The following is a 520,785-nucleotide window of genomic DNA, read 5'->3' on the forward strand; positions in this document are numbered from 1 at the left end:
AGTTCAAGTTAGCCGGATCAACCATCGCCACGCCCCCGCAAAGAAGTGACAGCCCGTTTCCTGAAATTATTCCCACAGTCTACGATCTGCATTATACCATTCTGAATTACGTTTTTGTGCTCCATTCTTCCAGAGGGGGCTTTGGAAATGTAAAATAGACCCAAAATGCTGATACTAAATTCACTTTGTCCTAAATAATGCACGTTATATATACCGTGGCGCTCGCTCGGTGCGATGTACACATTATGTGGTTATTTTAATTGTAACTGGGATTAAGATGTCTGATGAGATGCGCTGTTTGACGGATTTGAGAAATTGAATGAGCCGTTGACGTCACATTAATGAATGAGGATAAAGAAATAAAACTTCATTCAAAATAAAGAATATTCTAAACACGGGTCTCTCGTTCATTAATGTATAAACAATGAATTTATCCCATCTGGCACAGTGGCGCAGCGGTAGTGCTCAATCCTGCCAACCCAGCGACCGGTGTTCGAAACCCCGTGTTTCCAATATACATTTTTGGAATATAATATTAATGATTATACGCCAAAGTAGCCTGGTTTTAAGTTAAAATATTATAAATCTACATGCATTGAGGATGTCATTCTTTATATAGCTCTCAACGTGCACCAAATTGAATTATTCCTATATTGCAAAAAGAAGGAAAAGACTAGGGTTTCGAACCCCGGTCGTCTGCGTGAAAGTCAAAAGAACAACCCGTTAGACCACAGTGGAGATAAGTAAAAGATCGACCACACATCAATCAATGGGTAAGAGAGCCGTATCGTAATTCTGTATAACAGTTTAACTAATTATTTTCGCTAGCAAGATCTCATTTGATTATTCAATCCAGCAGGCAAGTTTAAAGAAATATAATCTGATTGATTGAGGTAATGAGGGACTTAAAATTAGCCTATAGATAACGCATTTAACTTGTCGGCGAGGCGATTGAGCCGTACTGCAATATGTTACTAAAGTTTTAAATCAATTAATCAATCAATGCCGCTAGAGAATCAGGATCTCTGCTCTCGACACTTGCTGCCTTCTCGGCTGAGGCGGGCACGCGCACTTATCCTGGGTCTCAAGTCTGGCTTGAGTTAACGAGACTGAATCCACCTTCGAGGAACAGGAAAATCCCGGCTTCAAACATCGGGTTAACTGAATCTGGATAATGACATCTTGATCGACTTAGTTGAACCAGGTACGGGGAACGGGGCGCAGGTCTTTACTGCCCTCCTCAAAGGGATTCCCATTGCTCAGCAACACCTCCATCAGGTCTTTGGCATGGCGTTGACATTGGTGCCGAGATGCAGATCCTTTCTTGTGATGAGGACGTTCTTCACAATCATCGTTTGTTCTTCACAATCAACTGTTGTTTACAGTTCTCATATCTAACTCGTTCTCCACATATTTATTGTCTCATTGTGTGAAATATCATATAAGATATGCTCCAATCATGTTTATTTTATTTGTATTCAATTACTCATTCATGAAAACCTAGGTACAGGCACCAACATCACCATTCTAGGTTCAATAGAATAAAAGGTATGAAGCGTAAATCGAAATAAATACAGAAATTGCAGCCATCTTTGATTTTTGCCATACCAGAATATTCAAAACATCAATATTTGAACTCCAGTTGATTCCTCACGCAGTATTAACTTAAAATAGCAATAAAAAATTATATTACACAGAAATGGTGTGAACATTAAGACGTTTTTAAAGAATTCATGATTTCGATTGTGGCCATTTTGGATACATTTTTATTAAATTCAACTGGTTCCTTGACACTCAAGCCAAAATTGTTCTATAGATCCTTATCTTCAAATTAGAAGTGAAAACGAAACATTCGCATATACATTTTAAATGACTGAGTGTCCAGGCACCCCACTATCAGAAAAGTGTGTGGTTTTCTGGTCAGCAGGAGATGTGCATCTCTGGCAGCTTATGGTCAGTGGCATTGTTCGTCAAATAGTGTTGAACTTGAGTGTTACACCCTGAGTGCATAGTATAATAGACATATTAGCATGGTAGGTAGTAGTATACGGATTGTAACATAGTACATAGTAGTAAGGTACTAGTAAAAGACAGTTATTTATATATATATATTATATTGTAGAAATCATCGGAATAGAGAAACGCACAATTTCTATCAGTTGACAACACAAAGCCGTGTGTCATTTATTTTGCAGTAGCACAAGTGACAGCTGTCAGAACTATGCCGGGCTAGCATATGGATAAAAGTTCCCATATTATGTGCATTACACAAACTAAAAACAGATATTACATTACATTACACAAATTAAAAACAGATATTACATTACATTACACAAACTAAAAACAGATATTACATTACATTACACAAACTAAAAACCGATATTGTCTGAATTACTAGAAGAAAGAAATGCACCACCTTTGGCTGATAGTAATTTATTAATTTCCTAGGATTTCTTTTGGTCTAATAAATGTTTAAGGTTCTTAGATGGATCCCCTGCTGCCTCCTCCCTCCTCCTCTTCCTCCTCCTCTTCCTCCTTTTCCTCCTCCTCCTCCTCTTCCTCATCTTCCTCCTCTTCCTCCTCTCCTCCTCCTCCTCCTCCTCCATGGGGAGCAGCGTACTGGCTCATGTAAAATGGCAGGCCATGCATTATGCAGCAGCTTAGGCCACAGCGCCGGATCTTCATGTCCTCGGCTACAGTCCACCTGTCGCTGCTCTGGTCGTAGCGCTCTACGTTGGAGATGGGGTTGAAGAAGCCCTTGTTGCCTCCGACCACGAAGAGGAGGTCGTCCAGCACCGCAATGCCAAAGTGGCTGCGGGGGTGAGCATGGCAGGCAGGGCGCTCCAGGTGTCAGTCAAGGGGTTGTAGGCCTCCGCGCTACGCAGGTAGTTTTCATGGTCCCACCCTCCCACCTGAGGACAGGACACATGAGAGGAATGTTTTAGTATGTGGTTATGGCAGGCAGACACTGTATTAATCCATTTAGGGAAATTAGGGCATCACAGAGGCATTGAAAGTCAAATGATACATATCTACAAATATCTAGTATAAAGCATTTGTCTCCGTGTGCACCTACCGCATAGACTCTTCCTCCGTACGCAGCGACTCCCACTCCGTAACGCCTGCTACTCATGGGGGCGATCAGAGTCCACTGGTTGGTGTCTGGGCTGTAGCACTCAGCTGTGAGCTGTAGCCAGCCACCACAGATGTAAACCTGTAATAAGAAAGAATATTCTAATTTAGTTTATATATTCCATTTGATTTCATTCTACTTTAATTGTCTGTTAATGTTGATGCACCAAAGGACCCAGACACATATTTTGTATGTGCAAGCTTACTTGGCAATAAAGACATTTATGATTTCTGATCTAACGTTCCTTGTGTTCATCTAGCACCCTGTGTCCCTCAGTTCCACCCACCTTGCCCTGGAGGGCTGCTGCCCCTGCCATGTTCCTGAGCTCCAGCATGGGTGAGATCACTGTCCACTGGTCGGTTTCAGGCTCGTAGCGCTCTGCGGTGTTCAGTAGCACGTGTCCGTCTCTCCCTCCCATGGCATAGATACAGCCGTCCAACGCGACTACGCTGAGGCTACTGCGGCGTGAGTGCATGGGAGCCGCCTGCAGCCAGCTGCGAGTGACAGGGTTGAACCTGCGCACACTGCTGAGATACTCTACGCCGTCCCAGCCACCGACGCAGTAGACCAGACCGTGGAGATAAGCGGTGCCGTGGCAGGCCCGGGGATTCTCCCCCTCAACGCTCACGTCCATCCATGCACCGGCTTGGATATCGTAAGCCTTCATGGTCAGGATGCTGCCACCCAGGCCTCCAATGGCCAATAGGACCTCCTGGGGCAGGCGTGGACGCATCAGGGGGTTTGGGAGCCTGTCGGAGCCAGGGGGGTTCAGGACGCTGAGGATGAGGGCCCTGCAGTCGTGGCTGTCCCTCACCACAGGGTTGTTCTGGACGTTGTTCCTGAAGTAGTCAGGCCTCATCAAGCCCATGCGAACCTGGGAAGAGACATCGGGTACAACTTAGACATCGGTTGTAGACGGTTTCTGTTGCTAGGGAACAGTTTGGACCCAAATGTTTGAGAACCACCGTACTAGGGAACCTAGTGTTGTTTTAATGTAATGCACAGTAATACAATTAGTTACCTTGGGCAACAGCAAAGGGATGTGTGTTTTACGCTCCTCACGGGAGTGGTCGATCCAACGGAGGACGGCCTCAAACACCGTCTCCTCGCTCTTCACGTTCAGATCATCCCTCTCGATGATGTCCACCAGTTGCTGCAGGGACAGCTCCACAAACTCCTGTGAGACGTGCAACATCTCCTCAAAGTGGCACACGATGAAGAGATGGGCCTTGCGCCTCAGGTCAGGGCAGCAGTAGATGTCCACCAACCTCCAGATGCTGACACAGTTTTCCAGAGACAGCTGGCCTTCTAGGAAGTCAGAGCACGCTCCTACTATGCCAGTGACGAGAAGCTGGTCTGCAGCCACCAGAAGCTCTACCACGTTCTCTGCTGTCACCAGCACAAAGCGTGTGTAGGAGTACTCTATGATGAGCTGCATCATACCCGGGGACACCCCAGGGATTGTGTAGACTGCTTTCTCTGAGTCGCTCCAGCGAGTGAAGAGGGCTCTGTGGGACGCAGAGTATAGAGATATCTGATGAGTAAACAGTAACCAACATTCTGTCCTGTGTAGTAATATATGTTCACTGTAGAAGTATAGGGTCTTAGCACAGTAGAAGTATAGTATCTTTTTACAGTAGAAGTGCAGTATAGTATATGTTTACAGTAGAAGTACAGTATAGTATCTGTTTACAGTAGAAGTACAGTATAGTATATTTTTACAGTAGAAGTACAGTATGGTATCTGTTTACAGTAGAAGTACAGTATAGTATCTTTTTACAGTATATTATCTGTTTACAGTAGAAGTACAGTATAGTATATGTTTACAGTATAGTATCTTTTTACAGTAGATGTACAGTATAGTATCTGTTTAAAGTATAAGTACAATATAGTATCTGTTTACAGTAAAAGTACAGTATGGTATCTGTTTACTAACCAAGCTAACCTGAACCAAGCTAACCTGAACCAAGCTAAGCTGAACCAAACTAACCTGAACCAAGCTAACCTGAACTAAGCTAAACTTACCTGAAATAGTCACTGCAGTCACACAGGAGGGCCTTGTGGGCATTCAACTCAGTGCTGTTGACTTTAATAACCACATCACAGAACCTTCCCTCCAGACACAGCTCATTAAGGATTGTACAGGACATTGTTTCCTTTTCCATGTGGTGATTTTAAAATGGTATCTACAGAATATATTCAACCTTACAGACAAGTAGCCGAGAACAAGACTTCTGAGATCTGAGATATAATATACTGTACACAAATGTTGTAGAATGTACTATGACATCATATTGTGACATCACAAATGTTCTAGAATCTACTATTATGACATCATACTGTGACATCACAAATGTTCTAGAATGTCTATTATGACATCATACTGTGACATCACAAATGTTCTAGAATGTCCTATTATGACATCATACTGTGCCATCACAAATGTTCTAGAATGTACTATTATGACATCATACTGACATCACAAATGTTCAAAAATGTGCTATTATGACATCATACTGTGACATCACAAATGTTCTAGAATGTTTGATTATGACATCATACTGTGACATCACAAATGTTCTAGAATGGTCTATTATGACATCATACTGTGACATCACAAATGTTCCAATGTTTGATTATGACATCATACTGTGACATCCAGTGATGGGTAAAACGGCGTTATAAATAACGGCGTAACTAACGGCGTTAGTTTTTTCAGTAACGAGTAATCTAGCGGATTACTCTTCCATTCTTAATAACGCCATTACTGTTACTGCCAAAAAATGCGGCGCGTGACTATAATTGAAGCTGTTTTTTTCATCAGACAGATCTCTGCGTAGCCCCTTTCGTGACTTTCGGTTTGCAAGCCTGGGGCTTTTGTGACCGCAGTCACTGGCTTTCGCCTCGGGATCATCCAGGAAAACAACAACCAAGCGTGATCGCAGGGCTCGGGGTGTGTAAAAAATATATCAGATCTGAATTTCAAAGATACCCAGCGTACAATATGGGTTTAACACAGCTTCACGATGGGGTCTGGAAGCTCGGAGTTGCTAATAAACAGTTTAAAACATTGTTACTCGACGAGTGGTATTTACAGACCGAACGTCCATCTCCGCCGTTGGTGTCACAGCGCATGCGCACCAGGCAGCTAATGCCGCGTTCACGTTACATGGGAAGAAGCGGAAGAACCAGCTTCCGACTGGGAAAAACCATTCACGTCAGCCTCCTAGTGGTAATTCCTACTAGGACATATGGGATTTTTTTATAGACCCCGATATCTCCCACTTCGCGTCACGAATTGCGGAAGTATGGATGTGGGCGTTTCATCCATAGATATATATAGAGTCAAAGCGTGAAGGCTTTCTAGTTGTAGCAACGAGATGTCCTCTGGTTCTTCCGCTTCTTCCCACGTAACGTGAACGCGGCATTAGCTGCCTGGTGCGCATGCGCTGTGACACCAACGGCGGAGATGGACGTTCGGTCTGTAAATACCACTTGTCGAGTAACAATGTTTTAGACTGTTTATTTGCAACTCCGAGCTTCCAGACCCCATCGTGAAGCTGTGTTAAACCCATATTGTACGCTGGGTATCTTTGAAATTCAGATCTGATATATTTTTGACACACCCCGAGCCCTGCGATCACGCTTGGTTGTTGTTTTCCTGGATGATCCCGATGCGAAAGCCAGTGACTGCGGTCACAAAAGCCCCAGGCTTGCAAACCGAAAGTCACGAAAGGGGCTAATCTCTGCGCTGAGAAGCAATACTTTTTTCCCTTGGTTAGTGGGCAGTGCGCGATTGGCTGAGGTTGAGTAAAATGTATAATACAAAGTATAATAAAATATTTAAGTAAAATTGATCAAAATAAAGAAAAACAAGACAATGAAATAAAGATAATAATTCATTTAAAAGCTATTTTAAAAAGGTATGTTTTGAGCAGTGCCAACCGAGTCTGCTGTCCTAACAGACTTGGGGTCTGTAGGGTAAGCACTTATTCCCTCCGCCCTGAACATTTATGGAGATGTATGGGCCTTTTAAGTCAGTGATAAAAGTGTCTTTCAAGGATAAGTGAGCTCCTGCACTGATTATTATAGTTCAATATTCAATATTTGATCACCAAAACCCCCCAAAAAGCATAAAAAGGCCCCTCCCCGCCCAAAAAGGGCCCCCAAAAATAGCACAGGCCCAGTGCCCTTATCAGCCTTTGAGCACCTGCCCCTCTAAAGTCCTGTGCACGTCCCTGGAGCAGGTGACTCTACTATCCTCTATAAATGGTAATTAGACTCATAGGTGTCTGTGACCAACCTTAATCCTATTGTTCATTTGTGAGGAGGACGTAAAACCTACCAATGTGTTGTTTATCTCGAGAGTGATCGAGTGACCTACAGACCATAATATTATTTCCTCAACTGTCGTAGAAGCCCAACTTGAGGAAAGTTGAGGAAATAGTGTCTGCAGTTCACTAGAGATCTGCTCTACGCCGGGAGACCCTTCAAAATATTGAATTTTTTCATTCATTCATTTTATTTTGTTTCGTACATGGGGGTACAGTTCATCTTTGCACAATATCACCAACATCTTCTTTTTTTTTTGATACACCCATGGCCGAAAAGGAGCAGGATGAAGAAAACTTTCCTGCCCCCTTCCAAACTTCATATTTATTTTAACATAATGGTCAGCTCAAGTGCACCTTACAGCTTCATACCATATAATAATTAATAATAATAATAATAATAATAATAATAATAATAATAATAATAATAATAATAATAATAATAATAATAATAATAATAATAATAATAATAATAATAATAATAATAATAATAATAATAATAATAATAATAATAATAATAATAATAATAATAATAATAATAATAATAATAATAATAATAAGCATTACCATAATTATGATAACAATAATAATAATAATAATAATAATAATAATAATAATAATAATAATAATAACTAGACAATTCCGCGCGGGGGAAATTGTGAAAGTGTGGGTGACGTCTGTGCACCGCCGGCCAACGGGGGAGAGGGTCTCTCGCGAGTCTCTATGACAAACGGTTCAAAGGATACAAAAAGGGGGCGCGGCCTAAGGATCGGGGGAGTGGTCAACATAGACCAATCAAAGAGGATATCCCTACTGAGTGCAATGACACAACCCGCAACACTATTACACAATATTACACTATTACACACTATTACACACTATTACACACTATTACACTATTACACACTATTACACTATTACACTATTACACTATTACACACTATAACACTATTACACTATTACACTATTACACACTATTACACTATTACACTATTACACACTATTACACTATTACACACTATTACACTATTACACACTATTACACGATTACACACTATTACACTATTACACTATTACACACTATTACACTATTACACTATTACACACTATTACACTATTACACTATTACACACTATTACACTATTACACTATTACACACTATTACACAATTACACTATTACACACTATTACACTATTACACGATTACACTATTACACACTATTACACTATTACACTATTACACACTATTACACTATTACACTATTACACACTATTACACTATTACACACTATTACACTATTACACTATTACACACTATTACACTATTACACACTATTACACACTATTACACTATTACACTATTACACACTATTACACTATTACACACTATTACACACTATTACACTATTACACTATTACACACTATTACACTATTACACACTATTACACTATTACACTATTACACACTATTACACTATTACACTATTACACACTATTACACTATTACACACTATTACACTATTACACTATTACACACTATTACACTATTACACTATTACACACTATTACACTATTACACTATTACACACTATTACACTATTACACACTATTACACTATTACACACTATTACACTATTACACTATTACACACTATTACACTATTACACACTATTACACTATTACACTATTACACACTATTACACTATTACACACTATTACACACTATTACACTATTACACTATTACACACTATTACACTATTACACTATTACACACTATTACACTATTACACTATTACACACTATTACACTATTACACACTATTACACTATTACACTATTACACTATTACACACTATTACACTATTACACTATTACACACTATTACACTATTACACTATTACACACTATTACACTATTACACACTATTACACTATTACACACTATTACACTATTACACTATTACACTATTACACTATTACACACTATTACACTATTACACTATTACACACTATTACACACTATTACACTATTACACTATTACACACTATTACACTATTACACTATTACACACTATTACACTATTACACACTATTACACACTATTACACTATTACACTATTACACACTATTACACTATTACACACTATTACACTATTACACACTATTACACTATTACACTATTACACACTATTACACTATTACACTATTACACACTATTACACTATTACACACTATTACACTATTACACTATTACACACTATTACACTATTACACTATTACACTATTACACACTATTACACTATTACACTATTACACACTATTACACACTATTACACTATTACACTATTACACACTATTACACTATTACACACTATTACACTATTACACTATTACACACTATTACACTATTACACACTATTACACTATTACACTATTACACACTATTACACTATTACACTATTACACACTATTACACACTATTACACTATTACACTATTACACACTATTACACTATTACACACTATTACACTATTACACTATTACACACTATTACACACTATTACACTATTACACTATTACACACTATTACACTATTACACACTATTACACTATTACACTATTACACACTATTACACTATTACACACTATTACACTATTACACACTATTACACTATTATGCTATTACACACTATTACACTATTACACTATTACACACTATTACACTATTACACTATTACACACTATTACACTATTACACACTATTACACTATTACACACTATTACACTATTACACACTATTACACTATTACACTATTACACTATTACACACTATTACACTATTACACACTATTACACTATTACACACTATTACACTATTACACTATTACACACTATTACACTATTCGACACTATTACACTATTACACACTATTACACTATTACACTATTACACACTATTACACAATATTACACTATTACACACTATTACACTATTACACTATTACACACTATTACACTATTACACACTATTACACTATTACACTATTACACAATATTACACTATTACACACTATTACACTATTACACTATTACACACTATTACACACTATTACACTATTACACTATTACACACTATTACACTATTACACTATTACACACTATTACACTATTACACACTATTACACTATTACACCGAGTACAATGGCACAATCCGCAAGTCTCTACGACAAACGGTTCAAGAGATACACTGAGGGGGTGTGGCCTAAGGGGGCGTGGTCTAAGGATCGGGGGAGTGGTCAACATCGACCAATGAAAGGTGGTCAACATCGACCAATGGCACAATCCCCAAGTCTCTACGACAAACGGTTCAAGAGTTACACTGAGGGGGTGTGGCCTAAGGGGGCGTGGTCTAAGGATCGGGGGAGTGGTCAACATCGACCAATGAAAGGTGGTCAACAGGGGGAGTGGTCAACATCGACCAATGAAAGGTGGTCAACATCGACCAATGGCACAATCCGCAAGTCTCTACGACAAACGGTTCAAGAGATACACTGAGGGGGTGTGGCCTAAGGGGGCGTGGTCTAAGGATCGGGGGAGTGGTCAACATCGACCAATGAAAGGTGGTCAACATGGACCAATGAAAAATGAAAGAGGATATCCCTACTGAGTACAATGACACAACCCACAAGACAGAGGGCGCTGTCCAGCAATTCAGTAGTGCAACACAGTGATGGCCAATGATGGGTTAAGTGGATGATGTCATTGGCAGGTCAGCTCAGCCATGAGCCCTGAGCCTCACAGCTGTTAAGCCTGAACCAATCAGCCATGAGCACAATGACTTGCATATTCTGAAATTTCTTTACATGACTGCATTGTCACGTTGATTAAAAGAAAACTATAAGAGATGAAGCGTTGTGACTCGCACAAGAGCACTACAACGAGTAGGCGAAGGGTTGTGCGCGAGATTGTGGCATTCGTGCGATATTGTGGCACTCCTTCGGCGATCGGAACAGAAGGCTAAAAAAAAATTGATTTCTAGAGGGCGATTGCATGGCGGTCAATGGGGAGGAGAACCTTCAAACAAATGGTCGTCAGTTGAGATAGAAATGTCCAATTCCATTTATTTTTCTTTTGTGAGCGGGATGACAGCCGTGTCATCGTTTTGATGTGTTTGTTTTATTTCTACGTCCAAAATTGAGATCACACTCGCAATTCACCCAAGGTAGGGGGAAAAAGATTATTTCAGCTGCTACACTCTAAAATGCAATGCATTCCCAATGGGACCGGAATTTTACCGTTTAAAGTCGATTCGTAGCCAGACGGTGCGGTGAAACTTTTACGGGTTCGAAGACCGCAGTTGCCATAGGCAAGCCGCTCGTTTTGATACCTTTCACGTGTATGGTGCGCGAACGCTTACGTGTTGCAAAGTGTTTGAAAATCTGAGAATATAGATAATAAGTATATACTAGACAATTCCGCGCGGGGGAAATTGTGAAAGTGTGGGTGACGCCTGTGCACCGCCGGCCAACGGGGGAGAGGGTCTCTCGCGAGTCTCTATGACAAACGGTTCAAAGGATACAAAAAGGGGGCGCGGCCTAAGGATCGGGGGAGTGGTCAACATAGACCAATCAAAGAGGATATCCCTACTGAGTGTAATGACACAACCCGCAACACTATTACACTATTACACAATATTACACTATTACACACTATTACACACTATTACACACTATTACACACTATTACACTATTACACACTATTACACTATTACACACTATTACACTATTACACACTATTACACTATTACACTATTACACACTATAACACTATTACACTATTACACTATTACACACTATTGCACTATTACACTATTACACTATTACACTATTACACACTATTACACTATTACACACTATTACACTATTACACTATTACACACTATTACACTATTACACTATTACACACTATTACACTATTACACTATTACACACTATTACACTATTACACTATTACACACTATTACACTATTACACTATTACACACTATTACACTATTACACTATTACACACTATTACACTATTACACACTATTACACTATTACACTATTACACACTATTACACTATTACACTATTACACACTATTACACTATTACACACTATTACACTATTACACACTATTACACACTATTACACTATTACACACTATTACACACTATTACACTATTACACACTATTACACTATTACACTATTACACACTATTACACTATTACACTATTACACACTATTACACTATTACACTATTACACACTATTACACTATTACACTATTACACACTATTACACTATTACACTATTACACACTATTACACTATTACACACTATTACACTATTACACTATTACACACTATTACACTATTACACACTATTACACTATTACACTATTACACACTATTACACTATTACACACTATTACACTATTACACACTATTACACTATTACACACTATTACACTATTACACTATTACACACTATTACACTATTACACTATTACACACTATTACACTATTACACACTATTACACTATTACACACTATTACACTATTACACACTATTACACACTATTACACTATTACACTATTACACACTATTACACTATTACACACTATTACACTATTACACACTATTACACTATTACACTATTACACACTATTACACTATTACACTATTACACACTATTACACTATTACACTATTACACACTATTACACTATTACACACTATTACACTATTACACACTATTACACTATTACACTATTACACGCTATTACACTATTACACTATTACACACTATTACACTATTACACACTATTACACTATTACACTATTACACACTATTACACTATTACACTATTACACACTATTACACTATTACACACTATTACACTATTACACACTATTACACTATTACACACTATTACACTATTACACTATTACACACTATTACACACTATTACACTATTACACACTATTACACTATTACACTATTACACACTATTACACTATTACACACTATTACACTATTACACACTATTACACTATTACACTATTACACACTATTACACTATTACACTATTACACACTATTACACTATTACACACTATTACACTATTACACTATTACACACTATTACACTATTACACTATTACACTATTACACACTATTACACTATTACACACTATTACACTATTACACACTGTTACACTATTACACACTATTACACTATTACACACTATTACACTATTACACACTATTACACTATTACACTATTACACACTATTACACTATTACACTATTACACACTATTACACTATTACACACTATTACACTATTACACACTATTACACACTATTACACTATTACACTATTACACACTATTACACTATTACACACTATTACACTATTACACACTATTACACTATTACACTATTACACACTATTACACTATTACACACTATTACACTATTACACACTATTACACTATTACACTATTACACGCTATTACACTATTACACTATTATACACTATTACACTATTACACACTATTACACTATTACACTATTACACACTATTACACTATTACACTATTACACACTATTACACTATTACACACTATTACACTATTACACACTATTACACTATTACACACTATTACACTATTACACTATTACACACTATTACACTATTACACTATTACACACTATTACACTATTACACACTATTACACTATTACACTATTACACACTATTACACTATTACACACTATTACACTATTACACACTATTACACTATTACACTATTACACACTATTACACTATTACACTATTACACACTATTACACTATTACACACTATTACACTATTACACACTATTACACTATTACACTATTACACTATTACACACTATTACACTATTACACACTATTACACTATTACACACTATTACACTATTACACTATTACACACTATTACACTATTACACACTATTACACTATTACACTATTACACACTATTACACTATTACACTATTACACACTATTACACTATTACACTATTAGACACTGTTACACACTATTACACTATTACACTATTACACACTATTACACACTATTACACTATTACACACTATTACACTATTACACTATTACACACTATTACACTATTACACACTATTACACTATTACACACTATTACACTATTACACACTATTACACTATTACACTATTACACACTATTACACTATTACACTATTACACACTATTACACTATTACACTATTACACACTATTACACTATTACACTATTACACACTATTACACTATTACACTATTACACACTATTACACTATTACACACTATTACACTATTACACTATTACACACTATTACACTATTACACACTATTACACTATTACACTATTACACACTATTACACTATTACACACTATTACACTATTACACACTATTACACTATTACACACTATTACACTATTACACTATTACACACTATTACACTATTACACTATTACACACTATTACACTATTACACACTATTACACTATTACACACTATTACACTATTACACACTATTACACACTATTACACTATTACACTATTACACACTATTACACTATTACACACTATTACACTATTACACACTATTACACTATTACACTATTACACACTATTACACTATTACACTATTACACACTATTACACTATTACACTATTACACACTATTACACTATTACACACTATTACACTATTACACACTATTACACTATTACACTATTACACGCTATTACACTATTACACTATTACACACTATTACACTATTACACACTATTACACTATTACACTATTACACACTATTACACTATTACACTATTACACACTATTACACTATTACACACTATTACACTATTACACACTATTACACTATTACACACTATTACACTATTACACTATTACACACTATTACACTATTACACACTATTACACTATTACACTATTACACACTATTACACTATTACACACTATTACACTATTACACACTATTACACTATTACACTATTACACACTATTACACTATTACACTATTACACACTATTACACTATTACACACTATTACACTATTACACTATTACACACTATTACACTATTACACTATTACACTATTACACACTATTACACACTATTACACTATTACACACTGTTACACTATTACACACTATTACACTATTACACACTATTACACTATTACACACTATTACACTATTACACTATTACACACTATTACACTATTACACTATTACACACTATTACACTATTACACACTATTACACTATTACACACTATTACACACTATTACACTATTACACTATTACACACTATTACACTATTACACACTATTACACTATTACACACTATTACACTATTACACTATTACACACTATTACACTATTACACACTATTACACTATTACACACTATTACACTATTACACTATTACACGCTATTACACTATTACACTATTATACACTATTACACTATTACACACTATTACACTATTACACTATTACACACTATTACACTATTACACTATTACACACTATTACACTATTACACACTATTACACTATTACACACTATTACACTATTACACACTATTACACTATTACACTATTACACACTATTACACTATTACACTATTACACACTATTACACTATTACACACTATTACACTATTACACTATTACACACTATTACACTATTACACACTATTACACTATTACACACTATTACACTATTACACTATTACACACTATTACACTATTACACTATTACACACTATTACACTATTACACACTATTACACTATTACACACTATTACACTATTACACTATTACACTATTACACACTATTACACTATTACACACTATTACACTATTACACACTATTACACTATTACACTATTACACACTATTACACTATTACACACTATTACACTATTACACTATTACACACTATTACACTATTACACTATTACACACTATTACACTATTACACTATTAGACACTGTTACACACTATTACACTATTACACTATTACACACTATTACACACTATTACACTATTACACACTATTACACTATTACACTATTACACACTATTACACTATTACACACTATTACACTATTACACAATATTACACTATTACACACTATTACACTATTACACTATTACACACTATTACACACTATTACACTATTACACTATTACACACTATTACACTATTACACACTATTACACTATTACACTATTACACACTATTACACTATTACACCGAGTACAATGGCACAATCCGCAAGTCTCTACGACAAACGGTTCAAGAGATACACTGAGGGGGTGTGGCCTAAGGGGGCGTGGTCTAAGGATCGGGGGAGTGGTCAACATCGACCAATGAAAGGTGGTCAACATGGACCAATGAAAAATGAAAGAGGATATCCCTACTGAGTACAATGACACAACCCACAAGACAGAGGGCGCTGTCAGCAATTCAGTACTGCAACACAGTGATGGCCAATGATGGGTTAAGTGGATGATGTCATTGGCAGCTCAGCCACGAGCCACACAGCTGAACCAATCATGAGTGAGCCATGAGCCACACAGGTGAAGCAATCACTATGACTTGCATATTTTCTATCCAATGCATTTTATGGAGGCAGATGCATGACTGCATTGTCACATTGATTAAAAGAAAACTATAAGAGATGAAGCGTTGTGACGCGCACATGAGCACTACAACGAGTAGGCGAAGGGTTGTGCGCGATATTGTGACATTCGTGCGATATTGTGGCACTCCTTCGGCGATCGGAACAGAAGGCTAAAAAATAGTGTGAAAAATGTGATTTCTAGAGTGCGATTGCATGGCGGTCAATGGGGAGGAGAACCTTCAAACAAATGGTCGTCAGTTGAGATAGAAATGTCCAATTCCATTTATTTTTCTTTTGTGAGCGGGTTGACAGCCGTGTCATCGTTTTGATGTGTTTGTTTTATTTCTACGTCCAAAATTGAGATCACACTCGCAATTCACCCAAGGTAGGGGGAAAAAGATTATTTCAGCTGCTACACTCTAAAATGCAATGCATTCCCAATGGGACCGATATTTTACCGTTTAAAGTCGATTCGTAGCCAGACGGTGCGGTGAAACTTTACGAGTTCGGAGACCGGTGTTGCCATAGGCAAGCCGCTCGTTTTGATACCTTTCACGTGTATGGGGCGCGAACGCTTACGTGTTGCAAAGTGTTTGCAAAATCGGTGGAATAAATAAATAAATAATAAAAAGAGTATGGATATGTATAGTGTGGGTGGCAACCTGGCTTCGCCAGGTCACCCACAATTACACTATTACACACTATTACACTATTACACTATTACACACTATTACACTATTACACCGAGTACAATGGCACAATCCGCAAGTCTCTACGACAAACGGTTCAAGAGATACACTGAGGGGGTGTGGCCTAAGGGGGCGTGGTCTAAGGATCGGGGGAGTGGTCAACATCGACCAATGAAAGGTGGTCAACATGGACCAATGAAAAATGAAAGAGGATATCCCTACTGAGTACAATGACACAACCCACAAGACAGAGGGCGCTGTCAGCAATTCAGTACTGCAACACAGTGATGGCCAATGATGGGTTAAGTGGATGATGTCATTGGCAGCTCAGCCACGAGCCACACAGCTGAACCAATCATGAGTGAGCCATGAGCCACACAGGTGAAGCAATCACTATGACTTGCATATTTTCTATCCAATGCATTTTATGGAGGCAGATGCATGACTGCATTGTCACATTGATTAAAAGAAAACTATAAGAGATGAAGCGTTGTGACGCGCACATGAGCACTACAACGAGTAGGCGAAGGGTTGTGCGCGATATTGTGACATTCGTGCGATATTGTGGCACTCCTTCGGCGATCGGAACAGAAGGCTAAAAAATAGTGTGAAAAATGTGATTTCTAGAGTGCGATTGCATGGCGGTCAATGGGGAGGAGAACCTTCAAACAAATGGTCGTCAGTTGAGATAGAAATGTCCAATTCCATTTATTTTTCTTTTGTGAGCGGGTTGACAGCCGTGTCATCGTTTTGATGTGTTTGTTTTATTTCTACGTCCAAAATTGAGATCACACTCGCAATTCACCCAAGGTAGGGGGAAAAAGATTATTTCAGCTGCTACACTCTAAAATGCAATGCATTCCCAATGGGACCGATATTTTACCGTTTAAAGTCGATTCGTAGCCAGACGGTGCGGTGAAACTTTACGAGTTCGGAGACCGGTGTTGCCATAGGCAAGCCGCTCGTTTTGATACCTTTCACGTGTATGGGGCGCGAACGCTTACGTGTTGCAAAGTGTTTGCAAAATCGGTGGAATAAATAAATAAATAATAAAAAGAGTATGGATATGTATAGTGTGGGTGGCTATTACACTATTACACACTATTACACTATTACACTATTACACACTATTACACTATTACACTATTACACACTATTACACTATTACACACTATTACACTATTACACACTATTACACTATTACACACTATTACACACTATTACACTATTACACTATTACACACTATTACACTATTACACACTATTACACTATTACACACTATTACACTATTACACTATTACACACTATTACACTATTACACTATTACACACTATTACACTATTACACTATTACACACTATTACACTATTACACACTATTACACTATTACACACTATTACACTATTACACTATTACACGCTATTACACTATTACACTATTACACACTATTACACTATTACACACTATTACACTATTACACTATTACACACTATTACACTATTACACTATTACACACTATTACACTATTACACACTATTACACTATTACACACTATTACACTATTACACACTATTACACTATTACACTATTACACACTATTACACTATTACACACTATTACACTATTACACTATTACACACTATTACACTATTACACACTATTACACTATTACACACTATTACACTATTACACTATTACACACTATTACACTATTACACTATTACACACTATTACACTATTACACACTATTACACTATTACACTATTACACACTATTACACTATTACACTATTACACTATTACACACTATTACACACTATTACACTATTACACACTGTTACACTATTACACACTATTACACTATTACACACTATTACACTATTACACACTATTACACTATTACACTATTACACACTATTACACTATTACACTATTACACACTATTACACTATTACACACTATTACACTATTACACACTATTACACACTATTACACTATTACACTATTACACACTATTACACTATTACACACTATTACACTATTACACACTATTACACTATTACACTATTACACACTATTACACTATTACACACTATTACACTATTACACACTATTACACTATTACACTATTACACGCTATTACACTATTACACTATTATACACTATTACACTATTACACACTATTACACTATTACACTATTACACACTATTACACTATTACACTATTACACACTATTACACTATTACACACTATTACACTATTACACACTATTACACTATTACACACTATTACACTATTACACTATTACACACTATTACACTATTACACTATTACACACTATTACACTATTACACACTATTACACTATTACACTATTACACACTATTACACTATTACACACTATTACACTATTACACACTATTACACTATTACACTATTACACACTATTACACTATTACACTATTACACACTATTACACTATTACACACTATTACACTATTACACACTATTACACTATTACACTATTACACTATTACACACTATTACACTATTACACACTATTACACTATTACACACTATTACACTATTACACTATTACACACTATTACACTATTACACACTATTACACTATTACACTATTACACACTATTACACTATTACACTATTACACACTATTACACTATTACACTATTAGACACTGTTACACACTATTACACTATTACACTATTACACACTATTACACACTATTACACTATTACACACTATTACACTATTACACTATTACACACTATTACACTATTACACACTATTACACTATTACACAATATTACACTATTACACACTATTACACTATTACACTATTACACACTATTACACACTATTACACTATTACACTATTACACACTATTACACTATTACACACTATTACACTATTACACTATTACACACTATTACACTATTACACCGAGTACAATGGCACAATCCGCAAGTCTCTACGACAAACGGTTCAAGAGATACACTGAGGGGGTGTGGCCTAAGGGGGCGTGGTCTAAGGATCGGGGGAGTGGTCAACATCGACCAATGAAAGGTGGTCAACATGGACCAATGAAAAATGAAAGAGGATATCCCTACTGAGTACAATGACACAACCCACAAGACAGAGGGCGCTGTCAGCAATTCAGTACTGCAACACAGTGATGGCCAATGATGGGTTAAGTGGATGATGTCATTGGCAGCTCAGCCACGAGCCACACAGCTGAACCAATCATGAGTGAGCCATGAGCCACACAGGTGAAGCAATCACTATGACTTGCATATTTTCTATCCAATGCATTTTATGGAGGCAGATGCATGACTGCATTGTCACATTGATTAAAAGAAAACTATAAGAGATGAAGCGTTGTGACGCGCACATGAGCACTACAACGAGTAGGCGAAGGGTTGTGCGCGATATTGTGACATTCGTGCGATATTGTGGCACTCCTTCGGCGATCGGAACAGAAGGCTAAAAAATAGTGTGAAAAATGTGATTTCTAGAGTGCGATTGCATGGCGGTCAATGGGGAGGAGAACCTTCAAACAAATGGTCGTCAGTTGAGATAGAAATGTCCAATTCCATTTATTTTTCTTTTGTGAGCGGGTTGACAGCCGTGTCATCGTTTTGATGTGTTTGTTTTATTTCTACGTCCAAAATTGAGATCACACTCGCAATTCACCCAAGGTAGGGGGAAAAAGATTATTTCAGCTGCTACACTCTAAAATGCAATGCATTCCCAATGGGACCGATATTTTACCGTTTAAAGTCGATTCGTAGCCAGACGGTGCGGTGAAACTTTACGAGTTCGGAGACCGGTGTTGCCATAGGCAAGCCGCTCGTTTTGATACCTTTCACGTGTATGGGGCGCGAACGCTTACGTGTTGCAAAGTGTTTGCAAAATCGGTGGAATAAATAAATAAATAATAAAAAGAGTATGGATATGTATAGTGTGGGTGGCAACCTGGCTTCGCCAGGTCACCCACACTAATAATAATAATAATAATAATAATAATAATAATAATAATAATAATAATAATAATAATAATAATAATAATAATAATAATAATAATAATAATAATAATAATAATAATAATAATAATAATAATAATAATAATAATGATAATATGACCATGAATAATAATAACAATAATAACGTTAATAATAATAACAATAATAATAATAATAATAATAATAATAATAATAATAATAATAATAATAATAATAATAATAATAATAATAATAATAATAATAATAATAATAATAATAATAATAATAATAATAATAATAATAATAATAATAATAATAATAATAATAATAATAATATTGCTAGATACCAATAAACAAACAAACAAAACAAAAAAAAACCTGCGTCACGAGCCTCAGATGCATGGGAAAGAGAAAAAAACTAAAAATAAATAAAATCAGATACATAGAAATGTATACCTGCTGTTCATATGTTCTCATTGTTCTGTCTTTAAAAGTATTTTTAGTTGGAAAATATTTTTACAGTATACTTCAACTCATTATAAAGATAATTCCAGAGTTTGACTCCCACCACTGATATACACATCTGTTTCAGGGTTGTCCGTGCAGCACACTGATGTTTAAAATGACCTTCCCTTCTATGCTCTCCATTTTGTGATATGAGGACAAACCTGTTTTGAAGATTGGCTGGTAATGCTTTACTTTTGGCCTTGTTATACATAACTACTAATGTCTGTAATTTAACTAGCCCTTGCAATTTCAATAATCCAGAATTAATAAATAATATGTTGGTGTGTTCTCGATAGTCTGCTTTACAAATAATCCTAATAGCTCTCTTCTGTAGGAGATACAGTGGTTTGTGCAATATGAGGTTTCCAGGTCAAACCTTCGTCCAGCATTACTCCCTAAACGTTGTGTTGATAGGATGCAGTATGTCCAAATCTAAAGAAATCCACGCTCAAACAACAAGGGTGGAGGTTCTCCTTAAATACAGAATTCATGAGGAAAGAAGCGTGACACTCTATATCCATTAAAAAGTTATTCTTGTAAAAACAGTGACGTTTTGGTCTATAGGACCTTCATCAGGCAAACATGTTTTTGAGAAAACGTTATCGTAAAAGTGATACTCTTTTACTGTAGCCCATGGTAGTTTGCTGAATGCACACATCTGATCTTTACTGGATGGTAGGATCAGCATGTTTTCCCAGAGGCTTTACTTTTGATTCAGAGAGTATAATAACTAAATATGAATTATCACTGTGAATGTTATTATAACGTTGCACATATAAAAAGCCTTGGACTTGCCCTTTCAATGTCATAGAAGCAATATTCCTTTATGCGTTGTCATTAATAATTTTGCTTTGTAATGGATTTTGTATTATTATTGTTTTTTGTTTGGTCTGCAGCTCAAAATTACCAATAGGCTAGATGTGCCAACAAAAAACAGAGCTGTATGTACTTTGATACAAATCCATTTAAAACATAAATGACTAGTTCTGTCAGTGGGGACTTACCAGAAGAATGCCTTCAAGCCCAGATTAGTCCATGATTCATACAAGCCAGACCCTAGTTATTATTACAGACATTTTGCTTTCTGGCAAACAGTTGTCTCTCTATCTTGCAGATTATGCATGTAGTCAGATAGTGATGGAATAGTATTACCGCCTTCAAGGCACTTAAATCAGAACTAATGCTTGGAAATAGCCCGGTTCTCTAGCAGGTAAGTGACCACTTGTGTAGCATCCCATGGCCTGGAGTTTGACTAACTTAATTCCAGACTATCTTGCCATAGCTGTTGGAGAGTCCTTTATTTTTTATTTTTTTGCAATGATCAAAGGTAAACTGCAGTTAGAATGTTCACATTAAATGCATTACTTAATTACTTTCATGGGTTTTAAAAGGTGAAATCCACTGAAGCAGAAATGGTCAGAATCATATCCTACTACTTTTGAGCTGCTTTGTCGTTTCTGTTTATATCCTCTGTCTGATGTTGCTCATTGACAGTGTTGTGAATTACACATATCAGATGTTTTTAATGCAAACAAAAATAAAACAATAAGGAGACCTGTAGTTCCTACTAAATTGATCCATAAGTGCCTGCTGTTTTTACCATTTTCATTCAAATCTACATTTTAGCTTTGACAAATCTCTCTCATATAGGCCTCTACTGTAATTATTTAGTTGATGACGTAGTGTAATTGTTAGTAACGATTTAGCTACTTGGTGTGAGTATAAACAAAATACAAACCTGATAGTCATTTGAGTAACTACCTGTACCTTCGGGTCCAGTGCTCAAATACCTTAAACCACTAGAGAAATATTATCCTACAAACAAGAATGGCTGATAGAGATAGCCTGATGTTGCCCATCAACATGCGTCTTCTAAAGTCAACTCTGTCCGTGATAATCAAATCACAGTGTATTCCTGCTATTTGCAAGCCATACAGCCAAAATATATTTAATGTAAGGAGAAATAATTAGTGTAAATTGAGGCAAAGGGTGGTTGGTTGAAATGGCTTTGAGCTTCCCATATTGAACGGTGGACTTTGATGGAGAGCTACAGTATTTTGCTTCACATGGTGCTGATTGTTTTTGTCAAAGCCTCTTATTCTGTTTTCCTTCTTCCATTTCAGAGGTGATTGTGGAAAGTGGAAGCTGTCAAACTACAGACTTTTCAACATCTCTTGGTTTTGGACACTGATGACTTTTCCTGACTTGCACGAGTAGGTCAGGAAGGGACTTTTTGCCCCTCTGCTATACTCTAGTAAGGCAACTGTATAGAAACATAATATTCGATTACAATAATGGTTGGATACCACTCCACAAACAAATTTGCTTAGTTAGTCGAAGAGAACTGCGGGAACCCCATGACCAACGCAAGGAAGCTGAGTAGCCTACTGCAAACTAGATTGTGCCCCACTTGGGGCATAGAGCAGAGCACGGCGGTTGCTATTCATGGGGTCCAAAATGACATGTCACCTCACGATCTTGGATTTGCAGGCAAAGATCAAAGAACTCTCCATGCTCTGTGTACCACGGGTTAACTCTGTCTACCTATGAGAATGAAACACTCACAGTACTGGACAGCTGTGACCACTATCTGTGTTTAATGTACAGCAATAGCAAGTGATTGCTATTCATTAGCTTGTACGTTTTGAATTTAGGTCTTGGAAGTGACCTGCCACTAACTTGTTAACTCGCAGTTATGTTATTGTTGTCCTTGGTCCATGAGGACTTGCATGCAACCTGCCTCAGGCTCATTAAAACATTTGACATTGACCATATCCACACAGCGGCCATTTTGCTCTTATGTCATGCTCAGGGTGCGATTCCTTCCCACAAGGGAACAGGGTGGAAAGGAATCTTAACCTGAGCATGATATAATTAGCAAAATGGCTGCTGTGTGAATATGGTCAATTGAAGATGCAGACTGATAGCCATTATAGTATAGTACCTTGTTGTAACACATTCTACAGTTAGCCTTTGACATCAAGACGAATCAATGAGTATGTTGTTTGTAACCTCAGTTCTATGTAATCTAAGCACATTCTGGACACTGCTATGCTAGCTCAGGGAAAATACAACTTGTCACTGGTAAATTGACAGATGCTGTGATATACAATCATTTGAATAAGATACATTTTAGACGTTGTTTGAAAACAACCTTGTTATCTAAACAAATTTTCTCTCTCCCTCTCTCTCTCTCTCTCTCTCTCTCTCTCTCTCTCTCTCTCTCTCTCTCTCTCTCTCTCTCTCTCTCTCTCTCTCTCTCTCTCTCTCTCTCTCTCTCTCTCTCTTCCTTCTCTCTTTCTACCGTCACTTTATCTGTATAAATGACTGTAAGATTGTTGTGACCAAAAGAAATTATCCACCTCTGTCAATATGGAGGAGTCACGCATTTGCCTTGAGAGACTCGTGTTGCTTCATGACCAGTGACGTTGGCCACCGCGGGCTATCCCAAACAGAGTTATGCATACAACGTTGTATTCAAACAGTGGGTCTCATTCCCGAAAAATTTTCAAAGATATATTCTGGAAGACTTATCTTGGAACCACTGAGACATAATCTATGACAAGTACACTCTGAGTCCTGAACGTGCTGGAGATATGTCTTAAGTGGCTGAAACGGTCGCAGAAATTATATGATCTGATATCTGCTTGGAGAATGGCATTCTGTCGTAAACTCCAAAGCGCGTTCCCGTTCAGCTCATTTGCATACAAAACACCGCCTCCATAGCTCCTTATAAGGCAACTGGTGACGCAGCTGTGTGAAATGGAATGGCGGAAGTGCTTTGCGAGCCGCGTGATTACGAAACCTAGCGTCAGTCAGTGCCAATCAGAGAGCGTCTCTGAGAAATGCGGCTAGGTTTCGTAATCACGCTTGCGCCCATCAAAACTAGATTAGATTAATGTATTGGCATCATATACAGCTCGCGAATGAATGAATGAATGAATGAATGAATGAATGAATGAATGAATGAATGAATGACATATAATATATATAGCCTACGGCGGGCGTAATGAATGAACGCAGTATGGCTTATTATTCCATAATTAAGCCTATAGGCTACTGTTCATTCGTAGGCGCACACAAGACTTGTTATGGAATATTAATGCAGTCTATTTCCACCGATTAGCTTTAGTTCTTATTTATTTATCCACTGTCATTTCAGTGTTGGTGTATAGGCTATATAGTGTATTTCAATATAAGTTTAATTGATTAATGATATATTCGAAGGAATGCAGGTTTATAGCTATATCAACCCCCTCCAATGTACAGTAAATGACCAAGTATGGTTTTGTCAATATTCCAATGTACAGTTTTGCTTGTACAGTGTAAGTCTATCCCCCACCCACCCCTACCCAACCTCCTCCAACAGTTTCTACGTCAAATGTACTCTCTTTTCTGGACTCTTTTTGTATCACAAACAGTACTGTATTTGCAAATCTGGTATGTCATAAATGTATAGATGTAGCAGTACTGTCTATCTGTGTCATGTGTGTCATATATGTTATGATGAATTGAAAATGGGGGACCCTGATGTAAACAAGACGAAATTCTTTCTCTGGTCTGCATCCCCTTATGTAATTAAGCTGTACTGTACTGTACCCATTCTGCAATCTGTTAATGAAGTTTTCAATCAATCAATCAAACAAAGGTCTGTCCCATTGTATACCAATCAATGGGATACATTGCATGTTGACCTGCATTCTTTCAAATGTATATAATTAATCATTAAAACAGATGTGTAACAAATAAGAAATACAAATTCCACAGAAGGCATTAAATTATTATTATTTTCAATCATTTCACAATAATTGCATAATTGTGTTTGAATATCTGAGTAATTATTTGTCCAAAATAGCTGGTTCAGATATGGTTAATCCAGCTGCCCTGTGATCAGATGAATCCATATTATTTATTTTTCCGACATCAAATTCGTAATTTCTTATCGTACAAATATTGTCATATTTATTTTAATTATGATTAAGTAATTAATTCCAAGGAGGCCTGTAGCGTTGACGTGAAGGAATCACTATGAGAACACAGTCTGTCAAGTTATAATAACATTTTAAATTAGTCAATCAATCATGAGATTTGATCGTGGGCTGAGAGCATATTTAAGTGTGCTCCTCAGCACTCTTAGATCTGCTCTCAAATAAGATCTCAGGAAAATTTGAGGACTCCCACTCCCAGCCCTAATATGTCTTAAATAGGCCGAAATCTGGCTAAGACGAAATATTTTGTCGTAACTTCGTTCGAGAATGAGACCCAGTTTGATTCTGAATACATGGCTAGGTTTGCTATATCTGTTCAAGTCTAAATCAGGTTCTAGATTACTTTCCATTTCTGTATTATGACTTTGAACGATACTCACACTTATTTTGTCATTGCTAGTTTTCTACCAGCAGGTCAGATTTGCTACTGTTCAGATCTCCGTCACTGAGGTCATTGGTTAGGTTTCTCAGACACTCTAAGCCCGTGGAATCGCCATTCAAGGCTTGCGCACTGATTCTCCATGTTCCCCTGTCGGCAGGGTTGTCCCTTTCTCTACAGTGGTTCCAATTCTCAACCAATGTCAGATTTTGGATCTCACTGACCCTGTTGGCATAGAATGGTTTCCATTCCTTAGATTTACTCTTAATCTAGTGGAGTGTTATCATTGAATCAGTCCCATAATACAATGTTTTCCATTTCCAAATTTGTCATGATGAATTTACCTAAAAACATTTCTTTTTAACAAGGCTTTTGCCTGAATTTTCTTTTACTTTTATTTTTACTTCTATTCATTTTACTATTATTTTTATTTTATTTTACTCTTAGGTTCTTCCATTTCACTGGTTGTTAGTCTTTTTAATTGTTTTTATTCATTTTAAATTGTTTTATTCATTTAACTTTTGTCTTTATCTCCTGTAGCACTCTGAGATTCTCACGAATGTAGAGCGCAGTACAAATTGAATCCATTATTATTATTATTATTATTATTATTTACCTACCCTAGCTTCAATCAAAGCTCCCATTAATTCCAATCTGGGGAACATAATATGTGTTAGGGGAGCAACTTTTGTTTTAGAAGAAATAAGGCTAGTAGTAGATTCTCCATGCAACGCATGTAAACAGCAGCACATTATGCATTAAATTAACTGGCATCTGTAAATACGTGAACCTCACAAGTGACATCTGAGTTTTCACTGGTTTTCAATCCAACATCATAGTACCTGTCCATAGAAATGGTTTTCAACTATTTTGATTTCTTGATCCTCAAATCACAACTGATGCTTCACTCAGACAAGCTAATTTGAGGGAAGTGGCAGTTGTGATTGGAGGATCAAGAAAAGAGGGCAGGGTTTGAGATAGGTCAATTGTGTAATTTCTGCACACCACAAATGTCACTTTCTTCATCCAATTCCTCGTTCACACATCTCTTGGAATAGACACTTAACACTTATTGTGAACGGGGGATGAATCCAACTGGATCGAAAATGTGTGAAGCTGACTAGAGAACCCCTCTTTTCTTATCAGTTTGTGTCTTTCAAATTATCAATCAAATCTTCCATCTCAAGGATGAAGTCATCAGTTCTCATGTTAAACCTAGAACCTTCAGAGGGGCTTGACTCTTGCTTTTCTTCTGCTCTGTGACCTGTTCCTTTGCCCATTCATTCTGTAGAACAGGGGCATTTGTGCACAATTCCATACTTGCAGTGGATGTGATATCCTTCACTCTTCTGGATAACTCTATCATCCACGTACAAACATTGATCAAGGATTTTAACTTCTTCTGGATCCTCTATCTGAATATGATTTGAGACAGTGTCTTATTATGTCTGCTAACAAGAATGGACAAAGCAGATGTGCCAAATAAGATACTCAGTAGATCAGGGTTTAGATTTGGGCCTCTCGTTAAGCATTCATTTAGAGAGCAATCTCTCTCATCAAATACCACTCTCAAGTTGGTGGTGGTTCTGTTCTCTCTGATTACTGTGTGGTGAGGTAGGTAATACACTAGGCCGGGGTCAGCAACCTTTACTATCAAAAGAGCCATTTCCCCCACTCCCACAAAATAAAATTACTCTGGAGCCGCAAAACCAATTTACCCTTAAAATGAAGATAACACAGTGTATACCATTTTATATATAGTTATCCCCAAGCATACCCCACATTTAGCATAAAACGCCTGACAATTGCATACCCAAAGTAATTTGCGATTTATTATACTTTATACTTATAGCACAGTTTGTTGCATTAATGGAATTATAAAGCAACAAAAAGAAAAATGTTGACTTTTTATTGCTGTTTTTACCTGTTATAACAAAGGAAAACCTCAAACTCTTATGAAGAGGAGACAAAACACTGCTGTCTGTAGACCTAATTTGAAATAAAACCCTGAACTATGCAAGTATATTTGAGTATTTTCCTTATTTGTGGAACATTTATCAAATTAAAAGTAGTCCACTTTGAAAAGATACTACCATGTGTAGACCTACTTTGAAATAAAACCCTGAACTATGCAGCTCTATTTGAGTCCTTCCCTTATTTGTGGAAAATCTATAAAATAAAAAGTAAATTTTTCGTTGTTCGCAAATTTCGCACCACATATCAGGCATAGGCTACAGGTAAGCCTGCATTGTTAGTCGTGAAAGCAAATTAATCTGTCCACGCTGAATTAAACCCTCTATTTTCCTCAGACTTTCCTTTTTTGGATTTATCCAGGTTAGCTTACTGGGGGGTCGGAAACTCAAGATTAGCCACTTGCAGACGGCAGGGAGAGGCGCGGGGTGTGACGTACTGTATATTTTAGTTGATGAAATATTTTAGTTGACTAAATATTTTAGTTGATGGCATTTTTTCATTTCAGTGTCACAGTATGACATCGATCTCCAAAATAAGAGATTAAAAAAAAAGTAAGCCGCAGGTTGCTGACCCCTGCACTATAGGGTCTATCTTTGTTCTTCAACTACCTCTTCCACTATAGACTATACTATACCCTCTGTCAGATATATATTTTTTTTATCTACCTTTTTCCCCCATTTAAAAAAAAAATCTCCCGTCCCCAATTTCGTATTGTCCAATTCTACCCTCCCCTGTCTCAACGCTGTTAGGCCATGCCTCCCACAAGCCGGCTGCAATGTGGACGAAGCCTTGCATCACGTGTCCCCTCCGGTACTCGAGGAGGCAGCCGTTGCATCTTTTCACCTGCACAGCGCGATCTCTCAGCGGCGAGGGTCTGCGTGGGAGGGACACGCCGCCCTCGTCGCTTCCTGATTCTACTGCGCAGGCGCACCAACCGACCTGTAGGAGTCGCTGTCCACAACGTCCAATCCCCACCCACCAGCTTCCCACCCCCTAATACTGCCAATTGTATTAGTATGAACGACCAGCCAAGCTGGTAGCAATGCCGAGAACCCAGCATCTCCTGCGTTGGTGGCGAGCGCCTTGCCCACTGCGCCACCTAGCCGCCAGTCTGTCTTAACTTTCTCAACGTAGAGTAAAATCTGGAGAACAACACTGTGCACCATTACCCAGAGAGAACGCATCATATTTGAGGTAACTGGCATAGATTTAGCTGGACCTTTGTATGTGAAACCACATGGCAAGAAAGCATTATGCACATGTGCTGTAACCAGAGCGGTCCATTTGGAATTAGTGTCAGATCCACTGATGCATTCTTATTGGCTTTTAGATGATTTGTTGCCAGACGAGGCATTTGCAGTGTAATATATTCAATGCAAAGACTTTCAAACGGATAGAGCGAGATCTGAAATCTTGGAGGAAATTGATGAAGACTTGCCTCAGGAACGTCCTTGGAAAGTCCTGTTCAGACTCTGCCTCGCCCTGCATCTTTTCCGTCTAGATAATTTCTTTGTCGGGCTTAGTTTTTTCCTCGTTTCTTCTCGTACTTTGTGATCTGGGTCCAGTCTGCATTCTTCCGATTTTGAATTGATACTTTTAGGGTATTTTACTTCCTTTTTCAGCCTATTGACCGGGAGCTCCTCTTTTTAGCTGCCTACCTGTTCATTTGCAAACCGGAAGCCCCCCTTGGAAAGTGAAATCTGTGGTGAATTCTCACCCTCTCACTTACCTCTATACGGACAGTAGAGAGCCCTCACCACTAACACCTGCCCACTGTCTTATAGGACAGATAATTACGAGTCTTCCTCCACAACCTGTCAGTGACTCTCGTGGGCCTAAAACGAAGACCGGTCAACTCACCAACAGATGGTGATACCGACAGAGACTGATCAATAACTTCTGAAATTGCAGAACAAATTATTATCTTATAGAGCTGCATTCTGCACATTGCGTAAGTCCAGTGGGAAACGTTCCATTTATAGTTGGCAATCTAGTATTACTGCATGAAGATAAACAACCTAAACATATGCAGAAAATGGGACGAGTTAAAGAAACCTTCATGGGAAGAGATGGAAAGATTAGGTCATGTGCCATTCGACTTCCCTCTCAGCTTGTTTTAAAAAGACCAATTACCAGTCCAATTACTCTATAGTTCTTTGGGGGCGCATTTGTCTCGAGAGACTACCTTTGCTTCATGACCAGTGACATCGGCTACCGCGGGCTGTCCCAAACAGAGAAGGTTGAGCACACGGAGTGCGAGAGAGCATGCACACTAAGGATTACGGCCCACAGAAACCATTCACACATTGTTCCCATTGCCCCTTTCCTCAGTCTTAGGTTGTACATTAAATAGGCAATAAAACAAAGGAATAACGCAAGGACTCTCTCTGGACATTGTTTATTCCAACACCTTACAAAGATCACCAGTTCCTCTCTATATTATGTACCCTGTGTTCTTTATAACATTGTTGGTGTTGATGAATGCATCCTCACATGTTTGACCGTTTTAGCTGCTATGAAATATGTTCCTTCTATCTACGTCGAAGTCGTTTGTTTCCTTGCCTCTGACAAGTTCATACTTTTAAGAAATGCTTCCGTGCGGTGTTGAAATATATTGCCAAACTCTTGCTTTTGAGCAGCACAGTGTATACAGCAAATAAATGCCACATCAGAGTTTACGTGATAATTACAGTATAGCCATATTCCCTTTGAAATGCTAGTAATATAGATTAATATTCAACTGATGTACAAAAAACACTGAAATGTTATACAATATTATTCATGATAATCTATATTCTCATTCATTTTTATACCTCTAGTTTGATTTTTGATCACCTGCTATAATATTTCATTTATCTGTACAAAGTAATGTTTGTAGGTGTGCACTGGTGTTTACAATAGCAACACACATGTCTAATATATGATCTATGTAGCATAATACAAGGGTGAAACATGCTAGGATGTTGATGATTCAGGTCTACTGCATTGGTACAAATGGAGCATGGAGTATTTGTTTTTCATACAGTTCATATTATGAAAAGTGTCAATTAAAAAAAGAGTATTGTATTTTTCTAGCATTTACTCTTATGTATTAATACCCAGTATTTGTACTCTGCACAGATAATAGTGTAATTTTGTCATTCTAACATATAATGTTACTCACCATGAATTTCCTCCTTGAATTATGCCCCCCCCCCCCAACCCCCTTCCGAAATATCATACCAGTGATGTTCCTGTGTGACAATATCTTCCTTAGCAGTATGAATTGAGAATGTATATTACTAATATTCTTTATGTAAAAGATTAAAGGAAAAAAATAAACTATTTCAGTACTTTTGGCTCGTCTGTAAAACTATTAGGGGTCCGCAGTGTGTCTCCAGTTTTACTTTCCAACTGTCATTTTTTAGGTGAATGTGAGGAAAGTCTAGGAGCCATATGCTACTCAGTGCTGCAAGCAGTAGCTTTTTTCCCCTCTCAGTGCAGGACAGACCATCTGGCTGCCTGTTACACAGTAAGAACATTGTTTGACTGTAATATATTTGTGGTGGGTGGGTGACAACCTTACTGTGCTGGCCATAAGGGACATAGGCCTATATGAATTAGGGGTGATACGATTTTTATTTAAAAAAAATCTTTCTACTGTTGGCACACTGTTACATGCACATTGCATTATATTGGGTCTGATGAAGTTGGCAATGCTGTTTGGGGCCATTATGGGTCAGGTAATACATTTGTAGTGTGTAATTCCATCGTATATGTAATTATAGACATGTTAGACTTTCATTTGGGACTGGGAGTGGGTTTCTTAAGCTTATCCTTATAATTAGGGCACAGATATCTTGTGTTTTATTATAATAAGTAAGTTGTGATAATGCCCTCAACAAAAAAGAGCTTTTATCTTAGCATGGGTTGCTGTACAGAGTTAACTGAACTGTTGGCATCTCTAGCAGGGGGTACATATATGTATTATTATACAAGTATGGATAAAGCTAATGAACACAGTATACGTCGCAAGAAACTCCTTGAAACTTTCTGATCTTAGGTCTTGGCCAAGCATTTAAGACTGGGTATGGATTGTAAACAAGATATGAAAAAAAAAAAACAGACCAGACAAACCTGTTCCCCCCCACAGGGTCGGTACCGACCCCTTTTGACATTATGATCATATAGGCATATTTTTATGAGTGATGAAAATAATTTGCGATTTTAAAATCAACCGTTTTCAAGTATTAACATCACTAACATGTCACAAAAGCATGTAGAATGTAAAACGTTAGGTTGGCCATAGGTTAGCAATAGGTTAAAAGTGTCCTTATATCGTTTTAAGTTTTCGATATGCGATCGTCTATCCAAGCCGGAACCAGGAATGGAGATTTTGAACCATGGGAATTGTAGTTTTTTTTGTAGAGGACATTCATAGCTGTCTGCCAGCGTTGAAATTTCTCCGATCTACACTTCCTGTCACATACTATGGTGGTTCAAAGTTCAGCGTTCTGAATGAATCATATCAATAATTGTTATGATTCGCGATAATAAGCCACAAAAGGTAACGTTTTTGACAAATATTGAAATGCAGTCAGTTTCTCCTCACTATTGTTAGCATGTAGGAACAATTAGATCTGAAATTAGTTTCAAAACGGTTACACTGTGGGGGAAATAAAAAAGTACAGTCGATTACAGTAAATATCAGTATCTGTTATTATGCACGCCTGGTGATACTAAATCCAAATTGAACTCGGGCATTTGAAAGATACTATATGTATATAAATGTGCGAATTGGCTATAATAAGGTAATGTATAAGCATTCTATATTCTATAATAATATTTCAAATTGCATTGGTCCGGATGGGAGAATTCAGTACTGTATATACAGAACCTTCGGTTTTATCATCTTCCCTTTATTAATTTCCTTAGATTTTTTTGTACACATGATCTCAAGAGGGTACTGAACGAGGTCAGTGGTAGTTTTTTAAGTTTGGTCATTATTATCATGGTGTTATTCACTGTCAAAGATGCAAAGAAAAATCATAATTCATATTTTCTTTTGTTTCATCACAATTTAAGCAAGCCTAGTAATAGACACAATATTTCTGACACTGTGAATACATTCACTGAGGTCCATAGATTTACCTAGATACCAAGAATATGCAAATAGCCCTTGTAAAAGTGGAGCAATATTCCATTTACCTAGGTATACATTTTATGCGGATTTTCACCTGGGGTGGAACAAACTAGAAACAAAGTGTTTAATTCCAATATAAGATATAAGCTTTTTGAAAAATGTGACACCTACTTGGATGAAGGTATTACTAGAATGAAAGTGGAATATTATTAGTGTTTTGGAATGTATTTCTTTGCATATCCCTCGGAGAGAGGTATAAATACATAGGTATTCCACTAGAGGGGTCAGAGCGCAGGGTCAGCTGTGTGCAGCACGTACAGCAGGTGTTCAGGACATTTTGACGAGGATGGGCTCATTAGCTGTTGCAGGGATCAAACCTGTGACCGTCAAAGTCCCTTGTGAATAGAACACATTTCATAAGATGTGATCATATGTAGTTTGGAGCAAAGAACACAAGGCAGTTTTATCCCAGCGTTTCCCCAGAGTTTGAACTTGGCCAATATCCCTTCAAAGATGGTCTCTTTATGCATGGCATTCAGAGGTGGATAATACCTACGTATGTTTCATTATTACGACAATACATCACATTGTATGCAACATTACATCTGAACCCTTTAGTTCCTTTGTAGATAAAGCTCCTTCACATAAAACAGACGCCTGCGAACCCCAGCTACTAGGACGGAGAGGCTTAGCCTCAGCTTCTTCCCCTAGGCCATCAGAGCCTTGAACAATGAACATTGAGTGCCACAGAACACTGAACTATCCACACACAAGCACACACGAGCACACACACGACATGCACGCTGTGCACGCTCAAACACTAGCAGCCACTTTAACACGAGCGGGCACACACTCACGCCGCACACACGCACACTTATGGCCAAGAGGAAAGGCCACTTTAAATTAGTATAACAACAGGAACAGTGTATTGCACTACTAAAGCTACCTAGCATGTCCTATATGCTCTGTAAATACTATGTACAGATACCGAGATGTCACACCATGTTACCTGTTACCTGTTTATTGCACAATGTTTTTTTTTTATTGGATTCTATTATATGTTGTACCACTGTATTGCACATCGTCGCGGGCAAGACCACCCGCATTTCATTGTATACTTGTATGCCGTGACAATTAAAACTCTTGACTTGACTCTTGACTTGACTTGAGGTAAGTTGATGAACGTATGCAATTTCCACTGCACTACTAACCACGTCGTTGACATACAATTTTAGGTCAATGCACCAAGGCCTGAATGCTTCAAAGCATTGAAATGGCTGAACTTCGTAGTACAGGGGAGGAGGAGGACTACATCTATGTTTCCACCTGTGTATAGAGGCTTGGGACATTATATTTATGCCTAATGATAGCCATCGCCATGCTCAATTATGTCTAATGAGTTGTTGCAGCAATATTTGGGTTGAAATCATTTGTTGAACAGATAAAAAAAAAAGATTTTGAGCACTCGAGAATTGATAAACATGGTCAAAGATCCCTCCAAAATACAACACTAAAACATGAAGAACACCACAGAAAAATTCATGCTGTGATTTGAAAACATATGACATTTAGAGATTTCTGTAAGAATTGCATTTTCCAGCAATTGTATGGCGAGCACTGCTGTTCTGTACATTTCTAACCCTTATTGTCAACATACCTGGGAAAGCCATACAGTATGTCCTCTGAATGCGGCAGGTCTCTAGTTTGTCGTTGCAGTTTCATGAGGCTGTGATTATCCTAGAGGTGTCACAATGTCATATTGTGTTAAGGTCTGGGGGAATGTTTATAAAACAAATATAGATCCTATTATTAAACTACAGAAAAGAGCTATTAGAATAATAAATAAAGCTAGTTACCTTGAATCGACAAATTTATTATTCATAAAGTCCTGCACATTAAAATTTGTAGATATGGTTTACATAAAAACCTTGGAGAGCATTTTTCGTGCCAAGAGTATGAACCTACCAGCTTGTATTCAATGTCTCTTTCAACCAAGAGAAGGAAAGTATAATTTAAGAGGGTTGTGTATTCTTAAAACATATAAAAAGGTAAGAACTAATGTAAAAGCTAGATGTGTTTACATTTTGGGAGTTACATTGTGGAATAGTCTTAGTGACGGGTTGAAGTTGTGTACTTCTCAGGGGAGATTTAAAAAGGCCCTGAAGGATAAAATAATTCAGGAGTACAGTTTTGAGTAAAACATCAAACATTTATTTTTCTCTTTTTTTCTCTTAAAGAAAAAGAAAAAAATAATTCATCTTGCAGCATATTTTAAGTTGTTCTTTCTTATATTAAAGTATATTTAGTTTTTAATAATTGTAAAGGATAGGCAAAAATAAGCATGTGCTTCAGCGAGCCTATTCCTTTTTTCGTCATTGAGTTTGGATTTTGTGTGTGAGCTTACTTTGAATATGTACATTTGTGATTTTTTCTTTTTTTCTTTTCCTTTTGAAAGTCCGCACATGTGTGTTTTTGATTTATCTGTAAACAAAGACCGAAAATAAACTATTCATCGTTGTCGTCGTCATCATCATCATCATCATCATCATCATCATCATCATCATCATCATCATCATCATCATCATCATCATCAGGTCATAATAAGTAATTTTATACAGTACGTTTTATATGTTTTGAAAAGGGAAATATGATCTTATAAAAATCTCTGCCCATTGCATTGGAAACCAGATGATTTAGACGTAAGGAAATGACACCGTCATGAAAGAGGAGACCCGGGGCGCCCAAGTGGCGAACCACGTAACGCACTGCGTCGTGGCACGGCCGACCCGGGTTTGATTCCCGGACCCGGCTATCTTTGCCGAATGTCTTCCCCTGCTCTGTCTCCCATTCTTCCTCTCTCTCTCTCTCTCTACCGTACCGGACTGCCCGGTAGTAAAAACCAATAAAAAAGCTACCAAAAACATTTAAAAAAAAAAGATTTAAAAGAAAGAGGAGACCCAGGGCTTTCTCAAAATTTCCTAAAACTACACTACCCAGCTCACACCAGCCACTGTCAAAGCTGCAGCCGGCTGACGTCTATTGACGTTATTTTCGTGATTATATCGCACAGGTCGAAGAAACCTGAATGTGATTGCCATAAAATACAACGTATATTGTTTCTTTACCTTTCTGTGAACGTCTAGAAAAAAACGGTGTCGCACTCTGGTAAAGAATGGCGGAGCTATGGACATTATACAAAAGTAACTGTATAGATTTCATTCAGTCTTTGCTGCCCTGTAACGGGCGCCTGGTGGTACTAAATCCAGATTTGGCCCAATCCATAGATGTAAGACTTGGCCATAATAAGGTCATTCCTCTTTGTGCTCTATACTGCGGACTGCAGACCCAGCGAGGCCATGTGCCTTATGCAAAAAATGTCTGATGATACTGCTCTTATCGGTCTCATCAACAAAGGTGATGACCGGGCCTATAAAAAGGAGATTGACTCATTTGTCCACTGGTGCGATGCCAATTTTTTGGAACTAAACATAGAAAAAACCAAGGAGTTGGTCATCAACTTCAGTAGGAAGAAGGTGAATGTCTCTCCTGTCATCATTAGGGGGCAGGAGGTTGAAATAGTCCAGTCCTATAAATATCTTGGCGTTCACCTGGACAGTAAGCTGGACTGGAAGCAGAACACAGATTCTGTGTTCAAAAAAGCCCAGTCTTTGCTTTTTCATTTGAGGAAGCTTAGATCCTTCGACATCAGCAGGTCCCTTCTTCATGTCTTCTATCAAGGTATCCTGGCTAGTGTCCTTTTTAATGCTGTTCTCTGCTGGGGGGCAGCATCATGGTTTCTGACAAAAAACGTAAATAAAATCATTAAAAAGGCTGGCTCAGTGATTGGCCTCCCTCCTGATTCCTTGGAGATCATCATAGCCAAGCGAACTAGAACTAAACTGAACACCATTTTATCCTTTGAAGGCCACCCTCTGTTCAGTATTTTTGATGCTCTGCGAAGCTCATTCAGTGATAGGTTGTTGATGCCTCAATGCTCTACTGAGCGATTGAGAAGGTCCTTTGTTCCTGGTGTGGTTAAATTTTTTAACGAACACCGTTAGCACTGTGTTGAGAGGCTCTCCTCTTCTTACTGTGTTGTGTATCTGTATTGTATCATTTAATTGTTTCTTTCATGTTTGTATTATTCACTCTGGTGGCAAACCATGTTTCCCCTCTGGGATTAAGAAATAAACCATACCATACCATTTATAGGCCTGATATTCTATATTCATATTTCAAATTGCATGTGTCCGGATGGCAAAATTCAGTATAAAACCCCATGTAAATCATCTGCCCTTTATTAATTTGCTTAGATTTTTAGTACACTTGATCTCAAGAAGGTGCTGAATGAGCTCAGTGGCAATTGTTCACGTCTGGTCAATGTTAGCATTGGTGTTATTATCTCAAAGATTAAAAAAAAATAAAAATAAATGATATTCTCCTTTGGTTCATTACAATTTACTCAAGCATAGTAACATAATACACAATATTTCTGACACTGGGAATACATTCCCTGAGGTCCATAGATGTCCCTAGATACAGTACCAAGAACATGCAAATGGACATTGTAGAAGAGGAGCAATCTTCCATTTACTTGGGTGAGTATTAGGCGGATTCCGAAAATATGGCTAGAGCCTCCCTAGAGGATAAAGAAGGTGGGGCCCGAAGTGCAGTACCTGAGCTGTCTAGTCTAGTGGGCAGGGCCATAGATATCTATATGTTATATAGATATCTATGGGCAGGGCGGCCACTTTGTTCTGGCTTTTCGGCTCCCCATCACATGACGTAGTACAACATAATGCAACAACCTCAAGCGAGCATCCTCCTCAGGATGTGCAAGGAAAGGTGCGTCACGTGCGTGTTTGTTGAGTCTGGACCATAATGCTCGCTCACCAGCTGCGTCTCTGGATCCTGCGCCTCGCAACTTCGCCAAGTCTGATGTTTTACTAGGCAGAGGATGCGGCTATTTACGGTCACTACTTTGTTCTTGTTTTTCCTCAAGTCAGGTAAGTAACGCTATGTTCGCATAACGTTATTTTCCCATAAGCAATTTTCGGAACTGCAGTGCGTTCCCGTGTGTAACTTTTGAAACGATCTCGCTAACCATTCTAATGAATTCGAGCAGCCCTGTACTGCATGGACTATCGTATCGACTATGTGAGTTCAAAACTAATTACACCGTCTATTCAGAATCATTTAAACTCTCCTGGTATTTCGTTTCCCCTTTGCACGTCGAACAACGTGGACCTGTTCGCTGATGGGTTGCTTATTGTTTGACAATTATTGTTATTTGTTTGACAAGTGCATTTTATCCACAGATGTTAGTGTAGTGTAGCTGTTAAGTTGGACTGGTGGAACGGACACATGGAGCCCAATGCGTAAAGCTTAATGACTTTCAACATTCCAACAATAATAGCTGATCACATTCAATGTTATAATACCTAATAATCTATGGACACTTAACGATGTTGATGAACCGGCTATACTGTAGCTTGATTTCGTCATTTCTGATGGCACTGTCGCCAGGTTGCCAAGTGTTTGCGTTTATTGATTCAGCAATGATTTAGAATTAGAAGTTGTTGCCAAAACTGTCTAAGTTCATATTACATTTGGCTACATTTTAACATCATTGCATTTAAACAATAAAGTGTCGGGATTCGGGAATGACACACATTTTGTATGTGAACAAACACGCACTCTCTCCTAAAGCTATAGATCAGAGAATCCTCAAATGTGTGATCTCTCGTATGGCTGTAAAATGTAGGGCTGTATAGACAATTAATGGGGACCTACATTACCAACAATTTACAAAGTGGTCATAATTTGACTGCAGGTGATACGCACTATAGCCTACACTGTGTTAAAGTAGGAACTCTTGAGATGCAAACCACATCTAAAATGTCAGTCAATGATTCAGTATGCATGCATCTCATATTAACATAAGAGGAGCAAATTGAAACGAAATCAGTTAATTAATGAAGCCATTACATTGTGAGAGTAATTTTTATTGAATAAATTGTGGAAATTAATTTCAACAGACAAGTTGGTGTTATTGTAGTGGTGGCTGCTGTGTTGTTGTTGTTGTTGATGATCCCGTAGGCGTAGATGGACTTGGCTGATGCGCCGTTCTATTAGTCTGATCTGATACCAAACAGTCCTTTGTCCCAATGACACAATGCAGGCAGCTTTACTTGGAAAATGATATTTATTTGTTTCACCGTGCAAACAGAATATCTTAGCTTTTGTTCCTTAAACTGATTAAATAATAATGAATATAATAACTAATTACATACAAACATTTCGCCCTGCGGCGTGTTCTAACAGCCTGTGACCTGTGACCTGCGTCGTGCGTGGTGCGTGCGTGCGGTCAAAAACCATTGCCCTTTCCGGGTCAAACTCCTACCTGCTACAGTGTACCTGGCGCTTAAATAACAGAAGCGCCACCCCCTGGTCACATAAATCCATTGCACCTTAAATCCATTCATTTTGACCCTTACAATGATGATGATAATAATTATGATGATGATGATGATGATGATGATGATGATGATGATGATGATGATGATGATTGTTACAAAGGATCAGATTAAACCGAATATATATATTTATTGATTGATATATATTGCATAGTATTTGTATATCGTTTGATATCCCTTGTATATTCCTTGTACATATACACGGAATATCCCTTTAGCCCAGACCATAATATTTCATTCTCCTATTGGACAGCGGTCCACCGGCGCCAGGGACCAGCCTCCGGAGTCAGGTTCAAAGTCACCGTCAAGACATGTCTGAACATGCCCGGCCTTGCCCAGGGATACGCGACAGAAATGAGATTGGCACTAGTTTGTTCACCGTGCATATAAATACGGCGCAGGTGAATACAGAAGCACTTAGTCTTACTTAGTCAGAAGTCAAGAGTTACCCAATAAGTTGAAGCCTCACCCACGATACAACGTGCGGTGAAGTATGGCCTGTTTGGCCCCAGAATAGAGCATTGAGACCGCGTGCGAATTAATAACTGAATTGTCAGAGTTTGGCGCTATACCGTCGAGTGCGACATATTTATATTAAGTCAGTAATAGTCTATTGGTGTATGGTGTATCGTGCGGCTAAAGTTCTACAGTGACCAGCATCCCCAACGCTTCCTCGTACCAGCTAGAGTTCTTATCCAGGCTGGGCTGCTTGCATGGCGCTTTCACCCGAGGAGACCTAGACGAGAACCGTGTGGATATGTACACTGGATTAATCTACCCGACGACTACATAGCCCTTTGCGGCTGGAATATATTTGCTTTGGTCCTGTGATTTATGGAACGGAGAATCGCCGACGCCTGCACATGTTGGATTTACCCCGCGAGGAGCCAAGTCGAGTCGGCGCCTCAGAGAGCCTGAGGCCGGCTAGCTTTCTTCACCGTGGAGCTACAGTCTACGGAGAACAGCTGTATTCGTCTGTGGATCAAGAGGCTATTGCACCGTCTCCTGTACCTGGAGTCTCCTTAGTCATCGTTGACCAGACTCTCTACTACCGACAGATCTTCTACCCCCTGCTGGCTTACAACCAGGGGGACCCTTCCAGTATCTCCCGCTATATATTACTAGTGTACCATAGATATAATTCCCTAAGATTCAGGTTGTATAATTACCTCCTGCGTAACCAGAGAATGGACATTCATTGTTGATTTGCCTACGCACATTCCTTTGTCTTACAAGTGCATTCAAAGTATAATCGAGAAGTATTATGTACCTTTTGCTGCAATAAATACTTAAAGACAACTTTGTGTAGAACCGGTTCATTGTGGGAAGTGTTCATTATATTTATATATCATGTACTGTATGGCCAGTAATTAAAGTACATAAAGCGGTAGTGGTTTAATGATACCATACTTATCAATACAGTCAGGGAATTGTACCCCTCAGTTACAATGATCAAATGTTCCTGAATACAGAGAAGCACTGTTATCCCCTTTCCCCTTCTAATACTGACTCGGAGAGAACATATTCTTAAATAATAGCGCTGCCCGAGGCTGGGCTAATGATACAGTCAACGTATTCTTAAATAATAGCACTGCCCGAGGCTTAGTGTCAATGCACCTGTACAGTCGTGCACTTTATGATTAATTGAAAATGGGGGACCCTGATGTAAACAAGACGAAAGTCTTTCTCTTGTCTGCATCCCCTTAACAATTGTATGTATTGAGCTGTACTGTACTGTACTGTACCCATTCTGCAATCTGTTAATAAACGTATCAATCAATCAATCAATCAATCAATCAATCAAGTACACCTGGCAGTAACAGTGAAAATGCATAAAACACCCCTGGAACCTGATAAACAAGCTTAAAGCCAGGTTAATTTTTCAAGCACGACATGCAGATTTGCAGTTTTGCCTTATTTTAATCGAACTCTATAAGCTTAGTACACACGTCACAAACTGCACGATGCAACACACAGAGTGAGAGAGAGACAGAGAGAGAGAGAGAGAGAGAGAGAGATCCACGGCGGGAACAGAGTAGATAGCATTAAAAACTCACCCTAACGCAGTCAGGTCCAAGAGGAAGGAGACGACCGTGGAGAAAGTTCACCAGTCCCATGATGATATTGTACCCCCCGTTGGGATGAACTTGGGAGTCTGTTCCTAGTTTATCTGCCACACGTTAGCACTCGATAACGTAGCTAACGCTAGCTAGCGTTAGCTAACGCTAGTTAGCTGTCCCTGCCTTTAGCTAAGCTACTAGCCGACATAGCTATAGCCTGACTGAAGGTTCTAACACGCAACAACTTTCATCTTCAGTCCATCTGCCGAACGTCCTCTTCGTCTTGGCCAGCGTTTCCGTTAGCCGGTAATTACCGGTATTTGACCGGCAAAATCTGTTGAAGTCCGACATATTTAATCTCTCCGGTCTTAATGTCCGGTGAAAATAATTCCCTGAGTCTAAGCACAATTTGATTATTTGAATTGTATTAAAATAGGCTAAAATTAAATAGCCTATGCGATGAACGAAACAATCATTACATTTGTTTCATCGTTGCTTCTAATAATGACAACGACGTTGTCAGCGAGAGCTTAGTGCTGGGTGTGCAAACTTTTGTGAAGCTGCAGAGCCGGAGCAGCAGCAGCACAGTGCAGTACTCCAGCAGTACTCCAATTCAGCCATTTGCAATTCAATGTTGGGTGGGGGGCGCTGCTGTGCGGTCCCCAGAAAAGAGCCAATAACAGCTGAATCTGCTGCTCTGCATCGACATACTCTCGCAAATAAGTCATTGGGAGGTGGAGAGAGAGAGAGTCGTCACGCAAACCCACGATAATGTTGCCGTCTCTCTCTGCCAAATTTCTCAGTTCTTCGCTTGATATAATTAATACAAATGTCCAATATAATGGAATTCGTTAGCTCATAAAAATGTGATTATAACGGACTGTTGTTTATTAATGTCGGGCGACTGCCCACAGACACCTATTTGATTTAAAGTCGGCAGCAGCACGAGTCTCTGGACTTATTTTATTTGGAATATAATGACTTTATACGCAAAAGTAGCCTAGTTTTAAGTAAAAATATTATAAATCTACATGCCTTGATGTTGTCATTCTTTTGCCTATCAATTGTTTTTAAGCTCAATAAACTCTGACCGGAATTTCTCTCATTTGACCGGTAGATTGAAATCTACCGGACACTGAGGCCGGCAACAATTTTTTCTAACGGAAACCCTGGTCTTGGCATAACCTAATCACTATACTTGGTATTGATAAGCTTACGGCACGCAGCGTTATTTCTTCTGCTCCGATGCTGCACAGCGCTCCCGTGGAAATAGTCAGACCCCGGCCGTACCTGTAACCCCTCACCTCGTTGAAACCAATAGTATATCTGCAGAGCCGCTGAGCTATCTGCATAGCCACAGAGCTCCAATAGTATATCTGCAGAGCCGCAGAGCCCGGAACAAGTCAGACACATTCTACAAACGTGTCTAATGTGAAATATATAAGCATGTAAGCAAAACTAGATTTTAGGTCTGTGATGGAAAGTGATTGTTAACATTCTATTTTATTTATTTTTTCGTGAGGCCCCCCTCCCCGCGAGGCCCTGTGCGACCGCACTGCTTGCAAACCCCCTGAGGCGGCCCTGCTCTTACTGACCAATAATCAACTCAGACCTCCACTGTTTGTGTTTAGGGTCACTGTATGTGATGAAGGCAGAAAATCGATTTGCTCTGCTTTGATTTCTGATGTTAGACATGGCTCTTGACATTGAGGTTTAGTATTGTAATTCGCTCACTGATACCCATTTGACCCTGGTATACAGGCTAGACTAGTATCCTAGTATCCTACTGTACCATGTAATTCCTCACTCACTTCTGAATAAATTTTAAATGCTGACCGGAAATATAATAGCAATGGTATTTCTCCATGGAGGGCAAACTGAGCCATACAGTAGTTCATTGTGCATGCTGCTCATTCCAGGACTGGCTCTGCAGATCCAGTGCTACCAGTGTGAGGAGGTCACCCACAATGACTGCTCTACTCCGGACTTCATCGTCAACTGCACAGTCAATGTGCAAAACATGTGCCAGAAGGAGGTTCTGGTGAAGGAGGACGGTAAGACACATATCTTGTTTGTGAGAACTTCTCAACATGTTACTGCACTGCAAATAAAATAATTGTTGAATGAATGAAGTTTTTTTATTTCACGGTCTTATTTACAGACAAATCAAAAACACCTGTGTGGACTTGAAAACAAAAAACAAAAAAAATCACAAATGTACATAATAAGGCAAGCTCACACACAAAATCCAAAATCAATGACCGAAAAAAAGGAATAGGCTGAAGCACATGCTTATTTTTGCCTATCCTTTACAAATTCTTAAAAACGAAATATATTTTAATATTCAATATTCAATCACTTAATATTCAATTTGGCTGCAAAAATTTTAAATAGAATCAGAGGGACCGGATAGAGGGGAATAATAAGGCCCACATAAAGAGTCTCCCTTGTCACACCCACATAAAGAGTCCCATGTCACACCCACATAAAGAGTCTCCCATGTCACACCCACATAAAGAGTCTCCCTTGTCACACCCACATAAAGAGTCTCATGTCACACCCACATAAAGAGTCCCATGTCACACCCACATAAAGAGTCTCCCATGTCACACTCGCATAAAGAGTCTCCCATGTCACACCAACATAAAGAGTCTGCCATGTCACGCCCACATATAGAGTCCCATGTCACACCCACATAAAGAGTCTCATGTCACACCCACATAAAGAGTCTCCCATGTCACACCCACATAAAGAGTCTCCAATGTCACACCCACATAAAGAATCTTCCATGTCACACACATAAAGAGTCCCATGTCACACCCACATAAAGAGTTCCATGTCACACCCACATAAAGAGTCTCCCATGTCACACCCACATAAAGAGTCTTCCATGTCACACCCACATAAAGAGTCTTCCATGTAGGGCTGGGCGATATGACGATATTATATAAATATCGGGTACAGTTCATTAACGATACACGTTTTTAACGTATCGTGGATATCGTGATGTTTTGCCCAAGAGGATTGTGTCGCGTCAATCTGGTCCACACCCGTTCAAACTTTTGAACAACGCCGCCCCCACACACACTACTGCATCAAAGTTACTACTTATTATTAACAAAGGCATTCGTTTTGTGGCATTAACGTTATACAGTTACACGTTCAATAACATCAGCGTATTTACCCAAACATAGCAACGTCCGATGACGACATAGATAGCAAGTATTACTGTTCATATCTCAGCCCGTGCTGAGTTGTGCGTGCCCATTCTGCGGTCTGTTAATAAAGTTTTCAATCAGACAGATGTATGGAAAGGCTTTTATTATAACATTCGTTGCAATAAAATCATTATGGCTCGTTTAGTCATGCTGCGGTGCGCTGGTAATCACTCGTCGGCCGCGGGGAGCTGTTGTTGTTGTCGTTGAGCTGAGCTCTCGTCAAAATCAATGGCGGACAAAAGCGGAAGTAAAAAATGCATAGCGCTTGCCGATTGGTGCTAAGAACAGCAGGGCGGGTGCAAGCGGTGTGACGTAATTGGCAGACTCGACTGTCAATCAAAATTATTCTGTTGCCGGCTGAATGATTGAATGAATGAAAACGTTATTAACGATTGCAGAATGGGTACAATACAGTACAGCTCAATACAACAACAGTGGACTGGAGGATGAAGACCAGAAAAAGACTTTCGGCTTTTTTACATAAGGGTCCTCCATTTTCAATTCATCAAAACATTTAGAGACATACAAATATACAGTAGTTTCATAAAAATGCTAAAATGCTATTGATTGATTGATTGATTGATTGATTGATTGATTTAAAACTTTATTAACATATTGCAGAATGGGTACAGTACAGCTCAATACATACAATTGTTAAGGGGATGCAGACCAGAGAAAGACTTTCGTCTTGTTTACATCAGGGTCCCCCATTTTCAATTAATCATATTTCATATCTAAATCATATAATATCTCATTGCTAAATATATGCAATATATAATCTAATAATCCAATAATCTAAATCTAATATATAATATAAAAATGCTAAATGCATGGGTATTTTATTTTGTCTTTAATGTTAGCTTGCAAACTCAAATACTGTCTTGGTAAGCCTCATAATGAATTGTTTGGGGAAAAAAAGAAAAACATTGTGATGTGTATCGTGTATCGCCGAAAGGTCAGAAAATATCGTGATAACATATTTAGGCCATATCGCCCAGCCCTACTTCCATGTCACACCCACATAAAGAGTCCCATGGCACACCCACATAAAGAGTCTCCCATGTCACACCCACATAAAGAGTCTTCCATGTCACACCCACATAAAGAGTGCCATGTCACACCCACATAAAGAGTGCCATGTCACGCCCACATAAAGAGTCTCATGTCACACCCACATAAAGAGTCCCATGGCACACCCACATAAAGAGTCCCATGTCACACCCACATAAAGAGTCCCATGTCACGCCCACATAAAGAGTCCCATGTCACGCCCACATAAAGAGTCCCATGTCACACAACATAAAGAGTCCCATGTCACACTCACATAAAGAGTCTCCCATGTCACACCCACATAAAGAGTCTCCCATGTCACACCAACATAAAGAGTCCCATGTCACACCCACATAAAGAGTCTCCCATGTCACACCCACATAAAGAGTCTGCCATGTCACACCAACATAAAGAGTCCCATGTCACACCCACATAAAGAGTCTCCCATGTCACACCCACATAAAGAGTCTGCCATGTCACACCCACATAACGAGTCTCCCATGTCACACCCACATAAAGAGTCCCATGTCACACCCACATAAAGAGTCTCCCATGTCACACCCACATAAAGAGTCCCATGTCACACCCACATAAAGAGTCCCATGTCACACCCACATAAAGAGTCTGCCATGTCACACCCACATAAAGAGTGCCATGTCACACCCACATAACGAGTCTCCCATGTCACACCCACATAAAGAGTCTGCCATGTCACCCACATAAAGAGTCCCATGTCACACCCACATAAAGAGTCTGCCATGTCACACCCACATAAAGAGTCCCATGTCACACCCACATAAAGAGTCCCATGTCACACCCACATAAAGAGTCTCCCATGTCACACCCACATAAAGAGTCTGCCATGTCACACCCACATAAAGAGTCTTCCATGTCACACCCACATAAAGAGTCTCCCATGCCACACCCACATAAAGAGTCCCATGTCACACACATAAATAGTCCCATGTCACACCCACATAAAGAGTCTCCCATGTCACACCCACATAAAGAGTCTTCCATGTCACACCCACATAAAGCGTCTCCCATGTCACACCCACATAAAGAGTCTCCCATGTCACACCCACATAAAGAGTTCCATGTCACACCTACATAAAGAGTCTCCCATGGCACACCCACATAAAGAGTCCCATGGCACACCCACATATAGAGTCCCATGTCACACCCACATAAATAGTCCCATGTCACACCCACATAAAGAGTCTCCCATGTCACACCCACATAAAGAGTCTCCCATGTCACACCCACATAAAGAGTCCCATTTCACACCCACATATAGAGTCCCATGTCACACCCACATATAGAGTCCCATGTCACACCCACATAAAGAGTCTGCCATGTCACACCCACATAAAGAGTCTGCCATGTCACACCCACATAAAGAGTCTCCCATGTCACACCCACATAAAGAGTCTGCCATGTCACACCCACATAAAGAGTGCCATGTCACACCCACATAAAGAGTCTCCCATGTCACACCCACATAAAGAGTCTGCCATGTCACACCCACATAAAGAGTGCCATGTCACACCCACATAACGAGTCTCCCATGTCACACCCACATAAAGAGTCCCATGTCACACCCACATAAAGAGTCCCATGTCACACCCACATAAAGAGTCTGCCATGTCACACCCACATAAAGAGTGCCATGTCACACCCACATAACGAGTCTCCCATGTCACACCCACATAAAGAGTCCCATGTCACACCCACATAAAGAGTCTGCCATGTCACACCCACATAAAGAGTCCCATGTCACACCCACATAAAGAGTCTGCCATGTCACACCCACATAAAGAGTCCCATGTCACACCCACATAAAGAGTCTGCCATGTCACACCCACATAAAGAGTCTCCCATGTCACACCCACATAAAGAGTCTGCCATGTCACACCCACATAAAGAGTCTCCCATGTCACCCACATAAAGAGTCTCCCATGTCACACCAACATAAAGAGTCTTCCATGTCACCCACATAAAGAGTCTCCCATGTCACACCCACATAAAGAGTCCCATGTCACACCCACATAAAGAGTCTCCCATGTCACACCCACATAAAGAGTCTCCCATGTCACACCCACATAAAGAGTCTTCCATGTCACAGTCACACCCACATAAAGAGTCCCATGTCACACCCACATAAAGAGTCTTCCATGTCACACCCACATAAAGAGTTTCCCATGTCACACCCACATAAAGAGTCTTCCATGTCACACCCACATAAAGCGTCTCCCATGTCACACCCACATAAAGAGTCTCTCGTCACACCCACATAAAGAGTCTTCCATGTCACACCCACATAAAGAGTCTCCCATGGCACACCCACATAAAGAGTCCCATTTCACACCCACATATAGAGTCCCATGTCACACCCACATAAATAGTCCCATGTCACACCCACATAAAGAGTCTCCCATGTCACACCCACATAAAGAGTCCCATTTCACACCCACATATAGAGTCCCATGTCACACCCACATATAGAGTCCCATGTCACACCCACATAAAGAGTCCCATGTCACAACCACAAAAGAGTCTCGCATGTCACGCCCACATAAATAGTCTGCCATGTCACACCTACATAAAGAGTCTCCCATGTCATGCCCACATAAAGTGTCTCCCATGTCACGCCCACATAAAGAGTCTCCCATGTCACGCCCACATAAAGAGTATCCCATGTCACGCCAATATAAAGAGTCTCCCATGTCACGCCCACATAAAGAGTATCCCATGTCACGCCAATATAAAGAGTATCCTATGTCACGCCCACATAGTCTGCCATGTCACGCCCATGTAAAGAGTCTCTTATGTCACGCCCATAATAGTCTCCCATGTCACGCCCATATAAACAGTCTCCCAAGTCATGTCCACATAGTCTCTCATGTTATGCCCACATAGTCTCCCATGTCACGCCCATATAAAGAGTCTCCCATGTCACGCCCACAAAAAGAGTCCCATGTCACGCCCATATAAACAGTCTCCCATGTCACACGCACATAGTCTGCCATGTCACGCCCACATAAAGAGTATCCCATGTCACACCCACATAAAGAGTCTCCCATGTCACACACACACATAAAGAGTATCTCACCCCATGCACTGTAAAGGACAGAATTACTGGTAAACAGGAATGGAAATCACAGTTAATTGTCTCCATAGGTGGGAAAAAAGGCAGGGTGATGAAATGTCACTTGTTCCAATACAAATGAACGATGAATGAATGAATGACCATTACATGTATATACTAGGGATGCCCCGATCAATCGGCCACCGATCGTTATCGGCCGATATTCAGTATAAATATGCAATCGGTGATCGGTGATAATGTTTTATTTTCACCGATCGTCAAACCCGATCTCACTTGCTGTCGCTGAGTTCTGTCTCAGACACCGGTGGTGCGGCGTCTGCTCTCGAGTCCAGCACCTCCCGCACGCATGTAAACACGGGTCTAGTCTAGTGAGACACGGGAGGACGGCGTGTCGGCGTCTCCCATAGCTAACGTTAGCTTAGCTACCGTTACAAAATGACCCAGTCAACTATTCACTTTTAGTTTAATACATGATGAGGCATTGTCTAACCGAACGGTATCTAGCCGGCCAGCTACCGATAGCTCCTGACATCAACAAACGCTCTAGCAAGTATAGTAGGTAGGTATGATACCTGTTAGCTGTTAGCTGTTAGCTCACGTTAGCGCAAGTTAGTTCACTGTTAAAAACGAAATGTCCCATTGAACTAAATAATTCACTGAGGCGTTGTATTAACGTTATATATCCGGCTAGCAGTAGCTACAGATAGCTCCTGATATCAATGTCTTATAACACTGATTCGATGCGTATTCGAGCTGAGGGCTTGCTGAGCACAGTTAAGTAACGTTATACCAATAGGGTCCAGGTGCAGCGCCGGAGAATCCTGGCCGTAGCTCGAGGCTACTCGAGTATAGGTCCAGCTGCAGCTCCAGAGAATCCTGGCTGTAGCTGGAGGCTACTAGAGTACACACATACAGTGGAGCTTGTTGCGTGGTGGCGATGTCTCGCAGATAATACAAGTACAAGTCTAATTATATAATATATATATTTTATAAAAAAAATAAAAATTATATAAAATAAAATTTAATTTCTTTTAATCAAAAACGATCGGTATCGGCCGATATGGCTCACGATGATCGGTGATCGGTATCGGTGGCAAAAAACGTGATCGGGGCATCCCTAGTATATACTGTAGCACTTTTCACTCAAAGAGCTCCCCACAATGTAGGGTGGAATGGCCTCCTTCACCACCACTGGTAGCACCCAACCTTGGGCTACGCAGGCTCAATGTCTGCCATACACTGGCACCAGGCACACATCACACTACACAATGGCTGAACTGCTCACGAGACAGGGATTGATATCAGCCAATTAAGGGGGAGGGATGATTAGGTGGCCTTGATGTCAGAGACCTGATTGGGAATTTGCCCTGGAACGTTGGGGAACCCCCTACTCTTTGCGATAGACACAGGTCGAAAAGTACCTGGCGGAAAAAAATCTAATCTACGAATTCCAATCTGGCTTCAGAACGTCCCACTCCACTGACACATGCCTCCTCTATTTGAACGACCACATCAAACAAGAGGTGGACGCGGGCAAATACTGCGGCATGGTCATGCTGGACCTACAAAAGGCCTTCGACACTGTCAATCACTCCATTCTAATGGACAAGCTAAAAGCAATTGGTTTTGATAGCTTATCAGTGAGCTGGATGCAATCCTACCTGGAGGGGAGAGAACAGATGGTAGAGGTAAACGGTACTCTATCCCCCCCCCCTCACAGTGAGCTGTGGTGTTCCACAAGGAAGCATACTAGGACCGCTACTCTTCCTAATTTATGCAAATGACATGTCGTCAGCCTGTGACTGCAACTTGTTCCTGTTTGCGGACGACTCAGCCCTGCTGGTCTCTGACAAGAACAAGTTGCAGGTTGAAAAAACCCTCAGCACGGAACTAGGCAAAATCTGCATATGGCTCGCTGATAACAAACTATCATTACACATGGGCAAAACAGAGTCCATTCTCTTCGGTTCAAATAACAAACTCAGCAAGACCGACGGCTTCTCAGTCACAGTGGGTGACAATATTGTCACAAGGAAAGACGAAATTACCTACCTGGGTTCCATCCTAGAGGCAAATCTTTCCTGTGACAAAATGGCATCCAATGTAATAAAAAAAGTCAACCAACGAACTAGATTCTTGTACCGGATCTCCTCTCTGGTAAACAAGAATACCCTGAAGACTCTGGCAGGAGCACTCATTCAAGGGTACTATGACTATGCGTGCACCTCATGGTACCAAAGCACCTCAAAAGCGCTTAAAACAAAATTACAAACATCACAAAACAAACTGGTCAGACTACTACTCGACCTGAACCCCAGAACCCACCTCACCCCTGCCCACTTTGACAACCTAGGATGGCTTAGAGTAGACGACAGAGTACAGCAACTTGCAATGGGCCTGGTCTACAAGATACACTATACGACCGGGGTGCCCATGTACATGTCAAAATACTTCCCAAAGGTCAGTGAATACCACAACCACTACACCAGAGGAAGCTCAACAAATCATGTTAAACCCAGATTCGGCTCAAACAAGGGACTAAACACGTTTCGCAATTATGCCACAACAATGTGGAACGCCCTACCCAAAGCTGTAAAGGAATGTGAATCCCTGCCCACATTCAAAACCGCTCTTAAAGAGCACCTACGGGAGGCTGCAATTCGAAACTGGCCACCGTAAATGCCCAAAACCCCCACCACCTCCTAATAGACAGTCTCCTCCCCACCGCATGTATATATTCCCTCCCCGCCGTATGTATATTTCCCTCCCACCCACCCACCCCCTCCTAATGTACAGTCCCCTCCCCATCATATGTATATACTCTGTCAGGATCTAGGGGTAACAGTACTGTATATTTGAATACCGCTTATGTCACAAATGTATCAGTACTAAATACCTATATGTCCCTATGCCATAAATGTCATGTATGTTGTGTATGTCATAAATGTCTATATGAATTGAAAATGGGGGACCCTGATGGAAACAAGACAAACGTCTTTCTCAGGTCTGCATCCCCTTAACAATTGTATGTATTGAGCCGTACTGTATTGTACCCATTCTGCAATCTGTTAAATAAAGTTTTCATTCATTCATTCATTCACCCTGGGTTATTTAATGACCGAATTCAGTCAGGACCTCGGTTTAGCGTCTCATCCGAAGGACGGCACTCGCAGCTGTACTGATTTTAAGACTCAATATTAGCTTAAAATACTTGTTAAAGTGGAAATGAAGCAGTGAGCATAAATACATATTCATAGCATCACATTAGTATTTAGATAAGCCACAGAAGAAGTCACGTTATAAAAATAAGCAGTTTCTAAGAAAAAACGATTTGTTGTGTACATTTCTGAAGCATTTAGCATTATGGGCGCGGCCATTTTGTTGCTGACGTCATACCGTGGCTTGGGTGTATACACTCTGGTTAGCTGCCTATATTGAATGGGTCGGTCAGCAAATAAAATGTTGCCTACAGAACAACGGGACCGCGGTGGTTCTGTTTGTATTGCTCCTGGCTGTTCAAACTAATTTTACCATGTGAGAGAGGAAAGTTGGTTAATTTCCACAAACTACCAGTGAAAAAAACAGTGTTGTTGACATGTTGGCTCGGGCTGCCTGCACCCAGACGGCGCGACCAGCCTGTTGGACAGGGAAGGAGGATCTGCAGCGAACACTTCATTGCCTCGGATTATGTTGTTGGGGTGGGATGTTTGTCCAGAAGACCACTAATCAGCTGAAGCCGGACGCGGTTCCCTCTGTCTTCGACAGACAGACCGGCGTTAGCTCTCGGGAGCTAGTTGGCACCAGCCGGGGCCAGGCGTTAGCTCTCGCTAGCTAGCGTTAGCAACCGGAGCGTCGCGGAGCATTCAGCCTGCTGGCTACCTAGACCCACTTCAACCAGCGTCGCGGAGCATTCAGCCTGCTGGCTACCTAGACCCACTTCAACCAGCGTCGCGGAGCATTCAGCCTGTGTAGCCAGCAGGCTGAATGCTCCGCGACGCTCCGGTTGCTAACGCTAGCTAGCGAGAGCTAACGCCGGGCCCCGAGAGCTAACGCCGGTCTGTCTGTCGAAGACCGAGGGAACCGCGTCCGGCTTCAGCTGATTAGTGGTCTTCTGGACAAACATCCCACCCCAACAACATAATCCGAGGCAATGAAGTGTTCGCTGCAGATCCTCCTTCCCTGTACAACAGGCTGGTCGCGCCGTCTGGGTGCAGGCAGCCCGAGCCAACATGTCAACAACACTGTTTTTTTCACTGGTAGTTTGTGGAAATTAACCAACTTTCCTCTCTCTCACATGGTAAAATTAGTTTGAACAGCCAGGAGCAATACAAACAGAACCACCGCGGTCCCGTTGTTTTGTAGGCAACATTTTATTTGCTGACCGACCCATTCAATATAGGCAGCTAACCAGAGTGTATACACCCAAGCCACGGTATGACGTCAGCCATGACGTCAGCAACAAAATGGCGGCGCCCATGTTGAAAACAGGGATATTATATTATATTTTTCAGACAAATAAGATAGATTTCACATTTGATTATAGAACCCTGTCTTACACAAGGTACACAACAAACAAACTAGGATCACATTGCTCACTGCTTCATCTCCACTTTAAGATCAAGCTTTTTGCTGTCTATTTTACTTTTTTTATAAAGAACTTGCCGTTGTACCAACACATTTTTACCAGTATCGGTTGTCTGGTCATTATTGTATCTGAACTGGCATCATACATGAGTATAGTCAGAGAAGCAGACTTTAGACCGGTAAAAAGTGAACAGGCATCACTCTCCCCTCCTTCAACCACTACCATCGAGGTACTCTTGAGCAAGGCATTAAACCCCTAACTGCGGTAATCCCAGAGCTGCTACTCAGGCCACAAGCTGTGGGGGAGAACATGTGTGTGAACCCCCCCTATATCAATCACAACTGTTGCTTCCGATCACAATTGTTGCTTGGTGGTGACAGTGGGTCAAGAGGTAAAGCGGTTGTCTGGTAATCTGAAGGTTCCCAGTTTGATTCTGGCTCCTCCCAGCAGCGTGTCGAAGTGTCCTTGAGCAAGACACTTCACCTCTAACTGCTCCCGATGAGCAAGTTGGCACCTTGCATGGTTGCTGACACACGTCAGTGTGTGAATGCGTGAGTGAATGGGTGAATGTGAGGCATAAGTTGGAAAGCGCTTTGGATAAAAGCGATATGCAGTCCATTTACTATTTACTGTGTTGTTTCCCTCAGTTGTGTTTCGAAGATCCAGAAAATAAAGCAGGGGTTTTTGAGATAGGTCAAATACTTCCATAGGCTGTTGCCATAAATCAGTTGTTCTTAATCAATTTGCTGAAATGCTTTGCTGGTCAAGAAGGCTCACCAGTGCCTCTTCTTCCTGAGGAGAGGAAAGCCCACATGTCCCCTCAGATTCTGGTGAACTGGTGAACGGTGTGCCAATGAAAGCATACTCACCAACTGCATCACAGTTTGGTACGGCAGAGGGTGGGGAAAACCGCCCAACGCATCACCGGTACACCACTCCCTACTATTGAGACCTTCCACAACAAACGGTGTCTGAGGAAGGCATGCAGCATTGCCAAGGACACCTCTCACCCCAAACATGGACTGTTTGCCCTCCTACCCGCTGGGAGACGCTACAGGAACCTCCGCTCCAGGTCAAGCAGACTCAGGAACAGCTTCTTTCCCTCAGCCCCCCCCCCCCCCCCCCCCCCCCATAAGGCTCTGTACCCATACTGTACGACTCTGAACTCTGTTGCCTATACTCTATAGTACTATACTCTATCTCTCCTGCCTATACTATACCTACCACCTGCTTTCACTGTCTACCCATATACTCTGTATGATAGCATGTACAACAGTGCTGGATACAGCATATTTACACTTATATATTTATATCACCGCATATATATACCCATATTTGTCTGAATATACCTGCATATAACCCTTCATATATATATATATAATGTACATATCCTACTCTTACTAATTACACTGCTGGCCAGTAGAAGCATAATGTCTCTATTTATATAATACACTCTGTACATATATCTGATTAGCACTACACTCAGTAGTAGGCTACTAACTTGTATATGTTGTACCCAGTTTAACCACCTGTACATTGCATATTTCTGTTGCACTTTACTACTACATTTGCACTCTTTGCAAAACGTATTTTTGTTATACTGTACTTGTGTTGTATAATGACAATACATTTGAATCTAATCTCATAAAAAAAAACAAAAAAAACAATGCTACTAATAGTAGTCAAATAAAAAGGTCATGTCTGAAATAACCAAATCCACTGACTGCCTTTTGAAGCATCTTCCGACATCTCATTTGCCACTTTTCGCAAACTCTGCCCGCGAATCCCCAACTCTCCCAATAATGATAAAGTCAATCATGTTAGAAATCCTCTGCATCCTGCTTCCACTTTTCAAAACCTGGTTATGTCTCCATGTATACTAGCCTTAGAAAGACCAGTCTTCCAGCCTGACAAGCTGGTTATGTCTCCATGTATACCAGCCTTAGAAAGACTAGTCTTCCAGCCTGACAACCTGGTTATGTCTCCATGTATACCGGCCTTAGAAAGACTAGTCTTCCAGCCTGACATGTATACTGGCCTTAGAAAGACTAGTCTACCAGCCTGATATGCCTCAAAGTTGACGTCTCTGAACACAGTAGACATGGTGGTCCCCATCTACCCACTGTTTTGGGTTCAGGTCCCCATCTACCCACTGTTTTAGCTTCTGTGGTGATGGCAGCCCATCATAAGTAGCCCCTATGGGAAATTTTATACAATTTCCTCCATACTCCACAGGTCCTTCCAGCTAATCTTCCTCTTCTTCTACACTTTCCCAGTTCATCCACTGTCCCTGCTTAGCCTGGGCTACACCCCACTACTTCCTCTTGTCGCTGTACCTGCTCCACTACCAGCTTCCTCCTTTCTGTGGGACCTGCTTTACTCCATACTGGATTCCCTTAGCTGAGCCCTAGGCCCCCCGGCCTTGTTGCACCTTATCTACAAAATTACTAACCGCTGTATCTTTGCTCCCTGATAGCAACAACTCTGTTCTCACCTTCACACACACTTAGACTCCTCTGTTCAAGTTTCAAGTTCAAGTTTCTTTAATAGTTGTCATACAGAAGTACAGAATACTTTTATACAAAATGCTTCTTACTGTTGCGCTCCAGAGACTGTGCAAGACAAGATAAGTATGAAATAAAATAACATAGTAAAATTAGAAGTAAAAAAAATGAGGTCACAGTGTTCAGTTTAGACATATGTACAATGTTCGATGCAGAATAGACGTAGTTACCATACAATATACAATACTGTGCAGTGTACTAATATACAATACTATATAGTGCAAGGCAGAAATGGAGAAATGGGACGAGGTGCAATTTAGGTACAATTCACAGTAGGTGTACGAGTTGTAGTGCAAATCCTTTATCAATAAATATAAAGTGTTTGTGTGATCTAAAGTGTGGAGAGTGGGTGCTGCAGTGTGTTGTTTGTTTGAGTGAGTGTGTGCGTGTGGGTGTGTGTGCTGTGTGCATTTGATGGTTGTTGCATAGTGATTATTGTTCGTTTAGCAGCCTGATGGCCTGGGGATAGAAGCTTCTTCTTGTTAGACGTGTTACTGCTGACGAATACCTTTCCCATACAATGCCACACTACTAATACAGAGGGACTCCTAGCCATTTCCTAATAGACAAATTAACCAATCTCTCAAGTCTTTCTACCTTTGATATTGGCACTTCATATATATTGACAATGACCTCATCAACTTAGGAAATAAACCAAACTGCAAACACCATAACTTAAACTTCCCTGGAAGCCCTGACTTCTCTATCTTTCCTATCCCCTCAATAAAACCATTATTGTTGTTAACATATTTATAACATATATAGCAATAAATTAAACAGACGTGTGCTGGTTTCCCCCCTGCACAGGGGTGTATTTTAGCTGTAGTCGGGACACTTAAATATACAAGCACACTCAGTATGCGAGCAGAATCTTTGTTTGCACTCATTTGAGGGTAAATACTGTTAAGCTACAAAGAGCATGAAATTATCCTGAGGACTGTTTCTTTAATTAATCTCCTGAACTGATGCATTTGGCCTACATGTACACATACAAACTGATGTACAAACTGCAAATTGGGTCCAACAAGCCTTACCAAAAGAAAAAGGATTTCAGAGATTATAGCCTACAGGTGTGACTACATGTATGACTGTTCTACTGTATATGGTCACATATGGACACATTAGGATGTGAGATTTACAACACATTTGGTGCTTATGAGATGGTCAGGCAAGGAGAAAAACAGATAAAAGAAGCAGGATGACTTCATGGTCAAATAATGGTTGTTGATTGGATATTGCATATAATAGGATTGTTGATAGGTTCTTAATGCAGCTGTAAGCCTACACTTTCGCAAACAGATTAAAGGGCTCTGTTTTGCAAGACCGCAATGTTGTTCTGTATCACACTAGCTCCCGCTCAGCGTCTCATTGCATATATCTCGCTTCAGCATATATATACTGAATACATTTCAAAATGTACCTTTAAATGCCAGCATTCATCTGGCCACACCCACATCCCCATCTCCTTCTCAAATTTCATCACAAACAACGTGTTGCTCATATGCCCACTTGACGTGGAGAAAAATATTGGTTGACAATGTTTACGAGGAAAGGAAGAACAAGAGATACGTTGACATCATATCTTTATTTTCTCTCTCACTATTTTCGAGAAAATACGGCGATATTGTCTGCATCACTGGAGTGTCTGGAAGATGGTGATCATTCTAAAACCTCCACCGGAATTCATATGGGGAGCACGCCGCTACATGCCTCTCAACTACAGTTCTTTGCTGTGTCTGGTTGCGGTAAAACCTTCAGCACAGCTGAACTGTAGGACGCGCCGCTGTTGTGAGAAGCGGTGTTTTCCAGGTTGGTGAGTATTGTTTTGCTTGCAAGCTTCACTTGTCTGTTAGTGCTACGGGGGCTAGCTGACAATGTTTACGAACACCGGCCCCAGACTACGGTCTTTTGTTCAGCCTCTTAGGCAACAGCAGAAGACCTTGGTCTGAAGCCCATTAGTTAACTAGTGGGCCACGACCATTAACACTGGTGATCCCTGTGTTTTCTGGATGAGTGGATTTTTCTCTGTCACCGTGTAGGCCCCGTCTTTCATATCCAAATGAGAGTATTCCTCACGAGGAAATATGGGCATAGATGTTCGTTAGCGGAAGATCTGTGTTCAAGCCAGCTACAGACCAGAATGATGGGTATTGTGCTGGCTCCGTCGGGTGTTGGTAAAATCACCGTTGTAAAACTGTTAACATCTTGTTTCTCTTTTCTCTTAAAAAGTGAGGAGGGTTTCAGAACGGCGGCCTGTCTGAGTGAGTGTTATATCATTGTGTACAAGTTCAGGTGATAGCTGCTTAGCTTACGTGCTAGTGGTGGCCTACTGTTAGCCAGTCAGCTGTTGGCTGCGGCGCTAGCCTGCTGTGATCACTAGGTGGCCTACCTGGCTAGGCTAGGAAACGTTAGCTTGCTGCTATCGGCCGAGGCCCAGCGCGGGGTGGCCCCGGCCCCTCGCGCGCCGCCGCGGTTCCCAACTCCCCTCTCCCTCACGGGGAGAGGCGGGGGGGATTCGAAGTCTCCCCTCTGGTCGCGTGCGCCGTTCGCTCGGCGTCTCGCGGGCAGGGGCGGTAGCGCCCGGCGGTTAGAGCGGCCGTTAGCTTAATGCTACTCTGTTGAGCGTGCTTTGATTATAACATGTTTTAAACACTCTTGACTACGACGTCATCTTTGACAGAGGATGTTCGTCGAACCTGCCCTGGGCCAGGACGGCAAGGACTGCGTCAACAAGGGGGACCGTAGCGACGGGATGGAGCAGCGACGCTGCCCAGATCGACAACACAGAACGGCTGTGTTTACTACGGTGCCTTGAGACTGCACTTTGCTTGATCTACGCTCCGGGTAGGCAAGGCCTGACCAGACCTTGTACACTTCTTCTGGCTTTCCCTTCTAAATGTTTTCCAAAACGAGTGTTGCTGCACTACATTTAGGATACGACGCGAGTTATGTGTGAATTGTCTTGTCACTGGTATTTAGCTTCTCCATGCAAATCGGGTTGTTGTTACAGATGTGAAAATGATCTGGTTTGTTGTGTTGAGAAACATCATGTGTGTTTATATGTACCGTGTACTCACAACTAAGGGGGTTAAACTAACCTATAAAGCTATGCTTAGTGACAAATGAGTAAAGAATGATTATTTTCTCAGCCTGTAATGACAATGAACAGTGTGTTCACATATTAACAGGTTTTCCTGTTTTAACTGGCCGTATTAAGGGTAAAGTAGGAGGATTGTGTTTCCCCCCGGTTCCCTGGGGACTTCTTCATCCTCCTCTCAGACATGTTGTTGCACTACATTGTGTCACTGTGTGGAGTAGGGATACGATGTAACCCTTAGCTTGATTGCTGAGGTTGTGCTAAAACTGCTGGAGAAACTTTATTTTCCTAAAAGAAAAGATTGTTTGGTCGCTTTCGTGTGTGCTTAGCAAGGCCTGTGGCCGATACTAATCGAGAATTTTGTATTCTCTCATTATGAAAAACGGCGTTCCTCTGTAGAGTGTTTTTGCCATTTTTTATGGGTGATGATGGGTTGTGTGTGTCATGTGACCTACAACTGGGTTGGACTGGCCACAGAAGCACATATGTAAGTTTGGTACCGGGGCTCTTGGAGAGATAGCAGGTTAGCTCATGCGCTGTGTGAAGCTGTCAGACGCTTCATGGAGCTGACTATGACTGTGTCATACTCTCTTTTTGTCATTACATCGTATCATGGGTGTGGGGTCGTAAAGGGGTGAACTGGTAACCTTCCCTCCCCCTTTTTTCTGTTGGTCAGGGGTAAACCCACCTGTCCTTCAAGGTTCCTGTCACGTTGCGGTTCGGCACGTTACAGGGTGAGGGGGGGGGGGGGAGTTTCCTGGTCCCACGGCCTGGAATATTGGGCGTGTGCACCGCAGAAATTCCCCCGCCATAGAGTACGTCACTGTGCGCGTCTCTGTTGGTAGGACTTCCGTGTGCTGTTCAGGTCCATGTGATGGATCTGTTTCGGGGGGTGGTCAGGGCTCCTCCTCACCAAGCTCCTATTCGGGCCTTCTGTGAGTTGGGACTCTCCTTCCATGTGAGGGAGCCTCCTTCAGAGTACAGAGCCTCCTCCTCAGATTGTCAAGGTGAGTGGACCCTCAAGAAGGAGTCCTACTCTATTGTGTATGTATTCGATTCAATTCGATTATTGAGTGTGTATGGGTTCAGTGCCTCTTCCCCGGAGAGCCCTAAAACCAATTTTTTACATGGCTCAAGGTGCAATATATTCTTTTCAATCTGTACAGCTCGCGTGGGAAGTCTCTCTGGGGATTCCCGTCTCCTTCCTATGGGAGGGTGGTGGGATGTAAAAATGTGAATTTTTTTTACCCCCGGCTGTGTAGACTGGGATACATACTGTTGGTGCTTCCTTCTTTTCTATTACAAATAGTTGGAGTTAGGAAGTATCACACCCCTCTTGTCGTTCCCCTGAGCGCCTTGGGGATTCAATGACGGGTCTAAATAGCCTGTTCATTGATGTGGGTGTGTCCCAACGCACGTATAGTGCTAGCTCTGGGTGTTCTGTAAACAGGCGACTGACTGGCACGCCTTGGTTGCTTGAGGTTAAAACGGCGTTTTTATAAAGCAACTGGGATGGAGGTTTTTCCTCTTCCGACGACCAAATCCGACGACCTGGTTTGGTTATCGACGGATTCTCGTTCATATCTGGGGGATGATGACGGAATGGATCTGAACATATGTAGAGGGGTCTCACGCCCTGGGGGTGGGCCACCGGGCGCGGTTCGCCCGAACGTCTGGGTGGCGCCTTCTTTTCATGTTTAAGATCAACACGCATATCTGCCCCTTCTCCTGGAGTAGGCATGTCGGCGTGGTTAGGGCACGGGACTGGTTCTGGTCACGCTGGTCCGGATCAGTTGAACCCGTTGTCCGCCGGGGATGCAGATCTGCTGTTCTGGTACCCTGAGGGACTTGGGCTTTTTTCAGGGGGAAAAATGCCAGGTCGGTCCGGGTGTCACAGGGTTAAGCGCTATGGAGACCCTGGTTGGGTACATTTTTTACTCAGCACTGTCGTAATGGCTTACGGCCATGCCAACCTGTACACGCTCGATCTCGTCAGATCTCGGCCGCTACACAGGTTGGTCCTGGTTAGTACTTGGTTGGGAGACCGCCTGGGAATACCAAGTACGGTGTGCTTGGGGCTGGTTCTCCATTATTTTTCGCTCCTCTCTCACACATGGCGAAGAGGGGCCTGTTGGGGTGGTCTTTGACCTCCTCTGGTGACCCTGTGCTTCCCGTATCGCCGGGCCCGGTCCGAAGTCATGTTTCGTCGACCCGTAGGCCTGGGTTAACCCTTTTTTGAAAAACTGAAACACTTGTACTGCGGTATAGCCGGTGTATACCCGCAGGTGTGTTTTGGAGTTTTTTTCTTGAGGGGTTATAGGAACAACCACCGCATTGGGTAACACCAAGGTGGTTGATTCCCTGGTGTGTTGGAGCAGTGTCAACTCCCGGGTTCACCGGTTTAGGGTGCCCCTGCACGTTCATGACGTCTGCCAATCGTGTCAGCCTTCTCTGCCTCAACCCCTCTGGGTGGGTTTTTTTTAAATGGAGGCTTGGTCATGCAACAACGCCAGCTTACGCCCCTTCCGCCGGGGCGGCTGTGTTCAGCTGTCCCCTCTGGCGCCTGTCTCGTCCTCAGTCTCCAGGCTAGGGTTAACGGCCTGTTGCCTGGTTTTTCCCCGGTGCGCTGCCTGCTTCCGTTGGTTAACCTTTTTTGTGTGCTTACGGCCATGCTGACTGCCTGTTCTGCAGGGTCAGTGTGCCAGGCGGTGTACTATTGGGGGGACAGGGCCCGCTCGCTGAGGGGCCTTTGTCCGAATACGCTGGCGATGTGGGGGGCGGGGTCACTAAGTGCCCACCTGGTGGGGTCTTGATGCTGGCATCATGGACTTCTCCGGGTCCCCGTTCCAGGGGGTCCAGTCCCTTTGGTGGGTCTGGGTCTTCCTTCGCGCTCCGCTGCTACGGCCTTGCCACGGGGTTGGGTTTGCCCTTGACCCCGTGATTCTGGGGCCAGTAACGAGGTTGTTCCCTCCGTTCGTTCCCGGGTGGCATGCGGGTTGTGCGTGTGTGTAGTCGTGGGGTCAAGCCACGGTCTGCTCACCCTGTGCGTTGAGTTGCTTGAGTGCCTCTTCGCACGGTCGGGTCCGTCGCCCTTCCGTGAAGCCCCCAATAGGGGGGGTGCCCTCCATTAGGGGGGGTCGGGGGGGCTCGGTCCTCCCTGATCTGATGGCTGTGGGGGGCCTCAGCGGGGTACATTTGTCGAGCTTCTAGCTCCCGCTCAGCTCCTATTATGCAATGAGATGCTGAGCGGGAGCTAGTGTGATACAGAACGTTAGGTTATGACTATAACCAAGTTCTGTTAACACTAGTGGACGCTCAGCGTCTAGACGCCGCTGCAGCCCTTGATTTTTCATTGTGATGAAATTTGTTGAGAAGGAGATGAGTGTGTGGCACCACCCCTGCTTATGTAGGTAAGCGGATGGGGGTGTGGCCAGATGAATGCTGGCATTTAAAGGTACATTTTGAAATGTATTCAGTATATATATGCTGAAGCGAGATAGATGCAATGAGACGCTGAACGTCCACTAGTGTTAACAGAACTTGGTTATAGTCATAACCTAACGTTAATTAGAATGCTACAGTTTTCACTCTGCAATTCTTTTGGTAGGGACACAGTGTTTCTGTGGCTTTGGTAGGGACATGTCATTGGGGCCATATGTAAAACTACACCTATGTCCTTGGATATTCCTCTTTCCATGCAGTATGAATAGAAAGTGGTTGAAAACAATAGAAGACAAACGACCCTCTGTACTGCCAGCTAGTTGCTGTAGAATGTCCTCTGTATACTTAGTGCAGTATGAGCAGCTGGTTGCAACAGCCTCAAGCCTTGAGAACTTTCAGTGCACTCTCGCTGTAGTAGTTGCGCTCTTCAGATAATAATTGGCTTCCACCTTGTGTTTTCTGTGACCCCTCTGTTCATGGTTGCAACCCTGCAATAGTGTAGAAACCATAGTCCTGCCTCACGGAATCCTCACTCTCTATATAGATTATATCTCGCCTGGCTTTTTAAAGGGGACATGTCTTGCTATTCCTTTCACTATTTGGGCAACTTTACACTTTTCCTGTGAGTCTATGGAACACATCTGTAAAGTTTTTCTCAAAAAAATGCATTGTTTTGTATTTCGGTAACACTTTATAATAACACTCAGTTATCGCTCGACCATGGGAGCACCTTAACACTCAGTTATAAGACCTTTATGAGGTATTTGTAGATAATGAACTAATCATGAACAAATCATTTATATACATTCGTAAATTATTATTAAATCATTTATAACTATCATTGTATAACATTTACAAATTAGTTCAACATTATTTATAACTAATTATCAACATTGTTTGTACTTGATTTGTTCATCATTAAATAATGTTGTTTAATGTGTAGTAACACATTTGTAGATGCTTTGAAAAATGGATATGAAAAAACTACTATATACTGTACCTCCATTTATTTGTTCATGTTCAACAAATGATTTGTTAAGACATTCATAAAACATCTATAAATCATTTGCAGATGCTATTGTGTGCCCTAATCTAAAGTGAAGCATATTCATCATTAACAAATGTCTAATAGTTTGTTTATTTGTGGACTTTTATGAATACACACGAAGCAATTACCAGACTTGTCTTTTCATGTTTAACAAATGATTTGTTAAGACATTCATAAAACATCTATAAATCATTTGCAGATGCTATTGTGTGCCCTAATCTAAAGTGAAGCCTATTCATCATTAACAAATGTCTAATAGTTTGTTTATTTGTGGACTTTTACGAATACACACGAAGCAATTACCAGACTTGTCTTTTCATGTTTAACAAATGATTTGTTAAGACATTCATAAAACATCTATAAATCATTTGCAGATGCTATTGTGTGCCCTAATCTGAAGTGAAGCCTATTCATCATTAACAAATGTCTAATACAGTTAATTATTTGTTTACTTTTCCATCACCTGTTGTAGACAGCTTTCGGATACACCCTTTGTGACATCAAACAGTGACAGAATTAGGACTATAGATAAATGCAATTGTATGAACATATAAAATACATGTGCATAACATAGTGTAACATTGGGGGGCACTAGGACCCAGGAGTACCCTGGCCAGGTATTGACAGAGTATATAGAGGAAGTAGCACGCGAGTGAGACTTGACTTCGACGTGTGTTGCCGTCTGTTGAATGGAAGCGCGATACATTAGCAGAGCCAAGTTATTCGTGCTGCCCCACGCTTTTAAGGTATGAGCAGGCTAAACACCTTTTTTGTTGGTAAATCTATTCCATCATTTCCGACCTACAACTCTTATATGTTGTGTAGACGTACTTGATGTGGTGGGTGCTAACGTTACATTTGAATTATGTGTTTGTTCCTAATGTGTGCTCAGTATATGAGTGATGATCAGTATGTGATGATGACATGACGGTAATAATTATTTGTATTTTCAGGCTGTATCAGCGCCTATACAGCCTGAAAATACAAATAATTATTACCCCAGGGCTTTACAACTTAATAAAGAGATTGAATATATATTAAATGGGATAGAAACGTAATTAAATGTATACCATATACAATGAAAGAATATAGTGCCCTAATTATATTGTGCTATATTTAATTCCGTTTATATCCCATTTAATTCTTATTAATAATTTTTTTATTTAATAATAATAATAATAATAATAATAATAATAATAATAATAATAATAATAATAATAATAACTTCAGAATAATAATAACCATGACATTGCATTACTGCTGATCAGCACCTATATCAGAAATAAATGTTTACTGTATTGATAATCTCAGAGAACCAAGCATTTGAAATGTCAGTGCTTAGCCTTATTTATAAATCACACGTTGTGAAGGCTATTGGCACGCATGCTTTATATTTCTCGAACAAGTTAGATTCTGTTTATATACGAGCATAACACCAAGGCCCACAACGTTATATAACGATATTTAAATAATGAGTACGATTGCATGGGATTGCTGCATGCGCTTGATTTGATATTGTCCTTCGAGATATTCGATAATATCTTTCACGGTCATGCCTGTCTGCACAATTACTGCTGCCATGATCACCTGTTTAGAAGCTCATTTACATGTTCTGCCCATATTACCTAATTTAAATATATGGCAATTGCACGGACGCAATGCCGACGTTATGCATGAGCAACCTCGATTCACTCATTTGAGAGCGAGATGCACCGGCTCTGCTTCGGAAAAAGCAGCGCAAAGCCTTTGTGGATTCCGCCCCTAGTGTTCAGTTTATCATTTATGAAATGCAGTAAAGCTATTATATAGGGATATCTTGTATTGATTACATTATAGGCCTATATATCTATTGTATTCGATCAGGTACAGTAATATTTATAGGTCCTAGGTGTCATGAGCACAAATATATAGTAACATTTGTCAAAAACAACATTGGAGGGGAGGGGGGAGGGGGGGGGGGGGGGGGGGCGCTAAATGATCGAACATGTTTATAACTAATTTAGACTGGTAAATGTCTAGAATCAGACAAAAGCATTGAATTACATATTATTCTGTATTCCACTATGACAGATAACAAACTTGAAATGCAGTGAAATTATTATATCGATCAGGTAGGGGTATCTTGTATTGATTACGTTATATGCCTATATATCTATTGTATTCGATCAGGTACAGTAATATTTACAGGTCCTAGGTGGCATGAGCACAAATATATAGTAACATTTGTCAAAAACAACATTGATGGGGGGGGGGGGGAATAAACGAATAAGCTATAACACATTGGCTGTCTGTTATTCCTGTACTGTTAGCTGTTTGAATTAGATTCTGCAAGTTCTTCAAGTTTCAAGTTTCTTTAATAGTTGTCATACAGAAGTACAGAATACTTTTATACAAAATGCTTCTTACTGTTACGCTCCAGAGACTGTGCAAGACAAGATAAGTATGAAATAAAATAACATAGTATAGCATGTAAATGAGAAGTAAAAAATTAGGTCACAGTGTTCAGTATAGACATATGTACAATGTTCGATGCATAATAGACGTAACTGAGTTACCATATAACAATATACTATGCAGTGTACTAATATACAATACTATATAGTGCAAAGCAGAAATGGGATGAGGTACAATTTAGGTACAATTTACAGTAGGTGTACGAGTTGTAGTGCAAATCCTTTATCAATAAATATAAAGTGTGTTTGTGTGATCTAAAGTGTGGAGAGTGGGTGCTGCAGTGTGTTGTTTGTTTAAGTGAGTGTGTGCGTGTGGGTGTGTGTGCTATGTGCAATTGATGGTTGTTGCATAGTGTTTATTGTTCGTTGAGCAGCCTGATGGCCTGGGGATAGAAGCTTCTTCTGAGTCTTTCTGTGCTCGCCTTAAGACTCCGGTATCGCTTGCCTGACCGCAGCAGTTCAAAGAGGCAGTTGTTCGGGTGGCTGGAGTCCTTGATAATTCTCTTCGCCTTCCCCCTGCACCGCTTGTTGTAAATGTTCTGGAGGGTGGGAAGCCCCCCTCCAATTGTGCGTTCGGCTGAACGTGTCACTCTTTGTAGTCTGCTACGGTCTTGTGCAGTGCTATTCCCAAACCAGGAGGTGATGTTGCCAGTCAGGATGCTCTCTATTGTACATGAGTAGAAGTTCCTAAGGATCTTCTGACTGACTTGGAACTTCCTTAGGCGCCTGAGGAAGTAGAGGCGTTGTCGTGCCTTCTTCACAACACTGTCAATGTGTGTGGTCCATGTCAAGTCCTCGGATATGTGGGCTCCGAGGTACTTGAAACTGTTCACTCTCTCAACCGGTGCCCCATCGATGCTCAGGGGGCTGTAGTCCTTGACCCCCGACCTCCTGAAGTCCACAATCATCTCTTTTGTTTTGCTGACGTTCAGGGAGAGGCAGTTCTCCTGACACCACTGTGACAGATTCTATACCTCTTCCAGGTAGGCCCTCTCGTCGTTGGCAGAGATCAGGCCATGGGTGCAACCCATGTGTTTTGCACATTTACCTGTGTTCCAGTGTAGAGTCGTACATACATGGCAGGTACAGTCTGACAAGTATTCTGCCTTTTTTGCATTATAATGTATTCTGTATATTCTAAGACACATACGTTATAAGAACCATTGCATTATAAAGTATTCTGTATATAATAAACAAACTTGAAACTTGAAGATGAAGTGAAAAAAATTATTTTTACTTCACAGATGCACAGTATATGCAATTCAGCCATCAGAAACAATTCAGTTTGTGCATTTAGAACATATTTACAGTACATTTATACATGTAAAGTACGTTAGTTTTGACCTTACAAAATGGCCATGATAAACCACCATTCAGTTTGTGCATTAGAACATATTTACAGTACATTTACTGTACTGTACAGGGCCACAGAATTATAGAGATTATTGATATATCCCAGCCAGGCGTCCTAGAGCCCCACGACTGTCCTTGATGTTGTGCATTAGAACATATTTACAGTACATTGATACATTTACATGTAAAGTGCGTTAGTTTTGACCTTACAAAATGGCCATGATAAACCACCATTCAGTTTGTGCATTAGAACATATTTACAGTACATTTACTGTACTGTACAGGGCCACAGAATTATAGAGATTATTGATATATCCCAGCCAGGCGTCCTAGAGCCCCACGACTGTCCTTGATGTTGTGCATTAGAACATATTTACAGTACATTGATACATTTACATGTAAAGTGTGTTAGTTTTGACCTGGCAACATGGCCATGATAAACCACCATTCAGTTTGTGCATTAGAACATATTTACAGTACATTTACTGTACTGTACAGGGCCACAGAATTATAGAGATTATTCATATATCCCAGCCAGGCGTCCTAGAGCCCCACCACTGTGTCCTTGATGTTGTGCATTAGAACATATTTACAGTACATTGATACATTTACATGTAAAGTGAGTTAGTTTTGACCTGGCAAAATGGCCATGATAAACCACCATTCAGTTTGTGCATTAGAACATATATTTACATGTAAAGTGCGTTAGTTAGTAAAGTGAGGCGTATGTATGCTGTTACTCATCTGCTAGACGATACAACTATATATACACAAGATTAGGCCTGGGCGATATGGCCGCTAAAGGATATAGAGAATTTTTTTGGCTATATCACGATACACGATATATATCGCGATATTTGGACATTTCCTCTAAAGCACTTAAAAATCCTTGATTTAACCCTTTGATGCATACAGTCTAGGGATGCCCCGATCACGTTTTTTGCCACCGATACCGATCACCGATCGTCTATGAGCCATATCGGCGGATACTGATACCGATCGTTTTTGGTCTTATAGAAAAAGATTATATATAACTTTTTTTTTTATATATATATATTATATAATTATACTTGTAGTTGTATTATCTGCGAGACATCGCCACCACGCAACAAGACAAAATGCTCGCTATCTGCAAACAGCTAGCTTTGCTTTGGTCAAATCACATTCAGCCCTCAGCGTCCCCAGTCAGAGCGATAGTTCAACTTGACTAACAGGGTCTGAAACGTATAAGATGTTCAGTTATGAAGCATGATGGCTAATTAGCCAACAGCTGCAACAACGAATAATGTCTATGTTATAAGACATTGATATCAGGAGCTATCTGTAGCTACTGCTAGCCGGCTAGATGACGTTAGACAATGCATCATGTATTAAAATAAAGTGAACTATTTAGTTTACTGGGTCATTTCGTTAAAACAGTGAGCTAACGTGAGCTACCTAGCTAACGGAGGTCTCATGCTGGCGCATCCCTATCATTCTTAAACTGAAATGCGCATTTGTTGATATCAGGAGCTATCAGTAGATAGCCAGTTAGACAATGCATCATGTATTAAACTAAAGTGAATAGTTGACTGTGTAGTTTTGTTTAAACAGTAACGTTAGCTAGGTAGCTAACGTTAGCTCACAAGCGATAGCTAGTTAGCCAACGCTAGCCAGCACTTGCAAAAACGAATGCCAAACTGATATCAGATGTTGATATCAGGAGCTATCAGTAGCTAGATAACATTAGACAACGGCGCATGTATTAAACAAAAGTGAATAGATGACTGGGCCATTTTGTTTAATGCTTGTTATGTTGAAAGAGGAGCTCTGAGGTGCTCATCCACTCGACTCTTGCCGTGGTAAGGGTTTGTTGACATGACGGGTCTGGGAGGGGGAGGTGGAGGAGGGGCAAGACGTGCAGCAGCAGCAGAGCTCTGTGTGGCTGTGAGAGAAGAGCGAGTGAGAACTCTGCAGAGAATTGGATCATGTTTTCCGTGTCATCGATCAGTTTTCACGACTGATTTTATAATATTTATATTATTATTATAGTATATTATACTCGATGTTCACGATATAGTAATTTACTACATCTCATGTAGAACAAGCCACGATACATCGAGTATACTCGATATATTGCCCAGCCCTACACAAGATGATCACCAGCTTCCCACAGGACAATGATGAACGGTATTGACAAGCGAGACCACCATTGCTACTCTGAAAGTGGACCAAGAATAGTGTTCCAAATATCTCCATGTTCCAACACCTTTGTTCTGTACAAACAGTACTACCCACTATGCAACCATTCACAGTACTTTTTTATAACCTAGATTGTGAAATACTTACACTATTTACATATTTACAAAACACTATACACTATACTACTATACACTCTACTCTACTATAACAACACATAGTACAGGGAAGTACGCATCCATCCACGTATTTCAATATCTACCATACAAGAGAGATAATACTCAGCTAGCATAATCTCTCTTTGTATGGTAGAGAGTGAAACACGTTCCAAGATGCAGGGGAACCTCGCACTTTATGCAATATGTTGGCGTTTCCCGTCTGAAGCCTTTCTTCTTACAGACCTGCTCTGCGGATCTCCCCTTGGGGCCCTAGGATCACGCTGCCTGCCGGGTTGCCTGCCACCCCCCACCTCCTTGCCCCCACCTCCTCACCACCCGCCACCGCCTCACCTGCCACCTCACCTGCCACCTAACCTGCCACTGCTACTGGCACTGCTGAGTCTCTTACCACACTGCTCACAAACTGTAGTGTCCTGTGCTGTCCTGCTGGGTGTCTGGCTCTGTACAGAGCAAAGGCATTGGACATGCAGATTTGAATCAAATAGACTACAAACTTCTTGGTCCATTTTGCAGTCTTGCGAATAGTTTCAAGTTTCTTTAATAGTTGTCATACAGAAGTACAGAATACTTTCATACAAAATGCTTCTTACTGTTACACTCCAGAGACTGTGCTAGACAAGATAGTATCAAATAACATAGTATAGCATGTAATTTAGAAGTAGAAAATGAGGTCACAGTGTTCAGTATAGACATATGTACAATGTTCGATGCAGAATAGACGTAACTGAGTTACCATATAATATACAATACTATGCAGTGTAATAATGTACAGTACTATATAGTGCAAAGCAGAAATGGGATGAGGTACAATTTACAGTAAGGTGTACGAGTTGTAGTGCAATCCTTCATCAATAAATATAAAGTGTGGGGAGTGGGTGCTACAGTGTGTTTGTTTAAAGTGGGTGTGTGCTATAAAGTGTGTGGAGTGGGTGCTACAGTGTGTTTGTTTAAAGTGAGTGTGTGCGTGTGGATGTGTGTGCTATGTGCGTTTGGTGGTTGTTGTTGTGTAGTGTTCATTGTTCGTTTAGCAGCCTGATGGCCTGGGGATAGAAGCTTCTTCTGAGTCTTTCTGTGCTCGCCTTGAGACTCCGGTATCGCTTGCCTGACCGCAGCAGTTCAAAGAGGCAGTTGTTCGGGTGACTGGAGTCTTTAATGATTCTCTTAGCCTTGCCCTTGCAACGCTTGTTGTAAATGTTCTGGAGGGTGGGGAGCCCCCCTCCAATTGTGCGTTCGGCTGAACGTGTCACTCTTTGTAGTCTGCTTCGGTCTTGTGCAGTGCTATTCCCAAACCAGGAGGTGATGTTGCCAGTCAAGATGCTCTCTATTGTACATGAGTAGAAGTTCTTAAGGATCTTCTGACTGACTTGGAACTTCCTTAGGCGCCTGAGGAAGTAGAGGCGTTGTCGTGCCTTCTTCACAACACTGTCAATGTGTGTGGTCCATGTCAAGTCCTCGGATATGTAGGCTCCGAGGTACTTAAAGCTGTTGACTCTCTCAACCGGTGCCCCGTCGATGCTGAGGGGGCTGTAGTCCTTGACCCCCGACCTCCTGAAGTCCACAATCATCTCCTTTGTTTTGCTGACGTTCAGGGAGAGGCTGTTTTCCTGGCACCATCCCGCCAGGACCTTGACCTCTTCCAGGTAGGCCCTCTCGTTGTTGGCAGAGATCAGGCCCACCACCACTGTGTCGTCAGCAAATTTGATGATTGTATTGCTACTCCGCTGAGCCACACAGTCGTGTGTGTACAGGGAGTAGAGGAGGGGACTCGGAACACAGCCCTGGGGGGCCCCTATGTTGAGGGTGATGGATGAGGAGGTGCAGTTGCTTGCTCTCACCACCTGGGGTCTGCCAGTCAGGAAGTCCAAGACCCACTGGCAGAGGTCATAGTTCAAGCCCAGGTCCCTGAGCTTGGCTATGAGTATGGAGGGGACTATGGTATTGAATGCCGAGCTGTAGTCGATGAATAGCATTCTCACATAGTTCCCCTGCCTCTTGTCCAGGTGTGATGCTGCTGTGTGCAGCACATGGGCTATGGCGTCCTCCGTGGACCTGTTGGGGCGGTATGCAAATTGCAGGGGGTCCATGTTGATGGGGAGGGAGGAGCAGATGTAGCCCTTTACTAGCTTCTCAAAGCACTTCATGGCTATGGAGGTGAGAGCTACAGGGCGGTAGTCGTTGAGGCAAGCAGGCTTGGATTTTTTGGGTACAGGGATAATAGTGGACTTCTTCAGGCAGGTGGGGATGACAGCCTGTTCTAAGGACAGGTTAAATATGTCAGTGAATACTGGGGCCAGTTGGTCGGCACAGACTTTTAGGACGCGGCCGGGGATGCCGTCCGGACCTGCTGCCTTCCTGATATTCACTTTTTTAAAGGTCCGCCTCACCTCATGCTCTGTTACCCTGAACACTGAGTCTCCATCAGCAGCAGACCCCCCCCCCCCCCCCCCCCCCATTGTCGTGGCTTGTGGGCTGGTGTTGTTATTACCAGCATCAAACCTCGCATAGAAGGTATTGAGGTCATTTGCTAAGGAGATGTCACTGTTCAGTTTGAGGGAGGCGCCTTTGTAGTCTGTCATCGTTTTGAGCCCCTGCCACATAGCTCTAGAGTCAGCCTGTTCAAACTGGAGTTCGATTTTATCCTTGTAGCGTCGTTTGGCCTCTGTCACTGTCCTCCTTACGTTGTATCGCGCCACCTTGTGGTCATTCATGTTGCCTGCCACTAGGCCGTCGTTGTATGCTTTGGTGCGCGCTCTCAGAGCTTCACGGACGGATTTGTCTACCCAGGGTTTTTGATTTGGGTAAACTCTCATTTTGGTAGTGGGGATTGTTTCTTCCACCATAGTACGAACATAGTCCAGCACTGTCTCCGTGTAGACATGAATGTTATCTGTGTCGCGGAACACGCTCCAGTCTGTGCAGTCAAACGCAGCCTGTAGCGTCTCCTCTGACGTCAAATCCCATTTCTGCACCTCTCGCGAGACTACGGGAGTGCTTTTGATTCTTTGTTTGTACTTTGGTGAAAGGAAAATGGACGCGTGATCTGACTTACCAAAGCCACTAGCAGAATGAGCCTTGTATCCACCCTTGAATTGCGTGTAACAGTGATCTAGGATGTTACCGCCTCTGGTGTTACAAGTCACATGCTGATAGAAGTCAGGTAATACCTTTCTCAGATTGGCGCTATTGAAATCACCCACCACTATGATGGCGGCGTTAACGTTCGCTGCCTGGAGTTTGTTTACCTCGTCGTGGAGCCTGGAGAGCGCGGCACTATTGCTGGCTTGCGGTGGAATATACACTCCTACAAGGATGATCGCTGTTAACTCCCTCGGGAGGAAGAAAGGACGACACTTGATGGTTATATATTCCAGGTCTGGGCAGCAGTGGTTCGATAATTCCTTCACGTTAGCTGGATCGCTCCAATTGTTGTTAAACATGAAGGCAATACCTCCTCCACGTTGTTTGCCGGACAATGCTGATCTGTCCTTGCGGTGGATGAAGAAGTGGTCGGCCGGTTGTATGGCGTGGTCTGGGACGTCCGGCGTCAACCACGTCTCGGTGAAGCAGAGAACGTTACAGTCTCTAACGTCTCTTTGGTATTGAATCCTTGCTCGGATGTCATCCAGTTTATTGTCAATCGATTGTACATTGGCTAGCAATATACAGGGGTATTATGCTATATGCTGATCCAACTTGTCAACACCGTTCATACACATATTATAGGCCACCACACATGCCGGTTTCAGCAAGGCTTCCCTCTCTCTCTGTCCTCTCCGCCACACGTGTGTCTTGGTGAAAGCTGCTGATCATCTTGACAATCTTTTTGTCTCTCCAGGCCAGGACCATGACCCGATTGTTGTGCAGGTGGTCTGACCCATCTCAAGGTCAGCAATGGTTACGTGCTTTACAAGCGCCGGTTCTCCGTGGTTCTGCCTCAAGGTACCGCAGACGTGGGTCCTCAATCGTAGGAGCCTGTCGGAGAGGGCCACAGAATTATAGAGATTATCCATATATAATTTGTAGCTCTCTCCAGCCAGCCATCCTAGGAGCCCTACGACTGTGTCCTTGAGATTCCCCGCTTCCCCACAATATGGCTGCATTGCAAAGCAGTAACCAGTGCGCAAGTCACAGAGGATATATGACTTGATGCCATATTTGGTCTGCTTCTTTGGGTTGTAAACCCTGAAGGGTAGGCGCCCATGCCACACCAGCATTCCCTCGTCTATACTGATGTCCCGGTTCGGTTGAAACAGCTCCTGGAAGCGCGACAAGATGTGGTCTAGGACGGGGCGTACTTTGTACAGTTTGTCACTGGCATCAATCTCCTGGTTGTCGTTGAAGTGCATGAACCTCCAAATGATCTCAAACCTGTTGCGGGGCATTGTGTTAGAGAAATGGGGCGCATCAGTCGACCAATACTTGCGCATCACTGGCTTCCGAACGATCACCGTCAGGAATAATAGTCCAAAGAACCTCCATAGCTCCTCAACAGTGACAGGCCTCCACGCACATAGCCTGCTACTCACCCGGCCGGTATCGATGAGGGCAATGGTCTGTTCGGCGTACAGGTTGGTTTGATGTACGATCTGACCAAGGAACTTTTCTGTGAGAAACAGACCCATGAAGTCAACGGGGCGGTCTGATCCGATTTTGGCCGCATCCTGCAGTGGTCCTGGTGTGGCTCGGAAAGGGATGTCGGTTGGTACCCAATTGTCGCGCTGCCAGCTCTCCTGGCTCCCACTAGGAGCTGACCTGCTTCTGGCATGAGGCCTCCGGCCTCTTCCCCGTCCCCGCTGCATCCCTCGACCTGTAAATTATGCAAATATTACAATAACTAACTAGTCTACCATGTACACCCTATACTGTAGACACACATTCCTATAATACATAGTTAGAAATGTTGTGTGTGAGTGAATGAGTCAGTGTGAGAGAGTGAGGCCTAACTTACCCCTCTGCCTAGAAGGCGATACTTCCACCGTCGCATCTGACTCCGTGTCGGAATCTGGCTCTGCGATAACAAAAGGCACGGTCAGCTTTGTCACCTAATGCATTTACAGTTATATCCTACATACAATGTGCAACCATTTTTACACACCATATCTACAAACAGTAAACACAATTTGGTTGTGTTCTCACCTAAAATGGGCGGAGTGATGGGCCTTGCAGCGGCTCTGGCAGCCACATCCTCATCAGACTCCGCGGCCACATGCTCGTCAGACTCGGTGTCGGTCTCTGCGATAACAAAGCATTTACAGTTATATCCTACATAAAATGTGCAACCATATCTACAAACAGTAACACAGTATTTACAGAACATAGTTGTGTAGTCACCTAAAATGGACCAGGTTATCCTCCCAGCATCCCTCACGTCCGTGTCAGACTCCGTCTCTGAGGCTGCAATAAAACAGTCACGGTCAGCTTTATTGTCACTAATACATATGCAATATATATATATTTACTGTAAATATGTTCTAATGCACACACTGAATAAGAGAGAGAGAGAGAGATATGTGGAGAGAGGGATGGAGAAATATGTGGAGAGAGGGATGGAGAAATATGTGGAGAGAGGGATGGAGAAAGAGATAGAGAGAGGGATGGAGAAATATGTGGAGAGAGGGATGGAGAAAGAGATAGAGAGAGAGACAAAGGGGAAGGGAGAGAGATGAAGAGAGAGAGATATATAGGATTACAGTGATTAGCTCCATGTTCCAGCTTTGACCGGTCAGATCAAACCATAACCTATTTTTGTCAAAGAAAATAACTCTACGACAAGATGCATTGCAATGAGAATATACAATGAAAGGCATAATGCTAAACTGTCAAGACACTCATCTCCCCTATACACGCGCACACACACACACACACACACACACACACACACACACACACACACACACACACACACACACACACACACACACACACACACACACACAGAGAGCAGATGGTAAGACAGGGTGAGTGTTTTAGGTCAGTGCTAGGTCTTTTATTGTGATCAAAGGACCACACCCCCCCTAACAAGTTACATTGGGCGACAGCGATCAAAGGATCAATCCCTCCCTGAACACACTGCCAGACAATGAAAACGAATGAAAATGTATCTAGATAAATAAAAAATGCATGAATTTAGGTATGCATGCTCATCTGCTCTGAAAACATATCGCTGCAACGACTGTGTCCTTGATGTTGTGCATTAGATTCTAGAACATATTTACATATCGGCTTTAGTTTACACAATTACTGGCAAGTTGCATTACATTGAACACGACTGTGATTCCCAGGCCAGACACCGCCACCTTCCGATGCATGATGAACTATAATAAACGGAAGAATAACGTTAGTTAGTTGGCGAACTAACATATGTTGGACAGTGTACAATACTAATATCCAATATAGACAGTAGCTAAAACGCTCAGCATACATCGCTGTACCGCGGCGCGCACACAGGCTAGCTGAACGCATGCACACTCTACAAACATTTACAACACACACACACACACACACACACACACACACATGTGCTAATTTATGATTGAATTGATAGGTATCTTTACCTGGACTTGGAACCCAGTCCTCCTCCATGTCCATGTCGGACAAACCGTCAGACTCGTCGGATGTGCCGGGGAAATAATCTGCCTGAACAGCACGCTTCCTCGTGCTTCGCCGGCGGGGCGAACCGCTCCTAGCAGACGCGCTAGGCCCTGCCACTGCTGGCTCGGCACCGGCTCCAGTGTTGGAAGTCGTAGCAGCAACGAAGGGAAGCTTTGTTCGTCCACTACCCTCGACTTAGTCTTGCATTTCCTCTTCATGATCGAATTGATCAAATGAAGACCTACTCTCAACTATAAACGACTATAAAACGACTATAAATAACTAGTACTACTAATTAGCACGACTAAGTACTTCTAAAGTACTGTACTTTCTAAAGTACTGCGACTACTACTACCTACTACTACAAATAAATACTACAAATACTACAAATTAGGGTAAGAACAAATGATGTTAGGGTAATCAAAAGTATGCATAATGTTGTGTTAATTCCACGACAAGAGATATGTAATGTTAATTACCTGAAATTATTCTGTTTTTTGGGGGGGGGAAACCCTGTATATATTGATATCGGTTGATATCGGTATCGGAAATTAAAAGAGTTGGACAATATCGGTATACCGGTATCGGTAAAAAAGCCAATATCGAACATCCCTACTACAAATACTACTACTACTAAAATACTATCTTTCAATGCTATATATCTTAATGCTCAATACGGTAATCTCTCTCAATAATCTCTCTCGATAAACTCAAACTTGCAACACCAACACTCTCAGAGTTCACTGTCTGCGCATCATTTAAATACCGGGGTGGCCAAGGTTTGACCTTTAGTATTGACCAATCCTAGCAGAGATCTATTCATTCTGTCCAATGCATCAGGTAGACATCAGCTGTGTTGGTAGACCTCAGCTGTATTACACATGTGTTACAAATATAGGCAGAGACTGCCACCTAGTGGATTCGATCGGAATTGCATCTCTAATTACCCAAAAATTTGCCAGCACAGGTCTCTAGTAAGGGAAAACTGGAAAAAAAAGGAAAAACGACCAAAACTCGACTATACTCGTGATTGGCGCTCAAGCGATGGCGAGTTAACCCAACATACTCGTGATTGGCGCTGAATGAGTTAAAGGGGACTGTCCGACATTATTGTGTATCTTTTAATTTATTTATAAAAAAAAAAAATTAAACATACAAATACAAATAAAATAAATAAAAATAACAAAAAGGGGCATTTTATTTACATACATACTTTTCAACAATTCTACACGACTTACTTATATCTATGGAACACGTGTGTTAAGCTTTTTTACAAAGAAACAAATCTAAATCGAATTTCAATTATTTATTGAAATCTTTCCCCACAACACATTTTTTATTAATTATTTCCTTTCCTGCCTGGCTAAACCACACCCCAGAGTCAAAACAACTCTTACAAACTGGGCAGCACATTAGGTAGGCAGTGCTCCTTGCTGCAAAAAGCAATGAATTGCTTGCCCTTGCAACACAAACAATTCTAAACAGCTTGTTTATGCTTGTTACTTTGAAGAGTACCTTTGTAATCTTCTCCCAGTGCCTAAATAACAAATCCATACCAAGACTTGGCTAAACCCATTCCCCACAATATGGCCCCTTTAAAAGTTCAACTTCTTCAGAGCCAATAAAAGTGACGTCGCAACTCAAACGAATGTCATGTACAGTTGGACCATTAGTAGGTGACGGTAGGGGTCATTATAATCCATCCAGACTACACGTGGGTGTTGGGAGTCAAGATAATTGTCCTTTGTTTGTCTTCCGTGTCCTCGCTCCAGCCACAACGGGTCACTCCTCCTGCCCCCAGGTCTGGTTTGTTATCTCTTTCCATTAAATTGGATATCCATATTTTCTCTCCCTGCAAATGAACAAAAGCAATATAGCAGACGGGTTCCCCTACCAAGAGGCAGGGACACTGTATGGAGTCGACACTTCTTTAATAAGAAAATTGCTCATGTACATCCATGCCTTCATCACACGTTATCCTTATTCCTACACCGCTGTGATAATAGGCTTGGAAATGCAACTGACCGCATCTTATCATTATATAGATACATTCACAACCCGACCCAACCGTCTTGGTGGTACGGGTTTAAGTAATTTGGATTATAAACAGAAAATCCGTCCGATTCACAAGTGCCTGCTGGAAGTTCATGATTGTGCATCGAACTTCATGCAGTAGATGCAGAAGATATAAGAGCCGTGTAGTGCATCCTCAGTGACCCGTTCCCCACCAGCCCAGGGATTAGGACCTGGAGATATCGAGCAGGGGGTCACTTCATCCATCCGCCTCCATTTCACAAACGTCTGGGTGCTCTCTCCCTCTCGCTTTAGCAAAGTGCCCTGAACATTGGAGTCTCTGCATCACTCAAGACAGAACCGTCAAAGAAAGAAGGCTTTCTCCCCCGTCCGCATCCTAGCTAACCCTCCCATCACTATCATCATCATTCCTTTCTGATTATGTCTTGGGGAATGGCAGGGGACTTTGCACTGTTACTCTGCTGAAATGGGCCTCTTCCACCACAGTCCTCAATCATTCTCATGGAGAATGATTATAATAGTTGGCAGGCTGCCGTTCATTTGAATCGCCGCTGCATGGATGACTCATTCAATGGCCTCTCTCTCCCAGTGTCTTTGCTGAGACATCAAGCAACCACCATTATCTTTGAAGCCATTTCCCAGAGGCAGTGATTAATTTAATGTACACTATTCACACAAAAATAAACGGGGTTCAAGGCAAAGTTAGCTGTGACCATGGTTGGTATCAATTAATCTAGGCTCGTAATGGGCAGATATGCACAGATTGCTAAAATGATGGGGTGTACTACTACTTTTTAAACGCCTAACAAAAGCCTTTTCAGCATGCTTTTTGATAAAAGCTCTATATAAATGCAGTCCATTTAGGGTCTGTGCAAAAGAAATATGGTAACACCAACAGTCAGAACAATGAAAGTGACGATATAAGAATAATAGCATCAAATAACTGAAGCGCACCCACGCGAAACACAGCCAATGATACACCGAGAATAATGTGGGGGAATCCCAAACAATATCAGAGTAACGAGTGCACCAATACAACTCCAGGGCCCTCATTCATCAACGTGACGTGGAAAATGTTCTATTTCCACACGTAAGCACAGAATTTAGAATGAGTGCACGCACAAAATAAACGGGATTTACCACACGTGCGTACGCAGGTTCTAGGCACACCTGTCATGATAAATATCACCATGGCCCTGCGCCGAGGCTCGTGCACACTTTCACGTATTTGCATACCAGAACCGCCCCGATTAACCATATACGGTAATGGACCACCCCCATGAAATGTGGAAAAGTGGACTAAGCCGAGGGTGTTGTACACTGTCGGATATTATATCTATTAACTTCCTAAAAGACCATTGCTGCCTGGACACCGCAAACACTAATAAAGACCATTAACCACTGTTTTGCCGTTGCCCGTTAGTGTCATTAATGCATAAGAATAAGAATGCCTTTCTTAATTTATTTTTAATATTAATAATTATTATAATACAATAAAAGACAGCTCCGTCTTTTAATACACATATATTGTACAGTAACGTCAAATAAATACTACAGTCCCCGCTGAAATAAAGGTTCTGCACGCACATACCAGCAGTGATCTACAGCATAAAAGATAGCCACTTTATAATACTATTCTGAGTAGATAATTCATCTGTATCGCAACAGAGTCACGGATCTGGTCGGGGCAGGTAGCATTATGTCAGGAAAATCCTTATGAAATAAACAAAAGTGAATTAAAGAATTTAAAAACAAAGTTTAGCATATTAAATCGTTTTATAAGCTTATAGCTTTTTTCGTGCTGATTGGAGAAGGGTCCAGCTGCAGAGCCGGAGAGCAACTCGCAGGGCCAAGATAGCACTTATACTATTTTGAGAGAGACAGCAGAGAGACAGACAGCAGAGAGACGAACAGACAGACAGAGACACTGTTCCACTGTGTGTGTGTGTGTGTGTGTGTGTGTGTGTGTGTGTGTGTGTGTGTGTGTGTGTGTGTGTGTGTGTGTGTGTGTGTGTGTGTGTGTGTGTGTGTGTGTGTGTGTGTGTGTGTGTGTGTGTGTGTGTGTGTGTGTGTGTGTGTGTGACTACTAGTCTAATAGTAGAGACTCAGCCCCCCCCCCCCCCCCCCCTCTGGACCACCTCCTAGTAGAGACTTCTCTAGGAAGAAGACGAAGATGAGGATTAAGGCGAGACACTGCAGGTGAATAGGCAAATATACTTTTTTTGTTGATTTTGAGATTTTGTTATATTTTGCTTCCTAAACATGTCTTCTATGAAACTAGTGACAATAAAACGTCAATAACACACATTTAGTTGTTCATTTTACTTCATTTTGCCTTATTGCATCCATAAATGTCCACATATTTAATGGGGAAGTGCCTCATTTGCATATATAAACATACATTTCAGAAAACTTGTCTCTACTAGGAGGTGGTCCAGAGGGGGGGGGGGGGTCTCTACTGGGAGGTGGTCCAGAGGGGGGGGGGGGGGTCTCTACTAGGAGACTAGTGGGCACACACACACACTGTGGAACAGTGTCTATCTGTCTGTCTGTCTGTCTCTCCGGCTCTGCAGCTGGACCTTCTCAAATAAGCACGGAAAAGCTTTTAAGCTCATAGCTCCAATTTGGGTCCCAAATTGCGGTACAAATGAAGGAGGTGTCTCGGGTAGTGGACTCTAGTTAATATTATGTTCTCTCTGCAATTAGACTGCCCCTCATTCATTCATTCATCCCTATCTGATGCTATCTCTGAAAACAGTTCCTGCGAGCGCAGTCAGTGCACCCGATAACGCTATATATATAAACCTGCATTCATTCGGAGAGAAAGACCTATTCCACATGCTATTTAGGGTTTGACAATAATTACACTAATATCGCTATTTCACAATGAACTATAATGAATTACGGGGGTCATACAGAACACGCGCCAGTGTCTTTATTTCCGCGTTGAAACAAATGCATGTACTGAGGAGCGCTTGTGCCGTAGTAACGATATTCTACCACTGGGCGTCAGCTAAGCATGCTCAGAGCTGTGCGTACACATAAGCACGAAGTCAAGTTCAAGTTGAAATTGATGAATCCCACTCTTTGCTTAGAAATGGTCGTACGCACAGCTTAAGCACATATCTGTGCGTAAGTCACGTTGGTGAATGAGGGCCCAGGTATAGACAGTTTCAACTTGATAACATAAACAATCTTAAATGGACTGAATTTGATTTCCTGTCAGCTATAGATATTAGCAAATAGGAAATCAACTTGGGTCCAAGCTGTTCCCCAGCAATGCAATTCCAATGAAACCGTCAGTTTCAGGTTCAGAAAGAACTGCCATAACGTCACTTTGAATATCATACTATTATATGGAGTGCGAACAAAATACAGGTGTGAGGTACGTTGTCCAAATATTCCCTACATTCCCTAAACATTCATAACTGTGTGACCTCTCACATAACTAAGGATCAACTGCTGAGAGCCTCATAATCATAAGCAGCAAGACTACAAATGAAAACCAACCACCCGCTCCCAGTAACTCCCTCAGAGTAAAATGTCTCCAAACCGCTTGGTCCCAAACACAATGTAGCCTTCAGGTGATCGCCATGGATAGAATCAGACATGCTTTATTTACGCTTCTAGGCTACTGGCGCATGCCTGTGATGTAAGCAGTACACGAGACGAGAGCCTTGACAACCCTTTCGTCATCGTTTTATGCGGTTTGACAGTTTAGATGAGAGCGCAAAGGTTTAGCGTTTCTAGGAATTCCACCCTGGAAGGTGGTCTCACTTTTTTACGGTTTCACCCCGTAAAAACGCTGTTTCCGTATAAACGAAAGGCACATCCGAAAAAATATTTTTGCGGATTCACCTGCTAGCGTTTCCGTCTAAACGGGGCCTGAGAGAGCATCAGGCAGAGGGTGGCTGAGAGAGCATCACTGAGAGAGCATCAGGCAGAGGGTGGCTGAGAGAGCATCACTGAGAGAGCATCAGGCAGTGGCATTTCTCTCATAATAATTCCTAGTCAGAGAGCAGTGCACCATGCCGTCCGCCACTTGGCAAAGTGGGTTACATATGCCTTGTTCAAGGGCACAGTGTTTGAATATGTAGATAACCATTTTAGTAGAGTGGAGCAAGTACGTCTTTAATATCCCCCTAGTTTTCTATATAGCCAGGGGTCAAGGGGTCAAACCAAAGAACATACCAACATACAGTATGTCAACACAACATTATAATATATGGGCGGCAGGTTGGCCTGGAATTAAAGAGGATGATCAGTAACCGAAAGGTTGTTGGTTTGATGCCCAGTATTGAAGGAGGGTGTTTTCCAGCTGTGTACATACTGTACATCTAATTTAGCAGAGCCTTCGGCGAACATGTGTCAGCTTTACAGATTAGCATATAGCAATGCTGCACAGTTGTTTCTGTTTCTTGAAGCCTGGATTTCAGGATTCCCTGCGTCAGAATGACATTGTCAAACCTAGGGAGATATCTTTGAAAACAGATAGGCAATGAGTCCAGTAGCTAACAGAGATCCATTTCCCAATTGACCTATCTCAAACCCGCCCTCTTTTTTATGATCCTCCAATCACAACTTGAACATGTTTGTCCGGGGGAAGCGACAGTTGTGAGTGGAGGATCAAGAAAAGAGGGCGGGTTTGAGATAGGTAAATTGTTAACAGTTTGAAATGTCACCCTAGAATTGATATTTTAGAATTAAGTCATTTTCACGTGGTGAATCCTGCAATCCAGATTTCAGAAACATCTACTAGAAGCTCTATTAAATCATAGATGTGCCTTTTTTGGCTATGTTGCGAGCAGACAGGAATGGTGACCATTATCTTTGCATAGATAACACTATCCCTGTTCCAAGTGTGCCATCCCAGCATAATGCAGTAGACCGGCATGGTGTCATCAGCGCTGCACTGTGATGTGGCTCCGCCTCCTTTTCGCCCACGCGTGAGGAGGAGACGCGGGGTGGGCAGCGTTTGCTCACATTCAACAACCTCAGGACAAAACAAACAGAAGTAAAAATCATGACAAATACTATATAAATCCCCAGAAGTAGTCATTACCTCTTGGTGTTAGGTCACACAGAGATTCACAAGCGTAATATTAAGTACCCAGGTAGGGAAATCTCCTGCTGCTGAATGGGGGAAGGCCGTAGGGGGGGGGATTGAACGGGCATGCCTGAAGATGGATCCAACAAAACGTTTCACGAATGCTTGACGGCTGGGCAGTGTTTGAAGGCAATTGCTTCACATAACGCGATGCACTACCGAAACAAAGGTTTTAGTGTCCTGTCGGCAGTTTTCATGCGGGCAAAATACAATATGGATCTACAGGAATAGGCGTACAGACACGCCGGACAGTCTGATGTATCCAGTATCCCTGTTCAAGCGCGGCGGAACCTGGGAGCTTTTTCCGGCTGGAACAAAACCAATCAGGTTGCACTGCTGATCCTATTGAACTCAGAACACCACGGGACGGAAAGACGGACAGACAGCCGAACCCAGGACATCGGCAGTAGAAGCTGATTTCACTGCTTATCTAAATGAGCTATTACTATTCATGAAAGTTAATTTACTGTATCAGGGAAAAAGGAAATTAGACCATAGTTAGTCACAGCGGTTTACATTCGCAGTTCACTTAAATCGCGTGACTCTCAGTGATTTTTCAAGTCATCCTCACAGTGAAAAGAAACGTGTCCGCCTTATGATTGAGATTCTTGGTGTCTTTGTGAAGGACGTCAAGGAAGTTGTTCTGCAGACTTATGATTACTTTATTTTCAGATTTGCTTTAACCCTTGTGTGGTGTTCGGGTCTGTGTGACCCATTTTCAATGTTTACTAAAAGAGAAATTAATAGTTTTTTTAACCAGAGTCATTGGCCTTGACAATTTTCTGTGAAGAACATATAAAAGAAGAAACAAATATTGAGCTTTATAGCTAAGAGCTATAAATGCCTATAAAGAGATATAGACCTATAGCTAAGTTAAAGTTTAAGTTTATTTGGATCCCCATTAGCCACAGCAGTGCTGGGGCTATTCTTCCTGGGGTCCATAACACATAAAATACAGTTACAGACGTATACACTCACAACATTTACATGTCATACAGACAATTAAAACAACAATAAAAACCATTATACACTCATACCATTTACATGACATACAGACCATTAAAACAACAATAAAAACCCTTATACACTCACAACATTTACATGTCATACAGACAATTAAAACAACAATAAAAACCCTAATCAAATTCATAATACAAGATAAAAATATCAGACACATACATTTTCATTTACGTACACACTATCTATTAGGGAATGTCAATTTCTTTGGTTGAAAATGTTGTTTTACCACGATTTTGAAACGGCATTTACTATTCTCCTGCTTAACATGTCTGGGAAGAGAGTTCCATTCCTGCATACCACGGAACATGACAGTTCGCTTCATTGCATTCGACCTCACTTTTGGAAGTGTAAAACCTCGTGCAGAAGCATGTCTGGTGGAATGGTTGTGTCTGTCAAGACTTATTGATAAATTGTTATATAAAATTGAGGGGATCTTTGTAACAAGAATATTCCTAGTGAATACAAGGAGTGAGCAGAGTAATTTATGTTTGACAAGTAACCAAGTTAAAACAACTGTGCATCGCTGCAACATTAGTTCTGTACTCACAGCGAAGCGCTATACGTGCTGCTTTGTTTTGTACCATTTGTAATTTTTTCAGTTTATTCGTTGTTACATTCGACCATACTGCAGGACAATAGTCAAGATTTGACAAAACCAGAGCTTGAATTACCTGTTTGATAGAATTTAGTGGTAACAAATGAGCACATCTTTTAACAACAGAAATCCCTCTTCCCATTTTCACTACTATATTGTTTATATGGTGTGACCATGACAATTTACTGTCTAATGTTACCCCTAGGAGTTTAGTCTCCTGGACTTGATTAATTACCACATCACTTATCAAAAGTTTCAAGACTGGGTTCGTTCTTAGAGTATGGTTTGAACCGAAAATGATGCTACTTGTCTTTGATATGTTTAGAACTAGTTTGTTATTCTTTATCCATTCCATCACTGATTGCAACTCTGCCTTTAGAACCGTATTTAATTCATTGGCTGTTGAGGCTGATGTGTAAATCGTTGAATCATCCGCATACATAGAAATATAGGACTTATTTAGGACAAGAGGCATGTCATTTGTAAATATGGTGTAGAGCAAAGGCCCAAGGCAACTTCCTTGGGGTACTCCACACCTTACCGTTTTAACTTCTGAGTAACTCCCATTAAAAAAAACTATTTGTTTCCGGTTTGCTAAATAAGTTTGCATCCAAGATAGTGCAGATGAGGAGAAACCGTAACATTCAAGTTTTTTAAGTAAGAATTTGTGATCTATGATGTCGAATGCTGCAGTAAAATCAAGCAAGACAGCTCCAACCATTTTCTTTTTATCTATCTCTTTCAGCCAATCATCCGTCATTTGGGTTAAAGCAGTCGCTGTTGAATGTCCTTCACGATATGCATGTTGAAAATCAGTGGTCAATGTGTTAAAAGAAAAGTAGCTTTTAATCTGTTCACTTACTATTCTTTCCATCAGTTTACTCAAAACTGGCAGTAAACTTATGGGACGACTATTAGATCCTGAGAATGGCAATTTCAAATTTTTATATTTTTCTATATAGATCTATAGCTAAGAGGTATATAAAGACTATAGCTAAGAGGTATACTCTAACTAAGAGGTACAGTATAGACCTATAGCAATGGTTCTCAAACCCTCGTACTGTAGTAATTATTTTCTGCCAGACCAACCATGATCAACCTTGGTCAACAAACAAAGGCCCTCTGCACCAAGCTACAGTACATTGCTTAAAACACAAAAGATATTATAAATGCCTTGTTGGTAACGTCGGAAATAGCATCGTATTCAATGATGCAAAGAAAAATGTTCACTATGAATTGAAAATGGGGGACCCTGATGTAAACAAGACAAAGGTCTTTCTCTGGTCTGCATCCCCTTAACAATTGTGTATTGAGCCGTACTGTATTGTACCCATTCTGCAATCTGTTAAATAAAGTTTTCATTCATTCATCCATTCATTCAAGGTGGTGTTCATTTAGCAAAAACCAACGTATGAATTTTTATAGAAATCATTGAATTGGTGTGTTGCGCTTCTGTGATCTCTTTTGGAAGAAATCTTCTTGCATACCCTTTGCAGTACTCCCACGCACCCATAGATATAAAACAGTGATGTGACATTATGTCATGAATCGTGGGACCGTCAGCCATCTTACCTGGATCTCTAATCTCTTTGCCTGCGTATTGTTTACAAAAGCCACCTATGGCCAGCAACTATGGTTGCCGGCTGTGCAGCACCTAGTTGCTGTATTAAAAGGACCAAAGACACCAGGGAGGCTGGCATCACTTTACACATGTCAGTATAGAGTAGATGAGAGATTAATTTCTTACATATGGGTCAACTAAAGGGTTTTTCAGTAAAGGTCTCTGGTCAAGGCGATTTTCCAATAGACTAAGCATATTAAATTACCTGACTCCTCAACAATGGGACAGCACTCCAACAGCACAGAAGCTGTTGGATGCAACTTCAACGTTTTTATTTTTTTTATTTTACCTTTATTTTACCAGGTAGTCACTTGAGATCAAAGATCTCTTTTTCGAGCAAGACCTGGCCAAAATGGCAGCAAAAACAAAAACAAACATACAAAAATACACAAAACAGAGACATAAAAGGCAAAGTGGGGCAAGGGGATACATTTGAGCTGCAGCAAATCAGATTGAATGGGATTGGGGGAGATTGGAGGGTAGGGTAAAAAGGTAGAAAGAGGATGGAAGGTGAGGCCCTGCAGGAGGTTGCTGGGGAGAGAAGGTCAGGTTAAAAACATAAAATATAACACCACATTATGCAGTGAAGCAGCGACATTCTCCCATCTCATTCTTTAAAATGCCCTTAATTTGAACTTTAAAATCAGATATGGTAGTGAGGGCCTGCAGTTTCAAAGTTTTTTGAAGTCCATTCCAGGCAGAGGGAGCAGAGAACATGAAGGCCCTTTTCCCAAACTCTGTGCGGGTTCTGGGTACTGAGGCATATAGTCCTGGGATCGTAAGCTGTAAAATGGGTTTGATGTGATGGTGAGGTATGAACCGAGGTAAAAAGGGAGCTGACCAATAATTGCTGTACCAATGAAGCAGTCTACGGGCAGTCAAGGACGGCCAGTTAACTTTAGCATACAGAGTGCAATGATGGGTAAGTGATCTATATCCAGAAATAAATCTTAATACACTGGAAACTGGACTTATAGTCATCATCCAGTCCAATCAGTGAGCTGTCTAATATAAATAAAAATGTCATGTCAGGTTGATGTCTGCGTAATAAATGTGATAATTTCAGTGTGTTGGCAAGTTTGATGCAGGGGCGTATCTAGACCAAGCACTCAGGGATGCCAATATTTTTTTTTGTGCCGGTTTTGGACGTTTTTTGGGGTGAAAATGGGCGGATTTTGTAACTATTTTATTTTTAGCCAGTTCTTTATTAGTTTTAATTTGATGTGTACATGCTGATACATGTCATACAAGTAATATTCATACTTGTGTGGTGTACGCGTTTTGGTTACTCACCCAATATGTGTATGTCTGGTGAACCCACAACATTATTGGGATTTTAAAACAATAAAGCCATAACCATTTATGTAAAAATACTTAATACTTAAAGTGGAGATGAAGCATAGCGATAAACACATAGTCATAGCATCAAATTAGTATTTAGATAAACCACAGAAAAAATCACGTTATAAAAATAAGGCGTTTCTAAGAAAAAACGATTTGTAATGTCCATTTATGTAGCATTTATGAACATGGGCGGCGCCATTTTGTTGCTGACGTCACGGTGTTGGTTTGGTGTATACACTGTTGGTTAGCTGCCTATAGTGAATGGGTCAGTCAGTAAATAAAATGTTGCCTACAAAACAACGGGACCGCGTGGTTCTTTTTGTATTGCTCCTGGCTGTTCAAACTAATTTTACCGTGTGAAAGAGAGGAAAGTTGGTTAATTTCCACAAACTACCAGTGAAAAAAACAGTGTTGTTGGCACGTTGGCTCAGGCTGGCTGCACTCAGGCGGCGCGACCAGCCTGTTGGACAGGGAAGGAGGATCTGCAGCGAACACTTCATTGCCTCGGATTATGTTGTTGGGGGTGGGAGGTTTGTCCAGAAGACCACTAATCAGCTGAAGCCTGACGCGGTTCCCTCGGTCTTCGACAGACAGACCGGCCCAGGCAGTTCAGCGTCGCGGAGCATTTAGCCTGCTGGCTACCTAGCTCCACTTCAACCAGCGTCGCGGAGCATTTAGCCTGCTGGCTACCTAGCTCCACTTCAACCAGCGTCGCGGAGCATTCAGCCTGCTGGCTACCTAGCTCCACTTCAACCAGCATCGCGGAGCATTCAGCCTGCTGGCTACCTAGCTCCACTTCAACCAGCGTCGCGGAGCATTCAGCCTGCTGGCTACCTAGCTCCACTTCAACCAACGTCGCGGAGCATTCAGCCTGCTGGCTACCTAGCTCCACTTCAACCAGCGTCACGGAGCATTCAGCCTGCTGGCTACCTAGCTCCACTTCAACCAGCGTCGCGGAGCATTCAGCCTGCTGGCTACCTAGCTCCACTTCAACCAGCCGAGCGTCGGGAGCTCCAGCAGCTTGTCGATGTGCTAATAGCCTGGAGCCAGCTACCGTTAGCTTGCCGAGGCTCCAGCACACCGACAAGCTGCTGGAGCCAGCTACCGTTAGCTTGCCGAGGCTATTAGCACACGACAAGCTGCTGGAGCCAGCTACCGTTAGCTTGCCGAGGCTATTAGCACACCGACAAGCTGCTGGAGCCCGCTACCGTCAGCTTGCAGAGGCTATTAGCACACCGACAAGCTGCTGGAGCTCCCGACGCTCGGCTGGTGGAGCTAGGTAGCCAGCAGGCTGAATGCTCCGCGACGCTGGTTGAAGTGGAGCTAGGTAGCCAGCAGGCTGAATGCTCCGCGACGCTGGTTGAAGTGGAGCTAGGTAGCCAGCAGGCTGAATGCTCCGCAACGCTGGTTGAAGTGGAGCTAGGTAGCCAGCAGGCTGAATGCTCCGCGACGCTGGTTGAAGTGGAGCTAGGTAGCCAGCAGGCTAAATGCTCCGCGACGCTGAACTGCCTGGGCCGGTCTGTCTGTCGAAGACCGAGGGAACCGCGTCAGGCTTCAGCTGATTAGTGGTCTTCTGGACAAACCTCCCACCCCCAACAACATAATCCGAGGCAATGAAGTGTTCGCTGCAGATCCTCCTTCCCTGTCCAACAGGCTGGTCGCGCCGCCTGAGTGCAGCCAGCCTGAGCCAACGTGCCAACAACACTGTTTTTTTCACTGGTAGTTTGTGGAAATTAACCAACTTTCCTCTCTTTCACACGGTAAAATTAGTTTGAACAGCCAGGAGCAATACAAAAAGAACCACGCGGTCCCGTTGTTTTGTAGGTAACATTTTATTTACTGACTGACCCATTCACTATAGGCAGCTAACCAGCAGTGTATACACCAAACCAACACCGTGACGTCGGCAACAAAATGTCGCCGCTCATGGCGAAAACAGGGAAATTATATTTGATTTTTCAGACAAATAAGCAGGATTTCACATTTTATTATAGGACCCTGTCTTACACAAGGTACACAACAAACAAACTAGGATCACATTGTTCACTGCTTCATCTCCCCTTTAACATAATATGTTAACTGTTATCTCAATTACAACCAATATAGACAGCATAAACAGTATGGTTAATATTAGCCATTTATCTCAGCTAGATCACATTTATAAATACAAGTGCTATTTGTTTTGTGTGATAAAAAATGTAAAACAGTATGAATGAAACAAGGTGGGGCAGACAGTGAAGGTACACAGTGAACCTTTTTGCTTCATATTTATCATGTTTATTTGAAACTAACTGTAGTATTATACTATTGAGCTTTTATGCATGCTGTTTACAGTTGTGGTTCTCTTAGCTACCTTACTCAGCTTAACCCTATGCATATTTGTATCGAGTTTTTTTCAACTTTTTTTGAGCTACCAAGTCTGACTCCATTGAACTGGTGGTTATATACTCGTACTGGCATTGCGTCCCGCTCTTATGCCATACCGAGATATACCTCATCTCCTAGTACCTACTGAGAGAAAATGGTGGTTTTTTCAATGTATATTTGGTTTATTTAAGAGGGTAATATCATTATCATCACGGGATGATATTGACGGTGGAGAAGAAGCGGTGTCACAGCACACTGCCAGCGAGGGGGTTTGTTTTTAATTCCTCGGAGACATAACACTGATAGCGAGTGTACTGTAGGCCCAGAGCAGGAGGGAGAGAGGTTAATCTTAATGAAAGTTTAATGGTGTTAAAGGTTAACGCAGTTGTCATGACAACGCGGCACATGACAACCAGAAAGGGGTGGGCTATCGTTGCTACGGCGAGGATCTATAAGTCGAACGGTGTTTCCGGGTGTAAGGCAGACTAGAATCTGACCAAGAGCGAGTAGGACTGAGATCACACAGAGGACACTCTCTCCTCATTGAGAGGGGGGGGGGGGGAGGAAGAATGCCACATCAGCATTAGCTTCGGCTACCACGAGGATGGTCTCAGCTAACGACCAGGCCTGAACACTATTGGACTGAATAACAAAAGGACGATAGACGAACACACCGAAAGATCATTAGAATAGACTCTTCAAGGACAATAATATCTGTTAACATCTGAGCTGAGGTTTCTGTTTATAGCCGCGCAGCCAGAGGTGAGAGCACGGCCTCGCCAGTGGCTGTAGCGAAGCCCTCGACAGGTGGCCATGTTTCCCCCGCCAGAGGTACCCTGGGTGTTGAGTCAACAGGTGTCCACAAGGCCGACAGCCTTGGCGGCCGAGGGATCGGCCATATTGGATGAGCACGGCCTGAGAAACCGTCGCCGTCCTGCCGCGAGCAGCCCGCTCTCCGATCACTCCCTCCCCCAACACCAGCGGAAAAGGGGCTCTGATTTGTTTCCTTTGGCTGCGGGCCGCCAGCCTTCGTTGAAGCGCATGCGGCCCCACGTTTTGCTTCTCATGGGGACAGGGGCTGACACCCAGTTGATGGCTGAGCCTGGGTCTGTCCATGAGAATGTTGTGCTGTCAAGCGGCTCCCACACCATAAGTTGTGTTTGGTTGAGCCTGGTGTTACGTCTGTCAACTACAAGTGTTGTCAGCAGGGGGGCTCGAGACCTTTTTGAGGCAAACAGTGCAGGCTTCCCCGACCTCGCCTTCGCCAGGCCGGGTATCACGTTGGTGCCTCCCACTCCTGAAAGATTGGCAGTGGTCTCGCAGGCGCGCGTGATTTGGGTGGTAGTAATATCACTGCAGGGCTACGGTGTGTAGGAACCCATGGGGGCCTCACACCTTGCTTGTCCAGCTGCAGAACAACTCCTCAGCATGTTCTGGAGGGGTGTTCAGTGGGGGAGCTTTTGTCACCTAGTTTGATGTCAGCTTCCCCCGTATCAAACCGGCCCTTTCTGTCGGGGTCCCCCCTTGGGTGCGATTGCCTCGTGGGTTGTATCAGGGACCGTTGTCCCGATTCCACGGAACGCCCTGCCCACACGGTAACGGGTTCAGAGTTGGCTACGCACAGCGGGAGGGACCGGGCCGCCTATCTACAGTTCCTTGCGGACCAGCGCCGAATGGCGGCGGGTGCGCTCTGGGAGTATCATCACATATGGCTTCAGCAGTGCCATATGTCGAAGTGGATGGAGAGAACGCTGAGGCGGGGACTTGTATTTACACAACCCCACCCGTTTTCAGGTTTGGTACAGACCCTATTGTCAGGGTCACCAGCAGTGACAGCTCTGGTCAACGAGATCCAATCTCTGTGGACGAAGCAAGCCGTAGTCGTGGCGTTTTCCTCCTGGTATTCTCTGGTGCCCGAGAAATCGGGAGGGGGGGGTGTCAGACCCATGCTGGACCTGTCCCATGGGAAGGTTCAGCATTTTTTGGATCATCTCCTACCTGTTGAACACTGTCAGGTGGGGGCCTGGTTCTCCTCCATAGACCTGTAGGATGCGTATTTGCATCCCCGATCTTCCATCCTAGGGCTTACCTACGCTTCCTTTGCAGGGTTTAGCGTATGAGTACCAGAAGCTGCCGTTCGGCTTTTCTCTGGCTCCCTGCATCTTCACCAAGTGCGTGGAGGCCGCATTGGGGCCTCTGCATCGTCAGGGGTTACGAAGTGTATTCTGCCCCGACGACGTTCTGGTCCTTGGCGGTCAAGGTGTATCGTCAAGTCTCATACCAGGCAGGTGGTGGAATTCCTACCAGCCTGGGGTTTGCTGTAGACTGGAAGTAGAGTACTCCTCTTCCCAGTCAACGGGTGGAGTGCTATAGGCATCCCTCTCAGAGCATGTTATCGACACGCTCGGGAGGTTCCATCCTAGCCTAGGACGGTTACAGCGCTGTCCATGATACGCCTGCTCGGTATGATGGCATCTGCTCATTCCGTGGTCCCTCTTGGCCTCTTCTTCACCCCAGGAGGAGGTTACGGAGGTGGTTTTTTTCCAGTATGGAAATAGACCCGGTGAGAGGCAAGTGGAAGCAGCTAAGGTTCCCGTGTCAGTACTGGGGGACCTCGCCCCCTGGGGAGGGTCTGGGGTCCTCACCAGGGGGGTCCCTATGGGCAGTAGGCTGTCACACGTCACGTTTTTCACCGACGCCTCCCTCGCTGGAGACGCGTCGGGCCAAAGCAGTAGGGGGCAGCTGGCAGCTGGCAATGTGTTGGTATTGAAGGCGGTCCTTCTGGTCCTCAAACGGTGTTTGATCAGGACGGACAATACGACGTCAGCGTCGTATATCGACAGACAGGGAGGAGTACGCTCCCCCCGTCTGCACCGGGCGGCGGGCGGCTGGCTATGGGCGTTCTCCATCTGCGCAGCCTGAGGGCTCTCCACATCCCCGGCAGGGTGAATGTGGGTACAGGTGTGATGTCGCGGGGCGGTCCTCACCCTGACGAGTGGGGATTACGTCCGGACATAGTCAGGCAGGTCAGGGACTGATGCCGTGGCCGCCTGGGATTCTTTCCCCCATACATCTGTTAGGTCAGTTGTTGGGGCGGGTACGTTGAGGAGCGCAGGACCTTGATCCTAATTGCGCCAGACCGGGGCGCAGCTGTGTGGTTCCCGGTCCTGATCCAGCTCTTGGTAGCCCCGTCGTGGCTTGTTCCTTGGTCATCGCGGGCCCTCTCTCAAGCGCACGGGTCTCTGTGTTAGTTCCCTGTGCTGGGCCAGCCGCTGATGGTTTGGCTGGTGAGAGGGTGAGTCTGGAGAGGATGGATCCTTCTGTGGTTGACACCATCCGGAACGCGCATGCTCCCTCCACTATCGCGGTTTCGTAGGTGGCGTATTTTCCAAGAGTGGTGTAAGGCCACCCTCTTGTGAAGCGTTTCCTGCTTGGCGCTCTGCGCCTTAAGCCGGTGAAATGTTTTCTGTCTCCGAGTTGGGACCTTCAATTGGTCCTCGGCCGGTTGTCCGAGGCCCCCTTTGAGCCTCTTGAGCAGGCACCTTGGAACAGCTGTCTTCAAGACTGCATTCCTGCTGGCCATCACCTCCGCTAAGTGCGTGGGTGAGCTCTGTGCTCTCTCGGTGCGGCCTGAGTGCCTGTCTATTCGTGTCAATAGCGGTGCAACTCTGAGGCCTAATCCAGTCTTTGTGCCAAAAAAATATCCGGAGCTCTTTTCGCTCCAGGGATATTGTGGTTCAGGCGTTTCATCCGCCTCCTTATGCTGGTGAGTTAGAGGCGAGCCTTCACCTGTCGTGTCCGGTCCGGGCTTATGGGGTTTACCTCAGCCGGACTCAGGACCTCAGGGCTACCGATCAGCTTTTTGTCTGTTACGGTGGCTCTCGCGCTGGTAAGGCACTGTCGAAACAGCGATTGTCCCATTGGTTGTGTGAGGGCATTGCCCTTTGCTACACGTTGGCTGGGCTGGCCCCCCCTGGGGGTGTCAGGGCGCACTCCACTCGTGGAGTGGTGGCCTCTGCCGCCCTGTTAGGAGGGGCCTCTGTGGAGGACATCTGTGCTGCGGCCTCATGGTCCTCCCCGGGTCCCTTCGTAAGGTTTTACCTCATGGACATGACTGGGGGTTCTGTCTCCCAGGCGGTTCTTTCGGTGGGTTAGCAGGGGTGTGTGGGTGTGGACCACAAGGTGTTGTGTCACACGTGGTCCCGCCTGTGCTGTGCGTTTGGAGGTTTCTAGTTCCCTCTTTTTCACACTTGGGTGGAGTTGACTGCCACCCCCTCTTAACTAGGAAGGAGGGGTGACGGGACTCCCATCTCCCCTGATGTGGGCTTACGGGTCCTCAGGGGGTACATTTGTCAGGCCTCGCGTCCGCTCTACCCCATATCTCTGTTTGGCATAAGAGCGGGACGCGATGCCAGTACAAGTATATAACGATAGGTTATGTATATAACCTAGTTATATGAGTACTGGCTAAGCGTCCCGCTCTTAGCGTGCCCTGAGGTCCCTTGGGGGGGGGTTTCTGATGGAAAACTCTTCCCGAGGAAGGGTGAGTGGTGACCACACCTAGTGTCTTATAGTAAGTCACTGGGGCGGGGCCTGGTCAAGTGCAAGGGTGTTTCGTTTTTCGTTATGTAGTACAGTAGGTACTAGGAGATGAGGTATATCTCGGTATGGCATAAGAGCGGGACGCTTAGCCAGTACTCATATAACTAGGTTATATACATAACCTATCGTTGTCTGTACCTACCTGCTTCCATCTCCTCCAACACCGGCACATCTGCTCAAGCTCCCGCCGTCAGCGAGACATCACCCGGATACTCCCGTCCATCCAGCACCACGGCTGTGTTGACATGCTACAATATCTCGCCCCGCAACTGCATAAACTGAACAACTGCACAATTCCAACATGCATCTCTGTCATCAAACAACTAGGACTTCTACACCGACCCCGCTATATTCACAGAAGCTCCCGAAGAAAGTTTGTTCGCTCCCAGCCCAGTTCACAACATCACATCCATCTGGTCTGCACACACTTCCACTTCCGCATTCCCGCAACAACGTCATCTGAACACTGGATCTACACTGGATCTAGTAGCCCTGGTAACACCGCAAGATCTGCGCGCTACCACCAGCACGACAGCGCTCACTTTTTTTTTCTTTTATGGGGACATAATATTGATATTGCAGTTGTCAATAGTGATCAATAGTCCCCATAGTGATAGTGGTCTAAATACGCCGATGGTTTGATGTAGATGGATTATAAACCCCATACTGGTGATTTATTGAGGATATAACATAGCAGGTGGCCTGAATTTCCCCTAGGGCAGTGGTTCTCAAACTGTGGTACGCGTACCACTAGTGGTACTTGGTGGTACTGCTGGTGGTACTTGAAAACATTTCCAAAAAAGCAATTTTATTTTTTTTGGCCACTGAACGTAGAAGCAGGCCAGGCCAGTGTTTCTGGTTGCGGCGGCGCGATAGTTAGATAACCTAAGTGGGGAACAACCAGGAGATCACTGTGACAGAGAGTAATGCAGTCTAAACAGTCATAAATCTTTAATTCAACTTCAGCCCTGATCATAACCATTTATTTTTTGAGTTTTTTGTAATGTCAGATACAAAAAGTACTCCCACTTTTCTGAAAAGAGTTGGTGTTAAATCTGACATTACAAAAAATCCATCAAAATCTGTGTTGCTGCTAATCATTGACACATGCCTAGCCTGTAATAATCCCCCCCAGAAAAATTTACTTTGCATTTGATATATTGAAGATATTTTACCTTTTTGTGTTTTTTTAACAATAATTTGTGATGCCATCATACAAACTGGCATTTAAAGGGTAAACATTCAAAAATGTATTGAATATGTGTTTTCTTTTCTTTTTTACAATAATTTGTGATGCCCATCACAAACACTGGCATTTAAAGGGTACAATTTCAAAAATTCCTGCACCAGAATGCAGGAAATTAAGTTTTTGTAACAAAATAATTGTGTGTGTGTGTGTGTGTGTGTGTGTGTGTGTGTGTGTGTGTGTGTGTGTGTGTGTGTGTGTGTGTGTGTGTGTGTGTGTGTGTGTGTGTGTGTGTGTGTGTGTGTGTGTGTGTGTGTGTGTGTGTGTGTGTGTGTGTGTGTGTGTGTGTGTGTGTGTGTGTGTGTGTGTGTGTGTGTGTGTGTGTGTGTGTGTGTGTGTGTGTGTGTGTGTGTGTGTGTGTGTGTGTGTGTGTGTGTGTGTGTGTGTGTGTGTGAGAGAGAATGACGGACAATTGCTTGCTGTGTGAGAGAGAGAGAGAGAGATAGAGATAGAGAGAGAATTAAGTACATTTGCTTAAATACAGTTCTTAATTTTCTCACTTGCTATGTGAGAATGTTAGTTATTATGTACTCAATGCCCCTTGCATTGTATGAGTTGTGTGGAAGCGTTTGCTAGTTCTAGTGCTATCCCTTTGTACATTGTGGCTGTGTCTGACAAAAGTTAACAATAAATAATGGTATTAGGAATACATTTGCCTCCTGCGTGAACTGTGCATAGCTGAATAGACTGTATTTTAACGCCGGTCATATGGTGGTACTTGGAGAGCCAGCTATGTTCTCAGGTGGTACTTGGTGTAAAAGGTTTGAGAACCACTGCCCTAGGGGATGAATAAAGCATCTATCTATTTACTGTGACATGGCTGTGATCCTCTTGGAGATTGTTCAATAGCTCAATAAATTCCTCTGAGTTTTTTTGCCCCAGAATATTATAATAATTTGAATATTCACAGCAGCTGGCTGAAGCTATAGCTTGTTCAATTTGTCTTATTTACCTCACCACCATCTTTATGTAACATCCCACCTGGCCATGTCTCCCCAATCATGCATGGACTTCTCCCCCCACCTGTTCATGGACAATTCCCCTCACCTGCTCTTGGACTACCCTCACCTGATCTGACTCTCCTCGTGCATTTATGTTTGTTTAGTATATCTATGTTCCTTTGTGTTCCTTCGTGTTCTCCCCCCCCCCCCTTGCTTTGTCTCCCGGTCTACCTCTTGCCCTTCATGTTCCCCTGTCTGGCTTAGTACTCTTGTCTTGTCTTGTGTATTCTGTTTAGTCTTAAGGGCTAAATCCACAAAGAATGGATTGCACGGAGCAAGTTGCACCCTTACTTACAATTCATTATGAATTGAAAATGGGGGACCCTAATGTAAACAAGACAAAAGTCTTTCTCTGGTCTGCATCCCCTTAAAGGGGAACTATTTTACAATTTATTTCACTATTTGGGCACTTTTACACAATTCCTGTGAGTCTATGGAACACCTCTGTAATTCTCTTTCATTGTTTTGTATTTCTAATCAAGTCCTCAAAAACAGCATTTTTCTACCTCAAGATCTCGAGCCGTTTTGAGCCTGGGCTCCAACCACTGTGTGCAGCTCATCATGTACCTGATGCCACACAGCCACATTATCATGCAGCGGTGTCTCTCTGACATCACAAATCATCACATTTTCAAATGACTCAGTTCAGTGAGGGTGAATATTGTGAGAGGAGAATTGGAAGAATGCGCCAATATGAGAATTAGAGACATAGATCATATTAATATAAGTTCACATAGCTAGGAAACAATGCTAAACACTCAAAAAGGCCATTTATAAGATAGTTCCCCTATAACAATTGTGTGTATTGAGCCGTACTGTATTGTACCCATTCTGCAATCTGTTAATAACATTTTCATTCAATCAATCACCGTGCAGATTGATTGATTGAATGACATTTTTATTAACAGATTGAGAGGTTCGTTGGATAAATGTATCACAAAAAACAGCGACCCGACCGAAGCAGCCACAGCCACAGCAGGGCCTCGTGGGGGGAAGAAGCTAGCAGCACCAGGGCTGCCCCCAGCCCCATGGAATACTTAGTTATTGCGAAGCTGAATTCAGTATGCAGTAAAGGAATATAGCATCAGCCAATGGACATATCGATCTACCAGATGGTGATCAATAACTGAGACATCCTTTTTGGAATCAACGTTATACCGGACGGGCACCGCCAGGACGGACGTTTCCATATAGAACCATAGAGAAGTGCCCGCGTGGCGTGCTTGATTCAACGTCAAGGTGAGACCGAGGCGGAGGGACATACACACATCAGGAGGAGGCGGACAAGAATGGTAAGTCATAATGTTTCATTTAAGCCAGCCTGGGCCCTTATTATTATTAACCCTTTACCGGCCACTTCTTGAAATACCTGGAAATTCACAATTTCAACTCTAATTTAAGATTTTCCCCTGTAAATTAAGGTTAACCCGAAGTGTCTGTGAACAAGCCCTCGACCGGTACCCTAAGAATGTGGGGGCTATGGGGCATATTTTTTCCTTAGGGGGAATATCTATGAAACTTGGCAGGCTGATTCATAACATAAAATAAATAATAAAATGTATTGGGAGTTTTCTTGAATTTGCCTTGCCATCGCAACAGTAGCCGATAAAGGCCCAAAGAAGAATAGCGGACAAAACTATATAACTACATGGTACTACATGGTACTACATGATACTACATGGTACTACAGGGTAATACATGGTTGGCCGGTAAAGGGTTAAGAATACTTTGACTTGTTAAGCCCAGCCTCTGGCTATTATTATTAAAGGGGCTATGCACTGCTATTCCTAGCACTATTTGGGCAACTTTACACAATTCCTGTCAGTCAGACAGTCAGACCACAGTCTGCACTGGTAGAGGGAGGGAGGGAGGGGGGGGAAGAGAGAGAGAGTTCAGTTCAGAGTTTTTATTTGCCACATGGAATAATACAATCATATTTTCTTCATTAAAAAATCATAAATAGTCATTCCATGGACAAAAGGAGCAGGAAGAAGAATAAATCTTATAGTTATATAGTTACCTGCCCCTTATTCCTAAACTAACATGTATTTTCTTAATGGTCGGCGTATAACCTTATTTACACAAATAATCATTTATACCATGAGAGAGAGAGAGAGAGAGAGAGAAGCCCCTCCCTCTCTCTTCCTTTTTTTCTTTCTATCACTCTCCCGTTCGGAGGTGTGTGTCGCGCGGACCTCCGTGCTTCTTTCTATCACTCTCCCGTTCGGAGGTGTGTGTCGCGCGGACCTCCGTGCGGCAGGTCCCCCCCCCCCCCCCCAAGTGCCCCCTCTCTCTCCCTCCCTCCCTCTCTCTTCCTTTTTTTCTTTCTATCACTCTCCCGTTCGGAGGTGTGTGTCGCGCGGACCTCCCTGCGGCAGGTCCCCCCCCCCCCCAAGTGCCCCCTCTCTCTCCCTCCCTCCTTCTCTCTTCCTTTCTCTCCTTTCTCTCCCACTCGGCTCTCGCTGATGAGACGAGGCAACTTTTTTCTTTTCTTTCTTTCAATCTCCCGTGTGGCGCGCGGCCGGCAGGTACCCCCCCCCCAAGTGCCCCCTCTCTCTCCCTCCCTCCCTCTCTCTTCCTTTCTCTCGGCTCCCTCTCGGCTCTCTCTTCCTCTCGGCCCCGCAGCCCCACTCGCTGTCTAGTCTAGGTAGAATGGGGGCGGGCATTAGCTCCAACCACAGAGCCAATCGCATCACTGTGTCTATCCACAGCGCCCAGTGACGTGACGAGGGACTTCAAATCAAAATGACCCGATTTACTAGAGGCACAGAGGGGCTGGGCTGAAACGGAGAAATTCGCCAATATGGTATTTAGACCCTAAAACACATTGATACGAACTCCTATTACTATAATACAATGCTAGAGACTGAAAAATGACATTTATAATGCATGGGACCTTTAAGAATACTTTGACTTGTTAAGCCCAGCCTCAGGCTATAATTTATTATTAAGAATACTTTGACTTGTTAAGCCCAGCCTCTGGCTATAATTTATTAAGAATACTTTTGACTTGTTAAGCCCATGTTCGCCGATGCTCTAACACAGTGTTATTCAGTGTGTGTGTGTGTGTGCGCGAGTGTGTTTGTGTGAGAGAGAGAGAGACTGTCTTATCTCTTATGCACACTCATATTTTGAAATGTGTGTGTTGGTTTACAGGAAATTCGTTTTCTGAAGCCTATATTTTATGTCACTGTTTGAGTTCTTGAATGGGAATGTATGCCCCCCGCTGTTACCATATGCCCCCCGTTAGATTGGTTCTGGCGCCGACTCTGGTCTGACAGCAGTGGAGGCAATACAATATTATGTATGAACCAATGTGTACCTTGCATTCATGCTAATACTTGAATCCCTTTCATGTCATGGGGCAACTTGATAATTGAGTGAGAAAACACTTGTTTAAAATAATTTTTGTTTGATTTGTAACCAGTTGGTGGCAGTACAATATTTGAAACTATGCAAATACTTGAATTAATATGAATGAATAATTTCATGCCATGGCCCATGGGGCAACTTGTGATACAATTAATTGAGTTTAGTATTAATTAAAAACACTTTAAAATACTTGTACAGCACTACAATGGCTAACATGTTTTAGGTTGGTTAGACAGCCCTTGGGTGAACAATTATTGTTGTAATTAGGAATCTCTTTTGTAATGTCTATCAATATAATTACATTTTTATTTCTGTTTTAATTTAATTTATTCTATTTTATCTCTATTGTCTTGTCATTATTGCAATACGTTTCTGTCCTGTGATGACTTATGTATTATTATTATTATTATCATTATTATTATTATTATTATTATTATTATTATTATTATTATTATTATTATTATTATTATTATTATTATTATTATTATTATTATTATTATTATTATTATTGTGTTGTTGTGTCTTTCATGTGAAAAAAGAGACTTGTACAGCAGTGGTGCCAATAAAATATTTTCTATGAACCCCAATGGCTGAAGAGTTATCTGATCTGCTATTGGTAAAATAATGTAACCTAATATACTTACCTTTATACCTTACTTGCTACACTTAGGCTACCTGTCTAGATAAACCCAACTTCCTTTATACTTAATGGTCATATGTAGCTATAAAAAAAAAAAAAAAATGCATGTAAAAAAGAAAATTCGTACTTCCGTTTTTTTATTTTTTTTCATACTAGCTCATGCCCCCCTGCTAAAAAAAATCCTAGAATCGCCACTGATTTCTATTAATTAACTATAAAGTCTCAAATTAATTTGATAAAAAAATGTAATCGAGTCCCACCACTACTTTCTTTGTTTGACTGTGTTTGTTTGGCTGAAATCTCCTTTAAAAAAATAAAGGTAAAATTAAAATTAAAAAGAGAAATCCTGAAGGGTCACCAGAGACGTTTGAGATGTCAGACCACTCATTGTTCTTTGAGCGGTCAACCATGGCATGTGTTTTCTTGCAGTGCTGGCATAGCTGATAAGAAAAGTCCACCCTTTTGCCCCATAAAGTACCTCAACGGGATCATTTAGATTGGAGTGCTGTTTGAATTCCCACACACACAACAGACGAAATGGCCCAGATGAAATTGCACCTGGAATCCTTTCAGTGCGTCATGCTATATAAACAGGGCTCCCCTGGTGTGTGATCTGAAATATATTGTAATATATTGGTGAGAAGACAAACCTGTCACTACCTAATACTAATGTCTGAACTACTGTACAGCTGCAATATTGGATGGTATGGAATTACAACTGTCAGGTATTTTACATTGAGATAGTTCTGTACTGTTTCTTGGATTTCACTGACAGATACACAGATACAATGTATCTGTGGTTGTTTTTCTTGATTTGACTCCAGCACATTCTATTTGAAATGGAACAATGACTGATGTTAAAGTGACTTTCAGCTTTAATTTGAGGGTGTTTACATCCATACAGGGTGAGCTGTGTCGGAATTGTAGCCCTTTTTATGTACATAGTCATCCCATTTAGCATTTTCAGTCATCTTATCCGTTTTTCAATTTTGGAAGTCAATGGAGAAACAACTTGATTTAAGTTAAATAACTTGTGGTCGCTTAAAATGGGGGGGGATTATTTTATGTCTTTCAAAAAACAATCCTTCATTGTTCACCCGATATGGATGTAAGCACAAATTTGCCTCATATAAAGCTGAAAGTCTGCACTTTAACATCATAGCCATTATTATATTTCAAATCCAATGATGCTGAAGTCCCGAGTCAAAACAACAACAAGAAATGGGACCGTCCTAAGACTTACAGACTGTACTGTACTGTATACAGTTGGAAAAGAAAGCCAGCATTATCTATAACTGCCTGTGTCTGAATCAGTTCCACTCTGAGGCTTAGTTTAAATAGTTTAGTTTTTTCACTCCACCTTGTCACTGCAATAGCTAAGATAGGGAGAGACAGCTGTGACTGTGCTTGAGGCACATGTCAACATGTCGGTGTTCAGTGTCAATTCCAGTGAAATGTTTACCCGAGCAGAGTTGCTCTGCGTGTTTCCAGGACAAGGTGTTGGCTGAGCTACTTATCAACCTCAGCATGTTTGTTCCACCTTGATTTACTGGGACAGTTCCAATCTAGTTGTGGTTTTGCTGTTAAAGCAATACTCTACTTCAGGAGAACATTTACATTTAAAAACATAAACATTTAATAAATTAGGGCTGGGACTTTATCGCATTCAAGACTATACGTATATAGTCATAAGTATAAAGTATAATAAATCGCAAATTACTTTTTTTCTTAGTCTCGTTTGTTCATACTGAATTTTTCGTAGAAATTGAGATCAATCAAGATATATTTCTTTTAATGGTCAACTGTTCTGGAATGTACTTGAAAGTACTGCGTTTTACTTTTACCTCGAATGTGCTTGTTTACAAAGTTTACAAAAGGTCCTTTGCGCTATATATATATAATTCCTAAAATTGGTGCACTTTGTTAAAAATTGCATTGATCTGTTGGTCTGTGTAGTAGCTAATACAGGACTTTGCTGCTTAAACGTATGTATAATGTATATTCATTGATTCACTCATATACCAACATCCATTTGAATTGAAAAATGTTGCTTTTCGCATCAAATATTGATATGCGATTAAAATGTGATTAATTTCTATTAATTAACTATAAAGTCTCGAATTAATTCGATAACAAATTTTAATCGAGTCCCACCACAAATTGTATTATTATTTTCTGTTATACTGTACCTCTATAGAACGTCTTGAGTGGTCAAGTACCAGTACTGATGGGCTCTGCTTGTCAATTCCGTCAAAGCTCATTGGCACGCGGGCCGTCACAGACACCCTCCACCTACTAGGAACAGATGAGTAGAGTGATGCCTTTGTCTCTTCGTGAAAGTGACCTTTGTCTCTTCTAGCTGCTCTCCAAGCTGAACACAGCTCCGACAGCTGTGGAGGATGGCATCCTGATGGCAATAAATGGGAGATGGATTTTGTAGACCAACAAATTGTTTGAGATTTTATTAGCAAACTAGAATTGCACTCACAGGGATGCTAATGCACGCGTCCTCCTGTAAAGCTGCCCTCCCGTTGTTTAGGAGCAGTGGCGGCTCGCCACTAGGGGCGCTCGGGCGCCGCCCCCCCTCAGGCCCTACCCTGGTTATATGAGAGAACAAGAAAAATAAGTTTTTAGTTTTTAGTTTTATAGCCCTATAAATAATATAAACATGTTTAACACTTTGGTTGCCTAAGGTTAAATTCATGATATACCATAGATTGCCAGCGCTATTTGTCTATGGAGAAAGTCCCCTTCTTTGCAGGGCTATAACTTTTTAAATTCTATTGCTACATTGCCATTATTAGGGCCCATTCAAAGTCCTATATGTATTGTTCATTGTGTAGCAACGTTAAACTTTTTCATTCACATATTCATAGTAAAGTATGGTCTAATGTATAAGTATGTTTTCATCTCTTTCTGCAGCTTTCTCCAGAACGTGATATATAGCCCCAAATACATTATATTGATGATGCAATACAGTTTTATGGCAATCAGCGCGATATAAAAAATTACAACTAGACGTGCTTCTAGAAGTTACTACACGTCATCTGATGTTGACCGGATGGGCTAGGGGCCGTTTATAATTCTGTGGGCAGCGTTATACCAATCATCTAATGTGGGTCAAATGTTGATAATAGCAGTTAGTATCGAAGACGGTAACGTTACACGCTGAAACTCACCCCAGTCTCCGCGCGCCGTTGGGCGATCATCGTAGAGTTGAAATCTTATCATTATGGGATGTAAATTTACCCGGTCCATCTCCAGCTTGTATAATGGTATATACGTCCAAATCATGTTGTTTATCGAGTTATTGGCAATCGATCACTGTGTAGCGTGACGAGCCAGAGTCGCGGGACCTATAGCGAGCACCCGGAAGTACTACGGACGTAGCACAACCTCTATGCCACTTCCTGTTAAAGCGATTGCGCCGATCGGCCACCAGATGGCGCTCCTGAACCGCCAGAGAGCTCAGTGGGTCCTGCTGGTGGATCTCAGGCCAGCGGAGGGGACATATGAATCCGATCGCAGATTTTTGAAATATTGATATAAGGACGCTGTACAGCGTCCCCCGGCAACTTGAGCATGGCCAGCAATGACGTCAAAACACGTTTCATGGCAGTCAAAGTGTTAAAATGAATAATATTTACTCATTTTAAGTATGTTTGTATTTCCAATGCACAATATAACGTTATTATCGCAATTAAAAAAACACTCGTTTTCCAGAGCAGGAAGTGACATCACGTTTTTTTTATTTTTTTTATTTTTTCGTATTTCTCGGCCCGGGCTATACGCGATAGCGCTCTGAGTGCGCGTCACAGTTTGATCGCTGTATCCGTCACAGCCAATCAGTGCATAACGCGTTGTGCGTTGAAATATGACTATTATGTTGGAATCCGGGCGCGATTTGAAGCGGTCTAGCCAGTAGCGTCAATAATATCTGTAGCCGCATTTCGCGGAGACGCTCTCTGATTGGCCGACGCCAGTATTTTTTTCCGTAGCAGAATTTCACAGAGACGATCTCTGATTGGCCGAATCCAATTTCTAATGTTCCAATTCTAGGTTATTCCTAGGTTGGTCGGTGGAGATAGTTGTGTTGTTGTGAGAATGATGCAGGCAGCTGTTTGTCTTAGACGAGCGTGCCGTGACTGCAAGTTCTTTAGACTGTTAAGCTTAGGCACTCTTTCAAAGTTGGTTAAGGTTAGAGTTTGTCTTAGAGCATGGCGATAGAACGCCAGGTAGTTTGCAGTCTGTTCGAGCGGAAATGGACAAAGGAATGTACTTGTGTTGTGCTAACGAGCTAACACTTGGCTAACAAGCTATATGGCGGATGCAGTCTGGAGACAGACTACAGTGGACAGTGGTCTGGAATACATCATCAGTGGATTATACACGTTTATCAAGCTCTCCTGCCCTGGACGTTTCAACTAAACAGTGAGTCTCTCTCTCTCTCTCTCTCTCTCTCTCTCTCTCTCTCTCTCTCTCTCTCTCTCTCTCTCTCTCTCTCTCTCTCTCTCTGTGGTTAACGTTAACGTTTGTAAATAGTTTTTTTAGGAGCAGTACTGTTAGGCTACTGCTGGCCATTCATGAAGCGAGACATTGCTGATTGTTTATTTATTTTATAACACAAGACTATGACTACCAACTGCCTAGCCAGCCGTGTATCAATCTTGGATGCAATAATAACGTTACCACACTGACTATGTCGATGGCTCATTGATTTAACTACTGCAGCTCTCTCGGATTGAAAATACGTGGATTATGGCTTGTTCAATATCGTCTATGTTTGAATGAATGAATGAATGAGAACTTTATTAACAGATTGCAGAATGGGTACAATACAGTACGGCTCAATACACACAATTGTTAAGGGGATGCAGACCAGAGAAAGACGTTTGTCTTGTTTACATCAGGGTCCCAGATTTTCGATTCATATCGATAGTTTAATAGCTAGCCTTGGCTCGTTTAACAATATGCAAAATATGTGTACAGCCCTGTACTCGTACTGAAGTTATTCTTGGTATATAATAGGTCTGATTGTGTAACGAATCGATTCCACGTCGCGCTGTGTGTGAGAGAGAGAAGGAGAGAGGGAGAGATCTGCCTGTGTTTGGAGACGAGGCGAGTTTTGTTTCTAACTTTTCTATTTATATATTGTGTTTCAAGTTGTGAATTAGAGTCTAGACTATACTTTATTTGACTGGTTGTGTGTTGTTGTAGTAACAGCTGAGCGACTCGTTCATAAGAGCCGATTCATTGCCGTGAGCGTGAGTCGAATCGCTCACGTCTTGCCATGAGTCTGTTGCGTGGTACTGTACTGTACATGTTTGCAAAATGTTTGGTATAGCGCCCCTAGTGGCGAAGTACCCACCGGCCGCCACTGTTTAGGAGCATATCAAGTAGACTGAGACTCACTACACTAGTAATGTTGTGTAGTCTGAGTAGACCTCACGTCAACCTGGAAAGCCCACATTTCCCAGTGGGATGGTAAATCTGGGGAGAAAACATGTAAGTACGACAGTGGCTCAGGAGGTAGAGCGGTGGTCTGGTAATCTGAAGGTTCCCGGGTCGATTCCGGCTCCTCCCGGCAGCATGTCGAAGTGTCCTTGTGCAAGACACTTAACCCCTAACTGCTCCCGTGGTCGCCACAGCCGTCGGTGTGTGGGTGATTGTGAGGCATAAGTTGTAAAACGCTTTGGATAAAAGCTGCTATATAAATGCAATCTATTTACTATTTATGTGCTGCAATGGTGGAGGCTGCCCACGCGTCACAGAGTTTCATCGTCATCTGGAGATGTTATAGATGAGGTGTATCCTCACCTTTTCCCCAAATGTACTGTATTGTATAACACAGTGGTTCTCAAACTCTTTCATCTCAAGGACCCACACATTGATACAGAATTGAGCCAAGGACCCACATGTGATAAGATGTCGTCCCAGGGACCAGAGGCCCCCATCTGAGAAGTTACATTTCGTTCTTGTATCTCGTTCTGCTCTGTGGGAATTAACCTTATGACCTATTTATCACTGAAAACGTTCGCTACATGCACCCATCATTTGCCCGGCCACGCCCATGTCCGCTTATGGTAATAAGCGAGGGGCGTGACCGTGCCTCATACTTCCCTCATATTTTCATTCAGAAGGTTTTGCTACAAGCGCACCTTAGACAGTGGAAATTTTGCTTATAGCTTTCTTGTTGCTGTTTCTTTGAGATGGCATCACCACCAAGACTCGAGAAGTCCCTGGGGCTCCACCAGCACTCCCTCATTCCAACCTCCGCCGTTCGCCCCGGTGGCAAACGGCGCTGAGTGTAGTGCCGCCCGAAGACCGTCGAGCGCCCCTCACTTGTGAGAAAGGTAGCTCCGGCGTCTCCATCAAACGGAACCCTGCCAGAATGGGTGCGGTCTCTCTGATGGCAGACAATTGCGGCACAAGCTCTCCGCCTGCTTGCTCCCGCCGTTAAGAGCGGTGGTGAAGCGAGCAGGGCAGGTGGTTGGTAGTAGGAGGAAGAGTATGCGGGCCGCAGGGTTCAAGTCCCTCCGGTTCTACGGAAATGCTGGTGCCGGCGAGGGCTTTGTGCCCCCTACATCACATCCCAGAGTGTTGCATGGAGGGGGCGGGGGTTTCATCTTTGATGCCTCGCTGGCAAAGTCGGGGTTTAATTTGAGCCCCGACCCCAAGTGGCGAGAGACGCAAGATGTAAACATGGAGAGAGAAGCGGCAGTTGGAGCACACCTCGAGGAGAATGCGCCACGCCCGGCAGCAGGTAAGGGGAGCGGGGCTAGGCCTGGCAGGCTGTATCCCCCCCCTTTTTCCTTCACCTCTCTCTTCCTCTGTTTTTTCTAAACCTAAACCCCCATATTCCCCCCCCTAAAACAACTACGTTTCCTTCAATAAAGAGACCCTCTTAGGAGGGGCGGGTTTTTATTGAAGCAGCATGTAAACATTTCACTGAACGTGTTGTGTATGCCTCAAACGTAGAGTATGAGTGTTACGGGGCAATTCTTGCTTGTGAATGGAGCCGCTGGTGCTCGTGTGGCCAAGTTTTTAGATAAACGTGGACTTAGGGCTCGCGGTTGGTGGCTAGCTTCGTGCTGTGGTTTTTCTGTGCGATGACGCGTGCATATGGCCATATGCTCGTGTATGGGTTCGCTTGGGAACACACGGCTGGAGGCACTCTCCTTTTCACCTCGTGTGTCTCTTCACTTTACGTGAGGTTGGGTGGGGGGGGATATAAACCGCTCATTGGATGTGTTATATCAATTTGGTGAAGTTCTGACTGTGCGTGTTATGAGGAGGTGGCGGAAAACAAGCGCTCCCGTCAGCGTCGAGCGGGCATTGGAGGTGACTGGCGAGGGATTGGACCTTGACTGTGTCTCCCCTCCCTCTACCCCTCTTCCCCACTCTCCTGTTTTTCACCTAAACCCCTATTCTTCCCCCCTCCGAAATGCTACGTTTGAAATAAAAATCCCTCTGAGTGCGAGTTTTTGTTAGAACAAACTTTTCACTGTATTTTGTGTGTGCCTGAACAAACGTAAACCCTGAATTCACGATTGGTGACTTGCTATGGTGTGTTGGCTTTTCAAAGCAATGTACATCAGCACATGGCTAGGGGCACTGCTCCCCTTTCGCCTCGTATATGTCTTCACTCTACGTGGTAAGGTCAAATATGGCGGGCGGCAAGTCGGGGGGATATAAACCATTCCGTTGGGTGTGTTATATCCATTGGTGAAATTCTGACGGTGCGTGTGGTGAGCAGGTAGCGTAAAACGAGCGCTCCCATCACTAGAGTTCCCCTGTATGCTCAACGTGGTGACGTACGTGTGATTCCGCTCTGTCAGGTTGGGGCTGGCGTCCTCGACATCCGTAGCGTCGAGCAGGCATTGGCATTTCCTGCTCGTACGCGATGTGAATTTAAGAGCTCTGTTCCCCCTCTGGCGTTGGGCTGCGTTACTATTCCTGTGGGGAAGCGTAGGCAGCCCGACATGTCACTTCTCGTGACAGAGGCTGATACCCAGGTTGTTTTTTGGTTGAAGCAAACATGCAGCGATGTCACTCAAATATGTTTGAAAGTGCACCTGAAACGGGATATTACGAGGGTTATTCTGTAACCCTAGTTATATGAGTTCATGTCAAGTAGGCAATTGTCTATCTTGTGAAATGAAGCCGTGGGGCGTATGTTTTTTCCTTTGATGGGGAGTGCCCCGCGGCAGGAGGTGTTGGGCGTGGGACCGAGCCTACACCGTCTGTGGGCCCCCTTCCCTCCATCCCCTGCCATAACGATGTCACTGGGCTCGAGTTCTCTTGTTGGCCCCAGTGTTAATTTTGGCAGCTATTTTCATTTTAGTTTTAGTCTTAGTCATGTGTCAAGTGCTCCTTTTTTGTTTTCATCATATTTAGTCATCTTCATTTATTTTTCGTTTAGTCAGTTTTAGTCAACTAAATGTCTGAGCATTTTAGTCTTAGTCAGTTTTTGTCTAAATTTTGTCTTTTTTGTTTTAGTCTAGATTTAGTTGACAAACGGATGACATTTTTGTCTATTTTTAGTTAATGTACTAAAAAAAATTATATTATATAAATGATAAAACTTTTTTTTTCTTTTCTTTTTTTACAGCTACTGTTTATACTGTTTTTTAGTAATAACTAGAAAGTAATGGTATTTATTAGGGATGCTCGATATTGGCTTTTTTACCGATACCGATATTCCGATATTGTCCAACTCTTAATTTCCGATACCGATATCAACCGATATCAACCGATACCGATATATGCAGGGTTTCCCCGTCCAAAAAACTGAATAATTTCAGGTAACTAATCATTTCACTGGATATATATATAACAAATATTGTTATTGTTTTTATTTTTTTTTAAACCGATACCGATATTTTCCGATATCACATTTTACTGCCGATAATATCGGTCGGCCGATAATATCGGACATCCCTAGTATTTATTCAACAACAGGTGGTTGTATTAGTATTAGTATCATTAAATGACAACTATGCTCAACTATGCTTCACCCACGGAAAGGTTGTTGGCACATTGGTTCCACACGGACGTTACACGTTGTTGCGCACTTCCTATCCAGTCGGCTCCGGTGGTTCAGTTAGCTCCTAGCAGAGGCACTGTTGTGATTTTTAATGCAAAATAAATATTCAACATTCTCCTTTGAGACTCCGCCTCAGACTCTTATCATTTGGCACTAAAAGCTAAACATTGTCACCGGTATGGCTGTCTGCATTATGTCATTAATTATGTGCAGTTAGCCACATTAGCGTGAGCTAGCTTAGCCACTAGCTAACGCGATCTAGATGGAAATACAAACAATGTAACGTTACTGGTGACAAAGTTATTTACCTTGGAATACTCCTTTGCCAACTTGCTGTACTTTGCTTGCAGGTCTGCAGCTGGATTATGAATAATCCCAACTTTAGCCAAGGTAACGTTAAGCTAAAACTAGCTTTTCAAATAGTTCCAGCTAATGCTAATAACACAGAGCTCCCGTCAGCCGTCACACTGTTCTGTCGGGATGATGGCATTAAGAAAAGTTATAATTCGTTTGTCTCGTCTTGTTTTAGTCAACAATATCAACATACATGAAGAGAAATTTCGTCCTGGTTTTTATAAATTACATTTTTGTGTCGTCAGTTGTGGTCAACGATATTTAATAAACTATTTAGTCTCGTTAGCGTCACATGGTATTCAATAACGTGACGTCACGTCTCGTTGTCGTCATGAAAAAAACCTTCGTTGACGAACATCTTTCGTCATCAATTTAGTCAACAAAATTAACACTGGTTGGCCCGAGGGGTATGCCCGTGAGTTGGGGTCTGCATGGCAACTCCCAACTCACATTGGCGAATGAGAGGTCTCTACGGGATAAACCTGGCGTCTTCCCCTCTCGAGAGAGCGGAATTTGTGACGGATGGCTTTTTTCCCAGGTGTCATGTATCTTGCCACTCTGCAAAGAATGGGTGGTACAACATCCCACATATCCCTGCTGATGGATGGTTGTGATAGTCCAGAGGCACCTGTGGTAGGTGTCTGGAAGGAGCCAGATGCAAGAACCTGAGTGTGAACCTGAGACGCAAGTGTTGACAGCAGTTTGACAATGCCAGGCATTATTGCATGGGATCTCTGGGTGACAGGCTCAATATCATCCTTGATTTCATCGAGTAGATCCAATAATTGCTTGAGCTGGCAACCTGTCTCTCCGGATGATTTTGGTCTCACTTAAATCAAAAAGTGATATTATCCTTTGAAATATTACCTCACGGGCACAGCCTGGCTACAATCACTGATGCCATTATCACCAGAGACGCTGGCCATGACACCCCTTATAAATGCGCTTAGTTACTACCAACTCTCTGACGGCATAAATAACTTCACTTTAACTGCATGTGGCAATTAGTACCGATCTTTGTGAATTGGAGAGTTTTTGCAATGAGGCTCATTTGCATAGAAAGGGGCACATTTTCCGCCCATATTACCTAATTTAAATACCCGCAAATAGTGCGGACAAACAGAGAAGCAATGATGATGGCAATGCAGTTAGCATTGGTATATCACCCTTTGCGAGTACTTTGTGAATAGCAAGGTTTGTTTTGGGGCTATTTGCACAGGCATAGCATCAGAAAAAGCCACGCAATCCCTTTGTGAATTTGCCCCGTAGTGGGCTAAGGGGGCGTGGTCTTTTGTAGACACTATATAGTATAGATGCTTGATCCCAAGACAAGGTTACACTACTCAGCTAGATGTGACTGATGGGGGACTGACAGAGTATATTCTGTAATATCTTCAAGGAAGCAGATTGGATATCTGAAATGGCTTGGTTTATTTGATATCCAGGTGGATCAAAGGGCTCTAGTCATAATTTTCACAACTGACTTGTAAAGGTGTTTTTTTTATATTGGTGATGTCCTAATTGATATAACATTTACATTTTACATTTAGTCATTTAGCTGACGCTTTTATCCAAAGCGACTTACAAGTTCTGTACGACAAGCCATCAGGAAGGGCACAACTCTATCAGCTGAGTAACAATGTTCGTCAAAGTGCTGAGTGCTACAGTGTAGGTTAGTTTATTAGGACAAGTGCATGACAGTATGGTTAGTTAGGGTTAGATTTTTTTTTTTTTTTTTTTTTTTTAATTCAGATAATGGTTGAAGAAGTGCGTCTTTAGTCGACGGCGAAAGATTGGACGTGTTTCGGCTGTCCTAACTGAGGTGGGTAGTTCATTCCACCATTGTGGGGCAAGGACTGAGAATAGGCGACTTCTCTTTGATGACCCTCCCGGAGCTTGGATAGGAGTAGGTCTGAGGCGGCCAGAAGAAGCAGAGCGTAGGGGTCTTGAGGGTGTGTAGTTAGAGACCATTGACCGGAGGTAGGCGGGAGCAGTTCCCTTTGCCGCACGGTATGCTAGGTCGAGGGCCTTGAAGCGGATTCGTGCAGCAATGGGGAGCCAGTGCAGGTCCCTAAGAAGTGGGGTGACATGGGCCGACTTCGGTAGGTTTGAGATCAGGCGGGCCGCTGCGTTCTGAATGAGTTGAAGAGGCTTAGTGGCAGTGGCCGGGAGGCCAGCGAGCAGTGCGTTGCAGTAGTCGAGGCGGGAGATGACTGTTGATTGGACGAGGAGTTGGGTGGATTCTTTTGTCAGGAAGGGGCGGATCCTTCTGACGTTGCTCAGGAGGAATCGGCAGGTTCTGGTTGTCGCTGCGATGTGAGCAGAGAAGTTCAACTGGTCGTCGAGGACAACACCAAGGTTCTTGGCGGTCGGGGACGCGGTCACAGCTGCATTCTCGACTGTGATGGAAAGGTCGGTCAGGGGGGAGGATTTGGCCGGCAGGTGGAGCAATTCTGTTTTGCTTAGGTTCAGTTTGAGGTGGTTGGTCGTCATCCAGGCGGAGATGTCGGACAGACAGGCCGAGATCCGTTCAGAGACGTGGATATCTGAGGGAGGGAAGGAGAGGAAGAGTTGAGAAAATAATATTTAAATGCTGTCCGATATTATAATAATTAGGAGACTATTACATTTAATGATGCATAAGACAACAAGATGTGTGACTTTCCTTGACATTTGAGATCAGATAGCAGGGTACCAGAAGTTCTGTTTCGTAATGGATCTCGCTCGGCGTCACTACTGCACTATACCTCGCTCGTGCACACGCACTGAATAAAAAATTCCACAATGTACCTTTACATCCCAACATTCGTCTGGCCACACCCCTATCAGCTTACCTACATAAGCAGGGGTGGGGCCACATACTCGCCTCCTTCTTCGCTTTCACCACAAGGAAGTGCCTTCGGTAGATCCCCACTTGACGAGGTTGTTAGTAGAAGAAAGTTGGAAAACAAGAGATACGTTGACATCATATCTTTATTTTCTCTCACTATTTTCGAGAAAATACGGCGATATTGTCTTCGTTACTGGAGTGTCTGGAAGATGATGATCATTCTACACCTCCACCGGTTTTTTCGTATTAGGAGTTCACGCCGCTGACATGCTTCCCAACTACAATCCTCCTTGCTGCGGCTGGAAGGGGTAAGACCCTCCAGCAACACAGCTGGACTGTAGGACGCACCAACTGTTGTGAGAAGCGGTGGGTTCCAGGTTGGGTGAGTAATGTTTGCTTGCGAGCACCACTTGTCTGTTAGTGCTATGGGGGCTAGCTGACAATGTTTATGAAAACCGGCCCCAGATTAGGGTCCTTCTGTTCAGCCTTTTAGGCGACGGTGGAGGATCTTGGTTTGAAGCCCATTATAGTCAACTAGTGGGCCACGACCAGTAACTGGTGATCCCAGGATTCTCTGGACGAGTGGATGCTTCTCTGTCACCGTGTAGGCCCCATCTTTCATATACAAATGAGAGTATACCCTAACGAGGAAATGTGGGCATTGATGTTCGTTATCGGAAGATCCATGTTCAAGTCGGCTACAGCCCAGATGGGACTTGTGCTGGCTCCGCCGGATGTCTGGTAAAATCACCATTGTAAACGGTGTTGACATCTCTTTTTCTCTTCTCTCTTAAAAGGTGAGGAGGGTTTCAGAACGGCGGCCTGTCTGAAGTGTGGCTTGTTATATCGTTGTGTACAAGTTCAGGTGATGGCTGCTTAGCTTGCGTGCTAGTTGTGGCCTACCTGTTAGCCAGTCAGCTGTTAGCTGCGGCGCTAGCCCGTTGTGTCACTAGGCTAGGAAACGTTAGCTTGCTGCTATCGGTCGAGAGCGGCTGTTAGCTTGATGCTACACTGTTGAACATTGCTATGACTATAACATGCCTTGAAACACTCTGACTACGACGTCATCTTTGACAGAGGATGTTAGTCGAACCTACCCGGAGCCCGGCCGGCGAGGACTGCGTCAACAAGGAGAACCGTAGCGGCGGGGTGGAGCAGCGCTGCCCGTGTCGTCAACACAGGATGCTGTGTTTACTATCGGTGCCCTGTTAGAGACTGCAGTTCGCGTGGTCTGCGCTCACGGTGAGGAAGATCCTGACCAGACCTTAAAACGCGTCTTCTTCCTTCCCTTCTAATGTTTTGTAACAACGATGTTTTCCAAAACGAGTGTTGCTGCAATACATTAGGATACGACGCGAGTTGTGTGTGAATTGTCTTGTCACTGGTATTAGCTTCTCCATGCAAATCGGGTTGTTTGTTACAGATGTAAAAATTATCTGGTTTGTTGTGTTGAGAAACATCATGTGTGTTCATGTACCGTGTACTCACAACTAAGGGGGTTAATTTAACCTATAAAGCTATGCTCAGTGACATATGAGTGAAGAATGAATTCTTTTCTCAGCCTGTAATGACAATGAACAGTGTGTTCACATATTAACGGGTTTACCTGTTCAACTGGCCGTATTAAGGGTAAGGTAGGAGGAGTGTTCCCCCCGGTTCCCTGGGGACTTCCACACCCTCCTCTCAGACATGTTGTTACAATATATTGTGTCACTGTGTGGTGGGATACGATGTAACCCTTAGCTTGGTTGCTGGGGTTGTGCTAAAACCGCTTGAGAAACTATATTTTCCTAAAGAAAATATTGTTTGGTCACTTTTCGTGTGTGCTTAGCAAGGCCTGTGGCCGATACTAATCAAGAATTGTGTATTCTCTCATTATGAAAAACGGCGTTCCTCTGTAGAGTGTATTGCCATTTTTTGTGGTGATAAAGGGTTGTATGTGTCGTGTGATCTACAACTGGGTTAGGTTGGCCACAGAAGCACATGTGTAAGTCTGGTACCGGGGCTCTTAAGGGGGCCCTCTCTATTCTGTGTTTTTTCCTTAGTAAAAATCAGATAGCAGATTAGCACATGAGCTGTGTGAAGCTGTTAGACACTTCATGTAGCTGACTGTGACTGTGTCATGCTCTTTTTTGTCATTACATCGTATCATGGGTGTGGGGTCGTAAAGGGGTGAACTGGTAATCCTTTCCTCCCCTTTTGATGGGCAGGGGTTCCAACCTCCTGTCCTTCAAGGTTCCTGTCACCAGTGGCGAATCCTTGTGGAAGCCAACGGAAGCCATGCCTCCCTATAAATTTCATATCAAATTATGAAATATGAAAAAAAAAAAAATTAAAATATAATTTTTTTTTAATATAGTTTACATTCCTTTTCATCTGTGCATCTGTGTTTTTTTTTTTTTTTTTTTTTTTTTTAATGTCTCCCTCTTCTCCTTCTCACTCCCTCTAACACACTGTCAGACTGTGCTCACTACTGCAGCTAGTATAGGAGAGAGGCAGTGGGTAGGTCTCTTTCTCCAGGCTTCCAGCATTATAGAGTGAGTCCAAACTCCAAATCCGATCCTAGCCAATCAGATTCGAGCTGACTGCCACTGTGCCACACCCTAAAAGTTTAAAACGGAGCTGGGAGGAAAACGTTCAGCATATTTTCCACCTGGAGGCGGGGCAGGTCAGAAGTTCACGTTTCCACCTGACTACCTAACGTGACATCCCATTAGTAGAATAAAACTGTCTGGCGTCACTCAGTCTAGTAGTCTACTACAGTGCCATTGTAAGAAAAAACACCATAATGGCAGATCTAGATAATAATATAGTAGATTATTTAGTCACTCATGACTTCACAAAGTTGCCTTTCGAAAAACAGCTAGACATAAAGCGTAAAGGAAGGCCTACACCACAGATGTGTATTGTTCAGCCAAGGGTTGGGAAGGGACAACGCAAATTTAATGCACAGAACTACACCAGAACCGAGTGGCTAACAGGTTCTGCTACCACGGGACATCTATTCTGCTGGAGCTGCCTGCTATTTGAAATTGACAGAGGACTGAACAATCCCTGGTCCACCACAGGATATGCAGACCTCGCCAATCTGACCAGGTCCATTGACCGGCACGGAAAATCGAAATCACACATCACTGCGAGCCTGAAGCTACAACTTTTTGGTAAAGTCAGGATCGACGAGGCTCTCTCCCAGGCGGCAGTGGTTAGTGTTGCAAAATTCAACACCCAAGTGACAAAAAACAGAGACATTTTGAGGAAGCTCATAACGGCTGTTACATATTTGGGGAGGCAGGAACAGGCGTTCAGAGGACACGACGAGTCGGTAACAAGCCTCAACAGAGGCAATTTTGTCGAACTAATAAATGCATTTGCGGAGTTTGACACTGCCATGGCAGAACATCTCGGGTCCTCAACGGTGTTCACGGGGATGTCATCCACCATCCAAAATTAAATAATTAAAAGCATCGCAGACGTCATACAAAGAGAGATAGATGGCGAAATCAATTCGGCACCATTTATATCTGTTCAAGTGGATGACACCACAGACATTTCATGTAAATGCCAGCTGTCGGTCATAGTACGGTATGTAAATGACAAGGGTGTTATCTGTGAGAGGTTCTTGGGGTTTATCGACGTGAGCGCCGAGAGAAATGCAGCGGCACTCACTGCTGTTGTCATGGAAACCATAGGCAGATACAACCCAGCAGCCAAACTGATCTGTCAGACATATGATGGGGCAAGCTGTATGAGTGGGCAGCGAGGTGGTGTCCAGGCTCTTGTGAAAATCCAGTGTCCATATGCCCTCTTCATTCATTGTTATGCCCATAAATTAAATTTGGTTTTAGCTCAGGGGGTGAGCAATATCCAAGAAGTGAAAGTGTTTTTTGCAGCTGTTGACAGCTTTCATAACTTTTTTACCCGGTCATGCAAAAAAACAGCTATGCTGACCGAGGTTGACAACAGCATTCGGGTACCAGGTGGTTGTGCCACACGGTGGAATTTCAAAAGCAGAGCAGTGCATGCTATACATGAAGGCCAAAGATCACTGGATATTGTTTTTGATAGGATCATTGCTGAGCCTGGTTGGGACAACGAGTCAATCTCCCAGAGCGGTGCTCTTAAACAAAAACTGAACGAGTTCATGTTTATTCTTTTACTTGGGGTTTTCCAGGCCATTTTTGGCATAACAGAACCACTGTTTCAGGCTCTACAGAGCAAGTCTCTGGATGTGAGGAATGCCTGTGTACGAGTGCAGAGTACACAAGATGCTTTGAAGGCTATACGAAGTACCACAAAGTTCCAAGCGATATATGACGACACTGTCCAGACAGTAGGACATGAAGACCAAAGACGGAAAAGATGTCGCCGTGGATGGGATGACTATGAGTCAGGACTCAACCCTCACGCTGACAACAACCCAGGCCCCCAGGACCATTACAGGCGACTGTACTATGAAGTGATCGATGGAATCACACTTCACATGGGAGAGAGATTTGCAGATATGAAGAACCTGCTCTTTTTCCGTCTCGTGGACCACAACCTATTCCCCACGTTCTTCCAGGAGTTTCCTGCCGGGGATTTCACACAGCTGCTCCAGGCCTACCCAAAGATCTTTGACGACCAGAGGATAAAAAATGAGTTACAGGTTGTCTATGCTGATGCCTCCTTCCACAAACCACCAGGTGAGCTGCTGCAATCACTTGTTAAAGATGAACTGTTCAACTCCTTACCCGAGATATGCAAACTCCTGAAACTGATGCTCACCATTCCCGTGACAAGTACATCAGCTGAAAGGTCCTTGATTGATTGATTGATTGAAAACTTTATTAACAGATTGCAGAATGGGTACAATACAGTACAGCTCAATACACACAATTGTTAAGGGGATGCAGACCAGAGAAAGACTTTCGTCTTGTTTACATCAGGGTCCCCCATTTTCAATTCATCAGGACATATATGACATACATGACATACAGATAGTCAGTACTGCTACATCTATACATTTATGACATACCAGATTTGCAAATACAGTACTGTTTGTGATACAGAAGGAGTCAGGAAAAGGGAGTATATACATTTGACGTAGAAACTGTACATTGGAGGAGGTTGGGTGGGGGGGGGGTTGGGTACACTGGGATATTGACAACCATACTGGGTAATCTACATTGGAGGTGGTTGGGGGGGGGGGGCACACTGTATATACAAGCAAAACTGTACATTGAGGGGGGGGGGGGGAGACACTGTACAAACAAACAAAATTGTACATTGGACTATTGACAAAACCATACTAGGTAAATGACTGTACATTGGAGGGGGTTGGGTTAGGATATTTACAGGGGCCAGTGTTGAATTGCAGTCTCCCGTAGGTGTCCCTTGAGAGAGGTTTTGAAAGTGGGTAGTGATCCACATTCCTTTACAGCTTTGGGTAGGGCGTTCCACATTGATGTGGCATAATTGCGAAACGTGTTTAGTCCCTTATTTGAGCCGAATCTGGGTTTAACATGATTTGTGGAGCTCCCTCTGGTGTTGTGATCGTGGTATTCACTGACCTTTGGGAAGTATTTTGACATGTACATGGGTACCTTGGTCGTGTAGTGTATCTTGTAGACCAGGCCCATTGCAAGTTGCTGTACTCTGTCGTCTACTCTAAGCCATCCTAGGTTGTCAAAGTGGGCAGGGGTGAGGTGGGTTCTAGGAGTAAGGTCAAGCAGTAGTCTGACCAGTTTGTTTTGAGATGTTTGTAATTTTGTTTTTAGCGCCTTTGAGGTGCTTTGGTACCATGAGGTGCAAGCATAGTCGTAGTACCCCTGAATGAGTGCTCCTGCCAGAGTCTTCAGGGTATTCTTGTTTACCAGAGAGGAGATCCGGTACAAGAATCGAGTTCGTTGGTTGACTTTTTTTATTACATTGGATGCCATTTTGTCACAGGAGAGATTAGCCTCTAGGATGGAACCCAGGTAGGTAATTTCATCTTTCCTTGTGACAATATTGTCACCCACTGTAACTGAGAAGCCGTCGGTCTTGCTGAGTTTGTTATTTGAACCGAAGAGAATGGACTCTGTTTTGCCCATGTGTAATGATAGTTTGTTATCAGCGAGCCATATGCAGATTCTGCCTAGTTCCGAGCTGAGGGTTTTTTCAACCTGTAACTTGTTCTTGTCAGAGACCAGCAGGGCTGAGTCGTCCGCAAACAGGAACAAGTTGCAGTCACAAGCTGACGACATGTCATTTGCATAAATTAGGAACAGTAGCGGTCCTAGTATGCTTCCTTGTGGAACACCACAGCTCACTGTGAGGGGGGGGGATAGGGTACCGTTGGAGGAAACTGGATTATGTATGTCAGGATCAAGGAAGGAAGGGGAACAACATGTCAAACCTAGTGCCAGAGGCATATTGTCATGCTCCGTTTCTCCAAGATGGACAAACGCTTCAAGCAAACCAATGCAGTTAGAACACATTTCAAACCATTTAAAAACAGTAAAACACAATTCTTTAGTAATCAACTAACTCAATCCAAGGAGGGACATTTCAAGAAGACAGGGTTGTAGGGAGCAAGTGAGTTATCCTTTGTGCTCTTAATTGTTCTGATTGTCTCATGTGATGTTTCTGTATTTATGAACGCACTATGACACTTGTGAATGTAACATCTCGACGACACTGTAGACTGTACATGAGTTTAACTACTCAGTGTATTTATTTATCGAGTATAAATACAGATTGAATGAAAGTCTATACTGTTCAGTTAAACTGGTGGCCTAAGTCTATACTGTTCATTTTAATGCTTGTCCAACCTCCTCTTGCCAAGTTATTGAATGTAATGTTCCAGAGTACTATTGACCTATATATATTATGCTAGTGAGTTTGAGAAAATTTGATTTTGCTGCTGTTTTTGTTCTGATGTTACCAGAAGCTGTTGTAACAATGTTCAGAAGTCATTTGTTTTTATTGTGATTTCATTGTGACTGCCGTCGTGCTGCCTGTCACTGAAATAAATATGTTTGGAAAGTCAGAAATGGTCATTTTCATCTAAAGGAGAGTACAGATTAAGGGAATGATGCGATCTGAAAAGTCAGTGTAGTAGTAAGGTTACACATCGTCTCCCTCTGGTGGTAAGCCTACGGTACTTCATAGTGCTAGTACATTTATGTGGAACCGCGTCTATTAGTTCACTTCTGCCATAGCAAGCTACCTTCGTAATAAAAATAATGTAATATATTTGACAGCACAGAGTGACAGACAGCAATGCAAATGTGACCTTGCATAGTGGCATGGCTAAATTTAGTAACTGGTGAATCAAGTGTGACTGAAATAAACACCGGTCGTCGCTGGGCGGTGCTAGCTGGCTAACTAGCTAACGTTAGTTTGTGTCATAACGTTAGCGTCAAAACGAATGGTTTGGCGTCAAGTTATTTATATTTGACATTAGCTATAGAATATTCTGATTCTAGATCACTCATTCACGTTAAACTGTCCCCCGTTTGCGTATAGCTTGCTTGCTAGCTAAGGTAACATAATGTGATCTGGTGTCTGGTGGATGTAAACAAAACGACACCTCGCTGGACTACTTCCGGTTCCGGGTTAACAAAACAGGTTGTCAAAATAAATCGAGACCATGGAATAGTAGTTAGCTGTATGTTTACACTTGAAATGTGTATTTTTATTTAGTGTGCATTTTAATTTTGTCACAATATTATTTGGCTTAAATATATATATATATATATAAAAAAAAAAATCAATAAAAAAAAATTTTATATAAAAAAAAATTGGCTTCCCCAGATATTTTACCCACGCGACGCCACTGCCTGTCACGTTGCTGTTCGGCACGTTACAGGGTAAGAGGGGGGGGGGGGGAGTTTCCTGGTCCCACGCCCTGGAATATTGGGCGTGTGCACTGCAGAAATTCCCCCGCCATAGAGTACGTCACTGGGCGCATCTCTGTTGGTAAGACTTCCGTGAGCTGTTCAGGTCCATATGATGGATCTGTTTCAGGGAGTGGTCAGGGCTCCTCCTCACGAAGCTCCAACTCGGGCCTTCTGTGAGTTAGGACTCTCCTTCCATGTGAGGGAGCCTCCTCAGAGTGCAGAGCCTCCTCCTCAGATTGTCAAGGTGAGTAGAACTTCAAAAAGGAGTCCTGCTCTATTGTGTGTGTATTCGATTCAATTCGATTATTGAGTGTGTATTGGTTCAGTGCCTCCTCCTCGGAGAGCCCTAAACCAGAATTTGACATGGCTCAATGTTGCAATATATTCTTTTCAATCTATACAGCTCGCGTGGGAAGTCTCTCTGGGGATTTCCTTCTCCTCCCTATGGGAGGGTGGTGGGATGTAAAAATGAAAAAAAAAATTACCCTCAGCGGCGTCACGAGGGATTCATGTCGGTCTGTGTTCTTTCTTTTTTGAATAAAAAGAGGAAGGTACATGAAGCACGACGGCTCCGTGTCGTTCTCCCAGGCGACTTGGAGGAACAATGTTTGGTGTCTTGCTAGACTATCTATTGATGTGTTTGGGTCTCGACGCATACATAGTGCTGGCTCAGGTGTGTTTCTGTGACAGAATCACACAGGGGCTACGTGCGCCTTGGTTGCTTGTTAAAACAGCGTTTTTATAGGGCAACTGGGATGGAGTTTTGTCTCTTCCGAGCGCCAGTTTACTAGGTTGTCTCGATGAATTCTCGTTCATATCTGGGGGATGTTAACGGAATAGATCTGAACATAGGTAGAGGGGTCTCACGCCCTTGGGGTGGGCCACTGAGCATGGTCTAAATGTGGACCATCTGGGTGGCGCCCTCTTTTCATGTTTTAGATCGACACGCATACCTACCCCCTCTCCTGGAGTGGGCATGTCGGCGTGGTTAGGACACGGGACTGGTCTGGTCACGCTGGTCCAGGTCAGTTAACCCGTTGTCCGCCGGGGATGCAGATCTGCTGTTCTGGTACCCTGAGGGACTTGTGCTTTTTTCGGGGGGAAAAATGCCAGGTCGGTCCGGGTGTCACAGGGTTAGGCGCTATGGAGACCCTTGTTGGGTACATATTGTACTCTGCACTATCGTAATGGCTTACGGCCATGCCAACCGGTACACGCCCGATCTCGTCCGATCTCGGCCGCTACGCAGGTTTGGTCCTGGTTAGTACTTGGTTGGGAGACCGCCTGGGAATACCAAGTGCGGTGTGCTTAGGGCTGGTTCTCCATTCTTTTCGCTCCTCTCTCACGGGTGGCGAAGAGGGGGCTGTTGGGGTGGTCTTGGACCTCCTCTGGTAACCCTGTGCTTCCCGTGCCGCCGGGCCCGGTCCGAAGTAATGTTTCGTCGACCCGTAGGCCTGGAATAACCCTTTTTTGAAAACTGAAACACTTGTACTGCGGTATAGCCAGTTATGCCCGCAGGTGTGTTTTGGAGTTTTTTTCTTGAGGGGTTATAGGAACAACCACCGCATAGGGTAATGACAGGGTGGTTGATTCCCTGGTGTGTTGGAGCAGTGTCAACTCCCGGGTTACCCGGTTGAGTGTGCCCCTGCACGTTCATGACGTCTGCCAATCATGTCAGCCTTCTCTGCCTCAACCCCTCTGGGTGTTTTTTTTTTAATGGGTCATGCAACAACGCCAGCATACGCCCCTTCCGCCGGGGGGGCTGTTCTCAGCTGACTCCTTTGGCGCCTGTCTCGTCCGCAGTGCTCCAGGCTCAGGTTACAGCCTGTTGCCTGGTTTCCCCGGTGCGCTGCCTGCTTCCGTTGATTAACCTTTTTTGTGTGCTTACGGCCATGCTGACTGCCTGTTCTGCAGGGTCAGTGTGCCAGGCGGTGTGCTATTGGGGGGAAAGGGCCTGCTCTTGGAGGGGCCTTATCCGAATACGCTGGCGATGTGGGGGGCGGTGTCACTAAGTGACCGCCTGGTGGGGTCTTGATGCCTGGCGTCATTGACCTCTCCGGGCCCCGGCGCCTGTCTCGTCCTCAGTGCTTTAGGCTCAGGTTACAGCATGTTGCCTGGTTTCCCCGGTGCGCTGCCTGCTTCCGTTGGTTAACCTTTTTTGTGTGCTTACGGCCATGCTGACTGCCTGTTCTGCAGGGTCAGTGTGCCAGGCGGTGTGCTATTGGGGGGAAAGGGCCCGCTCTTGGAGGGGCCTTATCCGAATACGCTGGCGATGTGGGGGGCGGTGTCACTAAGTGACCGCCTGGTGGGGTCTTGATGCCTGGCGTCATTGACCTCTCCGGGCCCACGTTTTCCAGGGGATCCAGTCCCTTCAGTGGGTCTGGGTCTTCCTTCGCGCTCCGCTGCTACAGCCTTGCCACAGGGTTGGGTTTGCTCTTGACCCCGTGATTCTGGGGGCAGTAACGAGGTTGTTCCTTCCGTTCGTTCCTGGGTGGCATGTGGGTTGTGCGTGTGTGTAGTCGTGGGGTCAGGTCACGGTCTGCTCACCCTGTGCGTTGAGTTGCTTGAGTGCCTCTTCGCACGGTCGGATCCGTCGCCCTCCCGTGATCCTCCAATAGGGGGGGTGCCCTCCATTAGGGGGGGTCGGGGGGGCTCGGTCCTCCCTGATCTGATGGTTGTGGGGGGCCTCAGCGGGGTTCATTTGTCGGCCGATGGCTCTCGCTCGGCCTCCCTTGTGCAGTAGTGACGCCGAGCGAGATCCATTACGAAACAGAACGATAGGTTATAACTATAACCAAGTTCTGTGAGTAATGGTGACGCTCGGCGTCAGACGCCGCTGCGGCCCTTGATCTCACCTTGTGGTGAAAGCTTGGGAAGGAGGCGAGTATGTGGCCCCACCCCTGCTTATGTAGGTAAGGTGATAGGGGTGTGGCCAGACGAATGTTGGGATGTAAAGGTACATTGTGGAATTTTTTATTCAGTGCGCGTGCACGAGCGAGGTATAGTGCAGTAGTGACGCCGAGCGTCACCATTACTCACATCTAAATCTTTCGGTCACTTTAACCCTTTCACTACCACACTACAACGGGCTAACACTTTCACTACAACACAACATACGGTGCATGGTAGTGAAAGGGTTAACCTTCTATAATGTGGTAGTGAAAGGGTTAACTTAGGCCTGGCTCGCTGTTAATTCAATACATTTTCAGCATAGTAGAGAGGAGGAGCGCAAACCAGAGTTGAAAAGGTGCAACAAAAAGCTTATGTACTGTATATGAAAAGAGGGCAGTCCAAACGTTAGAATTAAAACCAAATACTTTTGCATCGTTACTACAAAGCAGTGTTAATTTTGGCAGCTATTTTCATTTTAGTTTTAGTCTTAGTCATGTGTCAAGTGCTCCTTTTTCGTTTTCATCATATTTAGTCATCTTCATTTATTTTTCGTTTAGTCAGGTTTAGTCAACTAAATGTCTGAGCATTTTAGTCTTAGTCAGTTTTTGTCTCAATTTTGTCTTTTTTGTTTTAGTCTAGATTTTGTCGACGAAAACGGATGCCATTTTTGTCTATTTTTAGTTAATGTACAAAAAATATATATATATATTATATAAATTATAAAACTTTTTTTTCTTTTTTTACAGCTACTGTTTTATATATACTGTTTTTTAGTAATAACTAGAAAGTAATGGTATTTATTCAACAACAGGTGATTGTATAGATTAGTATTAGTATCATTAAAAGTTCTATGCTCAACTATGCTTCACCCACGGAAAGGTTGTTGGCACATTGGTTCCACACGGACATTATATGTTGTTGCACTTGCTTCCAAAAGGCTCCGTTTAGGTCAGCTAGTAGCAGAGGCTCTGTTGTGATTTTTAATGCACAATAAATATTCAACATTCTCTTTTGAGACTCCGCCTCAGACTCTTATCATTTGGCACTAAAAGCTAAACATCGTCACCGGTATGGCTGTCCGCAACATGTCATTAATTGTGTGCGAGAGGTCGATCAGTTAGCCACATTAGCATGAGCTAGGTTAGCCACTAGCTAACGCGAGCTAGATGGAAATACAAACAATTTAACGTTACTGGTGAAAAAGTGATTTACCTTGGAATACTCCTTTGCCAACTTGCTGTACTTTGCTTGCAGGTCTGCAGCTGGATTATGAATAGTCCCAACTTTAGCCAAGGTAACGTTAAGCTAAAACTAGCTTTTCAAATAGCTCTAGCTAATTCTAATAACAGAGCTCCCTGTCACACTGCTCTGTCGGGACGATGGCATTAAGAAAAGTTATAATTATTTTGTCTCGTCTTGTTTTAGTCAACAATATCAACATACATGAAGAGAAATTTCGTCCTGGTTTTTGTAAATGACATTTTTGTGTCCTCAGTTGTGGTCAACGATATTTAATAAACTATTTAGTCTCGTTAGCGTTACATGGTCTTCAATAACGTGACGTCACGTCTCGTTGTCGTCATGAAAAAAACCTTCGTTGACTAACATCTTTCGTCACCATTTTAGTTGACAAAATTAACACTGCTACAAAGTGTGCAACTTTTCATGTACATCTATTAATTGTCATATTCGTCTGTTTGTTTTCTAGATATCTTTATTGGCTATATAACAAACACAGAATAGCCATATAACAATATAGAAAAAAGACAATGAAAGAAAGAAAAAGAAAAGCTTGATTAAACAGGCAGTTGCATTAATTAAAGGCCCAATGCTTATTTCTTTGTGATGAGTTACAAAAATATATACAAACATAATACATTAAATAAACGTGATTTATTTAATCCAGAGTTACATTTAGGAAGGTGGGGGCTTAAGTTTGACTCCATGAATGGACTCCAAACATTTTCAGATGTATTAGGAGGAGGTGCATCAGCAAGGCACACAGGATCCTGAAAGACCCCAGCCACCTAAACCACAAACTGTTTGAGCTCATGCCATCTGGCAGATGGTACCGCAGTCTCAGATCACATCTGAAAGAACAGCTACTTCCACCGGGCAAACAGACTACTGACGGATAAACTCTGAATAATCACATGAGCATACACAAGCACTTTAACACATTCAGGGCCATTGGGGCCTGTCTAATCCCACTCTATGAGGCCAGCTTTTCATTACAAGTTTTCACTGTGCGTGAGGTTGTTTGTACGGGAGCATGTCTATGTTCCCTGGGTCCTATGTTCCCCGGGTCCTATGTTCCCCGGGTTCTATATTCCCCGCTCCCGCTACCCGCTCCTGAAAAAGCGACCGAGTTGTGTGAGGGCCGACCATGTCAGCTTGCTTCATTTCTCTGTCATTACAGTAGTGTTCTCAAACGTACACGGCGCGACAAAAAAAAGTTCCCCGCTACTCCCGAAAAAGTGACAGAGTTGTGTGAGGGTGTAGATAGATGGTGCAACATGTGTAATTGTGTATGTGTGTGTGTGTTCTGGATGTAACAGTACTGTATATCTACTCCAGTGCCGTCTGACAGATTCGGCCATCAGACGCTGCTTGCGTGTAACAGAGATGTATATCTGTTATTTAGTTAGGCCTACTGAACATTTTCCTTGACATAAGTAGATTTTTCGTTTTTGTTTATTTATGAAATTAATATAAAGCGTGTTTTCGAAAGTTTTTGAGGTTGTTAAATACACGCTTTTGATTTCTTTAAGTGGCGAGTGACGTCTTTTTCGTTGTCCGTTGTTCATTGGAGAATATTACTTTACTATTTCTCTAATATATATATCAGACCGACTATAGCTAGGCTATATATTTCAGCTATAATGTCCTAACAGAGAAACTACCACCACCTAAAACATCCTTATTATACCTTGTTTTATCCATAGGCAGTAGCGCTTTGAAGGTATAATAACTTCGGTGGACAGCGCCTTGGTGCTGAAGTGTCATTCAAACTATCCTTACAACTGTGACGGCGGCGACGGCACCACACATGTGAACAGTAACAATGCAATTAATTAATGTCTTGTTGTAATTAGTATATACCCAATGTCATGAGTCTTCTTGAAGCGGATTCAGCTTGTTTTACTCCGATTTTACGTCAGTTAAAAATAAAAACCCTTCTACTCCTATGGCATATTTAATTCCGCCTGGATCTTTTCTTTTTATTGTGCGCTGTAGCATTGTCAAAGAGTAATTGCTTTTGCCCTTTTCCCTTTGTAACTTCATCCTTTATCTTTCAATATCTTATTTGAGGTTACTGTACGATATAAGTGTGTATTAAAAGATGGAGCTGTTAATGCGTATGGAAGGTTTGTTATACGATATGCAAAGAGACAATGATAATATGTGGTGTATTGTGTAATAAATAAATTAGTTGACCTCGCATTGTGCCAATATCTCTCCGAACTCCTCCACTTTGTTTACCTTACCTGTATATAAATGCCTGTATATAAGTACATTAATATGAAACGGTACATTAATATGAAACTGTGGTACACCGTACAATCAATAACACTTTAAAATACTCAAGTGGAGGGGCACCGGAAGTTATGCTGTTGTCATTGGTTACACGCGAGAGAACAGCTGTGTGGACATAACAAGCGAAGTGTTTTGGACCTGTATGTAACGGTTGAGTCTGGAATTAAACGACACAAAAGAAACAAAACTCACCTCATTCTTCAATGACGGCATTAATATCGCCTAATTATGTTTTAAATTATGGCTATGTGTCTAATCTGCCCGTCGCATTATCAATGACTCATTTCCAGTCAACATTGTCGAAGCGGATTGTTTTTTTATCGGTTCATTTCCGTTTTATAGCATTTTGAAAAGCCCTCGTTTTCACGGGGGAAAAAAGATTCCATGATAATCGCCCTGTACTGTAATATTCTAGAACGTTGTAATTTTTCTGCCTATTTATGAATCGTTTTCGAATAAACACTAGATTATCGATGGTATATGTGTACGTGTGCACGCTGGTGCCGCTCCCTGAAAATGTATTCTCTCAGTTCCTGATCGCTCTTACAGTCAAACAGCCATATCACATTATAGGGGAAAAGCTTATATCTCTGTGAAAACGGGTCTGATTATCCTAAGACTGGTAAAATAGATTCCTTACCTGAGATCAGATGGTATCCAAATGGATTATTCCAATTCCTGATTGCCATTCCAAAAATCGATCCTTTTATTGATCCAACGTGTATACTGTAAAACACATATTACACGCTGTGCTGAGGGTCCAGAATGAATCTGATCGGCTCCGGTTACATGCGTGAGAAGTAAAATGTGGATTCCGGAGTTTTTTTTTCTCATCCATTTTCATTGAGTCCAATCCAAAATGGTGCATTACCATCTGGGAGACATAGGGGGCGCTTTTTTCACATCTGAGCGCCTGGCGGGGCAGGGTTACCAACGGTAGACTCGGTTGATGAAATATGAATTCAGATTGCTAATAAAAACAATGTCACGAGAATTCTCGTGATGGGCATTCAACCCGCGGGCTGATAACCTGAGATATCTCGTGATGGGCATTCAAAACGTTAAGGAGCTGTGCTGACAGTGTTTTTTATTTTCTCTCTCTCGCTAATTTTCGAGAAAAGAGAGATATAATGTCTCCACCACCGGAGGGTTTAGACCAGCGGTTCTCAACAGGGGTGCCGCAGAGAGCTGCCAGGGGTGCCTTGAGATTAAAAATAAAAAAAATTAAATAAAGAAATGTTTATTATTTTTGGATTACAGAAAATTCTCACTAAAGTGCTATCTGTTGCAGCTGCACTGTTTTCCATGAAAATACCATATTTGGATACGTTTGACCATTTCTCAAAATCTGAAAATCATTATTTAATAAAACACAGAAAAGGATCACCAAGTTACTCTGGATAAAAAAAACCTTTACAGACAACATTGAGACAAAGCTTCCTGACACATCTCCATCCAAACTCTTGGAAGAACTCATTGAAATCTCATCTGATACCACCTGGAGAGCTAGTTTCAGAGTGTGGTGCTGAGTACCAATAGTAAGGGAAATATATGGAAATCTGCAAACTAAATCCTTACCAATCAATTTCTTCACTAATGTGTTTGTAAAGGTGTGTAGTAAGATGTATTAAAAAGTTGAAGTTCAAATCCTGTATGTTTTTTCGTAACAACTGCTCAAAGTCGAGGTACCGAATACCGATTTTCGAAAAATCTAAAATGTTCTGTTTGGCCTTGGGTAACTTGTGAGGGGTCAAACTAGGGGGTTTTCATGATTCTGAGTTGATTGCAATAATTTATTTTTCATTAAAATCATTCCTTGGTTGAAAAAAGGCCACGCCCACTCATATTTAAATTCAAAAGTAGCTTTATTTGTAGTTACAAGTAGTTACAAGTGCTGATCACTTCAGGAGTCAATCTCTGAGTCTTCTCCAGACTCACCACCATCATGACCACAATTCTTGCATGAAATTCCTTTACAGACTCCACATGCTGAGATGCACTTAACGCCATTCCTCTTGCAGCTGCACCGCCGGTTGCTGCAATCTCTGTTACAGTTGCAGCTTATGAACTGCAGTAGCTCCTCAGGAGCCATGGGGTCTAGTGTTGGGACTGGCTCATAGCCATGTACACCTAATGTCCACCCATAGTCACTGGGGTTCAGAGACATACTCTGCTGACCAGAGTGTATCGCCCGGAGTGAGGAGTAGCTGGTCTTGTGTCACAGAAGAGGCGAGCTCAGTAATGGGAAGAAATGTGATGGTGTTTATCCCTGTCCTTGTTCTGTTGGTGAATGGAAGAATCTTCACTTCAGCTCCTCTCAGGATCTTAGCTCCGTCAAGTGCCTTCAACTTCACTCACAGCTGCTGTCGTCTGGGGATCTGGCAAAGATGGTACCGGAGAGGTGACTTTGATCCAACCCACTGAATGGAAAGGAATGTTTCCCTGAATAGAGACAATTCTTAAATCTATATTGTCTCCGACAAACTGAGTGAATACATTGGTTGTTTCCCCAACCTCCATGACCACCCGATTGTGATGGCTAGTTTCACTTCCACTGGCTATCGTAAATGATAGATCCTCAAGGTCAACCGCAACCTCATCATCGATCTGCTCATCAGTTTCTTCCACAATGGTATAAAGAGTATCAGAAGTATCTTGGATGCCATCTCCATTCCTGTCATTAAGGAAGCAGTATTTGTAGTTTTGTGTCTCGGAATACGACTCTGTGTATCCCAGCTGGTGTAACTTGTTGAGCATCCATTTTGACCCAAATCTATGATCAAGTTGTATGGCAAGCCCCATCTATGGCAAAACTCCTGATCGAGGCCGACAGGCCTTTATGAAGTTCTGCCCCCAAATGGCTACTCTTTCGTCGGTCTTCACTATTGGCCTCAGGAACATCTGACTCTGGATGTGTTAGGGCAGGGGTTGGCGGAGCCCAATAGCAGAACACAGGTGGAGAGAGAATGGAGTGTTTTAGGTTGGCTTTAATGTTTACCCCCAAGCAGACAGGTTTACAACATCAGAATGTGCAACAGGTCATATGTTGGACCCTGACAATTTAGAACTGAAAAAAGCAGTGTTGGTTATAAAAACAGAATTACAAGCAATTCTACATGAGGAAAATGCATTTGCCCTCTTTCAGTTGCGTCGAAAATATTATGAATCTGGCGATAAGGCTGGTAAAATGCTTGCTCTCAGACTGAAGCAGCAAGAAAATCGTCAATCAATCTCTAGCATATATGATGAAGATGGCTCTTTGATTTGTGAACAACTTCAAATCAATCAAGCATTCACTAAATTGTATAGCACACTGTATAAATCAGAATGTTGTACGAGTGAAGAGGAAATGGAAAACATTTTCAGAGATATAAATCTCCCAACACTCTCTGAAGAAGAAAGGGAATCACTGGATACACCTATCACGGAAAATGAAATTAAATCGGCTATCAAATCCCTCTGAACCGGTAAAACACCGGGTGATGATGGTTATACAAGTGAATTTATTAAGTGTTTCCAAGTCACTCTTACACCACTTCTAATATTGCTGTTTAATGATATAGTGGCCAATCAATCCATGCCGCTAACCATGCGGCAAGCTACTATTTCATTGATTCCAAAACCTGGCAAGGATCACTTGCAAATGTGTAATTTCAGACCTTTGAGTATTTTAAATAATGATTATAAGTTGTTTGCGAAGGTCCTTGCAGGGCGATTGGAAAATGTTATAGCCTCATTGATTCATATTGATCAGGCTGGCTTTGTACAGGGTCGTCTAGCTTCAAATAACATGAGGCTAATGCATGTCATGTCAAGGGCGGGGGCCTCCCATCATCCAGCGATGGCAATATCGCTGGATGCTGAGAAAGCCTTTGATCGAGTGGAGTGGAAATATCTGTTTTATGTACTACCTAAATACGGATTTGGTCCGGTTCTCATGAACTGGATAAAGGCACTTTACCATGAACCGGTTATGTCAGTCAGAACAAATGGTATAAGGTCTGATCCATTCCATCTCTATCGATCTACCCGCCAAGGATGTCCGGTTTCACCGCACATTTTTATTCTTTCCCTCAAACCACTTGCCTGTGCTATATGTGCTCATAAAGAAATCAGTGGTATTCGTATTGGTAGTTGTGAGTATAAGGCCAGCCTGTTTGCTGATGACATATTATTAACACTAACAAATCCTAGCCATTCCATCTCTCAAGTGCTAAAGCTTATAGATACATTTGGTAAATGTTCGGGCTATAAAGTGAATTATGGTAAAAGTGAAGCTATTCCACTTAACAACCTAACTTTTCAATCACATCTGGGTTCTGCTCCTTTCAATTGGAAGCCAAAAGGAATTAAATACCTGGGAATTAAAATCCGATCTCCCATTGAAAAAATGGTTGAGTTAAATACATCTGACCTTTTAAAGAATATAAAGGAGGACATCAAAAGATGGACAGTCTTGCCTTTATCCCTTTGGGGCAGATCTGATATTATAAAAATTAATTTGTTACCAAGGCTAGCTTTTTTGATGTCCTCTATACCGTTAAAGTTCCCTCCTAGTTGGTTCAAAGAAATAAACAAATTAATGTCTGGCTTCCTATGGAACAGCAGAAAACCTAGAATCAGCCATAAAAAACTTATAAAACCAAGAAATAGTGGAGGAATAGGACTACCAGATATCCACCAATATTACATAGCATATAACTCAAGATACCCCTTACAGTGGGCTTACAATAGTGTGAGACAGATTGGCAGCTGGGAATGGCTTGAAGAACAAATTATAGAAGAACATAACAAAGATCTATCTCTTTCAATGTTGTGGTATAACCCAAAAATCACTCCCAGACTGGACAATCTGCTTTTAGAATTTTCATGTGAAATAGTGAAAATCTTACATAAACGCCTGACCTTTAGTGGATATTCCTTACCATCATGTCCATTATGGAAAAACCCTTTGCTCTCTGCAGGAGGTAAAATCCTTAAAAATAATGTATGGCAACAACATAATATAACACAGGTGGGCCAAGTGATCGAAAGGGGAAATATGATACCTTTTAATGAACTTAAAACACAGTTTGGGCTGAAAGACACAGAATTTTTATCTTATTTACAAATACAATCAGTTATTAAATCATTGTTGTCTAAAGGTATAGCTATAGGAACAAACGGAGTCATGGAAGAGACATTAAGGGGAATTACAGGCAGGAAAGGCATTGTTTCTGCAATGTATAAACTATCATGTTCAACCACCCCTGATACCAATACTCAAACTAAAGTCCAATGGGAGCGAGACATGGGTATACCCATATCTGAAACACAATGGGAAGCAGCACTTAGGAATAGTACAAAAATATCAAAATGTGTTAGATATAAAATTATACAATTAAAGATACTACACAGGGCCTATATAACACCCTGTACATTGAATAAAATGAATCACACCCTACCCAAATTGTGCTGGCATGGGTGTGGAGTAGAGGGTACGCTCATGCACTTGCTGTGGCACTGCCCGCTTGTTAGAACATTTTGGTTGGACATTGCTGAGGACCTGTCAGTTACTCTCCAAATTGACATTAATCCTTGCCCTATAATGTGTATATTGGGTGTAAAAATGGACACTGCTCAAGCAAAGATTGTAAATAATACTGTAGCACTGGCTTTTCTAGCATGCAAACGGATTATTTTAATGAACTGGAAAGAACGCAAACCGAACTGCTTCAGTATGGAGAACTGGCGCAAGGACTTCATGGACTTGCTATCGATGGAACAGGCTGCTCTGTCTCTTCAAGAGAGTGATAGGCCCGATGGCCTTCAAGGTCCCCTGAACTTTATTAGATCACTATCTGGAATAAGTTTGTCTACTGAACCTTTGTAACGCTCTGCAACCCCCCCCCCCCCATCGCCCCTTGTTGTTATTGTTATTATTATAATTTCTTGTCTTGTTTTGTCATGTATGTATTGTCTTGTTTGAGAAAAAAAAATTTAAATATAAAAAAAAAGAATGTGCAACAGGTACAATAATGTGCAATGGACGAGAGCAGGTGCACTCCTTGTGTAGCACAGGGTGTCCAGGTGGGAGGTGTACCAGAGCGGTGGTCCTGGGCACAGAGAGAACAAGATTAGGACAAGTTATTTCAACAAGGATAGAGTAGCAAGGCTAGGGTTTGTTGTCGTACCTAGGAAGTTAGGTTAACACTGTGACAGGGGTAGAGCAGGATCCGTGGGCTGAAGTAGTAGTTCGCTGACGAGGGAATCCATCACAGCCGTGTCAATTAGTGTCCCACTGGCAGCGTGGGAATCCTGGGGTCGGATGTTGCCCATACAAGGGTGTGAGAGGATGAGGGGTGAGGAAGGCTCTCGCCGTGACTATGACAGGATGTCACTCATACTGTGTGCTGTGGGATATGACTTTGGGTCTAGATCGACCATGGCGATGTCGTTGCATACAAACTTTAGTGCAGTCTTTATGATCTGAGTCTTCTCATCTCCATGCTCAAGATTAGCATGATGCTCTCACAGAATGTTGTCTGTGTCATTTTTGAGGCAGAGCACATCTGCCCTTCTCTCCTGTGATGTGAAATACAAGGTGTCATGGAATTTATCTTGGAGTTTCTTCTTTAGCCAATACTTTGAATAGAGGCTCTTATCTGGTGACAGATCAAACTGCTGTAGCTTTTTGTGGACTTGGTCAAGAGTCATCACCCCATGCTCGCGTTCTGAGTCTAACCAATCACAGAATTCAACAAAAACAGCCTCTCGTTCCTCATCAATTTCTTCCTTTGTCCTCTATCTTCAGTCTTGGAGTAATGGCCACCTGTCTCAAAAAGAGTTTTGCAGCGCAAATAGTACAGGGTTTCTTCTGCCACAAGGTCATTGATCCATTCCAGACGTCCAACAACTTCAGTGCCCCAGTCATCCCCGCGACTCTGTGCTGTCTTCCGCAAGCTTGCCTTCAGTCTATCGGCAGTAAAATTATCTGGCACTCTGTATCTCTTTCTAGCTTCCTCTGGAAGTTTTGTAGATCTGTGCAGGTTGGTTGCAAAGAATGCATACATTCTTGTACAGAAGCTGAATGGACCATGAACTTGTAGAACTGCATGCAGAAGCTGCACTGAAGTCAGAGCAAGTGCATCTTCTCTTCTTTGCTGACTCTTTCTCTGCCTTTAATGTTTGGCCTGAGTTCTTTGTGACTTCAACAAATCTGTTGTATAAATCATCTTTACACTTTTTGTGGTACCTGAGTCTTCCTATGTTCTGAGCCTCCTTCAAACGCTCCAAAATCTCAGCATTTTCAACTACTTGTGCTTGTTCCAAAAAGGTAGGGTAGCCTTTAGGAGTTGGCTGTATCAGCCTCTGAGCTGGTGTCTCCGGGCTTTCACAGATGAAACAATTTAGCAAAGGTGGAGTCGAGTCCATCCATACTGCAGCTAGACTAATATGTCCTACAAAGTAGAATAAACATTGTATTATTCAGTCATAATATCATTATTTTGTGACATTAAAGACAATATCATGTACAGTAGATGATTGACATTGTAATATATATTATTGCAAAGGAAAATAGAAGATCTGCTTCAAAACTGAGGAAAACAAAAACAAACCCTGCAAACTTTGGAAATTACTCAATAATCAACTAGGCTGCAGTAAAAAACTTAAAACCAGATTCTCAAACATAAACATAAAGACGGACAACGCTCATCACAGACAAGCTGGATGTAGCCAATTACTTAAACATCTTTTTCACAAACATAGCCACAACACTGGTAAACAAACTACCCTCCCACTCAGGGCATTATGGGGTAGAACACATAGTAGCATACTACAAAAACCTAGGGGTCCACAAAGACGACTTCAAACTTGAAATGGTAACAACCGATGAGGTACTCAAAAAATTGAGCGCCCTCCAACCTAACAAGGCCACTGGCCATGACAACATCCCCTCCAAATTCCTCAGAGACGCAGCAGCCGCCATCACCCCAGTCATCACACACATAATAAACCTCTCTATAAAACAGGGGTACGTCCCCAAGGACTTCAAAATTGCGAGGGTGACCCCTCTGCACAAAAAGGGCAGCAAATTAGACCCAGGCAACTACCGCCCTGTTTCTATTCTTACCTCCATCTCGAAAGTCATGGAGAAAATAGTCTACGAACAGGTCGAAAAGTACCTGGCGGAAAAAAATCTAATCTACGAATTCCAATCTGGCTTCAGAACGTCCCACTCCACTGACACATGCCTCCTCTATTTGAACGACCACATCAAACAAGAGGTGGACGTGGGCAAATACTGCGGCATGGTCATGCTGGACCTACAAAAGGCCTTCGACACTGTCAATCACTCCATTCTAATGGACAAGCTAAAAGCAATTGGTTTTGATAGCTTATCAGTGAGCTGGATGCAAGCCTACCTGCAGGGGAGAGAACAGATGGTAGAGGTAAACGGTACTCTATCCCCCCCCCTCACAGTGAGCTGTGGTGTTCCACAAGGAAGCATACTAGGACCGCTACTCTTCCTAATTTATGCAAATGACATGTCGTCAGCCTGTGACTGCAACTTGTTCCTGTTTGCGGACGACTCAGCCCTGCTGGTCTCTGACAAGAACAAGTTGCAGGTTGAAAAAACCCTCAGCACGGAACTAGGCAAAATCTGCATATGGCTCGCTGATAACAAACTATCATTACACATGGGCAAAACAGAGTCCATTCTTTTCGGTTCAAATAACAAACTCAGCAAGACCGACGGCTTCTCAGTCACAGTGGGTGACAATATTGTCACAAGGAAAGACGAAATTACCTACCTGGGTTCCATCCTAGAGGCAAATCTTTCCTGTGACAAAATGGCATCCAATGTAATAAAAAAAGTCAACCAACGAACTAGATTCTTGTACCGGATCTCCTCTCTGGTAAACAAGAATACCCTGAAGACTCTGGCAGGAGCACTCATTCAAGGGTACTATGACTATGCGTGCACCTCATGGTACCAAAGCACCTCAAAGGCGCTTAAAACAAAATTACAAACATCACAAAACAAACTGGTCAGACTACTACTTGACCTGAACCCCAGAACCCACCTCACCCCTGCCCACTTTGACAACCTAGGATGGCTTAGAGTAGACGATAGAGTACAGCAACTTGCAATGGGCCTGGTCTACAAGATACACTATACGACCGGGGTGCCCATGTACATGTCAAAATACTTCCCAAAGGTCAGTGAATACCACAACCACTACACCAGAGGAAGCTCAACAAATCATGTTAAACCCAGATTCGGCTCAAACAAGGGACTAAACACGTTTCGCAATTATGCCACAACAATGTGGAACGCCCTACCCAAAGCTGTAAAGGAATTTGAATCCCTGCCCACATTCAAAACCGCTCTTAAAGAGCACCTACGGGAGGCTGCAATTCGAAACTGGCCACCGTAAATGCCCAAAACCCCCACCACCTCCTAATAGACAGTCTCCTCCCCACCGCATGTATATATTCCCTCCCCGCCGTATGTATATTTCCCTCCCACCCACCCACCCCCTCCTAATGTACAGTCCCCTCCCCATCATATGTATATACTCTGTCAGGATCTAGGGGTAACAGTACTGTATATTTGAATACCGCTTATGTCACAAATGTATCACATAAATACCTATATGTCCCTATGCCATAAATGGCATGTATGTTGTGTATGTCATAAATGTCTATATGAATTGAAAATGGGGGACCCTGATGGAAACAAGACAAACGTCTTTCTCAGGTCTGCATCCCCTTAACAATTGTATGTATTGAGCCGTACTGTATTGTACCCATTCTGCAATCTGTTAAATAAAGTTTTCATTCATTCATTCATTCATTCACAGTAACGTTAAACACAAAAGATCCTGTCAGAGACGATACACTACTGTAACTTAATGGGCCAGAAAGCTAGCATTCAAGAAAATAAAATGATCATAAGATTCAGTTTGAGGTGTGTAATACATCATGGTAGTTGGATACAATCATGGAGTAATACATCATGGATTTCACGTTAGCTAGATAACCATGTTGTTGCGCCTAATGTTACATAGCTAACAAGTAAGAAAAGTTGACAACTAATCATGGAATAATACATCATGGATTTAACGTTAGCTAGCTTACCATATTATTGCGCCTACTGTTACACAGCTAACAAGTAAGCAAAGTTGACAACTTGTACAGTATGTTACATTTCATTACCAAAGTAGTTTATGTGATATTGTGATATTGTGATATCTACTTGTCAATCTAGCCCTGCTACCAATCATGACGTCAACCTAGCCTGTTAACTGTTAACTGATTGCCGATTGTTCCCACCTGGTGTCAAGTACAGCCTACTTAAGTTATGTTTGTCACATTTGTCATTTGCACACTGATGAAGGCCGGATGGCTGAAAACGTTTTGTGCCCTTTAACAACTTGAAAATAAAAACAACGATATTCCGAGTGCGGTCCCTACCTCCTTTTTTGCATTACCAAAGTAGTGACATGAAATATTTCAAGTAAAAAATTTAGATAATACTTACATATCAGGCGTAAAAAGCAGTCTGTCCATGATCAAATGAAGGTTGCAAATGGCTTCAGCATGTTAACTCTAAACTTCCTCACTCTGAATGCCAACCAACTATAATAATAATAATAATAATATATTATTATAAGTCCTAAAAGGGCAAATAGTAAAGTAATCAAACAATTTTTATGCTAGCAGTGGAAAGGCATTGTGGGGGGGGGGGGGGGGGGGGGGCCGAGCGGGAAAGGTGGGCATAGCCATTTTTCCACAAAGGAATGATTTTAGTGAAAAATAAATGATTGCAATCAACTCAGAATCATGAAAACCCCATAGTTTGACACACAAGTTACCCAAGGCCAAACTGAACATTTTAGATTGTTCGAAAATCGGTATTCGGTACCTCAACTTTGAGTAGTTGTTACGAAAAAACATACAGGATTTGAACTTCAACTTTTTAATACATCTTACTACACACCTTTACAAACACATTAGTGAAGAAATTGGTTGGTAAGGATTTAGTTTGCAGATCGGTCAAATATCTGATAAAATGCCCTTACTACAAGTATCTCATGATGCAGCAGTTAAGGTGTTGATACCATTCAGCACCACATATCTGTGTGAAGCTGGCTTTTCATCCATGACAGCTCTGAAAACAAAATGTAGGGCCAAGTTGAGCCTTGAGGATGACATGCGTGTTGCCTTGTCAAAGATCTCCCCACATATTGACCGTATTATTAGCCAGCAGCAGCAGACCTCGCATTGAGCTAGAAATGTCCACTGAGTGAACGAGTGCTTATTTTCTGTATTTATTTATATTTTTTGAGAAATGGTAACTTGGTGATCCTTTTCTGTATTTAAAAAAAATACATGATTTTGTAGTGACTGTACATAATTCACAAGGAACTCGTTGGGAATGGTAGTTCCCCCCGGACGATTTATAGGGTGGCACTTCCTGCCACCGGCATTCTTATTTACTGTCGACACGACTACGTCGATTTGTTGTTACGCTGATGAATAAAGGAATTAGGTTTAACTTCGAGACACCGCCTCCGACTCCTTCTTCTCAGCGCTACACTGGTGACCCCGACATTAGTCTCGAAGAAGTTTCCGAGACGGAGAATACGACGAACATGGCAAACAACGCTGGTTTTCTCAGACTGCCTGAGTTTTGGGAGCAGTCGGCGGCCGCGTGGTTCGCCCAGGCGGAGGCGCAATTCGCCCTACGGGGAATCGTGGATGACGCCGCTCGATACTTCCACGTCGTCTCGAGTCTGAACAACACTACGGCGGCGAGAACGGTAGGCTTCATTACCGCTCCGCCGGCCCGGGATAGATATGAGGCGTTTAAGACGCACCTACTCAGGATTTTTGAGTTGTCGCCGTCTGAGCGGGCCCGACGCTTGTTGGATATACGTGGCTTGGGAGACAGCAAGCCGTCGGCGCATATGGAGATGATGCTGAATCTACTGGGCGCCGAGCAGCCGAACTTTTTATTTAAAGAGCTGTTCCTCAGACACATGCCGCCACGGGTACAGACGGCGCTGGCCAATACAAACATTGTGGATCCCCGTGCTCTGGCAGAGGAGGCAGATCGGTTCTACCTGGCCACGCAGCACTTAGCCCCAGAGGTGCTGGCCCCGACACGGGCGCACATGCCCGGAGGGGGAGGGGCGAAGATGGAGAGGGGCGCCGCGGCCGACGGCAATAATGACACAGGCCTGTGTTATTTCCATGCACGCTTCGGCGCGAAAGCAACCGAACTTTTGTCAGGGCGGGAAACGCCAACACCTGCGCCCAGTAGCGGCCGTGAGCGCAGGTACGTCGAACAGGCTACTCTTCATTAAGGACACACTCTCTGGTCGAGAATTCCTCTGCGACACCGGAGCACAGAGGAGCGTCCTACCGGCGACGGTGGAGGACACCGCCGGCGGGGGGGGGGGTCCGCGACTGACGACCGCCAACGGTAACCCGATCCGCACCTACGGCACGAGGACCGTGGAGTTGTGTTTCGGGGGACAGCGGTTCACGTGGGAGTTTGTCACGGCCGACATCTCGTTCCCACTACTCGGGGCGGATTTCCTCTGCGCACATGGGCTCCTCGTGGACGTGAGCTACCCTCCCCACTCCTCCAGACCATAGCACCAGACATCCTCCCATTCCTAACTGCAACCATCAACTCCTCACTCAACTCGGGGGTGGTCCCCACCTCCCTAAAACAAGCCAGAGTCACGCCGCTCATAAAAAAACCAACCCTGAACCCTACCGTCATAGGCAACTACCGTCCTGTCTCTCTTCTCTCCTTCCTTTCTAAAACACTTGAACGTGCTGTATCCAACCAACTTACTGCTTATCTCTTACAGAATGACCTCCTAGACCCTAATCAGTCAGGCTTCAGGACTGGTCACTCCACAGAGACAGCCCTCATTGCGGTCACAGAGGCACTTCACTTAGCAAAAGCGAAAGGCCTCTCCTCTGTCCTGATTCTCCTAGATCTATCTGCAGCCTTCGACACAGTCAACCACCAGATCCTCCTTGCGGCCCTCGCAGGAATGGGAGTGGCTGGCTCTGCGCTGACATGGCTGTCATCATACCTCAATGACCGCTCCTACCAAGTGTCATGGAGAGGGACCCTGTCGGCCACCCGCCCCCTGCGGACGGGTGTCCCCCAGGGCTCGGTTTTAGGACCCCTTCTCTTCTCCCTCTACACTAAATCACTGGGTAACATTATCACGTCTCATGGCTTCTCCTACCATTGTTATGCCGACGATACTCAACTCTTCCTCTCCTTCCCTCCCTCAGATATCCACGTCTCTGAGCGGATCTCGGCCTGTCTGTCCGACATCTCAGCCTGGATGACGTCCAACCACCTCAAACTGAACCTAAGCAAAACAGAATTGCTCCACCTGCCGGCCAAATCCTCCCCCCTAACCGACCTTTCAATCACAGTCGAGAATACAGCTGTGACTGCGTCCCCGACCGCCAAGAACCTTGGTGTTGTCCTCGACGACCAGTTGAACTTCTCTGCTCACATCGCAGCGACAACCAGAACCTGCCGATTCCTCCTGAGCAACGTCAGAAGGATACGCCCCTTCCTGACAAAAGAAGCCACCCAACTCCTCGTCCAATCAACAGTCATCTCCCGCCTCGACTACTGCAATGCACTGCTCGCTGGCCTCCCGGCCACTGCCACTAAGCCTCTTCAACTCATTCAGAACGCAGCGGCCCGCCTGATCTCAAACCTACCGAAGTCGGCCCATGTCACCCCACTTCTTAGGGACCTGCACTGGCTCCCCATTGCTGCACGAATCCGCTTCAAGGCCCTCGACCTAGCATACCGTGCGGCAAAGGGAACCGCTCCCGCCTACCTCCGGTCAATGGTCTCTAACTACACACCCTCAAGACCCCTACGCTCTGCATCTTCTGGCCGCCTCAGACCTACTCCTATCCAAGCTCCGGGAGGGTCATCAAAGAGAAGTCGCCTATTCTCAGTCCTTGCCCCACAATGGTGGAATGAACTACCCACCCCAGTTAGGACAGCCGAATCACGTCCAATCTTTCGCCGTCGACTAAAGACGCACTTCTTCAACCATTATCTGAATAAAAAAAAAAAAAAAAAAAACAATAAAAAAATCTAACCCTAACTAACCGTACTGTCATGCACTTGTCCTAATAAACTAACCTACACTGTAGCACTCAACACTTTGATGAACATTGTTGCTCAGCTGATAGAGTTGTGCCCTTCCTGATGGCTTGTCGTACAGAACTTGTAAGTCGCTTTGGATAAAAGCGTCAGCTAAATGACTAAATGTAAATGTAAATGTGAGGCACGGCCGCCTGGTAGACGCCCAGACGTACGCTTCCTTGACTTGTGTGCGCAATGAAGTGGTATACAGCGGGCTGGCCAGCTCGCTCGCAGAAGGTGACGTGTACCAACGCCTACTGCGGGAGTTTCCCGGCTTGACACAGCCTACGTTCTCGGCCGCGACCACCAAACACGGGGTCGAGCATCACATAGAGACTCAAGGAGCTCCCGTGTACGCTAGGGCCCGCCGGCTCAACCCTGACAGACTAGCAGTCGCTAGGTCAGAGTTCGCCAACATGGAGAAGTTGGGGATTGTCCGACGCTCGGACAGCCCCTGGGCCTCGCCGCTGCACATCGTGCCCAAACCGGACGGGGGATGGAGACCGTGCGGGGACTACAGACGCCTCAACGATGCTACCACGCCAGACCGCTACCCGGTCCCCCACATCCAGGACTTCTCAGGGCACCTGGCGGGTAAGCTGTTCTTTTCGAAAGTAGACCTGGTACGCGGTTACCACCAAGTGCCGGTACACCCCTTGGACGTCCCGAAGACGGCGGTGGTAACACCCTTCGGTCTATTTGAGTTCCTACGGATGCCGTTCGGACTGAAGAACGCGGCACAGTCTTTCCAGAGGCTAATGGACTCGACGCTCAGAGACATGCCGTTTATTTTTGTCTACCTGGACGACATCCTCGTCGCCAGCTCCTCGCCCGAAGAGCACCTGGAGCACCTACGATGCCTCTTTACGAGGCTGGGCCAAAACGGCCTAATCATCAACCCGGCTAAGTGTCAGTTCGGGTTGACCTCCATACGGTTCCTCGGACACCTCATCGACAGGAGGGGGGCCGCCCCCCTCCCGTCGAAAGTGGAGGCCGTCTCCGCTTTCCCACGACCCCCAACGGCCCGGGCGCTCAGGGAATTTCTCGGGATGGTGACGTTTTATCACCTGTTCATCCCCCGGGCGGCCCACACCATGCGGCCGCTTTACGAGGCGCTGAAGGACAAGTCCCCCAACCAGCCGGTCGACTGGACGGCCGAGAGGACGACAGCCTTCGCGGCCACCAAGGCGGCCCTGGCGGGTGCAGCCATGTTGGCTCACCCGTCACCGGGGGCCCCGGTCGTCATTACCACCGACGCGTCAGACTACGCGGTGGGCGCAGTGCATGAACAATACGTTGACGCCGCCTGGCAACCGCTGGCGTTTTTCAGCCGTCAACTGACCCCCAGGGAGCGCAAGTACAGCGCATTTGACAGAGAGCTCCTAGGTCTCTGGTTGGCGGTGCGCCATTTTCGTTTCATGCTGGAGGGCCGGGAGTTTACGGTCTTCGTCGACCACAAACCACTCACGTTCTCCATGTCCAAGGTGGCTGAACCGTGGTCCGCGCGACAACAGCGCCAACTCTCGTACATTTCCGAGTACACAACAGACATACGGCATATCGCCGGGAAAGCCAACGTGGTCGCAGACTGCCTATCCAGGGTCGTCATCGGAGCTGTGCAACTGGGCCTCGACTACGTCGCCATGGGCTCGGAACAGGCCTCCGACCACGACATCCAGGCCCTCAGAGACGTCGCGATTGGCGGCTCGGGCGCGTCCCTGCTCTGTGACCTCTCCACCGGGCAACCCCGGCCGCTGGTCCCTATAGGCTGGCGCAGGCGGGCTTTCGAGGCTGTGCACGACCTGTCTCACCCCGGTAGGAAGCCTTCGAGCAGGTTGGTGTCACAGAAGTTTGTGTGGCGAGGGCTCAAGAAAGACGTGATGGCCTGGGTCGACGCGTGTGTGTCCTGCCAACGGGCTAAAGTGCACCGACATACCAAGGCCCCGCTTGTGACATTCGTGGTTCCCGAGAGGAGATTCGACCACGTCAATGTTGACCTCGTGGGCCCGCTTCCTTCCTCTCACGGGTTTACCTACCTGTTCACTATGGTGGACAGGACCACCCGATGGCCGGAAGCCGTTCCCCTCGCCTCGACGTCTTCTTCCGACGTGGCCCGCGCCTTTATCAGCACGTGGATCGCACGTTTCGGGACCCCGTCTGACCTCTCCTCCGACCGGGGCTCGCAGTTCACCTCAGAGCTCTGGAACGCGGTCGCCAGCGGCCTGGGGGTTAAGCTGCACCGTACAACCGTGTACCACCCGCAGGCCAACGGGCTATGCGAACGTTTCCACCGGTCCATGAAGGCGGCGCTGCGCGCAGGCCTGACGGACGGCAACTGGGTGGATAAGCTGCCGTGGGTCATGCTCGGACTTAGGAGCGCCCCCAAGGAAGACCTGCAGGCCTCGTCCGCGGAACTGTTATACGGCCAGACATTGCGCGTCCCGGGGGATTTCATTCCGGACGCGACAACCCCTTGGTCCGCGGCCAGCCAGCGTTCCACCCTGCGAGAAGCGGCTCAGACCTTCGCCCCGATTCCCACGTCGCAGCATGGTACCCCCGTTTCCCGGGTGCCGCGCAGCCTGCACACGGCGGAGTATGTTTTTGTTCGCCACGATGCGCACCGTGGGCCCCTACGCCCCCCTTACGATGGCCCGTTTAGGGTCCTGCGACACGGTAACAAGGACCTCATGGTCGACATGGGCGGTAGGACGGAGACCGTGTCAATAGACAGGATCAAGCCCGCTCACGTAGACGTTTCACAGCCTTTGGAGTTGGCCCTTCCCCCCCGCAGGGGTCGTCCGCCGTTGCACCGGGTGCCACCGCCCACAGAGCCACCGGCGGCCTCACCGATGCCAGCGCCCCCGGGTGTCGGTGAGGGTACGGGCGCTTGCGACGCTTTCCCCTCTCCGCCCCCGGTTTTCCGCGCTCGCCGAGGCCGTTTCGTGCCCCCGGGTGTCGTGGACGGCGCGGGCGCTTATGCCACTCCGCCCTCCCCGTCCCCGGCTTTCCGCACACGCAGAGGCCGGGCAATTGTTCCCCCACGCCGGGGGGATTTTGACTATGGGTGAATTCTGGGGGGGCTTGTGTAGTGACTGTACATAATTCACAAGGAACTCGTTGGGAATGGTAGTTCCCCCCGGACGATTTATAGGGTGGCACTTCCTGCCACCGGCATTCTTATTTACTGTCGACACGACTACGTCGATTTGTTGTTACGCTGATGAATAAAGGAATTAGGTTTAACTTCGAGACACCGCCTCCGACTCCTTCTTCTCAGCGCTACAATTTTCTGTTTTTGAGAAATGGTCAAACTTATCCAAATATGCTATTTGTATGGAAAAGTGTGCAGCTGCAACAGATAGCACTTTAGTGATAATTTTCTGTAATTTTATTTAAAGAAATATGCTATTTGATTTACTACTACAAGCAGTGTAATGTCAACAGTACTAAGCCATTTAGACCTGAAACACTGTTAATAATGCATTATATATTAGCCTGCATATACACACAAATGTGTTTCCCGATTTCTTAAATAAACATTATTTTGAAAACAAGCACTTTTGTCATCATTGTAGCAAAAAAGACAGGACCGGAAAAGTCTTTATCGTATGTAGGGGTGCCCTGGAATATTTTATTGAACACAGGGGTGCCTTGGCAGCAGAAAGGTTGAGAACCCCTGGTTTAGACGACTATCGTTCTGACCTCCACTGGCGCTTCACAGTCGCGGCTTCCTCCGTGCATCGTGGGCCGTTCCTGGCTCCACAGTTGTGGCAGGCAGGTGCGCCTCAGCGGTAGGGATGGGAATTGATAAGATTTTAACGATACGATTCCATTATCGATTCTGCTTATCGATCCGATTCTTTGTCGATTCCCTTATCGATCCCTGATCAATTTATAATTTAAATAAATAAATTGGAAATGCAACAGAACTAAGCTGGTTAGAATAACAACATGCAACTTGACATTTCTGATTGTCATTTATTGTTGAGCCCCAATGTCAGAAAAATACAAAAACTGTAAAAAAAAAAATCAAAATAACTATAGCCTACAGTTAAATAAAATAATGTATTTGAGATTTTTATTTTTATTCTTAAACTAATTAAATCTATTGAATAACGACCTGTTGAATGTAACTACAGTTCAATATCTTAAACTAATTTAATCTATTGAACCGTAGTTGCATTCAACAGGTCGTTATTCCTCTGACTTCTCTGTCTCTGGTCTTTCAGAAGACCAGCGCGCACACACACACACACACACACACACACACACACACACACACACACACACACACACACACACACACACACACACACACACACACACACACACACACACACACACACAGAGCTCCCTCCCCGGTCCCCGCTCGCCCCTGTCCTGTAAGGTATTGGCTCGTGTTGCTACACGGACATGTTTGTATGTTGCACGGTACTTCCTGACTTACCTACTAGTAAACAGTCAACGTGATCACATGCTCTCCGTCTCTTATTATATGTGAACTAAAGAGTACAAGGTTTACACAACAGCCCCCACCCCTTTTTTTTGTATTTGTACTTGTACCTGTACTACCTGCTGTCAGCTGTTATCTCTCTCTGTGTGTCTGTATGAGCTTGGTTAGCTAGCGTTATCTCCGCGGCTGTTAGGTTGCCCCGAATTAAATGAATGACTCTGTTTTAAAGCATTCGAGTAGTTTTCCATCACTGCACTGAGAAACAGTCAAACAGCGGGAGCATTTCGGGAGCATATGACCAAAACCCAGGCAATTTCGAGCCCTTAACACAATCGCGGCCACTGGGATGAGTCTAATTAATCTCAAGAGGACCGGGAAATGTAAACAGACGTAGGGCTGTTTGTAGAGCTAAATCTATACTTTATAGTATTGCTATCTGTCCATTCTCATTGTCAATTGAGTCCATAAACTGTCCCTTCAAAATGGCTTAAAGAAATTGTTTTTTCATCAATAGGTTCTCATTTTATAGCGCCGTGAATATAAGCGTTATACAGGATTTGGTCTAGTATATTTTCTGGAAAGCTAGATATAGGGCTAATAGCTGCTAACGTTATATCCAATGGCATTTCCGTTTTACAGATGCTACAGAAATAACTCAAACTGCATATGATCGGCACGATCCCAAAGCATGTATGCATGAAAGGGGGGGGGCGGGGGACGTCGTTTCTGATTATTGATTACCAATAACCGCGTTAGCCTCATAGGCCGAACGCCTGGTTGAGTATCATAAAATGCCCGATTGGGCTGTACTTTACGGGAAAAAGATCTTACCGTGGTCCGGGCTGATCCCCCCGAGCATTTCCCCGTTATCGATCGGCATCTGGTAGATCGATATGTCTATTGGCTTATGATGAATCCCCTTATTGCATGGTGAAATCTGCGATGCAAAACGTAATCCAAGGTACAGGCTGCAGATCCAGAATCCAGCTACTGGAAACTTCCAAAAAAAGTAAAAAAAAAGATTGCTCCCTTCAGCCACAGTGCACACAGCATTATCGCGATAGCGCCCCTAAGAGGATCTGGCCGGTATTGCACCTTCTCGAATTCAAAGAATAGGGTAAATCTGCAGTGCCACTCGGCGACCTTGAATAGGTTATTAAAATGGAATAAAAGCAATAACAACTTCCCACGGATATATCCGTGCTTCTGTCCACAACGGGTGGAATCGAAACACGGAGATCTCCATGCTTGGGCGGGATAGTGTTAAGGAATCAAATAGTCTGCCATGGCTACATGCGTGGCGCTAACGTTATTGTTTTGAAATGCGCAACTGTCAGAAAAACCTGGCAGCGATAAGAGGAATCGATAGTCACGGAGGCATGCGATTCCAGGAATCGGACAATTAGGAACCGGCTCCCAACGGGAACCGGTTTTCGATTCCCATCCCTACTCAGCGGCGCCCGGAGGAGAGTGCGCGTCGCAGAGGGGCCACCGAGCTCCCATCTCCTGTGAGATGGCAGAGTTCCGGCTCTGGTCCCACCGCCAGAGGGCAGTCAGCTGGTCTGACGGTCCCGCTGGTGGACGGTGATTTGCGGTGCAAGCTCTTCGCCTCGGCTCGTTCTCATCATACGGCGATGAGCGGCGGGGGCGGACAGTTTAGCGGCTGTGTCGGGCCGGCTCCGAGCGAGGATTCCCTCGTCTCCTCTCCATCGCGTCCAATGGAAACAGAGGATTACATGGAGGGGGCGGGGAAATTCTTGTTCGACGCTCCAGCGGAGACAGAGCATTCTCCCCCTCAGGGAGTGGCAGAGGATGCTGTGTTTCCCTGGAGAGCCTCGTACTCCGAGACTGGGTTCAAGTCACCACCTCCGAGACGAGATGCCCTGCTATCATCCGCACTGGACGTTGGCTCCCACCTATCTTACCGAGACAGTGAGTGTAGCCTCTCAAACGCGAGGGATGTCCTGCGCCTGGGGGGAACGGTAGGGAACGACGTGGCCAGACGGCTCCCCAGCACCGTCCCTCCGGGCCAGCGACACACGTGACATTAGTACCAATAAACCAGTAATAGTGGCAGATAAAGGGCAACTATCGAACGGATATTTGGTTGCTATATTATCTTGTATACTATAATATTATAATATTAATATTTTATTATTTGTGTATACTATTCTAATTTTGTGTTGCCAGACATCCTGCTGTGCAGGTACTTTACTGTATCTTTTATATTGTGTATTGTTTGGAGTCAGTTGTGCTGTGTCATGTCTGTATGTATGTGTCTGTGGCTGCAGTGGGTGTAAGCCCAAGACAAATGTCCCAGCTGATGGGACAATAAAGTGACTCTTGACTCTTGATTTACCCCTTCTGCCCCCACTCCCCCTCCCCTAATTTTGATTAAAATAAAGTGTCCCTTCTAAAGGGCGACTGTTTTTTGTTAACAAAACGTGTGTTTAATTCACTGTATTTTGAGGGATACAACATGTGCAATATAAACCCACAGCTAAAAATGCTAGGGTCTCGTTCTTGTTTGGGAGTTTGTGCAAATTTTGGTTACTGTTGCAAGGCCTGTATTTCTAGCACTTAGCCAAGGGCTTATGTCCTTTCTCTCTAACTAAGCCAGTGTTCTTTCTTACGTGGTAAAAGTGAACTTGACGGCTTCGCTGTACGATGAGGGTTGTGTGTTTCATGTAAATACGTTTTAGGATAAAACGTAGCATTTGAGTCCGCAACTGGTGTGCTACTGTTAGCTTACAGCGTTGTACATAAAGTAGCATGTAAACCAAGGACTTTTTGAGTCCCTCTCTTCAGTCTGCTATTTTTTCTTTGCTTGAGGGTAAAAATAAAAAATAGCGGGTGGCAAGTTTTTCGCACATAAGCCAGAGCCGTGGATAAAACCAGTTTTTACACAAACAAGGTTATCGGCTATGGTTGGCGTGTAGGATGTGAAGCTATTACACTACAGGTGTATGTGCTTTCATTTTAGCGCACTATACAACTGGTGTCACGGCTCTGCCTTTTTTATTGCGTCGTATCAGGGGTGAGGTGGTTGGACAAATACCCCCCCCCCCCCGGATATAGTTATATCCTTTATGAAACTGATAGGTAGAAAGGCACAACCTCTCGGCCAATCAGTCTCCCTGACGAAGGTGTTCTCTCTCTCGTCACAGGGAGGGGGGGGGGGATTTCCCTGTCTCCCACACCAAATTAGGATAGTGGGACACAGGATTTCCCCGGCCATTGAAGATGTCACAGGCGTGTTTTCTTATTGGCCAAGAGACATGTCCGTGAGTTACAGGGCCTGTGCTACAGACCGCTGTCATTGTAAAGGATAGATGATGCGATGCAGTCGAGACTGTTGGTCCTTCTGCTCTGCTCTCTAACAGTAGTGTATATTGGACTGTTTTGTCTACTTAGTCCTATCTGTTACATGAAGCTTTTTCAATTGTTTCACTCATGTTGAGGTCTCTCTGGGAAAACCGCTGTCTTCCCCTCTTACATAAAGAACAGAATTGACAGGGTTTTATTCCCAGGCTCGTTGTATAAGAGCCCGTGTCTGTGTCTCTAGTACCGGCTTCCTGCTGCTCATCCCAGACAGTGAGGGGAAACATTGTGGGGCTCTTTCTTGTTAGAAATTCGCAGTCACTGTTCTCGGGTTCTTTACGAGCATACACGCTGTTTCATAAAAGAAATCAGCGTTTGGTCTTACGAGACCGATCAGCACTGGCCCAGGGTGTTTTTCAATGATTTAATCCGCTTTTTGGGACCGGCGCGCCTTGGTTGCCCAACATCATAAAAACTGTTTTTATGCGGTCGGCTGGGACGTTTTTTTTATTTTTAAATCTCTACCGAGCGCCAGTGCACTAGGTTAGACTCGAGGACTCACGTACGGAGTAGATCAAACATTGGTTTCACGGCCGTTAGGTAGGCCACCAGGAGCGGTGCGTTCGCGTACTGACCGTCTTGGTGGCGCCCCCTGTGATGTTTTGGATCGACACGCGTACCTACCCCCCTCTTAGGACTGGGGGCGGCGGCGTGACAAGGGCACGGGACTTGTCCTGGTTGCGCCGGACCGGATCAGTTTAACCCGTTGTCCGCCGGGGCGCAGACAAGTTCTGGTACCCCGAAGGATCCTGAGCTTTTCCGGGGGGAAATGCCAGGGCGGGCCGGACGTCACAGGGGTTGATGTCATGAATGTGTGTGTCATATAGATGCCACTATGAGTTGCCCTTAACAGTGTGCATTGGTCCATACTATGTTGGACCTTTTTGCACAATGTTAGGTGGGTTGGTCCTTCTCCATTCGTTTCACCCCTCCCTCCCTGCTAAACCGGGGATGGGAGGGGGCTGTCGGGGAGGCTGCTTCTGTCAACTCCTCTATGCATCCCTGTGTAGGTCCCGGTCCTCCAGGCCCAGGTCGGGCCTTGCCCTCGTTGACCTGTTGGCCTGGGTTAACCCTTTTTAAACCTGAAACACCTTGAACTGCATTGTATAGCCTGTGTATACGTGCAGTTATGTTTCCGGGGTTTCTTAATGGGTTATGGAAGCAACCATTTTCTGTTAATAAACATAGGGGGGTGGTTGTCTCCCCGGTGTGTTGATAGCAGAGTCCACTCTCCGGTTGAGCCCGGGTCTGACCCCGGCTGCCCGAGAGTATGCCCCTGCATGTTTCATGACGTCTGCCAATTGTGTCAAACTCTTTCTCTGAACCTCGACCCAGCGGGATTAATAAATTGGCAGGGTTCGTGGTGAAATCTGTTCGCTGGCGGAGTTGGCTAACTCCGACTCCGCGAGGTTCGTGACCCCATGAGATTGTGACATGGTGCACGGCATACCGAACACCCTTTCCGCCGGGATACTGTTCTTACAGTTAGCCCCTTAGGCGCCTGTCTAGTCCGCAGTGCTCCGGGCGCAGGCCGAGTTCTGCTCTTAACCCTTAGAAGTCAACGGGGCCTATTGCTCCCGTGGGCGGAGAACAAAAGAATTAGAATCTCTCACAAATGCTCAGGAAGTCCCGTTTTTCAAAAATCTGTAAAAATAGCACAAAGACAATTTCGAGTGCATAATAGTGTAATCTATATGTATCCTTACTTGCTAAACATAATACGACTTGTAAATATGTTTAATTCTTGCTCAATTGTATAGTTCTAAATATCCCTGTATTCCCCCGAAACTACAACGCGTCACGTACATGCACGCGCGCACACACACACAGCGCATAGGTGTTAATCACTGATCTAATATGCATATTCTTCAGCGCGAGAGGGGGGGGGGGGGTTGTGTTTCTCACTGTCTGTCGTTGATAATAATAGTCCTGCAGTTCGCAGTTCATTCATTCACGGTGATGACAGCTCTCTAGTCTAGAGTAGAGAGGTGGCCTGTTACTGTTCCATGATTTTCATTCGGCGCTTCAGCTCACCTCGCAGAGCAGCGGTCCCGCGCTACTGCGGTCCGTTCTTGACGAGTTCGAATCCCATTCAATCTTTTTTTTTAACGTGATTTTTTTTTACACGTGTATTCTTTACTGTACTGATACAATAGTGCATATTCAGAGAGAGATATAGGGAGAGGCAGCGTCGAGACGAAACTTGTGTCGAGTCTGCTTCTATGTGCAACAGAAACTCCTGAACGGGTATACCGAGGCGCTTTGTGAAGGAAAGATGACGTCGTCTCTCTCTCTCTCTCTCTCTCTCTCTCTCTCTCTCTCTCTCTCTCTCTCTCTCTCTCTCTCTCTCTCTCTCTCTTTCTCTCTCTCTTTCTCTCTCTCTCTCTCTCTCTCTCTCTCTCTCTCTCTCTCTCTCTCTCTCTCTCTCTCTCTCTCTCTCTCTCTGAGTACAAGACATGTTTCACAGACACACACACACACATACACACACACGCATACACAGACAGACAGACACACACACACATTTACATTTACACATTTACACATTACATTTACATCTAGTCTAGTTTGCTTATTTTTTTTTGATATGGTACAGTACTGTAGATACAGACACAGACACACACACACACACAGAAACACACACACAGGCCTCCTGCTGGGTCCATTCACTGGAATAACAAAGGAATGACTGGGCCTTTGCTCAGGTGTGAAATGGTGCTAGTGACAATGATCACATTGAATTCTGGGAGTGTAGTTCTCTCATCAGATAGCTGAATGAACTTGGATCTAGTTCAAAGTCCTATACTGAAAGGGTGTTAGGATTTTACCAGAATGTTTGATAGGACATTGATTGAAAACTATCGTCTCAAATTTGACAATTGATGGCTTATTTTGAAGGTATGAATCTGTAATTTTATATTATGTAACAAAAAAAAAGGGGGAAATTCTCAGGAGGAGGAGCTATTTAGGTTAGACTTCTAAGGGTTAAGACCTGTCGGCCTGGATTGAGGGGGGGGGGTGTCACCAATGACCGTCTGGTGGGGTCTCGATGCCGCGGCCTCGTTGACCTCACCAGGCCCCTTTTTGGGGGGTCCTGGCCCCCGGGATGTGGCCTGGGGCTGGGGCCTCCTCCGCGCCCCGCTGCTACGGCCTTGCCATGGGGTCTGGTTTTTTTTACTCCGACCCCGCAATGTTGGGGGCTGTGACGTGGGTTTTTTGCTTCACGTCCGTTCCTTCTAAACAAAGGTGAGTCCCGCGGTCTGCTCACCCTGTGCGTTGAGGTACTGTTCCCTCTTCGCACAGTCGGGTCCGGTCTCCCTCCCGTCCCTCACTAGGGGGGGCGGGGGGCCCGGATCCTCCCCGGTATTCTGATGGTTGTTGGGGACCTCAGCGGGTACATCTGTCGGGCTCTCCGCTCTGCTCCGCTCTTGTGTTCCAATAGAGCAGAGCGTAAAGCCATACGAAATATAATGAAGTTTATCCTATAACCCTAGTTATATGAATATGGCGAGCGCTCTGCTCTGACTCACTGAGGACCCCATGTGTCTTCCGTTTCGGCGGTGAAAGACTGGGGAAGGAGCTGGTATGTGAGCGGATGTGGGCGTGGCCAGGCAGGTGTAGGTGAGTGCACGTGGTTGAAAGTTTTCATGATAGCATATGATTAAAGGGACAGTTCCAATAGAGCAGAGCGCTCGCCATATTCATTTAACTAGGGTTATAGGATAACCTTCATTATAGGGCGCTAAGCTAATAACGTTAAATCGATTGGCGTTTCGGCCCTACACAAGCTAGAGTTAAAAATCAAAATGCATATGATCAGTATCATGTTCCACCATGAATGCATGAAAGGGGGGGGGGGGGGCAGGGGAAGTCGTTTCTGATTATTGATTACCAATAACGGCATTCGTTATTGCAACATCATACGCTGACCGGGTGGATGGCTATGAGAACAAGGCCCGATCAGACTGAAATTGACGTCAAATCGCCGGTTGGATTCCAAAATTAATTTCCCAGTTATTTGATCGCCATCTGGTAGATCGATATGTCCATTGGCTGATACTATATTCCTTTACTGCATACTGAATTCGGCGTTGCAAAAAGTATTCCAGGCGATCTGGTAAAGCCATAGCTTTAGGCTAACAGAAAAGCTAACCCGGAGCGAAAAGAAAGTTACACCCGGTCTGCAACAGGGGAAACTGCATTATCGAGACAGCGCCAATACCAGGATCTGGCCGGTACTGCACTTTCAGAGTCTTGATATGCCTTTTCCAGCCAACATCCAGGATATTAGAATGGAATAAAAACAAAAACAAGCGGGGGCGGCCAGGTAGCGCAGCGGACTAAGCCCCTGTCTACCACCACAGAGACAGTGGGATCGAATCCAGCTGTGGTGCTTCCGGGTTGGCCGACCGTCCATACTAACACAATTGGCAGTGTTGGCGGGTGGGAAACCCGGCGAGGGTGGGTCCTGGTCGTTGTAAACAGCGACTCCTACAGTTCGGTCGGGGCGCCTGCACAGCAAGGGAAGGATCTAGGAGAGGTAGTGTGACCTTCCACACGTTACACTCTCCCAGTGAGAGTCCGTGCTGCCAGGTGAAAAGAAGCGGTGGGCTGGGTACACATGTGTCGGAGGAAGCATGTGATAGTATCCGCCCTCGCGGACCGACGGTAGGGGGTAGAGTGCGCAACGACCAGGAAGGGGATTGGGAATTGGCATAACGACTAACATTGGGATGGGAGAAAAATCGGAAAAAGGAAGGAGGAAAAAGATAATAAAAAGGTTGGCCGTCAAGCATCGTCTCCCAAACATGTATATATACGTGGTTGGCCGCGAATCGGTTAAGTGACTTACACACCACACAAGCACACTTATTACACACACGCTTTTTTAAATTTATTTATCCGCAGTTTTTTACCTGTTTTATACCTTGTATTGTATAGTTTGTATAGATTGTTGTGTATTGTGTTTACAAATCTACTACGATTGAGGAGCCGGGAAAAACAAGCATCTCAGGTTTTTCTGAATGTATGTATATAAAAAAAAGAAGAAAAAAAGTTGACAATAAAATTATCTGAGGAGTCTCACATTGTGAGTGTCAGTTTCTCAAGTTTGAGATGCTGCAACACCTCTCTCAACCTCTGAGTCCAGCTCGGAAGGTGAAGACACTTCCAGTGAAGAAGAATAAATGTTCATGCTAGCAATGTGACAGATCTTGTTTTCTCCTACTATACCAGAGATGGCTATCATATGATCTGGTTGAATTACCATTTTGAAAACATCTGACTTTTAAAGTTTGAACTCCAATAAGTGGACAAATTCAGACATTGCCACAATGAGTGGGCTAGAGATGCCAGTGAAAGACTGCATCCGTCACAGGTGGGATTTACTGTACATTTGGGAACATTTTAGAGAGTTGACTTTTAAAAAATACAGGTGATGGAGCACCTTAGTTTGAATGAGGTCGTGTCTGGCACAGATTGAGGCCTTATGTACCCCTTCCAGGACCTCTCCCAATTGCTCTGCTGTCAAACCCCCTCCCAAATCCCCCACCCATGCAGATTGTATAATCTCCAGTGATGGGTTGTGTAAATTTGAAAACAGTTAAAGATATTGCACCCCTCCTTGAAGACTCAAAGGAAAACTGAGATTCCATGAGCGATTCCTCAGGCAAATCTGGAAAGGAAGGTGTATTAGTTATATTTGTTGTTTTTACACCAGTTCACTACATAATACCTCCCAAGAATTTATGTTACAATTCATGATTAAAAACAGCCAGTGCATTTTACTACTGTTGAGGGATTAACACACAATGACACTCAAAAATAACAAAACCCTGAAAACTGGATTCAGAAAATCTATTATTGAATTGTATGCAATGGATGCAGCATCTGCAAAAGCTAGAATTGCGATTATTACATGAATCAATCATTTCTCCCATCCCTAGAATGTTGTTGTGAGTACATGGCTCCAAGACCAGGCAGTCATCGGGACAAATCCTGTACTCAAGTTTGAGAAAGTTTGCACAGTTTGTGTCGTATGTCAAAATATGACGTGGCAAGGAAAATGGATTGTTAGCATTGATAACTGGCTACACAGTAAATAAGATGGGGCACATAGAAATCAACAAACTATTACTGTTAAATCTTACCAACTATTTTAATATTTTATCCATTTTAGCATGCTAGCTAGGAAACAGTAATGTTTGCTAGCTTTATCTATCAAGAATCAACCATAGAACTGTCTATTCTGTCTTAAAATGTGAAATAAAGTCGAATATCTCTGGAACCAATCCCTTTTCCATGTTTCCACTTCATACATTTTTGCATCTTTGGTCTCTGGCCAGGTCCCCGCCTACTTCAAACAGGCAATCGTTCAGCCGCTTTAAAAAAAGCCAAGTCTGAAGCCAAGTCGGCCCATCTCCAAATGATCATTTATGTCCAAGATTTTAGAAAAAATTGTTGCCAACCAGCTTATATCCATTTTAAATGAACACCACATTCTCGACAAATTCCAGTCGGGTTTTCGTAAGCAACACTCCACGGAGACTGCACTTTAAAAAGTATCCAATGATCTAATGATGTCCGCCGACTCAGGTAGATGCTTCATTTTAGTGCTACTGGATCTCAGTGTTGCATTTGACACTGTGGATCACAACATTCTGCTAAATAGGCTCAGAGATTGGGTGGGTGTCACAGGGAGTGCACATGAGTGGTTTGAGTCCTATCTCTCTGGTAGATGTTTCTCAGTCGGAGTAGGCCCCCATGTGTCTGAGTCTGTTACCCTTTCCTGTGGGGTCCCCCAGGGCTCGGTACTTGGTCCGATTTAATTTTCACTATATCTGCTCCCATTAGGACACATTATTAACGCTTTTAAAGGCATCTCCTACCACCTTTATGCGGATGATATCCAGCTGTATTGCTCTTTTAACCCTGATTGCCCTGATGATTTTAATTCTAATTTTATTGTTCTAAATGAGTGTCTGTCGGCCATTAAGGCCTGGTTAGCTAGCAACTTCCTCCAGCTAAATGAGGCCAAAACCGAGGTGCTCATCGTGGCCTCTGATGGGGTTGCATCCAGGGTGGCTGGTTGCCTTGGTTCCCTAGAAACAAATGTGAGCCCCAACCTCAGGAACCTTGGGGTAAACTTTGATCAGGCCATGCACCTCGACACTCACATCAAGTCCCGCACCTGTGTTTTCCATCTCAGGAATATTGCTAAGCTCAGGTCGATTGTTTCCCATTCTGACCTAGAGTTGATCATCCATGCCTTCGTTTCTTCTCGTCTAGACTACTGCAATTCGGTTCTCACCTGCCTCAATAAATCATCCATAGACCGCCTCCAGTTCATCCAAAATACTGCTGCAAGACTGCTAACCAGATCAAGCAGAAGGTGTCACATCACTCCAGTTCTAGCCTCCTTGCACTGGCTTCCTATACATTTTAGAATTAATTTCAAGGTCCTGGTGCTCACTTTTAGAGCTCTGCATGGCCAGGCACCCGAATATTTAACCGACCTGCTGGAACCATATGTGCCCAGCAGGACCCTGAGGACAGCTGACCAGGATCTGTTGGTCATTCCGCGCACCAGGTTAATCACCAAAGGTGACAGAGCCTTTCAATCTGTAGCGCCTAGACTCTGGAATGCCCTTCCTCGTGGCCTAAGGGCTGCAGCGTCTGTTGAAATTTAAAAAAATCAGCTAAAAACATTACTGTTTAAACAGGCCTTTGGGTAATGTTTGAGCTTATCCTCTAGGTATAAAATATGTCTTTTTTATTATTATTATTATTATTATTATTATTATTATTATTATTATTATTATTATTATTATTTTTTTTTTTTTTTTTTTTTTTGTGATGCATTGTGTTTTTGTTCTGTCTCTTATCTCTTGAATGGTTCTTGCTTTTTATTTTTTAAATTTTATATTTTATTTCTGCTGTATGTAAAGCACTTTGTGAGTTCTCTCTGTGAAAAGTGCTATATAAATAAACTTTACTTACTTACATTACACAACACCAGCAATACAATCACATGCATACTGTACATCATGTAGCCTACTGTAATATTGATGCATATGAAAGCATGTATAGACTTAATTGTGTGTCTTTAACACCAACCTGTCTGTATTTCTGTTGGTTTGGCTCTCTTAAATGCACACATGCAGTACACACACTACCATTCCCTCACTACGGATCTAATGCTTCAAACCTTTGTCCTTGTCGCAGGGGTTCACTACCGGAAGTCGTGTGCCTCGTCGGGGGCCTGTCTCATCGCTTCCTCTGGCTACCAGCAGTTCTGCACCGGCAAGATCAACTCTGTGTGCATCACCTGCTGCACCACACCTCTGTGCAACGGGCCCCGCCAGAAGAAACGGCTCACACCCTCTGCAGCCTCTACCCTGAACATTCAACACTTCTCCTCCATCCTCTCTCCTCTCCTTTTTCTAATCCCTTCCTCCATCTTCTGCTGACAGATCACAGGACACTAAAGTATGGAAGAGAGGAAGGAAGGAAGGATGAATGTTGGAAATGTACTTGCTTAGACATTGAAGCTGATGTATTGTGGCTAATGTACTTGCTTAGTCATTGAGGACGTTCTGTTCGGTTCCATTAACAAAGCTCCCATGAGGCTCTTTCCTCATGGCTTGCCTCGCAAAGGTCGAAAGGGAAAACAATGTGAATGGCACTGAGGGAATCTACAGTATCATCATATTAGTTCACTAACAGACCACGGCACAGTGACCAGGGAACCTATCATCAGATTAGTTCACTAACAGACCACGGCACAGCGACCAGGGAACCTATCATCAGATTAGTTCACTAACAGACCGGGCACAGCGACCAGGGAACCTTGGCAAGGTGACGTGGAGGATGTTACTTGCAGATGGCGTAGGCATAAAACTATGTGGCTTCTGGTTGTTTTGTTAGATGGCAGGTAGTGGTCGGAGGGGGTTGTATTTATTGGACTTCTTACACTGAAGCTCCTGAAGGGGAAGACTTGTAGTTGAAGCTGGACAGCATACTGAGAGCCACAGGAAGAGATCTGTACCATTGCGATTATACTGACCAGGAATTTACTGTACATTTAATACCATTAAATGAAACAGACGCTCACATGCTTTAATTTAATAGTGCTGTATATTTCTTAGGGGAAAAAAACAACAGAATAACTAGAGTAAAATTATATTTGTTTCATGATCCTGGAGTGTGTGACGACATGATATACTTTCCAAACACATGTAACACATGTCAGATGCCAGTTTTGAGATGCTATATATTGTGAATGTAAGGAAAATCATTAAGGTACAGTACTACCGTTTAGTTTGTTATATTGTGCTTTGTTTTAGTTGCTTTGGTTGTCCGTAAACATTTTAATTATTCTCCAGCCTAATCATAAGTACTACTTTTTGATGGTTTTGCACTTTAGAAAAGAGTACTTGTGCAATATGTGAGCAGCGCAGTGCAGCAGCAGCTAAGGGAGTGGTGTAACTTGGTGTAACTTGTATGAATTGCCAAGCTATCCAAACATGTGCAATTCTAAATTAGACCAGACTTTTAAGTTTGATAAAGATGCACCAATAGTATCTGTAGTAAAGGTGTCAATCTGGCTCCTAAATCCTCATACTTGGACTGGCAAATGAAGCTGTTCCAATATCTATAGGCTACTATAATACAATTGTTTTAGGTCAGTGAAGATGATAAAAACAGCTATTATTGTACTTGTATGTTGAAAAATACTTGTGTCATGCGATCCATTTAATTAGGTAGGTAGTTATATCAGTTCTGAAAGATGGTATTGGTGAATCTCTATCTTTTTAACTTTTCTTCACAATAAGGTAAATATCCCATTGATAAATACAGCTAAGTTTCTCTGTTTGTGTTTTATACTGTATAAAAAAAAGTTCCATATGCTTTCGGAGGCACAACACTGGTGTCCTTGAAGAGAGCAGTTTGTGCCATGTGTTTTTCCCCATCTCTGTTTCCTACTTCTTGTGTTTACTTTCAATAAACTCAGAACCACACACTTATATTTTAGTCTCTGGGGGTACGTTCTTCTCTGGTGGCGGAGTGGAATCTGACCCGTCCATTGTCTCAGTGCACCTGGACTCCTGTGCATCCGAAACCACTCCGGAGTCGGAGGTGCTCTGAAAGGACATGGTCGCGGCGGCCTGGGTCGCCCTGCCGCGACGCAGCGACTTCAGTAGCAGGGGCTGTAGGGAGCGCGCCGAGGGCGCCTTGGAGGTCCTCACAGTGCGCTTGTTGATGTGCTCGATGGTGAGTCGACAGCGCAGCACCTGGAGGAAGACCTCGCGGAACTGCCTGGAGGAGAGGTTGTAGAGGAACGGGTTGAGGACGGAGCTGATGTAGAAGAAGGTGTCAGCGACTGGGTGGAGGGTGATGTAGCTGCGGAAGTAGAACATGGTCCAGTCGGATTTTGGCACCGTCGCCGTGATGAGGCGGCGCACCTGGTTGGGAAGCCAGCAAATCGTCAGTGTAGCCACGATTAGACCTGTGAGAGGGAGAGAGAGGTAAACATGAAAAAGAAAGAGATCCGTTGAAAATGAAAGAAAAAAGAGGAGAGAGAAATTAGGACAAATTAATGGATGAATTAATTAAAACAATATGTAACTAAACAATGTGACACAGACACTCGTTAAAATAAGCCTCTTATCTATTTTGTATGTGCTTTTATCTGAACACCACGTCTCCTCCTATCCAGTGGGTCCATTTACTGGTGATCTTTATAATGTGAATCATACTGTGACAAAACAGGCTTTCAAAATGGAATACTTTTTATTTATTTCCAGCTGAAGATTCGATTTATAAAACACAAGCCAGTACTGGGAAGGGAAACGAGATGCTCACAAAATTGCATTTGAACAATTATCCATAAGGGGGCAGGGCTCATAGGTTCTGTCTTGGGTATAGTTGATGGGCAAATGTTTTCAGTGCCATAGAATGGTTCTGAAATGTTGTGTTGATGGGCAAATGTTTTCAGTGCTATAGAATGGTCCTGAACTGGTGTGTTGATGGGCTGTATAATGGTTCTAAACCTTGATGTACTGTATGGTGTGCTTTGGAATCAGCTCAGGTGTGTTCAACTGTAAAGACAACCAGGTGGGTCAGAGCTCGTTTGTGGTGCCTCTTGTGCAGGAAGAGGGGTTCAAGGGCTTGCTGACTTATGGTATGGCACACTGACCATGGATCAAACCTGTGACCCGCCCATTTGTACTCTGTATACTCCTATCACTGCTGACTTGGGAAAACCCTTGTTACACCAGTTCTGGAGGTTCAAATGTATTGACTTGAACTGAAGACGTTAATGGGTTATGAGTGTTTCATCACCCTAGGGCACATGAAACCCACGTGTGGTGAAAGCAGAGAGGTTAATTATGCGCATGGTCAAATCTTCATGGTTGATATACCAATTTATTTTCAGGAATTTAGTAGAGGACTTGATTTCTCTGGCCAGGAGAAGAACCAAGGTCCCCCCATTTCTGTGAGCTTGCTTCTTAAGCTTTCTGGAAAGGGGGGGTGGGAATTGTGGGGAAGGGTGAATTGGTGAAACAAAGAATAGGATGTGAGGGGAGAGGAAGGGGGGGTATCATATTATAAGATACAATATTACAAATATTTCAAAATACACCATTACAAATGCATATTATAAAATACAAAATTACATATCCCCAAATTCGAATCAATGTATCAGTATATAATCAGTTTATTATTTTCCTTGATGTACTTCTTAAATCTGTATTTACTTGATGTTGTGAGATTCTGTGGAAGCCTGTTCCAGTATGTTATAGCTCTATAAATTACTTCTTTTTAATGCATTCGTTTTTGAGGTAGTGTAAACCGACATTTCAGTTACTGCCTGGTATCAGTGGCGTCGTTAGCCCTGGGCTTCCGGGGCTTTAGCCCCGGATGTTTTTCTCCTAGCCCCGGAGCTTTAAAAAAAAAAAAAGAAAAGAAAGAATTTAAAAAAAATTTAAAGCTTTTAAAAAAAAAAAATTGTTTAAGATGTCAGCATCCCCATTGTCTGTGCTGAATGTTTGTTAGTGTTTGGTATTTTTGTTGGTTTTTAGTACTTTTAAACATCCATTTTTAGTAAGTAGTCTTCATTTGATCCTATAATTTTTTGTGGAAATTTTTTTTGTGTCCTGAAAGGCGCCTTATAAATCAAATGCATTATTATTATCATCATCATCATCATCATCATCATCATCATCATCATCATCATCATCATCATCATCTATTATTATTATTATTATTATTATTATTATTATTATTATTATTATTATTATTATTATTATTATTATTATTATTATTATTATTATTATTATTATTATTATTATTATTATTATTATTATTATTATTATCATCATCCAGGAGGGAAAAGACACTTTGGATAGTAGGGACTGCATCTCTGCCTGTCCTGACCGCGTGAATATTAAAGGCAACCAACTTGTGTTCAGCGTTTCTCTGATTGGCCACACGGCCACGTGACCACCCTAGCACACGCCCTTTTCCGCTGAGAGACGCGGCAGAAGCGCTGGTCGAACCAGTTCAGACAGAGGTGTTTATTTATATTAATAAACATATCTACTAGAAACACTGGTGTTCTGTTGTGTACTAAACTCTTCCACCACATGACCGACATTTGACATACAGTACACCTCCTATCTATGTTGGGATTATGTTTGGTCATGACAAAAGAATAAAAATCGCTACTGTTAGTGCCACCACCCACTTCAATGACAGAGCTCTCATATTTGCGAATGCATAAACTATATCTTAAATTATGGCGATGTGTCTAATATGGCTGTCGCGAAGTCATTGATAAGCGACAGCCATATTAGACACATAGCCATAATTTAAGATATAGTTTATGCATTCGCAAAATATGAGAGCGCTGTCATTGAAGGGCTTCCTACAACGGTGCTGCTGCTGGAGCTGAAGTGATGTACAGTTTATGCATTCGCAAAATATGAGAGCGCTGTCACTGAAGGGCTTCCTACAACGGTGCTGCTGCTGGAGCTGAAGTGATGTACAGTTTATGCATTCGCAAAATATGAGAGCGCTGTCATTGAAGGGCTTCCTACAACGGTGCTGCTGCTGGAGCTGAAGTGATGTACAGTGACGAGTGAATCTGGTAGTTGGTTGTTAAAAACGCGAAACATAATAACGTTACGCTTTCTAGTTCAGCGCATTTCATAACTGTATGGGCTTTGTTTATACTTCCAAAAGTGAGGTCGAATGCAATGAAGCGAACTGTCATGTTCCGTGGTATGCAGGAATGGAACTCTCTTCCCAGACATGTTAAGCAGGAGAATAGTAAATGCCGTTTCAAAATCGTGGTAAAACAACATTTTCAACCAAAGAAATTGACATTCCCTAATAGATAGTGTGTACGTAAATGAAAATGTATGTGTCTGATATTTTTATCTTGTATTATGAATTTGATTAGGGTTTTTATTGTTGTTTTAATTGTCTGTATGACATGTAAATGTTGTGAGTGTATAACGGTTTTTATTGTTGTTTTAATGGTCTGTATGTCATGTAAATGGTATGAGTGTATAAGGGTTTTTATTGTTGTTTTAATTGTCTGTATGACATGTAAATGTTGTGAGTGTATACGTCTGTAACTGTATTTTATGTGTTATGGACCCCAGGAAGAATAGCCCCAGCACTGCTGTGGCTAATGGGGATCCAAATAAACTTAAACTTAAACTTCAGAGGTGATGTACAGTGACGAGTGAATCTGGTAGTTGGTTGTTAAAAACGCGAAACATAATAACGTTACGCTTTCTAGTTCAGCGCATTTCATAACTGTATGGGCTTTGTTTATACACGAGTGAATCTGGTACGAGTGAATCTGGTAGTTGGTTGTTAAAAACGCGAAACATAATAACGTTACGCTTTCTAGTTCAGCGCATTTCATAGCGCTCCACTGCTACCGCAGCTGAACACAAGTTGGTTGGAACAGCGAACACAAGTTGGTTGGTACACAAGTTGGTTGCCCGCGCTGCCGCTCGCTTGCTCCTTGGATTTCATTTGGGACGTGGGACGACTGCCGCTTGCCTGCGCGTGGGGCGGGGGGTCGCGGCCAATCAGAGAAAAGCCGAACACAAGTTGGTTGCCTTTAATATTCACGCGTCCTGACCAGGAAACACTTAGCAACTGTGATCTCCTCTGGCAGTAGTTGGATATTGTAATGTGTGGCAAGGGGTTGCAGGAATTCCACTGAGAGAAACTGGTCTGAGGCTGGATAACATGCCTGTATGCCTCTCATAAGTTGTTATCCAACTCATGAGAACCTGCTCTCAAGCTCTTGCAGCATTCTGTCGACGACTGGATAGAACAGTCTCTGTCTCAGCTGATCTCCTGAGCTGAGGTTTGAGCTTGTGCCACAAGATGACTCAACTACATACTCGTCCATCCTTTTCTGCTTCCTCCTTTGGCTGGTAGTATGTTCCTCAATCCAAAGGCCATGAGGTGTCCTGCACTGTGCTTTTAAATAGTACAGATAGGTATTGAAGATGTGCACTTTAACGCAGCAGCACCTGGAGCCATCAATACCCATGTCCAGTGTCCACTGACAAAGACATGCTCATGATACTGTGATAAACTATAATAAGCTTTAATCGAACCCTGGTTTATTTTCTCGGATAGTCCGGTTGGTTTGGGGTGGTGTGAAAGCTCATTCACTCTTGCAAGTGAACCCTGCTGCGGTTCATTTGAGATGTGAATGCAAAGCGGACCAAAGGCAGGAAAATACCCAAAAATCTAATTTTTTTTTATGAGAAATAAAAAAAAAATCTCGGTTGCTTAAGCATGATTTTGAAAACGGGGCCCGGTGTTTCAAAACACAATTAGCAGAACCACACACACAATTATCAGAACACCTCAGATCCTTTGCTAAATTAAACACTTGTCAAAGCCATACACTAATTTATAAAAACTACATTTTGTTACCATATGAAACACACGTTTTATATGACTTAATTCTGTTTGAACCAGTTACACACACTGCTGTGCTTAACCTAAAACACATTTAGCAATTCTACTTCTCAGTGATTAGAGTACTGTAAGTGAAGTACGCAGAGAATGTGCAAATATACAATAAATTCACCAAACACTACACAAGACCAATGCTGTAGACTGATGAAAATATAATTTATTTATCTACATATACCCAAATCAATGATGCAGACTGATGAAAAAAAATACATTTTCTCTCCATATACCCACACCAGTCAACATTTCAACATGGAGAATCACAACAAAACATGTCCCAGTTTTCATGCTACTATGTGCATAACACTGTATGTTACAAAGGATCAGATTAAACCGAATATATATATTTATTGATTGATATATATTGCATAGTATTTGTATATCGTTTGATATCCCTTGTATATTCCTTGTACATATACACGGAATATCCCTTTAGCCTATTACAGACCATAATATTTCATTCTCCTATTGGACAGCGGTCCACAGGCGCCGGGGCCGTGCCTCCAGAGTCAGGTTCAAAGCCACCGTCAAGACATGTCTGTACATGCCCGGCCTTGCCCAGGGATACGAGACAGAAATGAGGTTGGCACTAGATTGTTCGCCGTGCATATAAATATGGCGCAGGTGAATACAGAAGTAGAGTTACCCAATAAGTTGAAGCCTCACCCACGATACAACGTGCGGTGAAGTATGGCCTGTTTGGCCCCAAATAGAGCATTGAGACCACGTGCGAATTAATAACTGAATTGTCAGAGTTTGGCGCTATACCGTCGAGTGCGACATATTTCTATTAAGTCAGTAATAGTCTATTTGTGTATAGTGTATCGTGCGGCTAAAGTTCTACAGTGACCAGCATCACCAACGCTTCCTCGTACCAGCTAGAGTGCTTATCCAGGCTGGGCTGCTTTCATGGCGCTTTCACCCGAGGAGACCTAGACGAGAACCGTGTGGACATGTACACTGGATTAATCTACCCGACGACTACATAGCCCTTTGCGGCTGGATTATATTTGTTTTGGTCCTGTGATTTATGGAGCGGAGAATCGCCGACGCCTACACGTGTTGGATTTACCCTGTGAGGAGACCAGTCGAGTCGGCGCCTCAGAGAGCCTGAGGCCGGCTAGCTTTCTTCACTGTGGAGCTACAGTCTACGGAGAACAGCTGTATTCGTCTGTGGATCAAGAGGCTATTGCACCGTCTCCTGTACTTGGAGTCTCCTTAGTCATCGTTGACCAGACTCTCTACTACCGACAGATCCTCTACCCCTGCTGGCTTACAACCGGGGGGACCCTTCCAGTATCTCCCGCTATATATTACTAGTGTACCATAGATATAATTCCCTAAGATTCAGGTTGTATAATTACCTCCTGCGTAACCAGAGAATGGACATTCATTATTGATTTGCCTACGCACATTCCTTTGCCTTATAAGCGCATCCAAAGTAAAATACAGAGAAGTATATTATGTACCTTTTGCTGCAATAAATACTTGATTACACCTTTGTGTGGAACCGATTTATTGTGGGAAGTGTTCATCATATTTATATATCATGTACTGTATGGCCAGTAATTAAAGTACATAAAGCGGTAGTGGTTTAATGATACCATACTTATCAATACAGTCAGGGAATTGTACCCCTCAGTTACAATTGGTCCTTCGAGCCGGATGGTAACTAGTGTAATATTAATATAGTGGTATTAATATTGACATGGCCTATGATGAACACTCCACAAAACGGTTCTCCTAAAGTAGATCGCCCGCAGCGTAGACGGCAGACACCTCAGTACTTAGAGGATTACGTTGCCAATATACTACCTAGCTTTCTACAGACGGTAAACGCGGAAAAAGTAGATAGTAAAATTATGTCCGACCCTATCGACCAGGCTACCCCGCCAATAGAGGCCCTAGTGGGTTCTAACGTAACTGACCAAGCTCACGGTAGGGACCAGGAGGGACCCGACATGACTTTACCCCCCGCCAAGACCGAAGAAGTAGTCCCCGGAGAGCTCCAGGATAAAGACAGCCCTCCAGGGATGGAACTCTACCCGCTACAAGAAGAGGAGAGCACCCCGGAGATGGATCTCCAGGACTCGCCACAGGAGAACAGATCTCCAACGAGTACTGCCAGGAGCGGATCACCTCAACCAGCGTCTTCCCCCAGCGAGGCGGACAAGATGCTGGCACAGGCATTCCTCGCCAGCCTAGCAGCCTCAACAGAGCGCGATCGACTCCAAGCACAGACGCTTAGTGAGCGCGAACATTCTTCCATGGAAAGAGAACGCCTTCAAGCGCAGCAACGGAGCGACGAAGATCGTATACGTCTAGAGATTAGACGCCTTCAGACGGAAGAGAATATGGTAAGGGACCGGGCCGAAGCCCAGCGCGCCGCCGCCGAAGCCCAGCGCGCCGCTGCCGGTGCCCAAAGAGAAGCAGAGCGCGACCTCGCTCTCACCAAGCGCGAAGCCGAGCGCGACCGATTACAAGCGCAGATAATGGAGCAGCTGATCACCAGGGCAACACCCCCTCCCTCCGCACGGGGTTCCAGGGCCTCGTCAAGACAAGGGTCAAGGGCACCCTCCCCTACCCGATCAAGCGACCCTGAGCCCGACCACCAGAGAGAGCCTATACCCCCCTCCGAACTCCTTCCCCGACCGGTCCACGCGAGACCCAGCTACAAGGAAGAAACGGTCTACACCGCGGAGAGGCTAAATAGACGACTACAGGATCTAGAGGACCTGCCAGAGGAAGAAGAAGAGGGAGAGGAGGAGAATCAAGCCCGACAGCAGCACAGTACTCCACAGGACCAGGAGGTCCAGTACAGCCCAGGCTCTACCCCCGTGGCTCTGCGCTACAGACCCCCGACTCAATTCACGGGTGAGCTTGACGCACGACCAGCCCCGAGGAACAGCACCTGGATACGCGGGCCATGGTACCCAGCAGGTACCAGCCCACCAAGAGGCGTAAGAGGAGACTCGCCTAGGAGGCCTCTCTTCCAACGCTCACCAATGTGCCAGCCATCCATGGCATCATACATTGGCACACCGACGTTTCCGGACTTCACCCACGAGAACAGAGCACAGTACACGGAGCTACGAATGTGCTTAGAGACAATGATGTCCGATGTAGCTGATGAACCGTACAAGTATGCTATCCTACTGAAGCACCTCAAGGTGCCCCGAGCGCACAATATAGCGCTGGCCTATGCCACCTCTACTACCCCATACACAGCGGCTCTAGCAGCACTCGACCAAAGATATGGACGCATATGGGACTACGTAATACAAGAGATAAGGCATATTGACCGCCTACCCGCAGCCACAGACAATCGCTCACTAGATGACCTGTCTATCAAGGTACAATCCCTGGTAGGGATGCTGGGGGCGCAAAGAGAAAAGGGTATGCACGAACTGTACGCGAACTCTAATGTCGAGAGGATTTTAGAGAAGCTTCCGCCCGCCCGACAAGAGCGCTTCAGGCGGCAAAGAGACCACCGTGATCCTAACGGTCCCGAGCCATCCCTCCTAGACCTAGCCGACTTCCTGGCGAGAGAAGTCAACAGCCTACGGTTGGATACGTTCATGCGGAGCACCCCAAGCTCCAGAGAGGGACCTAGGAGAGCAAACGATGGCCGAAGATTGGTGACCGTCATGCACCAATCAGAATCAGTACCGAGCAGCAAGAACCACAGTACCCCCTCGATGAAAGAGAAGTGGAAGATGGTGTGCCCGTACTGCGAAAAGGAACACTGGTTGTCACAATGTGACACGTTCAAGAAGATGACCGCCGACGAGGTGAGTCAATGGATAAAGTCCAACCGACGCTGTTACCGATGTGCGCGCAGTCACATGGCAGCCGATTGCCGCTTAAAGAAGAGGTGTAATCGGTGTGACGGAGCCCACCTAGATGTCCTACACGACAGTAACAGAAGAAAGCCTGCACCCTCAAGCAGCACAAAGGCAAGTGTTATGTACATTGACCCCGCCAGCAGCGGGGGTGCCCGGGTGCTCTTAAAGGTGGTCCGCGTAACACTGAGTTACCAAGATAAGGTCATGGACACTTACGCCGTCCTTGACGACGGGTCAGAGAAGACCCTTCTCCTCGCGTCCGCTGCGGCCCAGCTGGGGCTGCGGGGGAGCGAAAACCAGATGACGATTCGGACAATAAGAAGAGATCTAAAGACGATAAAGGGCGAGAATGTCTCCTTCACTATTGCAGCAAGCGGGCAGCCAGAGAGACGGTATAGGATTACTAATGCTTTCACCAGCCAAGAAATAGGCCTGTCGCAGTACACCTACCCCATCGCCAAGCTGATGGATAAATATGTGCACCTGCGTCAACTACCTATACCGCTCATAGACGGTGCCACCCCGACCATGCTGATAGGCTCCGACCATGCAGACCTCATCGTCCCGATTGACCGGGTCCACACAGGGCCCAGAGGCTGTCCTGCAGCAGTCGAGACCCGCCTAGGATGGACATTACAAGGCCCCCTCGCTAAGTCTCTTAACCGAACAGCAGCCACTAACTGCCTCCACTCCAGAGTGACAGAAGAAGACACCACCATCCTACAGCATGTCGAGAGGCTATGGACACTAGAGACAATGCCCTTTAAGAACGAAAAGAAAGACATTCGTTCCAAGGAAGACATTTACGCTATAGCCCTCCTCGAGCAGGGGACAAAGAGAGTCAAAGTCAACGGAGTGATGAGATACGCAACTCCACTCCTGAGGCGAGAGGGTATGCCTACCTTCCACGCCCCAAAAGAAGCGACGGAGCGGTATCTATTGAACACAGAGCGGCGCCTAGCCAGAGACCCCGCTCAAGAGACGGTGTACCGCGCTGAGATTAACAAGCTAATCACAGCGGGACACATAAAGAAAATTGACATTAAAGAGGCCGATCAGACGACCGAATCATGGTACGTGCCGCACCACAAAGTCCACCACAACGGCAAGGATCGTATTGTGTTCAACTGCAGCTACCAGATCGGATCACAAAATCTGAATAAAGAGCTCTTGCCCGGCCCAACACTCGGCCCCTCTCTACTAGGCGTGTTACTACGTTTCCGCCAAGACAAGGTGGCCATCAGCGGCGACATCAAAGGGATGTTCCTGCAGGTGAGACTAGTGGAGGAGGACAAGCCCCTGCTGCGGTTCCTATGGAGAGAGAGGATCGGGGATGAGCAACCAGCCATCTATCAATGGGAAGTCCTCCCTTTCGGAACCACATGCAGCCCATGCTGTGCTACGTTTGCACTGCAAAAACACGTCGCAGAGGACCCAGCAGCTGATGAAGAGGTCCGACAAAGTGTAGGAAATAGTTTCTACGTGGACAACTGTCTGCAAAGCGTCTCGACGCCAGAAGAAGCCGAGGCCCTTCTACTCAAGCTCGGCGCCTCCCTGATCAAAGGCGGCTTTGATCTCAGGCAGTGGGCCAGCAGCGACCCGCAAGTATTGCGCAGCCTCTCCCCCGAGGACAAGGCAGCAAGCAGCGAGACCTGGATGGCGACCATCCCAGGAGAAGCCCAAGAAATGACATTAGGACTAGTCTGGCGCTTCAAAACAGACTCGCTCCATTATAAACACACACCCCTGACCAAGGAGCAGGGAAGGTCGACTGCACTACCGACCACCAGACGGAGTGTATACAGAACACTCGCCAGACAATATGACCCGTTGGGATGTATTCTACCTTACACCACCAGGGCAAAGATGATTGTAATTATAATTACCTCCTGCGTAACCAGAGAATGGACATTCATTATTGATTTGCCTACGCACATTCCTTTGCCTTATAAGCGCATCCAAAGTAAAATACAGAGAAGTATATTATGTACCTTTTGCTGCAATAAATACTTGATTACACCTTTGTGTGGAATCGATTTATTGTGGGAAGTGTTCATCATATTTATATATCATGTACTGTATGGCCAGTAATTAAAGTACATAAAGCGGTAGTGGTTTAATGATACCATACTCATCAATACAGTCAGGGAATTGTACCCCTCAGTTACACTGTAAGCTCAGCAAATATCAGACAAACATAAAATACTGTATCCAGTACAGGTTAAAATTACAGTAAAACAAAAACAATTTTGAAAAAATTTAAATAGAGTACAGAAAATACTAGACATTATCTCTTTGCCTAGCTGGATCTGGCAAGATCATTTTTTGTTGTGATTCTCCATGTTGACATGTTGACTGATTTGGGAAAATGGGAGAAAATGTATATTTTCATCAGTCTGCAAAGGAGTAAAACTTGGCGAAGAGAACATCACCAATATAAGATACGCGGATGACACTGCTATAGTCTGTAACTGTCAAGAAGATCTACAGGACATGATGAATAAGCTGAATGTCGAATGCAAAAACTATGGAATGTCGCTAAACACAAAGAAAACTAAAGTAATGATCATTGAAAAAACACCAGGAACTGTTTGTAAAATACAGGTGGATGGAGAAAAACTTGAACAAGTGAAGGAGTACATGTACCTTGGAAGATGGATCAGTGAAGGTGGAAGAGCTAACATGGACATTAAGAGAAGAACCGAAATTGCAAAGGGCGCATTCTGGAACCATAAAGAATTATTGAGAAGAAACATAAGTTGGAAAACGAAGACCAGGATTTTGGAAACGTATGTTATGTCAGTCTTTTCATACAGAGCAGAAGCATGGACGCTGAATGAAGAGGCAAAGAGGATGATAGACTCTTTTGAAATGTGGACGCTGAGGAAGATGCTGAAGATAACATGGAAGGATACGATCAAGAATGAGGAGGTACTGAGAAGAGCGGATATGCAAGGAGGACAGCTGCTGGAGAGGTTGAAAAAGAGAAAGATGGAGTTGTGCGGGCATGTTCTGAGAGGATCCAGCAGGGAGATGTTCAAGAAGGTGGTGATGGGGAAGGTGGATGGAAAGAGAGGAAGTGGAAGACCAAGAAGAGGCTGGGTAGACGACGTCTGTGATTGGAGCGGAGTGAGAGGCGGAGTCACGGAGTTGGAGAGAAGAAGTGGGGACAGAATGGGTTGGAGAGTGATAGGCAACCTTCGGAACGAAGAAGCCACCTAATGATGATGATGCATCATTGGTTGTCTTGTGTAGTGTTTGGTGAATGTATTGTATATTTTCACGTTCTCTGTGTACAGTACTTCACTCTCCTTCCATTTTGGTTGAAGACAGGTCAACTCACCTGCTGCATTTTTATAGTGCTTAAACCTGATTGGTGTATCTACAATTAAGCAATGGTGTGTTTGTGCATCTGATGGCTGTGTTTAACCAATTGGCTCATATGTGTGGTAATTTGACATTCTGTGTCTAATGTAATGCAAGTGTGTTTAGTGTTTTGCAAATCACTGTGTGTATTGTTTTGCAAAAAGTGTGAGGCTGACATTGTGCTTATAGGGGTGCAAATATGGGCCTATGTTTTGCTCCTTGAGTGTAAGGTTTTGATAATTGTGTGTTTATGCAATTGAAGAAAACTGTAAAGACTAGAGATGAACTGTTTATTTCTTTTGTACATAGGCTGTGCATATGTTTGTTTGTTTATTTGCTTATGTGTATGATTCTTAACTGTGTTTTTATTTTGTTATTGGTGTATATATGTGTATGTATGTACATGTACAGTATATGTATATATATTATATATATGTATATATATATATGTGTATATATGTATATGTGTACTCCTGTTGGGGCCTCTTGGACCAGATCAATGTTTTATCTGGCTAAATAAAGGTTAAATTAATAAATAAGAAACTGATGATTTGGTCCTGTTAACTTTGAATTTTCTATGGGGACTGCCCAGATCCCTCTCATGGACATGGACCTCACTTTGAGAACCTCTAATGATTCTAGTTCTTCAGTATTCATCTCTAATTATTCTAAAATTGCGTATTTCTGTGTTTAAAACAAAAAAAGACCCCAATGTTTTCTAACCCTAAAAACGCCCCTGCCTGGTATCATGACTGTGCCTATCATTTGTGTACAACAGTTGTGCATATAAACATGATACATTCTTTAAAATACAAGTATTTCTAAAGAGTAAAAGCAGGCCGCAGGCTAATCTCTCCTTCACCATCCAGGACAGAGCAGCATGCATGCCCTCCACACAGCTCCTCACTGAGCAGTGTAGAGCCAGGCGTGCAGCCCTGTTCTGGATGAGCTGGAGTATGTCAAGTTCCTTCTTAGAAGAGCTGGACCAAACTGCTGAGCAGTAGTCCATCCGGGATAGCACAATCGATTGTATAGCTTGTTTAATTGTTGTTTTTGTGAGAAAGAGAGCTGCTCTTCTTATGCTAAAAGTACGTTCTGTTTCCTGTTGCATAGATAACTGGTCATAAAAGTAACCACTGTTTCTTTGAAACCATAGGCCGATTTAGAAAGTAAAGGTTCATGATCAATCAATAACTATGATGTTATTGAATGGAATTTCACCAAAGAAAAACAACATTTTAAGTAGCTGTGTATGAACAGCGGCAATATGACACACAACCTTTTGAAAATAAACACATGACAAAATGTACTTAATATATATAGAATAGAATAAAGTGTATCTCAGCAACCTAGCTGTCAAACCACAAGTATGGACTGTTCCCATTGTTCTGCTCTGGCCTTACCATCATTTACAATTCAATTAATTCAGTTAGTTTGACCTGTAATTATATTACCTGCTCTGTGATTTGTATGCAGACGGGACGAGATACAGCTATGGCTTGTAGCTTTGTTTCATCATAATTGAAAAATCCAAGATAGTTTTCATTCTTATCTCAATGTCGTCGTTATGGTGATTCATGCCTTACAATATTACCGAACAAGAATATGAATAATTCCTGAGGAGAGGAGCCACATCAATGCACTGTGTTGTACTGCAGACAGAGGCTGTACATAATAACATTCAATAAGTATGTATATGATCTATAGTTAGAGCTCTTATAAATGCACAGTAGAACTAAAGTAAAAAATCAGCAGTCTTACCTCTATCTAAAGTCATCTATCTAAAGTCATCAAAAGGATGCAAAAAAATGGCTCCATGCCTTTATCTCAAGCCGACTTGACTACTGTAATGCACTCCTCACCGGCCTCCCAAAAAAAAAAACAGAACGACTCCAACTCATTCAAAACTCGGCAGCTAGGCTACTAACTAGAACCAAGAGGAGAGGCCACATCAGTCCAGTATTAGCTACCCTGCACTGGCTTCCGGTAACATTTAGAATCGATTTCAAGGTCCTCCTCCTCCTTATATACAAAGCACTAAATGGAACAGGACCAAGCTACATTGCAAATTCTCTAGTCAACTATGTGCCTTCTAGAATATTACGATCATCTACTACTGGTCTATTGAAGGTTCCCAAACACAGCCTATTTGATTGCACTATTTTACTCTGTCCATTCTATTTTACTCTTTTATTACAGGTTCTAAACTGTCAGGTATTGAACTGTGTTGGTCTCAAGCAGGAAGAAAGACTGTCAAGGTTTAAACTGTTAAACAGTCATTCAGAAATGTTTTATTGCACTGCACTATTGCATAATTTTACTCTGTCTATTCTATTCTACTATTTTATTGCACTGCACTATTGCACTATTTTACTCTGTCTATTCTATTTTTATTATTGTCTATTTTGAAACTGCCATAGAAGGAAACCATAAACAAGGTGGCCTATTGGGATGTTAGATCCTAATGTGAAAAACTGTGATTTTATGTCTGCACTTTATGTGCTCATTTTGTCTTTTTTCTGCTGTGAAGCACTTTGAGCTGCAATTCTTGTATGAAAGGTACTATACAAATAAAGTTTATTATTATTATTAGTATTATTATCTACAAGTAAGCTAGCGACCACTGCTGTCCCTGTTGTATGTTTACTTGTCAACACCACCATTCCTCTCAGATGTCAGGGTCCTCATTCACTTCCATTATGGAGACAATAGTCTAAATACCATACTTGTGACTTATAAACAAACAGTACAGCAATATTATTCTCTTTTTCTCTTTTTCAAAGGCACTTGGTTTAGGAGCTAATGTTGCCATTTTCAAATTATGGGTAGGCCTATAGGAAAAAATATTCACTTGAGGTGTAGTTTGACCAACTGTCAAACTTTTTACAGAATGTTTAGAATCTTTCTTGCAGCAAGACAATAGGTACGCATGGTAACCTCTCCTCAGACATTCCATGCAAGGCAAAGATACACAGCTACACTACAACAAACGGATCTGCTTTTGTTTTTAAAAGGTAATAAACCTGTAAACACATCAAATGCCAAAACGTAAGGTTATGTATATAACCAAGTTCTGTGAGTTATGGTGCGCTCAGCACCAGTTGCACTGTACCTCACTTCGTGCACAAGCACTGAATAAAAAATTCCACCATGTACCTTTACATCCCAATATTCGTCTGACCACACCCCCATCCGATTACCTTCATAAGCAGGTGTGTGGTCACCTACTCGCCTCCTTCCCAAACTTTCACCACAAGGCGAGATCAAGGGCAGCAGCGGCGTCCTGGTGCTGAGCGCACCATAACTCACAGAACTTGGTTATATACATAACCTTACGTTCTGTTTCGTTAAGGCTTCGCTCAGCACCAGTTGCACAACAGGGGCTGAGCAGGAGCCATAGCCCGACAAATACACCCCGCTGAGGCCCCCCACAACCATCAGACCGGGGAGGACCGAGCCCCCCCGACCCTCCCTAATGGAGGGTACCCCCCCTATTGGAGGGTACCCCCCCTATTGGAGGCTTACGGGAGGGAGTCGGATCCGACCAGGCAAAGAGGAACTCAAGCAACTCAACGCACAGGGTGAGCAGACCGTGGCTTGACCCCAAGACTACACACACGCACAACCCGCATGCCACCAGGGAACGAATGGAAGGAACAACCTCGTTACTGCCCCCAAAATCACGGGGTCAAGAGCAACCCCAACCCTGTGGCAAGGCCGTAGCAGCGGAGCGCGAAGGAAGACCCAGTCCCACTGAAGGGACTGGATCCCCTGGAAAAAGGGGGCCTGGAGAGGTCAATGACGCCAGGCATCAAGACCCCACCAGGTGGTCACTTAGTGACACCGCCCCCCACATCGCCAGCGTATTCGGATAGGGCCCCTCCAAGAGCGGGCCCTTTCCCCCCAATAGCACACCGCCTGGCACACTGACCCTGCAGAACAGGCAGTCAGCATGGCCGTAAGCACTCAAAAGGTTAACCAACGGAAGCAGGCAGCGCACCGGGGAAACCAGGCAGCAGGCTGTAACCTGAGCCTGGAGCACTGCGGACGAGACAGGCGCCAAAGGAGTCAGCTGAAAACAGCCCCCCGGCGGAAGGGGCGTATGCTGGCGTTGTTGATCACCATGACAAAGCCTCCATTAAAAAAAAAACACCCAGAGGGGTCGAGGCAGAGAAGGCTGACATGATTGGCAGACGTCATGAATGTGCAGGGGCACACTCAACCGGGTAACCCGGGAGTTGACTCTGCTCCAACACACCAGGGAATCAACCACCCTTGTGGGACAGACAGTGGTTGTTCCTATAACCCCTCAAGAAAAAAGGGTTATCCCAGGCCTACGGTATCAACAAAACTTTACTTCGGACCGGGCCCGGCGGCACGGGAAGCACAGGGTTACCAGAGGAGGTCCAAGACAACCCCAACAGCCCCCTCTTCGCCACCCGTGAGAGAGGAGCGAAAAGAATGGAGAACCAGCCCTAAGCACACCGCACTTGGTATTCCCAGGTGGTCTCCCAACCAAGTCCTAACCAGGACCGAACCTGCTTAGCTACCGAGATCGGACGAGATCGGGCGTGTACAGGTTGGTATGGCCGTAAGCCATTACGATAGTGCAGAGTACAACATGTACCCAACAAAGGGTCTCCATAACGCCTAACCCTGTGACACCCGGACCGACCCGGCATTTTTCCCCCCGAAAAAAGCACAAGTCCCTCAGGGTACCAGAACAGCAGATCTGCATCCCCGGCAGACAACGGGTTAACTGACCAGGACCAGCGCGACCAGACCAGTCCCGTGTCCTAACCACGCCGACATGCCCACTCCAGAAGAGGGGGTAGGTATGCGTGTCGATCTAAAACATGAAAAGAGGGCGCCACCCAGACGGTCCCCATTTGGACCGTGCTCAGTGGCCCACCCCAAAGGCGTGAGACCCCTCTACCTATGTTCTGATCTATTCCGTTAATATCCCCCAGATATGAACGAGAATTCATCGAGACAACCTAGTAAACTGGCGCTCGTAAAAGACAAAACTCCATCCCAGTTGCCCTATAAAAACGCTGTTTTAACAAGCAACCAAGGCGCACTTAGCCCCTGCGTGATTCTTTAACAGAAACACACCGAGCCAGCACTATGTATGCGTCGAGACCCAAACACATCAATGGATAGTCTAGCAAGACACCAAACATTGTTCCTCCAAGTCGCCTGGGAGAACAACACGGAGCCGTCGTGCTTCATGTACCTTCCTCTTTTTATCCAAAAAAGAAAGAAACACAGACTGACATGAATCCCACGTGACGCAGCTGAGGGTAAAAATCGTTTACATTTTTACATCCCACCACCCTCGCCATAGGGAGGAGACGGAAATCCCCAGAGAGACTTCCCACGCGAGCTGTATAGATTGAAAAGAATATATTGCAACATTGAGCTATGTAATATTTGGGTTAGGGCTCTCCGAGGAGGAGGCACTGAACCAATACACACTCAATAATCGAATTGAATCAAATACACACACAATAGAGCAGAACTCCTTTTTGAAGTTCTACTCACCTTGACAATCTGATGAGGAGGCTCTGAACTCTGAGGAGGCTCCCTCACAGGGAAGGAGAGTCCGAACTCACAGAAGGCCCGAGGAGGAGCTTCGTGAGGAGGAGCTCTGACAACTCCCTGAAACAGATCCATAACATGGACCTGAACAACTCACGGAAGTCTTACCAACAGAGACGCGCACAGTGACGTACTCTATGGCGGGGGAATTTCTGCGGTGCACACGCCGAATCTTCCAGGGCGTGGGACCAGGAAACTCCCTCCCCCCTCCCCCCCTCTTACCCTGTAACGTGCCGAACAGCAACGTGACAGGAACCTTGAAGGACAGGAGGTTTTAACCCCTGACCAATCAGAAAAGGGGATGAAAGGATTACCAGTTCACCCCTTTACGACCCCACACCCATGATACGATGTAATGACAAAAAAGAGCATGACACAGTCATAGTCAGCTACATGAAGTGTCTAACAGCTTCACATAGCTCATGTGCTAACCTGCTATCTAATTTTTACTAAGGAAAAAACACAGAATAGAGAGGGCCCCCTTTAAGAGCCCCGGTACCAGACTTACACATGTGCTTCTGTGGCCAAACCTAACCCAGTTGTAGATCACAAGACACACACAACCCTTTATCACAAAAAAAAATGGCAAAAGTACACTCTCTACAGAGGAACGCCGTTTTTCATAATGAGAGAATACAGAATCCTCGATTATGTATTGGCCACAGGCCTTGCTAAGCACACACAATAAGTGACCAAACAATCTTTTCTTTAGGAAAATATAGTTTCTCAAACGGTTAGCACAACCCCAGCAATTAACCTGAGGGTTACATCGTATCCCCACAAACACAGTGACACAATATATTGTAAACAACATGTCTGAGAGGAGGGTGGGGAAGCCCCAGGGAACCGGGGGGATCACCCCTCCTTCCTTACCCTTGATACGACCAAGTTGAACAGGTAACCCTGTTAATATGTGAACACACTGTTCATTGTCATTACAGGCTGAGAAAAGAATTCATTCCTTAATCACATGTCACTTAAGCATAGCTTTATAGGTTAAATAACCCCCTTAGTTGTGAGTTCACGTTTACATGAACACACATGTTCTCATCACAACTAACCAGTGCATTTTTACACATGTAAAACAACAACCCGATTTCTATGGAGAGAGAAGCTATACCAGTGACAAGACAATTCACAAACAACACGTGTCATATCCTCAATGTATTGCAGCAACACACGTTTTGGAAAACATCGTTATTACAAAACATCTAGAAGGGAAGGAAAGAAGAAGTGTTTAAGGTCCGGTCGGGACCTTCCTACCCTGAACGCAGGCCAAGCGAACTGCAATCTGGCTAACGGGGCACCGAAGTTGAACACAGCATCCCTGTGTTGACGACGAGGGTAACGTCGTTGCGCCACCCAGCCGCTACGTTTCTCCATGTTTGACGCAGTCCTCGCTGGCAGGGCTCCGGTGTAGGTTCGACTAACATCCTCTGTCAAAGATGACGTCGTAGTCAGAGTGCTTAAGGCATGTTATAGTCATAGAAAACGTTCAACAGTGTAGCATCAAGCTAACAGCCGATCGACTGATAGCAACAAGCTAACGTTTACTAGCCTGGTAAACACAGCGAGCTAACGCCGCAGCTAACAGCTGACTGGCTAACACAGTAGGCCACAACTAGCACGCAAGCTAAGCAGCTATCACCTGAACTGTACACACATAACAAGCCACACTTCAGACAGGCCGCTGTCCAAGTCCCTCCCCTAAGAGGGAAAAGAAAAAGAATGTCAGAACACAGTTGTCAACAGACATCTGACATACAGCACAGTTCCCATTTCGGGCTGCAGCCGACTTTGAGCATGGAACTCCCGATAAAGAAGATCCTATGCCCACATTTCCTCGTTAGGGTATACTTTCATTTGTATATGAAAGATGGGGCCTGCACGGGACAGAGAAGCATCCGCTCGAGAATCCTGGGATCACCAGGTCCTGGTCGGGGCCCACTAGATTGACCATCATGGGCGTCCGACCAAGATCCTCCGACCGCCGTTTAAGCCGAGCAGAGGACCCCAGCCTGAAGTCTGCGTTTCGTAAATTGTCAGCTAACCCCCACAGCATCAACAACAACCAGAGCTTGCAAGCAAAACAGTACATACCCAACCTGGAAACAACCGCTTCTCACAACAGTCGGTGCTTCCCACAGTCCAGCTGTGTGGCTGGAGGGCAACCCCATCCAGCCGCAGCAAGGAGGACTGTAGCTGGGGAGCATGTCAGCGGCGTGAGCTCCTAATACGAAAAAGGTCGGAATGACCTCCAGTAACGAAGACAATATCGCCGTATTTTCTCGAAAATAGTGAGAGAGAAAATAAAGATATGATGTCAACGTATCTTCTTTTGTTTTCCAACTTTCTTCTACTAACAACCTCGTCAAGTGGGGATCTACCGAAGGCACTTCCTTGTGGTGAAAGTGAAGAAGGAGGCGAGTAGGTGACCACACACCTGCTTATGAAGGTAAGCGGATGGGGGTGTGGTCAGACGAATATTGGGATGTAAAGGTACATGGTGGAATTTTTTATTCAGTGCTCGTGCACGAAGTGAGGTACAGTGCGACTGGTGCTGAGCGAAGCCTTAACGAAACAGAACAAACATGTACCTTTGACTCAGACGTGACTCAGACTGACGTTTATACTTCAGAAGTATGATATTTAAACTATGTCTGCAAAATGAATGGAAGTGAATGAGGAGCCTGACACCTGGGAGGAATGGTGGTATTGACAGTGGATGACTATCATCCATTGCAACACTATATTATCACCGACATCCATTTGGGAGAAGTGTTAATTTTGGCAGCTATTTTCATTTTAGTTTTAGTCTTAGTCATGTGTCAAGTGCTCCTTTTTCGTTTTCATCATATTTAGTCATCTTCATTTATTTTTTGTTTAGTCAGTTTTAGTCAACTAAATGTCTGAGCATTTTAGTCTTACTCAGTTTTTGTCTCAATTTTGTCTTTTTTGTTTTAGTCTAGATTTTGTCGACGAAAACAGATGACATTTTTGTCTATTTTTAGTTAATGTACAAAAAAATATATATATTATAAATTATAAAACTTTTTTTTTCTTTTCTTTTTTACAGCTACTGTTTTATACTGTTTTTTAGTAATAACTAGAAAGTAATGGTATTTATTCAACAACAGGTGATTGTACAGATTAGTATTAGTATCATTAAAAGTTCTATGCTCAACTATGCTTCACCCGGGGCGGTCAGGTGGCGTAGCGGAGATTGTGCTCGTCACCAATGCAAGAGGCTGTGGTCTCGACTCCCGGAGAGTCAGCATTGCCTTGGCTCGGGCTGATCGCTATACTAAATCCTAACTCGTTTCGCTGAGTTAGGGCGAGGGGAGCCGTGGGTGGGTTCTGGGCGTTGTGGACAGCGACCCCTACAGTTCGGTCGGGGCGCCTGCTCAGCGAAGGTAGGATCTGGTGAGAGGTAGTGCGGCCTCCCACACGTTACACTCTCCCAGTGAGAATCTGCGTGGCCAGGCTGGCTGCCAGCTGGCTGCACATGAATGAATGAATGACCTTTATTTATATAGCACCCTTCACAGCACGAATGCACAGGGTGCTTTACACTACAGCTTAATATAAAAACACAATAAAAACTAAATCAGAAATAAATGACAACAACAACAAACAGCAGTTAAAAACAGTGAAACCAGATAGAAAAAGTAGAATAAAAGAATTTGGATAAAATCATGAGTCACTAATTAAAACAAAACTATAGAACAGTGAGGACAAGAAAAAGTGCCTATGCATGACCAAAAGCCTGTCTGAACAAATGTGTTTTTAATAGTTTTTTAAAAGAGTTCTCAGAGGGGGCAATTCGCAGGTCCAGGGGGAGAGCATTCCAGAGCCTTGGTGCTGTCACCTGGAAGGCTCGATCACCCCTTGTTTTAAGCCTGGACCTGGGGACCACCAGGAGGTGCTGATCGGCAGATCTGAGTGAGCGGGTGTTGGTGTAGGGATGGATGAGTGGTGGTCTCGCGAGAGGTTAAGCGTTGGGCCGTGACGTCAGTGGAGTCACTCCAAGCAGTGCTGGGAAGCACAGAATGGAGTGTATTCCGTGATAACACAGCCAATATTAACGAATACACCGAAACGGTGATTGACTATGTCTGTACTCAGGTAGAAGTAATAATCCCCACCACCAAAATTAATATCTACCCAAATCAAAAGCCCTGGGTAGACAAATCCGTCCGTGAGGCTCTGAAAGTGCGCACATCAGCATACAACACCGGGCTGGTGACAGGCAACATGGGAGAACACAAGATGGCAAGATACAACGTCAGGAGAGCAGTAATAGAGGCAAAACGGCGTTACAGGGATAAAGTTGAACTTCAGTTTGAACAGGCTGACTCTAGAGGCATGTGGCAGGGCCTCAGAACAATGACAGACTACAAAGGAACCCCCCTCAAACTGAACAGTGACATCTCCTTAGCAAATGATCTCAACTCCTTCTATGCGAGGTTTGAGGCTGTGAACAACAACACCAGCCTACAAACCACGGCAATGGGGGGGGGGGGGTCTGCTGATGGAGACTCAGTGTTCAGGGTAACAGAGCATGAGGTGAGACGGATCTTTAAAAAAGTGGATATCAGGAAGGCAGCAGGACCGGACGGCATCCCCGGCCGCGTCCTAAAAGTCTGTGCCGACCAACTGGCCCCGGTATTCACTGACATCTTCAACCTGTCCTTGGAACAGGCCGTCATCCCCACCTGTCTGAAGAAGTCCACCATCATCCCTGTACCCAAAAAATCTACGCCCGCTTGCCTCAACGACTACCGCCCTGTAGCCCTCACCTCCATAGCCATGAAGTGCTTTGAGAAGCTAGTGAAGGGCTACATCTGTTCCTCCCTCCCCATCAACCTGGACCCTCTGCAATTTGCATATCGCCCCAACAGGTCCACGGAGGACGCCATAGCCCATGTGCTGCACACAGCAGCATCACATCTGGACAAGAGGCAGGGGAACTATGTGAGAATGCTGTTCATCGACTACAGCTCAGCATTCAATACCATAGTCCCCTCCAAACTCATAGCCAAGCTCAGGGACCTGGGCTTGAACTATGACCTGTGCCAGTGGGTCCTGGACTTCCTGACGGGCAGACCCCAGGTGGTAAGAGCCGGCAACTGCACCTCCTCATCCATCACGCTCAACATAGGGGCCCCCCAGGGCTGTGTTCTGAGCCCCCTCCTCTACTCCCTGTACACACATGACTGCGTAGCACAGCGGAACAACAACACCATCATCAAATTTGCTGATGACACAGTAGTGGTGGGCCTGATCTCTGCCAACGACGAAAGGGCCTACCTGGAAGAGGTAGAGAACCTGTCACAGTGGTGTCAGGAGAACTGCCTCTCCCTGAACGTCAGCAAAACAAAAGAGATGATTGTGGACTTCAGGAGGTCGGGGGTCAAGGACTACAGCCCCCTCAGCATCGACGGGGCACCAGTTGAGAGAGTGAACAGTTTCAAGTACCTCGGAGCCCACATATCCGAGGACTTGACATGGACCACACACATTGACAGTGTTGTGAAGAAGGCACGACAACGCCTCTACTTCCTCAGGCGCCTAAGGAAGTTCCAAGTCAGTCAGAAGATCCTTAGGAACTTCTACTCATGTACAATAGAGAGCATCCTGACCGGCAACATCACCTCCTGGTTTGGGAATAGCACTGCAAAAGACCGTAGCAGACTACAAAGAGTGACACGTTCAGCCGAACGCACAATTAGAGGGGGGCTTCCCACCCTCCAGAACATTTACAACAAGCGGTGCAAGGGGAAGGCTAAGAGAATTATTAAGGACTCGAGCCACCCGAACAACTGCCTCTTTGAACTGCTGCCGTCAGGCAAGCGATACCGGAGTCTTATGGCGAGCACAGAAAGACTCAGAAGGAGCTTCTATCCCCAGGCCATCAGGCTGCTAAACGAACAATAATCGCTAAACGAACAATAATCACTATGCAACAACCATCAAATGCACACAGCACACACACCCACACGCACACACTCACTCAAACAAACAACACACTGCAGCACCCACTCTCCACACTTTAGATCACACAAACACACTTACACTTTATATTTATTGATAAAGGATTTGCACTACAACTCGTACACCTACTGTGAATTGTACCTAAACTGCACCTCGTCCATTTATGCCTTGCACTATATAGTATTGTATATTAGTACACTGCACAGTATTGTATATTGTATGGTAACTACGTCTACGAACATTGTACATATGTCTAAACTGAACACTGTGACCTCTTTTTTTACTTCTAATTTTTACTATGTTTTTATTTCATACTTATCTTGTCATGCACAGTCTCTGGAGCGCAACAGTAAGAAGCATTTTGTACAAAAGTATTCTGTACTTCTGTATGACAACTATTAAAGAAACTTGAACTTGATGTAGATGGGGGCCTGACCGTGAAGTGCTCTGAAAGTGAAAGTGAGGACTTTGAAGTGAATTCTATAGTGTACCGGGAGCCAGTGCAGGGATACCAGAATGGGAGTGATGTGGCATGATTTTTTTTACCTTGCGTCGGAGGAAAGCATGTGACAGTCTCCGGCCTCTCGGACCAACAGTAGGGGAAAGTGCGCAACAACCAGGAAGGGGGTTGGGAATTGGCATAACGACTAACAGTGGGATGGGAGACAAATCGGAAAAAGAAAGGAGGGGAAAAAAGATAATAAAAAAAAAAAAAAAAATGCTTCACCCACGGAAAGGTTGTTGGCACATTGGTTCCACACGGACATTATACGTTGTTGCGCACTTCCTCCTATCCAGAAGGCTCAGTTTAGGTTAGCTACTGTAGTAGCAGAGGCTCTGTTGTGATTTTAAATGCACAATAAATATTCAACATTCTCTTTTGAGATTCCGCCTCAGACTCATTTGGCACTAAAAGCTAAACATTGTCACCGGTATGGCTGTCCACAACATGTCATTAATTGTGTGCGAGAGGTCGATCAGTTAGCCACATTAGCGTGAGCTAGGTTAGCCACTAGCTAACGCGAGCTAGATGGAAATACAAACAATGTAACGTTACTGATGAAAAAGTGATTTACCTTGGAATACTCCTTTGCCAACTTGCTGTACTTTGCTTGCAGGTCTGCAGCTGGATTATGAATAGTCCCATCTTTAGCCAAGGTAACGTTAAGCTAAAACTAGCTTTTCAAATAGCTCTTCAGCTAATGCTAATAACACAGAGCTCCCGTCAGCCGTCACACTGTTCTGTCGGGACGATGGCATTAAGAAAAGTTATGATTATTTTGTCTCGTCTTGTTTTAGTCAACAATATCACAGGGATTAAAGCAAAAAAAATCTCCTGACTGAACTTTTTTTCTGGCCAAGTCATATTCTTATTTTAACCTCCACTGTATTTTTTATTTTTTTTTAATAGCGTTAGCGTTTTAAGGGGGCCTACTTGTAGAGCCTACTGTCCTGACTGTGACTATAGACCCTACTGTTGTGGTTGTTGTGCCAGGCAGGGAGGCTGTGTGCTGGAGAGCGTGAATGCAAGTCTTGTGGCTAGCTTCTGATTGATGGCGAGATAGCACCCTTTTCCCATTACTTTGAACCATGAACTAAACGGCTTGTTATCATACAAACAAGGGACTAAACACGTTTCACAATTATGGTACAACAACAATGGACAGTCTCCTCCCCACCGTTTGTATATCTTTTTTACCACCCACCCACCCCCTCCTAATGTACAGTCTCCTCCTCATCATATGTATATATTTACTGTTAGGATCTCTGGGTAACAGTACTGTATATTTGCATATCGTATATGTGACAAATGTAACAGTACTATTACTATATACCTGTAAGGCATGCATGTCATAAATGTCATAAATGTCATGATGTCATGTATGTTGTGTATGTCATAAGTGTCACTATGAATTGAAAATGGGGGACCCTGATGATGTAAACAAGACAAACGCCTTTCTCTGGCCTGCATCCCCTTAACAATTGTGTGTATTGCTACTGGATTTACAAGATCCAGAGTGAATGAATGAATGAAAACTTTATTTAATACACGAGACCCTCTTCTTGGGACCAAGTAAGGTTGTCAATAATCCAATGTACAGTTACAACCCCCCCATCCCACCTCCAATGTACAGTTTCTTCGTCAAATGTATATACTCTTTTTAGACTATTTTTGTATCACAAACAATAGGCTACTGTATTTGTAAATCTGGTATGTCATAAATGTATAGATGTAGCAGTATTGTCTATCTGTATGTCATGTGTGTCATATATGTTATGATGAATTGAAAATGGGGGACCCTGATGTAAACAAGACGAAAGTCTCTCTCTGGTCTGCATCCCCTTAACAATTGTGTGTATTGAGCTGTACTGTACCCATTCTGCAATCTGTTAATAACAATCAATCAATATTTAACAGATAGCAGAATGGGTACAATACAGTACAGCTCAATACACACAATTGTTAAGGGGATGCAGACCAGAGAAAGACGTTCGTCTTGTTTACATCAGGGTCCCCCATTTTCAATTCATAGTGACATACATGACATACTACAGGAGATAGTAATGTTACATTTGTGACATATATGATATGCAAATATACAGTAGTGTTACCCAGAGATCTCCCGGACAAATGGTAGAAAAACGTTTATTGAGCTTAAAAACAATTGATAACGCAAATAACGTTCTGATTAACAAAGGCATTCGTTTTGTGGCATTAACGTTACCTAGATTTATCAACATTCATACATTTATCATACACGGAGGCGCAAGCTCACACACGCAACACCACCACCACCACCAACAACAACAACACACTGGTTGAACTTGTCGCGTAAATAACGTTCTGATTAACAAAAGGCATTCGTTTTGTGGCATTCACGTTACCTAGATTTATCAATAGCAATAGTAATATATATGTTTCTTTAGACTAGAATAAGTCAAATGAACTTACTGTCTCGGAAAAGTTGCCGCATGTTGATGAGTCCAGTTTACTCTCGAGTAGAGCTAGAGAGCAATGGCGGAGTTTCAGAAACTCAAAACGAAAAATGGCCGCTTCCCATTGGTGCTGAGCACAGCGGAGGCGGGTGAAAGCCAAATGACTGTTTGGTGCGGCCGCGGTAGGGGAAAAAATTATATTTGACGCCTCTGATTGGCTCAGGTTAAAATCCGTCACGACTCCGAATCAAATGACGGAATCTCCAAATCAAATGGACGGATATCCGTCCCAAGACGGAACGCTTTAATGCCTGCAATATCAACATACATGAAGAGAAATTTCGTCCTGGTTTTTGTAAATTACATTTTTGTGTCCTCAGTTGTGGTCAACGATATTTAATAAACGATTTAGTCTCGTTAGCGTCACATGGTATTCAATAACGTGATGTCACGTCTCGTTGTCGTCATGAAAAAAACCTTCGTTGACGAAGATCTTTTGTCACCATTTTAGTTGACAAAATAAACACTGGTCGGGAGATCCCCTTTGAACAGCCCATCTGAGGTTTCTCTCCTCCATGCCACCTGTGGTGATTTTTTCTCCCTATTGCTAGGTTTTTAGTGAGTCATTCCTTATCTTCATTGGGAAAAGTCTGGGAGTGTTGCATATTTGGATTTGATGGTGGTTTTTGTTTTTGATCTTTTGTGATGTTTCTTCTTGACTTGTACAAGAAGACTTGTACAGCCCATGGGGGCTATTCCATGTGATCTCGGGCTATACTAATACATTTGATTTGATATGATTTGATTTGATTTGATTTGATTTGATTTGATGATAGGGACAGCAGTGGTCACTAGCTTACTAGTAGATGACTTTACATAGAGGTAAGACTGCTGAAAATTGAAATATCCCTTTAAAGATGCTGGTTAGAACCACTGAACTAGTTAGGAAAATCAAGGGTGGAGGAGATAAGCGAGAAGTGTTTTACCACCTTCAAGGCACTGGAACACCAGCTGTTCAAATGTTGCAGTCGTCTGAAGGACAATACTGTAGTTCTAATGTGCAGCTCCCAGGTGTATAAGTGTGTCTGTGTGTAACCCTCCCTCGTACTCCTCTATCCTGTTACTGTAAAGAAAAAAAGGTTTTCGTCAACTTTACTCTTGTAGGGGATGCAAATAGATCGTACCATCATAATTCTACACATAGTGGAATCATTATGAACAGGTACATGTCCTATCACAAGCGGGGCGGGAGTTTTCACAACCAGCCTATCAGAATGGAGTACCTGAGTGGAGTCCCACAGTGACGGGCGTGTCCAGGCATGTTGGAACAAGGGTATGTTGCTAACGGTCAGGAAGAGTAGCCGAGTTGGGACATCTCTCGTAGGAGAGCAACGAGCGGGATGGGGAAGAAGGGAAGGAGGAGGATGGGAATGCCGAAATATCGGATGTGTTGTGGTGGTCCTGTTGACGAGTGGAGTTTGGGTGGAGCTGGTTGTAGGACTTGTGGCTTGTGTGCACATGTTGACGAGTTGATGGTGTCGGATAAGCCGTATCCGAGCCCTGTTTCCCCCCAGGATTTGAGGTCGGGAGCCGGAAGTAGGCGTAGGAGTGAACGAAGCCTGTCACTGTTTTCAGGGCCCTACTTCCCCCTAGGGTTTGACGTCGGGAGCCAGGGTGGGTAGTGCAAGCAAGTGCGACTCCGACAGGGATGGGAATGGCCGTGACGAAGGGGATGGATAGCGATATGGAGTATAGAGTAGGAGAGGAAAATGAGGGAGAAGGGTGGGAAAAGGTGGAGAAAAAGAGCAGGGAAAGTGGGGGGAAGGGGCATAAGAGGAAGAAAGAGAGGGAAGGTAGCACAAGTGGGTCAGATGGTGAGGGTAGAGAAAAGGATTTTACAGAAGGGTTGAATATAGTGGTGCGATTTGAGGGAGAAGATGGAGTTAGGGAAATAGAGCCAAGACAGCTGACAGACTTCATAAGAGAGCAGTTAGGAGAGGTAAGGTACGCAAAAGTGTTAGGGGATGGGAACTTGTTTATAGGGTGTGTACATTTAGAGCAGGTAGAGAAGGTAAGGGAAATGAAGAGCATTTGCAAAGTTAGTATCTATAAAGTAGTGAGAGTAGGGGAGAAAAGGGATGGTGGTTTCAAGGGGGTAATTACTGGAATTCCAATCAAGGTTAGTATAGAGCAGCTGGTAGGAGATTTGAGGAGTAATAGACGTAATGGGAAAGTTAAGAGTGCGTAAAGGATGAAGAGAGGAGCAGAGAAGGAGGAGACAGAGACGATAGTAATTCAGTTTGAAGATGAGGTTAGTCCGAAAGAGATATTTATAGGGTATATGGTATATACAGTAGGGTTAGGGAATTTGTGCCGAAACCTTTGAGGTGTTACAAGTGCCAAGAGTTTGGACATATAGCCAAGACATGTAGGAAGGAGCAGAGATGTGCTAGATGCAGTGGGGGGCATGAATATGGGAAATGTGAACAGGGAGTGAGGCCAATGTGTTGTAATTGTGATGGGAAGCATAGTGTAGCATATTGGGGTTGTGAGGCGATGAAACGAGAGGTAGTGGTCCAGCAGGTGAGAAGGGAAGATAGGATATCATATGCAGAGGCAGCTAGGAAGGTAGGACAGGGAAAGCAAGATAAGGGACAGAGGTTGGCATTTGGCAGTAAGGGTAGTACAGGAGGATCAGGGAAAGCAAGATAGGGAACAGAGTTTTAGAAAAGGGCATTTGTCAGTAGAGGAAGTACAGGAGGAGAAAGAGAGGGTGTGGGAGGAGAAGTTGAGTGTAGTGGCCTTTGTGGCAGGAGTAGTAAATACAACAGAGATGGTTAGCGGTAAAACAAATAGGATCAAGTTAATAGTTAAAGTAGCAGTTCAACACATGTATGAAGGGGTTGACATGGGTGGATGTAGTAAGAGAGTTAGAGAAGGGGGTTGTGAGTGTCATGTGAATGAATGTACTGGAAGTACAATTGTGTGTGTGTCTCTAAGACCAGACCATATTAGGCGCTCATGCGCCGGAAGTAGTTAATTCCATGTATGCTACGGAAACAACACTGTGTGTGTGTCTACGAGAAGCCAAATAAACACAACAACCTCTGGAGTTAAAGCAGGTCGTCAAGAGTGTTTATTATATCGGTCATAACCTGAACAGTGAGTGATCAAGTAAGAGAGTTAGGGAAGGGGATTGTGAGTGATCAAGAAGGCCAGAGTCAGCCCACAGGAGGCAATGAGTGACTCATAGATTAGGTTTGGATAGGGTGGTGATGTTAGGGATGGGTTTTTTGTTTTGTGTGTTATGGGGTTTATTTGTTTTCTTTATTGTTTTCTTTTATTTGCCGGGTCTTGCTTATCCAGCCAGTTGCTGGGGTAGGTGGCGGTATGCGCCTTTTTGTGATTGCGACCCGCCATGAATTCCAAAGAAGAAGAAGAAGACATTGTAAAATGGATTGTACAGTATGTTGCGGTATGTGCCTTTTGTGGTTGCGATCCGCCATTAAACCCATTGAAGAAGAAGAAGAAGATGTTGGAACAAAACGGCATGTTGGAACAAGACGTTGCCCATGAGAGAGGCACGGAGAATACCTTCTCTTCACGAAACTACTAGAAGTTGACATTAAGCCAACACAACTTCTAAGAAGAAGTAACGGACATTAGAACGGACAGCGACAAGTACCCTCGTGTCTGAGACAATATCATGCTAACCGCGACAATGGCGGCGTTCATTTCTGAAAAGTAACATTCGACTGAAAGCGAAAGAGGCTTCGTCAGTGCTGTGCGTTTCAAGAAAGTGAATGACATTGTTGAAAAAAGAAGCAGACAAATAATCTGTGAGAGTTTTGATGGACTTTTAATAAGCTAAAAGTCAGTAGCTACCGCCGAGACCTGCGGTCAGTATGTGAAGTGTTAACGTGAAATGTAGCTTTGCGCCTCGAACGGCACGCGCAGTAAATACCAGTGAGTGGTGCGTTATTGCGGTCGTGTTCGTTGATGTTCCTATCGTATCGAGTATAGAAGATGAAAGACAACCTCAGCAAAGACTGAATTGAAGAAGACGTGGTGCCCAGACTGAATTGTGCATTCGTTCTGGATTTAAGAAGACGTGGTGCCGCTGTCCAGACAGAACCAGGATCTGAGGGAGACCGGCTGGTGTCCATTAACAGCTAACACACACACACACACACTATCGCGCACAAAAAAAGACTGGAATACACGCACACACAAACAGACTGGAATACACGCACACACAAACAGACTGGAACACACACATACACAGATCGGAACATACGTACAAGCCCAGTGATCAAGCAGTTACATGCATTATTTAGAAGATTTGAAGTAGGACGTTTCCCTGCCATCAGAAGACATTCTCCAGTGACTCAGCTCATCTCGTATGCAGTCTACAGGAGTGGTAATTGTATCAAACCCTTTTCCAGTTGTAACCAACTGAAGTATCGTGTAAAGTGATAGTTAACTGTATCAAACCCATGTCAGTTGTGAAAGATTGAAGTAATGCGTTAACCTTTAGTGGGTGACAGATATCCCGTTTATATCCAGAGTGAATAAGAGAGCTTTTGTTGTGAGGTAATTACAACGGTCATAAGTGAACTGTCATAATTATAAGTGAACTGCCATAATTATATGCAACTGTTACAGGTGAACTGACATAACATTGGGATATATTGAGTTATACACTGTGAGTCCATGTTCGAAGTAGAAATGACTATCCAGGTTGGGTATTGATTAAGGAGAACTAAGAAAGATGTTGTTGCTGTGAAAGTGAATTGTTATATTGTTTTTGTTTGAAATAATTGTCCTCGAAGGAAAGAGATGTCCAGGAGTAGAGGATGACATCTTTTCGGGATTTCCACAGGTTCAGCGGGATTCCCACGGGATGTGAGTCAATTTCACTTTGAATCCCGTGATTGGGCAGGACCGGGAGTAAAAGTCAACGGGAGCAGAAGGGAGTGGGAACTATGACAACAAAATCAACAGGATTTGGACGGGAGTGATACATCGGTGCATCACTAATGTAAATGTTTGGTGGTTTTATATTTAACTAAGGCAGACATCAGGGCTGTACAGCGTGCTATGAAAAAATCGGTCTGTGCGATGAATGAATTTACTGCACTAGCTAGTAGCACCCGTGCGATAGGCATTCGGTTCATATCGATACTGTTATTTTGAAAATCCTGTGGCAAGTCTCATTTCCTCCCATGCGCAGCTCCACAACAGCGTGCTATGTTATGTTAGACTGCGCATTTTGCGACCAGGCAATAAGTCCCTGCCTGTTTTTCCCCGCAATGCTTCCAATGCATCTTACATGCTTTGCATCCTCACCAAAACTAACTAGTTAGCTGCTACCGGTAACTAAACTAAGCTAGCCCGGCTTAGAGACAGAGAAAACAGTGAGGAAAGGGAGGGGGCGGGGGAGCCTCAGCCTCTCTCTGTCCCTCTCTCTACGTCAATAATTTTAACTAGGTGAGGTCAAAGGAGTTTAGTATTTACTGAGGATGGCCAGATAATGTTGATATTTAGACATACCAAATATAATACATAATAAATGTATACATGATCATGCAACATAAAGGAACTGTTTGGGGTAGGGAGGGGTTTTAGGTTGTGTGTTGTGAGTTCCAACACACAACCTATTATTTCAAGTTAGTTATTTCAAGTTTAAAGCTCAATATATCAAAACGTGGCACTTTACAGTGAACAGGAGGTCTATTTGTATTAAAAACAATAGATTGTTTTTCATTTAAATGTCTGGAAAAGCGAATATTTTTTTCTAATTATATTTTCGTTACCTTTTCAAGTTTCTTTAATAGTTGTCATACAGAAGTACAGAATACTTTTATACAAAATGCTTCTTACTGTTACGCTCCAGAGACTGTGCTAGACAAGATAAGTATGAAATAAAATAGTATAGCATGTAAAATAGAAGTAAAAATAGAGGTCACAGTGTTCAGTATAGACATATGTACAATGTTCGATGCAGAATAGAAGTAACTGAGTTACCATACAATATACAATATACTATGCAATGTACTAATATACAATACTATATAGTGCAAAGCAGAAATGGGATGAGGTACAATTTAGGTACAATTTACAGTAAGGTGTACAAGTTGTAGTGCAAATCCTTTACCAATAAATATAAAGTGTGTTTAGGTGATCTAAAGTGTGGAGAGTGGGTGCTGCAGTGTGTTGTTTGTTTAAAGTGAGTGTGTGCGTGTGGATGTGTGTGCTGTGTGCATTTGATGGTTGTTGCATAGTGTTTATTGTTCGTTGAGCAGCCTGATGGCCTGGGGATAGAAGCTTCTTCTGAGTCTTTCTGTGCTCGCCTTGAGACTCCGGTATCGCTTGCCTGACCGCAGCAGTTCAAAGAGGCAGTTGTTCGGGTGGCTGGAGTCCTTGATGATTCTCTTAGCCTTACCCCTGCACCGCTTGTTGTAAATGTTCTGGAGGGTGGGAAGCCCCCCTCCAATTGTGCGTTCGGCTGAACGTGTCACTCTTTGTAGTCTGCTTCGGTCTTGTGCAGTGCTATTCCCAAACCAGGAGGTGATGTTGCCAGTCAGGATGCTCTCTATTGTACATGAGTAGAAGTTCTTAAGGATCTTCTGACTGACTTGGAACTTCCTTAGGCGCCTGAGGAAGTAGAGGCGTTGTCGTGCCTTCTTCACAACACTGTCAATGTGTGTGGTCCATGTCAAGTCCTCGGATATGTGGGCTACGAGGTACTTAAAACTGTTCACTCTCTCAACCGGTGCCCCGTCGATGCTGAGGGGGCTGTAATCCTTGACCCCCGACCTCCTAAAGTCCACAATCATCTCCTTTGTATTGCTGACGTTCAGGGAGAGGCTGTTCTCCTGGCACCATCCCGCCAGGACCTTGACCTCTTCCAGGTAGGCCCTCTCGTCGTTTGCAGAGATCAGGCCCACCACTACTGTGTCGTCAGCAAATTTGATGATTGTGTTGTTACTCCGCTGAGCCACACAGTCGTGTGTGTACAGGGAGCAGAGGAGGGGACTCAGAACACAGCCCTGGGGGGCCCCTATGTTGAGGGTGATGGATGAGGAGGTGCAGTTGCCTGCTCTCACCACCTGGGGTCTGCCCGTCAGGAAGTCCAAGACCCACTGGCAGATGTTATAGTTCAATCCCAGGTCCCTGAGCTTGGCTATGAGTTTGGAGGGGACTATGGTATTGAATGCTGAGCTGTAGTCGATGAATAGCATTCTCACATAGTTCCCCTGCCTCTTGTCCAGGTGTGATGCTGCTGTGTGCAGCACATGGGCTATGGCGTCCTCCGTGGACCTGTTGGGGTGGTATGCAAATTGCAGGGGGTCCAGGTTGATGGGGAGGGAGGAACAGATGTAGCCCTTCACTAGCTTCTCAAAGCACTTCGTGGCTATGGATGTGAGAGCTACAGGGCGGTAGTCGTTGAGGCAAGTGGGCGTAGATTTTTTGGGTACAGGGATGATGGTGGACTTCTTCAAACAGGTGGGGATGACAGCCTGTTCTAAGGACAGGTTAAATATGTCAGTGAATACCGGGGCCAGTTGTTCGGCACAGACTTTTAGGACGCGGCCGGGGATGGCGTCCGGTCCTGCTGCCTTCCTGATATTCACTTTCTTAAAGGTCCTCCTCACCTCATGTTCTGTTATTCTGAACACTGCATCTCCATCAGCAGCGCCCCCCCTCCATTGCAGTGGTTTGTAGGCTGGTGTTGTTATTCACCGCCTCAAACCTCGCATAGAAGGTATTGAGATCATTTGCTAAGGAGATGTCACTGTTCAGCTTGAGGGAGGTGCCTTTGTAATCTGTCATCGTTCTGAGGCCCTGCCACATGCCTCTAGAGTCAGCCTGTTCAAACTGAAGTTCAACTTTGTCTCTATAACGCCGTTTTGCCTCTATTACTGCTCTCCTGACGTTGTATCTTGCCGTCTTGTGTTCATCCATGTTGCCTGTCACAAGCCCGGCGTTGTATGCTGAGGTGCGCACTTTCAGAGCCTCACGGACGGATTTATCTACCCAAGGCTTTTGATTTGGGTAAATTCTAATTGTGGTAGAGGGGATTGTTTCTTCTACCAGAGTACAAACAAAGTCAAGCACCGTTTCAGTGTATTCGTTAAGGTTGGCTGTGTTATCACGAAACACATTTCAGTCTGTGCATTCCAGTGCAGCCTGAAGCGTCTCCTCTGACGTCACAGTCCAACGCTTAACCTCTCGCGATACTACCGGCGTTCGCTTGAGACTCTGTTTATATTTTGGCAAAAGAAAGATGGCGGCGTGATCGGACTTACCGAATGGACTAAGAGCCTGTGACTTGTACCCATTCTTAAATTGCGAGTATACATGGTCTAATATGTTCTCGCCTCTGGTGGGACAGGTCACATGCTGATAGAAATTCGGCAACACCTTTTTAAGACGCCCGCTGTTGAAATCGCCCAGAACCAAAATGGCAGCGTCAACGTTAGCTATCTGTAGTTTGTTTACCTCGTCGTGTAGTTTTGAAAGTGCGGCCCCAGTGTTTGCTTGCGGTGGGATATACACTCCGATCATGATGATGGACGTTAACTCCCTCGGGAGAAAGAAGGGTCGGCATTTGATGGTGATATACTCCAGGTCTGGGGAGCAGTGGTTAGACAATTCCTTTGCGTTGCCTATATCGCACCACTCCTTGTTTACCATGAAAGCTATGCCGCCTCCTCTCGTCTTTAGTGATTCTTCTGCCGTTCGGTCCTTGCGGAGAACGAAGAAGTGATCTGCCGGTTCTATTGCATGGTTTGGGACGTCCGGAGTCAGCCACGTCTCGGTGAAACAAAGGACGTTGCAGTCCTGAATGTCCCTCTGGAATTGAATCCGTGCTCTGATGTCATCCAGTTTGTTTCCTATTGATTGCACATTGGCCAACAATATGCTGGGCAATGTGGTTCTGTGTCGCCTGGATCTCAATCTGTTTCGGATCCCAGCTCTCTTTCCACATCGTCTCCCCCTTTCCTTGCGTCGGCCGCAACAAAGGATCTCGGCGGGCCATTGTTGTTGTTCAGCAATCCGATCCAGAGAGCAATCAAGTCGGTAAGTTTTCATTAATCCAATGTCAATGAGTGACTGACGGTCATACACATTTAATGCACCAACAGTTGGTGCAAATACAACTCTTAAAACTATAAAAATTAACAAAAGTAAGCACAGTCTCGACGGAGCTTTTTTGAGTTGATCTAAATGTTACTGATTCTGTTAAGGGCTTATGATATTGTCTCATATCGATGGCAGGCACCTGCATCATATCATATCGTGGCAGACTTTGTGATATCAGCAAATATCGTATCGTTGTCCAAAGAATCGGTATCGTATCGTGATGAAACTGGTGATTCCCACCCCTAGTAGAGTCCATACATCCAACACCAAATCCCATAATTCCTTACACGTAACGGTGTCTGGCTGTGTGACGTCAACTTGTCAGCATGAAAATGACAGCCAAACATGGCACTGCAACCAGGGACGTGCACAGGACTTTAGAGGGGCAGGTGCTCAAAGGCTGAAAAGGGCACTATACATGTGTATGTTTTAACGAAGCGCTCGTAGCACGTGAGCCCGATTTTTAAGGGCCCTTTTTGGGCGGGGGGCCCCCTTTTTATGCTTTTTGGGGGGTTTGTGATCAAATATTGAATATTGAACTATAATAATCAGTGGAGGAGCTCACTTATCCTTGAAAGACACTTTTATCACTGACTTAAAAGGCCCATACATCTCCATAAATGTTCAGGGGGGAGGGAATAAGTGCTTACCCTACAGACCCCAAGAAGTGCTGTATTATTCTGTATTGTTTAATATAAATGCATTTTTTATTCCAATCCCGATTTGTATTTGAGATTCCCAAATCCTGGACTTGACTTCTTCGTGTCCCTCAATAAGTGTAATACCAGCATTCAACTGTATGCGCCACAGTGGTTTCTATCATCATCATCATCACCACCCACGCTATGCATAAAATATAGGTCCGCGAAGTGAGGAGGCCGTGCAAACTGCAATGGAATATGGGGCATCTCTCTCTCTTTACCTAATATTTTGATTCTATCCTGACATTTTTCAGTTGGAAGGGCAGTCTATATGCGTAACGACAAAAAAAATATATATATAAATGTTTTTGTTTTGTTTCAAAAAGGGCACTTTTTTTATGAGGCTCAAAAAGGCAGGTGCTCAAGCACCCCTTGGGCTCTATGTGTGCACGTGCCTGACTGCAACTAAATAACACAAATACAATAGGCACATTTGTGACTGTTACAAATATAACACCTTTTATACTTGTGCTACAAGATTTTGGCCTGTGCTAAAAAACTATCAACCTCTGTAGCACCAGTGCTATGTGCAAAAAAAGTTAACGTACAGCCCTACAGACATGGTGTGACCCATGTACTGCATATTTTATACTGAGGAGGAAAAACAGAGCAGGATTGGTAAACGGGAGTGGGATGGGAGTGGGATTCTATAAAAGTTTGGTTCGGGATTGGTTCGGGATTGGGATCAGTCCTCTGTGGGAGTGGGAGGGAGTGGGATTTTTTTCTAAACTCTCACTTGGGATTGGGATGGGATTATTTCTGTGGGAGTGGGAAGGAGCGGGAGTCAAAATCCACTCACATGTCACTGTCAGCCTCTAATGTCCAGCAGAAGGAAGGACTGAGAGAGAGAGAGAGAATATTTCTCTTCATGGAAAATAAATATTTCATTTAGTTTTGACAAACTGAATTAACTTCTCAGGTGTTCTTTAGTAATGGTTTACCTTGGAGTAGGGTTGTCTCACCTATCCTGCTAGACTTGGGGAGGGAGGCTTTATGTTTCAGCTAAAGCTGTTGAGGGTTGAGCATAATTGTACTTCAGGTTGCCACTGTGTCAGAGTTAAACCCTGAAGCCCACCTCGTCATATCTATTATATTCATACTAACGGTAGAGTAGAGCAGGATAGTTACAAACATACTTACACACGTAGGTAGTGAGGCCAATTGTATTGGGGACGGGGACTTAGCTCCTTTCGTCGTCTCAATCTTCCAAGGTAAGAACACACCATATTAACCCCTACAAGGGCGGGCATACTTACTCCCGCTACACTCTCCTGAATAAAGGGAAAATCCACCCTAAAACAGAATTTACCTATATCCTTTTTTAGAATAAAGTACCATACATCCCCTCCTGCAGAGCTTTCCCCCTCCTCCTCATTGATAGGGTTACTGATATCCTGCAAACTGTGGTTTTATACCTGTTGCTGGACTTCAACTGACTGACTTGACTGACTTCTCAAGAAGTACTGATCAATGTGGCAAACCTGCACTCCCTCTACCAAGCACTTCTTCCTTCGCTGATGTGTTCTGAGGCCTTTTACTGATGATGATGATGACAGATCTGGAGCTTCTATTTTCTGCTGTTGTCCCATGCTCTGTAGCTGCTATTCGTCCTCCTGCACACTGTTTTCGAGCTATAAATACAGACACTGCGCTGAATTTCCACACAGCTTTTAATGACTTTGTACTTTCTAGTGTGAATGGGTATAATGCCCTAAATGTAGAGGAGCTTGTTGCACTTTTTAACTCCACTTGCACCAGCATCCTAGATTCTATCGCCCCATTGAGGAGCAAACACCCTAGGGCTCCTTCGGAACCATGGATAAATAATGCTATCCGTGTGCTCAGACGCTCTTGTAGGCGCGCTGAGAGAAAGTGGAAAAAGGATAAGTTACATGTCTCGTTTGGGATTCTAAAAGACTGTAAATTGGAGTATCAAAGAGCCATGAAGGCTGCTGTGGGATATTTGTGGATATCCTGAAGAAGAAGGTTCTCAGTCAACTGAGGTTCAGTTAATAACAAAGGTTTATTAACCAAACAGATAGAAATGTACAAATAGTAGTTAGAGAGAATGGCTGAGGCTCTCGCCCCAGGTGATCAGCTGAAATGACCCAGGTAAAGAGACCAGGATTGTTCTTGGGAGGAGCCTTATATAGTTAACAGGGGGGGGGATGTGGTCCCATTTGATAGGTCAAATGGGGGGGGGGACACAGGATTGGGGAGAGGGGGGGGGACACAGGATTGGGGAGAACGGGGAGGGGAATGTCTTTACATGAGGGAGTTGGGGAATCAATATATTATTCCACAATTACTCACTTTTCTCTTCATAATGTGGGTGAGATTAATATATATTATACCAGGATTATTTGGAACAGGTAAAATATTAAAGAGTGAATAGATATGGTAAAAGACTGGGACCGATGTAATCCATCGGTTATCAGATAATGAATGAAATAGAAAACAATTAAAATAGTGACAATTTTGGCCAATGTGATTTGTTGGTTAACTGGATTAATGAGTGAAAATCAAATTCAAATCCGTGGTTGGCATAACAGTTTAAAATAGAAATATTTTCATACGTGATTCATGACATGATTTACTGGACTAAAGTCTGTGTTATTTTGATATCAGAGACGTGGGATGTGGGAATATCACCATTTTCTTTTATTAATAATGGTCTGATTTAGCCACTCAAATACCTATATCAATGAGTGGTCCTCAACTCTGATATCAAACAACAATTAACATACTCATTAGAAGCTATAGCTGTGCACATATCTGGCATACCTCCAGTCGCTCATGTCGTGACTCAGACATTTAAGTGGTAACTATGTGTCTTCATGATAATATCTATGGGAGTTAAGATCATTAATACTCAACCATTTAACCACATAAGATCACGGTCGCACACATACATATTAATAAACGAATTGAACACATGTGGACCCTGTCTCTGTGTGCATAATGATCAGGAATAGGATTTACAAATAGGCATTACCTAGTGGCTAATGTATAAAAAGGAGACATTAAAATAAATGATATAACAGATGATTATGCTAACTGTTGTGAAGGGCCAGATTAAACTGAATATATATATGTATCGTTTGATATACCTTGTATATTATTTGTATATATACACGGAATATCCCTTTACCTGCGTACAAACCAGAGTAATATTCGCTCTCCTATAGGACAGCGGCCCCAGGCGCCAACGACCAAGCCCCCAACGGCAAGTTCAAAGGCAACTCCGGGCATGTCAGTACAAGCCCAGAGTCTGCGTAGTAATACGAGACAAGAACTGAGGTTGGGACTAGATATTCACCTTACGTATAAATACGGCGCAGGTGTAAACAGCAGTAGTCTTACCAAAACCTAGTAAAGCCTTCACCACGAGTCAACATGCAGTGAAGTGAGCAACTTTGCATCTAAATAGAGCATTGAGAACCGCGTGCGAATAGAATGTTAAAGTGTCAGAGTTTAACGCAGTAACGTTGAGTTCGACTTAATCTAATGTGAAGTAATAGTCGATCATTTATTGTATATCGTGCGGCTACAGTTCTTCCGTGACCAGCATTACCATCGGTTCGTCGTGTATTTAGCTAGTGCACTTATCCAGGCTGTGCGGCCTAAATCCGTGCCCACACCCGAGGAGTCCTAGGCGAGAACCGTTGGATATGTACACAGGAGAATCGACACCGGCGATTGCAGAACCATTTCTGGTTGGATTATATTGCTTTGGGACCGTGACCACCGGAGAAGAGCACCGTTGATTCCACTGTCGTTTGGGATTTAACCTTGTGAGGATCACCACTCGGGCCCGCTTCGTGGAAGGGGCTGGCTAGCTGTCGTCAATGCTGTCGAGCATATTGGATTACAACTATTGCTTTTGTCTGCTGATCAAGGGAGTACAAGCACTGGCTCCTGTATCTGGAGCCTCTTTATTCCTCGTTGACTCAGACTGGGTACCCGAACATTCCTCTACCCCTCCCGGCCTTACACCCCGGAGGGAACCCAGTGTCTCCTGTTGGTACCGGTGTGGCCCATGTAATTGCTATACCACAGGTGGCGTCAGCTTAGACCCATCATAGTATTCCTACTATTCTCATTGACTTATGCTCTTGACTGACTTTACGTATATTCTTCGCCATACAAGCGCAAGCCTAATTCTCAATCTGTAACCTAACGTTGCTTAATAATAATAAATAACCCTCCAATATAATTTATGTGTCAATGCCGTATTCTTGTGTGGGTGTTCACCATCAATATTTGATGTACTGTTTGGCCAGTAATTAAAGTACATAACTAGTAGTGGTTTAATATATCACAATCTTTAATACAGTCAGGGTTTTGTAACCCCTCAGTTACACTAACCGTGTTAACATCACATTCTTAGTTCATCATTTTCCAGATATATGTTAAATTTGTGATAAAAATTTTTGTTTGTGAAGGCATGAATCTGACAGATGTTGCTTCGCTGTTGACAAGCTGTTCTCTGCCAGGGGTGCGTCCTTCTGTGGTGGTCTTGATGTGTGTTGAATGTATCGTACATTCAGTTGATGTTTCTGTGAGTCTGTCGTGTGGCAGCACCAGACAGTAAGACAGTAATCTAAAAAAAATAACAATGTGAACAATATGTGCTAGGCCTGTTTTACTGCAAGTGTTTAGGCGTTTCTCGTGTGTTCAGGTCCCCAACCACTCCTTGTGTATCTCGTCAAAGGTCACAGGGTTATTGGGAGTGGTGGGGTGGTCGTCCACGGGGACGCTGTAGATTCCCCTCCCGGAGCCTGTGTTGCTCTTCATCTGCTGCTGTGCTCATGCTTGACCTTTATCAGGCCCAGAGACATGGTGGTCAGGGCGTTCTTGAACGTGTTGTGCTGGCTTCGCTGCCCACTCCTCGTCATTGCGGTACCACTTGATGGAGGGCGAGGGTTTGCCGGTGTAGCGGCCAGTCAGCAGGACATTCTCTCTCACACTGATGACAATCTTATCATCGGAATCCACCTTGATGGTCGGGGCTCTAGTTCCCTTCAGCAGGTGATGGGTTTGGTCTGCCGTGGGCCGCCGGGGTGAGGCCGCATGTCGTCCTTCCTGTCTATGCTCCCCTTCCTTGGGGACGTCTGTGTTGTGTGGGCTGGGTTGGATGGTGGCTCTCCCACGGTTGCTGTCGTCGCCCTGGTTGTGTCCGCAGCTCCTTGGCGGTGTCCTTCGTGGTCCTCTGCTGTTGTGGGTCGCTCAGGTCTCTGGGTTGTGTTCCTCTCTGCCTGGTCCCGTTGTCGTTCGTGGTTCAGGTCACGCGTCGTCTCACTCATCCTGTCCTCTCACCAATATATGATCTGAGGATGATAAAAACCTGCCTTAGACAACTCCTTATATACATGATTCAACACCTTTCTGTTAAAGAGGAAAATCATTTAGGGTTAATTCAATTCATTGTGTAATACCATCATGCATTTGATATCGTTTGGATCCGATCTTTGCATGGAATCAGAAACATTTCTTTTTATCTTTATAATCTGTGATGTTAAATTGAAGTTGATCTTACCTCAGGATGCGTGCGATGGGTGTACCTCAGGATACTTACCTTGTCACGACTTCTCTGGCTTTCCTCACACCTCTAGTGTGGCTCATGTGACACGATATTAGCATAGAGAAAAACACAAAACAAAAACCTCTAGGCAGCCAGGCAGTTATTTTTGCATGAAATACATCCATTCATTTTCTCGTCTACTCGTAGCATTAATTCAAGTTCAAGTTCAAGTTTCTTTAATAGTTGTCATACAGATGTACAGAATACTTTTATACAAAATGCTTCTTACTGTTACGCTCCAGAGACTGTGCAAGACAAGATAAGTATGAAATAAAATAACATAGTATAGCATGTAAATTAGAAGCAAAAAATTAGGTCACAGTGTTCAGTATAGACATATGTACAATGTTCGATGCATAATAGACGTAACTGAGTTAAGTCAAGTCAAGTCAAGAGTTTTAATTGTCACGGCATACAGGTATACAATGAAATGCGGGTGGTCTTGCCCGCAACGATGTGCAATACAGTGGTACATATAATAGAATCAAAAGAAGAAACAACATTGTGCAGTAACAGATAGCAGGTAACATGGAGTGACATCTCGATATCTGTACATAGTTATTTACAGCGCATGTGTGACATGCTATTAGCTTTGGTAGTGCAATACACTGTTCCTGTTATTCTAATTTAAAGTGACCTTTCCTTTGGCCATAAGTGTGCGTGTGTGCGACATGAGTGTGTGCCCGCTCATGTTAAAGTGTTAAGTGGCTGCTCGTGTGTGAGCGTGCACAGTGTGCGTGTCGTGTGTGTGTTCATGTGTGCTTGTGTGTGGACAGTTCAATGTTCTGAGCACTCAATGTACATTGTTCATGGCTCTGATGGCCTGGGGGAAGAAGCTGAGCCTAAACCGCTCTGTCCTAGTAGCTGAGATTTGCAGGCGTCTGCCTGACCTCAGCAGCTGAAACAGGCTGTTATTGGGGTGGTGAGGGTCTTTCATTATCCTGCAGGCTCTGGATTTGCACCTCTTGTTGTATAGAACCTGCAGGGGGGGTAGTGCAATACCCGTGGTACGCTCGGCTGAGCGCACCACTTTCTGTAGGGCCTTCTTGTCCTGTGCCGTGCTGTTTCCATACCAGGCAGTGATGTTTCCGGTCAGGATGCTCTCTACAGCTCCTGAGTAGAAGGACTGGAGTATCTTCCCCGATACTCTGAACTTCCTTAACTGTCTCAGGTGGTAGAGACGCTGTTTCGCCTTATTTACTACTGTGCCTATGTGTGTTGACCATGTCAGGTCCTCTGAGATGTGGACCCCCAGGTACTTGAAGCTGCTCACCCTGTCCACGGTAGCCCCGTTTATCATCAGTGGTGTGTGTGTCTCCCGCTGTCCTCTCCTATAATCCACGATCAGTTCCTTGGTTTTGCCAATGTTCAGGAGCAGGCTGTTGTCCTGGCACCAGCGTTCCAGTACCTCCACCTCCTCCCGGTAGGCCTTCTCGTCGTTGTCCGAGATCAGCCCCACCACCACCGTGTCATCTGCGAACTTCACTATGGAGTTGGAGCTGAACTTGGCCACACAGTCGTGTGTGTAGAGTGAGTACAGCAGGGGGCTCAGAACACAGCCCTGGGGGGACCCGATGCTCAGGGTGATGGTGTTGGAGGTCTGACCCCCCACCCTGACCGCCTGGGGTCTTTCGCTCAGAAAGTCCAGTACCCAGGCGCTCAGGGCGGAGCTCAGACCTAGCTCGATCAGCTTGTCCACCAGTCTGGTGGGGACTATGGTGTTGAACGCTGAGCTGTAGTCAATGAACAACAGTCTCACATAGCCCCCCTTCTGACGGTCAAGGTGCGAGAGGGTGCTGTGCAGTACCTGGGAGACCGCGTCGTCGGTGGACCTGTTTGTCCTGTATGCAAATTGCATAGGGTCCATATCACTGGGGAGGGAGGCACAAATGTGGTCCTTGACCAGCCTCTCGAAACATTTCATGACCACAGAGGTGAGTGCCACCGGTCTGTAGTCATTTGGACATGCTGGGGAGGGTTTCTTCGGCACAGGGATGATGGTAGACCTCTTGAAGCAGGCAGGGACCACTGACTCCGCCAGTGATTGATTAAATATGACGGTGAACACAGGGGCCAGCTGGTTGGCACAGGTCTTGAGTATACGTCCTGTTATGCCATCTGGGCCAGCAGCCTTCCTGGTGTTCACCTGCATAAATGCTCTTCTCACACTGTGTTCCGACAACGAGAGAGCGTCCCCCCCCCCTCGCGGTTGCCCCCCCCCCTCCACAACAGCCGGCGCGCCAGTGACGTCACTAGCCGGAGAGCCAGCAGCGCCACTGTCTACACCAAACCGAGCGTAGAAGGTGTTGAGCTTGTCCGCGAGGGAGGCGTCGTCGCTCCCCATTGACGGGGCGCTGACTTTATAGTCAGTTATTGACTTCAGTCCCTGCCATAATCCTCTTGTGTCGTTTTGTGCCATTTGTGTCTCCAGTTTGTCAGCATATGTCCTCTTAGCAAGTTTGACTGCTTTGCGTAGAGTATAGACTGAAGCCTTATACTCCTCCATGTTTCCTGACTCTCTACCCAGGTTGTAGGCGGTGGTACGAGAGTTCAGAGCTGCTCTAATAGTGCTATCCACCCACGGTTTCTGGTTTGGGAAAATCCGCACCGTTTTCCTGAGGACAATACCATCAGCTATTGTTGTTATATAGCACACCACTATGTCTGCTAATTCACTGACGTCACTGGCACTTCCTATGAACATATCCCAGTCCGTGTCTGCAAGCACGTCCTTGAGCGTGGCCTCTGATTCGTCGGTCCACTTCTTAGTCTCACGTGACACGACGGCGTCACGTGATCTCTGTTGATATGCCGGAAATAGCAAGATGGAGTCATGATCGCTCGAGCTTGTGGACCCCGTTAATGGCGGAGCGGCTACTGCCTTGTAACCCGCTTTGAACGGGGAATAGCAGTGGTCGAGTGTGTTCTTCCCTCTGGTGGAGCAAGCGATGTGTTGGAAAAAGGACGGCATCACTTTCTTCAGGTTGGCCTGGTTGAAATCGCCGGCCACTACCATCGCTGCGTCTGGGTGTTTGATCTGGTGTCTGTTGAGATGATCGTGTAATTCGCCCAGCGCTTTGCCCGTGTTCGCGTGTGGGGGAATATACACGGCAGTCATGACGACTGCTGTGAACTCCCTCGGGAGGTGAAACGGACGACATAGGATAGAAAGATGTTCCAAGTCCGGCGAACACGAGTTTGAGAGGACCTGCACCCCCTCGGGATTAACCCAGGAATTGTTCGTGATGAGGCAGACTCCGCCGCCGATGGTCTTTCCTGAGCCAGCGTTGCGATCTGCACGTAAGACTGTGAAGGCATCCGAGGGAGAGACGCTTTTGTCTGGGGTCGTCGACGTGAGCCATGTCTCTGTGAGACATATAATGTTGATGTCTCTCATCTCCCGTTGGAACCGGACCCTCGCTCTCAAATCATCCATCCTACCCTCCAACGAACGGGCATTCGCCAGAAAGATGGATGGAATTGCTGGGCGGTAAGCAGCTCTTTTTAGTCTCAATCTGATACCTCCTCGTCTTCCTCTGTGTCTTCTCCTGCCGTCGCCTTTGTTCTTTTCTTTGCCGCCATTCTCCCGTCTGATTTCTGCTGGCCATTCTAGGTCAAAAGTGTCTCCAAACTCCTCTTTGAGCCCGGGGTTCAGGTCCATAAGTGTCTGACGGTCGTATGACGTACCCGCCAGTGTTGCTTTAAATAAAAAAGTAGCAAAAACAAACATAATAGCTAAAAGTGAGTACATCGTTGCGGAGCTAAAACCAGAGGCGTCTGACCAGTGTACTAATATACAATACTATATAGTGCAAAGCAGAAATGGGATGAGGTACAATTTAGGTACAATTTACAGTAGGTGTACGAGTTGTAGTGCAAATCCTTTATCAATCAATATAAAGTGTGTTTGTGTGATCTAAAGTGTGGAGAGTGGGTGCTGCAGTGTGTTGTTTGTTTAAGTGAGTGTGTGCGTGTGGGTGTGTGTGCTATGTGCAATTGATGGTTGTTGCATAGTGTTTATTGTTCGTTGAGCAGCCTGATGGCCTGGGGATAGAAGCTTCTTCTGAGTCTTTCTGTGCTCGCCTTAAGACTCCGGTATCGCTTGCCTGACCGCAGCAGTTCAAAGAGGCAGTTGTTCGGGTGGCTGGAGTCCTTGATGATTCTCTTCGCCTTCCCCCTGCACCGCTTGTTGTAAATGTTCTGGAGGGTGGGAAGCCCCCCTCCAATTGTGCGTTCGGCTGAACGTGTCACTCTTTGTAGTCTGCTACGGTCTTGTGCAGTGCTATTCCCAAACCAGGAGGTGATGTTGCCAGTCAATTACCTCTAATACAACTTGTGCATTTTGATAATCATTGTGTAAATGATTATATTGATGTTCCAACTGGTGTTCTTGATATTTGCAGTCATAGAAATGTATTAGTTTGTTAAAAAGAAGAGTCATGCATGTTATTAGTTAGTGGAAAAATAGAATTGTGAGTAATTTCCTGACTGCATTCATCAAGTACCAGTGAATCATGGTGTTCGCTATGGCAAGCTGATCTCCAGACATTGCATTCACCAAGCCCTTTTGTGTGGTCAGAGTGCAGGCATTTGCATTGCTTTGTCTCACTCATGCCCTACCCTGTGGTTTTCAAGTGCCCACTCTGAATGGCGTCTGTTATCGTCTTTGTTCCTGTAAAACAAATTTTACATGTGGGTGTTTGGATGCAGATTTGTTTTAACTGGTCAATCGATTGTCTTTCAGCTCCACACCATCTTCGGTTGAATCTTGTGTTGACATGCAAATTGTTGGAGTTTCCGTCTTTTGTGATGCAATTTGGGTGTAGACCTGCACTGCTCTGCATCTTGCCTCAGAGCCAGATCTGTCTGTCTCTTGGTTGTCTGTAAACACAAACACATGTTCATTTCCCATTCCTAAGACCATTTTTGAGTGTGTTCTCTTTGATTTTGAGTTCAAACACACATCATCTAGTCTTCATCTATATAAGGTCTAAGCGCTTATACTGGGAGTAAGTGTGTGTTACTCATAACTTGTGTTGTGTTCAGTTATGATGCATGATTTTCTATGGTACCCCGTATCAAAACAATAGAGCCGTGGGAGTTAAAACATACACTGTTTTTAAAATAGAAATGATTTGTTGAATAAACATAGCAAGATATAGAAACCTATTTATGAGGTGCGAGCCTACCGGCGCGCCCACAGATACATTTACACATCTGAAACAGGCATTGAGGTTAGCTTTATGTGACTTATAACATGTACAGTAATGAAAAACGATCACTCAAGCGATATGGGATAGCTGTAATTCACTGCAAATGAGAAGATAGTTATGTCATGCAGCTACATTAGGATTTCATACTTACCGGAAAAAGCTGTTGTGTTCACGTCGTATCCTCACAGTTCAGTTCAGTTATTGAATACCCTTATAACTTATCCCCTTTTGTGTTTATGTGTATCTTTAATCGAATAGTGGTCCTTGAGGCTGTACCACACTACGTGTCGTCAATGCAATGCTCGGTTCGTTTCTCCGGTGGTCTGGGACAATGCAACTTTGGAAAAACTCTTTTGCATCTCGCTACAGTAACACGACGTTCTAATAGCAGCGCGTACATACACATACAAATAAAACAGATACTACACATGGATTTCATATACCCTCGGCCTCGGGCATATTAAACTTTACTTTCGCCCATGGATAGTTTCATATCAAAATCATAACTTCATGGCGCACATCGTATGACGTCATCGCTCCAAGCGACGTTCATGCGTTTCCATTCACCTCGGAAATAACGCTTTTCAATCCATGCAGTACTTTTCCGCGAGCTCTCAATAGCCTGGACTTCACCTAAAACCAGCGTTTTGTAACCGAATGAACGCCTGTGCATCATATGTGGTTCCATGTGAAACGTAAACAAACAGACAAACAATAATACATACAAGATAATGTGTGTGTATACCTGGTCTGTTTAATCGACCAGCATCTGCTGCGATAAGGCTTGATTACCCTCGGTTTAACTATACATCGTTATTAAGGCATAGCGACCGACCCTGAACTTCGAAATTTAACAGCGCTATATTAGATTTTAATATACCGTTTAATCACACTCTCGGTCTCTTCAACCCGCGACTAATGTCCCGTTTAATGTAGTACATGTACTAGACCGGGACGTCCTGTAGTCAGCTTCCCGCTATCTGTATGATCAATTGGTTAACCTAATCCGAATACATCGTTTTCAGGAATGGAAGAGGTCGTGGGCTTAGTTGAGGTTGAAACTATGAATATTAAGACGTTACTCTGGTAAATCTAATTATGATTCTATCAGCTCTCGGTCCTACTTCCCGCCTTTTGCAGAGGAATCACAGAACGTTTCTAACAGAGTAGCGTTTTCCAAGGATATCACGTCTAATAAGCCTACGTTTCTTGCCTTGTTGCCTATATCTTAGTCTGCATCAACTAGACTAGGGGTAGCAATCCAACAACCTATGGTGTGCCCTAACTTTCGGTTGGCAACAGCTCAATCCGGGAATAGCACTACAACCCAGCAAATCCTTTCAGAACATCTGTCCTGATAAGGACCCGGGTACACGAGTTTCCCCGGTAACGATTCTCAATACAGATCAGATATATTAATGCACATTACTCTCACTCAGCCATGATCTCAATATTTGACCACATTCCGTAACATTCACCTGGCACGGAAAAAAGCGGGAAGGTTTTAATTCCTTGCCATACATTTTGGTCGACCATTCTATTATACTCACTTTTCTCTGTATAGATGAAACAATACAGCACGCCTGGAGGACGCAAAGAGTCCGTCACAAGTTCGTAGACGCCAATTGTGGGATATTTGTGGATATCCTGAAGAAGAAGGTTCTCAGTCAACTGAGGTTCAGTTAATAACAAAGGTTTATTAACCAAACAGATAGAAATGTACAAATAGTAGTTAGAGAGAATGGCTGAGGCTCTCGCCCCAGGTGATCAGCTGAAATGACCCAGGTAAAGAGACCAGGATTGTTCTTGGGAGGAGCCTTATATAGTTAACAGGGGGGGGGGGGATGTGGTCCCATTTGATAGGTCAAATGGGGGGGGGGGGGGGGACACAGGATTGGGGAGAACGGGAGGGGAATGTCTTTACATGAGGGAGTTGGGGAATCAATATATTATTCCACACTGCTAAAACTGAATATATCTCCAATCTTATTGCTAAGAATATTAGCAAACCCAGGGTTCTATTTAATACTCTTGACTCTCTTGTAAACCCTCTTGATACTGCCCCTGTTGTACCATCACTTGCTCTCTGTAATGATTTTTTAAATTTCTTTGTTGACAAAATCTCGTCTCTTCGGTCTGCACCCCCTCTTGCTGCCCCCGACCCCTCGGTTCCACCTGTGTGCCCAGCTGTTTTTGAGGAGTTTAAACCCATATCCTTGTCCTCACTGTCTGATGTTGTTCGTGAGTTGCGGCCCACAAACTGCCTCTCTGACAGTGTTCCCTCTCGCCTTTTAAAAGAGGTTTTTGATTTTAAGTCAGTTGGCTCTTTTATTCTTGTTTTGGTGCATGCTTGTTTTAGTTCAGGAATTTTTCCAACTTTTTTTAAACATGCTATAGTGCAGCCGCTAATCAAAAAAACTAATTTGGACCCTTCTGTTCTCTCAAATTTTAGGCCCATCTCGAAACTGCCCTTTCTGTCCAAAGTGCTGGAGAAAGTAATCTCCATCCAGCTGCAATCTTTTTTAGAGACAAACGACATCTACGAGAAGTTTCAGTTGGGTTTTAGACCTCGTCATAGTACTGAGACTGCTCTTTTAAAAATGTTTAATGACAGGGCGGCTACGTGGCGTAGTGGGCAAGGCGCTCGCCACGAAATCTGGAGACATCCACATTTGCTTTCAGTTTAGCTGGTCGTCCGTACTAATACACATTGGCCGTATTAGGGGGTGGGAAACTGATGGGTGGGGATCGGGCGTTGTGGACAGCGACTCCTACAGGTCGGTTGGTGCGCCTGCGCAGTAGAATCAGGAAGTGTCGGGGGCAGCGTGAGCCTCCCACGCGTTACTCCTCGCCACTGAGAGATCGAGCTGCGCAGGTGAAAAGATGCGACTGCTGTTACCTCAAGTACCGGAGGGGACTTGTGCTATGTATGACTTAGTCCACATTGCAGCCGGCTTGTGGGAGGCAAGAAACAGCGTTCGTGACAGGGGAGGGTTGAATTGGATGATACGAAAATTGGGATGGGAGAAAAAATATAGAAAAAATGGGAGAAAAAGTGGATAAAAAAAAATTTTCAATGACATTATTTTAACTGTGGACTCTGGGTGTGATGCCATTATGGTAACATTGGATTTGACCGCTGCCTTTGATACGGTGGATCATAAGACCCTTTTATCCCGCCTAGAACAGTGTGTTGGCATAAGAGGTGCTGCCCTTATGTTAATTCAGTCGTACCTGACCAATAGGACTTTCTCTGTCCATCTGGGAAAGTTCTCCTCAACTGTGGCCCCTCTTTCATGTGGTGTTCCCCAAGGTTCCATCCTGGGTCCCTTGTTGTTTTCCTTATACATGCTGCCCTTAGGATCTATTATGTGCAAGCATAATGTCTCTTTTCGCTGCTACGCGGACGATGTCCAAATTTACCTTCCTCTAAAAATAGAAAGCAATAACTGTCTTGAACCTCTGCTGGCCACTCTTGCCGACATTAAGATTTGGATGGATCTAAATTTCCTAAATCTTAATGACGTAAAGACGGAGGTTATTGTGTTTGGGCAGTTGGACCGCTTGGGAAACTCGGCTGGTATTTTAGGGCCCCTCGATGCCAAAAAACAAAATTCTATAAAAAGCCTTGGTGTCACTTTTGACAGGGATCTGAAATTTAACAAACAGATTGAATCTGTTGTCAAAGGCTCCTTCTTTCAACCAAGACTCCTGACAAAGGTAAAGCCCTACCTATCTCCTAAAGACCTGGAGAGGGTCATCCATGCTTTCATATCGTCAAGGCTGGATTATTGTAATGCTCTATATGTGGGGTTCGACCAGCTCTCCCTACGACGCCTGCAGCTAGTGCAGAACGCTGCTGCCCGCCTCTTGACTGGCACTAAGAGGTGTGAGCACATCAGTCCAGTGCTAGCTTCCCTGCACTGGCTCCCTGTTCGTTTCAGGATTGATTTTAAAATTTCGTTGTTTGTTTTTAAAGCCTTAAATGGTCTGGCCCCTCAGTACCTAGCTGAACTTCTCCATGTTTCCACCCCAGTTAGAGCACTGAGGTCATCAAATAAATTACTTTTAGATGTCCCAAGGTCTAGGCAAAAAACAAAAGGTGACCGAGCATTTGCAGTGGCTGCCCCTAAATTATGGAACAGTCTTCCACTGCAAATTAGATCTGCTCAGACCCTAGACAATTTTAAGGCTCAGCTAAAGACTCACTTATTCTCCTTGGCGTTTTGAGGCTTAGTAAGCCATATATCTCTGGTCGTGTCGTGATTGTTTTTAATGTATTGCAGCTTCTGACTTTGTGTACATACTGTATTTGAAATGTTTTGTATTTCTTAGTCTTTTATATTGTTTTAATATAATACAGCTTACAATACATGTGTGTATTGTATTTTGTATATATAGTCTTTTTTGCGTTTCTCAGTTTTGTATTATATTTTTAGTAATTTTCTATGTGTTATATTGTGAAGCACTTTGTTACAACTTCGGTTGGTTTTAAATGTGCTATATAAATAAAGTTGACCTTGACCTTGACCTTCTTTCCCTCTACCGCTCCACCCCTGCCCTCCATTGATGCATTCATTGTATAATATTGTACAGCTCAGTTTTGATATGTGAATATGAACACTTGTGAAACTGAACACCCGAGAGCAGTGTTATAGTTGAGTTACTAAATCTTGAGTCCGAGTCGAGTCTTGAGTCCCCAAAGTCCGAGTCACCAAAGAAGAGCCCGGGTCGAGTATGAGTTGAGTCCCCGTTACCCTAGTCCGAGTCTGAGTCCAAGTCATCAAGGTTGAGTCCACTCCACTCTGGCAGTCAAAGAACTGACATACAAATAAAAAAAGGTCTACATTAAACATAAATGACACAGCAGTCACCATTTCAAAGGGAGTTTGTTTACTTTGTGACACAATAGCCAAACAAATTCACTAGCCATCAATATCGTATGCCAAATGATTAGGGCCTATTACAAAGAAAAAAATATGTATCAATTAACAAGTCCTCGTCTGCACCGTCCGAGTCTGAATGCAGTCAATGCTCGAGTCCAAGTCCGAGTCATCAGTGCTCAAGTCCAAGTCGAGTCACAAGTCCTGAAAATCAGTCAAGGACTCGGACTCGAGTACTACAACACTGTCAAAGAGACACGACTAGAGATGATGTAATCAAGAAATCGACCCTGGAGCAGCTCCAAAGACAGGAAAATAGTGGAACAACTCCTAGGACACTGGCCATGCTGATGTCACTGAGATATGGGTACATCTTTTGATTCAGAGCTGTACGCTGCCCTATATCTAAATACAACTCATTTGTGTGTTGCCTCATAGTTCAAACACAAAGACTCTATGGGCCCACAAAGTCAGTCCCTAAGTTCTTTGTCAGGGAAGCAACTCCAGAAAGTGTCTTGATAACATCATGAATTAAAGTCTTGATCCTCTGATTTCCAGTTTAGCGAAATATTGACTGATCACTGGATCACTGGAACAGAACAATTATTCTGTTTTAGGGTGGATTTCTCCCTTTAAGAAAAATTTGATTGATTAGAGTTAGATTGATAGCAATCACCAAGGTCTTCAGTAAGCTCCAAAACATATATTGAAGAAACATGTCCCTGGACCCTTGGTACAGTACTTTCTTAATCTGTAAGAGTATGTTGCTTGCACTTTTGCTTTTCCCCTATTACAGCTCTGCACGGATTTAAGGCCATAGAGCTGCATACAAATTACAGACAAGTGGCCACGGTGGGATTGCTTTTATTCTGTACTGTTCCAATTTCCACCCCTCACTGCAACAGTGATTTCTCACATCGCCCACTGCTCATCATGTAGTACTGTAGCTTCCCTGTGAGGCAGGAGGCCAGTCAGTCTGCTCAGAGTACTGTAGCATCCATAGCTGTTAGCAGTTAGCACACAGGTCAACCCAATAATAAATGGCTAGCTGCAGTGCTGATAGATCAGCGGGAGACATTTAACTTTTTCAAATATAATGATAATGCAAATATAATGGTGACTAAGGAACAAAGGATTATGCAACAGAAAGACAGTAAAGGTCTATTGCACTGAAAATACAATTTCAAGAAACAAATTAATCAAAGAAACGGCCAAAACACACTATTGTGATTACAAACTGATAATTACCTGACTCAGATTGTTTTAAGATGGATAAGTTATCAGTCCAATAACTTTTAAGAAAATGTCAGCTCATTACAAGGTAGAATATGTAAGATAAGATACGATGATCCTTTAATAATCCCCTTGGGGAAATTCGGATGTCAAAGCAGCATGGGGGGGGGGGGGGGGAATACAGGGTGGGGGATACATAGCTTCACATTCCTATACAGTCCAGTATCTATATACACTATAGATACACTATAAAATATAAATACAAATACAATATAATATAAAAAGTACAAAATACAAGATAGTCCAGTGATGTAATGCTATCAAACAGTGACATCTAGGCAAAAGACCCCCCACTTGGCACTTCGTATTGCATTTATTATTATTGCACCTTTTTCTTTGAGACTGATGGGATGGGCTGCTATTGCTGAGCTCAGAGGAAATTCACAATATAAAAAAAGAAAGAAAAAAAAAAAAAAAAAAAATATATATATATATATATATATATATATATATATATATATATATATATATATATATATATATATATATATATATATTATGCCTGTGGATCCTATATTGTCCCAGGTTCAAATCCACTCGGTTACATTGGTGGCAGCGGTGGGATCTCACTGCCCTGTGGATCTGTATCCAGGTTCATGTAGCAATGGGGGTGGGATCCCAGTGCTCTATCCCTGGGGAAGTGTGTGCATGGATGAAAGAACGTGCAAGGACGACTGTAAACTACTGACGAGTCGGTTGCAGTCAACCAGCACTAGCTCAGCTGGTTAGTGCGGTTGCCTGATCCTATGGTCCCAGGTTCAAATCCACTTGGTTACATATACAACTCCAACCCACACATCAGACCAAAATGTAAACAAAGTGCACCAAGAGGGGCTCTTTTGCCGAGAGGTCACTGTTTGACTGCATTACAGATTCTACCTTTAAACAATCTATTCTGTGTTCTATGTAACTAGCATACGGTAGGAGTCTTACTCACAGTCATAGAGGCATTTTAGAAGCAGATTATAATATTAATCATAGGCAACATGGTACTGGCTGTCTCTATTTTGTCAGACGGATAGATTTAATATGTATATTTGTTATCATCACACATATGTTTTACATCTCTTTGAGAGTAGGTATACACTCAGATAAATATGGTTCAGTTGAGCTCAAAAGCAGTGGCCCTCCCTGCTGACGGCATCCTCTCTGTCAAAGCTTGTGATACACAGCAACATCACCACAGTGTTTAAGTGGATCTCTCCACAGAGACCGTCAGATCTCCACAATAGATCCCTACAAGACAGCAGCTGAGCCAACGACTCTAGTCAAACACACAGAGAATGGATTGTCTTTTCATTTCTTTGAACTGTATTGGTTTTATCCATCAGCCTCAATATCCTTCATCCTCAAACTGTGCAGGTTATTGAGTTGCCTGGAACTCTACTCTGCTCAAGTTTATTTCACTCTGCGTTGGTATTCCATGCACCGACATTCGACATTCTAGACACGCGCTTTTCAATGTGGAGTGTAAATGCTTTCCAAATTCTTGGACAGTATTTGCAGTATTTGCAGTTCAATGGTTGTCTTCTTCTTATGATTATGTTTGACTGTATATGATTATCATTCAAGACATTGACTAAGGCAGCATGGCGGCACAGTGCTTTGCACTGCTGCCTCACAGCAAAAAGGTCCTGGGTTTGAACCCCAGCGGGAGCCCTCTGTGTGGAGTTTGCATGTTCTCCCTGTGTTTGCGTGGGTTTCCTCTGGGTACTCTGGTTTCCTCCCACACCAAAAGACACACATGTTAGGCAAGGACTATAAATGAAAACTAGCTCATTAGCTAAATCTGGCGCATTTACATTATGTGGAAACTGAAAGTGTTGATTGACGTGAAGTGAAACTTGATGAAACTTTGAAAACCTCAGTCAGTCAGGCAACTGGAATCATAAAGGCTGGTCCTGTAGGTCCAGCAGTCTCAACTGCTATCAAGGCACAAAAAAGATGAGGCCCAATGTATATATTGGGCCTCATATATATATATACATTGGGCCTCATCTTTTGTGTGCCTTGATAGCAGTTGAGACTGCTGGACCTACAGGACCAGCCTTTATGATTCCAGTTGCCTGACTGACTGAGGTTTTCAAAGTTTCATCAAGTTTTATATATATATATATGATATATTGGTAACACTTTATAATAACACTCAGTTATAAGACCTTTATAAGGTATTTGTAGATAATGAACTAATCATGAACAAACCATTTATAAACATTTCTAATTGATTATTAAATCATTTATAACTATATTTGTATAACATTTACATGTTAGTTCTACATTATTTATAACTCATTATCAACATTGTTTGTACCTGATTTGTTCATCATTAAATAATGTTGTTTAATGTGTAGTAACACATTTGTAGAGCCTTTGAAAAATGGATATGAAAAAACGACTATATACTGTACCTCCATTTATTTGTTCATGTTCAACAAATGATTTGTAAAACAATCTTAAAAGTAGGGATGCACAATATTGATTTTTTGACACCGATATCGATACCGATAACTTTATGCTCCTCAAGCCGATAACCGATACCGATAACCGATATTTATTGTATTATAATATTTTTTTTTAAATGTATATATATATATATTATTTTTTTTTATCAATTTTTTTTTTTTAGTATTTATAAGCTCCGACGTCATCGGTACTGCTATCGGTACTCGAGAAATTATGGATTTTTTTTTTTAGGAATTTAAACGTCGCAAACTAATCTTGTTGGCCGTTGTCTATATCTCTCCTGCCTCTGTGTCTCTGCCTGCGCGGGGAGCGGGCTGTGCTGTGCTCTCTCCTCTCTTCTCCTCCCACACACACACACACACACACACACACACACACACACACACACACACACACACACACACACACACACACACACACACACACACACACACACACTCACTCACTCACTCACTCACACACTCACACACACACACACACACACTCACACACACACACACACACACACACACACACACGGGTGCTGCGCTGCCGAGTACAGACAGCTCTGCTCTAGTCTGGGTCTATTTTACTAAAGTCGATGCTGACAACGCTCATTGCCACAAGTGCAACAAGACATTTGCCAGTAATGTATAAGCGCTGGTACTTGTCAATGTGGCTGGCGGGGAGATAACGTTAGCTCCGAGTAGAGTAATGGCTGACAATCCGGAGGTAAATAAACGAACGAGAGCTATTGGTGGTAAGAAGAAGAGGTGGGTGCAAGCGGTGGGACGTCATTGGCAGATCGACTGTCTGTCTCCGAATGTAACGTGACTACGTCACAGCCAAGAAAGGGAGCGCTGGATTTGTGAAAAACTCCCTGTTCCTAAACCACACGCTATCAGTTTTACCACAGTACTGGCAAAACGGGAGGAGGCTATAATAAAAACAAGCGCCCTTCATCCAAATCCACCCACACCGGATTTCTTTTAACCAAAAAATGTATTATATGTTATCGGAGCTATCAATAACGTTATCGGGTTTATCGGGATGACGTCATAATTGCTGATATCGGCCCGATAATCATCGGCCCGATAATTATCGTGCATCCCTACTTAAAAGATCTATAAATCATTTGCAGATGTTATTGTGTGCCCTAATCTAAAGTGAAGACTATTCATCATTAACAAATGTCTAATAGTTTGTTTATTTGTGGACTTTTATGAATACACACAAAGCAATTACCAGACTTGTCTTTTCATGTTTAACAAATTATTTGTTAAGACATTCATAAAACATCTATAAAACAAATGTCTAATACAGTTAATTATTCGTTGACTTTTTCATCATGTTACAAATGTTGACAGCTTTCGGATCCACCCTTCTTTGTGACATCAAACAGTGACAGAATTAGGACTATAGATAAATGCAATTTATTAACATATAAAATACATGTGCACAGTATAACATATAGTGTAACCTGGGGGACACTAGGACCCAGGAGTACCCTGGCCAGGTATTGCCAGAGCATGTAGAGAAAGTCTCACGCGAGTAAATATATTCCATCATTTCTGACCTACAACTCTTATATTTTGTGTAGACGTACTTGATGGTGGGCGCTAATGTTACATTTGAATTATGTGTTTGTTCCTAATGCGTGCTCAGTATATTGCGGTATGTGATGATGACATGAGGTTAATAATTATTTGTATTTTCAGGCTGTATCGGCGCCTATACAGCCTGAAAATACAAATAATTATTACCCTCATGTAGCATCCACTTTGGCCCACATACTCCGTCATTGACGGATAAGACTTTTCAATAGGCCAATTTTAAAATAAAAAAAATAAGGATATATTTGGCCATTTTTCAAACATTTGGAATGTAGTGTATACATGCATTTATGCAAAAAAAACAAATTAAGAGATTTTAATGTTTTTAAAGTTGAATTAATAGGACATGGCCTTAATAAAAGTAATTTGGGGCGACCATAATTTATCTCAAAATTAATATATTTCCTTAACATTACTAATATTTTAACAGGTATCAGTAATTAAATATACATCTTAAGAAAGACAGGCTTGTGTGCCCTTAAATCTTTTGTAAACCATGATTTCACAAGTTTATTCTATAATGGCAGTGTCTCCCTCGTAATGCAGTTAGAATACCCATATATGCTCTAAAACCCATAAAACTGATTTAAAATGTGTACAGATAGTATCCACTTAAGCATAGTATACCAGTGATTAATATTTGAGCCAAAACTGATGGATATTCTATTTTAAATGTAGTACAGTTATTGACAATCATTGGTTACCCCGCATGACAAATGGTCGCCCCAAATGATGAGAGTAGTTAAAAGTCTATTTAAAATGTTACACAATGCAGTTCAGACAAAAGAAAACGGAACAATGTTTTTATTACAATCTTTTCAAATGGTCAACAAAACCACAGGCTGTTTTGCCTTTCTCTTCTTTGAGCTTAAAATAACTCCACACAGCTGACATGATCGTGGCGCGCTGCTAACAAGTTGACTTACGTTTAGTTAATGCTAACGTTGTTGTTACGCTACTACTGTTCATGTGATGGCATGCTTTACGGCCTGTATCGGATCTCCAATCCTGTGAATTTGGCCAGTATCGGACCAATACCGATACTGAGTATCGGATTGGTGCCATCCCTAGTTCCTTTTATATTATCTCATGGTAAACTGCAGGCATTTCAAATTGAGGTACATGTGCATGTTTTAACAAATCAGGCAACCTGAACACCTAGAATAAGAAGCACACCAAAAAACAAAACACTGATATTTTTTACATTTAAGTTAAAATGATTAATGTTCGGTTATGACATCATACTGTGACATCACAAATGTTCCAGAACGTTCGATCATGACATCATACTGTGACATCACAAATGTTCTAGAACGTTCAGTCATGACATCATACTGTGACATCACAAATGTTCTAGAATGTGCTATTATGACAAAAAGACGGTTCAATGACTTTATCTAAATCCAATCAATATTCCTAATGCCGTGTCAATGTAAGGTTATAAAAATAAACATATAAACATTCATACAATACAATATAGCTTTGGCTCCTACAGTCAACATTCCCCAAAGATATATCAAACACGAAACAAACTTTGATCAGATTATAATGGAGATGTTGCACAGTGCAATCCACTGAACATTTATTGTTGAAATATGTCACTGTTGATCATGAGCTGGGTATATAACCTATGGTTTCAAGGGATGTTAAACCTACTGTAGAATCAAAGTAAATGTTAGTGATTCAAATCCTCATTTAGAGGTAGGGGATCCACCACAGCTTGCCCTGCTGCTCTTCTCTACTTCTACACCAGCCAGAACTGGTGGAGTGTTCTCCATGGATAGTGGTGTCAGGTCCAGCATCGCCTTTTCCATCTTTTTCCTTCTCCCTGTAACCTCTGGATGCAGCCTTCTCCCTCTCCGATAGCTCATCTGACTTCACATATGGAATCTTGCCCTGTTGTTTTCTTCTCTAGTAGCTGAAACAATGGTGTATAAACAATGGTGTATAATGTGATACTGATTATGGTGGGCTAAATTACATACAAACTTAAGTTCAAGATATTACAGAAAAGGTCATTCCTAATCCTACTAACATGACAGTTTGAAATACACCAGAGAAAAATATACTGCATGTTACCTACCTATAGTTTTTTTTACCTTCTCTTTTCCTGGCAAGATAGTCGGCTCTTGCTGTAGGGTCTGCATTGACCCGCTGTCTGTAGTGAGCAGTCTTCTGTTTGCTTGTTTGTGCCATCTAGAAAATAGGTTAAACTAGTTAAACATGACTAATACATGTACAATTACCTAAATGGAATGTCATGCTATACCGTTTAAAAAAAAATCTCGTAAGATTGTACAATACTAAAAAAGAAACGTTAATTCCTAAATAGGAATGAAAAATTACAGAAATGTTGAAAAATATATGTTAAAGTATACAAAGAGTTATGCTAAAACAAAGAACTTTATGTATATAAATCATGAATAAAATATAAATATACAGAAACTACAAATACAGGACATATATCTATCATCTAAAACACTCAGCAGTGGTCGCCCCACATGATACTCGGTCGCCCAGATGATGTTTTTAAGGTCAGTCAAATATTACAGGCTAACCATTAGCTACAGAAACCAAACTAGCTAGCTCTTACCGCATGTCACTATCAAATTCATCATCAAAATATAGATTTTCAGATAAAACGTATTATTCACAGTTTTGGGGGCGGTCGTCCCACAAGACATGCAAAAGTGGCAACTACATTACAGCAGTTAAAAAATAGATTTATTTGCCAATATGAAAGAGACTTACTAACCTGCTAGTTGTTTCTCTGGGTCCCTCACATGTGACTGGCTGATGCAACATCCTGTCCTTGAGGTGGTTTCAAAATAAAAGTCCCACAATTGTGTTTTCTTGATGGTCGCCCCAGATGATATTTCATAAAATTAACATATGCGGACAACATTCGTTTGTATATTATGATGGAAGTATATCTGCAAATGCTTCATAATGTTGTCAATGAATGCAAAACATGTTTGAAATTATGCCAAATAGGGCAAGGGAAATATTTAAATAGATTTAAAGTGATTTTAAGCCGGTTGTCCAAATAGAAGTCAATGCTGGACGGTCGCCCCACATGGACATTTGACACTTCAGATAGCAGAAAAATGACCAATAACTCAAATGTTTGGAGGAGTTAGAGTGGGTCTGTATATGGGGAAGGTATTAGAGATACATGTAATCTTTTTATGAATTTTAATGTTTTTTTTAAGGTAAGAAATTCAGTGGGACAGAAAAAATAGGCGTCACGTCATTGACCCATACATACTGAGCGCACATTAGCCAGCCAGCAACTGTGTTCACAGGAATGAGGAAAGGTCCAACCACATCAAGTACATCTACACAAAATATAGGACTATTAAGTTGTAGGTCGGAAATGATGGAATAGATGAAAAAGTCAACAAATAATTAACTGTATTAGACATTTGTTAATGATGATATAATAATAACATCTGCAAGATGTTTTATGAATGTCTTAACAAATAATTTGTTAAACATGAAAAGACAAGTCTGGTAATTGCTTCGTGTGTATCATACAAATCCACGAATATTCTTTTATTTTTTTTACTATAATTCACTCAGGTGTATTATTGATACTCTCATTGATACTATGTTTGTTTCTGACTCAAAGTGTGTGTGTGTGTGTGTGTGTGTGTGTGTGTGTGTGTGTGTGTGTGTGTGTGTGTGTGTGTGTGTGTGTGTGTGTGTGTGTGTGTGTGTGTGTGTGTGTGTGTGTGTGTGTGTGTGTGTGCGTGTGTGTGTGTGCGTGTGTGTGTGAGTGAGAGAGAGAGATAGAGAGAGAGGGGGGGGGTGAGAGAGATGAGGAAGGGGCAAGAGAAGAAGAGAGCTGGGAGAGTGTGTGTGTGAGAGAGAGAGAGAGAGAGAGAGAGAGAGAGAGAGAGAGAGAGAGAGAGAGAGAGAGAGAGAGAGAGAGAGAGAGAGAGAGAGAGAGAGAGGCGGGGTGTGAGTCCTCAGCCCTTGTGTGGGTGAATGTAACAAGTTCCTAACGTTTTCTTTCCCCTATTATTTCATGCACACTTTATTCATTGTTTTAAATTATTATTATTATTTTCTTTTACGTTATTTTGTGCAAATTTCTTAAATTTTTTTGCGATTAATTTGCGATTCATCGCAAGTTAACTATGGACAATCATGCGATTAATCAGATTAAATATTTTAATTGATTGACAGCACTAGTTACTACACATTAAATAACATTATTTAATGATGAACAAATCAAGTACAAACAATGTTGATAATGAGTTATAAATAATGTATAACTAATTTGTAAATGTTATACAAATATAGTTATAAATGATTTAATAATAATTTACGAATGTATATAAATGGTTGGTTCATGATTAGTTCATTATCTACAAATACCTTATAAATGTCTTATAACTGAGTGTTATTATAAAGTGTTTTTTCTTTGTTCCACTTGTCACATTGTTCAAAGTCAAGGCAGTCATCTGGGAAATCGTTACTGCGTCAGTCAGCATAGACAGCCAAAGATGTCCATATGCATGCAGTCTACTCACGACTGGAAGCTAGAAGCACTCTCATATTGTTAATAAGAAAATCTTTATTGTTGGTATAATTCCACTATTGTCATGCTGGGCACTCTTGCGGCCCAAAACTATATTATGACACAACATTCACAGCAGTCTGGTATAGACACGCACGCACGCACGCACGCACGCACGCACGCACGCACGCACGCACGCACGCACGCACGCACGCACGCACGCACGCACGCACGCACGCACGCACACACACACACACACACACACACACACACACACACACACACACACACACACACACACACACACACACACACACACACACACACACACACACACACACACACACACACACACCACACACACACACACACACACACACACACACACACACACACACACACACACACACACACACACACACACACACACACACACACACACACACACACACACACACACACACACACACACACACACACACACACACCACACATTGCCTAAGTCATTTGTTGGCCAAATTGAGATTTAACTGTAATTTCCTCACACTGCTGCATCACCCTGGCTTAGTGCCTATGTCCTCAGCCAATCAGAACGCTTGTTACGTTAAAAAAAAAAACCATCTGCCTAACTCACTCGTGTGAGTTGTGCATTTTAACGTTACATCCACAGATGGTGATTGCATGACTTAGGCAAGTATAACAACTGCCTTAGTGTATGACATGTATGCATGTACGAGAAAAAAATGCCTAAGTCACAACATATTTTGTTACGCAATGGTTGTTGTGTTTTTGTATTTTTGCAAACTTGTTGATACACCTTGTGGAACTTATTTTCAAAATATAAATAAAAAACTCTTACACTTTTGCTGGAAAATTTGTTTTTTCTTCTTTTCCCAAAATCTTGAAAAATGACTTAGGCAATTTGCGTATGAGGATATCTGCAGAGCCCAATGTCTAGGCGGGTCTTCGGGGCCTGTACTTGGAGTGGGCGGGGCTTCGGGGCCTGTACTTGGAGTGGGCGGGGCTTCGGGGCCTGTACACTGATGTGCACTACTGCACATGCGATGTTGGGCGGGGCTTCATAGTGCGCATGCGTGTGGAGCAAATATTGTTAAGGATTGGTGTTGGCAGAGGACCCAAATGCAGAACAGGACGAGGAGAATGCAATAGGCAAAATGAGACGTGGAGCCAGGGGTGAAGTGTATACAAAAATAGAGCTTTACTTCAAAAGGCAGTAGCAACAAACAAAGGATTCTCCAAAAAAGACAAGAACAAAAACTCAGCAAGACTGGCAGGAAAAGGGTGCAAAAACGAACTACAAATAAACACTAACCAAAAACACGAAAACAAAGAAAGTAACTAAACAAACACTAACACTGGGAACACTTACTATATGAGGCCAACAGGATCACAGGAGACAGGGTAAGACAGAGAGCATAAGCAACATCAAACAGCAGACAGACCAGGAACACAAACAATGAACCGACACAGGAAGGCTGGCAGACAAGACAGATATGCACAGACTAATTGACACATGAGGGTGATTGGGAATGAGACGCACCTGGGAGGAAAACAGACTGAACACACTGGGGCAAGGACTAAAGACAACAATTAGATACAACACACACTGGGGAAACCACTAAAAGACAGACTAACATTTAACAAAACCACAGGAGCACAGAGGGTAACAAATATACAGGGAGGGACAGCAAAATCGGGAGACAACACAAAAACACTGATAATTTAACACTAACAAAATGGAGGAGGAGAAGTGGCAACAAAAGTCCAGCAGGGGGGGGGGGGACAGATGGGGATGAGTGAGGAGCTGGGAAAAGTCTGTGCAAAGGTGGCGGCTTTTGAGGAGCAGTGGCAAGTCTGTGCAAGGGTGGGGGCGAGTGAAGGGCAGGGGAACACCTCAGGACAGGTGGACCCTTACAAAATATGTTTGTATGAGTTTCTAGCTCTGGTTTAACCTATATAATAGCATTCATTCTTCTTCGTTGAAAAATAACCAAATATGTCTTTCAGTGAAAATGTAAGTACCTTAGGCCAGGGCACCTTCGCTATTTCGGACATTAGGGCCTATTCCGTCTGTCATTTGCTTTAGTGGTGAGCTAATGTTAGCTAACGCACACTCCGGCATTGCAGCTGGACCCTATTGCCCGAAAGGGGCTAGTTCTGCACTAACCTAACGTTAGCTACATAGCTAACGCACGTTAGCTATATTCCCTGTAAACACCCAACTAACGCTATGTGAATGTGAAGTTGCTATTATTTTGGCCCACGTTTTGACTACTTTATTAATGTTGAACTAATGTTAAAGCTATGTTAAACATGAACCATTCTCACAAGGTGTTCAACTTCACATTCTCTGTTATTGTCCACCGCAATACACATTGTTAACGTCATTGTAAAAAACACATGTGTTGCTTATTCAATCAAATCCCGGTTCATAGTGCGCACATAACCTTGAGCAACATTCCTCTATTTTTGTCCAAAATTATAAACATGACTTGATGCTTTTTTCTTACATAGTACTGTATATTTGTATGTCTCTAAATGTCTTGATGAATTGAACATTCATTTAAGTACCTGTATTATTCAGTACATTCAAATTAAACTTCTTCAACTTGAACCTGTGTGGAATGTGTATCTGGTCATCTGTGTGTGATGGAGGAGATATGGTCAGCTGCCCTACAGAGCCTTTATCCTCTCCTCTGACGGAGGCTGTGTATGTTTGAACTGTAAAACCCCAGTCAGAGTTACTGTACCAGATCTGTCTGAACTGTAAAACACCACAGTCAGTTGCGGGAGGAAACTGGAGGAAACCCACAAAGACACAGGGAGAACATGCCAACTCCACACAGAAAGTACCTGGATTCGAATCGAATATTTGCATCTCTGTGGGGTCCTTATCAAAACAATCGCTTATCAAACCGATTGTGTTTACTGATAATACCATATAATCCATTAAGAGTGGGTGTAAGACAAGAGGGAAGACTGTCAGGTTTTAAACTGTGGATACCGAACAGTACAGTAACAGTAATCCAGAACTATTTCATTGCACTGTAAAAAACTGATTTTATAGTATGTCACATCATTCATGTCTTTCACATTCTACTAAAACTGAATCAAACAATAAACAAGGTGGCCTGTTGGGATGTTAGATCCTAATATGAATAACTGATTTTATATGTCTGAGAATAAGCCTGGTACTCATCACCAGTTCATTAATCTCTCATCTATGTAACTCTAACCAGTTCATTAGTCTAATCTATGTAACTCTAACCAGTTCATTAATTAGTCTCTCCATCTATGTAACTAACCAGTTCATTAATCTCTCATAGTTCATTAGTCTCTCCATCTATGTAACTGTAACGGGGAAGCCTGTGGGTATGTCCACAGTCACGGAAACAGGTGTGTTGACGAGAGACTGTGGAAGTGCGGGCTGGTAAATTAAACTCACTTCCCCATAACAGGGTTAACAGACGCATAGGTACGGTAGTTAGGAGTGAATTCACTTCTTAGTGCAGCGGCCTGTGTCGTCGCCCGCGGACGCGGGAGCGCCCTGTTCGACTCCCCCTCGGAACATTCTCATTTAACATCAAACACAACGCAGACCCAGTATGATCCGTCACAGTGGTGCCCAGTGACCCGGATGTCCTGAGGGGCGTGAGTTTAGGGAGGTGAGTGTAACGGGGAAGCCCGTGGGTATGTCCACAGTCACGGAACAGGTGTGTTGACGAGTGACTGTGGCAGTGCGGGCTGGTAAATTAAACTCTCTTCCCCATAACAGGGTTAACAGACGCATAGGTACGGTAGTTAGGAGTGAATTCACTTCTTAGTGCAGCGGCCTGTGTCGTCGCCCGCGGACGCGGGAGCGCCCTGTTCGACTCCCCCTCGGGACATTCTCATTTAACATCAAACACAACGCAGACCCAGTATGATCCGTCACATAACTCTAACCATATTTGCATATCTTGTATGTCACACATTAACAGTACTGTATATGATTGATTGATTGATTGATTGATTGATTGATTGAATTGATTGATTGGAAACTTTAATAAACAGATTGCAGAATGGGTACAGTACAGCTCAATACACACAATTGTTTAGGGGATGCAGACCAGAGAAAGACTTTCGTCTTGTTTACATCAGGGTCCCCCATTTTCAATTCATGACATTTATGACATACACAACATAAAGATATAAAAATCTAATCTAATCATCTTCTAATCATGACATTTATGACATACAGATATACAGTACTGTATGTCATAAATGTCATGATTAGATTAGATGAGTAGATTAGATTCTTATATCTGTATATCCGTATGTTGTGTATGTCATAAATGTCATTATGAATTTAAAATGGGGGACCCTGATGTAAACAAGACGAAAGTAGTGCTTTATTTTAATCCATTATATGTGTATGTCTGTCGGCTAATGTCGCGCCAGTAACATGTGTCTGTCTGCTAATGTCGCACCAGTAACAAATAGCGAGAGAGAGAGAGCGAGAGAGCCCCCCACCCTCATCCGCATGCGCAGTAGTGCACATCAGTGTACAGGCCCCGAAGCCCCGCCCAATCCAAGTACAGGCCCTGAAGCCCCGCCTACTCCAAGTACAGGCCCCGAAGCCCCGCCCAGACATTGGGCTCTGCTGTTCTGCAGATTTACCCTGTTGAACGAGATGGTAAATGCCAGCATTATAACACACACCCCTCTCTGCAAAGGTTCCGACCCTCTGGTGGCTCAACATGAATGTTTCCAGGTTTGTTTTAGTTTGTCCAACTGAAATGTGTATCCTCAGGCTATACAAGCTTGGAAGCAGCCCCTGTAAAGGCAAGCCAGCTCTCAGGATAGCTAGAGATAGATAATTTTCTGATCAATCAACATTTCACAATGAGGGGGTTGTAGTGATTTTTTTAATGTATCTATTTATATACCTGCATAATGACCCATATAACTCTTTATGGTAGCATGTACAATAATGCTGTATAAGATAAGATAAGATATTCCTTTATTGATCCCCTTGGGGAAATGCAGGCATCGTAGCAGCATGGGGGAGGGGATGGGCATGGTAATAGTAGAAAGACATAAATGTAGGAAAAACATTTGATCTGAATATAAGAAGATATGAATTGTTTTTTATAAACAGTGTAAACAAAGGTACAAACTCAATATAAGAATATGAGAAAAGTAAACAGTGTAATCAAAGGTACAGGTGAGGGTCTGTATGCCCTATCAGATATATTATACCTTACAATAAATATGGGCAATAAAGAATAAAAATGTGAGTATGTACTATGAGTAAGAGTAAAAGTAAACAGTATACACAGGTGCAGTATACGGTGGTCACAATGGGTCATACTGTATGCTGTTCATTTAACTATTTTTTACGTTTAAAATTGTTCCACCTGTTCTTCATCTTGTGCACCCACATCCTTTGTACATATATATAATCTGATGTTATAGAAGCCTAGATGATTTCTGTAAAAGCAATCTCAATACTAATACTATCAATAATTACAAGTATTCTTAGCTATTAATTAATGAGAGCTGTAATCTGTATGATTTACATTTCAATGAATTATGTCTACAAAAACTATCAATGATTTGGTGTTGAAGAAGAATTCAAATATCACCAGCCAATCTTAAAGCTGTAAATTGGAATGTTGTGTACATTCATACTAAAAGACGGCAGATATCATATATGTGTGATATTAACATTCCATATTCATCCCCTAGACTATTTGATAGATTTGACGTGGAATTGGAACCCAGTTCACAGATATTTACTCCTGAAGGGCTCATTTGGTAGACTGACATCCCGAGCCCCAAGATGGCGCTTTAACGCTGAAAAACACTGAATACATTTTTCAACTCAAAGATAAACTAGATAAAACTAGATAAATTCCTGGAGACTAATACGGGATCGGTACAGGACCCCAGAATGTTATGGATTTTGGTAAAGAGTTTTATCAAGGACAACACTACAGCATTTGCCTCCATCCTCCGTAAGAAACGGCATTCCAAATTGGTAGAGCTGGAAACGCTTCACTCGTCGTTATTCTCTTCTTTACAACGCAACTACTCGGGTCAATTGGAGTCTCAAATGAATGTGTTAAAAAAAGAGATTAACTCCATTTTAAGACAACAATCTGAATTTCAAATACGCAGTACAAGACAACATTATTATTTTCATGGCTCTAAACCAAGTCACCTACTAGCTATGAAGATACGATCCAATGCACAATTTGCTGATATCCCTACTATTAAGGACCAACAAGGGCTTGTTACAGACCCAAAAAAAATCAACAAGACTTTCAGAGAGTTTTACTCCAACTTGTACAAATCAGAAGTGATTTTCGATCATAATAAAATGGATACATTTCTTGATCAAGTTAACCTACCTAAACTCTCAGAGGAAGACGCTAAACAGTTAGATACACCTATTACACTAGAGGAACTTAGGGAGGCTATATCTGAATTGCAAAGTGGTAAGGCTCCTGGATGGGATGGTATCCCACCAGAACTATACCTCTCATGTTGGGATGTAATTGGACCCCTATTACTTGATATGATTTTATACTCAATCAAAGAGGGGAACTTCCCCAGGGACGTCAATATGGCACTCATATCTGTCCTCCTTAAAAAAGACAAAGACCCCACCGAATGTGGTAGTTATAGACCCTTAAGCCTCCTCGGAACCGATCTCAAGCTGTATGCTAAGGTACTAGCCATCAGACTTCAAAAGCATATGACATCTTTAGTTCATCCTGATCAGACAGGCTTCATAAGAGGCCGCCTGATCACGGATAATATTAGACGGTTACTACATGTGATAGCCGCCAGCAAGGATGTCGTGCCTCCTACAGCTATATTATCCTTGGATGCGATGAAGGCCTTTGATAGGTTGGAATGATCTTATTTATGGACAGTACTCGGAAGGATGGGGTTAGGAGTAGGATTCATTAATATGATAAAAGTACTATACACAGAGCCATCGGCCATGGTTATAACAGGTAAATTCACCTCCCCTCTCTTTCCTGTTTCGCGCTCGTCCAGACAGGGTTGTCCTCTTAGTCCTGGACTATTTGCTCTATCCTTAGAACCTTTAGCACAGTATATAAGACAATCCCAATCCATAGAGCCGATCTCAATTAGGGGCACACAGCATCATATTAGTTTATATGCGGACGATGTAATATTGTTCATGCAAAACCCTACCACCTCACTGCCTCATCTTCTCAAGCTGATAGATGATTTTGGCAATCTATCGGGATTTAGGATAAACTGGCCAAAATCGGCCTTCCTTCCACTTAATGTCACTGCGAAGGCTACCTTCCTTCCAGAAAATATACAAATGGTAGAACACTTTAAATGTCTTGGAGTTGAAATATGCCCCACTATATGGCAAACAGTGAAGTATAATTACACAGGAATCCAAGATAGGATCACAAATGACTTTGACAGGTGGTCAAAACTTAAAAACTCAGTACAGGCCCGAGTATCAATAGTTAAGATGGATGTCTTACCCAGAATCAACTTCTTCAGCTCAATGCTACCGTTCCCCCCGCCCCCCCCCCCCCCCCCCCCCCTGCTGGTTACTGGAAAAAATTACACTCCGCCGCATATACATTTATTTGGAACAACAAACCTCCACGAATTAAAAGATCCACCGCACAGAGAAACAAAGCGACGGAGGTTTAGCATTTCTAGACTTCTACCACTATTTTAAAGCGTACTCTTTTAAGACCACTGATCACCTGGTTGATTCTCAAGCATCTGTATCCTGGAGAACATTAGAAGAAAACATAGTGGCACCGCAGAGAGAATGCAACTTGAAATGTGGCCCTCTTATTACACATGTGATCCGGATATGGCGTGACACACAGAAGAAATGTACTAACCTACATAAATGGCATAGCCATTCTCCCATATTTAATAACAATGCACTCCTTATTGCACAACGACCTATCAGATTTCCCAAATGGGAAAAGAAAGGCATACATACTTTGGGAGATATCTTCAATCTTTCTGTAGCTATCAAGATATACATAACAAATTTAACCTCACCAGCTCCACATATTATTTCTATCTACAGTTATTAGCTACTTTGAAGGCTCATGAAGTCCCATTAAAGATACCACTTGAGCACCACAGATATCACAAATTCTTTTATGAAAAGGAGACATCGAGAGTGCTTTCGTCTCTGACTTTTATCGTCACTTACTTACGTCTTCGTATGAAGTCCTTCCCCTAGATTCAGTTTGGAGGAAGGATATACAGTACCAGACTTGGAAGTAGATTTTGATTGGGCTGAAGTCTGGGCAAACATTCGGCTATCGTCACGCAACCCGGATCATCAACAGATTAATCTTAATTTTATTCCATAGGATTTACCTGACTCCTATATACGACTGAACCGAATGGGGCTTAAACAAGACTCTCGATGTTCCTTATGTTTAAACGTGATAGTGGTACATTTATGCATATGTATTGGGAATGCCCTCCTGTTAAGATATTTTGGGTAGAAGTAACCACGCTATTATCCGATTTTTTTTCTGACAATACCTGTACTGCCTTCTGTATTGTTGCTGAATAATGTCTCTCAGTTATCACACTTTGTACATGTAAAGAGGCTAATCTTGTCCGGTCTTACAGCTGCCAAAAAACTAATAGCATCACGCTGGATTCAACCGGATAAAATGTGCCCGGAGGGTATGGATTCTTACCTATCTTGATGTGATTTATCTAGAGATATCTACTGCACGAATTCTAGGTGTTAATGAAGCCAGCATAGCAATCTGGTCAGATGTGGTGGAGAGGATAAAGCATTATATGAACTTTTAATCCTTGGTATCAAACGGTATAATGGATGCTATCCAAGAGGGGGTCCTGTGGGGGGGGGGGGGGGGGGGGGGAGAGCGAGCAAGAGCATAGTATATGTATTGTAATTAATTTGTGTATATTTTTTATCTACATCTATTTTGATTTAAAAACTGGGCTGTCATTATTGTTAGTATTATATCGGTAATAGTCCTGTGATTTATAGTGGATTTCTACTGTTAATGTTTGTGTGTAATGTCAAAAAAAAAAATACATTTGTTAAAAAAAAAAAAAAAAAACATTCCATATAGGGAAGACTAGTAGCACAACCTAAGACCAAGGCGGATTCCCCCTTTGGCTGACCTGTACACATTTGGCTTTCCGCACAAGAGAACAGGGTTCAAACCCAGGTGTGTGTGTGTGTGTGTGTGTGTGTGTGTGTGTGTGTGTGTGTGTGTGTGTGTGTGTGTGTGTGTGTGTGTGTGTGTGTGTGTGTGTGTGTGTGTGTGTGTGTGTGTGTGTGTGTGTGCGTGCGTGCGTGCGTGCGTGCGTGCGTGCGTGCGTGCGTGCGTGCGTGCGTGCGTGCGTGCGTGCGTGCGTGCGTGCGTGCGTGCGTGCGTGCGTGCGTGCGTGCGTGCGTGCGTGCGTGCGTGCGTGCGTGCGTGCGTGCGTGCGTGCGTGCGTGCGTGCGTGCGTGCGTGCGTGTGTGTGTGTGTGAGCATTTGTAGCGCATCACTAGGAACTGTCAGGGATAAGCTGCCAAGCAGGAATAATTTAAATAAGCAGGCAACCCGTCTAATGGCCAATTAATTGATCCAGCTATATTTGCTCACTGGAGAATCGAGGGGTATTCACTGTGAAAGGCTGTTTCCTAGTTAATGAGAAAACGGTGTGGTAGGAGGACATGATCAAGATGCAACTATCAACCCTAACCCTTCAACTTCCCTTGGATTCCTGCAGTCAGGGAAGAGTGGTTCAAAACACCATGTTTGTGTCTATAGGCGGCCTTAAGCTTCAGGGTGCCCGTTTCAAGATCAAATGGGGCCCTTATCTTATAATAACAATTATCATATTAGACCATGGAGATTTACATTACTTGGTTTATGTCAGGAGCAAGGTTTCTTCTACAAGGTGAAAGACTTTGTCAGTAAACATCTGTTTTGGTGATGTGCCTTTTCAAGCGTTTCCACCGTGCATCAGTTATCCACAATTCAGGTTGTCAATCCGGGGCCCTGCTAGTGAGTGGGGCCAGTTTCAGTTGAATGGGTGAAACATAGCTAAGGCCACTTATGGTTGTGTCTTGAAATTGGGATGTAGCGAGTGTATTTAGATTCCAATGTTCAGGACACAATATTATTGAGGATTCTGTTTTGGCCACCATGTTATTACTTATATAGGTCCTATTGTGACATTTTGTGACGCACAAAAATGTCAGGGAACTTAAAGTGGCACTTTTTGCACATATTACTCTCACACACACACGCACGCACACACACACACACACACACACACACACACACACACACACACACACACACACACACACACACACACACACACACACACACACACACACACACACACACACACACACATACACACAGTTTTGCACACATTTATTTAGTTTGACAGTTATTGAGAGTAAATGAGTTTGAATATGATTAGTGACGCCATGATATAGATGAAAACAATCGCAATACCTTGTCTTAGGGACTGCTACCTTATCATTTTATTGAGCTGTAATTAACACAACACAAGGATTCAGTGTCCCCGATGACATCACTGGTGGCCATATTCAATCTCAATAACTCTAAATAATGAATGTATGCAAAAGTGTTTTGGTTGTGTGTGAGATTATATGCTAAATAAATCAGCATTGTTTTTTGGTGAAGTGGTTAGGGTAAGTTGTCCTGGTTAGCAAGGATAATGAGTGGTTAGGGTTAGGTTCGGGTAGTAGTTCAATTTAGACAAGTACTGTAAAACCAGCTGCTTAAATACACATTCTCAATCTCAAAACAAGCCTATTAATTTAAATCATGATGAGATCAACTAGCGAAACCCGGGAGATATGAACGTTTTGGATAGCTCTAGAATGGGTGAAGACAAACGTCGACTAAAATTGAAAGAATGAGACGAAAGCGGGGCGCAATCAGAGGTGTTATTACGCGAGTTTTGAATCAGATGGACATTGAAATTGACGTGGAAACTCCGGATGTTGATCACTTGATCACTTTATTGGATGTACTGGGAGTTAAAGAAGACAGTTTGTTGGAACCTGACGGTGAAATAGAACAGCTATAAGTCTGATGGATGATTTGGATGCTGAGATTGAAGCCACTGAGATGTATAAGGAGTGCGTCATTATGTTGAACTGACGGCAGCAGCGCGAGAGTGAGTGATACTATAATGAATCGACTAGAGAGCGCCAGTGAAGTAGAGAAATGTAATGTAACATGCACCGGTAAACTTCTATAAAGCGTCGCTGTCCATGGTGCTGAAGGTCTCATTTAAACTAGTGTATACAGCCTCTACACCTGACATGATACAACGCAGCAAGATACAAAACGCAGTTGTATCTGAGGCAGACATATCTAAAAGGCAGATATTTCCAAAACTCGTAAAATTTCACCAACACTATCTGGATGGATAGATTGCATTCTGGGTAAGGGGGAAAATATGTTCTTTTATATAATTTTTGGTAAACTACCCCTTTAACAATGTATACTGTTTCAGTCAAAATTGCAATCAATACGTTATTCTCTTGTATGAATCAAAGTCAGTGATGTGATTATTTTCAGCTACTTTTAGATTAGCCTACTTTGATATATTTGAGGAATTCATGAACAATTAAACTAATAATTATTTTAATTTAACTTATTTTAGGTTTGCTTACAAACGACATGGTCTAGTTTCACATTTTACTGCCAACATCAAGTGTCAATTCTCTCTTGAATTGTGGTGCACACCTAGTAGTTGTTAGTTACTCACTATGTCCTGTGCAGTACATGTTACTGATGAACATGTATAACTGGAGATAGAGAACAATACATTATTATAATATTGTACATCCTTTTCTAACCCTCTTAGCTTTGTTTTAAATTACATTTCACTCTAAAAAACCATATTGCTGATTTGTGTTTGTACTTACACAGAAGTATGATATTTAATCCCTTCAAAATACTGCATTAAGACACCAAGACCTTGAAGAAGACACATGAAAAGTCCACACTTTCATTTTGTATCTGATAACGTTTGACATGTGGACATTCAGCAGGGAGGTACATCCTGTCTGTTTATACACGCCAATAACACAGGGGTTTCAATTTTCTGGCTGGTGGGAACTCACTAATTGCCACCACCACAACTTCGGTTTCAGAACATTATATCTTTACATTATAAGAGAGATCATGTTTAGAAGTCATACCAAAAAAAAGTCCAACACTAATAACTCCATCAATTTCACAACATCTTCACAAGCCAACCAGAACACTTCAGACGTGGAAAAATGTCAAGTCGTTAGCCAGTCCGTCGTTAGCCACAATATAGTAATTTACCCCTTTTGGAACGAATGGATAAAAGAGTGGCTACATGAAACTGAGCTGAAATCCAGTGTGACTGGGAACAAATTAATTTGCAGGCAGACTGAAGATCCTCTGTCGTTAAGGCACTTGAGCAACTTCATCCATTACCAGGGGAATATTATTGATATTGGAACTCATTTTAATCATAGAGGAGATTTCCTCACAGAACCACGGGTGCATCCGTTGATAGATAATGCTGCTCTGCGGACTCCGGTTCCTTAACACTTTCAGTGCCAACGACGGGAAATCTCGTTAGTTCATGCCAACCGTTGAGTGCCAACGACGAGAAATCTCGTAGTTTAATCGTTATTTTTTTTATTAGCGATTTCCATTCATATTTCATCAATATAGCCTCACGTTACCAGTGGGGATCTGTCTGAGCTCGAACAGGGAAAATACCGCCCCCTATCGGCTCTCCGGATGGTACTGCACCCCATTGGATTGGATTGAATGAAACGCATGGGGAAAAAAGAGTCCGGATTCCACATTTTACTTGTCAGGCAAGTAACCGGAGACGATCCCAGTCATTTCCCACCATCAGAACAGCGTGGAATATGTCTTTTGACCACCCAGCATTGGATCAATAAACGCGATCGATATTTGGAATGGCGATCAGGAATTGGAATAATCTTTTTGGAGAACATCTGATCTGAGGTAAGGAATCTATTTTACCAGTATTGGGATAATCAGAGCTGTTTTCACCTATCAACGTGTCCCCTATGTGTGTGTGTAGCTGATCAGGAAATAAGATAATGGATTTTCAGCCCGCTTCTATAGCGTGCACAAGTACACACATACTATCGCTAATCTAGTGTTTATTTGAAAACGATTCATATATAGGCCGAAAAATTACAACGTGTTTTGTGTATTACAGTAAAGCGCGATTCCTGCAGAATCTTTTTTTTTCTGAAAGTTTCAAAAAACGAGCGTTTTTCAAAATGGTATAAAACGGAAATGAACCGATTAAAAAACAATCCGTTTCGACAATGTTGACTGCAAACAAGTCATTGATGTATTAGACACATAGCCATAATTTAAGATATAGTTTATGCGTTCACAAATGTGAGAGCTCTGTCATTGAATAGAGCGGTGGCACGCAACAGGGTTAATAGGACTGGCACGGCTGACACGGAAAGTTTTAACGTGGATCGCTCAAGTGTATGATGTAATTATTGGATGGTTGAAACGTAATCGGCCATTTTTACAAACTTTTGGAACCGATAGTCGCTGAACATTTGAATGTGCCCATCGTTTCTGTTAATTCTGTTGATTGAGTGTGTAGAAGAGACTTTGTGTAGAAAAGTAGATTGAGTGTTAAATTAACAAATTCTGATCTAGAAAATGTTAGAACAGTGACCGTGTATCGTAACATTGTAGAGTTAGCATTTATTCATCGCAGCCCCCAACTTAACAGTAACATCATTTTGGATGAAGCACCTTTCTTTTACAGAACTGGACATCCGTGGCAATATACTATAAAACGACACGTTCCATTCCAAACATTTACATTCCAAGAATTAATGTACACAGAGAGCGGACCAGCCAAGCATAATCCCAAGACACTGGCCACCAATCACCAGAGGTGACACAACCTCCACCTCCACCACACCTCCCTGGTAGAAGAGAGAAGCAGGTCCGTCCGTATCAATCACACTAATGTTAAAAAAGACTGCAGAATATAGGGGTTTTACCCTGATTAAAAAGTGTGTGTGGAGGAGGGGGGGGGGGCGCATAGTGATACTATATATAATGGATGCCATGAAGAACGTCTTGCTTGTTCCATTTTCATTAATTTTCCAAGAGAGAGTCCTTCTACTCCTCCAGACTCTTTCAGAGCAGCAGGTATGGGCACATTCTTAACAGGGAACTATGCACAATTTCAGAATTCATACATGCTATTCCTCTGGTCTAAGACAGTACAAGAATATTTGCAAACATTTGTGCTAAACTTCAAACTTGTGATGTCATCAAGTATAAAGTCTGAGGCTGCTCCATAGACAATGAATTTGAATGAACAATGCTTTTATAGATGACACTGAGAACACCCTGGGGAAAGTACATTTTCTGTTTCAGAACTGAGGCCGCTACTATAGAATAAACCTCATTTTGATGTAAAAAAAACAGAAAACATACATTCTGTGAGTGAGTCTACAAAATCTGTCTCCCATTCATTGTCTATGGAGCAGCTCCAGACTTTATACATGATGACATCACACGTTTGAGTCTTACTTGGTTACTGGCTTTGGGAGACAATGGCTTGTGTTCACAAATATTAATTTAACTGTCTTAGGCCATGGAAATAAGTTATTATTTATTATTAGTATTTTTTATTTGAGTGGTGTTCCCGTTTAAGGAGTGGCCAGATGATATCTCTAATTAATTCCAGTGAGCTTGTTTGTTGGACAGGGATGATGACTGGGCTGATTTGTATCCATTGATCGACAGAAAGCTCACATAGGAGGAGCTTTTTAGAACTGACATTGTCTATTTGTCATTGTCTATTTGGCCGATCGCTAACAAGATATGTTACATTAGTAATAGTGTTGCTTCTGCAAATGCACAATGTTGTGTGGTTATAATTTAACAAATCAACAGACAGCACTACTCCCTGTCCATTTCCTCTCTGTCTTGTAATGACCGCTCTGTCATTACAAGGTCATCTTGTCCCTGGAGGAAAGCCATGAAGCAATTGAATGGAGAGATTTCAGAGTTTTTTGGCACATTAAGCTGGTTGGCAGGTTCACCTTCAACGTCAGTGTGTAGGCTACCGCAGCATATATCACTCTCAAGAGTCATGAGTCAACTCACGAGTATCCAACATCTGTTGGCACATTTAAAAGGGATAGTCCACCTTTTAAGAAGTATAATGGTCGCAAACTGGCAGAGGTGTGGACTTGAGTGACTTCAGACTCGACAAAACCATAAAAGACTTGCAACTCGACTTTTACTTTTACACCAATGACTTGTGACTTAACTCTGACTTGAGCTTTCTGACTTGAAATACTTTGATACTATCTCCAAGCCCCCCCCCCCCCCCGCCCCCCAAAAAAAAAGATTATGCCATAAAAAGTATAAAGTGAATCAACTTTACTCAACGTTATTTAATTCTTTACAATACAACAACTCAACTCGACTAGAAAATCAAGTTAAGGTACTAAAAAAAGAGATCAATGCCATATACAGACAACAATCGGAAATACAAATACGTAGCACAAGACAACAGCAGTACTCCCAAGGTTCTAAACCTATTAGCCATGCGATTAAGAATTAATGCAAAATTTGCAGATATAACTACCATTAGAGCACAACAAGTACTTGAAACAGACCCGGAAAAAATAAACGTGACATTCAAAGAATTCTACTCCAACTTATATAAATCAGAAATGACCTTCGATCAAAACAAAATGGACACATATCTTAATCAAATTATTCTCCCTAAACTTTCAGAGGATGACGCTAAACAGTTAGAAACACCGATCACACTAGAGGAACTCAAGAAGGCCATATCCGAAATGCAAAGTGGTAAGGCTCCTGGAAGAGACGGTATCCCACCAGAAATGTACCTCTCTTGTTGGGACATAATTGGTCCCGTATTACTAAATATGATCTTACACTCAGTCAAGGAGGGGAACTTCCATAAGAACGACAATATTGCACTCATAACAGTCCTTCTCAAAAAAGAGAAGATGGGGAAGATGGGGTAGGTAAAGGTTTCATTGATATGATTAAAGTAGTATACAAAGACCCATCGGCCATGATTACAACAGGTATCATCACCTCCGGAATCTTTCCGGTATCACGCTCAGCTAGACAGAGTTGCCCTCTTAGTCCCGGACTATTCGATCTATCATTAGAACCTTTAGCACAATATATAAGACAATCCCAATCCATAGAACCAATCGTAATCAAGGGCACACAACATAAAATTTGTTTATATGCGGACGACGTAATACTGTTCATGCAAAACCCCAACACCACACTGCCTCATCTGCTCAAGTTGATTGAGAACTTTGGAGATTTATCGGGATTCAAGATAAATTGGCCGAAGTCGGCTTTCCTTCCACTTAACGCCCCTACAAAAAAAGATATAACCCTCACAGGAGAGATACCTATGGTAAAACATTTTAGATGTTTGGGAGTGGAAATATTCCCCACCATAAAACAAACGGTGAAGCACAATTACACAAAAATCCAAAACAAAATCAAAGACGACCTTGATAGGTGGGCAAAACTTAAAAACTCAGTACAGGCACGGATATCAATAGTTAAGATGGACGTACTACCTAGAATCAACTTCTTCAGCTCAATGCTACCGTTACCCCCTCCAGAGGGTTACTGGAAAAGATTACACTCCTCCACATACAAATTTATTTGGAATAACAAACCACCACGTATAAAAAGATCCACCGCACAGAGAAATAAAGCAGACGGTGGCATGGCATTTCCAGATTTTTCCACTATTTTAAGGCGTACACATTAAGACCATTGACAACATGGTTTGATCCCCAAGCATTAGTATCCTGGAGAAAATTAGAAGAAAACATAGTAGCCCCACATAGACTGAAGGACATAGCATACACTAAACTACCAATCAAGCATTGTGAACGGAAATGTGGCCCCATAATTACTCATGCGATCCGGATATGGCGTGAAACACAAAAAAAATATCCTAACCCACATAAATGGCACAATCATACTCCCTTATTCAATAACAATGCACTCTTGATTGAAAAACGACCTATAAGATTCCCTATATGGGAAAAGCAAGGCATACACTCATTAGGGGATGTTTTTAACAAACAGGGTTTCTGTAGTTATGAAGAAATACAGAAGAAATGTAATCTCACCAAATCCACACATCTTTTTTACTTACAGTTATTGTTATGTTTGAAGACTCAAGGTGTTCCATTAACGAAACCAATTGAACACCATAGATACCACAAATTCTTCTATGAAAGAGAGACATCAAGAGGTTTTGTTTCAGATTTGTATCATCAATTACTAACGTCCTCATATGAAACCCTCCACCTAGACTCCGTCTGGAGGAGGGATATACCAGACCTGGAAAGTGATTTTGATTGGCAAGAAGCCTGGGCAAATGTTCGACTCACATCAAGGAACCCGGACCATCAACAAATCAATCTTAACTATATTCACAGTACATACTTGACTCCTATAAGACTGAAAAAAATGGGTCTTATACAAGACTCCAAATGCTCTTTATGTACAAATGGGGACGAGGGGACATTTATGCACATGTACTGGGACTGCCCACCAGTTAAGATATTCTGGAAAGAGGTGACCCAGCAATTATCAAATCTCTTAACTTGGAATATACCTGTACAACCCTCTGTATTACTGCTGAATGATGTTTTTGAGTGTGCAGTACATCCACAGCTAAAGAGATTGGTTTTATCGGGTATCACAGTGGCTAAAAAGCTGATAGCATCACGATGGTTCCAACCGGAAAAAATTTGCCGAAAGGTCTGGATTATTACATATCTCGATGTGATCTATCAAGAAATATCGACAGCAAGAATTTTGGGTCTCAATGAATCCAAAATGACATTGTGGTTAGAAGTGGTGGAGAAAATAAAAGCTAGCATATAATGGTAATGTCTGGTTAGGAGCGAGGGAAAATGGATGGATTATCCAATGGGGGGTCCGGGAGGGGGGGGTACGAGCTGGAGCATATGTGTGTAGGTTTTTAGATAACAGGTATTAAGGGTATATCCTATATATGACAATTAACTAAAATGTGATTTCATTGGATGTGCACTGTCAACTAATGCTTGTATATCTTATCGTGTGTTGTCATGTTTGTTTATGTGTTTGTTTAAAAAATAATACAAAAAAAAATACAAAAAAATAAAAAAGTGAATCAACTTAATTAAACAATCAAGTTGCACAAGCAGAGAAGAGAGTTGTGTTTGAAATGGCATTATATTTATAAAAAACGCTTTAGGATTGATTGATTGATTGAAACCTTTATTAACAGATTGCAGATTGTTTTGTGTTTTTGTTGTCTTTCTGTGTCGACCCCAGGAAGACTAGCTCGCCACTTAGGTGGCAGCTAATGGGGATCCTTTTAAACAATAAACAATACAATACAGTACGGCTCAATACACACAATTGTTAAGGGGATGCAGACCAGAGAAAGACTTTCGTCTTGTTTACATCAGGGTCCCCCATTTTCAATTAATTGTAACATTTATGACATACATGACATACAGATAAACAGTACTGTTTAAGAGACAGAGTTTCTAAAAGAGAGTATATACATTTGAGGGGGAGGAAACTGTACATTGGAGGGGGGGGGGGGGGTTTGTATGTTTACAGGGGCCAGTCTCGAATTGCAGCCTCCCGTTGGTGCTCTTTGAGAGCGGTTTTGAAGGTGGGTAGGGATTCACATTTTTTTACGGCTGTGGGTAGGGCGTTCCACATTGATGTGGCATAATTGCGAAACGTGTTTAGTCCCTTGTTTGAGCCTAATCTGGGTTGAACATGATTTGTGGAACTCCCTCTGGTGTTGTGGTCGTGGTATTCACTGACCTTTGAGAAGTACCTCGACATGTACATGGGTACCTTAGTGGTGTAGTGTATCTTGTAGACCAGGCCCATTGCAAGTTGCTGTAATCTGTCTTCTACTCTAAGCCATCCTAGGTTGTCAAAGTGGGCAGGGGTGATGTGGGTTTTAGGAGTAAGGTCAAGCAGTAGTCTGACCAGTTTGTTTTGTGATGTTTGTAATCTTGTTTGTAGTGCCTTTGAGGTGCTTTGGTACCATGAGGTGCAAGCATAGTCGTAGTACCCTTGAATGAGTGCTCCTGCTAGAGTCTTCAGGGTATTCTTGTTTACCAGAGAGGAGATCCGGTACATCTTGTTCGTTGGTTGACTTTTTTTATTACATTGGTTGCCATTTTGTCACAGGAAAGATATGCCTCTAGGATGGAACCCAGGTATGTAATTTCATCTTTCCTTGTGACAATATTGTCACCCACTGTAACAGAGAAGCCGTTTGTCTTGCTGAGTTTGTTATTTGATCTGAAGAGAATGGACTCTGTTTTACCCAGGTGTAATGATAGTTTGTTATCAGCGAGCCAGGTGCAGATTCTGCCGAGTTCAGAACTGAGGGCTTTTTCAACCTGCAACTTGTTCCTGTCAGAGACCAGCAGGGCTGAGTCGTCCGCGAACAGGAACAAGTTGCAGTCACAAGCTGATGACATGTCATTTGCATAAATTAGGAACAGTAAAGGTCCTAGTATGCTTCCTTGTGGAACGCCACAGCTCACTGGGAGGAAGGGGATAGTGTACCGTTTACCTCCACCATCTGTTCTCTCCCCTCCAGGTAGGATTGCATCCAGCTCACTGATAAACTATCAAAACCTATTGCTTTTAGCTTGTCAATCAGAATGGAGTGATTGACAGTGTCGAAAGCCAGCATGACCATGCCGCAGTATTTGCCCTCGTCCACCTCTTGTTTGATGTGGTCGTTCAAATAGAGAAGGCATGTGTCAGTGGAGTGGGATGTTCTGAAGCCAAATTGGAATTCGTAGATTAGATCTTTTCCCGCGAGATACTTTTCGACCTGTTTGTAAAAAAAAAAATTCCATGATTTTCGAGATGGAGGTAAGAATAGAAACAGGGCGGTAGTTGCCTGGGTCTAATTTGCTGCCTTTTCTGTGCAGGGGGGTCACTCTCGCAATTTTGAAGTCTTTAGGGACGTGTCCCTGTTTTATGGAGAGGTTTATTATGTGTGTGATGACTGGGGTGATGGCGGCTGCTGAGTCTCTGAGGAATTTGGAGGGGATATTGTCATGGCCAGTGGCCTTGTTAGGTTGGAGGGCACTCAGTTTTTTGAGTACCTCAACTGTTGTTACCATTTTGAGTTTGAAGTCATCTTTGCGGACCCTGAGGTTTTTGTAGTAGGCTAGGATGTGTTCTACCCCAAAATGCCCTGAGTGGGAGGGTAGTTTATTAACCAGTGTTGTGGCTAAAGAAATGTTTAGGTATTTGGCCACATCCAGCTTGACTGTGATGAGTGTTTTTTGTCTTTATGTTTATGTTTGTAAGTCTGGTTTTTAGTTTTTTGCTGCAGCCTAGTTGGTTGTTGAGTAATTTCCAAAGTTCGCAGGGTTTGTTTTTGTTTTCCTCAGTTTTGTCATTGATGAAATTTTATTTTTTTTGCAGATTTGATCATGGTGTTTACATCGTTTCTTAGTCTGTTTCTTTGTATTTTGAGTTCAGCCATGTGGGCTTGGAGATCTCTGTTTGAGCTTTCGGCAAGCTTTGACTGACTTTTAGGAAGTTCAGAGCATTCTTTGTCTCTGGTTTTCATAGCGGTCAGTATTTCAGAGTGCATGGCTCAGCACGATTTTTAACCCTGGTGGTTCTTAGGGGGGCCATGGTTTTGAGGTCCCTAGATGTGACTGTGAGAGAGGGTACAGAATATTATATAATGATATAATGATCGCTTAACCCGCATTTCTTTTTCTTTAAGCCCCTTTGTTGGAGATCCTGGACTTGTCAGAGGTCAGAATGAGATCAATGGTAGTTTGTGTTGAATCACACACTATTGTGGGTTGGGTGATTAGCTGGCTGAAACTGTGCAGATCACAAAACCTACTGAAGGCCTTGAAGACGGGTGCTTCTTTACATAGCATATCTGTGTTCCAGTCCCCAATAAAAAAAAATTCTACATCTTCAACCCCAGCTAAACACCCATCAAGAGTATCATAAAAGCCATTCTGTTCTGGCGGTCTATAGATTGTGCCGAATAGTACAGATTTAGCCCTTTCGAACTAAGGCCCCGTTTAGACGAGCGTTTTGTGAACAGAAACCGCAAAAGTCATCTTGCGGTTTCACTTTTAATTTTACGTTTAGACGAGCGTTTTGGGATGGAATTCTGCGTGCAGACGACGCTGTAACGACTCGAGACGACGGAGCCCCACTGTCACACGATTGGCGCATATGTCACATGACGTGCTGTGAAGACCCGCCCTACTCTGCCTCTGATTCGCAGACGGTGGATGGGGAATGTGATTGCACCAAAGCAGAGTCACTCACAGACAGTGGGTCCACTCACGCCGCGGGACAGATTCTTGTGTATTTAACCCTTTCACTGCCACACGACAGCCGGTTGTGTGATAGTAAAGGGTTAACCTTCTGTCGTGTGACTCGTGTGGCAGTGAAAGGGTTAAAAGTACTGCCAATGTAGCCTTCAGGTGATCTCCGTTGATATAAGTCAGACATACTTGCTTTGTTTACGTCTCGGCTACTGGCGCATACCTGCTACCTGTGACGTAAGCAGTACGCGCGACCACAGCCGTGACAACCCTTTCGTCATCGTTTTAACAGATTTATACGTTTTGATAGTTTAGACGAGATCGCAAAGCTTTTGCGTTTCTAGGAATTCCACCCTGGAAGGTAGTCTCACTTTTTTGCGGTTTCACCCCGTAAAAACGCCGTTTCCGTATAAACGAAAGGCACATCCACCTGCTAGCGTTTCCGTCTAAACGGGGCCTAAATTTCAACCCATACAGTTTCAATTGCCTCATGATTCAGGTCAGTACGGTTAATGAATTTGGTATCTTTATGTATATACACGCAGACACCACCTCCATACTTGTTCCTATCATTTCTTTTTCTTTTTTTTATAAATGTTTTTATTTAAAATTTTCCAACATAGAACAAGACATCACAATACAATAACATTAACACAATGGCGCCCAAGCACGGATATATCCGGCTTTCGAATCCATGCTTAAAGGACAGAAGGACGGATATATCCGTGGCAAGTTGTTTTGGCTTTTATTCCATTTTATGAACCTATTCAAGGTCGCCGAGCTGCATTACAGATGTACCCTACTCTTAGAATTCGAGAAAGTGCATTACCGGCCAGATCCTCTTAGGGGGATCGCGATAATGCAGTGTTCCCTGTGGCCGAAGTTGTCTTTTTTTTTTATTTATCTCTAATGTAGTTTTCTACTCACCTGAAGCGATAGCTATTGTCTGTTGCACGGAATACGTTTTGGATCGTGGATTTCACTATGCAATAAGGGGATTTATCATCAGCCAATGGACATATCGATCTACCAGATTGCGATCGATAACGGGGAAATGCTCTGGGAGATCCAACCGGCTCATGGTAAGATCTTTTTCACGTAAATTACATGCTGATCGGGCCTTTTTATGATACTCAACCAGGTGATTAGCGTATGTGGCTACTTAGACGAACACGGTTATTGGTAATCAATAATAAGAAATGACGGCCCCCGCCCCCCCCCCCCCCCCCCTTTCATGCATACATGCTTGAGGATCGTGCCGATCATATGCAGTTTGAGTTTTAACTGTAGCTTATGTATAACTGAAATGCCATTGGATATAACGTTAGTAGCTATTAGCCCTTTATCTAGCCTTCCAGGAAATATACTAGACCAAATGCCGTATAACGCTTATATTCACGTCGCTATAAAATGAGAACGTATTGATGAAATTTCTTTTTCTTTAAGCCATTTTGAAGGGACGGTTTATGGTCCCAATTGACAATGAGAATGGACAGATAGCAATACTATAAAGTATAGATTTAGCTCTACAAACAGCCCCAAGTCTGTTTACATAATTTATGCTGGTCGTCTCTAGTGATATTAGACTCATCCCAGTGGCCGCCAATGTGTTAACAATAATAATAATAATAATAATAATAATAATAATAATAATAATAATAATAATAATAATAATAATAATAATAATAATAATAATAATATAATAATAATAATAATAATAATAATAATAATAATAATAATAATAATAATAATAATAATAATAATAATAATAATAATAATAATAGTAGTAACAATAACAACGACAACAACAATAATAACAGCACAATACAGGCAAACAAGAAAGTAAAATAATAAAAATGTAATTAAAAATAAATTTGGCTCTTATGTGTGTGCATTATCAGTGTGCTATATATATGTGTGTTCTACCTACCCATGTGTGCGTGTGCCTTACCTATGTTCGTGTTTTATGTGTGAATGTTTGATATGCCTGTGTAATTTACGCTTGCATGTTGCATGTGTGTGAGTGACGTGTGTTCTATGTGTGTGCATGCGTATATGTGTGGTGTGAGCGTGTGCATGTGTACGTGTGTATGTAAGCACCTTCGCATCAGTTACGGTTCCCTTGGCAACAATGCCAGCACAATCAGACAAAACAAGGCAGCATTGGTCTATTGGGAGGTTATGGGTAATGGGGAAAACCGGTGAGTACAGTGGTGGATAGCGCAGGTCCAATATGTGACAGATAGGGGTCCCATATTTCATAAAAAGTGTCCAACTTGGAATGCAGAATGCACGTGATATACTCACAGGGAATGCCTTCCATTATGATATTGTGCCATGACCTCTTTGATGGGACCTCGTCCTTGATCCAAAACAACAGGATGTTCTTTCTAGCAGCAAATGTCAGCAGATTGAACAGTCTCTTATGTTTGAAATTGGCAATATGAATATCTGGGAGGCCTAGTAAAAGGTAGAGGGGATCCAGCTCGATGGGGGTGTGAAATATGTCAGATAGTTCCTCTACGATGTTGAACCAATAGCTCTGAAGCTTTACACAGGTCCAAAAGCAGTGGACGTGGTTTCCAGTCTCTATCTTGCATTTAAAGCAAAGTGGGGATGTATTGGGATCCATTTTACTATAATGTAATATGAATGCGGTGCAAGATTCTAACTTGAATAGCCTTGGTGCGGTTGCAAACAGAGATATTTTTTGCGTAGGTCCATGCATCCTGCCAGTCTACATCTGTGATCTCTATGTCCAGGTCTTTTTCCCAGGACTGTTTAGTAACAAGGGAAGATAAAGATAAATTAAGGTTTAGAGTACTATAGAAGATAGTACGGCTGACCCCTATTAATCGATTAGTCGACTAATCGGTCGAAAGGAGCCGTAGTCGACTGGCCAACCTCTTAGTCGAATATAAAAGAAATATATAATAATAATAATATTCTTTTTATTTAAATTTTTTTTTATAATTTTTTCCAACAGAAAAGAGGCCTAGAAGCGTGGCTAACGCTAATGGCACGCATACCAGAGGCTAACTGCCTACGAAAACAGGCACAGAAGCACTGAAAGAGGATTTCACCCATCTAATGAACACACTAGACTAGACAAATATCAAGATGTATCCATCAGTGGACCAATTGCATGCTTTTGCAGAGGACAAGAAGCCTTCAGTCGACTCCTTCAGACATTAAGCACCCCCCACAGCCCAAATGGAATAATACAAAATTTTAAAAAATTAAAATAAAAAAAAAAGTTTTAAAATATAATACTTTTTTTTTTATTTTAATTTTTTTAAGTCGACCAATAGTCGACTAACGGCAAATTTTGGCCAATCCTAGTCGACCATCCAAATCTTTAGTCGGGGACAGCCCTAGAAGATAGATATTTGTTTTTTGGGGATCTGCAAGGAGAGGGCTTTCTCCACCTGCGAGGTGGAGCTGTTAGTTAAAAGTGAGGTGTCCTTGGTGTTCCTATCATTTCTGACTATTGAGTAGCTTTCTATCTCTGGGTCTGCGACTGACTCGTCAAGTTTTGTTTTACCATTCATTCAGCCAGTTTGGGTCTTATGGTGTTTGTGTTCAGATGGAATATGTGCAGTCCATTTGCGTTTGTTATTTGGTTTATGTCGTCGAGTTCGAGGTATTGATCGTCTGTGTTCAGTTCAGCGGTGGTGGGGGGCTTTGTTGCTTTCGTCTGGTTGTCCAGATGGCGGTAGGTGGGGAGGGGGGAGGGGGGGTCCTTTTTCCGGGGTCATCACTATGTTCCCCGGGTTCTATGTTCCCCGCTTAAAAAAAAAGAAAAAAGGGGGGTCCTATGTTCCCCCCTCCCGAAATAAAGGTTCTATGCTCCCTGGTGCCGACGTTATGTTATTGTATGAAGGCACCGTGTCACCATGAAAGTGTTGACCAATTAGCTGGCAGTGGGCACAGGAGGCGGGGCTCATGTGCGCTCAGGTGCAGTCTATATGTATGTATTCACAGGTGTGCAGCGGCAGGGAAATTGGGTAATTATCACAGGGAAGCCACACTATCTTTTTACCGTGCTCGTTTGTTTGTTTTCAGTTACATTGAGTCACTTTTTGAGTTTATTTTGTATGCTTATATTTGTCCACACCGCAAGTAGTAATAAAAACTCTCAACAGTAACCAAGGAGAAGACATCATTTTATTATCAACAAGCATCACGCGTAGGAAAGAGCTTCACCCAGTATTCCCTCACTGGCAACATTTCTTGTTAGGTTGCCCTTACACAAGTAAAAATATATGCTTCTAAACAAGATTGTTTTCGAAGACAGACAGATACGGAAGGAGTCAAGGAACAGCGCCCCTTTCATTGACGTTTCTGCCGATTCAACCACGATATCAACATGCACGCAGCACAACGCGGAACAACACATCAAAGAAGTTACGGTGAGACGGATTGATGAATGAATGGAATAAAGTTGTGGAAGGAGTGGCCTCGCGCAAATGGATAAAGGCAAATCCTACCAAGAATTCTAAATAAAACCTCTGCCTATTGCTTGACATTGTAGACATGAGTAGCGTGGGGAATCAGGAAATTAACGTTGAAATGGAGGCAGCTGTCAATCAAGATGAAACAGACAATGAACTTGGTAAAAGGCTTTCTAAGCCCATATTTAAAGCTTTGGAAACAAAGATCATGTTGTTGCATAAAGAAAGGAACTTTGGACTGAAACAATTGTGTAAAATGGCTAAAGAGTTGGATCAAATGATGTGCTCAAATGAAAATATTTCCGTCATGCAAATTAAGCACGACACACTGTGGAAGTTTGTTGGTGAAACTACACGGGTACATGAATCACTAAAACCTCTATTGCCCGACGACGAAATGTCTAAACAAACAGAATGGTTTCAAGGTCACCTGCACAATGTTAATCAAATCATTGACAAAATGGAGAAATGGGTGTGTGCTAACAGGGAGCAGTGCATGCCCACACAAGTTGATGACAATGATTACGAATTCAATGATGTGCCCAATGCAACTGAGGGTGTGGTTGACCCAAAGAACAATGCTGTTTCGAGTACAAATGAGGTTCTGAATAACAACGGTTCAAATAACAATGTTGTGTCATATACAAACGAGGGTCTTGATAATGATGGTTCAAATTTCAACTTTGTGTCAAATGAAAACGAGGAGGTGAATAGTATTGGGCCAGATGACAGTGTTTCCAATACGGGTAAATCAAGGGTGTCACATGGTAGTTCTACCCGACACTCAATGTCATCAAACATTTTTGCATCCATCTTGGCACAGGCCGAGGTGGCGGCACTCGTGGTATTGGAAATGGCGTTAAAAGAAAGTCATGAAATGGAAGCTCAGGAGGTACAATTAAAGGCACAAATGGAAGCCCAGCAAGCACAATTAAAGGCACAAATGGAAGCCCAGGAGGCACAAATAAGGAAAAAAAGACAATTGCTTCAAATACAAAGTCAAATTGCTGCTCAGACAGCTAAGGTGAATGTTCTCAGGAACAGAGGGTCTGACATTGAAAGCAGAGTTACAGATGGAATGAACTCTTATGCGTCAAAAGAAAAAGCTTCTCTCAACCCCTCTGCTGTACAATTCATTCCATCAATGTCAGACTGTCATGTCAACTATCCACCAACAGGAGGCAGCAAACCTGCAAGACCAACTCAATCACACCAAAAGCCATACAAGCAGCTCAGTACTGTAGCCACCCGGCACAAAGAAATCATTTCTTAAGGAACCAAAACAAAACCAAGTGCTCTCACTGCAAGCATGCCACAACGATCTCAACACCTACCCCATGCTGTATATTCACCGCAGCAACCCATTCAAAGCAGTGAGGATCAAAGCAATATCTTAACGATCATGCAGAAGCAAAATTACATTACAGCATTACTTGTGCAACAGCAAGTTTCCTTATCACTACCCCCCAGGGATATACCAATCTTTGATGGAAACCCTTTTGAGTACAACACATTCATTAGAGCCTTTGAACATGGTGTGGAAGGAAAGGCTGCTAACAGTGTGGACTGCTTGTACTACCTGGAGCAGTACACTAGAGGGCAACCTAAAGAGCTGGTAAAGAGCTGTCAACATATGCCATCCGACAGGGGGTATCACAAGGCTAGAACGCTTCTGCATGAACGTTTTGGAAATGAGCAGAAAATAGCCACTGCATATATGGAGAGAGCGTTTGGATGGGTACCTGTAAAATCAGAAGATATCAAGGCCTTACAAGCATTTTCGTTATTTCTCTGCATCTGCTGTAATGCCATGGAAGACATCAGCTACATGTCTGAGATGAACATGCCATCAAACCTACGGGCAATAATTATGAAGCTACCTTACAAACTCAGAGACAGATGGAGAAACATTGCTTTTGAATACCAGGAGAGACACCATCGTCAAGCAGGTTTCAGTGAAGTTGTCACCTTCATTGAAAGACAAGTGTCTATTGCATCTGACCCACTGTACGGGGACATTCTAGACACTGTTGTCTCAATGTCAAAGTTAAAGATTGGAAACAAAACTTCACAAGGGCGCCTGCAGGAGAGAGGAAGCAGTTTTGCTACATTTGTGGCAACTGTTGAGTTTGACAATCAAGAGGAGAGAGACAAACCAATAAGAGAATCCTGCCTGCTATGTGAAGAGGGCCACAGTTTGGAAACATGTTCTAAAATGGAGAAGAAGCGGCATGGTGAAAAAATAGACTTTCTAAAAAGAAAGGGCGCTTGCTTTGGATGTCTATATGTCAGGCACATAAGTTCACAGTGCCATAGTAGGCTGTTTTGTAAAATATGTAACCTAAGACATCCTACCATTCTCCATATTCACGAAAAGGAATGGAAAGAACTAAGATGACACACGAGATGAAAACAGAATGAGTCAAGTCACCACTCCCAAAACTTGTGGCCACATAGGGGCCGGAGCACAGAATTGCGTCTTGTCTATTGTGCCTGTCAAGATCAAGGCAAAGAAAGGCAACACAGTCTTAGAAACGTATGCATTCTTAGATCCCGGCAGTTCATCCACTTTCTGCTCTGAACAACTGATGAGGAAGCTCAATGTGAGAGGAAGGAACACTAGATTCCTAATGAAAACAATGAACAAAGAGAGTTTTGTCAACAGTCATGTCATCTCAGGACTAGAGGTCGCTGCACTAAATGGTGACGCCTACATCGAGTTGCCTGATGTGTACACACAACGTAAGATGCCTGTAACTCGCAATAACATCCCACGACAGGAAGACTTGTGGGCTTGGCCGTACTTGAACACTGTAGACATTCCTACTATCGATGCTGATGTGGAGCTGTTAATTGGAACGAACACTCCAGAAGCAATGGAGCCATGGGAGGTGATAAACAGCAGGAGTAGAGGACCTTACGCTGTTAGAACCCTTTTGGGATGGGTTGTCAACGGACCATTGAGAGGAGGCAATGAGAGTGGGATTAGCTGCCCCACAATCACAGCCAACCGCATCTCCATTTCTCAGAAAGATAAGTCAAAGGAGCGGCTTTCAAAAATGGAACCTGAGGACGAGGACTGGTCTTCTGGGAAAGAGCTGCAGAGAACGGCGAAGAAGGAGAAAATTAAGAAAGTTAAAGAATCAGCCAAGAAGGAAAGGACCCTCAAAGAGAGAGACAAGCTCAAGGAGGAGAAACCTAAGGCTCACAAAGAGGAGAAAAGGTCGAAGGAGAAGTCCTCCTCAAAGGCTGACAGGAAAAGTGAACTGAACGAGGAGAGACATCTGCAGATGGACAAGGAGAAGAACACCAGGGAGGAGAAGGAGAAATCTAAAAATGAAAAGGCACCAAAGGGGGAGCCGAAACATAAAGGTTACGACGTCAACAACTGTTTCCTGAACATGGAAGATACCAAGCTCAGTGCCTCCGATGACCACCACGACAGGTGGGCCTCAGACCCCTTCTTTGATTCCTGCCTCTACGGGAACGACAGTTGGGACGGTCCTGTGAAGGAGTACAAGGAATACAAATCCCACAAACGCCGTGTAGCTAAGTTAAGTGATTCTCCAGGCCTCTCTGACTCCCATAGGAAAGACTCAACACCTGGTCAGGATGAACTGAACCACTTCCCAACAGAAAAAACAAAAGAGAAAGACCATAAAGAGAAGAAGGAGGAAAAAGGGCATATTTGACATGGCTAAAGAGAGGAAAGACTCCCTGGAGAAACACAACAAAGGCAAGAGACTCTGTGGATGCTACACACACACAAGGAACACAAGGAACGTAAAGACAATGTCAGTTGACTCTAATTAGGAAAAGAAAAGGAAACAGGAGCTGTCGGACAAGAGGGATGACAGCGAGGAAAAGACAAAGACAACGGTGGCCAAAGAACAAGATGAACTTTTCATAGGAGACGTTTCCATGGTAGCGGACTCTAATGCGCCTCGTGGATCCTGTCAGACATGGACTTGTGCAGTTTGAATGTCCGGATCAAGTACAACGTCCTGGAGCAAACCATCGCAAAGACCTATCTTCTATTGGACGCTGAATGGACTGAAGCCAATTTTCTATTACTGGGGTTACCAACCCTACTGGATTACATGAACTTTATGAACTACATGAACTTTGAACTATCGCCAAGATCTGTCTTCTTTTGGAAGCTAATTAGATTAGTATCTGTTTTCCTTCGGACTACATGAACTTTGGACATTACGAATTAAATATCAACGCGGACTACGCACTTGGCTACAATCACTTGCATGCATTGAATTGTTACATGTTTATATAGTATCAATTGGGGGCCGGCGTGTTGTAGCCAATTTAATGATTTTCTGACGTTATGTTATTGTATGAAGGCACCGTGTCACCATGAAAGTGTTGACCAATTAGCTGGCAGTGGGCACAGGAGGCGGGGCTCATGTGCGCTCAGGTGCAGTCTGTGTATGTGTTCACAGGTGTGCAGCGGCAGGGAAATTGGGTAATTATCACAGGGAAGCCACACTATCTTTTTACCGTGCTCGTTTGTTTGTTTTCAGTTACATTAAGTCACTTTTTGAGTTTATTTTGTATGCTTATATTTGTCCACAGCGCAAGTAGTAATAAAAACTCTCAACAGTAACCAAGGAGAAGACATCATTTTATTATCAACAAGCATCACGCGTAGGAAAGAGCTTCACCCAGTATTCCCTCACTTCTTGTTAGGTTGCCCTTACATGCATTAACAGCTCCGTCTTTTAATACACACTTATATCGTACAGTAACGTCAAATAAGATATTGAAAGATAAAGGATGGAGTTACAAAGGAAAAAGGGCAAAAGCAATTACTCTTTGACAATAAAAACAAAAGATCAAGGATTTTGGCATTATGCGTGAGTGGTCCCAGAATGACCTAATAACATTATTAGTTGAATAGTTACTGTACAGGAATTACAGAAATCATTTGAATATATGCGAGTTACGTGAATATAGCTTGCCCGGGGACACAAACCTTCAATACACATTAACAGCTCCATCTTTTAATACACACTTATATCGTACAGTAACGTCAAATAAGATATTGAAAGATAAAGGATGAAGTTAGAAAGGGAAAAGGGCAAAAGCAATTACTCTTTGACAATGCTACAGCGCACAATAAAAAGAAAAGATCCAGGCGGAATTAAATATGCCATAGGAGTAGGGTTTTAAACGATAGGTTATGTATATAACCTAGTTATATGAGTACTGGCTGAGCGTCCCGCTCTATAAGCCTATCGAGATACCCCTTATCTCCTGTACCTATTGTACTCCATCACGAAAACAACTTGTACACCCACACCTGACCGGATCCCACCTCTATGGAGGCGTAGCCTATAAGACCATGACCATGGTCACCAACACACCCTTCCTCGCCAAAATCCCGTTCCAGTAAAATATCCCTCAAAAGGGAACTCAGGGCCGCTTAAGAGCGGGATGCTCAGTCAGTACTCATATAACTAGGTTATATACATAACCTATCGTTATATATTCGTACTTGGCTTATCGCGTCCCGCTCTATAAGCCTATCGAGATATGGGTTAGAGCGGACGCGAGGCCCGACAGATGTACCCCCTGAGGACCCGTAAGCCCACATGAAGGAGTTCGGGGAGCCCTGTCACCCCATCCTTCCTAATGAAGGGGGGGCGCAGTCAACTCCACCTGAGTGCGAGCAAGAGGGAACTAGAACCCCTTGAACACACAGCACAGGCGGAACCACGTGTGACCTAACACACTGTGGCCCATACCCACACACTCCTGCTACCCTACCAAAGGATGGGAAGCAGGAAAGGCCACAGACCCCAGAACCGCCTGGGAGACAGAACCCCCGGTCATGTCCATGAGGTAAAACCTTACACAGGGGCCCGGGGAGGACCATGAAGCTGCAGCACAGATGGCCTCCACCGAGGCCCCACCCAGGAGAGCGGCAGAGGCACCACCCGACGAGTGGAGTGCGCCCTGACGCCCCCAGGGGGATCCTGCCCAGCCAACGTGTAGCAGAGGGCAATGCCCTCGCACAACCAATGGGACAGGCGCTGTTTCGACAGTGCCTTAACCGGCACGAGAACCACCGTGACAGACAAAAGCTGAACGGTGACCCTGAGGTCATGAGTACGGCTGAGGTAAATTCCCAAGCACGGACCGGACATGACAGGTGAAGGCCCGCATCTAACTCACTAGCGTGAGGAGGAGGACGAAACGCCTGAACCACAATATCCCGGGAGCGGAAGGAACTCTGGATATTCTTAGGCATGAAAGCAGGATTAGGTCGCAGAGTGGCACCGCAATCGGACACAAGACAGGCACTCTGGACGTACCGAGAGAGCACAAAGCACACCCACGCCCCCGCCTTACACCACACTTGGAACATACGTCATCTGCCCGCGTAAAGCACGACAGTGGAGGGAGCATGCGCATCCCAGATGGTATCACCATCAGGATCAAGAACCTGCGCCCCTCAACGTACCCGTCCCAACAACTGACCTAACAGATGTATGGGGAAGAATCCCAGGCGGCACGGCATTGGTCCCAGACCTGCTTGGCTATGTCCGGACGTAATCCCCACCCGTCAGGATGAGGACCGCCCTGCGACAGTACACCCGTACCCACAGTCACCCTGCCGGGGATGTGGGGAGCCCTCAGGCCGCACAGATGGAGGACGCCCATAGCCAGCCGCCCGCCGCCTGGTGCAGACAGGGGGAGCGTACTCCTCCCTGTCTGTCGATATACGACACTGACGTCGTAATGTCCGTCCTGATCAACACCGTGTGAGGACCAGAAGGACCGCTTTCAATACCAACACATTGAACGTAGCGCAGACCGGGCAGCATGGTTTGCCAGCTGCCCCCTACTGCGTTGGCCCGACGCGTCACCAGCGAGGGAGGCGTCGGTGAAAAACGTGACGTGAGACAGTCGTAACCGTCCTAGGACGGAACCTCCCGAGCGTGTTGACAACACGCTCTGAGAGGGATGCCCATAGCCCTCCAACCGTTGACTGGGAAGAGGAGTACTCTACTTCCAGTCTACAGCAAACCTCAGGCTGGTAGGGACCTGCCTGGTACGAGACCTGACGATCCACCTTGACCGCGAAGGACCAGAACGTCGTCAGGGCAGAGTACACTCCGTAACCCCTGACGACGCTTGGTGAAGATGCGGGGAGCCAGAGAAAAACCGAACGGCAGCCTCTGGTACTCATACGCTAACCCTGCAAAGGAAGCGTAGGTAAGCCCTAGGATGGAAGATCGGAGATGCGCATACGCATCCTACAGGTCTATGGAGGAGAACCAGACCCCCACCTGACAGTGTTCAACAGGTAGGAGACGATCCAAAAAATGCTGAACCTTCCCATGGGACAGGTCCAGCCTGGGTCTGACACCCCCCCTCCCGATTTCTCAGGCACCATAGAACACCGGGAGGAGAACGCCACGACGATGGCTTGCTTCGTCCACAGAGATTGGATCTCGTTGACCAGAGCTGTCACTGCTGGAGACCCTGACAATAGGGTCTTTACCAAACCCGAAAACGGGTGGGGTTGTGTAAACACAAGTCCCCGCCTCAGCGTTGTCTCCATCCACCTCGACATATGGTACTGCCGTAGACATATGTGGTGACACTCCCAACGCACCCGCCGCCATGTGGCGCAGGTCCGCCAGGAACTGTAGATAGTTGGCCCGGTCCCACCCGCTGTGCGTAGCCAACCCTGGACCCACGTGAGCAGAGCGTTCCGTGTCGGGACATCTGACCCTGACACTACCCATGAGGCAATCGCACACAAGGGGGGACCCCGACAGAAAGGGCCGGTTTGATACGGGGGGCTTTCTAGGTGAAACCCCCCCCCCCCCCCCCCACTGAACACCCCTCCAGAACATGCTGAGGAGTTGTTCTGTAGCCGGACATGCAAGGTGTGAGGACCCCATGGGTTCCTACACACCGTAGCCCTGCAGTGATATTACTACCACCCAAATCACGCGTGCCTGCGAGACCACTGCCAATCTTTCAGGAGTGGGAGGCACCAACATGATACCTGGCCTGGTGAAGGCGAGGCCGGGGAAGCCCGCACTGTGTGCCTCAAAAGGTTTCGAGCCCCCCTGCTGACAATACTTGATAGTTGACAGACGTAACACCAGGCTCAACCAACACAGCTTATGGTGTGGGAGCCGCTTGACAGCACAACATTCTCACGGACAGACCCAGGCTCAGCCATCAACTGGGTGTCAGCCCCTGTCCCCATGAGAAGCGAAAAGTGGGGCCGCCCGCGCTTCAACGAAGGCACGCGGCCCGCAGCCAAAGGAAACAATCAGAGCCCACTTTTTCCGCTGGTGTTGGGGGAGGGAGTGATCGGAGAGCGGGCTGCTCGCGGCAGGACGGTGACGGCTTGTTGTTCAAGCCGAACCCATCCACATGGCCAATCCCTCGGCCGCCAAGGCTGTCGGCCTTGTGGACACCTGTCGATTCAACGCCCAGGATACCTCTGGCGGGGGAAAACATGGCCGCCTATCGAGGGCCTCGTCATCGCCGCTGACGAGGCCGTGCTCTCTCTTCTTCTGGCTGCGCGGTGTGAGGCGGTGTGGGGCCTAGGACAATACCGCCCGCGCTCCAGCAGAAGACCAAAATCCCCTGCGGAGAGGGGAACCCTGAGCGGTTATAGCTTGCGGCTAGGTCAAAGCTAATAACGTCAACAACCTCGCGCGATGTGTCGACGTCGGCTGGCCCTCAAGGCCCCGCCACCAGACACAATTTTTTTGATAGAAAAAACAGCAATTCGAACACAGTTCTAATCGCTGCCAATTCCATACCGTGGCGGTACAGGCTGTAGCAGCCCACCAGCCACTCGCCAGGCCGACCCACCCATGGCGTGGCACTGTTTTAATATGTCAAAAGCAAAGGACTGATGTTAACACGGAGCACCATTGGTGGTTGCAAACAGCAACCTCCACTGTGGTGTGCACCATGAAGGGGTTAAATGAATAAAAGAACTAAACCACAAAATACTGTAGAATGAGCAAGCCCATATACACAACGTTAAGGGGAGGCGGACCAGAGCGAACTAGTCCCGCATTCATTCAAATATTCACAACAGCACACCAGCCCTAGCTTAGCCCATTTACCAAAAAAGGTAAACAAAGCCCCCCCCCCACATACTCCCCCAATAGACACCGATTGACCGTCAGCATGAAATGGTTGAGAGGAGAGAAAGCTGTAGCATAGACAGACCTTCTCATAGCAGAGTGACAGAACAAAACAGTAGCCCACTACACTACTATAGCCTAGCGTGAGGCGATGTAGGACCCAGATCAACAACCGCCTGCGCACAAACACGCACCATGTTTACAATGTCGGCTGGACCCATAGCCCCACTACCCGACGCCAATGTGGATAAGAACTAGCCAGCTGAGCCATAACCCGCCGTTAAGTCCCATCCTGCAGTAGTATAGCCAGGGTTAGAAATTAAAAAAAAAATTCAAGGGCTTTTTTTGCCCCCCTTAATTGATTTTCGGGGGCTTTTTTTTTTTTTTTCGGGGGCACTGAATTTTTATGATAAACGGTAGGTGTGGGACGGTTCACAAAATGGACGGTTCGGTTCGTATCACGGTTTTGGGGGTCACGGTTTTCGGTTCGGTTCGATATACGTTAATTTTTATTAAAAAAAAATAACACTCAAATCTAAACATGCTTCTCATTTATATATATAATAATAATATATATAATATATATATAAAGGTTTACAGTGTTACAGTGTTTCATAATGTTTGGCACACAAAGACCAAACTGACTGAAAAATATAGGCTACATTTGTCAAAGTATTAACTTAGTGCAAACAAACAATATGCTCAGCCAGCACTAGACTTTCCTTTCTATAATATAAACACAAAGAAAACAATGTCAACCATGTTTAAATTCCCTGATTGTCAGTTCTTAATGGAAAGATTCGTTTTCTGCTTGAAATTATTATGTATCTCTACATTTATTTAGACTAACATTATTTAAATATTGAGTGCAACTGTGGTGGATTACGTAATTCGTTGAGTTGGAACTATCTATGGGTTGGCGCCGGGTCCCCACGGACATTTTAGCGTGTGGCACCTTCAGCTCCGGTAACGTTAGGAGGAGATCATAACATCAACAAGCAGCATGAAAGCGGCAATAGTCCCGGTTGGAGTTAGTAAACACAGTTGTATGTTAGCCTTCTTGGATGTTGAATAAACGCCTATCATTGTCTTTAAACACCCCGCCTCTCAGACTCTCATTCCCTCCTCTGCTAGCTTGTAGCTACGATAACATTTCATTGACTGTATTAGCTGGGGCTAGTGCTACCATATAGCTTAGCCCATTTACCAAAAAAGGTAAACAAAGCCCCCCCCCCCCCCACATACTCCCCCAATAGACACCGATTGACCGTCAGCATGAAATGGTTGAGAGGAGAGAAAGCTGTAGCATAGACAGACCTTCTCATAGCAGAGTGACAGAACAAAACAGTAGCCCACTACACTACTATAGCCTAGCGTGAGGCGATGTGGGACCCAGATCAACAACCGCCTGCGCACAAACACGCACCATGTTTACAATGTCGGCTGGACCCATAGCCCCACTACCCGACGCCAATGTGGATAGGAACTAGCCAGCTGAGCCATAACCCGCCGTTAAGTCCCATCCTGCAGTAGTATAGCCAGGGTTAGAAATTAAAAAAAAATGTCAAGGGCTTTTTTTGCCCCCCTTAATTGATTTTCGGGGGCTTTTTTTTTTTTTTTTGGGGGGCACTGAATTTTTATGATAAACGGTAGGTGTGGGACGGTTCACAAAATGGACGGTTCGGTTCGTATCACGGTTTTGGGGGTCACGGTTTTCGGTTCGGTTCGATATACGTTAATTTTTATAAAAAAAAAATAACACTCAAATCTAAACATGCTTCTCATTTATATATATATATATATATATATATATATATATATATAAAAAGGTTTACAGTGTTACAGTGTTTCATAATGTTTGGCACACAAAGACCGAACTGACTGAAAAATATAGGCTACATTTGTCAAAGTATTAACTTAGTGCAAACAAACAATATGCTCAGCCAGCACTAGACTTTCCTTTCTATAATATAAACACAAAAAAACAATGTCAACCATGTTTAAATTCCCTGATTGTCAGTTCTTAATGGAAAGATTCGTTTTCTGCTTGAAATTATTATGTATCTCTACATTTATTTAGACTAACATTATTTAAATATTGAGTGCAACTGTGGTGGATTACGTAATTCGTTGAGTTGGAACTATCTATGGGTTGGCGCCGGGTCCCCACGGACATTTTAGCGTGTGGCACCTTCAGCTCCGGTAACGTTAGGAGGAGATCATAACTTCAACAAGCAGCATGAAAGCGGCAATAGTCCCGGTTGGAGTTAGTAAACACAGTTGTATGTTAGCCTTCTTGGATGTTGAATAAACGCCTATCATTGTCTTTAAACACCCCGCCTCTCAGACTCTCATTCCCTCCTCTGCTAGCTTGTAGCTACGATAACATTTCATTGACTGTATTAGCTGGGGCTAGTGCTACCATAGTTAAAACGTGCGTTGTATTGTACAAACTGCTAACGCTATGGCAAGATGTGTGTATGCCTATGTAATGTTAATGGCTATGTTTTTAAAGTCGTAATGAAGATTGATTTAGATTGTGCTTGCCATTTGTACACAAACTGACTAGCACCTGGCTCCGCCAAATAATTTTTTTTATTTGCGCGTCATCTGAACCGTACGATACACAGACGCTCCATTACCGGATAAATATATATATATAATTAGTAAACTGTTGGGGGCATTTTGTGCCCCCCTTAACTGATTTTCGAGGGCATTTTGTCCATTTTCAAGGGCATTATGCCCCAAGCCCCCGTTAATTTCGAACCCTGAGTATAGCTCTACTGCTACACCGCCGAGCTCACGCATCGGCTCCCAGATGGGGACACCGTTCAACAGACCCCGCCGGAACACAAAGGCAACGTACCTGGCTAGGCTACCTAGCCACGGCCTACCCTGTTGTCAACCCATTTACCCGTAAAAAGGTAAATAGGACTCAGCAAAACCCCCACAACAGCTACCGACTGACCTTCATTGATGAACCGGGCAAGAGGAGGGAGAAGTGACAACATCTCACGGCGGAGACATTAGAACAGCGTAGCAGTAATGTTTAGCATGTAGCATTAGTATTAGCATGTAGCTAGCATTAGTTGTTTAACAGCACGCTTGCAGGACCGTTTGGAACCCGTTCACCGCAGTGAACGTTCACCAAACCATCCCCCCCTGGCGCCGATACACAACATGGTTGTGTAACAACAACCCAGCATTACTAACACTAATACCCGTGCCTGATGACACAGGGCTCACCGTTGTACAAGCTGGCCCGATAGCCAAACCATGTACGCTGCCCCTCGATCTGCTGTCGTCAGATGAGGAAACATCAACATAGGCCCGTCGTGTCGCTGAAACCTGCTTCGAAGATGCCAGGGCAAGCAAACCTCCGGTAAGCTTTCAACATTACGCAATTCCTCCAATCTTTTTCATACTACTAGTTACATAAGATGCACTGCATCCAATATGATGGAACGAAAATAGAGGAAGGGTGTGTTGGTGACCATGGTAATGGTCTTATAGGCTACGCCTCCATAGAGGCGGGACCCGGTCAGGTGTGGGTGTACAAGTTGTTTTCGTGATGGAGTACAATAGGTACAGGAGATAAGGGGTATCTCGATAGGCTTATAGAGCGGGACGCGATAAGCCAAGTACGAATATATAACTGACGTCAAATCGGAGCAAAACAAGCTGAATCCGCTTCAAGAAGACACATGACATTGGGTATATACTAATTACAACAAGACATTAATTAATTGCATTGTTACTGTTCACATGTGTGGTGCCGTCGTCGCCCGTCACAGTCATATTTAAGTAAGGATAGTTTGAATGACACTTCAGCACCAAGGCGCTGTCCACCGAAGTTACAACGAAAAAGACGTCACTCGCCACTTAAAGAAATCAAAAGCGTGTATTTAACAACCTAAATTTTTTTCAAAACACGCTTTATATTAACTTAATAAATAAACAAAAAGGGAAAATCTACTTATGTCAACGGAAATGTCCAGTAGGCCTAACTAAATAAGAGATATACATCTCGGGAAATGTTTCTTCTGTTGTGGCATGCGGGACAAAGGGCTAAAGAACAGGACTGTCCCGCACAAACGGGACGTTTGGTCACCCTAACACACACACACACACACACACACAATTACACATGTTGCACCATCTATCTACACTCTGACACAACTCTGTCGCTTTTTCGGGAGTAGTGGGGAACATCGGACCCTTTTTTAGTCGTGCCGTGTACGTTTGAGAACACTACCGTAATGACAGAGAAATGAAGCAAGCTGACATGGTCGGCCCTCACACAACTCGTTGCTTTTTCGCGAGCGGGTAGCGGGGAATATAGAACCCGGGGAACATAGGACCCTTTTTATCGCGAGCGGGGAATATAGAACGCAGGGAACATAAGACCCGGGGAACATAGACATGCTCCCCTTTTTCCTGGTATGCTAGCTAGCAGGCCATCGCAGGTTGAGTTCCTCGACGTGCTGGGCGCCACGGTTGTGAACCCCGGTTCCTTCCTTCTCGCTGTGGCCTCTCGTGTGTTCTTTTGTAGAGACGTTGGTGGAAGGATGTTGTCGTTGCCGTTGATCGTGATGGTAGCCGCCGCTTCCTGTGTTAGCAGCAGTTGTCCTGGGTTGCTAGCTATGCTAGCCGCCGCTTCCTGTGTCAGCAGACCTAGCTGTCTCGTTTGTTTACTGGTCCTGGGTTCTGATGAATATCTCCCAAAAGAAGCAAATATAAGAAAATCATTGATTTTCTATCAAACTTGCCTGTCGGGGGTAACTTCTTGCAATCCAGATTCAATGTTAACACTCTGTGAATCGCCGGAATTCCAATGGCTGGATGTTTGCTCTCCGAGCCATCCAACAAGTAGAAGTCACAATGGGACTGTTTTTTTGCGCTTTTGCTACTTTCCACTTCTGTCTGGTGTTGTTTCAGTGGTGAATTAAGGTAGAAGTCCGTAATCCACAGGAGGGAGAGTAGAAAATGCGCAAAAAACATTGTTGTTGATTTGTAGCGTTTATCTTGTCTGGAGCTGTGTGTAATGCGACCATCCATGTCGAAGCCGGAAGTATCAGGACATGTTTTGATTGATTGATTGATTGAAAACTTTATTAACAGATTGCAGAATGGGTACAATACAGTACAGCTCAATACACACAATTGTTAAGGGGATGCAGACCAGAGAAAGACTTTCGTCTTGTTTACATCAGGGTCCCCCATTTTCAATTCATCAGGACATATATGACATACATGACATACAGATAGTCAGTACTGCTACATCTATACATTTATGACATACCAGATTTGCAAATACAGTACTGTTTGTGATACAAAAGGAGTCAAGAAAAGGGAGTATATACATTTGACGTAGAAACTGTACATTGGAGGAGGTTGGGTGGGGTTGTGTGGGGGGGGGGGGGTTGGGTACATTGGGATATTGACAACCATACTGGGTAATTTACATTGGAGGTGGTTGGGGGGGGGGGGGAGAAACACTGTATAAACAAGCAAAACTGTACATTGGGGGGGGGGGGGGGGGGACACTGTACAAACAAGCAAAATTGTACATTGGACTATTGACAAAACCATACTAGGTAAATTACTGTACATTGGAGGGGGTTGGGTTAGGACATTTAGGACTAAAAAAACTAAGTTTCAGACTTGTAACTTGCTTGAGACTTTCCTGCCTTGACTTGGGACTTGACTTTGTCTAACTGGTCTAACTGATAGCATGCATGCTCACCCTGTAACACACTATACTTACAATTCATAGTATTCCATCGCAGACATTTTGGTCATAAACAACAGGTGATCATAATCAAATAGAAGGCGCACCATATTGTATGTGAATACTATGAAGGGCATACATGCTAATCTGCTTTGTATGTTATGCTAATATGTTGACAACTAATACAGTATACTAAAGATGCCCAATGCATCTTTCATCATTCAGCATCAATGTTTCAGTGCTTCATGCAGCTGCGGCTTCTGCTTCAAAGCCGAAGCATGGACTCCTTCAGGCAATGCTTGCGACTACATTTAATATCTATCATTTATTATATTTTGGAATTGTATTCAATAATAATATCCAACTCAATGTTTGAGCCTTGACTATATAGTTGATACGTGATTGAAATGCAGTCTCAAACTCCATCATTCAGTTCAAAAACCATAACCATATCAGAATGAGATTGACCTTGTTACAGACCTTCTGTTGTGAGCTGCATCAAAGAAGCTTCTAGGACTGCAGTACATGAGTCTGCCTAGGATCAGGGTGAGACCAGGCCACATTGCTTCTTGCAAAACAGATAATAATATCATCTTCAGGTGTATTAAAAGGATATACCGCCCACCAAAATATAGTTCATTGTGTTTCTTATCTTAATGTGTTTTTTATTGGATAGTATATAGGCAGTTTCACTGGACTTATGTTGCTAGGGAACAGTTTGTATTTCCTGTCAGCTATTGCTATTGGTCATTTTAGGTCCTTTAAGAATGTTATTGTTGTCATTTTAAATAATCTATAGTATAGTGCGTTCAAAGGGAGACGAAAGCACAGAGGAAGGAGAAGTGGAATCAGGAACAGACTAAAAAGTTTGGCACGTTACAAGACGCACTGGATGACGTCGACTGGGACATGCTCCGGTCGAGCTCCAGTAACGTCAGTGAATTTTTGGATGTTGTGGTTAGCTTCATAACAACGCTAGCTAACAGTATCGTCCCGACGAAGACGGTTCAGGTTTTTCCGAACCAGAAACCGTGGGTTGACAACTCCATCCGAGTAGCCCTGAATGCTCGCACTGCTGCTTACAACTCGGGCCGTGCATCGGGAAATATGGACGAGTATAAGGCAACAGCTTGCAGGTTACGCAAAGAAGTGAGGGTTGCAAAACGGAGATATGCGAATAAGATGGAGACACAGATGGCCCGAATGACACAGGAGGCTTATGGCAGGGATTACGAATGATAACTGATTATAAGGTCAGCCCCTCCTCAATCATGAGTGCCGATGCCTCTCTTCCGAATGAACTCAACTCTTTTTATGGCAGGTTTGGGGCGAGCAGTGGCAGCGTTAGCTCACCGGCTAGCGAGTCGCGACGTCACTGACGCGCCGGCTGCCGCGCCGGCTGCCGCGCCGTGGGGGTTCCTCTGCGGGGGGGAAACACACTCTCTCATTGACAGAACACAGTGTGAGAAAAGCGTTTATGGGGGTAAACACTAGGAAAGCTGCAGGCCCAGATGGGATAACAGGACAAATACTCAAGTCCTGTGCAAATCAGCTAGCCCCAGTGTTCACCACTATATTCAACCTATCCCTGGCCGAGTCCGTGGTCCCTGCCTGCTTCAAGGTGTCCACTATAATCCCTGTACCAAAAAACTCATCCCCAGCAGGCCTAAATGACTACAGACCGGTGGCACTCACCTCTGTGGTCATGAAATGCTTTGAGAGGCTGGTCAAGGATTACATCTGTGCCTCCCTCCCTAGTACCATGGACCCATTGCAGTTTGCATACAGGACCAACAGGTCCACTGACGACGCGGTATCCCAGGTACTGCACAACACCCTTTCTCACCTTGACAATCAGAAGGGGGGCTGTGAGATTGCTGTTCATCGACTATAGTTCAGCTTTCAACACTATAGTCCCCACCAGACTGGTTGACAAGCTGATAGATCTGGGTCTGAGCTCCGCCCTGAGCGCCTGGTCAGGGTGGGGGGTCATACCTCCAACTCAATCACCCTGAGCATTGGGTCCCCCCAGGGCTGTGTTCTCAGCCTCCTGCTGTATTCACTGTACACACATGACTGTGTGGCCAGGTTCAGCTCCAACTCCATAGTGAAATTTGCGGACGACACAGTGGTGGTGGGGCTGATCTCTAACAACGACGAGAAGGCCTACTGGGAGGAAGTTGATGTACTGGCATGCTGGTGCCAGGATAACAGCCTACTCCTGAACATTGGTAAAACCAAGGAGCTGATTGTGGATTTTAGGAGAATACAGCAGGGGACACACACGCCACTGTGGATAAATGGGGCTATCGTGGACAGGGTGAGCCGTTTTAAGTACCTGGGAGTCCATATCACAGAGGACCTGACATGGACAACACACAGAATCTGTGGTAAAAAAGGCGAAACAGTGCCTCTATCACCTGAGACAATTAAGGAAGTTCAGCATATCGGGGAAGATACTCCACTCCTTCTATTCCGGGGCTGTAGAGAGCATTCTGACTGGAAACATCACTGCCTGGTTTGGAAACAGCACGGCCCAGGACAAGAAGGCCCTACAGAGAGTGGTGCGCTCAGCAGAGCTACCACCCCTGCAGGACTTATATAACAGGAGGTGCAAATCCAGAGTCTGAAGAATAATGAAAGACCCTCACCACCCCAACAACAGCCTGTTCAAGCTGCTGCGGTCAGGCAAGTGCCTACGCAGCAAGAACAGAGAGACTAAAGTGCTCCGCACATGGCGGGCGATTTTTGCCAGGCGACCGACTTTTTTTGCGAGGCGACCGACAGAATTGTATCGCGTCCATTGTTATGAATGAGACAGCCCACACGGCAGGAGATTTTGAAGCAACGGTCGCGCAGCTATTTCTGTCGCCTGGCTAAAAATCACCAGGTAATATACTCAGGTAACAAAAGAAGTTGTGGATGTTGACAGAGTTTAATGTCCAGGCTGCAGCTGATGTGGTTTATAAGGTTTATTGTCCAAAGAAAATGATGGTTGAGAACAGAACAGCGTCCTCAGTGAAAAAACATTCTCTCTCAGCAGGTGCATAACATTACTTGTCCAATCGGTGGTAATGAACGTATTGTAGCAATCAGTCATGCAGTAATGTCAGGAAGAATGAGGAGAGGTTGTATTCGTATAGGTGGTTTAATTCCAGCTCAATATGGGTTTTTACAGGTTATTACTTCCCTCGTAATGCACAACACAACTACCTGCTAATACGCTCGCTTCACGACAACCTAACATCCGGTCCGTCCTCCCATATCTCCCTCCGGGGGGAAACAAGTAACCACACCCCCAGCTAAACAGAGCTTATTATACCTGAACGGTCGGCTCTGGTGTGGGGGGCCAAGTGATTGTCGTTGAGCGACAGACGATCGCATCGCCAGGCGACGTCGGTCGCCCGCTGTGTGCGGACCACTTAAGGCTCAGCTTCTTCCCCCAGGCCATCAGAACATTGAACTCTCCACACACAAGTACACATGAGCACACACATACACACACAACACACATTCTGCATTCGCTCACTCACAAACGGTCACTTTAAACACAATGGAAAGGACACTTTAAAGGAAGAGGAAAATAAAGGTCACTTTAAGGAAATAACTGATGTGGTTCTTGTATAGTATAGTTTAGAAATAGCAAGTATAGCACAAGTACAAACTGTATATTGTATAGTAGTGTACATAGGACCCAGTGCCTTAATTCGTAGCTAACATTGCATTATCTCAGGACTTTAACATGTCTCATTTATCATGTATATTTTATGTCTATTTTATTACCTGTTTATTATGTCTATTTTATTATTTAGTATTATTCCACAATCAAAGTGGGCATGGCCACCCGCATTTCACTGTATGCCCCGCTATGTATGTGACAAATAAACCTCTTGAATCGTGTATACTATAGTATAGTATAGTATAGTATAGTATAGTATAGTATAGTATAGTATAGTATAGTCTTTTCAAAGAAAGAATGGTGGGATTGCAAATCAGTGGCTTCAAAACAGCAACACACTGAAGAAGGCTGTGGCTGAAATATTAGTGTTATTTATTGAAGATATTCAATTACTTGAATTACTATTTTGATGTATTATACTATTTGATTCTGTTTTAGTTCTAGAACACTTTGGGGCGAATTCACAAAGAATGGATTGCGCGGTGGTAACCCTTAACTGTGCACGGTATCTGCTCCGTCTTTGCGAGCCATATTCACTAAGGATATTGCATGGATGAGATACTAGCGCAAACATGCCCATAGGTGTGCAATTTGCTCCTGATTTGCTCCAGCGCAGTTGGCTCGTGGAGCATTCTGCACCTGCCAGCGCTTTCTTCAGGAAGGGGAAGAAATAAACCCGAAATGAGGGAGAGGGAAGCTCTTAAATCCAATGGACACTGCGGGCGATCCTTGCCAGGCGACCGATAGAATGTTATTGCTTCCATTGTTATGAATGAGAGAACCCACACAGCAGGAGAGTTTCGAGCGACAAGCAAGTTCGATCAAGCAAGTTTACAATAAGGAAATAACATGACTTCTACTGGTGTATCATTTGTAATATAAATTAATTTATCAATACATTCATTGATCAATAATCTACGTATTATTACCATGCTATTTATGTTAGTTATTAATTAACTAAGTTAGTTAGTCATTTATATGTGCTGCTTAATATAGCCTACATAAACAAATCTGTCTATTTATCGATACTCCCATCAATCGACAATCGTCGATGTTGCATTACTATACTCATCAGCATGCCTTTCAGGTTACCTGGTGAATTTATTTTTTTATTGGTAACGTTAGCAAGCATCTGACATGTTTTGGCCATTCAAGACCAATGTCCAATCTAACTAATTGTGTTTGCTCATAAAATGCTTAAAATGTTAAATGTGATAATAATAATAATAATAATAATAATAATAATAATAATAATAATAATAATAATAATAATAATAATAATAATAATAATAATAATAATAATAATAATAATAATAATAATAATAATAATAATAATAATAATAATAATAATGCATTTTATTTATAAGGAGCCTTTCAAGACACTCAAGGTCGCCGTACAACAATTTAAAAACAGTTCATTAACAATCACAATCCATTTAAAAAAAAATTATCAGACATACGCCTGCCTAAACAGGTGGGTTTTGAGGTGGGTTTTAAATGGGATGATGGAGTCAATGTTCCTGATGTCGGGGGGGAGGGAGTTCCAGAGGCGGGGGGCAGATTGATTGAATTGATTGAAAACTTTATTAACAGATTGCAGAATGGGTACAGTACAGTACAGCTCAATACATACAATTGTTAAGGGGATGCAGACCAGAGAAAGACTTTCGTCTTGTTTACATCAGGGTCCCCCATTTTCAATTCATCGTAACATATATGACATACATGACATACAGATAGACAGTACTGCTACATCTATACATTTATGACATACCAGATTTGCAAATACAGTACTGTTTGTGATACAAAAAGAGTCCAGAAAAAAGAGTATATACATTTGACGTAGAAACTGTACATTGGATTGGGTAGGTGGGGGGGTGGGGGTGGGGGGACTGTACATTGGAGGTGGTTGGGTGGGTGGGGGGGGGGGGGGGTTGGGTAGGAGCGGGGGGGGGAGGTTGGGTAGGAGGGGTGGGGGGGGGGACACTGTACAACTGTACAAACAAAACTATACATTGGAATATTGACAAGACCATACTTGGTAATTTACTGTACATTGGAGGGGGTTGTGTTCGGACATTTACAGGGGCCAGTTTCGAGTTGCAGTCTCCCTTAGGTGTTTTTTGAGAGTGTTTTTGAAAGTGGGTAGTGATTCACATTCCTTTACAGCTTTGGGTAGGGCGTTCCACATTGATGTGGCATAATTGCGAAACGTGTTTAGTCCCTTGTTTGAGCCGAATCTGCGTTTAACATGATTTGTGGAGCTCCCTCTGGTGTTGTGATCGTGGTATTCACTGACCTTTGGGAAGTATTTTGACATGTACATGGGTACCTTGGTCGTGTAGTGTATCTTGTAGACCAGGCCCATTGCAAGTTGCTGTACTCTGTCGTCTACTCTAAGCCATCCTAGGTTGTCAAAGTGGGCAGGGGTGAGGTGGGTTCTAGGAGTAAGGTCAAGCAGTAGTCTGACCAGTTTGTTTTGAGATGTTTGTAATTTTGTTTTTAGCGCCTTTGAGGTGCTTTGGTACCATGAGGTGCAAGCATAGTCGTAGTACCCTTGAATGAGTGCTCCTGCCAGAGTCTTCAGGGTATTCTTGTTTACCAGTGAGGAGATCCGGTACAAGAATCGAGTTCGTTGGTTGACTTTTTTTTATTACATTGGATGCCATTTTGTCACAGGAAAGATTTGCCTCTAGGATGGAACCCAGGTAGGTAATATCTTCTTTCCTTGTGACAATATTGTCACCCACTGTAACTGAGAAGCCGTCGGTCTTGCTGAGTTTGTTATTTGAACCGAAGAGAATGGACTCTGTTTTGCCCATGTGTAATGATAGTTTGTTATCAGCGAGCCATATGCAGATTTTGCCTAGTTCTGAGCTGAGGGTTTTTTCAACCTGTAACTTGTTCTTGTCAGAGACCAGGGCCCCGTTCCCCGTACCTGGATAACTGAGTTAGCCGGATAACTTTCGGTGAAGTCTGACTTAAGCCGGACTTTCCGGCTCCCCGTACCTGGATTTTCCAAATCACCATGACAACAGATCCAAAAGTTTGAGCCTGGTCGAAAGCAGGGTTTAAGTTCAAGTTAGCCGGATCAACCATCGCCACGCCCCCGCAAAGAAGTGACAGCCCGTTTCCTGAAATTATTCCCACAGTCTACGATCTGCATTATACCATTCTGAATTACGTTTCTGTGCTCCATTCTTCCAGAGGGGGCTTTTGAAATGTAAAATAGACCCAAAATGCTGATACTAAATTCACTTTGTCCTAAATAATGCACGTTATATATACCGTGGCGCTCGCTCGGTGCGATGTACACATTATGTGGTTATTTTAATTGTAACTGGGATTAAGATGTCTGATGAGATGCGCTGTTTGACGGATTTGAGAAATTGAATGAGCCGTTGACGTCACATTAATGAATGAGGATAAAGAAATAAAACTTCATTCAAAATAAAGAATATTCTAAACACGGGTCTCTCGTTCATTAATGTATAAACAATGAATTTATCCCATCTGGCATGTTGGCGCAGCGGTAGTGCTCAAACCCTGCCAACCCAGCGACCGGTGTTCGAAACCCCGTGTTTCCAATATAATTTTTTGGAATATGATATTAATGATTATACGCCAAAGTAGCCTGGTTTTAAGTTAAAATATTATAAATCTACATGCATTGAGGATGTCATTCTTTATATAGCTCTCAACGTGCACCAAATTGAATTATTCCTATATTGCAAAAAGAAGGAAAAGACTAGGGTTTCGAACCCCGGTCGTCTGCGTGAAAGTCAAAAGAACAACCCTGTTGTGAAGGATCAGATTAAACCGAATACGTATATTTTCTATATATATATATTTAATTGTATTTGTATATCGTTTGATATCCCCTGTATATTCCTTGTACAATATGCATTGAATATCCCTTTAGTCTACTAAACAGCCCATAATAGTTTCATTCTACCATTGGACGAGAACCTGGCGCCAGGTTGCCATACCCCTAGGTCCAAGTTCAATCGTGCCACCTAACATGTCGTGGCAAGCCCCGGTTCCGCGCAGGAATATGTCGGGCGAAATACGAATGGTACTATTTGTTCATAGCGCATATATATATGGCGCAAGTAAAGTAGAACTTTCTTTTTAGTCCAGTTCTTTACCCTCCAACAGTGACAGACGCAAAGCCTCCCCACGACGCACGTGTGGTGTAGTAAGACCTACTTGGCCCCAGAATAGGCATTGAGATATCGTGTAGATTAATAGTTGAATAGTCATAGTTTGGCACTATACCGTCGAGTTGGACGTATTCTATTAAGCTAATAATAGTCTATTTATGTATGGTGCATCGTTCGGTTAGAGTTCTAAAGTTATCAGTACCCCCATCGTTCCTGACGTTATCTGGACGCTTAACCAGGCTGGGCAGACCCCTAGTGGTGCTTGCATCCGAGGAGCTCCGGGCCAAGAGCGACTGGACCTGTATATTGGATTACTCTACCCGGACGACGGCGAGCCTTCCACGGCTTGGATTATGCTTTGGGTGCTTTGATTATTCCATGGATAAAGGCCAACACTGCGGAGTGTTGGAACTACCCCCCGGAGAGGACTCCAGGTGAGACGGCGCTCTACACCAGTGAGGTCGCCTCACGTCTCTCCGTTGTGGACCGGCAGCTACTGTCCACAGAGGGTCCAGCTGTATTCGTCTGCGGTCCGAGGTTCTGTGGGCACCGTGTCCAAGACTTTGGATTCTCCCAAGACACCGTCGGCCAGATGGGATACCGCCAGCGGCTTCTCTAACCCCCCCCTCCTACTGTCTTACAACCAGCGGGACCCCCCCCCCCCCCCTTAGTGTATCCAGCTATAATCATCTAAGTACCATCGCTATCGTTTCCTAAATATTCCAGGTTGTATACTTACTCCCTGCGTAACCAGAGATTGGACATTCAATGTTGATTTACCTACGAATACTCATTTGCCATAAAAGTGCATATTTCATATTTCAAATCATAAATGTAATTAAGTGATCGTTGTATACACCCTTTGCTGTATTAAACCTTCGATTTGGTACATTTGTGTGGATTCGTTTCATCAGGTGGGAAAGTGTTCATCATACTTATATCTTGTACTGGGTGGCCAGAAGTTAAAGTACATGAGGTAGTGGTATTAAATATCATATCTAACAATACAGTCAGGGAATTGTACCCCTCAGTTACAATTGGTCCTTCGAGCCGGAGGGTAACTAGTGTAATATTAATATAGTGTTATTAATATTGAAATGGCCTATGATGAACACTCCACGAAACGATCCTCCTAACCTAGAACGCCCGCGGCGCAGACGACAGACACCTCAGTACTTAGAGGCTTACACTGTCAGTCAACTACCTAGCCTTCGACAAACGGTAAACGCGGTAAAAGTAGAAAGTAAAATTATGTCTGACCTTAACGACCAGGTTTCCCCGACCACAGAGGCCATAGTAGGTCCTAATGTAACTGACCAAGCTCACGGTGGGGACCAGGAGGGAATTGACATGCCTTTACCCCCCGCCACTACCCAAGAAGTAGTCCCCGACCAGCCCCGGGAGGAAGACAACCCTACAGAGAGAGAACTCTGCACGGAAGAAGAGGAGGAGAGCGCCGAGGAACTAGAGCTCCAGGACTCCCCAACGAGTACCCCCAGGAGCGGCTCACGCAGGAGCGGCTCACCTCCACAACCGCCTTCCCCCAGCGAAGCGGAGAGGATACTACAACAGGCGTTCCTCATCAGCCTGACAGCCTCTACCGAACGCGACCGACTCCAAGCGCAGATGCTTAGCGAGCGCGAACACCTCCAAGCACAGCAACGGAGCGAAGAACAGCGCACACGCCTGGAGATGAGACGCTTCCAGACAGAAGAGAATATGGCAAGAGACCGGGCCGACGCCCAGCGTGCCGCTGCCGGTGCCCAAAGAGACGCAGAGCGCGACAGACTACAAGCGCAACTAATAGAGCAGCTGATCAAAAGGACAACACTCTCTCCTTCCGCCAGGGGTTCAAGGAACTCGTCGAGACAACAGTCAAGGGCAGCGTCACCACAACGAGCAAGCGACCCTGAACTTGACCAACAGACCGAGTCTAGACCCCCCGCAGACCCCCTTCCCATACCGGTCCAAGCGAGACCCAGCTACAAGGAAGGAGCGGCATACACTGCGGAGAAGCTAAATAAACGATTACAGGATCTGGAAGATCTGATAGAGGAAGAAGAGGGAGAGGAGGAGAACCAAGCCCGACGACAGCACAGTACTCCACCGGACCAGGAGGTCCCATACAGTCCAGGCTATACCCCCGCGGCGCTGCGCTACAGACCCCCGACTCTATTCACGGGTGAGCACGACGCACGACCAGCCCCGAGGAACAGCACCTGGACCAACGGGCCATGGTACCCTGCCAGTACCAGCCCACAGCGAGGCGCAAGAGGGGACTCGCCCAGGAGGTCTCTCCCCCAACGCTCGCCAATGTATCAGCCATCCACGGCGTCATACAATGCCACACCGTCATTCCCAGACTTCGCCTATGAGAGTCGAGCACAGTACACGGAGCTCCGGATGTGCTTAGAGACAATGATGGTGGATGTCGCTGATGAACGCCACAAGTATGCAATATTACTGAAGCACCTGAAAGTACCGCGAGCGCACAATATAGCACTAGCCTATGCTACCTCTTCGACCCCATACACAGCGGCCCTTGCAGCGCTGGATCAGAGATATGGACGTATATGGGATTACGTAATCCAGGAGATAAGGCATATTGACCGCCTACCCCCAGCCACAGACAATCGCTCACTAGAAGACCTGTCAATCAAAGTGCAGTCCCTGGTAGGGATGCTGGGAGCGCAACGGGAGAAGGGCATGCATGAGCTATACGCCAACTCTAACGTCGAGAGGATTTTGGAGAAGCTGCCACCCGCAAGACAGGAGCGCTTTAGGCGGCAGAGGGATTACCGGGATCCCAACAGCCCCGAGCCATCCCTCCTTGATCTAGCCGACTTCCTGGCGAGAGAAGTCAGCAGCTTACGACTGGACACCTTCGGGCGGAGCACGCCAAGCTCCAGAGAGGGACCCAGGAGAATAAATGATAGAAGAAGATCGGTGACTGTCATGCACCAATCAGAGTCAGTACCGAGCAGTAAGAGTCACAGCACCCCCTCGAGAAAGGAGAAGTGGAAGATAGCGTGTCCCTACTGTGAGAAAGAACACTGGCTGTCACAATGTGACCTATTCACAAAGATGAATGCAGAAGAAGTGAGTCAATGGATAAAGTCCAACCGGCGCTGTTATCGATGTGCGCGGCCCCACATGGCAGCCGAATGCCGCCTAAAGAAAAGGTGCAGCCGGTGCGATGGAGCCCATCTAGATATACTACACGAAAGTAACGGAAGACGGCCTATACCTGCACCACGGAGCGGCACCAAGGCAAGTGTCATGTACATTGACCCCGCCAGCAGCAGCGGAGCCCAAGTGCTCTTAAAGGTAGTCCGTGTGACATTGAGCTACCAAGATAAAGTCATGGACACTTACGCCGTCCTTGATGACGGGTCAGAGAAGACCCTTCTGCTCGCCTCCGCTGCGACCCAGTTGGGACTGCGGGGGAGCAAGAACGAAATGACGATTCGGACAATAAGAAGAGATTTAAAGACGATAAAGGGCGAGAATGTCTCCTTCACCATCGCAGCCAACTGGCAGCCAGAGCGACGGTACAAGATCACAAATGCTTTCACCAGCCAAGAAACAGGACTATCGCAGTACACCTACCCTGTCACCAAGTTGATGGATAAATATGTGCACCTGCGCCAATTACCTATCCCGCTCATAGACGGCGCTGCCCCGACCCTGTTGATAGGCTCCGACCATGCAGAACTCATAGTCCCGATTGACCGGGTCCATACAGGCCCCCGAGGCTGTCCTGCAGCAGTCGAGACCCGCCTAGGGTGGACCCTACAAGGCCCCCTCGCTAAATCTCTCAACCGAACAGCAGCCACTAGCTGCTTCCACTCCAGAACGACAGAAGAAGACACCACTCTCCTGCAGCATGTCGAGAGGCTATGGACCCTAGAGACAGTGCCCTTTAAGAACGAAAAGAAAGACATTCGCTCTAAAGAAGACATTTACGCCATCAACCTACTCGAGCAGGGGACAAAGAGAGTCACAGTCGGCGGAGTGATGAGATACGCAACTCCACTCCTGAGGCGAGAGGGAATGCCCACCTTTCACGCAAAGAAAGACACCACGGAGCGCTATCTACTGAACACAGAGCGGCGCCTAGCCAAAGACCCCGCTCAAGAGAGTGTGTACCGAGCTGAGATTGAGAAGCTAATCACAGCGGGACACGTAACAAAGATTGACATTAAGGAGGCCGATCAGACGACCGAATCATGGTACGTGCCGCATCACAAGGTCCATCACAACGGCAAGGATCGCATTGTGTTTAACTGCAGCTACCAGATCGGATCCCAAAATCTGAATAAAGAGCTCTTGCCCGGCCCCACACTCGGCCCCTCCCTACTAGGCGTGCTACTGCGCTTCCGCCAGGACAAGGTGGCTATAAGCGGGGATATCAAAGGGATGTTCTTGCAGGTGAGACTAGTAGAGGAGGACAAGCCTCTGCTACGGTTCCTATGGAGAGAGAAGATCGGAGATGAGAACCCATCCATCTACCAGTAGGAAGTACTCCCCTTCGGAACCACATGCAGCCCGTGCTGTGCTACATTTGCACTACAGAAACACGTCACAGAGGACCCAGCAGCAGATGAAGAGGTCCAACACAGTGTGAAGAACAGTTTCTACGTGGACAACTGTTTACAAAGCGTCTCGACTCAAGAAGAAGCCGAGGCTCTCCTAATCAAGTTACGCGCCTCCCTGATCAAAGGCGGCTTTGATCTCAGGCAGTGGGCCAGCAGTGACCCACACGTATTGCGCAGCCTCTCCTCCGCGGACAAAGCTGCCAGCAGCGAGACCTGGATGGCGACAATCCCAGGAGAAGCCCAAGAAATGACACTAGGACTAGTCTGGCGCTTCAAAACAGACTCGCTCCAATATAGACACAAACCCTTGGCTCCAGAGCAGGGAAGGTCGGCGGCGATACCGACCACCAGACGGAGTGTGTACAGAACACTCACCAGACAATATGACCCGTTGGGATGTATTCTACCTTACACCACCAGGGCAAAGATGATTGTACGAGCACTATGGGACAAGGACCAGGGCTGGGACGACCCAATACCCGCACACCTTGCCTCAACATGGAGAGAGTGGGAGACGGAACTCCGCTCACTCCCAGGTGTCAATATACGCCGCAGCTACTTCCCATCCACAGTGAGGCCAGAGACATGCGAGATTGAGCTACACGTCTTCAGCGACGCCTCCGAAGTAGCCTACGGATCGGTGGCCTCCTTGCGTGCCCAAGAGATGGGAGGAAAGATACACACTGCTTTCATCCTGGCCCGCTCAAGAATAGCCCCACGTAAGCAACAATCTATCCCACGTCTAGAGCTCTGCGCAGCCCTCGCAGGAGCGCATCTAGCCACGTTAATCCAACGTGAACTCACCATCCCGGTGCATAGAACAATCTTGTGGTCAGATTCCACGACAGTACTCACATGGATCAAGTCCGATTCATGCAGATACAAAGTCTTCGTGGGAGTCAGAGTCACCGAGATTCAAGAGTTAACAGAAGAACCAAGCTGGCGGTATGTGGACACCAAACACAACCCAGCTGACGTCATCACCCGGGGAATGTCTCTGGATGACCTAACCCGTCGCAACATCTACAGTGACGGACCAGCATTCCTCAAGTTCCCGGAAGGAGATTGGCCTACGCCCACCCCGAGGGAAGCAAGTAACGAGGAGGCTGAGAACAAGAAACCTATGTTCTGTGGACTGAGCACTGTCGCCTCCACAGACCCCAACATAGATGACTGCATTACCCTAGAGAGTGCGCAGCAAAGAACATTCCTGCGGCACCACCCAGAGATTCAGTCCACCACTGACATGTCAGCAGCTGACTACGAAGAAGCAGAACTTCTTCTACTACAACGAGCCCAGAGAGACTCGTTCCCCGATGAGCTAGACCAGGGGTGGCCAACCCGCGGCTCGCGAGCCGCATGCGGCTCTTTGCCCGTCAATGTGCGGCTCTTCCATCCATAAAAAAAATTAAAAAAAAAAAAAAAAAAAAAAAAAAAAAAAAAAATTTACTTTATTTTTTTATGTCACTCATTCCATAAGGACGTAGAATAAACATTTTTTTTTTTTTTTTAATGGTCCATTTGCATGTTCTTGGTATCTGAATCTACATGTAGGGACATATATGGATCAGTGTCAGAAATAGTGTGTCTGTTACTAGGCTTGAGTAAATTGTAATGAACCAAAGGAGAATATCAATTCTATTTAAAAAAAAAATTATCTTTGACTGTAAATAACACCATGCTAAAATTGACCAGACCTGACAAATCTAAGCAAATGAATAAAGGGAAGATGATTAAACAGAAGGTTTTGTAGATACAGTACTGAATTCTGCCATCTTTTTTATAATGTAAATTTCTCCACCATTCTTCATCATATTGCAACACCGTTTTTTGCAAGACGTTCACAGAAAGGTAGAGAAACTAACTGCGTTCTGTTTTATGGCAATAACGTTCAGGTTTGTGGGAGATAATCCCAAAAAATAAGAGAAATTAAAAAGTAAATCCAGAAGTCAGATGATTGACAGGGGCTGGTGTGAGCTGGGTAGGGTAGTTTTTCGAAATTTGAAAGCCCTGAGTCTCTTCCTTCAAAAGACTACACTCACTTTTGGCTGTGCCACTTCCTCCTGTCAATATGCGCCGGTTTCCGACTCAATGCCCTGAGATTTCTATAATCTTATATTTCACTAATAACAGTTAAAATAATTGGTAAACAAACATAATGCTGAAAATATACACTTTTACTGTATATCTCGGGCTTAAGAGGTTAACCCTGTGAGGCCCAAATTAAAAAGAAATTAGCAACTTCAGAGGCCAGAGGGTGGGACATATAAACACATTTACTATCAAATAGCATTGTGAGGCTGAACAACAGGACCAATTGACTATACATGTGCTTAAAGGGGAACTATCTTATAAATGGCTTTTTTCAGTGTTTACCATTGTTTCTTAGCTATGTGGACTTATATTAATAGGATATATGTCTCTAATTCTCATATTGGCGAATTCTTCCAATTCTCCTCTCACAATATTCACCCTCACTGAACTGAGTCATCTGAAAATGTGCATATCTGTGATGTCAGAGATTTCTCAGCTGCATAATAATGTGGCAGTTGATGTGGCAGTTGGCACCAGGCCACACAGTGGTTGGAGCCCAGCCTCAAAACGGCTTAAGATCTTGAGGTAGAAAAATGCGGTTTTTAGTACTTGATTAGAAATACAAAACAATGCATTTTTTTGAAAAAAAACCTAGGTGTTCCATAGACTCACAGGAATTGTGTAAAAGTGCCCAAATAGTGAAAGAAATAGTAAAATAGTTCCCCTTTAACATTTTTTAAATAAACATTATTTTTTTAAATGGCTAAAAGTGATTTTGTAATTTTGCAACCGTGGGTCTCACAGGGTACTTTTAACCCTGTGAGGCCCAAATAAAAAAGACGTTAGCAACTTCAGAGGCCAGAGGGTGAGACCTATAAACACATGAAGGGTGTCGTGACTGAAAAAAAAGGTTGAGAAACGCTGGTATATGGTGTGGCTCTTTGTGGTACCACAGTAATTTTTTTGTGGCTCTTAGTCTCTGACTGGTTGGCCACCCCTGAGCTAGACTGTCTACAGGGAGGAAACCCCGTCCCATCAGACAGCAGACTGATTCACCTGGCACCAGAGAGTGATGCCCATAATCTCATCAGAGTGGGTGGTCGCCTGCGGAGAGCCCCCGATCTACCAGATGACATTAAAGTGGAAATGAAGCAGTGCGATAAATACATATTCATAGCATCACATTAGTATTTAGATAAGCCACAGAAGAAGTCACGTTATAAAAATAAGCAGTTTCTAAGAAAAAACGATTTGTTGTGTACATTTCTGAAGCATTTAGCATTATGGGCGCGGCCATTTTGTTGCTGACGTCATACCGTGGGTTGGGTGTATACACTCTGGTTAGCTGCCTATATTGAATGGGTCAGTCAGCAAATAAAATGTTGCCTACAAAACAACGGGACCGCGGTGGTTCTGTTTGTATTGCTCCTGGCTGTTCAAACTAATTTTACCATGTGAGAGAGAGGAAAGTTGGTTAATTTCCACAAACTACCAGTGAAAAAACAGTGTTGTTGACATGTTGGCTCGGGCTGGCTGCACTCAGGCGGCGCGACCAGCCTGTTGGACAGGGAAGGAGGATCTGCAGAGAACACTTCATTGCCTCGGATTATGTTGTTGGGGTGGGATGTTTGTCCAGAAGACCACTAATCAGCTGAAGCCGGACGCGGTTCCCTCGGTCTTCGACAGACAGACCGGCGTTAGCTCTCGGGAGCGATCGCTAGCTAGTTGGCACCAGCCGGGGCCCGGCGTTAGCTCTCGCTAGCTAGTTAGCGTTAGCAACCGGAGCGTCGCGGAGCATTCAGCCTGCTGGCTACACCGAACCGCGTCCGGCTTCAGCTGATTAGTGGTCTTCTGGACAAACATCCCACCCCACCTGTTCCTCACCAGGCACTCTGCTGGTCCGGAGATGGGCCTTCATCTCCCGGATCCAATCCTCCACCGGCGACTCTCCTCTCTCCCTTCCTCCTCCAAACTCGCTGCATTTCCGGTCCCACTGGACATACACAGTCTGTGAGGGGGGCGAGCCGGATTCACGGCCCTCCTGGTTGAGGGCGGCTCGTGTCTGTTCCAGGGCCAGCGCCTGTCGGTCTAGGAGACCTGCCTGCCAATGGGCTTTGTCCGCCAGGGCCTGTACCTGGGGGGTCAGCTCCTCCATGGCCTCCGGGCCCTCCTTCCTCACTTCGGTGACGGCGTCTTGGCCGTCTCTTTGCTCCTTCAGAGCCGCCTGGGATCGACGCTTCTCTCGGGCTGCCTGCTCGGTCAGCTCCTTCACATCATCGGCCCCCTGTATTAGGAGTGCCGCCTGCGTCCGGCACCTCTCCTGCAGCTCCTCCATCTTCACCGCCATTTCCTGCGTGGCTCGGGTCCCTTCGTCGGACGTCATGGTCTCTCTACTGGTCTGTCAAGGAAGTGGAGTAGGATGTTGATCCTGTTCGTGACGCCAAATGTAGAAGGGTGGATTATCCCTGCTTGTGGGAGTAGTAGTACACAGACACTGGGTAGTAGGATACTATAGTATTGGACCTATAAGTACCCCCGTCTTTGGCCCGGAACATCGTACTGGAGGGCTTGCAGCTGGAGTGGATGGGGCCCAGGATTTACTAACCTGGGGACTGGTACTCTGGTCTCCCTCGCCTTCCAAGGCGGTCAGCAGTAGCTCCCCACACACCCTCACTCCCTCAGTACCTCCGACAGCCCTCCCACACCCAGTGACTGTCAGTTCAATAGTATTATTGGGCTTCCCTTTAAGCAGTACCCTTCCTTGACCACCTGTATAGACCCTTCAAATGCTATTCTGTAAATGGGGTGTAAGGGTTAAATAATTATGCAGTCACAATATTTACCCAGAGAATAAAATAGCAAATGGAACTCAAAGAAAGAGACACACACAATGATCCAGATTAGATCTACGTTTAGTGAAGCCTGGGCAGATTATACATTACAACGTTAATGCTTACTCATATGGCACCGGGTGCTCTTGTTATCAATGTAGGGGAAGCTCTTCCCACCATAGGCACCGAGTGCTCAATACATTAAACCACCCCGCTTGTACTGGGGGAACCCAGGCATAGAAAGTAGACACATTGGGAATTTCAAAATCAAACAGTCAAATAAACAAATAACAAAATAACCAATAAATGTGGGCCCACGTTATCAAAGAAAACCTAACCTAAGCCGGCTTAATTGTTTGGGGTACCCCTTAGACACTGTTGGTTAGCGTTCACTTCAATGGACGTTGCTGTTGATACACGTGGTACTGTTAGTACTTAGCCAAGATGGCGGACCTACTCTTGTCACCGCTAGTCCGGATGACAAGATGGCGTCGGCGATCCGCGAGCACAGCCAGCAGGTTGGGCGAACAGCAGGCAGTGGTTAGCTGGCAGAGCTTGCTGTATGGCGTCCTCTGCTGGTGGGAAGAGGCGTCCTCTGTACCGTCTGAGAAACGTCCACCGCTGCTGTTGCTGGCTTGCTTCTGTCGCGCGAGCTAATACTTTGGCTACCTTAAACATAGCTAAGCTTTGGGTCTCGGCGCACCCTCCTGCTATTCGGTTACACTGTTAACGCAACGTGGCTGGCTATACCACCGGTCTCTTCAGCGCCTCGCGCCCGGTAGTCTACTCAAGTCAGACGGAGCCGTTAGCGGCATGCTACTATACCGCACACAGTAACTACTATAACCCGATAACGTTAGACGTTAGTCTCGTTAGCTCTAGACGTTAGTCCTTGGGTTCGGTTTCTCTTACACTATCGCTGATACTTCTAGGATAACCCGTCACTAGCAAGTATGTCTCATCACCCGCCGCTCGCTCCGACGGGGCTCTCCAACTTCACTTCTTCAACGGGGCTATTCCAAAGCACACACCCGTTCACGGCCAAGTCCAACGCCGAAGATAACTTCCTGTTCCCCTCGCCTCCAGGTAATGCCCTCTTCCTCGTTGCTTGCTTCTATCCGCTGCTCCACCTGCCACCACTGCACTCCGCCCCCTGCTGGCAGCCTCCACTGGTCCCACGCAAAGACCGCTCCAGAAAGGGAAAGAAAGGGCTCAATGTTATTGCTAGTAATCCATACTGCATCTGGAGAAGAGTAGCACCTCACCTCGTCGTTAGACTGGGCGAGCTATCCAAAGGAACACTGTAAATCACACGTTATACACACACAGGGAAAGTAACAGTTAGTTAGCACTACTGAATACTTTGTAGAATATTCAGGCTGCTACACATGGTTTGTTGATGGGATAGCATTGTACCCTTTTGGTAGGCACAATGCTATCCTCACAGAACTTAATGTAGTCGGTAACACTGTCTGTGGCATTTTCAATTCATCATAACATATGTGTCACCTGGCAGCGCTAGTGACCACAACTCGGCCCGCCCCCTTCTCGGCTAGACGTTCTAGAGTTTTCTTTTTTTTTTATGTGTTTTTTTCTTTTCTTCATATTATTATAAATTGAATGTATAAGTACTTGTTTACTATAAAAACGAACAGTTAGAATATCTAAAATAGTGTCAATCCTGTGTTTAAATTTAGGTTGTTCACGGACTTTATTTCAATGAAACGGGGGCGTAATTACTGTATTTGCATGTGAATCAAGCCCGCAGAGATTTACATTGGGGGAGTGTTTGAAGCGACGCACTGGCTGTCTGTTTACACTTTCAATGGGATTATCATCAGGTTGCACTCTGGATCAGAAAGAGATGAATGCATTGGATCTAATGAACGAGTACAGGAACTTTGTTAAACCAGTTGATTCAGTCTCTGCTCACCGGTGAAAACACTGCGCTATTCAACGGAATTAACTATGAGATCGGTCGAGATGCGTCTGCATGGGTAAGTTTAAGAATGTTTGTTTATGTTTACAGTAGCATGTTTACAATTCCGCATCTTTGATAAAACTACACCAAGTTTTTCTGCCGACCACAAGTCCAACCATGTCACGTTTATTGTGTTATTACGACGAGCTGTAACTAGGAGGGATATGAGCACTGTGTGTGTGTAACTAGGAGGGATATGAGGACTGTGTGTATGTGTAACTGTGACACTGACATCCATCACTTCAATCATACATTATTTTATTATTTATGCATCAGAGAATGGCCCATGCCACTGAGTGAGGACTTTGTTGCTTTTTCTCGTTGTGACATAGATTTAACAATAATTCTGCTTGCAGCTTGATGTGTGTATGTGTAACTACCCCCCACCCCACCTCATACAATGTACAGTTTCTTCATCAAATACTCTCTTCTTCTTTTTTAACTCTTAGCATATCAGGTAAGTGTGTGTGTAAGCAGCTTGCAGAGCTACATAACATTAGGCCCATGCCACTGAGTGAGGACTTTGTTGCTTTTTCTCGTTGTGACATAGATTTAACAATAATTCTGGTGTCAAAGCAGCATGGGGGGGGGGGGGGGGGGTACATAGCTTCACAGTCCTATACAGTCCAGATAGGGGGTCCTGGAGAGACAGGGGTCCTGAGGAGAGAGAACTCTGATGGCAGCACTTAATTGTGTTAATGTTATTCAGGTGAGGGGCGTTGCTGGAGGGGGTTTTGTTGACGCCCAGTTGAAACGGTCTGAAGTGTGAAAAGTAGCCTTCCTTTGAGAAGCCTTTTCACCCCTTAAGTATTCTAGAACACAGCCAGTTTTAGAAGTTATAATTGAGCACATCGTGTTCAAAACATTCTCAGATTTCAACATATGACACATCATTTGAAAGCTTAGATTCTGTACTTTAGCAATCTGGAATAATCTGAAAAATTGAAATGTAGAGATCTGGCACAAAGCGCTGTGAGGTGACACTGTGTCACTTGGCAGCGCTTGCGACCACAACTCGGCCCGCCCCTTTTTCGTCTACACGTGAAAACGTTTTTTTTTTTTTTTTTTTTTTTTCTTTTTTTTTTTTATATATTATTATAAATTGAATGTATAAGCACATATATACTATAAAAACGAACAGTTAGAATATTTAAAAATAGTAACAACCTTTGTTTAAAAGTAGGCTGTTCACGACATGATTTCAGTGGAACGGGAGGCGTAATAACAATTTGCATTTGAATCGAATCTAAACCTTGGGGGGGTAGCCAGCCCGGAGCGCAACGCCCCCACAATACCTATACATACACCTGTTGGCATCTGGTGACACTTTTAATGTGTCTTGCGTTGAGATTGAGAGATGGATGCGAAGACGATCGCTGCTGAACTCAACAAGATATCTGCTGCGGGGAGAGCCATCGATGGATCGCATTTAATGAGTGGGTACTTAACGGACTATTTTCACCCAGGTGTCCCCGAACCACCGCCCAAACCGGACTCTTCAGATGAAGAAGAAGATTCGGAAAACGAAGTAGTGCCTGATATCGATCCGATACCGCAGCGCGCTGATGATTTTGAAGAGGAAGATGAGCGCGCGGATCAATCAGATTTAGAGGATGATTCTATTCACAGCGGGACCGTCACACCGGGCTATTCAACGGAATTAACGATGAGACATGTCGCAGATATGGTGTCTGTTGTAACCGTAGACAGTGACACCAATGAAGAATTGAAAAAAATAAGAACGTTTGATTGCAAATGCTATAAAGAGCGGAAAGAGAATTCCGAACGGCAGGCGTTGTCGTGTACAACAAAACTGTCGGAAGAATTGATATACAATAGCAGACTGGACATGGCCTCATTGACGCCGAAAGAGAGGGACATGTGTCTGCTCTCGGCTATACAAACAGGCATCAATGATTCTGAAGTCACACAGAGCACGAAGAGAGTAAACACCATTCGCAAAGCTTCACGGACAGTGTACAGATTCCATAACGTCGTGGTCTGCCGGGCAACATTCTGCTTTCTCCATGGGTAAGTGTGCCATTATTATTCTGTGTGCATGTGTAACTATGACCGGTTAGTACAGGCTAGTATACATTCTGGAACATTCTGAATTGTGTTGTCATAGTAGTGATGTCATAGCAGACCCTTGATTGATTAAGTTTATTAACAGATTGCAGAATGGGTACAGTACAGTACAGCTCAATACATACAATTGTTAAGAGGATGCAGACCTGAGAAAGACTTTCGTCTTGTTTCCATCAGGGTCCCCCATTTTCAATTCATCATATGACACACATGACATACAGATAGACAGTACTGCTACATCTATACATTTATGACATACCAGATTTTCAAATACAGTACTGTTTGTGATACTAAAAAATATACATTTGACATAGAAACATGTGCATTGGGGAGGTTGGGTAGGTGGGGTGGGGCTGTACATTGGAGGTGGGGGGGGGGGGGGGGTGGGTAGGGGGGGGGGGGGCACTGTACATTGGAATACTCACATACATTTGACATAGAAACTGTACATTGGAGGAGGTTGGGTAGGTGGGTTGGGTGGGGCTGTACATTGGAATACTGACATTTGTAGGGGCCAGTTTTGAATTGCAGTCTCCCGTAGGTGTTCTTTGAGAACTATAGAGAACTACAGTACTATACAATAATATTCTATATAGTGCAAAGCACGTGACTGTATTGAAGACATTATCATTGGCTCTAGCTAGCAGGGACTGTGTATGTGTGTATAATAATGATTTCACATTTTTTTTTGTTTAGGATAAGCTGTGGACTTCTCAAAGCTATTATCAAGCACTACAAGACAAATGGAATGACACCACGTGATAGGAAAAAACAACCGAGAACTCACAAAAAGTTTCTCTGTAAAGACGACTGTCAACGTGTGGTGGATTTTCTCACCAATTATGCAGAGGTCCATTCTATTGTCTTGCCTGGTAGACATCCTGGCCACAGAGACTACACTGCCAAGTTACTTCCAAGCAATCTGACAAAAGCGGCACTCTGGCGTCAATACAAACCGGCTGGGGAGGAAGCAGGTATGTGTGTTTGTTATTTATTAATTTATTTCATGACATGAGGTACAGCCGCCTGGACTGCAACATTCCATAATGTTGATAATTTTCTACTGTTCTATAATAAGCATGATCTGTTCAACTGTGAAATGCAATGTTGAAGGAGCCAAGCTGCTTTCATCAAATATCCTTCTCACAATACAATATCTCCAATGTACTTATTGACATCACTTAAGTTCAAGCCCCCCTCCATAAACCACTTGTGTTTACACATCAATTGTGTAAATTTGCAGCATAGACCAGTCCTCCTGAGTAGCCATCCTCTGGCATTGTGTATATGTAATGTGTACTATTACCAAGACAAAGACATTAACGATCTAACATTCCATAAACCACTTGTGTTTACACATCAATTGTGTAAATTTGCAGCATAGACCAGTCCTCCTGAGTAGCCATCCTCTGGCATTGTGTATATGTAATGTGTACTATTACCAAGACAAAGACATTAACGATCTAACATTCCATAAACCACTCGTGTTTACACATCAATTGTGTAAATTTGCAGCATAGACCAGTCCTCCTGAGTAGCCATCCTCTGGCATTGTGTATATGTAATGTGTACTATTACTATTTTATTCTAGGACATCGCGTTGTTGGTCAGGGGAGCTTTCTTCAGCTGTGGAAAACCCTTCTGCCCCAGATAACAATCATCAAACCGAGGACAGATTTGTGTTGGGAATGCTACAAAAACAACTACCAGTTGAGTCAAGCGGCTGGCAAGCCGGATAAATTGCAGACAGAAAAATTGCAGGTGCAATTACAACATCTGGCCCGTGTTAAGAGAGAGCGCAAGCTGTTGCAGGCTATGACTGCTTCCACCCAAAAGACCTGTGCGGAATTGCAGCTGAGTCTAGGCCCTGCCACACCGGCAAGCAAAGACATCACAATGCACTACAGCTTTGATTATGCACAGCAGGTGAGAATCCGATCCTATTACAATGTAGCTTTTTGTTGTTAACTTACTTGACAAAAATCGTTTGTTTGCTGTATTACAGCATTACATCATGTTGTGTAATATTTAAAATGACAATCACCATCACAATTACTACAGCACTACTGTACTACTACACTACAACATTATTTCAATGTATCATTTTTCTTCCGCCAGGTACACTACCCCTCTCACCCTCTTCAAGTTGGGCCGATGTATTTTGCAACACCGCGCAAGTGTGGCCTGTTTGGCGTACATTGTGAAGGGCTGACAAAGCAGGTGAATTACCTTATTGACGAAGGGATGGCCACGAGTAAGGGTAAGAGACTCCAAGATACCAACATCTTCCCAGCCATAGCAGAGCTCTTGGTCACTTTATCTGTCTGTAAACTGTCCTTTCATTGTGTCCTTTAATATTTCCCATTACAGGTAGCAATGCTGTGATCAGCTATCTGCATCATTACTTCAACAATTACGGCGTTGGAGAAACGAAAGTCGACCTGCACTGCGACAATTGCTCGGGCCAAAACAAGAACAACTACGTCTTGTGGTATTGTGCCTGGCGTACACTCCACCGACAGCACCTGCAGCTTGGTCTCCACTTCCTAATTACAGGCCACACTAAGTTTGGTCCCGACTGGTGCTTTGGTTTGATAAAGCAGGTATACAGGAAAACTGCAGTCGATACCCTGGCAGGTATCGCCGACATCGTGAGGAAAAGCTCTGAGGTAACCTAGTAAGGTTTAGTCGATAAACCAATGTACAGTTCCCCCCCCCCACAATGTACAGTTTCTGCATCAAATACTCTTTTTTAACTCTTTTTGTATCACAAACCGTGCTGTATTTGTAAATCACACACACACACACACACACACACACACACACACACACACACACACACACACACACACACAGATGGACCCTGCATCCATACACTCTGTAGACATTGACTTTTATTTTATCTTCCTAAAATTGTTTATTCTATTAGTCCCCTATACTGTCCAGATAGATGGACCATAGAAATGGACTATTTTATTGTATCTTCCTAATAATAATTATTGTTTATTAATTGTGCACTGTTGACAGCACTGTAAATCACACACACACACACACACACACACACACACACACACACACACACACACACACACACACACACACACACACACACACAGATGGACCCTGCATCCATACACTCTGTAGACATTGACTTTTATTTTATCTTCCTAAAATTGTTTATTCTATTAGTCCCCTATACTGTCCAGATAGATGGACCATAGAAATGGACTATTTTATTGTATCTTCCTAATAATAATTATTGTTTATTAATTGTGCACTGTTGACAGCACTGTAAATCACACAACGTCACACACACACACACACACACACACACACACACACACACACACACACACACACACACACACACACACACACACACACACACACACACACACACACACACAGATTACAGACTTCTGAATGATTGTATTGTACCCATTCTGCAATCTGTTAATAACATTTTCAATCAATCAATCAGGTGAAAGGAGTCAATATCCCCCAACTTGTGGGAAGCGAAGATGGGACAGTGTTTGTCCGAAGCTACGACTGGCAGACACATTTGGGTGGCTTCTTCAAAAGGTTCCCACAGATAAAGAAATACCAGCACTTCAGGTAATTGTCTATATTTTATTGTATATTGTATATATATTTTATCATAATAAAATAAGTAGAAGAAAGCAGGAAGCCGGACCAGCACACTCAGGTTTTCGCAGCCGAATACAGACATGTTTCGGAACAGGTGTTCCTTCTTCAGTGTATTATTATTATTATTATTATTATTATTATTATTATTATTATTATTATTATTATTATTATTATTATTATTATTATTATTATTATTATTATTATTATTATTATTATTATTATTATTATTATTATTATTATTATTATTATTATTATTATTATTATTATTATTATTATTATTATTATTATTATTATTATTTTTTTTTTTTTTTTTTTTTTTTTTTTTTTTTTTTTTTACGAATGAGGAAATGTTTTCCTCCTGTTTTTTCTGTTCTTATCTTAGAGAATTTTGGTTTGCAAATATTGCAATAGGCTAATTTACTTAGCCCTATTAGCTATGATGAAGAAGGTTTATTTTGTTTCTGGTAATCAATGTACGAAATGTGTTGACATGGATGCTTGACTCACAGTGTCCTGGAGGCTGGGACCAGTGTTTTCTTTACGAAATAGACAATATTTTAAATGTGTTCTTTATTCTATTACAGCTTCGATGCCAGCAGACCTGGCATGGTGACGGCGAAATTACACCGTGATGATGCTGAACCATTCGAGTTTCAACTGCTGAAAGACCCAAAACGCTACCCGACCATCTCCAATTTTCCAGTGATACCCCCACCCGGTCTTGACAATGACAGGCAGAATTATCTTTTTAAGGAGATAAGACAATACTGTTCTGATGCGGGAAAAGACATCACATGCCCGCGACCAACGTCTACAGCACCTCAGAACAAGACTGTACGATGTTAGATACCCTCAAGACCAACGTCTACAGCACCTCAGAACAAGACTGTACGATGTTAGAAGACCCAACACACACAAAGATACAGATAAGTGCTGAGATCACACACACACACACACACACACACACACACACACACACACACACACACACACACACACACACAGATGGACCCTGCATCCATACACTGTAGACATTGACTTTTATTTTATCTTCCTAAAATTGTTTATTTTTTATTGTGATGTTACCTACTAAGATAAGATGATCCTTTATTAATCCCCTTGGGGAAATTCTGGTGTCAAAGCAGCATGGGGGGGGGGGGGGGTACATAGAAATGGACTATTTTATTGTATCTTCCTAATAATTATTATTGTTTATTAATTGTGCACTGTTGAGCTATATAACGCTGTCTGTATAATGACAATAAAGACTCTAGAAATATTCTATTCTATTTAATTTTATTAAAGCACTTTGGTTTGTGCTTAAGCTCCTGTCTGTACAAGCTGGCAGAAGACGAGCCAAATTAACTTCAATTAATATCTGAAACTACTAACCTTCATACCATCTTTTACTAGTATCCATCTTACTACTACTACCTACTATGCTAATAATGTCTATAGCTCAATACAAACAAGAGAATGAAGATCGGGTCCTGAGGAGAGATAACTGCCATGGCAGCACTTAATTATGTTAATGCTATTCAGGTGAGGGGCGTTGCTGGAGGGGGTTTGTTGACGCCCAGTTGAAACTGTCTGAAGTGTGAAAAGTTGCCTTCCTTTGAGACACCTTTTCACCTCTTAGGCAATCTAGAACACAGCCAGTTTTAGAAGTTATAATTGGGCACATCGTGTTCAAAACATTCTCAGATGTCAACATATGACACATCATTTGAAAGCTTAGATTCTGTACTTTAGCAATCTGGAATAATCTGAAAAATGAAAATGTAGAGATCTGGCATAAAGCGCTGTGAGGTGACAGTGCAATAAAAGAGACAAGAAAATTAGATAAAAAGTGCAGAGTGACAGCGGACGTCATGTATAGATGCTGGGCTAGCTCTGGTCAAAGGCCAGGGAGAAGAGGTGTGTTTTGAGCAAGGATTTAAAAACCTCTAGGCTCTGGGCAGATCTTATGTGGGGGGAGGCTGTTCCAGAGTCGGGGGGCAGCAGCAGCAAAGGCTCTATCTCCCCTGGTTTTAAGCCTGGTCCTAGGCACCTCCAGCAGCAGCTGGTCAGCAGACCTTAGGGCTCTGGATGGGGTGGGGTGATGTAGGAGCTCAGCTAGGTACAGTGGAGCCAGCCCATGTAGTGCTTTAAAAACAGTCAGTAAAAGTTTAAAATCAATACGGAAACGGACGGGGAGCCAGTGGAGAGAAGCCAGAACTAGTGTAATGTGGTCACGTTTCCTGGTACCGGAAAGCAGGTGGGCAGCCGCATTTTGTACCAGTTGCAGGCGACGGAGCAGCAACTGGTCAATGCCGACATACAACGCATTGCAGTAATCCAGCCGGGTCGAGATAAAGGCATGGATCACCCTCTCCAGATCCTTCTGGGAGAGGTATGGTTTGGTCTTGGCTAGGAGTCTGAGGTGAAAAAAGCTAGTTTTGACCACCGAACTAACCTGTTTATCAAATAAAAATATTCTGTCGAAGATTACTCCGAGGTTTCTGACAGAGGAGCGGATATTTGAGCCCAGGGGGCCTAGGGCAATGGCTGTAGGGTCAGGTGAATCATTACTAAATAAAATTATCTCTGTTTTGCGCTCGTTTAAGTTGAGAAAGTTTGCACTCATCCATAATTTTATATCAGCCAGGCAATCTAACAGTGGTTGTAATGTGACCTTGCCTTTTGCTTGTAGGGGTGAATAGATCGTCGGCAAAGCAATGGAAGGACATGTTATGCTTTGCAATGATTGAGCCTAAGGGCAACATATATAATAAAAGGAGGATGGGGCCCAGTATCGACCCCTGGGGCACCCCACAGGTAAGTGGGGCCGCTGAAGAGAAGAATTCTCCAAGCTGGACTGAGAAGCTCCGGTCAGTCAGGTAGGACTTAAACCAGCTTAGGGCGACGCCTGTGATGCCAACATGTTTTTCAAGGCGCGACAGTAGGATAGTGTGGTCTATAGTGTCGAAGGCGGCTGTGAGGTCTAAAAGCACGAGAATGGCGGGATTTCCAGAATCGGCAGCTAAAATGAGATCATTTTGAACTCTCAGGAGGGCTGTTTCGGTGCTATGGTGCGGTTTAAAGCCAGACTGAAACTTTTCGTGGATTTGATAAACATCTAAAAACAGTTTTAACTGGAGGTAAACTGCTCGCTCCAGGACTTTTGACAGGAAGGGTAATTGGGAAATAGGCCTGAAGTTTGATAAAATAGAGGGATCAAGGTTTTTCTTTTTTATCAGGGGTTGAACCACAGCATGTTTAAAGGCGGTTGGGACACAGCCAGAGCTGAGAGAGGAATTTACCAGCAATAGAATAGTGGGCAAGACTGAATCGAGCACTTATTTTAGAAGGCGAGAGGGAAGGCTATCTGAGGGGCAGTTTGTGGGCCATAAGTGCTTAATTATGTCAGAGAGAGAGGAGGGAGAGACGGGCTCGAACTGCTCAAAAACAGCAGGCAGGGAGTGTAGGGGAGGAGGGGGGGGGGGGGGCTGGGAAGGCTGTAGTGAGAACTGGTCTGAGAGCGGAGATTTTATCAATAAAAAAGTTTTGAAAACTTTCACAGAGAGCAGATGATGGCACAACTGGGGAAACATCACGGGGGTTAATGAGGGAGTTAAGAATTTTGAAAATAATCTGGGGCTTGTGGCAATTAGTAGAGACCAAATTGGAGATGTATTCGCATTTAGCAGTTTTGACAGCATTTTGATATGCAGATAGACAGTCACATAGGATTTCGAGGGAGACGTGGAGCTTATCCTTATTCCACTTTCTCTCCGCACGCCTACATGTGCGTCTGAGAGAGCGCGTGGAGTCATTTAGCCATGGTGTTTGGAGTGTTTTGCTGCGTTTGGACCTGAGAGGTGCAACAGAGTCTAAAATGTTTTTACAAGTCGAGTCAAACATTGAAATTAAATCATCTATATTAAAAACACAGTTTGCGCCCAAAGCGTGAAGTGGGGAACCATTAAAAGCATCAGAAAAAAGCACAGCAGTCAAGGGGTTTAACGTTCGCGAGTGGCGCGCAGGGGCATGGTCATTTTTACGTGGGCACGGGCAATGCCGCCTCAGGGGGTGTGCGAGCAATGCGGTCGCACAGGGCCTCGCGGGAAGGGGGGCCTCGCAAAAAATATATATATATATATTTTTTTTTTCTTTTTTTTTTGCGAGGCCCCCCTTCCCGCGAGGCCCTTTTTCATCACAGACCTAAAATCTAGTTTTGCTTACATGCTTATATATTTCACATTAGACACGTTTGTAGAATAGTGTTCCGGGCTCTGCGGCTCTGCTGCTCTGCAGATATACTATTGGTTTCATTCAATTACTTTTGTACAAAGCATCGTTGGAGGACTAACACTAGGGGGAGCCGAGCTGGTTGGCGTCGGTCTGGTAGTCGGTAGAGAGATGTGAAGAAGACCGGATCCACGAGGGGAGGGGACCAGCCAGGTATAGGGTCTATTCAGCGCTATCCACAGGAGCGAGTGGATGTCTTTTGAAAAGCAGCATCGCAGCAGAAGAAATAACACTGTGTGCTATAAGCTTGTTATCAATACCAAGTATGATTAGGTTATGCCAAGACAAAGAGGACGTTCGGCAGATGGACTGAAGATGAAAGTTGTTGCGTGTTAGAACCTTCAGTCAGGCTATAGCTATGTTGGCTAGTAGCAATTAGCTAAAGGCAGGGACAGGTAACTAGCGTTAGGTAACCTGTCCCTGCCTTTAGCTAATTGCTAATTGCTACGTTATCGAGTGCTAACGTGTGGCAGATAAACTAGGACTCCCAAGTTCATCCCAATGGGGGGACAATATCATGGATGCGACTGGTGAACTTTTTCATCTCCACAGTAGGAAAATGCGTCGACGTCGTCTCCTTCCAACTTTGCCATTGATTCTGCGTTAGGGTGAGTTTTTCATGCAATCTATTCTGTTCCCGCCGTGGTCTCTGTCTCTCTCTCTCTCTCTCTCTCTCTTCTGTTGTGCTGCACCCGCCGTGGTGTGTGTCTCTCTCTCTCTCCATCTCTGTCTCTCTCTCTCTCTCTCTTCTGTTGTGCTGCACCCGCCGTGGTGTGTCTCTCTCCATCTCTCTCTTTCTCTCTCTCTCTCTCTCTCTCTCTTCTGTTGTGCTGCACCCGCCGTGGTGTGTCTCTCTCCATCTCTCTCTCTCTCTCTCTCTCTCTCTCTCTCTCTCTCTCTCTCTCTCTGGGCACGGGGCTATTAAGGTAAACACAACACTACAACAGGTGAGTGGTCAGAAAGACCTGCAGCACAGATATGTTATAGAGACAGATACACCAAACGATAACACAAGATCTAACGTATGACCTTTTTCATGTGTTGGGCCAGTGACTGATTGTATCAAATTAAATGAATCAATGAGATTCAGAAAGTCCCGGGATAGGGGTAGCGACGGACAGCAGACATGAACATTAAAATCATCCGCAGATTAAAACGTGGTCATTGAAGAAACACACTCCTCAATGTCAGTTTCAGTATTTAATAAAAGACAAAGATGAAGACACCCTGAAACAGACAGACAGCACAGTCAGCTGACAACGTATCTCCTGAATACACAATCACACTATAGTAACACATAAATATATATATCTATATAATGCATATATAATATAATATATAATATGTATGAACAGTAATAGTGCATAGAGCATCTCACATGAATGAATGAACGACGTCTCTGCAGGAGGCGAAGTGAAGAATGACAACTAAGATGGCCGCTCAGCGTAGTGCACGGCATATCCGGTTGGATGCTGGTAAGACGCTGCCCTCTAGTGGCCGGCGATAAACTCTTCAGTCATATTTCACCATGATCCCAGCGAGAAAGTCAGCAAAGTCTGTGATAAACTCCTTGTTGAATTTAGATGGGCGATAGATAACGGCACAGAGCACAGGAGACGACAGGTGCAGTTCAAATGTTTGCAGCTCAAAGCTAGAGTAGCTTGCTACAGGCTGGGACAGGCGGCACTGGAAGCAGGATTTGAACACAGAGGCTAAACCTCCACCTCTACCGGAGGACCGGGGGAATAAAAAAATTTACAGTCAGGAGGGAGCAGTTCGGAGAACGGTGTACAGCAGGGGCGTTTTTAGGCTTAGAAAACATTGGGGGCTTCAGCCCAGGGGGGTGGAGGGGGGGGTCACCCCCCCCCCCCTTTTTTTTATTTTTTTTTAAGCACAGAAATACGCAATTTTAGATTAATTAGAGATGAATACTGAATAACTAGAATCATTAGAGGTTCTCAAAGTGAGGTCCAGGTCCATGAGAGGGATATGGGCAGTCCCTAGAAAATTCAAAGTTAACAGGACCAAATCATCAGTTTCTTATTTATTTATTTATTTAGCCAGATAAAACATTGATCTGGTCCAAGAAGCCCCAACAGGAGTACAAATATACATATATACACATATATATACATATAATATATATACATATACTGTACATACATACACATATACACCAATAACAAAATAAAAACACAGTTAATTGTAGATACACAATCAGGTTTAAGCACTATAAAAATGCAGCAGGTGAGTTCACCTGTCTTCAACCAAAATGGAAGGAGAGTGAAGTACTGTACACAGAGAACATGAAAATATACAATACATTCACCAAACACTACACAAGACAACCAATGATGCAGACTGATGAAAATATACATTTTCTCCCATTTTCCCAAATCAGTCAACATGGAGAATCACAACAAAAATTATCTTGCCAGGTCCAGCTAGGCAAAGAGATAATGTCTAGTATTTTCTGTTTAAATTTTTTCAAAGAAATTGTCTGATATTTGCTGAGCTTACAGTGTTATGCACATAGTAGCATGAAAACTGGGACATGTATTGTTGTGATTCTCCATGTTGAAATGTTGACTGATTTGGTTATATAGAGAGAAAATGTTATTTTTTTCATCAGTCTGCATCATTGATTTGGGTATATGTAGATAAATAAATTATATTTTCATCAGTCTACAGCATTGGTCTTGTGTAGTGTTTGGTGAATTTATTGTATATTTGCACATTATCTGCGTACTTCACTTACAGTACTCTAATCACTGAGAAGTAGAATTGCTAAATATGTTTTATAGGTTAAGCACAGCTGTGTGTGTAACTGGTTCAAACAGAATTAAGTCATTATGTAACGTGTGTTTCATATGGTAACAAAATTAGTGTATGGTTTGACAAGTGTTTAATTTAGCAAAGGATCTGAGGTGTTCTGATAATTGTGTGTGTGGTTGTGCTAATTGTGTGTTTTGAAACACCAGGCCCCGTTTTCAAAATCATGCTTAAACAATCGAAAAAAAACTATTGTGTGTTTCATTATATACATATGTTTCAGTCTTCTCATTAAAAAAAGATTCGATTTTTGGGTCTTTTCCTGCCTTTGGTCCGCTTTGCATTCACATCACAAATGAACCGCAGCAGGGTTCACTTGCAAGAGTGAATGAGCTTTCACACCACCCCAAACCAACCGGACTATCCGAGGTTCGATTAAAGCTTATTATAGGACACTGGACATGGGTATGGATCAAATCAAATCAAATCAAATTTATTTATAGGGCCCGACAACACACGTTAATGTCCCCATGGGCCGTACAGGTCTTCTTTAAACAAGTCAAGAAGACAACATAACAATAAGTCAAGAACAGAACAAGAACACTAGATGAATGCAAATAAATGAAAGAATGCAAGCACTCCCAGACATACCCCACGCGAAGGTAAGGAAAAACTCACTAAAACCTAACAATAGGGAAAAAAAGCTCCACAGGCAATGTGGAGGAGAGAAACCTTAGAAGGGCCGTTCAAGGGGGGATCTCCCTTCTTAGATGTCGGTGATAGTAGTGTTGCAGACGGACAGTTGATAAGCATGCACTCATGTGTGTGGTGAAACACAGATGAGTGCATGCAATAGCAACTGTACATTTTGAAAAATTAAAGATAGAGCTAATAGCGATAGCAACTGAACATTTTGAAAGATTAAAGATAGAGTTGATAGCGGATCTATTTGAGGCACAGGGGCGGCGCAAGAGGGTCACGTCCTCCCCGTCTTAGTCACGGGACATTCAACACTCCGGTCGTTGCTCAGGGACAGCCGGAGACAGGGGGAAGGGGGGTGGCGCAGAGAGGGTCGCGAACTCCCCGACATCATCGCGGGACATCCGGCACTCCGGTCACCACTACGAGACCTCCGAAGACAGGGGGGCACGCAGAGGGGGTCGCAATCTCCCGGCCTTCGTCACGGGACGTCCAACACTCCGGTCAACACTCCAGGACAGCAAGTCATAGGAAGACAGGGAGACGGGACAGGCGTTAGACAGCTCATGAGATTGTAGTAGGCGGACATAGCAATAGATACAAGTGGTAGGCATATATGTGAATGGAGTAGATATATGAAGTAAGCGTATTATGTGAATAGAATAGAAGTACTTAACCCAGCAATGAAACCGCGTTGACTGTTAATCTGTTAACAGTCTGTTAATCAGTTGACAGGACCACGGACAGACGGCGGTGAATAACTGATCCAATGCCTCGGAGGTGCATGTAGAGCAGTCACTACAAGCTTGGCCAAGACCCCGAGGCATCCATCACCTTGGTCAGCGCCAGGAGACGGGTACTCAGAGAGAAGGGGGAGGGAGGGGGGGGGGGGGGGGGGGAGAGGGGGGGGGGGGGGGGAGAGTTAGAGAGTTCCCATGTTTGTGGTGCTGCAAAGGAGCAGACATGTAGTACCCTGTAGTGCCATGTAGTACCCCGTAGTGCCATGTAGTACCCTATAGTACCCCATAGTGCCATGTAGTACCCCGTAGTATCCTGTAGTACCCTGTAGTGCCATGTAGTACCCTATGGTGCCATGTAGAGCTATGTAAGCCATGTAGTACCCTGTAATGCCATGCAGTACCAAGTAGTACTCTGTGGTACCATGTAGTACCCTGTACCCTAACTAAACTACCCTATAGTAAACTACCCAGTGGTACCATGTAGTACCCTGTACCATAACTAAACTACACAGATTAATCTAAAGGTCAGTCCCCGACCAGGTGAGATCAAGGTAGGTTGAAGGAGAGAGAGAAAAGATGAGTCTTAAGCAGGGATTTAAAAGCTTCGACAGAGCAGGCGCCCCTGATGACGGCAGGTAATTTGTTCCACAGGTAGGGAGCGCGGTAGACAAAGGCTCTGTGGCCGGCGGATTTCTTTTTAACCCTAGGGGTCGATAGAAGCCCCGCATTTTGTGAGCGCTCCAGGTGCTGCTGCGTTAAAGTGCACATCTTCAATATCTGTACTATTTAAAAGCACAGTGCAGGACACACTCAAAGGTTATCGCACATCAGAGATGGCAGTGGACATGTATGACAGGACAAAGGCCATATGTAATGGCCTTTGGATTGAGGAACATACTACCAGCCAAAGGAGGAAGCAGAAAAGGATGGACGAGTATGTAGTTGAGTCATCTTGTGGCACAAGCTCAGACCTCAGCTCAGGAGATCAGCTGAGACAGAGACTGTTCTATCCAGTCGTCGACAGAATGCTGCAAGAGCTTGAGAGCAGGTTCTCATGAGTTGGATAACAATTTATGAGAGGCATACAGGCATGTTATCCAGCCTCAGACCAGTTTCTCTCAGTGGAATTGCTGCAACCCCTCGCCACACATTACAATATCCAACTATTGCCAGAGGAGATCACAGTTGCACGAGTGTTTCCTGGTCAGGACAGGCAGAGATGCAGTCCCTACTATCCAAAGTGTCTTTTCCCTCCTGGATGATAATAATAATAATAATGCATTTGATTTATAAGGCGCCTTTCAGGACACTAAAAAAAAAGTCCACAAATCGGTGAATGAAAGAATTATAGGATCAAATGAAAACTACTTACTAAAAATGTTTAAAAGTACTAAAAACCAACAAAAAATACCAAACACTAACAAACATTCAGCACAGACAATGGGGATGCTGACATAAAAAAAAAAAAAAAAAGTAAAAAAAAAAAAAAAAAAATGTAAACAATTTTTTTTTTTTTTTTTTTTTTTTAGATCCGGGGCTAGGAGAAAAACATCCGGGGCTAAAGCCCCGGAAGCCCAGGGCTAACGACGCCACTGGTGTACAGTCACCAGCGTGGAGCCAGGTCTCTGTTAAAAACATAAAATCCAGTTTATGGGAAGTAAAAAGATCATTTAGAAGAAATGTCTTGTTTGAAATCGATCTAGCATTTATCACAGCCATGTTCAGAGTGATATTTGGCATCACACTGGTCGCAGCACGTCGTAGCGGGCGCATGTTGGTGTGGATAACACCGTCGCTACGTGCTCTCAGCTGCCCAGGTAGAGGCACCGTCGTTGTTGTAATGATGACAGTGATAGTTTGATATGGTTGGTTAGGCCTGGTGGTAGATCTGCTGCTGTGGCCTGGGTTAGGCCTGATGGTGGAGCTATTGCTATGGCCTGGGTTAGGCCTGGTGGTAGATCTGCTGTTGTGGCCTGGGTTGGATGGGCAGTGAGTAACATAATGACCAGATAAGGCTTCTAGTGCAGGGTCATGCTGAGGTAAATATCAATCAGAGTTAAAAGCAATGTGTTGGATAAAATTACCTGTGAGCTGTTGAATGCCCCTTGGACTGGGATGCAACCCATCTGGTTTATAGAGGTCAGATCTTATCCAAAAATAATCAAAAATTACTAATAAAACCATGTGCAGTTGCAATACAAAATGATTTTAGCCATTCATGGAGGCTAAAAAGACGGCTAAAATGTTCAGGACTTTTTGAGGGAGCTGGGATAGGACCAGAGAACACACAGGTTCTACCCAGGCTCTGTATTGTCAAGGCCAGAGAATCCAGCTGGTCACGGAGAACCACAGATTGGCCACGCATGACGTCGTTTGTACCCACGTGGATGATCAGTGTGTGAGCTGAGGGGTGGAGATCAATGAGCACTGGGATCAGTTCTGAGATGTCTGAAACCTTACTGCCTGGGAGGCAGAAAGTGACAGCACCTGGGAGTTCGACATGTCTTACAATGGAATCACCAATGATCAGCACTTCAGGTTGACCATTCCTGCAGCCCCCCCCCCCCTGCAGGAATGGGGGACGTCGGGGAAAATTGTCTCTTTCAACTCACCGAGTTGGAAAAGTTCGCTCCAGAGCAACCGGCTACAGGCTGCTCCAAAATAGCTGGGCAGACAGTCGACGCGCCTGTGGAAGCTAACTCTGTTAGCCCTTCAAGTGGAGCAAACTGGTTGTACAGCAGAAACGGGTCATCATCCACGTTTGGGGAGAACAGGGGGAGCGATACCCTTCTTCCTTTACCCTGTTTTACTGCACATGACCAAGGAAGAGGAAGCGCAGTGGAAGTGGGGTTTTCCAGGAGATCCAGCCGGGAGATGAGCAGGGCTTTTTGCTGAATGATATCGTCCAGGAGGCATTCAATAGTACGAAGACCGCACCTGAGACTGGATAACTCGGTTTCCACTGTGGTGAGTGTTGACATCTTGTAAGTAGAGTTGTTCCGATACCGATACCAGTATCGGAAATGCCGCTGATACTGCCTAAAATGCTGGTATCGGTATCGGCAAATACCCTCTAATTTTGCGCTCCGATACCATGTGACGTAATTTATCAACAACTGCGGTCTGCTGTGAGCATTATAAAACAAGTGTCAATGATGTTTGTCATTTTAACAGCAGATACTTTCTTAAATGCCATCCTCCCCACAGAGCGGTGTTGACGGGGAGCTCTGATGGGTTCGCTTGGTTGTGTTATTAGCATTGAACAGCTAACCGAAAGCTAGCGTTAACTAACGTTAAAGGTTTAGCCATAACGTTACCTTGGCTAAAGTTGGGGCTATTCATAATCCAGCAATAATGGCTGCAGACCTGCAAGCAAAGTACAGCAAGTTGGCAAAGGAGTATTCCAACGTAAATCACATTTTCACCAGTAACGTTAGTCTTTCCATCTCCCGGTAGCTCATGCTAGCTAACCTAGCTCACGTCAGCGTCGTCACTGAACCACCTCGCGTACACAATTAATGACATGTTGCGGACAGCCATATCGGTGACAATGTTTAGCTTTTAGTGCCAAATGATAAGAGTCTGAGGCGGAGTCTCAAAAGAGAATGTTGAATATTTATTGTGCAAAAATCACAACAGATCCTCTGCTACTTCAACGGAGCCTGTGGAAGCAAGTGCAGCAACGAATAATGTCCGTGTGGAACTAATGTGCCAACAACCTTTCCGTGGGTGAACTTATTGAGATACTGATACTACTAATCTATACAATCACCTGTTGTTGAATAAATACCATTACTTTATAGTTATTACTAAAAAACAGTATATATAAAACAGTAGCTGTATAATTTTTTTTTTTAAATATATAATTTATATAATTTTTTTTCATTTTAATTTAATTTAATGTATGCACTGGTATCGGATCAGTATCGGTATCGGCCGATACCCAAAGCTTAGGTATCGGTATCGGATCGGAAAGGAAAAAATGGTATCGGAACATCTCTACTTGTAAAATAGCTTTTTATTCTCACCGTATAAAACAGTGTACACGATGATCCAATAGCTATCCTAGCCACCAGGCTAAAGGCAAGCCTAGCCAGGTTAGCATTTGCCGGTAGCGTTTTAGCTGTAGCTATACTAAGTACTGCTTTATGTACCATATACCATCAGCACCAATAGGTAAGTGTATGTCAGCGTATTGATTGATTGATTGATTGATTGGACTCCTTTGGCAGAAGGTGGGATTCACACAACATGCTCCAATCAGAACAATATTTTATTTCATCACTCTTGTATTGAACACACATCAAACTGAATTAATTAATCATTTCCTTCACCGCAAAGGAAAAGTTAAAAACCTTTACAAACTGGGAAATACATTAGGCTCAGAAAAGCACAGCTAATTTATTAATTAAGGGGAGACACTACAGGTGAATAGGGTAAAATAATTAACTAATAGATATCACAATGAAACTTCCCCAGTTGATTACTTATATTAAGACAAGACTGTTTTGTATTACAAGTTTTCTGAAATTGTATGTTTAAATATGCAAATGAGGCATTATCTACTTAAATATGCACTAATTTGCATATAATTCCAGGACAGAAATCTGAACATAGGATAAAGCCATTTTCAAAATTATAGTTTAATTTTGTTGACATATTAGAGCCAAAGGTTATTACAGATTATTATCAATTTCTATGGTAAAATTCCATATTTCGCCATGTTTTTAGGAATGAAATGTGATATAAATCAGGGTATGAATGCGATATCAACAAACCCTTCTGTAAATACCTTCAGAACATACATATGAATAGAACTGGATGGTTTGGTGTATGTGAGTGCTACTGCAGTGGAGATTTCTGGCTCAGAGTATGAGGAAAAACTCTTAAAACTCATTTTTGGGAAAACGCCTTCAAAGTTCTGTATTGTAAAATGCCATACTTTTTTTTTTAAACAGATATTTACAAACACAAAACCTAATCAAACCATTAGTAATAGACAACCTAAACACATGCCTGATAACTGAATAATAATAATGATGTTATTGAACTGAACAGAACTACACACAGGCTACAAACAGTGTAATAGGCAAAACATATTTGAATAGATATCACTATGAAACTTTCCCAGTTTGTTATGTACATATAAACTAAGAAAGAATATATTGCAAGTTTTCTGAAATGTATGTTTATATATGCAAATGAGGCACTTCCCCATTAAATATGTGGACATTTATGGATGCAATAAGGCAAAATGAAGTAAAATAAACAACTAAATGTGTGTTATTGACGTTTTATTGTCACTAGTTTTATAGAAGACATGTTTAGGAAGCAAAATATAACAAAATCTCAAAATCCACTGAAAGTAAGTGAGAGGCAGCGAGAGCTATACTCAAAGCTCTGCCACTCTTTTAACACATGGAAAACACATGGAGAGGTCATCCATTATTAGAAACATAGTGGATATAGAGTATTAATGATATATATATATATATATATATATATATATAGTATATAATATACAGTAATGATCAAAATGGTCAAGAATGTAGGCCTAACTAACCAATGGACCCATCTCAAACCCTTCCCTCTTTTCTTTATCCTCCAATTACAACGGTCACTTCAGGGAAACGACCGTTGTGATTGGAGGATCAACAAAAGAGTTTGAGATTTGCAAATGAGAAAAATAACTGAGTCAAATGTGAATTCGATCTCGTTATCAGATTATCATTAATCACAGTCATTGCCAGGTCTGGGCATGATAACACTGTACAGCAGAGACAAGTCTATCAGACAAGTAATCACAACCACGCATTGCAATGTGTCATTTCCCGTCCGAGTACTGACTGTGAAGCTACCGTACACACAGCTCTCCCTTCGGCCATCCATCCACCGAACTGTCTCCCCATGTGACTCGTTGAGTGGAAGCTGTTGAGTGGAAGCTGTCGCTCACAAGGGAAGGCTGGCTGTTAGCGACGGCACTGTTGCCTAGGCATGGGGCTCTGGAGTACATCATTAAACTATGTGGCTGCCATTCAAAGCTGAGGTGGGGGGTGCTGGTGGGGGTACAGGGAGGAAGAGGGGAATAGGGAGGTAGAGAGAAAGAGAAAGGAGGGGGTGGAGGATGAAGAAGGCATTAATCTACCTGCCCAGGGGGGCTCATTAATCTCCGGCAACAAATTCTCCCCAAGGTTTATTTTACTCACCGGCCAGACCCGGCAAAATGGTTTACAAGAGCCCAGCAGAGCAGTGAAATGGGGGTTGGGGGGGGGGGGGCAGCAGCTGCAGTTGTACACAATAAATAAGCCCCATCAATCAAGGACAGTGGTTTATGGGTGGCAATAGGGTTGTCACCGTGTTTATGAGCTATGGCCACGTTCTGTCTGGCTTGGGGAGGGTTATGTGGAGGAAGGTTGGCCAATAGAGCTACAGGCCAAGAGGGTTTCAATTGCAAAACACCCGAAGCCTATAAATTAGTTTTGAGGTAGACTGCTACTACATGCCATGTACAAGTAATAAACTTCAAATAAAAGCAAATAGATGCCTGCCCTGTCCCAAATAAAGGCAGGTGTTTTACATGTTTTTGACAAATAGAAGCCCAGTCTACATTAACATTTTATTTTGGGAACACTGCACCTTTAACCTAAATAGAATATAAATTCTGATTTTTCTTTGCATCATTGACGGTGAATAACACCATGCTAAAAATGACCAGACATGAAAAACTCCACTGAGCTCGTTCAGCACCTTCTTGATAGATACAGTACTGAATTCTACCATCCAGTGCACATGCAATTTGAAATATTATAGAATATGGAATATCAGGCCTATAAATTACATTATTATAGCCAAGTTGCACATCTATGGATCGGGCCAAATCTACTCTTTCCAATGGCAGAGTTCAATTTGGATTTAGTATCACCAGTCGTGCAGCAAGAACCGTGAATGGAATCTACTGTAAATACTGTTACTTTTCTATTATGGAGACTGGTCCGCCATTTTGGCTACATATGAAGAAAAAAACGCACCGTTAATCCATACAGTCTGTAGACATGGATTAATGACGTGATGTCATTTTGGGTCCGGTACCGGACCCGTCAGGCTTAAGAGGTTAATGTACATGTTATGTGGCGTCATGGCATCATATGGCTTAAGATAGATCAATTAGGGCTGGGCGATATGGCCAAAAATTATATCACGATATCGATATCGATAACGATATCATATCACTCGATATCTATAATTATCGATATTGTTATAAGTATTAAAAAAAATATATATATATTTTTTTTTAAACAGCAGATGTATGTTTATTTTGCAGCAATTCTTTGTTGTTGCCGCCATCTTTAGTGTTACAGCCCCTCACACTCTAGTTCTCAGGCTGCATCTGGTTTGAAAGCGAAAGTAAACAGGCTTCTCTGCTGGCTGTGGCTCCAGGGGAGTTGAATAGTTCTGGCTCTGCTAGTTTATTTTCTATCTTTTGGCGCTTTTTTGGTGGACAAACCACCGCACATGTGCACCGTGACTCACGACTGAACCTAGCTCTGCTAGCACACATATCCTACTGTGTACAGACGGTTTCAAACTGTATTTTAAATTAGAAAGCAAACAAAATAAATGGACAAGAGAAAAATAAATCTCAATTTGGTCAGTATTGTCATTTGGACAAGCAAAGCCATTACTTTAAGTTGCAGGCAAGAAAGACAAGTCTGTCCACTGTCTCTGGTTTTAAAACTGCCCTGTTGCAGGTAAAAAAAAAAAGAGAAACATTTACAACAAGCGGTGCATGGGTAAGGCTAAGAGAATTATCAAAGACTCCAGCCACCCAAACAACTGCCTCTTTGAACTGTTGCGGTCAGGCAAGCGATACCGGAGTCTCATGGCAAGCACAGAAAGACTCAGAAGAAGCTTCTATCCTCAGGCCATCAGGATGCTCAACAAACAATAACACTATGTAACAACCATCAAATGCACTCACAGCACACACATCCACACGCACACACTCACTTTAAACAAACAACTCACTGCAGCACCCACTTTACACACTTTAGAACACCTAAACACACTTTATATTTATTGGTAAAGAATTTGCACTGCAACCCATACCTCATTACACCTTACTGTAAATTGTACCTAAATTGTACCTCATCCCATTTCTCCTTTGCACTATATAGTATATTGTATATTGGTATATTGTATAGTATATTGTATGGTAACTCAGTTACTTCTACTCTGCATTGAACATTGTACATATGTACATACTGAACACTTGTGTCTACGTACGTGACTTCTATTTTATACTGCTATACTTATTTTATTTTATACTTATCTATTTTTGTCTAGCACAGTCTCTGGAGCGTAACAGAAAGAAGCATTTTGTATAAAAGTATTCTGTACTTCTGTATGACAACTAATAAAGAAACTTGAACTTGAACTGAGCCACCACTATGTGACCAACATCTTTATATAATCACATTTAGCAGGTTACCATAAATCTTGGAAAATACCACGATGTCTCTGTCATATAAATACACTAAATAAATACAAATGAAATTACATCAAAACATTTTAGGCAGAATGCCAAGAGAGTTTCATGTTGATGATGTTTTCATACATTCAAAGATCAAAGATACAAAGATCATAAATGGGTCTCATTCCCGAACGAAGTTACGACAAAATATTTCGTCTTAGCCAGATTTCGGCCCATTTAAGACATATTAGGGCTGGGAGTGGGAGTCCCCAAACGTTCCTGAGATCTTATTTGATCGTGGCTGAGAGCATATATAAGAGTGCTGAGGACACACTTAAATATGCTCTCAGCCCACGATCAAATCTCATGATTGATTGACTAATTTAAAATGTTATTATAACTTGACAGACTGTGTTCTCATAGTGATTCCTTCACGTCAACGCTACAGGCCTCCTTGGAATTAATTACTTAACACTTTGAGTGCCACGCCGGGTTTTCCTTTTTACCCCCTTGATGCCACGGTCCACTTCAATGTTAACATTAATATCGCCTAATCTATGTTTTAAATTATGGCTATGTGTCTAATCTGCCTGTCGCTTATCAAAGACTATTTTCCAGTCAGTGCTGTCAAGATTTTTTATCGCTTCATTTCCGTTTCAGAGCATTTAGAAAAGCACCCGTTTTGAGATAAAAAAACAGTTCATTCTGGACCATTCTATGAAAATCGTCTTTTACTGGAATATTCCACAACGTTGATATTCGTCGGCCTATTTATGAATCGTTTTCAAATAAACGCTAGATGATCAATATTATACGTGCACGCAAGCACATTCGGGCCGCGCACGGATAATCGCCGCGTTGATTTCCTCTTGGACTTTTACAGTGAAACTGAAAGAGCCCATTTCACAAAACAGCCTATATCTTCATCAAAATGTGTCTGATTATCCTAACACTGATAACATAGATTCATTACCTGACATCAGATGGTATCCAACTGGTATATTCCAATTCCTGATCACCATTCGAAAAAATCGATAAGTGTATGGATCCAACGTGATACAGTAGTACACATGATTCCGCGGGGCTGAGAGGCTCCAGAATGAACTGTGGTAACCCCGGCTGGATCAGTGGACTGGAAAATGTGGAGTACCGGATTTTTTCCCCCATCCATTTTCATTGAGTCCATTCCAAAATCCCTTATGTCATCTGGGAGACGATAGGGGGCGCTTTTTTCCACATATGATCGCCGGCGGTGCTCGGGTATACTCGGGTAGGCTCGCGTGATGCAATATGATTTCAGATCGCTAAATAAAAAAAAAAATCAGAGAAATCTCGTGAGTGGCTTTCAACATAACTATCGGAAACCCGAGATATCTCGTGTGTGGCAGTTAAAGTGTTAATCATAATTAAAATAAATATAACAATATTTGTACGATAAGAAATTACGCATTTGATGTCGGAAAAATAAATAATATGGATTCATCTGATCACAGGGCAGCTGCTTAACCATATCTGAACCTGCAGCTATTTTGGACAAATGTATAATTACTTTAATTACTCAGATATTCAAACACAATTATGCAATTATTGTGAAATGATTGAAAATAATAATAATTTAATGCCTTCTGTGGAATTTGTATTTCTTATTTGTTACACATCTGTTTTAATGATTAATTATATACATTTGAAAGAATGCAGGTCAACATGCAATGTATCCCATTGATTGGTATACAATGGGACAGACCTTTGTTTGATTGATTGATTGATTGATTGATTGATTGATTGATTGATTGATTGATTGATTGATTGATTGATTGAAAACTTTATTAACAGATTGCAGAATGGCTACAGTACATTACAGCTCAATTACATAAGGGGATGCAGACCAGAGAAAGAATTTCCTCTTGTTTACATCAGGGTCCCCCATTTTCAATTCATCATAACATATATGACACACACGACACAGATAGACAGTACTGCTACATCTATACATTTATGACATACCAGATTTGCAAATACAGTACTGTTTGTGATACAAAAAGAGTCCAGAAAAGAGAGTACATTTGACGTAGAAACTGTTGGAGGAGGTTGGGTAAGAGGGGTGGGTGGGGGATAGACTTACACTGTACAAGCAAAACTGTACATTGGAATATTGACAAAACCATACTTGGTCATTTACTACATTGGAGGGGGTTGATATAGCTATAAACCTGCATTCCTTCGAATATATCATTAATCAATTAAACTTATATTGAAATACACTATATAGCCTATACACCAACACTGAAATGACAGTGGATAAATAAATAAATAAGAACTAAAGCTAATCGGTGGAAATAGACTGCATTAATATTCCATAACAAGTCTTGTGTGCGCCTACGAATGAACAGTAGCCTATAGGCTTAATTATGGAATAATAAGCCATACTGCGTTCATTCATTACGCCCGCCGTAGGCTATATATATTATATGTCATTCATTCATTCATTCATATACAGTACTGCGCGCGCGTGTGTGAGCTGTATATGATGCCAATACATTAATCTAATCTAGTTTTGATGGGCGCAAGCGTGATTACGAAACCTAGCCGCATTTCTCGGAGACGCTCTCTGATTGGCACTGACTGACGCTAGGTTTCGTAATCACGCGGCTCGCAAGACTAGCAAAGCACTTCCGCCATTCCATTTCACACAGCTGCGTCACCAGTTGCCTTATAAGGAGCTATGAAGGCGTTGTTTTGTATGCAAATGAGCTGAACGGGAACGCGCCTTTGAGTTTAAGACAGAATGCCATTCTCCAAGCAGATATCAGATAATATAATTTGTGCGACCTTTTCAGCCACTTAAGACATATTACCAGCACGTTCAGGACTCAGAGTGTACTTGTCATAGATTATGTCTCAGTGGTTCCAAGATAAGTCTTCCAGACTATATCTTTGAAACATTTTCGGGAATGAGACCCATTCTCTATAGGAAAGTACTGGGAGTTTTGAACCAGGGGGAAAGTGTTACTGTAGTGTGTTCTGCTGTCCATTAATTGTCATTCATTTTCCAAAATAGCTTACGGTGTAATGTTTGGGCTTTTGCTCTCACCTGGGAGCAAAAGCCCTGGCATCACCCTGGAGTATTTCACCATTTTCTCTCTTCTAAATTGTCCTGATTGCTCTAATTAACACCCGCTGTGGTAGTTTACTCTCCTTCATAATGTTCCTCTGGTATGCTATTCTTTGTCAGTTCTTCTCTGATCACAGACGTGAGTACTCTACCTGAAAGCATTTGTTATCGCTCACGTCGGGAGCATAATTGTGATACCACGGTTGGTGTCGTGCTTTGCCCATTTAGTATTAATTTATTCATTAAATTATTTATCGTGTGGATGTTTGCCCTGCAAACATTTCTCAGTTTGAGTTAGAACTGCTTCCTGTATATATATTTCTCTCCCACCCACCCACCCCCTCCTAATGTACAGTCCCCTTCCCATCATATGTATATACTCTGTCAGGATCTATGGGTAACAGTACTGTATATTTGAATACCATTTATGTCACATGTATCAGTACTAAATACCTGTATGTCCCTATGCCATAAATGTCATGTATGTTATGTATGTCATAAATGTCAATATGAATTAAATGGGGGACCCTGATGTAAACAAGACAAACGTCTTTCTCTGGTCTGCATCCCCTTAACAATTGTGTGTATTGAGCCGTACTGTATTGTACCTGTTACAAAGGGTCAGATTAAACCGAATATATATATTTATTGTTTGAGATCCCTTGTATAATATTTGTATATCGTTTGATATCCCTTGTATATTCTTTGTATATATACACGGAATATCCCTTTACCTGGGTACAAACCAGAGTAATATTCGCTCTCCTATTGGACAGCGACCCCTAGGCGCCAACGGCCAAGCCCCCAACGGCAAGTTCAAAGACAACTCCGGGCATGTCTCAACATGTCCAGAGTCTGCGCAGTAATACGAGACAGAACTGAGGTTGGCACTAGATAATTCACCTTACGTATAAATACGGCGCAGGTGTACACAGCAGCACTTGTCTTACCAAAACCTTGATGCCTTCACCACGAGACAGCGTGCAGTGAAGTGAGCAACTTTGCCTCTAAATAGAGCATTGAGAACCGTGTGCGAATAGATTGCTAAAGTGTCAGAGTTTAACGCAGTAACGTTGAGTGCGACTTAATCTAATGTGAAGTAATAGTCTATCATTTATAGTGTATCGTGCGGCTACAGTTCTTCAGTGACCAGCATTACCACCGGTTCGTCATGTATATAGCTAGTGCACTTATCCAGGCTGGGCGGCCTAAACTCGTGCCCCCTCCCGAGGAGTCCTAGACGAGAACCGTTGGATATGTACACCGGAGAACCTACACCGGCGACTGCAGAACCATTTCTGGTTGGATTATATTGCTTTGGGACCGTGACCGCTGGAGCAGAGAACCGTCGATCCCACTGTCGTTTGGGATCTACCCCCCGTGAGGATCATCACTCGAGCCCGCCTCTAGGAAGAGGCTGGCTAGCTGTCTTCCATGCTGTCGAGCATACTGGATTATAGCTGTTGCTTTGTCTGATGATCAAGGGAGTACATGCACTGGCTCCTGTATCTGGAGCCTCGTTATTCCTCGTTGATCCAGACTTTGTACCCGAACATTCCTCTACCCCTGCCGGCCTTACACCCGGAGGGAACCCCCCAGTGTCTCCAGCTGGTACTAGTGTGCCCTATGTAATTGCTATACCACAGGTGGCGTCAGTTTAGACCCATCCTAGTATTCATACTATTCTCATTGACTTACGCTCTTGACTGACTTTACGCGTGTTCTTCGCCATACAAGCGCAAGCCTAATTCTCAATCTGTAACCTAACGTTGCTTAATAATAATAAATACCCTCCAAATAGAACTTTATGTGTCAATGCCATATTCTTGTGTGGGTGTTCACCATATATATTCATGTACTGTATGGCCAGTAATTAAAGTACATAACTAGTAGTGGTTTAATATATCACTCTTTAATACAGTCAGGGAATTGTACCCCTCAGTTACAATTGGTCCTTCGAGCCGGATGGTATCAGTGTAATATTTAATATAATATTGATATTAACCATGGCCAGCGGTGAACACTCCCCAAGCGGCTCTCCCAAGCTAGAACGCCCGCAGCGCAAACGTCAGCCACCTCCCTATCTGGAGGAATACGCTGTCGTTCTACTACCTAGCTTATCTAAACAGACGTTAAATACGGATAAAGCGGATAGTCAAAGCATGTCAAATCCTATCGACCAGGCGACCCTGCCAGTAGAGACCCCAGTGGATTCAGACCAAACTGACTCAGCTCACGGGGGGGACCAGGTGGGACATGACATGACTATACCTCCAGACAACGTCAACGGGATAGTCCCCGGAGAGCTCCAGGATAAAGAAAGCGCTCCAGGGACAGAACCCGACACACAACCAAGAGAAGAGAAGCGCGCCCAGGAGATGGACCTCGGGGCGCGCCAGGAGAACAGATCTCCAACAAGCCCTGTCAGAACCCGATCACCTCTGTCAGTGTCATCCCCCAGCGAGGCGGACAAGATACTGGCGCAAGCCTTGATCGCCACACTGACAGCCTCCACCGAAAGAGACCGACTTCAGGGTGAACGCGACCGGCTTCAAGCAAAGACGCTTAGTGAGCGCGAACACTCCGCCACGGAAAGAGAGCGCCTTCAGGCTCAACAGACGAGCGAGCACGAACAATCTGCAGCGGAACGAGAGCGCCTTCACGCACAACTCCAAGCGCAAGCCCTTAGTGAGCGCGAACACTCTGCCATGGAACGAGAGCGCCTTCAGGCTCAACAGACGAGCGAGCGCGAACAACGAGAGCGCCTCCAGGCGCAACAAGCAAGCGAGCGCGAACAATCTGCAGCGGAACGAGAGCGCCTTCACGCGCAACTCCAAGCGCAAGCCCTTAGTGAACGCGAACACTCTGCAACCGAGCGAGAGCGCTTCCAGGCGCAACAAAGGAGTGAAGACGACCGCATAAGACTGGAGGAGAGACGCCTTCAGACGGAAGAGAACATTGAAAGAGACCGCGCCAATGCACAGCGCGACGCCGCCAATGCACAGCGCGAAGCCGGCAATGCCCAGCGCGATGCCCAGCGCGATGCACAGCGCGACGCCGCCAATGCCCAGCGCGAAGCAGAGCGCGACCGGCTGCAGGCGCAGATGATAGAACAATTGATTGCCAGGGCGACACCCCCTCTCTCCGCACGGAGCTCCCGGAGATCATCACGACAAGGGTCTAGGGCACCTTCCCCTACCCGACGAAGCGACCCGGGACCCGGCCAACAGGGGGATCCTGTCTACGTCTCCGACTCCCCTACCCGACGAAGCGACCCGGGACCCGGCCAACAGGAGGATCCTGTCTACGTCTCCTGTCTACCCCCCTCCCCGACCGGTCCATACGAGACCCAGCCACCGGGAAGAACCGGCCTACGTAGCCGAGAGACTGACTAGAAGACTCCAGGACCTAGAAGAGGAAGAGGAAGAGGAGGAAAGTCAAGCCCACCAGCAGCAACGTACTCTGGACCAGGAGGCCCAGTACAGCCCCGACATCAGCCCCGAGTCACTGCACTACAAACCCCCGACCCAACTCACGGGTGAGTTTGACGTACAGTCAGCACCGAGGAACAGCACCTGGGTACCCGGCCTCTGGTACCCACCGAGTACCAACCCACGACAACACGTACGGGGAGACTCGCCCAGGAGGCCTCTTCCCCTACGCTCACCAATGTGCCAGCCATCCATGGCATCGTACCTTGGCACACCGACGTTCCCAGACTTTACGCACGAGGACAGATCACAGTACACGGAATTACGGATGTGCTTGGAGACTATGATGTCCGACGTCCCCGATGAGTCGTACAAATATGCCATCCTCCTCAAGCACCTCAAGGTGCCCAGAGCGCATAATATAGCGCTGGCATATTCCAACTCAAGCACCCCATACTCCGCGGCTCTAGTGGCCCTCGACCAGCGTTATGGACGCATATGGGACTACGTGATACAAGAAATAAGAGATATCGACCGCCTCCCCCCAGCCAGAGACAATAGAGCACTGGATGACCTCTCTATCAAGGTACAATCCCTAGTAGGGATGCTGGGGTCCCAAAAGGAGAAAGGGAGACATGAACTATATGCAAACTCTAATGTGGAGCGAATACTGGAGAAGCTCCCTCCAGCCCGCCAAGAGCGTTTTCGGCGGCAGAGAGACCACCGCGACCCCAACGGCCCAGAAGCATCCCTCCTAGACCTAGCTGATTTCCTCGCTAGGGAGGTCAGCAGCCTACGACTGGACACGTTCGTGTGGAGTGGACCAAGCCCAAGAGATGGACCTCAGAGATCTAATGATAACCGCCGGTCAGTGACTGTTATGCACCAGGCCGAGTCAGTGCCGCAGCACGAGAACCACAGCAACCCCCCGACCAAGGGGGAGTGGAATATTGTATGCCAGTACTGTGAAAAGGAACATCGGCTGTATCAATGTGACACTTTCAAGAAGCTGACCACTGACGAGGTGAGTCAGTGGATCAAAGCCAACCGCCGCTGCTTCCGCTGCGCGCGCAGCCATATGGCAGCTGAGTGCCGTTTAAAGAAGAAATGCAGCAAGTGCGATGGCGCCCACCTGGAGGTCCTGCACGACATCAAAAGCGTCCGCCAGGAAACCAAAGTGGGCCCGTCACGGTGATGTATCAGGCCGAGGCGGTGGCACCACTACAGAAGATCCATAAGACCGCCCCCTGGTGTCCTGACTGTTGCAGCAGACACTTGGAGTCACGGTGCTACTCGCACCATATAGATTCTGTGTCACCACAGACAGGTGACAACCCCCCGGCAAAGGAAGTATGGAAGATCGCCTGTACGTACTGCCGCAGAGGACACTGGCTGGACCAGTGCGACGTGTTCCCAAAACTGACCATCGCCGAAATGGAGCAGTGGATTGCGTCCGACCCCCCACAAGCCGGTCACCGCCGATTCTTGTGCGAGGATAACATGAGAAGAATAGCCCGACGAGGCAACCGACCAACAGGAGTGCTCCACATAGACCCCAAGCAGAGCGGGACCCCCCGAGTGCTCATCAAAGTGGTCAGAGTGCTCCTGAGTTACGAGGACAAGGTCCTGGACACTTACGCCGTCCTAGACGATGGGTCTGAAAAGACTCTCCTCCTCGCTTCCGCCGCAGCCCAGTTGGGCCTGCGGGGTGCCAAAGGAACAATGACAATCCGTACCATTAGAAGAGACCAGAAGACCATAAAGGGTGAAAATGTCTCCTTCACGATAGCAGCGGTCGAGCAGCCCGAGAAGCAGTATAGCATCACCAACGTCTTCACCAGCCACGACATAGGCCTGTCACAGTACACCTACCCCATCCCACAGCTGATGGCGAAGTACGAGCACCTACGCAGACTTCCTATACCGCTTATCGACGGCGCCACACCGACCCTGCTCATAGGCTCCGACCACGCGGACCTCATTCTCCCAATTGAGGCGGCCCACATCGGACCCAAAGGATGCCCAGTCGCGGTTCAGACCCGACTGGGGTGGACGCTCCAGGGCCCCCTCTACGGACTTGACAATCAACCCACGTCTACACGCTGCCTGCACACAAAGGTGAGCGACACCGGCCATTCTCTCGTACAGTCCGTTGAGAGGCTATTGACATTAGACGAGAGGCCTGTGAGAGAACCGTGGGCCCAAGAAGAGGGAGTTCCGAACTCCACCCCCCTCAGCTGCGCTCCAAGCGACGTAGCTGACCTCGAGCCCAGCACCCCAAGCGACTTCTTGATGGGGCGGCCGGAACCGGCCCCTCCTCAGACGGGGTACAGACCGAACAAGAGGAACAGACGGAGGATGTGGAGACACGGCCAAGCACAGATCAACCAGTCTCAGGCCCGCTTCCTCCTAAGCTCCCTACCATCCCTTCCAGCCCGTCAGAAGCGGGTCAAGGACAGGGACAACTTAAAAGTGGACACGTCGTTATGATCATAGACCAGTCACTACCCCGAGCTGCGTGGCCGGCCGGCCGCGTAAGCAAAGTGATCACTGGTGCCGACGGAAAGGTCAGAGCGGCAGAAGTTATTGTCCAGGGACGGACCTATACCCGACCCGTGGCGAGGCTGATAGAGTTGCCGAGGCTCCCTGACTCCCCTGATGACGACCATGACCCACTGACTTTGTAGATTGCCCTACTCCCCACAACAGACATTGAGTAGTTGACAGGACTATTAATCTGTCTTCGCTTTAACTAATTAGGTGCGGACTAATTAGGAGGCGGCTGTTACAAAGGGTCAGATTAAACCGAATATATATATTTATTGTTTGAGATCCCTTGTATAATATTTGTATATCGTTTGATATCCCTTGTATATTCTTTGTATATATACACGGAATATCCCTTTACCTGGGTACAAACCAGAGTAATATTCGCTCTCCTATTGGACAGCGACCCCTAGGCGCCAACGGCCAAGCCCCCAACGGCAAGTTCAAAGGCAACTCCGGGCATGTCTCAACATGTCCAGAGTCTGCGCAGTAATACGAGACAGAACTGAGGTTGGCACTAGATAATTCACCTTACGTATAAATACGGCGCAGGTGTACACAGCAGCACTTGTCTTACCAAAACCTTGATGCCTTCACCACGAGACAACGTGCAGTGAAGTGAGCAACTTTGCCTCTAAATAGAGCATTGAGAACCGCGTGCGAATAGATTGCTAAAGTGTCAGAGTTTAACGCAGTAACGTTGAGTGCGACTTAATCTAATGTGAAGTAATAGTCTATCATTTATAGTGTATCGTGCGGCTACAGTTCTTCAGTGACCAGCATTACCACCGGTTCGTCGTGTATATAGCTAGTGCACTTATCCAGGCTGGGCGGCCTAAACTCGTGCCCCCACCCGAGGAGTCCTAGACGAGAACCGTTGGATATGTACACCGGAGAACCTACACCGGCGACTGCAGAACCATTTCTGGTTGGATTATATTGCTTTGGGACCGTGACCGCTGGAGCAGAGAACCGTCGATCCCACTGTCGTTTTGGGATCTACCCCCCGTGAGGATCATCACTCGAGCCCGCCTCTAGGAAGAGGCTGGCTAGCTGTCTTCCATGCTGTCGAGCATACTGGATTATAGCTGTTGCTTTGTCTGATGATCAAGGGAGTACATGCACTGGCTCCTGTATCTGGAGCCTCGTTATTCCTCGTTGACCCAGACTTTGTACCCGAACATTCCTCTACCCCTGCCGGCCTTACACCCGGAGGGAACCCCCCAGTGTCTCCAGCTGGTACTAGTGTGCCCTATGTAATTGCTATACCACAGGTGGCGTCAGTTTAGACCCATCCTAGTATTCATACTATTCTCATTGACTTACGCTCTTGACTGACTTTACGTGTGTTCTTCGCCATACAAGCGCGAGCCTAATTCTCAATCTGTAACCTAACGTTGCTTAATAATAATAAATACCCTCCAAATAGAACTTTATTTGTCAATGCCGTATTCTTGTGTGGGTGTTCACCATATATATTCATGTACTGTATGGCCAGTAATTAAAGTACATAACTAGTAGTGGTTTAATATATCATACTCTTTAATACAGTCAGGGAATTGTACCCCTCAGTTACAGTACCCATTCTGCAATCTGTTAAATAAAGTTTTCATTCATTCATTCATTCATTCATTCATTCATTCATTCATTCATTCATTAATTCATTCATTCCTTGTTTTTGGAGCCTAATGTATTCCCTTTTCTTTCCCTCTTTCAAAGTATTAGTTTTGTCGTGTTATGCTTCATGTTCACAATAAAGAAACTGTTTAATTGTGAAAGAACAACTATTGCATTCCGCCTCCTCTGTTCAACTCTGCGCTTGAGTCCAACACACCTACCCCATCGTAACATTACGGTGTGATATTCAGGACATTCTGAGTAAATTATTCCTTATGTATGAAGAAAGATGGTCTGTTGATGCATGGTATAAATCAAAACGCAATTACATTAAGGTATAGGTCAGCCATAGATTACCTATACCTTAGGTCAGTGGTCTTGATCGACTGGTCCATCTTTGAGACCTTCCCTGTAGATCTTTCCCTGATTTTTTTTTTAAAAACCTTCCCTGAGAGTCCACATTACAGTTCTACTTTTGTTTTGATGTGAAAAGTGATGCTGCATAAGATTACTGCACTTAGCACTGACTGAGAAAGTACACATTACAGTTCTACTTTATAAAATGCTAATTGTAAATATGTTTGGCAATGTTAATTAATAGGAGAAGGTCCACATTACAGTTCTACTTTTGTTTTTATGTGAAAAGTGATGCTGCATAAGAGGACTGCACTTAGCACTGACTGAGAAAGTACATATTACAGTTCTACTTTATAAAATGCTAATTGTAAATATGTTTGTCAATGTTAATAATATGAGAATGTCCACATTACAGTTCTACTTTTGTTTTGATGTGAAAAGTGATGCTGCATAAGATGACTGCACTTAGCACTGACTGAGAAAGTACACATTACAGTTCTACTTTATAAAATGCTAATTGTAAATATGTTTGTCAATGTTAATAATACGAGAAAGTCCACATTACAGTTCTACTTTTGTTTTGATGTGAAAGGTGATGCTGCATAAGATGACTGCACTTAGCACTGATTGAGAAAGTACATATTACAGTTCTACTTTGACGTTTTAATGTTGGACCAAAGCATTGCATGTAATTAGAATACAGGCAAATAAAAGTCATTTAGTTTAAAGTACAATCTTGGCTGTCTTTTTCTCTCAACGCTTCAATAGGTAGATCTTGCCTTCACCAAAAAAAAAAGTGATCTTGGGCTTAAAAAGGTTGGTGACCACTGCCTTAGGTGGTACCTATACCATAATATGGTACCTGATAGGAGGAATGATTTGTTTGTTGTTTGTTGTTTATGTGATTTAGGAAATTTTTTAAATGAAATCCATTTGATGTTTTACTTTATATGATAAAGTTTACTCTTTAGTAAGGGTTGACCGTGGCCGTTACTATCGTCTGGTAATCTGAAGGATCCCGGTTCAATTCCAGCTCCTCCCGGGCAGTGCATGGAATGAATGAATGAATGAATGACCTTTATTTATATAGCACCCTTCACAGCACGAATGCACAGGGTACTTTACACTACAGCTAGCATATAAAAACAAAAGCAAAAATCTGAAATAAATGACAACAGACAGCAGTTAAAAACAGTGAACCAGATAAAATAGAATAAAATCATTTAAATAAAATCATCAGTCAATAATTAAAAACTATAGGAACAGTGAGGACAAAAAGGGTGCCAGACCAAAAGCCTGTCTAAACATATGTGTTTTTAGCTGTTTTTTTAAAAGAGTTTTCTGAGGGGGCAGTTCGCAGGTCCAGGGGGAGAGCATTCCAGAGCCTTGGTGCCATCACCTCGAAGGCTCGATCACCCCTTGTTTTGAGCCTGGACCTGGGGACCACCAGGAGGTGCTGATCGGCAGATCTGAGTGAGTGGGTGTTGGTGTAGGGATGGATGAGTTCAGTGATGTAGATAGGGCCCGGGGCCTGACCGTGGAGTTCTCTGAAAGTAAAAGTGAGGACTTTGAAGTGAATTCTATAGTGTACTGGGAGCCAGTGCAGGGATGCCAGAATGGGAGTGATGTGACATGATTTTTTTGACCTTGTGAGTAGCCTGGCTGCAGCATTTTGGACCATTTGAAGTTTGTCTGTGGATGATTTAGTGAGACAGGTGAAAAGTGAGTTGCAGTAGTCAAGCCTAGAGGAAATAAAAGCATGCACAGACAGTTCTAAGTGGAAGTGTCCTTGAGCAAGACATTTAACCCATAACTGCTCCTGATGAGCAGGTTGGCACCTTGCATGGTTGGCTCCACCTTCTGTGAATCGGTGAATGTGAGGCATAGGTTGTAAAGCGCTTCGGATACAAGCGCTATATAAATGCAGTCCATTTACACCATTGCAGTGACTGTAGTGTATTGTAAATCCATGTGGGCTGTAACACTATAATACAATTAAATTAAATCACATTTACATTTACATTTAGCTGACGCTTTTATCCAAAGCGACTTACATGTTCTGTACGACAAGCCATCAGGAAGGGCACAACTCTATCAGCTGAGCAACAATGTTCATCAAAGTGTTGAGTGCTACAGTGTAGGTTAGTTTATTAGGACAAGTGCATGACAGTAAAATTAGTTAGTTCGTTTTTTTTTTTTTTTTTTTTCAGATAATGGTTGAAGAAGTGCGTCTTTAGTCGACGGCGAAAGATTGGACGTGTTTCGGCTGTCCTAACTGGGGTGGGTAGTTCATTCCACCATTGTGGGGCAAGGACTGAGAATAATCAAATAAAATATTGACTGTGGAGCAGCAGCCACATATTTCCTATCCAGGTAACATCACAGATACGAGGCTTCTCTCTCTGATTTCTAACTATAGAGCAGTGCATGTTCACAATTATTGACTGGATTGTCCTGGAGGACAGCAAGAACATATAGTATGTGAATAAAAAAGGGTTAATATTCCTCTTTTACTGTTTTAGTGCTATCACACTGAGCCGTCATCAAATGAACAGTTAAAAAAAAATAGAGCCCTTCTGTACCCCTACTACTCCCACCCTCCCGTTTCAAGATGTCAAAGTAACGTGGCCACCGAGCAACAGGGAGCGATTCGACGGGAAGAACTTTCGCACCGTCCAACCAGGCCAACTGTCTGTAACGAATAACTGCAGCAGCACTCCTGGAGAGGCAAACCCTCCTGGGGTTTATATTGGGATAATTCTTTCCAAAAGCAAAGAGGCCTACAAGTGTGGCTAACGCTAATGGCGCGCATAGCAGCGAGGCTAACTGCCTAAGAAAATGGGCACTGAAAGGGGATTTCACCCGTTAATATTCATTCCACTATGCTTGCTGCCGGTGACCAACAAAAGGTACCCAAGGCAATTAACCTTCTGTCCTAGACGTGATGTGTGGGCAGCTTAAGGAGTTTGTGCGCTGCTTTTTAAAGTCACAGAGCCTGACTGGGATTAAAAGGTAGATCTTACTTCAGCAGCATTGACCTCAGCGATACAACTTTCAATGAAGGGTTGAGACTGAGATCTGGTGGTACAGTGTTATGCAAATCCAAGGAATAAAGTCAACTACCGCAACACACAATATCGCCTCTTTATTGATATATTATTAAGGTGAGTTCACATTTCGGATGCAAGGACCTTTCTCAAGACATAGGGTATTAAGTAGGGATGTTCGATTTTGGCTTTTTTACCAATATCCTACCGATAGCCTTGCTAAGCTCCATGCCATCAGGGAAAACCCCTCCCACCCACTATACACAGACTTGGCTGACAGGAGGAGCATGTTCAGTGCTAGACTAACACTCCCAAAATGTAGCACTGAACGGCACAGGAAGTCCTTCATTCTGACAGCCATCAGACTTTACAATGGATCTCTGTGCCTCACTGCATCACTGAGCACAGAGTGACAGAGTGGACTTTTACATTTAAAACAACATTGTCAATATTACACTTACTGTACACTTAACCTGCGCCCCCAAAAGTGGCCTTTTTAGTTTAAATCTTTGAGGACTGCATACTTTTTTTGCAAACCAAAACAACATACTTTATACTTATAGCACATGCATGAGCCTGGTCTCTTTTGAAAGATGACATTCTGAAGTTTCTGATTCCAGAAAGAGAATTCAATTTTATGCTAACATAATAGAGTGACATAGGTCTGAACTTGAGTTGTAGAAAAACTTGTGTCGTAATCATTATGATGTTCTAAACATGTAGAATGGCCTACAGGCTAATATGACTCCATGATAAATATGTTACCAATTGGTCAGAACAGACCCTGAGCAGAATCAGCTGTGTAGACAGCCCTGAAGGACAAGTCTTTTGTCTGCAGAGCTAGAACAGATGGTTTTGTCAGATAGGGAAGTTATAAACCATAAAGAAAACTCAACTGAACTCAGCTGTGACGGAGATCAGTAGATGACCTCCGAGAATACGGCCTTAGGTCAATGTTGCAACACGAAAGTGTTACCCTGGTGGCTTGAAGCCTTTATACAACGCATCCGCGTTTCCGGGTTCCCGTTTTGCGCTCTGATTGGTCAGGTCATGTGACATGAGCGCCAATCGTGGGACGGCAAGTTTCTACACTGGTTAAGCTTACAGTAGGCACTCTTTCGAAGTTGGTTAAGGTTAGAGTTTGTCTTAGAGCATGGCGATAGAACGCCAGGTAGTTTGCAGGCTTTTCGACGCGGAAATGGGCAAACACGCTATTGGGCGCACATGTCACATGACCTGGCCAATCAGAGCGCCGGAAACACGGATGCATTGTAAAAAGGCTACACGCACCCTGATGAGCTGACCACAAATAGCCAACAGCCAGGAACGGAAGACAAAGAGGTCTAAACTTGTGTTTATTGTCCTAGAGAAGCTGTGGCAAAACAGTTACTTTCAGAGGGTCTGCCCACCAAGGACAGAGAGCGTTTTGATTAAAAGCAGGATATCTAGTTAAAATTAAACAATAAAAACACTAATAAATAGTGGAGGAAACTTTAGCTTGTCCATCTGAATGGAAAAATATCAAACGCTTGGTTCACACTATAACCATAACTGGAATTATCAAGTAAATCATTTTGTATCATATGATTGGGTAAATGGTGGGGTCTGGGGCATTGCTCCAGTGCTGTTTCGTAGTTTTATAATAAAGTAAGTGTTATTGGAATATTGGAACCTCTGTAAAAATGCTGTTATAGTCCAACTGCTTATCTGATAGTCGCATCTGATCGGGGATTTCATGAGGAAGTCCAATAGGACCAGACTAGGGATACAGGTGTAATAAGAAATAACATGATTTAATGCAACAAGTGTATTTTAATCAAATCAAGAAATTGTGGGACAAACACTTGCATAAGGAGAGGGAGGTTTTCCTCTCTGACTCACATTCCAGAGACAGCCTCAGGCTTGTTCTGGTTGGCTGGGTGTGTGTCCATCTTGATGACACGACTAGCAGGGGGGCGTGCCTAGGAGGTTTAAATGCCCACTCTCTCTCTCAACACCAACACTCCCACACCAAACTCCGCTCAACTAACCTCTGTCCCTCCCTTGGTTAATGTACTGCGTGAGATGCTTGTGAGTGCATGTGGGGTGTGTCTCTACTAATTATGTGCAGGTGTACTATATCAGCGCAATCAGCTAGTGTGTGTGTGTGTGTGTGTGTGTGTGTGTGTCTAAATGCTGTGCAGGTGTGCTACATCAGTCCTAATACTCTACCCACGTGACGGATATATCTTCCCTCCCTTACATATCCCAAGGAGGGGGGAGTAGATCTGTCACAATATATACAATTTAATTTTTTTTATCATTCCATTTGGGCTGTGAGGGTGCTTAATATCTGAAGGAGTCGACTGAAGGCTTCTTGTCCTCTGCAAAAGCATGCAATTGGTCCACTGATGGATACATCTTGATATTTGTCTAGTCTAGTGTGTTCATTAGATGGGTGAAATCCTCTTTCAGTGCCTCTGTGCCCGTTTGTTAGGCAGTTAGCCTCTCTGGTATGCGCGCCATTAGCGTTAGCCACGCTTCTAGGCCTCTTTGCTTTTGGAAAGAATGATACAAATAATAATAATAATAATAATTAAAATTATGTTTATTTTTTTGCATTCGACTAAGAGGTTGGCAGTCGACTACGACTCCTTTCGATTTGATTAGTCGACTATTCTACTAATCGGGGTCAGCCCTACTGCAATCACAACTCTTTTGATGCTTAAATTCATTCAAATATCATAGTTTTTGCGGTAGACTAACTTGCGAGACAAAGTCAATCAATCGGAAAGTATGTGGGTGAATACTGTCGATGCAAGCAAATTGTCTGCTGACCTCCCAGTTCAATAATAATTAAATATGAAAATGATGAACTCCATCTCCCAGTGCAATGCCGCACAGTATGCATCTCAACATTGAGAAGTTATGAATTTTGAATTAGCTGAGGTAGATATGATAATTCTACGGTGCTGAAGAAAGAATAGCAGGTGAAGTGGGTTTGATTAGAATAAGCCCTGGGTAATAACCACCATGTGGTTCTACTTATATTCCAATTTAGAAATATTGCTTAGACACGCATGAGCCATTTCTCAAAATGAGTGTCAGCTGAAGTTGTTGGACTAAAAAGCTTTTTGATTATCCTGGCTGCAGTCATCTCAAATTGAGTTTGGTGGAATACAGATATGGGACAACGGATCATGGAATTCTATGAGCCGATATTCCTCAATAGTCTATCCGTTTGTATAGAAATCTCTCTGAAGTTGTATCTTGTTTCTGTACTTGCATGTAATTTTAACCACCTTGACTGAAGTTTCATTATGCATTATGTGTTGAGTACTGACTTTTAATAATTTTTGTTCTGCAATAATAAAAAAATATATAAAAAAAAAAAAAAAAAAATCTCTCTGAAGGAATATGCCATAGGAATAAGCTACCAAACATGCATTGCAAACCACTTAATGACAACAGTCACACAAAGTTCACAAACCTTTCGGTTTGAAAGACGGTTTTGTGACAGTGACAGACAAGAGTGCATTGTCATCTTCTGACTGAATAGTATAAAGCATAAAGGGCTTAAAGGGATATTTCACTTTAGTAGAACTTCCAAAAAATCAGCAGTCTTACCTCTATCTAAAGCAGGGGTCTCAAACTCAATTTACCTGGGGGCCGCTGGAGGTAGAGTCTGGGTGAGGCTGGGCCGCATCAAATATTCCACAAAAAAAGGGTTTCAAGTATTCAAAAAAGAAGTACAACTGATCCAATCTTCTCAATCTTTAGCAATAACATTTCAGAACATGAACAGTTCTTCAGAACATGAACGGTTCTTCAGGCTTCTCAGTGGTGTCAGCTATGGATATGCACTGTGCATTTTTTTTATTCTATCACAAAGCTGTTTATAAAAAAATAGGTAAAAACCATATTATGCGTTTTCATCAATAAATAAATGCCCCACATTTTTTAATAGATTGGGGGCCCACAAATTGATTCTTTAATGGGGCCCAGAATCTCCAGCTACGCCCCTGGCTGGGAATTTTTCCGTCCATTCAACCTGGAATTGCAGTCGACTTTTCTTTTACTGACCATCTTTGAAAATGCCATATTTTTCTGCTGCCTGCCTGCTGGCGAAAATAGGCTAATAGCTACATTTATCTCACAGAGATAAAACTGGGAGTGAGTTTACTGTATATGCGCTTTCAACTCTGCTCCGACTTGAACTGAAAGAGAGAGACGACATGCAGTCCGTGAAGACCCGCCCTACTCCCCTACTCTGCCTCTGATTCGCAGACTGTGGGTGAGGGGGAAAAACGCTGACGGGACGCGTATGTGATTGGACCAGACCCGTACACACAGACAGACGGTGGCAGTGCAGGCAGACAGCGCGCAGCACTGCTCGCAGAGGAGCGATAGCGAGGATGCATTTGCTTCCACTTTACTTGAATGAATGAATGAATGAATGAAAACTTTATTTAACAGATTGCAGAATGGGTACAATACAGTACGGCTCAATGATACTTGATATCATATCACTCCGGAATCACGTTTCAACCAAGTCACTAACATAACGTTGCTGTCATGAGCCTGCGCTATGGTAGCCTACAAGTGACAAAATAAATAAAACGTCCTACTCTCGCGCAACGACTCGGCAAACAGTAGTGCGCGGGCCGCATTAACACTACACTTTGATGTCCAGTAGGGGGCCGCAAAATATCATCCCGCGGGCCGCAATTGGCCCGCGGGCCGCGCGTTTGAGACCCCTGATCTAAAGTCATCTACAAGTAAGCTAGTGACCACTGCTGTCCTTGTCTGCTGTCAACACCACCATTCATCCCAGGTGTCAGGCTTCTCATTCACTTCCATTAATTTTGTGTACCAAATCTACATAATACTTCTGAGGTATAATAAACAAAGCAGTCTACCAAAGAAATCGTCTGAGGCTGATGGGGAAAAAATGGCATCAACGTTAGAAATTAGATTTAATTTGAATTGAGTGTCGCGGACAAAGAACCACGTAACTCCATTTGACATTTTCAGAAGAACAATGTTTTCATACTTTATTATCTAAAGATGGTAAGTTAAAGTGTTGTGTTCATTCATAGTTAAAGACAGTAGAGGTTGAGTACTTTATTATCTACAGTATAGATGGTAATTAGAGTTTAATTTAGAATAAGCTAAATTGCTTTGAACTTCAGTGTGAGCCCTACGCTTGGTGGTTCTCTGGCAGTTTATTCACTGCCGGTTTGCGGAGAAGTTAGCTTCAGCTGTAGCACATCTGTCAAGTCCAAGCAATTGCGGTACATGGACTGCATGTGAAGGACCTGGCTGAATCCCTGCTCAATGAGATATTGTAGTATATTTTGAGACAAAATACACATATTTAGAAGGTTATTGGACATCTATTTGTGACTTCTGACATTAGTCACAGCTGAGATCGCTAGACGAGGATAGGAGATGACAGTCTTGTGAATATACAGATAAAGCCCTTAAAAATCCAGCATCTACTGCTACTCTACCACTACTCCACCACTCCACTCCAAACTGATTTTGTGACTCCTATTGTTCTGGACCGGGCCAGATTTCACACCTCCACTGCCTCCCACAGGCTGGGGAGATTTTCATCTTACATTCTTATTCGTCCCAAATGTCCCAGACCCATCCGATTTCTTAGCTTTTTTCACTGTTTATTTATCATGCATTGCAACACGAATATATGGTCAGTACCCCAAGTCAGACTGCCCATATAAAAATTATCTTGGTGGGGGAAGCACTTAAGTTAAGTACCCTCCATTTGTTTACGGCCACCAGCCCCCGAAAATTTACACCTGAGTGGTAGTTCTAAAGTGACATAGGAGTGGCAGAAGGGACCTGATTCTGAAGGGCTTCATCTGTAGTAGCCACTGTGTTGTCAACAGCTTCACAGGGACACATGATTCATTCAAATACAGTGACAATGGCAGATTTGAATGTCTTGATTAACTGTTGACACCTAGCCCAGCTTCAAAGCCATCCAGAACAAAGGGTCAGCCAGGAGACAGGGATAGCATTTTAAGTAACCTGGCAATGATGAACCACTGAGTCAATATCGGTTGAGTAAGTAGTTAGACTGAGATTTTAGTTTCCTGGACCACACAACAATGATTAAAACTTGGATATTTAGAATGTAGCTTTTCATATTCTATTGGAACAAAACCAAAGTAACTGGTTAGCTTAGGATCATGTAAGATAAATAATTAGAAAGATCTGTTTTAAAGAAAATAAGGTAAAATAAGTACAAAATACCTGCAACTAGGAAGCAATCATGTGAATTGTAAGGTGATGCCTTATTCTGATCTTAAAAAGGAATGTTTCATATGGAAATGTGTGTCCTTGAACAAGGAAGCTGGAAATTCATATAACATGTGTATTAAATGTGATAATAACAATGTATTAGTCTGAAAATGGAATTGTAAAATGTGAACTTGTGTAGGCTGGCAGTTAGACAAGCCACGCCTACTTTTTCAAAGTCAAACTGAAACCATTGGCATTGTTGATTGGAGGAAAACCGGTTGTGATGTCACTTTCTGTGATGTCATCACCCTGCAAATCTGGGCCTTTATAACTGAGGCCCCTGGACTGTGAGGAGCAGATGAATGAAGATGAATGAAGGAGAAGAACATTACCTCAACCACTCTTCATATCCACGCCGCTATACAGAGACAGAGATCACGGACGACGGTATTGACAAATACCAAGGAACATTCTTGTAACAGTAGTCTGGAGATCCAATGCAAACCTTGAGTTATTTTAACCATTCAGTGTTTTTGATAAACTGCAAGAAGTTATTAAGAAGCCGTTATTGTATGCTTTGGTTAATAAACTTGCAAGAGAAAACCAGGAGCGCTTGTCTGGACAACCCGTTTTTAAGAAGACTATAGGTTTGGGATCAGAACAACGCTAGTACATAGAACATTGTATCTAAACCAAGATACGACAATATGTTGTTGGCTACATGTTGTAGGCTAAAATGCACCCTAGTAGCCTACAACCTAATTATAGGCTAAGTCTCATAAGATACGCTAAGAAACCAACATGGAATTGGTTGTCTATGTTGTGCAAATGTATTGTCGCATTGCTACATTACAGCCTAAATATCGGCATCATGAACAAGCTTTAAAATGCACAGCTCTGAATTTAACTCTTGTGAAGTTTGTTAACCTAATGCTTCCTTTATGTAACTTGGTGTAACTGTTTTACCCGTCGGGATTAAGAAAGTAAGGTAGCCTACTTTGTTGAGTGTTAATGCTGTATTATTTAATTCTGGACAACCTTTTGCCTCAAATGAGGAGAACATTTTCTAATAATCCAAGCAAAGCACTCTTGATTAAGAGCTTACAATGTTGGTATTTTTCCAGTTTGGGTGGTTCGTCTATTTATTTATCAGTGACGGGCCGTGTATTTATCAATTAAGCAATTTAATGGACTTTGAATAACCTCACCATGCCACTAGCGCTATTAGGTTATTGTCATTCAACGTAACCACCCCATATTCACAGTGACGTTGACAATGATGTAAATTATCAAGGGGAATAATTAACACAAGGCTCAACACATGAGAGTTACAATACATAATTTGCAGAGACATGATGGGGACTGAAACAATTATGCACCATGTACGCAGTATGACAGGATGCTGCATAGACATTGCATACCATAGATCATTCATACCACAAACTCACAACAACCAGTTACATTTACTCATATGACCACTAAGCAAGTAAAAATCCTGTAAAACACAACACAATCAGGCTTCCCCACAGGGCTTAAACACACATGCCACCATGCACAGCCAGACCAATGAATCTGAACATAATTCATACCATGCTATAGGACAAAATCTGGTGTCTGAGAACCATAACAGATGAAACTGTAAACACATTCGGTGACGGCGCACCTTGACAGATGAAAACATATGATTCGGTGACAGACGCACCTGACCAGACAGAGATGAAAACCTATTTGTTGATGGCACACCTTACCACCGATTAAAAAATAATCACCAGCGTCATATTGACAACATTATTAATGTCTTTTGCAAAGGAAATCCACTTCAGAGTAGATTTATTTTAGCCGGAGACAGCACAGATGGATATGATCTGCACTGGGAGCAGTGGAACTGAGGGAGAGAGCAATGGAATTGTGTTGATTTGTAAACCGATGTGAACAAATACAATACATATAACATTTTCATTTTGACAATCTAGGCCAGCAGAGAAGGCTTTGCTGGCCCTGACGGCCCACCTCTGTATTTAATTTAACTTGGTAAGCATAATATTGTGTTTTACTACAAACCATGAATCCAATTTGAAATGATATTATCTGATTTTTAATCCACAATGATATAATTGCACAGAGATAGCAGAGTAGGCAAATCATGCATACATTATCTAACAAGGAGCAAGGAGAGCCGACTGTACAGACCACTGCCCTATGGACAGGCATTCATGATTTGCAAAAAACAAGATGGACACTGCTGCAATCTCTTGGCCGAGTCCCCCTTCTCTCTAGCTAAAGTATTATTTTCCACCAATGCCCCACGTGCAAAAGTCGGATAGCTTTCTACTTTGGTGCTTGTTAAAAGAACTGAGGTAAAGAAGAAGAACACAAGGAACACACCAACATTATAGGAAATGTACTTACCGTCTTCTCCAGAGTCAGACAAGAAGATAGATATCAATTACCTCTCAGTTCAGTAGAAAGCTATCCTGCTACAAGCTAGCCTAGTTTAGCACAAAGTTAGCGGATACGGACCAGCTAGCCCAAAAACACCTCTCCCGGAGTTTTAAGGTTGGTTAGTGGTCCTATCTGCTTCCATTAATTAATGCAAAGCTAGTTTAAATTTTTTTTTTTTTACATTTTTTTTTACATTTTTTTTTTATGTCAGCATCCCCATTGTCTGTGCTGAATGTTTGTTAGTGTTTGGTATTTTTTGTTGGTTTTTAGTACTTTTAAACATCCATTTTTAGTAAGTAGTTTTCATTTGATCCTATAATTTTTTTCATTCACCGATTTGTGGACTTTTTTTTTTAGTGTCCTGAAAGGCACCTTATAAATCAAATGCATTATTATTATTATTATTATTATTATTATTATTATTATTATTATTATTATTATTATTATTATTATTATTATTATTATTATTATTATTATTATTATTATTATTATTATTATTATTATTATTATCATCCAGGAGGGAAAAGACACTTTGGATAGTAGGGACTGCATCTCTGCCTGTCCTGACCAGGAAACACTTTGCAACTGTGATCTCCTCTGGCAATAGTTGGATATTGTAATGTGTGGCGAGGGGTTGCAGAAATTCCACTGAGAGAAACTGGTCTGAGGCTGGATAACATGCCTGTATGCCTCTCATAAGTTGTTATCCAACTCATGAGAACCTGCTCTCAAGCTCTTGCAGCATTCTGTCGACGACTGGATAGAACAGTCTCTGTCTCAGCTGATCTCCTGAGCTGAGGTCTGAGCTTGTGCCACAAGATGACTCAACTACATACTCGTCCATCCTTTTCTGCTTCCTCCTTTGGCTGGTAGTATGTTCCTCAATCCAAAGGCCATTACATATGGCCTTTGTCCTGTCATACATGTCCACTGCCATCTCTGAGGTGCGATAACCTTTGAGTGTGTCCTGCACTGTGCTTTTAAATAGTACAGATATTGAAGATGTGCACTTTAACGCAGCAGCACCTGGAGCCATCCATACCCATGTCCAGTGTCCTATAATAAGCTTTAATCGAACCCTGGTTCATTTCCTCGGATAGTCCGGTTGGTTTGGGGTGGTGTGAAAGCTCATTCACTCTTGCAAGTGAACCCTGCTGCGGTTCATTTGAGATGTGAATGCAAAGCGGACCAAAGGCAGGAAAAGACCCAAAAATCTAATTTTTTTTTTATGAGAAGACTGAAACATATGTATATAATGAAACACACAATACTGTTTTTTTTTCGATTGCCTAAGCATGATTTTGAAAACGGGGGCCGGTGTTTCAAAACACACAATTAGCACAACCACACACACAATTATCACCTCAGATCCTTTGCTAAATTAAACACTTGTCAAAACCATACACTAATTTATAAAAACTACATTTTGTTACCATATGAAACACACGTTTCATATGACTTAATTCTGTTTGAACCAGTTACACACACTGCTGTGCTTAACCTAAAACACATTTAGCAATTCTACTTCTCAGTGATTAGAGTACTGTAAGTGAAGTACGCAGATAATGTGCAAATATACAATAAATTCACCAAACACTACACAAGACCAATGCTGTAGACTGATGAAAATATACTTTATTTATCTACATATACCCAAATCAATGATGCAGACTGATGAAAAAAATAACATTTTCTCTCCATATACCCAAATCAATGATGCAGACTGATGAAAATATAAATGTTCTCTCCATATAACCAAATCAGTCAACATTTCAACATGGAGAACATGTCCCAGTTTTCATGCTACTATGTGCATAACACTGTAAGCTCAGCAAATATCAGACAAACATAAAAATACTGTATCCAGTACAGGTTAAAATTACAGTAAAACAAAATCTTTTTTGAACAAATGTAAACAGAAAATACTAGACATTATCTCTTTGCCTAGCTGGATCTGGCAAGATACTTTTTTGTTGTGATTCTCCATTTTGACTGATTTGGGAAAATGGGAGAAAATGTATATTTTCATCAGTCTGCATCATTGGTTGTCTTGTGTAGTGTTTGGTGAATGTATATATTTTCACGTTCTCTGTGTACAGTACTTCACTCTCCTTCCATTTTGGTTGAAGACAGGTGAACTCACCTGCTGCATTTTTATAGTGCTTAAACCTGATTGGTGTATCTACAATTAAGCAATGGTGTGTTTGTGCATCTGATGGCTGTGTTTAACCAATTGGCTCATATGTGTGGTAATTTGACATTCTGTGTCTAATGTAATGCAAGTGTGTTTAGTGTTTTGCAAATCACTGTGTGTATTGTTTTGCAAAAAGTGTGAGGCTGACATTGTAGGGGTGCAAATCTGGGCCTATATTTTGCTCCTTGAGTGTAAGGTTTTGATAATTGTGTAATACTTTTGATTTGAGTGTTTATGCAATTGAAGAAAACTGTAAAGACTAGAGATGAACTGTTTATTTCTTTTGTACATAGGCTGTACACATATATTTGTACTCCTGTTGGGGCTTCTTGGACCAGATCAATGTTTTATCTGGCTAAATAAAGGTTAAATAAATAAATAAGAAACTGATGATTTGGTCCTGTTAACTTTGAATTTTCTATGGGGACTGCCCAGATCCCTCTCATGGACCTGGACCTCACTTTGAGAACCTCGAATGATTCTAGTTATTCAGTATTCATCTCTAATTACTCTAAAATTGCGTATTTCTGTGTTAAAAAAAAAATAAAATCCTAATTTATGCAAATGACATGTCGTCAGCTTAAGGAGGATCCTAAATGCATCATTATGCTACCTGCAGTTTTTTTGCTGTGCTATAATTACACCAGAGGTGTGCAGTATAAAATGGAGTACAATAGGCTCTGAACAGGCTTATTTTCACATTGTCTGACTCTGTACACATATAACATTTTCGTGCCAGCATATTGGCCTGTGCATAGTTTGCAGCACTGGCGCTGCACATCAACATCATCACACATGTCATCAGTGATATTGTGACCCACTCTTCATATGCTCTCCCCTCCAACAATGTCACAGCTGCACTTAAGTGCCTTAAATACAATGATGTGGAATCAGTTTCCCCAAATACAACCATGCTCCTCAAAACATATGCTACAATACCAGTGACAACTGCTTCAGCAGAGCAATCATTCTTTAAACTGAAGTTGTTCCCTGTGTGTTTTTATCATAGAGGTGTGGTTATACTATTACTGGCCTACAGTAATTTGCATTTAAATGGGGGTGTTGTATGCATTCCAAAGTAACACCTTGGCCTGCATTATCTTCCTGGTTCAACTGTTAGGGTCGGATTTCACCTGAGCTCAACACAGACTCTTGTCTCTGTTGTATAGGTCCACAAGAATGTATTGATTGAAAACTGTAACCTGTTCCACCCCTCAGGGTCGGTACCGACCCCAAAATGACATTATGATCATAGATCCATATTTTTCAGAGTGATGCAAAAAATGTGCGATTTTAAAATCAAACGTTTTCAAGTATTAACATCACTAACATGTCACAAAAGCATGTAGAATTATTATCATCAATACGTTAGTTTAGCAATAGGTTAAAAGTGTCATTATATCGTTTTAAGTTTTCGATTTGCTGAAGTCTATTCCAAGACGGCGACCATTTTGGAAAATTTGAATCATGGGAATTGTAGTTTTTGCTGCCATTTTGTCGAGGGGATAGACCACTACACTGCCCTGTCAAGGCAGACCGCAGTAACTTCAAAAAAGTTAAACTGAGAAAAATGGCTTTAAAGTTTTTTGACTTGCCATCCAAAATGTGTTATAGGTAGATAGATGATAGTACCCAGATTTAACATGTATTAATGAAGTAATCTTTAGGCATACAAAAATATGACATAATTATTTTAATTAACCCCCAAAAAGCAGATACTGCACTCTGCTGCACAGTTCCCTTAAATAATTATACAGGTAATGTACAGGCAAAGTGCAGTAACTTCAAATACAATGTTGTTTTCCCTCCAGCTTTCATAACTTAACCTAGCCATTTTATTTGGATCATCATCATTCCAATATATTCAGGTGTTAAATTTCATTTTCAAAATGGCTAGGTTAAGTTATGAATGCTGGAGGGAAAACAACATTGTATTTGAAGTTACTGCACTTTTCCTGTACATTACCTGTATAATTATTTAAGGGAACTGTGCAGCAGAGTGCAGTATCTGCTTTTTGGGGGTTAATTAAAATAATTATGTCATATTTTTGTATGCCTAAAGATTACTTCATTAATACATGTTAAATCTGGGTACTATCATCTATCTACCTATAACACATTTTGGATGGCAAGTCAAAACACTTTAAAGCCATTTTTCACTGTTTGGAAGTTACTGCGGTCTGCCTGGTTTTTGAGTGTGATTTTGTAGTTACTGCAGTTTTTAAAACCCCATATCTCCAAAACTGAGCGACATTAACATCTGAAACTTGGTCACAAGATAAAACATTTATTGACAAGTTCAATTTCACTCATAACTCAATTCTGACTTTTTTTGAGTTACTGCGGTCTGCCTTGACAGGGCAGTACACTTCCGCGTTACATTGAAATCAGGGAGGAGATTGCGGGGGGGTCAAATGAATGAAAATGTTAGGGTTTGACACCGACCCCAAACGCAACGACACGAGAGAGTAGGATTCAGAGTTGCCAAAAACAAGGGCTTGTTTATTAAGACTAAATAAACAGCACAGACTGGGAAGAGTTCAAACAAAGACTGGAATACAAGCAAGGATGAATGTTGCTGCTCTGCAGCTTCTCCCGGGATGGTAGTCAGGGGAAGCAGACGCTGACGTCAGAGCCGCTCTGCAGACTTCTCTCGGCAGAATCTCCGAGGTGGTTGCGGGACCGAGAGAGAGAGAGGGAGCGAGTTAACTCAGGGTGCAGGTGGAACAGAGCAGGTGAACAGGAGAGGTGACTTGTACCCGAAAACAGAGTTATCCAAGTGACAGAATCTTCGGTGTAAATACACACTGTGAGTAACGTTCCAAACACAATCCCAAGTGATAGATATCTTCGGTGCAAAATAAACACTGTGAGCGAAGTCCCAAAATACAAATCCAATGTGATAATATCTTCGGTGTGTAAACACACAGTGGGAGATGTTAGGCCAAAATATTATCCCAATGAAACAATCCAAAAAAAGGCTAAACGCTGGGTGAGTGACTGTCTGATAAAAAGCTGGAAATCTTCAGTGTTATATAAACACACGAAAAACGGAATTGGATCAAAGACAGTCATAAAAAACTCACCCAGGCGTTGTGCGTAAAGAGCGTTGGAACAGAATGGAGCGAGCGCGTCGCCTCGGGGAAAGGGTGTCCAAGAGGAATGCTTCTTGAATATCCTGGAGGCAAAGCACAGGGAAACAACAGCAGGCAGCAGGAACGGCGAATGCAACAGAAATATCAAAACGATCCAACAAACTTGAATGGGGAAACGGGGTATAAATAATAAAGGAATGCTTAATAGACAAGCAGTGACAGCTGAGGGATGTGATTGATAAGCGTGTGGACGGGGGAGAACCAATCAACGACGTCTCTGGGAAGAAGCGTGTGAAAGGGGAATGCAATGATTAACAGAAAACAATTGGAAACAGAGCGAGTAGGCTTAAAGGAACAGAGCGAGTGGGTGAGCAGCGGACCAATCATCACAGTACTTCAAGAAGCCCGTGGTGGGGAAAGAACCAAACCTTACAGAATGTGGACGAGAGCCGTGATGTAAGTGGTTGCCGATACGGCTGTGGGGGTGCTGGAGACATGATCGAATAGACGTTTATGCGCCTCGCTCTCCTGAACACGGCGTGACCCATAACTAATCGATCAGAACTAAATCGGCAGAGAAAAAGCCCATTTTAAAGCACCTATTTCGCATGGACATGCGCAGAGTGCCCATGGAGTCTGGACGACGCGGGATGACGCTCGAATGAATGTGGACTGTTCTATCAGAGGGGGGAGCTTCGATGGTCATGTAAGTGGCTACAGACCGCTGCACTTAAATATAAACATTAGTCTACCTGGAGACTCAATGAGGTAATTGTAGATGTCGCCATAAGACACGTCTGGCCATTTAGTGGGATCATTTTTTCATTATCCTGTTCAGCTGAAAGGACACTGGCCATCGAAGCTCCCCCCTCTGATAGAACAGTCCACATTCATTCGAGCGTCATCTCGCGTCGTCCAGACTCCATGGGCACTCTGCGCATGTCCATGCGAAATAGGTGCTTTAAAATGGGCTTTTTCTCTGCCGATTTAGTTCTGATCGATTAGTTATGGGTCACGCCGTGTTCAGGAGAGCGAGGCGCATAAACGTCTATTCGATCATGTCTCTAGCACCCCCACAGCCGTATCGGCAACCACTTACATCACGGCTCTCGTCCACATTCATTCATTTGACCCAGGACAAACAGGTCCACCGACGACGCGGTCTCCCAGGTACTGCACAGCACCCTCTCGCACCTTGACCGTCAGAAGGGGGGCTATGTGAGACTGTTGTTCATTGACTACAGCTCAGCGTTCAACACCATAGTCCCCACCAGACTGGTGGACAAGCTGATCGAGCTAGGTCTGAGCTCCGCCCTGAGCGCCTGGGTACTGGACTTTCTGAGCGAAAGACCCCAGGCGGTCAGGGTGGGGGGTCAGACCTCCAACACCATCACCCTGAGCATCGGGTCCCCCCAGGGCTGTGTTCTGAGCCCCCTGCTGTACTCACTCTACACACACGACTGTGTGGCCAAGTTCAGCTCCAACTCCATAGTGAAGTTCGCAGACGACACGGTGGTGGTGGGGCTGATCTCGGACAACGACGAGAAGGCCTACCGGGAGGAGGTTGAGGTACTGGAACGCTGGTGCCAGGACAACAGCCTGCTCCTGAACATTGGTAAAACCAAGGAGCTGATCGTGGATTATAGGAGAGGACAGCAGGAGACGCACACACCACTGATGATTAACGGGGCCACCGTGGACAGGGTGAGCAGCTTTAAGTACCTGGGGGTCCACATCTCAGAGGACCTGACATGGTCAACACACATAGACACAGTAGTAAAGAAGGCGAAACAGCGCCTCTACCACCTGAGACAGTTAAGGAAGTTCAGAGTATCGGGGAAGATACTCCAGTCCTTCTACTCAGGAGCTGTAGAGAGCATCCTGACCGGAAATATCACTGCCTGGTATGGAAACAGCACGGCACAGGACAAGAAGGCCCTACAGAGAGTGGTGTGCTCAGCCGAGCGTACCACGGGTATTGCACTACCCCCCCTGCAGGTTCTATACAACAAGAGGTGCAAATCCAGAGCCTGCAGGATAATGAAAGACCCTCACCACCCCAATAACAGCCTGTTTCAGCTGCTGAGGTCAGGCAGACGCCTGCGAACCCCAGCTACTAGGACAGAGCGGCTTAGGCTCAGCTTCTTCCCCCAGGCCATCAGAGCCATGAACAATGAACATTGAGTGCTCAGAACATTGAACTATCCACACACAAGCACACATGAACACACACACGACACGCACGCTGTGCACGCTCACACACGAGCAGCCACTTAACACTTTAACATGAGCGGGCACACACTCATGTCGCACACACGCACACTTATGGCCAAAGGAAAGGACACTTTAAATTAGAATAACAGGAACAGTGTATTGCACTACCAAAGCTAACTAGCATGTCCCATATGCTCTGTAAAAAACTATGTACAGATACCGAGATGTCACTCCATGTTACCTGTTACCTGTTTACTGCACAATGTTGTTTTTTTCATTTTTGATTCTATTATATGTTATATTATATTATATGTATGTACTATTGCACATCGTTGCGGGCAAGACCACCCGCATTTCATTGTATACCTGTATGCCGTGACAATTAAAACTCTTGACTTGACTTGAGCTTAAAAAATTAAAACACTAGAGCTTGTGCCGTTTCAACGTTGACAGTTATCAATCGCTAAAAGGACATTTAATAAAACGAGGCATACAATACAAATGTATTTTAGCCAAAACACGTGGTCAGAACACAACATTGCAGTGCATTTTGTCCATTCTCTCTCTGCCTCTCTCTCCCACAAAAAGCTTTGTGGGGCGTGGAGCTCCTCCTAATGAATGAACAGACAGCCGGCGCGTCGGGCTGTTGTCACCAGCTGTATTCGAGCGCCCCTACTGGTCACCGTTACCGTTAATACGGTGCCCAAACGTCGGTCGACAGAGAATTAATGGCTGCATCTGTAGGTTAATTTATGTTGCCCTGTGAATTTTTCAATTGGCTGCATTGCGCACTTTTCTCGGGCACACATTTCTAGCGCCCGAGAAGAGAGAGGGGGCCAGGGGGGATGAACACGACACACAGACAATGATTTATATTTGATATATTACACGTTATTGTGCATTTTAAACACAAACATACTTAAAATGAGTAATTATTATTTATTTTTTAAATGTTTATTCAATTTTTAGCGGTCGAAATCTAAAATCCAAAACCACTTCTTTCTTCTTCTCTCCACCAGGGGGGGCGGCGCCCTAGTGCCCTCTATGGACCAGCTGCCACTGACTTTAACACGGATGAGATGTAAACAATGCAAGAGGCAAGAAAACAGCTAAAATGGACTTGCAAAGGTCAAATGAGGTAGGACATTTATATTTATTAACTCATTCACTGCCAACGACGAGTATACTCGTTATTGGGCGCCAATCGTTGAACGCCAACAACGAGTATACTCGTTATTTGATCGATATTTCTATTAATTACAGGCACACGGACTTGGGGTTAACATGGGGAATCATCATGAGAATGTAAAAGTGCAATACCGGCCGCATCACGCTAGATGGCGGTATCGAGCATATTTCTCTGTGGGATGGCCACAGGTCTCCGGTTTCGTGTTTCCTTGTCGGGCGAGGGCAGCCGTTCTGCCGGTTCCATCGAAGCTCGTCAAATATCTCCGATCCATATGTTGTGGTGGATTATGCCGTCGACCAAATGGACATTTGATATACCAGATGGCGATCAAACAATTGGAATATTATTTTTCGAATACTCCCGATCACAGGTAAGGACGTTTTGACGTATATTTTAGCTTGATCCTGCAATGCTTTCATACCGATCGGGCTGATAACAGTTTTTAGTGTTCAATGCGAATGCCGTTACTGAAAATCAAATAATCAGAAACGACCCCCCCCCCCCCTTTCATGCATTCATGATGGAACATAATAGCTATGATATAGATTTGATTTCAGGATAATAGCAAGGAATGGCAACGTCTATAGTGGAATCAACGTATAGGGCTTTAACTCAGGATTTCATGAATTACCCTAGACCGCTCTAAAACCAAACTTATATTCACCACGGTATAACACGGGAACGTATGGATGGAAAAATGTATTCTTTCTCACATATTGAACGATAGATAGGTGATGTCAAATGGGCCATAGTATTGTATCCATAGCTATAATATAGAATATAGTTATAGCTCTGTCAAAGGTCACAGCCAGCAGGACCAAAGGATGATGACCTCTCGGACACCGGAGGGAACATGTTCTTTCTCCCCCCTACTAGATTTTGGTCTGAATACAAAAATCAAAGGCGACCAAACCATGAGTCAAGACGGAGAGGGTCAAGTCACCATGTCAAGCCATACCCCAGACACGCTGAAAATTAAAAACATATATCTGTTTGAATAAAATGTAATAAGCATGGCCCTGATTTCAAGCACTGAAGCTGGAAGACAGTGATTATGAAAAGATGTATTATTTTTTTCCTACGTGTGTAATACTGTATAATGCTGTGTTCACAATGTCTAATGCAACCCTGAAGAGAAAAGAGAGAGTGGCCTCTGGAATGTGAGCCGTCAAGACTGGAGCCTCCCCAGACGACCTTGTAGCTGACATGCAAGAACTGAACAGCGCCGGTTGGCACAGGGTTACCAGGTTAACTCTTGCATGCCCTGTTAAAAAGGGAGAGATTCTATACTGTAGGATGTATAATGTATGAGGTTTTTTTCACATGTATGTTATGGAAAAAACATTGTAACCAAGGTATAAAGTATACAAGTACTGTATTGATATATATTTTTCTTTATTCTCTGCTTAAAAAACATATAGTGTGTGGAGGGACTTTTCCATACTCGATTTGTTATGTAGTTACAAGTAACGGAAGAATGGAAGAGGAGGAGTGTGATTACATACTGTACACTGATTGGAACTGTATACTGACCAAAAGGGTATAATCTTATGACGCTACGGACCTGTGTATAAAACACACAGCTCCAGTCTCGTCGAGAGAGTTTTTTTGGAACTTTTTGACTTTTTACATTTTTACTTCAGGCCCTTTCTCTCCTGAAATATACTATGATAAATTGTGCTTTTCTTTTTGTAACTCTTGTAGCTTTTAATTAAAAACTTTTTGAAACTAAATCTCTTTTCTTCATGTTACTTTTTCTAAGAAAATCTGGTAAGCTATAATATCATTTCTACTTTTTAGCACCCATTCAAAGTCATGCGGTGTAAATTGAGACTTGAATGAAAGGTCGTTTCGAGAAGATACTTTTTCCTATGATGGTATTGGTCACTGTTTTTTTTAGCTTGTCTAACTATTCATTAGCTCCTAAGATAGTATTCTGTCACTGTTTAAATGTTAGATTACAGCTTATCTCTCAAAGAGAATAACATTTAAAAAATATTGTCAGTAGGTCAGAAACACGGCAGAACCGCTGCAAGGATCAGAAACACGGCAGAAACGCTACAAGGATCAGAAACACGGCAGAAACGCTGCATGGATCAGAAACACGGCAGAAACGCTGCATGGATCCATTTCATTTATTATGTATAGATCTTAGGCGTAATGGGTACAGATGTCAGTCTTTTCTCTAAAAATAGCAAAAGAAGTAAATAAGAATCTGTAATCTATTTGTATTCAATGCAAAAGGGGATAATTCCAGACAGCAAGCATTTAGAAAGAGATTACCTCACTCATTTAAGCTCCGAGATGAACTCTCACCGGCGCCGTTTGACAAATGAGGGAGGGATAATCACTTGATTGATGACAAACCTATTGGTATACTCAAGTAGATTTATTAAGGACAGACTTGTCAAATAAATCGTCCTTGTTATGAATAAAATATAGATCTCGCAACCTCTACCACTGATCTACATACGGTATAGCAGGTCTCTTGATACAACTCTTTTTTAGATTCACTGGGGTTTGAGTGTCAAGGCATTGCAGGACGCTGTTTGATGTCAGATGAGCGGACCACTGAGTGATGGGCTTATCAAACTGACCTGATATACTGGGGCTTAACAAGGTGACTCAGTCCTATATTTTAAAGCGTGGCAATGCGACCACAGGGCCATGGCTAATCCCCGCTGCTGAATAAGTTAATGGCAGCACATTTATGTGAAATCTTGTTTTTTCTGTTTCTGTTCTATATTCTGCTATCGTACCCAAGTGCTTTGAATGTATTGATATTAATATTGCTTGTGGGTCTAATAATTCCTTTGTAGTAATTTATAGATCTGCTTCAGCTGATGTCAGGTCTATTGATCTTCTTGCTGAATTACTCTCTCGCTATAGTAATTCTGAATGAATAGTTATGGGTGATTTTAACATTGATTGGTTGACAAATGCCTCAAGGTTGTTTCCTCTAAACTTAATTTATTGCAGCTGATCACTAATCCTACCAGGCCTAATGGACAACCTTAATAGATTTAATATCATCTAATATTTTCAAAAGTAAGCTCAATAATTTACCTCTTCACCTCTGCTGCTTGGACTCATTGCATTCAGACTGTGATTGTTGTACTGTAGATGAGAACTATTTTATTGCACTGCACTAGTGCACTATTTTACTCTGTCTATTCTATTTTACTCTGTCGATTATATGCTAATTTATGTCTATTTTATTGCACCGCTCGTATTCTGTCTATTTTCATACTCATTCTATTTCTGCACTGTATGCGTTGCTTTTATGTTGCACGATTCCCAATACAAGTGGGTGGGACCTGTGCAGGAACCGCTCTTGGGGTTGGACATTTTAACACAGAAATCTATCACAATCCTTTTATAGATTTGAATGATCTATTACAATATTTTCTTAATTTCATTTTGTATTATTTTTCATAGATTTTAATGACAGAAATCTATTACAAATTTTCAGGGAGGTTGTATTGTAAATTCTCTGTTATATATCGTATTAGCTTACGCTCTGCTTGTAGTGGAACATATCCCATAACCAGTCTAATACTGAATACATTTCTTCACATGTACACACCCATCCGCCTGGCCACACCCCCATCCGCTCCTCTACATAAGCGGGGATGTGGCCATACTAACAGCTCCTTCCCTATTTTCACCACCGACAAGTGTCTGTATACACCCCTTGAGTTTAGTGCCGAAATAGTTGTTGGAAAGGAGCTACGTGGACATTGTATCTTATTTTTTCTCTCTCTCTGCAATTTTCGAGAAAAGCTAAGTCATGTCTGCACCTTCGGGGGATTCGAACGCTCACAACGTCACCCTTCACCAGCGTTTCTCCATTGCCGCGTCCGCCATGCGTCGTGGGGCTGCTCTGACTCCACGGTCGTGGCAGACAGATACGCCTGAGCGGCGCCCGGTGGTGAGTGTGCCTCTCCGAGGGGCCGTTGAGCCGCCGTCTCCCGTGAGATGGCCTGGTTCCGGCCCTGGTTCCCCCGCCAGTGGACGGTCGGCCGGCAGGCCGACAGCTCCTCTGGTGCCTGGGGATTTGCGACGCAGGCTCTTCGCCTCTGCTCGCTCCCGTTGTAGGGCGGCGAGCTGCAGGGGCGAACGGCCTGGCTTTGGGGGTGTGCTGGAGCCGAACGAGAGTGCTCTTGCCCTGTCTCCGTTTCCATTAGAAACTGAGGATCACATGGAGGGGGCGAGAGTGCTCTTGTTTGATGCCCCAATGGATTCGTATCATTCTCCCCCTCAGGGTGTGGCAGGGAGTGTTGCGTCTCCTTGGGGTCCCTTGTTCTCCGGTGTTGGGTTAGAACCTCCGACCCTGAGACAAGATGCCCAGCTATCTGCCGCGTCGGATGGTGGCGCCCGACATGGGACGCGAGTGACGTGGAGGGAGGTGCGCAAGGGGAGTTGCTTGCCTTGTTCCCCGAGCTCATGGCGGCCGCCGCAGCCGCTAATGGCGTGGCGTTGCCGCAGCCTCTGCCTGCACCTGTTCCTGATGACATGATAGGTCATCTCTGGCAACGTCGTCCTGTGAGAGAGACGGCCGTTGTCTGCCCATTCTTCCCGTCAATGGAGGCCTACGTGAAACAGGGACAGGTAATCTCCCGCATCACTGGCCTTACCCCCGCCTACGTGCCAGTCACGCGGGTGGCGGGTTTGGTCCAGGGACTAAAGGACGGGGTGCCTCGGCTTGATAGCCCGATGACATCCATTCTTTGTCCCGAAGTGGTGTGGGAGCCGTTGCGGAAGCCGGTTCCCCAAGGGAAATCGGCTAGGCAGATGGCTAACTGGAGTGACCAGGCGTACATCGCCGCGACTCAGAGCCTAGCTGTGACGTCTAACATCGTGGAGCTAGCACGCTACATGTTGGGGATGATGGCGGGCGGGTCGGTATTGGACGACCATCAACAGTACCTTCACGCCCAGGCGGCTGGAGCCATCCTGCACCTTACCCAGCTGCAGGCGATAGCCGCCGGGAAGGGGCGCGCCCTGGCCACTCTGTCTCAGCACCACCTTTGGCTGGAGCAGGCGAGGGTGCCGGAACAGAAGAGGATTCCCCTGTTCACGGCCCCCCGCTCCGATGCTGGGCTCTTCGGGTCGGCCATGCAGCAGATGACGGCTGCCTGAAGAGAGATGGAGGAGGAGCACGCTGTGCTCAAACCCCATTTCCCCCGACCCGATGCCACCGGTGATGGCCGACGGAAACAACGCCGGCAGAGAACCGCGACCGTTGCCTCCGCCACCACCGCCGCCGCTGCTGGGCCTTCGTCCAAGAAGGCCAGGAGTGGAGGGAGTGCCTCGTCCGCTGCAGCCAGCCGCCCCACGCCCGGAGGTGACGGTAGGGATCGACGTGACCAGGCGCCCCAGAACCGTCCCTCCGGGCCGGCTCCACGTGGGGGCAAGCACCGTGCTGCACGCGCCGCTAGTGACTCTCCCCTGTTTACCCCTGTTCCCTTCCCCGCCCCAACATATAATTTTGTTACTAAATAAAAGGACCCTCCTGGTGGGGGACTGTTTTTTGTTACAAACTGTGTGTTTATTCACTGTTATATATTGGGGATACGGTGTATAAACCATCACCTAGCTGTGGGGTTGTGTGTTGTTTAAGTGAGTAGGACAGTTTTCTTATAAATCGTTCTGGTCGCTATATATATGTGTGCTTGGCAAGGCCTGTGGCTAACACTCGGTCAAAAGACTTGTCTTCCCTTTGCTGAACGTCAGCAAAACAAAAGAGATGATTGTGGACTTCAGGAGGTCGGGGGTCAAGGACTACAGCCCCCTCAGCATCGACGGGGCACCGGTTGAGAGAGTGAACAGTTTCAAGTACCTCGGAGCCCACATATCCGAGGATTTGACATGGACCACACACATTGACAGTGTTGTGAAGAAGGCACGACAACGCCTCTACTTCCTCAGGCGCCTAAGGATGTTCCAAGTCAGTCAGAAGATCCTTAGGAACTTCTACTCATGTACAATAGAGAGCATCCTGACTGGCAACATCACCTCCTGGTTTGGGAATAGCACTGCACAAGACCGTAGCAGACTACAAAGAGTGACACGTTCAGCCGAACGCACAATTGGAGGGGGGCTTCCCACCCTCCAGAACATTTACAACAAGCGGTGCAAGGGGAAGGCTAAGAGAATTATTAAGGACTCGAGCCACCCAAACAACTGCCTCTTTGAACTGCTGCGGTCAGGCAAGCGATACCGGAGTCTTAAGGCGAGCACAGAAAGACTCAGAAGAAGCTTCTATCCCCAGGCCATCAGGCTGCTAAACTAACAATAAACACTATGCAACAACCATCAAATGCTCACAGCACACACACCCACACGCACACACTCACTTAAACAAACAACACACTGCAGCACCCACTCTCCACACTTTAGATCACACAAACACACTTTATATTTATTGATAAAGGATTTGCACTACAACTCGTACACCTACTGTAAATTGTACCTAAATTGCACCTCATCCTATTTCTGCCTTGCACTATATAGTATTGTATATTAGTACACTACACAGTATTGTATATTATATGGTAACTCAGTTACGTCTACTCTGCATCGAACATTGTACATTGTTGAACATTGTGTTTATATTGAACACTGTGACCTCATTTTTTTACTTCTAATTTACATGCTATACTATGTTATTTTATTTCATACTTATCTTGTCTTGCACAGTCTCTGGAGCGTAACAGTAAGAAGCATTTTGTATAAAAGTATTCTGTACTTCTGTATGACAACTATTAAAGAAACTTGAAACTTGAAACTTGAAACTTGAAGAAGACTGTGTTCTTCTTGTAATGGTCAATTTTACCGTTTTATCTGAGGGGGTTGTGTGTATTCTGTTACATTGGAAACATGGCATCGAGTCCACAACTTGGTTAGAGTGTTAGCCTACAGAAGTGCTCGTATATGTAGCTTGTACCGAGGTCTTGACCCTCTCTTAAACGTATGTGTTTTTTCTTATACATAAAACACGGGTGACGTGTTCGCACATGAGCCTAAAGCCTTGTATATAAAACCCGTTCGCAAACGAGTTATCGTCTGTGGCTGGCGTGCATTGGTTTAGCTTATCCTAGTGGATATACGCTTTTCATGTAGCATGCTGGATATGCAGGTATCATCGCTGCTGGTTGTTTTTCATCGTATCCGGGGTGTGGGGTCATGAGGGGGTGAACTGATAAACCTTCCTCCCCTTTTTTCTGATTGGTCAGGGGGTTGGGCCTCCTGTCCTTTGGGCTTCCTGTCGCACTGTTGGGTCAGCGCGTCACAGGGTAGGGAGAGGGGGGGGGGGGGGAGTTCCCTGGTCCCACGCCATATTTGGGCAGGTGGGTCACGGAATTCCCCCCGCCATAGAGTACGTCACTGGGCGCGTTTCTATTGGTTGTGAGACTTCCGTGAGTTCTTTTCAGGCTCCATGTTGTGTACCTCTGTTGTTGTCAAGAAGAGTTATGCGGTGCGTGTGACCTTAAAGAAAAGTTTTCTGCTCTGCGCTCTGTTGCATATGTCTTGAGCTTTTGGTCACGTAGCTCAATGTTACATATATCTTTTCAAATTGTTACTCACGTGGGAAGTCTCTCTGGGGGTTCCCTGTCTCCTCTCTTTACACAGAGCAGTTTTGACAGGGGTGTTTTTCCCTCAGACGCGTCATATGGGACCCATATCTGTGTCTCTTGGCCGGCTTCCTGCCGCTCTCCCAGGCGGCTTGGAGGGAACGTTATCTGGGTTCTTGTTAGAATTACCATTGATATGTTTTGGGTCTCGACGTGTACATAGTGCTGGCCCTGGGTGCTTCTGTGTGGAATCATGCGTGGGCTTGCGCGCCTTGGTTGCTAATTCATTGAAACAGTGTTTTCATGGGGCAACTAGGATGGAGTTTGTCTCTTCCGAGCGCCAGTGTACTAGGTTAGTCTCGATGAATTCTCGTTCATCTCTGGGGGGAGATAACGGAATAGATCAATGCATTGGCGGAGGAGTCTCACGCTTTTGGGGTGGGTCACCGGGCGCTGTGCTTTTATGTTCTGACCGTCTTGGTGGTGCCCTCTGTGACGTTTTAGATCGACACGCGTACCTACCCCCCTCTTAGGACTGGGGATGGTGGCGTGATTAGGACACGGGACTGGTTCTGGTCGCGCCGGACCAGGTCAGTTAACCCGTTGTCCGCCGAGGCGCAGATCTGCTGTTCTGGTACCCTGAAGGACTTGTGCTTTTTCGGGGGGGAAATGCCAGGTTGGCCCGGGCGTTGCAGGGGTCGATGTTATGGAGGTGTTCGTGGTTATATCACTGCGTGTTATCCTTCACTATTGCTTGGTCCATATTGTGTTGTACCTTGCGCTGTGCTAAAGGAGCCTGGTCCTTCTCCATTATGTTTTCATCCCTCTCTTCTCCTGCTTGGCGGGGCTGGGAGGGGGCTGTCGAGGTGGGTTTTGTACCCCTCTGGCATCCCTGTGTACGTCCCGGTCTGCCGGGCCCAGGTCCGGACTCGTTCTCGTCGAACTGTTGGCCTGGGTTAACCCCTTCTTGAGAACTGAAACACTTGTACTGCTGTATAGCCGGTGTATACCCGCAGTTGTGTTTTGGAGTTTTTTCTTGGGGGGGTTATAGGAACAACCGCCTCCTGTTAGGTGGTGGTTGGTTTCCAGGTGTGTTGGTAGCGGAGTCGACTCTCGGGTTAGGCCGGGCTTGACCCCGTCTGCCTGCGAGTGTGCCCCCGCACCCTTCATGACGTCTGCCAATCGTGTCAGCCTTCTCTACCTCGGCCCCTCTAGAGGGTCGGGTTTTTTTTGTGGAGGCTGCGACATGGTGCACAGCATACCGAACGCCCCTTCCGCCGGGGTACTGTTTTCAGCAGACCCCTTAGGCGCCTGTCTAGTCCGCAGTGCTCCAGGCACAGGTCGAGTCCTTTTGACTTGTTGCCTGGATTGAGGGATCAACCTCTTTGGGGGTTGTCTCCCCGGTGCGCTGCCTGGTCCCGCTGTGGGGGTGTAGCCTTTTGAGGGCTTCAGGGCGGCGTGCTGTAGGGGGGAAGGGCCTGTTCTTGGATGGGCCCTGTCCGATACGCTGGCGATGTGGGGGGTGGTGTCACTAGTGACCGCCTGGTGGGGTCTCGAGGCTGCGGCATCGTTGGCCTCACCAGGCCCCCTTTTTCCGGGGGATCCTGACCCTTCCTGGGGCTGGGTCCTCCTTCGCGCTCCACTGCTACGGCCTTGCCACGGGGTTGGGTTCTTGACATTGACCCCGTGATATTAGGGATTGTAACAGTTTTTTTTTCTTCCTGTTCGTTCCCTAGTGGCATGTGGGTTGGGCGCCTCTGTAGTCGTGGGTTCTTCTGTGCGAAGGTAAGTCCCACGATCTGCTCACCCTGTGCGTTGAGTTGCTAAACCCTCTTCGCACAGTCGGATCCGATTCCCTTCCGTCCTCCACTAGGGGGGTCCGGGGGCTCGGGTCCTCCCCGGTTCTGATGGTTGTGGGGGGCCTCAGCGGGTACATTTGTCGAGCTTCCGCTCTGCTCAGCTCCTGTGTTCCACTACGAGCAGAGCGTAAGCTAATACGATATATAACATATGGTTATCCTATAACCATAGTTATATGAGTATAGAGAGCGCTCTGCTCGGACTCACTGAGGACCCCGTGGTCTTCGCCTTCGGTGGTGAAAGACTTGGGAAGGAGCTGTTAGTATGGCCACATCCCCGCTTATGTAGAGGAGCGGATGGGGGTGTGGCCAGGCAGATGGGTGTGTACATGTGAAGAAATTTATTCAGTATTAGACTGGCTATGGGATATGTTCCACTACGAGCAGAGCGCTCGCTATACTCATATAACTATGGTTATAGGATAACCGTATGTTCATTTTGTGCCTGTCTATAATTGTGCCAACTTTATGCTCATTTTATGCCTATGTCTATTTTGTGTCTACATCACTGCTGTGAAGCACTTTGGGCTGCATTTCTTGTATGAAAGGTATAAATTACTTTTATTATCATTAATAATAATAAAAAACACTGAAAGTGGTGTTTTTGACTTGAGTATTAGTGATCATTGTCCTATAGTGTGTATTCGTGACACACATTTCAAGATAACTTTTATATATACTGTATATATATATTCCAGTAGGTTGACTGACACTGAGCATCATCCAGGGGAAAACCATCTACCGAGCAGGGCTCCTCATTACAGCTTCTCTCAGTCACCATGTAGCTTCGAACTCTCTAGAAACGTACTTCTCTAATTCCTGACTCCAATGGTATGTTTGTGGTGTTTCCTCCCCCTTTTTACTTGAATTGTAAGTATAATGGTATTTAAAGCGTTCTGCCGGTTTTAGGTTCTTAAATCCCATAAATTCCCATCAAACTGAAAAAAGGCGGTTTCTAATCAATAATAGTAATAATAATGATAAACAGACTTTGAAGATACAAAATAAGAGAGGAATGTCATACTGATATTGTTTTTGTTAATGACACACAAAACAGTGAGAGACAGCTCAGGGTGGTGATGATAGAATAGCTTATGGCGTTGTGATTATCAGGTTGAGGAGGGGATATACTGTACTAACTGGAGAAGGGCCGTCCTGTCCGTTAGGCAGATCAGGATAGAGGGGATGTACTGTACTTACTGGAGCAGGGCCGACCTTAGATCATTCAGATCAGGTACCATGCTTAGGTCCACAACATCCTTAATAGGGCCCCCAATCAGAATTAGTTTCTGAAAGAATTTCAGTATGACTGCGCATCAATGATGATTTTGATTTTGTGAAGACACATATGCATATGGTATATACCTTTGATTTGGAAGCATTTGGGGTTTCAGGCGAGCAACCCGAACGATTTGGGCTTAATGCATATAACGCGTCATATCTTACGATCTATGAAAAAAGACTGGATTATTTTGGAAAGGGGCGATGTTTAGCGTGTAATAGCACACAAACTAAAGTATGTAGAAATTAACTGGTTTGTCAATGTTGGACTATAAACAATGCCTGTCAAATGAGCCATACTATTATCTCCATAGCTATAATACAGAACACACGATGGGTCCACAAACATTTTGAAAATGGTCAATAACGCTGGCGCTATTGAGTAAAGATTGGAAAAGAGCGTGGCAGTCAATGAGTTAATGACAATTAGACCGGTGAACATGTAGTGACTGAGTAATTAAATAGACTATCATTTATATGACCGGCGATGTCACTAAAGCCTAATTTATACTTGAACGTGAAAGTGCTGAAACCTACATGTATACATGCACCTCTCACATAATGTAACTGCACACAGGGCAACGCAGCACCTCAACCTTTGCAATGGGCCCACTTGCCTTGAACCGCACATTTCCGAATTTACCTTGCTGTCATGTGCAGGAGGGATTAGCAAAAATAACTATAAATGCTCATAGCCCAGTAACGACCACATATAAAGAACCTACAGTATGTGGAAGACTATTTTGGCCTCATCTCACTCGTTCTGTAACTCAGTAGCTCACTCAGCCTGCCCCCAGTGGTGGCTCACAGGGAATGCGTTTTGCATCTATGACACTGGTGTCCTTGTTCTTCCCAAATAAGAGAGTCTGGCAGCTAAGGGTAAGTAACATTGTTCATCAAACAGTGTTGAACTTGGGTGATACAGTCTTGAGGCGGGCATAGTTGGTTGCCAGAGTTGTTGCCAGGACAACAGCCTGCTCCTGAACATTGGTAAAACCAAGGAGCTGATCGTGGATTTTAGGAGGAGACAGCAGGAGACACACACACCACTGAGGATAAACGGGGCTACCGTGGACAGGGTGAGCAGCTTGAAGTACCTGGGGGTCCACATCTCAGAGGACCTGACATGGACAACACACATAGACTCAGTCGTAAAAAAAGGCGAAGCAGCGCCTCTACCACCTGAGACAGTTAAGGAAGTTTAGAGTATCTGGGAAGATACTCCAGTCCTTCTACTCCGGAGCTGTAGAGAGCATCTTGACTGGAAACATCACTGCCTGGTATGGCAACAGCACGGCACAGGACAAGAAGCCAGGCCCTACAGAGAGTGGTGCGCTCAGCCGAGCGTACCACGGGTATTGCACTACCAACCCTGCAGGTCCTATACAACAATAGGTGCAAATCCAGAGCCTGCAGGATAATGAAAGACCCTCACCACCCCAACAACAGCCTGTTCATGCTGCTGCGGTCAGGCAAACGCCTGCGAGCACCAGTAACGAGGACAGAGAGACTTAGGCTCAGCTTCTTCCCACAGGCCATCAGAGCCTTGACCACTGAACTCTCCACGCACAAGCACACATGAGCACACACACAACACACACACTGTACACGCTCACACACTAGCAGCCACTTTAACATGAGCACACACACACTCATGCTGCACACGCTCACACTATGGACACTTTACAGAAGGAAAGATCACTTTAAGAATAGTATAGCTTGAGATCGTATAATATAGCATTTGATAGCAGTGTACATAAAGACCCAATGCCTCATCCGAAGCTAACAGTGTACTGCACTGCCACAGGACCTGTGGCATGCTCTGTAAATAGCTCATGTACAGATACCGATATGCTTACTTTGTTTACTTGTTTATTGCACTATGTCGCTCTATTGGTTGGACTCTTATATTATATTATTACTGTATTATCCACATCGTTGCGGGTGAGACCCCCCGCATTTCACTGTATACCTGTATGCTGTGACAAATAAAACGCTTGTATCTTGTATAGTAGTATTGTAACTGAGGGGTACAATTCCCTGACTGTATTGATAAGTATGGTATCATTAAACCACTACCGCTTTATGTACTTTAATTACTGGCCATACAGTACATGATATATAAATATGATGAACACTTCCCACAATGAATCGGTTCCACACAAAGTGGTAATTAAGTATTTATTGCAGCAAAAGGTACATAATATACTTTTCTATTTTACTTTGGATGCGCTTATAAGGCAAAGGAATGTGCGTAGGCAAATCAATAATGAATGTCCATTCTCTGGTTACGCAGGAGGTAATTATACAACCTGAATCTTAGGGAATTATATCTATGGTACACTAGTAATATATAGCGGGAGATACTGGAAGGGTCCCCCCGGTTGTAAGCCAGCAGGGGTAGAGGATCTGTCGGTAGTAGAGAGTCTGGTCAACGATGACTAAGGAGACTCCAAGTCCAGGAGACGGTGCAATAGTCTCTTGATCCACAGACGAATACAGCTGTTCTCCGTAGACTGTAGCTCCACAGTGAAGAAAGCTAGCCGGCCTCAGGCTCTCTGAGGCGCAGACTCGACGTGGCTCCTCACAGGGTAAATCCCACACATGTAGGCGTCGGCGATTCTCCGCTCCATAAATCACAGGACCAAAACAAATATAATCCAGCCGCAAAGGGCTATGTAGTCGTCGGGTAGATTAATCCAGTGTACATGTCCACACGGTTCTCGTCTAGGTCTCCTCGGGTGAAAGCGCCATGAAAGCAGCCCAGCCTGGATAAGCACTCTAGCTGATACGAGGAAGCGTTGGTGATGCTGGTCACTGTAAAACTTTAGCCGCACGATACACTATACACAAATAGACTATTACTGACTTAATAGAAATATGTCGCACTCGACGGTATAGCGCCAAACTCTGACAATTCAGTTATTAATTCGCACGCGGTCTCAATGCTCTATTTGGGGCCAAACAGGCCATACTTCAACGCACATTGTATCGTGGGTGAGGCTTCAACTTATTGGGTAACTCTACTTCTGTATTCACCTGCGCCATATTTATATGCACGGCGAACAATCTAGTGCCAACCTCATTTCTGTCTCGTATCCCTGGGCAAGGCCGGGCATGTACAGACATGTCTTGACGGTGGCCTTGAACCTGACTCTGGAGGCATGGCCCTGGCGCCTGTGGACCGCTGTCCAATAGGAGAATGAAATATTATGGTCTGTACTAGGCTAAAGGGATATTCCGTGTATATGTACAAGGAATATACAAGGGATATCAAATGATATACAAATACTATGCAATATATATCAATCAATAAATATATATATTCGGTTTAATCTAATCCTTTGTAACAGCCGCCTCCTAATTAGTCCCACCTAATTAGCTAAGCAGAGACAGATTAACCGCACTGTCCACTACTCAGTGTCTGTTGTGAGGGGTCGGGCAGTTCACAAAGTCATGGGGTCATGGTCGTCATCGATAGTATCGGGGAGCCTTGGCAGTTCTATTAGCCTCGCCACGGGTCGGGTGTAGATCCGTCCTTGGACGAGCACTTCGGCTGCTCGGACCTTTCCGTCGGCACCGGTGATCACTTTGCTTACGCGGCCAGCCGGCCACATAGCTCGGGGTAGTGACTGGTCGATAATCATGACGACTGTCCCTTCTGTCAAATTGTCTCTCTCTTTCACCCATTTCTGGCGGGTCTGTAGAGACGCTAGATAGTGGAGTAGGAAGCTGTTCCAAAACTTGTCAGCCAATACTTGACTGTACCTCCACATTCTTCGGCCGTTCGCTTCTTCAGGCCTGTACATTGTCTGTGGTAGCGCGGGGTCCAGCCGCCCCATCAAGAGTGTGTTGGGGGTGACTGGGTCGACATCTGCTACATCACTTGAGACGTAACCGAGGGGCTTTGAGTTCAATACTCCCTCGATCTCCGTGAGGACTGTCATTAGGACTTCTTCCGCCACGGTCTGGGCCCCAAGCACGGCGTACAGGGCTGTCTTTATTGAACGTACTTCTCGTTCCCAAGTTCCACCGAAGTGAGGTGCGTTCGGGGGATTAAACTGGAAGTCAATCTGGGATGGAGCGAGGTGGGTCTTAAGTTCTGGGCCCATAGCTTGGAAGCTCTCTCTCAGCTCTCTTTCTCCGCCTTTGAAGTTTGTCCCGTGATCAGACAATAATATAGACGGTTTGCCTTTCCGCGATGTGAATCTTCGGAAGGCCATAAGGAATGAGTCTGTGCTCATGGTTGGAAGGAGTTCTATATGCATCGCTCGGGTGGTCATGCATTTGAATACAATACCCCACCGCTTCTCGGTTCCTCTTCCTTTCTTTATATACAGCGGGCCGAAACAGTCCATACCGGTGGAGTGAAAAGGCTTGTCGCCGAGTCGGAGGCGACAGGGAGGTAGGTCAGCCATCCGGGGTATACTGGGCTGCGCTCGCCACTTACGACAGTCTAGACAGGTTCGCTGGAAGCGCCGCACTGCTTCTCTCCCTTGCAGTATCCAATAACGACGTCTGATCTCTGCGAAGACTCTCTCTGCCCCGGCGTGATGCACATCCTCGTCGTATTTCCTTATGATCAGCTCTGTGACCTTGTGTCGGCTGTTTAAGACTATCGGGTACTTGACGTCATCCGGTAAGTCTGGAACTCTCCGCAGACGACCACCCACTTTGATGAGACCATGGGCGTTGCTCTCGGGGGCTAGGTGGAGCAGTCTGCTGTCTGATGGGACGGGCTTTGCTCCCTGTAGACAGTCGGGGAACAAGTCATCGGGGAACAAGTCTCTCTGGGCTCGTTGTAGTAGAAGAAGTTCTGCTTCTTCGTAGTCAGCTGCTGTAATGTCAGTAGTGAGCTGAACCTCTGGGTGGTGCCACAGGAATGTCTTTAGCTGAGCACTCTCTAGGGTGAGGCAATCGTCTATGTCGGGGTCTGTGGAGACGAGTGTGTTCAATCCACAGAACATAGATTTCTTGTTTTCGGCCTCCTCTTTACTCGCTTCCCGTGGGGTGGGTGTAGGCCACTCTTCTTCCGGGAGCTTGAGGAACTCTGGCCCGTGACTGTATAGGTTGTGACGGGTGAGGTCATCCAGGGACATTCCCCGGGTGATGACGTCAGCTGGGTTGTGTTTTGTGTCCACATACCTCCAGCTTGCTACTTCTGTTAAATCTTGAATCTCTGTGACTCTGACTCCCACGAAGACCTTGTATCTGCACGAATCAGACCGGATCCATGTGAGTACTGTCGTGGAGTCTGACCACAAGATTGTTCTTTGCACCGGAATGGTGAATTCACGTTGGATTAACGTGGCGAGTTGCGCTCCTGCTAGGGCTGCGCAGAGCTCTAGACGCGGGATAGATTGTTGCTTTCGTGGGGCTATTCTTGAGCGAGCCAGGATGAAAGCAGTATGTATTTCTCCTCCCTCCTCTCGGGCACGCAAGTAGGCCACCGAACCGTAGGCTACTTCGGAGGCGTCGCTGAAGACGTGCAGGTCCATCTGGCACGTCTCCGGCCTCACTGTGGGTGGGAAGTAGCTGCGGCGTATGTTGACACCTGGGAGTGAGCTGAGTTCCGTCTCCCACTCTCTCCATGTGGATGCAAGGTGTTCGGGTATGGGGTCGTCCCAGCCCTGGTCCTTGTCCCATAACGCTCTTACAATCATCTTTGCCCTGGTGGTGTAAGGTAGAATACATCCCAACGGGTCATATTGTCTGGCGAGTGTTCTGTATACACTCCGTCTGGTGGTCGGTAGTGCAGTCGACCTTCCCTGCTCCTTGGTCAGGGGTGTGTGTTTATAATGGAGCGAGTCTGTTTTGAAGCGCCAGACTAGTCCTAATGTCATTTCTTGGGCTTCTCCTGGGATGGTCGCCATCCAGGTCTCGCTGCTTGCTGCCTTGTCCTCGGGGGAGAGGCTGCGCAATACTTGCGGGTCGCTGCTGGCCCACTGCCTGAGATCAAAGCCGCCTTTGATCAGTGAGGCGCGGAGCTTGAGTAGAAGGGCCTCGGCTTCTTCTGGCGTCGAGACGCTTTGCAGACAGTTGTCCACGTAGAAACTATTTCCTACACTTTGTCGGACCTCTTCATCAGCTGCTGGGTCCTCTGCGACGTGTTTTTGCAGTGCAAACGTAGCACAGCATGGGCTGCATGTGGTTCCGAAAGGGAGGACTTCCCGTTGATAGATGGCTGGTTGCTCATCCCCGATCCTCTCTCTCCATAGGAACCGCAGCAGGGGCTTGTCCTCCTCCACTAGTCTCACCTGCAGGAACATCCCTTTGATGTCGCCGCTGATGGCCACCTTGTCTTGGCGGAAACGTAGTAACACGCCTAGTAGAGAGGGGCCGAGTGTTGGGCCGGGCAAGAGCTCTTTATTCAGATTTTGTGATCCGATCTGGTAGCTGCAGTTGAACACAATACGATCCTTGCCGTTGTGGTGGACTTTGTGGTGCGGCACGTACCATGATTCGGTCGTCTGATCGGCCTCTTTAATGTCAATTTTCTTTATGTGTCCCGCTGTGATTAGCTTGTTAATCTCAGCGCGGTACACCGTCTCTTGAGCGGGGTCTCTGGCTAGGCGCCGCTCTGTGTTCAATAGATACCGCTCCGTCGCTTCTTTTGGGGCGTGGAAGGTAGGCATACCCTCTCGCCTCAGGAGTGGAGTTGCGTATCTCATCACTCCGTTGACTTTGACTCTCTTTGTCCCCTGCTCGAGGAGGGCTATAGCGTAAATGTCTTCCTTGGAACGAATGTCTTTCTTTTCGTTCTTAAAGGGCATTGTCTCTAGTGTCCATAGCCTCTCGACATGCTGTAGGAGGGTGGTGTCTTCTTCTGTCACTCTGGAGTGGAGGCAGTTAGTGGCTGCTGTTCGGTTAAGAGACTTAGCGAGGGGGCCTTGTAATGTCCATCCTAGGCGGGTCTCGACTGCTGCAGGACAGCCTCTGGGCCCTGTGTGGACCCGGTCTATCGGGACGATGAGGTCTGCATGGTCGGAGCCTATCAGCAGGGTCGGGGTGGCACCGTCTATGAGCGGTATAGGTAGTTGACGCAGGTGCACATATTTATCCATCAGCTTGGCGATGGGGTAGGTGTACTGCGACAGGCCTATTTCTTGGCTGGTGAAAGCATTAGTAATCCTATACCGTCTCTCTGGCTGCCCGCTTGCTGCGATAGTGAAGGAGACATTCTCGCCCTTTATCGTCTTTAGATCTCTTCTTATTGTCCGAATCGTCATCTGGTTTTCGCTCCCCCGCAGCCCCAGCTGGGTCGCAGCGGACGCGAGGAGAAGGGTCTTCTCTGACCCGTCGCCAAGGACGGCGTAAGTGTCCATGACCTTATCTTGGTAACTCAGTGTTACGCGGACCACCTTTAAGAGCACCCGGGCGCCCCCGCTGCTGGCGGGGTCAATGTACATAACACTTGCCTTTGTGCTGCTTGAGGGTGCAGGCTTTCTTCTGTTACTGTCGTGTAGGACATCTAGGTGGGCTCCGTCACACCGATTACACCTCTTCTTTAAGCGGCAATCGGCTGCCATGTGACTGCGCGCACATCGGTAACAGCGTCGGTTGGACTTTATCCATTGACTCACCTCGTCTGCGGTCATCTTCTTGAACGTGTCACATTGTGACAACCAGTGTTCCTTTTCGCAGTACGGGCACACCATCTTCGACTTCTCTTTCATCGAGGGGGTACTGTGGTTCTTGCTGCTCGGTACTGATTCTGATTGGTGCATGACGGTCACCAATCTTCGGCCATCGTTTGCTCTCCTAGGTCCCTCTCTGGAGCTTGGGGTGCTCCGCATGAACGTATCCAACCGTAGGCTGTTGACTTCTCTCGCCAGGAAGTCGGCTAGGTCTAGGAGGGATGGCTCGGGACCGTTAGGATCACGGTGGTCTCTTTGCCACCTGAAGCGCTCTTGTCGGGCGGGCGGAAGCTTCTCTAAAATCCTCTCGACATTAGAGTTCGCGTACAGTTCGTGCATACCCTTTTCTCTTTGCGCCCCCAGCATCCCTACCAGGGATTGTACCTTGATAGACAGGTCATCTAGTGAGTGATTGTCTGTGGCTGGGGGTAGGCGGTCAATATGCCTTATCTCTTGTATTACGTAGTCCCATATGCGTCCATATCTTTGGTCGAGTGCTGCTAGAGCCGCTGTGTATGGGGTAGTAGAGGTGGCATAGGCCAGCGCTATATTGTGCGCTCGGGGCACCTTGAGGTGCTTCAGTAGGATAGCATACTTGTATGGTTCATCAGCTACATCGGACATCATTGTCTCTAAGCACATTCGTAGCTCCGTGTACTGTGCTCTGTTCTCGTGGGTGAAGTCCGGAAACGTCGGTGTGCCAATGTATGATGCCATGGATGGCTGGCACATCGGTGAGCGTTGGAGGAGAGGCCTCCTAGGCGAGTCTCCTCTTACGCCTCTTGGTGGGCTGGTACCTGCTGGGTACCATGGCCCGCGTATCCAGGTGCTGTTCCTCGGGGCTGGTCGTGCGTCAAGCTCACCCGTGAATTGAGTCGGGGGTCTGTAGCGCAGAGCCGCGGGGGTAGAGCCTGGGCTGTACTGGACCTCCTGGTCCTGTGGAGTACTGTGCTGCTGTCGGGCTTGACTCTCCTCCTCTCCCTCTTCTTCTTCCTCTGGCAGGTCCTCTAGATCCTGTAGTCGTCTATTTAGCCTCTCCGCGGTGTAGACCGTTTCTTCCTTGTAGCTGGGTCTCACTTGGACCGGTCGGGGAAGGGGTTCGGAGGGGGGTATAGGCTCTCTCTGGTGGTCGGGCTCAGGGTCGCTTGATCGGGTAGGGGAGGGTGCCCTTGACCCTTGTCTTGACGAGGCCCTGGAACCCCGTGCGGAGGGAGGGGGTGTTGCCCTGGTGATCAGCTGCTCCATTATCTGCGCTTGTAATCGGTCGCGCTCGGCTTCGCGCTTGGTGAGAGCGAGGTCGCGCTCTGCTTCTCTTTGGGCACCGGCAGCGGCGCGCTCGGTTTGGCGGCTGCGCGCTGGGCTTCGGCCCGGTCCCTTACCATATTCTCTTCCGTCTGAAGGCGTCTAATCTCTAGACGTATACGATCTTCGTCGCTCCGTTGCTGCGCCTGAAGGCGTTCTCTTTCCATGGAAGAATGTTCGCGCTCACTAAGCGTCTGTGCTTGGAGTCGATCGCGCTCTGTTGAGGCTGCTAGGCTGGCGAGGAATGCCTGTGCCAGCATCTTGTCCGCCTCGCTGGGGGAAGACGCTGGTTGAGGTGATCCGCTCCTGGCAGTACTCGTTGGAGATCTGTTCTCCTGTGGCGAGTCCTGGAGATCCATCTCCGGGGTGCTCTCCTCTTCTTGTAGCGGGTAGAGTTCCATCCCTGGAGAGCTGTCTTTATCCTGGAGCTCTCCGGGGACTACTTCTTCGGTCTTGGCGGGGGGTAAAGTCATGTCGGGTCCCTCCTGGTCCCTACCGTGAGCTTGGTCAGTTACGTTAGAACCCACTAGGGCCTCTATTGGCGGGGTAGCCTGGTCGATAGGGTCGGACATAATTTTACTATCTACTTTTTCCGCGTTTACCGTCTGTAGAAAGCTAGGTAGTATATTGGCAACGTAATCCTCTAAGTACTGAGGTGTCTGCCGTCTACGCTGCGGGCGATCTACTTTAGGAGAACCGTTTTGTGGAGTGTTCATCATAGGCCATGTCAATATTAATACCACTATATTAATATTACACTAGTTACCCTCCGGCTCGAAGGACCAATTGTAACTGAGGGGTACAATTCCCTGACTGTATTGATAAGTATGGTATCATTAAACCACTACCGCTTTATGTACTTTAATTACTGGCCATACAGTACATGATATATAAATATGATGAACACTTCCCACAATGAATCGGTTCCACACAAAGTGGTAATTAAGTATTTATTGCAGCAAAAGGTACATAATATACTTTTCTATTTTACTTTGGATGCGCTTATAAGGCAAAGGAATGTGCGTAGGCAAATCAATAATGAATGTCCATTCTCTGGTTACGCAGGAGGTAATTATACAACCTGAATCTTAGGGAATTATATCTATTGTACACTAGTAATATATAGCGGGAGATACTGGAAGGGTCCCCCCGGTTGTAAGCCAGCAGGGGTAGAGGATCTGTCGGTAGTAGAGAGTCTGGTCAACGATGACTAAGGAGACTCCAAGTACAGGAGACGGTGCAATAGTCTCTTGATCCACAGACGAATACAGCTGTTCTCCGTAGACTGTAGCTCCACAGTGAAGAAAGCTAGCCGGCCTCAGGCTCTCTGAGGCGCAGACTCGACGTGGCTCCTCACAGGGTAAATCCCACACATGTAGGCGTCGGCGATTCTCCGCTCCATAAATCACAGGACCAAAACAAATATAATCCAGCCGCAAAGGGCTATGTAGTCGTCGGGTAGATTAATCCAGTGTACATGTCCACACGGTTCTCGTCTAGGTCTCCTCGGGTGAAAGCGCCATGAAAGCAGCCCAGCCTGGATAAGCACTCTAGCTGATACGAGGAAGCGTTGGTGATGCTGGTCACTGTAAAACTTTAGCCGCACGATACACTATACACAAATAGACTATTACTGACTTAATAGAAATATGTCGCACTCGACGGTATAGCGCCAAACTCTGACAATTCAGTTATTAATTCGCACGCGGTCTCAATGCTCTATTTGGGGCCAAACAGGCCATACTTCACCGCACGTTGTATCGTGGGTGAGGCTTCAACTTATTGGGTAACTCTACTTCTGTATTCACCTGCGCCATATTTATATGCACGGCGAACAATCTAGTGCCAACCTCATTTCTGTCTCGTATCCCTGGGCAAGGCCGGGCATGTACAGACATGTCTTGACAGTGGCCTTGAACCTGACTCTGGAGGCATGGCCCTGGCGCCTGTGGACCGCTGTCCAATAGGAGAATGAAATATTATGGTCTGTCCTAGGCTAAAGGGATATTCCGTGTATATGTACAAGGAATATACAAGGGATATCAAACGATATACAAATACTATGCAATATATATCAATCAATAAATATATATATTCGGTTTAATCTGATCCTTTGTAACAAGTATAGTAGTATAGACATTAGTATAGTAGCTAGTAATATAGGCAAGGTAGATTCCTTAGTTAGCAAAGTGCATGATAGTGAAAGTCAGTACGAAGGTTAGCCTCTTAACATGCCCTGTTTCTATCCTTACCTCCATCTCGAAAGTCATGGAAAAAATTGTATATGAACAGATCGAAAAATACCTCGCGGAAAAAAAATCTAATCTACGAATTCCAATCTGGCTTCAGAACATCCCACTCCACTGACACATGCCTTCTCTATTTAAACAACCACATCAAACAAGAGGTGGACGCGGGCAAATACTGCGGCATTGGTCATGCTGGACCTACAAAAGGCCTTCGACACTGTCAATCACACCATTCTGATTGACAAGCTAAAAGCAATTGGTTTTGATAGTCTATCAGTGAGCTGGATGCAATCCTACCTGGAGGGGAGAGAGCAGATGGTGGAGGTAAACGGTACCCTATCCCCCCCCCCCCTCACAGTGAGCTGTGGTGTTCCACAAGGAAGCATACTAGGTCTGCTACTGTTCCTAATTTATGCAAATGTCATGTCGTCAGCTCTGACAAGAACAAGTTACAGGTTGAAAAAACCCTCAGCTCAGAACTAGGCAAAATCTGCATATGGCTCGCTGATAACAAACTATCATTACACATGAGCAAAACAGAGTCCATTCTCTTCGGTTCAAATAACAAACTCAGCAAGACCGATGGCTTCTCAGTTACAGTGGGTGACAATATTGTCACAAGGAAAGAAGATATTACCTACCTGGGTTCCATCCTAGAGGCAAATCTTTCCTGTGACAAAATGGCATCCAATGTAACAAAAAAAGTCAACCAACGAACACGATTCTTGTACCGGATCTCCTCACTGGTAAACAAGAATACCCTGAAGACTCTGGCAGTAGCACTCATTCAAGGGTACTACGACTATGCTTGCACCTCATGGTACCAAAGCACCTCAAAGGCGCTAAAAACAAAATTACAAACATCTCAAAACAAACTGGTCAGACTACTGCTTGACCTTACTCCTAGAACCCACCTCACCCCTGCCCACTTTGACAACCTAGGATGGCTTAGAGTAGACGACTGAGTACAGCAACTTGCAATGGGCCTGGTCTACAAGATACACTACACGACCAAGGTACCCATGTACATGTCAAAATACTTCCCAAAGGTCAGTGAATACCACGATCACAACACCAGAGGGAGCTCCACAAATCATGTTAAACCCAGATTCGGCTCAAACAAGGGACTAAACACGTTTTGCAATTATGCCACATCAATGTGGAACGCCCTACCCAAAGCTGTAAAGGAATGTGAATCACTTCCCACTTTCAAAAATACTCTCAAAAAACACCTACGGGAGACTGCAATTCGAAACTGGCCCCTGTAAATGTCCTAACACAACCCCCCCAATGTACAGTAAATGACCAAGTATGGTCTTGTCAATATTCCAATGTACAGTTTTGCTTGTACAGTTGTACAGTGTCCCCCACCCACCCCTCCTACCCAACCCCCCCCCCACCCAACCACCTCCAATGTACAGTTTCTCTGGTCTGCATCCCCTTAACAATTGTATGTATTGAGCTGTACTGTACTGTACCCATTCTGCAATCTGTTAATACAGTTTTCAATCAATCAATCAATCACATGTGGGCCCTCTTGAGGACGATTTGCCCACCGGCACGACGTGCCACTTTGCCGACCACTAGCGGCTCGGGTGTGCATTTCTTTAACACAATATAATATATATATAATTAAAGCGCTATTTGTTGCCTGTCGATTGCCGTTTCAGGCGACAAAATCCGTTCAGCGGTTCTCTAGTTACATGCTGATATGTAAGGCGTTTTTCATTACCACCCCGACTCCCTGGGCTCTAGCTCCGTCAATCCTTTGGCGATCTCGAAAATGATTGGACAGGGTTGTAGCCAATGAGAGTGGCTTTCCAATGACCGACATGGGGATCAGCGAATCAGGGATCTAGGTGAAAAGTCATGAGCGAAAACATATACTATAGTATTTCTGGATATTGCAACTACTACAGAAAAGTAACAAGTTTTTCTACAACTCATGTTCAGACCTATGTTACTCTATTTCATTAGCACTAAAAAAGACCAGGCTTATGCATGTGCTATAAGTATAAGGTATAGTATTTTGGTTTGCAAAAAAAGTATGCAGTCCTCAAAAACTAAAACAAAAATGGCCACTTTTTGGGGCGCCTGTTAAGAGGTTAATATTCACATATATATATTTCTTTTCATTTCAGATGTTGATTGAAGAAGTGTGTATTTAGTCGATGGCGGAAAATTGTGCGGGATTCGTCATGGTGGGATGTTTGTTCCACCATTGTGGAGCGATTGTACCAGTGAACCAGGATTCAGTAGAGCGGCACGGTGGTGTAGTGGTTGACACTGTCGCCTCACAGCAAGAAGGTCCAGGGTTTGATTCCCGCTTGGGGACCAGGTTTCCATGATGCCAGGTACTCAGGTGGGGTATCTCCCAGGCCTTTCTGTGTGGAGTTTGCATGTTCTCCCCGTGTTCGCAAGGGTTTCCCCCCCGATAAGATAAACCCAATGGAAAAACATGCACAACAGATAACACTGTGGCGTCCTTGACGAAGACGGACAGGAGCACTTGGATTGGTCCCCGGGGCGTGGCTCACATTGACGCCCTATCTGCTCCCGGCTGCCCATGGGGGGAAGGACAACGGGATGGGAAAAGTGCAGAGAGACATTTCATCGGCGACTCAGTGCATGTGTGTGTGTGTTCCTGTGGGTCGCCCATCTCGCGTGTGTGTGTGTTAAAAACTGCATGAAAAATAAAGACTTCTAGGTTTCTAGTCTTCTAGTCTAGATCCATCATACATTACTTTGTTATTACGGTAAAGTGGGAAGTGGTAGCTTAAAGGTCAGAGTAGTGAGCTTGTAACTAGAAGATCACCGGTTTGAATCTCCACAACAAGCTGGGGGAATCTTGGCTGGGAAGTGAATGCAAAATGCTCTCCTCTCCTTCAGCTATTGCCATTAGTGTGTGTCCTTGAGCAAGAAGTGTAACGCTGGTTTTGGCACTGACAAAGATCTGTAGTACATGGCAGTTTTGCAGACACACAGGGACATTCTTGCCTCACATTTGAGTTGCCTTAACTGATAACTGTAAGTCACAGTAACTGAACATATTTGAGTTGCCTTAACTAAGAACTGTAAGTCACATGTAGCCCTATATCCTCAGTTTCCTTAGAAATATTTGCACAGTTTTGGCATTGACAAAGATCTGTACATGGCAGCTTTGCAGACACACAGAAACATCTTGTCTTACTGTACTTTTGAGTTGCCTTAACTGAGAACTATAAGTCAGAGTAACCGAACATATTTGAGTTAAGGCAACTCAAATGTGAGACAAGATGATGTTCCTGTGTGTCTGCAAAACTGGGGTTGGGATATATAGGGCGAGGGGATTAGGGTTATACAGTAGTAGTGTGATTTGTTTGTATTTGTTGAGATCAGTTTGACACTGATCTCTTCACACACCTCATGTTTACTCATTTTACTCTGTAGTGTATATTGTATATATATATGTATATTGAATATTCCTCTTTACTTTTTACTTACTTACTTTTTTTTTTACTGTATGAAGCACACTCTCAGGGGCTCACACAGAAACAAGCATTTCATCATAAAGTACCTGTATTTTATTGTGATAAATAATAAACAAACTTGAAACTTGTGTATGTATGTGACGAATAAACCGCTTGAATCTATTTTTGTACCTGCATTATGGTTTGTCTTTAAATGGAAAATAAAAAGGTTAATGAGTAACTTATTGATTTGTAAATTGTTTGACATTATTCCAAATGAAGGGGATGGTGTAGTGTTTTGATTGATTAACTATATTGATCAAAAGTGTGTGGGTCTATTATTGTTGTCATTATACTATCCACTGAACTGTTTGGTGTACGACCTCAATCTTTAGAAAATTGTACCAGCATCTTTAATATTGCAGGTTGGTAATCACAAGGTAAAGTGTTTTTGATACAAATGTGCTGCATGCATCACGGATTGTGTGTTTATGGATGTTTATCGAATAATTTCCCCGACAGGACGTCATGAATCGGTGTGTGCAATGCTGTGTTGTGGTGTAGATAGAAGGCGATATGATTTAAATGTACAGTATGGTTAATAACACGTATACATTATGGCCCGTTTCACAGCTGTATTCAATCGCTCGCCTATAGCAAGTAGCGTATATGCATATAACATTGTTTAGAAGCCTATTTTGCGAACGTTAGAATGTGTTTTTTGTCCATTTTCATCAAGATGTACTCCGTGGATGACATGATAACGTTAGGTTATGACTATAACCAAGTTCTGTTAACACTTAGTGAACGCTCAGCGTTCATTGCATATATCTCACTTCAGCATATATACACTGAATAATTTCACAATGTACCTTTAAATGCCAGCATTCATCTGGCCACACCCCCATCCGCTTACCTATATAAGCAGGGATGGTGCCACACACTCATCTCCTTCCCAACAAATTTCATCACAATGAAAGATCAAGGGCCTGCAGCGGCGTCTAAACGCTCAGCGTTCACTAAGTGTTAACAGAACTTGGTTATAGTCATAACCTAACGTTCTGTATCACACTTAGCTCACGCTCAGCGTTCATTGCATAATAGGAGCTGAGCGGGAGCTAGAAGCTCGACAAATGTACCCTGCTGAGGCCCCCCACAACCATCAGACCAGGGAGGGCCGAGCCCCCCCGACCCACCCTAATGGAGGGCACCCCCCCTATTGGTGGCTTCACGGGAGGGCGACGGACCCGACCGTGCGAAGAGGCACTCAAGCAACTCAACGCACAGGGTGAGCAGACCGTGGCTTGACCCCACGACTACACACACGCACAACCCGCATGCCACCCGGGAACGAACGGAGGGAAACAACCTCGTTACTGCCCCCAGAATCACGGGGTCAAGGACAAACCCAACCCCGTGGCAAGGCCGTAGCAGCGGAGCGCGAAGGAAGACCCAGACCCACCAAAAGGACTGGACTCCCTGGAATGGGGGCCCGGAGAAGTCCATGATGCCAGCATCAAGACCCCACCAGGTGGGCACGTAGTGCCCCGCCCCCCACATCGCCAGCGTATTCGGACAAAGGCCCCTCAGCCGAGCGGGCCCTGTCCCCCCAATAGTACACCGCCTGGCACACTGACCCTGCAACAGGCAGTCAGCATGGCCGTAAGCACACAAAAAAGGTTAACCAACAGAAGCAGGCAGCGCACCGGGGAAAAACCAGGCAACAGGCTATTAACCCTAGCCTGGAGACTGCGGACGAGACAGGCGCCAGAGGGGACAACTGAACACAGCCGCCACGGCGGAAGGAGCGGAAGCTGGCGGTGTTGCATGACCAAGCCTCCATTTAAAAACCCCCACCCAGAGGGGTTGAGGCAGAGAAGGCTGACACGATTGGCAGACGTCATGAACGTGCAGGGGCACCCTCAAACGGTGAACCCGGGAGTTGACACTGCTCCAACACACCAGGGAATCAACCACCTTGGCGTTACCCAATGCGGTGGTTGTTCCTATAACCCCTCAAGAAAAAACTCCAAAACACACCTGCGGGTATACACCGGCTATACCGCAGTACAAGTGTTTCAGTTTTCAAAAAAGGGTTAACCCAGGCCTACGGGTCGACGAAACATTACTTCGGACCGGGCCTGGCGATACGGGAAGCACAGGGTCACCAGAGGAGGTCAAAGACCACCCCAACAGGCCCCTCTTCGCCATGCGTGAGAGAGGAGCGAAAAAGAATGGAGAACCAGCCCCTAAGCACACCGTACTTGGTATTCCCAGGCGGTCTCCCAACCAAGTACTAACCAGGACCAACCTGTGTAGCGGCCGAGATCCGACGAGATCGAGCGTGTACAGGTTGGCATGGCCGTAAGCCATTACGACAGTGCTGAGTAAAAACGTACCCAACCAGGGTCTCCATAGCGCTTAACCCTGTGACACCCGGACCGACCTGGCATTTTTCCCCCTGAAAAAAGCCCAAGTCCCTCAGGGTACCAGAACAGCAGATCTGCATCCCCGGCGGACAACGGGTTCAACTGATCCGGACCAGCGTGACCAGAACCAGTCCCGTGCCCTAACCACGCCGACATGCCTACTCCAGGAGAAAGGGCAGATATGCGTGTCGATCTTAACATGAAAAGAAGGCGCCACCCAGACGTTCGGGCGAACCGCGCCTGGTGGCCCACCCCAAGGGCGTGAGACCCCTCTACATATGTTCAGATCCATTCCGTCATCATCCCCCAGACATGAACGAGAATCCGTCGATAACCAACCCAGGTCGTGGGATGTGGTCGTCGGAAGAGGAAAAACCCCCATCTCAGTTGCTTTATAAAAACGCCGTTTTAACCTCAAGCAACCAAGGCGTGCCAGTCAGTCGCCTGTTTACAGCGAGCTAGCACTATACGTGCGTCGGGACACACCCCCATCAATGAACAGGCTATTTAGACCTGTCATTGAATCCCCAAGGCGCCCAGGGGAACGACAAGAGGGGTGTGACACTTCCTAACTCCAACACTTTTTGAATAGAAAAGAAGGAAGCACCAACAGTATGTATCCCAGTCTACACAGCCGGGGGTAAAAATTGTTCACATTTTTACATCCCACCACCCTCCCATAGGAAGGAGACGGGGATCCCCAGAGAGACTTCCCACGCGAGCTGTACAGATTGAAAAGAATATATTGCACCTTGAGCCATGTAAAAAAATTGGTTTTAGGGCTCTCCGGGGAAGAGGCACTGAACCCATACACACTCAATAATCGAATTGAATCGAATACATACACAATAGAATAGGACACCTTCTAGAGGGTCCACTCACTTTGACAATCTGAGGAGGAAGGCTCTGTACTCTGATGGAGGCTCCCTCACATGGAAGGAGGAGTCCGAACTCACAGAAGGCCCGAATAGGCGCTTGGTGAGGAGGAGCCCTGACCACCCCCCCGAAACAGATCCATCACATGGACCTGAACAGCACACGGAAGTCCTACCAACAGAGACGCGCACGGTGACGTACTCTATGGCGGGGGAATTTCTGCGGTGCACACGCCCAATATTCCAGGCCGTGGGACCAGGAAACTCCCTCCCCCCCCCCCCCCCCCCCCGTAACATGCCGAACCGCAACGTGACGGGAACCTTGAAGGACAGGGGGTGTACCCCTGACCGACAGAAACAAGGGGGAGAGGAAAGGTTACCAGTTCACCCCTTTACGACCCCACACCCATGATACGATGTAATGACAAAAAGAGAATATGACACAGTCATAGTCAGCTCTATGAAGCGTTTGACAGCTTCACACAGCGCATGAGCTAACCTGCTATCTGATTTTTACTAAGGAAAAAACACAGAATAGAGAGGGCTCTCTAAGAGCCCCGGTCCAACATACACATGTGCTTCTGTGGCCAGTCCAACCCAGTTGTAGGTCACATGACACACACAACCCATCATCACCTACAAAAAATGGCAAAAACACACTACAGAGGAACGCCGTTTTTCATAATGAGAGAATACATAATTCTCGATTAGTATCGGCCACAGGTCTTGCTAAGCACACACGACAGCGACCAAACAATCTTTTCTTTTAGGAAAATAAAGTTTCTCCAGCAGTTTTAGCACAACCTCAGCAATCAAGCTAAGGGTTACATCGCATCCCTACCACACAAAAAACACAATGTAGTGCAACATGTCTCATAGGAGGATGAAAAAGTCCCCAGGGAACCGTGGGGAAACACAATCCTCTTATTTTACCCTTAATACGGCCAGTTAAAACAGGAAAACCTGTTAATATGTGAACACACTGTTCATTGTCATCACAGGCTGAGAAAAGAACATTCTTTTACTCACTTGTCACTAAGCATAGCTTCATAGGTTAGTTACCTTAGTTGTGAGTACACGGTACATATAAACACACATGATGTTTCTCACACAACAACCAGATCATTTTCACATCTGTAACAACCCGATTTGCACGGAGAAGCTAACTGCCAGTGACAAAGACAGTTCACACATAACTCGCGTCGTATCCTAAATGCATTGCAGCAACACACGTTTTGGGAAAACATCGTCATTCACAAAACATTTAGAAAAGTAAAACCAGAAGACGTGTTATAAGGTCTGGTCAAAACCTTGTCCTACCCGGAACGTAGATCAGCGAAGTGCAGTCTCAAGACACCGTAGAAACACAGCCGTCCTGTGTTGTTCGATCCGGGCAGCGTCGCCGCTCTACCCGTCGCAACGGTCCCTTTGTTGACGCAATCCTTTGCCGTCCTGGCTCAGGGCAGGGTCGACGAACATCCCCTGTCAAAGATGACGTCGTAGTCAAGAGTGTAAAACATGTTATAATCAAAGCACGTTCAACAGAGTAGCATTAAGCTAACGGCCGCTCCAACCGTCGGTCGCTATTACCCTTGCTCACGAGACGCCGAGCGAACGGCGCACGCGACCAGAGGGGAGCTCACGGCGGTGCGCGAGTAGCCGAAGCTACCTCGCGCTGGCCTTGTCCGATAGCAGCAAGCTAACGTTTCCTAGCGATCACAACCGGCTAGCGCCGCAGCTAACAGCTGACTGGCTAACAGTAGGCCCAACCTCTGTAGGCCACGCAGTGATCCCAGCAGGCTAACGCTGCAGCTAACAGCTGACTGGCTAACCGTAAGCTAAGCAGCTATCACCTGAACTTGTACACAATGATATAACACTCACCCAGACAGGCCGCCGTTCTGAAACCCTCCTCTCTTTTTAAGAGAAAAGAGAAACAAGATGTCAACACAGCTTTACAACGGTGATTTTACCAACACCCGACGGAATCAGCACAATACCAAACTGGCTTGTGTAGCTGACTTGAACATGGATCTTCCGCTATCGAACATCCATGCACATATCTCCTCGTGAAGGAATACTCTCATTTGGATATGAAAGAAGGGGCTTAACACGGGACAGAGAGATATCCACTCGTCCAGAAAACACAGGGATCACCAGTGTTAATGGTCGTGGCCCACTAGTTAAAACTAAAATGGCTTCAGACCAAGGTCTTCTGTCGCCTAGGAGACTGAACAAAGGACCCTAGCCTGGGGCCGGTTTTCATAAACATTATCAATTAGCCCCCATAGCACTAACAGACAAGTGGAGCCTGCCAGCAAACAGTACTCACCCAACCTGAAAACCCACCGCTTCTCACAACAGCGGCGCGTCCACAGTTCAGCTGTGCCCTGAAAGGTTTCACCCCAACCAACACAGCAAGGAACTGCAGTTGAGAGGCATGCAGCGGCGTGCTCCCAATACGAAAACCGGTGGAGGATTTTAGAATGATCATCATCTTCCAGACACTCCAGTACGAAGACAATATCGCCGTATTTTCTCGAAAATAGTGAGAGAGAAAATAAAGATATGATGTCAACGTATCTCCTTGTGCTTCCCTTCCCCGTAAACATTTATCTTTCTCCACGTCAAGTGGGCATATAGCAACACGTTGCTTGTGATGAAATTTGAGAAGGAGATGAGTGTGTGGCACCATCCCTGCTTATATAGGTAAGCGGATGGGGGTGTGGCCAGATGAATGCTGGCATTTAAAGGTACATTGTGAAATTATTCAGTGTATATATGCTGAAGTGAGATATATGCAATGAACACTGAGCGTGAGCTAAGTGTGATACAGAACATCACGTTACTGTTTACACAATGTCTTGTGGTCTGTAACTTGGCAACAAAGAGAGCTGCTATTTGTCGAGCGCAAGATACGTGACCGAACTCACTTTACGTCAAATAAAACTCTGTGGTGACCATGTATCCGTTCGCAAGGAAAGATCTAGTCCCGACTTTAAAATGATGATTGCGCAAAACGGGCTAGTTTGTCAATGGAGAACTTTTTGTTCCTAAATCTACACCAATATATCTTTCACCCAGAGTGAAAATAGTGTAGTCCGCCGAAGTGGGAACGGGATGAAATGATACAGCCTTCACCTTACGGCCTAGAAGGCTTCTTGTCCTCTGCAAAAGCATGCAATTGGTCCACCAGATGGATACATCATGATATTTGTCTAGTGCAGTGTTTCCCAAACTTAGGGTTGCGACCCAAAATGGGTTGCGGACCCGTTTTTATTGGGTCGCCAATTAAAAATAAAAATCTTTTTTTTAGCTGTAGATGTGTTGATTCAGTTTGGCACCAATGGCACCACATACTTATGTGAATCTGGGTTTTCTACTCTAGCATACCTGAGAAACAAATACAGAAACAGACTAAATGCTCAGCATGACCTCAGAATAGCACTTTCAAAAACCAAGCCCAGAATAGATCAACTTCAACCAGCCACATACCTCTCATTAGATTTCATTGTGCCATAGATGAAATATTATACCCCAACTAGCATGTCAGGTCAGTAGAATTTTTTAATAAGTCAGTGTCGTATATTTCTAAATGAAAACATGAACATAGCCAAGTGAAATGTACAAGGAAAATGATTAGAAAGACAAATGCTGATTGAGGGCCATTTAGAGTACACCATGTGAAGTTATTTCTGAGACCCTAGGCTTGAGGCAGGTTGACTCCCCAGAAACAGATGGCTGACCTTAAGACAATAAAACTGACCCCTCAGGACTATAGTAAGACGGGCCGAAAGGAGTGGTATGTACTTTGGCTATCGTTGAGAGCTAAAACAAACTGAGAATAGCCGGTGAGATCAAAAAAAGGTCATATTTACCCTAAGGAAGGAATTTCAGGTTACAACACGGCAGCTGTTGCTGACTAACGGACAGGGTCAGAAAGGTGACACAGGCTATTTGGAAATCTCCCCTTACACAGAGAACTGCCACTAGTTGAAAAAACAATGCAAAGCAATGATATACTAAAAGATTTAGCAATTTCATAGGTTACATGTAGGCATAAACTCTTAGAAACTATTAGAATAACTTAGTCACAATAAAGAATAAAAACTCTTAAAACTAGAAGGTAAAACTATACAGTATTGGTCAAATGTTCATCAGGAAAATAAAGTGTTCTATTAAAGGACGGGGATATATGGTTTGTTGTCAGGACACAAAGTAGTCTGTGTCTTATCTACACTATGTAAACATTTTGTCACAAGCATAAGGATGTATTACTCAGTGAAAAACTACCCTCTCATTAAGTAATGATTAAAGTGTCAGCAGATTCAAACTGTGAAAACCGTTGTCAGAAGACCCAAACGGTTGTGTCAGCGAAACATGTGGTCACAGGACACCAACCGACAAGATTCTGCTGGAATGTGACCAAAATAAGGCAGATCATGGACGTGAATAGGCAGGCAGGGCTCTCTCTCTCTCCCCCTCCCTCTCTCTCTCTCTCCCCCTCCCTCTCTCTCTCTCTCTCTCTCTCTCTCTCTCTCTCTCTCTCTCTCTCTCTCTCTCTCTCTCTCTCTCTCTCTCTCTCTCTCTCTCTCTCTGATAAAAAGGGCTGATGGCGACGGACAGAGACACACACCCGGTGACGGGAGGAGGAGACCAGAAGGAAACCTGGAGACTGGAGACAGACACACCAGAAAGGACCTGGAGAGACACACAGAACTCGAGAGCAGAGCCTTGACACAGCGAGAGGGAGACACAGACGATGACAGAGATCGCATCGCAGCTGGAGCGCTGAAAACCTCCACCGACAGAGGGAGACTCGCCAAGCCGGCTACGGCTGAGCCGATGACACAGAGAGCGATTGACACCAGATGACAGAAAACGATCGCCTCGCAGCAGGGGAGCCAGACTCCACCGAGGGTAGACGAAACAAGCGCTCCCAAACCGCAGAGGACCCGGAGGCCAGGTTGTCTTGACAACCAGACCAGCGAACCACTAAGAGAGGACTCGGTGTTGTCATGGGAAACCCGAGAGACAACAACACCACCACCGGAGAAACGGCTCTGATCGGCCCTAGCTGATCAGATCATGGACAAAACTGCCACATCAAAGAGACAATTAGATTGAACCAAAGAGACGATGTACTTGTTTTAATTCCTAAGCTATGGTATTAATAAACAACCGCCGCCCGTTGATCTTGACCACGTTGTCCGTCTCCCCTCACTTGAACCGAACATCTGAGAAAAATACCTAACCAATGCAGAGGAAAAGGGTAATAGAAAACTATACGATCAATGAACTTAGATAGAGATAAATGAAGCAAGAATGATACTTCAATTGGTCCGTGACCCGTGCTGCATTCGACCAGAACCGGTTGAAGACGACAGCAGCCACTTCTCAAGGACACGGAGAGGTTCTCTCCCCCTCATCGAAGCTCTCTACGACTGAAAACTGAAGGATCGTCACCATTTCGACCGAGGCCAGTGGGACTAGGTAAGTAGTGATGGCGTTTAAAATTGATAATGGTCGAAGCAGTCTCGCATTTTGGGGTTGCTATTGCATTAGGTAGAAATGAGTTGTAAATGGACCAGGATAATGTTGGTGTTGGAGGAGTACCGGGGTCCAGGGTTCACAACCTGGCTCTGGTCTCAGTCACACGCCGGCGCTGCACTTAGGAAGCATGGAGATTAGGGGATGTTCAGTTAGGATGCCTATAGTTGGTACAAGGCCAAGTGAGGAGAGGAAATAGATGTCTGTATTTAGTTATATCAGTTTAGGGGATAGGCTAGGGATTAGGTAAGATATTTGAGGGGACCGGCGTAGGAGCAGTAGAACGGAGATTAGTCACAGATAGCGGGACGTGGGACTGTGAGTGACGAGGTGGTTCATTAAAGGGTAAAGAAGCGTAGTCAGATCTTAAAGAGTAGAATAAGAGTACCGTGGTGAAGTTCAGGGGTAGCCTGGTTCCGCGAAGAGAGACAGAGAACAGGGAGATGAGAAGAAGTTAGGGTTCGGGCTAGAATGCTGAAGAAACCACACTTAGAATCGGTGCGACGGGGTAATGGACTTTGGAAGACGTTCCATAAGCGAATTACCACTTCTAGTCCGACGTCATTTAGGCTCAGATTGGCTAAGGTCGATATCTGAAGAACATCAGCCGCGTGGAGGAATGAGGGAATGTAGAGGAAATCAAGCCGACAAGGGGCTCTACGGGTAGCGGGGACACGGTCGAACACACGATTTGGCCATATAACACTCCGATACAAGCCAACAAGGGGCGCTATTAAAACTCTTCACGGGCTACAATACATGAATGGAGTGGGTTTCTCAGGGGTATAGCAAGTCGGACTCAGTAGATATATGAAGCACTTTGGAAGTAGATACTGCACAGGGGATCAGAACATAGGAGGATATTGTGTGAAAAAAGCAAGGAAATGCGTTTGGAATGAATGTGTACAAATGAATGGTATGTTTATGAATGGGACATTGTTTTGCTTAGTATATGTGTTTGAATGGATGAATGTTAGGAGCTCTGAGAGAATGCCAAGATATTTTTTGTATTATTATGAACCAGGTGGCCAAGGCTGCAGCGGGGAGAAACCACACCCCTGTCCTGCCAGTGTTAGCTGGCGCGACGGGACTAGCGTATGGTCGCTGTGTTGCGTTGCCGAGTGAATTGAATGAATGGCATGTGTGATGGAACCTAGGAGATGTGTAATGTTCGTTGAAATTTTTCAAATCGGGGCTGTGAAAGTCTAAAAGTAATGTAGTAATGATCAAAGAAAACGGGGATTTTGGAGCTAATGACGTCATTGGAAGCGTCGGAGCTGGGGGTGCGTTTGATATACTGTGTATTTCGGTCAGGCGGGGCCAATCGGGCGAGCGTGCTAGAATAAGGATAATAATATATGTTCTGTGAACGGGGATAATAGGATTAAAGTTATGTTGCGGGGGAAAGCAGGGGTTGTGTAAACGTCGCGATGTGTTGTGCCGCTCGAGTCAACAGGACTGGGCCGTTTGGGAGGAGTGATGTGCTGAGCTAAGCTGGTGCTAGCTGTGCTGAGCTAACGAAGCTGAGATGCTAAGCTACCTGTGCTAACAATATAGCATGGTTGAACTCTCGGGGAATCTCGCGTGTTGCTACTCTTTGCTGGCAGCGGGATCTTAGAGAGGCGGAGGACAGGGACTTCCGGTGTAGAGGGTTCTGGGAATTGTAGTTTTGTGGTTTGAGGTGGAAACGTCAGGTTGACGTCTTGGGGTGGTTTACGTAATGACGCACTTGCGGGGGAGGCGTGGGCGCCTCCTACAGGAAGTGGTGAGTGTTGTGGTGCGTTGGTGGTGATGGACAAGACGTTCCAGCGGAGGGCGCTGTTGCCTCTTTTATGGTTTCACCTTTACAGGTGGAACGAGGTGCAGTAGGCAGTAGAGAAGGGTTTGTGATTATTATAGGTTTTGAGTAGCGACCATTTGTGGGGATTTGTAAATTCTTTATGTTCGGTTTTTTCAGTTGTTGATGATGGATGTAAATACTTGTTTGATTATAAATCTGTATTTGTTATGGGCCAGGTGAAATGGCGCTGATGGGATTTGGCGTGAACCCCCCCCCCTCCCCCCCTTTTTCCTCTGTCTCTTCCTTCCTCGTTCACACCCTCTCCCTCTCTCCCTCCCTCTCTCCCTCCCTCCCTCCCTCCCTCCCTCCCTCCCTCCTTCTTCCCCCCCCCCCCCCCCCTCCACCCCCGCCCCCCTCCGCTCCATCCCTGTCTCCCAGCTTGACTTTGTGAGATGGCGGTGCACAAAGGGAGTTTTGTTTAGGATAGATTGCCTGATTGATTGATTTATTGAAAGATTTTATTAACAGATTGTAGAATGGGTACAATACGGTACAGCTCAATACACACAATTGTTAAGGGGATGCAGACCAGAGGAAGACTTTCGTCTTGTTTACATCAGGGTCCCCCATTTTCAATTCATCATGGGCGTGGAGTATTGGTTATATTAAAATTGGTTATATTGGTTATATTAGAATAATGTTACTTGCTAAAATGGGATTACATAAGGATAAATAGAATATTCATGGTCATTCTTTTGGTCTGATTAAAGTTAAGGTTGATTTAGACGGTTTTGGTGATAGTTAATGTTGCATTGTGTGCCCCCCCCCCCCCCCTTCCTCCCCTTAGTCCCTGTATCCCTGTATCCCTCCTTCCTTTTTCTTTTCCCTTCGCCCCCCCTCTGTCTATCCTTGTATTTCGCCATCCCTAGGTTTGTGGTGTGTTGGGGGCATTTGGTTGTAGGTTTATTTGAACTACGTTGTTATTATGTATGTGAGGTAGGTACCGGATGGGCGTTGGCCTGTCTAGGTGCTGGTGGTGGTAGGATGATTTGTGATATTCCTTGGTGGGAAGCTTGGGGTGTTTTCGTTCGGATTCGCGACTGGAGGAAAACGCTTTGGGCTGAAGACGGACGGTTCTTTGTGTATTCAAGGATCTGAAGGATATTGCGGTGGCATGGTGCGGGTGTCCGTGAATTTATTAACGTGGCCAGCTGTACTATGTGTCGGTCAGGGTTTTAGTGATCTAAGTTGCTAAAAGTTTATTGTTTTCCCTGATTGATGGTTGGTAGCAGTAACAACACTGATTGATTTTTATTAAGTGTTGTGAGGGGGTATGGTTGTGTGTAAGGATGAATGAAATGGATGTTGTATGAGGAGTGAAGCGAAAGCGAATAATACATTTAGTCAATACGCTAATCGGGCATTTAAAGTAAGAAATAAGATTAGGATAGACAGATTCATCAAGCGAAGAGAGATTGGAACGGATGGAAGACCAGGTTTACAAAGGATTATTAGACAATGGATAGGAAGGGGATTAATGATTATATTTCCCAGGAAATCAGGTGGAGAGAGCACACAGGGGATTGGAAACCTCCAGTGTTCCTGTTGAGGGAACGGACAAAAAACAAGATAAGCTGTATCGTTATTTTTTCAAGCAAATCACACTGTGTCTCTCTAAATATTTTAGTATAGTGTTGCCCGACATTTCCAATGCATAACGAATAGTGGGAATAACAGGGAAATGCCACTGTATTAAGTCTGGATATTTTTGCTTTCTTTCTGTACAGGTGCTCGGCCGGACAGGAGCTCTAACGACTTCCATAACCATCTAGGAAAACGGCTGTAATGAGCCTTGGTATAAGTATGAATGATAAGCCAGTTATCAATCCTTGTCTGCACAGTAAAAATTTGACAGTGTGAGTGTTTTAACTCAAGTAAGTGGTAATAGTGAAAGACAGAGGAACTTGTTTTTTCAAACAGTGTTACAGGAGTGTTTGAAAGAGTGAAGTGAATGACAGTAACATAGGAAGTTCACCTTAGTGGAACATTAATAGGAACGACTGAAGCGTTAGATGCAAAAACAATAGAATAACAGTGACAACAATATGGAAAAGGGCCTTAGTGATCGGGCCATTGGGGGGAGAAGGCCGAGAGCCTCTGCAGACATTTCCCAGATAGACTTTACCAGTGATGATCTGATTGATTTGAATATGGACTTCTCTCATATGACCAGTACGACAGAAGGACTTGAAATGTTGACTTTGGTTCCGATACAGGGGAGTGAACCAGTGACAACGGTGTTACTCCAACCAGAACCGATTCAAGCTGGAGTGTCCATTGCAGGCGACTGCGGTTTAACCAAGGGGCAGAAAAAGAGACTGAGGTTACAGCAGTCCCACGAAGTCCACTCTGGCCGGATGGCTGGAACTGAGACCGACAGCAGGTATGGAATACACAAACAGTTTCTACAGCCCACCCGTTTCCCATGTCCACCCTGCCCTCAGCACCAAAGCCAAGATGAGAGGCGGAGCCCAGCGATGGGACGTCAAACCGCCGGTGCTGAGATGGGGGAGGAGGCAGCATCCTATAGACGACGGAGAGCGTTTGTGACAGCGTTCGAACAACACGAGGCAGTTCATCGAGATCTGATGAAGACACAGCTGGAGATCTGTCAAGCCGCACACGAGACTCAGAGATTGGAGCGAGAACTGGCAAGGAAGGCTGCGCTGCTAGAAGCGACAGCTGTTGAGATCATGCTTCGGGCGTCTGACCTAGGCCGCTGTGATCAAAGAATGCCCTGTGCTCCGTTGCCCGGACAGGGAACTGGGCCGCGACAGGGTGAACAGAACCGCAGGAGGGGTGAGTTTCCAGGCCCCTCCCAACAAGAGAAGGCCCGAGGAGAGGCAGCAGAAAAGGACAGGTATGCCCCTCTCTCCTCCAGGCAACAGGACATGCGCCCAGAGGACGGGAGAGGGGTGGACCTGGCGAGGACGGTGGGAGGCCAGCCGAGAGACTGTGGGAGTCGTGGTAAACTGGGTAAACTGGAACCCCTGGGGTGGCCGGCGTCGGCTGTGTGCTGGAATTGTGGGGAGGTTGGCCATTTCGCTCGGTCATGTTACAAAGGGTGGCGGACTCAGCGAACGTCCAGTAAGAAGCGAGAGTCCAAACAGGGTTGCTGGGAATGTGGAGAGTTGGGACATTTTCAGAGGGGGTGTCTGCATAGGTCATAGGTTAATTAAGAGCAAAGCGGAAATGCACAAACAAAGCCTATTGGGTGCTCGAGTAAATAGAGTTATTGATAAATTAAAATGGATAATGAGACTGATTAGAATAAAGATAGAGACGCAGATACATAGATAAGGTTTGATTAGGTGTGCAAGTTACTAAAATGGTTTGGAAGACTAACCAGGGTAAGTTGGGGCTGTTGATGGGATGAAGTAACTGGGAAAATTGCATGGGTTAATCTAAACTAACAAAATTTATGGTTTTAGACAGGAACAATGGAACATATAATATTAGACAGAGTTAGAAACAAAGGACTATTTATAGTAGTGATTACAATACTTGATCAAAGGGTGGTCAAAGTTGAATTAAGGAATTAAAAAAAAAAAAAAAAAAAAAAATATATGTAAAAAACCACAATTATTATTTCATTACTTATTTTATTTCTTTTTGGATTTTTTATTTTGCTGTCTTAGTTTTTGCGGGGGTATTTATGCCTCTAGATGATAGTTAAGTTCTGTTTGATGGGTGTGTAGCATGTAGGCACTCACAATTTTTGTTTATTTACAATTTTCTTTGTTTTTGTTTGACTATAATTTTTATTAGGAACTGGCTGGCTGGGGGAGTTCTCTCGCCGGTCAGGGATAGCAGGTGGTGGTGACACAGCGGGACTGGTAGGAGGTCTGAGATAATGAGCTGGAAACTGGGAATGGACGGGAGCTGGTTCATGGTTTGTTTTCCGCTCATTAAGGCTCCAGATGTAGAATCTGGAGGGTTGTGTCACTTTTTGGGTTATGATAAGTGTTGGGGGAACATATTTCTCTGTCTATAGAAAGCTCTGTAGGTTTTTGGTCGCAAATTGGCCAGACAGTGTTCATGTAGGGTGCAGACATGTGAATTTGATGATTGACTTATGGAAGACTCTGCACCGGCTTGTTGAAAGCTGGCGGAGTGTGTGTGATGTGTGTTTAAAGGGACTGTGGTTTGTTGACCATGCACATAGGTTCTGTTGGTGATTGGCCTCGTCTAGAGCTGGCTGTCCGGACCGAGGAGCTGTCGGGAAACAAGGTATTTGAAAGTGAAATAATGGTTATTCCACTGTCAAGGGTGGAGGTAGTTGTGTTGATCTTGAGATATTGAATCTAGTAAAACAGTACAGCACAAAAAGAAATGAGACAAAGATGATTTGATTGAATGCTAACGTAAGAAGCTGTGAAATACATAGATAATTAATTGGAGAAAAATGTATTGTCAAAATGCAGAACAGTAAAGATGTATCTGCGAAAATAAAAGTTTCCAATCTATTGTGTGTTTTGTAAATAATAATCCAAAATGCAAAAAGGACAGAGGGAAAATCGTTTCCATCTGTGGAAAATCGGAGCAGTACCAGAGACCTGCATACAATGAAGAAGAGGCGGTGATTAGCACAAAATACAACAAGAAGAAACAAAACGGTCAAAAACTAGTTAGCAGTAAAGGCCTCAGGAGGTTTAAACAGGGATAACTGACAGGGATGAAAGCGAAGAATAATTGAGGCCTCAGTGGTCTTTTCAAGGAGAAGAGATGATTTATGTTTGCTTGTTTGAATCTCCCTCGATGTGTAGAGTGTTAATCTTTTGGGTAGGATGTATTAAATCTTTTCTTGCAGAGTCCATTACACAAAATAGACATTTAAGCTAATTACATGGATAAAATAGTCTAAACAAAAAAGCTATTATTGAAAGAGTGTTTCTTGTAAAAACAGGAACAGCTTTCGTAGACTGGATGTCATAATAATAACTGATAATGTGTATAAACTGTGAAAGGAGGAAAAGGTAGGTGAAATGATGATTTTGTAACTGTACAGATGGAAAGGGGTTTTGTAGTTCGATTTGGGTCAATTTTGAATTTTTTTGAAAATTTTAGAAAATATTAGCAAAAATTATGATTATGATTTTTAACATGTTTAATTTAGAAAATTAATGTTGTATAGTGGGTTATTAAACCCCCTAAGGGTGGATTGTCGTATATTTCTAAATGAAAACATGAACATAGCCAAGTGAAATGTACAAGGAAAATGATTAGAAAGACAAATGCTGATTGAGGGCCATTTAGAGTACACCATGTGAAGTTATTTCTGAGACCCTAGGCTTGAGGTAGGTTGACTCCCCAGAAACAGATGGCTGACCTTAAGACAATAAAACTGACCCCTCAGGACTATAGTAAGACGGGCCGAAAGGAGTGGTATGTACTTTGGCTATCGTTGAGAGCTAAAACAAACTGAGAATAGCCGGTGAGATCAAAAAAAGGTCATATTTACCCTAAGGAAGGAATTTCAGGTTACAACACGGCAGCTGTTGCTGACTAACGGACAGGGTCAGAAAGGTGACACAGGCTATTTGGAAATCTCCCCTTACACAGAGAACTGCCACTAGTTGAAAAAACAATGCAAAGCAATGATATACTAAAAGATTTAGCAATTTCATAGGTTACATGTAGGCATAAACTCTTAGAAACTATTAGAATAACTTAGTCACAATAAAGAATAAAAACTCTTAAAACTAGAAGGTAAAACTATACAGTATTGGTCAAATGTTCATCAGGAAAATAAAGTGTTCTATTAAAGGACGGGGATATATGGTTTGTTGTCAGGACACAAAGTAGTCTGTGTCTTATCTACACTATGTAAACATTTTGTCACAAGCATAAGGATGTATTACTCAGTGAAAAACTACCCTCTCATTAAGTAATGATTAAAGTGTCAGCAGATTCAAACTGTGAAAACCGTTGTCAGAAGACCCAAACGGTTGTGTCAGCGAAACATGTGGTCACAGGACACCAACCGACAAGATTCTGCTGGAATGTGACCAAAATAAGGCAGATCATGGACGTGAATAGGCAGGCAGGGCTCTCTCTCTCTCCCCCTCCCTCTCTCTCTCTCTCTCTCCCCCTCCTCTCTCTCTCTCTCTCTCTCTCTCTCTCTCTCTCTCTCTCTCTCTCTCTCTCTCTCTCTCTCTCTCTCTCTCTCTCTCTCTCTCTCTCTCTCTCTCTCTCTCTCTCTCTCTCTGATAAAAAGGGCTGATGGCGACGGACAGAGACACACACCCGGTGACGGGAGGAGGAGACCAGAAGGAAACCTGGAGACTGGAGACAGACACACCAGAAAGGACCTGGAGAGACACACAGAACTCGAGAGCAGAGCCTTGACACAGCGAGAGGGAGACACAGACGATGACAGAGATCGCATCGCAGCTGGAGCGCTGAAAACCTCCACCGACAGAGGGAGACTCGCCAAGCCGGCTACGGCTGAGCCGATGACACAGAGAGCGATTGACACCAGATGACAGAAAACGATCGCCTCGCAGCAGGGGAGCCAGACTCCACCGAGGGTAGATGAAACAAGCGCTCCCAAACCGCAGAGGACCCGGAGGCCAGGTTGTCTTGACAACCAGACCAGCAAACCACTAAGAGAGGACTCGGTGTTGTCATGGGAAACCCGAGAGACAACAACACCACCACCGGAGAAACGGCTCTGATCGGCCCTAGCTGATCAGATCATGGACAAAACTGCCACATCAAAGAGACAATTAGATTGAACCAAAGAGACGATGTACTTGTTTTAATTCCTAAGCTATGGTATTAATAAACAACCGCCGCCCGTTGATCTTGACCACGTTGTCCGTCTCCCCTCACTTGAACCGAACATCTGAGAAAAATACCTAACCAATGCAGAGGAAAAGGGTAATAGAAAACTATACGATCAATGAACTTAGATAGAGATAAATGAAGCAAGAATGATACTTCATCAGTACAAATGAATCAGAATGTTGCTCAATGTTGGGGTTTAAGGTTGAGGGACGGAGGGAGGGGGTAAGAAATGGAGAGTTGAAAAAGGGGTGAGAAATAGAAAGGAGAGTAGAACATGTTTGTTTTTAAAAGTGTTTTTAAAAGTGTTACAAAATTGTATGTACATATGTTATGAGGTGGTGAGCAACTTAACATTACACTCTAATTATTGCTGTGATGTACTTTTATAATTAAATAAATACATTTCATATACATTTGAAATGCATGGTTTGTTGTGTTCTTTATCAGTAGTTTATAAATGTATGTTATGGCAATTCATGATGTATTTTTGTAAGTTTGTGTGAGGATTGGTCCGATTCCGCACGCTTCAAGGTACCAATTACCTTCGCGCACCTGCAGTGAGTTCTAATCAGCTCGGTGGAGCCCTTTATATACTCTGGTGTTCCTAACGTTCTGTGTCGGGTCGTTTTGGATTACCACTGGCTGCTGCTTGTTCCCTCCCGTGTTGTACCTCGTCTGTTTTTCTCCAGGACGTCTTTGGAAGTCGCCGCTGTTGCTTTTCTCTGCCATCCGTTGGATCTGTGCCTCGTTGCCCGCTTTGCGCAATTGCGCCTTGGTGAGTTTGGAACGTACTTTTTGGATACTCTGTTTTTCTTCGCATCTTCCTGACTCGGGACCTTTCTGTTTTTGTGTGTTTGGGTAACACTGAAGATTTGCCGTTTTTGTTTGTACTGGACTCAGCTAAACTTGTGTGTTGGTAACACTGAAGATTAAGTCACTTGTGTTTATACTGGACTCAGCTAAGGAGGACTGGACTGCCTGTTATTCCGTTGGCTTGTTTGTTGACAACTCTCTCTCTCTCCGTTCCTCCCCGAGTTGGATCTTCGAGTAGCTGCAGAGCCGCAGAGTCAGAGGCGCAACGCCACTGTGCCGTCTCTGCACCGAGACGAGCTGCAGAGCCGCAGGCTACTCTGCCAAGAACATTCCCCACTTGTGCTTTTTGTTGTTTCTTCTATTCCCTGTTATTTTGGAAATAAATACGCCCTGGTTTTTGGCTAACTCTGAACTACCTGTCTGTGCCGTGCTGTTGGGGTTGGTAACAAACCATAACATTACGACCCGACCATGTCGACCCCAGCCGACACAGACAGAGTTAGGGCAGCGTTGGCGGTCCAGATCCAGTTGACCAACGACCATACCCAACAGTTAGGTGCGGCTGCGGCTGCTGTGCAGGACCTCCGGGCCCAGGTCCAGCCTATTCAAGATTCTCTCGACACTCTGGCCACCCAGCAGACTACCCAGGGTAATCAGCAGGCTGATATTCTGCACCAGCTACAGGCTCTCAGTGCAGCATTTAACACCCTGCTTTTAACCCCACCTGTGCCAGGAGTTCCAGCCAGATCCCCACCCGCTGCCGCGACAGACCCCGCGCCTCCCGACCTCGCACCTCGGGAGCCCCGTCTCTCCAACCCACGTTTGTTCGACGGTAACTTCGAGGAGTGTGCCACGTTCATCATGCAATGTGAGTTGGTTTTCATTCATCAACCCAGCCGATTTACGTCAGAGGGAGCCCGAGTAGCCTACATGACTAGCCTGCTCACAGGCCGAGCAGCACAGTGGGTCACTGCTTCCTGGTCTATGAGGGCTGATTTTTGTTTCTCATACCCAGACTTCGTGGCAGAGCTCCGAAGGGTTTTCCACCACCCAGCTCGTGGCCAGGACCCGGGAGCTCGGCTGGGCACCTTCCGGCAGGGCAGTGGCAGTGTCACCGACTACGCACTGGAGTTCAGACTAGCCGCAACCGAGAGCGGTTGGAATGATCGGGCGCTTCATCTCACCTTCCTGAAGGGGCTCAACGACGCGGTAAGGGACCAGCTCGTGACCCGAGAGGAGCCAGATTCTCTCGAGGGCCTAATCAGCCTCGCCATTCGCATCGACGGACGCCTCCGGGAGAGGAGGCGTGAGAGAGCACGACTGGGACCCTCAGAGGTTCCCCAGACCCCCCGAACTCGTGAGCGTTCTGCTGACCGTCCTGCCCCCTCCGCGGCTGGTGGCCCTTTCCCCTCCCAAGCTGTGACCAAGGAGGAACCCATGCAGCTGGGACGCACCCTCCTTAGCCCGGCTGAACGGGAGTCCAGGCTCAGGTCCGGCCTTTGTCTCTACTGCGGCCGGGATGGACACCGTATCTCCAATTGCCCTACCCGGCCAAAAGACCAGGCTCGCCGGGACCCCGGGAGATCCTGGTGAGCCGTTTTTCCTGTTCCCACACCCGTGCACCACCTAACCGTCTGACGAGCGTCACCCTAGCCTGGGTGGACCAGCGGGCGACGGTGGGTGCACTCATTGACTCGGGTGCTGATGAGAGTTTCCTGGACGTTGAGTTTGCCACCCAGGCCAACATTCCACCTGAGGACCTCAAGAGGCCCTTGGAGGTTTTCGCGCTGGATCAGCACCGCCTGGCTGACATCACTCAACGCACCTGTCCTGTCCTCCTCACCATTGCTGGTAACCACGTTGAGAGACTCCAGTTTTTTATTACCAGATCCCCTCTTGTCCCAGTAGTCCTGGGTCGGCCCTGGCTCGCGCTGCATGAGCCCCACATCGCCTGGTCCTCCGGCACCATCAGGGGGTGGAGCTCCTCCTGTCATGCCCAGTGTCTTCAGGCGGCGGCCAGTCCTTCGCCCCGGAGTTCTCCTTGTGTGCCGCCCCCGGACCTCTCAACTATTCCCCCCGAGTACCACAACCTCAGGGAGGTTTTCTGCAAGTCCCGGGCTCAGGCCCTTCCGCCTCACCGGCCTTACGACTGTGCCATCGACCTCCGCTCAGGGGCCCCCCTTCCCGGCAGCCGCCTCTACAGTCTGACCGTCCCTGAGAAGGCAGCGATGGATAAGTACATCTCTGAGTCCTTGGCAGCAGGCCTCATTCGGCCCTCGTCCTCCCCGGTGGCGGCCGGTTTCTTTTTTGTTGGGAAGAAGGATGGAGACCTTCGGCCCTGCATTGACTATCGCCAACTCAACGAGATCACCATTAAGAACAAATATCCTCTTCCTCTCATGAACTCCACCTTCGAGCCCCTCACCCAGGCTACCGTCTTCACCAAGCTGGACCTCCGGAGTGCCTACCATCTGGTCCGTATCCGAGAGGGCGATGAATGGAAGACCGCCTTCAAGACTCCCAGGGGTCATTACGAGTACCTGGTGATGCCGTTCGGCCTCACCAACGCTCCGGCGGTATTCCAGGCTCTCATGAACGACGTCCTCCGTGACATGCTCGAGGAGTTTGTGGTGTTATACCTGGACGACATCCTCATCTTCTCCAAGACTCTCGAGGAACACGTCCAGCATGTCCGCCGTGTGCTGGAACGCCTCCTCCACAATCGGCTCTTCGTTAAGGCAGAGAAGTGCCGTTTCCACTCCGACTCCGTCGATTACCTAGGCTTCATCGTGGAGAGCGGCCTGACCCGAGCTGACCCGAGCAAGATCCGGGCCGTGGAGGAGTGGCCGGAACCCACCTCTCGGAAGGAGCTACAGAGCTTCCTCGGGTTCGCAAACTTCTACCGGAGATTCATCCGGAACTACAGCCAGGTGGCAGAACCACTTACCAGGCTGACCTCTCCCTCCCTGCCGTTTGACTGGTCTCCAGCGGCCTGCGCTGCGTTCCGTTCCCTCAAGAAGAGGTTCACCACCGCCCCGGTCTTGCTCCACCCAGACCCCAAGAGGCAGTTCATTGTGGAGGTGGACGCCTCGGATACTGGACTAGGGGCTATCTTGTCTCAGCGGTCGGCAACGGACCAGAAGGTCCATCCGTGCGCTTTCTACTCACGTCGTTTCCTTCCTGCCGAGAGGAACTATGACATTGGCAATCGGGAGCTGCTGGCGGTAGTGGCTGCCTTGGAGGAGTGGCGTCATTGGCTGGAGGGGGCAGAGGAACCGTTCACCATTTGGACGGACCATAAGAACTTGATGTACATCCGTGCTTCCAAGCGCCTCAACGACCGGCAGGCAAGGTGGGCCAGCTTCCTCAGTCGGTTCGACTTCTCGCTGACCTTTCGCATTGGGTCCCGCAACACGAAGGCCGACTCTCTGTCCCGGTTACACTCCAAGGGGGCTCCAACCACTGAGGATCCGACTCCCATCCTCCCAGAGGCCAGGGTGGTGGGAGTGGTCACCTTGGGCATCGAAACCGTGGTCAGCCGTGCCCTACGTTTCCATCCCGCTCCCAGCAACGTACCCGTTCGTCGCCTCTTCGTCCCCGACTCTGTCCGGTCCCGGGTTCTCCAATGGGGCCATACCAGCCGGTTTGCCTGCCACCCCGGCGTTCATCGCACTTACTCCTTCCTGGCTCGTCGATTCTGGTGGCCCACCATGAGGAACGACGTCAAGGAGTTTGTTTTGGCCTGCGCGGTCTGCGCCCGCAGCAAGGCCTCCCACCAGGCACCCTCCGGGCTATTACAGCCACTTCCCATTCCGAGCCGCCCTTGGTCCCATGTGGCGTTGGACTTCGTCACGGGTCTTCCTTCGTCCCAGGGAGACACGTGCCTTCTGACTGTGGTGGATCGGTTCAGCAAGGGGGTTCACCTCGTGGCCCTTTCCAAGCTTCCCTCGGCTTCCGAGACTGTGGACCTCCTGACAAGCCACGTGTTCCGCCTCCATGGTTTTCCCCAGGACGTCGTCTCGGACCGGGGTCCCCAGTTCACTTCCCAGGTATGGCGGGCCTTTTGCAAGGGATTGGGGGCAACTGTCAGTCTTTTGTCTGGTTATCATCCCCAGACTAACGGACAAACAGAGAGGATGAACCAGAGCGTGGAGTCTGCTCTCCGTTGTGTTGCCACCGAGAGACCCGCTTCCTGGAGCCGGTTCCTCCCCTGGGTCGAGTACGCCATCAACTCCCTGTCAGTTCCGCCACTGGCCTCTCGCCATTTGAGGTATCCCTGGGCTACCAACCCCCTATTTTCCCTGCACAGGAGTCGGAAGTGGCAGTTCCCTCCGTGCAGGATCATCTCGACCGGTGTCGTCAGGTCTGGGAGATCACCAGGACTGCGCTGCTCCGGTCATCGGAGCGCGCCAGTCGTGGAGCTGACCGACGCCGGATCCCTGCGCCGATGTACCACCCTGGGCAGAGGGTATGGTTGTCCGCCAAGGATCTTCCACTTCGATCCTCGGCCAAGAAGCTTAACCCCCGGTTCGTCGGCCCTTTTGAGATCCAGAAGGTGCTCAGTCCCGCGGCGGTGAGTCTTAAGCCATGCGCATTCACCCCGTTTTCCATGTGTCCCGGGTTAAACCTGTCTCTCTCAGTCCCCTGATGCCTCCTGCTCCAGATCCGCCTCCTCCCGAGATGGTGGACGGACACCCCCAGTGGAAGGTCCGTCAGCTCATGGACGTCCGACGGCGGGGACGGGGGTTCCAGTACCTGGTGGACTGGGAGGGATACGGTCCGGAGGAACGGAGCTGGGTCTCCCGCCAGCTCATCATGGACCCCGCCCTGATCACCGACTTCCATCGGTCCCATCCGGGGAAGCCGAGGCCGGGCAGGTCGCCGGGTGGCTCCCGTGGAGGGGGGGGTACTGTGAGGATTGGTCCGATTCCACACGCTTCAAGGTACCAATTACCTTCGCGCACCTGAAGTGAGTTCTAATCAGCTCGGTGGAGCCCTTTATATACTCTGGTGTTCCTAACGTTCTGTGTCGGGTCGTTTTGGATTACCACTGGCTGCTGCTTGTTCCCTCCCGTGTTGTACCTCGTCTGTTTTTCTCCAGGACGTCTATGGAAGTCGCCGCTGTTGCTTTTCTCTGCCATCTTCGAGTAGCTGCAGAGCCGCAGAGTCAGAGGCGCAACGCCACTGTGCCGTCTCTGCACAGAGACGAGCTGCAGAGCCGCAGACTACTCTGCCAAGAACATTCCCCACTTGTGCTTTTTGTTGTTTCTTCTATTCCCTGTTATTTTGGAAATAAATACGCCCTGGTTTTTGGCTAACTCTGAACTACCTGTCTGTGCCGTGCTGTTGGGGTTGGTAACAAACCATAACAGTTTGGGTCCCGGGGAAACACCAAATTTCTCTTTTGGGTCTCGAGCTGAAAAGGTTTGGGAACCCCTGGTCTAGTGTGTTCATTAGACAGGTGAAATCCTCTTTCAGTGCCTCTGTGCCCGTTTTCTTAGGCAATTAGCCTCGCTGGTATGCGCGCCATTAGCGTTAGCCACGCTTATAGGCCTCTTTGCTTTTGGAAAGAGTGACAAAAAAAATATATATATATATATGTTTTATTATTATATATATTTTTTGCATTCGACTATGAGGTTGGCAATCGACTATGGCTCCTTTCGATTGATTAGTCGTGGTCAGCCCTAGTAATTTCTAATCAGATTTGTTATTTGATTTTCAAAAGCCCAGGGAAATTAAATGCTCTAAGGCAGAATGTAGCCATGCTACTGAGAATTCTTAGGTGTAACGTGCTGTTGTAGTGTTATAATTTGTGTATGTTAGACAGTTAGTATGTTCTATGTATCTATGTCTATGTTTTCTATTTATATTATCTATTAAATCATCTATATCTATGTTCAATACAAATAGTGTACATTTTCGAAAATGTTAATCTTGTTTTCTTAAAATAAGATTAAATTGACCAAAATCAGAAAGAAATGCTAAATTATCTGCCAGTGGGATAAGATAATTCAAGATAATTCTACTCAATTTATTGTATAACGTATAACTTATAACTCTACTCGACTTATTGTACCAAATACAAGATATTTTCACTTGATAAGATTACATTTTTTGCAGTGTACAAATATGCAGCTACCTGTGCCTCCAGAGCACTTCTAGTGTCAGCGGACACACCAAAAACATCCTAGCAAATTCACACGCACATGACTCCATGAACATGAACATGAACATGAATAACATGAATAATCTTGAACAATTCTAAGGTAGTTTTAAGTTATTTCTCGAGCAGCGTGCGCTAATATCGATTCCGGCAGCACGAGCGCATGCACAAATATGGATTCCGGCAGCGTGCACGCAGCATAGCACCGCTGTTGAATATTTTTTCAGGGGAAACACTGGATAGGGTTTATTACTGGTGATGCTACAACACTCACTACTGTGTTCTTTATGATAACGTTTATTACTGGTGATGCTGCAACACTCACCACTGTGTTTTTTATGATAGCGTTTACGACGTAGGCATTTAAGTTTGGCCGAGGGCCAGATTTTTTCCAAGCCATTGTATGGGGGGCCGGCAACAAAAACAATGGCTAATTTTATATATTGATAGTGAAAACATTTTAACTCTGTGACAGACCACCTTATAACTAAGACATACATTTGTGGCAGAGGCAGATAATGGACAAAATAAACGAGCTGCATAGGTGGCATAATAAACTGTAAACGACATACACATTTGCACTGAACATTATACGTTTGTCTTTTTGCCATTTTATTATAAAACCAGAGACAAGCGCCTCTCTCTTATCGGCCTATCTTTTACGCACAACCAATGCGTCTATCTGACAGCCCTTTCTGTGGAGCGCACTGGACTATTAAGAAACAATAGGAATTTTCTATTGGTTCTTCCAGTCCATGTGACCATTTCTAGCATTTCCATTGGCTATAGTGACAGACATAGATATATGATAAATGGAATATGGATAGATACAGTGGATTAGATGCAGTCCAGGGAAAACAACCAATCTAGATATTTAAAGATTATATGCTTTACATCCCCGCATTCTCTGAGAGATGCACAACATTTTGAGATGACAATCGATTCCGATACAATAAAGCAAGTCTTTATCACAAACAAATCCAAAGATATTTAATGTTTTACAAAACATGTCTACGCGCACCAAACCCTGGCAGCACATCACCCCCACCCTGCAAAAACTCCACTGGCTCCCCATCAACTACCGAATCCCCTACAAGATCCTCCTCCTCACCTACAAATCCCTGCACGGGTTGGCCCCTTCCTACCTGACCAACCTACTCCACCCCTACACTCCAGCACGAGGCCTCCGCTCCTCCAACTCCGACCTCCTCACCATCCCCCGCACCAGGCGTTCCACACTGGGAGATTGAGCTTTTGCTGTAGCTGCCCCCAGACTGTGGAACTCCCTCTCCCCCCTCATCCGAGGCTCTGACACCATCAACCTCTTCAAAACCAAGCTAAAAACCCACCTGTTCACACTTGCCTTCACGCAACACGGCCCCGCTCCCAAGTAGCCCACCCCTGACTCTTTAAGCCACAGATTCCATTGTTTTGTTTTGTTGTTTGTTTTGTTTGTTAATTTCAACCACTTCATCCAATTGGACAGCACCTTGCTTCCCTTTTTATCTCTTTTATCTTATTTGTTTCTTCCTGTTGTTACTATACACAGATATTCATAGTTTTTAATTTTTAATCTTTTATTTAATTTTTTTTATCAAAATTTATATTTTTCCATCCTTTCCTTGTACAGTGTCCTTGAGTCTGAGAAAGGCGCTTCTCTCTTAAAATCCAATCTATTATTATTTTATTATTATGTCTAGTGTTGCGCCCTGCTTTAGAGGGTTAAACACCTAATTGTATTTTTTATTTAGTTAATAAATGTCTCGTTGTAATTCCTTATATACCTAATGTAGCGCATCTTCTTGAAGCAGATTCAGCTTTTTTTGCTCTGATTTGACTTCAGTTTAATTGCATTGTTACTGTTCACATGTGTGGTGCCGTCACAGTCATAGTAAAGATAAAGTTTGAATGACTTACTGAACTAGTGTTTTAATTTCACACCACACATGTGGTGTGGCTTGTTTGTTATTTCAGCACCAGGCGCTGTCCACCGACTTTTTTCATGTTGAGCAAGCGCTACATTGCACCTCGCTGCCTACCTGTTATTCACTCTCAACATGGATAAAACAAAGTATAATAAGCATTCTTTAGGTGGTGGTCGTTTCTCTATTTGGACATTATAGCTAACATATAGCCTAGCCTAGTTGGTCTGATATATAAAAAAAAAAAATAACAAAAATAAATAAATAAAAAATAAACGTAATTATTTTTTTAATAAATATTCTGAGGGGCCAGATATTATTGCTGGCGGGCCAATTTCGGCCCGCGGGCCGCCTATTGCCGACCTGTGGTTTACGTGATGCTGCAACACTCACCACTGTGTTCTTTATGATAAGGTTGGTTGGTCCTCTTTATCGAAATAAATAATCATTGGTATTATTTATAAAAGCCCTACTTGGTAGGGCTTCTCTCATCTATGCTACTCTGGAACACTGATCCACTCGTAACATGCTCCAAGAGATTAGTGATTGAATAAAAGGAATAACATGCAGTATGTCAATTCTTTAAATGGTTGCAATTCCTTTTTGAATATTTTCTGATGTATGCATTATTGTCCGTCGACTTTTGGTACCTTTGAAATATACATTTTAAGCAATCAGGTGCAGCCTGTGTTGTATTCGTTTGTATTAGTCAACCTAGTTATATTATCATACTGGCAATCGCGTCTCGCTCTTGCCAATGAGATAACTCTTATCTCCTAGCACATAATGTGCTCACGAAACAAACAAATGCACTCACTTGCACGTGACCAAGCCACGCCCCTGCGTCTTCCTATATGACGCCGGAAATGGTCACGCTCCACCTTCCTCTTTTTGTTTCCAACACGGAAGTAGCAGTGCACTCCGTGAACTAGCTGTTATGAAACGCAGGGAGAATTTACACAATGTTGGGTAGTCGCCATAAGTTCACCAGCCCCTGGAATCTTCTCGGCACATCCTAAACAGCGCAACAGGCCTGTCCTGGGTTTTCCTCGTCTCGTGACAGCGGACCGAGGGACGTTGCGCGATGGTTAGCAGTCGAGCTAAGTCGTGCACAGGTAAGGCCTGCGCTATCAGGCATTGATGCTATGAGTAATACTGCTCGTTGTCCCGTGAGACAACCGAGTGATGTATTGGCGGGAGGGGCAGGATATTTGGGAAAACATGGTCGTCATGACTCTTTTTTGGATGTTTTTCCAACTATCCTAGAGTGCGCGGCTAATGCTAATGCTACAATGCTGGGACGCCGTTCCCTTGTTCCCCGCTGAGGGCTGTCTTACTAAAAGGTCTTCCCTCCTCTTAACCATTCATGCTGATGGTCAATCGGTGTCTAATGTTGGGGGTTGTAACGGGGGCTTGTTTACCATTTACATGGGTGGATGGGCTGAGGCTCAGGGCAGGTGTGCTTTTTGTGAATCTATTAATTGAAAATGGGGGTCCCTGGTGTGGACAGGACTGGCGTTTTTTTCTCTGGTCTGCATCCCCTTAACAATTGTGTGTATGGGCTAGCCCATTCTGCAATCAATATGTTAATAGAGTTTTCGTTCATTTATTCATTATCCCTTCATGGGTGCACACCACAGTGGAGGTTGTTGCATGCCTACTAGTGAGGCAGTGCTTCACTAGTATTAGACTTTTGGTCTGCAGCCACCACTGGTGTTCCGTGCTTAGTGAAGCTGGTGGCATCAGTCCTTTGCCTCTGACATGGTGGAACGGTGTCCTGCCCAGCCGACGCCATGAAGCGAGTCGGCCCGGCAGGTGGCTGGTGGGCTGGTAAGCCTATACCGCCGCGGTATAGAATTAGCAGCGACTGGCAACATTGTTTAATTTGCTGTTTTTTTTTGGTCAAAAATGGTGTCGGGTGGTGGGGCCTTAGGGCCAGCCGACGTCAAAACATTGCACAAGGTTTTGGGGTTATTCAGCTTTTGACCTAGCCGCAAGCTATAACCACAGGGAGGGCTAGGATGCTGTCAACGCTTGTTCACAGACATCTTTGGTTGGAGCAGTCTCCCCTTGAGGAGGAGAGAAGTCTTCCCCTCCTCAGGGCTCCCCTCTCCGCAGAGGGACTTTTGGTCTTTCCGCAGGAGCGCGGGCGGTATTTCACCTAGGCCCCACACCACCTCACACCGCGCAGGCTCCCGACCAGCAGCCATGTTTCCCCCGCCTGAGGTACCCTGGGCACAAAGACAACAGGTGATCACAAGGCCGACAGCCTTGGCGGCCGAGGGATCGGCTACATTAGATGAGCACGCCCTAAAAAAACGTTGCCGTCTAGCTGCGTCTAGCACGCTCTCCGGTCACTCCCCCCCCCAACACCAGCGGGATACAGGCTCTGATTTGTTCCCTTTGGCTGCAGGCCGCATGCCTTCAGTGAAGCGCAAGCGGCCCCACGTTTCGCTTCTCATGGGGACAGGGGCTGACACCCAGTTGCTAGCTATCCAATCTCTGTTGGCGAAGCAGGCCGCCGTCGTGGTCCCATGAGAGGACGCGGTGAGCGGCGTTTCCTCCCGGTATTCTCTGGTGCCCGAGAAATCGGGGGGGGGTGTCAGACCCATACTGGACCTGTCCCATGGAAGGTTCAGAATGTTGACCGTCTCCCACCTGTTCCTTTGCAGGGCTTAGCGTACGGGTACCAGAGGCTGCCGTTTGGCTACTCTCTGGCTCCCCGCATCTTCACCAAGTGCGTGGAGACCGCGCTGGGGTCTCTGCGTCGTCGGGGGTTACGAATTTTTTTCTACCCTGGACGACGTTCTGGTCCTCGGCCGGTCAGGGAAGGTCGCCAGGTCTCATACCAGGCAGGTGGTGGAATTCCTCACCAGCCTGGGTTTTGCTGTAGACTGGGAGTAGAGTTATTTCTAAGCTCAAGGTCTATATGGGCATCCCTCTCAGAGCGGCGGCGAGTGGGTGGTTCTCGGCGCGCTCGGGAGGTTCCGTCCTAGGACGGTTACGGCACTGTCCGTGATGCGCCTGCTCGGTATGATGGCATCTGCTCACTGTCCTTCTGGTCCTCAAACAGCTCGGCCACCTTGTGGTGGGCAAGCATGTTTTGATCAGGACGGACAACACGACATCAGCGTCGTATATTGACAGACAGGGAGGAGTGCGCTCCCCCCGTCTGCACAGGGCGGCGGTCGGGCTCTGGCTATGGGCGTTCTCCATCTGCGCAGCCTGAGGGCTCTCCACATCCCCGGCAGGGAGAATGTGGGTGCAGATGTGATATCGCGGGGCGGTCCTCACCCTGACGAGTGGGGACTATGTCCAGACATAGTCGGACAGGTCTGGGACCGGTTCCGTGGCCGCCCGGGATTCTGTACATATCCCCCCCCATACACCTGATAGCTCAGCTGTTGAGGCGGGTACGTCGGGAGCGCGGGACTTGATCCTGGTCGCGCCGGGCCGGGGATCAGCTGTGTGGTCCCCGGCCCTGATTCAGCTCTTAGTGGCCCCGCCGTGGCCTGTTCCGTGGTCACCGTGGGCCCTCTCTCAGGCACGCGGAACTCTGTTCTGCCTCCTGTTCTGGGGCAGCCTCTAGGCTTGGCTGCTGAAAGTGTGAATCTGGTGGGGATGCGTCTTGACTCTTCTGTGGTTAACGCTATCCGGAACGCGCGCGCTCCGTCCACTACCGTGGCTTACGCTGGGAAGTGGCGTATGGTCGAGTGTGGGGGCAGAACATTGTTCAGCCACCCTCTCGTGAAACATTCCTGCTTGGCGCTCGGCTTCTCAAGCCTGTGGAACGTTCTCTGTCTCCGAGTGGGACCTCCAACTGGTCCTGGGCCGGTTGTCGGAGGCCCCGTTTGAACCTCTTGAGCAGGCGCCATTGGATCGGCTGTCTTTAAGACTGCGTTCCTTTGGGGCGCCCTCGTGGCGCATACCATAGTGCCTTGCACACCTACGCGGCCGACCCGGGTTCGATCCCAGCACCCGACGTTATTTGTCGCATGTCCTCCCCACCTCTCCTCCCATTCGCCCTCTCCTCTGTCGGTCCTGCGTGACCAAGAAAAGCTGTAAAAATGCAAAAAAATTATTATAAAAAAAAAAGAAAAAAGACTGCGTTCCTTTTGCCCATCACCTCCGCTAAACGCATGGGTGAGCTGTGTGCTCTCTCGGTGCGGCCTGAGTGCCTGTCTATTCGGCCGATAGCGGTGCGACTCTGAGGCCTAATCCAGTCTTCATGCCAAAGAATATCCGGAGCTCTTTGCGCTCCAGGGATATTGTGGTTCAAGCATTCAGTCGCCTCCTCACGCTAGAGGAGGATCTCAGGGCTTCCGTTCAACTGTTTGTTTGTTACGGTGGCCCTCGCGCGGGTGAGGCGCTGTCCAAGCAGCACCTGTCACATTGGTTGTGCGAGGGCGTTGCCCTTTGCTACACGTTGGCTGGACAGGTCCCCCCTCTGGCTGCTACCCTGTTAGGGGGGGCCTTGGTGGAGGACATCTGTGCTGCGGCCTCCTGGTCCTCCCCGGGTCCCTTCGTTAAGTTTTACCTCGTGGACATGACTGGGGGTTTCTGTCTCTGTCTGGGACCTCTCCTGCATCCCACCATTGGTGGGCTAGCAGGGGTGTGTGGGTGTGTGCCACAGGGTGCTGTGTCACACGTGGTCCCACCTGTGCTGTGCGTTTTCAGGGGTGCCTGGTTCCCCCTTTTTTCGCACTTTGGTGGAGTTGACTGCCTCCCCCCCTTCGTTAGGACGGGCGGGTGGACGGGACTCCCCTCCTCCCTGGCTGGGGCTTACGGGCCCTCAGGGGGTACACTTGTCGGGCCACGGGTCTGCTCTGCCCCATATCTCATTGGCAAGAGCGAGACACGATTGCCAGTATGATAATATAACGAAAGGTTATCCCATAACCTAGTTATATGAATACTGGCTGAGCGTCTCGCTCTTAGCGCCCTGAGGTCCCTTGGATGGTTTTTTCTGTGTATGGAAATCGTTCTGAGGAAGGTGGAGCGTGACCATTTCCGGCGTCATATAGGAAGACGCAGGGGCGTGGCTTGGTCACGTGCAAGTGAGTGCATTTGTTTATTTTGTGAGCACATTATGTGCTAGGAGATAAGAGTTATCTCATTGGCAAGAGCGAGACGCTCAGCCAGTATTCATATAACTAGGTTATAGGATAACCTTTCGTTAACATGCAACAACCCACATGTGGGCCCTTTTTAGGACGATTTGCCCACCGGCACTTTGGCAACCCCTAGTGGCTCGGGTGTGCATATTTTGTAATACAATATATATATATCGAATTGAAAGCTTATTTGTTGCCTGTCGATAGCAACATAATCCGACACAATCCGTTGAGTGGTTCTCGAGTTACATGCCGGTATTTGAGGCTTGTGCAAAGTACACGGTATTGCGCAAAATACCACTCCCGAGTCCCGACTCTTGGGGCTCTAGCTCCGTCAATCTAGATCCGATCTCGAAAATGATTGTGGAGGGTTGTAGCCAATGAGTGTGGCTTTCTAATGATGGGAATGTATGAATCAGGGATCTGGTGAAAAACTAACGAGCGAAAACTGGAAGAGAAAAACAGCCGAATTAATTGAAGTCTATGAGAAAACTCAGTTTTTCTTTTGTACACAGTTTACCAAAATCACTATGGATCCGTATGGATTTGTAAGCCATACCACCTTCTGGGGAAATACTACCTCTGGACTACTAACTACTACAGAAAAACTTGAGTAAAAACTGTAGTAGCTTTTAATAGAACATAGATCCTAAACCTCATTGTCCCATAGAAAAGGTCATAAGATTAAGCTTTGATTAGGAAAACAGCTGCCTGAGTAAGTCAACGAAAGAATCCTCCCAACAGGTTGTGTCCCGGGGCCACTTAAAATAGCCGGCTGTAAAAGCTAAAAGAAACTGTTTGAACAAGCCAACCTTCTTCCCCTTCGGGAGTGATAGGACAATAGAGCCACCTGGTTCCTAGGGTGGGACAGGAATGATTTCAGATAAGTCCTAGCGAACACAATGAGGTGATGAGGTTAAAAGGGTCAAAGCGCCCATGAAGTGTTATCAGCTGTTTTACGGCCTGGGGGACACAAGGACATGCAACTGTTAACTTATGTGTGTTTACTGAGGTAGAATGTTTATCATCAATGTGAGACTATTAGGCTGGAGCTTGGTAAATCATGGAGGAACATATTATTAATGAATGCTAAAAGTATAAACTGTATAGAAGATATTGATGTAAGCTAAAAGAATGATTAGGCCTGTTAATATTCATTGAAAGTCAGCAGACTTTGTGTTACAGACTTAAATCCCCTGCAATGTAAAATTAGTTTCACCTAGGGTGAAACTAGTCTTAATGATAACAGAATGTGTTCAAGTATGATATCTCTGTGTTTATGTGATCAATTGCAATTCAAATATATAGGTTATGAAATCAATAACCCAAGTATTAGGTTGTTAGATGGTGTTTGTTCTTTGACTAGAGAACAAAGGAAAGTTCAGTTGGCTGTAAAGTCAACCCCCAATTTGCATTTAAACTTAGTAGGCCTGGGATTGGAGGAAAACATTTTGATGATGTCACTTTTGGTGACGTCACTCAGAGACTCTAGGTTTTTGGATATAAGCTGGGGTGTGGTGGCGAGGAAAAGGACTCTGAAAACCAAACCACCAAAGGAACCACACCCATCTCTTCACACAGCAAGACGACGACGGCGGAAGCAGAGGAGCAGAACAGAGAACATTTTGGAGGGAGAACAGAACTTTGCTTTGTTCACTAGCAAGAGAACAAAGGCCAGCAACAACTTATCAACTCTACTGTAATATTAGTCTAGTTGGGATCGCAGACGGCATAGTGTCTCGTGATCACAACTATAGCATTCTTTATTTTAATTGAAACAGATCATTTTTGTATGATGTTGTGGATTTTAATAAACCACTCCGTTTGAAATAACTACCTTCTCCTCCTCCTTTCTCCTGCTGTACCGCTGGTCGTCATAACAAAGACCTCCCAGACTTGGTTTAAAGTACTTCCCAGGGCTTTTAAGGTTTTGTACACAACGCGGAGCAGATTAGATATTAGGTTCTGATTTATATCAGAACAATAAGCTCAGGAAAGTACTACACAAGTTTTTCTAAAACTCAAGTTCAGACCTATGTTACTCTATTACGTTAGCACTAGCATTGAATTTTCTTTCTGGAATCAGAAACTTCAGAATGTCATCTTTCAAAAGAGACCAGTCTCATGCATGTGCTATAAGTATGTTGTTTTGGTTTGCAAAAAAAGTATGCAGTCCTCAAAAACTAAAACTAAAATGGCCAGGGAGACTCATTGCAGGTTAAGCGGTTGGTTTGATTTTTTTCCCTTTCATTTCAGATAGTGGTTGAAGAAGTGCATCTTTAGTCAACGGCGAAAGATTGGATGGGTTTTGGCTGTCCTAACTGTGGTGGGCAGTTCGTTCCACCATTGTGGGGCAAGGACTGAGAATAGGCAGCTTCTCCTCGATGACCCTCCCGGAGCTCGGATAGGAGTGGGTCTGAGACGGCCAGAAGATGCAGAGCAGGGGTCTTGAGGGTGTGTAGTTAGAGACCACGTACGCTCTTAGAGACCTTGCATCTACCCTGTGCCGCAAGCCAACCAGGTGGTGAAATCAATGCCTCACAATCATTTCAAGCAGCGTCCTTGAGGCAGCTCCAGCGGGGGGCTTGAGGGGCGCTATAGCTCCCGCCAGGATGGCCAGAGCACCCTAATAGCACCCCTGAGAAATGTCGTAGTTGTAGTTGCAGCCTTAGATTGTAGTAAATGTAGTTGCTTTTAGATTATACACACACAGCTCTAATGGTGTCTTGACTTGTGTGTCTATGTGTTCCTATAGATCCTGGAGCACCCTTGTTAAGTAACCGAGCACCCCCCCCCCCCTCTCCAAGAAAATATCTCTGGAGGCCACCACCAAGAGAGTTATTGCCTCTCAGCAGGCACTGAGCTGAGATTGCAATGGAACCTGAAATGTTATCTCCGTGGTGTCATCATTTCAAATAGCTGTGCAAAGATTTAGAATTATGAGGCCTTGAATATATAAATGACAAATAACAATGCTCAGAGTGATACATGGTTGCCGTTGCACTGAGCTTCTCTTCTGTCACCAGATTGGGTCCGTTGTGCTGTGTGCAGCTATCACCTATTCCTTTTGTGATAGTATGCTGAGCTGATAAACATGTCATAGCTTGAAGAATTATACATATTCTATGAATATGTGTATGATTGACACACTGTAAATTACACAAAATATCACAGTATGAGTCACCACCTGTCACCACTGGTAAATTGAGAATATGACAAAATATCACAGTATGAGTCACAACCTGTCTCCACTGGTAAAACAAAAGAAAAAAGAAAAGGTGTTCAAACCTAAAAGTACATTTACACCACAGGAAAATAACCCATCAGTGGAAACCTTTGGTCGGCTGGTGGAAACAGATGTTATGGACTGTGTGCCCAGAGTCAACACAACACCTTGCCCTCTAACCTATTAAGAGTCAGAGAGAAAAGCTCCAGCAGAGTTGATGAATAATGAGGACACTGTCATACACCATGTATGATAAAGGTGGGGCCATTGTGGCATTCGGGAAACGGATCTCTCACAGAGCCACTCTCTCAGTATGTTGACTCTCATATCAAAAGACAGTGACACTATACAGACTTTCTGAATATGTTGAAAGACTGTCATGTGGACTCTAAAGCCCTTCTATGTACTATATGGATGCCTCTAGCTTGTACCCCAGTATACCTCACAAAGACGGGCCTATAGGGGCTGTTTTTTTTATGAAAGAATTTAATCACATCCCTCTTTTTGTTGTCTTCATCCAATGAATTATTTTATGTTTCAAGATACTATCTATCTTCTATCTTCAACACCAGGGCTCAGCTGTGGGCTCACCGGTGGCTCAGAATTATGCCAATTTATTTATGGGGACATTTGTAAAGTTGTATTTATAACCACAATCCCTATTCCCAAGGCCAGATTAAGACTTCAGAGGCCCCTGGGCCAGATTCTTGTGGAGGCCCCCCCACACACTAGTGATGTGACGATTCATCGATTTGCATCGGTGCGCCGGCATAAACGTTCACGATGCGAGTGCACCAGTGGAATAAGTCCGCATCGGCAAAATTTCAGGCTGAACTCGCGATGCATCTTGTTGTAGCGTCTTTGCATCGGTCAAAACCGATGCATTCATATAATTTCCTCTCATCCACTTCTGTCAGCAGTGCACTGTGACTGCACACACAGCAGATACTATTGCTTCGCTACTACATAAGGCGAGAGCCGTGTCACAGTTATCAACAAACAGTGGAAGTCGAGGAGGAGACATGAATAGAATTGAACATGGCTAACGCTAGTAGCCTCTGGCTAACGCCAGTTAGCCGTTCAGCTAACGCTAAACTACAGTGTCTAACTAACTAACTAACGTGACTCTGCAACACCAGTTCCATTAGTGAGGAGGGGGGGGGGGTATATTGAAGATGCTTGACAACAGGGGTTCAAAGATAACTTCACATTTATTGGCTATTCGTTTCTTAATTATATCGCTTCATGCATCGGGCATCCAGGCAGGCAGCGTGAATATTAAAGGCAACCAACTTGTGTTCAGCTTTTCTCTGATTGGCCGCGACCCCCGCCCCCTTTTGCCGCGAACGTGGCAGGCAAGCGGCAGCCGTCCCAAATGAAATCCATCAGTGGAGGAAGCGGCAGCGGCCCCAAATGAAATCCATCAGTGGAGGCTGCATCAGTGGAGGACGCAGGCTGCTGACTGATTATGAAATGAATGAATGAAGCGCGGAGCATAATGTATAATTGAAGCGCGGAGCATAATGTTATTTCGCGGAGCATAATGTTATTTCGCGAGGCTGCTGACTGAACTAGAAACTGTAACGTTATTATGTTATTTCGCGTTTTTAACAACCAACTACCAGATTCACTCGTCACTGTACATCACTTCTGAAGTATAAACAAACTATACTGCTGTGACGATTTTGAATATCTTAACATGTATTTACGCCCATACAAAACACAACGAGGCATTAACCAACGAGCACCTCTCGAGCACCTCTCAAGAGCACCTGGGGGAGCCTCATGCGCATGCGCGGCCGCGGTCACTCTCTGCCGCGTCTGCCGCGTCTCTCTCTGCCGCGAAGGGCGTGTGCTCTGCAGGCTCCGTGTGTTGTTGTGTGGTAAAATCCAAACATAGATCATCAAAGATCTAATCAAACTGTGGTGTAAAAGTCTTAAAGAAACAGTCAAAGTGGAACAACAATCAAACTAATGTGTAGAAACAATTGGCCCTTAACTATAGTTCATATTGTGTCACCAAGACCTTGTGGTCACTCCAGGAGGGCATTTGCATATAGTGGCAGCTGGGGTAATACTTACTTCCCCTTAGGGGGTGTGTAAGAACAAAGGGCAGGAAATTCTAGAGAAACATGTGTCTCCTTTTAGGAGACATAAAAGGGCCAACTGGTCTGCCAAAGACAATGATTAGGTCACATATTGATGGCTACATGTGACCATCAAAGGTCTGATTACACACACACACAGACACACATAGACACACACACACACACACACACACACAGAGACACACACACACACACACACACACACACACACATAGTCACACACACACACACACACACACTCACACACACACATTTTCACACACACACACACACACACTCACACACACACATTTACACATACACACACACACACAGAGAAGATCACTATTGAAATCCTTAATTTGAGCTCCAAACAAGCTAACTATTTCCTGGTATATTGTAATTCTGAAGTCATTGAAGTAAGTTAAAATATAATTAGGTTTGGTCATACTTAAATTAGGTAATTAGTTAATGTGTCTGTTCTGTTTTCATTTATGTTCAATATGATTAATTGATTGTTCTATCCTCTTGATCTATGGTATTGATTTGTATTCTATTAAGCTAACAGAATGATTAGATTTGTTAGATATTTTCTGAAAGTCAGCAGACTGAGTGATAAAGAAATATATCTGTGTTTATGTAATCAATATATCTTGAGGTTCATCAAAGTATTAACAAGTCAAGTAATGTGTTTAAGTAAAAATACAGGGAAAATATTATCCGGGTTTATGTGAAGGGGGTTGGCATATAAGCCAAACCCCTATTTTCAAATCAGCAAAAGCCGGCCTGGCATTGGAGGAAAGAATGTGATGATGTCATCAACTCCGAGACACTGGGCCTTGGGGATATAATGGGGTGTGCTGGGGGGAAGAAGGACTCTGAAAAACCCAACCGACAGGACAACACCTACCACCCATCCACACCAAGGCGGCGGAAGCAGAGGAAGAATCAACAGAACAAAGAACATCACTTTTGGAGGGAGAAACATAGCTTTACTTTGTTCACTAGCCAGAGAACAAAGCCATCAACAATTTATCAACTATCATTCTTTAATCTGATTTCTTAGATAGGGCGAGCGGCATAGTGCTCTGGTACCTTGAATCTTTTATAGTGTTCTTTATTGTAATTTGTATACACTCTTAAACTTTGATTAAACAACTGTTATACTACCTTTCCTCCTAATTCCTTCTGCCTGCACCGCTCAGTTTGAACAGAAGTAATTCCCAGAGCTTAAGAGATATAGACACAACGCAGAGAGTACTAACCAACCCGGTTCTGAGCAGAGCAGAACCGAAATAGCTTGGGAAATCCACTTCAGTTGACATCCTAGTCTAGTGTGTGACATCATCAACTGTCGACGACAACTCAGACGGGGAGGGTCTCTCTCTCTCTCTCTCTCTTTCTCTCTCTCTCTCTCTCTCTCTCTCTCTCTCTCTCTCTCTCTCTCTCTCTCTCTCTCTCTCTCTCTCTCTCTCTCTGTTCAATGATTTAAAGTGGCCAAACGTTACAATATAAATACTAATTGGATAGTTGATGATAAACATTTAATTTCATTATCTGAAATATTATAAAATCATTAAGTCTGCTATAAGCCATTATCCCTTTGTGTATGATTATTATTGTCTCACAGTAGTGTGTATATACAATTATACATTGTGTGTGTGTTTTTAGCTAAAGTGGATAGAAAAGACAGTACTATGCAAAAGTCTTCTTAGGCACCCAAGAGTTTTTATATAAATTGTCTTACAGTAGATTATTTTATTTTTAATAATAATATAAGCTGCATATAAGGAATACAACCAAATCGTGTTGAATCGCATCGTATCGCCCCGAATCGCATTATGTTGAATCAAATCGTATCGAATCGTATTGTATCTCAACAGGGGGTGAATCGTATCGCATCGCATCGCCCGGTGCTTCAAATGTATCGTTAATGTATCGTATCGTTGGCACCGTATCGAGGAGCGCATCGCATCGGCCTCAGTGATGGAGATGCACATCCCTACCACACACACATACACGTGCACGCACGCACAGTGGCGTTTTTATATGTCACTTTAAAAAATATATATAGAATATTTAGAAGTGGTGGGCTCTGAGGGCCAAGCTAAAAGGACTTTGATCACCCCTGCCCACTTTGACAACCTAGGATGGCTTAGAGTAGACGACAGAGTACAGCAACTTGCAATGGGCCTGGTCTACAAGATACACATGACCAAGGTACCCATGTACATGTCAAAATACTTCCCAAAGGTCAGTGAATACCACGATCACAACACCAGAGGGAGCTCCACAAATCATGTTAAACCCAGATTCGGCTCAAACAAGGGACTAAACACGTTTCGGAATTATGCCACATCAATGTGGAACGCCCTACCCAAAGCTGTAAAGGAATGTGAATCACTACCCACTTTCAAAAACACTCTCAAAGAACACCTACGGGAGACTGCAATTCGAAACTGGCCCCTGTAAATGTCCTAACACAACCCCCTCCAATGTACAGTAAATGACCAAGTATGGTTTTGTCAATATTCCAATGTACATTCGTATCTCTTTTATTTTTTTTACTAGTGTGTAGTGGAGGCCCCTAGTTGTGTTATTTCTAAACCTAGCCTCATTTCTGGCAAGGCGCTCTCTGATTGGCCGACGCCTGTTTCTACACTGGTTAAGCTTAGGCACTCTTTCGAAGTTGGTTAAGGTTAGAGTTTGTCTTAGAGCGTGACGGCAAGTTCTTTCGACGGTTAAGCTTAGGCACTCTTTCGAAGTTGGTTAAGGTTAGAGTTTGTCTTAGAGCATGGCGATAGAACGCCAGGTAGTTTGCAGGCTGTTCGACGAGGAAATGGGACACAGCTCGTCACGCGATTGGGCAAACATGTCAGTGGCCAATCAGAGAGCTACAGTCAGTGCCAATCAGAGAGCGTCTGCCAGAAATGCGGCTAGGTTTAGAAATAACGCCCCCTAGTCACTAGGGGGAGCTCGATGATATCCGCTATCAGCACCGGCGGGTCTCTGCTGTCTGTCATGAATAATGATCCCAATCTGCCTTATTCGTGTTGGGGCTGTGTCTATTCTTTTACCAACGGATTTCCAGTTCCGCGTTCGCGTTCTGCGATCTGATTGGCCACTGACGTTTCTTAGGCGACTCTTTCGAAGTTGGTTATGGTTAGAGTATGGAATCAGGGCTGGTGTTCTATCGCCCTGCTCTAAGACAAACTCTAACCTTAACCAACTTCGAAAGAGTGCCTAAGCTTAACCAGTGAAAGAAAGAGGCGTCACACGATTGGCGCTACCAGAAACGTCAGTGGCCAATCAGAGCGCAGAACGCGAACACGGAACTGGAAATCCGTTGGTAAAAGTATTCAGGCGTCGGAGCTGGGATGTGGAGATGCAAGTTTTGACTTTTTATTGCTGTTTTTACCTCAAACGGAAAAAAAAAATAATAATTTGAGGCCTCTTGTGACGAGGGGCCTCCAAAAGGCCTCTAGTGACGAGGGGCCTCCAAAATTTTGTAAAATTAAAGTAAATTTTTTTTAAAGAATGTTGGGGCCTCTAGTGACGAGGGGCCCCAAAAAAAATTTAAAGAAAAGATTATAAAAGAAAAAAAATTGTAGGCCCCTCGTCACTAGAGGCCCACGGGCCGCGGTCCGGACGGCCCGATCGTTAATCCGGCCCTGCCTATTCCAAGTTCATTAAAAGTTATTGGAGGTACTGTATATAGAAGATCTCTTTTTTATTTAAAGTGGTATAATGCTGAAGACTGTTAACCTGCAATGAGTCTCCTGGCCATTTTCGTTTTCGTTTTTGAGGACTGCATACTTTATTTGCAAACCAAAACAACATACTTTATTCTTATAGCACATGCATGAGTCTGGTCTCTTTTGAAAGATGACATCCTAAAGTTTATGATTCCAGAATAAAATATCACTTTTAGTGCTAACGTAATAGAGTAACATAGGTCTGAACTTGAGTTGTAAAAAAACTTGTTACTCAAGTTTTTCTGTAGTAGTTAGTAGTCCAGAGGTAGTATTTCCCCAGAAGGTGGTATGGCTTACAAGTCCAGAAGGAGCCATAGCCTAAAGCCTTATGTAGTACATATCCAAATTTCATAAAGATCCATTCAGAAATTTGTGATTAGAAGTGATTTTGGTAAACTGTGTAGACTTCTATTAATTTGGCTTCCTGTTAAAGAATTTAGTTGTTCACCTAGATCCCTTATTCACACATCCCCACATTGGGTATCATTGGAAGCCACACTCATTGGCTACAACGATCCATAATCATTTTCGAGATCAGATCTAGATTGACGGAACTACTGCAGCCTGAGTTGGGAGTGGTATTTTGCGCAATACCGTGTACTTTGCACAAGCCTCAAATACCGGCATGTAACTCGAGAACCGCTGAACGGATTTTGTCGGATTTTGTCGATATCGACAGGTAACAAATAAGTCTTCAATTCGATATATATATTGTATTACAAAAGATGCACACCCGAGCCACTAGGGGTCGCCAAAGTGCCAGTTGCAAAAAGTCCAAAAAACGTCCCATATGAGGGACGTTGCAGCTTAAGAGGATCATGAATTCAAGAAAGGAATCCGTCAAAGTCACATTGAGTTACATCTGGAACATCAAAAAAGAGGGAACCTCTATACATACTGAAATGTATAAAAAGGAAACTGATACAAATACTTGTCTACAATTCAGAAGTTACCATTCACCAGCATTAACTCATTGACTGCCAATAACGAGCATATTAAATTCTTGCGCCCATGCGTTGAACGCCAAAAACTATTATTATGATACTAGACACTCTCCTGCACCTTGTGTATGGATGTGGTAACACTGTGATAACGATCGAATCCCGATAGGTGGCAGTGTCGCCTACATCTGGGCCAGTTTCCTGTCCCCCATGATAACCTACAGTAGAGGTGGTGGCTGAGAGGAGAATGAGGAAAAAGGTAGAAGCCATCCTGGAGAACCCCTCCCACCCCCTCTACGAGGAGCTAGCCAGAATGAAGAGCACCTTCAGCCTAAGACTCACCCCCCCCGACACACCACAAACCGCCTGAGCCGGTCCTTTATACCGGCAGCCATCAGGCTCTACAACAAAGGGCTCGGGCGGCCGGATCGTCCGGTTCTGCTGCCAGAGCTATCACTGTCACAACTTGGGACTTGAGAACTAGAGACTCATATCACTGGACTCTCACCACTGGACTATCATGTGTTTGTACTTTTTATATTACTATATTGTATTTGTACTGTGAAGCTATGCATCCCCCAGCCTGTACCCCCCCCCCCCCCCCCCCCCCCCCCATGCTGCTTTGACACCCGAATTTCGCCAAGGGGAACAATAAAGGATTATCTTATCTTATCTTATGAACTCTGAACAGCAAACTGTTTGTGAGAGAGGCGGCGGCAATAGTGATCTGTGTGTAGCGAACGATTGGAGATTATTATGAAGAGGAAAAACAAGGTGACGACTATCCAGGAGGTGCGTTTTCACCAGACTACGTTGGAGTCCGCATTTCTGGTAAATCAGAAAAATACTAAAGCCAAACCGGCCGAGGATGTAACGTTATCTGTTCAGAGTGTCTCACCGTGCCGCAGTAGTCGCAAGAGCACTCCAGAGCCCGAATATTTCACTGACATGTTCAGCGATAGGGACACGGACACAGACAGCGAGATTACAGAGTCAGACCCAGATGAGCCGGAATGGATGCCAAGTCGAATAGCAGGTACGATTACCCATGGTGGTTTTGTGAATAGAACAATAATATGTATCAACATGAGGCATGAGCCCTTTGACCTGGAAATGTATAAGTGTCGAGCAACAAGCACATGGGAGTGCCAGGGAGTAAAGATGGGAAAACAGTGTGGCAGTCAATGAGTTAAACTACTGAGGATTAGACAAATTTGTGATACTGAATATATTGAGTCACAATTCTACAGATCTGTGTGATGGCTTTAAAGTGAGGGGATATGTTGGATACGTTATTGGATAACCATCTAAATAAGGTACGCCAAGATCAGAGGTCTGATTTACTCAAACCTAGTCCGACTCCTAGAGATACCTCTGCTCAGGGTCTTGCATTGGTCTCCACACATAGTCCTACTGTATACAGTGGCGTAGCGGAGGCCCCCGCAACCCCCGCGGTGCGGGGGGGCCCCGGAGCTTAGGGGGCCCCGCCCCCACTGTAGGCTATCCTCTTAGATTTCGTAACGAACAGGGCGCAGTGTGGCAGTGGGAGTATGGTTCTTGCGGGGCTGCAGCTGGATGCATCTCGCGCAGAGGGCGGGGCCCCCCCCTACCTGCTGCGTCTCTACAAATAGTAGCTCCAGTTCTGCAGACCCCTCTCTGATTGGTTGAGCTCCATTTCTGCAGACCTCTCTCTGATTGGCCGAGCGCGCGCATGCGCATGAGCCGCGACAAGCTCCTCTAGCCAGGAGTCGAAACTCCGTTACGCTCCAGAGAGAGAGGCTGAAAACCCACAGTTGTTGCCCGCCGGATGGGAGCCGAATCTCGGATCCGAGTTTTCTGATGAATAGCCCCAAAACATGGAGGTTGCGAACGCAATTTATACGCATGGAAGTATTGATTACGCCATAACAAATCATTAAAAAAATATACCGTTAACTGGAATATGTTGTGTGTGCCTTTACACATATGTTGGATAGGATTATGTACTTGGTTTGTCATTAAAAACCAATAATAATTGCTCGCCGGCTTCGCTGACCAGAAATAAGTAAACAGAGTAGGGCATATCGGTATATGTACATAAGTTATTGTACATTGTAACGTTATGTTATTTCGCGGCCTGCCCATTTGATGTTCCCAAATCATATTCAGAAAGTATCACAGAGACTTCTATTGACCAAGGAATTAGTTATTATTAGTAAGACACAACATTTCCGTAGCAATTGACCACCAGACTCTTTCTCTTAAGGCATTAACTGGGTTAATTAATATAAATGTTATATTGTAACTGTCTAGTTACACATTGGTTCCGAAACATGTATGTTCCAGCCAGGCTGCAATTAAAACTTTGAATCTGAGAGAGCTCTGGTCAGCGAAGCCGGCAAGCAATTATTATTGGTTTTTAATGACAAACCAAGTACATAATCCTATCCAACATATGTGTAAAGGCACACACAACATATTCCAGTTAACAGTATATTTTTTTAATGATTCGTTATGGCGTAATCAATACTTCCATGCGTATAAATTGCGTTCGCGACCTCCATGTTTTGGGGCTATTCATCAGAAAACTCGGATCCGAGATTCGGCTCCCATCCGGCGGGCAACAACTGTGGGTTTTCAGCCTCTCTCTCTGGAGCGTAACGGAGTTTCGACTCCTGACTAGAGGAGCTTGTCGCGGCTCATGCGCATGCGCGCGCTCGGCCAATCAGAGAGAGGTCTGCAGAAATGGAGCTCAACCAATCAGAGAGGGGTCTGCAGAACTGGAGCTACTATTTGTAGAGACGCCTTCCTGCTATGTTGTAATTATTTGCTCACCTGCGATAGGGCTAGCCGGCTGACAAATGTTCATTGGCAGGCTGGGCAGCGTTCAAAACACAGCGGGAAGCGCCGGTAAAAATACCCAAGCGGACACGGTGCTCAGAAAAACAAGATGAGAACGAAAGCCAAACAGGAGACGGCAAAGCTACGAAAAAGAACATCATTGTTCCAGCAGGCAGCAAAGGTATACTGACTCTAACGTTACTGAAGATGCATCGGCAGTAAGCTCCCCACCTCAACCCCCCGGTCAGCTCCGAGTCCAGGCAGACAGACAGCCCAGCCAGGCCCCCAGCCACGCTACAGCCGCCGAGACAGGTTAGAAGAATAGAACGTTTTATTCGCCATAACCAGTATGCTACTACAGGTTACATGTATGCATCAAAACGGTTACATTGTTTGTGTCGCTCCGCAGAGCTGAGCGTGAGAGCGCGGAGTTGGGCAGTGGTCTCCTCTAGTGAACGAGTGTTGTTATTATTATTATTATTATTATTATTATTATTATTATTATTATTATTATTATTATTATTATTATTATCATTAATTATTATTATTATTATTATTATTATTATTATTATTATTATTATTATTATTATTATTATTACAGTAGAAGCCCTCGAGAATCACGTCCCCACTGCCACTCATCTACCACTCCAATGTCACTTTAGAACTCACTCAGGTGTTAATTTTCGGGGGCTGGTACTTAATTTAAGTGCTTCCCCAGGGAGGGGGTCGGGGGCTACTGCCCTCAGACCCCCAAGATAATTTTTATATGGGCAGTCTGACTTGGCGTACTGACCATATATTAGTGTTGCAATGCATGATAAATAAACAGTGAAAAAATCTAAGAAATCGGATGGGGCTGGGACATTTGGGACGAATAAAAATGTAAGATGAAAATCTCCCCAGCCGTGGAGGTGTGAAATCTGGCCCGGTCGAGAACAATAGGAGTCACAAAATCAGAGTGGTGAAGTAGTGGCAGAGTAGCAGTAAATGCCTGACTTCTAAGGGCTTCTACTGTATATCACTTATCTCAGCACCCCCGCTGATGAAGCCCTGATTATATTATATTATTTTACAGTTCCTACTGACCCTATACTGTTTACAAAAGATGCCTGAAAAAAGAAACATTTAAAAAAGTAGCCTACAGCCGCCGAGACCCGAGACAGGTTAGAAGAGTATAACGTTTTATTCGCCATAACCAGTACGAGTAGCCTACAGGTTACATTGGAACTGGAATCTAATCCGTAAATTTTTTAGTACATGGTTTAAGTGGCCGCGATGTCCAGTGTGATGATAATAATGATGTGTGTTGTAGCGGGACGGCCAGTCACACGATATTCAGACATGGCATGAGATTATGGGTCATTGTAATTACGAGGATTTACTGAAACTGCAAGTAGTGTCAGAGCCTGCATAGGCGGAGGGTGAGCTCGACATTAGGGTCGGCTGTAATGGGATGGACCTAGCGTGGAGCGCGCAAAAGGTTCTCACTTTATTATTGATTTAGGGGAGTGGTCTGCCCTGCGGGGGGGCCCCGACATATTGCGCAACGCCACTGACTGTATATCTCAGTCAAACAAGTAGTGAGTTCAAACCTGTTATCTAGTGAGATCAGATTTACCTAAGAGACCTACTCACTTTCTGTCTCAGATCCCTAGTGGTCATTTTCTTCATAATTGTATACAGTGTTATTCTATGATTAAGAGTCATTTTGGGGGGCACTGTTGAGCTGGCAATGTAGCACACGTTTAGTTTGAGCTCTCGTCGAACTTCTGTTTTATTTTAAGTTAGTAAGCGTTTTACTACTCAACAGTTTGGGAATGTGGACTATGTTTATGTGGACTGATGGCGGCGAATTTGCGCAAATATAAAAACAGCGGAACATCCACTACTAGGCTCAACGCAGCCCCGGCATCGTGTCCCGCTGTCCCGCCGAAGGTAGCGCCCCCGCCCCCGCCAAGAACGGCAGTGATGGACACCACAGCCTTGAAATCAGAGATTCTTCTCTCGCTGCAAGTGGAAATTTCGACGGTAATAAAATCGGAAGATTTACTTTTTCTTAAAAGTGAGTTACAAGCGGTAAAAGTGGAAATACAAAATAATACCAATGTAGTCCACATGGAGATTGACAAAATACAATCAAGGAAGTGGAAGGCGGATCAACGTGGTCAGACGCGGTAGCGGCTTTGCATAATAATAATTTGTATGACTTAAATGCAAAGTTAAAAGCAGAGATGACCGGACTCAGAGGGGAATGCGAGGACATGGAGGGAAGAATGAGGACTCTGAGGAGGTGCAACATCAGGATACTGGGGGTAGCGGAGATGAATCGATCAAGCTCTACTGCATCGGTCTAAAAGCTGCTGAGAGATGCGCTACAGCTGGATAAAGATGGGCTTGTGGATCGCTCACATAGAGGTCTGGGACCGAGGAGACCAGACGGAAAACCACACGCCATTGTAGCTAAACACTACTATTATCAGGACTGTGTCGAGGTCCTGAGCCGTGCGCGCACTCGAGCTCCACTACGGGTCAACGGAGAGACAATTGCGATCTGTCCAGACTATGCTGCAGGCGTCGCCAAGGCTAGAGCTTCGTTTACAGAGGTGAGGAAGCGACTTTGCAATCGTCAGGGCGTCAGGTATGGCATACAGTTACCGGCCCGACTGCGTGAATATTTTAGGCAACCAACTTGTGTTTAGCGTTTCTCTGATTGGCCAATACGCCCATGTGACCACGGCAGCGCGAGAGAGCTGCAGCGCGGAAATAGGCTGTCTATTGCCTCGCGCTGCAGCGCGGAAATAGGCTGTCTATTGCCATTCTCTAAGACAAACTCTAACCTTAACCAGCTCCTTAACAGCACCTAAACGTAACCCTTCTAACCTTAAGCAACTCCGAAACAATGCCTAACCTTAACCAACTCCGAAACAATGCCTAAACTTAACCGGCGAAAGAATGCACGTTAAAAAATATTGCCATTCTCTAAGACAAACTCTAACCTTAACCAGCTCCTTAACAGTGCCTAAACTTAACCCTTATTTTCTTTTTTTTTTTTCTTTTTTCCTCCATTTTTCTCCGATTTTCTCCCATCCCAATGTTAGTCGTATGCCAATTCCCAGTCCCTTCCTGGTCGCTGCGCACTTACCCCCCACAGTCAGATCATCTGGGAGAGTGGAGGCTACCACGTGCTTCCTCCGACACACGTCCAGCCAATCACCGCTTCTTTTCACCTGGCAGCGCGGATTCTCATCGAGAGGGCGTAGCGTGTGGGAGGACCACACTATCCCCCTCGAGTCCTATCCGCGCTTAGCAGGCGCCCCGACCGAACTGTAGGAGTCGCTGTTTACAACGACCCGGACCCACCCCGCCAGCTTCTCCCACCCTCTAATACAGCCAATTGTATTAGTGCAGACGGCCAGCCAAGCTGGTGACAACCCCGGAGCTGTGAGCTGGATTCGAACAGGCGAATCCAGCTCACAGCTCCGGGGTTGGTGACGAACGCAATCTCCGCTCGGCCACCTAACCGCCCCCTAAACTTAACCCTTCTAACCTTAAGCAGCTCCGAAACAATGCCGGTAAAAATACCCAAGCGGACACGGTGCTCAGAAAAACAAGATGAGAGCGAAAGCCAAACAGGAGACGGCAAAGCTACGAAAAAGAACATCATTGTTCCAGCAGGCAGCAAAGGTATACTGACTCTAACGTTACTGAAGATGCATCGGCAGTAAGCTCCCCACCTCAACCCCCCGGTCAGCTCCGAGTCCAGGCAGACAGACAGCCCAGCCAGGCCCCCAGCCACGCTACAGCCGCCGAGACAGGTTAGAAGAATAGAACGTTTTATTCGCCATAACCAGTATGCTACTACAGGTTACATGTATGCATCAAAACGGTTACATTGTTTGTGTCGCTCCGCAGAGCTGAGCGTGAGAGCGCGGAGTTGGGCAGTGGTCTCCTCTAGTGAACGAGAGTGTTGTTATTATTATTATTATTATTATTATAATAATCTCCGCTCGGCCACCTAACCGCCCCCTAAACTTAACCCTTCTAACCTTAAGCAGCTCCGAAACAATGCCTAACCTTAACCAACTCCGAAACAATGCTTAAAGTTATGCCTAAACTTAACGGCGAAAGAATGCATGTTAAAAAAAAAATAATAATAAAAAATTGAAGGGAATCGAAATTGCCAGCAACGGGCTGTAGGATCCATAGCAATGCAGCGCTGCCAATTGAGCTAGTTCTGGATAGTAAAAAAGGGCGGATTACTGCTACATAATGCTGCCGCGACGGAGCTCCGCGGCAGCATTAAACCACCAAACTAGCTATCACGGATAGTGAGAGGCTGGCCAGCATCGAAAGAAAACTCAGCAAACTCGATAATCTGGACAAGATATCTGCACTTTTTTCCGAAATAGAGGCAGTGAAAATAGCAATGGAATTCAACAACAAACTCATCATGGACGTACAGAAGGACAACAGTGAGCTCCGCAAACAGGTAGACAGCCTAACTACTACCACAGCAACCCAAGAATCCCAAAACAAACATCTCACTGCAGCTATTCTCGATCTGAAATGTCGCAGTATGAGGAAAAATATTGTAATTACTGGCGTTATTGACAGAATCTGGCTATGGGGCGACAATAATGTGGTCAAGAGGCATGGTTTCTATCTTTAGCCTTTGGCGTGGTTTATTCATTCACATGGTATGAGCAGCAGCACATGAGTTCTCCTCTCACTGAGAGGCTGGTGGAGAAAGAGGTAGAGGGGGAGGAGACATCTCTTTTTATACTCGCCACCTGGTGGTATCATGAGTGGCTCCGCCTATAGCGCCCTCTAGTGGAAACAGTTATATATGCAGTTAGACAGTTACTAACAATCCTACATAGAACCTCTAACTTTAACACTCCCACTTAGGGTTGTATTAGCATACTGGATAACTTCTCCGAAAAAACATTTTACAAAGAAAATAATACAATCCAAAAACATCAAAAGACTATGGCAGTCAATATTTACACGTTAAACATGACCTCTGCAAATCTCTTCAATTTCAATTTGGAACAGGTTTCCTCATAGTGTCTGCTACCATGTCGTCCGTTGGACAATAAATCAGTGTCATTATTTCTTCTCTGATGATAGATCTGATGAGATGATATTTTATATCGATATGTTTACATCTATGTCGGCACACTGGGTTCCTAGCAATCACAATGGTTCCCTGGTTGCCCTCATAAACAACAGTCTTCATATATACATAGGTGTCCATCACTTCGAGCAGTTGTTCTAATCTAGATAAACACATTCCTGCATTGTCATAGCTAGAAACATACACTCGGCTTCACAGGTTGATAGTATCACTGTGGGCTTTAAGTCCTAAACCCTCGCTGCACTTTCTGAAACACAGCTGTTCGTCTGCTGCACCTTTGGGATAACGAAAAACATGTTTTTGACGTAGTTCAATGCTTCTCTGTGGGGTCAGCAAAATGCTGTGACAATTTTTACTCACTACAAAACATAGGTCAGGGCGACTACAGGTTGTCAAACAACTGAGGCTACCCACAGCTTCCCTATACATCTCTTACATCAGTCAAAACATCTCAGGATCTTTTCCACACAATTAAATCATTTAGAACATGGTAAGTCATCCAACTCTGTATTTAAACATGGGACCCATTTCTGTATTAAATGTGGAATCCACTCAGGTATTTAAACCTGGATTCTACTCCTCCTGTATTTAAACCTGGAGTATCCTCCTCCTGCATTTAAGCAGTGTAGCCACCCTCCTTCAGTATTTAAACATGGAGTACCCTCCTTCAGCATTTAAGCAATTAGCTACGAATAGGGATGTCCGATATTATCGGCCGACCAATATTATCGGCCAATATCGGCAGTAAAATGTGATATCGGAAAATATCGGTATCGGTTTAAAAAAAGAAAAAAACAATAACAATATTTGTTGTATATATATCCAGTGAAATTATTAGTTACCTGAAATTATTCAGTTTTTTGGGGGGGGAAACCCTGCATATATCGGTATCGGAAATTAAGAGTTGGACAATATCGGAATATCGGTATCGGTAAAAAAGCCAATATCGAGCATCCCTAGCTACGAACCATACTTTGTATTTGTCGTGGCCTTCAACACCCTCCTGGATTGAATACACCCATTTCCCTCCCACTATCTGTCTGCCCTCTGGTAACTTGGTTGAATACACCCATTTCCCTCCCACTGTCTGGCTGCCCTCTGAGAACTTGGTTAGAGTAAAGGTGTGGTTGTCCTCTAGGGACCTCATCTCCTCATCCCTTGCCCTCGCCCATTTACTTGATTCGGGGGACACTATGGCCTCTTTAAAGGTCGGGGGTACCCCACTGACTACCCTGTAGCAGTAATCAACGGTGGTAAGTGTACTGTCATCCTCGTCACTCCCTCTCCGGGCATAGTCTGTCAGATACTTTGGGGGTTTGTGTTCCCTTGAGGGATATCTCCCACTGCTTGGGGCACTTGACGTCACCCTCGGGTGCTCCTCGTCATCGCCCTCTGGGGGTGGCTGACTGTCTGCCTGCATGACCGTGCTAAGTACACTGGGCTTTGCTGTCTCTGTTTCTTCACACCTTACTCTGGAGTCCAGCTCTGGCTCCTCTGTCTGTGTCTCGCTCTCACATGTTGTCTTTGTGACAAACTTGACTAGCATGTGTTTCTGCACTCTCCCTTTACCGGGATGATAGACTAGGAAAGCGGGGCTTCCCTTGTCGTGCCCTACAAAGAGTCCTTTTTCACATCTGGACTCTGGCTTTTCCCTGTCCTGCAGGTACGCATAACACACTGATCCAAATCGGTGCATTCTAGCTAGATTACACTTCTTTCCTGTCAGTGCTGTATACGGGGTGGTGCCCGTGTAGAAGGTATATATAGAATATACTAATATGTATTCCACAAAGAATCCCTCCCTAACGTTTTATTTTAATTTGTTTATTATTATCTTTTACTCTCAGTCTTTTATTTTGAAACCGTCGTCACTTCCTCCCGAAGTGACGTATTTACTTTGGGGCGTGCCTCCGCCCCGTTCAGTCTGGCCTGAACGAGGAAGAAGCCTTGTAAGCTGTAGACGCCATCTGCTGGCCAAGTGTTAATATGTGCCTCCTTGAATGTCTTCTCCAGGAGAAATAAACACAATGACTGGCCACAATTGTCTCTTCACTTCCCATGCACGACGACATTCAAGAGGGTGGCCTTAGACCAGTTACAGTGGTGCCGATGACCCGGGATACGCAAGTACCAACACCAGCTTGGTCACCGGGAGGTCGTCGAACAGAACTACAGAAGAACAGAAGAAAGATGCTGTGATCACTAAAAAAAAATTTTTTTGCAATGAGGGTCAAGGCCAGCTTGATCATCGGAGGTCGGAGGAAGAGGAGGAAGAAGAAGAAAAAAAAAGTTCCCTTGGGAGGTTTGTGTCGAAGTGACTGTGTCACAGTTGAGAGGACATCGTGTTCTTTCTAAGAAGAAGAGAGAAGAGGACATCGTGTTCTTTCTAAAAAAGGAGGACACCGTGTTCTTTCTAAAAAAGGAGGACATCGTGTTCTTTCTAGAAAAGAGGACATCGTGTTCTTTTTGAAAAAAGAGGACAGTTGAGTTGTTGAAAAGGACTGGTGGTCAGTTTTAGTTTTTCTGTTTTGTTAAAGGTGCTGAAGCATTTGGAGAATTTTTTTTGTGATTGATGGAATATATATCATTTTTTTCCCCTTCTTTCCTGATAGCTCGTTTTGTAGTGAGAGAAGGAAGATGGATCCCTATGTCGTAGAGGGGAGTTCATAATTTTTTTTTGATGGTGATTTGGATACATGTAAATAGTATAATTGGGGATGTGGGATTGTTGATTGTTATTTGGTTAGCTGTTTGACAATAGTTGCGGTGGTGTGGTGAAATGGCAGCGTGCAGAGCCTGGAATTTTATTGTCGAACCATTGGAACTCTCTGCTTGGGGCAGAGCTGGTGCCCTGCAGTATACAGAGTCGGGAACTCTCTGTCATGTCACAGGAACTCTGTGCTTTGTGCAGAGGCCAATTTTTTTTTGATTTCACGCTCCTTGATTTCCGCGTCCTGTGTTTGTATCTGAGTGTTTAGGTTGCAGGGCAGGTGGCCGTAGTTGCTGCAGTTAGCTCACACCGTGTGGTCAAGGGGCAGTATACTATAGTGACTGCGGTTAGCCTTTGCAGGGCAGTGTACTGTAGCGGCTGCAGTTAGCTCACACCGTAGAAACCGACGTTGTCTAGGTCAATGGGCAGTATACTGTAGTTGCTGTAGTCAGTGCATATTTGTTTAGTCTGTGTACACTTTAGTCTTGCAATGTGTCACTGTAAGTAGTGTTACTGCATGTGCTCACAGGTAGGATATGGGACTCGAGTAGGCCGGGTAGGTTTGGTGTATAAGGCACCAAGCGATTCTAGGAGGAACATAGGACTGTACCCCCTTTTGTTTTCTCTGAACCTGTTTGACAGGTAGCTTCTAGCTGATTCTGAAGATACGTTTCTTCATGTAAACCCGTGCCGGTTCTGACGTGTGTTGGAGGTCCCTGTTAGTGTGTGTCATGTCTGTCGGTTCGGGATTTTAGCGGAATTCAGGGGGGGAGTATGTAGCAGGTATATATAGAATATACTAATATGTATTCCACAAAGAATCCCTCCCTAACGTTTTATTTTAATTTGTTTATTATTATCTTTTACTCTCATAGTCTTTTATTTTGAAACCGTTGTCACTTCCTCCCGAAGTGACGTATTTACTTTGGGGCGTGCCTCCGCCCGTTCAGTCTGGCCTGAACGAGGAAGAAGCCTTGTAAGCTGTAGACGCCATCTGCTGGCCAAGTGTTAATATGTGCCTCCTTGAATGTCTTCTCCAGGAGAAATAAACACAATGACTGGCCACAATTGTCTCTTCACTTCCCATGCACGACGACATTCAAGAGGGTGGCCTTAGACCAGTTACACCTGTGTGCTTATTAAAGCACCTGTTTCTGGTGTAAGCGGTTTCTTGCACCGCATAATGCCATAGGCTCTTAGGTAAGTTACTGTCTACTAGCTTACACCTAGCCATTTAGAAAAGGGTGCGCCATTTCCTCTCTGCCACTCCGTTCTGGTGTGGGGGATATGGACATGACGTCTCGTGTCTTATCTTGTACCTTCTCAACAGTGATTGGAACTCTCTGTTTGTGAACTCGGTTCCGTTGTTGGACCTCAAGCATCCTACGTTACCATAAGAGGCTACGTCTGCCAGGAATTTCTCCATGGCCTGGAGTGTAGGGCTGGGCGATATGGCCAAAAATTTTATCGCGATAAAATTATACAATAATTTTCATATCACTCGATATCGATAATTATCGTTGATATAATTTCTGTCAAGTTTAATTAACTTCTTATGCCCGGCGCCGACGGACGGGCTATTAATAGACTCACTTGTTTTGCTGCTGCGAATGTCTCGAGTTGATGTCGTCATCAGTCCGCGCACGTTCTTCTATGCACCAGTGCATAGATTATTATATTCCACCGGGGGGCAACCTACCGCCACTGGATCATATGCATTATAAGAATGGAACTAACAGTTAGCCAGAGCAAGCGGTGTATCCCATGACAATGTACTAACTATCACCCTAAAATACTCCGTTCCGCCCCAATACATTGCAACGACGTCCACCGCATACCCCACACTACTCTAACCGTGGCCTCAGAATTCACGCCACACACCCACTCCGCACGTAAACTATAAAATAGTGGCGTGCAAGCTAATGATCCTAGCCAGCCTTGTTTACTACCCAGAGGTGCACCGCGGGTCTCCTTCGCTGTCGCCATCTCCTTCACTGATTGGTTGTTAGTGCGTGTGCTCATATCCAAGCTTGGAAAATCGATATATCGAAACTTTGCGACCACGTTTCATGTTTATTTCGAGGAAATAATTTATCGCGATAGTTATCGTTATCGTTTTATTGCCCAGCCTTACTGGAGTGTGTCACTCTTTGCTTTGAGAAAGTAAACAAACACTGCTCCTGTGCACACATCTGTAAAAGACTACATATCTAAAGCCTCCTATGGACTCGTTGCTTACTGGACCGGCTAGATCCGTGTTAACTAGCGCAAGTGGTACCTTTACTTTTTCTGTGGGATTTCTGTTTCTCGATTGAGTAAACTTCCCCGTTTTGCACACTACAAATTCTTTGTCAGGTCTACGCTTTTCACCTTCAATGTGCATGCCTTCAGTCACTGCTTGCAGTTTCAGTAAATCCTCGTAATTACAATGACCCACAATCTCGTGCCATGTCTGAATATCGTGACTGACCGTCACGCTACACATATCATTATTATCATTACACTTGTCGTTGTCATTACACTCTGTTTGCAGACAATACATTCTCTGGTACATCTTTATGTCAAACCGTGTACCGTCAGGCTCTACAAGAAAATGTTTACCTTTATCGAAGAATACCTTGGCACCGCTTGCAGTAGCAGCTATTACAGAGAATAGTCCTTGTGGGAACGATGGTACGTAGAGAGCGTTCTTTAACGTCACTGTACGCCGGCGCCCCCCACTGTCCGTGAGGCATACCTGTGCGTCTCCTCTCTCTTGCGCCGTAGGTGCGCTTCCCGTCTGCCAGCTCCATGCTGTGCCTCTCCGGGTGGAAAGTGTTGTCAAAGTTCTTGATGACATGGGACGACGCACCTGTGTCCACGATCAGTCCCTTCCACTGGGCCCGCTGCAGCTGCGCCGGCCTGGCGATGCACGCTGTCCGCGCCCCGAAAGCGAAGTCTTCTTGTCCCGTTATTCTCCGGGCGTCGTCTCGATCCGTCTCATGTCGACCGTCGCCGCCATCTTGTCCACAGCCGCCATCTTGTCCGTAGCCGCCGTCTCGTCCATGGCCGTCATCTTGTCCATGCGCATATCGCGCGCTCTGGTCGTGTTTCTTCATGCACGCTCTGTCTGTGTGCCCCGTGGATTTGCAGAAGCTACACCAGACAGTCTTTGTGCAGTCGCCTCTCCGATGGCCTTTCTCTCTGCATCGCCAACATGCCAGCTCCGCCGTGGTCCTGGTCCTCTCCCTTGGCGTCGCTCGGGCCTTCAGCACCCTCTCTCCCGCCTCCGTGGCGGCTGGGTGGGTATCTTCTGAGGCCTCGAAGTGTCTTAACTTGGCCTTGAACTGTCCCAGCTTCATGTCCGCTGAACCGTGTGTTACCAGGAGTGTGAACGGTTTGTACAGCTCCGGTAGTCCTCTCATCACCATCGCCATCATTAGTCCATCGCTTGGTGCTTCTCCTGCACTCTTCAATGCTGTCATGGACTGCTCAGCTCTGATGACGTATTCGGTCACCGTCTCGGTGTGCCCCTTCCTCAGTCCCGTTAGTGTTATGTAGAGGGCCACGACTCGGGGTCTTCCTCGCCCGATGTAATGCTCTCTCAACACCCCCAGGCTTTCTCTGCCTTTGTCTTTAGTGTCGCGGAATATCAGCCCCAAGCTTGTGTCGTTGAGCAGTGGCGCTAACTCACAGTACGCGTCTGCGTTACGCTGGTCGTCCAGGGCTTGCTCTTCCGCCGTCAGTGGTCCCGTGGGGGCTGTCAAGATCATCGCCTTCAGTCCCGCACTGTGCATGCAGCATAACATGCGCTCTTCCCAGAGCTCGTAGTCCTCTGCTTTTCCATTGAATGAGGGCCATTTGCTCCTTCCCTTGGTCGCCATCCTCTTGGTTGATGGTAGGCGTAGCTTTAGCTCTTGTTGGCCTAGCGTCTAGCCACGCGGTGCTCCCGGTGCTAACCTAGCCTATACTTTAGCTAAGCTTGCTACCCTTATTATTTCGCCCCGGCGTGATAAGGGCCCATAACCTATTGACAGAATCTGGCTATGGGGCGACAATAATGTGGTCAAGAGGCATGGTTTCTATCTTTAGCCTTTGGCGTGGTTTATTCAATCACATGGTATGAGCAGCAGCACATGAGTTCTCCTCTCACTGAGAGGCTGGTGGAGAAAGAGGTAGAGGGGGAGGAGACATCTCTTTTTATACTCGCCACCTGGTAGTATCATGAGTGGTTCCGCCTAGAGCGCCCTCTAGTGGAAACAGTTATATATCGCTGCTGTCGGGACAAAACCTCATAACTCCATTTTTTGAATTTATTTTTTATTATATAAATCAACTCCGTAGATCATCCTCCATATGTGTGTGTGGGTTTTACAAAGTTTAAACAATGGGAAAGCATTAAACCGATCATCTGTCTAAACCTCCTAACTCTATTCACCCTCAAATCTGTGTTCGTTTTTTTCATCTGCTGAAAAGTTGGGTTTTTGGAGTTATGAGGTTTTGTCCCGACAGCAGCGATATGCAGTTAGACAGTTACTAACAATCCTACATAGAACCTCTAACTTTAACAGGCGTGGATGAAGAGCAAGGAGAGGATTACCTCAAAACAGAAAAGAAGGTGTTTAGCTTCTTAAGAAACAACCTACACATGACCGAAGACCTAATCCAAAGGATCGACTTCCAAAGAGCCCACAGATTCTCTAAAAAAGAGATGACAGACCCAGACCGATTGTGGCCAGGCTGACCCACTTCAAGATGAAAGACACAATTCTCTCTCATGGACGGGAGCTCAAGAATACACCATTCTCTATCAATGAGCAGTACCCCCCTGAGATCCTCTGGAGGAGAAGCGTGATATTTTTCCGTAGCCGCATTTCTGACAGACGCTCTCTGATTGGCCGACGCCAGTTTCTACACTGGTTAAGTTTAGGCAATCTTCGAAGTTGGTTGAGGTTAGGCAAGTTCTTTCGACGGTTAAGCTTAGGCACTCTTTCGAAGTTGGTTAAGGTTAGAGTTTGTCTTAGAGCATGGCGATAGAACGCCAGGTAGTTTGCAGGCTGTTTGACGTGGAAATGGGCAAAGACACAGCTCGTCACGCTATTGGGCGCACATGTCACATGACCAGAAACGTCTGCCAGAAATGCGGCTACGGAAAGTATAGACGCGGAGGAGAAGACAACTTTACCCCATACTAAAAGAGCAAAGAGAGAAGGGCCAGAAAGCAACAATCGTACTGGACAAGCTGTATATCAACAATCAGCTCTACAGAGATCCAAAGGTTGGAGTAGGATAGCCCACATAGATGGCTCAACCTAACATTATTCTCTCTCTCTCTCTCTCTGATGGGGATATGATGGTGATGATGATGAATGTGATGATGGTGATGGTGGTAATGAGGGTGGTGATGATTATGGCGATGATGAGAATTACAGAGATGATGATGGTGATGATGGACATTGGACATAGATAAGAAGACAATTGAAGACAATGTTGGATCATTTGGCGCCATCTAGTGGTGAAACTAAAACATGACCATTAAGCGCCTCCAAGCTAGTAAGTAAACCCATAGATATATATAGAACACCATATCTATGAGTAAACCTCCCACAATAACACAGAATATGAACAATGACTCTACATCTGCTCTCCCCTATCCCTATTGGACTGCTAATTGATATAGCCTATATATCTCTCTACTTCCTTGCTTATTTGTTTATGTATATATATATTTCTTAAATTTGTTCTTTCTTTCTCTTTTATTTCCTTTATTATTATATATTTTTTTTCTCTTTCTTTTCTCCTTTTTATAATGTTATCATTATTGATTATTATCTTCACGGGACACATGGCTAGCTGACAAGTTGCCAGAATGATAGAACAGAGCAATGGGCTCCGGTTATGTGCTGTCTTAATGTTGCTTGTTGTCTTGTTTGTCTGTACCCTTCCCTTAGTGTCTACTCCTCCCTGTTCAACAACAACTTTAAATGTTCCTCCCTCTTTCCCTTCTCCCCCCAATATATCTACACCAAACGCGCAGACACAACCATATTGCACACACATGCAAATACAGGCACTTGTATGCGCATATATATATGCGACTCTCGTGCGCGACCATACACACATACTGTATATACACACAAACACTAAATGCTTTTGAATGAACCACCTAGTGGAACTAGAAGCAGACATCTGTCTATTACAGGAAACCCACCAAGCAGAATCCGACCATCAAAAAATTGAATCTGTACATTTCCCTCAAACCTTCTCAGCAACATATAATTCAAAGAGGAGTTTCCATTTTAATTAATAAATGACTGCCACTCACTCACAATTTCACATTTTCAGACCCAGAGGGTCGTTTCATCATTGTCAACTGCTCTGTTTTTAATCACAACATGACAATTGCCAGTATTTACGGTCCTAATGCTGATGACCCCACTTTTTTTCACTCTTTCTTCTCAGCACTAAATAATCACCCCAACTCAACTATCATAATTGGAGGTGACTTCAACACAGTTATTAATCCCACTATTGACAGAACAAGCAAATCAAGAAATTGGCATTCCACTGAAACAATATATGACGGATTTTGGTCTTGGCGACAGCTGGCGCACAAGCCATCCCTCCTCTAAAGAGTATACACATTTCTCACATGTCCATAAGTCTCTCTCTCGAATTGATTTCTTTCTTACCAGCAACTCAATCCAACCAGATATCTGTGATTCTAAAATCCATCCCATTACAATCAGTGACCATGCACCTGTTTCCCTCACTCTAAATACTAATCACCCCAAACCACCTTCCCAGAGATGGCGCTTCAACACAAAATGTTTGATACAGAGATTAAGACAGGACCACTTTTAGAATAGAATAGAATGAATAGAAATACTTTTATTATCCCGTGGTAAATTTGACACTGCAAATCGCTCAACATTTAAACATTTGGACAGAACAGGTCACAAATTAGAATAATAAAACAAATCAAATCAAGTTGCCTAGGATAAGAGTAGAGTAAAATAGAATAAAAATGGAATAAAATATACAGTAAATAAATACAGTAAAAATATACTGAGAGTCATCATAGCAGCATGGGGGAAGGGGGGGTACAGGTAGTAAAAACAACACAAGCAGTGTAAACAAATAGGTCAATATAATTTACTATCTAACTAACTGAAATATATATTCACAGTATTCACAGTGTCACATAAGGTGCAGTATGCATCAGGTAGTGTTATAATTTACTATCTAACTAACTGAAATATACATTATTCACAGTATCACAGTATCCACATAAGGTGCAGTATGCCTAAGGTAGTGTTATTGTCCTCCTTGGGTTCCTATTAGTCCTAGGTCAATGTCTGGCAGCAGTCGCTGCCCCCTGTTGTGGAGCCTGGAGGCCGCTAGTCGCGGCCTCCTGCCACTATGGAGCTGCCACTCTGTGCTCAGCTCACTTTAAACACAACAATAAATCTGGAAAATATCTAGCCAACCAACAAAATAAAACTAAGAAAAATCAATTATACTTGCAGTAAAGGACTCAGCAGTAAAGACGCTGAGAGATCAACGACACATTTAAAAAAAGATTATAGTAAATTATACACACCTGACACCTGGACAATCCATTAACCTTAACTGAATTCCACAAAGCATTACTTCAGATGCCCAACAATAAATCCCCAGGACCCGACGGCTTCCCTGCTGAATTCTTCAAACATTTCTGGTCAACAATATCTCCACTATTCATAAGGATGGCTAATGAAATAAAACATACCTCCAGAATCCCCCCACACATGAACACAGCACTCATCTCACTACTGCTCAAGCCGGACAAAGACCCAACCCTACCCTCTAGCTACCGCCCCCTCTCACTGATCAACACAGATATTAAAATAATAACTAAACCACCAGACAGGAAACAGTCATATCCACCTTAATTCACCCCGACCAAACAGGATTTATTAAAGGACGCCTCGCGTCAAATAACATGCACAGATTATTCCATCTAATGAATATAACCAAACAACAAAACCTCGATGTAATAATCACCTCACTAGATGCAGAAAAAGCTTTTGATAGAGTAAACTGATAATTTTTATTCCGGACATTACAAAAATTTGGTTTCGGAGAGTCGTTTATTCACTGGATTAAAACACTATACACATCACCCAGGGCCACTGTTACTACTAACGGACTAACATCACAAAGCTTCACACTTCACAGGGGAACCAGGCAGGGATGTCCACTCTCCCCCTCTCTTTTTGCCCTTTTTATTGAACCTCTCGCAGCAGCAATCAGACAAAATGATGATATCAAAGGAATCATTACACACAATACTCACCATAAGATCAGCCTCTATGCAGACGATGTGTTGTTATACCTACAGGAACCAACCAATTCACTACAAGCAACTACCAAACTCATAAATTGGTCGAAGTCAATCATCTTGCCATTGTGGGGGGGTGATAGGAGTCATGCAGCTCAGAGCCCATCCTTCCCCTTCCCCTCAGGGAATATCAGATATCTAGGAATCAACATTTCACCCAGACTGTCAGAGTTATTTCAACTCAATTTCATCCCACTGTTAAAAACAATAGAAGACAACACACAAAGATGGCTAAGTTGACCACTCTCACTAATAGGTAGAATATCAACTGTCAAAATGTCAATTCTCCCAAAAATAAATTATCTAATCACTATGATCCCAACCTAGCCTACCACCAATTGGTTCAACTCCCTGGACTCCACCATTACTACGTTTTACTGGAAGAATAAAAAAGAAAGAATTAATTTAACCACCCTTCAAAAAAACAAAAACCAAGGGGGACTTGAAGCACCTAACTTTCTCAACTATTATCTGGCCAACCAATTAATATACAAATGGATTCACCCTACCCAACAATACAACCCCTGGGAAGACATTGAGAAGGATGTGTGCATGGAAATCTCACCACAAGATCTGCCATTCTTTAGCACAAGCATAAAACATCACTCTTGTTTTAGGAATACAGTCATTTCCACAACTCTGACAGCCTGGTGGAAAGCCAACAAAATCACTGGTAACACACTAACCCCCTGTAAATACACCCCAATCTGGCACAACCCTGACTTTCAACTCGGCAAATCACCCATATACTTCCCAGCTTGGAAACAAAAAGGCATTACTCATCTTCACCACATCTTCACAGACAACAGCCTAATCACTTATCAAGATTTGACTGAAGGATACGGCATTGGGACAGACCAACACTTCCAATTTCTACAGCTGAAATCTATTTTGAAATAAAAAATTATCACTACACAGAATGATCTTGAACAACTTCCAATTATATTAGCAATGAATAAAATAACATCACAGAAGAAAATATTTTAAAAAATATACAAAATACTGGCAAGCACAGACACTACATTCCATCTCCCCTTCACAAAATGGGAACAGGACTTGGCGTTCTCTCCCAATGCCGTATCCTGGGAACAAATTTGCACCAACACATTCACAATGACTAACAACACTAACCTTCAATTAATCCAATAGGTGTTACACAGAGTACATATCACACAGCACAGGATGTTTCAAATGGGATTTGCAAGCACAGATGTATGCTCCCATTGCACCCTCAACACCCCAGACAACTATTTCCATGCCACCTGGCTCTGCCCACCTGTTCAAGACTTCTGGAATTCCGTCATCAATACACTATCCCGGGTCATGAGCTGCAGCATTCCTCTCTCCCCCTCCCTCTGTCTACTTGGGGATACTACTGCTATCAATTTATTAGTCCAGAACACCAAACCCCTACTTGTTTCTCTAGCTGTTGCCAAGAAAACGATCCTCTTAAACTGGAAGACAAGAAACAATTTGAATACTGGGCAATGGTTGGGCCTTCTCTCAAATTACATATCACAGGAAACAATCTCAACCGTGGATCACATCGAAGTCTCACAATTTAATAACATCTGGGAATTGCTTGTGGATAATCTAGGCTCCTAATCATCATTGACCTGTGAGCCATCCACTCCATAACCCACCCTTCTCTCAATCCCCCTCCTCACCCGCTGCTTTACTTACTCCCCTCTCTGCCCCCCCCCTTTCCCTTGTCATGTGTATTCGTGGTTGTCCTTCATTGTCCTTAGTTGTAATTTGTTTGTCCCCCCCCCCCCCTCCGAGAGGGCAATGAAATATATTTTTTAAATATTTTTCTTATTTTACTACACTTTTTATTTAATTTTGTACTGTAAATAGTTAAAACGTATAATAAATAATAAAGTTGTCCCCCGAAGAGGGGGGGGTGGATGGAGTGCCCTCAAAAATGGTCCGGGAAAAAAGCAAAAAAAATAAAAGAAAGAATATTGTCCCTGCAACAGAGGCTATGCGGGTTACCCTCAGTCAGTATTTGCAAATGATGCGCCATTTTAACTCTGACAGGATACTATTTGTTTAACACTTTGAGTGCCAGCAGGGGGCGCACGATTTAGCGCTTGAGGCCCAGTCCACACGATCACGGGTATTTTTTACACAGTTTTTCTTTTATTATTCAAAAAGAAAAAAACTCTGTCCACACGACTGAACTCTGCACCGAGTGATGTATATACATGTAGTACTATGCCAAAGCAGTAGGTGGCGATGTAGTTCAAACATGAAGGCCATTTTCAACCAATCACAAGGGTTGAACGTTAATACCGGAAACTGAACTGAAGCCTGGAAAACAAACATCCCTCCTTGCTCACAGCCAAATAGTCTATAGTTTGCAGCTAGAACTGTTATGGTTTGACACCGACCCCAAACGCAACGACACAAGAGAGTAGGATTCAGAGTTGCCAAAAACAAGGGCTTGTTTATTTACACTAAATAAACAGCATAGACTTGGTAGAGTTCAAACAAAGACTGGAATACAAGCAAGGATGAATGTTGCTGCTCTGCAGCTTCTCCCGGGATGGTAGTCTGGGGAAGCAGACGATGACGTCAGAGCCGCTCTGCAGACTTCTCTCGGCAGAATCTCCGAGGTGGTTGCGGGACCGAGAGGGAGAGAGGGAGCGAGTTAGCTCAGAGTGCAGTTGGAACAGAGCAGGTGACAGGAGAGGTGACTTGTACCCAAAAACAGAGTTATCCAAGTGACTGAATCTTCGGTGTATATACACACTGTGAGTAACGTTCCAAACACAATCCCACGTGATAGAAATCTTCGGTGACAAATAAACACTGTGAGCGAAGTCCCAAAATACAAATCCAAGTGATAATATCTTCGGTGTGTAAACACACAGTGGGCGATGTTAGGCCAAAATATTATCCCAATGAAACAATCCAAAAAGGGCTAAACGCTGGGTGAGTGACTGTCTGATAAAAAGCAGGAAATCTTCAGTGTTATATAAACACACGAAAAACGGAATAGGATCAAAGACAGTCATAAAAACTCACCCAGGCACTGTGCGTAAAGAGCGTTGGAACAGAACGGAGCGAGCGCGTCGCCACGGGAAAAGGGTGTCCAAGAGGAATGCTTCTTGAATATCCTGGAGGCAAAGCACAGGGAAAAAACAGCAGGCAAGGCAGGAACGGCGAATGCAACTGAAATATCAAAACGATCCAACAAAACTTGAATGGGGAAACGGGGTATAAATAATCAGGGAAAGCTTAATTGACAAGCAGTGACAGCTGAGGGATGTGATTGACAAGCGTGTGGTTGGGGGAGCACCAATCAACGACGTCTATGGGAAGAAGCGTGTGAATAGGGGAATGCAATGATTAACAGAAAACTAATGGAAACAGAGCGAGTAGGCTTAAAGGAACAGAGCGAGTAAGTGAGCAATGGACAAAAACCTCACAGTACCCCCCCCTCCACGGGAGCCACCCGGCGACCAGGCCGACCCGGCTCGTCAGGATGGGCACGATGGAAGTCAGTGATCAAGCCGGGATCCACGATGAGCTGCCGGGAGACCCAGCTACGCTCCTCAGGGCCGTAACCCTCCCAGTCCACCAGGTATTGGAACCCCCGGCCCCGCCGACGAACGCCCATCAACCGGCGGACCTGCCACTGGGGGTGACCATCCACCAACACGGGAGGCGGAGGATCAGGAGCTGGAGGCATCAGGGGACTGAGGGAGACGGGCTTAACCCGGGAGACATGGAACACGGGGTGAATGTGCATGGACGCAGGAAGTTTCAGGCGTAGGGCCGCCGGACTGAGTACCTTCAGGACCTCGAAAGGTCAGACGAAACGGGGGTTGAGCTTCTTGGCCGAGGACCGAAGCGGGAGGTCCCTTGCGGAGAGCCACACCCTCTGCCCAGGGCGGTAAGTCGGCGCAGGAACCCGGCGCCGGTCGGCCCCACGACAGGCGCGCTCAGATGTCCGGAGCAGCGCGGTCCTGGTGATCTCCCAAACTCGTCGGCAGCGGTCGAGGTGGTCCTGCACGGAGGGAACTGCCACTTCCGCCTCCTGTGCGGGGAAAAGAGGGGGCTGGTAGCCCAGGGAAACCTCAAATGGTGAGAGGCCGGTGGCGGAACTGACCATTGAATTGATGGAGTACTCAACCCAGGGAAGGAAACGGCTCCAGGATGCCGGTCTCTCGGCTGCCACACATCGAAGAGCAGACTCCACGCTCTGGTTCATCCTCTCCGTCTGTCCGTTAGTCTGGGGATGATAACCAGAGGAAAGACTGACCGTCGCCCCCAATCCCTTGCAAAAGGCCCGCCATACCTGGGAGGTGAACTGGGGACCCCGGTCAGAGACGATGTCCTGGGGAAACCCATGAAGGCGGAACACGTGGTGAGTCAGGAGGTCCGCCGTCTCGGCCGCCGAGGGAAGCTTGGAAAGGGCCACGAGGTGAACCCCCTTGCTGAATCGATCCACCACGGTCAGAAGGCAAGTGTTCCCCTGGGAGGAGGGAAGACCGGTGACGAAGTCTAGCGCCACATGTGACCAAGGACGGCTTGGAACGGGAAGTGGCTGTAAGAGCCCGGAGGGTGCCTGGTGCGAGGCCTTGCTGCGGGCACAGACCGCGCAGGCCAATACGAACTCCTTGACGTCGTTCCGCATGGTGGGCCACCAGAAACGACGAGCCAGGAAGGAGAACGTGCGATGGACGCCCGGGTGGCAGGCGAACCGGCTGGTATGGCCCCAAAGCAGCACCCGGGACCGGACAGAGTCGGGGACGAAGAGACGATGAATCGGAACGTTGCTTGGAGCACGCTGGAAGCGTAGGGCACTTCTAACCACACCCTCGATACCCAAGGTGATGGCTCCAACCACTCGGGCCTCCGGGAGGATGGGAGTCGGGTCCTCAGAGGGTGGAGCCCCCTTGGAGTGTAACCGGGACAGGGAGTCGGCCTTCGTGTTGCGGGAACCGGGGCGGAAGGTCAGCGAGAAGTCGAACCGACTGAGGAAGCTGGCCCATCTCGCCTGCCGACCGTTGAGGCGCCTGGAAGCGCGGATGAACGTCAGGTTCTTGTGGTCCGTCCAGATGGTAAAAGGCTCCTCGGCCCCCTCTAGCCAATGACGCCACTCCTCCAACGCAGCCACGACCGCCAGCAGCTCCCGATTGCCGGTGTCGTAGTTCCTCTCGGCAGGGAGGAACCGACGTGAGTAGAAGGCGCAAGGATGTACCTTCTGGTCCGAAAGCGAACGTTGGGATAAGACAGCGCCCAGTCCGGTATCCGAGGCGTCCACCTCTACAATGAACTGTCTCTTGGGGTCAGGGTGGAGCAGGATAGGGGCGGAAGTGAACCTCTTCTTGAGGGAGCGGAACGCAGCACATGCCGCTGGGGACCAGTCGAACGGCAGAGCGGGAGAGGTCAGTCTGGTAAGTGGCTCCGCCACTTGACTGTAGTTCCGGATGAACCTTCGGTAGAAGTTGGCGAACCCGAGGAAACTCTGTAACTCCTTCCGAGTGGTGGGTTCAGGCCAATCCTCCACAGCTTGGATCTTGCGAGGATCCGCTCGGGTCAAGCCCTTCTCAACGATGAAGCCCAGGTAGTCGACGGAGTCGGAGTGGAAACGGCACTTCTCCGCCTTGACGAAGAGCCGATTGTGGAGGAGGCGCTCCAGCACACGGCGGACATGCTGGATGTGTTCCTCGAGGGTCCTGGAGAAGATGAGGATGTCGTCCAGGTACACCACCACGAACACCTCCAGCATGTCACGAAGGACGTCGTTCATGAGTGCCTGGAATACCGCCGGGGCGTTGGTGAGGCCGAACGACATCACTAGGTACTCGTAGTGGCCCCTGGGGGTCTTGAAGGCGGTCTTCCATTCATCGCCCTCACGGATACGGACAAGATGGTAGGCACTCCGGAGGTCCAGCTTGGTGAAGACGGTAGCCTGGGTCAGTGGCTCGAAGGTGGAGTTCATGAGAGGTAGAGGGTACTTGTTCTTGATGGTGATCTCGTTGAGCTGGCGATAGTCGATGCAGGGTCGCAGGTCCCCATCCTTCTTCCCAACAAAGAAGAAACCGGCCGCCACCGGGGAGGAGGAAGGCCGAATGAGTCCTGCTTCCAATGACTCAGAGATGTACAGATCCATCGCCTTCTTCTCCGGAACGGTCAGACTGTAAAGGCGGCTGCCGGGAAGGGGAGCCCCTTGGCGGAGGTCGATGGCGCAGTCGTAGGGGCGGTGAGGTGGAAGGGCCTGAGCCCTGGATTTACTAAAAACCTCCAAGAGGTCGTGGTACTCGGGAGGTATGGAAGAGAGGTCCGGAGGCGACTCACCAGCGGACCTCCGGGGCGGGGGACAGGACGCCGCCTGCAGACACAGGGCGTGACAGGAGGAGCTCCAACCCTTGATGGTACCGGAGGACCAGGCGATGTGGGGCTCGTGCAGCGCGAGCCAGGGCCTACCCAGGACCACCGGGACAAGGGGGGATCGGGTGATGAGGAACTGGATTCTCTCGACGTGGTTCCCAGCGATGGTCAGCACGACTGGGCCGGTGCGTTGAGAGATGTCAGCCAGGCGGTGTTGGTCCAACGCAAAGATCTCCAAGGGCCTCACAAGGTCCTCAAGTGGAATGTTGGCTCGGGTAGCAAACTCGAAGTCGAGGAAATTCTCGTCTGCCCCAGAGTCGATGAGGGCCTCCACCGTGGCTCGTTGGTCCCCCCAGGCCAGGATGACGCTCATCAGATGGCCAGGTGGTGCGCGGCTCTGGGAATGGGAAAAACGGCTCACCAGGATTTCCCGGGGTCTCGGCGAGCCTGATCTTTTGGCCGGGTGGGGCAGTTGGCGATTCGGTGTCCCTCCCTTCCGCAGTAGAGGCAGAGACCGGACCTGAGCCTTGCCTCACGTTCAGCCTGGCTCAGATGAGAGCGTCCCAGCTGCATGGGTTCCTCCTCGCGAACCGAACGGGAGGATCCGCTACCACCAGTCGTGTTGAGGGCAGGGCGTCCAGGAGTGACGTCATGCGTCCGGGGAATCCGGGGTACCTCAGGAGGTAACAGTCGGGTCCTCTCGCGCCTTCTCTCCTGGAGGTGTCCGTCGATGCGGATGACGAGGCTAAACAGGTCCTCGAGGGAGTCGGGCACCTCCCGGGTAGCGAGCTGGTCCCTGACCGCGTCACTGAGCCCCCTCAGGAAGGTTAGGCGAAGTGCAGGGTCGTTCCATCCACTCTCCACCGCCGCCAGTCGAAACTCCAGGACGTAGTCAGTCACCCCGCCGCTCCCCTGTCGGAAGGTCCCCAACCGGGCTCCAGGGTCCAGACCACGGGCTGGATGGTGGAACACTCTGCGGAGCTCCGCCACGAAGTCTGGATAGGAGAAAACAAAATCTGCATCCATTGCCCAGGAGGAAGTGACCCACTGGGCAGCCCGGCCTGAAAGCAAGTTTGTCATATAGGCCACTTGGGACCCTCTAGAAGTAAATCGGCTTGGTTGATGACGGAAAACCAACTCACATTGCATGATGAATGTGGCACACTCCTCGGGATTGCCGTCGAACAGCCGTGGGACGGAGAGACGGGGTTCCCGAGGTGCGGGATCGGGGTACGTGGGAACTGCTGGGGCTGCGGGGAATGCTCCTGAAGGAAGTGAGGGGAGTAAAGCGTTAACGGTGTCGCTCAGCGAGTGAAGCTGAACGAGAATACCAGATTGTTGTCCTGCCAGAGCGGCCAGTGACCCTTGAATAGGCTGGACTTGTTCCCTGAGATCCTGCACCGCAGCCGCAGCCCTCTCTAGTTGGTGACTGTGATCCTTGGTCAACTCGATCTGATTAGCTAGTGCGGTTCTGACCCTCTCTGTGTCGGCTGGGGTCGTCATTTTGGTTGGATCGTAATGTTATGGTTTGACACCGACCCCAAACGCAACGACACAAGAGAGTAGGATTCAGAGTTGCCAAAAACAAGGGCTTGTTTATTTACACTAAATAAACAGCATAGACTTGGTAGAGTTCAAACAAAGACTGGAATACAAGCAAGGATGAATGTTGCTGCTCTGCAGCTTCTCCCGGGATGGTAGTCTGGGGAAGTAGACGATGACGTCAGAGCCGCTCTGCAGACTTCTCTCGGCAGAATCTCCGAGGTGGTTGCGGGACCGAGAGGGAGAGAGGGAGCGAGTTAGCTCAGAGTGCAGTTGGAACAGAGCAGGTGACAGGAGAGGTGACTTGTACCCAAAAACAGAGTTATCCAAGTGACTGAATCTTCGGTGTATATACACACTGTGAGTAACGTTCCAAACACAATCCCACGTGATAGAAATCTTCTGTGACAAATAAACACTGTGAGCGAAGTCCCAAAATACAAATCCAAGTGATAATATCTTCGGTGTGTAAACACACAGTGGGCGATGTTAGGCCAAAATATTATCCCAATGAAACAATCCAAAAAGGGCTAAACGCTGGGTGAGTGACTGTCTGATAAAAAGCAGGAAATCTTCAGTGTTATATAAACACACGAAAAACGGAATAGGATCAAAGACAGTCATAAAAACTCACCCAGGCGCTGTGCGTAAAGAGCGTTGGAACAGAACGGAGCGAGCGCGTCGCCACGGGAAAAGGGTGTCCAAGAGGAATGCTTCTTGAATATCCTGGAGGCAAAGCACAGGGAAAAAACAGCAGGCAAGGCAGGAACGGCGAATGCAACTGAAATATCAAAACGATCCAACAAAACTTGAATGGGGAAACGGGGTATAAATAATCAGGGAAAGCTTAATTGACAAGCAGTGACAGCTGAGGGATGTGATTGACAAGCGTGTGGTTGGGGGAGCCCCAATCAACGACGTCTATGGGAAGAAGCGTGTGAATAGGGGAATGCAATGATTAACAGAAAACTAATGGAAACAGAGCGAGTAGGCTTAAAGGAACAGAGCGAGTAAGTGAGCAATGGACAAAAACCTCACAAGAACAACGTGCAATAAACAAAAAAGGATACATTCACTCTGTGTTCTGCCTAATTTTTTTATTAAACAAAACCAACATCAACACAATTTACCACCAAGAGCAGAGTTTAGTCTCACAAAAAGATTGCAGATTTTGTTAGCTTACGTGCTAACGTGATTGGGATGTGCCATTATAATAGTATAGCATTGTGGCTACGGACATTAACACATTGGGCGCCAGGGGTTGTGCCCATCTTATACCACTCTTTGCCACCGTTGAAAGCCTATGGCAATGTTTACCTTCTTTGCAGGGCTATACCTTTTTAAATTGTATTGCTATATTGACATTACTATGGCCCATTCAACATCAATTATCTATTGTTCAGGATGTGGGAACGTTATATTTTTTCATTCATACATTGTTGTGTTAATACCTTCGAGAATATAAGTATGTTTTAAATCTTTTCTGCTGTAATTACAAAAACAGTAGTTATAGGCGCTGAAACATATATAGATTATCGATTGGCGTTTCTTTCCCATACACGCTATATTAAAAAATTCAAATGTATATGATCGGTATACATTATGCTTCATCATGCGTGGAGGAAAGGGGGGGGGGTCGTTTATAATTCCTTGATCGTCAGTAACGGCTTTATTTACTATGGGTTGATATATTGATCAGACTGTTTGCAAACAAGGAAATGCACAATCGGGTTGAAAATAACGTTACTGCCCTCTTACCGTGTGCCGATGAGACTGGCGGAAAAAGATCCCAATTATTCGACACTGATCACCTAGATCCATTTCCGGTTTGTATGGCGCAATAAACGCCGAAATCATATCGATTATTGCGTTATGGCAGCGATCCATATGCACTATAGTGTTTGTCTGTAGTCCCGTAGCGAGATGTGACTGCTGGAGGAATTTCCTCGACGCACCGATGACACTTTCCGGTTTTTGAGTGTGTAACTCGCCCGACCATCCACCAGGCGGCGGTATTGAGGTGTTGCAGTCCCATTTAGTGCTAGGGCACCGGGGGTTGGGTGGATGAATTATCCATGGCGAATTTTTTTTAAATTGATCTCAAAAACGCTGTACAGCTATTTTGGAGGTCAACGCATGGCGGGCAATAACGCTGGACAGCGTTTTTGGCGCTGGATGTGTTAACGTAGTAACGTTAACGCTAGTCGAATGCATGGATGAAAACGTTATTTAACAGATTGCATAATAATAATAATAATAATAATAATAATAATAATAATAATAATAATAATAATAATAATAATGGATTGGATTTATATAGCGCTCTTCATGACACCCCAGTGACCCCAGAGCTCTTACAGAGTCCATTATTCGTTCATACACAGTCATACCGGTGGTGGTAAGCTACAATTGCAGCCAGAGCTGCCCTGAGGCAGACTCACGGAAGCGTGGCGAATAATCATCGCCTACGGCCCCTCCGACCACCACCAACATTCATTCACATGCATACACATTCATACGAGGCAAGTAGGTTAAGTGTTTTGCCCAAGGACACAACGGCAGTGGGATGGACATGGGCTTGAGCAGGATTCGAACCACCAACCCTTCGATCATTGGACGACCCGCTCTACCCCTGAGCCACGCCGCCCCACGATGGGTAGAATACAATACGGCTCAATACAAACAATTGTTAAGGGGATGCAGACTGTTGTAGTTTGGACTGGGTTCCTTATAACAATAACTTGACAACACATGAGCTTAGTTGGTAGCCGCAGCTACAGGTTAACTCTGAGCATCAGGTCAGGTATGCGACAACAGACATCATCAGTTGATCACAACACTCTTCAACACAGACGATACGTTTCGAACAAAAGTTTGTTACAATCATTTTCATATAACGCTACTTGGGACAGCTCTGCCGTAAACACTGGAAATAATCTCGGTTACTATGTCCACACGCAACCACTGCAACCGGGATGCGCGCAAAACTTCACCCTGGACTCCGGTTTTGAAAGAGCACGGTTGCAGTGTTCCAAAAACCCTGTTGCGTGTGGACGAACAGTGCAACTGTGCACATTAAATCACGGTTACATAACACCTCGCGTTTGTGTGGACAGGGCCTGAGTGCCAGCGCTGTAGTCAATGGGAGGGCGAGCACATTTGCGAACGCATAAACTATATCTTAAATTATGGCTATGTGTCTAGTACGCCCGTCGCTTATCAAAGACTTGCTTGCAGTCAACATGTATGAAACGGATAGTTTTTTCATCTGTACATTTCCGTTTTATACCATTTTGAAAAACGCTCGTTTTTGGAAATTTCCAGAAAATAAAAAAGATTCTGTGATAAATGCCCTTTAGTGGAATACACAAAAAACGTTGTAATTTTTCTGCCTATTTATTAATCGTTTTCAAATAAACGCTAGATTATCGATATGTGTATATGTGTACTTGTGCACTTATGATCCATTTCCTGATCAGCACACACACACACATACACATTAGGGATGTGCATCTCCATCACTGAGGCCGATGCGATGCGCATCTCGATACGGTGCCAACGATACGATACATTAACAATACATTTGAAGCACCGGGCGATGCAATGCGATACGATTCACCCCTGTTGAGATACGATACGATTCGATACGATTTGATTCAACATAATGCGATTCGGGGTGATACGATGCGATTCAACCACACCATGATGGCATTTTGTCAACAACACAGTTTAAACCTGGAGGAAGCGATATAAACGAATTGCCAATAAATGTGAAGTTATCTTTGAACCTGTTGTCAAGCGTCGTCAATATACCCCCCCCCCCATTTCCTCACTAATGGAACTGGTGTTGCAGAGTCACGTTAGTTAGTTAGATAGTTTAGCGTTAGCTAAACGGCTAACTGGCCAGTTGATCAATTCAATTCATGTCTCCTCCTCGACTTCCACTGTTTGTTGATAACTGTGACGCGGCTCTCACCTTCTGTAGTAGCTAAGCAAAGATAGTATCTGCTGTGTAGGGCTGGGCGATATAACGATAATTATCGCGATATATTTTAATAATCGATATAAAAATAAAAAACGTTTTTTTATTTATTTTTTTGTGACCTGCAACAGGCCAGTTTTAAAACCAGAGACAGTGTGTGATGTATTAGGTTCGGGTTTGAACCTCTTGCCGTTGTTATTGTGACGTCACCAGGAAGGCGACAGACACAAGTTGAACGTGACAGACGTGAGCGACATGAATGGATGCAGATACGAACGAGTCAATAAAGGAATCTTATTGAATCTTATTGATTCATTGTCGGACTGAAATCAATATTTGCCAGACATGGCATTCCTGATGTTGTCTTCACGGATAATGGTCCTCAGTATTCCAGTGCTGAGTTCAAGGACTTTGCAGAAAGCTGGGAATTCATCCACACCACGTCGAGTCCCGGTCACGCCCAGTCAAATGGGCAAGCAGAAAGAACAGGACAGACTATCAAAAATATGCTGAAGAAATCAGAAGGAAGTAATGGCGACCCCTACATATCGCTATTGGAGTATCGCAACACACCGCTGGAAGGTGTAAGACTATCACCGGCACAGTTGCTCATGGGACGGCGGCTGAAAGGAAAACTGCCTGCCTCGACATCACTGCTCACTCCAGAAGGAACTACATACGTGCGTAGGCAGTTGAGTGACAAACAGGAGAAACAAAAACTCTACTTCGACAGGCAAACAAAAAGACTGCCTGACCTACAAGCAGGAGAAAACGTCAGGGTTCAAAGAGGTGAAACATGGCAGCCGGCCGTGGTCCTGCACAAACATGACCAACCGCGTTCATATGTGGTTCGCACACCGGATGGGAGACAGTACAGGAGAAACAGAAAATACCTGAGACAAACGGAGGAGAGAACTTTTCCATCTACAAATGAACAGGATGCTTACCAGAACGTGGACTGTGACACGAGAGAAAATCTGGCAACACGCACACGTTCAGCAGAGAACACAGGTGTTGCAGACCAAACAGAGACACATGATGGACAATCTGAAACGCAGCCATATCAGACTAGGTCTGGTAGACCAGTTAAACTACCTCTTAGATACATTGAGTAACTGGAGTGTTTTCATATGCATGTTGTTGGAGTATTTTCATATTCAAGTTTTCGCATTAAGTGCTTTGCATTATGTCATGGTTCAAGTGGGTTTAAGTTACAGGATCCTTTAAAGTGAAAGTTGTCTGTGACTAACATTGTTATTTCATTTACAGCAGGTGGATGCTCTGAGTAAACATTTAAGTTGGGAAATGTTTGTTAAGTTTGTTTTTGGGAAATAGGACGTGTTAGCAAGAGTTCAAGCTAAACAAAGGTAGAATACTAAGTTCTGTTTGAGAAAAAAAAATGTTAAAGAGAAGGATGTGATGTATTAGGTTCGGGTTTGAACCTCTTTGATTGCCGTTGTTATTGTGACGTCACCAGGAAGGCGACAGACACAAGTTGAACGTGACAGACGTGAGCGACATGAATGGATGCAGATACGAACGAGTCAATAAAGGAATCTTATTGAACCTCGGGTTAAGCCTCGTCAATATAACAGTGGACAGACTTGTCTTTCTTGCCTGCAACTTAAAGTAATGGCTTTGCTTGTCCAAATGACAATACTGACCAAATTGAGATTTATTTTTCTCTTGTCCATTTATTTAGTTTGCTTTCTAATTTAAAATACAGTTTGAAACCGTCTGTACACAGTAGGCTATGTGTGCTAGCAGAGCTAGAATCCAGTCACGAGTCATGGTGCACATGCAGTGGTTTGTCCACCAAAAAAGCACCAAAAGATAGAAAAGAAACTAGCAGAGCCAGAACTGTTCAACTCCCCTGGAGCCACAGCCAGCAGAGAAGCCGGTTTACTTTCGCTTTCAAACCAGCTGCAGCCTGAGAACTGGAGTGTGAGGGGATGTAACACTAAAGATGGCGGCAACGACAAAGAATTGCTGCAAAATAAACATACATCTGTTGTTTAAATTTTTTTTTAAATTAAAATTTAGATTATACTTATAACAATATCGATCATATCGAATATCGAGTGCTATGATATTGTTATCGATATCGTTATCGCGATATCATTTTTGGCCATATCGCCCAGCCCTACTGCTGTGTGCAGTGCATTGCTGACAGAAGTGGATGAGAGGAAATTATATGAATGAATCGGTTTTGACTGATGCAAAGACGCTAACAACAGATGCATCGCGAGTTCAACTGGAATTCTAGCCGATGCGCACTTATTCCACCGGTGCACTCGCATCTTGAAAGTGTATGCCGGTGCACCGATGCGAATCGGTGAATCTTAACATCACTAACGTTGATATATATATGTGAAAAAAACTCTGATTACCCCAAGACTGGTAAAATAGATTCCTTACCTCAGATCAGATGTTCTCCAAAAAGATGATTCCAATTCCTGATCATCATTCCAAATATCGATCGCGTTTATTGATCCAACGCTGGGTGCTCGAAACACATATTCCACACTGTTCTGAGGGACCACAATGACTGCAATCGGCTCGGGTTACATGCCTGACAAGTAAAATGTGAATTCCGGATTTTCTTTTCCCCATGCATTTTCATTCAGTCCAATCCAATGGGTGCATTACCATCCGGGAGACGATAGGGGGCGGTATTTTCCCTGTTCGAGCTCAAAGCCAGTCCCAATGGAAACGTGAGGCTAGATTGATGAAAAATGTATGGAAATCGCGAATAAAAAAATAACGATTAAATAACGACATTTCTCGTCATTGGCACTCAATGTATGACATGAAATAACGAGATTCTCGTGGCTGGCACTCAAAGTGTTAAGCATCACTCATTATTACTGTAAATGCTACCGTTTAAAAAAAACAATTGTATTATTATTTTCGTATAGCTCTGCAGCAGTTTATGCAGGTGTTGGAAAAATACTGAGCCTTGGCCCTTGTGCTACTAACATGCAGGGACGTGCACAGGACTTTAGGGGGGCAGGTGCTCAAAGGCTGAAAAGGGCACTATACCTGTGTTTGTTTTAACCGAGCGTGCGAAGCGCGCAAGCTCGATTTTTGAGGCCCCTTTTCGGGCGGGGGGGGGGGGGGGCCCTTTTTATGCTTTTTGGGGGATTTTGGTGATCAAATATTGAACATTGAACTATAATAATCAGTGCAGGAGCTCACTTATCCTTGAAAGACACTTTTATCACTGACTTAAAAGGCCCATACATCTCCATAAATGTTCAGGGGGGAGGGAATAAGTGCTTACCCTACAGACCCCAAGAAGTGCTGTATATTCTGTATTGTTTAATATAAATGCATTTTTTATTCCAATCCCGATTTGTATTTGAGATTCCCAAATCCCATCGGACTTGACTTCTTCGTGTCCCTCAATGAGTGTAATACCAGCATTCAACTGTATGCGCCACAGCGGTTTCTATCATCATCATCATCCTCACCACCCACGCTATGCATAACATAGGTCTGCGGCGAGGCACGCTGAGGAGGCCGTGCAAACTGCAATGGAATATGGGGCATCTCTCTCTCTTTACCTAATATTTTGATTATATCCTGACATTTTTCAGTTGGAAGGGCAGTCTATACGGTAACGGTAAAAAAAAATATATATATATATATATTTTAAAGGGCACTTTTTTATGAGGCTCAAAAGGGCAGGTGCTCAAGCACCCCTTGGGCTCTATGTGTGCAGTGCACGTGCCTGCTAACATGTATACTACTGATAGTGATAGGGTTAATAGTATCTAGGGTTAGTAGTATAAAGGTTAGTGGTATACAGGTTAGTACATTAACATTTACATTTAGTCATTTAGCTGATGCTTTTATCCAAAGCAGGAAGGGTACAACTCTATCAGCTGAGTAACAATGTTCATCAAAGTGTTGAGTGCTACAGTGTAGGTTAGTATATTAGGACAATTGCATGACAGTAAGGTTAGTTAGGGTTAGATCATTATTATTATAAGTTTTTTTTCATAAAATTTTTTCATAAAGGTTAATAGTATACAGGTTGGTGGTATACAGGTCAGTAGTATAAGGGCTAACCCTTATAACCTGTACACAACTAACCTTTATACTACAAACGTTATGTATGTATATAACCAAGTTCTATGAATACTGGTGACGCTCAGCGTCATCTGCACGCACTTCACTTCGTGCACGAGCACTGAATAAAAAATTCCACAATGTACCTTTACATCCCAACATTCGTCATTCGCTTACCTTCATAAGCAGGTGTGTGGTCACCTACTCGCCTCCTTCCCAAACTTTCACCACAAGGCGAGATCAAGGGCCGCAGTGGCGTCCTGACGCTGAGCGTCACCAGTATTCATAGAACTTGGTTATATACATAACCTTACGTTCTATTTCATACTGGCTGCCGCTCAGCGTCATCTGCACTACAGGAGCTGAGCGGGAGCCTGAAGCTCGACAAATGTATCCCACTGAGGCCCCCCACAACCATCAGACCGGGGAGGACCGAGCCCCCCGACCCTCCCTAATGGAGGATACCCTCCCTATTGGAGGACGGGAAGGAGACGGATCCGACCGTGCGAAGAGGAACTCAAGCAACTCAACGCACAGGGTGAGCAGATCGTGGCTTGACCCCACGACTACGCACACGCACAACCAGCATGCCACCAGGGAACGAACGGAAGGAACAACCCTCGTTACTGCCCCCAAAATCACGGGGTCAAGAGCAAACTCAACCCCGTGGCAAGGCCGTAGCAGCGGAGCGCGAAGGAAGACCCAGACCCACTGAAGGGACTGGATCCCCTGGAAAAAGGGGGGCTGTATATGATACCATATGATACCTTCAGTAGCAATGCTAATGAATAGCGCAAGCTAATTCAATGCACGCTAACCACAGACACATCTGTGAACAGGGTTTATAGCAAGACCAAGTTGTGTGTGTGTTAACCTTTCAAGTTTCAAGTTTCAAGTTTCTTTAATAGTTGTCATACAGAAGTACAGAATACTTTTGTACAAAATGCTTCTTACTGTTGCGCTCCAGAGACTGTGCATGACAAGATAAGTATGAAATAAAAACATAGTAAAAATTAGAAGTAAAAAAAGAGGTCACAGTGTTCAGTTTAGACATATGTACAATGTTCGTAGACGTAGTTACCATACAATATACAATACTGTGCAGTGTACTAATATACAATACTATATAGTGCAAGGCATAAATGGACGAGGTGCAGTTTAGGTACAATTCACAGTAGGTGTACGAGTTGTAGTGCAAATCCTTTATCAATAAATATAAAGTGTAAGTGTGTTTGTGTGATCTAAAGTGTGGAGAGTGGGTGCTGCAGTGTGTTGTTTGTTTGAGTGAGTGTGTGCGTGTGGGTGTGTGTGCTGTGTGCATTTGATGGTTGTTGCATAGTGATTATTGTTCGTTTAGCGATTATTGTTCGTTTAGCAGCCTGATGGCCTGGGGATAGAAGCTCCTTCTGAGTCTTTCTGTGCTCGCCATAAGACACCCGTAAAAGACACAGAAAAATCTGATAGAGAGAGAGAGCGGCTGAGCCGCGGTACGTTTTCATACGAGCATTACTGCAAACCAACACAATAGTGTTGCAGCTCAATATCACTGTTTAAGCAACAGAGCACACAACTAACCTCTACCTTTATGTGGAGATTCAGGTCGAGGCAGAAAAAACCCTTTTTCAACCGAGTGTAGGCTGCAGGCCTTGCTTAAGCTCTAACATGAAAGTAACATCTAGCCCTCCTATCAAACCCATACTAGCGAAAGATGCATCCCCATCATATGTTTGGTGAATAAACACACAGTTTGTTAACAAAGAATACAGTCCCTCCTTAGGAGGGACTCTTTATTTTTCAACAAAATCATAGTGGGGCCGGGAAGGGAACAGGGGGGGACCACAGAGGGAAAAAGTCAACTGAATTTAGGCCCTCACACCACCTCAGGACAAAGGAGTGCCGCCATCGGCCTATCAAGCCGTGGCACGCCCTCCTTCATGCCGTCTACCAAACCCGCCACCCGCGTGACTTGCACGTAGGCGGGAGTAAGGCCCATGATGTGGGAGACCACCTGGCCCTGACGGACGTAGGCCGCCATTGAGGGGAAAAATCGGTAGACAACGTCCACCCCTCTCACCGGGCCACGTTGCCATAGATGACCTATGAGATCGTCAGGGACAGGAACAGGCAGTGGCTGCGGCAGCGGCACGCAGTTTGCGACTGCCGCCGCCATGAGCTCGGGGAACAAAGCACGCAGTTCCCCCTGCATACTTTCCTCCTCCGAGCCCACGTCCCTCACATGCAGCAGACTACTGGTCAAGGAGCCACATTCTGATGTGGCTGATAGCAGGGCATCCCGCCGCCGAGTCGGAGGTTCTAACCCAACATCCGCGGACAAGGAACCCCAAGGAGACATCTCACCCCCCTCCAGTGTTACCTGGACAGGCGGGAGACATGTCTCCACCGGGCCTTCAAACAAGAACCCGTCCGCCTCTATCATGTAGTCCTCTGTTTCCATCGGCCATGTAGAGACAGACGCATCCTCATCCGGCTCCAGCAACTCACGAAAACCAGGCCGTTCGCGTCTGCAAGCCACCATCTTGCGATGGGAGCGAGCTGACGAAAAAAGTTTGCGTCTCAAATCCCCCGCAACCAAAGGAGCCGGCCGCCCAACAGCGGACGACTCCCCGGTAGCAGAGGAACCAGAGCCGGAACCAGGCCATCGCACAGGAGACGGCACTGGTGCACCAGCTCCTTGGAGAGGCAAACTACCCATCGGACGCCTACCGGGCGTGGCTGCCGACCACGAGAGAGGCCTCAACCCCGCTCCAAGTTGCACGACAGAGGCGGCGATGGAGAACCACTGGTGAAGAGTGGCGTTGCGAGCGCGACCCTCCGAAGTAGACATTATGACTTAGCTTTTTTCGTTCAAAATATATGAGAGAAGAAAAAAGCAAGAAAAAATGTAAACACGTCTCAACTTTCTTCAGCTAACAACCTCGTCAAGTTTGGGATCTACCAAAGGCGCTTCCTTGTGGTGAAAGTGAAGAAGGAGGCGAGTAGGTGACCACACACCTGCTTATGAAGGTAAGCGGATAGGGGTGTGGCCAGACGAATGTTGGGATGTAAAGGTACATTGTGGAATTTTTTATTCAGTGCTCGTGCGTGCAGATGACGCTGAGCGGCAGCCAGTATGAAATAGAACCCTTATACTACTAACCTGTATACCACTAACCTGTATACTACTAACCTTTATACTACTAACCCTTATACTACTAACCTGGATACTACTAACTTTTATACTACTAACCCTACTAACCCTTATACTACTAACCTGTATACCACTAACCTTTATACTACTAATCCTAACCCGTATACTACTAACCTGTATACCACTAACCTGTATACTACTAACCCTTATACTACTAACCCTACTAACCTGTATACCACTAACCTTTATATTACTAACCCTAGATACTACTAACCTGTATACTACTAACCCTATTAGTAGTATCTAGGGTTAGTACTAGTAGTATAAAGGTTGGTGGTGTGCAGGTTTATGGTATAGGGGTTAAGTACTAATAGATTGTTCCAATTTAAAGTTTGCCGCTAAGGGGGAAATAATTTATGTCTTTATATTCATAACAGATGGAGAGGTGAAAATGACTCCTTGCTGACTTATCTCCTCTCCTTTTTATTTATGTATTTATTTTTGTTTCTAAATATACAGTACTGGTCACCCTCGTAATGCTCTGTCCCACTTCGGGGCCAACTTAATGGGGTGATTATTACTATTGTTTTTGCCATGACCACCAGTTGTATCTTGTTTTGTTATATCTTATTATGCAGCAGAGTGTATGATTATAATATCATGATGTGCTATTTGAGTTTTTCTTTTATTTAGGGGGTTCGGCAAAAGCTTGAGCAGTTGGCTCTATAGAGATACCCAACACAAACACTATGTGTGGATTTGTTTGTTTGTTTGTTTGTTTGTTTATTTACACATACAAAAACAATTACATATATAATCAGTGGCGGCTGGTCAATAGGGGGCGCTAGGCCGCCGCCCTCCCTGGTTAAAAGAAGAAGAAGAAAGGAAAGTATTCATGCCCCCCGGCCCCTAGCGGCCTAGCCCCCTCCAACCCCTTTTCATGGGTGCTCGATCTCAGCTCCACGGTCCGTGCACAACTCACAGGGCAAATACATACGTACGCGTAAATAAATACGTACGTACAACATAACACAATCAAATACGATATCCGAGGGCGCTTGGTCAAGTGCCCGAAGTAGTCACTCTATTGGCTGAGAGTGGCACGTGACATCGCCTCGAGGAAATACGCTCTGCTAGTAGTTGTCTGGTTGTCTGCTAGTAGTTAGCTGGTTTGGTAAGAACAACAAGCTATATGGCTGGATGCAGTCTGGGCAGTGGACATGGACAGTCTGGACATATACAGGACCGAGGCGCACTTCAACTAAACTAAGTGAGTCGCTGCTTTTTTTTTCTCTCTCTCTCTCTCTCTCTCTCTCTCTCTCTCTCTCTCTCTCTCTCTCTCTCTCTCTCTCTCTCTCTCTCTCTCTCTCTCTCCCTGTTAGAGCGATGCTGTGTTGTTGTTGAACTAACTAATTAATTTAGCTGCAGGGGGGCCATAATCACCCGGACAATGAATGGTAACTTGTTTAAAATGACAAGATATACATATGTTATTATTATTGGATGGATCAGAGAGAGAGAGAGATGGAGGAGAGAAAGAGACAAGTGGAGGAAGAGAAACAAAAGGTGAAAGAGAGAGAGAGAGAGAGAGAGAGAGCTGTGCGTGTTTGTGTAGGGCTATTGGAAACGTGGTTGCATTTGACTGACTGTGATCATATATTGATTGATGGCAATGGTATAGTGCCCCTCCTGGAGAATAATTCACCAGCCGCCACTGTATACACTACACGCTGGAACATCTGGACTACGCGGGCAACTATGTCAGGATATTATATGTGGACTTCAGCTCGGCCTTTAACACCATCCTTCCACCCATCCTGGAGCACCAGCTATCCCTGCTGCAGGTGCCGGCCTCCACTCGCAGGTGGATTACCGACTTCCTGTCCAACAGGTCTCAGCGGGGGTGAGGCTGGGGAAGAGCATTTCCAGCTCTAGGTCCACCAGCACCGGTTCCCCGCAGGGCTGCATCCTGTCCCCACTACTGTTCTCTCTGTACACCAACAGCTGTGCCTCTCTGCACCCCTCGGTCAAACTCCTGAAATTCGCTGACGACACCACCCTGGTGGGTCTCATCTCCAGGGGGGACGAGTCGGCCTATAGGAGGGAGATCGAGAGGCTGCAGAGCTGGTGCAGCTGCAAAAACCTGGAGCTCAATGCTCAAAAGACAGTGGAGATGGTAGTGGACTTCAGGAAGAAAGCAGCCCTGCCCCCTCCCATCATACTGGGAGGCACTCTGACCATCTCCCGGGATTTGAAGTGGGAGCTCAACATCACAGGCCTGCTCAAGAAGGCCCAGGGGAGGATGTTCTTCCTCCGGCAGTTAAACAAATATAAACTGCCGAGGACCATGATGGCCCAATTCTACACGGCCATCATTGAGTCCATCCTTACTGTTGAGAGTCACAGCCAACTAGTGACACTGGTTATTATGACATCTTGTTCTCTCTGTCCCTTGTATGATGTAATACATTAAGCAGTATAAAGGATTAAATATAAAGTATGTATTATAAACTTGATAACAGGACGAGTAGGCCTCTGATATGACGGATGTCTTTTTGTATTCTTATATAACCTGTATAAACTATATACACTATAAAACTACACTACAGTTAATGGAATATGCAGTCAGAATGGAGACAGAAACCTTTTGATAATACAGGGGGCTGCTCAGAGTCCATTTCTCTGTTAGAGTGGGTAGGAATGTGTAGGGAGGCGCTCACAGAGCGTTTGACCTTGACGGTGGGTAAATCTTTGCCTGCAGAGAGGGCCGGGATCCGTGGCAGATGGAATCCTGGGTGCTTTCCCAGCACAGAGAGACAAAAGGAGGAGTTCATCCTTGCGGAATGCATTAGGTGTTGTACGTTGGTTGGCTAGTGGAATGACATCGCTGTGACATCACTGTTTTTGGACCAATAGAAAAGAGGTCTTGACATGATATATAAATGACTGCTCCTGCTTCGGGAGTAGAGTTTTTTCAGATATTCAAGCAGATTTTTACTTTTGACGTCAGACACCAGGCGTATAGGCTATGCTATCCTAGAGAAGATGATGTTTTGTTCTATAAATTCTTTTAACTGAATTGGACATTTCCAATACAGTCTCTTTTGTAACTTTCTAAATAAAAACAACTTTTTATAATATTTATTGAGTTCGTGGACTGCTTTCTGCCAGCAATGCAAGCAATGCCAGCCGCGCCCTGCATTCCTCTGAGGTGACTATGTACTGGCAGCCTGAACTACAGATTGAATCAATTGCTGGTTAATGCTTTTCAGCTAAAGTTATATATTATATATATATACTATTGCCGGTAGTAATGCTTAGTTTCACTGTTTGTGGCCTCTGTGTCCGACAGGCTCCATTGAGTTTGTGGGAAACTGATGTTCTAAGTCACTGCAGGACTGGATGATCTGTGTCACGGACGGATGGGCCTGTCGGATTGATAAGGGGTACTGGGGCGTGCAAATAATGATTAAGTGTTAGTACGCTAATATTACACTATTGGTAGTAGTAAAACTTATTAAACGGTGAAGTAATATCACCAAGCTTTCAAATGAGCAGTATTACAGACCATTCCTCACAAATGAGGATGGTGATGGTGGTGACGGTGACGTAAGATCACCAGGCTTGCAAATTATTGTTAGTACGCTAATGTTACATTATTAACAGTAGTAATACTTATTAAAAGAGTAGTAATACAACCAAGCTTTCAAATTATCAGTATTACAGGCCTTCCCTCACAAATGAGGATATTGGCGGTGACGGTGACGTAATATCATCAAGCTTTCAAAGAAGCAGCATAACAGGCATTTCGTAAAATGATGATAATAATGATAATAATAATATTATTGTTATTATAGGCAATAAGAGTTCTCCCAGACTTACATTCGGTTTATTACAAACAAAGAAGAGGTTAACAACTCTTCTATGCTTACATTTCATATCAACTGGATATAACTAACTAGTGACTATGAAGTAAGCTTGATAGAAATAGTAATTGACCCGAGAACTTAGTGAGTTTAGCACCTCGCTGGGGGATATCGGGCGGCCAAAGGGTTATATCTCAAGTAAGTGACCTGAGATAACTAGAGACAAGCCCAACGGTTTTCAACACTTACCCACTCCATCATCTCCTGGTTCCTCGCTGCAGCGGCAAAAGATCTCGCCAAGCGGGTGATTCGCTCCGCTGAGAGGGTGATCGGCTGTCCCCTGCCCTCCCTCAGGTCCCTGCACGACTCCAGGGCGCTGAAGAGGGCGAGGAAGATCATGGCTGACCCATCCCACCCCGGTCACAGCCTCTTCACCCTGCTCCCCTCTGGGAGAAGGCTGAGGATCCCAAAGGCTGTGAAAGCTCGTCACAGACTGAGCTTCTTCCCCTCAGCCGCCAGGCTGATCAATGCCTCAGGTCCCCCCCCCCCCCTCTGCCCCCAAGTGACACTGGCACAATGACACTGACTGCACTGCACTAGTCCGTACTGGAACTCTGGACTATTCAGTTTATATATATATATATGTATTTTATTGATTAATCCTCCACTGCACTGTTTCGTTTCTTGTCATGTGTCTGTGTTGGTGTTGTTTACTGTGAAAAAAGAAAAGAAAATGCATACACTGTATTGCTGCAACAATTACCAATGTGTTTTTACACAAATGGCTCAATAAAGGAATCTGAATCCCTGACCCACTTGCGGACAGCAGACTATTTGCGACTGAGGGGGGGTGGGCAGGACATGTATCCCTCCAACTTCCACTCAAAGGCTAGAGGAGCAACCATACTAATTGATAAAAATACACCATTTACGATGACAAGTGTCAACTGTCTCCCTGTGAGTGGCTGTCTCGGAGTGATGACCCGAGTGTTGGATGTCCCGTAATGATGACCGGGAGGATGCGACCCTCTCTGCGCCGACCCTTTGCCTCAAATAGATCCGCTATCAGCTCTATCTTTAATCTTTCAAAATGTTCAGTTGCTATCGCATGCACTTATCTGTGTTTCACTACACATATGAGTGCATGCTTACCAACTGTTCGCCTGTTTTACTGCAACACTACTATCACCGACATCTAAGAAGGGAGATCCCCTCTTGAATGGCCCTTCTAAGGTTTCTCTCCTCCACATTGCTTGTAGTGCATTTTTTCCTATTGCTAGGTTTTAGTGAGTTTTTCCTTACCTTCGCGTGGGGTATGTCTGGGAGTGTTGCATTTATTTTACATTTTTTGGACTTTATGGTGTTTTTGTTTTGTTTTTGACTTATTGTGATGTTTCTTCTTGACTTGTTTAACACATTGACGACCACGGCTTTCAGTGTAATATGTGGCTGGAGGACAACGCTTTGTCAATAAAACGGTGTACTTTCTAACAGCTATATACTTTATAGTATTGCTATCTGTCCATTCTTATTGTCACTTGAGTGCATAAACCGTGCCTACATAATGGCTTAAAGAAAATAAAAATCCATCGGTTGGTTGTCATTTTATAGTGTCGTGAATAATAAGCTTTATCTCAGTTTTCGTCTCGTCTTTTTTCTGGGAAGCTAGATATGAGGCTAAAGGCTAGTCACGTTATATCAAAAGCCATTTCTGTTGTATATATACGAATGAAATAAAACAAACTGCGTAGCATCCAGACTATTACAGAGCATCTATGGATGAAATGGGGGCGGCGGGGGACGCCGATTAGTAGTATTGATTAGCAATACAGTGTGCGTTCAAGTAGCCATTTTCACTGATCGATCGCTTGCGTGTTACAACAATGTCCAATCCGGCTGTAATTTGGGTGAATAGTATCCTACCGTCAGGCCATGTGATCGCCGGCAGCATTTCGTCATTATTCATCGGCATCTGGTAGATCGATATGTCCATTGGCTGATCATAAATCCCATTATTCCAGGCTGAAATCTGCGTTCGGTAACGTGATCAAAGATGGAGTATGTTCGGCTGGGATCGAGGCTCATATGAAACGCCCCAGACAGTAAAAAAAATTATTTTCCCATTCGGCCTCAATGATACTGCTGTGGAACGATGGCGCCCCTAAGAGGATCTGGCCGGTATTGCATGTCGCCGATTTAAATCTGGCCGGTAAATCTGCAGAGCCGATCGGGGACCTTGATCCGTTTATTAATATGGAATAAAACAATAACAACTTGCCACAAGTTACCTCATGGCTCTGGTCCTCAACGGGTGGAATCGAAACATGAGTTAACTCGTGGTTGGGCGGCAAAGTGTTAATGTGCCCATGGGGACATTAACGTGTGTTGTCGGGCCTTACAAATAAATTTGATTTGATTTGATTTAGAGGCTGATCCCGCAGGGCGCTACATTATTGTGGTGGGGAAGTTTTATGCATTTCCGGTCATCTTGGCCAATATTTACACGCCAAACTGGGATAACCCCATGGTCTTTTCCAATCTCTTCTCCCGCTTACCAGACATGACATCGCATCATCTTATTCTTGGTGGGGACATGAATTATGTGCTTTCCCCTGTTTTAGACTGTAGTTCGACAAAAAAGGCTCCCCTGTCTAAATCAGCTTGTGCAATCCAGCTTTTTCTTAAGTCATATAGTGTGGCTGAGTACATTTTACTCAAACTGAGTCAGTTTATAATATTTTTTTTTATTTTCAGCTTTTATAGTTTCACAAACACACATCAAGACAAATCACAAACACAAAGAAAATAAAAAAAAAATTATAAAAAGAACACAAACAGTATGTTGCCAGACACTGTCACATCAATGAACACACATACACCATGTCATATGCTATACACTAAGGACGTAAGGGGCTGATTCTCTGACATATATACACATACATATATATATACATATATATATACACACATACATAGTAGTGTTGTCGAAAATATCGAAAAATCGACATATCGATTCTGAATACCCAAAACTGTTTCAATACTCATTTCCCGAAATATCGACACCTAATCATTTATAAAAAAAAGATAAAATAAAAAAAAAGGAAGTTGCATTGTTCACTTCAATACCCGCAATAGTACAGCAGTCCACACACACACATGTGCATTCAGTTAAGTCGGAACATGACTGCAATACAAACAGTTCAGCCCGTCAGGCACATGCAACACAGACCAGTGTTTACATCTGTCTGCCTGAGAAAACACCATGCTCTGCAACAAAAAACGATTGAAGTGAGATGAACAGTTATTTCCAAATGTATGATCTAAAGATAAACAAAGGGTTTCAAAAGTGCCATATCTATCCTCTCCTACAGTACCAGAGAGAAGCTGAGGAGAACCAACCAGCAACAGAAGCAAAACCTATCAAAAAAAATTATAATTTAAGATTGAACCTTTTTCCCTGTGGTATCGAAAAAGGTATTGCATCGAAGCTCAAAATTCCACTATCCTGACAACACCAATACATAGTACAGAAAATACACAGGAGGACATTGAGAAGCACTTATGTTCTAGCTAAGCATTCCAAAAAGGGACCCCATATCATTTCAAATTTGTTCAAGGTCTCAGACCTACTGTGACGAATGCTTTCCAGCTGCAGAGAGGAGACCATCTCAGTGAGCCATCTTAAAAAATTTGGAGACGACGTGTCTTTCCATTCCTTCAGGATAATTCTTTTGGCCACAGCCATACAAAACATCAGGGCCTCCTGCTCATTGTAAGGTAATTCTGCAGTGTTAGCTGAACAGCCGAGTAAAGCTAGAAGGCAGTCTGGGGCAATCTCTCTTTTGTACGCCTTGGTATACCAGTCAAAAATGTCTACCCAGTACTTAAATAGCTTGGGACAAAACCAAAACATATGTGAAAGATTACCCTCTGCGGACATGCAACGATCACAGATAGGCGATACAGAGGGATAGATTATATGCAGTTTGGTTTTAGAGTAATGTAGTCTGTGAATGACCTTAAACTGTATAAATTGGACTCTGGCATTAATAGAACATTTATGTATCCTGCTAAGTCCCTCCTCCCACATCTCATCAGAGATTTCCATACTAAGCTCTGTGGACCATACATCTTTAATGTGGTCGGAGGAAGCCATAGATTGGACAGAGAAATATGAAACAAAATCAGAGATCAGGTGTTTTGAAACTGGTGATCGGCTCATGAGATTATAAAACTGGTAATCAGCAGGACATGTCTCAAAGTCTGGGATATTACTGCGGACATAATTTCTAACCTGCAGGTAACGAAAGAAGTGTGAGCTTGTAAGATTAAATTTAGACTTAAGTTCGTTAAATGAGGCAAAGTGACGATCAACATATAGATCTTTAATAGTGGCCAGTCCCTTTCCCTTCCATAATGAAAAAACAATATCAGATTGACCAGGGGGGAAATTATGGTTATCACATATTGGAGCATATGCCGAGGTTGAAGGTACTTTGAAAACCTTTTTGATTTGACTCAATATTCTCAGTGAGTTCCGAAGGATAAAATTGTTGAGAGCCATCTTATTAATCGTATCACACTTAGAAAATAACATTGCAGGAAGAGAGCTTTTTAGGTTCACATGCGCCTCCATGTCTAGCCACCTGGGGGCGTCTATGGCTACTGTAGCATCACCTATGAAGTAATCTTGCCAGAAGGTCATGGCCCTTGCATTAGCAGCCCAGTAGTAGTGCTGGAATACCGGCAGGGCCAGCCCCCCCATATGCTTTGGCTTCTGCAAGTGTGTGTGGTAATATTGCCTTTGAATTTCATAATTAATATGTGTGAATAAATTAGAGAACCATAATGCAAAAAGCCAGGTGTACCCTTTTCAACAGTAGAGGGTGTTTTAAGTGATACTGGTGTTACAGAAATAGTCAATAAACCCCCACTAACAAATGTACTCAGTACTCAGAACAAAGAGACAAAGGTCACACCTACTGTGACCAGATTACCGCAGAGGACAGCTGGTCTAACCAGAGACCTCATACTGGCTCTGACATTATAAGACAGGACAATCTATTAATCAACTGTTTAGTATCAAAAGGTCTCATATGATGTCTGGTATCAGTCTAAGAAAGCACTGACTGTACTTGGATGATATTAGACATCTATAGCCATATAGAAGGAATGTTAAAGTTGGGACCTGTTGGGACAGACCCATCAGGAAGACAATGACGGGGGCCACTAGCGGCCCCCTCTGGGTATTGAGTCAAGATCCACACAGGAGATCAAGGGGGGGGGGGCAGCCGGCCTCCCCCCAGAGAAACCCAGAGGTGGGGGCAACCAGCCCCAACAGGAAGAAAACACCAACCCCCCACAGAAGGCGCCCACAGGAGATGCATGATTGGATCAACTGTAAAAGTGAACTGGATTCTATTATTGGCTAGAAATGATAGGATATAAGGGCCCACATAGGGTTATTCTGGAGCTCTCAGACCGGGACCAACACAGGGGGTCTGGGGGCTCCACCGCTTCACCACCAGAGAGACTGAACTGCAGCTTTTTATGTGAGTAACTCATGGACCCTTTGTTGGTTAAATAGAATGTAAAGCTTAGAAACCAGGCTTACTCATATAAAAAGGGGTGTACAGTAAACCATGTATGTTCAAATTATGTTAACCAAGTGACTGTTTAGTTGGTTGATTAATGAGTGTATGAAAGGAAGTATATGTTTATAATATGAATGAAGCGTGGATGATGTTGAATTGTGATGTCTGTGCTGGCTTGTGAGTTGTCAAAGTCACTGACATGTGTGAAATGGAACGGTTGGGTGATGAGATGTTGAATGTGTGGTGTTGGAAAACCTGTTTTTTAGTTTATTTTCATTGATTTACTGTTTTAGGTATGAATGGTAATTTTTTGTGTGAAAATTGCAAGGCAGGTGATCGGGGGAGGTGTTGTATTTGAATATTAATTGGTGGTTTTTGTTTTTTCCCAATCTGTGTTACATGATGTGGCGGGGGAGGACTGTTGGAAGGAGAGATGCATTGGATCCGATCGATGACAAGTTAAGTAGTGCCACCACGATTTGCATATGGAATTAATGGCTTCCCTTATTGAGTATGTTGACATATTGTGTAAAATGATTTGCTCTGTGCTTGTGTCTTCAACAGCTCAGAAAAGGGAGGGGAAAGGCAGAGCAACGCTGGGAGAGACATGAATACATTTCATTCGATTATGACACGATGGTGTGAACCCGTTCAGTCAGTTCCTGTGGGAGATTGTTGGATTATGAAGAGAGGTCGCTTGGGACGCTGCCCCTCCTTCAATATAGCCCCGGATACAAAGGCCGGGGGTTTGAGACAAACCTCCAGACTGACAGAGTCGTTAGTCTGTAGATCCATGGAAATACAGTCATGGGACAGGATATAACGAGGTCACAGGCCTACAAACATTGGCTTCGGCTGAGGCTGGCCGACATGGGGTGGAGGGGGGGGGGGCGAAAACGGTCAGAGACTGTGCAACCAAAGCGTTGAACAAGGGCCTCTGTGTGATTGATTGGTATGTTGGACGGGAGGTGACTGAACGGTAACAACTGATATAGATTATGACACAACGCAAGAGTACTAAACTAGACACATACACATAGGTTGTATATTAGGAGGTTATGGCCGACATGGTGAATGAAAGAAAATTTTCGTTGAAATTCTGCTTTTCTCTGCCAAAACTGAGCTGTGGAAACAAGAAGTGACAAGTTTATGACCGTTATGTGTCATAAAAGGGGGGAGGATAGGTGGGAAGCAATTAATTGATTATGCAGACGTGATTGTACTATCTTGAAGAAAAAATTAGCAGAAAGAAGAGATTATTTCAGAGAATGAATGTAAAATGAAAAATTGTGATACTAATTTCTGTGTCCTCCCCAGATCATGTAAACGAATACTGTAATTTAAAAAAGATTGTGATTGATTAGACTTTAAATGTGTAATGTTTAGATTGGAAAAAGAAAAATGTGAGAAAAAAGAAAAAATTTAGAACATTTTGAAAAAATGATTTTTATTAGTATATTGTATGGTTAGTATGAAAATCAAGTCAATATACAGTATATGACAATGTGAATTGCCAAAGTGGGGAATGTGGTAATATTGCCTTTGAATTTCATAATTAATATGTGTGAATAAATTAGAGAACCATAATGCAAAAAGCCAGGTGTACCCTTTTCAACAGTAGAGGGTGTTTTAAGTGATACTGGTGTTACAGAAATAGTCAATAAACCCCCACTAACAAATGTACTCAGTACTCAGAACAAAGAGACAAAGGTCACACCTACTGTGACCAGATTACCGCAGAGGACAGCTGGTCTAACCAGAGACCTCATACTGGCTCTGACATTATAAGACAGGACAATCTATTAATCAACTGTTTAGTATCAAAAGGTCTCATATGATGTCTGGTATCAGTCTAAGAAAGCACTGACTGTACTTGGATGATATTAGACATCTATAGCCATATAGAAGGAATGTTAAAGTTGGGACCTGTTGGGACAGACCCATCAGGAAGACAATGACGGGGGCCACTAGCGGCCCCCTCGGGGTATTGAGTCAAGATCCACACAGGAGATCAAGGGGGGGGGGGGGGCAGCCGGCCTCCCCCCAGAGAAACCCAGAGGTGGGGGCAACCAGCCCCAACAGGAAGAAAACACCAACCCCCCACAGAAGGCGCCCACAGGAGATGCATGATTGGATCAACTGTAAAAGTGAACTGGATTCTATTATTGGCTAGAAATGATAGGATATAAGGGCCCACAAAGTGTAATTCTGGAGCCCAGACCGAACCAACCCCAGGGGTCTGCGGCTCCACCACCCCTCCCGACCAGAGAAACTACTGCTTTTTGATGTAAGTAAGCCGGATGGAACCCGCATTGTTTGGTTAGACTAGAATGTAACTTAGCTTAGAAACCAGGCTTACTTATATGCAAAAAAGGGCTTACAGTATTGTCAATGTATGTTCAGATTATGTTACCGACTGTTTTATGTACATTATTGAGGTTGGAGATGCAAACCTGATTGTGATATTTCTGTACAACAGACAGCTATTAATGTTTTCTGATAATCTTTTGTATGTAAAAGTCAACCTTTTATTCACTCTTGGCCCTGGTTCAAATAAATCAGCTGAGTTGAAATACAGTTCTGGTTTGTCTGGCGTAAACGTTTTATTCCTCATCTGCTAAGCAGATGAGGAGACCAACAATTCTATCAGTATGAATCTTTCCTCCTCCTTCCAGATAGTCAATCTCATTGTATTGTACTACAATAACCTCAAATTATTGTAGAAAGTCTGTGGGAATTTACCACATGTGCTTTTGAAATACGATGTGCTTTATAGCCCCAGACAAATGGCAGAAGTATAGTGTCTATCTGTTTAAAGAAAGAGGCAGTCAAAAAAATAGGCACGCTCTGAAAAAGGTAAAGGAACCTGGGGAGAACCACCATTTTTATGACATTCACACGCCCCACCAAAGACACTGGCAAAATTCTCCACCTCTCCATATTTTTCTTCAATTTTGAGACCATTTCACCAAAGTTCAGTTTAAATAGGAGTTTGGGATCCTTTGGTATAACTACTCCCAGATAGGTGAAGTGGTCATATTCTATTTTAAAGGGTAAGCTGTCAGTAAAGGAAGAGTCTAGGCTCCCTGAGATGGGCATGAACACACTTTTCTCCCAGTTAATGGAGTAACCAGAGAAAGTACCAAACTGCCTGATTAAATCTAGGAGGCATGGGACGGAGGAGGCAGGATCAGCAAGATACAGGACCACATCATCCGCATATAGCGAAATACGGCTCTCATACTTTCCCAACTTTATTCCTGTGATGTTGGGATGACTCCTGATACTGATAGCCAGGGGTTCGAGGGCTAAATTGAACAGTAAGGGACTAATACAACATCCTTGTCGGGTGCCGCGATGGAGTGGGAAGGAGTCAGATCTATCAGAATTGGTAAGAATGGAAGCTCTGGGATGAGCATACAACATTCCAATAAGAGAACGAAACCTGTCACCGAAACCAAAGCGCTGGAGGACACTGAACATATATTTCCATTCGATCTGGTCGAATGCCTTTTCAGCGTCAAGTGATATGATCGCCGGCTTAGTGTCCTTTCTTTGGTTAGAGTACAATATGTTTAGTAATTTCCTAATATTAGAAAAAGCAAGCCTGCCAGGAATGAATCCCGTTTGGTCGGAGTGGACGAGAGATCCGACATGCTGAGCCAACCTAGTGGCCAACACCTTGGCAACTGTCTTTTGGTCAAAATTTTACAAACTTATAGGCCGGAACCCTGCTGGATCAGTCCCATCCCTACCTTTCTTGAGTAAAAGGCACACATTTGCTTCGTAAAGGGAGTCAGGGAAGACATTATTAGTGATAGAATGTTGAATCATTCTAAGAAGTAGAGGGGCCAAAATGTCACTGTAAGCTTTATAAAACTCCGCCCCATACCCATCCGGGCCAGCGGCCTTCCCGCTAGGGAAAGACTTTATTGCACTTGTTATTTCCTGCAGGCTGAAATCAGCATCTAGCTCATCCCTTGCCTTATCACTAAGCACTGGCATATCAATATTGTCCAGGAAGCTCTCAACCTCAGAGTCTGGGGCATGGCATCTAGAGGTATAAAGGCCAGTATAAAATTCTTTAAAACGGTCATTTATGTCTTTAGGGTTAGTCAGCAAGCTGCCCGATATAGATTTGATATTAAGAATTGCCTGGCTGGCCTGTACACCCCTCAGCTGCCTAGCCAACAGTCTGTCTGGTTTATCACTTAGTTCAAAGTGCTTCTGTCTGAGTTTAAGGAGGAGGGTACTAACCTGCTTGCCCAGAATAGAATTGTATTCATACTTCAATTTTAAAATGTTATTTAAGTCCATTTGGGATTGTGATAGTCTGTAAACCTGCTCCAGCGAGGGGAGCCGTGCCTCAATCTCAGCCAGGCGCTTACGTCTTTCTCTCTTTCCAAAGGCTTCATAAGATATAATGTGCCCTCTCAATACCACCTTAAGAGACTCCCACAGTGTAGCGTCGGAGACATCACCGGTATCATTAGTCTCCATAAACTCAATGAGTCGAGATCTCATTTGATCCCGAAATGCTTTCTCCGAGAGCAAAGAGGGGTTGAAGCGCCAACTGTATCGCGTCTGTGGCAGTGCCAGCTTTACCAACATAGTGATTGGCGCATGATCTGAAATAAGGATGCTATGATATTTAGTTTGCAGCACACTAGATATAAATTTAGCATCGACAAGAAAATAATCTATTCTTGTATACGATTTGTGGACGTGGGAAAAGAAAGAATAATCCCTGTCTGTAGGGTGCTGCAATCTCCATATGTCAACTATGTTCATAGAACGCATTAAATTGTTTAGTACTCCAACGGAATTAATGGTCGGAGGCGGACGAGTGGACGTACGATCAAGATAGGGATCTAGATAGCAATTAAAATCTCCACCTAAAATCAAGTTGGTGGTATTCAGATCAGGGATTATGTCAAATATTTTACGAAAAAAGCTTGGGTCGTCAATGTTAGGACCATAAATATTCAGGCATGTTATTGGTAGTGAATTAATGCTACCAGACACCATGACATATCTGCCTCCGGGGTCGGAGACTACCGTGGTCATTTGAAATGGGACAGATTTACTAAATAAAATAGCAACCCCTCTTGCTTTGGAAGAAAAAGCAGATTGGTACACTTGTGACACCCAGTGCTTCCTCAGGCGCCTCTGTTCCGTTGGAGCTATATGAGTCTCTTGTAAAAATATAATATCTGCAGACAATGTTTTCAAATGAGCAAATACTTTTCCCCTTTTAACTGCACTACCCAATCCTTTAGTGTTCCATGACACCATCGTAATAGGCTTCTCACCCCCCGATATATTAACCCCTTGCGTCATCACGACCAAGTGATAACAATCTTAATACAAACAGCATGGTATATGAAGTACATTTTAATCCATTGATCATCCACCTTCTTGAAAGAGACTTCAGATACAAAAATATAACAATAAGGACTGGCAACACAATAAACCCCCCCACCGCCGCTTACCAAAACTGAACGGCAAAATCCCCATATACTCACGAAGACATCTGGGCAAAAGAATAGGCATCGGATTGCACCGGTTAACGTTATAGTTACCAATACCTAGACAGCTGTCCCTCCACAACTCAGTGGATGAAAAATAATAAAGTGTTCACACGTGTCTTATGTTGAATAGTCAACAAATCAGTTTATATACAGTCAGCTTGAGACCGCCAGCATGGGACCAGGTCCATCAGTTGAGAGAGTCTTGGAAAAGCGCACAGCCTCCTCCGGGGTGCCAAACATTGTGACAGTAGAGTTGTGCTCGACGCGCAACTTGGCTGGGAAGCGTAGGCTGTATTTCACATTTGCCTCTCGGAGGGTCTTCATCACATCACTGAAGGCTCTGCGCTGGGTCATCACGTCCGCTGTATAATCAGGAAAAATATACACTCTGGATCCTTTGTAGTAAAGAGGACCGTGCTCGCGGCTGAGACGCAGGACCCGGTCCTTGTCTTTGTCGTGGTGCATCTTGGCGATAATGGTGCGTGGTTTCTCCCCCTCAGCGGGCTTGGCTAACAGGATACGATGGGCTCTGTCCACTTTAATTGGCTTGGTGAAGTTTTCACTGCCAAGTAGTTGCGAGACCAACTCGGTCACAAAGTCAGTAGGCCTTCCCTTCTCCTCGCCCTCTTTGATTCCCACGAATTTGAGGTTCAGCCGGCGGGACCGGCCCTCTAAGTCGTTGAGCTTAGCCCGGAGTTCTGTGTTTTCCTTCCGTAAGGATTTTTGGGATTCTTCCAGGAGTTTCAGACGCGCGTCGTGGTCGTTCACCGTCACTTCTATCCCCGTCACTAGCTGCTTCACGCTGTTCTGCTCGGACTGCAGGGATGCCAAAGTGGTTTCAAACTTGTCCAAACGGGATGTGATAGAGACTCGGGTCTCGTCCATCGCTTTCTTCAGACTCTTACCCTGGCTTTCAATTGCAGCCAGAATAGCAGCGCTGGCAGTGTCGTCAGATGTTTGGGCTGCTGCTGCTTGTCTCGTAGTGGCCATTGTTTGTCGTTTGCCAGCTGCGGTTGCCTTTTTTTTGTTTGTTTGGCCCCTTTCCATCGGTAAATTCCATATAATCTCAACTTTCCACGGCGGTAGTGTTATATTTAGTCTGTTGATACTTTTTCAAGCAAACTGTTAGATAAACGTGTGTTTTTTATACAAAATTAGAAGTTGAGGAGGGAGCTCAGAAAAATGCGACTACTCCATTCACCGCTCACTTTTACTCAGTTTGAGTAAAATGGTATAGATAACTTTATCTTGGATAAAAGACTCCTCCCCCTCATAACCAAGTGCGACTATGGAACTACAGTTATTTCAGATCATGGTCCCTTAACTCTTTCTGCGCCAAACCTCAGATTTCTCGTGTTTCGAATCCAACCGCTGAGCGCCAAACCCGAGATTTCTCTGGTTTTGATCCTTTTTTTCTTTTTTTCAATTTTCCCATTCTAAACACTCGCGCGGACCTGCCTGTGGCTCCCTGGCACCGCTGCCTACGTTAAAATTGAGAGCTCTGCTGCTTAGCTGCGGGCTAAGTTGGCTAACATAAAGCTGTGAGGTATTTATTTAGCTAATGCAAAGTTTTCAAATAGCCACATTGCTGTATTTAGTTACTGGGTCATATTCTATATATAATATATTTAATTTAATTTTAGCTGGAATCTAACGTTGGTCATACTGTGCGGAAGCTGCGGGCCAAGTTGGCTAACGTGAAGCGCCCGTGCACGCTCATATTTATTTAGCGAATGCAATGTTTTGAAATAGCCACATTGCTGTATTTAGTTGATTCATTACTGGGTCATATTCTATATGTAATATATTTAATTTGTATCAACCCAGAATGGAGGATGACAGCTGGCATAACAACAAGGAAGTCGAGATGACAGCTGGCTAACCAGTGGCTATCAACAAGGAAGTCGAGATCCAGAGGGCTTTGGCTACCCCCCGCCCCCAGGCAAGATGCTTCTATTGAGGCAGAGTATGGAGGGGGACAAGGCTCTAGGAAGAGAATGGGGTAGGTTTGAAGACACATTTTAACACACACATGAACGTTTTTTATGAATAATATCTAATATGTAAAATAAATCTTTTTCTTTTTTTGTATCTAATCTAGTTTCATTAATTAATTCATAACTTTTGAACAATAGATGATATTTCTAATCTGTCAGCTGTTCTATATTGCAAACAAGATTGTCTACATTCCATACACTCTAATTGTTCTGATCCCAAGTAAGGAAAGTGCTTGAAAATTCATTTTTATCTTCAAGTTTAAGTTCAACAAGTTCAAGTGCAACTACATATGAATAATAATAACAAATAATATTGATGATAATCATACACATATTTTATATCATTGGAAAGCCCTAGTTGTTGGCTTCAAAATAGTACCAAATATGAGGTACTTTGAAATATCCAGTAACTAATAACAAACCGATGCAAGTTCATGTTCAGATTTTTTAAATGGGCCTGGGTAGGAGCAGGAGGGTTACGTTAAAAAAAGACAAGAACCCACTTGAGTGCAGCTCGTTCTGTCTAATTTCCCCTTTCAACACCGATGTCAAGGTCCTTGCTAAAGTTTTGGTTCGCCGCTTGGAGGGGGTTCTTCCCTCCATCATATCACTGGACCAAACAGGTTTTTTTAGGAATCGTTATAATTTTTTTAATATCAGGCACCTTTTGCATATCCTCTATAGCGCCTCTCCATCCGGGACACCAGAGGTAGTGCTCTCTCTTGATGCTGAAAAGGCATTCAACCGGGTGGAGTGGGGCTATCTTTTTCACACACTGGAGATATTTGGATTCGGCCCTAGGCTCATAGCATGGATTAAAATTGTATATACATCTCCGATGGCTGCCGTGCGCACTAACAATAATCTGTCCACTTACTTTGAGCTTAATTGGGGCACAAGACAGGGGTGTCCCTTATCCCCACTTCTATTTGTGATTGCAATGGAACTACTTGCTCTAGCTCTGAGGCAAAACACAGATATTAAGGGGATTATGCATGCAGGATTGGAGCATAAAGTCTCGCTTTATGCAGATGATATGTTATTATATATATCGCAACCCCTTTCGAGTCTCCCTCAGTTAATGGTCTTACTTGCGGATTTTGGCAAAATATCTGGCTACAAAGTTAATATTAAAAAAGCAAGCTGATGCCTGTTGGAACTGAGGCTAGTCAGATACTTTTAGGCTCATTCCCGTTTAAAATTAGCCCTAAAAAATTCAACTACCTTGGGATATGGATTACACATGAGCATAAATACCTATACTGTTACGAAGCTGGGGGGAAAATAGAACCCAATATGCGGAAAGACCGGAGAGCACCGAAACTGCAGAATGACTGGTGAATGGAGGAAACGGAGACGACAGTTTGCTCTTCTCAGATACTATGATCCATTTATTAGAGAATCACTAGAGCCATGAAATATAGTTCAAGAACAAACAAAACAAAAGGCACAGCAGCACTGGCACTATATACAAAACGAACTGATAACACGAGAAAACAAAGATGCACAAAACGGAATACTAAACTTACTTACTATGACTCAATACAAAAACAGCAAGGCAAGGGAGACGACAGGAGACACGACGGGCAGGGGAACACAGAGGTAACTGGAGGAAATTACGCCACGACGAGGAGAGGGAGACACACACATATATACACCCACTAATTAAGATTGGCAACACCTGCCCAGGCCAGTCTAACACACAATATAAACCAACTAAACACATAAGCAAAGAATACAACCAGACAGGGGAAACATCACACCAGGGAAGGGAACATCAACAACGACAACACACATAATGAAATCACATTAAACAAACAATTAATTACATTATTTACATTTATCAGTACAGGCAAGATGGTCACCTGCACCTTCTGATGGACCATCTGATGGTACCCACTAGAGGGCGCCATGAGACAACAGAGGGCTGAGTATGGGATCGTTACAGTACCCCCCCCCCCCCCCGAACGGGCGGCTAATGTCCAGGAATGGGCGAGGCAGGAGGCTGAGACCCCGGACTGAGGCGAGGGCGAGGACCCGGAGAACTGGGGCCTGGAGCCTGAGAAGAGAACCCAGGAGGGGCATAGCAGCCAGGGGGGCTGAAAACGGGTGCAGTGGCCCGGAGGGGAGGGCTGGAGCTGGGAACAGAGGCTCGACGAGGGGGGGTGGGGATGGGTGCAGAGACCCGGAGAGGAGGGCTGGAGCTAGGAACAGAGGCCCGATGAGGGGGGGTGGGGATGGGTGCAGAGGCCCGACAAAGGGGGGTGGGGACGGGGACAGAGGACCGGAGAGGGGAGGGGAGGCGGGGAGAAAACAGGGAGCCGGTCAGGGGACCTGGAGCCAAGGGGCAAGGGTAAGGACCCCGGAGCAGGATCCCGGACGAGGGACCCTCCAGCCGCCAGACCAGGGACCGGACCAGAAGAGCCGGCACGGAGGTGCGACGGCGACGACCCCCGGAATAGGATCCAGCGCAGACCACGGCGAAGACCACGGCGAAGACCATGGCGAGGACCACGGCGAGGACCAAGGCGCCGATCATGGCATAGGGCTGGACCAGAGGGGAAGCCAGGACCAGTCGAGGAGCCGGGACCAGACGGGGAGCCAAGACCAGTCGAGGAGGAGCCAGGATCAGTTGAGGAGCCGGGACCCGGCGTTGCAGCCGGAGGAGGCGTAGAGGCTGGGCTGGGCATGGAGACCGGTCCGGTCTCGGCGGCAAGGCGTGGCGTAGAGGCCAGAAATGAGGAGCCGAGACCCGGCGTAGAGGCTGGGCTGGGCGTGGAAGCCGGAGGGGGAGCGATGACAGTTGGGGCTACCCCGACCGGAACCAGGCTGGCAGCGACGGCCGGGTCAGCTGTGGAGGCCTTGTCAGCTGCACTAGCCATGCTAGCCCTTTGAGCCTTGCCAGCTTTCAGAGGTCTGCGAGCTGCGGAGGCTAACAGTGGGGCCTGGATTAGCTGTAGGGGTAATGCTAGCTGGGGAGACCTGGTTAGCCTCAGGGGCTAGGCTAACAGTGAGGGTAATGCTAGCTGGGGGGACCTGGCTAGCTGCAGGGACAATGCTAGCTAGGGAGGCCGGGTTAGTTGCAGGGCCATGAATAAGAGACAGATCAGAGGGTGGAGGGCAATTATGTCTCTCCATGAGGATTGCGACCTTGTTGGCCAACACCCCCATCTCTGCCTCCTGATCCGGATCCTGGTCCGCTACGGACCGGATTGTCTTAAACAAAAAAAACATTTAGCTGGGGCATAGGTGGACATATCATTCATTTGAGGATAACACTCATTGTCCCCTTTAATCTTCCCGCTGGGTTCAGTAATGGTGGCGTCATTCTATTACGAGGCTGGGGGGGAAAGTAGAACCCAATATGCTGAAAGACCGGAGAGCACCGAAACTGCAGAATGACTGGTGAATGGAGGAAACGGAGACGACAGTTTGCTCTTCTCAGATACTATGATCCATTTATTAGAGAATCACTAGAGCCATGAAATATAGTTCAGGAACAAACAAAACAAAAGGCACAGCAGCGCTGGCACTATATACAAAACAAACTGATAACACGAGAAAACAAAGATGCCCAAAACGGAATACTAAACTTACTTACTATGACTCAATACAAAAACAGCAAGGCAAGGGAGACGACAGGAGACACGACGGGCAGGGGAACACGGAGGTAACTGGAAGAAATTATGCCACGACGAGGAGAGGGAGACACACACATATATACACCCACTAATTAAGATTGGCAACACCTGGCCAGGCCAGTCTAACACACAATATAAACCAACTAAACACATAAGCAAGTAATACAACCAGACAGGGGAAACATCACACCAGGGAAGGGAACGTCAACAACGACAACACACATAATGAAATCACAACACTTTAACTGCCAGAAGACGAGTTTAGGCGTCCTTCCCCGCCATGCTCAAGTTGCCGAAGACGCCGTAACTCGTCTTTGATATCAATATTTCAAAAATCTGTGATCGGATTCATATTTCCCATCCGCTGGCCTGAGACCCACCAAAAAGCCCCACTGAACCCTCTAGCGGTTCAAGAGCGCCATCTGGTGGCCGATCGGCGCAATCGCCAAACAGGAAGTTACTTGGACGATGTGCTGTTCAACCATATTACTTCCGGGCACTCGGTATATGTCCCGGCACTCTAGCTTGTCACAATACATAGCGATCCGTTGCCAATAACTCGATAAACAACATGATTTGGACGTATAATACCATTATACAACCTGGAAATGGACCGGGTATTCCAACATCCCATAATAGGAAAATGTATACTCCACGCTCATCGCCCAACGGCGCGAGGAAGATACGGTAAGATTCAGCGTTATTTTTCAATGTCTTCTATACTAACTGATCTGATGAACATTTGACCCACATTAGATGAATGGTATAACGCTGCCCACGGAATTATAAACGCCCCCTCGCCCAATCCGGTCAACATCAGATGATGTGTAGTAACTTCCAGAAGTCCGTCCAGTTGGATTTTTTTATATCGCGCCGATTGCTATCAAACTGTATTTGATCATCAATATAATGCATTTGGGGCTATAAATCACGTTCTGGAGAAAGCTGCAGAAAGAGATGAAAACATACTTTAGATCATATTTTAGTATGAATATGTGAATGAAAAAGTTTAACATTCATACACCCTGAACAATACATATAGGACATTGAATGGGCCCTAATAATGGCAATTTAGCAATAGAATTTAAAAAGTTATAGCCCTGCAAAGAAGGGGAACTTATCCATAGACAAATAGAGCTGGCAACCTATGGTATATCATGAATTTAGCCTTAGGCAATCAAAGTGTTAAACAAACAATTAATTACATTATTTACATTTATCAGTACAGGCAAGATGGCCGCCTGCACCATCTGATGGACCATCTGATGGTACCCACTAGAGGGCGCCATTAGACTGGAGGGAGGTAGAACTCCAATGTTTCTTCTCCCATCACAGCCCAACAGAGGGCTGAGTATGGGATCGTTACACTATACATAACTAATTATCAGCCAGGAGACTGATATTATTTAAATGAAGGACCCAAATCCACCTACATACAATACAGTCACTGGATCAGAGAAGTCATGTATCATATTAAACTGGAAAAGATCAGATATACTGCCAGAGGATGTACGAGAAAATTCCATACTATTTGGCAACCTTTCTTAACCTTTTTTGAAGACATGGATGCTGACATTATGACCAGTTTTTATCATTTCATTGTTTTTTTTTGTAATATTTATCTTATTTCTCCTAGTGTCTGGCTATTTAAAATGTTTATATGTATATGTCTGGTATTTGGGGGGGGGGGGGGGTTGGGAGGGGGGGTTCTGACTGAATTTATTTTCTTTCTGTTGGTCTTTTTTGGACCTATGTTTGTAATGTGAAAACTTGAAATAAAAATACATTGATGAAAAAAAAAAAGCTGTGCCCATGTCATATACAGTATTATGTTGGCAAAACAAAACAATTCGTAATCATGGTGATAAACCAGCGGAGGCTCAACACTTTAATAGTCCACACCACAGCTAGAGTGAACTACATTACAAAGGCATTGAGATGGTGAAGACGCCATGGAGAGCTGGTAACAGGGACAGAATCCTTCTCCAACGGGAGGCGTAGTGGATACACTTCCTTGGTACCTTAATTCCCCAATCTGATGAATGAGTAGATTTAATTTGCTTGTTTTTTAAGAAGTGAATATAATTAGTTTTTTGTGTGTGTTTTTTGTTGTTGTAACCTACATCATGAGACTCTGGATTTGCTGTGGTTCCCCCTGTTGGGAGGTGTCTGTTGTGCTGGTTGAGATGCTGCTGCTGGGTGTCTATAATTGACCTCACATGGGTCTTTTGATTTGATTTGAATTGCGGGAACGCATGCTGAGGAAGGACGTCTTGCCCGAAACGTCCGTGTGGCAAATATATGATTAAAAAGTGGTATTGGAGCGCTGTCCCCATCTCTTTTTATGAGTCAAGAGGTTTTCACACGACACCAGCCATGAGCAGATATTTCTACAGGGCTGTATAATAAAAGGTAAAGCAGGTAAATAATTCACAATCAAATAGCTACACAATTTGTAGGAAGCTGAAATATCTACAATTAAAGTAGATTATTAACCAGTGAATCTTCTTCTTCTTCTTCTTCTTCTTCTTCTTCTTCTTCTTCTTCTTCTTCTTCTTCTTCTTCTTCTTCTTCTTCTTCTTCTTCTTCTTCTTATTATTATTATTCTAATTCAAATGATTATGTACAGCATTACATTCATGGCTAGTTGTAGAGAAGGATTAAAGCTGCCATCTCAGTGTAAACTTTTTATAAACATGATCAGTTTTGGTGATTTACTTGAAATTAAAGTGTACATGGTTCTCTGTGTTGAGACTACATTTTATGACCCCAAGGACTTTGAAACCCATTCAAAACCCAATCTAGAACTTCATAAATACATGGCTGTCAATCTGAAAATGAGGTTGATTTTCTTAATTCCTGAAACGTTGACTGTCATGGCGATACAGAAGTGATGAAAAACATGCATACAAATATTACACAAGTTTTTATATGGTCTACATCCACATTTCCAATAAGGACATTTTAGATTCTGACATATATAACTGGGACACCAGCAATCTAACATACTGTATAATAGATTAAAGGGGCACTTCACCAAAAAGCAACAAGATGTATGTTGCACATCCAAAAAGTTTTGCACACATTTAGTTTGAAAGTTATTGAGAGTAAATTAGTTTGAATATGGCCACCAGTGATGTCATCTGGGACATTGGATCCCTGTGTTGTGTTAATTACAGTACCATGAAATGATGTAGATGAAAAAATAGCAATACCTTGTCTTAATGGAACTGCTACCTTATAATTTCATTGAGCTAACACAACACAAGGATTCACTGTCCCAGATGACATCACTGGTGGCTATTATTCAAACTAATTTACTCTCATTAACCCATTCTCTGCCACGCTTATATCCATCGCTGTTTGATCTCTGCCAGCACTGTAAGTCTATGGAGATGTTCACCTTCTTTGCAGGGCTATAACTTTTGAAATTGTATTGCTAAATTGACATTACTATGGCCCATTCAACATCGATTATCTATCGTTCAGGATGTAGGAACATTTTACTTTTTCATTCACACATTCATACGAAAATACCGCCTAGAGTATAAATATGTTATCGTTTTCTGCAGTATTTCCCAGAACGTGAGATATAGGCACAAATGCATATATTAGATCATCAAATGCAGCTTGATACCGATCAACGCTATATTAAAAATGTCAACTGTACATGGTCCTAAACGGTATGACTGATCATGCGCGGGTGAACGGAGGGGGGGGGGGGGTCGTTTTTTAATTCCGTGATAGTCGTTAGATGCTTCATGTAGTATGGGTGATATATTGATCAGAGCAGTTTGTATCGAAAATGATAAACAAAAACGCTGAAACTCACGTCAGTCTCCTCGTACCATTGGGTGATGAGAGTGGAGCAAACAGATCCCAGTTATGTGGTGGGGATCGATGCGATCCATTTCTGGTTTGTATATTACTAATACACGCCCAAATCATGTAGATTATTGAGTTATGGCAAAGATCCATATCCACAGTGTGTGTATTGAGTCCCGCGACGATAAACGAGTGGCCGGACGGAATAGGGAGACGCACCAGGATCACAAGAGATCCACTACCTCGCCTTTTCCAGCGAACAAAAGAATTCATCGAAGGCATTAAAGGATTGGTCGAAGATTACAGGTGTAAATGACTTATGGCGGTTACTTAATCCCACAACCCGAAAGTACTCTTGTCGATCTGCGAGACATAATACACTATCCAGAATAGATTATGTCTTTGCATCACAGAGACTATTTGATAATTATGAAGTGGAAATGATACCCAACGCACTATCAGATCACTGTTATTTACTCCTTAAAGGTACATTTGGTATACTATCCTCCCGAGCCCCAAGATGGCGATTTAACTCGTTGCTGCTTAATAACAAGGAATTCATTACACAACTCAAAGAAGCTCTTATAGTATTCCAACGGGAGAATGCAAACTCGGTGCAAGACCCCAGAATAATATGGATGTCGGTAAAGGGAATGATCAAAGATTTCACGGATAGCTTTTCCTCCAAAATGCGCAAGAATCAATGCACAAAACTGGCTGAGCTGGAAACGCTTTACTCAACGTTATTTAATTCTCTAAAATACAACAACTCAACTCGACTAGAGAATCAAGTTAACGTACTAAAAATAGAGATCAATGCCATATACAGACAACAATCGGAAATACAAATACTCAGCACAAGACAACAGCAGTACTCCCACGGTTCCAAACCCAGCCACCTATTAGCCATGCGATTAAGAATGAATGCAAAATTTGCAGATATAACTACCATTAGAGCACAACAAGTACTTGTAACAGATCCTGTAAAAATAAACGATACATTCAAAGAATTCTACTCCGACTTATATAGATCAGAAACGACCTTCGATCAAAACAAAATGGACACATTTCTTTATCAAATTATTCTCCCTAAACTTTCAGAGGATGACGCTAAACAGTTAGAAACACCGATCACACTAGAGGAACTCAAGAAGGCCATAACCGCAATGAAAAGTGGTAAGGCTCCTGGAAGAGACGGTTTCCCATCAGAAATGTACCTTTCTTGTTGGGACATAATTGGCCCCTTATTACTAAATATCTTATACTCAGTCAAGGAGGGTAACTTCCATAAGAATGACAATATTGCACTCATAACAGTCCTCCTTAAAAAAGACAAAGACCCCAACAAGTGCGGTAGTTATAGACCTTTAAGCCTCCTCGGAACCGATATCAAACTGTACTCTAAGGTATTAGCCATCAGATTACAAAAGCATATGACGTCTTTAGTTCACCCGGACCAAACTGGCTTCATAGGAGGCCGCCTGATCACTGAAAACATAAGACGAATACTGCACGTACTTGATGCCGACAAGGAGGACACCATACCTAAGGCGATGCTGTCCCTGGATGCTATGAAAGCCTTTGACAGGCTGGAATGGTCGTATCTATGGGCAGTACTAGAAAGGATGGGGTTAGGAAAAGGATTCATCGATATGATTAAAGTATTATACAAAGACCCATCGGCCATGATTACAACAGGCACAATCATCTCCAAAATCTTTCCGGTATCACGCTCTGCCAGACAGGGTTGTCCTCTTAGTCCCGGACTGTTCAATCTATCATTAGAGCCTTTAGCACAATATATAAGACAATCCCAATCCATAGAACCAATTGTAATCAAGGGCACACAACAAAAAATGTGTTTATATGCGGACGATGTAATATTGTTCATGCAAAACCCCAACACCACATTGCCTCATCTGCTCAAGTTGATTGAGGACTTTGGTGATTTATCGGGATTTAAGATTAATTGGCCGAAGTCGGCTTTCCTTCCACTTAACACCCCTGCAAAAAAAGATACAACCCTCCCAGGAGAGATACCGATGGTAAAACATTTCAGATGCTTGGGAGTGGAAATATTCCCCACCATAAGACAAACGGTGAAGCACAACTACACAAAAATCCAAAACAAAATCAAAGACGACCTTGATAGATGGGCAAAACTTAAAAACACAGTACAAGCACGGATATCAATAGTTAAGATGGATGTACTACCTAGAATCAACTTCTTCAGTTCAATGCTACCCTTACCCCCTCCAGAGGGTTACTGGAAAAGATTACACTCCTCCACATACAAATTTATTTGGAATAACAAACCACCACGTATAAAAAGATCCACCGCACAGAGAAATAAAGCAGATGGTGGCATGGCATTTCCAGATATTTTCCTATATTTTAAGGCGTACACATTAAGTCCATTGACAACATGGTTTGACCCCCAAGCATTAGTATCCTGGAGAAAATTAGAAGAAAACATAGTAGCCCCACATAGACTGAAGGACATAGCATACACTAAACTACCAATCAAGCACTGTGAACGAAAATTTGGCCCCATAATTACTCATGCGATCCGGATATGGCGTGAATCACAAAAAAAAAAACCGAACCCACAAAAATGGCACAATCATACTCCCTTATTCAATAACAATGCACTCTTAATTGGAAAACGACCTATAAGATTCCCTATATGGGAAGAGCAAGGCATACACTCATTAGGGGATGTTTTTAACAAACAGGGTTTTTGTAGTGATAAAGAAATACGCAAAAAATGTAATCTCACCAAGTCCACATGGCTTTTTTACAAACAGTTAGAGCTATGTTTGAAGTCTCACGGTGTTCCATTAGACAGACCAATTGAACACCACAGATACCACAAATTCTTCTACGAAAGAGAGACATCGAGAGGTTTTGTTTCAGAATTTTATCATCAATTACTAACGTCCTCGTATGAAACCCTCCAACTAGACTCTGTCTGGAGGAGGGATATACCAGACCTGGAAAATGACTTTGATTGGCAAGGAGCCTGGGCAAATGTCCGACTTACATCAAGGAACCCGGATCATCAACAAATCAATCTTAACTATATTCACAGGACATACTTGACTCCTATAAGACTGTGCCGAATGGGGCTTAAACAAGACTCCAAATGCTCACAATGTACAAATGGGGACGAAGGGACATTTATGCACATGTATTGGGACTGCTCACCAGTTAAGGCATTCTGGAAAGATGTGACCCAACAAATATCAAAACTCGTATCTTGGAATATACCTGTACACCCCTTGGTATTACTATTGAATGATGTTTTTGAGTTTGCAGTGAATCCACAGCTAAAGAGATTGGTTTTATCGGGTATCACAGTAGCTAAAAAGCTGATCGCATCACGCTGGTTTCAACCGGAAAAAATGTGCCGTAAAGTTTGGTTTCTTTCATATCTCGATGTAATTTACCTTGAAATATCTACAGCAAGAATTCTGGGTCTCAATGAATCCAAAATGTCAATGTGGTTAGAAGTGGTGGAGAGAATAAAAGCTAGCTTATAATGGTAGTGTCTGGTTAGGTGCGAGGGATAGTGGAGGTACTTCTCAAGGTGGGGTCCGGGAGGGGGGGGTTCGAGCTGGAGCATATGTGTGTAGGTTTTTTAGATAACAGGTATTAGGGGTATATCTTATATAAGACAACTAACTAAAATGTGATCTCATTGGATGTGCCCTGACAATTAATGCTTGTATATCTTATCGTGTGTTGTCATGTTTGTTTATATGTTTGTTTAAAAAATAATAAAAAAATAAAATACAAAAAAAAGAGATCCACTTCCGGTTGCAACTCGCCGATCAGCCACCAGGTGGCAGTATTGAAGCGTTGCAGAGTTGTGCTGGCTCACACAGCATCCGACAAGGCTCCGTGAGTGAAATATGAATACCATGGCGAAAATATGAAATTATGATCAGAATCACGTCGTACGCCGTTATTGGCAGAATTCGCATGAACTTGAAACCCGTTGTACGACGTTATTGGCGGGAAAAGGGTTTATTAACTGTCAAACTAAATGAGATAAGATAAGATATGCCATTATTGATCCCATTGGGGACATCTGTAAGGAAAATTAATGTGTGCAAAAATACTTTTTGGATGTGTGTGAGATTTTGTCCATAATAAATCAGCATTGTTTATTTTGGTGAAGTGAGTAATGACATCACTTGACTGGTCATAACAGAGGAAATAGTGATGTCAACATGTGTCACGCTGGCGTTCATGGCTTACGGGTTAAAGCAGTGTTTGTATTCCTAGTCAACAGAAGAGTAGTCTGTCTGACATGTTTAGACGGCTCTTACTAGTGGTGGCAATACAACTCTGTCACACTGTCACACACACACACACACACACACACTCAGAAGAAGCTTCTATCCCCAGGCCATCAGGCTGCTCAACAAACAATAAACACTATGCAACAACCATCAAATGCACACAGCACACACATCCACATGCACACTCACTTTAAACAAACAACACACTGCAGCACCCACTCTCCACACTTTAGATCACCTAAACACACTTTATATTTATGGTAAAGGATTTGCACTACAACTCGTACACCTTACTGTAAATTGTACCTAAATTGTACCTCATCCCATTTCTGCTTTGCACTATATAGTATTGTATATTAGTACATTGCAGTATATTGTATGGTAACTCAGTTACTTCTATTCTGCATCGAACATTGTACATATGTCTATACTGAACACTGTGACCTCTATTTTCACTTCTATTTTACATGCTATACTATTTTATTTCATACTTATCTTGTCTAGCACAGTCTCTGGAGCGTAACAGTAAGAAGCATTTTGTATAAAAGTATTCTGTACTTCTATATGACAACTATTAAAGAAACTTGAAACACACACACACACACACACCAATAGTTTGCACACAACAATTGACATGGCCCGTTCAAAACGCATAACATTTAAAAAACACAGCGTTGTCAATCTGAAAATATGCTTTTTGAGGTTATGAATTTCTCACTGGAACACGTGCTTAGAGATGGTATCTCCTATTTGACATCATTTGACATTCTTAGTGTTCATGTTACCCTGCTTGAGTTTGCTGTCTCGGGTGGGTTTTGCAAAATAGAACAATATAATAACTCAGTGCCAGGAAGTGTAGACTATTTGAAAGTAAATTCAATATAATTTTCTGTGACAACCAAGTGACACTACCTTGGAGAGGTAGACCCCAGCCATCTGGTACTCCAGGCAGGATAAAACTAAATGCAAAAAACGACTCTACTCTTCTGTAAACCGGTCATCATTACACACCAATGCCAAACACACTGGCTTACGTTCTTTTACAAAGCCATTCTGTGTAAATATCCACCATATCACAGCAACCTACTGCACTTCACAGAGAACTCTTACGACACTCTGTCCTCTCAGTACAGACACCTATTACCTCCCAAGGCCTGTACCTCCTCTGTCCTCTCAGCACAGACACCTATTACCTCCCAAGGCCTGTACCTCCTCTGTCCTCTCAGTACAGAAACCTATTACCTCCCAATGCCTGTACCTCCTCTGTCCTCTCAGTACAGAAACCTAATACCTCCCAAGGCCTGTACCTCCTCTGTCCTCTCAGTACAGACACCTAATACCTCCCAAGGCCTGTACCTCCTCTGTCCTCTCAGCACAGACACCTAATACCTCCCAAGACCTGTACCTCCTCTGTCCTCTCAGCACAGACACCTAATACCTCCCAAGGCCTGTACCTCCTCTGTCCTCTCAGTACAGACACCTAATACCTCCCAAGGCCTGTACCTCCTCTGTCCTCTCAGCACATACACCTAATACCTCTCAAGGCCTGTACCTCCTCTGTCCTCTCAGCACAGACACCTAATACCTCTCAAGGCCTGTACCTCCTCTGTCCTCTCAGCACAGACACCTATTACCTCCCAAGGCCTGTGCCTCCCATGGACATAGCTCATTCCAATCCTCTGCTGCCACTGATTGGAATGAGCTGCAAAGATCACTCAAATTGCCCAACCTTGTGTCCATCCCTCTTTTTAAGAACAAAATTATGTATCTTTTAAACTAACTGCACCTGTTTGACACCGTTTGGTCCGTGTATGCGACCCAGGTCTGATGCACTTTTGAGGATTTTCCTTTGACATAAAAAGTATTCCCTACTAACCCTTAACTCTCACCATGACATAATAAAATGTAACCCTAAATGTACAGTATCCTCAGCCTAACCCAGAATCTAGCCCCTAATCCCCAAAAAATAACAAATGATAACTTTCTTTGATTTTCTTTACCCCAAAAGATAGTAACAAGCATACATCCACAATAGCTACGACCATGTATGCACATGCATGCACTCACGCACGCACACACACACACACACACACACACACACACACACACACACACACACACACACACACACACACACACACACACACACACACACACACACACACACACACACACACACACACACACACACACACACACACACACACACACACACACACACACACACACACACACACACACACACACACACACACAACCAACCAACCAACCAACCAACCAACCAACCAACCAAAAGAGCGAGCTATAGAGTTGCCGGTCCCACTAAATCTATCACATGCACACATTTTGCAGGAAAAAACTTTTGACTCACGATGACCCCCAAATGAAACACAGTTGGCGTATTGAGGTATTAGACCAAGATCCAACCTACCTAGAAAAATAATTGTCTGCTTCCTGGATGTCTTGACCTTTGAACTCTCGTGCTTAACTGTTCCTCCCCGAAGGACCAAGATCATGGCGCGGCACATGACGGCCACGCCGACCAACACCACCATGTAGACGATGAACGCCACGAAGATGCTCGCCCTGTACATCACCCAGCGATCACTCAGGTTCGTGCAGAACGTCAGATTCTGAACCGGGCCACGTCCTTGAACGGGAACGTGACCCTCCGTCCCGGTGGCAACCAGGAGCGGCAGCGCCACAAGCACGGACGTCAACCAGGCGAAGGCAATAAGGAGGGTGGTGCGCCTTCCTGTGAGGGCTTTGAAGCGAAACGGGTGACAGATGGCCGTGTAGCGCTCGAAACTGAGCGTGGCCACGTTGAGGATGGTGGCATAGCTGCATGCCTCGAACATGAAGTTGTAGATCTTGCAGGAGGCGTCGCCCGACGCGGAGGTGAAGGGGAACCAAATGGCGCTGTAGAGCTCCACGGGCATGCCGATGAGGAGGACCAGGAGGTCGGAACACGCCAGGCTCACCATGTGGTCCGTGACGTTCTTCTGCAGGTAGCCGTTGCATTGCAGCACCTGTGTCACCCGGATGGTGACTGCATTACCCACAATGCCCGTGGCCAGGATAAGACTGTAAAGGACGGTCAGGAAGACTTTGATGGGGTAGTTGGGTTCAAGCTCCCTCCAGTCTTTCTGGTCGGCTATCTCTGCTTCCCCGTTCATAGTAGCGAGCGGTGAGCTCGGATTTCCAGTGATTGATTTTATTACCTTATCAGTTCCACTGGGCACAGTCCTTGTAATCAGGCCAAGGGAATGGCCAAGGGATAGAGGTGTTTATTTTCCAAGATAAAATCATATATAGGAGATTTTGTCCATGTTAAAAGTTCTGATTGATTCTTGGAGCAAATGATCCTGCTGGTTCAGAGCCACCGAGCCACCATGAAGCTACCTGAATTGTCTGATGATACGGCCAAAAAGAAATCCGGATTCCAGTTTTCTTAGAGATAGTTCAGTTAACGTCAACATTCAGTGTTCGGCCCCCCGAGCGTAGAAGGTCCTCTGCTTCACACAGAGCAGTTTGGATCATTGATGGTCTTCACAAATCCTGGTCCTGACACGACTAGATTTACTCACACTGTGACTGGGCCAAGCGGCAGCGCTCTCTTAGAGCCTAACACCGACTTCCTCCACCCACCTACGAGGGCAGGGCAGTTAAACATTAAACTTCTACAGTGGGAGGGAGGGAGAGAGAGAGAGAGAGAGAGAGAGAGAGAGAGAGAGAGAGAGAGAGAGAGAGAGAGACATGCAGACAGAGACACAGAGAAAGAAAGAAAGAAAGAAAGAAAGAAAGAAAGAAAGAAAGAAAGAAAGAAAGAAAGAAAGAAAGAAAGAAAGAAAGAAAGAAAGAAAGAAAGAAAGAAAGAAAGAAAGAAAGAAAGAAAGAAAGAAAGAAAGAAAGAAAGAAAGAAAGAAAGAGACACAGAGAGGGAAAGAAAGGCAGAGAGAGATGGGGCACCAAGTATTTCCTCGTATCAACATTACTAAATGACTGCCTTTTACGTAAACTCTTGTTTGCTTTTTTAAAGAAAAGCTCACGACTAGCCAAAGTTAATGGCTGTTTGAATAAGATAATGGTGCGGATATGACCCTCCTACAGTAAAAAATTTCTTAAACGGGAAGTGACTATAAACGTGCATTAATTACAACTTGTACACATACAAAAGACTTGAATGTGAAAAAAATGGCAAAAAAAAATAAAAAAAATAGTACTACCTCATCGAAAACATAAAAGGTCAAGGAAGTTCCTTTTGAAAAAAATGGCGGAGAATGGAGGGAAGTTGAAATGTTCAAAGGAGAACTGCAAGGATCTGAAAGGAAGTTCAGACGTGGGTGTGCTTGAGGTACACATATTTTCCCACTAACGCTTTATCGCTACACATGCATCATTTGACATGAGCAATGAGGCCGTGTTTGGCCAGGAAGCGGATCTAATAAACACTGACCCTGGTATTGACTGTGTTTGCTGTGTTCACTCCTCAAAAATGCAGGTTTATCATCTTCACAGACTGAGCAATAAACAACTCATCTTAGATTTGTTAAAGGGATAACTTTGCCATTTTCCTTCACCAGGAATGTGTCACAATATAAGTAAAAATAAAAGTCTCTGTGTTGGAGTTCCTATCAACAAAAAACAGCATGTTAGCTAAACCTGTCTCTCTGGTGCCATGTTGGTGACCTTTTGATAGGCTGTAAATTGAGGACTAACAAGACCAGACCCTTATCTCTATGAATAGGTAGTCATCCAAATAATACAAATCTGTCATACGTTTTCCCAGCCTCTGTTTCGTAGGTGGTTTTGAACATTGTGTGTACTTTTTGACGAGGAATGTGATGGTGGTCTTAGTTTTGTTCCCGGGAACACCCCTTGGTAGACCAGAAACTGCCGCTGAACCTCGGAGGGTAAAACACCGGCCCAACAAGGTGATAAACACAGGATATTCCATAGAACTGCAGTACGGCGGCTTCCGGTTCCGCTCAGGATCAGATGGCTGCTTGATTTTTTCGGGCTACGTGACCACTTCACATTAATATTGATAACAATGTAAATTTTATGCCATACGCTTACATTGCACATCATAGTTATGACTAAACAAATACCGAACAAGATTGGAACGTTAAATGAGGTGGATGGAGAATTTATTAGGACTCCGTGCTGAACTTGAAGCTAGCATGCTGAAGCTAACTAGTAGACTGGACTCGCTCCAGGAGGAAATAGCTAGCGCGACCACGCGGCTCACTGGAGTGGAAGAGGAGATGACCATGGTGATGGCTATCGCTGAGACCAACTGCACCGAAATCTCATAAGTTGCTTGTTTATGAACATAAGATGGCTGACCTAGAGGACCGGAATAGGAGGTGCAACATCAGGATATACGGCTTGCCCGAAAACATTGAGGACGACGCGCCGATTCGATACCTTGAAAGGATGATACCCCAATGGTTTCCGACCGTCATTCTACCGGAGATTGAACGGGCACATAGAATCTACAGGAACGGTCCCCCGGAGAAGGGCGAACGTCCACGCACCTTTATATTCTGCTGCCTGCGGTTCACTATACGCCAGACTATTCTCCAAGAGGCCAGGAAACACCCTCCAACCGTTGGTAATCATACCCTTAGATTCGCCACGGATTTCAGCGATTACACCGCCAAGCGTCGCAGAGCCTTCTCCAAGGCTATGGGAGTCGCCCGTGAGAAGGGCATCGAGGTTTACCTACTATACCCTGCAACTTTGAAAGTCAAGATGGGCCGTGGAGTTGTTTCCTGCAACCGCCTGTTCACGTCGCTGTCCGAGGCGGAGAGTTTCCTTCGACGCGGCACGGTGGCCCCCCCGGCCAAGGGTGGCGAGCCGGCCCCGGTGGAGCAGGCAATGGGCACCGGGGAGTGACAGGCCTCGGAGCATTGGTATGCTAAGTACGAGCCGTGCCTATTTTCCGGCTATCCAAGCTAACACTATCGCTACCACTCGCCTACCGCAGCTTTTCGGACCAACAGAACGGTAACATTCAAGGGTTATCTACGCTGTATTATCCCAGCAACGGGTATGCATAATGACTATTTTCAAGTATAATTCAGACGACCTGTGCTTTGTAACGCATTTGCCTTTTTATTGTCTGAACATTGAACTCCGCACTGAACCTTGCAAAGATTGTTATGCATATTGTCTTTTTTCAAGTTGCACTTGGACGAACTGTGTTTCACAAGTTTCACTCAAACAAACTATGTTTTAACGTATCTGCCAGTCGAGGGGGATGGTCCTTTCTCGGCGGAGCTGCCTACGTGAATCAGGGTATAACAGGCCCTGAGCCTGATTAAGCTAAGCTCGGGGCGTGCTGGTTGTCCAGTTCTCCTAGCTAACATTGCCGTTGCCACGCGCCTACTATGACTTTTTGCTCAAGCTGAGCGATAACGCTCAAGGTTTGTCTCCACTGTATTATCTCAACGACGGGTACGCATGTTGCCCTTTTTTCAAGTTTAACTCAGACGAACTGTGTTTTAATGCACCTGTTTTTAATCGTCTGCACTTTGAACTTCGCATTGAACTCTGCATAGATTTCTTCTCTCACTCACATGTGATCCAGACTTGGCGTGACACCCAGAACGTGGGTACTAACCACCATCAATGGCACACGCATTCCCCTCTAATTAATAACAATCTTCTATATTGGACAACAACCTATTAGTACCCTAGATGGGAAAAGAAAGGCATCCACATGTTGGGGGATATCTTCGATAACTCTGGTCTCCTCTCTTTCCAAGGATCTATCCAACGGATATGATCTTCCCGGAACCTCCTTTTTCTTTTATTTACAAATGAGAGCAGCTCTGAAGGTTCATGGCGTTCCATGGGACGTTCCACTACTGCATCACCGTTTTCACAAATTCTTTTATGACAAAGAGACATCGAGAGGCTTCGTTTCTGACTTTTATCGCCTTTTACTTATGTCCTCGTATAAAGACCTCCCCCTGGATACGATTTGGAGAAAGGATGTCCCGGAGTTGGATGTAGATTTTGATTGGGATGCAGTCTGGGAAAATGTTCGGCTATCCTCACACAACCCAGATCACCAACAGATTCATCTCAATTTTGTTCAGAGGACTTATTTGACCCCTAGACGATTTAATCTAATGGGTCTCAGACCTGACTCTCGATGTACCTTGTGTCCAAACGGTGCCACCGGAACATTTATCCATATGTACTGGGAATGTCCTCCTGTTGAGCTCTTTTGGAAAAATGTTACCTCTCAGCTCTCTATTTTCTCTTTGACCATACCTGTCTCTCCTTCTGTACTGTTATTGAATGATGTCTCTCAATTACCGACCTCTACACATGTGAAAAGACTCATTTTAGCCGGCCTCACAGCCGCCAAATAATGTATTGCCTCACCTTGGATTCACCCAGATAAACTCTGTCAGAAGGTATGGATTCTCACCTATCTTGATGTGATCTATCTGGAGATATCCACTGCACGTGTTATAGGGGTTAATGAATCTAATATCGCAATCTGGTTGGCTGCTGTTGAAAAGCTAAAAGTGCGCATATACATTTTGATTACTGAATAATATGTATGTAACTCAAGTTGAGGTCCTGGGGTGAGCGGGGGGGGGGGGGGGGGGGGAGCGAGCGAATGTCCATGTATATTGTTTTTCTTTTTGTGTTTTTTGTATATTTGGTTATGTATATGTTGCGCGGCGCGCCTCTCAGCAAGGAGTGCTCAGGAGTCGGACTGTGTAATCGCAGACGTTACTAGTCTGTAGCCTGTAGTAGGTAGAGTAGAGTTAGAGTAGACAACTCACTTACCGTCCGGCCGTCTGGACGGTCTGGGCTGGGCTTCCACAGCACATTCCATGATAAAAAAAAGTATCTATTTAGTTAGATAGAGATGATTATCTCTCAGACTCCTGACTTACTAACAATATGAAATACTCCTGGTCCCAAGCATTATTTTCTCGACTGACATTTTACTGGCTGTCAAAACGATCACTGTCTGTGTCAACAAGTCACAGCCACAGCACAGTTTACATACAAAGTGGGTCAAGTTTGATGTGTGCCGTGCGTGCGTTCAGGCTGTAGCGCCGCCGCGCTCCGAATGGTAATTGCAAGAATAGCATGCATGTTGCCATATTACGTGTGAATTAGTGCGCAAATCATTAATCATACATCCAAAATAGCATACGTTTATTATTATACACGATGATGATACAGAAAATTACAGAAAAATGAGAAATGCATGGCAAAAGTAGCATTTATTTTCAGTAATTTAGAGACCCCCCAAAAAATCGCAAATCAAGTTTGCAGGGGAGCTGATGTCTGATCTAGGGGAGCTATAGTGGACCGAGCTCCCCTCGTGGATCGCACCCTGATTGTAATAAGTTATTGTCCGGGGATGTCTTTTTGTGTATTGATATTGTTATTGTATTGTGATGTGTCCTGTTTCATGTGAGAAAAATAAAATAAAAAGATTTGATCAAAAAAAAACTGCAGTACGGCGGCTGGGTAGCACAGTGGAATAAGCACTCGCTTACCACTGCACTGCAGAGACTCTGGGATCCTCCGGCTTGGTCAGTCGTCCCTACTAACACAATTGGCAGTATTAGCGGGTGGGAAGCCGGTGGGTTATGTGTCCTGGTCGTTGTAAACTGCGACTCCTACTGGTACTGTGTGAAATAGCATGAACCTCTCCATGCGTTACGTTCCCACAGTGAAACTCCTCCCTGTCAGGTGTAAAGAAGCGTCTGGCGACTCCACATGTATCGGAGGAGGCATGTGGTAGTTCTACAGTGCACCCTCCCCAGGCCGACAGTGGGAAAATGCGCGCAACAACCACGAAGGGAATTGGCATAACAACTAAATTGGGATGGGTAAAAAATACAGAAAAAGCCCAAATATATATATATATATATATATTAGGGCTGGGACTTTTATCTCATTAATTGCGATTAATTAACTACATAAAGAATTAAAAGTAAAAAAGAATTATGCATTTAATCGCATGATGATTTTTCTTTATTGTGTAAGAATGTTACATTTCAAAGGAGATAGACTCATGCATGTGCTATAAGTATAAAGTATAATAAATTGCAAATAACTTTTTTTCTTAGTCTGGTTTGTTCATACAGAATACTGAAAAAAAAAGAAATTGAGATCAATGAAGATTTTTTTTCCCCAATGGTCAACTGTTTTCTTACTTGAAAGTACTGCGTTTTACTTTTACCTCGAAAGTGCTTGAGTTTACAAAAGGTCCTTTGCGCTATATATATATATATAATTCCTAAAATTGATGCACTTTGTTAAAAATTGCATTGATCTGTGTTGGTCTGTGTAGTAGCTAATACAGGATTTTTCTGCTTAAACATATGTATAATGTATATTCATTGATTCACTCGTATACCAAAATCCATTTGAATTGAAACATTTTGCTTTTCTTTTTTTTTTATACTTAAATTTTTATTTCCAGTTTTTTGCTTTACAAACAAAACATCCACATACAATAATACAATTGGCGGTCAAAATTATAAACGACAGTACAATAGAATTCGATAGATAAGAACTAAAAGATATAGCTGATATTAGAAAAATGTATATCGAAATCGAATGACAAGTTGACCTAAAATAAATTCACTAAAGGGGAAAAGGAAAAAACACAGCTAAACAAAAACAAAGAAAAGAGAGAAACAATAAATAAATACAAAAAAATACAAAAAAAGTGACATGGGTTCTTTGGTACCTTCATAGTTTATTTTCGTTTCGTTTTTTCTTCTTGTCTCCTTTTTACTCTCCTGTGATGTCGTTTCTTTTTTTCCTATACTCTTCCCACTTCTCCCATTTTGATTCAAACTTCTCGTCTTGTAGCCTCAGCCTATATGTGATTCTCTCCATTTCCTGTATCCCACCCACTATCTCTGTCCATTGTTCCCTCGTCGGTGCTTCTACTCTATACCACATTTTCGTCAGTGCTTTCTTGGCTGCTACTAGTAATATCTTAATCAAGTATATATCTTTCCCCTGCATTCCTTCCTGTGTTAAGTTCCCTAAATACAATACTTGTCCTGTCTGGGGTATTTCATATCCTACTATTTCATTTATTATCCCTCCTATCTCTTCCCAATAGTTCTTTATTATCTGACATCCCCAGAATGTGTGTGTGGTTTGCTATTTCCTGTCCACATTTTCTCCAGCATGGTTTCTGTGTTGGTGTATAGTTGCCCTGTATTTCTGGTGTTATAAAAAATCGAATTATGTTTTTCCACCCAAACTCCCTCCATATCCTTGACCCTGTGGTTGTGTGTTGTATCTTACATATGTTATACCATTCTTCTTCTGTTATCTCCGTTTCTAATTCCTTCTCCCACTTTTCCTTTATATATTTGGTTGTGATGTCCTTGCTGTCCATTATTGCCCGATATAGTGCTGATATCCCCCCCCCCCTTCCTTCCTTCGTATGCTTTTACCATTATCTTAATTATCCCATTCTGATCTTTGTCTTTGTCTAGTTTTATTTCCTTGTTGTAGTAGTCCCTAATCTGTAAATATCTAAAGTGGTCGCTATTTCATTTTGCTTTTCGCATCAAATATTGATATGTGATAAAAATTTGATTAATTTCGATTAATTAACTATAAAGTCTCGAATTAATTCGATTAACATTTTTAATCAAGTCCCACCACTAATATATATATATAAATAACTGCAGCACAGGCCAGTAAATTTTCCATCGGTTTCAAACCGCAAATATTTAGATCACCTTGTTGAGTTTATGTGTTATATATGATTGCATGTAACTGCTTAACTGTTCCACAAGAGGGCGCTATAGGCACAAGGAGACGTAGCTATTGTAGCTGACATCAGGTAAGAGGGTATATAAGGGATTGTTCCCTCCCCCTCGATCTCTTCCTCCGTCGCCTCTCACAGAGAGAAGGTATCATGGTGCATATACAATGTGAAATAAACCACGCCGATTAAAGGCTAAAGAAGGACCTTGTCGTCATGAACCCATTATTGTTGCTCCCCAGGTGACTCTGTCAACAGGTTATGGGCCCAGATCACGAAAGAGCAAAATAATAAGGGTAGCGAGTTTAGCTGAAAGTATAGGCTAGGTTAGCACCGGGAGCACCGCGTGGCTAAGGCTAGGCTAACGGGAGCTAAAGCTACGCCTACCATCAAAAAGAGGATGGCGACAAGAGGAAGGAGCAAGTGGCCCTCGTTTAGCGGAAGGGCAGAAGACTACGAGCTCTGGGAAGAGCGAATGTTGTGCTGCATGCACGGAGTGGGACTGAAGACAACGATCTTGACGGCCCCCACGGGAGAAGTAAAGGCGGAAGCGCAAGCCCAGGATATCAAGCAAAATGCCGACGCATACTGCGAGTTAGCACCACTGCTAGACGACACAAGCTTGGGGCTGATATTCCGTGACACAAAGGACAAAGGCAGAGAGAGCCTAAAATTGTTGAGAGAACACTACATCGGCAGGGGTAGACCCCGGATTGTATCCCTCTATATAACACTGACCGCGCTGAAGAAAGCGCACACAGAGACTGTGACTGAATACATCATCAGGGCTGAACAAATCATCACAGCGCTTAAGAGTGCAGGAGAAGCACCGAGCGACGGATTAATGATGGCGATGGTTATGAGAGGACTACCGGAGATGTATAAACCATTCACACTGTTGGTGACACACGGTTCAGCGGACATGTCGCTGGGGGAGTTCAAGGCCAAGCTGCGGAACTTCGAGGCCTCAGAAGACATACACCCAGTCGCCGAGGAGGCGGGAGAGAGGGTACTGAAGGCCCGGGCGGCACCAAGAGAGAAGACCAGACCCCCGACGGAGCTGGCGTGTTGGCGATGCGGAGAAAAGGGTCACCGGAAAGATAACTGCACAAAGACTGTTTGGTGTAGTTTCTGTAAAAGCACGGGGCACACAGACAAAATGTGTAGAAAGAAACGCGACCAGAGCGCTTGGTACGCGCACGTGCAAGATGGCGGCTGTGGACAAGATGGCGGCTGTGGACAAGATGGCAGTAGCGGTGGACGTGAGGCGAGTCGAGACGACGCCCGGAGAGCAGCGGGACGAGAGGACTTCATCTTCGGGGCGCAGACAACGTACGTCACCCAGTCAACGCAGCAGCAGCAGGTCCAAAGGAAGGGACTGATCGTGGACACAGGTGCGTCGTCCCACATCATCAACGACAGGAACCGATTCAAGAACTTTGACAACACCTTTGAGCCGGAGAGACACAGCATGGAGCTGGCAGACGGGAAGCGCACATTCGGGTTGGCGCAGGGGAGAGGAGACGCACAGGTATGCCTCATAAACAGTGAGGGGCGCCGGTGTACAGTGACGTTAAAGAACGCTCTCTACATACCCTCGTTCCCACAAGAACTATTCTCTGTAAAATCTGCTACTGCAAACGGTGCCAAAGTGTTCTTCAATGAAGGTAAAGATGTTCTTGTAGAACGGTACGAGATTTAACATAGAGGTGTACAAGAGAATGTATTATCTACAAACAGAATGTAACGATAATGATATGTGTAATCATGATATGTGTAATCATGATATTCAGACATGGCATGAGATCATGGGTCATTGTAATTACGAGGATATACTGAAGCTGCAAGCGGTGACAGTAGGCATGCACATTAAGGGTGAAAAGCATAGACCTAACAAGGAATGTGATGTGTGTATAAAGGGGAAGTTCACTCAAATGAGGAACAGAGGTCCCACGGAAAAAGTAAAGATACCACTTGAGCTAGTTAACACAGATCTAGCCGGTCCAGTAAGAAATGAGTCCATAGGTGGCTTTAAATATGTACAGTCTTTTACAGATGTGTGTGCAGGGGCAGTGTTTGTTTACTTTACTCAAAGCAAAGAGTGACACATTCCAGGCCACGGAGAAATTCCTTGCAGATGTAGCCTCTTATGGCAACATAAGATGCTTGAGGTCCGATAACGGAACCGAGTTCACAAATAGAGAGTTCCAATCACTGTTGAGAAGGAATAAGATCAGACACGAGACGTCCTGTCCTTACTCCCCGCACCAGAACGGGATAGCAGAGAGGGAAGGACGCACTCTTTTCGAAATGGCTAGGTGTAAGCTAATAGATGGTAACTTACCCAAGAGTCTATGGCATTATGCGGTACAAGAAGCCGCTTACACCAGAAACCGGTGTTTTAATAAGCACACGGGCACCACCCCGTATACAGCACTGACAGGGAAAAATTGTGATCTAGCCAGAATGCACAAGTTTGGGTCAGTGTGTTATGATTACCTGCAGGACAGAGGAAAGCTCGAGTCCAGGTGTGAAAAGGGACTCTTTGTAGGGCACGACAAGGGCAGCCCCGCTTTTCTAGTCTACTATCCCGGTAAAGGGAAAGTGCTTAAACACAGGCTAGTCAAATTTGTCACAAAGACAACATGTGAGAACGAGACACAGACAGAGGAGCCTGAGCTGGACTCCAGAGTAGGGTGTGAAAAAAGAGAGACACCACAGCCTAGTGTACTGAGCACAGACGTGCAGACAACCCCCAGAGGATGATGACGGGAAGCACCCAAGGGTGACGTCACGTGCCTCATGCAGTGGGAGATATCCCTCCCGGGAACATAAACCCCCAAAGTATCTGAAAGACTATGCCCGGAGAGAAAGTGACGAGGATGACAGTACACTTACCAGCATAGATTACTGCTACAGAGTAGTGAGTGGAGTACCTCAGACCTTTAAAGAGGCCATGGTGTCCCCTGAGTCAAGAAAATGGGAGAGAGCAATGGATGAGGAGATGAGGTCCCTAGAGGACAACCATACCTTTACTCTAACCAAGTTACCAGAGGGTAGACAGACAGTGGGAGGAAAATGGGTGTACTCAATCAAGGAGGGTATTGAAGGCCACGACAAGTACAAGGCCAGGTTTGTAGCTAAAGGTTACAGTCAGAGGGAAGGTATAGACTACGGTGAGACATTCTCACCCACAGCCAATCTGACCAGTGTACGGGTAGTGATGCAGAAAGCAGCTGAGGACAGTTTGTGTAAGCTAGAAAAATCCATTTACGGCCTGAAACAGTCTGGGCGAAATTGGAACGAGATGCTTCATACATGCCTAATTGAAGATCACTTTATACAGAACCCAGTAGACCCCTGTGTTTACTCAAAGGAGTCAAAAGAGTCAGGAAAAGTGATAATTATGATTTGGGTGGATGATTTAATCATCGCAGCAGACAACACTAGAAACCTAGAGCAGGTGAAAAGTATGCTCTCCACCAGATTCAAAATGAAAGACCTAGGTAGGTTAAAGCATTTTCTAGGCATGGACTTCGAACAGTCTGCCAGTTGTGTAAAAATATCCCAGAAGAGATATGTGGAAAAGATCCTGAAACGTTTTGACATGCAAGAATGTAGAACCAGGGAAACACCATGTGATCAAAAGCTAGACTACCAAGAGGATGCTCAGAAATTGACAGATGTCAAAATTTACAGAGAAGCTGTAGGTAGCCTCATTTATTTGACAACATGTACTCGCCCTGACCTATGTTTTGTAGTGAGTAAATTATCACAGCATTTTGCTGATCCCACAGAGGAGCACTGGATTACAGCAAAACATGTTTTTCCCTATCTCAAAGGCACAGCAGATAAACAGCTTTGTTTCAGAAAGAGCAGCGAGGGCTTAGGGCTGCAAGCCTATAGTGATGCAGATTGGGCGGCAGACGCCACAGACAGAAGAAGTACCACAGGGTATTGTGTGAGTTTGGGTACAGACAGCTCACTGGTTTCATGGAAAACAAAGAAACAGCCCACAGTGGCGCTATCAACTTGTGAAGCCGAATACATGGCTCTAGCTATGACAATACAGGAATGTATTTATCTAGAACAACTGCTTGAAGGAATGGATACCTATGTATATAAGAAAAGTGTTGTTTATGAAGACAACCAGGGAACCATTGCACTCGCTAGAAACCCTGTGTGCCGACAGAGGTGTAAACATGTGGATATAAAATATCACTTCATCAGATCTGTCATCAGAGAAGAAAGGATGACACTTGTTTACTGTCCTACAGACGACATGGTTGCAGATGCTATGACCAAGCCTGTCTCCAAACTGAAATTGAGAAGATTTGCAGAGGTCATGTTTGGTGTGTAAAATGTTGCCTGTTATGTAATATTGACTGCCATATTCTTTTGATGTTTTGAACTGTATTTTTCCTTGAAAAAGTTGTTTTTGGAAAAGTTTTACAGTATACACGTCATCCATAAGTGTGAGTGTTGAGTTTATGTGTTATATATGATTGCATGTAACTGCTTAACTGTTCCACAAGAGGGCGCTATAGGAGCAAGGAGACGTAGCTATTGTAGCTGATGTCAGGTAAGAGGGTATATAAGGGATTGTTCCCTCCCCCTCGATCTCTTCCTCCGTCGCCTCTCACAGAGAGAAGGTCTCATGGTGCATATACAATGTGAAATAAACCACACCGATTAAAGGCTAAAGAAGGACCTTGTCGTCATGAACCCATTATTGTTGCTCCCCAGTTGACTCTGTCAACACACCTCTCAAAAGAAGAACGATTTAAATATGTCAAACTGCAGGTTATGGGCACTCATGATCCATACATAGCACCCACTTCTGTATTTCAATCACTAAAAGTGATTTCCCTGCCGGAGCTCTACTGTGGCAATGTTTACATATATCTTGTGGAGAATCCCTTCCCTTCCACTGCCGCCAGGATGAAAGCCTACAAATGTACAGACAGTTATATGTCTTTTCGATCTGGATGGGTGAATAATGCTGCCGTTTGGGAGATGGACAAGAAATTCTTCATTGAAGCTCATTAATGTTAGCTAGCTACCTAACGTTGATCCATGGGTCAGTGAGTGCTAAGATAACTAGGTAATATTAGCTAGCTAGCTACCTAACGTTGATCCATGGGTCTGTTTCAGGGTCACTGTAGTCAGCATTCTGGGGCAATAGTTAACTCTGTCTGTGCCAAAAACGTAATATCTCGTGTTTCACCGCCAACGCTTGAGTGCCAAAAACGTAATATCTCGTTTAGATCCTTTGATGTTTTTCCTTTGATCCCTGTTCTTAACACTCAGTCGGAGCTCCCTGGGTCTCCCTGGCACATCTGCCTACATTGGAATCGCAATGACGATCGAATCTCGCCAGGTGGCAGTATCGCCTACCTTATACATGCATGGGCCAGCTTAGTGCCAGCCCCACAGCCCCCAAACAACTAGGGACTCGTTGCGAGCAGCAGTGAGCAGGACACGTTCGACAATCGCGATCGCCTAGAGCAGACCTGGGCATTGTACGGTATGATTCTGACCGGCACACGAAAGATTACATGATCATTAGAAAAAGAAATTCAAATCATTTATTTTTTTTTAACTTTTTTCTTTTCATGTCAACGTTCACACACACAATATACGCTTACCTAGGATTTGACTTGATTCAACAACAAAGCAGTCGGGGCAAGCCGAAAACGGTCGTAAGTGTGGTTATTTGAAGTTTGGATTTTTTTTTTCACGACTGAGGTAGGTAGATTACATTTTTAGAGACTAAAGTACAGAAAAAAGGTACCGTTGGGTACCGGTATCGATTCACAGGTACCGGTACCGTATCGGTTCAAATGTGAACGGTACCCATCCCTACTGAACACAGAACTGCAGGGCAAGGGCATTTTTGCTCATGAAATGCATAGCCATGTGAAAGCCTTCATGACAAAGTTGCAATTAATTTCAAGGCAACTAGGCAGCAACAATCTCAAACACATGAAAACCCTGAAAGAAGTCAAACCATCAGCTGATCACCGGCACAGGTACTCATCCATGTTGGAAGCACTGCATGATGAATTTTCAAGGCGTTTTCAAGATTTCAAAAGGTTGAGGATGAAATGCAGCTGGTTTCTTCTCCCTTTACCTGCAGTGTTGATAGTTGTTCAGCTTGAACTCATTGACCTGCAGTCTGATTCACTACTGAAAGAGCACTTTAAGTCAGCATCACTGCTAGAGTTCTACTCTGCTCTCAAGGAGGAGAACTTTCCAAACATGAGGAGACATGCTCAGAAGATGTTGGTTATCTTTGGATCCACCTACATATGTGAACAGACATGCTCAGTCATGACGTTTACCAAGTCAAGTTTCAAGTTCAAGTTTCTTTAATAGTTGTCATACAGAAGTACAGAATACTTTCATACAAAATGCTTCTTACTGTTACGCTCCAGAGACTGTGCTAGGTCCAGGTACAGATCCTCTCTCACTGATGAACATCTGGCAGCTGTGCTTCGCATCTCCACCTCAGACATGCAACCTGACTTTGATGGACTTGTTAAAGCTCAACAGAGACTGGATTTCTCACACTGAATGAAAAAAAAAGAACTGAAGAACACTAAAATGTGGAAATATAACAAGTGAAATGGGACACTTGATCTTTTTTTTTTCTTTTTTTTTGCACAGTTCTGAAAACATTAAATGTTTAATATAGGCATGTAAAGTAAAAAAGGCTACAAAACTGGGACACTTTTCTTTACACAGTTCAGTGACATGTCTTTGTTTATTTTGGCTATAAGATGATGTGATGTCTTTAGAAAGCTAAGAAAATCCTTGTTTCAATAGTATATGAAACTCAAAATGCCCTTTGTTATTAATGTTTCACATTTTGTTTATCATTTTGGAAATAAATTCTATTTGAATAAATGATATTTTTTAAAGCTAACCTCACCTTTTAATTGCCAAATTATTTGGACTAAAGAATGGTGTTGTCTCACCCTACTCGCGTGTTGAGGGAGAGCACCATACATTATACACTGAGAAACCACGGCTGAGAGTGAGCTCCGGGAACAACCCCACTTTGCCAGACAGATCTCTCGGCAACCGTCTTCCGATCTGACTTCCTGTGCTAACGTTCTAATCTACACTGCTGCCACCTGTCGTCACGGAGAGGAATTGCAGCCATTTCGTATAAATAAAAAAATACGGGAAAATATTTTACCGGGAGGACGGCGGGAGAGAAGGTTGAAATACGGAGAATCCTTGGAAAAACGGGAGGGTGGACAGGTATGATTTCAATATGTGCGTCTTCATCATGCATGCATGCAGACCTGTGTGGTGTGGACTATGTGTGGTTCTGTAACGTTACTCATACCTATAGCCTATGTCAGCATTGCAAGCGTCACAGTAAATTCCTCCCTGTGAGGCACGCGCAGCGCTGCTGACCCCTTACTTTACAAGTTATACTGGCACATGAGTAACAGCAATGGATTATGGGTAAATGCAACGTTAAAGCAGTGCCAATGTAAGACTGACTTTACATTAAACGAATGACAATAATAATATAAAGTAGGGTATTATTTGGACTAAAGAATGGTGTTCACCCTACGCGCATGGTGAGGGAGAGCACCATACATTATACACTGGGAAACCACGGCCGAGAGTGAGCTCTCCGGGAACAACCCCACTTTGCCCGACAGTTTTCTTGGCAACCGTCTTCCGGTCTGACTTCCTGTGCTAATGGTCTAATCTACACTGCTGCCACCTGTCGTCACGGAGGGGAATTGCAGCCATTTTGTATAAATAAAAAAAAAACAGGAAAAATACGGGAAAATATTTTAACGGGAGGACGGCGGGAGAGAAGGTTGAAATACGGGAGAATCCCTGGAAAAACAGGAGGGTGGACAGGTATGATTTCAATATGTGCGTCTTCATCATGCATGCATGCAGACCAGTGTGGTGTGGACTATGTGTGGTTCTGTAACGTTACTCATACCTATAGCCTATGTCAGCATTGCAAGCGTCACAGTAAATTCCTCCGTGTGAGGAACTTAATTGCCCACCCCTGGCCTAGAGCGAACTATTGGATATTATGAAGAAGACTAAATGGATTATATGGATGATGATGATGGACGATAAGGTGCGTTTCCACCAGACTATGTTGGACCATGTTGGACTCAGCACTACTGGTAAAACATAAAAAACCTATAATCAAACCAACCAATGAGGAAACCTATTCGGCTCCGTGGTATAGTCTGGCCCGAGCACACAATAGTAACCTGCAATGCAATGGCGATCGAACTATTGGATATTATGAAGAAGACAAAACGGATTATATGGATGATGATTATGGATGATAAGGTGCGTTTCCACCAGACTATGTTGGACTCAGCACTACTGGTAGCCCCCCCCCCCCCCCCCGGCGTTGTGAAGAGACAAGGTCATGTGTTTACCTTTGACCTGGCAATAATATAGGTTTCAAGCGAGCATCCGCGAGATTTGCGCATACACTGCACAAAACACACTTTATCTCACAATCTAGAAAACCAGCCTGGATTATTTTGAAACAGGGCAATGTTTATTTTGGGATTGTGAACGAACGAGGGTATGTAGAAACAAACTCTTTTTTACATGTTGGACTATAAATAGTGTGTCAAATGAGCCATACTATTGTCTCCATAGCTATAATATAGAATATACAATAGCTCCGCAAAGATCGTGAAATATCGTGAAAATTGTCAAAAAAAGTTAGCGCCAGGCAGTACAGAAGGGGAAAGAGCATGGCGCTCAATGAGTTAAGAGAGAGGTCTGGCTGAATCTATTCATCATTCCGATATGGACCACTTGCACAATGTGGAGGCGACATATCCGGTTACGTCTTCCAACATGTAGACTTCTTCCGGTCCCATCACAATACATACACTTAAGTAATTAAAAAAGAGGTGAAGAAGTTGTTTAATTGACGGGAGAAAATTTGCTAAAGTCTAGGTATAGGTATGTATTGTGATGGGACCGGAAGAAGTCTACACGTTGGAAGACGTAACCGGATATGCCGCCTCCACATTGTGTAAGTGGAGAATAGGGGGGGGGGGGGATTTTCTGGCTTGTTTGTATTTCTTTAAACCAATCACAATCATCCTGGGTTCAGTGACACTGAACCCAGGATGAAAGTGATGCAAAATAGTGTTGCAGATAGCGGAAGGGATTGATTGATTGAAAACTTTATTAACAGATTGCAGAATGAGTACAATACAGTACGGCTCAATACACACAATTGTTAAGGGGATGCAGACCAGAGAAAGACTTTCGTCTTGTTTACATCAGGGTCCCCCATTTTCAATTCATAATGAACAAGCGGGCAGAAAAGTGGCAATTTTTTAACTTGAACTTGAGGACTGCATACTTCTTTTGCAAACCAAGTTTCTGATTCCAGAAAAAAAATTCACTTTTAGTGCTAACGTAATAGAGTAACATAGGTCTGAACTTGAGTTGTAAAAAAAACTTGTTACTCAAGTTTTTCTGTAGTAGTTAGTAGTCCAGAGGTAGTATTTCCCCAGAAGGTGGTATGGCTTACAAATCCAGACGGAGCCATAGCCTGAAGCCTTATGTAGTACATATCCAAATTTCATAAAGATCCATTCAGAAATGAGTGATTAGGAGTGATTTTGGTAAACTGTGTACATCGGCTGTTTTGCTCTTCCTGTTTTCATGTTCTTTCGTGTTTTTAATTTTCTTTTAATTTAGATCCCCATGTGGGGTATCATTGAAAAGCCGCACTCATTGGCTACAACGATCCACAATCATTTTCGAGATCGGATCTAGATTGACGGAACTACTGCAGCCTGAGTCGGGAGTGGTATTTTGCGCAATACCGTGTACTTTGCACAAGCCTCAAATACCGGCATGTAACTCGAGAACCGCTTAACGGATTTTGTCAGATTATGTCGCTATCGACAGGCAAGAAATAAGCCTTCAATTCGATATATATATTGTATCACTAAATATATACACCCGAGCCACTAGGGGTCGCCAAAGTTCCGGTTGCAAAAAGTCAGAAAAACATCCCATATGAGGGATGTTGCAGCTTAAGAGGATTTATTAATGACATACGCAACATACAGATATATATCATGACATTTCTGACATACATGACATACAGGTATACAGTACTGTTACATTTGTGACATACAAGATATGCAAATATACAGTACTGTTAAACAGAGATCCTAACATATACATACAAGGGGGCGGAAACTACATTGGGAGGGGGGGTTTGGACATTTACGGGGGCCATACAGATATATATCATGACATTTATGACAATACATGACATACAAGTATACAGTACTGTTACATTTGTGACATACAAGATATGCAAATATACAGTACTGTTAAACAGAGATCCTAGCAGATAATATATACATACGGGGGGAGGAAACTGTACATTAGGAGGGGGGGTTTAGACATTTACGGGGGCAGTTTCGAATTGCAGCCTCCCGTAGGTGCTCTTTGAGAGCGGTTTTTGAAGGTGGGTAAGGATTCAAATTTTTTTTACGGCTGCCTGTGGGTAGGGCGTTCCACAACAATTACCCAGCATGTTTGGCTAAACTGACCTGCTAAAAATATCTTGTGTGGAAGAAAGCCTTGTTTTGTCCGTCAGGTGGGCGTTACTATAAGGACATCACGTGAAAACTATGAATACTGTCAGACTTTGGAAGATTTTTGCAACACAACACAAGGCAATTATATTTGTGCTCACACCAGGGAATGTCATACAATTCCTGTGGACCTATACAACAGCACCTGGAGAAGAGAGTCTGTGTTCTAAAACTGTTGAACTCAGCTGTAATTCTAGATCCCTTAAGTCTGCTATTCTAAATCCATAACCGTATTTAGTCTTGTTTCTCCGATTCTATTTTCTGAAGAAGCCATTTTATTGGTGATGATATACTGTATAGGAAGCTTGTTATCTCTGTTATGGGCAGATGTCTTGGCGTCTCCACGCTACAGTATATTCTGCCCGTTGCAATGTACTTTTTCCTTGCAACGTTTTTCCTGTTTGTACTATTGCTTGATTCACTTTTGAATAAACCTCTGAAAGATGAATTCTACCTTTCATTATTCTTTTATTTTTTTTATTGATCTTTTCCCCCCCTCCTTTTTCCTCCGATTTTCTCCCATCCCAATGTTAGTCGTTATGCCAATTCCCAATCCCCTTCCTGGTCACTGCGCACTTACCCCCCACAGTCGGTCTGGGAGAGTGGAGGCTATCACGTGCTTCCTCCGACACACGTCTAGCCAATCAACCGCTTCTTTTCACCTGGCAGCGCGGACTCTCACTGAGAGGGTGTAACGCAGGGGCGGGGCTAGGGGGTGGCTACTTGGGCTCAAGCCCCGAATGTTTTCTGAAAAGCCCCGAATCTATTTAAAAAAAAAATAAAAAAATTTGGCAATTCATCATTGTTACATGAAAATATGTTTGCACCAGATTTAGCAGAAGCTAATTTCCATCTGTGGTCTATCCAGCTGCTAACTGTATTTGAGTGAGTTAAGTCTTGGTGTCATGGTAGACTCAGACCTAAGCTTTAAATCACAATCAACAAGTTGACAAAAACTTAATTCTTCCACCTTAGAAACATAGCTAAAGTACGGCCATTTATAAATCAAAAGGACGCTGAAAACCAGATCCATGCCTTTATTTCAAGCCAACTCGACTACTGTAATGCACTCCTTACCGGCCTCCCGAAGAAATACGATGATAACTATTTTATTGCAATGCACTATTGCATTATTTTATTCTATTTTACTAACTATTTTATTGCACGGCACTATTTTACTTTGTATCAGTGAATCATAGACGCCTGGCCATAAGAGCATTCGGAGCATCTCTGCTCTCCCACTATTGAACTTGGGGGAGGAAAGGTATGCTCTTGCTCCACCACTTTTTGATCATATGAAAAATATGATATATCCCCCCCCAATATATAAATCTAACCATAACTACTGAGTTAACTGAGTTTTATAGTGAAAAGAGCAGCTTTATTGGTCAAGATTGAAGGCTCTATATTGCAGGAAATTGCACGTACAGGTTAATTAAATTCAAAAATCTGCCGTGGAGGGGGCCGTGCCTGACCCCTTCCAAACCACCCCTTGCCTGCAAAAAATAATTAAAAAAAAAAATTAAAAAAAAAAAGGCTGGGCACCTATCTGGGCTAAGCCCCGGATCTCCTATAATCCTAAATCCGCCCCTGATCCTCAGCCGGGAATTTTAGATTAAAATAGTCAGTGTTTACAGCAGAGCTGTCCCGAGTAGCGTTATATGAAAATGATTGTAACAAACTTTTGTTCAAAACGTATCGTCTGTGTTGAAGAGTGTTGTGATCGACTGATGTCTGTTGTCGCATTCCTGACCTGACGCTCAGAGTAAACATGTAGCTGCGGCTAAACTAAACTCATGTGTTGTCAAGTTATTGTTATAAGGAACCCAGTCCAGACTGCATCCCTGTAACAATTGTTTGTATTGAGCCGTATTGTATTGTACCCATTCTGCAATGTGTTAAATAACGTTTGCATCCATTCATTCTACTAGCGTTTGTCTGAACAACATCGCCGCCTACTGCTTTGGCATTGTACTACATGCATATGACTTCACTCGGTGCAGGGTTTAAACCAGTCGTGTGGACAGTTTTATTTTTTTGAATAATAAAAAAAAAAAAACTGTGTCATAATACCCGTGATCGTGTGGACAGGGCCTGAATGTTAATTCAGGTTGACAGTTGACATCATTTGACAGTTGACAGGGGGCCGGAAAGTTGATTTAATAAAAGAAAAAAATACTAATTTAATCAGATTAATCACTTTATTCAAATTGAGGATTTAGTTTGAGGTTTAAAAAAGAAAAAAATGTGGGAGCTGAGCGATCATGGAGTAGACGTGTTTCACATGAGCTCCCTTCTACCGTGCTGAATATACGTTTCTCCCCATTAGTCTTTATTTTATTTTTATTTGTTTTTTATCTGTTTGCTAGGTCGTCGTGTTTAGTATACATTCATCAACTTTTTTCGACTTTCTACGATGGCGGGGGTGGAAACCAGAGCCATGAAAGAATTAGGCACGACACCGGCACCGCCGAGCATGGCCGCACCGTCTCCCGCTGTCGGGGAGTTAAGCGAAGCTGTGCTCTTGGTCATGACCAAGCTACACGCAGACTCTGAGACACGCATCGCTGAAGCACAGAAGAAAGTACACGCAGACTCTGAGGCACGCATCGCTGAAGCACAGAAGAAAGCGTTGGCGGATTTCTGTATCAGCCTCCGTCGTGAGATATCAGAAGAAATACGGCTGGCGGTAGTCCCGCTGACAGACAAGATGGAGACGATTCACGCTGCCTCATCGGCTAATGCTAACGAACTAGCCATGCTAACGACGGAGGTATCATCACAGTGTGAGAAGATGGCGGGTCTTGAATCCGCCCTGCTGGCTAGGCAGGCTGAAGTCAACAAACTACAGTCGGCGATGGAGGAGATGCAGTCCCGGGATAGACGCCACAACGTCAGGATTGTTGGAGTACCGGAGACCAGCGGTGAAGGCCGTCTCTCTGAGACCATGCCCGAACTGCTGCAGAAGATACTAGGGACGGACGTCCTCCCCTCGCCTCCTATCTGTGAGTCGGCCTACAGAGCGGGCAGGTTTTCTCCCGGCGTGAACAAAGAACCGAGGCCCATCATAGTCAAGCTGAACAGACTCCAACAGAGAGAAATCATCATGCGGTCGGCTCGTACCAGAAGGGGTACTCTGAGGCTTGGCGATCATAAAGTGGCCATTTTCGAGGACTTTACACCGGAGGTTCAAGCTCAGAGAGCCGAGTACAAGGTGGTCCTGACTAAGCTATGGAAACTAGGCCTGAGGCCCACGTTATTCGCTCCCGCGAAACTATCTGTGTTGGAGAAGGTCGGTGGTCAGCGTTTGTTTTGGTCGTTGGCTAAAGCGAAGGAATATCTCGCGGAGACACCCGAGTCTGTTGCTTGATATCTATGGAGGGTGAGTGACTTGGCGGTTTGGGCCTATATACATTGATTAGGTCGACTATTCACAAACACTTGCTGTCATGCCCAGACATGCTAACTGTCCTCTGCCCATCCAACTAGCGGGGCTTCCCAATGACTTCTGTTACTTGCTAAAGCTGACCTCATGGTCGTACTTGTGTATCGCCTCTTTGGAAGCTAACGAGCTAGCTGAACAATGTACATAGTAGGCTAACGTGCTATCCGGATTCGTCACTAGCTTACGCGCTAGCCTCGGGCTAGCCAGCGGGCTTCGACTATGGTCTGCGCTGAGACATTCGAGACCCGTTAATGGTTACGTTGCTGTTCAAAGGGACATTGGTTTGCACAGTTCAAGAGTGACCGAGTCCCTAACTAACTTCTGGTATGCTTTTTATTTTTATATCCAGGTTGTTTTGAGCTTTGGTGATCCAAAGTAGATGCCAAGGTCGGTTGAATATGCATATACAATATTTGATAAACGGTTGGGTCGGGTATGGCTTGCACTTCATGGCTATATGGTTATATGGCTTGCACTCTAGCCATTACCCTCTTTTCCTTTCTTTTTTCTTTCCTATTGTCGCTGTTTTTATGTCATCTATATGCGCGATTTAAATGTGATCCGGTTCTACCTTGGACTAACTGCTGACTCGCCTTAATTTTGTTTTGAATTTTCCGTGAGGCACTTATGCTATAACGTTGATACATTAATATGCAGACTCCAAGGTAGATGGTTACAGGTTGATGCTGAGTAATTATATAATAATTATTGTCGCTGTTTTAATGGCATTTGAATGAGCAATTTAACTGTGATCCGATCCTACCTTGGACTAACTGCTAATCTGCCTTAAATGTGTTTTGAATTTTCCGTGATCCACTTATGCTATAACGTTGCGACATTAATATGCAGACTCCAGGGTAGTTGGTTACAGGGTTGATGCTGAGTAATTATATAATAATTAGTGTCGCTGTTTTAAGGGCAATTGAATGAGCAATTTAACTGTGATTCGATCCTACCTTGGACTAACTGCTCCGACCGATATCTTTATTGAAACAATGTATGATGACAGGTGGTGTCAGGTGTTGCTTATTACCATCCCCGGATTGATTAATGAATGATTGTGTTTAATTCTATTCTTACATAGGTTAGGTCATTTCAGCCGTTGGGCCTGATCAGAGGGACGGCTAAAGGGGTGCACTTTGACCATAACCTTTTTTTTTTCCCTTCCTCCTTTTTTTTTGTCATTGTTTAATTGACACTGTTCACACAATTTTGCACAATTAACCTGTGACCCGAACCTGCCTTAGACTATCGGCTGGGATGCTTTAATTAAATTTTGTTTTGAATTTTCCTATACCTTTTTGGGCTATAACAATGTGATGTTGAAGCGCAGATTCGGAAATAGAGGGCTGCAGGTTGATGCAGAGTTATTATTTAATAATGGCTATTTTTACCATTATGGTTGTCTCATGTTGGGGCCAGGGCTCAGGTGGGTCTCGACCGATATCTTTATTGAATTTTATTTTATTATTATTTGTGTTTATTGGACTAGTGGGGGTTTACTCAGGGGTTTATCTAGAGGGGGGTGGGAGTGGGAAGCGTCTTATTGATCCATGTCTCTAGTGGGAAGTGATAGGAAGATGACCATCCTCAGTGGATGGGGCATAGGGTGGGGATTGGAGAGTGGGTATAGAGGAACTTATAGTAGGACGGGGGTTAGGGTTTAGAGTAGAAGGAGGGGGGGCTGTAGCTGGGGTGGTATTTTTATGTGTTCTATGTACTGTTGTCTTATATATGTGTAAGTGTTCCTCCTCTGAACTCCTGGGATTGACCGTCCGGGCCCGCCGGGATCGGCACCTCTGTACTCAGCCTGGCTGCACGGGTATGTTCTCTACGCACTTATACAAGCTCGACCATGGCTAAATTGAATATTTTAATTTGGAACGCAGGAGGGCTTAACGCCCCACACAAGCGTGCCAGTGTCCTTTGGCTATTGAAGAGGAGAAATATTGACCTTGCTCTCCTTAGTGAGACGCATTTAATGGTAGGTGACGTGTCAAGACTGGCAAATCGGCAATATCACGTTATCTCCTCATCCTCAGCCGATGATAAGACGAAAGGAGTAGTCATAGTTACAAGACGTAACCTTGATATCAAAATCTTGGATGTATGGTCGGACACGGAGGGAAGGATTACTATAGCAAAAGTTGAATTCTTGCATAGGAAGATGGCTATAATAGCATTGTATGCTCCTAACACATTTGATTCAGCGTTCTATAATACAATCACGAAGAATATGTTGGAACTTAATGGATACGCTCTCATTGTGGGTGGCGATTTTAATGCGTGCTGGGATGCGGAGATAGATAGGTTCGGGCCCTCTGAAACGAGCGACCAGAAACGGGCCTCTAAGGCCCTCAGGATGTGGGCCAAAGACACGGGGCTCACAGACCTCTGGCGCTTATGCAACCCCACCCTCAGAGATTACTCTCACCTGTCAGCCAGACACAAAAGCTTCTCTCGAATTGACTATGCATTCGCGTCCCCTAATATGTTTGATAGTTTCGATGTCTCATTGGTTCCCTTGGCTCTCTCAGACCACAAGGGGATTTTCCTTACGGCAACCTTTGGCAGGCTCTCCGCAAGAGCTCCCAGATGGCGTTTTAATTCGACCTTGCTAAAGAACGATGACTTCTGTTCTGAGTTCAGGAGTAAACTAGCTGAATTTTTGCAGATCAACGTTGGCACAGTAGAAGACCCTAGGGTCCTGTGGAACGCATTGAAAGGATTCATCAGGGGTCATGTCACACTATTTGCCTCCAATTTGCGAAAATCCCGGTCAAAAAAGCTAGAAGGACTGGAATCATTATATGCGGACCTATACGCATCCTTGCAAACTGACTATAATGAACGACTAAACACACAACGTAAGATAGTCAAAAAAGAAATAAACTCCATACTTAAACAACAGTCTGAGTTTTTGATACATAGGACAAGACAAAATTACTATTTTCACGGCTCCAGACCTAGCCATCTATTGGCAATGAAAATACGATCAAATGATCATTTCTCAGATATCCCCTCGATTAGGACGAGCCAGGGTGCAGTCACTACTGATTCGAAAAAGATCAATGACACTTTTAAAGAGTTTTACTCACAGTTATATAGCTCAGAGGGTAATCTGGATGACTCTAGATTTGAATCGTTCATTGGCGGGCTTGAGATACCCCACATTTCTGAGGAAGAGGCCAAGGAACTGGGGAGACCGATTACTCTCGTAGAATTGAGGGAGACTATTGTTGAAATGCAGAGGGGTAAGGCGCCAGGCTGGGATGGTATTCCACCCGAAGTGTATTTAGCTTTCTGGGACCAACTGGGTCCATTGATGCTCGATATGATCAATTACGCTATCGAACAAGGGGAGTTCTCAAGAGATGTCAATATGGCGTTGATTTCTTTACTTCTCAAAAAGGACAAAGATCCCAATGATTGTGGTAGCTATAGACCCTTGAGTCTTCTCGGGGCCGATTTAAAGGTGTTTGCCAAGGTGCTGGCCCGTCGCCTGCAGAGATTTATGTCTGTATTGGTACACTGCGATCAAACTGGTTTTATCCCGGGGCGTCTGGCTGCAGATAATCTTAGGAGGCTGTTGCATGTAATCGATAACAGTAAAGACAATACAACTCCATCCACAGTTCTGTCTTTGGATGCCATGAAGGCGTTTGACAGACTTGAGTGGTCATATCTGTGGAAGGTACTTGAGGTCATGGGTCTTGGAAAGAGTTTTATTCATATGATTAAAGTCCTGTATGCCTCGCCGTCTGCGATGATACTGACAGGCAAAAACTGTTCCACACTCTTTCCAGTCTCCAGATCTTCTAGACAGGGTTGCCCTCTGAGCCCGGGACTGTTCGCGCTTTCCCTCGAACCTTTGGCCCAATTTATTAGGCAATCGGAGGACATCGTCCCCATAATGGTCAACAATACTCCACACAAAATTGCTCTCTATGCGGATGACCTGCTGATTTTCATGGACGACCCCTCCCGGTCGGCCACAAAATTATTGAGGATAATCGACGACTTTGGTAAATTGTCAGGTTTTAAGATTAACTGGAACAAATCAGCCTGCCTACCTCTTAATGAACTGGCCAAGGCGGTACGACTACCAGCTGATATCCCCATAGTAGAACATTTTAAATACCTGGGCATAGAGATATTCCCCACGCTGAACCAAACTACTAAGTACAACTTCACGGGTACTTATGATAAAATACGCCAGGATCTAGACAGGTGGTCGTCCCTTCCTAACTCCTTACAAGCCCGGGCTTCCATAATCAAAATGAACATCCTGCCTAGGATAAATTTTATTAGCTCAATGCTCCCCCTGCCCCCTCCAATAGACCACTGGCGCAAGGTACAATCGATGGTATCTGAGTTTGTCTGGAATAACAAACGCCCGAGAATCAAAAGGGCTACTACTCAACGTAGGAAACAAGATGGGGGCCTCGCAATCCCTGATTTTAAACTGTATTTCTGGTCCTTTTCACTGAGACCTTTGATGTGCTGGCTAGACCCTGTAGAGGCTGTATCGTGGCGCTCCTTAGAAGCGGCGGCGGTGTCTCCGCTAAGATTGCAGGATGTAGTGTACTCCACTGTCTCTATTGCGAAATGCCGGCTGAGGTATGGACCGATCATAACTCACGTGATCCAAACGTGGCGTAATGTACAGAGGTCGTGTGGGGTTAAATGCCCTTGGCACCTGGACTCTCCAATTTTTAATAACCAGCAATTACTTGTTGGACACAAGCCGGTTAATATTCCTCAATGGCAAAGGAGGGGAGTGCATACTCTGGAGGATATTTATGATAAGAACGGCCTCCGTGCGTTTCAGGACTTAAGAGAATTTTATGATCTTCCCGGCGAGTCCTTCTTTCTTTACCTTCAACTAAGGTCAGCACTGAGGGCGCATGGCGTACCGTGGGCTCAAGCCTTGCACCCACACCCCTTCCTCAGGCTCATAGTGGACAGGACGACATCCAGAGGGTTTGTCTCCGACTTTTATACGCTCTTAATTCAATCCACGTATAAAAATTTATCATTGGATACAATCTGGCGTGTTGATATCCCGGAGTTGGACCCCGAGTTTGACTGGGATGATGTTTGGGCAAATGTGGCATTATCTTCCCGCAACCCCAATCACCAGCAAATTAATTTTAATTATATTCATAGGACCTATCTTACACCTAGGAAGCTATTTGCTATGGGACTGATAACCGACTCTCGGTGCACTTTGTGCTCTCAAAAGGCCACTGGCACTTATATGCATATGTATTGGGATTGCCCACCAGTGGCCCGCTTCTGGAGGTCAATAACGGACAAACTTTCAGATCTGTGTGGCTTAACTATCCCATTCACAGCTGTTACGCTACTCCTGAACGATATAACGACACTACCCGCGTCCGTACAACTGAAAAGGGTTGTCCTAGCGGGCGTCACAGCAGCGAAGAAGCTAATAGCAATGAGATGGAAGGAGCCTGAGAAGCTTACAATGATTAACTGGTCCCTAACTCTATTGGATGTGATTTATCTTGAGATATCCACGGCCCGGGTGATCGGGGTAGGGCAGGCTGGAATTGACCTGTGGTTCGCAGCAGCTGAGAAGGTAAAGACCGCAGTGTGCGGCTGAGCGGGGTTGGGGCGCTTGATCGGGGGGGTCCGGCGGTCTCTGGGGAGGGGGAGGAGGAAATGTCTTGTCTGTCTTGGTTTTTGTCTTGTCCTTCTTAACTTTGACTGGGGGGATTTTAGGGGGGGTTGGTATTTAGCTATTCTGCGCTATATGTCAATTCACATGCCATCTCCCCAAGAGACTAATATTGGCAGACTGATTGACCTGTCAACCAACTTGGAGGAAGAATTTCTTTCTTCTTGCACTTTACCTTCTGCAAGTTTGGCAGTCTTGAACATGTGTAAGGGACCTAGGCTATCTACAGTAAATCTGCGGCAACACTCTCATAAACAATCTTTTAAGTCACTCCACTTTGTAAAGGTGGGGAAAGGTTGCCATGTTTTGAAGACCCTTTTTGTTATTGAAGTAGCCATCTATATTTGATAGGTTGGACGCTGTTTCTTTTTCTTTTTGTCTTTATAATTTATTATTCTGTATTATTATTGTTTGTTATTCTCCTGTGAAAGTTATGTTTTTTTGTTACTGTGGTTATTGTGTTGTCCTGTTTCATGTAATTAATAATAAAAAAATTTGATCAAAAAAAAAAAAAGAAAAAAATGTATATACATTCTTTTTTTAATTTAAATGTTTTAATTAAAAACGGTTCGAATGTCTGTTAGAAAAACCCTGACGAAGTTTGAATCCCAAAAACAGGCTTCGGGGACAGCCTTACCAAACATATTATTTATATTATTCAAATGGACCTCAAACATGTTCCGTTGTGATGTCACAGTATAATGTCATAATAGAACATTCTAGAACATTTGTGATGTCATAGTATGATGTCATAATAGGACATTCTAGAACATTTCTGATGGCACAGTATGATGTCATAATAGAACATTCTAGAACATTTGTATATTCAACAATTCTCTCAGAAGATCTCATCGTGCATCTTGAAACAGTACTGAACAGTACTGAACAGATAGACTAAACAACATAGATTGAAGCCTGCATTTCTCAACCAAGGTGCCTTGCCTACCATGTTGCAGTGGAAAGAGACAATACAGACCCTCTCCCGTTGGCCGGCGGTGCACAGGCATCACCCACACTTTCACAACTTCCCCGCACGGAATTGTCTAGTTTCATATTAATAGTGATATTATATGTTCAAAGCTATGTGTTTCCTTGTAATAACTCGCTGCCTCACATGCTGGCCTATCTTGGTTGGGTGAGCTTTGGAAGTAGGCCCAAGGTCACAGATTGCATGTTAGAGTTTATTCCAGGTACACTGATAATGAAGAGTACTTTCTGAGAGTTTATTCCATATACACTGATGGTAAAGAGTACTTGGTGTTTTCACAGGCAAGAGAGACGGAAAGGATGGAGCCTCTCATGATCCTTCTCCTACTAGCAGGTATTTGTTTGAATGCTCATGCTTGTGTGTGTGTGTGTGTGTGTGTGTGTGTGTGTGTGTGTGTGTGTGTGTGTGTGTGTGTGTGTGTGTGTGTGAGAGAGAGAGAGATAATGAGTGAGTGAGTGAGTGAGAGAGAGAGAGAGAGAGAGAGAGAGAGAGAGAGAGAGAGAGAGAGAGAGAGAGAGAGAGAGAGAGAGAGAGAGAGAGAGAGAGAGAGATCATCGAAGAAATAACGGTAGGACTTCTACTGTACAATATAACGTTCTGACATTCTCCCACAGGACTAGCAGGAAGATCATCAGCTAACAACAGTACAGCGACACCCACAAATGCAACACTGACTAACTCAACAACAGGTAATACAATTATATTATTTCAAATGTACCTGAAATAAACCAAAATTCAACATTTCAACTTCCAAGCTAGTTTTCAAAGGAGTCAGCGAGGCAAATGGCACAGAAGTGGAGGCTGCTAACTTTTACCTGTCCGACAGTTTCTACAGAAGACTGCATCCATACTTCATGCAAATCAGCACACAGATAACCAGACTGTCGTAAAGTAAAAGCTAAATATGTTGACAATTTCATCTAAAATAAAACTGAAAGAATTTGGATAACACACTGATCAATGCTAATTTTGGAAAATGTATATATATATTAGGGGTGTAAAGGTACAAGTATCCGTACCGAACCGAACAAGTTTCAGTGTGTACCATACTGTACCGAACGGCTGTGTAGTATACCGAACGAATACAACGGTATGTTAACCACTAACGACCGCCCACCGGGGGCTGTTTTTTTCACAATCTAATATAATTTTTTTTTTTTTTTTTACAAGTCGATTATTAATTTCAATATATAATATTAGTTGACAGCCCTACACGTACAATTAGTTACTGCACACTACCCCTGAGTGGAACATGGAAAGCCAAACTTCCCCCACTGTACCAAAAACCGTACCGAACCTTGACTTCAAAACCGAGGTACGTACTGTACCGTGGTTTTTGTGTACCGTTACACCCCTAATATATATATATATCAGGGTTCGTACGGGTGCTGGAAATCCTTGAAAATGCTTGTATTTCAATGTGCTGTTTTCAAGGTTTTAAATGTGCTTGAATTGTGTATAAAGTGCTGGAAAGTTATTGAAATTGTAATTGCACTTTATACTTTCATAATAAATCGCTATCTGACTGAATAGTTTGGTTTTTAGATAAAGAAATAAAATAAGTCGGAGCGACTCGAGCGAGCCTAATTGCATTCGTCTTTCACGCAAAATTAAATGTGGCTGGGCTCGACCCGTAGTGTTTTTTTTTCCTGTGCCATCTGAGAACAGCGTGCCCGTGTGTGTGTGTGGCCAACATGCCGGGAGGCTGCCGTTTTAATGAGCTCTGGCTTGGAGATATAAAATATAATTCATGGTTAAAAAGAGGAGAACATCCCAGAGTAGCCGTGTGCAAAATATGCAGAAAGGACTTGCAGATTTTTACCATGGGGGAGTCTGCACTTTCGAGCCACATGAAAGGTGAGCCAATGAGCCATGGATGTTATTAACGTCTCTCGGCCTGGCTCGCCAGGTACTACTAAGTTCAAGACTACAAGTGCTCCACACCTGTCTCCGCAAATGTTCGTTATAAAAATACCACTTCAATAATTGAAATAGTCAAGTAACAGGCAGAATACACTATTGGAATTACAAACTTGTGTTTACCGGACTCTGTTTTTCACTGCAGTGTTTTGAAATAGGCAGCATGTAGCCTAGCCTAACGTTAGCTAATTCCCTTCCATGTATTCCCCCTCCCTCCCTCCCCCTCTCTCCCCCTCCCTCCCCCTCTCCTCTCCCCCTCCCTCCCCCCCCTCTCCCTCTCTCTCCCTCCCTCCGAGCAGAGGCGATGGTCCAGGGTCAGCAGCAGCAGGTCCTTCCAGAGTTGGAGGCCGTGGTTCAGGGTCTGAACCGCCTGAACCAGCAGCTGAGTTACCGCCGGGAGCAGCAGCTGAAGAACCGCCTGAACCAGCAGCAGCAGCTGAGTTACCGCCTGGCCCAGCAGCAGCAGAAGAGTTACCGCCGGGAGCAGCAGCTGAAGAACCGCCTGGAGCAGCAGCAGCAGCTGAGTTACCGCCTGGCCCAGCAGCTGAAGAACGGCCGGAACCAGCTGCTGACTCTAGTGTTCTCGCTGCAAGCAGAATCACGACTGCTGCTGGATTCTGTTGCCGCTCCAACTGCCGCTTCAACTGCCGCTCCAACTGCCGCTCCAACTGACGCTCCAACTGACGCTCCAACTGACGCTTCAACTGCTCCAACTGCCGCTCCAACTGCCGCTTCAACTGCCGCTTCAACTGACGCTCCAACTGCCGCTTCAACCGCCGCTTCAACTGCCGCTTCAACTGACGCTCCAACTGCCGCTCCAACTGCCGCTTCAACTGCCGCTTCAACTGCCGCTCCAACTGCCGCTTCAACTGCCGCTCCAACCGCCGCTTCAACAGCCGCTTCAACAGCCGCTCCAACTGCCGCTCCAACTGCCGCTCCAACTGCCGCTCCAACTGCCGCTTCAACTGCCGCTCCAACTGCCGCTTCAACCGCCGCTCCAACTGCCGCTTCAACCGCCGCTCCAACTGCCGCTCCAACTGCCGCTCCAACTGCCGCTTCAACTGCCGCTCCAACTGCCGCTTCAACTGCCGCTCCAACTGGCGTTTCAACTGCCGCTCCAACTGCCGCTCCAACTGCCACTTCAACCGCCGCTCCAACCGCCGCTCCAACTGCCGCTTCACCCGCCGCTTCAACTGCCGCTCCAACTGCCGCTTCAACTGCCGCTCCAACTGCCGCTTCAACTGCCGCTCCAACTGCCGTTTTAACTAACGCTCCAACTGCCGCTCCAACCGCCGCTTCAACCGCCGCTCCAACTGCCGCTCCAACTGCCGCTCCAACTGCCGCTCCAACTGCCGCTCCATCTGCCGCTCCAACTGCCGCTCCAACCGCCGCTCCAACCGCTGCTCCAACTGCTGCTCCAACCGCCGCTCCAACCGCCGCTCCAACCGCTGCTCCAACTGCCGTTCCAACCGCCGCTCCAACTGCCGCTCCAACCGCCGCTCCAACTGCCGCTCCAACCGCCGCTTCAACCGCCGCTCCAACCGCCGCTCCAACCGCCGCTTCAACCGCTGCTCCAACCGCCGCTTCAACCGCTGCTCCAACCGCCGCTCCAACCGCCGCTTCAACCGCCGCTTCAACCGCTGCTCCAACTGCCGCTTCAACCGCCGCTTCAACCGCCGCTTCAACCGCCGCTCCAACTGCCACTCCAACTGCCGCTCCAACTGCTGCTCCAACTGCCGCTTCAACTGACGCTCCAACTGCCGCTTCAACTGCCGCTCCAACTGGCGTTTCAACTGCCGCTCCAACTGCCGCTCCAACTGCCGCTTCAACCGCCGCTCCAACCGCCGCTTCACCCGCCGCTTCAACTGCCGCTCCAACTGCCGCTTCAACTGCCGCTCCAACTGCCGCTTCAACTGCCGCTCCAACTGCCGCTCCAACTGCCGTTTTAACTAACGCTCCAACTGCCGCTCCAACTGCCGCTCCAACCGCCGCTTCAACCGCCGCTCCAACTGCCGCTCCAACTGCCGCTCCAACTGCCGCTCCAACTGCCGCTCCAACCGCCGCTCCAACCGCTGCTCCAACCGCTGCTCCAACCGCCGCTCCAACCGCCGCTCCAACCGCCGCTTCAACCGCCGCTCCAACCGCCGCTCCAACCGCCGCTCCAACCGCCGCTCCAACCGCCGCTTCAACCGCCGCTCCAACCGCCGCTCCAACCGCCGCTCCAACCGCCGCTCCAACCGCCGCTCCAACCGCCGCTCCAACCGCCGCTCCAACCGCCGCTCCAACCGCCGCTCCAACCGCCGCTCCAACTGCCGCTCCAACTGCCGCTTCAACTGCCGCTTCAACTGCCGCTTCAACTGCCGCTCCTACCGCCGCTCCAACCGCCGCTCCAACCGCCGCTCCAACCGCCGCTCCAACCGCCCCTCCAACCTTCGCTCCAACCTTCGCTCCAACCTTCGCTTCAACCGCCGCTCCAACCTTCGCTCCAACCGCCGCTTCAACCGCCGCTCCAACCGCCGCTCCAACTGCCGCTCCAACTGCCGCTTCAACTGACGCTCCAACTGCCGCTTCAACTGCCGCTTCAACTGCCGCTCCAACTGCCGCTTCAACTGCCGCTCCAACTGCCGTTTCAACTGCCGCTCCAACTGCCGCTCCAACTGCCGCTCCAACCGCCGCTTCACCCTGCCGCTTCAACTGCCGCTCCAACTGCCGCTTCAACTGCCGCTCCAACTGCCGCTTCAACTGCCGCTCCAACTGCCGCTTCAACTGCCGCTCCAACTGCCGCTTCAACTGCCGCTCCAACTGCCGCTCCAACTGCCGCTCCAACTGCCGCTTCAACTGCCGTTTTAACTAACGCTCCAACTGCCGCTCCAACTGCCGCTCCAACCGCAGCAGTAAGTTGGTTGGATACAGCACGTTCAAGTGTTTTAGAAAGGAAGGAGATTGATTTGATTGAACATTTTATTAACAGATTGCAGAATGAATAAAGTATGGCTCAATACACACAATTGTTAAAGGGGGTGCAGACTAGTGGTCTGCAAGGGCCTTGAAATAAAGCCCGAGCCCTGCCCGAGCCCTTGAACTTCAGGCCCTGCCCGAAAATAAGCCTGACTGTAAAGAATATTTTAAGCCCTAGCCCGCGTGAAAACCCGAAAAAAATAATTATTATTATTATTATTATTATTATTATTATTATTATTAAAATATAATTTTTTTTGTATTTGTTTTAAATATTCGAAACACGGTTTTATATGAACGTAATAAATAAACAAAACTAAGAAGCATTTACATAGCCTGTTTCGCAATGCCGTCTCTCCCAGTGCTCGCTTATATAGACTGACTCACACTGTCACACATCAGCCTCGTAAAACGTATTGAAGGCTATAGAATCTTCTTTGACACACGCACACACACACACACACGACACACAATAGCCTACTCAGTCAAACAAACAAACAGAAAACAGAAATCAGATTTCGAGCAGAGCAACGTAATGAAAATCACAACAAAACAAGTAGCAGTCGCGACCCAGCAAATAGTAAACATCACTCACCAGACGTCAGCAACGCGTTGAACACCGTTAACAAAACCGGCTACATACATCCCAAGAACAAATTAAAACGTTCGCCAACTGGCTATATTCCAACACAACCAATCGAGTTGAACTTGTCCCCTGAGTTCTCCCTGCGCTGCAGTAATTACATCCAAATGTTTCTCTGGCGCAAAAGAGAAAGCAAATCTTAAAAAAACGAAGGTTATCATATAACCCTAGTTATATGAAGAAAAAAAACGCAATAAAAAAATAAAAAAAAATAAAAAACGGCGGTGCCCGGGCCCGGCCGAGCCCGAATTATTTATTAAAAAAAAAGCCCTACCCAGCCCGAACCCGCCGGGCCAGGCCGGGCCGGGCCCCGTCGGGCCTGGGCAAGGTTGCAGTGCACTAGTGCAGACCAGAGAAAGACTTTCGTCTTGTTTACATCAGGGTCCCCTATTTTTAGTGTATGGTACTAATAATGAATGAGAAATTGAATGGAATCTCAAACTATTGTCCCCTCCCATAGCCTCTCCAAACGTTGTTAAATTGTCTTTAATGTATTATGCTACTTTACTATTGGTGTGACCACTGATGTCCCTGTCATCCGCTGTCAACAACACAATTCCTCCCATGTGTCAGGCTCCTCATTCACTTCCATTCATTTTGAGGAATATAATACTTTTGAATTATAAACAAACAATACAGCAATGTTATTCTGTGTAATATTTATGTAACATTTTATTTTGGATTTCATGGTGTTTTTTTGTTTTGTTCTTGATTTATTATGATTCTTCTTGACATGTTTAAAGAAGACGTGTCCGGCCCATGGGGACATTAACGTGTGTTGGCGGGCCTTACAAATACATTTGATTTGGGGCGCCCCAGTGGCAAACCACATAGCGCGCTCAGCCGCGACACGGCCGACCCGGGTTCGATTCCCGAACCCGTCGTTATTTGCCAAATGTCTTCCCCCCAGACCCCCACTCTGTCTCCCATTCCTCCTCTGTCTCTCTACTGGACTTCCCAGTAGAAATAAAGCGATAAAACGCAAAAAAAAAAAACATTTGATTTGATTTTGTCATGGTCCCAGCCAGGGATCATGCCCGAACAATGTGAACAGTGGTTTTCTGCCGCTCTTTGGTGGCCAAACGCAGCAGCTCCAGATATTGGACCTGATCAGGCCTTTAGTCCTAGGTCTTCTGGATATTATTAATGCTACTGTGTTTTCTCTGTTCATGTTGTGTGGTGCGTTTTAGCTTGTGTTTTAAAAGGTTTATCTTTTCATATGTTTCCTTTAAAAGGTTAATCTCCTTTACATATGTTTTTGTAAGTGTTTAACTTTACATGTGTTTCCTTTAAGGTTCACCCCTTTACACATGTCTTTATAGTGTTAACATCTTTACATATGTTTCCTTAAGGGTTGTTCTTTTTACATATGTGTTCCTTTAAGATATTCCCTTTACACATGCTTTTATTAATGATGTGAGTTTTGTTTTACTATGCCTTGTGTTCACCAGCCTGACCTGATACCAGCTGGCACTTGTTAGTAATCACGGGCAGTATATAGAGCTGCCCGTTCCTCACATTCATTGTCGTGCCATTGTATTGTATTGTTTCATTGTTATCACAGTTGTGTTCGGTCACGTACTCACCTTGTCACCAGTGTTTCCCCGTGAGTCCGTTCCTCTTAGTCCATGTTTTTCCAGCTCTGCTGAGTTTATTTCCGGGTTGTACAGTTCGCTTTTGTTTAGTAACCGTTTTGTTTTGTAAACCATTGTTGCTTGCAAACTATATTAAAAGCCTGTTCACTTCATTCCGTCGTCTCAGTCTCTTCTCTCTCTGCTCGTGTTTCCTGCATATGCTCAAATTGACCAGACCTGAAAAATCTAAGCAAATTAATAGATGGAAGATGATTAAACAGAAGGTTTTGTAGATATTTTTGTAGAATTCTGCCATCCGGACACATGCAATTTGAAATATGATTATAGAATATAGAATATCAGGCATAAAATGGTTATGCGATTAAAATGTGATTAATTAGATTAATTAATTACAAACCCTGTAATTAATTAGATTAATTTGTTTAATCGCCTGACAGCACTAATATTTATACAAGCATATTTTTAACATGGAATATTATGTATGTTTAGTTTATGTTTTGATTAATGGGAATGTTGACATGAATGAATGGTATGAGTAACTTTTTCTTATCGACAAAGTCACCTACAAAACACCAGGATAATTTCTTCCAGTACCTGGACCACATACTAAGTGACTGAGTCACTTAAAGCAGAGTGACTGAGTCATTTAAAGCAGATGGATGATTTGGAGGACTGGATCCAGATACCTACTGTAGGGCTAGATCCACAAAGAATGAATTGCACGGTGCTAATTGCCGTACTGTATTGTACTCATTCTGCAATCTGTTAATAACATTTTCATTCAATCAATCACCACGCAGGTGATTGATTGATTGAACATTTTATTAACAGATTGCAGAATGAATACAGTACGGCTCAATACACACAATTGTTAAAGGGGGTGCAGACCAGAGAATGACTTTTGTCTTGTTTACATCAGGGTCCCCCATTTTCAATTCATAATGAATTGTAAGTAAGGGTGCAATTAGCACCGTACAATCCATTCTTTGTGGATCTAGCCCCTAGTGTATGGTAATAATGAATGAGAAATTGAATGGAATCTCAAACTATTGTCCCCTCCCATAGCCTCTCCAAACGTTGTTAAATTGTCTTTAATGTATTATGCTACTTTACTATTGGTGTGACCACTGATGTCCCTGTCGTCCGCTGTCAACAACACAATTCCTCCCATGTGTCAGGCTCCTCATTCACTTCCATTCATTTTGAGGAATATAATACTTTTGAATTATAAACAAACAATACAGCAATGTTATTCTGTGTAATATTTATTTAACATTTTATTTTGGATTTCATGGTGTTTTTTGTTTTGTTCTTGATTTATTATGATGTTTCTTCTCGACTTGTTTAAAGAAGACGTGTCCGGCCCATGGGGACATTAACACTTTCAGTGCCACCAGATGGCGCCAGAGTTAGCGATTGAATGCCACCATCGGCGCCAATGTTAACCTTAATATCGCCTAATCTATGTTTTAAATTATGGCTATGTGTCTAATCTGCCCGTCGCTTATATCAAAGAATCCTTTTCCAGTCAGTGCTGTCAAGGCAGATTGGTTTTTTATCGCTTCATTTCCATTTGAGAGCATTTTGAAAAGCACCCGTTTTGAGGTAAAAACAGTCCATTCTGGGCCATTCTATGATAATCGTCTTTTACTGGAATATTCCAGAACGTTGATATTTGTCGGCCTATTTATGAATCGTTTTCAAATAAACGCTAGATGATCAATATTATACGTATACGCACGCCCATTCGAGCCGCGCACGGATAATCGCAGTGTTCATTTCCTCTTGGATTTTTACAGTGAAAACGATAGAGGACATTTCACAAAACAGCTTATATCTTCATCAAAATGAGTCTGATTATCCTAACACTGATAACATAGATTCCTTACCTGACATCAGATGGTATCCAACTGGTATATTCCAATTCCTGATCACCATTCGAAAAAATCGATAAGTGTATAGATCTAACGTGATACAGTAGAACACATGATTCCGCGGGGCTCAGAGGCTCCAGAATGAACTCTGATAACCCGGCTGCATCAGTGGACTGGAAAATGTGGAGTACAGGATTTTTTTCCCCATCCATTTTCATTGAGTCCATTCCAAAATCCCTTATGTCATCTGGGAGACGATAGGGGGCTCTTTTTTCCACATCTGATCGCCGGCGGCTCTCGGGTAGACTAGGGTAGGCTCGCGTGATGCAATATGATTTCAGATCGCTAAAAAAAAAAAAAAAAACAATTCCGAGACATCTCGTGAGTGGCTTTCACCGAGATATTAATAATTCCGAGAAAACTCGTGAGTGGCATAGAAAGTGTTAACGTGTGTTGGCGGGCCTTACAAATACATTTGATTTGATTTTGTCATGGTCCCAGCCAGGGATCATGCCCGAACAATGTCCACAGTGGTTTTCTGCCGCCCTGTGGTGGCCAAACGCAGCAGCTCCAGATATTGGACCTGATCAGGCCTTTAGTCCTAGGTCTTCTGGATATTATTAATGCTACTGTGTTTTCTCTGTTCATGTTGTGTGGTGCGTTTTAGCTTGTGTTTTAAAAGGTTTATCTTTTCATATGTTTCCTTTAAAGGTTCATCTCCTTTACATATGTTTTTGTAAGTGTTTAACTTTACATGCGTTTCCTTTAAGGTTCACCCCTTTACACATGTCTTTATAGTGTTAACATCTTTACATATGTTTCCTTAAGGGTTGTTCTTTTTACATATGTGTTCCTTTAAGATATTCCCTTTACACATGCTTTTATTAATGATGTGAGTTTTGTTTTACTATGCCTTGTGTTCACCAGCCTGACCTGATACCAGCTGGCACTTGTTAGTAATCACGGGCAGTATATAGAGCTGCCCGTTCCTCACATTCATTGTCGTGCCATTGTATTGTATTGTTTCATTGTTATCACAGTTGTGTTCGGTCACGTACTCACCTTGTCACCAGTGTTTCCCCGTGAGTCCGTTCCTCTTAGTCCATGTTTTTCCAGCTCTGCTGAGTTTATTTTCGGGTTGTACAGTTCGCTTTTGTTTAGTAACCGTTTTGTTTTGTAAACCATTGTTGCTTGCAAACTGTATAGTAAAAGCCTGTTCACTTCATTCCGTCGTCTCAGTCTCTTCTCTCTCTGCTCGTGTTACCTGCATTTGGGGTCTACTCTTCTATACCACGCCGAACCCTCACATATTTATTATATTTTTCTCAGTCAAAGGTACTTTTTAGCTAATACCATTAAAACATTTTGAGTATAGGAACTATTTCTTACTTGAGGTGTAGTTTGACCAACTGTCAACTTCTCATCGAATGTTAAGAATATTCCAGCAAGCCAGCAGGTAGCCACTCGTCAATGTTCTATGCAAGGGAAAGATACACAGCACACTCATACCTACAACAAATTAACCGGATCTGCTTTTACTTTAAGTCTGGAAAGACACATCAAATGCCAAAACAAACACGTACCTTTGTCTGCTTTATAGAAATCTCTCACAGCAGTAGTTTGTTTATAATTCATTATATTTTATAGGTCCTCAAAAATAATGGAAGTGAACGAGGAGCACCTGGGAGGAATAGTGGTGTTGACAGCAGAGGACAAGGACAGCAGTGGTCACTAGCTTACTTGTAGATGACTTTAGATAGAGATACGACTGCTGATTTCTGACAGGTTATACTAAATTTAAATATCCCTCTAAGGATATTGATGGAAAATTGCCACCATATATCATAATGATGCTATATTGGAATTATTGACCTTATCTGACCGTGCTGAAATGATTGGCTTGCACCAGTTCAGTCTGAACTTGGTACATTATGTCTGCCTTTTGTTTTGATGCACCAGCTTCCCGGAATGATCTTCAACTCACAGTAAAAACCATTGCCTCACTATCCTATGGACAATTTAAAAACATGATCACAAACCTCCCTACCTCAGTATGTAATTGTTTTTCTGATCTCTTTCTTTGTTTTCTTTCCACTTTTCATCTGTTTTTGTCCTATTTATGTAAATGTATTTTATCCTTTATTATGAGGGTAAAACCTCAATATCCATTTTGAGAATAAATACATGTTTCAAACAATCTTGAATACTTTCTGCGCCACCCTCAGGTCAAACTATCAAGTTTGTTTATCTCCTGATCCGTTAGTCATACAGTCATGAAACTGGTATCCAGAGATGTGTCTACTCATGCACAACAACTACCACCAGGACATATGAAGTCTGCCATATTGGAATTTGTATTTGGAACGTTGGAATTATTGGAAAATCACGTTTTCCTCTACTCCCCCCTCGCCTGTTCACCCGATTCTCACCAAACTTGCCGTATTCAATCTGGGGACTAACATATTCAAATTTGTAATTTAAATAATTGCCAAACCATACCACAGGTTAGATTAAAATGTATGGTAAACAGGAAATTATTCGTTACATGTGAACGTTCTGTCCGATTTCCACCAAACTTGACAAATATGTTTGCCTTACAACAACAAGGAGGCCTGTGAGATCCTGAGTCATCTTGCCTCATGGTGGCGCTATTCTCATAAACCTAAACATTAACTACCCCTCAACGGCTCAGATTAGGGACATGGTCAAAAGGTGGATTGCTGCTCGGGGATAAACCTGCAGCACATGTTTAGTTTTCCACAGATTCAGTTTATTTATAGAGATGGTCAATAATATGTTTCATCACCAGCTTGCACAATTTGTAAAGGTTTGATAAAGATTTTCTTTTCTTTGAACATGATGTCACTTCCTTTTTTCTAATATGGTTTATTTACTTAATTAATTTTGTCCATGGATTTAATATGAGTAAACTCTATTCAAAATGGATATGCTGGATATGTTTCTTTGTCGCATGGGTTTAAATATTAAGGTTATACTGAGTGATTGATTGTGATACCAGTGCTAAACTGAACTGTTGTACTGTTGCAGCCAAATGTGGTCACATAGCCCCCTCTCAGCCTCCTATAAGTACTGATGTAAACAGCTGTAGGAAGACCTGAACGTTAGTAACTTTAACCCTTTCACTACCACATTACAGGAGGTTAACCCTTTCACTACCACCGTACAAAGGGTTAACCCTTTCACTACCACACTACAAAGGGTTAACACTTTCACTGGCACACTACACAAGGATAACCCTTTCACTACCACGCTACAAAGGGTTAACACTTTCACAACCACACTACAAAGTGTCAACTACACATTGACAGTGTTGTGAAGAAGGCACGGCAACGTCTCTACTTCCTCAGGTGCCTAAGGAAGTTCCAAGTCAGTCAGAAGATCCTTAAGAACTTCTACTCATGCACAATAGAGAGCATCCTGACTGGCAACATCACCTCCTGGTTTGGGAATAGCACCGCAAAAGACCGTAGCAGACTACAGAGAGTGGCCCGTTCAGCCGAACGCACAATTGGAGGGGGGCTTCCCACTCTCCAGAACATTTACAACAAGCGGTGTATGGGTAAGGCTAAGATAATTATCAAAGACTCCAGCCGCCCAAACAACTGCCTCTTTGAACTGCTGCGGCCAGGCAAGCGATACCGGAGTCTCATGGCAAGCACAGAGAGACTCAGAAGGAGCTTCTATCCCCAGGCCATCAGGATGCTCAATGAACAATAACAGACCATCAAATACACTCACAGCACACACATCCACACGCACACACTCACTTTAAACAAACAACTCACTGCAGCACCCACTTTACACACTTTAGAACACCTAAACACACTTTATATTTATTGGGAAAGAATTTGCACTACAACCCATACCTCATTACACCTTACTGTAAATTGTACCTAAATTGTACCTCATCCCATTTCTGCTTTGCACTATATAGTATATTGTATATTAGTATATTGTATGGTAACTCAGTTACTTCTACTCTGCATTGAACATTGTACATATGTACATACTGAACACTTGTGTCTACGTACGTGACTTCTATTTTTTACTTGCTATACTTATTTTATACTTATCTATTTTTGTCTAGCACAGTCTCTGGAGCGTAACAGAAAGAAGCATTTTGTATAAAAGTATTCTGTAGTTCTGTATGACAACTAATAAAGAAACTTGAACTTGAACTTGAAACAAAGGGTTAACATTTTCACTAGCACACTACAGAAGGATAACCCTTTCACTACCACACTACAAAGGGTTAACACTTTCACTACCACACTACAAAAGGTTAACCCTTTCACTACCACACTACAAAGGGTTAACACTTTCACTACCACACTACAAAGGGTTAACCCTTTCACGACCACACTACAGAAGGGACGCTTTAAGTTTATTTGCAAAAGGGACAGTGCATATTAATCTACATTAAAAATGTAAATACGCCAGAATTAGCCAGAAGGCTAGATGTCATCTGTAGTCCCTGGCGGCCAAGATGTTAAAAAGGGCATCAACCTAAAGTGATAAAAAAGGTTATCACACATAACATACATCAAATAGGCCTACATAAAATACAATTCATCACAATACACATTTTAACAAAAATACACATATAAAACAGAATAAAGCTGAAATGCATATACAGTACACACCGTTAACACATTGGCGACCACGGTTTGCAGTGTAATATGGTTCTGGATGACCAGGGTTTGTCAACAAACCGATGTACTTTCTAACAGCTATATATATACTTTATAGTATTGCTATCTGTCCTTTCTCATTGTCACTTGAGTGCATAAACCGTGCCTTCATAATGGCTTAAAGAAAATAAAAATCCATCGGTTGGTTGTCATTTTATAGCGTCGTGAATATAAGCTTTATCGCAGTTTTCGTCTCGTCTTTTTTATGGGAAGCTAGATATGAGGCTAAAGGCTAGTCATGTTATATCAAACGCCATTTCTGTTGTATATATACGAATGAAATAAAACAAACTGCTTAGCATCCGGACTATTACAGAGCATCTATGGATGAAATGGGGGCGGCGGGGGACGCCGATCAGTATTATTGATTAGCAATACAGTGTGCGTTCAAGTAGCCACATTCACTGATCGATCGCTTGCGTGTTACAACAATGTCCAATCCGGCTGTAATTTGGGTGAATAGTATCCTACCGTCAGGCCATGTGATCGCCGGCAGCATTTCGTCGTTATTCATCGGCATCCGGTAGTTCGATATGTCCATTGGCTGATCATAAATCCCATTATTCCAGGCTGAAATCTGCGTTCCGTAACGTGATCAAAGATGGAGGATGTTCGGCTGGGATCCAGGCTCATATGAAACGCCCCTAGACAATAATATAAAAAAAAATTCCCATTCGGCCTCAATGATACTGCAGTGGAGCGATGGCGCCCCTAAGAGGATCTGGCCGGTATTGCATGTTTTCGGAAATCAAATATGCGGGTAGATCCTGCAAGTCGATCAGGGACGTTAATACCGTTATTAATATGGAATAAAACAATAACAACTTGCCACGAGTTAATCTGGTCCACAACGGGTGGAATCGAAACACGAGTTAACTCGTGGACGGTCCTTAATGTGTTAATGAATTTAGCTGTGGGTTCAGCTCTGGTGTTCTTTGAGGCAGATTTTAACAGTTTTTTTTTAATTGTTCAAGCATGTTACAGATATGTATAGGCATAGTGTTCCAGTAGTCCAGTAGTGTTTACCCCCCCGCCCCCCCACCCCATCTACCCAACCGCCTCCGATGTACAGTGTCTTCCCCCTCAAATGTAAATACTCTCAAATGTATATAATGTATAACTCTCTTCTTAGAAACTCTGTCTATTATTATTTAAATTGTTTTTATTGTTTTTTTTAAGGTTCAACAACATTATATACATACATACATACATACATACATACATACATACATACATACATACATACATACATACATACATACATACATACATACATACATACATACATACATACATACATACATACATACATACATACATACATACATACATACATACATACATACATACATACATACATACATACATACATACATACATACATACATACATACAAAACATGACTACGTATATAACCACACAATACCTAAAATAAATGAAAAATAAAGTAGACAAAAAGAGAAAAAAGAAAATAATAATATAATAATAATAATAATAATAATAATAATAATAATAATAATAATAATAATAATAATAATAATAATAAATAATAATAAAATTGCATCGTTCTTATACAGGTTGTCACTTGCCATACGGAAATTGCCTATCTAATAGATCACCGTCTTTTGCCTAAGCATCCTCAGCAGGGGCGGGTCTAGGGGGTGGCTACTTGGGCTCAAGCCCCGAATGTTTTCTGAAAAGCCCCGAATCTATTTAATTTTTTTTTTTTTTTTGACAATTCATCATTGTTACATGAAAATATGTTTGCACCAGATTTAGCAGAAGCTAATTTCCATCTGTGGTCTATCCAGCTGCTAACTGTATTTGAGTGAGTTAAGTCTTGGTGTCATGGTAGACTCAGACCTAAGCTTTAAATCACAATCAACAAGTTGACAAAAATTTTATTCTTCCACCTTAGAAACATAGCTAAAGTACGGCCATTTATAAATCAAAAGGACGCTGAAAACCAGATCCATACCTTTATTTCAAGCCAACTCGACTACTGTAATGCACTCCTTACCGGCCTCCCGAAGAAATACGATGATAACTATTTTATTGCAATGCACTATTGCATTATTTTATTCTATTTTACTAACTATTTTATTGCACTGCACTATTTTACTTTGTATCAGTGAATCATAGACGCCTGGCCATAAGAGCATTCGGAGCATCTCTGCTCTCCCACTATTGAACTTGGGGGAGCAAAGGTATGCTCTTGCTCCACCACTTTTTGATCATATGAAAAATATGATATATCCCCCCCCCCAATATATAAATCTAACCATAACTACTGAGTTAACTGAGTTTTATAGTGAAAAGAGCAGCTTTATTGGTCAAGATTGAAGGCTCTATATTGCAGGAAATTGCACGTACAGGTTAATTAAATTCAAAAGAAATCTGCAGTGGAGGGGGTCGTGCCTGACGCCTTCCAAACCACCCCTTGCCTGCAAAAAAAAAAGAAAAAAAAAAAAAAAAAAAAGGCTGGGCACCTATCTGGGCTAAGCCCCGGATCTCCTATAATCCTAAATCCGCCCCTGGTGTAACGTGTGGAAGGATCACACTACCCCCCTTAGATCCTATCCGCGCTGAGCAGGCGCCCCGACCGAACTGTAGGAGTCGCTGTTTACAACGACCCGGACCCACCCCACCAGCTTTCCCACCCTCTAATACAGCCAATTGTATTAGTGTGAACGGCCAGCCAAGCTGTGCGAATCCAGCGTCTCCGGTGTTGGTGACGAACGCAATCTCCGCTACGCCACCTGACCGCCTCTCTACCTTTCATTATTGATGATTATCAGATAAACGCACACATTGGCCGTATTAGGGGGTGGGAAACTGATGGGTGGGGATCGGGCGTTGTGGACAGCGACTCCTACAGGTCGGTTGGTGCGCCTGCGCAGTAGAATCAGGAAGTGTCGGGGGCAGCGTGAGCCTCCCACGCGTTACTCCTCGCCACTGAGAGATCGAGCTGCGCAGGTGAAAAGATGCGACTGCTGTTACCTCAAGTACCGGAGGGGACTTGTGCTATGTATGACTTAGTCCACATTGCAGCCGGCTTGTGGGAGGCAAGAAACAGCGTTCGTGACAGGGGAGGGTTGAATTGGATGATACGAAATTGGGATGGGAGAAAAATATAGAAAATGGGAGAAAAAGTGGATCAAAAAAAAAAAGTGTTGAAGTCAGAGGTTCGGTGTAGGATTGTTAGTAACTGTCTAACTGCATATAACTGTTTCCACTAGTAACTGTCTAACTGCATATATAACTGTTTCCACTAGAGAGCGCTCTAGGCGGACCCACTCAGGAACACCACCAGGTGGCGAGTATAAATAGAGATGTCTCCTCCCATTCTTTCTCTTCCCCCCAGCCTCTTAGTGAGAGGAGAACTATAGAACTCCTGCTCTGCCATGTGAATAAATAAACACCAAAGATAGAAACCATGCCTCTTGACCACATTATTGTCGCCCTATAGCCGTATTCTGTCAACAAAAAGCCTGATTAGATGAAAGCTCTGAGTGCCTCTCCTTGT

The 520,785-nt window shown here is 44.2% G+C and overlaps 3 protein-coding genes across 3 annotated transcripts in view; 2 read left to right on the forward strand and 1 right to left on the reverse strand.

Moving 5' to 3' along the window:
• Positions 1 to 26,238, forward strand: part of LOC311224521 (nck-associated protein 5-like) — a 470,803-nt gene extending 444,565 nt beyond the window's left edge. Inside the window, exon 14 of the mRNA XM_084309543.1 lies at positions 24,570 to 26,238. Coding sequence (XP_084165669.1) covers positions 24,570 to 24,571 — 2 coding nt within the window. The 3' untranslated portion in view covers positions 24,572 to 26,238. The remainder of the gene's footprint in view (positions 1 to 24,569) is intronic.
• Positions 26,239 to 39,815: 13,577 nt separating this feature from the next.
• LOC311225238 (ly6/PLAUR domain-containing protein 1-like) lies at positions 39,816 to 160,367 on the forward strand. Its single transcript, XM_084310455.1, has 3 exons — positions 39,816 to 39,915; positions 45,365 to 45,499; positions 160,033 to 160,367. The coding sequence occupies exons 1-3, from the start codon at positions 39,867 to 39,869 to the stop codon at positions 160,275 to 160,277; spliced, it is 429 nt and encodes a 142-aa protein (XP_084166581.1). The 5' UTR covers positions 39,816 to 39,866; the 3' UTR covers positions 160,278 to 160,367.
• Positions 160,368 to 161,831: 1,464 nt separating this feature from the next.
• On the reverse strand, positions 161,832 to 475,176 carry gpr39 (G protein-coupled receptor 39; the record flags this gene model as incomplete). Its single annotated transcript, XM_084311405.1, has 2 exons — positions 161,832 to 162,316; positions 474,432 to 475,176. The coding sequence occupies 2 exons, from the start codon at positions 475,174 to 475,176 to the stop codon at positions 161,832 to 161,834; spliced, it is 1,230 nt and encodes a 409-aa protein (XP_084167531.1).
• Positions 475,177 to 520,785: the final 45,609 nt, after the last annotated feature.

The sequence above is a fragment of the Notolepis coatsorum genome, assembly GCF_963971535.1.
Source record: "Notolepis coatsorum genome assembly, chromosome: 3".
In the NCBI taxonomy this organism is placed as follows: Eukaryota; Metazoa; Chordata; class Actinopteri; order Aulopiformes; family Paralepididae; genus Notolepis; species Notolepis coatsorum.

Coding starts and splice junctions, on each gene's coding strand:
- LOC311225238 (XM_084310455.1), top strand. CDS start 39,867: ATGCGGCTATTTACGGTCACTACTTTGTTCTTGTTTTTCCTCAAGTCA. Junction 39,916..45,364: donor CTTGTTTTTCCTCAAGTCAG/GTAAGTAACGCT, acceptor TGCTCATTCCAG/GACTGGCTCTGCAGATCCAG. Junction 45,500..160,032: donor GGTTCTGGTGAAGGAGGACG/GTAAGACACATA, acceptor TCCTTGTCGCAG/GGGTTCACTACCGGAAGTCG.